General features: G+C 41.1%; 6 protein-coding genes, 3 long non-coding RNA genes and 1 pseudogene across 11 annotated transcripts; 7 read left to right on the top strand and 3 right to left on the bottom strand.

The window, feature by feature from the left end:
• Positions 1 to 45,553: 45,553 nt before the first annotated feature.
• LOC147304276 (uncharacterized) lies at positions 45,554 to 49,219 on the bottom strand. The gene is made up of 5 exons (XM_086281040.1): positions 48,813 to 49,219; positions 47,677 to 47,927; positions 47,342 to 47,509; positions 47,126 to 47,221; positions 45,554 to 46,675 (listed from the first exon to the last, which is right to left on the bottom strand). The coding sequence occupies exons 2-5, from the start codon at positions 47,818 to 47,820 to the stop codon at positions 46,358 to 46,360; spliced, it is 726 nt and encodes a 241-aa protein (XP_086137166.1). The 5' UTR covers positions 47,821 to 47,927; positions 48,813 to 49,219; the 3' UTR covers positions 45,554 to 46,357.
• A 48,250-nt stretch (positions 49,220 to 97,469) lies between these two features.
• LOC147304275 (uncharacterized) lies at positions 97,470 to 99,381 on the top strand. The gene is made up of 5 exons (XM_086280285.1): positions 97,470 to 97,604; positions 98,247 to 98,442; positions 98,530 to 98,691; positions 99,174 to 99,238; positions 99,329 to 99,381. Coding segments are annotated over exons 1-5 (528 nt in total). The 5' UTR covers positions 97,470 to 97,501; the 3' UTR covers positions 99,331 to 99,381.
• A 51-nt stretch (positions 99,382 to 99,432) lies between these two features.
• On the top strand, positions 99,433 to 101,783 carry LOC147304274 (uncharacterized). The gene is made up of 5 exons (XM_086280284.1): positions 99,433 to 99,493; positions 99,784 to 99,990; positions 100,224 to 100,392; positions 100,554 to 100,633; positions 101,112 to 101,783. The coding sequence occupies exons 2-5, from the start codon at positions 99,892 to 99,894 to the stop codon at positions 101,406 to 101,408; spliced, it is 645 nt and encodes a 214-aa protein (XP_086136410.1). The 5' UTR covers positions 99,433 to 99,493; positions 99,784 to 99,891; the 3' UTR covers positions 101,409 to 101,783.
• A 37,103-nt stretch (positions 101,784 to 138,886) lies between these two features.
• Positions 138,887 to 184,629, bottom strand: LOC147304273 (uncharacterized). 3 transcript variants are annotated; one of them, XR_015126843.1, is made up of 7 exons: positions 184,285 to 184,629; positions 181,646 to 181,850; positions 180,526 to 181,543; positions 179,184 to 179,324; positions 177,762 to 177,910; positions 166,603 to 166,786; positions 138,887 to 139,012 (listed from the first exon to the last, which is right to left on the bottom strand). XR_015126843.1 is itself a non-coding variant. In XM_086280202.1 (7 exons), exons 1-7 carry the CDS (start codon positions 184,551 to 184,553, stop codon positions 138,962 to 138,964), a joined length of 1,905 nt encoding a protein of 634 aa, XP_086136328.1. In that variant the 5' UTR covers positions 184,554 to 184,629; the 3' UTR covers positions 138,887 to 138,961. The 3 variants fall into 3 exon arrangements, 1 of the variants encoding a protein (XP_086136328.1); XR_015126844.1 differs by having other exon boundaries at positions 180,526 to 181,516; XM_086280202.1 differs by having other exon boundaries at positions 166,715 to 166,786.
• A 996-nt stretch (positions 184,630 to 185,625) lies between these two features.
• csmd2 (CUB and Sushi multiple domains 2) lies at positions 185,626 to 462,039 on the top strand. Its single transcript, XM_086281126.1, has 72 exons — positions 185,626 to 186,458; positions 205,157 to 205,373; positions 233,685 to 233,797; positions 271,785 to 271,979; positions 277,328 to 277,535; positions 319,148 to 319,260; positions 321,300 to 321,377; positions 325,203 to 325,290; positions 326,184 to 326,308; positions 330,010 to 330,131; positions 333,873 to 333,976; positions 335,800 to 335,912; positions 341,987 to 342,169; positions 343,652 to 343,842; positions 344,106 to 344,241; positions 347,201 to 347,395; positions 349,489 to 349,627; positions 351,010 to 351,197; positions 352,771 to 352,959; positions 353,555 to 353,671; positions 354,104 to 354,319; positions 355,254 to 355,442; positions 356,861 to 357,030; positions 357,166 to 357,322; positions 357,515 to 357,706; positions 363,142 to 363,268; positions 371,290 to 371,492; positions 371,686 to 371,877; positions 373,326 to 373,464; positions 373,683 to 373,870; positions 377,501 to 377,695; positions 378,441 to 378,557; positions 380,350 to 380,463; positions 385,205 to 385,300; positions 386,308 to 386,511; positions 387,201 to 387,325; positions 389,599 to 389,695; positions 390,359 to 390,463; positions 390,619 to 390,737; positions 393,278 to 393,347; positions 395,198 to 395,314; positions 396,337 to 396,546; positions 398,025 to 398,213; positions 408,475 to 408,652; positions 409,895 to 410,040; positions 410,134 to 410,214; positions 410,737 to 410,850; positions 418,208 to 418,396; positions 419,201 to 419,347; positions 421,582 to 421,770; positions 422,797 to 422,982; positions 423,103 to 423,297; positions 423,437 to 423,610; positions 423,731 to 423,904; positions 426,653 to 426,826; positions 430,541 to 430,729; positions 435,029 to 435,202; positions 436,243 to 436,425; positions 439,402 to 439,578; positions 441,057 to 441,236; positions 441,381 to 441,554; positions 441,690 to 441,863; positions 443,229 to 443,302; positions 443,842 to 443,953; positions 444,179 to 444,358; positions 447,023 to 447,088; positions 448,022 to 448,183; positions 449,743 to 449,855; positions 450,506 to 450,593; positions 455,081 to 455,213; positions 455,960 to 456,137; positions 456,673 to 462,039. Exons 1-71 carry the CDS (start codon positions 186,284 to 186,286, stop codon positions 456,117 to 456,119), a joined length of 10,806 nt encoding a protein of 3,601 aa, XP_086137252.1. The 5' UTR covers positions 185,626 to 186,283; the 3' UTR covers positions 456,120 to 456,137; positions 456,673 to 462,039.
• A 3,663-nt stretch (positions 462,040 to 465,702) lies between these two features.
• LOC147304271 (uncharacterized) lies at positions 465,703 to 492,325 on the bottom strand. Its single transcript, XM_086279503.1, has 8 exons — positions 492,135 to 492,325; positions 491,543 to 491,939; positions 490,883 to 491,443; positions 490,779 to 490,836; positions 481,121 to 481,380; positions 472,520 to 472,783; positions 465,994 to 466,110; positions 465,703 to 465,906 (listed from the first exon to the last, which is right to left on the bottom strand). Exons 1-8 carry the CDS (start codon positions 492,323 to 492,325, stop codon positions 465,703 to 465,705), a joined length of 2,052 nt encoding a protein of 683 aa, XP_086135629.1.
• Positions 492,326 to 499,817: 7,492 nt separating this feature from the next.
• On the top strand, positions 499,818 to 501,268 carry LOC147304270 (uncharacterized). The gene is made up of 3 exons (XR_015127006.1): positions 499,818 to 500,012; positions 500,089 to 500,150; positions 500,778 to 501,268. It is a non-coding gene; the product is annotated as an uncharacterized LOC147304270 (long non-coding RNA).
• Positions 501,269 to 524,141: 22,873 nt separating this feature from the next.
• LOC147304269 (uncharacterized) lies at positions 524,142 to 531,829 on the top strand. Its single transcript, XR_015126991.1, has 3 exons — positions 524,142 to 524,376; positions 524,723 to 524,865; positions 531,338 to 531,829. It is a non-coding gene; the product is annotated as an uncharacterized LOC147304269 (long non-coding RNA).
• Positions 531,830 to 541,349: 9,520 nt separating this feature from the next.
• LOC147304268 (uncharacterized) lies at positions 541,350 to 544,891 on the top strand (annotated as a pseudogene).
• A 14,562-nt stretch (positions 544,892 to 559,453) lies between these two features.
• LOC147304267 (uncharacterized) lies at positions 559,454 to 563,543 on the top strand. Its single transcript, XR_015126914.1, has 3 exons — positions 559,454 to 559,513; positions 560,368 to 560,571; positions 562,907 to 563,543. It is a non-coding gene; the product is annotated as an uncharacterized LOC147304267 (long non-coding RNA).
• Positions 563,544 to 576,716: the final 13,173 nt, after the last annotated feature.

Here is a 576,716-nt window from a genome sequence, read left to right as displayed (position 1 = left end):
AAGCAGCTATTATAATGCAAGATTTTGTCAGATGGGGAAAAGCTTACTGTATATGTACAGTACCCATTTGGTTATAACTTGTGTGCTCTTCTAATTTAGCTGTACAGAGAAATAAGGTATGTTTGTCAGAACAACATGGTCTCGGCAGTTTGTGATGTAGTCAAGACCTTTACATCTATTGATTCATGTTGCTAGACACAACTTTTATGTGTGTGTGTGTGTGTTCATCGACATTATTTCATGTCCCTGAATATGATTTTTCATCATTCTGCGCTCATATTTACTTTCAAATGAAAGAAATTGGGTTAAAATACAGTTGTTGCCACATCTTTTAAAACTTTGTTTTCTGGTTGCTATGGTGGCACCTACTGACATTTTCCTACAAAAATATCTGCTTCTGCCATGAAATACTTTCCCATTGAAATTTGAGTTCATTGACAGTTGGTGTCCATGAACATAGAAATAAAGAGATTCAATATTTGAGTATATTTTGTAAGACCGGGCTGTTGAGAAGGCAAAGTTGTGATTTGTCATTGATGAGTCATTTTGGCTACACGGTCTTGGATGCTCCTGCATGCACTGGTTAATGCAGCTTAGAATATGCAAATATGCGATGATTAAAATGTCTTTTTCTTTTCAAGATATTCTTATTATAGTTTTGATTTTTTTGTGGATGTTTAACAAAATCAATTCCTCAAACTCCCTTTGTTAAAAATCTTGGTTATCCCATCTCTCTCATATTCACATTTCTTCTTTTCCCCTTGTCCATGAACAAGCTCGAGTATGATTATCCGCATCAGTTAAATGATTTACACTCCAGCAATGAAGTCTCCCAATATTGGCAGTCCTCCATGCATGACTACATGACCTCGGCATTCAATGCCTCCCTTTCCATAGGCTGAAAAACTGCTGTACAAGCATTTTGCTTTATTTTCACAAAGCAGTTTTAGTGGCTACAAAATCATTGAAAATATATTTTCATGTTCATCATCAATCTTACTTGACCGGAGAATCAAAGCATCCGCTGCTGCTGTACCAACTGAATAGACTTCATAGGCTTTGGTTGATGTAACATTTATTAGTTACTAAAGGTAATCGCTGACCTGGTTGCCCTTCACATCGATGTCCTAAATGCATTATCTCTCATGTGATTACACTAAAGTTTTAGTGTCACTGTACACGTTACCATCGTGTTTTATGATTGTGCGGATCGCCTACAAAGTGGTTCATTCTCTACAGGTGACTGGGACTCGGTCAAACAGAGTATCTAATTCACTTTAGTCCAGAGTGACTTCAGCAATGTTTATGTGTGTGCTTAACTGTGCTTTTGTTTTTCTGAAATCAGGTTTAAAGAAGTTTGACAATACATTCCTGAATCAAAAAGAATATATTTACCTGGAAGGAAACAAAATGTCCAATTGGCAGAATCAGCTGTATTGCTTCAGTTTAATTGTCTGTTTTGTGTAATTGCTTACAATTAAGTTGTTATTTGTATTGCACGAGTTCTTTGATTATCAACATAATGGGCAGATGTGCATTTTCATGCATACAGAATGGCGTGAGAGAGGAAAACTAAAATTTACAAATTTTTGCAATGTGAATATATACCACTTCAAATTAATTGTGCCTAGGGACAATAATGTGAAGGTACAGTGTGAGTAACATCTATGAAGCGCTACAAATCTCTAAGGCACCAAGTTAGGGCAAAACTTGTAGTAAAAGAACCTCAAACCCAGAATGATGTTCAAGCTGAATGTATGTTGCGTGACCTCCATCTATCTAGCCAAAACTAGATAATAGAGGAAATATTTCCCTTTTCATCATATTATTCTTAGATGTGCTAACTGGGGGTTGGGTCTTAGCCAGTTTTATCAGGGGATGATGATAATACTTAAGTATTAAAAGAGTCTTTTGCAGGTCTTCTTTTAAGGATGGGGATTTATGCTTATAATATATTAGGGTTGGGAAAACATAAGGCTCAACATTATAGTGCAATATATTACTTTCAACAGGGAGTAAAAGAATAATAATTTTTAATAACAAGCAATGTGTAACGCATTCAGGTACTCCAGCACTGCCAGCTGGCAAACATCTGCTTTTGATTCTTGTCACCTATTTTTTTTTCCATCAGCCCCTTAATGAATGGAATCAATACGTGTACATCACTTTACGCTACACAACAGAACACACAAATAGTTCTCGCTCTTCTAATAAATAGTCTCATTGGCATTAATTGCTGTTACAAATCTTATCATTGTTCAAAGTGAAGTGAGAGTAAGTGCTAAGATATTTATGCGATTGATGTTCAGTCATAAACAGTGGCATTAAGGAGGAACTGATTTTTACATGAGACATAAACACAGGTTCTAGTATTATGAATGAGGATGTAAGTGCTTATTGTTTTGTTTTTTTATTTAGCCATTGTAGTCATATTGGACCAATCAGTTAGCCTCGCTCATGCAGATAATTGGAACATAAACGTATCAACGTGCAGAGAGAAGCAAAGCCTTAAACATTTGCCTCTCTGCATCGCCTTCTATCCTACCAACCAAAGTGTTTTCACATCTCTTCGTCTTTCCTCTCCTATCATCATCCAGTCTCTTTTTTACGAGTGGAAGATGGAGATTAAGTTTGTGTGGGATTTTGGAATGAGGAAAAGCAGGTGGAGGAAAAAATACAGTAGCAAACTGACAGACAAAGCCGTCATGCTGTTACTGATCTTCAAAGCCTTATTTATGATTCATTGACCCCCTGTGTGCTCCTACTACATTATATATCTCTCCCAATGAAGAAACTGCATTATTAACTTTAGCATCATACAGAAAAAAGTGTTGAACAACTCGATGCAATTCTTCTCTTGTCCTGAACCACATACAACCATTATTTTCTCCACTAAAACTATCACAGCATACAGCTTACATTAAATTTGGCACCCAGTATGCAACTTAGTCATACAAATACATGATAACATTTTCTTCACAGGCTCAAATGTGAAACTTTGGTTCATAATAAAAATGCAGAGTAGAGATCATGGACCCCGGCTATTTTTAATTTTTAAATGACCTAACATTATCAGCTAAGCTCCATAAATTATACAGATATGGGAACATAATTTTGGATCATGATTGAAAATTGCTTTTACTTGCATCTCATTTTTGCTTTCATGCAAAAATACTTACTCTGACAGACAGCCACATAAACAGGCACACACTGACACACACACATAGACAGGCACTCACTATATATTCTCCCTCTTCACTGCAAATCCAGGGCCAATTATGCACTTCATGATCTGTGGTCAAAAGCGCATCTCAGACAATCACCCTAATGAGTTGGGCCTACTCCAAATACAGAAAGCTCTTGGGGTGTCCACTTTGGTGTCTGTGTCTGTTTCTGAGGAGAAGGAGTTTGCATTTAAAGTTCCAGACATACAATTAAAAAGAATTCACTTGTCACTGATATCAATAGCTTAAAAACATGCTTATGATTATGTATAGACAATACATATATATGATATAATCTTACAATCACAACAGTAGACACAAACTGATTAATAATTTATCCTTCTGATCCATAGTCCATTGATGGCTCTAATGCAATTGAACATCCAGTTCTGGTGTCACTGCAGACTGGGCTAGAAAGGGAACTGAAGGATAAAATTCAGTAATTTAGAGTCATATCAATGACTGGGTACAAGCATCCTTTTTTGTGTTCCTCTTTTTTCTCTAAATCATTGCTCCAGCTCCTTAATACACTGATTGTCTCTCTTACTTGTTTCTCCATAATGATTATATGAAGAGACAATGTCGTTGTTAAAGCTTCCATTTTTCAGTTAAATTAAGCACCCATAAAGAGAACAACAAAGTGCAGCAAAATACGAGTAGGGGTGTGTACTTCAATCCAGATTAGGAGCTGGAATTCAAAGAGGCAAATATGAAAACATAATGGAGCAATATTTTCCTTTTTAAATTTGAATACTTAATTTATGTTTGTAATATGCCTCTGCATGCTTCTGACCAGCTGTGATTCCATTCAAACCTCATATGTCATGGAAGTCGAGCCCATTTTAGCTCCAGTTTTCTCATGACTCACTGCAGTCTGGCAAGGCTCTGTAAACATTACAATTGACTATCCAGTTAAACCACTCCAGTAATAGTCTGTGATACTCTAAATATAGTTTAGGAATGGTGAACACTCATGGTTAACTGGATAAACTTTGCATTTTTCTGCAAGGTGAAGCAGTGCCCACATCATTTATGAAGGCTGGAAGGTCATGTCAAGAGCAAAACACAAGGAATTAATTCAACAGTGTTGTCTTTTCTGGTCTAAAATGCAATGATTTCCATTTTTCTTCAAGACTACAACTTACAAAGGCCAAAAAGCATCACATATTATTGTTGCATGTTTGTTAAAACACTCACACACTTAAATGAGTATTGGTAAAAACCCAACTTTTCATAATAATCTTCATTGTGCAAGATTCAACAGTCCAAAGTTCCATATATGTACATCCTACCCTTTTTTAAAGTTTTAAAAATGAACACATTACATTTTATTCCAAAAGGTTCTCTTCTGGTGTTAAAAAAGAATATTTCCTAATAATACAAATAAAGGCAGCCATACACAATAACTTACAACGTGCTTTTTCAAGCATTTAAGCCACTTAAACTACTAAACAGGCTTATTTAAAAATCAGCTGAGTCGAATCTTACTCTTCGATTTTTCTGTATTAAAATTACATTGTTACATTTAATGAAGCACTAAACTGCAGATCAAGAGTGCTGTCTTGAGCATGTATTATAATAGGCTCAGTATAGCCTTGGAAGAGCAGTCACATAAACTCTAAACTTGACACAAAATTAATTTCATGCTTATTAACAGCAACCTCTATTTTGACCAGTCCCAGCAACAATGGCGTTCATCATAGACACTCAATTTATTATTGAATAAGTCCTATTTTTGGCTAATGTAATTATTCATTGTATTTTACACTGCAAATGTTTCGGTGGCTTTTTTGTACCATTTTTTCTGTCTTTTAAATTATTTATTTTAATTTGAGCATCTGATCTCCTGACTGCTGATATTGAAAAGCAATGAATTAACAAAATGTTTTTTTTAAACAGATGGAGCACACTGTTTTTAAAATGTGGAGCACTGTAGTGGGAAAACAAGGGTGTCAGGTGTTACTGTATTCCAAATGTTTACATAGGTCGGGTTGGAGGGCCTGTAAGCGGATTTTGCTTGAGAGACAAGGGAATAAAAAACCAGCTATGGAACTAGTTAACCCAATCCTTGTTGAAGTAATATTTTAAAGCAAGTGATTGCTTACTGAATATTAGATTACTGGGATTTGGGCTGTGCAACCTTATTTATATGGAGTGTGGCATATGTGGCGGACTGCCCAGGGCAAAATTTCCCTTATTTTGAAATCCTATTGTTGACAGGTATGTGGCTTCCATTTCAGTGAAACTTAATTATATGTCACTGGACTAAATTTTTCTATAAATGTCAGCTATCTTCTGTAACTTCTGCAAGGCTGCTCAGCATATCATCTCGGTCAAAAATGTTGCAATAAACTTGCCAGGAGCCATGAATCCAGAGTCCACATATTCTTCTTTTTCTTTTTTTTCAAAAGTACTGTCAAAGTCCTGACCATCTGCTATCCTGAAATATTTAGTCATGCTCTGTTGCAGGATCTCCCTCCTGGGTTCTGTTACCATGTGGAAAGACTAAGGCACGATGTGGTGGCAGTTTGAGAGGGAAAGGGCACTGTCATATCCACATCTGTGCTGAACATCGAGCTGATGTAACACACTTTTGTATGGGGGGGGTAAACAGCAGGGGTAAAGTTACAAAATGTGCATCCTTACCTAAGTGACCTTCACTATGGTGCCCTTAGGCACTGGACACACATATACTGCTTCACTGCTGTAAATGGTAAAACCACACAAGTCTGAATAGGTTTGACATACAGTCAACTCAGACAACTGAAGGAAAAGTCCCTATGTGTTTCATAATCACATAACAATATACTGTATGAAAAGGAAAAACACACATACCTAAACATACACCAGATTTCTTGCAGTCGCTTGTATATTATGCACTCAACTCAAAATTTCTCTGTGACATCTACAGTACAGTACAGACATGATACCCTTTCAGGTTGTGTACATGTATTTGTACACAACCGTGTGATCTAAAGGCCTCTTGATTAAAAGATGGCATCTGCAAAACTGATTTAATGTACATGCAGCAGTGTCTGCAGTTTTTTCATGCATGGGTGACTTTGTACACTCAGGCATTTGTGTATATGAGCATGTGCGTGTTTGTCGGTTTGAAATGAATGTGAGAATCAATCTGATGAAGTTATTTGAACTTAGCGTTGTGATGATCTTCAGGATACCTTAACGAGACAAGAGCCAATTATTCCACACTCTCCGATCTCTATAGTAACAGTAAAAGAATAAGCGAGGTTTCCTGTATGGTCTCAGACTCCACAGCTTTGAAAAACTGCTTATGACTGGTATATAGCAACAAATGTGTGCTTCTGTGTTTATGTGAGTCTGTTCATTTAGGAGGTATAATTATAGATCTTCCAAGCTATGGGTTAGAATCTGTGCTTCCACTTTATTATAATTTTCCTAATTCATTAATGGCCATGAGTACCCCTCCCTTTTTTTTAGCTGCAATTTCCTGCAGCTTTTACTGGGGGGAAACCCCAGCTGCTCCCAATCCCTTTAGTGTGCCCTGGATCTGCTCTGGGGTGTCTCCCAAGCTGGCCTGGCACATATTCTAATAATGTACCAGGCCAGGTCAATATACCCAGATGTGTGCTTCAGCAGAGTGCCTCATACATTTCATCATTTGATTTTAAAACATTACAAATGGGTTAAAGGGTTCGAAAACATGCTATTGTGTCAAAATGGAATGCGCAACACTTATATGTGCATCAGATGTGTAAGAAAACAGGATAAATGCATGACCATGGTAAATCATGTGGTGTGTTAAAATTAACCTTTAACCAGCTTGTCTTTTCTCCTCTGTTGCAATAGGTGTGTACCTGGTAATCTATTAACATGACAAAAAATGTGGCTTAAAATGTCTCTACCTGCACAACGCTGCTTCCATATTTTGCATCGGCCACAAGTTCACATCAGCTGCAAGATTCTCATATATCACAGATGCTTGTTGGCCTGCCTCTTTTAAGTGGTTGTTATTTACAGGAACCCAACATTCGCTCTGATGTGTATTGAATGGAATAAAGTGTCAATAGGAGCCAGGCAGGTCCACCAGAGAGAGAGAGCGAGAGCCTGGGAGATGAATGAGAGATGTATTGCTTCCCAGATTAGGTTTGTTTTCCAATCATCCTCTGGCCATATACCATATTGATTAAAACCTAATAACCTCATAAGATGCAGTCCTCCACCTTTCTCATCCTCCACCAACCCTCCCCCCTTTACCACTCCTCCTCCTCCTCTTACTCCTTCTCATCCTCATCATCTTTTTTTTCCTGGCTGTCCCCAAAGAGAAACGACTTGCCGGCTCCCCTTCTTGGTATTAAAGAAGCGCTGACAGCAAATCACTCTTCCTGACCTCAAAGTTAAGCCTTTAATTTTGATGATATCTATCAATCACGACAAGGATATCAAATAAAAAAAAAAGATTGGCTGGGTTATAAATCTGACCCGCGATTAGAAGGTATTATCTCGCAACACACACATCAATCTGTGAAATGTGTCAAGCAAACAAGAGGGTTAGGAAGGGGAGGCGGGGGGCACTCTGGCAACTAGACGACATTAGTTTTGATTGGTAAAACATTCAGCTGACAAAGCGTTGCATTTATTTAGGGGCAATCACTCGCTGTAGAACTCATATTTTAAACATTGATGCCTTCTTTAAAGATTCATGGAGGTGAAGGTAACCTTGTGGCACACTACAGTCTGCTTCAGCAATTTGTTTGCAATTGTTACTCTATGAGCCTTACGTGAGCCCAGCCTTGGTGCTTACCCGGCCACCACTTTCACAGGTGCAATTCTGCTGCAACTTGTGCCTTCATCAGTCACTAATGGGCCTTAGAGCATCTCTGAAAAACGTTCTCTCATCCCATCAAACACCGTTCACGCTGTTCCTCTCCAAGCCTTCCGCATCCCCACACACTACCTCCCAATATGGCATCCCATTGTACTTCAGGTGCCTGGGCTTTATTATGGGCTTTATTTTCTGCAAAGACAAGAAAACTTTAACAGCATTAGAGGGCATGTCAGAAAGTAGTCCCCAACCACACATGCTTATTTTGCACACATGTATGCAGATATACAGACGGGGAAGAAAATGAGCATAACCTTCCCCTTCTGTTTTATTGCTGATGGGCCACTGTTGGTTTTATTGCCTCTAATCATGATTGATGCTCAAATTCTCCCTTTGCTTCCTATTGGCCTCTTATTTGCTTTGTTTTCTCTCTCTGTCCGTCTCTCTCTCTGATTGAGCTCTCTCGCTTTACACCTTTATCTCACTTTAATCTTTGGCAGAACACAATTTGGGAGATTGTAGACAACGGCTGTAAAGAGAACGCACATATCCACACATACAGCTGCGTCTGCAAAAAAATAAAATAAAATACAGGCAATTTCTTGGGATCATTTAATTTCCTTCTCAGTCTATGCCTTGGTCACAGGAAAACAGGCCTTGGTGTATTAACCTTATTAGTGGTATTTGCATTCTAATTAAAGGGGAATTTACTAGCCCAGCAGGAGGGATTAAGAAGCACAAGACTATTGGGGCATGTGGCAGATGGCAACCTTTAACAAGACTCTCCCTTTCATGTTGTAATGATACAGTGCTTGGTTGCCTTTGTAGAAATGCTCTGTTTCCTTCCATCTATCTACATTTCCTAAGCTATTTCTTTCTGTTAAATTGTTTCACAGAGGGGTGTCACATAGCTTAACTCTTGGGAAAGCTAAGGACCCTGTGCCACTTATTATTTACCACCAAAACATCTAATCAAAATGTGCTTAATTTATAGCTACAGGAAGCTTGAAATCTTGAAGCAATTATCTGAAGAGCATCAAACACTCAACCCCCTGTGGATTTAAAAAGCAGCTATGAGAGTTTGTAGTTTGCTCCTTCATGGTGAACGGTACACTTAGAAACTTTTTTTTTTTTTTTTTAGCACCCAATCCACTTCTTCATCATCCACAGAGTAGATTTATATGTGATGTGCGAAAGAGTGAGTCCTTCTTTTTTTGGACTGGAATGATTGACGACTCAAGTTTTAAAACGTTTGCGTTATCCCCACAGTTGTGCACTTGTCTTTTATTGGAAAGTTTCAAGATTTGGGCACAGTTCAGACCAGCTACGCAAACAAATCCAGAAGTAGCGGGCCAAGATAAAGCAAACTCAGAATCTACGTGGGGCGGAGGTGGGGGATTTGCTAGCTATATTAGATGGATAGATTAAACTCATGTCCTTCACGAGTTTTCATTTATTTCCTCTTTCTTGTTCTTAATACTAGCATTTATTAGGAGGCACTTTCCAATCACATGCACAAACTGACTTCCAAACATGTACAAATGAAAACCCTTTGTTTCTCTTCATTACTGAGGCAGCACTGAAAAAATCACTCAGAACTCTGCAATATCTGCAAGTGTACAGAGTTTCCTCCATGTCTAACACTGAATAGGATTGGCTTTCCATCAGCACATCAGTGTTTGCAGGGCCACATAGGACAGCTGGTTTAGAGCAACTTTTATATTCAAAGTGTGGATTAGATTTGGATACGAGTTATGGAACATACACTGGTTGAGGGGAGACAATTGGACACAGGTGTGGCACACTAGGGTGTGTCAAGCAGTGGTCCTGAAGGTTCAAAGACACTGCAACTGAAGAAAGCACCAGCTAATAGAAAAATGCTGAAACAAAACACAATGGCAAGTAAATACAACACCATGGAAGTGTTTTTGGGTAGTTGCTGGATTGAACTGAGACGCACTTCAAAGAAGTGAAAGAAGCCAGGGTTCCTGTTTCTGTATTATCAGAGACAAAAAGATGCAGGGTAATGTGTGTTTTAATCGCACAATTCATTTAATACTGTAGATAAATGTTTGCTATTTACTGTTATAGTTTGCTACTTTCACAGCTGTTCATCTGTCGTCTTCCCACCAACACTTCAGTTGTGTTTTGTGAGGAAATCAGAGAAGAAAATACAATAAAATAAATAAATAAAAAAACATAACTTTGGTTGTAGTGATCTTAAGATGACTAAAATAAATGTGTCCTTTTTTGTTAAAGTTGCATTCACATTTGAAAATGGGAGTGTATATTATGCTGACTGATTCACTTGAGCCTCAAGTGGCCATTAGAGGAACTGCAGTTGTTGACCCTCTCGTTTCATTATTTTTTTCAACTCGTGAGAGAAATCAGCATTTTTAAAAACGCTTCTTTGGTACTTTTCTGACTCTCACGTGCCCCTGTGTCAGTCTTACATGCATTTGGACTGATACTCACTCTTTTCAACATTGTGTTGCTCTGTCAGGACTGCCTCACTGGTCATTTTCAAGCTGAGTGGATCACTGTGTGTGACTCCCTGATGTCTCTTGCTTGCCTCACTGCAGAAATTTTGCTTGCCTTAAACAGAAAACGAGGAGCTCTGAACTGATTTGTTCTTGCAGTCTGTCTCGTCCTGTCAGTTTTTCCTCTGCTTCTCTCTTTTGTTATTGTGTCTTTTAGCCCTTTCACTTTCTCTTGTGCAGTCAGTAGTCTTCATTTCATGTCTCCGTCTTTGTCTTGTCAGTTTTCCTTTCAAATGAAAGAATGGACTGTCTCTTATAACACTTTTGCAGTCTAAACAGTCACTCAAAGCGCAATACACTACAAGCCGTACTCACCAATCACAAACTCTGTTAAAACTGTGTGTTTATACATACATAAAAAACTTTTTTTTTTATCCCACACACTCACCTACACTTCATGGGCAGTTTTGAGGTTCATTATCTTGCCCAAGGACACTTTGACATGCTGACTGACTGAAGGAGCTGGAGATGGAACCACGAACCCTCTAAATGGAGGACCTGCTCCTGAGCAACACACATAAAAGGATCTGACGTATACAATAGTTGCACTGTCTGGTTAAAATCATAGCACTCTTGCTTGCAAAGAAACAGTTACAGAATCGGACAGGAAGAGCATGCTAAAGCTCTAAATAGGTCAGAGAACTTAACTGAGGTGGGCAACAGGTCAGTGTGATCAATAAGGACCAATCATTACTAAAATCGTCCAGCCTTACTTGTTAAATCAAAGACAAACTCGTGGCTGTGCTGCACTTGACCTGATTCCACTGTTGAATGGTATGAGTAAAGACAGTCTGAATTTGGAGTGAAATTGTCCTTTTGTTTGACCTTGTATGTTTCTTAGCCAAAGGTTTCCTACTCCTTACTAAAATGTGAACATTTTAAAATCAGGCATTTAAGGAAGCAGCAAAACCATACAAGCTGTATCCCTGTGTGGGTTTTTTTCCCCCCAATTTGCAAGGCTTTGATTGGATTAAGCAGTGGCCTGTTTGCTTTGGTTCACATATTTGATGTCTCGTTTGTCCTCTCTTGTTACTCTTATTTTCAATGTGCTTTCATGCTATATTGTCCTCCACTGTTGTCAGCAAAGACCTTGCAGATTTGTAAGCCTTTCATCTGGCTTCAGACCTTTTACTACTGACATGTACTGTAATATGTGCTTTATCCATGTGCACTCATTCATACATTGAGGCTTAAGCGTATACAATCCCTTGCATATATGGGTGAAAATGTGATTGTACAAGCCCGCCCACTCCTACGGAATCACTGGGTTTACTGTAACTGTCAGAAATGTAAACATATGTATCGTGTCTTTTAAATATGATTCATTATTTTAATACACATAATTAAGACTGGTCATGCTTTTCATAAATACAAACAGGAATTTATCTGTGGCCAATGTTAAGGGTGTTTTGGGGTATTTACATCTTCTGTAAGCGCAAATCTGGGAAACTAGCGGAAGTTAACAAGTCACTGTTACTGTGATGTGTCAGCATGCATCCTTTTACCATCAAAAAGCCCGTGAGCTGATTTTATTTCCCTGTTCACTCTTTTTTTTAAAGTAGTTTCCATGTTAGTGTTCCTGTCAGCTTTTTCTCCCATCTTTGTTTTGTCAGTTCAGACACCTCTCTGCTTTCTAGTCTGATGTTAAACCATGACTTTTCGGCAAATTGCTGATTCACTCAACCCTCAACATTCTTGTTTTGAGCATGAAATTGCATTAAAATGGCTTCCTTACAGAGTTATTTAAATGTGGCAAAACAAAAAATTAGATTCCTCTTAAATGCTGTTATAAGGGATTTAGTGCGCAGGAAACAAATTAGTACATGCAAAAACTTGTAGAGAGAAAAATGGGGTAAGAGTGCCATGGTTCTCTTTTTTCTGCATGAGATTAAGGATCAGAGTGTAACAGTGTGTTGTGGCGACAGAAGAGGAGAGAGAAAGAGTTACAGCCAAAGAAAAAGAGGATGAGAAAAAAATGTTAGAAAACCCTTTCCTCTCTAAGAACATTATGTTTTGAGGATGGGGACTCGAAATAGAAGAGGTAACCCAGGCTGCTGTGGAAGCACTGGGGCATGAAATTTTCATTTGCTCCTAATTTTTTTTTCCAAGGTTTCATCATGCAGAATGTGTCATTCTCACTGGTTTGAGGCTCAGCATCACAATAACTCCAACTCTGCTCTTCTACAGTTTCCTTTCATACAAGTACTATATGCACCATATCAAACTTCAGCTCATCTGTGCCTCTTTGTTCCTTTCCACTCATTTTTAGGACCTGGCAGTAAAAGGTTCCATCATTTAAGCTTTTCACCTTAACACCCTTACTCTCCACTCTCTCTTAGAAAAAGAAAGTGAGAGAATGATGCATTTTCTGCATCATTCTTGCCCTCTCCATTTGTTTTAATCATGCAGTTTGGAAAAGGCACTCCACTAAAACAGCCACCTGGTCACAAGGTAAAGAGAGAAGCAACATGCTCTAAGAAAGGTGTATCTCAATTTATGGGATGACCTTGGCATCGACAACGCCGAATGCTATGTGCAAAGATGGGCTGAAGTATCTTTTTCTACCAAGTGATAATTAGACTGTAATCAGTAGTAATCTGAAGCTGGATTTTCTTTTTTTTCTAATCACTCAACTGAAGGACCCCACAAACGGCAATGAGGAAATGGAGCTGTCTTGTTCAAAGTGTGCGTGCACTCAAGCAACAGTAACATGATACACGAATAAAGAATAAAGAGGGAGAAGGGAACTTCTCACGTTGCATCCTTATCAACAGGTACCTAGTGGAAACTGTGTCACTATCAGTTGAAAATACATATGTATGCGGTGCCTATTTTATTGGTGGAGTCATGCAATCTGCCTTTGTTGGGAAAACCTGTTATAGCATGTGTCAAATTACTAGAAACAGGTTGATTGATGAGTGGGTGATCAAAAGATTAAGCTTGAAGTTATATTGATGGAGCTACTTTGTTTTTTTATTTTGCTCAGTGGTGGTTTTTCTCACTTTCATTTTGTGTTTTTTTCCTATCCACAAGATTCGGTTCAGGTCGTTTGTACATTAGAGAGATGTTTGCCTTTGGACTTCCTTTGGAGATTTTCTGTTCCTCACTAATTGGTACATACGTCCAAAACTAACCTGAGGAGATGCTGCATCTTGTTGTGGACTGAGACACCTCTTGAACTTTTTGGATAATTCCCTGTGCACATGATAAATACATTTTACGTGGAAGGAGGATGGGTAGGTAGAGGTTATATTTGAATTGTACAATGATATGACACAGCAGATACAGTATGCAGCACTGTGAAGAAGTGGGGATGCTTTTGGAACTGATACAGTCCATAGCTGTTGCGTACTAGGTGTGCACACTGGACTTTCTCCAGTCTCTCCAGAGTGATGCTTCAACTTAAATAAGTGAAGTGATAAGATGGCGCCGGTGAGGTCGGCTGCTCCGACCACTTTTTCTTTGTCTTTGTTTTTTAAGTTAGTTTTCAGCGTTTCTAAATCGGCAAAATCATCACCATTGGGTACATTAGGTATGACAGTGACACTCTTGTTTCTATTGGTATACAATGTACTCACAATTCGAAGTTTTTAACTCCGGATCCGAGCTGGCCGAGTGAGATCTTCAGGGAGAACAAAGGGAAGCAGCGGCGGCCTAGAGGGAAGCGAGCCGGCGTCAGGAACAGGCTGAGAGCTCGTGCACACCGCACACCTCTGCCTAGCATCCTGCTCGCCAACGTCCAGTCACTGGAGAACAAGCTTGACGACCTCAGGGCCAGGGTAAAGTTCCAGAGAGACATTCGGGACTGCAATCTCCTCTGCTTCACCGAGACATGGCTGAACCCAGCGGTGCCGGACCACGCCATCCAGCCGGCCGAGTTCTTCTCGGTTCACCGCATGGACAGGACACGGGACTCGGGGAAGTCAAGGGGAGGCGGCGTGTGTTTAATGGTGAACAACAACTGGTGCAACAGTGCGAACGTTGTTCCTCTCACACGCTCCTGCAGTAAACGATTACTGCAGCTGGGTGTGTTTGCTCTCTGAGTTTCACCCGTGCAGCACGTTAACTATCAAGTGTCTCAGTGTTGTTTATTCACCTGACTGTTTGTTAACTGTAAATCTCTGACAACACCAAATCTGGAACTACTGTCCATCATGTGTCGTCCTTTTTATCTACCTCGGGAATTTACATCGGCCATTATAAGTGCCGTTTATATTCCACCACAAGCGGACACGGTCACCGCCTTATGCGAGCTGCATGAGGCACTCACACAGCACCAGACACAACACCGGGACGCTGCGCTTATTGTGACGGGGGACTTTAATAGCGCCAACCTCAAACGCGCAGCGCCGAACTTTTATCAACACATCACCTGCCCCACCAGAGGTGAAAGGACACTGGACCACTGCTACACTACGGTCAAGGACGGCTACAAGGCACAATCCCGCCCTCCGTTTGGCAAATCTGATCATGCCGCCATCTTCCTCATGCCATAATACAAACAAAGGCTGAAACAGGAAGTTCCGGTTCAGAGGAAGGTCGCGCGCTGGACGGATCAATCGGTGGCCGCGTTACAGGACGCACTCGATGACGCAGACTGGGGCATGTTCAGAAACAGCTCCGATGATGATGTCAACGTGTTTACGGAAGCGGTTGTGGGATTCATCGGGAAACTAGCAGATGATACAGTGGAGACAAAGACTATCACAACGTTTCCCAACCAGAAGCCGTGGGTGGATAAAACCATCCACGACGCTCTGAGATCCCGCACCGCTGCCTACAACACGGGACTCACGACGGGGGACATGGACCCGTACAAAGCCGCGTCATATAACGTGCGGAGGGCGGTGAAAGAGGCGAAGCAGCGCTACGGGAGGAAACTAGAGTCACAACTCCAACAGAGTGACTCTAGGAGCCTGTGGCGGGGACTAAGGACAATAACGGACTATAAAGCACCAACAACCGGTATGACGAACACGGCCGTGACTCTGGCAGACGAGCTGAACACTTTCTATGCTCGCTTCGAGGCTGCAGCTAAGGACTCCAACAATGCTAGTGCTAGCGGCGCTAACGGCTGCAGACAGGAAGATACTGCCAGCACCGGAAATGTGCTCGTCATCTCCGAGCATGAAGTAAGGAGAGCCTTCAAAAGAGTGAACACCAGGAAAGCAGCAGGACCAGACGGCATCCCAGGTCGTATCCTAAGAGACTGCGCATACCAGCTAGCTCCTGTGTTCACTGAGATATTCAACATCTCTTTATCTCAGTCGGTGATCCCCACATGCTTCAAAGAGTCCATAATTGTTCCTGTCCCGAAGAAACCCCACCCTGCTTCTCTCAATGACTATCGCCCTGTAGCCCTCACCTCAGTAGTGATGAAGTGTTTTGAACGCCTGGTCAGAGACTTCATCATTTCTTCACTACCAGACACACTGGACCCACTACAGTTCGCTTACCGTCCAAATCGTTCCACAGACGATGCCATCTCTCATCTCCTCCACACATCACTCACCCACTTGGACACTAGAAGGGGGAATTATGTTAAAATGCTCTTCATAGACTACAGCTCTGCATTTAACACCATAATTCCCTCCACACTCACCACCAAGCTGGAGCATCTGGGACTCAGCTCATCTATGTGTCAGTGGATCTCCAACTTCCTAACTGGCAGACCACAGGCAGTAAGGATGGGCGGACATGTCTCAGCCTCCACCACTCTCAGCACTGGAGCCCCCCAGGGGTGTGTTCTGAGCCCCCTGCTGTACTCTTTGTACACATATGACTGTGTGGCCACTACCAGCTCCACCACCATCATCAAGTTTGCTGACGACACCGCCGTGGTGGGCCTGATCTCTGATAACAACGAGACGGCCTACCTGAAGGAGATTAGGAATCTGGAGAACTGGTGCCAGAGGAACAACCTCCTTCTAAACATCAGTAAGACAAAGGAGCTGATAGTGGACTTCAGCACTAAGCAGGAGAGGAACTACCAGACCCCCGTCATCAACGAGTGCCCAGTGGAGAGAGTGGACAGCTTCAAATACCTCGGAGTTCACATCACGCAGGACCTGTCATGGTCCTGTCACATCAACACCGTGGTGAAAAAGGCCCGACAGCGTCTCTACCACCTCAGACGCTTGAGAGACTTCCAACTGCCCTCCAAGGTGCTCAGGAACTTTTACTCGTGCACCATAGAGAGCATCCTGGCGGGAAACATCTTAACCTGGTTCGGGAACAGCACCATGCAGGACAGACGAGCTCTACAGAGGGTTGTGCGATCAGCTGAGCGCACCATCCGCTCCGAGCTCCCTGACCTGCACTCAGTCTACAGCAGGCGGTGCTGGACCAAGGCCAGGAAGATCGTGAAGGACCTCAGCCATCCCAACAACAGACTGTTCTCTCTGTTGAGGTCAGGAAAGCGATTCCGCTCCCTGAAGACCAACACAGAGAGACTGAGGAGGAGCTTCTTCCCGCAGGTGATACGGTCTCTCAATCACACCACCACACAGTACTGACCCACACATATAGTTCTTACACACACACTGGACATTCTGGACATTGTTTTCACTTCATCACTTAAATCACTTTAAGCATATTTGCACTGCACAAGACATAATGTGGATTGCACAACACTGGACATTGTATTCTTCATTTCCAGTTAATACTTGTACAGCTGCTGTTATTGTGTATATATTTATTTATTTATATTTCTTCATACATTCTTATATAGTTCTATATTGTGTATTTTGTTGTACAGTTATTTTATTTTCAACTTTAATTTATATATTTTATCTTATTCTTTCCCAGTTAAATTTACCCTTCATTCTAATTTGTGTTGTACAGTTATTTCATTTTTAACCTTAATTTGTATTTTATTCTTTCCTAGTTAAATTTACCCTTTTTAATTTTTCATATTTATTTCCTATCTTATTCATAGCCTTTTCCTTTTTTGTTTTCTTTAGGTCACGAGTAGTTGTCCAAGCATTTCACTACATATCGTACTGCGTATGACTGTGTACGTGACAAATAAAATTTGAATTTGAATTTGAATTTGATTTAAATTTAGTTTTGAGGAAACGGGTGATGTGATGCAATGTTCTCTCTAAAAGGCAACAATATATTATCATAGACAGTTTGACCTTAGGGGACAAATTCAAATAACAGAACTGAGTGAATGTGGAAATGTATGACTATCATGATCCAAGTTGCACTGCTGCCCTAATACATCACCTTTGGGCTTGGGCACTGTAGCCCTGTCCACTGGATCCTCCTGTTTGATCTCAGGGTGAGAGCTGAAGACCCAGCTGGAGACCATTATCACCGATGATCCACAACATGAATATCAGATTGGTTTGACAGAAGATTGGTTTGATGTTTGTTGCTTTGCATGTTTGAAGTACAGGGTGAAACAGTAGGTACACGACTTCAAGATTTGTAAGATTTCAGGGGAGTAGTCTAAAATAGCAGATGTATTGGAAGCAGTCCAAAGGTATGCAGTGAAATGACCTTGAAGGTGAGGTTGACTACATTTAAATGTAAAATGGTTTGTATTTTTATTTTTTTAATGGGAGCAAATTAAAAAATTACAATGAATATTAACAAGACATTTTTTTTCTATTATACAATTATGCCTGGCATATGTAGTGGGAGGTAGTGTATTAGATGAGGAAAGGAAAGATTAGTGAAAACATTACATTTGTCACCAGGCAGCACCCAAAGCACCAAAGATGAAAAAACCTCTTTCATTAACCCACCTACCATCTGAGGCCCATATTACAATGGCAAGATTCACTCATTAAGTCATTGCCAACATGTTTTGATTACTTAAGATGTCTCTTTTTTCCCATTATTCACCCCTCACACACGCACGCACGCACACACACACACACACACACACACACACACACACACACACACACACACACACACACACACACTTTCAAAGAAAATGCATCTTATTATGCAAAGGCCAAGCTGTAGAATTAGCAAGGTAATAGATGTGATCCGCTTTCTAACCTCAGCCAGCAGTCATGCACAGAATATCAAAGAGGGTTTTACACACAAGTGAGCTGCATACTGCTGCGTCGGACTTGTCAACACTCTGTCCCTAGTATGCGCATGTGAATGTTCTGTGCTCTGTCACATATGTGTCCAACATCTGTTGCCATAGGGCAAAATTCCGAGGTCAGCACATGAGCAAATGCCATCTCTTACTGGAAGTAGTACATACCTGGCAATGTTGCATGCATGTGCCGGTGATTACCCACGCACACACTGTGTTTCTATCACAAGATTATTCCAAGTGTAAAACTGACAAACCCTTCATCTATACTGTAATTCTAACTCTCTTCCTGACTGACTAAACAGAACTTAAAATTCTACATGAAATAATTTGGTAACAACACTGACTGAAATGTTACACGCATGTAATATAATGTTCCATAAGTGAAACAGATGACTTTGCAGTAGGCCTACATACAGTGGGGCAAAAAGGTATTTAGTCAGCCACCGATTGTACAAGTTCCCCCACTTAAAATGATGACAGAGGTCAGTAATTTGCACCAGAGGTACACTTCAACTGTGAGAGACAGAATGTGAAAAAAAAATCCATGAATTCACAATTGTAAAGAATTTATTCATAAATCAGGGTGGAAAATAAGTATTTGGTCAATAACAAAAATACAACTCAATACTTTGTAACATAACCTTTGTTGGCAATAACAGAGGTCAAACGTTTACTATAGGTCTTTACCAGGTTTGCACACACAGTAGCTGGTATTTTGGCCCACTCCTCCATGCAGATCTTCTCGAGAGCAGTGATGTTTTGGGGCTGTCGCCGAGCAACACGGACTTTCAACTCCCGCCACAGATTTTCTATGGGGTTGAGGTCTGGAGACTGGCTAGGCCACTCCAGGACTTTCAAATGCTTCTTACGGAGCCACTCCTTTGTTGCCCGGGCGGTGTGTTTTGGATCATTGTCATGTTGGAAGACCCAGCCTCGTTTCATCTTCAAAGTTCTCACTGATGGAAGGAGGTTTTGGCTCAAAATCTCACGATACATGGCCCCATTCATTCTGTCCTTAACACGGATCAGTCGTCCTGTCCCCTTGGCAGAAAAACAGCCCCATAGCATGATGTCTCCACCCCCATGCTTCACAGTAGGTATGGTGTTCTTGGGATGCAACTCAGTATTCTTCTTCCTCCAAACACGACGAGTTGAGTTTATACCAAAAAGTTCTACTTTGGTTTCATCTGACCACATGACATTCTCCCAATCCTCTGCTGTATCATCCATGTGCTCTCTGGCAAACTTCAGACGGGCCTGGACATGCACTGGCTTCAGCAGCGGAACACGTCTGGCACTCCCTGCCGTTGTAGTGTGTTACTGATGGTGACCTTTGTTACTTTGGTCCCAGCTCTCTGCAGGTCATTCACCAGGTCCCCCCGTGTGGTTCTGGGATCTTTGCTCACCGTTCTCATGATCATTTTGACCCCACGGGATGAGATCTTGCGTGGAGCCCCAGATCGAGGGAGATTATCAGTGGTCTTGTATGTCTTCCATTTTCTGATGATTGCTCCCACAGTTGATTTTTTCACACCAAGCTGCTTGCCTATTGTAGATTCACTCTTCCCAGTCTGGTGCAGGTCTACAATACTTTTACTGGTGTCCTTCGAAAGCTCTTTGGTCTTGGCCATGGCGGAGTTTGGAGTCTGACTGTTTGAGGCTGTGGACAGGTGTCTTTTATACAGATGATGAGTTCAAACAGGTGCCATTCATACAGGTAACGAGTGGGGGACAGAAAAGCTTCTTACAGAAGACGTTACAGGTCTGTGAGAGCCAGAGATTTTCCTTGTTTGAGGTGACCAAATACTTATTTTCCACCCTAATTTATGAATAAATTCTTTACAAATCCTACCATGTGAATTCATGGATTTTTTTTTTCACATTCTGTCTCTCACAGTTGAAGTGTACCTCTGGTGCAAATTACTGACCTCTGTCATCATTTTAAGTGGGGGAACTTGCACAATCGGTGGCTGACTAAATACTTTTTTGCCCCACTGTACATCCACTATTGTGGTGATTTTATCTTGCAGTCTCACAACAACACCAACTCCCTCTGCATGACCAGCTGACATCACGATTGAGCACTTACTGAATTAATAATAGAGATGTAAAAGTTAAGTGCAGCAACTCAAAGTAAACACAGACAAGCCAGGGGAATATGCGACAGAGACACATCCCGAAGGCTATGGGTTTTTTGCTATAGCTAACTGCAGTGACATTTCTGGTATGTCAGCCAACCCCAACAATTCGACAGTGAGCAAAGCACTTGATGACAGTGGGGAAAAAGACTCCCTTGTAACAGGAAGAGATCTCTGGGAGGACCACTCATCTTCCATGAACTGGTTTCGGGATGAGGGAAAAGAAAAGACAAAGAAGAAGAATATGAAGAGACAAGGGCAACATTACTTTTCATACAATCCTATGGGGAATAAGAGCAAACAAGAAATGTGCATCATGAGAAGTTCCCCACCAGCCTCAACCTGCATAGCAGCTTAAACTATGAGCTTTATAAAAAAGGAACGCTTGAAGGCTTATCTTAACAGTAGAAAGGCTGTAAGTCTTCTGAATCCAAACTGGGAGCTGGTTCCATGTTACACAGTTAACAGAAATCTGTAAAAATGTTTTGTTTTGTTTTTTTACATTTTCCAACCACACATTGTTTTATACCATTTATGGAATTCTCTGATTAAAACAAAAATACTTGATGTACTGGCAGAACCTTACATTATCATTACCAACATTACCATTTTTTAGTATATAGTAAATTTTTTAACACTGTAGATTAAGCTCAATTCTGAAGCTGGTGGACAGAAGGGGACTGTTCTGATTTTGATGAAACCAAAATATGTGTAAATGCAGGGGAACTAACAGCATTGAGAAATAGCTCTGGTAATTTTGCATCATATGGTAATATACTGATTAACCATATTAGTTAGTAACATTAATGCCATTTGGAAGTATGGTGGTCTGGGGAAAGTTGGTTAGGTAATAGGCGAACTGTAAATATGTCAGAATAATTTAGACTATTATGTCATTTAGTTTTCCAATAATGAGCCAATCATGATTGAGTGTTGATAATCACGATTATCAACACTGAAGCCAAAAGAAAGAGGTGTTAACTGAGCCAGGAATCTGGATCATTGTTACATTCCAAATACACACAAGCAGATCAAGCAGGATTTTTTCGGCCAGAATGAAAAAGTCAAAGTCAAAGTCAAAGTCAACTTTATTTGTCGATTCTGCCACATGTACAGGACATACAGAGAATAGAAATTGCGTTACTCTCAATCCCTAGATAAATAGCAAATGAACATTTAAATATATTTAAATATAAAAGTGATTAAAAATGCAAGTAAAATAATTAAAAAGTAAAAATTTAAATAAATACAATTTTACATATAACAAGAAAGCTATACAATATACAATATAATGGGTAAGTGACATTGAGTGTAAACCAGACAGAGTAGTGCAAATAGGCAAATAGTGCAAATGGAGATTTAGTAATGTACGGTAAGAGAAAGTGTAACAACAAAGTCAACTGCTTTGCCGATTGTTGGCTGCAGTGGCAGCTGTGAGGGCTGACAGGCGCACTTGCCCAGCTGGAATGACATTGCTCCTTTTAGTCGCATATCAAATTGAAGGCTAGATTCTGATCAGCTGAGGGCTTGTACTCAATCTGCATAAAAGGCATTTCAAGCCATCACAATGTGACTTTCAGACTTGAAGTGTGTGTGTGTGTGTGTGTGTGTGTGTGTGTGTGTGTGTGTGTGTGTGTGTGTGTGTGTGTGTGAGTGAGACTGCATGACTTGTAATGCTAGTGAGTGTGTGAAGAAAGTGTTGAACTGCATAACTGTCAGGATGTGTGTGTGTGTGTGTGTGTGTGTGTGTGTGTGTGTGTGTGTGTGTGTGTGTGTGTGTGTGCGCGTGCGTGCGTGTGTGTGTGTGTTTGCATGCATCTGTGTCTGCTTGCATGTTTCCAAAAATGCTGATTTGCACGCTTGGAGGGAGCAGATTTTCATATATTTAAGGGCAGGCACGTTGCTAAGCTATAACAGGCTGAGGGCACTGATGCATTAGAAAAGCCTGTGTAAACCATAAGCTGACGGATGGTGAGAACACACACACACAGCACACAGCTGCATTACACTCATCCCCTGTGTCCTGCATTTTTTCTCTTCCTAATTCCTCTTTTGTTGATTTGTTTTGCTATCTAGCCATCCATCAAGCTATCTACTGAGATATCTGGCTGTCAATCTAGTCTAGCCAGTGCCAAGCATAATGCTTGTGGAACATGTTATGTGAGGTCATTCAAATATCAAATACAGCTATAAAAAGATCGAATGCCCCCCCCCCACCTCCATTCCAGCATCTTCTTATATCTTTTTCCTCACAGTCCAGATGGACTGCAAAACACAGTTTAAATGCCGTCTTGAAATAGTGCATTCTGCAGAATTACCTAACAGAAAGGAGAATAAAGAGTATGGAGCCCTTTCTTCTGTTTTGGGTTGACCTTGTCTTATACTGATATTGCACAGGTTAAGGATGAAAACTGGGGCAGAATGGCTGAACAAAACAAAACAAAAAAAACTAATAGAAGGAAGGAAAAATACATGGTTAAAAAGAGAAGATATATGAAGAAAAGTGTGGAGAATTGAAATCTGTGGAGCACAGAACCTCTGGATTGTTATCTTCCGACAGAAAGGACGGAAGGCGCAGACAGAAGCAGCAACTATATGCTTGATGGAGCTTTGAACACCCACTGTTGGTTTGGAGTGAGTAAAGGAGCGATATGAGGACAAGCCAGTGAGATAAAGATAGAGAGAGAAATGCAGAATGTTAGAAATGTCAGATCTCAGGAGAATACTTGGCCTTGGCAAGTCCTGAGCAGTGCACAGCTTGTGTTTTTTTTTTTGTTTCACAATTAAAGTTGCATCATGTAGCAGAAACCAAAAGACCAAAAGGCAGACCCCGGGCAAGGAGCATTTAAAGTAACAAATGAAAAACAATGACCCGAAAGTGAAAACTACCTGTGTCTGCAAACTGAAAGGAGGATTTTCACTAGGCTAATAACTGACATAAATAATTTGCTTAGTCATTAGGTTTCATTTAAAATATATATATATATATATATATTTAGATATTTGGCTCCCATTACATGACCCTTAGAAATTTGTCTCAACCCACAGAGAAGTGGACAGATATGGCCACAAAATGATCTGTCTGCATCATTCACCTCTTTTGCTCTTAACGGGTGTCAAAGGTCACCTTGAATCCAGACACAATTTGATTGTAGCAGCAGAGGTAGAGGCACACACACAAGCTCTCAACTTTGCCTGTCCTTGTCCATACCTCCTCCTTTCTTTCTCTGCCCTTTCCCTCTGAACCTTTCCTCTCTTCCTCTTCCCCCTGTGTCATTTATTTTCACTTTAACCTCTTCTTCACTCATATTTTCTATCTCTGCTTTTTTAGAATCAAACTTTCAGTGTCATAAAGATAACAATATGGAAATATAATGACGTCAGCCTTGACCGGTCATACTAGAATTACTGAAACTAATACTGCTGATGCTTCAACTGTGTTTACTGTTGGATCTGCTGCCACAAAGGGATCTATGAAAACAGAAAACCTGTGACCCTCAGTGAAAAGCACTATAAAGCTCTGTAAAATGGAAGGTAGCTGCAGGATAAAATTGTTCTCTGTAGGATGACCACTAAGACACCTGTCACATTAATAGCATGGCTGTTTCGTACATTTTAGAACTGATCACAGCGATGAGCAATCAACATGTGTCAAACACTGTAGCTGAAAGGACAACAAACATGTAGATGGGAGACAGGAGAGAAAACGCAAAGCAGTTTGTGTTAAAAAAGAGAGTCAGTGTTTGAAACAGGACTGAAATAATTAAGTTGAATGAGTAAAAGACAAACACAAACCACTACTAACAGCTAAATAAAGGATTACAGTGGGGTAAAGACTAAACATCACGGACTGTGAATCATTGGATGAAAGCAATGTTTAGTGATAGATCATCAGCTAAAGAGATGATGTTGAAACTTTTGTCTATGTCATTCATTTGAAACATTAAAAAATGACTGCCTGAGGGGATAAAAGCTCATTTTACCATTCATTTATGATAAGGAGTTGTGTGTCAGCTAAAGAATCAGTAGAGATGGCAAGAAAGGCATATCAGCTCACTGACATGGAAAGACACTCTCAATCTCAATGTGAAAATATATGGTGGAAAATTTTAAAAGAAGAAATTAAAATGATCCATTACAGTGTGTTAAGTTTCAGTGTGTAAAATGTCATCGTTAGGTGCCAGTAGATTGCAGATTGCTGTTTGAAGTGAATTCTATTTTCTTACTCATCTCAGTACAAGTGGACAACCATCTTTTTGTCAGAAAAAAGACATGAAAAACATTTGATGGCCACCTGTTTCTATAACTGCCTTTATATTTAAAAAAAAAACCAACAACTATATTTTAACATGTTTGAATAATAGCAACACTTGATAAAACAAAATGTGTGTCAATTAAATATTTTGCTGTATTTTACATTTTTATCTTCGAGTCATCAAAAGCTCTGTAGTAAGTATATACAGATAGCAAAGTGACTCTGGACAATATCCGTCCCAGACTCTTTTACTGGGTCTTTGAATATTTTATCTATCTGGGTAGACTGTCAGTCAGCTATTAATATGCTATCTATATACGCTGGAGGAGGCTGTAAAGTGTGGTGAAATGAGTCAATGAGTCCGAGAAGCTCACTTCTGACCAATGACTTCAATTCTGAGGTGTGTCATTGACGATATGCTGAAGTTGTCTGTCAGTAAGCACTGCTGTTTTAGCTGTTGTTAGCTGCTGTTAGAGAACCTTTTTTAAGTGTATCTAACATTGTTGGAGTCAGACACTTGGTGAATAAACACATGAATAGGTGATAAAGCGATAGATCTTTCAGTCCAATTCTACTTTTTCTACAATCCATCATACAAAATGTAATCAAATGGAAAAGTCCCTTTTTAAAACTGGTGTACTGCCTCTGCTATGGTTGGGCAGTCAGCTAAACTCCTTCCCCACATCAAGACTCTGATGACACGATTCCCGGTTCACAGGTTTATTGACACAGGGAAAGGTGAAACTGTAGGTTCAAGGTTCAAGGTTCAAGGTTCTTTATTTGTCACATGCATAGTTATACAAGTATAACACACAGTGAAATGTAGCCTGACACGCTCCTCGACATGTGCAAAAATTGGGGGGGGGGTGTAGAGGAAGAACATTATATATATACATACATACATATAGTATATACGCTGGGTGAATGTGCAGTAGTAGCAGCAAGCAGGTGAATTCTGTACATTAATATGAATAGACATCTGACTATTTTACAGGATAGACAATATAAACATATTTAAAATTAAAGGAATTGAAATGTACATTGTGCCTTGGTTTAGAGTGTCTGGAAGAGAGTCCTGTCTCAGTCAATTATAGATGATGTGAGAGGGCGGGTGTGTGTGTTTAGGGCACGGATGGCTTGGGGAAGCTCCTCTTGAGTCTCTCTGTCCTTGCCCGGAAGATGCGGAACCTTCTACCAGATTGCAGAAGTTGGAACAGTTTGTTGCCTGGATGGGACGGGTCCTTCAGTATCTGCGCTGCTCTAGTCCAGCATCTCCTGGTGTAGGTGTCCTGAAGCGGGGGGAGAGCAATCCTGCAGCAGCGTTCTGCTGTACGGATCACTCTCTGGAGAGCTTTTTGGTCCTTCACACAGCTGTTCCCAAACCACAATGTCATGTTCTGTGTGAGGATGCTCTCCACAGCGCCTGTATAGAAAATCCTGAGGATCTTTGGAGAGACCCTGAACTTCCTCAGTTGTCGTAGGTGATACAGGCGCTGCCTAGCCTTTTTGGTCTGGACCTGAATGTGGGCAGCCCATGTCAGGTCTGAGGAGATGTGGACACCAAGATACTTGAAGGACTGCACCCTCTCCACTGGAGCTCCATTGATGATGATGGGCTTGTAGTCTCTGTGCTGACCCCTTCTGAAGTCCACCACCAGCTCCTTGGTCTTGCTGACGTTCAGCTGGAGGTGGTTGTCCTGGCACCACGATGCCAGATTCTTCACTTCATCCATGTAGGCCGCCTCATCGTTGTTGGAGATGGCACCCAACACCACTGTGTCGTCAGCAAACTTCACAATGGTGTTGGAGCCATGGGTGGCCACACAGTCTGAAGTGTAGAGGGAGTAGAGCAGTGGCGAGAGGACACATCCCTGAGGTGCTCCTGTGTTGATGGTGATGCTGTTGGAGAAGCACCTGCCCACCCTCACCACCTGAGTTCTGCCAGTGAGGAAGTCCAACACCCATGCACACAGACGGCTGTTAAGTCCCAGATCCCTCAGCTTTGTGAACAGTCTGCAGGGCACTATTGTGTTAAACGCTGAACTGTAATCAACAACAAGCATTCGCACATAGTTACCCTGTTTCTTGTCCACGTGGCTGAGAGTGGTGTGTAGGACGTGGGCGATGGCATCCTCTGTGGATCTGTTGGATCTGTAGGCGAACTGCAGCGGATCTGTGGTGTCTGGGATGGAGGAGGAGATGATGTTCTTCCGCAGCCTCTCAAACACCTTCATTACTACCGAGGTCAGTGCAACTGGCCGGTAATCGTTCAGGGATGAGGGTTTGCTGTTCTTGGGCACAGGGATGATGGTGGATCTTTTGAAGCATGTGGGGACCACAGACTTCGCCAGGGACTCGTTGAAGATGTAAGTGTAACAAACAGTACAAGGCATAATCACTGTACTTATTCACCATGTACATATATAACGATGAAAATACATCAACCCAGTTTTTTAATATGTCAACATGCAATGTTCATATGAATTACTTCCCTTTTTAAGTCAAATACAAACATTAAATTATGATTTTAACAAGTCTTGCTATAATGAATGCCTCCAATTTGTTTGTCGTTCCCCTTTAACTAGCTCCATAAGCGATTGCTAGCGTAAACTGCACAAGATAGGTTTTATCATTAAACTTACAGAAAAATGAACTTACTTGAAAGAAAGTGGTCTATACATGCACATAAAATATAAAACAAGTCTATACATACCCACAATGCTACCAAAGGCATAGGATGTATGTGGATGCCACTGGATTTATTTGGCTAAGGCCACCATGCTGCACATGCCTTCTGCTTAATTCACAGACTTACTTCCTGTTTACCGACGACATCATGTCCTATTACAGACTACAGGTTTTAAGGTGGCACCAGAGAGTTACAATTGCATATTTAAACATTTACCAAATCCAAGAAAACAGTCTACCTTAAAAACTTTTGATATCAGAACAACTTGTTTTATTAGTTTTAATCTTTTAACTTTATGCATCAAGCAAAAATTTAATTATATGCAATATTCTCTGACTGGAAGAAATTTGTTTAACATTTAAACTCATTTTCTGCACATTCCAGCACATAAAATATTTTTTTTTGTGTGTTTACACTCAGTCTTTCAAATAGATGCAAGTAAAACACAGCAGAAAATAAATAAAATCAAAGACTAGCGGTCCTTTTGCTCTATTTTCACCTGTAAAGCAGGAGTTGGGTTGGCGGAGGTTTACCCTGCAGGTGTGCCGCTGCGGTCAGTGGAAGAATCCGCGAGTTTCTCTGTGAATTTCCCATTACGTCGTAGCGCACTCGGTGCTTGCTTGGAAGTTTAGGGGGTTTTTTTCGCTGTAAAAATTTGTTTTCTTCCCACGCACAACGGACGCTAATGTTTTTGTCACTTTTTATGGAATCAAACTTAAAGTAAGGTCAGTACTTCCACACTTTAAATGTTGCACGCTCATACTCTCTCCCACACTCGATATATTATCCATTGTTGATCTGCACACAGCTGTTGTCACGAACGTGGCACTTGCTTACCTCACTGTCATGAGACATTCTCGCAAAAAAAAAAAGTAGTAACGCAGTAACGCAGCGTTCCTACGGGAAAGTAACGGTAATCTAATTACCGTTTTTGCAATAGTAATCCCTTACTTTACTCGTTACTTGGAAAAAGTAATCGGATTACATCTCTGGTAATAACATTATAACTTTTTTATATATAACAACATACTCTCCATTGACGACTATACATTAAACTATAGGACCTTTGTTGGCTTCTGCATTTAACTCTTTTTCAGTTTGTTTTACTGCTGCTTTACTGTTTGACTCTGATCAAGAACACTCCTATTCCTGTACTAAATTGGGTAATTGACCTCTTGATTAATTGGTCGATTTTGTTGCAAAGAGGAGACCTGCAAACACAGCAAGTCTTCAAAGGTCATACGTACACGGGCACAACCACACACACAGGCTAACACACAAACACTGCACTCCAGGATCTTCCGGAGTAGGACAGATGCCCTTATTCAGCATCAGTTAACAGGCGATGTGTGAAGACATTTAGAGCAGCACATTTAACATCCCCACCTTGTCTCTCACCCTATCCAGAGTTGTTTATCTTCCGCCCTTGATAAAGTGAAGGGCCCATTGCGTGTGTGTGCGTGTGTGCGTATTGTGCGTGTGTGTCATGAACAATCAGTTGAAACATTTCCCACAGTCCCAAACCAGATCAACTGACCTTCCGCAGACATGTAAACAATGAAGAGTGATGGACAAAATGGGAAAGAGGATCAGCACTGTGATACGCTGAAACAAATGAGAAAAGGGGAAGAAAGAAAGGTAATATGCAGAAAAGGAGAAGAACAGGAGGTGTATAGAGAAGGAAAGATGAGAGGTAAGCCTGTCAGCATGCAACACATGAAGCCGAGAAGAGCCATGACAACTACTAAGCTTAACACTTAAGTCATCCTGTCATTATGCAACTCAAAGTCAGTTTACAAGTTAAACAAAACATTCACTTTAACTTAGCTAGAAATACTCTTACCTGTTAGATTACTACATTATTTTTAACTTTTCCTTTCAGTTTAATGGAGCATTGAAGTTTAATGTCTTCCAAAACTGCTCTAGAGTTGCAAGACACAAAGTTGACCTGGAACAGCATAAAGAGTAAAAAGTTCACCATGACTCAAGTTAGAATAGAATAGAATTCAACTTCATTGTCATTGCACATGCACAGGTACAGGGCAACGAAATGCAGTTTGCATCCATCCAGAAGTGCTTTAGTGATATAGATATATTACAATATATATTAGCAATAATATAGATATGTAAGTATATTACAGAAATGGGTCTATTATGGTATGTTATAATGTACACGGTATGAAGTATGTTGTGAATATTCTATAACTATAAGTATGTACAGGCTGTAGTGAGTACAAGCTATGTACAGGCTATGAACAGGATATAAATATGAAAAACTATACAGAATATGAAATAAATAACTTTACAGAAATCTGAGATATACAGCTATACAGAAATGGGAACTATGCAAGTTGTAAACAGTTGTAGGATTAAAAATTATCGAATGTACAGAATGATTATTTACACAGAGCTATACAGTAGTGCAGTTAAGATAAGTGAGATATAATTCCTACAGAGGCTATATAAAGTGCTAGTGGTTGTGAGTGGTGGTTCAGTCCATGTTATTATTGTGTGTTTGAGGGTACAGTAGTTGAGGGTACATTAGTGAATAAAAGCACTTGAGACAAATCTTTGTTATGTCACTTGGATTTCATGAAACAATAAAAAACACAGACTAGGTACTTCTAGCTCCATTAGGAGTCACCACAGCATCTTAGATTTGGTAGTTGTACACCAGATGTCCTTATTGATATGTACCCAAAGGTGATTTGTGTCTACAGTTGAAACTAAACAATTACCTTTTTAGAATTAGAACAATAGAAAATGTGTAACCATTCACCAGCTTGGTATTATTGCATGCTTGCACTGGCTAATTAATGCTCAGTGTAAGTTGCAGCTAAGGCAATGCTGGAGAAATGTATTTGTCTGACAATGGGATGACAGAAAAATGAATCACCAAAGTTACTACATTTATTCTGGTTGGATATGTGTGTGTCATTTAGGCAAACTATTCAAAAGCCACTGAGTTATGGGATCAACAGTAGGATTTGTCATCTGAAACTAATGATTCAAACAAATCTTTTTCTGTGTTATTCATCTAATATTGTTCAGTCTTAACCAGTGCGAGTTCCCAACTTCAGAAGCCAAAAAAACCCTAAAAACCCACAGTTATTATCTATCATTTCGAAAATTTAGGCAATGGCCAGGCACAGTGATCAAATAAAATTCTAACAAAAGGAGCAAATTGGTTAAGACATGGAGACAGTAAGGAAACCAACCAAACCATTGAGTAGAGCAGAAGGAGAGGGGGAAGGGGGTTTGAACCAAAACAAACTAGCGCCAGTCCAGAGAAAATAGTATAATTCCAAAAACAAAACAAAACCAAAAAAAGTCCCACAGACAGTCAGTTTACTCAGTGCCCTCTTTGGAATCTTTCTAAATCTTTCCAAAAATCCTCTCTTAAAAATAAACTCTAAGGAAGAAACAGAATGTGTGAGCTATGACCAAAATATTTTGCCAGCTCCCACTTCCTCCACACAGTACATAGGCCAAGGACCATGGAGCTGCAGCTTGCTGAATGTCCTATAAACAGCCAACAAAGCTTGGGTTTAGTGTGTCGGCATGTGTGTCAGGATCACGGTCATGTGTAGGCATGGGCTTTATTGTATCTTTATCAGAATTAAAAACTACTATGATAAAAGCAAAAGGTCATGTTACATTACATAAGAAAATCTTTTAAACGTTCTACCATAAATACTGGATGTCAGTACTTTCATAAACACATAAAACTGGTTAGTGGAAAACATTTTACTCTATATACTCTTGGCACATTAGTGAAAAGACCTGGGTAGCAATGGAAGATGAAGGGCCCTGTTGCTCTGTTGTCAAACTGAATGGCAAACACAATGGACAGCTTCTTATCTGTAACTTCACATTCTTCCTTCTGCTCATTTTTCTCTTAGACTATATATTTTTGTACTTTTTTTCTCCAGTTCACTTGGTTTACTAGATGATGGTGCTCCAGGCTCTTCTCTGCCATCTCAATCCTGGAGTTTATTTCTCTCTCATTGTCTTCTATGGAGACTTTGTTTTAATATGAATGCAAATTGAGTCCAGGGCTTAATTCTTCTGAGTTTAACTGCTATCAGTTCAACAGAAATCATGAAAAACTACTCAAGTACTCAAAACTACAAGTACAACTACTTTGACAACTGCCTGTTTTTTTATTATACTGTTATATAATAGCCAATTAAAGTATGAGCGTACCATATTTTTAACACAGGCAGCCAGAACAACTATGTGGATGTAGAGAAGCAAAAGTAAAACAGTATTCAAAATCATCATTTACTAAAGTAAATATATTATTTTTGTGTTCTACTTCCCACATTAAGACACACACACTACAATACTTACACACACCATCACACCCCCTTTTTCATGCCTCAAGATGGGAATTAGACATGCAGATGCCATCTGTTCACCATCTCTGCTCCTCACAAACACACCGGTTGGAACCAAAAATTTCACATTTGGACTCTAAACTGCAGATTTTCAAAGGCTCAGTGTTCATTCCTTCTGTTTCTTGGCCCAAGCAGTCCCCATCTTCTTACTATTCTACCACAGAAGCCATTTAGCAATCCCACCACGAGGACCTGATTCGCCCACAACAGTTTGTGCTGAAATGTGTCTGCCATTTCAAAAAGTAGGAAGCATTGATGTGGGTTCTAATGTGAGGTATAGTTAATTGTTGAGCCTAAAGGTTGGTGAAACTGATGGACTTGTTATCTGCAGAAAAGGTACATTTTGATCGAGTTTTCCAGGAGCAGCCCACTTGAGAACAGATAATCAGTGGGGGGTTTTTCTTAAGGCACTTACAGAAACATTTGAAAGTACTTCAGATTTTACGGACTAAGTGAACTTCATGTCTTAAAGTGATGAACTGTCATCTGCTTTTACTTAACTGAGCATCCACGGCAACAGTTGCATGCATAACTACCGTAGTGCAATAGGGCTTTTTCTCTGTACCAAATTTGAGCCATTCATCTGCATAATGAAAATAATGGCTCAAATGCATTAAAGGGCAAGACATCCAAACCTTTGACAAGGATCACCTGCTAATTAAAAAACACTGCAGATGATGCTTCATACAGCTGCTTAAAATACTGCCAAGTCTCACAGCAGATAGTCAGTCCTAAAAAACAAAAACAAAAACAAAAACAAAAACAAAAAAAACCCAAACAACCAGAATATACCCTATTTTCCATCATTTTTGATGAGCTGGCACAAATTGTGGCCTCAGTTTTATGTTCTAAGCTGACAGGAGCAACACCCAGTGTGGACATCCTATGACTTCTGTGTGCATCTGTGCCTTCAGAGATGACCACTTGTTACAGCCATAACTTGGTTGTAACAAGTGGTCATTTGAGTTACTGTTGCCTTCCTATCAACTCAAAGCAGCCTGAACATTCTGAGCTGACCTCTGGCATCAAAAAGGTATTTTCAGCCAGAAAACTGCTGCGCAATGGATATTTTCTTTTTCCTTCTTTTTTCTTTTTTTTATCCGGACAATTCTCTGTAAACCCTAGAGATGGCTATGTGGCAAATCCTAGTAGAGCAGCATTTTTCAGAAATGCTCAGAACAGCTTGTCTGTTACCAACAACACACCACATTCAAAATCACTTGTCTTCCACATTCTGATGCTTGGTTTGAATTTTAGCCTGTCAACTTGACTATGTCTGCATCTTGCCTAATTGCACTGAGTCGGTGCTATGTGATTGGCTGATTAGATATTAAACAAGCAGTTGAACAGGTCTATTTAACAAAGTGGTGATAGAGTGCATTTACATTTCATCAAAACCCGCAACATTTTTTCTAGCTTTTTTCTAACAGTTAATGTGAGCTTAGACTTTATTTTGATATACCCTTTAATAAAACTCCCACGAGCTAAATACTGAGCAATAAAATCTAATGAGGTCTAACCTAAAACAAAAAACATTAAAGGAAAATAGGAACTGGATGACTTTTAAATGACTGCCAGGTGAATTATGAGCCATGTGTACAGGCATCTGTGCAGCTTTATTTGTAGGATTTCTGTAACATACGAACATTACTGTTCACCGATCAGAGGCATACTTACAGTCTAATGTGGCCTTTAATTAAAAGGATTTCTTTTATGCTTTTTACATCTTTCTGTCATGTAAATGCAATGTGGGCAGCGTGGTTGGGTGGTGGTTAGCATTGTCATCTCGCAGCAAGAGGGCTGATATCCAGGGCCTTTCTTTTCATTCTGGGTACTTTGGCTTCCTCTGCACAAAAACATGCATGGATTAGGTTAACTAGTGATTCTAAACTGGCTGTGTCAGGTGTGGTAGCCCTGCAATAGACAATACCCTCAAACTCTGAACTTGATAAGTGGAAGAAAACTGATGGATGGGAAAGGGCAGATAGTGGTAGTTTCAGTGAGACTGGATATCCCTAATATAGTTGGATTCAGCCATTGGATTGTTCAAACCTTCTGTTTTTAAATTGCAGCCAATAAGAATGAAGCTGGTTTAAAGAGAGATAAGACAGTGAATGAATTGAAGGGTCACACCAAGGCTTGGAATAAGATAAACAATTGTTATTTTGAACTACAAAGAGTGCAAACACACTCTAGAAGAATATAAGAATACAAATATGCATTGGAATTAGCCTAATTTTATATATGAAATAAAAGTCTATTCCATGTTCCCTGATGATAGCAGTGATGTGGCAGAGACTTAGAACTAATCTTTGTTTTTGAGCAGCAGTGTCAGTACTCTGTTTTTCTTTCTAGTCTTCTTGACTTGTTACTGTGTACTCAGATGAGCAACAGGTGTTCATGAAAGCAGCAAGAGTGTCACAACTAAGTTGGTACTCCAGGCATCAACCTGAGTCTCCAGCTGTGCAGTAGCTGCACTCAGCAAGGACTTAGAAATTTAAAAAAAAAAAAAAAAAGGAGAGAAAGATCAGACTAACAGACCCTCTGTCATCGTGGAATTCTTCCAGTCAACAGTCTGGATCCCCAATCATCTTCAGTGTCACATTCAATAGTAAAAAGGTATTTTATAAATATGGAATCTTTTTAATTCATCAAAGCTCTCAAATGATCTACCTAATGCCCTCTTTTTACATCATTTAGTTTTATAGCAGGCTTGGGGACTGAGGTCATCGGGAAATGAACAGTCAGAATGACTTAATGACTGATATGTGAAAAGACAATGAAATACTGAACCCTTGAGTCTATAAAACAGTACTTTTATGACTATTTCTGTTTTAAAATTAAATGGATTTCATACTTGAGACTTTATATCAAGCCAATTAATCATTTTACATTCCTCCATTTTTCCTTTTGGTAAAATTCCAAAGACTCAGCAGAGAAATTTGAGCCTCTAGAAAGAGTAAAAGTGGGAGAAAAAGACTCTTTTTCTTCATTCAGAAAGTGATACACAAACTTTAAAACCAGTATTATAAAGTACCAGCTTGCTGGTCACGTTCCCCAGGCCTTCTACCGTTAAGTGGTAAATAAATTAATAGTATACGTTTTAAATTATTATATGTTCATTAGTCCAGCTTACTTGCAGTAAACAGTTCCTGCTCTGCCACACCTGTGACAGTCACATTGGGACATTTGGCTTCTGTCACATTCATATTAATAACTGCATTATAAACTGTTAGATTCGATTGTAAAGCTACTGTACACATTTTACTGGATGGTGTCCATCAGTTGATGATGTCGACCTGCACACCATCAAAAGCCCAGCTCTCTTAAAATGTTATAACATGCTGGGTGGTGGTGTTCTCCTGCAATGTACTTAATGAATTCACAGTATCCATTACTGTACTGTTCACATTTCACTGAAATACCTACAAAACATTAGCACAGCTTGTCTAGGTATTCTGGAACTTTTAAGAGGATAGAGAGCACAAGATAATATGACCTAGACTTCTGGTTATGAAGTAACATCATTTATTACACATCACACTCTGAGCATTTTCCATACATAAAATATAGGCCTGATGCCTAAAGAAGCCAACAGGTGGAACACAACTTAGTAGACAGATACTCAAATATAGATGGATGATTTCATGCCCTCCATTGTGCCCTCTGTTTGCAATCTCATCTGTCATTTCATGGTCCTACAGTGAGGAGCCAAATAAAGCATGGATTGTGTCCAGCACCTGACACCCCAAGTATTACAGTCTGTGTTGTACAACAGGAAAATATCAATGGTAATCATTTGCACACTAAGTGAAAATCCACTGCTTTTCAACCTGGGCTCTATGTTACAATCTTTATGGGTCTAAATTATTAATAGAGACAAAACATGTTTGGAACTAGCAACCTCAGAACTGCTGCTTTGTGGTCCCGTGGGACAATTGTCCACTTCAAAGTAAAAGTGCTTGTTTTGTAGCTAACAGGCTCTCTGGGTAAGATAGCTCCTGGAGTAATATTTTGGAAAAAGGGGTGGAAAAAAGGCAATTATCAGTTATGTTTGCAGGTGACTTTTTTTTTTTTGCCACTTCTGATGTGGCAGATGTGCAAAAATATAAACTTCTATCAGGCTTCACACTGTTCTGCCCACTGTATCTTTGTAGTTATACAGCCTATACACCACCGCTCGGTAGCACCAGGGATTTTAAGCATGACATTGCTGGCATGATAGTGCTTAAGGCTGCAGTTGTGTCGATGCAAGGCAGGCTGAAATCGAATCCTGCTTGACTGCTACCGTGCATGTTCATGTTTCTGCAGTATTTGCTGCAAATATATTGCAGAACCCACTGTAGTAACATCACCACACCTCAGGTGAAAGGTGTGTAGGTTCATTGTGAATTAAAGTCCTCAGTAAGAGCCAAACCTTTTGGCTTCACATTATGCCACAGTAATTCAGATTTGTGCTGATAAATATTAGCAGCAGTCTTACTCGTAAGCTGCTACAGATTGGATCAGGATAAGGTTTATTTTAAGTACAAATCCACAGATATTTTTCACCAGGTAATATAAATCTACCAAATATGCCACTTATCAAATGATGTAGAAATCTGTCATATATTCCTCTCAGAAGTACATCATTTAGAGTTTTGAAAAGTTAAAGTACACACAGTCATGCACTACCTACCATTATGGGCACTGTGGTAGAGACATTTTGCAGTCAAGGGGACACTCACGTCTGCACGTATGTCTTCACGTGGTTGGATGAGGGACCTATAAAAAAAAAAAAACAATTAGCACTGGGGCCTGTCAATGCTGTGTTACACCACTGCCTATATGTCATTTTCAGAACTGCACCATAGGACGGTGCAGAACGTGCAGTTTCATATACACAATCCCAAAACCCCCGCTAATAATAAATCATAGGCCCTTCTGGGAGCAATGATTGATTTCATCACAGTGAATAAAAGGCAGAATCAGCCTTGTCTCTATTCCTCACAACCCCTGCACCTCTTCCCACTGTGCTCACTCTGCCAATTCTATGGAGCTACATAGTAGACAGCAGCGGGGAGTGTGTGTGCGTTTGCGTTTGCGTTCATGCATTTCTGTGTGTATGTCAGTGGGAGTAATGAAGCAAGGGATGAGTCTGACATGAAGTCTATCAGAAGGTGTCAGTTTGGGTTAATCCTGATGTTATCCAGTCTCTATACACTATGCATCACACACACACACTCACACACATACACGCATGCATACACACTAAAAGTATGAATGCAACCAACTTGTGAATACAACCACACACATATACCTTTCTATCCTACACACTTCCCATACATTTGACATGGGAGTAATTGAGGAGGCCATTTGCAATTAATCCTATTTCACTATCTCTTTGAGAGCTGCCACTGCTTCTAACTACAGCTGCAGCATAGTTAGCCTGGCACCTAAATGGTGATTAATTTTATCTTGTTTTCTCAATATATGGGTCACTAGGGTCTTTAAGTGGCTCTCAGTGGTATATATTGATGTGCTTGTATTGGAATGTTTTAAATGTAATGTGCTCTGTGACTGAAAATATTTTTAAAAATAATTACAGGGTACATCGTTGACACTGCTGTTAAAGTCCTTACCTGGTTTAATTGGAGGGTTGGGGTTATTTGGACAGTTGTTCTTGCCATGTTAAGTGACCCAGCAAGCCTGAAATGACATACCAATACAGTATTTGCACTTTAAAAACTTAAAGGGGAAAGAAAACATACCTAAGTAATCTCTACTAATGAGTTTTTTTCTTGCTAAGTTCTGTTAATTTATCGTCTCTCATTAAGAAGATGGTGAAGCTAGGGAAAGAAAAAAAAAATCACCCACCCACTTCTGTTTCTGTTTTTGTTAGTTTTTCAAATTTAACCAGTCTGGCATCACCATTATTTGTTGGTGGGATATAAATGAGCATAATCATATGATTTGGTAACATTAGACTGAAGAATGCATCTCATAAAATAAAGAAGCACCTTGACCTGATAAATCTGCAGTTGGCAAATTAAAGTCTAGTTGCTGAGAAAAATGAGAAAACTAACATTGCATCCTCATTAATATTTTTTCACCCATCAGTTTTTAATCAGAGCTGTATATAAATAATAATAATATAATCATAATTTGGCACTGATTTTTGTTCTTTTTGTTTCTTTTTTTGAGAAAATGCTCAGGAGTAAGGAATACTTTTGATAGGACTATTTTAATTGCATAATAACAATTGAGATCGATCACTATTGCGCCATACAGTGACTTTCTTCAATCATAACATCACCCAATACTATACTGTGGATCATTTAAGTGTTTTGTTTGTTTTTTTTTACCAGCTCTGAAACTCCATTGGTTGCTAGATCAATCACCCTCGCTGTCAATAATAGAATATGGAATATTTTTGACCTAATCTTTTTTTAATCAGTCATGTTACCCCCCTTTCTTCTGCAGATTCCTGAGTCTAGAGAAGCTCTTTTTTGCCTCTAAAACATATCTGCTGCCAATGGCCTTTCTTGGTCTCTCTGACTTTCTGCCCTACAACCATTCCCGATGTTGGTCGACATTTCCCAGCAGTGTTTGATGTATATCTGACCTTTGATGTTGTCGCTGTGTGTCCCAAAGCCTGAGGCCCAATTAAAACTAACAACCCCCGAGCCCCTCCGCCCCTCCCTGAAACCCACCCTTTGTCTCTTCCGCCTTTTTTCTTGTTTTGTTTTACCCATTACTTTTCCTCTCTTACATACTTCCTCACTACTTTTTTCCTCTTGCCCCCCTGCCACTGTGCACTTCTGCTCTTTCCTTTTCTCCTCATTTATAATTCTCCCCTCTCTTTCTAATCCCTCATGTCTTTCTCTTTTGTATTTGCTTTCCATTCCTAACACGAGAATGCAGACACATCATCTTTTTGCTATTGTCACATAGCAATCTATCATTTATGGGTATATACATTACGCTTTTCTTTTCATTTGGGTAATAGTTGTGCTGAAATTCTCAGAACTTCAGTATCAGCATATTGCTCATTTCCTCACTTGATACATTGGTCGCTTCATGTGGAGGCAATATCCAGACTTCATTTGTTCCATTTAAAGCATGTTGGGTAATTTCAACAAGTGCAAACGCTGTAGAGTCTCACGGCACACGCAGTGTAATGACTTATGGATCTAATTAATGAGCTTATGAGACTGTCAAAGCAAACACAGGATATTACATGCTCGCATACTATACAAGCACCACAGCAAGATGGAGTGGACATGGAGAGGCTGAGAACCTGTGACTGAGCATACTAGTACTACCCTTTGGTGCAATGGTGTTTGGGGGAAACAGCAGACCTTGAGTTTGCATACATTATCTGTATGACAAAAAAATTGAGTTTGTGAGAAAACAAATTAAATATATTGCCACCGAACAATTTAATCATATGTTCAGTATCAACAATTTTGGCAAAATTGTTAATTAGTGTTTTTCCTCATTAAGTGATAACATTTCAGTCAGAACTGAATTGAAGTTTCAAATTAGTTTTATGTAAAGTTTTTTTTATTTCTAGAAAACAAGTCCTCCAGCTAAACGATCGTATTAGTCATTGGTTTCTTCTGTCTACGCGACCTATGTAGATTTGCTATAACAGACAGGTGGGAGAATGTCAACTTATCAAATCAAATCAAATCACTTTTATTGTCACATCACATGTGCAGGTACATTGCTACAGCACATGTGAGTGAAATTCTTGTGTGCGAGCTTCGCAAGCAACAGAGTTGTGCAAATACAATAATGTAAACAAGCAAAATACAAGAATGGCTACATCTGAAACATCAGACCTGATGAAAGGCCACCCTATGAGGCAGGTGGGGTGTAGGTTATAAAAAAAAACAAGAGTAAAAAAAATGAGGAAGGGAAAAAGATTGTTGTAATTGTTAAAATGCTTTTACAAAGCTAAATTTATGTATATAACAAAGCTCCATTCTGTAGATCTTGAATATTACGAATTACAGCCACGTTAAACTGAAAGCACATACACGGTCACTTAAATTTAAAGTGTAACTCCAAGCCATTATAAGAGCTTGGATAAATTATTACTTATAAGATCTTTTTTTAATGCAACACTTCATCTACTCATAATTCTTGCTTTTTACTGTTTCCTAGTATCCAAAGGTTTTCTGCTCAATAGGTCTGGAAAACAGGGTCGCTCTGCTGTGCGTCCAGAATCCTCTCTGAGCTAAACCACTATCAGGATGGCCAGTGAAAGTGGAGACTCATAGGAATTGGTTTGACAATGCCAATTGTATTTATAAAACACATTTTATTACACGTAAACCCAACAAGGTTTAACATAAAAGATAAAGCACATATAGTAAAAACCTAATGTGTCTGATTTGCCTTAAGGCATTAAACACAACACAACAAACTTTACTAAGTGCAAGTTAACATATGCACACAACACACACACACACACAGTTGTTAAGTCTAAGCCTGTGAGAATAAAAGGTTTTTAGTTTGTTTTCAAATATAAACACAGCTCTAATTGACCTCAGGTCAGCAGACAGCTTGTTATAAAGAACAGGACCACAGTTACTGAAAGCACCCTCAGTACACTTAGGTCTAGTTCTGGGAACTGTTAAAAGGTCTGCCCCATATGACCTGAGAGGACCTTACAGCATTAAAAGCATACATCTACAGTCATGGACAAATGCTTTGGCAGTGGTGTAAGTCTGATTTTCATGCACTGTGGATCGCAATACTGTAATTCAAAGGTGCTTTATTGTACAGGGAGTGCAGAATTATTAGGCAAGTTGTATTTTTGAGGAATAATTTTATTATTGAACAACAACCATGTTCTCAATGAACCCAAAAACTCATTAATATCAAAGCTGAATGTTTTTGGAAGTAGTTTTTAGTTTGTTTTTAGTTTTAGCTATTTTAGGGGGATATCTGTGTGTGCAGGTGACTATTACTGTGCATAATTATTAGGCAACTTAACAAAAAACAAATATATACCCATTTCAATTATTTATTTTTACCAGTGAAACCAATATAACATCTCCACATTCACAAATATACATTTCTGACATTCAAAAACAAAACAAAAACAAATCAGCGACCAATATAGCCACCTTTCTTTGCAAGGACACTCAAAAGCCTGCCATCCATGGATTCTGTCAGTGTTTTGATCTGTTCACCATCAACATTGCGTGCAGCAGCAACCACAGCCTCCCAGACACTGTTCAGAGAGGTGTTGTCACGGTCTGGAGGGCAGACCGTGGGGGATGTAGGAGAAAGGACCCAAAACGCAGACTTGATGGAATGAACAGTGGGTTTATTTACAGTGAGGTAAATATACACCACACATTAAATCTCCAAAAGTGCTCCCTCGACTCCCGTGACGTGTCTTCTCCCAAGTGCTGGTATCCCGTGCTCTCTGCCCCTGTGCCTTCACACACCCCGTGTGTCTTGCAGTCCTGTGTTCCACTGTCCTCCTGGGGAAAAACACAGACACAGCCGTTATGGCACCAACTCCGGCAGGCATACACTTTAACAACACTAGAAACACTGACATGGAGTCTAACTCAACGATCCTGCGCCGGAGGAAGCTCCATCGCTCTGTTAAGTAGCTCCCCCGACGATCCAGATCAGAAGCAGGTGTGTGGTAAGCTAGGCGTGACCAGCAGCTGGCAGGGCCACACCCATCAGGCCTGCAGGTGGCTGTCCTTCATCCTCCAGCCTCACACACACACACACACACCAGCATGGAACACAAGAGCACAGTGCAGCAAACATACATCCAATACACTAATAACAATAAAGGTCCACACTGTTCACGAACCCCGAGTCCCCGGAACCGGGTCCGTGACAGGTGTACTGTTTTCCCTCCTTGTAAATCTCACATTTGATGATGGACCACAGGTTCTCAATGGGGTTCAGATCAGGTGAACAAGGAGGCCATGTCATTAGTTTTTCTTCTTTTATACCCTTTCTTGCCAGCCACGCTGTGGAGTACTTGGACGCGTGTGATGGAGCATTGTCCTGCATGAAAATCATGTTTTTCTTGAAGGATGCAGACTTCTTCCTGTACCACTGCTTGAAGAAGGTGTCTTCCAGAAACTGGCAGTAGGACTGGGAGTTGAGCTTGACTCCATCCTCAACCCGAAAAGGCCCCACAAGCTCATCTTTGATGATACCAGCCCAAACCAGTACTCCACCTCCACCTTGCTGGCGTCTGAGTCGGACTGGAGCTCTCTGCCCTTTACCAATCCAGCCACGGGCCCATCCATCTGGCCCATCAAGACTCACTCTCATTTCATCAGTCCATAAAACCTTAGAAAAACCAGTCTTGAGATATTTCTTGGCCCAGTCATGACGTTTCAGCTTGTGTGTCTTGTTCAGTGGTGGTCGTCTTTCAGCCTTACTTACCTTGGCCATGTCTCTGAGTATTGCACACCTTGTGCTTTTGGGCACTCCAGTGATGTTGCAGCTCAGAAATATGGCCAAACTGGTGGCAAGTGGCATCTTGGCAGCTGCACGCTTGACTTTTCTCAGTTCATGGGCAGTTATTTGGCACCTTGGTTTTTCCACACGCTTCTTGCGACCCTGTTGACTATTTTGAATGAAACGCTTGATTGTTCGATGATCACGCTTCAGAAGCTTTGCAATTTTGAGACTGCTGCATCCCTCTGCAAGATATCTCACTATTTTTGACTTTTGGGAGCCTGTCAAGTTCTTCTTTTGACCCATTTTGCCAAAGGAAAGGACGTTGCCTAATAGTTATGCACACTTGATATAGGGTGTTGATGTCATTAGACCACACCCCTTCTCATTACAGAGATGCACATCACCTAATATGCTTAATTGGTAGTAGGCTTTCGAGCCTATTCAGCTTGGAGTAAGACTACATGCATGAAGAGGATGATGTGGACAAAATACTCATTTGCCTAATAATTCTGCACTCCCTGTAGGGTAAAGACTGTACAATACAGGAGAGAGAACCTAAGGGAAGTTTTGAAAGCATCACGTTTAAGAAGCTAACATACTATGTTGAAATTCAATACACCACTTTCTTTATTTTGCTGTGTGATTCAGCAAAAGATCTGTATCTCGTATGTAATAATATCCCAAGCCCTGGTATCCTTCCTGGTAGTTATTAGTCACTGTGGTAAATATTGTATTCCACAATGTGTTGGTATGTGTTTGCTGGTTGTTGGCAATTGCTGGTGTGAATTTGGTCACAATGATGCACTGAAAACGTTTTTGTAAAAGCTTGCGCAGTAGACAACTTATCTGGAAATACTGACAAAAAAATAGAAAAACACTGTGAAATGAAAGAGGAAATGTGAAAAGTCAGATGTAAATTGGAAATGGAGACTGTTTATCTTTAAAGTTAAAGTTGTACTTTTTCAAATGTGCAAATTGCTGCAGTAATGCACAAATGTAAAGGGAAACTTCTTGCTTTGAAGACAGGAATCACCAGCAACCACCTAGAGGCTGATAAATGTTGCGGTCTCTAGGCCTGTGTGATCGAGGCCTTAGAGATGCATGCATAGACATTTATGTACTGCCAAATACACACTGACATTCTCTTTGCATTTAACCATTAGTTATTATTGATCTCTGGTCTCTCTTCCACATAGTGTCTTCTGTCCAGGCTTCCTTACCTTGCTTAAAGCTGCTCGCAGCAGATGGCTGCCCATACCTGAGCCTTGAGGTGCTGGGGGTTTCTTCCTGTTAAAAGGAAGTTTATCCTTTCCACTGTCACTAAGTTCTTGTTTGTCTGATTCCTTGGGTTGTCTCTGCATTATTGTAGCACTTTTAACTTACAAAATTAAGTGCCTATTGTTGCAATTTGGTACTATATAGATACAATTGAATTGAAATTGAGTAAAGATTATAGTGTATTATCAGATACAGTGGGCTGCCTGTCAGTAGGATTTGGGGAAGTCACCAGTCAGAACCTCGTGGATTACCATAAGTATGTATGCATGCATCAATAAGGATGCACATTTACATATGCAGAAGACACCTATGAAAGATTGTGGGACTTCAACCCTTGTGGAAAACCTTTGTATAAGCGCTTTTGTAAAATTCAGCTATTCCCATTGAAACACTCAAATGATCCAATAGAGGCTCATTCATCTTACTGTTCTGCATTGTGGGAAGGTGCTTGGAGCTGCCTGTGTGAGGGTCAGGAGAGATGAATGCTTAAAAATATGTGAGCTGTCAGGAAAGAGAGGCGACAATCTGGATTATCTGGGACCTGTCACAGTGAACATCCAGGTATGATGCCAAGAGCTGAGGAAACCTGTGGTGAAGATACGTAAGAGCTTCCAGCTCAAGGGCAAGAGGGTGATATACAGTAAGCACAGTTGCTGGCCTCCCTCATATCTTCTCTACATCATCCTATAAAATATTTTGGAGCAGAATTCCAAAAACTGCATTGGAGTAGGTTGCTATCCTGTACACACAAACACAAGTAGATGCAGACACATATAATCAAACAAATATTTGAATACATTTTCAATACCTTGCAAAAGTATTGAGCCACCCATTAAGCCATTCTACTAGTAAACATATACAGAGAAAAGACACAAATACTACTAAGTTATGTAGACACAGTGCTGTTTCACTGCTTGAGCTAAGGTGTGGATTTTACGCTTGAATGAATAAGAGATGAGTGTTGGGTGTCTTAACAAGTTGCAGTTTTTCACAGATTCAAGATTTCAAGAAAGTTTGTCTCCTTGCAAGCAAAATATAACAAATGTAATGAGGGCTTAAGACTTTTGTACAGCACTGTACATGTAGCATAGAAACACATATTTTGTCACAAGCACATATCTGTTACTTCATACACATTCTCTTTGAGAAGGCTGAATAAAGAGTACCAAAGTAGTTGGCTACTTTTCATTTGCATTCAAGATAGCGTGTGTGTGTGTGTGTGTGTGTGTGTGTGTGTGTGTGTGTGTGTGTGTGTGTGTGTGTGTGTGTGTGTGTGTGTGTGTGTGTGTGAGTGAGTGAGAGAGCTTGAAGCCATCCAACTACACTGTAAAACCCAATAAGTTAATTTTACTCAAAACTTTTGGTGAAACTGATTACATAAAATATTTTAAGTAACTAAAACTTAAAAATAAAAGTTAAATAAACACACTTTATTTATTAGCTTTAGATAAATATTTTTAAGTACCATTGATAAATGTTTTTATGTTATATCCACATTTTTGGTTTAGTACTCTCTACTTGATATTTTGAGTTTCAAGTACAAATCTAGCTCAAGTAACTTTAAGGAATTAATTTTTAGTTTCAAAATGTTAACCATTTTAAGCTAATACAACTCAAAAATTTTAAATACAAATGCTTGTAATATCCAAATCTACTGTGTTTTGAATTTGATTTAAAAAAAAAAAAAAAGTGCCCAAAATAATTAGACTTGTAAAAACATAAGACAGAAAATATAAATTCAAGTTACAGATTTATTGAGTTACTTTGACACAAAAAGCCCAAAGACATAAATCCACCACATTTTATAGGGAATAATGTCAGAAATTTTGGCACAAGGTTACAATATTAGAAATAAAGAATTTCACAACATGTTTTAAGAGTATTCAAATTTGATTAACACATGAGTATGGCCTTTTTATTAAAAAAACAAACAAAAGGAAAAGAAAATCCTGCATTATTAGGTGGGAAAACCGAATGAAAGTAATAGTATAGTGCAGCTAATACACTGAAATATAATTGGTAACCTTTTTAATATGCCAGTACTGTGGTTATGCAAAATGCACATTTGTAGAGTGCAATCACAGTCTCAACAACAAAGCAATAAAATTTTAAATAGAAAAATACTTCTTTAGAGACATAAACAAAGTGTTATAAACCTCCTTAGCGCCTTATGTCAGTTATGAGTAGTTCAGGAGGAACGTTCCTTAAGTGACATTCAAGATCCCATCTCGAAGCCAGAAATGAGATTGTCCTTCATTTTCTCTATAGATTTACAGTTATCTGACTAAAAACACAATCAAAATCAACTAAAACACAAGTGATGATGGGGGGAAAAAAATAAATAAAAATAATAAAATCACCCCTTTTACTTTGGATGTGGCTTTTAGATAATGAAGTATGAAACAGAGTCTGCAAAGATTTCTTTATTCTATTCTCTCTTTTTATAAAAAACTTATCCAGACTTGGAAACATGATAAACTGAATTACTTGCTTTAACAGGCACTTGAGGGCTGTGTAGGAATCCTGGACATTATTCTGCTGCCAAAAGATCATTTTTAAGACTCAGCACTTTGGGCTTCAACTTCCCACCCTTCAGACCCATCAAAACTTTCTGAATAAAGTCAAAAATGTTGGCCAAACATTTTGGGTAGCTTAGGTGCAGGACGTCAGTCAGTCCAAATATTACTAGAAATGCATCAGCCAGGGTGGTGAAAACAGTGATCATGTTACCCTCGACCAAAACTGCAGTCTTCTCAGGGCAGAAGAATGTTGCATCACTGGAATTGGCTCTGATCAGGAGGAGTCCAAGTGGCACTTCACTAATATCTGGTCTATCAGAATGCATCATCTACAGAAAACAAAATTACTACATGTTAGTGCATTCCTATTTCTCTTAGTTTCATCTATACAAGTCACATTTCTGGATTATTACTAGCTCAGAAATCAATTGTTTGAACAACAAAAAAGCCACAACACACCAAGATTTGAGAAAACAAACTGACAAAAATAGTACTTTTAGTAAAGCAAAGTCATACCTCTTCGTAGCAATAACAACAGAAAGTCAATAGGAGTTATATATTTTTTTCATTTGTACAGTGATGTATGGTTGGGCTAGGAACATTATAGAAGGTCTACGCACATTAAAAACATGTAGTGTTTCCATTATGTGACATGGACACTGTTGTAGACAGATCCAAGCATGGAGATGCTTCTCAAACTCTCAAAGTGTCATAATGTTTTGAGAAATCTAAACAAGGATGCTACTAAGATATTGTTCACAACTTTGTCCAAAACTTACATCCCATGTTTTGATGAAGGTAGAGGTGTCTTCGTACAAATAGGCAGAGAGGGCATGAAGCACACCAGCACTTTGGGCATGGATATCAGCTTGTTCCTACATCACAAGAAAATTTTTATTTTAAATTATTGGCTAACCTAGTCAAGAATGGTAATTAAAATTGAAAAATTGATCAAATCAAATGAAGCTCAAAAAACAAGACAAAAACTCACTAACCTGGAGATTATAGCTTCTGAAGAGCTGAGACAGGACATCAGACACGTTCCCTGTGCAAACAGCTTTCTTTCTGAATAAGCTCTGGAGCCGGGGAGCATGTTGGTCCAGCACAGCATAAAAGTGGTTCTTCAGGTGGAGGTTTGTAATCCTGTGGAATTCTGCACAGATCTGAACACACAGGATACATTTGTGTTTACAAGTTTCAATTAGTCTATAAATCTTTGCAAAATACATCAAAATCCTTACACTCCAAAGGCATAATTTGTTCAGACAGGCCAGATAACAGGGGTTGATATAAAATACATCTTGTTAGATACATCTATATACATTCTTACCTGGGACTGGGATTTCAGAGTAGGCCAGCAATCCAGGATCTGACCTACTGGTAGGTCATCATTGATGATCTCTTTGCATTGCAAGGCCAAAGTTGTGAGCATCAGCTTTGTAATCAGGATTCTTTTCACTTTTCTCGACTTCATCTACAATCTGTAGTCTTAGCTGGTCAAGGTAAACAGCATCTTCACCCCTGAAAATTTACTTCTGCCCTGGCATGGACATAACAGTAAAACACAGAAGACAAGACAGACTACACAGAGAACAGAAAAGACACACAACCAAGGAGACACAGATGAAACATAACCAGCCCAGAACTCAACTAAACCTTAACTAATAATAACAACAATACAAGAACTTCACCTCATTTCAATATAACATAAGAAAGCAAAACTACAAAATAAACTCAAAATGCTGGTTCACAGACCCAGCCCCTGACAGATAAAAAACTAAGTCTTTCACTAATGAACACTGGGCATCAGAATAAAATAAAACGAAAAAATAACTGTTTGGTAAATATATTATTGATGGATTCACCCTTAAGCTAACCTAAAATAGACCAGGCACAACAATTTTACAGTTCAGAAGATTCTACATTTCAACTTGGTATACATAACAATTTGCAATGTAAACCAAGTTCTACCGCGTAATTATGTAATGATTATTCACTGCTTTTGTAAGTATGTCCTGTGCCTACAATTTTGCTGCCCCAGTTTTAATATGTACAACTCCAGAGAACTAAACGTAAGTTTTAAGTTCCACCAGTTAGCAAATGGGCTAGCCAATATCAATATCCACGTATGCGCTAAGTGTGAAGCAGCGCAGCAGTGCATATTGATTCAACAATTTAACCACAAGGCAGTTTATAATCTGCAAATCCAGAAATGCCTTCTAAAGACTTCTTTTAAAATAGTAAGAGATTAGAAAAGTTATTAACACATTATTAGTCCGACTAATAATGTGTTATACTAAATATGAGCGTATTAGCATAATTCATGCAAACACTTTGGGGCCAAGCCGACATGGATAAAACGACGCATGCATGTAATTCTTAAATGCCTGCTAGAGTTGTACATTTATGACGATAAAAACCCATATTACAACGGAGAACTATAGTTTCAGAAAAAATAAAACTTACCACAAAGCGCTCCTGAAGATGCCGCGAAGGCGGTAAATGCAGCTAGCCAAGTGCAGAGGGTTAGCTGTTCCAGTTCAAAAGTCCGTAACATACCATAGCATGCCCTCCTTTATCCAGCGTCAAAGGCAATGCCGCAAAAAAACCCGTTGACAAATGTTTTTATTTCTGTTCGGATATTAACGTTCCACAAGTTTCTTTCGGGGTAATGAGCGGGCATTCGCACTCGAAGCGAGGAATCCAAGATGGTTGCCAGCACTTCATAAAGAAACAGGTGGCGCACGTAGGTACGTACGTAGGCACGTAAGTGACGTCAGTGTTAAAACTCAAATTATTTGAGCGCAATGCTAGAAACTAATCAATATATTCAAGTACTGATAACTTGAAAAAACAAAATTGTTCAAACTACTCAAAAAAATAAAGGTGTATGAACTTATAACAGGTTTTTAAGTAGTTGGAACTCATTTCATTTATCAAACTATTACTATTCGGTCTTACAGTGTACAGACAACCCGTACACATTCACTGGTGTCCAGATTGACTTGGTATTTCTAATGGCATCAGTCCTGAACATTTCACTCACATTAGCAATGCTAATGCAGGGAAGCACTGGGGGATGGATTCATCATACACACCACCGCCATTCCCTGAGTTCTCCTGTCATACATTTTTCACGGATTCTAGGGGCGTGCATGATTGAATCTCAGTATATGTCTTTGTAAGACATTTTAATAAGCTACAATCCTGGATCTACAAAAGTTGGGTCACGATGTAAAATGGAAAGTAAAAAAAAAGAAATCATTTGGAAATCATTTAAACTACAGTATATTGGGCTAAAAATAATAGAAATGAAAATTTCCTTACAATCATTAAATGATGAAAGTAAGGGAAGTTAGTGTTTTGTGTTACTTGTTATTGGGGTTTTTTCTTGGGTTTTTTTATGTAAGACATGCTCTGTGTGAACTTGGTGCCACCAGCCTTATTCAAAAAAGTTCAGACAAGGCATGTTTCCCACTCTGTTATATAAACTCTTCTTACGCAGCTATGTCCGTGCGGAAGGTTCGTACCAACATTCTATGCACGAAAGGTTGGGGCGGAATGTTTGTGCAGAATGTTTGTGCAAAGCATTTGTGCCCAACATTCAGTGCACAGAATGTTCGTGCTGAATGTTCATTCTCAACATTCTGACCATGGAATTTTCGGGCGGAATGTTTGTACCCAACATGAAATGCAGAGAATGTTCAGACGGAATGTACGTAATCAAAATTCTATGCACAGAATGTTCATGCGGTATTTTCGTACCCAACATTCTGTGCACAGAATGTTCACGCGGAATGTTGGTACACAGCATTCTGTGCACGGAAGATTTGTACAAAACATTCTGTGCATGGAATGTTTGTACCCTACATTCTGTGCACAAAATGTTCGGGGGGAATATTCAGGCGGAATGTTGGTACCCAACATTCTAGTCACGGAATGTTTGTGACGAATGTTTGCACCCAACATTCTGTATACATAATGTTCGGGTGGAATGTTCAGGAGGAATGTTCATACCCAACATTTTGTTCAAAGAATGTTTGGGTGGAATGTTGGTACACAGAATTCTGTGAAACGAATGTTTGTACCCAACGTTCTGTCCATGGAATGTTTGTACCCAACATTCTGTGAACAAAATGTTGGGGGGGAATGTTGGTACCCAACATTATGCGCGCGGAATGATCATGCGAAATATTATTACCCAACATTCTTTGCACAGAATGTTCAGGTGGAATGTTTGTATCCAACATTCTGTGCACACAATCTTGATGCGGAATGTTGGAATTCAACATTCTGTGCACAGAATGTTCAGGCGAAATGTTGGTACCCAACATTCTGTGCGTGGAATGTTCATGCAGAATGTTCGTAACCAAGAAACGGTAAAAGGAATGATCAGGCGAAATGTTCATACCCAACAATCTGTGCACAAAATTTTTTTCTGTGAAAAGTTTTTACCCAAGATTCTGTGCACAGAATGTTCATGCGGAATGTTTGTACTCAACATTCTGTGCAAGGAATGCTTGTGTGGAATGTTTGTACCCAAAATTCTGTGTGCAGAATGTTCAGGTGGAATGTTGGTACCCAACATTCTGTGCAGAGAATGTTCAGACGGAATGTACGTAATCAAAATTCTGTGCACAGAATGTTCATGCGGTATTTTCGTACCCAACATTCTGTGCACGGAACGTTCATGCGGAATGCCGGTAACCAACATTATGTGCACGGAATGTCTGTGCGGCATTTTTGTACCTAACATTCTATGTACAGAATGTTCGGGCAGAATGTTTGTACGGAATTTTGGTACCCATAAATCTGTGCACAGAATGTTGTATGCACAGAATGTTCAGGTGTAATGTTAATACCAAACATTCTGCGCATAGAATATTCATGCGGAATGTTGGTACCCAACATTCTGTGCACGGAATGTTTGTGTGGAATGTTTGTACGGAACATTCTGTTCATGCGGAATGTTCATACCCAATATTCTGTGCACGGAATGTTCATGCAGAATGTTCGTAACCAACATTCTCGGTATGAAATATTAGTGTGGAATGTTTGTTCCCAACATTCTGTGCACAGAATGTGTCATGGTCCTGGGTCGGTGACCCAGCGCTTTTAGTTTGTTATCATTTTCTAGATGATGATTGTTTAAGTTCTGTGTTATATTCGGTCTGCCTCTGAGTCTGCGTCTGTATCTGTCTGTCTATGGTGTCACCCCATCTGTTTGTGAATCTGTCTGTTTAGTTCAATGTCTTGTCTGGTTCCATGTGTCTGAGTTTCCTGTTTTATTGTGAAGGACCGTGTCGTATGTGAGTGTGATCAGTTTACGTTTCCCCTGTCCCGTCAGCCCAGATTCCTCCCAGCTGTGTTGCCCTCCTGTCTCTCATCCCCTGATTACTGGTGTGTGTATTTAAGCCCTGTGTGTTCTCCTGCCTGTTGCCGGTTCGTCTGTGTTCCTCCGTGTCAGTCTGTGTTACTTGGTGTCCTGCTCGTCTCTCTGCCTCTCATCCCTTTTTGTATCTTCTCAGGTTTGTCATTTAGCTTTCCCAGTTCAGGTCTTTAGTTTTGTCTTCCCTCTTGCCTGTTTTGCCTTCTCACCACTGTGTAAGTAAATCATCACCAGCGTTATCATCTACTGCCTGCGTTTTGGGTCCTTTTTCCCTTCAATACCACACGGCTCGTCTCAGCAGCCGTGACAGAATGTTCATGCGAAATGTTGGTAGGCAACATTCTGTGCGCGGAATGTTCATGCAGAATGTTCGTAACCAACAAACTGTAAAAGGAATGATCAGGCGAAATGTTCATACCCAACAATCAGTGCACAAAATTGTTTTCTGTGGAATGTTTGTACCCAAGATTCTGTGCACATAATGTTCATGCGAAATGTTGTCACTGAACATTCTGTGCAAGGAATATTCATGTGGAATGTTCGTAACCAACATTCTGTGCACAGAATGTTTTTGTGGAATGTTTGTACCCAACATTCTGTGAAAGGAATGATTGTGTGGAATATTTGTACCCAACATTCTGCATGCAGAATGTTCAGGCGGCATGTCTGTGCGGCATGTTCGAACCCAACATTCTGTGTACAGAATGTTCGGGCAGAATGTTTGTGCGGAATGTTGGTAACCAACATTCTGTGCACAGAATGTTCATGCGGAATGTCGGTACCCAACATTCTGTGCACGGAATGTTTGTGCGGCATTTTCATACACATAATTCTGTGCACAGAATGTTGTATGCACAGAATGTTCAGGTGTAATGTTGGTACCCAACATTCTTTGCACAGAATGTTTATGCAGAATGTTCATACCCAACATTCTGTGCATGAAATGTTGAGGCGGAATATTTGCACACACTACTGAAATGCTCTCACACACACTACTGAAATGCTTTCACACACTTCACTGAAACCAGAGGCATTTCCGCTGAACAGGAAGTTGTTTCCTGACAAGGAAACTGATGGAAAAGTGGTATGTTTCAAAACACTACAAGGATGTCTACTCAGCAACCTGCTAGTACAGCAGTCCCCAACCTTTTTTGCGCCACGTAAACGATATAAAAATAAAAAAAATGATAAATACCATGAAAACCATAAATTTCAAACTCAAGCCTCAACTCTTGCGACCTGGTACCAAACGACTCACAGACCGGTACTGGTCCAGGACCTGGGGGTTGGGGACAGCTGTGCTTGTAGCCTAAGTGAAGCAGCCGCATTACTTAACAATATTTTAGCTTCCTTGAATCAAGGAATGGATTCAAGGTGCAACAGGGAATTCGGCAAGTATGTCCTGTTTCCCCTAAGCTTTTTATATTGGCAACTCAGTTGTTAACACTATTAATCAAAAATTCTAACGACATACAAGGAATATCAATTTTTAATAAAGACTTCAAAATAAGTCAATTCACAGATGATACATCTATTTTTTTGAAAGATAAATACATGGTAGAGAAAACTAAAACTTCTCGTTTATCTCTCAGTATCAAAAAATGTGAACTCCTCAATAGCTTTGGTTAGAGTTGAATCTAAAGTTAAATATATAGGGCTGATAATATCTGAAAAACCCAATTATCAGAAAAGACACCAATATTTCTAACTGTATCATGGAGATGAAGAAATCACTTAGCCACTGGTTAATCAGAGACCTCGCTATTTTTGACAGAAACATCCTATCTAAAGCTGAAGGCATCTCCAAATTGATTTATCCTTGTCACTCTCTATATATCTCCTCTAAAAGCAATAATATGGCTAACACAGTTATTTTCGAATTTTTGTGGAAGAATAAAACCCATTACATAGAAAGATCTCAGCTTGTGAAGGAATACAATAAAGGTGGTATCAAAACTCCAGAATTAGAATTTATGGTTGGCACCCTTAGAATTAAATGGTTAAAATCTTGTCTGTCACAGCCAGACTCTACTTAGCTCCACATCCCATGATTCTTGTTTAATAAAATAGTATACAGGATTAGACTTTATTTTGAAATGTGATTTTGCGGTAAATAAAATCCCCATAAAGATATCAAACTTTCCAAAACAGACTTTGCATTTTTGGGAAAATGAGATTTACCCACAACTTCTCCCCATAATTCAACCATATGGAATAATAGGGTAATAACACTTAATCAAAAATCAATTTTCGAGAGTGACTGGTTTGAACAAAAATATTATATTCATAACAGATTTGTTGGATGATAACGGTGTCATTCTAAGTTACACAGACTTTTCAGAAAAATATTGTCTAAACTGTTCTCAAAGAGAATATAACAAATTTTGTGAACTGGTCCCACTGTCTCTGCTTCATTTGATTAAAATTTTTATGATATACAATAATTTCTCATCAGTGCTCCCAAATTTATTGCTAGGGCAATGTCAGCTGTTTGATAAAAATGCAATAAGAAATTTGTTAGTAGTTTCTTCAAAGACAAAATATTTCATAGTTACAACAGAATGGTTACATGGCATGGTTCTAATGTAGTTATTTCATATACACTGGATAAAGCATACTAAAAATTTATGAAATAGCCTATTCTACCTAAAGTTAAAGAAACACACTTTAAACAAAACTAATCCTGTGGCAGAATTTCTAAAAAAAAAGAGATTTGGCTTTGAGGTGGATCAGTGCCACTATTTGAATTACATCATATTTTTTTTTATATGGATCATCTAGCATTGGGTGTCTCAGACATTATTAACATCATCATACTTCATCATCATCATGCCGTTGGCGCCAGTGTCCGGCAGCCTCGCCTCTTTCAGAGCGCCCCAGGGTGGCTGTGGCTACATTGTAGCTTGCCATCACCAGTGTGTGAATGGGTGGATGATTGCGTATAGTGTAAAGCGCTTTGGGGTCCTTAGGACCAAGTAAAGTGCTATACAAATACAGACCATTTGCCATTTACTTTTGAGTAAATATCATATCCATTGTGCTAAATGGAGGAACGCTAAGCCTTCTCTCCCTGGTTTTATTGATGATTTTAAGATATTTTTTTCTTTGCTAAAAAAGACAAAAATAACATATGCCAAAAAAATAACCAGGATAATGCCCGTCTCCTGCTATTCTAAATTTTGACTTATGCTGAGGCTAATATATTGTTAAGTAATGCAGCTGTCTCACTAAGGTCCAGAATCGATTTGTTCCACGATTTGATTCAATTCAATTTGATTTGATTATGGGGAATTTTGACAGTCAGAAATATTATAATTCAGATCAGTACATTTACATATTTTTGTATCTAAAAAAAGGAAGCTGACACACGCAAGACTTTATCAAAGGTGTGAGCATCACAGCAGATGCCTTTGTGTAAAAGTAGCTGAAGATAAAACACAGAAAAACATGAAGGTGGTTTTCCTGGCCTGGGATTTTATAAAAAATATTCTGCAGTACATCAAAAACGAAAGAAAACCAATAATCAACATATGAACGTTACCTCTGACGTTACAGTGGTTTTATTAGAGACACGGCTAACGTTTTGCATTTTGCATAATTTTAAAAATTTTTAATTTGTTCAGTATTGAACGGCAGAAATTAGGTTTTCTTTTCGTAAGTATTTAAAATGAAAAAAAAAAACAAAAAAACAGCGGCCGACTGCGCTGTAAACAACAGTAGACTTGTGCCTAACAAGCAAGCGAATAATGCAGAAAACAGATTTTTAGACGGGAAACTGTTCTTGAAGTACAGAGAGAGAGAAAGAGAGAGAGAGAGCTGTGCATGACGTGCGATTTTATCGTGGTGGAAGCAAAACAGTAAACGTCAGAGGGAATTCATGACGATGTTTATGTGAAGCGCAGTTTGGACCTTCTTTTGCTGCTGGTTCAGTCAGTATTGTTTGGAGAGAGATAAAACTAACAGCTTTAGAATCGGCGCAAAAACGGCGTGAAAACAAAGCGCGGACCTGCCGACAGATCAGAGTCAGCGAGCTGTCGGCTTTCAGCCCCGACTGTGTCCGTGCCGTCGGGTGAGAAAAGCGACATCTCACTGATTCTGATCCGCGGGTCCCAGCTGTGCGTTTACGTCTTTGTGCAGAATCCGTGTACCTGCTCTCATTTACTGTCTTAGCTGTTTGGTGGTTGTTGAAATTTTGTGAGGTTTCACCAGAGAGTCTGGAATTTCAGGCAAAATAAATTTATATTAAAAAATCGATTCAGGATTTTAATGAATCGATTTCACGTTATCCAAGCCAGAATCGATTTTAATCAATAAATCGATTATAAAAACCCACCCCTAACGAACAGGTTGCTGGGTAGACATCTGTGTAGTGGTAAATCTACCACTTTTTCCTTCAGTTTCCTTGTCAAGAATTAACTTCCTGAAATGCCTTCCTGTTCAACTGAAATGCCTTCCTGTTCAACTGAAATGCTTTCCTGTTCAACGGAAACGCCTTCCTGTTCAACGGAAACGCCTTCCTGTTCAACTGAAACGCCTTCCTGTTCAACTGAAACGCCTTCCTGTTCAACTGAAATGTCTTGGTTTTTCAGTAGTGTGTGTGTGTGTGAAAGCGTTTCAGTTGTGTGTGTGAGAGCGTTTCAGTAGTGTGTGTGAGAGCTAAAATTTCAGTAGAATAGAATAGAATAGCCTTTATTGTCATTGTACAGAGTACAACGAAATTGGAGTGCCACTCCCCTGGTGCAAGTTTCAATAATAAATATAAATGTAAAATATAAAAAGTACAAAAAAACAATCGTAAGTACTCAAACAATAGCAGCATTAATATAATGACAGTATGAATAGCAGCATAATATAATGACAGTGACGGTATGGAATAGGTTCAATTGTTTTTGTGCTTATTTACTACGGTGATAGCTCTGGGAAAGAAGCTATCCCTGAATCTGTTTGTCCTGGTTTTATGTGACCTGTGCCGTCGGCCTGATGGTAATAGTTCAAACAGTTGGTTGCTGGGGTGAGAGTGGTCCTTGATGATATTGCCAGCTCTGCTGAGGTACCGAGAGTTTGCAGTGACCTCCAGGCTGGGCAGAGAGCAGCCAGTGATCTTCTGGGCTGTGTTGATGACCCTCTGCAGTACTTTCCTGTCCGCAGCTGAGCACCCTGCATACCATGTTGTTATGCCGTACATTAGGATGCTCTCTATGGTGGCTCTGTAAAATGTCACCAGCAGCCTCTCCTCCAGGTTGTTCCTCCTGAGCACTCTCAGAAAGTGGAGACGCTGCTGGGCCTTTTTAACCACCGCCATAGTATTTGCAGTCCAGGAGAGGTCATCAGAGATCTGCACGCCAAGAAACCTCATGGAGTGTACCCTCTCCACACAGTTCCCGTGAATGTAAAGTGGCGCCGGGTCTGCTCTGCCCTTCCTGAAGTCCAAGATAAGTTCTTTAGTTTTCGTGGTGTTCAGTTGGAGGTTGTTAACTGAACACCACTCAGTCAGTCTGTTGACCTCATCTCTGTAGTCCGACTCATCCCCCCTTGAGATGAGTCCAACCACTGTGGTGTCATCCGCGAACTTTATGATGGTGTTTGAGAGATGGGTAGGGGAGCAGTCGAATGTGTAGAGCGTAAACAGGAGGGGACTCAAAACACATCCTTGTGGAGACCCGGTGCTGAGCGTGATGGTGCTGGACCGGTGGGGGCCGAGTCTGACAGACTGTGGTCTATTTGTCAGGAAGTCCTTGATCCAGAGGCAGATGGGGGTGGAGAGTCCCAGGTGAGACAGTTTCTGGACCAGGATCTCTGGGATGATATGATTGAATGCTGAGCTGAAGTCCAGAAAGAGCATTCTCACATAGCTTCCTCTGTGCTCCAGGTGACTCAGCGCAGTGTGGAGCGCTATGGTGATAGCGTCCTCGGTGGAACGATTTGTCCTGTAGGCAAATTGGTGGGGGACCAGAGTGGGAGGCAGACCGGCCCTGTGCTGACAGACCAGTCTCTCAAAGCACTTCATCATTACAGGCGTAAGTGCAACAGGCCTGTAGTCATTTGGGCTGGCCACAGCTGTCTTCTTGGCGATGGGGATGATGGTGGAGGTTTTGAGGCAGGGCGGGAGGGTGTTTGATGACAAGGAAAGGTTGAAGATTTTAGTGAAGACTCCGGTCAGTTCGTCAGCACATGCTCTGAGAATCTTTCCATGTATTCCATCAGGACCTGCCACCTTCCTGGGATTCACTGACCTTAGAACACACCTCACTTGATGCTCCCTGAGTGTTAGTGTGCCAGTGCTGGGGGCGGGTGGAAGTGGTGTGGCAACTGAGGGCCTGGTCGTCTCAAAGTTGGCGAAGAAACGGTTTAGATCCTCAGCCAGTGAGGCATCAGTCCTAGATGTTGCCTGGTTATTGCTTCTGTAGTTGGTAATGTGATTGATCCCCTGCCACATTTTTCTGGGGTCGTTGTCGGCAAAGTGATCTTCAATCCTCCTCCTATAGGCAGCCTTAGCTTTCCTGATGCCTCTACTCAGGTCTGCCCTGGCCGCCCTATACGCAGCCCTGTCCCCTGACTTGAAGGCAGTGTTGCGGCTTTTTAGGAGGGATTGCACTTTGCTATTCATCCAGGGTTTTTGATTTGGAAACACCCTGACCCTTTTGTTGACGGTGACATTGTCAGCACAGTTCCTGATGTACGAGAGTACAGTGTCCGCGTACTCCTGGAGGTTGTGGCTGGAGAATAAATCCCATACAGTTGTTGAGAAGCAGTCCTGCAGTTGAGAAAGGGCTCCTTCAGGCCAGGTTTTTATTGTCTTTGTCTGGGGCTTTGTTTTTCTCAGCAGGGGGGTGTAGGTGGGGGTGAGGGACATGCAGAGGTGGTCAGATCCAGCCAGGTGGGGGAGGGGTGTCGCTCTGAAAGCATGCCTGATGTTTGAATAGACATGTTTGAATAGACATGGTCCAAAGTGTGTTCTCCTCTCGTAGCAAAGTCCACAAACTGGACAAATTTAGGAAGCACAGTCTTTAGGCACGCTTTGTTAAAGTCGCCGGCGACAATAAAAACCCCATTCGGGTGGGCAAGCTGTTGTTTGTTTATGGTGTTGAGCAAGAGGCTGAGAGCCGTGCTAATGTTAGCATCCAGCGGTATATAAACAGCTATCACAATAACTACTGTAAACTCCCTCGGGATGTAAAAAGGTCTGCACCTCCACCAGAACCTCCAAATCAGGAGAACAGTGTGTGTGAATGATCCTGCTGTTACAACACCACTCGTTATGCACGTAAACACATAGCTCCCCTCCTCTGCTTTTACCTGAGTTGCTGTTTCTGTCATGCCGGTGTAGCGTGCGGCCTGCTAACTCGACTGCAGCGTCGGGAATCAGCGGGTGAAGCCACGTCTCCGTAATAAGAATAATGCTGCAGTTACGTGCAAAGCTTGTGTTGGCTATCTGTAGCTCCAATTCGTCCAGTTTGTGGGTGATGGATCTGGCGTTCGATAGGAAAAGGCTCGGAAGTACTGGCCGGTGTGGATGTTTGCGTAGCCTAGCGTCTGAGCCCGACCGGCATCCCCTCTTCTGCTTTCTTTCCCTCCGTCGCCTTCTACGCTTGCTGGGCGGGCAGACCATCCATGGTGACCCTGGCGGTCTCGCTATCTCCACCAGGATGTTGTGTGTTCGCTGATAGTCGCCAGAAACAGACAAACTATATTTAAAACCTAGGTCAATTAGGTTCTGGCGACTGTAAGAGATGGCGGCGTTGCAAACATTCAAAAATATCCACATTAAAAGTAAAAACGAGCACCAAACTGGAGAGCTAAGAGCCACTGCACCCGTGCGCGCCGCCAGTAGTGTGTGTGAGAGCGTTTCAGTAGTGTGTGTGAGAGCGTTTCAGTAATAATGTCCCTTACAGCACCTCATAGAATGTTGGTACTCAATATTCTGTGCACGGAATGTTCATGCATCGTGTGGAATGTTTGTACCCAACATTCTGTGCACAGAATGTTCAGGCGAAATGTTGGTACCCAACATTCTGTGCGTGGAATGTTCATGCAGAATGTTCGTATCCAACAAACTGCAAAAGGAATGATCAGGCGAAATGTTCATACCCAACAATCTGTGCACAAATTTTTTTTCTGTGGAATGTTTGTACCCAACAATCTGTGCTCATAATGTTCATGTGGAATGTTGTCACTGAACATTCTGTGCAAGGAATATTCATGTGGAATGTTCGTAACCAACATTCTGTGAACAGAAGATTTTTGCGAAATGTTCTTACCCAACATTCTGTGCACAGAATGTTTGTGCGGAATGTTTGTACTCAACATTCTGTGCATGGACTGTTGAGGCAGAATGTTGGTACCCAACATTCTGTGAAAGGAATGTTCATGCAGAATGTTTGTATCCAAAATTCTGTCCATGGAATGTTCAGTCTGAATATTCGTACCCATCATTTGTCCACAGAATATTCATGCGGAATGTTGGTACTCAATATTCTGTGCACGCAATGTTCACACAGAATGTTTGTAACCAACATTCTGTGCACAGAATGTTCAGGCAAAATGTTCGAACCCAACATTATGTGCACACAATGTTCATGGGGAATGTTCGTACCCAAGATTCTGTGCACAGAATACTCATGCAACATGTTGTTACCAGTGTTGGGTAAGTTACTTTAAAATAGTAACTTAGTTACATTACTAGTTACTTCTCTCAAAAGTAACTCAGTTACTTCAAGTAACTCGTTACTTTCAAAGTAACGAGTTACTAGGGAAAGTAACTTTGGTTTTACTCAGAATTCTCTTCTTAATGTGTTGCTTCCATAACTTTGCCAGTCTTCTAGCTTGCTTACTTGCTACAAGTGCACTGTGCCACCTACCAATAGAAAGGAAAAGATAATATGCATATTTCCACGAGAGAAACCCCACACCTGGACCGTCAATGACTGCTGAAATTATTCTAGTCTACGTCACAGCATCATGTGCGCCTTTTACATCCAACACAAAAACTGCAGTCGTGATGCTTTCGATTGTACTCAGAACTCGAATTCTGCCTTCTGAATAGGAAGATGTAGGCAACACCAGACTGCAGATGAGCTGCATACATGGCTGGACTGGGACAGAAAATTGGCCTGGGCATTTTGACTAGAGACTGGCCCACCATTATAGGAAAAATCATAAAGCCTGTTGTGACAGTGATGTACACTGTTTTGATTGTATATATGCATCAATCTATCAATCGTTTGTTGTAAGATTCAGATAATTATTTTTTAAAAGCTAGACATTTTAAATGAGAATAAGAAAGAAAAGTATTTCTTTGTGCCCACCTCTCCCTGTTAATGTCCTACCTGGCCCCCCTGGCAAAACTTTGCTAGATCCGCACCTGCACAGTTACCAGCTGTCAGCTACCTAAAAAAAAGATCCTGGGGTTATTTGTCTCTCAGAAACAGTTCATAACTTCCCTTCAACTCATTCATGTCACCTAAAAGGTAAACCTGTTTCTCCATCACCTGTTCAGCTCTGATGATTCAGCAAGGACATCTCCTGGTTTCATCTTCATGTTTCCCTATCACCAGATAACCAAACCGATATCATGACCAGCAGCTTTTTTGCAGCTGTGGCTCCAGCAAACATCAGCTGATACTAGAAATTAATATTAAATAAATTTTAACAACAGCTGATCAAGCTTAAACGTGCTGTTGTTGTTTAGCGCAACATCCGCTGGTTTCCTCTTTCGGCGCAAAGTGGGCGATAAACAAACAAGAGAGCCGATCAGCTGATCATTGATCAGTTTTCATGATTGAAGTAGAAACGGGAGAGGGAGGGGGGAGAATGAAAGAAGAAGAGGCAGCTGTGCAGCAAAGACACTGAATAACTCTAGCTTTGTGCCTTTTTCATCGTAGCTGAATTACGGGACAAACTGTTCCTTTTCACCTCAATAAGAAACGCGTAATATTTTCTCTGAATACCAGACGGGACAGTTGGCAACTCTAATAACTTATGAACAAAATAAAGTTCAACATCAGTAACATCATAGCACCCACCCAGCTGTATAGAAACTCCGTCATGCTAGCTAGTACGCAGTACGGAAAAAGTCAGAATAACGAAAATAAACTCCACCTAAACATGGTTTATATCTGACCCAGATAAACTGCAGGTCATAACTTCTTACCTGAAGTTCAGTTCACCTGACGCTCCGACCGGCGGCCGCCTCGGGTCTCTTTTCCTTCTGCGTCCCCTTTCCCTCATCCACCTGCTGGCCTCCACCACTTGCTAATGTTACTGAATCTGTGGAAGCTCCGCGATAGCCACCACACGAAGTAACGAGTAACGAGCCTATCTAAATCCCAGTAACGACTAACGCGTTCCTGATTTTGGCATAATAACTAGTTACCGTGCTCGTTACCACAATAATAACGTAGTTACTGTAACGCGTTACTTAATAACGCGTTAGTCCCAACACTGGTTGTTGCCCAACATTCTGTGCATGTAATGTTTGTATGCGATGTTTGTACCTCACATTCTGTGCACAGAGTATTCATGCAGAATGTTGGTACTAAATATTCTGAGCACGCATTGTTCATGCAAAGTGTTCGTATCCAACATTCTTTGCACAGAGTGTTTATGCGGAATGTTGGTACCCAACAACATTCTGTTGAGCATGGCATTATTGTGTGGAATGTTTGTACCAAACATTGTCATGGTTCTGGGTCGTGCGACCCAGTGTTTTGTGTTTAACCTATTTTGATGATTATCGTTTATTGTTTGTTTAGGTTCACTAGGTAGTCCAGCCAGTTGTATTTATTACCCTTGTATTAAGTCTCCCTTGCCCTTCGTGTGTTTATGTCTGTGTGTCTTGTATTGTCAAGTTCATGCTGTCAGTTATGTCATCTCCCCTGTACTACGTCATGCCGTAGTACAGTAGCACATAATTTGTGTGCCCTTTCCATTAATGGTCATCAAAGACTAACCATGGTGCAATACATAGACAAATCGTGATTTATGTGCATGACAACATCCGCGACAAACAAGACCCTGACATGCATGCTAAAGCCTTAGAGAAGAAAAAAGGAAAAAAAAAAAACCAAAACACCTGAGAAACAAACAATCTAAAACAACCACACTGTGCCAACCCTCAAGGCAAGAAGAGGTCTCAAGAAGAGGTCTCAAGAAGAGGTCTCAAGCTGAGGCGGCAGTGTTGTTGTGTCATGCCTAATCTCCATGTTTCCTGTTTTACTTTGAAAGCCTGTATTCACTATCAGTGTATTTAGTTTCACTCCTCCTGCCCTGTCGTTAGGTTCATGTGTGTCAGCTGTGTTCCCATGTGTGGCCACTTCCCCTGATCTTCCCTCATGTGTATTTAGTCTCTGTGTTTCATACAGTCTGTTTCGCGTCGTCTGTGTTCCTACCCTCCATGTCCTCCCGGTCAGTCTGTACAACATTGTCATGGTTTTCTGAGTCTCCTTAGTTTATCAGTACCTGTTTCCCAGTTTAGTTTAGGTTCAGTTTAATCACGATGTTTCTGCTTTGTGTTGAGACCTGTCATCAGCCACAATAAAGGCTCGCTTTCAGTTGAAGTTTACTCCGGTCCACTCTCTTGTGTTTGCATCTGGGTCCACCACACACACCCCCGTACGGTCTGTCCCCTCAGATCGTGACAAACATTCTGTGCACAGAATCTGGTACCCAACATTCTGTGCAAGGAATGTTTGTCTGGATTGTTTGTACCCAACATTCTGTGCACATAATGTTCATGCGGAATGTTCCTAACCAACATTCTGTGCATGGAATATTTGTGTGGAATGTTTGTGCCCAACGTTCTTTGCATAGAATGTTCATGTGGAATGTTTGTTCCCAATATTCTGTGGACAGAATATTCAAGCAAAATGTTCATAACCAACATTCTCTGCACAGAAATTTCAGGCGGAATGTTGATGCCCAACATTCTGTACACGGAATGTTCATGCAGAATGTTCATACCCAACATGCACGGAAGGTTCGTGAGCAATATTCTGTAGAAAGTATGTTCGCACAGAATTTTCAGGCAGCATGTTCGTACCCAACATTCTTTGCACAAAATGTTTCGGCAGAATGTTCGTACCCAACATTCTTTGCACATGCACACATGTACATGTTTTTGAGGGGTTTTATTGTTACAATCAGCTCACGGGCTGCAGTAAAAGAATGGAGTCATGCTGCCAACTGAGTATGGATTAACAAGGATTTATTATACTGAGCTAAAAGCATGCTGTGTATCAGTGGTGTCAAACAGTGCATGGTTGGGTTGGCAGATGTTTGGGGCTTGTTGTATGTGCTAAACTAAAATGACCATGCAAATAGGAGAAGTGTACAAGGTGATGTGGCACCATCACAAGAGGAGATCAGAACAACAGTAGCAGTGGAGGGCAAATCCATGAAAGGTGGGATTTAAACAGAACACTGGCCAAGTATACTGCATTTCTTGCAATTTCCCTCATCTCCACATTAGATACTCCTGCAAAACAATGCACAAAACCACCACAAGAAGCTCTTGGGTCGTAAGAGGCATAAATTCCATTACCAAAACAGCATTAAAGTTATTTTAGTGCATATGGAGACATTTTTTTTTTTCTGGAAAATCTGGATATTGATTCATTTTTCTACACAAATATTTACTAAGGTACCAACTATGAAGCGCCTTGAGGCGACTTATGTTGTGATTTGGCGCTATATAAATAAAATTGAATTGAATTGAACTGCAATTTGGTCATTAATATCAGCAGAAATGTTTATTGCAAAACACATGGCTACACATACGAATGCCGATTTAAGCGAGCGGCACATGGTCTGTTGAATTCAGAGGCTCTGAAGGTTTTTGACGGTTATCAGCCATTCCTGGAGTCTGTTACAGGAAAACAATTTCTTGGCAGATAAGTTTTGGACCATGCTTCTGCACTAAGCTGAACTTCGAGGTCGGTTTCCCACCGAATCCTGGCCTTATCAGTGGTTACAAAATTCAAAGACAATAATTTCCCATAACAAAGAGAGAAATTTCTTTTTTGTGATTATTTCCTCATTAAATTTAAGAAGAAAGCTTTCAATAGGATTCAAAACGGGTTGATTGTCTGGAAATTTAAGGGAATTTACAAAATGCCTTACTTGTAGGAACCCAAAGAAGTGTTTCTGTGGTAAATTATATTTCATTTGAACTTGATTAAAGGCCATAAAACTACCCCTTTCAAACAGATCGCAAATAAATCTTATATTTTTAGAACACCAATCATCAAATATACTAATGCTAATACCTGCGAGGAAAGCTTTATTCCTAATTAGAGGTTGTAGTGCACTAAAAAAACCTCTTCTTCCGACGTGAGCAGCAATATTATGCCAAACCTTAAGTGTAGGCATCAAAATGAAATTATCTGTGACACCAAGAGGAAGGTCAGCCAGATCAATAGATAAAAGACTAAGAGGCGAAAGAGGGTCACAGCACCAAGTATCTACCAGTGGCTTCCCTTGGTATAGACAGGAATGTAACCACCCTGAGATTATTTGTGCATGGCAAGCCCAGAAATAATATAAAAGGTTAGGAAGTGCCTGCCCCCCCTCATCTGTAGGTAGTTGTAAAATCTGTTTCTTTAGTCTAGATTTCTTCCCATGCCATATAAATTTAGAAAGATATCCCTCAATCTCTGAGAATGTTTTTCTGTTGATCCTGAGAGCCAACATTTGTATGGGATATAATATTCTGGGTAAAACATTCATTTTGATTAAACTTATTCTACCCATCCAAGATAGGGGGCGGTCAAACCACCTATTGAGGTCATTTTTGATTGAGGCCACAATTGGTTTAAAGTTCAACTTGTACCGGTACAACTCTGTTGTGTCTGCGGACACCCTAATACCTAAATATGTAAAACCAGTGGTCGACCACCTGAAAGGAAAATTAGGAGGAGTGTCCCACTTCCCCCCATCACCCAGTGGCAAAGTTTCATATTTATCATAATTTATTTTATACCCTGAAAAAAGGCCAAATTGATTAATGACATGTGTCACTGCAGGAATAGATGTTTCTGGCTTAGTGAAAAAGAGCAACACGTCATCTGCGTAAAGGGAAATTCTGTATTCAGTATTCAACAAGGTTACCCTATAGATCTCAGGGTGAGTTCTTACAGCCTCTGCCAGTGGCTCCAATGCAAGTGCAAACAGTAGGGAAGAAAGGGGGCATCCCTGACGCGTTCCTCTACCCAGTGGAAAAACATCTGAGACCGAGCCGTTAACCAATACCCTTGCAGCTGGGGCCCCATACAACAGTTTGACCCACTTGACAAATTCAGATCCCAAACCAAATCTTTCAAAAACATCAAATAGATACTCCAACTCCACCCAATCAAATGCTTTCTCAGCATCCAATGAAATTGCAAGAGCCCTATAATTGGTGTTCTGAGAGAACTGCACAACATTTATGAGTCAGCGTACATTGGAGCGGGAGTATCTATTCTTGACAAAACCCGTTTGGTCAGGCTTTATCAGAACAGGCAGAACCTCCTCCAATCGTCTAGATAAAATTTTGGACAGAAACTTGCAATCTACACCAAGTAAACATATACAGTAGGTCTGTAAGATGTACACAGATCTGCAGGTTTATCCTTCTTTAAGATCAGGGATATATGGGCAAGGTTTAAGGTGGGTGGAAGTGTGCCCCTCTCAAGAGATTCTACATACATTTTTAATAAAGGACCCACCATGTGTTTGGCCATTTTTTTTATAAAACTCTGGCCCAAACCCATCAGGGCCTGGAGCTTTCCCACTCTGTAAGGATTTGATTACATCTAAGATCTCCTGCGCCCTAGTAGGACTGCAAAGATCTAATCGACTTTCCTCTGATAGTATAGGGAGATTAACATTATCAAGAAACAATTTCCTACCGTCTACAGTATTTTGACACTCAGGGGGATATAAGTCCTGATAGAACTCTTTCATTATTTTGCTGATAAGTTTAGCCTCGAATTGTAAAACACCTTTCTTATGTTTTAAAGAGGGTATTGCATAAGAGCCCTTTTTCCCCTGGGCAAGTCGGGCAAGTAAGCGTCCAGGTTTGTTGCCCGATTCAAATAATCTATGCTTTGCATAGAATATTGCAGTTCTCGCTTTCTGAGTTAGTAGTTGGTCCAGGGCTGATCTGGCTGCATCCAGTTTTTTAAGCACAGAAACAGACGAGGATTTCTTAAACTCCCTCTCCAAGTTAGTAATGTCGCATTCAAGTACTAACTGTTTGGTTAAGGTGCTCTTCTTTTTCGCTGAGGTGAAAGCGATAATAGAGCCCCTGAGAAATGCCTTACCCACCTCCCATAGAGTAGAAGCACTAACCCCCGGTAATTCATTTGTAGAAAGAAAAAGTTCCCACTGATTTTCTAAATATTTTACAAATTCAGGGTCACTAAGGGGAGCTGGGTTTAGCCGCCAGTGTCTAGACAAGGGATCATAATAAGGTGGTAATAACTCCATTGAGACTGAAGAGTGGTCTGAGAAAGCGCATGTGTTGATCAGACAACCCCGAGTTCTGTCAAGGACAGATCTAGAAACAAACATGTAATCAATTCTGGAAAAAGAAAAATGGGGGCGTGAGAAAAATATAAAGTCTTTCACATGTGGATTACAAACTCTTCAGGCATCAAAAAGACCAAGATCTGAACAGAAGTCCATTGTAACCTTTGCCATTTTTGAAGGTGGTTGAGATTTTGGTGGATTATAATCAGTGTCAGGACTCAAACCACAGTTAAAATCCCCACCAATTATTACGTGATTCGGACACACAGAGGAGGTTTTTGCCAGAAGGTTTGAATAAAACAATCTATCAAAAGTATTTGGTGCATAAACACTTCTAATAGAATTTGTTCCCCATATAAAAGCCCAGTAATCAGAATAAATCGTCCGTCCGTATCCCTTACAATAGTATTTAGAGTGAATGGTAGATTTTTATGGATCAATATTACAATGCCTCTACTTTTAGAGTTAAAAGAGGAATAGTAAATTTGTCCCACCCAATCACGCTTGAGTTTTAAGTGTTCAGAATCTGTGAGGTGAGTCTCTTGCAGTAATGCAATCTGCACTCTGTCTTTTTTGAGTGAGGAAAGTATTTTGCGTCCCTTAATAATGTGATTAATTCCCTTGACATTGAGAGTTATCATTTTAATGTTACTCATTGTAAAAGTTGTCAGTTATTGGACAAAAATTGCAAAAAAAAGACCCATCATAATAAACACACTGTAAAAGATTTAACCCATGGCCTGGACTGGCTGTGCTGACATGAACAAAACCATTGTAAATGAATGGCAAAGGAACCCTTACACACACAACAAACTGCACAAGAATATAGAAATTAGGATAAACGTCAAAATATCACAAACCAGGAAAAAACAAAAGAAAAACAAAGGAAAACAAAAACGAAAAAGCCACCCACTGGGTGGTATTACAAGACCAGTGTAGCCAAAAGAAGTTTCACTCCACGGGAGAAAAGAAGAAACAGACAACAACAAAATCCCATCCCCGCTTCCCAAACCTGAATAAAATCGGGTTACTGTCAGTTGTGAAACAAAATTAAAGACCGAGTAAACAATTAGTACTGTATACTAGATATTGGCCCTAAAGCCACTTTAGGTACAAAAAAATGAACAAATCTCTATTTTCCCTTTAAACGGTCTCTTTTCCCTCAAGCTGCATTAAACAGAGTGGACTTACTGGCGTGCTGAACCAATGTCATGTTCTAGGTTAAATCCAACAGTGCCACAGTTTGTAGGGGACAAGTATCAGTTGTCTTTTAATCCAGCGCATTGATGAAACTTTGAGCATCTTTAGGCGAATGAAACTTGTGTTCAGTGCCATTGTGATTCAACACGAGCGTCGCTGAGTAGTGCATTCTGAAGCGGATGCCCTTGTCAATTAAGGCACGACAAGAAGCATTAAATCCCCGTCGTTTCTCACGGATCGCGTAGGAAAAATCCTGGTGTATAAAGATCCGCTGTCCGTCGTAGTGAAGTTCTGGGGCCGCTCTCACTACTGCCATGATTCGCTGTTTGTCTCTGGAGTTGTGGAGCTTACTAATCACCGGCCTGGGGTGAGCACCCCACGGGCCACAGCCCCAGTGTGCACGGCCAATTTTAATGCGGGCTTTACCTGTGGAGCTGTTCCCCAGCCCAAGCGTAGCAGGCAGCCAGGCTTCAAAAAACTGAATAGGACTCTCACCCTCCGCGCCTTCTTTCAGATTAATAATGCGGATGTTGTCACACCTGCTGCCGTTCTCTAAATCATCCAAGCTTTTGCCATGATCTTAATCTTCTCCTCAGCTTCAGCCAGTCTTCCCGCGAGGTCAGTCACCCCGTCTTCCACATCTGAGATTCTCTGCTCTGCCTCCGTGACGCGTTTGGAGACGTTTTCCAGCGAGGATGAAATTTTCTCCAGTGTCCCAGACAGTGTAGACCAGCGGTCCCCAACCCCCGGGCCTTGTACCGGTACCGATCCGTGAGTCGTTTGGTACCGGGCCACGAGAGTTGAGGCTCAGGTATGAAATGTATGGTTTTCAGGGTTTTTATTGGTTTTCAGCGTTATTTTGTTATCGTTTTTATCGTTAACTTGGTTTTCCTGGGTCTTTTCATGTGTGTTATGAATAAATCTTCTTTTTTTCGGTACCGGTACTAGTTTTATTTTGTTGTATTTATCCGCGACACCTTAAAGGCCAGTCCGTGAAAATATTGTCGGGCATAAACCGGTCCGTGGCGCAAAAAAGGTTGGGGACCACTGGTGTAGACAGTTTTTGGTCAATTACCTCACTGATGCTATTAGTCACTTCACGGATGAGAGCTGCGGTGTCCACCGGGGGCGAGGGCTGGTCGCCCACTGCTACTAGCATGTCAGTTTGGCTAGCACTGTTCGTCATGGCGGCCGTCATCTGTCGAGTCTGTATCTTCGTCTGTTTCGACATTACTTGTCATCCAAAAGCGTATTTAGGGCTGTTGCGTATTCCCAAAACTCTCAGTCAATAGTTTAGATGAAAATATAGACAGTAGCACGCATTACACTGTAATAAATACAGGTGGGAGTAGGAACATAGTGAAAGCAAGTCTTCTAGCCAACCATCTTCACCGGAAGTCCACAGTCTCATTTCTAATCCCTGCATTTGGATAAATACTGTATCTGTTTTTCTCTAATACTCACACACTGATGTTCAAATTCAAATTCAAATTTTATTTGTCACGTACACAGTCATACACAGTACGATATGTAGTGAAATGCTTGGACAACTGCTCGTGACCTAAAGAAAAAAAAAGGAAAAGGCTATGAATAAGATAGGAAATAAATATGAAAAATTAAAAAGGGTAAATTTAACTAGGAAGGAATAAAATATAAATTAAGGTTAAAAATGAAATAACTGTACAACACAAATTAGAATGAAGGGTAAATTTAACTGGGAAAGAATAAGATAAAATATATAAATTAAAGTTGAAAATAAAATAACTGTACAACAAAATACACAATATAGAACTATATAAGAATGTATGAAGAAATATAAATAAATATATACACAATAACAGCAGCTGTACAAGTATTAACTGGAAATGAAGAATATAATGTCCTGTGTTGTGCAATCCACATTATGTCTTGTGCAGTGCAAATATGCTTAAAGTGATTTAAGTGATGAAGTGAAAAACAATGTCCAGAATGTCCAGTGTGTGTAAGAACTGTATGTGTGGGTCAGTACTGTGTGGTGATGTGATTGAGAGACCGTATCGCCTGCGGGAAGAAGCTCCTCCTCAGTCTCTCTGTGTTGGTCTTCAGGGAGCGGAATCGCTTTCCTGACCTCAACAGAGAGAACAGTCTGTTGTTGGGATGGCTGAGGTCCTTCACGATCTTCCTGGCCTTGGTCCAGCACTGCCTGCTGTAGATTGAGTGCAGGTCAGGGAGCTCGGAGCGGATGGTGCGCTCAGCTGATCGCACAACCCTCTGTAGAGGGTTACAACACAGTAAATCGCTTGCTTTCATATTCATAAAAACACCCAATTACTGCTCTGTGTATTTGGTAGTCTGCTAGCCATTTTTTTGTTGTTGTTGTTATTGGGATGAGTAGTGCAGATCATTGTGCATCCCGTAGGAAAAGCTAAATCCCTGTCTTCATTTTTCTTGAATGTTATATTCTAGGACACCACTAGTAATTTACCTCACATTAACCAAACATCTTTCATGAAGCTCGGCAGATGAGCCACCTTTTGAAACTGTATGTGAAATATCACAAGCACGCAGATGCCAGGGACGCATAATTACTTGCAGCTCCTCGTACACAGAAGATTTGAATACTGCACATTGAAATTCAGCTTACAAGGATAGTGACCGGTGTCATGAGACATTGTTTTTTTTTTTTCTGGTACAGTGGCACAATATTTGCTTTTACAGAGTTTTCATTCTGTTTTTAATTACATGTTTCTATTATATAGTGAACTTTCACAGAGATTGCATGATTTCATAAGTTTAAAATGCTTTTATTGCAAATACATAAAAGTGGTGCCTCGGCCAAAACCTTTGGCCAACAACTTCAATTACACCCCAGAGAAGTTGATCCTGCAGCCTTTGCTGTATTAGGGACTGCAGGTACTGTCTGAGTGTGGCCACTGTAACAAATTATTTGAGAAATTATATTTCAATTTTTATAACAGACGAAATGTCCAAAGTCAAATACTTGAACAAATTCAGTTCCTTAATAGGTCTACGGTAATGATTTCTTATTCTAAATTATAGCAATTTGCACACTTCAGTAATAACGTTTCATTCAGAATGGTTACAAATTGTGAGGTTCAAAGTCAACTGCAAGACATTGTTATAAAGTGACAAACCAAGACTAAGAGCAACAGTAATTGCGAACTACAATATATTTAAGGAATAATGCTTGATGGGTTTTTGCCTGTATTTAGCTTTTGTCCAGGTTTATGCCAATTGCCTCACGTTGACTAATTCTTATGGGGATTATATCACAGACTGCTGTAGAAACTTTTTTACACAGAAATGCATACCTTATGTAGCTCATACAACAAGTCACACTGAATATCAGCTAAAAGAAATCTACTTATGTTCTTATGTTTGAAATCATCTAACGTGAATGTCTACCCTCATTTTCACGTCTTTCCTTTTTTGTTACATTACTCCATGGCATCTTGCTGCTTTGAAATCCTGGGGTGAGAAAAAAAAAACACCTTTGATGTTGCATTGCAAAACTTCAAAGCAGAGCGCTGCTGTAATTGACCTTGAAATAATTAGGCACTGAATTGTTGATCCCGACATCAGTTTTTACAGTGTAAAGTACTGTTGCTGTTCGGCTGTTTGATTGCACAGATAGATAGATAGATAGATAGATAGATAGATATATAGATATTCACAGATACACACTGATAATAACACAATATGGACATATGTATATTTTTATATAGAATCAGCAAAACTCTCTGAGAGCGCTGCTCCTATTGAAGTGGCCTCAGTGTCACTAATGAACCTTCGGGCACAGGGACAGGAATTCCGGCCAAAGACGTTATAAGTGTGTGGGTGGCTCATGCGTGGCCACAAGTAGCACACACAGATTTGTGTGTTTGTGTGAGTGAGAGCAGTATCTTGTGTGGCCAGTGGGGTTGTGGAAGCTGCAAGCCAGCGATAGCACTGGCCTCTGTTGTGCTCCAGCTAATCTACTGAACTGCAAGGCATGGGAGGGAAGTGGTGGGGGGGTCAAGGAGAGGTCTCGTCCTTTCAGGAAGCTCAGCCCAGCAGTCTGAAGCAGACTCCCTGGCTTTGTGCACTCCTTCTCCTTTCCCCCGACTAATGTGGAACAAAACACAGGTGATATGATCCTGGGAAGCCAGCCCTGTTGTGTTTCACACTACCAGTGTGCCACCTTAGATAAGGGAATAGGGAAAAGTTAGAGCTGTGTTCAGTCCTGCCATAGTAGCTGCAGCAAAGCATTTAAGCTCATACAATGATCATTAAGCCAAGGTTGAAATCAGTCAAGGACCTCTACTTCTGCCCACTCCCTGCTATGTCTGCTGTGCCCCACAGGAGTAGAGTTCAGTGATTAAAATGTCTGTAATTACTCCACCTGTGTGCACATAGTTGCATGTCTGCGTGTGAGCACGTGTGAGTGTTCGGGAAAGTGTGTTTATAAGAGTCTGTCCATGATAGCGTTGTTAGCAGAAGGACACCTTCAATGTAGCCCCTGCGGGGAGAGAGTTGTGTAAGTGCTCCCTGTGTGAAAAGTGTTAGATAATTTGACTCAAGGCACTGGCACACAGAGAGGTGTGTAAGCAGTTTGTCAGCAGCCAAGTATTTCCAACGCCTCTATGTGTGTTCATGTGTATGTGCTGGATTTGACCAATCGGCCGCAAGATTAAAATCATTGACAGGTGAAAGCTTGTAGCACTGATCATGTTGTTGCAGTGCAATGCTCTGCTGGCAAGCCTTCGGTCTTGGTATTCATGTGGAAGCTGCTTTGACAAATACCACAAGCCTAATTATTGCCGTAGATCAAGCAGCACCCCACCCCATAATGCACCCTACCACACTGCAAAAATTGCTCAGAGATAACTCACAGAACACATCTGCCAACCTCTTTATGGGGCCTCATTTAAAGTCTACATATGCACAGTAGCTGAAATGGCATGTGCCAAAAAAAGAAATCAAGACTTTTAGAATCATGCCTACAGCACAAGCACACCTACAAGAAATATTCCAATAATAAATCACAGTGCAAATATAAATGTCCTCCCATCGCCCACCTTCAACGTTAAAGTATAAATACAAAGAATTTTTCTCCGTAGAAATCAGGTACTTGAGCTTTTTTTCTATCAATTTATCCTGTGAATGAGACATGGAGCAATTACGTGGCAGATCTAAATTTTACTGGCTTCAATTCACCACCTTACCACCTGTGTCACCGGCTTCCCACGTCTCCAAAATGTTCATGCACCTGCATGAGAGTTTCTGTACAAGTGCATCTCTTAAATGGTCTCAAGTTATTGCGCTGAATGCCCTTAGGACAGTTTGGTGCTGAAGCCTCTCTGAGAGCTGACAAAGTGGCAAGAGACAGACAAAGAGGCCTTGATTGAAGTGGCAGAGCCGATGCAAACACAAACACATTGTGAACGAAAAGTATTGTTTCAAAACTGCTCGCTTATGTCAGGGTGCATTACAGTTTTTCTCAAATGTTAAAACACAAAAGCTAATCCTGTAACCCAAATGACCAGTAGTCTAAACACATTTACTAAATGTAGCCACCATATTCCAGTACCATAAACACATGTCACATGAAGACACAATTCACAAAACACAACCCTCTGTACTCATAAATCTAAACACATTTTTCCTTGCTAAAACACATGTTGCAAAACAACTCTGCTCATATCCTCAAATGAAAGCCCATGTGATGCAAAATGCTTGCCACAGTCACCAATCTTTGAACACAGGGAACACACCTGGCGTCATTCACTACACACAATGACTCAAAATTGAAGACACTTGTTGCTAATGCTGTACCCACATGTAAAAGCAAGTTCAGAGTGCACAGTATGCTGAAGGTTCCAAACAAACACAATGGATGAAGGCAGAGTCAGGGGAAGAGGAATTTGATGCAGAGGAGGGAGAAGAGCTGGCCCTGGAAGAAGAGGAGCAGGCCAATGAGGAAGAGGAGTTCAAATGAGAGGAGGAAGAGGAGCGACCAACGAGGAAGAGGAGAAGGCCAACATGGGAGAGGAGAAGGTCCAGGAGGGAGAGCAAGACAACCTCGCACCATCATTACGGACGAGATGCGAGCAACAGCTCAGCGACATGATGCCGCACAGTGATTGTGGTGTGTGTGTGGTGTGAATAACGTAAATAAAAAAACTTCACACCCTGTTCATGTTTTCAAGATTACTGTTGTGTGCAATAGATTCTGTTTTTGCATTGAGTTGTTACAGTAGTGTACGTACATGCAGGATTTTCTATAGATTTATACTACTCATATGAAACTCACAAATCTAAATGCCTAATCCTCTGCAGAGATCTACGACGATCCGTTACTGTATAGTTTCTAAAATATGCATTGGCAGTTATGAAACAAAGAACCTTCTCACAAATTGAGCATTGTGTTTTCAATTGTTTTGCTGTAGTGTGTAATGCTGTGTATAGTGTTTACAGTTTTGACAGCTTCGAGCTGCTCTCTTGGTGTGGGAGTTTGAGTTTTGCAGTGGGAAGGTGTGGTTGTGTTTATGTAGCTTTAGAGAAGGGTGTTGTGTTTGGACATTGGGGGACCTGGTGGTAACGTTTGTGAAATGTGTTTTAGCATTTGAGAAAAACTGTAAGATGGTAGTCTGCACACACAGCTTGGTTCTTTTGTCTGCTGAAATTACCCGCCAGCTTGGTGTGTGTGTGTGTGTGTGTGTGTGTGTGTGTGTGTGTGTGTGAGAGAGTCGATGGTGATGAGGTGGCCTCAGTGCAACCTAGTTATAAAAGCAGTGGCGGTACAGTGTGACTATGTACCTGCCTATTATTGTTTCATCCTCGCTGCTTTCATCTTGCAGTACATTTACATGTGCATGTGACCATGTCTTGTCAAAAAAAGAACAGCTGTCTGCAGTCTTCTAATGTAAAGCCGAAAAGCTGTAGCCGTCCAATCGCATGTATTAAACATTTTCCCCATTTGTTGAAAAGGGATTAAAATACTACCTGTGAGTGTGGAAGTGCTGAAGAGATTGGAATTTTGCTGAATGTATTTATATCTTTAAACAAATGACAGGCATCTTATTTATGTAAAATATTTGAAATGTATATGTGTAACCTGGTCATAAATTACATATTGTTATAATTATACAAAACATGTGGTACGTGTGTGCTGTGTATCTGTATAGGCACAGTTAACGCTAGTATGAACAGATAAATCTTGCTAGCTTGGAAGCTGTAGTGGTCTGAGCTAACTCTCATCCCATTTCTATTTGGTTATAGGCAGTGTTGGGAAGGTTACTTGTAAATGTATTCCACTACAGATTACAGAATGCACGCCCCAAAATGTATTTTGTAATGTATTCCGTTACAGTAACGTAATTTGAATACTTTGGATTACCTATTATATTGCCATGGTTTTTACAACTACATGAATGTACTATTGCTGTGTTAAATATTACTTTTACTGAAGGTTGCTCGCCATACCAATACCGACTAGATTTTTAATTCTTAATATAAAATGAGTAACAGTAGGGTGGACATTAGGTAAGGCTGCACTTTTTGCAACGATCTCGTATAGAAAACTGTTTCACGCGCATATAAAACAGGTCCGAACTAATACGTCGGGTTCTGTGTCGGGCTCGTAGCTGAAAACTAGCTTTACTTTGTTGTCTGGGTCAACTTTGCTAGTGAGAGACAGAGAGAGGCGTTGAAAAGCTGCTTCAACAGAACTTATTGTTTCAGAGAAAAACATGAAAAAAGTGTACAGCCGAGTCTTAATACCTTACTTACAGCTGGGCTCGTCAGCCACTCTTTTTGGCTGCAGTGGTTATTACGGGAGCTTCCTGCTCCCGTTTCTGGTCGGTGACAACTCGTACTTTTCGACTGTCCTTTTTCTCCCTCCTCGCGCTCACAAACACATAACGGGTATGGCAGTCCATTCTCCCTGCAGCACGGACTACACTGCCCATGAAGCTACATTCTTTAGGGCTATGCCTGTAACACTCTGATTATGCCCTTCATATTAAATCATTTTTGTGAATAATTTTTAAAAATATTTCTTCATGTCATTATGCGGGTCGCAAGTAGGGATAACATGGGCCGCAAGATTGAGACACAGGCATTAGAGCCTCTTAATGTGTGTTTTGTTTGGGGCATGGAAACCAAAAATAGAGAGGGCATAGCCGAACATATGAAACAGGAAAATACCGCCTTGTAATCCCTTTATTTCAGCAAAGTAACTGTATTCTGACCACCACCTTTTTAAACGGTAACTGTAAGGGAATACAGTTACTCACATTTTGTAATTTAAATACGTAACGGCGGTACGTGTATTCCGTTACTCCCCAACACTGGTTATAGGAGCTGGAGCAGGCAAATTATTTACTTGGAAGGCTTCCTTTTTACCTTTCATTGTCAGACACAATGCAGGAACACGCCGGCTATATATGTAAATGTGCATACAGATCCCAGCTGTACATGTTGTCAGAAACTACATCACGAAGAGGCAGGGACACATATGAACTCTCACACTAACAACCTCTCCAACATTATATTTCGACCTCCACCAGTCTTTGTATTAGATTGCTTGCATCCTCTTCTATACTTCTGCTCTGTATCATTATGTGAGATGGACTTAAATTAGCTGAGAGCTGCTAGAAAAGAGGTAGAGAGGGAATCTCAGGTAAGACTGGAGGGTGAGGGACATAGAAATAAAGATCATGATAATTATGGTCCTTTGGATAATCTTCTTAAATTAGAATGAAAGTTGAGTAAGTGATCTAACGATGGATATGAAAGGACTGAAAGGAAAAAACGTCTTCAGATGGCTCGAGACAAATTCCCACAGCTCTTTCAGCCATCCCTTAAATCCAAAAAAGCCCGTTGGAGATGTCTGCTGCAAAAATAATAAAACAATAAGTAATGCAAATGAAAACTAGTCATAAAAGCTGTATGGTTAGAAAATTTGACTGAGCAGGAAAAAAAGGAAACTATGCAAAAAATGCTTTTGCAATTAAAGTGGAACACTTGCCAAGTCTGCACCAAATGTGATTTATTAAACCCCAACTATAATAAAGGGCCGTATATTCAATATTAATCCAAGTTTAAGCGTGCGGGACAAAGAATCCTGTCAGAGAGAAGTGGGAATTGAGATCTTTATTAACGACATTCGGGATATTTTAATACCTTTTTAAGGTATTCAATTGTAATTCAGCTGCGATTTCAGTGGTCACATCAGAGCACAGAAAGTAGAAAAATGAAAGTCGGGGGGGATCGTAAACTATAAAAGACTGGAGATGGGCTAAGAGCTGAAAATGAGAGGATTTGGATGAAAGGAAGATGGAGTAAGAAATTGGTGTGTATGTGTGGGGGGGGGGCTGTTAAGTGGAGGGATATTTGTGTCTGTGGGCATGTGCGTGAGTTCGGGTGAAAGAATCCCATCGACGCTGAGGGCCCGCGGGTATGGTGCAACTGAAGTGATCAAACTCAAGACACCAGGAGGATTAGCATCTAACCTTCCAGGAGAGAGCCTCCAGAGTGGAATACCAGCTACAGAGAGTGAGAGAGTGAGGTAGAAACACTGTGAGAAGGGCAGAAATAGGGAGGTGGAATGTAAAAGGAAAGCTTAAAGGCTTAAAGTTTTAAAGTGTTGAATATGTAATTACATATAATAAGGAGACAATATGTAAAAACATGTTGTTGTGGGATTTGATATGGCACAGCTACACAACATTAAATCTATAATATTATCCTTATTTATAGCATTGCATTCTCATTGTGACAAGTCACTCCATGTTCAGATGTCGGCATCTCTAGCCTACTCTAAAGAAACTGACACCTAGTGACCAACGCTCGGCGGATCAACACTGGCACTGGTATTGGATTGATACATCAATCGTATCACGAGGAAGGAAAGAGGAAGGAAATCCCTGAGACAAACCTGGACCCCAGTGCAGAGATAGAGAACACTGTCAGAGCCGTTACAGAGAGGAAGAATAACCTGGTAGCTCATACAGTGGTGAAAGTGATGTTTCAGTCATGACTGGTGCTGGATCTTCAACATTAGTTAGTGTCAAACTGTTCCAGGTTATCATAGCTGTTACTCTGGCAGACCGATCATAAAATATTTCAAAATGGAAATAAAAAATACCTCAAACATGAACTATGATAAAGGTCTGTATATAATAACATTTTGCTGTTGACTGTCAGGTCGAGTTAGGGACATTTACATCCCAGGTCTCCAAAAAAACCAGTTTCAAAATACATGAAAAGCAAAAAGGTGGGTTTTAAGATAAGATAAGATAAGATAAGATAAGATAAGATAACCTTTATTAGTCCCACACGTGGGAAATTTGTTTTGTCACAGCAGGAAGTGGACAGTGCAAAAGTTATGACGCAAAAATTAGAATACAATAAGAATAAATACAGTACACAACTGTACAGAATAGAATAAAATAATATACTATATACAGTAGAATAAAATAGAATAAAAATATACAATAAGATAAAAATAGAATACGAATGCTATATACAACTGAGTAAAAATACAACGATGCCAGAAAGGATTATTGCACTTAGTGTTATTGCACATGTGTGGATGTGTGTGTTTGTTCAGTTAAAGTCTTTGTTGTGGAGTCTGACAGCAGTGGGGAGGAAAGACCTGCGAAATCTCTCCGTCCCACACCGTGGGTGCCGCAGTCTCCCACTGAAGGAGCTGCTCAGTGCTGTCACAGTCTGCTGCATGGGGTGGGAGACGTTGTCCAACAGGGATGACAGCTTAGCCGCCATTCTCCTGTCACTCACCACCTCCACTGGGTCCAGAGGGCATCCTAGAACAGAGCTGGCCCTTCGGATCACCCTGTTCAGTCTCTTCCTGTCCCCAGCAGAGATGCTGCCGCCCCAGCAGACCACACCATAAAAGATAGCAGAAGCCACCACAGAGTCATAGAAGGTCTTCAGGAGTGGGCCCTCCACCCCAAACGACCTGAGTCTCCGCAGCAGGTACAACCTGCTCTGCCCTTTCCTGTAGAGGGCGTCTGAGTTATGAGTCCAGTCCAGTCTGTTGTTCAGATGAACACCAAGGTACCTGTAGCTGTCCACAGCCTCAATGTCCATACCCTGGATGTTCAGTGGTTGCAGTGGAGAATGCTTGTGCCTGCAGAAGTCTACCACCAGCTCCTTGGTTTTACTGGCGTTGATCTGGAGGTAGTTCAGCTGGCACCAGTCCACAAAGTCTTGAGTCAGTCCTCTGTACTCCTTGTCGTCCCCATCAGTGATGAGGCCGACTATTGCAGAGTCATCAGAGAACTTCTGCAGGAAGCACTGGGTGGAATTGTGGGAGAAGTCTGCAGTGTAGATGGTGAAGAGGAACGGAGCCAGAACCGTTCCCTGTGGGGCCCCCGTACTGCAGACGACCCTGTCCGACACACAGCCCTGAGTCCTCACATACTGTGGTCGGTCGGTGAGGTAGTCCAAAATCCAGGTAGTGAGGTGATGGTCCACTCCAGAGTTCTCCAGCTTGTCTTTCAGAACCGAGGGAAGAATAGTGTTGAAGGCACTGGAGAAATCAAAGAACATGATTCTCACAGTGCTTCCAGCGGTCTCCAGATGAGCGAGGGAACGATGTAGGAGGTGAATGACGGCATCATCCGCTCCAATGCCAGGCTGGTAGGCAAACTGAAGTGGGTCCAGTGATGAGCTTGTTAGGCGCCGAAGCTGAGCCAGGACCAACCGCTCCAGGGTCTTCATCAGGTGGGATTTTATTGTGCTAACTAATAAATAAATCATAAATCACGACACACTGCTCTCCACTACACAAGCTGCCTTTGTAAGCTAAGTATCGGTATTGATATTGGCAATACTGGCCCTGTATTTATTGGGTATCAGATCAATACCAAAATCTGCAGCATCGTAAGGCACTACACCACACCAAAGATCCATGTGGGTGTCTTTTGAAATATTCATATTGTAATGAGGCTGCAGATTAGGACAGGAAAAATGTTTTAATCTGAAGGCTGCTGCAGAGTAATGCACTCAATCAGAGATTTGTGTTAACCTCAGGAAACCTCAAAGACCAGAGAGCAGAAAATCCTAAGCGCTTAAAGTCAAAGGCTCAGAGCTATATGATTATAATTACTCTCAGTATTTCAAGTCAACCTGTCACATCCTTCGTTATCGGCCTTCATCTGTTGCCATCCTAACCCTTGTACGTCCTTTCTGGTCTTAATCACGCTTGTCTACACTTGCTAATGTTTTTAGAGAGGAAGAGGATATATTGTAATATTTTATTGGTTTCTGTTTCAGGAAATCAGCCTCATCGCATCATTCTCCCCATTTTCTCTCCAATTCATTGAGCGCCCACTATATCTGTGATTAACCACCTTCCCTTCCTCGGTTGCCTTATTCTAACCTCCTCACAGCTTCATGAACGCTGCTTTTCCTTCCTGATCGTCTCATTCCACACAGCCTTTCAACTACATCATTATACTGTCCCTGCTCTGCGTGAGAGGAAAACCGAGGGAGCATTTAACCAATGACTGGTTGTAATTAGAGCCAGCGACCTGCTGAGTTGGTGTCCAACTCTGCCCTTGGCCAGCTCTGACCACTATGAGTTGCACTGCAAACAAACAGTGGGGGAAAACAGGTGCTAATGATATATAAGTACTGTGGATGAAGGTGATTGTTTAATGGTTTCTCATCATCGAACGTGGACATGCAGGGCTGATGCACAGTAACGTGTGCGGACGCTCAATGAAAGTTGCAGAGCCACAAGCGTGCATTAGCAAGCCTGACAGCGCTCATTTAAGTGCGTTGGTGATGAAAGGAGTACACAGCCTCGTCCCACTGAGCTTTGTGAAAACGTTGTGACAACGCAGAGTGATCCACGTAGGAGGTGCATAGTGTCCCTCGGGGTACAGCCTTCCCTGGTGGAGCTCTGCAAACTAAGCACTGCATTCATGTTCCCGCATTGCCCCAATGGCATACATGGAGGACGCCAGGCCACGCTGATGAATTGTTGTGGCTAGAAAGAGAGTTGGACGGTGGAAGCGTGTCTGATGTGAAACCTGCGTTGTCATCATGTAAGTCTGAATGCTAGTGCGCGTTTGATTAAATTTTCTTGTCTCTGAGCCACGTGCAGTCCCCTTGAATGATCCTGAAAAGAACTTCAGTCATTTTATTTTCCTCTTTTAATTCTCTGTCACTTGTTTTATTTCAGTCTTCCTGTTGCTTTCTCTGTGTGCCTTTCGTATTTCTTTTCATTACCAGAGTCTTATTATTATTGCATAACCTTTATATTTGCATTTCTCAGATATATCCAGGTAAATGTTTGCTGTACTTGCACAAATGGGTTAACATTGAAAAACCACGATGTTAAAAGATGTAAATTGGTATAGCTTTGTTTTCCACTGGTAATAAACAAAATCTACTTGACAACCCCTCAAAACCTCACTGATTAGAAGTTTTTATTATCATGGAAATCAAATTTTAAAATGTCAATCTGAAGTCAATCTGCTGATTTCTCAGAAACTGCCCCTGGCCATGACATTAGTAAATCCCTGTAAAAGAGAAAGCTGTAGATTTTACAGTTTACTGTAACCAAACAAGATGTGCCATGATAAATAAAAAGCGCACTTTGTAGCAGCTTTTAGGAGCACTCTAAATTACAGTAAAGGTCTGGCAGCTGGATCTTACAGCATGACATGGTTGTTTTACATCGCAATCCCCTTTATTCTAAGGTTCCTACTGAGAGAAATAATACTACACTGTCTAGAGTTACTGCCCTCACCATTATTTCCATGAGCAGTATAATAATATAAATTTTGCTAAAGTACTGTAGATTTACTTATGTACCAACTCCATTTCCTTTGCTGAATATTCTCAATGAGCATGTCCTACTCCATGTACAATAAATGTAACTTATTTTCTGTCATTAGCTGTGCCATCTCGGCTTTTGGCATGGCTTCCTTACTCCTCGCACAGTACAGCTGACTGGTGCTTTGTTACTGCTGTATTCAACATTTTAATAACCTCTTAAGGGGATCAAGATGAAAGTTGGCCAGACTTGATTAATAGCTAAAGGGATTTTGGCCATGGTGGCCCAATGCTTGCTGAACTTTGAAGTTAGCTAAAACACTGTTCTTGATTACACAAATACTGGGAACCACATCACACACACCTACAATAATCATACACTGAATGCAAGTAAACAGTCACAACACTGCAAGCTTAAAGAACTTGAAACAGAAGCATTTACTTAGTTGCCCATCGTCCATACTGCAGCTTTGGGCTGCTATAATATTTTATGCATACTTACTAAATTGAGAGCTGAGAATCTATGTGAATTTGATCAAATGGGTTACAGTCAGGGGCAGCATGGGGGCACGGTGGTTAGCATTGTTGCCTCACAGGTCAATTTCACCATCAGGCCTGGGTCTTTCTGTGTGGAGTTTGCATGTTCTCCATGTGTTTGCGTGGGTTCTCTCCGGGTACTCGGCTTCCATGTCACAAAGACATGCAGTTAATGGGGATAGGTTAATTGGCAACTCTAAATTCCCCATAGGAAATGGCTGTCTGTTTGTTAGCCCTGCGACAGACTGGCGACCTGTCCAGGCTGAACCCTGCCTCTCGCCCTAAAACAGCTGGGATAAGTTCAAGCCCCCCTGTGACCCTGAAAAGGATAAGTGGAAGAGAATGGATGGATGGTCAGACCTGAGCAGAGTGAGACTTGGACCCCAGTCGCACAGGCCTAAAGACCAGTCAGTGATTGGAAGAAACCACTAGGTGACTGTGAAAAACATGCATTCCTCAACCAGTTGGCAAGTGGTTGCTAAAGGTCACTATCAGTTGCTAGGTGAAATCCGTTGCACTGAAGCCCTCCTGTGATTGATGTGGTGGCTAGCAGATTCCAGCATCTTCAGCTGTAGTTTGTATGGAAGACGCTGTTTTGTCTGCAGCTTTTACTTTGAAGGTAAACATTCTCGTTGTTTACACGTTGTCAAGGTCTGTTATTTCTCAGTGGTTAGTTAGAGAGTCTTTGCAGACAAATCTGCCTCTTTCATGCAAACAACAAGTGACTTTAGCCATCTGCTTGCAACCAAGAGGTTCTTGGAGCAGCATTTCTTTTGTAACTATTATCCAAAGACAGTCAGCAACCCCAAGCAACCACACGCAAAGCAGTCTGGGAACAATTATTTTTCCCTAGTGACTGGAGGTTGACAGGGGATTGCTAATCGGTCTCTATGCCTGTGAGGCTTTAATTACAAAAGACAACAAAAAAATACCGTATTATACCATAAGAGTTTCACTATCTTCAGTGTGGCTATATTCCCACAATGATTCATTACTGTAAAAGAATCATTTTAAAACAATGTTTTGTGGTGACATTTTTTTCTCACCTACAGATAGAGACCAGCTAGTCTTCTCCTTGATCTCACTTGTGATTCATCTATTTAAGTCTATAAAAGTCTTTGTGTCTTCTTTCCAGAGGACAGGAGAATGAGATGTGTTCATCAAGGTTTCTGTGCGACACTTGTTGTGTGCCAGCGGTCACAGGGGGTGCAAGGGCACAGATGGCAGCACAGGTGTGGAGATGCCACCACATCAAGCACAGTCATCAGCCCCATCCTAAACACGCTCTGGTGTGCTTCCTTTTTCTAACACTCGCACACTATGACTTTCTGCATTGGCCTTTTTTTCCCCAACATCTGACAGGAAGCTTATCTGTCAGCAGCGCTGTCCTGTTAATAATTAAAACCAAAGTGGAGTCTGAGTGGCCATAGCTCCAACGCATTAAACATTGGTGCTGAGAGTAAATGCATCTTTTACTGTAACATGTACCAATCCTCTCTGTCCTGCTCTACTTTCACATCAGCACTCTGGATGACAGCTTTCTCAGAGCTGAGATTTTCTCGACTCTTCCTTTCCCAGCATATCACTTGTTTGTCATTTGAACTGGTAAGAATGGGGGAGTAAACAAAACGAGACTGAACCTGAATAATACTCTGAATAGGCATCAGATGAGAAAAGTTCAAATGGATGCTTAGAAAGTGACAGCTCTCCAGCTTGACATTTAAATATTTTGGATTCTTCTTGGAGCGCATATGTTGTTGTTTTTTTTTGCTGGTTTCTTTTTTTTTCCCCAAACAGTGAATGATGCTCCACATCTCTGTAAGCTGTATCTGCTTGAACAACAACTTTCCTCACTCTATGTATTTATTAGAGTAAATTTAGTCTGTTATTAATTACTTAAAATCTATTGAACATAATCTACACCAGGTGGTAGGAATTTCCAAAAGTTGTTCTCTTGGTACTTCCTGTAGAGGCCTCGTTAGTCTCATTTAACATATTTTTGACCGTGACCGAGGTAACAAGTCCTGTAAAGTATTGAGTGTGTACAGTAGCTGCATTTATAAGCCAGTGTACTGGATTAATTACCTAAAAAGAGTGCTCTTCATGCTGAATTCCTAAGAGAACTGGGTGATTTGGTTCATAATGAGGCTCACTCATTACAATGACAAGTCCTCACGGCTCATCAGCCTGACTTTGAGAAGAAAAACTCAAGTGCGTAGTCTGCAGTGTTAATATAAGCTTCTATCAACATCACAATAATAGTAAAGATCACTGACAAATACAGAGTCTTGGAAGTTTTACTTAGATCGATTTTAATTCACAATATATGTGTTTAAAACACATTTAAGACACAAAACGCTGTATAACTGTAGCAATAAAAGCTTTTACGCATGGCTTCAACACACTGTAAAATCCAAAGTTACCAAAATCTGGTGATAATAATGGTTTTGAATGCATGCAAGCAAACAGTAACCCAGTACCAAGTGAACTGAAATATGCATACCAGCTTCTTGAACGTGGAACCTAATGATGACTAAATGTCTCCTAACAGCATGGTAGAAATAACACGCTACAAACAAAATATTACCAGTTCATGAAAATATATTGGAAGGAAGAAGAAAAGGGGACAGTTTCATCACATACAAGTTCGAAGGCTGAAAGAGTAAAGGAGGGAAATTCACCCGATGGCCCAAGTGCATAAAACGGCCTGTTTGCAGAGACATGTTCTCAGTGTGAAGTCATTTATAACAAACGGAGACCTTTAAAAATGTCCATCCACCTTCATAAAAACTAGATTAAACACCTTGTTTTGTGGCTCTCGCAAAGTTAAAAAGATATTCTCATTTCTACTTTGTCAGTCAGCCTGACTCTCACCTCCTTTTTACCTCAGTCTTTCACCCTCATCTGTTTCTAATGCAGCTCCAATGCATGTCTGCCTGTCACGCCTCTGGCCTCTAGAGATGTTTATCACTGTGCTCTATATGTGCACATAAGCTTTACATTTACAGTCTCACACAGCAGGTGCAATAGGAGTTATCATAGAGTTCCACTTGCTATACAGAAAGAGTTGTTGTATTTCTATCAACCAGACAGAAAAACAGATTCCTAATAAAGTGTTGCTGTTGCGGGGTAGTAGGAAGATCAGTAATATTACAAGTGAAAAGGTCCTGTCTAAAGATCTTGTTTGCAATAAAATACTGAATATATTTTGTCCTTATTTATGTTTCTAAAACATAAAATGTCCTACTTTCAAAACTTTTACTTTTCTAAAAAAAAAAAAAAAAAAACTCCTTAAGAGAGATTATTTGAGAAAATTGATTGGAACATTTACTCCCCACTTAACCCAATGCACATCATCCATATTCTTTGCCTTTCACTGACTTCCGGTGAAATTCAGAATTCATTTACAAATTTTATTAATAGCATATAAGTGAAAAAAGAATTACAATCACATTGATAAGTATTACGTTTATACATATTACATTTCCTCTTTTAAATTGTTGTATACATCTTGGGGGGCATGCTACAAACTGTAAGCACAACAATAACAAATGATGTTTAAAAGATAGTGGAGAGTATTTCCTATCGCATACAGCAGATTTAGAGCAGCATTATCTGTCGCCTGACTATAACAAGTTCATAGAGAGATTAAAACATGTACACAATAGAGTACCATTAAAAACTTGGAGCGAGTACTTTATGCTCTTATAACCCCTTTAAGATAATTTTATATACTTGGATCAGCCGTCTGCTGTCCTTTACAACACTCTCTCCATTAGTTTTTTTTCTCATGAAAACCAATCTGTGGGTGTTGTGTAGCTAAATATTTCTCTGTTTCCTCAGTCTAGACGCTAACTTCATCTGTCTGCTGATGGAAGCTGAAGGTGGGATACAATAGGTTTATCAAAGCTTTTCATAATCTAAACAGAGACGAGGTTGATGAGAGCTGATTGCAAAAAAATTGCAAAAAAAAAAAGAACAGAACTGAGGGAACTGCACGTCTTTAATTCACTGGGTATTCATTTAGTATAACAGCAACCAAAAATCGTCATATTCATACAAAAGCACCTGAGCATTATAGATGGATGGCAAGAATCACAAATTCCAAATTAATTTCACTTTGAAATGGCCACAAACTTTAGTGATATCCACAGCCCCTCTTTATTAGGCTAAGGGATTGTATCAGAAGTTGACGTTTCTGAGCTCTATCACATAAAATATATATATAAACTTAAGGTAATATATTGGTTTGATTGCTTGTGCTTATGATGGTCATGAATTCCCAGCATTAATGATTTTCTGCAGCATTGCTCTCTTGTGTTAGTTGCACCAACAGTGTTGCATTTTACTGTTAAGTTCTTTTCAACAACTGTTCATAAGATAATGAAGTCAAATGATACGTGAGATGCTTCCTTTTGTGTCAGAACTCACAGAAAACCTGGATTAACAAAGTTCAACACAGGCAGGCTTTTTTTTGTCTAAATCCACAGTCAGCAATAACAGGTAACACAATAGTAGTTAGTCTTCTGCTTTATAGCTGAGTTTGTGCTTCAGGTTTTGTGCCCGCTCAAAAAAAAGCTGTTTCACATGTCACATTTCACATGTCACGTGATTCAGTATGATCCTTATGAATGTCACCTACTTCCATCGGAGACGTTATCAAATGCTGATGATAAATTGGCGATGAAAAATCTCTGAAGAACATGAAATCAACACAAGTCATTTAAAGATTAAATATTATTTATTAATATATTATGAATGTGAATTATTCTGGTCCATTGCGGTGAAGAGAGAGCTGAGAGTAAAAGCAAAGCTCTCAGTTTACCAGTCAGTCTGTCCCTACCCTCTGCACAGGGGCAGACACAAGAAATGCTGGAGAGATTTTATCTCTCGGCTGGCCTGAGAATGCCTTGGTGTTCCCTGGACAGGAGGTGTCTGCGGACAAAAATGGATGGATGGATTTTATTTTCCAAAAACAATAATATGTAATTATATACTTAAACAGTTATAACCTGTCACTGTATCCCAAGTCAACATACTCATAGTCAGTCTGAAAACGTATTGTTATTTTTCATCAAAATGTACGACTTTAAACAAATATTTACTGTATCATGATTGTTATAATACACATCTACAGTGTTACATGTCTCTAAATGTGTCTATTATTAACAAAATAGCACAATCATTGGTTTTAAATTAAAAGGTTTTCAGTCAGTTGTTGACCATTACATCCTTAAGTTGACCTTGAGGACCTTGGTGGAGCTAAGCCACAATTTAATTTATTGTTAACATGGCCCCACTCTCCCTACAAAGTTTTATCAGAATTTGATCACAACTTTTAAGCTGTTGTGTTTCCAGACAAAAATTATGACATCCACACATGCAACCACTGCCAAAAACATAACGTCATTGGCAGAGACAATTCAAGAACCAGTGAAAACGTGATGCTTCCAGCCAATTTTAAAATGAAACGTTAAAGATAACCTGCTCCTGATCAGGTTACTTGCTCAGCACAAGTAACCATGGTGATTTAGCCAGGTAAAATGAAACAATTACATTGCACAGAAAACTCTGACTTTAATATCAAGCTAGCTCGCTAACCCAGTTATCTCACTTTGTAGGCCATCCCTCTGTTACCTCTAACTGGGGCTTCCGATTTTATGAAGTAATCTAACGCAAAGAATGCCTCGCTCTGTTCAACTTGTTTTTCAGTACACTCCTCTGAACTATCTAAACACATAGGGGTGATCCGTGATTCAGCACAGGTGGAAACAATCAAACAAAGGTGAAACGGCCAAAGGGGGCCAAAAAGTCGCAAACGAGGGAAAGCAGACAGTAAAAGAAACAAGCTTCAAAGTAAAAACAGAATTAACCAAATAACAAATAACTACACAAGGATGCCAGGACTAACACTAAACATGTGAGGTGGGAGGGATGAGGAACACAAAGAAGAAAAACCAAAAAAATTTGAAGAGAACATGAGAAATGCAGCACAAAAACACAAAACCATGGTATAGTAAAGGAATAGTTTACTAAATAAAGTAAAATGAGATGTTCAAATTCAAGATAAAACTTAGCATGCAGATGCTTATAGCAGTAAACCACTATTATGACTAACAACACCTCCAGCAGGTCTGTTCCATTACCTGTTTTGTTTCCCCTTGTTTTTTTTCCTCTCTGTTTTCCTTCTGCTTAACCTCTGTCCTCCTCCCTCCCACCGACTCCCACCTCCCCCTCACTCCCTCCCACCTCCCTCCCCTTTTTCTATCTCGCCTCCAACCCCTATCGATTTCTTCGATTTTGGCAGGTGATTGTGGGAGAGCGTTATTTGCAATGAGATAATTGTCCCATCATTGGCACTGTGATGAGTGCTCCACTCCCTCCCTCTGCTTATTTATTTATTAATGCGGTGTGTCACCTGATCCACACTCAAGCGGGGGAGCTGTGCTAGGTTAAACAAGTGCAGAGCCATCCCTTATTGATTAACAGGGGAGAGACAGTGCTGTGGGAGGAAGGAGAGCTACGTGAGGCAAAATTCGGAATACATATGTGCGATCAGTGAAAAGGAGGAGCAATTTGGAGGGGAATGGGAACATGATCAACCCCCACACACCATGCTCAGTAGGTTATTCCAGCTATAAACGCATGGAATGACTTTATTAAAGTATTGATTTGGAGGACTGTGCTTTGTTGACTGACTCACGAGTAAGACACAGAACATCACATGTGTCTTCTGTTATTTGTAGTTAAGAGACTAGTTAGAATTTCATTGGTTCATTGGTGAACATAACAAATTTCTCATGCTCTTTTTGGCGTTAATCACAATTTTTGCACAGCCGCCGATTTCCCTTTCATGCAACACCCACTAAAGCCATACTGGTGTGGTGGCCATTGCAACAAGTCAGAAAACACAAGCTTTTATGGGTGATTTTTGCTCAATAATTGCCATGAGTGTTGATTAGATACTGTTAAGTTATAGTTTGGTGGTTGCCAGTGAGACTGAGAAGTTTCTTGTCCAGACACAAATAGCGATAATCAGCCTCCATACATGAGTATAATTAAGACTTGGAAAACTTTGTTAAGCTTTGTTGCACTAATTTATTAAATTGTGCTCATACAGTCTATACAAGAAGCAGGTGCTAATTTACTTCTAATGCAATATAGAGTTCTTCTTAAGAGCTGTGAACTGCACGTGAGCAGTATATGGACGCCACCCTCTCATGGTCAGGTGTGACTAAAATTCCACCTTGGTGACAGCCAAAATGCTAATATGGAGATTTCAAAACAGGGATTCACAAGCCTTCACATTATACAGTTAATGTTTAGATTTTTAGTAACTTCACAAAAAAGCCAAACTGGAGTTGACAGAGTGAGATGGAGGCGGAACATCCACTGTGGTGCCTCCTAAAGGGTTCAGCTGAAAAAGAAGAAGAAGAAGAAGAAGATAAGGCAGGTGTCTGATCAGTTTCAAATTTATTCTCCATCATAACAGTGAATCCAAACATATGGCCGATGTTACAAAGAACTATCTTCTGCAATATGGAGTTCTTCAACAGATGGTATGGCCCCCACAGAGCCCTGATCTTAATATCATTGAGTTCACTTGGAATCACATTCAGAGACAAAATCCGTAGAGACAGCCTGAATTGTGCCAGATTTCCCAAGATACATAGAACAAGCAATCTGCCAAGCATCTTAAAAAAAACAAACTGTGCTCAAGTGTCTCAAGGAGAATCAGTTGTTGGAACAAACTTTACTATACATTATATATATATAATACTTTTGAAAGCATCCTAATTGAATGCCATTAGTGCCACATCTTAAATCTGATCGCCATCCATCATGGGTTTTCAATGCTGCATGCCAATCTGTACTGAAACTTCAGAAATTGTATGTGTAACATACTATGTGCCTAACTGAAGATGCCAAAACAGCACTCTGTATGTCATTGGAGCCATGTTTGAATTGGTACTTCTCTGTAATGTGATGTGACATTAAGACCTACAGCTAATTTTAATGTATGTTTAGCTGCCATAATCTCAGTGGACATAATCTGGGAGACATACTCCGCAGACTGTTACTGCCATGGATACATTTGGGAGGATGTGAGATTTCATTTGCATCTTGATACAAAGATGTGTTTGCACCATTATAGCTGAACTGGCTGCAATGTGTCTCAAACCACTGACACTGGGTCATTTAAATCCTCCTTTAACATTAGTTAAGTAAACCTTAGCCAAGCTTAAGGAGGATTTAAAAGGCCACATTTTTTTATTTATTTTTCAAAAATATTTAGTGGAAACTTGATATCAGTCAATTTGTTCACAACACATGTGTCTCTGTCTTTGATATTTCAAGTTGAGTGTACATCTACTATTCCAGCAATCCTACCGTGTGACAAGAGATGACTTCAGAGGCTTTCTGCCTTCATTATAGTGAATGTTATATAGTGTAACCTCAGGTACTACACAGTAGTATTGGATTAGATTCTGGCTCAATTGAATTTATTGAACAGATTTTTCTAAGATAAATGCTAAACTGTAAGCGATTTGCTTTTTTTTTTCACCCCTCTAAACACACATGGAAAAGGAGTTTGCAGCAAGTTAGAAACTGTTTTTTATCTGTCTGTATTTTGAGAAACATGGCCATGAAGTGCCAAAATTATCTAAATGAAGCAACAAATTCCATCAACAGTCTGTGAAACTGTTGACATAGCAGTTCCTGCCATCAACTTTTAGTGATTAAAGCATTAAAAATCCAGATACAAGAAAAGTCTTTGACTGTCCTTAGGCCAAATGCTCCACCTGACAGCTGCAAAGTAGTGATGACAGTTTCAGTTGACACTGATTAGCGGCCTGTTTTGTTTTGTATTTCATTTTTCTCCTCTGTATGTATCTGCTTTCTTGCTATTTCAAAGGACTTGTAACAATATCAACTTTTGAAGATATATTTTATGAGTAAATTTGCCTAAAGGAAACCTTAGAGGAGGATTTTAACTCAAAGGTTATTAACTCAGTTATGTCTGGTGAAAGAAAACTAACAGAGATGGCTTGAGGTCTCTAGGTGTCCTAGATGCTCTACAGACATACCCTCTTCAGATGAAGTGCCTTTTCGTGAAAGCTGGAATGGCTCTGAGAGCAACTGATATGTAGAATCTATTCCAGATCATTCACTCTGAACGAGGGAGTAATGTATTTCAAGACGAGTGCCGGACTACCAATCCTGTATACTGAGTACAAATAATAGGCTATTTCTGCATCCACGTACGTTTAATATGTTGTGGTCTCCACTAACTTATTTTTTTGACATTGTGGTTTCACTGTATAGCCTAATTAAGCTTCATGGGTGTCTTTCAAATTACAGCTTAATTTTAAAAAATATACATGTTTCACTTTTGATTTGATCTTTTGGTAATTTAATGTATCTGTACATCAGTAGTCTTAGTCAGAATCTCATTATCATTTTGTAGTTTTTCTATCTTATAGTTGAAAATGATGTGTCTTTGGAAGATATTCTTGTTTTCTGCACTGGATGTGACAGCATACCAGCCCTGGGTTTTTCTCCAAAGCCAAGCCTTGAGTTCGTCACTAACTGCAGATTTCCAGTGCCCAATACTTGTGAAAATATCCTTCGTATACCAGTTCATGCAGTGTACACTACTTTCAAATCAGACATGGATTTTGCAATATGGAATTCATCAGGATTTGGAAGATCATGATGTGTTTTCTTAAAGATTGTTGACATGATGAGGATTTGGGGTTTTTTCTATTTTGCATATGCATTTTTTATTTTCTTGTTTTTTGTTAATGTTGTTAACCCCGCATCAGAGTACACCATGGACAGCAGTAGGACTGTATAGCCTAAATAAGCTTCATGTGTGTCTTTCAAATTACAGCTTAAATGCCAGTTCATGCAGTGTACACTACTTTCAAATCAGACATGGATTTGATAAGCCGAAGAGAATGGATGGAATAATTTTGTTTCAGTTTATACATGTGAGGCATTTTTTGTTTTTTGATTGTAGTTAATTTGTTTTCCTGCTTATATGGCATGTTTTGACTCTGAAATGACCCATAGTAACATTAGATTATTTAGCACCCCTGCAGTGAGCAATATAATATGCCACAATCTCATTGTTATATAGAATAGAATAGAATAGAATAGAATAGAATAGAATATAGAAGTTTTCTCAAATGCTTCCTGTGTTCAACTATTCCACAATGCGAATTTTCAAATGAGATGAGTTAAGCTTTATTTCAGTGTCCCATATGAACATTTATGCTTTACACAGAACTTTGTATTAATATCATTTAACTTTTAGCTTAACTCACAGGTTTAAAAAAATGTTTTTGTTAGGTTTTGGTAAAGTTTTGAAAAGTATTACTGTAACCCTACATACTAAAAGGTGGAAAGAGTATCTCCAACACTGGCAGCAAAGTTGTCTATAAATGTGACAGACATTGGTTTGGTCAAACCTGGTTATGTTACAGTTGGAATATGAACATTATATCACACTATATGATAATACAATATTATCAAATTATTAAATGTTATCAAAGTATTATAAACAATAATAATAATAATAATAATAATAATAATAATAATAATAATAATAAACATAACCTGGTTTGCAGGGAGTGTTTTAAGGATTTTGTTTGCATATTTTACTATACTACTTGATAACACAGGCTCATTGTAGATTGTTTGGGGGGGTTTTTTTTCCTCGATCATTTGTTTTTTTTTATAAGACCAGCCCTATTACTGCAGAATATTATTTCCTTCCTCTGGGTACTGGAAATACACAAATAAAGTGTTCTGTGTTCCTACTTTTTATGTAATTTGTGTCTTTTAAAAAAGAGTTTAAAGAGTTTAAAATGTATAACATATTTTATTTAATGAATGAATCATAATTCATGTTTATTAACAGTTAAATTAGTACATCATACAATCATATGTAACATATACTGTAACATTTTGTACTGTGACAAGTATGGTTTGTCATGAAAGAAAAGTGTAGTCTAAACACTTTATTTGTCTACTTTTATGATTTAAATGGCACAAGTGAATATGAAGATAAAACCAGTCTTTTTACCTTACCTTACTTAAATAATAGTCTTGGACCTTTTTCAATATCATGATATTTCACAATTTTTAGTGTCTGGCACTCAAATACATTTTTTTAATTAACACAAACAAATTTACTAATAACTTACCTGAAGCATGCTGTATAAAAAAACATCTATCCCATGATTTCCATCGTCACTCAAGAGGTCGATCTGCCTCAAGTCAGCCGTCAACTGCTGGTGATGGTAAGAACGATGTCTGAAGTGCACTTGACTGAGACTCTGTGATGCTGAGGAAGTTACAACATTCCAGCAGTCCACAGCTGCAGCGGGGAGTTATTTTCCATTGTCCTTAAGCTGCGATGGTTCCACTGATTTACAAATTCATCCACAGATCTGTTAATTCTTGGAAGATATACATGGTGAAGAGCCCTAATATGAAATGGGTCAGTGCTATCTAAAATCCCAACATTTTCCATAAAGAGGAAAGGGTCTTTAACGTATGCTGACACAACTCTGTTTAGTTCACCCTACAATCTTTCAATTCTTTGATTATGCACACTTCGTCCAACCATAAAGCGTCCTCTGTTTGGCCCTCTATGTTCAATCATAAACCGTGCAATATCAATATTCTCACTGCCAGCATCACCCCTGACACGTTGTGGGAGGCCAAAGAGATCAACGGCACTCTGGAAAAGTTGCATAGCAGTTGATGCTCTGTTATCTGTGCAGCATCTCATGTAGTGTATGAGTATATATAATATATAATATATTATTACAATGTTGTATAATGTCTGGGTTTAAAATATTGTTTATCTCCAGAAATAGGTTACATGACAGAAGTACAATGTCAAAGTCATAGACCTTTATTTTAATGTACATAATATATTTCTTCTTATTCCAGGCATATTGACACAAACCATAAGTTAAACCCTTGCCGGTTTGTTGTTTGTGTTATACATGCAGCGACTATAGCCGTCAACTCCTCCATGAAACACAAACCCCCAAGGATTTAACTTATGGTTTGTGTCAATATGCCTGGAATAAGAAGAAATATATTATTATTATGACACTAGATGTACATTAAAATAAAGGTCTATGACTTTGACATTGTACTTTTGTCATGTAACCTATTTCTGGAGATAAACAATATTTTAAACCCAGACATTATACAACATTGTTTATTAAAACAATATATTATATTACTACAATGCAGGAAGTAATAATTAACATTAATCAAATTTAAAAAGTGAAAAAAGGCATACCACACTTGATTTGGGACAGTGACATTGTAGACCCTCCCCTGAATTGCTCTCCGTCCTCTCAAAGCTCTTCCCACTGGATCAACTATTCTTAAACGTTCTCGCACTCACCACCGCTGAACTCTGATTCCTCTTCCTCTCAAACTACCACTAAAGTAGGATTCTTCTGAGCCAGGGATATGTGTAAGAATCTCAGTAATGCAATGATAAAGGTCCACATTTGAAGTATTATTAAAAGTTCCATAGTCCCCTAAACCTAGTTGTATCCTGTGGTTGTAAAGTGTTCAAACATTTACTGACAACATTTGAGATATGGCCATCCAACTAAACCCCAAGTCTCGCATGTCAGTCAGCTGAGTAGCTGGTATGTTGGACCTAAAAGAGTAACAAATATGTTAACTTCTTTCTTATTTCTTGGATTCATTATCTTGTTTGCCATCTCTTGACTCTCTCAAGTTCCATACACATTATGAATAAATTTGTTTCCATTTTTATCACTTACCTTGGCCTTCCTCTTTGAGACGTAGAATGGTATAATGAGCCCATAACGGGCTTCAGCTTCTGCTCGAAGTGTTAGCTCAGTTGACATCTCCATCAGTGATTGATAAATTCCCTCAAGAAGTGTGCATGATCTTCTCCCAGAAACATTTTGTTGAACATTATTCATGAGCACTAGAAATGTTGCAATAATGAAAACGTGTTCTTCAAGGTGACGTAGTATAAATTCCAAATTATTTCTACCATTTGCAGTTTGAACAGCTGTGGCAAAACAGTTGTCAAGCTCTAAAAAGTACTGAAATAGTTCAGCTGATGCCATTTTGTAAAGGCAGAGAATTCAGAAACACCTCATCTCTAAAAATGAGGTTCATACATTCTATATATTCAAGCTTCATTCTATATATTCAGACGATCATTCCATGTATTCAAGTTTCATTCTATATATTCAAGCTTCATTCTATATATTCAGACGATCATTCCATATATTCAAGTTTCATTCTATATATTCAAGCTTCATTCTATATATTCAAGTTTACACACACACACACATATATATATATATATATATATATATATATATATATATATATATATATATAGGGACCTATGGATTCTTCGATACCCAACATCCACAATGACGGCGAAACAACTAGTAGCTGAGTGTTCCAACATTCGAAAGAAGGGACTGCTCTCACAGCTAGAGATTGACGAGGTACAACACAAATGCTACGGCAAGGAGGAGTCAGGACGCCAGGTCAGGGGGGAGATATCATCACCCCCACCCGAGATTGAGTACATAGCCCCAAGTGCAATAGGAGAAGGATCGTTGAGTGCGAGAGGAACTGACCTGAAAAATAGGATCATGGCCAAGCTTGAAACCTGGATCCCCCGTAGCCGGTTACCAAGATTACGTGAAGAAGGTCTGCTAGATGATGTTAATGCAGCACTACGGGCATGAACAAGATCCGGGCCATCAACACGTACGCCCTGCCCGTGATCAGGTACCCTGCTGGGGTAATAGGCTGGCCAAAGGAGGAGATAGAAGCCACTGACATAAAGACAAGAAAGCTCCTTACACTCTCAGAAATAGAGGTACGAGAGAAGAACATTTTTGTACCTATAGGTACATTTTTTTTAAATGTTCCCTTAAAAGTACAATACTGGTCTTTAAAAGTCCAGAAATGCCCCTTTAAAGGTACAATTTGAAATAAAGTACAAATCTGTACCATTTTGACCTGTACTGCAGTGACAGTGGCAGAACGTGGTAATGGGTCAGCATGGGAAAATCTGGATGGGCCTGGTTAATTGTAAAATTCATATGAGATGTGAGTGTGCTCATAAAAGCTACATCTTATAATCAAATCTGTTGGTCCTCTCCTCTCTACGTAAATTATCCTATGATGCAAAGAATATCTGTAACCTACCTTTGTGTAAGTTATGTTAAATTATATTAAAAAACACACACACACAATGACATGCAGGCACAACCAAATGATGTTAAAAAAAACTGGTCCATTTCCATTTTATTAAGTTCCAGTTATAATTTTTTAATGTTTTAAATCTTTCAAAAACATGAAATCATTTTACTGTTATGTTTGGCCGTTTACTTTTTTGCTTTTACTACATCCTAGAATTGTTCATTAATTGTGAGGTTTTTATGGAATTTGCAACATCAAGTTAAACCGAGGTTCTTTGGAAGTTAAAATGTCAAGCAGATTTTTATGTTACAGTGACTACATTTTGTAAGTTACAAATATAGTTCGCCAAGACAGCATAACGGTTTCTAAACAACTGCGCATTAATACCACAATGTTGTATTTTCATGTGTCAAGTTCGCAACGCGCATTAATCCCAAAGGCCGAAAAGGCAGCAGCGATGAGTGCTCCGCCTCCGCGCTGACTAGCGTTGATGCAGAAAATGACTCTGAGGGGGTTATCCACGGAGGAGCTCCTTAAAAGGTTGATGGAAGAAGGCATTGATGTGTCAGACGACGAGGCGCAAAGATTTAGAGGTAAGTCGGGTGTGATTTTGTGTTTTTATAAAAATTACAACGTGTAATTTTACAGTAGAGTTAGCAAAAGTCCGAAGAGCTAGATTTAACATGGGCGAAAGCTAGCAGTTAACTAAGTTTTAAACAAAGAAAGGTACAAATGTGGACTATTTAGACTGTTGGTGGAATGTTCAACGTCTGTCTGCCCGCGGTATTCGAGTGTTTTATCAATAAATAGTGACGAACCGTGTACAACAATGTAAAAAAATCAATAATTTCTCAAAACATGCTAGTATGTAAATATAGCTATTAACAAAATCGTTTTCTAAGCAAAATTTATCGCATCTAACTTGTTTCCCGCTCAAAGGGATTTTAAACAATGGAAGGTACACATTTGTACCATTCCACCTACTTAGTGGGATTTTCGAATATGAGAGCTGTAAGCTCTGCGCAGGGACACTTACTTACATTTTTATATTACCAGTTAATTTATATTAACAATTAATCAAGAGAATTAATTGTAACTTCCTTTTGGGGAATATAGACAGATTCACAATGATAGCTTATTATTATTATTATTATTATGTATTGACCATAATGTCACTTTAAAACTAAATTTGAAAATGGTTTTATTTTTATTTCATACTGTACTTTATATTTCAGATAACGATGTAGATGGAGAGACGGTAGACTGTGGACTCACTGAGACCATAGTTGCATATCTTTTTGACAAGTCTTTCAAAAAGCAGCTGAAGTTCAGAGACTTCACAAACCGCTACAAGGAAGTCATCATCACTTTACAACCGGTCGACCCATTTGAAGGTACAGTTGAAGGTCCAGTGTCCCAAGCAAACCAGAGGTAGGTTGTGATAAATGTCTAAATTTGCATATGCATTTAAGTGTTTGCAAAATGGCTAGTTAATGCTGTTTTCCTACTGTATTGCAGTTCTATACCTTCTTGCCGTAGACTGCCTGCAGTTATTTCCATTCCAAAATTCCCACAAGATGTCCAGAGTCGCTTGGATCTCAAAGAACCAGTCCAGAAAAAACAGAAGTACCGAAACAAAATAATTGGGACTCTTTATGAAATGCTGTCACAGTACACAATGTAAGGGTTCCTTTCTGAATAATTACATTAATTTCTTAATATTAATATTGCTGTTGTAAGAGAGGCAGAGAACAAATGCTTAGCCCATCTGCCTCCCAATCTGGAGACCAGCGTTCGAGTCTGGCGTGACACACGGTTCCAATGAACTGGCAATAGTGGTAAAACCATACATCCTGTGTCTCCAGACCTTGTCTGGACTATGATATCCAAAGTGTTCATTTTCGAATTTGCTCAAGAGTAAATTAATAATTCAGGACTGCAGTCAATTAAATTAATGAAGTTTGGGAGAGGTGTGGCTGTTTGTCCACGCCCATTTTTAAGAAATTAAAATCAACTTTAGCTACATTGATTTGACATTGGTCTACAACATACTATTTACGGTAATAACAATATGATTAGAAGAATTGAAGAACAGAAAAGCCCCCAGGAAAGGATAAGAGTAATCAGTGTACTGTGGGTTGTTTTTCTTATGTTTGAAACAGGTACCCAACCCACTCAGACTACATTCAGGTCATCAAAGCCCTGATTGTGAAGTATCCTTTCTTATGTGAGTACCTCTCCTTTTTTGTTTCTTTTATAGATTATATTAATATAAAGTAACCATAATTAACTACTTATATACATTTGAAACAACTAGGACACCTGGCACAGCCAACTCAAGAGAAAGTTCAAAGCAGAACGGGCTCCCCTAATCAGCAACGAAGAAGTGAACCGGGTTAAAGAAAAGTTTGGATGCACGCAGAAACATCGGACCACAGAGGAATCCAGCAGCTCCTGTCTGAAGAGACTGAAGCCCTCTCTCGTAAGTCCTCACACCCTCAGCCTCTAAGAGCTAAGGTAACATATGTAGTCTTATTATGTTCACTGTAAAGCTAAAAGTAAACATTAATTGAAAGAAACATGTTAACAGATAACATTAACATAGAAAAAGGAACTTCACAGTTGATTTAACAAAAGTCATCTCAACTTGCAATTCCTATTCAACATTTTTGCATTTTTTTCAAACCATTTGGTGTACAAATTACCGCATTTCGAGTAACATTAACTTATCAGAGTTTACTTATGATAATACTGATATCTGCTTTGACAAAGGATTCGTGCTTTGTGGGGGAAGATGCAGCCTCCGTTGATGCTCATATCAAGGTGCTAAATGATCAGCACAAGAAGCTACATCCTGACACAGCACTGGTGAAAGACCGCATGACAAAAACCTTTGCATGGAGACGTCGAGAGGTAGCTGAAGGAATGTGTACTGTGGACCTATTAAAGAGATATCCATTCCTGGGGACATCTGCAGGGGTAAGAATTGTTAAGATGATTGGGGAAACGGCTAATGATTTTTTTGTCTCTAAATCTGATTATTATTTTCTGTACTAACTGATTAATCAATCTGTTCATTATCTTTAGAATTTTTGTTCAAGGGTTAAAGCACTTTACATTTATCTCCAGTCTGTGTCTTTAAACATGTCAAAAGTTTAAATCCTCAATGTAAAATGTCATTCTTTTGTCTATTCTGCTCTTTTCATTTCCAGTTGTGTGATGAGGTTGATTTAATGCATCCCTGCCAAGACAACATCTGTCGCCGCTTTAGCGAAAACTTCACTGCTGTTCTTCAAAATGTTCTTCAAATGACCAAGGATTTTCCACTGAAGAAGGTCTACATGGAGGCAAGAGAGAATGCACTGGCTGAAGACATTACAGGTGCTAATTTGACCTCATACAAATAGTAAATTTTGTGACAATTCATTTGCTCTCTCTTCCAAAGATAATTGATGTACCATAGTGCCATGTCAAGAGCATGTTAATGGGAATTTGCATGCTATCAAAATCTAATGAAGTGTATTTGCATCTGTATGACCTAGGAATTGACTTCAAGGGGGCACTTCTCCTCTTGCCATCCATCTTCAAGGAGAAGATAGAAGATTTCATCATCCTTGGAGAGGTAAATGCATGATGCAATGCATAGCCTTTGGCCACAAGTTTCATTCTCGGTATTTTGTTGGCATGGAGCTGAATTCAGCTGCGGTTCAGCATCACAGCTAAGCTAATGTAGGGGAAACACTGCTGTTAATCCACAGTGCTGCTGTGCTCTTGGGTTTTGTCTGGTGTTTATATAGATAGATAGACCTTTATTGTCCCCTTAGGGAAATTCTTCTTCACAGGTACTGTCACTGTCAGGGGTGATTGCTTTTGCCCTTGAATATTATGTCAAACTTTAACAGCTTATCAAACACTACCACAACAGTCATTGGTCAAGAAGCTTTTTGTTTGGAGTAGGGGCCATGTTTACAGGTTATCAGAATAGACAGTTTTGTTTTGCAGCAAAAAAAAGAAGGTAATTTGAGGAATCTGTTGAAAATCCACTTGGCACATATTGCTTAAACATACTGTATACTAATGTTTTTCTTCCTCTTCTGCAGAATACTCCCATGAGTCCATACCCAACCATTCGAATGAAGGATAAGAGTTGGACAACTGCCCTCTCAAGACAGTGTCGCTGTGTTGTCACAGTTGAAGGAGTGGATGTTTGCTCATGCTGCTCGCTGGATGAGGCCTACATCTCAGCATTCTCCACCTTCTTCGTGTTCAACATGACCTACCCTGCATACTTCAAGAAAACACTTGTCTTTCTTCAGAACTGCATTGTCAACATAGGAGACCAGGGAGACAAACCCCTGCCAGTAAGTGTCACCAGGGTACTTAACCAACTCTATTAAATATGCCCCCACTCCACAAATGTTCAAAATGTTCAAAAAGGGCATTTACTCTGAGGAAGTTGATTACACATGTTGGGTTAGTACACGCACATGAGCCTCATTTCGGCATCACTTGTGGAATAAACGACTGCCAGGCAGCTTTTTCCAAGTATCACTCTTTTCAACGCCATGTGTGATCCGTCAAAACATTGTGTTCAGGTGTTTAATGTCTTTATGTGATTGTTTACTTTTTTTAAATGAATGTATTTTTCTTGACATGTCCTATGGCAATATACGAATGTAATCAAGGATGTATTCCTGTGGTTGTTTAAATGCTTTGATGTGATTCTATTATCGAAAATAAATGGTTAAATAACCAAATATTTTGGACTATTGGGGTACATTTTTGTCTCTTTAGGTACGAAATAGGTTGTCGCTGGGGGGGTACCCTCATAGGTACCCTATTGTACCCTTTTCAAGGGAACATTTCTGTACTATAGTTTGAAGGTACATTTATGTCTTAGGAAAGTACATGATTGTACTTCAGATGGTACAACTTCATAAGGTACAAAAATGTACCAAGCCTAAAGGGTACAGAAATGTCCTTCAAAAAGGAACACCCCCAGCGACAAGCATTTGTACCCTTTTTGGTACACTTTGGCACCCCTATTTCTGAGAGTGTACCATGCATGGAGGGTTTCACCCCAAATCCAGCACCCTGAGGCTGTACGCTAAGCGGAAGGAAGGGGGCCGGGGACTGGTGAGTGTCAGCACCACAGTCCAGGATGAGACAACGAACAGCTGGGTGTTTATATATATAAACACCCAGCACGCCCCTGCGGGCGGTTTTATCCTTCAAGCTCGGGTCCTCTACCAGAGGCCTGGGAGCTTGAGGGTCCTGCGCAGTATCTTAGCTGTTCCCAGGACTGCGCTCTTCTGGACAGAGATCTCCGATGTTGTTCCCGGGATCTGCTGGAGCCACTCGCCTAGCTTGGGAGTCACCGCACCTAGTGCTCCGATTACCACGGGGACCACCGTTACCTTCACCCTCCACATCCTCTCGAGCTCTTCTCTGAGCCCTTGGTATTTCTCCAGCTTCTCGTGTTCCTTCTTCCTGATGTTGCTGTCATTTGGAACCGCTACATCGATCACTACGGCCGTCTTCTTCTGTTTGTCTACCACCACTATGTCCGGTTGGTTAGCCACCACCATTTTGTCCGTCTGTATCTGGAAGTCCCACAGGATCTTAGCTCGGTCATTCTCCACCACCCTTGGGGGCATCTCCCATTTTGACCTCGGGACTTCCAGGTTATACTCGGCACAGATGTTCCTGTACACTATGCCGGCCACTTGGTTATGGCGTTCCATGTATGCCTTGCCTGCTAGCATCTTGCACCCTGCTGTTATGTGCTGGATTGTTTCTGGGGCATCTTTACACAGCCTGCACCTGGTGTCTTGCCTGGTGTGATAGACCCCAGCCTCTATGGATCTTGTACTCAGAGCTTGTTCTTGTGCTGCCATGATTAGTGCCTCTGTGCTGTCTTTCAGTCCAGCTTTGTCCAGCCACTGGTAGGATTTCTGGATATCAGCCACCCCCTCTATCTGCCGGTGGTACATAGGGGCAGGGGCCTGTCCTTCCATGATGGTTCCTCGTCTCCCTCCTCTTTCTTGGGTTTCTGCTGCCTGAGGTATTCACTGAGCACTTGGTCAGTTGGGGCCATCTTCCCAATGTATTCTTGGATGTTCGTTGTCTCATCCTGGACTGTGGTGCTGACACTCACCAGTCCCCGGCCCCCTTCCTTCCGCTTAGCGTACAGCCTCAGGGTGCTGGACTTGGGGTGAAACCCTCCATGCATGGTAAGGAGCTTTCTTGTCTTTATGTCAGTGGCTTCTATCTCCTCCTTTGGCCAGCCTATTACCCCAGCAGGGTACCTGATCACGGGCAGGGCGTAGGTGTTGATGGCCCGGATCTTGTTCTTACCATTCAGCTGACTCCTCAGGACTTGCCTGACCCTCTGCAGGTACTTGGTGGTTGCAGCTTTTCTAGCGGCCTCTTCATGGTTCCCATTCGCCTGCGGGATCCCCAGGTACTTGTAACTGTCCTCTATGTCTGCAATGTTGCCTTCTGGTAGTTCAATCCCCTCAGTTCTGACTACCTTCCCTCTCTTTGTTACCATCCGACTACACTTCTCCAGTCCGAACGACATTCCAATGTCATTGCTGTATAGCCTGGTAGTGTGGATCAGTGAATCGATGTCTCGTTCACTCTTGGCATACAGCTTGATGTCATCCATGTACAGGAGGTGGCTATATATATATATATATATATATATATATATATATATATATATATATATATATATATATATATATATATATATATATATATATCATATCATATCATATCATACATGGTCTTTTGTCTCAACTTTGTTGCTTATATTTAGGGAATTTATCCATACTGAGGCAATGTTTTATTTTTTTCACTTTAGTTCAGGAGCAGGGCAGTCTTGTATTGTTGTAAGGAAGGAGAAAGTGCTTACATGTGCTTGTTTTATTTATAATGTAGATGAGTTTGTTTGCAGAGCTCTTCCTGCATTTAAATAATTTCAATGTGTTGTTAACGTGAAATCTTTCCTCTCTTGTTACAGTACAGAGGAACGTGTTGAATAAATGAATTTTAAACTGGGTGGGTCTATATTGCCTTAGGATGAAATATAACTGCATCATATTTATTTTAGTCGGCTTTTATATTAAAACAAATACAGGTACAATTAGATTATTAGACTGTAGTTCTATATTTCTTGGTCAAAGTATATAATTTAGAAATATGGGCTTCTTCACATAAACCAGACTTTCAAAGTAGCTTCCATCCAGTGTCTGATTATGGGTTTTGGGACCATGGGATGTATCCTGTGTGAAACAGCTAATCACCATGCCATAGGCAATTAGCGGTTGTTCATAAATTTTCTACAAATCTAGAAATCACACGAGATATAGTTCAGTTTCATTGAAGAGAGATTTTAGAAATGCATGATGATGACTGTGATATCATATTGATGAATGCCTGGAATTTCGTCTCTTGTTGTAAAATGTGAAGTCATTTCCATTTGGGAAGGAAGCTAGGAAGGAAGCTAGTGTATTTTTAATGCAAAGGAGATATTACAGTTTCACTCGATTGGTTTGGCTCATTTCTTGAAACCGAGATGACAATCTCAAAACCATAAGGTCATTTGGCCAAACAGTCTTACAGTTCTGCCCAACATTATAGCTCACTAGCAAAATCAAATATCTTTCCCCAAACTCTTCGTCCATGCTTCAAAAGCAGATTCCTTTCCCATATAAAAGGTCAGTACAGTCAAAATAGCACAGATCCTTCTCAAGTGCCTTGGCAGATGTGCATTCATTTAGTGCTTTTGTCAAAATAACCTGGATGGTTTAGCACAACACCATGGATCCCCTGCAAAAGCTCATATCTCTCCCAAAAGAGTTTATCCATGTGTCAAAACTAAATATCCTTCTCATATAAATAGTCAATGCCCCCAAAATGCATTATACCTTTGGCATTGTTTAAGCACTGCAAGTCAAAATGCTTAGACGTTTTGTCACTGAGGCACAGGTCTAGCAACAGAATACCACTATGAATAAAACTAAAAGATTTTACAGTAAAATCAGCCTCCAATAAACCACTCATACTCAAGGAAACTGTAAACATTTTTATTCGTACAAAGAAATGTTAACATTAGAGAACATACTGTGAAAAGAAAACATATACAGGATTCTGTAAATGTGAACAGTTATAAACACAAACAAAAAAAAAAAAACAAAAAAAAAAAACCTCTAGCCTACCATACTGTAAATAAAGTTTCAGAACTATAGTACAGTAATATTTTCAGTGGTCGCCATTGTCACCCTCTCTTTCCTGGCCACCATCATCATCCCCCTGGCCATCGACGCGCTGCTCTCTGTCAGGCCATAAATTCTCATCCACATCGCAACGGATATTTTCTCTTGCGATGCAGCGAGGGAAGAAACGGCGTGAATGTCTCAACCATCCCCTACATTGATCCCCTGGGATGTCCTCACATGCAGCATCCATTGCATGCAGCAGGGCCCTCTGGTCTTGAGCCTGATGCTCATACACCCTCCACCTCCAAGCTGAAAAAAACTCCTCAATTGGATTTAGGAAAGGAGAGTAAGGTGGAAGAAACTCCATTAGCATCCGGGGATGGGTGGTGAACCAGGTTCTGATGCGTGGGCCGCGGTGGAAGTTCACATTATCCCACACAATGACATAATGTGGTAGCTGAGGTCCTTCTTCACCTCTCTCATTTTCTGGGATCAGATCAGTATAAAGGTGGTCCAAAAAATTGAGCTTTTGTGTATTGTAGGGCCCTAAACTGGGAATGTGTGTGGCCACACCTCTTTCTGATATAGCGGCACACATTGTTATATTTGCTCCTTGCTGGCCTGGGACATCCACAGTGGCTCGGTGGCCAATGATGTTACGGCCACGCCTTTGACCTTTGGCCAGGTTGAAGCCAGCTTCATCAACGAACACTAGGATGTGAGGGGTTGCGTTGCCTTCTAATGCCATTATTCTCTACAATAGAATAGAAATAAATCTAATCAGTCAACAGATACTGCAGGGAGGATCTAAAGTACTGTAAAAACAGGGAGTGGAAAACTGAAGACAATTTCTAGGCAAAATGCTCTAGTCACACAAAGCTGGATTCTGAAGGCAAAAAGGATAACGCAAAACAAAAAAAACAGTGGTAACCATGTCTTACTGTAATAGTGTTACAATGATAGTGTTAAGGTTCACATAATTGAGGAAGGAGAGTACAAACAACCAGGTCCAGAAGATCTTGGTCAAACAATTGATTTTAATGAACACACACGTGGGAAGACCATTCTTCGACTTAATCAAAGCATACACAGATTTTTATAGCATCAGGGTTTGAATTAACGACGCCCCTTCATACGTCACAGACAGAATATCTACATACGTCAAATCAAAACCACAATGACTTTTAACACAGTTTAAAAGAACATTGTCTTCTACTTCCTGTCATGAAGACACATACTGGTACCGCAGCCCTTTCACTCTGTCAGAGTTTCTCTCAAATGGTACCCTGTAAATCTGTTTCATGGTCATCTGATGTTTCTTCAATACCCGGTCTATTGTGGAGATGCTGATAGAGTTTATATTTTGGAACATTACATTGTCTAGCAGGATTGCATTACGAATCTGTCTCAGTGTGATGGCAGTATTTGCAATGACCATGTTGGATATTTCTCGTTCTTGTTGTTCATTTAGAAGTTTTCTTCTGCCACCCACTTGAGGCTGTCGTCCAATCCTAGACATACAAGTCAAAGGTCAACACTGTAAATTTGTTACAAAATGAGTTACCAATGTAATTGTACTGCTGTTTTATGGTACTAAAAGTGTGATGCACTGCACAGTGACTGGAATACTATTCACAGTATTTTCTCCATTTTTTTTCTTTGTCATTTTTATAGTATCATATAACATCACATGAAGATATTACAGTACTCTAGGCCTACACACACACCAACACTGAATAGTTCAATAGCATAGTTCTGTACCTGTTTTCCCTGCGAAAGGTTTGGATGATGGAGGAGACTGTAGACCGAGGCACATTAGGCTGCACTCGGCAACCTGCCTCTGCCATTGTGAGGCAATGGTTTATAACGTGGTCAATAAGGGTGGCCCGGATTTCATCTGGGACATCATGGTGCCTCCGTGCTCCCCGGCCTCTTCCCCCTATTCCTCCACGCTTTCTCACTCCTCCTCTTCCTCTTCTTCTTCCTCCTCTTCCTCGAGCAGGAAGTTGCTGTTGTACTTGGCGAGGTGCTTCCATGTTCACACTGCAAATGAAACTGGCCCCGGGCCAAGCTCTGTCTATATACTTTTGGCAGCAGTCATAATCATAGACAACACCTGTCAGGTATCTAAACAACCTGTTTGATTGGTCATCTGAGATGTGGGAAACTGCTCCTTCGTTAGTTCTAATTTCACCTGATTGATTGTCAAGTACTGTCATAACTTTATCAAATATTCCAAGATATTCTTTCATGGTATTATATCTTTGACTAATTTTAACAGTTGAACAGACAATTGTGCATATGATGACTTACACAATGAAACCATGCTGATATGTTTTGGAGTGAGTAACCATTTCACTGAAAAATCAACTAATCAGTTTAGATCGCCAAGATCTATTTTTTTGGAAAATGTGCTAAATGTGGGCTCATTGTGCTAACTAGGGATGGGTATCGTTTAGGTTTTATCCGATACCGGTGCCAAATCGGTACTTTTGAAACGGTGCCGGTGCTCAAACGGTGCTCAAACCGGTGCTTAAAGAATGGAGAACACAAACTTTGTCCAAAAACCTCTCATGTTCAGCTGTTTTTTTTGTAAAAAGATAACAATGTTAGCCTTTTCTGCAGCTATGGGGCATATATGGTATCACTCATGGCTGGAAGCAGTGCTTAATCAATGGAAAAAACACAAACTTTGTCCAAAAACCTCTCATGTTTAACTGTTTTCCACTTCTTCTTTGGTCATTTTAGCCTTTTTGGCCAGGGTGAAGAGAGTATCTGCCATCAAACAAGAAGACAGCCGCATGTAGCTATGATGATGTTTGCTAGTTCACCTTACATGCATTAATGTAATAACGTGGTTAGCCTACTCAACGTAAATCACACAAGAACAACATTAAGCTACTCACGCAGAGAAGAACGGCTGCTGCTGCCATCAAATACGGCGCATTTCTCGGCTTTTAAAAAAACGCTATGCGTCGCCAGGTGTTTCATGAGATTCGAGGCGTTACCTCCTTTGACAGTATCACAGTATCAGCTTAAAGCACTTGTTGCTGCTGAGTTTGCATATTTTGCTGTGAAGTACAGCCAGACCTTTAACCGCTTCGCCTTGGACATTTTTAATCTGTAGCTCTGCACTAACGGAACGTACGTACCTGGCCCCGCCTACTATCCTCGGAAACGTAAAATGATTGGCTAAAAGTGTATCACAGCTCAGGAAAAAAAAGCACCGAAATAAAGCACCGAAATGTGCGCTGCTTTTCGGTCTGGTTACTACCGTTTATGTCAGAACCGGTGCCATGACACCGGTACCCATCCCTAGTGCTAACTGTAGCTACTTGTACATAATCATTTGAAAAGAAGCACAGAGTCACTTGAGACATGTACTAAAGCATTTGCAATTTGATAAAACCAATGAAAAATGACATTCTGTTGTGAACAATTGCAAGGTGGTTTGGAGATTTGTCCATGTTATTTTGAGAATGTCATCTCGGTTTCAAGAAATGAGCCAAACCAATCGAGAAAAACTGTAATATGCTGTTCTAATATGCATTGTTTTTCCTAAAAAAGTGCACACATTTTCAACCAAACTCATTTCAATTTAGTTAGATTCCGTCTCATTCACCTAATAATTGTCATAAAGAGGAGACAGCCAGGGCCCTATTTCAGGAAGCCGGTTTAGTGCAAAGTCTGACTAAGTATACCCTGAGTTAACGAAAACTCTGGTTTTTCGGTTTCACAAAGCGAGTTCAGCTGAAGCCTGAGTGAGTCACTATGACGACACACTCCGTGAAGCTAACCTGCCCCCTAGCAGGTTTACTACAACTAACCCTGACTGTCCCCGCCTCTTTGTCGGAAACCTGACAGTAGGAAGTGTCAGACATGGCGTGTCCCTTCCTTGAAGAGCCAGTAGATCTTGAAGCCCAAATACTCCGCAGAGCTCTCCGCCGGGAGAGAGTGATCAGAGCGCGTATGGACATTTTATCTGATGATTACCTGATGATTTCCTGTGCGAACGTTACCGTTTCTCAGCACAATCAATGAGTTATTTGGATAACATCCTCAGGCCATATATTGCGCATGTGACACATCGCGGACATGCGCTCAGTCCATTACATATTCTTTGTACCGCACTCCGTTTCTTTGCAAACGGGAGCTTTCTGTATAATATTGATGACGCTGAGCACGTTTCCAAGGCTACCGTCTGTCGGGCAGTCAGGAATGTTACAGTTGCACTGAAACGTCTCCTGTACTCGTTTGTGGTGTTCCCCGGTCATAGACCCACAAGATTTATCAAAGAGGGATTCCACAAAATTGCAGGTAGCAGGATGACCAAAACTTAATTTATGATGTGGTGATGCTTGGACTACTACATAAATTTTACATTTATTTTCACGGTTCCCAGGCGTGATTGGCTGTACAGATGGCACTCACATTCCAATCATTGCTCCTTCAGTAAATGAAGGAGACTATGTGAACAGGAAGTCTTTCCACAGCATTAATGTACAGGTACATAGTTTCCTGTAGCATTTCAAACTAACAAATTATTTCATTATAGTAATGGATGCTAATTTGTGTTCTCTGCACTGTGAAGATCATATGTGATGCTGCCAACATTATCACAAATGTGGAAGCCAAGTGGCCAGGCTCTGTCCATGACTCACAAATATTCCGTGAATGTACACTGAGCACAAAATTTGGACATGGTGAGTTGAAAATACTTTAAAATATATAAAGACCAATTGCTATAGGGACATTTGAACTGAAGTGTATCCTTCTGTCTTAGGAGAGTTCACTGGCTACTTGCTTGGTGATAGGGGGTATCCATGTTTACCCTATTTGCTTACCCCTTACCCTGACCCTGAACCGGGCCCACAGCAGCGATATAATCTGGCTAATTGCAGGACAAGAGCCAGAATTGAAATGACTATCGGAATGCTTAAGGCCCGGTTCCAGTGCCTGCAAAGACTCAGGGTCACCCCAGAAAGGGCATGTGACATTATTGTGGCATGTGTGATTCTTCACAACATTGCCACAATTAGAGGAGAACACTGTCCTTCTGAACCAAACATCAGCAGTGATCCAAACCATGAACATCCTGACCCTCCCACGGACATACAAGATGGAAGCGCAGTCAGAGACACCATATGTCACAATCATTTCTTTTGACCCATCACCTCAACATGTTGAAAGAAGAATAAACAGATTTTCTGTTCAACTGGCTTTATTGGTCGCCTGTATTTCCTGTACACAAAGTATTAAAAGATGTAAACCTCATAAAGTGTCTCTGTTGCTTCCTCCTCTGTAACAGCTGTCAATGTTTCTTCATTATTTTCCTGCAGTAAAGAAATAAACAACATTGCTGTTCTACTGTAAACTCATATAATCTGTGGAGTATTACTCACAACTGCATGTTGGTCTGGCTCAACAGGAGGCTGCACCAGATGCAGTACACCATCACCATCAACTGATAGAATATGAGGTTTATACAGGTCACTTATAACTTACAAGGGACCAAATGGCAATTAACAAACATACCAATCACCTTACACTTCATTGTCATTATGCTCTCAAAGACAACCAAGACTGAGGGAAGGCAAAATCAGTAGGAAAATAACTTCACTACAAAATAATCCATTATGGTAAAGAGTTTATCAAATGAATGAGCAGCACTGCAAAGGTGACTGTGAAGAAAGGATGTATGCACATCATGTATTATTTTGAATTTACCCCCTATGTAGGCACTTGTGTCTTGCGGGGTTATTGACTCAGAGGATGTCCCCACAGAGATGCCTTCAGCCACAGGGCGCCCACTGTTTTGGCTGAGGGCCAACTGCTCAGCCTCTGTGAGTGGTGGTGGTGGAGGACCCCCACCTGTTTTTCGGGCCTCCGCTTTTTTTCTGTTGGCTATAACGGGCCACATTTGAGCATACAGAGTAAGCAAATATGTACTTGTAATGTGCTCAGATAATTTCAATAAGTGCTTACAGAAAGAAAATTAATGTAGCCTCTAACTGCAATCGATTTACATCGGACAAAGAGACCAAGCACTATGGCTCATAATACAATTACACCTTACCTGTTTGGACTATATTTTTATATTTCATTTTTACTTGCTGCCAGGAACGTTTGGGGCCTGTTGGGTTGCACCTGCGCTCACATCACATCACAACATAAAATGTATAAAATAACAAATAAAATAACATATGATAAAATAACGTGTTAAATGGGTGGAAATCCCTAGATCAATGTTTATATTAACACTCACGCATTGACTCTGTCGGCTTTGTTTTGCCATGCATGCTCCCTTTCTTTTGCAGCTGAGGCTGTGTTACCTTTTTTTCTGCAAAATTTGCATGTTATCGGCATATGCTGCCATCAGAATTTCGGCCTCAAGCGCTGTAAAATACATTGACCGCGCCTTCTTTCCCTCCGTCTCCATGGTGACTCACTTACTCTGTGCTCCGCTTATCAGGGCTTTATGTATCCTCGTGCGCGCGCTTCACTTGGGGTTAAAGCACCTCCGCGTTGATTGAACTAATTGTTATCAGCCTTTCTGAAACCGAATATTCCGAGTTGGACAGTTCGGGGTTACTCAACCCTGAGTATCGTTTTTCACTCTAAGTTTTCTAAACCGGCTTCCTGAAATAGGGCCCAGGTCTGTGTGAGTAGTACATATGCAGATACTGGCTAGCTTTTCTAGCATTATAGGCATTGAGTTTAGCACAGAAGGAAAAACAGTAGAGTATCAGTGTAAACCACTATGCGTGCAGTTCCTTGAATAACCACTTGCGGCTGGCTCCAAGGATGTGCCAAAGACTCAATTGTTATAATGGCTGACTTCAAAGATTAACCACTCTACAGGGGGTAAATGTTTCACAACTCATCAGTTAGTACCATTCATGTCTCTAAGCCATATGGAGTTTTTTAATGCTATTATCTCACAAATAAAACAGTGTAATATGTAGTACAGACCACCCAAGACATTTGTGATCTAATGTTTGTTGTTTTAAAATTTAGTATTTTTATATATATATATATATATATATATATATATATATATATATATATATATAATATATATAAATATATATATATATATATATATATATAAATATATATGCATTTCTGCATTGTATCTGAACAGTGATGCTGTTTATAACCTAATCTTGCTAGCAACAGCTGATAACATAGTATTTCCTGTAAATGTGGTCACCCCTGCACCAGGGGAAAAAAACTAAACAAACAGCAACAACAACGTCATAAAACATGTCAGAGGGTTCAAAATGAGTGGATATGTCAATTTTTACAGTCTATTTTATGTACATAAATACATAATAAATACATGTGCATTGTGTATGTAAATGGAAAAATGATGTAGTTTCCTATCAAACATGCAGTAATCCTACTTTTTTTTTAATTAAAAGGGGACTTAAAAGAGAAGGTTTTTTTGATTTATTAAAAAGTATATATTTATGTTAGCCTTTTTGTTTACTACTTATAACAACCTCATACTGTTCTGTTTTAAAATTTACTCTGCTTATATTAGTTTGGTATAGAAAGATTTAGACATTTCAAATTTTTTTAAACCACCAAAGTCTTTTAAAATCAGCTTACCAATGTGCAAACTTTCAGCTTTAATTCATGGGGTTTAACAAAAGTATTGCATTAACTGTTTAGCCAAATAGAATCATTTTGAAACAGATTTCTCAGTTTTCAAAACTTCAGAAATAATTCAACCAACAAGCAGTTTCATGACCAGGTGTGGTGTGTTCTACGTTGTTCCATGGCAAAGCATGTAGATGGCAAATCTTTGAAGACATGAAACCAAGATTTACACATTAAGATATTCTCTGATTAGACCCCTCTTCTCTCCACTGATTGCTAGTGACAGAGTGTGTGAAAATATTGTTCTGATCATGAGAAGCACCAGTCCCTGTCCTTAACATCAGGCATGATGGTGACATGGAAAGAGTGTATGAGCAACCGATTAAAGGAGCACAAAAGGATGGTTTTAATATTTGTTATGTTTTTTTTTTCCTGTCCTCTTTTGTTTTAGTCTGTTTGTCTTGTTTGGAAAACTATAAGTAATTTTGTCAGTAAGTTACAATATAATTGCACAAAAAACACAACTTAGCACAACTCTGAGACAGAAAAACCAGCTTGCAAATTAGAATAAATAATTATTTAGTCTTCACCCTACACTCAGGTCAGAAAGATTCAGGTCGCTTGGTTCACCAACACCAATTAGGCACAAAAGAATTGTGTGGAGCATTTATAATTTACATTCATAATTTAATTTACATTTTACACATTACTTGCTTAAATGGTTTATGCTAACCTCACATTATGCTAAGGAAAGATAGGTTATAATGAATTCATACATTACTTCATATATGAAAAATCAAATAACTGAATAAAACAAATAAATAAGTAATTTAATAAGACATGAATTATTAGGAATGCACTTGCATTCCTAATAATTCATGTGTTGTTAGGAATGCACTTGCATTAGCAGCATTGCATGGATGCAACAACATTTCATTATTTAATGCAACAGCTAAGGCATTCACATTATTATCTATATCAGTGTCTTCTTCTGCAGTTTGTGGGTCTGTCCAAAACTATACTGTTAAAAGTGGCACTCTATTGTAGCTCAGTTACAATTTTGTAATAGGAGAATGACAAAGTGGATAACAGGTGGTAATAATACAGAACCTGCAAGTTATTAACACTTAACTTTAAACACATAAAATAATAAATATCCAAGTGATTATCTTGGTTATAGCGCAGTAATTGAACTTTATGTAACTGGGTAAAAAGAGGCCAGAAAATGTGGGTAATAATTTGGAAAGAAAGGTATACCTTTGAGGCAAAACCAAACATGAGCAGAGAAGCATATGAGATAGGTGCAAGACATGAGGACGGCGAGACAGCGGTAAGGTGTGGGACAAATGGATTCAAAGTGGGGGTGGGATTACATCAGGGAACCACTCTGAGCCCCTTCTTGTTTGCTTTGGTGATGGACATGCTGACAGATGAGGTCAGACAGGAGTCTCTGTGGATTTTTATGACCCCCTACAGGGAGCAGCCGAAAGACAAGAGGAAGCAGATTAACCATGACATTTAGTGTTTAGCAGTTTTATTTAATGACTTAGAATAAGGAGAACAGTTCTTTTTGACTGATTGGTATACCTCTAACTTTTTTTTTACTTCTGAGGAACTCCCCTGCCTCTCTAAGATGCTCTTTATATGCCCAATCACCCAATCACTCAGTACCACTGACTTTTCCAGCCTTTTGTTGCCCCTGTCCTAACTTTTTTGAGATGTTTAGCTGCCATCAAGTTCAAATTTTTCACGAGAACATTTGATATGGTTTTTTTGTGTGTTGTAAATAAAATAGGGCTTGTGACATCTACAAATTATTGCATTGTGTTTTTATTTGTGTGTTAAGTCAAGTCCCATTTTTTGGAATTAGGAAGGTCTCAACAGGCAGCTGTAGGCAGCTGAGAGGTGCTTTTTATTACAAAATATATCAATCAATGTTCTGAAACTATCAAGCACTTCATATTTACTAATGTTAAAGAGCATCGCATCACCTCTTCAGGTCCTCAGTCTAACTAATTTACAGCTATATGGCTCTCCTGTGTGTGTGTGTGTGTGTGTGTGTGTGTGTGTGTGTGTGTGTGTGTGTGTGTGTGTGTGTGTGTGTGTGTGTGTGTGTGTGTGTGTGTTTTTTTTTTTTTTTGCTTGTACCTGATTAGTCTCTTAATCAACACTAGCATCTCCCTGTGGATCCGAGACCTTCAGTCAGGCTGTTTTTGTCTCCCTGACCGATTCTCTTCTTCTTTCCCTCAGTATTGACTCACTTGTATTGAAAAGTCAGAAGGCCATAGTCACATTAATTTCATGAAAAAAGGCATTTAGAGCAACTATTGATTAAACAACCTTAACCTGTTATTTAATTATATTTATGCAGTTTGTGTAGAGCACACTTGGTCTACCTTTGTGCCGTATAAATAAAACAGATCCATGAATATTGTTTGCTCGTTTGTCCTTGAAAAAGCATTCCTGATGACCAGGAAAGCTCTCCTCTCCAGCATTAAGCCTTTTTATATGAAGGCCCACAACGTGATAAAATTATGCTTAGTTAATCATTTGATATCTCACTAAACGTACATTTATTACCATTACTGGTCAGTTTTTGAGCTCATTAACTGCAGACTAGGCTGTAAATGAATGTATTGATTTTGCATTAAAACAGATATTAGATAATGTTAAATCATGTATGTATCTGTCGGTTCATAAGGCTGTGCAGGAATTAATTAATGCTCCTTCATGCGTGTCATTTATAAATTTATGATAATTCCTGGATCCTTTCCATAAAGTGCTACCCACATTTTTTTTTCTCTTTCTGTTCTTCTGCAGAGCTGAAGCAAACCTTTACAGTAATTCTCAGTGACACTTAATATTGTGAAACTTTCCAAAAAGTTCTAAAAAGTTAAACCTTTGATGAATGTTTTTAATCCAAAACTTAAAAAAAATAGGACATTCAACTTTAAAGTAGTGCCGACTTTGTGGTGGGCTTGAAATCTCTGATCATGTTTATCGCAACACTCGGGTGAGTTAATGCCAAACACAGTGGAAACCAAAGGGCTTAGCAAGGTATTGGAACAACAAGTGGTGTGAGAGCTTAAGTGTGTGCTTGTGTGCGACTGTGTGTGTTTTAAAAGTACTCCTAATGTTACTTAGTGTGTTTACCCTTTGAACAGCAGATTACTGGAGATGATTTTGAAAAACAAAAAAAAATAAAGGAAAATAAAAATAAGCACAGATGTGAGACTGGGAATTGAAATCACCATCTAACCACAAACCATTTTTGGCTCATCTCAGATTTCACCACTTCCCAGTACACCGTAAAAATGTTACAGATTATCAAAAGCAGCTCGCTGTGAAGGACTGTTTAGTATCACGTCTTAGGAGAGCCAAAGCCTTCAAGGGAAGCTAACTCGCTACATGAAATCATTTTTGATCAAGCTACTGCGTGCAAACGTGAATCACAGTGTTAATATTTCACAACAACTCAGTGCATGCAACCCCATGTAAGGTATCACATGTATGCAAGGGAGTTAGTCTTACAAATGAAAACTAAGTTACTGAACTGCAAAACTGTTTGATTTTTTTTATTTCTCTTCAAGGTGTTCACTGGGATCCTAATTCAGTTGAGCCATTTAAAAGTTCAGTCCCACATATAGTTGAGCTTCACAGTCAGTATGACTTTTATTTTGCAAGTAACATATTCCCAGTGTCAAGCAGGAAGGTAATAATGCATAATAAGATGTCACCAAATATGAAAATAATGGATGAGGTCTAGACAACGAAGACCACTTATCTTGTATGCATTAATCTTTGAATGATTAAATTAATATGCTGTTCCTGCTTTGTACTAGTGAATTCAATTTAGACCGGCATGTTTTCAGTCAGACACTTTGTTGAAAGCCCATTCAGAGAACACATAACGCCATAACGCAATACATGCAGTTAGTGAAAGAGAGGCTGGATATATACAGCAACTTCTACTGTGGAGAATTATGCCTGTTTGCTTACAAGCTGATGCTCTTCAGCTGTTACTATGTGTGCAATGATATGAAATATGGACTGTGTATAAAATATTTTTTTGTGGACTTCTGTTTTTAAACTTCAAGTGACAAGCAAGGAGTGTATCTGACTGAGAAACTGAGGATACTGCAAACTTATCGAGCATATCCTGCTTTAGTAGTCTAAATTGCACCATAAATTCAAAAATTGCCAAATGTTGAGCAGGTTTAACATTAGGAAATTGCTGCGGTACTTAGTGCGAAACATATTGTCGGAAATTGTCAAAACATACATCTGAAACTGGTTGTCAAAGCCATAAACTTATTAGTCAGAGATAAGCAGCTCCTTTTATTGTATATAAACATAGAATCATTTTTAGAACCAGACGTTTGTCCTCTCATGGCTCGTGGTGTCATGGTCCTGGGTTCAGTATTAGTATTATCTTATGTTTTGGAATAGTTCTTGTTTTCTTGTTCTCAGGGTTTTGGTTCTTGTGTGCAGTGTTTTGTTATTCCTACCTGTGTTCTCGCCCAGTGCTCTGTTTGTGTCCCTGAGTTTGTGTTTGTAAAACAGTTTGTGAATTTCCTGTTTTACTTTGAAGGTCTGTGTCTCGTCATGCCCATTAGGTTCAGCTGTGTGTCATTTCCTGATTACCATGGGTGTATTTATAGTGTGTGTCTACCTCTGCTCCTCGTCGGTTCATCTGTGTTGCTTGGTATATTTCCGTGTCACTTTGCCCAGCATTCCCCGTTTTTGTGTTTACTTACTTTTTTTGACCAGGAAGTTTATCTTTTATATGCAGCCTGTAAATTGAAAATGTATAGAACTTTCTTCAAAATGTGTAAATGCAACTGGAGCTGCTTTGCAATACAAATGTCACAGCAGTACTAAATGGATGTTTGTACAATGCGTGTTTGTAAAATATGCATTAAATAACCATCTTTTGAGCAAAGCACTGACACTAATTGTTGCGCTATAGATTGTAAGGAAAGTTATTTTTATGATTAAGATTTATGCATGTTTATCATCTAGTGAAATAGGTTGTAAAATTTTGTGATTTGTGAAGTATTCACGATTAAAAAAAAAGAGAGATGCTGTTTTAAAAGGAACTGACATATTTTAAGCTAGGAACATTATGTTATTGTTGTTACAATTATCAGCTGTTAGCGTTTACGCCTACAACTTTACATTTCATTTAATCCTGATATGAAGAACAGTGACTACTGTCAAGTGATCTTCATACATATGATCTCAAAATAATAAATATATAAATGATATCAATGTATCAACATTAAAAAATAGCTATTCTTGGTAATTACAAGCTCGGGTCCTCTACCAGAGGCCTGTGCAGTATCTTAGCTGTTCCCAGGACTGCGCTCTTCTGGACAGAGATCTCCAATGTTGTTCCTGGGATTTACTGGAGCCACTCGCCTAGCCTGGGAGTCACTACACCGAGTGCTCCGATTACCACTGGGACCACTGTTACCTCCACATCTTGTCTAGCTCTTCTCTGAGCCCTTGGTATTTCTAAAGCTTCTCGTGTTCCTTCTTCCTGATGTTGCTGTCATTTGGTATTGCTACATTGATCAGTACCACCACTATGTCCGGTTGGTTAGCCACCGCCATTTTGTCCGCCTGTATCTGGACGTCCCACAGGATCTTAGCTCGGTCATTCTCCACCACCCTAGGGGGCATCTCCCATTTTGACCTCAAGACTTCCAGGCTGTATTCGGCACAGATGTTTCTGTATACTATGCCAACCACTTGATTTTGGCGTTCCATGTATGCCCTGCCTGCTAGCATCTTGCACCCTGCTGTTATGTGCTGGATTGTCTCTGGGGCATCTTTACACAGCCTGAGCTATATGGAAATTGCTGCAAGGTGGGAAAAAAATCCTTTGCTTGTAACACTCCATCATACAAAAGACATAATAATACAAAAACAAAAATACATAAACAAAATAGATCAATATTAACTTTTTGTTAATAGGACAGATTGTCTCCTTCTTTAATGAAAGCTGAAAAAGTAGTGAGTTTGTAGCATTTAAAACTGGTACTGGAAGGAATTTGTATTCATATATCAAATAGACAACAATTAATATTCAGCTGAAACCTGCATGAACTTCATTACTTGAACCAACTAAATATTATCAACACCAACTGATTTAAAATCATATTTTTTACTAGAAAATAATATTGGATTGTACAGGTAAACTAAGTTAGGCATTCAGTTGTGGCTGGCAGATCTTTTGGAGGTTTTTTTTTTATTATTATTACTGACTGATTAAAATAATGTAGTGCAGATGATGAACCACAAAACATTTAAGAACTACTGGCCTATGTTTTTCCTTACTCTAAGAAAAATAATATAAATTAAACCTTGTGAAAATTTGTGGGAGTTGTTTTATTGTTGCGTACTAGCTTGAAGTAACAGATTTTTTATGTACAAAAATGAAGTATATTAAGTTGATTGTGATTAATGCCAACAACAAGTATATTAAGGCATTCTTCTTCATGTATTAGTTGAGTGTCTATGTTGTTTCCTTCTGATAATTATTAATTAAAAAGAGAAATATGAGTAAATGCAGCTACTACAAATTTATGATATTTTTAACCATTTAACTCTTGCTTAATGTGCAATAGAAATGTATATGATCGTGTTTGTAATTGCACTGTGCGTGGAAGCTTTGATCACACCAGGTAAAACCACACAGGGATAAGAAAGGTTGAAAGCTTAATCTTGTTCTCGTGCATGCAAAGATGCCACGGTGCTAATAAGAGGGAAAGGCCATTAAAATGTAATTTGGGTTCCGCATTCTGTTTGAGCAGACCGGAGGAGTGTTCAGATTAGCCACACGTTGCCTGGGAGGGACGCATGTTCAAGTGCGTGTATGTGTTTGGGGCGGATTCTGTGTGTAAGCGTGAAATATTGATCGCTGATGGCCATTTATTTTTTTAGGGTCATCCTTTGCTCATTGACCTCTGTGTAATTACCTTTGGGATGACTGGGAGTGTTATTTAAACTCATGACACTCTGATCTTGTTTACCTCCCCTCTAACTGTTAGAATTGCAATAAATGAGCTAATAACCGACTTTAAACACTATTACAGCACGTTGAAGATTTTTCTCTTAATATGTCCTTGTCTAATGAACTGCACAACAGCCCTTTTGAGAGACTTTGCTTTGTTATGTTTCCCCTTTTCTGCCCACACTGATGTATGACTTCCCTTTGATCAACAAGATATTTGCTGAGAACGAAGGTCAAGGACTCCCAAGCTTGATCAAATGAAAGCTTCAAGCTTTGAGTTTGAGCTACTGTTTGTAATTATGACAGTTTGAATATTTAATAACTTTTCCCACAGCATTAAAATGTGGCATCAAAACTAATCTCACGTCAAAGCCTCAATGAGTAAATGTTGAGTAAATGCAAGGAAAGCCTTTATAGTTTTTAATGTTGTTTACTCTTCCATTAATAATGATGTTTTGTAAATAGATAATGTATAAGTGAAGCATTTGGACTGCTTTTCTTTTGTAAATAATTTCAGAGCCCTTTGGGTTTTGTGTTGCTGCCCTGTGCTTTCCCCTATCTGTAGTCAAATTCAGTTGAAGGTGAATGTGCATTAGAAACTACTAGGTGAGAAAAGAAAAGACAGCTCTTGTGCACTCTTCACACTCCCTCTGGGGATATTTAGTCTGTGGAAACAGACCTATTTGGGATTGTTGGTTTTTGCTTGAAGTGATATGTGACTACGATTGAGGTAGGTGGTACACAAGGTGTGCCTTCTTTGTGAAGCACTCCTCAAGTGAGAGTTTCTAGTAGAGTTTCTAATACATTTTTTGTCTTATGCATCTACATACAAAGCTATGACATTTTGAGAATTGTAATTGTTTTGCCTGAGCTTCCCAGTTGCCAAACTTAGCCATTAAATTGTAGTCTTTCATCATTAAATCTGCTAACCAATTAACCCTCTCAAGGCAGGTGTTGCAGATTTGTAGCAGTTAAAAGCTAACAACCTGATTACCCCACATACATATTTTATGAGGTTTTTTTTACTCAGAAGTACCACTGCAGGTATTCTTTTGTGCATTAGCAACAAAAACTTAATTTGAGCCTGAGAGGGTTAAAATACAAACACAGAAGGATTCAAAACACTGGGTAACCACTGATTTCCTGATTCCGCTTTTCAATTTAGAACATTTATCAATAATCCCATCTGTTCAGAGAAGAGTTCAAAACAGTAGTAACAAAAGCATTTCATTTTCATATACTTTCATTGTGTTAAAAGGACCAGAGTGGCAGAGAGAATTAATACTGTTAACAGACTCACTGTAGCTGACACATCAGAGTATATTTAAATCAATAAAAAAGTAAAAAGCAGGAATTAACCATAATGTGCTAATAAGAGCTGAGAGTCTGCTGTTTGTCATGCCAACCAAAGCCTGAATAAAGGCTTTTTTTCTGGCTAGTGGCTAATGAATCTGTGAAACCATCAATTATTATCAAGTAGTTTCTGATTAGAAACCTGCATAATCTTTTTAAAGAGCTAGTTCCGATGGATGGATGGATGGATGGATGGATAAATAGATTCATGGAGGATCCAGATCCCATAAAAAGACTTAAACCAACAATAAAGTTGTACTTTTTGTCTGTATAAACAAATCCTGCTATAGGCACTGCCTCGTTGCCACAAAAGTCGAACTATTAGTATTCATCTACATTCAAACAGGTTCAGAGTTGTTTGGCTCCAGACGTTTTACCTCTTGCCCTGCATTGCATATTAAGTAGGATTTTACTAAGCAAGAGTGCAGGATTTCTGTATTTGTTAAAAGCCACATGATCCCTGACTTAGACTGAGGGAAGTAATGGAAAATGAATGCTTCATCTAAGGCAAATTCATTTTAATTATTCTCAGAACACTCAACGGTTGATTTCTTTTGAAAACAGGTATTTTTTCTCCTACTGAGCACACAGCGGTATGGCACAAATGCACAGAAACACACTTAGGACTTGCTTGTGGATGCACTTTTAAATACAGATGCACTTTGGCACCATGCAGACATTTTAATCGGCCTGCTTTAGAGTCAGATATTTGTTGTCTTGTTGGGTTGCAGAGGTTATCTAACTAACACTAGAACACTATTCTAAGTATAAGCACCTAAATGCAGTTGCTGTCGTCTTTTGTTATAATCAAACTCTTCAGAGTGAAGGGCCTGGTCTATGGTGCCAGATTACTGAATGAACACCAAGTACATTCAAACACAGAAAGCATGTTGTTGAGAGTTTGATGGCAAGGCGACTTACAAACAGCTGTTTGATGGCTTACTATGGCTAAAAAGCCTTTAGCCCTTTTAAAGAAGCATATGACAAGTTGTACTGAATCACATTTCCTCGAGAGAACAGATTATGCATTCAGCTATTAACCCTGGTCTTCAGTGATTTGTATCTCTGCTAACCATACCTGCCTGTACCATATGTGCCCATATGTTCTGGTTTTCACCACAAGCAAGCATGCAAGTGAAAGGCATGGGTGGAATAAGTAATGGAAGACAGCTTGTCACAGTCTTTCAGATGTATGCATGTGCACCTTTAGGTGCTAAAGAAGGAAGTGTTGACATGACCTCTTAAAGCCTCACAGAAAGACATGTATCCAACTGAAACATATGATAAGTGGTTCACTTTGCTTTACTTTTTTCAGAATAAACCTGCACAAATGTCATTTTTAGTGTGACGTCTTTGGCGATGTATTTTATTTTCCATCTCACCATGTGTTTTTTGTGTCCTCTGCTCTCTAACCTGCGACAGTTAAAACCAGCAAGAGAATGTGCTCTAATAGTTTATATTCTTCTTTAAATGATCAAAACTGGGTATTTTTTCCCCCATAGCAATTGTAGATGCTGTACGTGCGCATGCCTGCATAGACTTCCCAGCGCTGCCACAGCACTCTCTCTTGATGGATGGTCATTTTCATTGGCTTGCTCATGCTTAATGAACCCTGCAGTTCATGTCTTAATTGAATGCTTTTTACGCTCTTATGTTCTGCACTTATTCCCTTCCGCACCCCCAAGCCCCTACCCCTCCTCTGCCTCTACCCCGTCACCCGCTGCACTTGTTTGCAAGTTAGGATGCTGATGACTCATGAATAAAGGTTCTCTCGTGTCTCACACTTCTTATCAGGCCTCAGAGGAACAGAGACAATGGAAAAACTCACTCACGCCACATGCTGAATAGCTGCAGAGAAGAGAAATGTGACCAGGTCACTCTTGTAACTAAAATGCTGACGTTTCTTTCATCTCATCAGTTGCGTCCTCTTTCGGGGAAAAGCCTTAAAAATTTTATAAAGTTCACTGAGATGGTAGAAGCCGGTGCTGGAAATGCCAAGCTTTATAAGGCACTGCCCTCAAAAGGTAATCTATAGATACAGTGTGCTACTTAATTTTAAGACACCCAAACAAGACTACTATAAGAACTAGCTGGCAGCACAGGCACAGAATGAGGGACTGGAGGTATATTCCTACAATGCTATCTTTCTTTCAGTCTTCTGCTACGGTTTCTCTTTTTTCTTCTGTGTTCATATTGTTCCGCTGTTGTGTGTTCTATCTTCATTTCTCAATGAGTCATCATTCTCATAGCTCGTCAGAGAGGGATGTTGATCTTCTGCGGGCACAATATGCTCACAAACTTGAAATGATGCCCTTGAGATCTCATATTGAGTCATTGTAACTCAAAATGATTGTAACTCAGAAAAAAAATAAATCTTTTCTGGAGGTTTAGCTGTCTTTTATTTTTGACCATGAGTAATAATGTCTTCATGTTGATGTTCTCTTTTGGTGTTAATCGATACAGCTAAAATTTACAGTCCTTGCGTGTGCAATCCAAAGGCCTGGTTGGTGTGTTACGCCTTTCAGAGTGATTATTGTACAAAAAGTGGCCTGTAGTAAATGGTGTACATTCAACTGTGATTTTTTTTTAAAGCTCAACTCTATAACTGTTCAAAGCCTTTCCACACAGCACTAACTTTTCAGAGAGAATTTTTCAGGTTGTTGAAGAAACAACTTGAAAAGGACAATTCTTTGGATTTAAATTTGGTTAAAAACAAAGGGATGTCCCCTCTATCACTTGGCTCATCACTTGTTCACCTAGCGTCATCAGAGCCTGGACCAAACTCATCAGCCCTTGTGCAAGTGGACTATATATATGCAGTGACACAAGAACAACTGTGACTATATAATATGCACATCTGAAGTCCTCACATTAAACTAAAAGAATTTGAACAGAGTCTCATAAGTGCACAGATATGTAAAGCTATAGTCTAATTTTAACCTGGAATAATATTAAATAGCCCAATGGCATCATTTGAAAATGTCCTGAGATTGACAGCAAATCAATCAAGGGTCAGACAGATTCTAAGTTCAATGAGCCAAAGCTAGGCATGTATGTCCTGTTGACTATGTCCTACTTTTATGCCACTCAGTTAGTATCAATATTAATCTGTTAGTTTTTTATTTGTTTTTCCTTTTTGATGAAATGATATGAGATCGTTTGTCATCATATGGCCACTCAGCATCTACTCATTTTACATAGGCCCTTTTTTAATTACCCAAATGTTCACAAATCAAACTGGAGTGGTCTTCAGCAATAGTTAAGACTTCAGATAAGACTTTCTGCAGGTGTTTCAAAGTTGTTCTTCAGACAGACACTGACTGCTTTTCCTATCACTTACAGTGCAGTCCTTATTCCAGACTCTTTTCAGGGGAACCTTTTTGTTTTTTCAACAAACCATTGTTGTGTCTACAAATAATAGACAATAGTTAGATAGCAAAGAACCAACTGAAATCATATCTTTAGACACTGTGTTACTTGGAGCCTGTCACAAAGATACATTATTTGTTACCTTTTTTTATTAAATTGATAAAAAAAAATAAAAGTCACAGATTGATAGTTTTAAAATAGTATTTTTACACCAAATTAAACTTGGCACATCTCAGCATGGTGTGCATTATGTCCTTAAAAAGTTTAAGGAAACCAGACAAGTGGAGGACAAAAGTGGCTGGCCTTAAATACTATCTACAGCACTTGAAGAGCATCTGAAAGTCATGTCTATAAGAAACAGGGGGAAAAAAACAATATAACATAGACCTGACTCAGGACCTAAAAGCTGCCCCCCACCCATCAGTCAATCTGTTAACTGTTCGCCAAAGCCTGAAGAAATGTCAAGAAGCCATTCTTATGGTGTGTTGAAGTCAAATTTTTGAGTCGAATATGAGTGGAGGAGGTCAGGACAGAGGTATAACAGTGAGTGCTCGTACTTTAAGAGTTCACACACAGGTGTAACACCTTTGCTACACACAGCAACAGTTTGTTAGATCAGATACATTTCCAGAAGCATGATGGAGGCTCAGTCATGCTGATCGATGGAATTATGAATATAAAAAAGTACCGTCAGATTTTGATCCATAATATAATACCATCTGGAAACTGTTAGACTGGCAACAGATTCATTTTTAACATGACAGTGCATTAATCAGTTGTATTCATTGTATACTTTATTTCCATGTATTTACATGCAGCGATTTCTTTCACTAAATTGCCTCACCAACTTCCCATATTCCTAACAAAGTATATATATATATATATATGGTCGGGCATTGCATTGCACAGCTACAAGCATTTCACCTCATGTCATACTGTGTATGGTTGTGTGTGCGACAAATAGAATTTGAATTTGATTAAAAAAAAAGAGTGGCTCAAAACTTTTGCACAGGACTGTTTATTTACAAAAACATGTTCCGGCTTCATATTGTATCACTACATTAAAATTCATTTATATAGGCCTATGAACTGTCACATCCATATAACACATAATACAGTGGTTTATTAAGTTAGGAGGTTTAGTATACAAACACCAAATACAAGATGCATTCCCAATGCTTGCATCTATATTTAAAGATATAACTGTTAAAACAACACTAACTGATTTTAGCATAGGTATCTTTGCATATGCCTTTAGACTTTAGACTTTACAATTAGACTGCTTAGTGGGTATAATAAATATTTTAGATGTCTATTAAATGATCTGAGAAGACGCCATTTCACTTTGCACACTTTTGACACGCTGACATATTTTGGGGCTTATGAAAGGCTGCCATGACTGGCCAACCATTTAGTCCAGAAAATGTCCATGGATGGATGTCTGGTGCTTGGTGGATTTTTAATCTCAACATATTAGATAACAAATGCTGTTAATTGCTGCCAAGGTTTCAAGGCTCTAAATAATTCTTGCCAGCATCCAGCATCTCATCAGCAACATCTCCAGCTCAGCGTCTCCATCACACAAATCAGTCAATTTGTCACTACTGAACCACACGGCTGATCAAAGGCACTTGCTGTAATCATTTTTAATGACTTTACTTTTTTCTAATCCAAGTATTCAATAAAAAACTTGTCATTCAACATATATTAACACATAACTGAAGTGATAATTATGCAATGTGTATTCAGAAACAAAAGTGAAAATGAGCTCTGTGGCAGTTACATGCTTTCCAGCTGTGAGTGCCTCTGCAAATTATACTCTCAAAAGAACAAAGTGCCACTCCACTACAAGTCAACTAGGTCCTCAAGTGACAGAAATACAAAGGTGACAGATTATTTTTGCCATTGTACGCTTTATTCATTAACAGAAAATAAGGCACAGAACTATTTATCAGACTTGTACTGCCCTGTTGGAAAATATGAGAACAACATGTTAGGAACCTTAATTGTGTACTTGTTAGCAAATTATTTACAAGTATATAAAAAAAGCACAAAAATGTTGTCCTCCAGTGCAGCGGCAATGAGAAATTGCCACAGCGGGACCTGTACAATTCAGCTGCTAGCCTTGAAAAATTACATTTCAGACCAATAAACACTATTACAAAGTCTTATAGACCTTTCAGACAGAAAAATGACCCAAACTCTTGTCAGAAAAAAAATTCAAGCTATGCCAGTTAACACTACTCTCAGTCTTTCTGTTCTGTCATGTCCCCTCTTGTTCAGAAATCACTTTTGTGCCCGTATTTTAATATTTTAGCACTCCATGTGGTGTGAATGAAATTTATTTACCTATCAACATTTTATAAAACGATATCCATTGCATACTATAGCATCTGACAGCACAAGAACTGTGAGGACAGGAAGTAAAATGCTGCACATCTTAAGAAAGCATGTAAAAGAAAAATAATGTTTTTAAGTCTCAGAAATTAAGGTAATGCCCAGGTACCTAAAACAATGTTCATTATATATAATAAGCATTGTGCTACTTCTACTCTGCTTGTCACTTTATTTATTAAACACGGTGAATATTTTCACAGTATATTTATGGCCCCAATCGCTTGCTCCAGTTTGTCCTTAACACAGTGTGATGTAAAGAAGAATGCTTTAAAGGGATGTTCAACCAGGAAGTAACTCTCAGGTAATCAGTTACATTCAGTGGCTTCAAAGAACAGCAGCCAAAATATTGCTGGGAATATGAAAAGAGTGGTTTTCGAGTTTAAGTTTTCACTGTCAATGAAACAAAGAATACAAGCGATTGACATATAAAGGGGCATTAAATACATTAGAGGCCAATTAGAGCCTGGACTGCCAGCAATTTCGGACAGACAGATGGTTTCCTGTGGGGACGACCCCTAAAGCACGGCTGCCTTGTGACTAAAAACTCCCTGTGCAGTGGGCTTGCATCGTGTCCTCAGATTCTCCTTCAGATTTATCATCCACATGTTGCATTCAAAAATCACAAGCTGACAATGGCCAAATGAAAACTCCAGGCTGTAAAACCGTAGTCCACAAACCAATGAGTGACATCAGAAAGCCGCTTCAGTGGTTGAAAAGCAGTAACTAGGGGCTAGGATCAACATGTCTTTGAATGCCCTGTCTCTCTTTTATAATATCTTTGACTTTGCTGTGTTGTGTAATGGAAGAAATGTGCTGATTACCACGAGTGAAGGCCAGCTTTTCACACAACTATGAATTTGCTCTTGCTCTGAATTGACCCAGCTTCTGACAGAAAAAATTTGTCTGTCAAGATAATCAAAGGAGCTTGCAAAGAAAAGCGTCTGGACTTCTTTAAGTTGCTTGAGGATGTTTCACCTCTCATCCGAGAAGCTTCTTCAGTTCTACGGTCAAATGGTGGGGAGTCCCAGATTTAAACCTAGTGGGAGTAACCCCCCACAGAGGGACAAAAGGACCCCCTGATGATCCTCTAATCGCCTGAGCCAAGGTGTGAAACTGGGTGTGGGTCCCAATCAGCCAGGGTTTCGGGTGAGCTCATTGTGAAACCTGGCCCCACCTTATCATGCGAATTCCTGAGGTCAGATGGCCCAGGATGTGAGTGGGCGTTAAGGCGTCTGGGGAGGGATCTCAAAACTGGATTATAGATGGCAGACAGTTGGTGTCGTAAACGGAAAGCGGAAAAGTGTCTTTTCTGTGTCTCTTTGCTGACTTTAAGAACGCCATTTAGGAAAGGAAGCATGTTTTGAGTGCCTCCTTTAAATGCGTGTGTTCCTTCTTTTTTCCTTCAGGCTTAGAGGGAACATTTTCTCCCCGGTGATGTAGGGTCCTAATTACTCCAAGTTTGTGTTCCAGAGGGTGATGGGAATCAAAGAGGAGGTACTGGTCCGTGTGTGTGTGGGCTTCCAGTAAACTTCGATGTTGAGGTTGCCATTCTCTTCAATGTGCACAGCGCAGTCCAGGAAAGGCAAACAGTTATCCTTTGTGTCTTCCCTGGTGAACTTGATGTTTTTATCCACAGCGTTAATGGGTGCAGTGAAGGATTCCACTTCTTGTGTCTTGATTTTGACCCAGGTATCGTCTACATATCTGTACCAGTGGCTGGGTACTCTTCCTTTGAAAAAGCCAAGAGCCTTCCTTTCCACTTCCTCCATGTAAAGGTTGGCTACAATAGGTGACACGGGGGATCCCATGGCGCAGCCATGTTTTAGAGCTGAAGAAGCTTCTCGGATGAGAGGTGAAACATCTTCAAGCAACTTAAAGAAGTCCAGACGCTTTTCTTTGCAAGCTCCTTTGACTACAATGACTGGGATGACTGAGAACCTTCACAGACATCTGTCAAGATAAGTCGTTTTGTAACATTATGAGAAGCTGCTTAAGTGGGTGATTAGCACAAAGATCTCTTGAAGCTTTGTTGTAATTTTTGCAGGTAAATATGATTTAAATTTCACCAAGAATTTATTGCATAGTTAAAAATGTAAAACTAAGGAAAGCATAAAAGCCAGCACTAAAGAAAAGTTGTTGTTTTTTGTTTTGTTTTTTCTACTATATTATACAGATACGAACAAAGGACCTGTTGCTTCACTTGCTAGTAATAACTATAGACTAGGTAGGGTGTCATGTATATTGACCACTAAACACTTTGCGTTAACTTGTCTGCTATTTTAAACATGTGACAGCTTGGTGACAAAGTAGGATCAAGTGGATAAAGCCCCAGTCATAACAACCTAGTGACTGGTCCATAACCATCTGGCAACAACGGATCATGAGGGAAAAACAAGTATTCCCTGACCAGTTTTGACTGGTTGCTGGAAGCTGATGGCAGTTGCTGAATAATCAATTGCTGAAGTCCCAGTCACATAGGCTTACAGATCAGTCAGTAACCCCTTGGCAATGTGTATTCCTCAACTATAGTTGGCAAAATGTTGTTATGATTGCTTTGGTCCCTAGCATATTGCTGCAGATGTTTTTTGAAAGGAAGTGACAGACTTGTCTGTAAAAGCTGTCCAGCTACTCTAAGACCTGTGGTAAAACTGTGAAAAATGCAACACAAACTGGAATGGAGAGATTTACCTTCAAAGACAAAGTTGAGCCTTTTGAAACATGTTAGCTGCACCAGTCTGGTACAACTTTGTCTTTTAAGACAAACATCTCCATTTCTGGAGTGTCACACTTCTAGTTACTGAGCATCTGCAGGCAAACATGAAAACCTCTAGGCAAAGATGGCAATCAGTTAGAAGCCACAACAATCATTAGGAGGTTTTTTAGTGCAGAAACTTTTACCCAGCATGAACCAGCAACTATCAGAAATCACTGCCAACCATTCAGGAAATACACCTTTCCCAAGCAAACAATGGTTCTATCATGTCCAATACGGAAGATAACTCTCACATACTATCATGTGAAAACATCAATATTCATGTACCCTCATGGATATATAGCTATCCGATTGTTCAGTCTGACGTCACTAGCCGTGTCTGGGTCTGAACTCCGCTGCAGGTCCATATATCAAATGATCACTATGGCATTACTGAGAGTTGAAAAACTGTCTAAAGTCTTTCATCTTTAATAAAATGATCAGCGTTCTGCTCTACCAGGTGTAACAACTGAGTTTAACATCTAGGCATCCATGAAAACGGAATTTATGACATTTAACGGAGTTAGAAGTTACCAGGGAGTTAGCTTGCTAGCTTCTATCTAAATACAATATAGCATGTCCTGACTGTGGGGTTTTGGAAACAAATTAAAACGTACAGCTCTGCTATCACTTCCAACATAAATGAAGACAGAAAACTAAACAGCAGTGACGTTTGTAGGGTTACTGAAGTTTGGCTAGCTGGTATATAATGATGTGCTACGTGACCGCTAGCAACACAGCTATGTTAGCATAATATAAACAAGCTAACTTTTTTTCCACTCGATAAAAGTTAACATGAGTGTTCTCGGTGGTCAGGAACAAATGTAATCGCATAGCAGGATGCTGTAAAAGGACCAAACTTCAGCCAGGAGAACAACTGAGATAATCCATCCACAATAAGAGGTTAGTCATTCATATACTGCTGCATGGGCTGGGCTGTAGTTACATCCTAAGGTTTTAAAAACTGAGCTTAAATAAATGATTAGTGGTAATAAAAGCAGAGGGAGGTCAACGGGGATCACTGACTGTTTTAGGAGCTTTTTGAGATTAAATAGAAGAAAATACATAACATTAAACATGTTAACAACACAAAAGCCATATTAAACGCAGACTACTTTAGACCCAGAAGTAGGATTCGTCACGTCATCACTGAACAACCGGATAAGAGGCAATTTGGGTTGTGTCTGTGCTATGAATCACCACAGAAGAAGCAAACAAGTTTGAATTGAAATCAATAGAAGAATTCCACAATAGTAAAGGTGGTATAAGTAAAACTTCAAGGAGAAAAGTTATAACTGAGCTTCTTCTAGAAGTTGTAAAGTAGAAATAAAGTTTAAATGTCTCTACTATGGCCAACAATAGAATTATAGTACATGGCTCTCTATTGATACTGTTTTTTAATTGTTATACAAAACTTTAAGATTTTTATCTTTGTAAAAAGTGCTGTTTAAATAAACTTCACTTACTTATTTTCTGTTTTTAGGTTGGGGGTGTTCTTATGAATGGTGATGAACACAGACTGCTGTTAACTGATCCATTTTTCTTCAACTAAAACTCTGGCTATTTCTTCTACCAAAACAAAAGAAAAGAAAACAGAGAAATATGCAATTAGTATTTAAAGAACAATGAAGACATTCTTATCCCTTTTAGTGCTATTTAAGAACCAGCTCAGACTCGAGAAGAGAGTGTGAAACTGCTTTATCACACTATTTCTTGTTTTTTCTTGCTGCACCTGCGCCAATATTGTCAATTTGAACACCTGCCATTCTGGCACCCCTAGTTGGAAACAATAGATGCCTTGTTGGTATTCAAATCCAAGTGACATAGTAATGAAATGGATATTGCTGAGGCGGAAGACAATTTGTCAGGTGCTTACTCAGAAAGTACAGATTTTATTATGGAGATTGGTCTGCAATCTAATTGGCACAATGAGGTCAATCAGAAAGTGTCAGAGATTTATTCTGGGCCCAGATTGCTCTTTATTTATTTTTTCTCATTAACCAAACATCAACATCTTTTGAAATTGTATTAAAAGCTGATTCTGGCCAGATGACATAACCTCCTTTTTAAGAGAGGCGGCAATGGCGCACGTGTGACAAAAGATATGCAGAAGAACAGACTGAATATCACAATAGATCATTGTCCACCACTCAGTGGCAGAGTTAATCGACCGTCAGGCATAATATCTCAGGTGACATCACAGATATCAAAGGCCTAAATTTAATGAAGCTTAGAGGGATGATACATCAGCACTGTGTTCTGGTGTTATAACATATTACAGTAATTGCCCTGAGGGTGGCACTCTAATTAAAGAACATAATTTCTAACTTGGATGTGCCAAGTTGGCTACATGTCTAATCTGATTTTGATAAAATATGGAAGGATGCTTAATTTTGAAATTCCTTTTCAGAGTTTGACAACAGCTGATGAGCTGATAAAAATACAAACTGGCTGCAAACACCACTGGACCGATTATAAATGAGGGACTGTTTGAGAGCAGTCTAATATCAGCTTGACCAATGAATGTGATTAATCCTACCAAAAAGATCATAATATGTGCAATAGGATGATGGTGAAGCAGAGAATACAGCGGAAAAGACCTTTTAACAACTCTCAACTTTAGCTAACCGACCTACTATGTGTGTAAAAAAAAAAAAAAAAAAAAAAAGCACTTTTACAACTAAGAAAACAATTACATTGTGTTCCCATGCTCAATTCAGTTTACTTAATCCAGACCTTCCCAAAGTGTGGGGCCCGCCCCCTAGGGGGGGCGCAGAGCCATTGCTGGGGGGCGCATGAAGAGGGGAAAAAAAAACCAACAATGCTTGGACACTGCATGGGGCGCCTACACAAACGCAAAGCAGGAGATGAAGCATCGCTGAATATGTTTCCAAACCAACTTCATTCTAAGCCAAAGACTAGAAAATATGGTGAGGCATATCTTCCCTTTGGCTTCACCTGCACAAGTGCCGAGGTAGGTCTCCCCTGCAAAATTGGTTTTCCCTTTGTCGGGAGCACCGCTGGGCTCTCCACATCACGGACAAACAGCATCCCACATTCTTGATTTTTAGTTCACAAACACTTGTTGTAATGACTAACTACTCCTGAAATTTTGGAGATGTTAGCTCTTTATACAGTAAAGTTACAGCGGGATACAAATAACATCAGGCTGATCCTGCCACGATTTGTTCCCCCTGTCTAAATCACGGACAAACAGTATCCCAAAGTTGTTCATGTTTTTGAACCGATTTTGCACAGAGAGGCATTTTTTTTTAAAAATGTATTGATAGCAATGTTGAACATTATTACACAGGAAAAAAACAACTACATGTAAAATAATTACATCGTGAGGCCTCTGCCTTTCTAAATAGAGGGACAGTAACTGCGTGTTTATATGTAAGCGTGTAAAACCTGAAGATAGATACAAAATACTGTTATTTTCTTACTACCTGCAGATTACTTGTATTTGCTTAATTGTTTACTAAATGTTTGAGGTGTGAAATAAACTGCAATTGAGCAAAATATGGGTGTGTGTGGTTGGAGGATGTGCTAGTGCGTACGTGTGTGTGTGCGCGCACGCGAGGGGGGGCGCGAACATTTTTCTGTAAAACAAAGGGGGGCCCAGCGAAAAAAGTTTGGGAACCACTGACTTAATCATACATAAAGACTGGGAACAAAGTGAAACATCTAGTATGCTTCTACTATCAACTTTCTCATATCACTCCTAGCGGGAAAGTAAAAGGCATGCTGGATCCCATATGAGCTATTATTTGAATAACAGATAACACAGTTTCAGTTGGTTTTGGTGAGAATTTACTGCAAGCACACAACTGTATGTCTTCTTGAATCTCTACTACCTGTTGCAGAGGTGCTAAAAGTAACACAAGCAGTCAGGTTTACACATTGACTGAATTACCAGTCTCTCTTATTCAGCAAAGAATCACTTTTGACATGGTAATGAAAAAAGTGATAGTTTTTCATTAGTTGAAAAAGACTTTATGACACCACACACGGCAAAAAGTGTAGCACTTCAGTGACAATTTAGAAAAAAAAAGGTTTCAGAAGTAGTTTAAAGCAAAACAACCTTTGATGCAATTATGCTAGCTGTTGATAAACAGCTACCGACTCTTTTTATTTTAACATAGGCTAGTGGGGAGTAAGAAGCTTAATACCATCCTATAAATCTTTCCTTTTCACATTTCACACATCAGTCTCTTTCACCTAAATAACAGCTGACATATAAAATTTGAGGGCTGAGGGAGAGTGGCTGCACAGTTTGAACTTCTCTAATTTCAATCAAATGAGTTGGAATAGGCCCAACTATGGGTAGAAATCTGTGCCATCAGAAACTGAATTTGAATAAGTTCAATTTGAATTTGAATTGCTCAGATTGAATCTGAATTGTAACTTGAATAAATGCTTTTGAAAACTGAATTTGAATTAGTCTAATTTGAAATTGAATTTATGGTTTGAAAATGATCATCACTAAATTGAAATTGAATTTATGGTTTGAAAATGAATTGATTTGCTTTGAAACTGCATTTTATCCTTTAAAAATGCAGCTCTCGAATAATTTCAGTTTCACTTCTCACCATTCAGTTTCAGTTCTACAATTCAGTTTTTTGGAACTTACATCCGGTTCAAGCGCAGATTAATAGAACTACGTTTTACTAGCGGACCGAAAGTGTTACTGACGGGAATCTACAGCGTCTTGAGCTGAATTAAGACTTCAGAAGTCATTCGTCATGTCGAATGACCAGCAGATAAACTATCAGGTTGGTAATAAATGTATTACATGTATAAGAACAAGCGTCATGTTAACAAAAGATAGCCGTACAGTAACTGTTATGCTTATTGTAGCTGTTAGCTAAAAACGCTAATTTAACGTAGTTTGCCCTGAATTCAGCTTTGACAACAAATATGATCGACTGTTTCTAGTAGAATTCCAAAGTTGTCATCTTGGACCCTGTCAGAGTACCCCCTCTGTATGCTTGCATAGGCCCCTACAGTAGGGAAACATGCAAAACGGTGTCCAAACCTTTGTGTTTTATCTTTATTTATGTCTTACACAGCATCCCAACTCTTTAGCTGACTTAATAACTTTAGCTAAAGTGAATAGTTAGTCTAATTCATTAGTGCAGCATTACTGGATCACCTCTGTTTGAAGTGATATAATATGATATACAACTATCACTGAAACAGCAAACTTTGTAAATAAGCAAACAACACTTCTCATTCTCTAAACGTTTGGCCACAGCTGTAGATTACACTACCAGTGCTTGTTCACTCTTGACAATAATTACATTTCTAAATTGACTTTGTGCATTTACAGGTAAACAATATCTAATATTTTATCTAAATGACAATTACTTCAGAAATGTGCAAAATTAAAAAATGGTTTAACAGGAACAAACTATCGCTAAATCTAAGTAAAACTAAAATTATCTTATTTGGGAATTCCCTTAGAAATGCACAAGTGCAGATTCATGTAGATGGTGTGGAAATTGAAAGAGTACTTGAACATAAGTTTCTTGGTGTGATTATAGATGATAAATTAAACTGGAAGTCTCATATAAATCATATACATAACAAAATTTCAAGAAGTGTCTCAATCTTGAGTAAAGTAAAACACATTCTGGACCACAAATCACTCCACATTCTCTATTGTTCCCTGATTGCACCGTATTTGAATTACTGTGCAGAGGTTTGGGGCAATACTTACAAATGTTCGCTATCATCAATCTTTATATTACAAAAAAGGGCCATAAGGATAATCCATAAAACTGGTTACAGAGATCATACAAATCCACTATTCTTAAAATCAAAAATTCTAAAATTCACAGATCTGGTTCATTTTCTCACAGCACAAATTATATATAAAGCAATAAATAACCTGCTTCCTGACAATATTCTAAAAATGTTTTCTAAAAGGGAACGGGGATACAATTTGAGGGGGGAATTAAATTTAAAACATCCTCGTATCCGTACAACATTAAAAAGTTTTTGCATCTCTGTGTGTGGAGTGAAGCTGTGGAACAGACTAAGTAAAGATATGAAGCAATGTCCAAGCATGGCGCAGTTTAAAAAGCGGTTTAAGGATATGGTTTTTACAGGGTACAGGGAAAAGGTAGAGATTTGATAGGGTGTTCTTGTCTAATATTTTCATGTGTGTGCGCATGCACGGGTTTGTTGGTATGGGTATATATATATATATATAATTGTAGGTTGTGTATCCTTGAGGTGTTAATGGGGTTATTGAAAATGTGTATATGTGCGTATGTGTGTATATACGTATGTATGGATAGATAGAAACATATATGTGTATATATTTAAAAAAAAAAAAAAAATTACACATAACATATAATGTAATTGCAAGGAGGTATTTCTGTAGTCTATTGATACTAGATAGTGGAAAAGGGGTGGGATTAAATAAGCTTATGCTTCTTCCTGCTCCTTTTTGAACATGGACGTTATTTGGAGTTGTGGTTGCTCGTTTTCCTTTTGTTTGCTTTGTTCATTTGTCTCTTTTAATTCTATTTTTTTTTATACTTTTTCAACATGTTCAAAATAAAGATTCAATCAATCAATCAAATGACTGCTTTGTCTTTGAAAAGGGTGAAGAGCCTGAGGCCGGTGACAGTCCAGTTCTACTCTAAGTACATCCTTACAGTGGCTCACAGGACAAGGCCACATTCCTGTCCTGCCAGAAGAGAAGAGAAACTTCAGAGTCTTCATGCAGTTCAACCACACCTGTCATATTCCGTATGACAGGGGTCTCAAACTCCAGTCCTCAAGGGCCAGTGTCATGCAACTTTTCCATGCCCTCGAGGACTGGAGTTTGAGACCCCTGCTGTATGGTGTTCATGCTGTTTTCCACTCCACAGTTACAGCATGTCTGACTGCCTGTTCAGCATATGCAAAAATATATGAGTTTAAGCATGTGATGACTAAGGCCTTCCATTATGGTGTTTGTCATCACATGTCACAGACATCTGGATGATCATTTGGAATAAACAAAACTAAAAACTTGTTACTTCATCTTTTATCTTTATTATTATTATTATTGTTCTTATTTTACACTTTTCATTGTTAGACATTAGGTTTATTTGTAGTAGTCCTTTCCAACGTCTTTCCCTCTTCCATGTTACTGTGTCAGCATCTATTTGGGTTTGGAAGTGGAACAGAAAGTAAAGAAATCCAAAGTGCCATTAAAACCAGGAGAGGTTCTTATATTTCAGAAGAAGGGATTAATTCAAAAGAAATGACCTCAATGCCATATTTTATTTAGGAACCCTAGAGAACACTTTGCAAAATAACACATTCTTATAATTTCACCCTCAGATGAGCCAAGCTACGACTGTCAGAGAAGGTGATGTAGGTACAGAGCATATGAGAGTGGTTAAGTTAATGTCTCTTGTCTAGATGAAGGCACAAGAGGGATCAATGGCAAGGCGTAGAGATTCAGTATCTTCAGTCTTCAGTGGACACTCCATTTCTGGCACAAAACTCCTGTAAAAGATGGTCGATTTAGGAGGTGACCCGACAACTTCAGCCTGTCAAACATATTAATGGAGCAGTATGCTTTAAAAAAAAAAAAATCTAATTAAGCATGCACTCAGTACCCTAAGAATTATTTATGGTAGTTAAACACAGTGATATTTGTATATCACTTCAAACAGAGGTGATCCAGTAATGCTGCACTAATGAATTAGACTAACTATTCACTTTAGCTAAAGTTATTAAGTTAGCTAAAGAGTTGGGATGCTGTGTAAAGATAAAACACAAAGGTTTGGACACCGTTTTGCATGTTTCCCTACTGTAGGGATCTCTGCAAGCATACAGAGGGGGTACTCTGAGAGGGTCCAAGATGACAGCTTTGGAATTCTACTAGAAACAGTCGATCATATTTGTTGTCAAAGCTGAATTCAGGGCAAACTACGCTAAATTAGCGTTTTTAGCTAACAGCTACAAGCATAAAAGTTACCTTACGGCTATCATTTGTTAACATGACGCTTGTTCTTATACATGTAATACATTTATTACCAACCTGAGAGTTTATCCGCTGGTCATTCGACATGACGAATGACTTCTGAAGTCTTAATTCAGCTCAAGACGCTGTAGATTCCCGTCAGTAACACTTTCGGTCCGCTAGTAAAACGTAGTTCTATTAATCTGCGCTTGAACCGGAACCGGATGTAAGTTCCAAAAAACTGAATTTTGGAACTGAAATTGAATTGTAGAACTGAAACTGAATGGTGAGAAGTGAAACTGAAATTATTCGAGAGCTGAATTTTTAAAGGATAAAATGCAGTTTCAAAGCAAATCAATTCATTTTCAAACCATAAATTCAATTTCAAATTAGACTAATTCAAATTCAGTTTTCAAAAGCATTTATTCAAGTTACAATTCAGATTCAATCTGAGCAATTCAAATTCAAATTGAACTTATTCAAATTCAGTTTCTGATGGCACAGATTTCTACCCATACCCAACCTGCTGTTCAGAGCCGACTCCTCTCATGGATCAATGGCCTCTGAGCCTTGATAATCTCTGAAATTGATTGGCTGTCTCATTGATCATTACTTCAGCATTAGCCAATCAAACATCTTCCCAAGTAAACAAACATGGCAAATAAAGACATCCCCTGAAGTTTAGTCCCGGAGGAGACGCAAGAGATGTGAAGATAATATATAAACTGAAATCCCTCTTGGAAGAGAATATCAAATCATAAGAGTGCTTAATATTTCACTGACTTGATGAAATATGCATTGTAGCTCAGAAAGAAGGAAAAATGCAAAGATTTGGATGCATTATGTATGAGAAGGTCCGCTGGCGAAAATGACACTGCACTGTTGAATAATCGTCATTTCACTATCACCCCAGTGCAATGAGATATTGTTATTACTACGCATCACTCAATTCATTTGGAAAGTGCATACAGTTTGCATTTTGTATTTAGAGCCTAACTTGTGCGTGCACAGCATCCAGATGCTCACTAATGAACTAAAGCAATGACTGTTGTGTGTCCTTTGCCTCTGCCTCATTTAATAAATTTCACTACAGTACTGTGTTTTAGAATAGAAGAGTATATTACCCATGCCCAAGTGCTACTTTGATGCAAATATTCATTGGGATTATAATAAAGGAAAAACAACTCAGGTTAGTGCATTTTTATACAGACCAGAACTGTCATGGGTGAAGACAAACAAAAGAAAAAGAAAAGAAAACTGTGTCACCACGGCTGCCATTTCACACGGCCACTTTCAGGAGGGACACCCGTGGCCTGAAAAATAGAAAGAGAGATATAAACATGCATGGATTTCCCATCCTGGTATCATGCTGTTATGGAATACAAATAACAGACAAACATCCACAAACCATTTTGCACGTTATTCAATGCATTTTTTTTCCTTATGTGTCATTTTCAGGTCACATAGTGGAGGGTATTATATCCCCGACTCTAACTACCTCATGGCATTTAATGCTCTAAAATAACACGTAGAAGATTGAAAATGGGTGGAAATCACACACAAAGTCTGTGTAAGGTTTATATGCTATTCCATAATATCAGCTAGATATCTTGGAATATATATATATATATATTTACAGATAGATAGATAGATAGATAGATAGATACATACATACATACATACATACATACATACATACATACATACATACACATATAGATATTCATGTACGTACACAGATGCCCCTGAGACAATCCAGCAAATAGAAACTGGATGCAAGATCCTAGCAGGCAGGCCATAGATGGAAACAACACAAGAAACTGGCTGACATAATATGCAGGAACAGGACCCTTGAGCTCCCAGGCCTCTGATAAAGGACCCAAGCTTGAAGTACAAAGTACTGGACCAGTCTTTTGAGTACTTGTACTTATGGCCATTGATCAAAGGTCTTTGATCAATAATCAATGGGCTTTGATCAGTGGTTGTTGATCAATGGTCATGACAATTTGCATATTAATGATCAAGGAACTGATGTCACAGCCCATTGTTCCTTCAGTGGGCTAGTTTCAGTCATTGTACAAATGTACTGTTTATAAGGCTGGGGAAACCTGCACTCAGCCAAGACTGAAGAAGTCACTTGAATGAGTTTTGAAATGTTTCTCCCACTGAAAATGCTATGTCCAGATGAACAGAATCAACCTTTTGGGACCTACAGGACTTTGTCAGCCATGGCAACCCATGCCATGAAGATCCCTGGGCTGAGTCAGCAGAGCGTTGTCAACTTTTACACATTATGCACCTCAACACTCAGTGACAGTGCTCTGTAACTTTGTGTGTTCTGCCACTTAACAGCTGAGTTGCTGTGGTTTGTAAATGCTTCCAATTTGCAATAATACCCCTCACAGTTAATCATGGAATATCAAGGAAAAAAGAAATTAAATAAATATCATTGTAGCAATGGCAGTATGCTATTAAAGTACAGCACTCAAATTCAGGGAGCTTTTCAGAAAAAGAAATGTTTATAAGGCAGATTAAAGTAGTGCAGTGCTTGTTTTCTCAGCACAGAAGAGTGCAGCTCTAGGCAAAAACACTGTATACACTCTAGAGGACACATTTACCAGAAGCATCATGGGACTAAGATGATGGTGAAATCCAACACTAGTTCTAAAAGCACTGTAGCAGATAGTTATTCCGCTGGTCTTACAGGAAACTAGACTTACGTGCCTCCTCTGAGCTCTGCTTGCAGAGAGAGGCCAGACACTTTAGCCAATCACAGGGCTTTTCAGACCAGATAAGGTGAGTAACATAGAGAGTGAAAAAAGTCAATACAGAAGTAAGACAAGGTGCCACAAAGGTACTGAAAGTGCAAAAGTGCAGTTTGAATCCTGCGAGAAACCAAAAGTGGGTCCTGACTTACATTTAGCATATGCCTGTGCTCATCTGGTAGAAGTGTGGAAGAACAAGGAGAGAACTTTTTTTAAAAAGAATTTGTATTTTTATCATGCAGCACATCTTACAGAGAAAACTCAGCACAGTCAGTATCCCCTTCTGCACAGAAAATCATCATTATGAACCGTTCAACTGTTGTCCTCTGCAAGCGCTGATTAAATAAAAAAAATTAAAAAAAATGATAAATAATAAGAAATAACTACAACTTGTACAAAACACACCCAACATATAAAAATTAATGCAGTGCAACCTTATTACACTGCCAGTAATAAGGTATTACTACCTTATTACTGGCATCCAACTTCTTTAAAGCTGTGCTTCACCTTTACTAATCCTGTTGCAGTTGGATAAAACACACAAAAGAACAGGGTTTTTTTAATACTCACCACAGAGCTAGTGCCCCTGCTCTGAAGCTTCAGTGGCAGGGAGCCACTACACAATAAAAGACAAACAACTGGAAGGAAAAGCTTTACTGCCCACTGTATTATGAGACACACAAGAACTACAGTTAGCAACTAAAGTCAAAATGTTTTTACACAACAGTAGCAGAAATTTTCGTTGAATAAAAACACCGATGCATTTAAATAATTCCTCTGAGGTACAGAGAGAAAGGGTTGCTAATAATGAAAGTAGCAATAATTGGTTTGGTATACTTTGGTATACGCATAGTGATGATTGTGAGAGTTCAGAGGTTTGAGCACTTTTTCACACTTACTAGTGCTGCTTAATTTGATCATTGCAGATAATATGTTAGTGCAGGAAGTAAAAAATATTAGATTCTTTTTACTTTCACTCTGAATTTCCCCCAGTTTTGAAACCACAAAGCAGAATTTAACTCCGGTGGATTACTGCAAATAGATGTTGACAACATCTACATGATTTTGTAGACATCCTGACACAAATACAAGTTAAGGATGCCACACATGGTATTCAGTCTTAAAGCCATGCTGCTTCCAAGGTGTTGATATTTGCACACAAATCTTTTGGACAGGAAGTTTTTAAAGAGTAATTGCATCACAGCAGGAGGCTGACTTTGATGGGCAAAGGATCCAGTGTTTGCTACGGATGTGTATACCAGGCTCGGGGCTTAACTCTGAGTAACACAAACAATGAAATGCTCTAGGCTCAAACAAACAATTTTATCAAGGCATTGCACAGGGAGGAGTGTAATTTGATGTAGCGTGTATATCCTGGGCACATCTCTTTAAAGGCACCAGTTTCCTAAAGTGCACAATCCAGTGTTTTACAGGTCGACTACCACAGGCAAAAGAGCTCACTGGCTGAAGTCCCTCAACACGCGTGAAACCCCCTAAACCTTGAGAAGCCTGGAAAGTGCTATTTTTCCATTTAACTTGATAAAATCTTAGACTTTTACAATTGCTGTTTTCTGCAAGGTTTGATTAGACGTTGTGAAACCCTCTGAATGCACACGGTTAGAGGTTCTTTCAAAACACACTTGAAATAGAGTGGGTTTGAAAATGGCTTATACAAAAGCCATTTTCAAACCCATCAGTTTTATATGAGCGGGTAAAAGGAAGTACCTTTCATACTGCTTGTTGAAAGGCATGGGTGACTTCCTTGAATGATTAGAGAGATTAAAATGTTTAACTAACAATGCATTTAATAGCCACAAGAGCAACGTAGTAAGCACAGTGTGCCTAAACACTTTGGCAAAAAGCACACTGACTTTTCCAACAGAATCTTAAACACAACACACATACTACCTGGCATTCAGCCACTTCGTGTGTGCCAGAATTTACATTTGTTGTTTCTGATTGTATTTCCTTTTGTGGTAGCTGTTTTGTTGCTTTTTTCTTTTCTTTTCTTTTTTTCAAAAAGACATGTTTAAAAAGCTCTGACTTGTAACCTTCAGTTCTGAGTTGATTGACCCTGTGAATGGAGACTCACTGTTAGGCTCAGAACAGGTGATCAGAGGTAGCTCGGTCTGTTCAGTCTGAGCATTTTGACTTTTAGTTAAGCATGTGCTTTGGTAATGAACAAAAGCCATCAGTGGAGCTCCAGCTATGATTTAACATAACACAGGGTAAGCAAAGTTTTTACATTTGAATGCAGGGGTACTGGAAATATGACCATTTGTCAATGTAGACTGTGAGATTTTTTTTAAGACAGAGAAAAAAAAAGAACCATTTAGTTAACACAATGAAATTTTGGTCTGTGTTATCTACTCAATCAACATTGCATCAACTGTGAAATTCTTGGCCAGTTCTATTAGTGGTGTGTAAAATGATAATTTGACAACATCAAAAATTGATACCAATACTTTTTGGTCATTTTATTCAGTTCTTTTTATACATAGATAATTATTGCCCCCTATAATTTGTAAATTACTTTCTATATTGGCCCTCAGTGATACTTGTTCAATATGTATTCAGTATGCTGCTTCACTAAGTGTTCCTTGCTATTACTGGTTTGGCCCTTCATTTTGCCTTCAGAATTCTTCATGCTATAGATTCAACAAGTGTTGGAAACATTCCTCAGAGATTTTAGTCCATAGTGATGTGACATTATAATAGTATAATAGATGGGGGCTGCACATCCATGACTACATCTCAAAGGTGATCTATTAGATTGAGATGTGGTGACTCTGGCATTGTGTCATTTAACTAAAGTTGAATACAGTCAATGAATAATGAATACAGTCATTGTCATGTTCAAGAACTCAGGGAGCTTTGTGGTGAGTTATCATGCTCCAAGACATGTTCAGCAATAATACTCACCCAAAGTGTGCCCTACACTATAGAGCCACTAGAACCCTTGACTGCTGGTACAAGGCAGGATGGAGCAATGCCTTCATGTTGTTTATGCCAAATTCTGATCCTACCATTGGAATGTCACGAAAGATATCAACACTCATCAGCCCATGATTTCTTTTTTCTATTTTTTTTACTGTTTCTATCTATCTAGATATCTATTCTATTTCTATAGTCCAACTTTGATGAGTCTGTCCTTTGCTGACAGACATGGCACCTGCTGTGGTCTTATCAGCTTCGTGATTGGATGTGCAGTTACTTAAATCGCCTTTCTTCCCAATCCTGATGCTCAGTTTGAACTTCTCCATGTCTGCATGCCCAACTACACTGTGTTGCTTCCATATGATTGGCTGATTAGATATTTTCGGTAACTAGCAGCTGAACAGGTGTCCTAATGAGTGGCTGGTAAGTGTCTATATTGCTGAATACTTAACGTAACTGTGCTGAAAGCTTTCCATTATTCAGTAATTTAAACCAGTGGTTTTGTCATATCTATTCAACTGTAACCCAGTGGGGTTAAAAGAAATGTGACAGCTGCTGAAGACAACGATGTGAATAAAATAGATGGGACAAATTTTAAAATGGATTAAGCTACAAAGTCACAGTCCAAGCCAGTAGTAATGAGTTTGGTGACATTCATTTTTGACATTTAAAAATCTTGCTGAAACGCTCTCTGTGCTAAAAATAAATAAATAAATAAATAAATAAATAAATAAATAAATAAATAAAAAAGAAGAAGAAAAGAAAAAAAAAAGTTCAGTGTTTATTTCAGAGGTTTTTTGCAACTGCTTTAAATTCTCATTTGTGCTTTGATATTGAGTGTATGAATGAGGATATTTAAAAGTGAATGACAGAACCTTCATGGTCAGCAATTACCATTGTAACTGACCCACAGTTGAAGCTAAGTTCAAGGTGGAAAAGAACAAGATCAGATAGCAAAAGATCTCAAGTGGACCTGAGAACAATATAAAACTTGGATTACTGGTCCTCGGGTTTATTTGTGCCCTGTATAAAAATAATTTTCTTCATCCCAGGAAAGTTTTTTATTCCTTCTTCCCTCTCTTCAAAGTTTTAATTTCTTGTCCATTTCCCAACAACTTTCTGTAATGGCAGAGAAGCAGGTAGATATCATATGCATTACTGAGACGCATGTACAACAAGAGTGAGGAATTTGCGCCTGTGGCTTCTGAGAGGTGGTACATTTTGGTGATTAGACAATGACGCAGTTATATGTTTGTAGCCTGTTGTGGGCATGGTTAGTTTCTTTTTTGCAATGGATAATGAAAAGTTCTCCTCATTCCTGGGTTTGCAAACCCAAGGCTCCTGGTAGCCTGATCTTTGAAGGAATGAGATCATAATATGCAAACTTTCTACTATTTCACTATTGTAAAAATGGCCAGCTTGTCTTGGCACAATAAAAACACCACAAAGAATAAACTTCACAAAAGTAAGAAGATAAAAATGGAAGGCACTATTTGTTTTAAAGCCCAAAAACACGGCTGTTACACAAAGAATGGCGGAAGATGTTACATTCCTGTGTGTAAAGAAACAGACTTTGTGGCTTTGTCTCAGTTGAGATCCTTGATTGACAGGCGCGCCACAGAGCTGTGTTCAGGCTGCCTTATTACTGGTTTCACTCTCAAGGACAATAAGGGGGGGAAAAAGACAAGAAAAAAATGGATGCCTCAAATAGGCTTTTCCCTCTCTGTGTGTCAAAGACTAGAGATACAATTTTCCTGAAGTAACAATCAGCAGATCACTCTCTGCCTGCATGGTGTCCACAAGCAATCTTCTAGCTATCCTGAAACACGGCATTCATAAATGGGGCCTGAGTGTGGGGAAATAAAAAAAAAAGGTTTGTTGTTGTATTTGGTTTTTGGGATGATTTTCGTGTGACTGCATCTGCTTACTTTTCATACCATATATATATATATATATGTGTGTGTGTGTGTGTGTGTGTGTGTGTGTGTGTGTGTGTGTGTGTGTGTGTGTGTGTGTGTGTGTCTGTGTGTGTGTGTGTGTCTGTGTCTGTGTGTGTGAGTGCTATTAAGGGACTGAGATTTGCCTCATTGACATTCATGTATGCATTTGATGTCAAACAGTCTAAATATTTAAGACACTAGAGGGCAAGGGGAAGAAATCGGGGCGCAGTCACAAGATGCTGGATAATTGATTGATTGTCCTCACTGCAGTGCACAACAGCTTGCATTGTACTGTATAAGTGCTGCATGCACTTGTGCAAAGTGTCTGCGGGAGTAATTAGTTCAGAAGCATCGGCTCTGCTTTTGATAGGATGACTGGTGTGTGGGTATCATAAATATGCATATTTGTGCTCACGTCACTTAGTGAATGAGTCTACAGGATTCTGTGTGTGCTGGCATCACTCTGCGTTGCTGTGTGCGTAACTGTGCCTTTGCTAATGTCCAAACAATGAAGTTCAAATAAAAAAAAAAATCAAGGCGAGGATAGCATTTCGAGGCTGTTTGGATGACAGGGAAATATTGGCCCAGCAATGATATGCTTTTTATGGAATCACTTTGATGGTCAGAAAAAAAAAAAGAGTCCCTCTCTTTCTTGTTCTTACTTCCTCCCAGACACAAAAGAATATCACAAACTTCTTTTCACAAGCCGTCTTGCCAAAATCAAAATCAAACAAACACAAGAGGGGAAAAAAGAAAAAAAAACCTCCAGTCAGCTTTCTGTTAGTTCTTGTACACCAGAGTAAATGCTTATTCAGTTGCCATGGAAGATCTGCAAAGTAGTGGTGTGCAATACTGCAATTTTGGTGCCAAACTGATACCAAGTAAACACATGACCAGTATTGCCAATACCAATTTAAAAGTAACTTATAAAGGGGAGGGTGTCATAATTTATGAGTCATCATCAATTCATCATCAAATTGGTGACAATTATGACATTTATACATTTTAATGATCACAAAGTCACTGTACTTTCTACAGTAATTAGTTAACACAACACAATGCACCTTTCAGCTTTTCAGCTTATATATTTTGAAACTGGGGTTTTTGGAAACCAGAAATGGAAACGTGTTATATGTATATGACAGACACATACATACTGAACTTAGAGCCTGAAAACAAAGTAAATATTAAGATATGATTTCCTTGTAAAATGCATCCCAGACCAAGAAGGAAAATAAATAAACCTTTCCTGCTTTTTTGCAGATATGTAGTGTGCAGTTATCTACAGTATCACCCCCTTTTACCCAAATCACAAAATATTAGTAGGAGGCACCTTGTTCAGTTACTGAGATGAGCTGGAGAGCGTTAATAAATATGTGAAATTGACCCGGGTCTCTAACGTGTTCCACAGCATTATGAACAGCAAGTTCTACCTTGTGAATAATGCAGTCGCTGACACACAGATTAAGGTTGATGTTTTAACACAGGACTGTGTCTGTTCCTCTCAATCAGCCTATCACATCAGGTGCACTATCACATAAATCCAACATTCCATGCACATAATTTCCATAGCATGTGACTGACAGCATCCTTATGCATTGTTGCAGCTGAACAAGATGAAAAAAGAAAAAGTGTGATCTGAGTGCAGATGCATACAGGTACAACTGCAAGCTAGTTGTGGGCACTGAGCTCGCCTGCTTGAGTATGTTTATGGTGTTGGTACAGCTTTTAACATTCTTGCTGTGCATTTAATTGTACTAACAGAGTATACATACTGTGGCGAGCTCAGACAAGGAGGAGACAGAGGTATCGGTTGGTCTAGCTTCCCGTGAGTTAGCCAGGGAGCACAGCCGTTTATTAGCATTCAACAGAACACCACGACAACAAAAACAAAGGCGCTCTCTCCAAACAGAAACACACAGTCGCAGAGAGAGCGCGTCACATGGTAACCATGGCAACATAACGCTACCGCCTGAAACAACAGAACACAGCTGTCAAGCAAAACCCAAACAACCGTGACCCGCTACATAGCCCCCACCTAAGAGGTCAGTCATCCCCGACAACCCCATTACCCAACAAGTCCTGCAAATGTCCAGGTGTCTTCTTTCGGCGCACCAGCCGATCTCGACCGGTGGGGGAAGAGTCACTCGGATCAGTACATGGGATGCCTCCAGCATCCCCTGCCTCGGCGGCTGCTGGAGCAAGCAGTCGGTACGGTGACAGTCTGTCCTGGTGCTACACCACCATGCGCCCCGGGCCCAGCATGCGGATCCGGTACACCACTTCTGTTAGCTGCTCCACGACCTACGCCGGCCCTTGCCAGTGACTGCAGAGCTTGGGGGACACTCCTCTATTGCGAACCAGGCAGTACACCCAGACCTTTTAACCAGGCACGAAAGCTCCCCCCTCGGGACCGGCCTGGGCCTGGCGGGTGTAGTCATGAACCACCTGCAACCGCTCCCTCAGCCTCCTGTAGTAGTCCATCTCTGGCCCACCATCAATCTCTGGCTCGGGGGGGGGGAACGCGAACACCAAATCCAAGGGCGTCCCGCTGGTGGCGGCTGGTGAGAATGGCGAGCTGAGTGGCCAGCGTGCGGTTGAAGTGCACAACCAAGCCATCGCTTTGCGGGTAGAGCGGTGTGGTTCTCATCCTCTCCACCCCCAGCCGCCGACAGATCTCCCCGAAGACCTTCGATTCGAAGTTACGCCCCTGGTCACTGTGGAGTTCAGCCAGGACCCCAAAATGGGTGAACATCTCCTCAACCAGTTTCTCTGCCGTCATGGTTGCACTCTGGTCCGGCACCGCATAGGCCTCTGGCCACTTTGTGAAATAGTCCATGGCCCTTGAGTTGGGCTCTTCTGTGCCATGCAGGTGTCACAGCAGTGCACATGAAGTTCCACATCCCATCGACAACTAGGCCAGTAGAACCGTCCCCTGAGACGGTGAAGAGTTTTGGCATTCCCATAGTGGCCGGCCCCCAACAGCTGCACAATATCTCTGCCCTGACTGGGGCCCCGCTATCTCCGGTATAGGAGGCCATCATGGGTCTCCAGATTGTTGTACTAGGAGTAGTAGGCCTTCACTTCAAGCCCCTGTCCCGACACCCCTGTCCAGGCTGGGCGTTGCGCCGCCTCCAGCCAGGCCCCCACCTGAACCAACGTCGCGTAAGCCTCCTGCTCCCGGTTCAGCTGTTGCGTGGTCTATGGGACCAATCCCCCTCCGCTGGCTGTGGCCTGAGCAGTAGTCACGCCCAGTGCCTCCTGGGTCCGCTCCTCCTGCCGCTGACAGTAGTGGCACTTGACAGCCTGCAGGGCCGTCTGGAGAGGACATGAGCGTTGCCATGCTGTCGACCTGCCCGATGCTGGGTCTCAAAGTCTTAGCCCTGAAGGACCTCCAGCCAGCGGGCCACCTGATCTTCTGGGTGTTTGAAATTCAGAAGCCAAGTTAGTCAGTGCGCAGGAGGAACCGGCAGCCATGCAAGTATGGCCGGAAGTGCCACACCGCCAGCACTACAGCGAGCAGCTCCTGCCGAGTCACGCAGTAGTTCCTCTCTGCTCACCCCAGAGCACGGCTGAAGTATGCTACCATTCGTTCTCCGGCCTCATCCTGCTGTGAATGGACTGCCCCGACTCCTACATTGCGTCAGGGGTAGGCCAGGACTGGAGCTCTGGTGAGGGCCTCCTTCAGCTGTGCAAAAGCCGCAGCACAGGCATCACCCCAGCCAAACGGCTGACCCTTATCAGTCAGGCGGTGGAGAGGGCTGGCTATCGTTGCGAACCCCTTGATGAACTGGCGGTAGTAGGAGGCTTGGCCCAGGAAGCTCCGCAGTTCTTTGACGTTCGAGGGAGTCGGGCAGTCCCGGACCGCAGCCACCTTTGCGCTGTCGGTGGCAATACCTTGAGCACTGATCACATGGCCCAAGAACGTGGTCTCTCTCGCCAACAGCCGGCACTTCGCAGGGTTGAGCCGCAGCCCAGCTTGTCGATGGCACTGAAGACCTCGCTCAGGTGGGACAGTGCACTGTCGAAGTCGCCACCGTGCACCAACAGGTCATCCAGGTACACAACACAGCGGCCACGAGGGATGTTCACGAGCACCCTCTCCATCAGCCTCTTGAACGTCACTGGCGCATTGCAAAGCCCGAATGGCATGACCCTGAATTGCCACAGCCCCTACAATACGGGGTTTTTGTTTTGTTTTTGTTTTTTGTTCTTTTTTTGGGGGGGAGGGGTGTTGTTGGTTTTTTTTACTGTGTGATATTCTAGCATTATATACATTTCCTAGCAGTGTTGGGTGTAACCAGTAGTGGTTTTTGATACGGGCGACACAGGCGGTTGCCCGGGGCGGCATCATGGTGGGGGGCGGCATCATGGGCATCGGCAAAAAATAAATAAATTGATCGTACTCATGCTGCCCCGACATTAGCCGGCGCATATTGGGAATGGCATAGGCACCGATCGGTTTTCTATCGCCCATTTGCTGGGAGTAAGGGCGCCCTCCGTTTGCGAGGTGCGCCTGCTGCTTGCGGCACAGGGAGGAGAGGGCGGGGCGGCGGGGGATTCTCTGGCTGGCTGGAGCAGCGTCTAATAACCAAATTGCAAAATAAAACAAAATAAAAACAAACCAACAAACACGAAAACACCAGACATTATGATACAGACTTATAATTTGCACCGATGTTTTTTCGAAATTCTATACATGAAAAGTGAGTGCAAGAGCCCTCGGTGCAGCTGCTCACTGCTGAAGTCAAAGTAAACTTTATTGTCATCTCTACTACATACAGTCCAGTATCTAGAGAGACGAGACGACGAAGCTCCAGTTAGAGCAGTGCAAGTAAACAAACAATGAATCTAAGAAGAGTAAGAAAATAAATATACACTTTAGGACTAGGGGTAAAGGGATCAATAACGATTTAAAATTTATAATTTACAGTTTGATGATTTAAAGTTTCACAACCTGTCGAAAGGGGAGGGGCCCGGTGGCTTCCAAATAGAGCACATTTCATTCGTAATGTTGTAAATCCAAGCCCATTATCTATTCATGATTTGAATCATGGATTGTGCGAAATCCCAGAAATAAACCTTAGACAAAGTGAATCTGTGAATTAAGGTGTAGGTCTATTAGGTTATGTTGTGTTGATCCTCGGGTTGGGGGATGGGTGTTCATACTGGAGTGCAAAATTAAAACCAATGGAAGATGGACAAGAAAAGTTCAAAGCCATCAGATGCCGAGTTTAGAAAAAATAGAAAGGAAGAGGAGGAGAAACGAGCAAATGATACAGGTAAGCAGATGTGTCATTGGATAATGGCAGATCATGTATCCTGAAACAATCAGAATCAGAAGACTCTATTAACCCCTAAGGAAATAATGTGGATTACAGTTTCTCCAAGAAGAAATGGTAAAAATACTAACAGTAACAGACTAAACTCCAAACAATACATTATGTTACAGATTTTAATATTAATTAGTCAGTGTCAATTGTTGATTTGTCCTGTTCTCATTGTATGACGAATTATGATGGCTGTTTGGTAGCCTTCATATGTGTGTGTGTGTGTTTTATGTTAATGTACAAACCTTAATATGTTTTATGTATGTGTGTGTGTGTGGGGAGGGGGGGCAGAGGGAGTGTTCGCCCAGGGTGCCAAACAGGCTAGGACCACCACTGGGTGTCACATATTATAAAGTGATCACATTACATTTTTCAATAATGCATTAGTGTACATCAAAATTCAGTAATTATATTACAGTACCAATTATGTTGTACAAAAGTGCTTCAGTTATCTGCACGCGGGTGGCTAAAAAACAAAAAAAAGTCCATTAAAAACAATCAAACAAACTTTTTTTTCTTCCATGACAATCAGCTGTTTGCTGGGAGTTCATTTGCTGGGAGAAGAAAAATGTTGAAGCAGTCTACAACTTTTCCTGGATTGAAACTAGCCACATTTTACTTGTAACAGAACTTTGGCTCTTAGGAAGCATCTACACAGATAGAATGCTAAGACAAAGCTAGCAAGAAGCCCAAGTGATGATAATGCTGAGTGAATGCTGAACCCTAGCCCAGCAGCCAGACCCTGACGTTAGACAGCTAACAAAAGCTGTGACGTGGTTGCACATGTTGAACATGTGGTTGTATTTCAAATATGGCGGATAACTCTGGCACAATATGGGTCTCATATAGAAACGCTTATAGATACAACTTGCTAATAAAGCTATGTAGCATTGGCTAGCACTCCAGCCACCCATCTGATTATGGTATCAAATAAAGTGCCTATAACTAAAAGGGCCAACTCAAGGCTTAGAAATGGTAGTCTGCGAATTGTATGTGTAAAGACAAGTTACAAAGCGAGCAATTGAAACTGAGAAAAAAAACATAAATGGGAAAATGTAGAACGTGTTAGTAAAGACTAAAGCAATGCTTTTTAAAGTGTGGGACATGCAGGTAAGGGTGTGTCAGAAAAGTCAGAGAATAAGAGATTAAAAACATTTAAAATGGCTAAAAGAAATACAAACACAGTTTTTAAAAAAGGGTAAGTTACAGGGATAGCTAAGTAGCTCAAGTTAGCTAGGAGTAAGATAAAACATAAAAAATAAAAGACAAACAGTTTAAAGGAAAGAATAAACTATTTAAATGCATAGCTAAACTGATAAACTGAAAATATAAACATAAGCTAGCTACAAGTAAAGAAAATGCAGTTAAAATATTTCTAAAATGTAAAACTAAATCATGTAGCTTTTTCTTCTCAAATACGACATGAAATGTTATAGGGGTGAAAAAAATCCTCTATAAATAAATAACGAGATAACTAAATTTTGCTTTGGTGTAAATTTTGTTCATAGTACACCTAAAATATGACAGGAGGTGTTAATATAGAGACACTACTTATTTAAATTAATTGTGTGTAAGCACTTGATGGCAAATACATTGAAATAATAATAGGCACTTTTTGATGATACCTTCTAAGAGTGAAAATACACAATGCACATATTCAGAGACACAAGCTGTTATCAAGGTAAAGGACAGGATGTTGAAAGCATGAGAAAGGTGTGGAGGGCATGAAAAAGAGAGGTCACATGGGGTGAGCAGATGGGAGGAAAGGTGGGATAAGAGAGAAAAGAGTGTAAAGACAGGGAGAAGAAAGAGTCTGATGGCTCCATAAAAATAGCCCTTCTTTTTATTCTCATTCTTCGGCTCATGTTCCCAAAATGGCACTGCTGAACCATAAAATGCTGTAGCGCTTCACCCTTCACCCTGCCTTGTGTCTTACACAGATCAGGTTGTGACAGTTTGACACCGATAGTCACCCTCACTGTTTGCTGTGGAGTTCCGCTTATAAAGGCCTACTGCTGTCAGCCTTTATCCCACATGCTCACTGGAGGTGCACAAAAAGAGGCAGAGAGAAAATGGCATTTGAAATTCGGAGAAAATAGAGGCACAAAGAGACCGTTGATGAAAAGCATTGCAGAATTTAAAAGGGATTGAAAAAGGTTGCACTATTTCATTTCAAAGACATTTTTTGTTCTCAGCCTTTGGTGCAAGTAAAAAGAGCTTCACTTGATGACAGAGAGCAGAATTGATTTTTAAGGTTTCCTTTTCATGAATAATACTACTACTGCAAATAATGCTTCTGCAAATTTAATCTATAAAAACACAGTCAACTGGATATTTGCCACCTGTCTTAGTTTTTTTTCCATCATCAAGTAAAAGGAGCTACTTTTGTTTTTGTTTTTTAATTGATCTCTGTGAGTGATTCATCTATACTCAGTTATGAAAATCCATTAAAGGCTTTTACATTTAATAATGTAAAGAATAGCATTTTGGCATGAAGGAACTAGTGCGTTTTACATGTATAGTGTTTGGAACAAGGAAAACATGGCATGGCATTAGAGTTAACAAGCAAAGTGTCCAAAATGTAAACACAGCTTTTCCTATCTATTCCAGCTTCTTTGCTGACATTTTTAAATATATATACATGAAAAAAGCTGAACAGCTTTGACTCATAGGGGAATCTAAGTATTTTCATAGCAATTACATATGTTTCTGCACACACAGTCAGGTGTTGTATAGCAGAAGTTTAAAGACAATCAATCTCTATTAACCTTATCTCTATCTGTGAGGGAATAATGTAGTATTACAGGTTACCTCTATAGTATTTATGAACAGCAATTAAACCATATCTTTGTCTGCTCTTCTGCGAAAACAGAAAACTGAAAATAATAACTCTGTTTTGTCAATGTTGGAGGACTGCTGTTCAACCAGTTTAATCTGATATTTTGCAAGATGTTGTCTGTACTAGACCCTTTTCTTTACATCCTTGCATTTCACCCATGAATAGCACCAGTGCAACACTATGAGGGAATTGCACCATCAAGGCTTACACTTAGCCTTAAGGACTGATCTGTTACACCTGCTGCACCATGTTGTTTCTGTAGAGCTTGTAAGACAGACAGACAGACAGACAGACAGACAGACAGATAGACAGATACATAGATAGATAGATAGATAGATAGATAGATAGATAGATAGATAGATAGATAGATAGATAGATAGATAGATAGATAGATATGAATGTTGCTACTAGTTTATAACATTCTTGCAAGCTCTACAGAAACAGAGCTGCAGAAAGGTATGGAAAAGAAAGGATGCTTAAGAAGTACAGCAGACAACAACATCAGGTCAGCTCCCCTCACACTCAACGTCTTCATTGCACCAGTTGTGCTTGGGACTTTGTACACAATTTTGGGCAGGCATGATGATATCGCCCCCTTGTCGTAGCATTTGTGTTGTACCTAATAAATTTCCAGTTGTCATAGCAGATGCTTCTTCCAAATGTTGGAACACTGAGCTACTACTTGTTTTACCATAAGTCACTGTAAGTTGGGCATCAAAGGTCCCACATCCTCTTCAATATGTCCCACATCCTCTTCATTTAACCCCTTCCGCTGGAGTTATTCCTTGCCCACTTGTGCCTTTTTGTTCTAGGAGCCCACTTCATCAGTGTCTCCTGGTTCCTCAACACCTACCACAGACTTACTGAAGAGATGCCACCAGACTTGCTAACGGAAATCAGAAAAAAACAAGCAAACAAATAAAGCAAATGGGTCTGAGGTAAGCTATGGTGAAAAGAAGCTACTGACTTTCAAGCACCTATAGTGACAGTTCATGTTCTGAGGCCAACAGGTCATGGGTGGTTTTGATTAGCTCAAATAACAAAAATGATGATGCTGTCACAACAGACAATGCTTTAGTATCTTTACCCAACTTTTTATTAAGCAGACTGAAGTGACATGCGTAAGATAAACCAAATCAGCACATCAGATAAGTGCAGAGAAAGCTTTGGAATAATCTATTAAGCATCCAACCCCTTTCTGTTCTTCTTCTCCTGTTCTTGTTTTTTTCTTATTTACCTCATGACTTTCTTCCTGTGTCTTCATCTCCTCCCCTCTGTCTTTTCTGTGAAGAAGTGGGTGGAGGTGTTCCATATTACTGAGCGCTACAGTATGTGTGAGTTTTGCTGTGCTCCATGCACCTCCGTGCACCACGGGGTGCTTGTTTACTCGCTTAATATGTCAAGACACGAGGAAAAAAAATGTAGACGTCTTTCCTACTGACAGATAACATCAAGGGAGTATCTGAGCCAAAGCAGCCCTGCTGTATGTCGATGTCCTCGTGAACGTAAGCTTCAATCATGGAAAATCAACAAGTATACCATCATTCAATTGCATGTGTTATAGAAGCCAAGATCTATTTCTGAGTTTCGGGACTCCAGCCAGAAATTAAAAGTTCCAAAAGGCTCTATTCTTTCCCTTTCTCCTTTTCCCGCTCATTTACGTCTCCGCTGTTCTTCTGCCTCTCGTCTGGTTCAACTTGGCAGTGGTGCCATGTAAGTTGAAAGAGTTTTGTTAAATATTAATTACAGCTTTCATCGACTCAGTCAAATCTTTACTCATTTCACCACAACAAGGCACATTTCTGCCTCAGTAAAAAGCAAGGAGGGGGAAAAGGAGACAGCGTGAGGCATATGTGTCCTTTGAGCAGCTATTAGACTGTCTGTTTGAAGCTAACTGAGAAATGGGCTCCTCTGGCAACGGCTGTTCACCCACCTATCAAATGTATGATGCATAACAAGCAGACACATACAGGCACAGCTGTGTACAAAAGCTTCACTCGGGGTGAATAAAGACACAAACCCCTGTAAATCAGCTTCTAACTGACAGCAATTACAAATTGTGAACATAAATGACCACAGCCAGAGGACTGTTTTTTTTTTTTTCAACAGAGTCATAATTTAGAGAACAATCATCACACAGTGGTTTGAAGGTGGAAGGTACATGCAGATACTCTCATGCACACGCTGCGCTCTGAGGGAAAATAAACCGATTAAAAAGATATGCACTCAATATTTGTTCTCAGACATTAAAAACAATAAAAACTGCAAGGTGTTTATGCTGTGAATAAATTGCTTTTTTTTTTTAAATCAAAGTGATGCATCAGTAAATACTTAGATGAATGTCACTAGTGTCCTTTTGCTAGCAGTAAGCTGCCAGTTTGACAGTACAAGAAAAAGTCAGTAGGTGCTGTGATCACACACTGTGTATTTTTCACCTTTTTTCACAACCTAGTGAGAAGTTGTTAAATCTATACATATAGCATGTTATAGGTGGATTTTAAGCACCATAAGCTGTGATCACAACCACTTCATATATAGCAGGAACCATTATGAATCTTTATGGAAAGACCATTCAGTGATAGGCATGCTGTGTTTCTCATTTATGTATGTGGGTTTTTTTTCTAAAGCACAGTGTAGTGCAATGCAGCACAATACCATAAGTATTTTGACTTTCAGGTCTAAGGTTTTACATATCAGGACATAATAAAAATAATCTGGTCCTTAACAGGTCTTACAATGAATTTACTATGACCTCAGATGAACTATAAAATATTACATCATATATACATGTTACACTATTATTATTAAACAAAAAACTAAACAGAAACGGTCTATGCAAAATTTACAACCCCTACAGCTTTCACAGGAATTAACAGAGTAAGTAGCAGCCAGGTTAATCTAATCAAAGGCACATGATTAATTGAGTAACTGTGAGCACCTCTACAAAAGCAGCAGAATTGGTAGTTTGCTGATCTGGAGCATTGGGATGTGTGGTACCACATAACTAAGGAGGAAAAACAACAGCAGTGACCATAGAAAAATTATTTTTGCTGCACATCAGTCTAAGAAGAGCTGGAAGTCCATCATCCCATATGGAAAAGATATATATAAATTTTATAAAGTTTGTATCTGTCTTGTGTGAAACTTGTATGAAAAGCATACAAGAGTGAAAACAGATATAAGATCCCTTGAAAAATTATATAAACGAAACTTGTATGTTTTGGATACATATTAAAACAATATATGAAAGTAATCAAAAAGTGGCCACTTTCATGAGTAAATCAAAGTTTTTACTATTTCTTTACCATATGGGATCCTACAGATAGAAACAAGTCGAAGACATCCAAGTCAGTTGCCAGCCTTCCCAGGAGTAGATTTCCAAGCAAATTCACCTCAAGCTCCGAAAGTGTCAAAGAGCCACATCTCAGACTCTGGACAAGAATGCGTTTTTTTGGAAGGATTCCCAGAAGGAAGGGTAGTTGCTCTTAAAAAACACACACACACACACACACACACACACACACACACACACACACACACACACGCACAAGGTAGCATAGCTTGGGTTTGGAAAGACCAAATGAGGTCAGATGAGACCAAAACAGAGATATTTGGTCAAACCACAGGACCACATTTGGAAAAACCAATGCAGCATATCAGCAAAAACACACCTTGTAGTCACTGAGTCAACCATAAACTCATTTGTATACTAAAATATTCTAAAGTCAGATGTGACCATCTGATAGACAGCTAAAGTTTGGGCAAAATTGGGTAATGCAACTGTTACACCACTCCAAAATTAAAATCAATAGGGAGACGTGGATGTCTACCAAAGAGTAAATAAAAGGATGAGTATCCTGTCGAGTCACTAGTTGTGCAATTATAGGCATGCACAACTTTGTTTACAGCAGCATTGACAGCAAGTTGCGATTAAACCTTTCCATTGGGTTCCCCTGTGGATGGTAGGGTGTAGTCTTTGAATTGGCTATTCCTGTGTACTTCTGCAGCTGTTTGAATAAATGGTTTTCAAATTCTCTGCCTTGATCATGATGTAATTTACCAGGAAAACCAAATTTCAAGGAAAAGTCATTAAAAATTTTATCTGCTGTTGTTTTGCCAGATTTGTTGCGTTTAGGGTAGACTTGAGCAAACTTGGTGAAGTTGACCTGTAATACTAAAATATCCTCATACCTTCCCCTGCTTTTTTCGAGATGGACATAGTCTATTGAAACCATTTCAAAGGGTGCAGTAGCCGGCACGTGACACATGGGGGCCCTACACTGAACTGTGTTTTGTTTCTGAATATTACATTTGCACACCTGTGTGATGAAAAACTCAATATCTTTGTACATATTCGGCCAATAAAACCTACTCCTTGCCAAATTCATCACACGGTCCACCCCCAAGTGACCCATTTTCCACTCATGTAGAAGCTGTTTTACTTTAGGATTTTTGGTCGCTGATGTTTTGTCAAAGCTTGCACCTGTACTTTTTAAGTTGAGAACATAAGCTATGGCAGAGTCCTGCTTTTGAGCTTGTAATAGCTCCTGTGTTGTGATTCTCACATCTGGCTGAGTTTCTGTAAGTATTTTATTTACTTCTGGATTGCATGTTATAGCTGATATCCAATCCAGTTGTTTTTCTTCCTGTGTTTCAATGGCATTCAGTACTGCGCTTAACACTTCAGGCGAACACAGCTCAGTACATTCTGACATGTATGAGTCCATACTAGAAGGTGTTCTGGACAAAAAGTCTGCATCGTTACTGTTTCCGAGTCGGTATTTCAGTGTTATGTTAAAATCAGCCAACTCGGAAACCCATCTGTGTCCTGTCACATTTAGTTTAGCTGTGCCTAAAATGTAGTTTAAAGGGTTGTTGTCACTATATACTGTCACTGAGGGAGCATAGGACAAGTAGTCTCTAAAGCACTCAGTCACCGTGCCAAAAACTCAAGTTTCCCTGAGTGCCACCTGTAGTTCTTCTCAGCCTGTGTTAATGTTCTTGATCCATATCCAGTTACTCTTAATTTACTGTCCTGCCTCTGGTACAAAACTGCACCAAGGCCTTCTTCTGATGCATCGATGTGCAGAATGAAGGGATCCTCAAACTTAGGATAAGCCATCATGGGTGAATTAGTCAAAACATCCACCAAATAGTCTAGTGCTTTTTGGTGGCTGTCACTCCATATGATTTTTTGGGCCGGTGCAGCATGCCCCGCCTTGGCTGACCGCGCTGGTGTTTGGGTGTGGTCAACTGAAAGTAAATCATATAGGCACTTCACATGTCTTGAAAAATCTTGTACATAGCTTCGGAAATATCCTAAAAATCCTAAAAGCTTTCTCAGCTCTTTAATGTTTGTTGGTGGGTTGTCCTTCAAAGCTCGTATTGCTTGTACCTCTTTTTCATCCATTTTGTAACCGTTTGCTGAAATGATTTTGCCCACATTGCGGACCTCATTTTTAAACAAGTCACATTTATCAGGTCTTAGTTTTACTCCCCAAGCCTGCTGACATTTGAGAACTGATCTCAAAACTTCAAATGTACTCAAATGTGCTCAAATGTTTGACTGTACACTAAAACATCATCTAAATATGGAGTGCATATTTTGTCCCTCAAGCCTTCCAAACTTTCCTCCATGCTCCGCTGGAAAGCTGCAGGTGCATTGGTGAGTCCAAATGGGATCCTATTCCATTCATACAGCCCCCAGGATGTTGGAAAGGCTGTATATTTTTTCGAGTCTTCGCTGATTTCACCTTGATAGTACGCTTTGCCTTGGTCAAGCACACTAAACCACATATTGCCGCCAAGTCCATCAAGGATTTCCTGTATTCGTGGAATAGGGTGTCTGTCTGGAATGGTCTTTTTATTGAGACCCCTATAATCGACACACAGTCTCAGGCCTCCATCCCGCCTCCTCACACACACTATTGGAGAGGCATATTGTGAGGTTGATTTGCAAATAAAATCCTTTTGTAACAAGTCCTGAATGTGATTTTTTACTTCATCATAGACAGCACGTGGGACCGCATTATAGGATTTGGCTACAGGAATCTGATCAGTGAGTTTGATATCCATTTTTAGATTTTTTTATGTAACCAACTTCCTCGTTGTGTTTAGCAAATGCGCCTGACTCCTCTCTTAACATTTCCATGACAGCTGCCTGTTGTTCTGTGTTAAGGTGGCCCAAATTAACAGGTGGTTCCCAAGGTTCTTCTGGTAAGCTAGGTGAGTTCTGATTGTCTTTTTCTACAACCGAACCTATCTGAGCTTCTTTGAGATTCACAGGATAACTGTGTGTTACCCTCTCTATGTTACCTAGAAGGGTTTTAGGTGGCAAAACAATGTCATGTTTGGTAACATTAGTAACATAGATATTTACTTTGCGGGCATTGCCTGATACATACAGCAACTGGCAGTTAGATTTCAGACCCTCAGCTAAAGACAGGTTTTCATCCGACTCAAAAAGCATTTCACTTTTTACCTTTAAGTCTGTTTTGATGGAACAACTAACGCTGTGCATTTCTCCACTCGGTACAACAATAGCTTTGCGTCCTGATCTGACAGGATAAGTAACTATCTTACTACTGGTGGTATGTATAAGGTTCAACAGTGCTTCTGCTTTGTTTGGTCCTACTCTTAATGAATTTCTGAGTAAAGACAAGCTTTCACTGGACTGAGTAGTGTCTTTTTCTATCAGTTCCTCAATAGCATTAAACCCTACTATTGGTTTCTGCACCACATCGTGACTTACTAGGATTGGAACCCGAACTTCATTCTGAGCTGCAGCTTTTCCTCTCGGATCACAAAGGCTAAGGCTAACTTCTACCCAACCCTGGAAAGGGACTTCAGATCCATTTACGGCTCTTAAGTCTAAAAGGTCATCCTTACTTAGTAAATCACTGATGGGGTGAACTTCTAAGTGAGGTAAATTGTCTGATTTCCAGCATGCGCTCAATATTGAAACTTGGACTCCCGTGTCCCACAGTGCCTGTGTTTTGCAGTTTTTTCTACACCATACTAGACACTTTTTGCCCACAAGCTGTGCTTCTTTTCTTTTTTTTTTTGGTACTCAGATTGAACACGTTTGGGGGTTGGTTCCTAATTTTAGGATTTCCTGAGTCAGTTGGTGATGCATGGGATAAGCTTTGGGCCTTGGGAATGTTATCACATTGGGGACATTGGTGCTGAGGCTGTGGCTTGTCCCGCAGTCACAGCCCCGCCCAGCTTCCCTGCTTCTGAGCTCCCCTTACTTTAAATCCTTTTGCCCAGTGAGAGTCACTGCCACATTTGAAACAATGGTCACAGTCCCTGTTTTCTTGTTGACATGCACAGCTTCGCCTTTTTGGTCTGTGAGCTGCCTTTCTGTACACCCTGGCTTGCCTATCACCGTCACCACTTCTATCCCGTTGGACAGTTTGTACTAGTGAAGCTACCTGTCCTTTAAGGTCCCTGATTGCTGAGTTACTTTCCTCAATTTTTGCAAATAAGGGTTTGAGGGGTTTAGCTGGTTTTGTATCAGGCTGGCTTGTGCAGGGATCACTAAGCGCCACATTCTGCTCAACTACATTTAGTCCTGTTCTAAAAGACCAGTGGACTTTTACCTTTAACGCTCTTTCGCTTTCATTGTACTGGGCTGTTTGCATTTTCATTAATAAGAGTTCATCGCTACAGTTTTCATCCTGTAAATATACTCTCATTTCTGCTCTGACATTGTTACTTAGAAGACCCGTTCTAATGGATTGAAAACATTGACTTTGAACAAGTTCTTTGTTGTACTTTAGGCTAGACTGGGCGCGCTCAGATGCAAAAATAATTTTTTGAGGCAAATCCAGCACTCTAATCAGGAACTCAAGTGGGTGTAGCCTTGGTTAATTGCTGATACATCTATTTCTGCATGATGGGCTTTTAGAACTTGTCTCAGGCTGGTTAATACGAGATCCTCTTTCCCTTCCAAATAGCTCCTTAATTTTAACTCAGGACTGATGGGACGTATGACAGCCTCCACGATCTCAGCTTCAGAGTAGCCCGTTTTTAAGTCGCTTTCTATCTGGTGCTCTAACCTACTGAAACTCAGCGTGTCTTTAGCTGTTGAGTCACCCAAATGTCCACTTATCCTGAAGTCTTTTCTGAATCCACCTGATGAAACTGTTGCCAATGCAGTATCTCCCCCTGCACTGTGTTTCGCCGTCCAGCGACGTCCTCATGGCCACCTGATGCTCCAGCGATGTCATCGGGCTTGTCCGCCGCTCCGGAGGTGCCCGCGCCGCTGCGAGTTGCCCCTCATGCACAGTCTCCGCCGTCATCCCCGCTCTGTCTGTCTGGCCGCCGCTCCCGCACCAACAGCCACTGACCGTGCCTCCACCAGCAAAGCCAGCACATCATTTAGCTCCAGAAGCACCGACATGCCTTTATGCTCTCGTTGGAAAAATTCTTCTCGTTCACAGAACTGGCTAATAAGCTTAACGAGAGCTCTGCGAGATTTGCTTTGTATTTCTTTGTTGTGCTTTTCTGTAATATTACGTAGTTCACATACCCTGAGCAGTTCTTCCACAGAAAGTCCACATAACTTCTGCTCCAACTCCAACAAAATATATTCACGGTCCTCAGACATGCTTGAAAGAAAACTAGGATGATGAGGACCATGGCGGTTGGGCTAAGTGCAGTAGATGCTAGTTTTCTACAGACACTGTGCTGGGCAGCTCTATAGCTGCCTGGAGGGAGCAAATGAGGGTTGGCAAGCTTGCTCTCTCTATCTCCACCTCCACTTCTTTACCGCTGCCCCAGGACAACACACACTCTCTACCTGCCTCAACGCTGCCACGGACTTCCTCTCCCTCCCCACGCCAGCCAGGACCTCGTTTTCCTGCCTTTTTCCTGGCCGCTATGTGGTCAGAGGATGAGGTCTCCATTTCTCCACCGGTTCCTGTTCCCTCATCCCGAAGGAAACTGTGCCCTTGCCACCGCCACTCCTCTCCTTAGTCATCTGTTCTGCCACCTGCTCCTGCTGGAGGGTCCGAAGGGCCCGTCCGGCCTTTGTCTGTTGTTCCCGCTGGGGGTTCTGGAGAAGCGCTCCAGCCGTCTTCCGTCCACGCTGAAGGGTCCGAGGAGCCCGTCCAGCCTTCTGTCTCCACTGGAGGGTCCGAGGGGCCTGTCCAGCCACCTGTTCCTGCTGGAGGGTCCGACGGGCCCGTCCAGCAGTCTGTTGTTCCCGCTGGCGGTTCTGGAGAACTGCGCCAGCCATCCTCCGTCCAGGCTGAAGGGTCCAAGGGGCCCGTCCAGCCTTCGTCGCCTGCAGCGCCACTACCTGCTCCTCCCACACCGTTGCCTGCAGAGCCACCTCCTGCAGTTTCCACACTGCCACCTGCAGTGCCACCACCAATTCTGTCGCCTGCGGTTGGCGTGCTGCCATCTGGTCCTGCCTCACCCCGTCCTGTTTCGTCTCTGCCTAAGGCCTCCGCACGGGCTGGTTCTGCTTCGTCTGCACCAGAGGTCTCAGCGCCACCTCATCCTGTCCGGCCTCCACGTCCTCGTCCTGTCCGGCCTGCACGTCCTCGTCCTGCCTGCACGTCCTCATCCTGTCCGGCCTCCACGTCCTCGTCCTGTCCGGCCACTTTCCAGGGTGTTGGCTGGACATCATCTCCTTCGTCTTTGTTGCCACCATTGATTTTGGAGTGTTGTGCCGTCAGCTTCCGGGCCAGCCCCCTGAACTTTTTTCGGAGCGGTTTTCCTGGCCGCCTGCGCCTTTTGTGAACCTTTTTTTTGTTTGTTTGGTTGTTTTGACTTGTTTGCTGGGCTCCAGTGTTTTCTGTTTTTGATCTCTGGGTCCTTGTGTTTAGTTTGTCAGAGTTGTGCCTTCTGGTTTCTGTTCTGTTCCATAGTTGCTGAATCCCTGTGTCAAGTCTGCATCTCTGTGTTATGTTTCCTGTTTTACTTTGAAGGTCCATGTCTTATGTTAATGCATCTGGTTTTGCTTCCTTAGTCTCGACAGCCCTGATTTGTCCCAGCTGTGTTTCCCTCCTGTCTCTTATTCCCTGATTGCTCCCTCTGTGTATATTAGCCCTGTGTTCTCTTTGGTCAGTGTCCCAATGATACTGAGAAATGATATTTCATTTAAACTATAGACTAGCTGCAAGCTAGTCTATACGGGGGAATAAGCGGCATTTCAGTAAAGTTTTGGTCAGTAAGATACAGCAACAAACTATTTTTCATCTCCAAAATCACATTCATGCAGATTTCTTCTTCTCTAAATTTTTCCCTTTATTTAAATAAAACCTGCATATATTTTCACAATATGAAGTCATGTGCTCAAAAGAAATTAATCGGTGCCCTATGCTTTATACAACTCGGCTCCAGTACCTGGTTATTCTCAAACAATTTCACAAGATAGAACTACACTCAACAAAAATATAAACGCAACACCTTTGTTTTTGCTCCCATTCCCCATGGGATGGACGTAGAGACCTAAAATTCATTCCAGATACACAATATAACCATCCCTCCCAAACAGTGGTCACAAATCAGTCCAAATGTGTGGTAGTGGGCACATCTGCTATATTGAGATAATCCATCCCACCTCACAGGTGTGCCACATCAGGATGCTGATCTGACATCATGAGTAGTGCACAGGTGTACCTCAGACTGCCCACAACAAAAGGCCACCCTGGAATGTGCAGTTTTTTGCGCTATTGGGGGTCTGGGGACCCAGAACCGGTCAGTATCTGGTGTGACCACCATTTGCCTCATGCAGTGCAACACATCGTCGCATGGAGTCTATCAGATTGTCAATTGTGGCCTGTGGAATGTTGGTCCACTCCACTTCAATGGCTGTGCGAGGTTGTTGGATATTCGTGGGAACTGGTACACGCTGTCGTATACGCCGGTCAAGCACATCCCGAACATGCTCAATGGGTGACATGTCCGGTGAGTATGCTGGCCATGCAAGAACTGGGACATTCTCAGCTGCCATCTGCCCTGAACAATGTGAACCATGATTCATCCGTGAAGCGCACACCTCTCCAACGTGCCAGACGCCATCGAATGTGAGCATTTGCCCACACAAGTCTGTTACGGCGACGAGCTGGAGTCAGGTCAAGACCCCGATGAGGACGACGGGCATGCAGTTGAGCGTCCCTGAGACGGTTTCTGACAGTTTGTGCAGAAATTGTTTGGTTGTGCAAACCAATTGTTCCAGCAGGTGTCTGGGTGGCTGGTCTCAGACGATCTTGGAGGTGAACCTGCTGGATGTGGAGGTCCTGGGCTAGTGTGGTTACACGAGGTCTGCGGTTGTGAGGCCGGTTGGATGTGCTGCCATATCCTCTGAAACGCCTGTGGAGACGGCTTATGGTTGAGAAATGAACATTCAATGCACGGGCGACAGATCTGGTTGACATTCCTGCTGTCAGCATGCCAATTGCACGCTCCCTCATTGCTTGTGGCATCTGTGGCATTTTGCTGTGAGACAAAACTGCACATTCCAGGGTGGCCTTTTGTTGTGGGCAGTCTGAGGTACACCTGTGCACTACTCATGATGTCAGATCAGTATCCTGATGTGGCACACCTGTGAGGTGGGATGGATTATCTCAATATAGCAGATGTGCCCACTACCACACATTTGGACTGATTTGTGACCACTGTTTGGGAGGGATGGTTATATTGTGTATCTGGAATGAATTTTAGGTCTCTACGTCCATCCCATGGGGAATGGGAGCAGTAACAAAGGTGTTGCGTTTATATTTTTGTTGAGTGTATATCGACAGGTGGTCCCAGCATTACAACTACAGAGCAAAAACACTGAAATTCCTCCTTTCATTTCATTATCATATGGGTTTTTCTGTTTTGATGAGAGCACAGGATCCGATCCAGCTTGATCAAAGTGTAGCTGATGCTGCCAGGCTCTTCAATCCAAGCTCAAGTGTCAAAACATCCTTGTTTTTTCACAATCTGTTCCTCCTGCAATAGGATTAATCCTGGGAGGCTATTGATGAAGCATATTTCATCATATGAAAGAACTGCCAGCAATTGTCTGACTAATGAGAATTTGGCTGAAAAATATATACCCCTATATATTATTTTGTTTGCAGAGACATTATAAGATGCTTCAAAATAACTGCCAAAAAACAGGGCCTCAAGGCATTTCAAGATGCCTCAAACTACCTCAGATATTCAGGAACGCATGATGGGTGTTCTAAAATTCAGAGGCATGGATATCTGTTTCTATGAAAGTCCATAACACCTTACCTTACCTGAGGCCATTCCTTAGGGGGTGATGTTGAAATTGTTGAGAAGTTACAATAACTCTCTTTAGCTAACTTTAGCACGTAGACCACTCAGCGAGCTTGTGGCAACACACAACTTACAATCATAACAGGAGACTTAGGTGGAGGAAATGAGCACCAGTCCAGTGAAAAACCATGAAACCGTATTGTGTCAGTAATAGATCTTCAATGAGAATGCAGCCATAAAAGTGTATAATTACAGTATATATATGTGTGTTGGTTCAAAGTGAAAAGCCATCTGTTCTACAGCTCCACCATTACCCGTCGCCTTGTAACGGTCATGAGACTTATTATTAAAGACGGCCAGCCTCCTTCTCAATCAGGACAGAAAAGACACAACATGTGGCAGCATGAAATTCTCTGTGACACCACTATCTACCAGAGCCAACAAAGTGAAGGAGGGGGGAAAAAGAGTAAGGTCTTGAATTTGTGAATAAAATATGATGGATAGTAATGGTAAGGAGTGGGAGGCAAGATGAGGAATGATCCCTGATTGTGCTTGTCTTATGAGGAGCATCCATCAGGAGTGACATCCGCACAAATAAAACCCAACCCCCCCATATTCAATTATATAACGCGAGGCAGGTTTTACACACACACACACCAAACCATACACGCAAAATGTGCTCATGCCCAAGACATTCATACAGACACGTGCACGTTATCAGAATCTGATGTGACCTATATTTTGCCTCATTCTTGCAAGAGATTAGTTAATCTCTGAGGAATATTTATTTCACATTGGCAGGACTTTTATATGTAATACAAGCTGACAGTTTCACGAAATAAAAAAAGACTCAACAGAGATCCAACTCACAGTTGAGGCAGGCATGCACACACTCGCGTGTTGGAGGTAAATTCAGCAATGCAGATTAGAGCTGGCTCAAAGGTTTGGGGACAGCAGAGAATTGGATTGTTTGGAGCCTCACCTGTTGGAAAGGAAAACGGGGACAGCTGAATCCTGGAGGATAGTTGGCTTGATGCGGCTGGACTCCAAAATGCTGGAAAAAGGCAGACAATTAAACAAATAATTAGAAGAATACAAACAACAGACTGAAGCATGAAGAGAGAGCAAAAATGTAGGAAGAGGAAGGATCAAATAACATGCCTTAGGATGTGAAAGAAGGAATCAGTGTTTAACAAGGTGTAAAGCCAAAAAAAAAGTCAATGAGGACTCGATCTGAGGTATTCTTTCACAGATAAACAGCCTCACCATGTTAGGCATGTTTGCCTTGGCAAAGCCAATAAATAAGTAAAGACTTGAGTTCAGAAAACTGTTGGAGTGTAATATTTCAGAGACACAATGAAACTGAGATCAAATTTCTGTAATATTTTCAGGAAAACAATTTGTACGAATTGTTTTGGGGAGGGGGTTTTTTTCAATAAAGAAAGCTAACAAAACACCTACACTGCACTATGTTAGAAATGTGAATAATGCCGAAAAGTACTATAACATTGTGAAAGCAGAACAGGGTACTGCTTTGCTGAACAGTTTCTTACTGTGATTAAAAGCCACCCTTTCTTCAGTGAGTATTTTTCTGAAATACTGTTTAAATGTGTAAATAAGGCATTACCTATTAACAATTGTGCTTATTTGAATAGCAGATTTTTGGATATTGTATAGTACACTACACTAAAAAAATTAATGTTTGTTTGCCCTGATAAACTTGCTGCAATAATTGTCAGTAAAACTGTAATTAAAAAGTTTATTTATTCAAATTATTTTTAGTTAAAGAAATTATGCTTGGTAAAAGCTTGTAAAAAGAAATTACCTGAAAAGATTACATGTAATCAGATTACTTAAAGTCAGAATTTTGAGCATAAATATTTTCTTGAATGTCAATGATAATTTTAACGACCAGAAAAGGTCAACTGCAGGTCTTTTCTGCAGTTGATTTCTAGGGAAAGCATTGTTTTGCAGATTATAACCATTAAATACGTACTAATTGGTACAAACATCCAATAGAAAGGTAGAAAAAAATGAATATGAGTAATGTGTATTTTGGATATTTTGATATTTGATATTTGCTAATCTGAAAGGAGGCCAGGAAGTAGAATATTGCAAAATCCAGTGTGTTTTAAACAATAATTCAAATCATACTTTATAAGACATGAACCAAAATAAGCAGTGTATCCAAATGTTGTGCGTTTCTTCCTTGGAATTACACCATAATAATGACAGTCCCTTTGAACTCGCAGGGTGGGGCAAACGTTTCAGAGCTGAGGCTAAAGAACAAGGTTCATCAATATTGAATACACATTAGCAGCTGCTTGACAACATAGTCAAGTCGAAGGCTTGTGTTGTGCTTGTGCACTGTGGTGTGCTGCCCTCCTTTTCACTTTATTTCACTCGTGTGTGTGTGTGTGTGTGTGTGTGTGTGTGTGTGTGTGTGTGTGTGTGTGTGTGTGTGTGTGTGTGAGAGAGAGGAAAGAGGAGACAGGAGGAGTAAGGGAGTAAGATTACTCAGCTGTACAAGACAACTCATTACATGACTGTAAAGAGCAATAAGTTTCCTGACAAGTGGTTATGTGCCTGAATGCTTTGCTTGGAACACAAACTAAACCTGGGCTGGTTAGTTTGTACTCCATTTGGTAAAATACAAGAATAAACAATATAACCCACTTCTGGGACCTGTTTAAATTTTACGCATAGTTTTGTGTCATTGATAAAAAACATTATGTGATGTTCAGGCATCAGTGATTATTGCTTTTCCATGCCCGTGTTATCGCACAATCATAATTTAAAAAAGAAAAAAAAGTGCCGAGTTCAGTCATTCTTATTAAATAATATTTTTCATTAATCAAGGTTTATTACATATTTTGCTGGACTCTAAATCACATTAATCACATAGTCACTTTTCCACCGCGTAGATGAGCAAATTAGCTAATTAGAGGAGAGATCCAGTTGACAATTGCAGTCAAGAGGTAATTTATCATGACGTAAAGCCGTGCAATAATGATAAAACTAATAATAATACTTTGTCATTTGCATTTTGGCTGGGGATTACAACGCGGGGTGCTCATGCATTGTTCTACCCTCCATTTGATAATGTCAGAATGCGGGTGGGAGGTGGAGGTGGTGATCCAAAAACAGAATGACGAGCAGAGAGTGAGCTCTAAAAACTTTATATGCAGTGCGACCCCTTGGCTTCACTTTTTTTGACTCTAGGCACTGGGACACTTCAGTGTCAGGTTTCAGCATATAAGGGTAGTTGATAGACTTTTGTACTGCTCACTCAATACCAGACAACATGAAACTGTAGCCAAAACATTATCTGCTACATTGTAAGCTGACGCATGAATCGAGCAAACATCTCCAGGATTTGGGACAATGAGATACATTTTAGCTTCAGGGCTCTCAATGATGCACTTTTTTATGGCCGATGGCTATCATCATTTCCCGTCACTTGGAAGTGCCATCTGCAGCCTTTCACTCCTCTTGATTTTCCATCATGTTGTTTGATGTCACAGATTCCTCCATGACTAATGGAGAAAACCCAGTGGCAGACGGTGCAGTCGGCCCTGTACACATTCTCACTGATGCGTCTGAGCGACTGCTAATCATATTCCCATATCCTTCTGTAGTTCTGCAATTTCTGCAACCTCAGAGTAAATCAAGGGTTAGCATGACAGGTGACACGGAGCACGGTTCACACTGTATGGACCCAGAAACATCTGTGTCTCTCGTGACCTACAGCCAATGAGTGGAGCTCTTAAAAGTTATAGGCGTCTTCTGCTCGACGTACAAGAGAAAACTGTTCCAAGCATCCCATATTCTTTGAAAGCTTTACTGGTTACCTTTTGGGTAGATCAGGAGGCCCTAAAGCCTTCTTTAGGTGTGCTGCAATAGGCCTAGGCTACTGTGGACTTCCCGTGATGCAGTGTTTCTTCTACACACACCTCTTTTCACTCCCTGTGTGTTTATGCAACACTGCATTTAATCATTAGTTATTATTAGGGCATATGCCATATGCAAGATTCGGGAAATCAGTACAGGTATTACAATACAAAAAGAGAACTTTTTGAAAGCAGATGAAAGCAGTCTTGTAAAGATTTAAGTCTCAATAATTTTGTCTGTTAAATTATGCTAATAAGGCGAGTTTTAGAAAGGATTTTACCACACTAAAAATCTAAAACTAAGGAAAGTGCCTCTATCTTTCATTTTATTTTATTTTATTTGAAACTGTTCAAAAACAGTTTCAGTTAGTTTTAGTTAACTAAACTTTTTTACATGTAGTTTTTGTTTTTTGTTAAGTTTTAGTTTACTATAATTACCTTGCAGATAACTTAGGGGCTGTTTTGAGCACATATGTATACAGACTTGCCTTAAAATTTTTGATTAAACCTCAAAATTTGCTATTACGAAAGCACACAGATTCTTAATTTTTTTTCAATCTAGTGCTTACCTTACTGCAGGGTGATTAGGACACTTAAACTTCACTAATCTAACTAATGATCAGAGGTAGTAATCATACCACTCTGATCAATTGGATATGCCGCTAAACACACAAAGCACTAATGTAATTCGTGGATCTTCAGGGTCAAACTTCTAATCATATTCCTTGTCTTTCATTTTGCACTTTGCCTTTCCGTCTTTTTCTGCATTAAGGATATCAAACATACACTCGCACACACCGATACGAACACGCAGACATGAAGACTGAAAATGCCACCAGCCGGAGGATAACAACGGACCAGTGTAGCCTAGCAACAGCTTCAAGACGGGCTTGTTAGGTGGACGAAGACAGAAGAACGCGAGAGCGAAAACTTCAGCCTACGGCTCCGCCACTATTACACCACACAGGCTGAGGGGTGCTGAAGCCATCCCTCCTTCCTCCTCACTGCTCCCCGAATGTGCCGTGTTTCTGAAAATCCTCCATTTTCAAAAGCCAATCCATCAGGCTGCTAAATGGAACAATTTGGCCACTCGTTTCTTTTTGTGTGTCTGCCAAGTGTGGAACATTTTTAACTGTCAGTTTGTGATTCTGTTTGGTTTTTCATTCTTAAATTTGAAGCCATGGCACCCAAATACTAGCTCAGGTATGCCAACTCCCTAGTGCAATGAGAGGAGCTTAACTTAATTGCTCTTTCTTTGAGGTAGTATCTAATGGATCATGAATTCAATTCTTGAGACAGAAAAGGGTTAAATCAATGCTTAACAGTGGCTCGAGTGACCTATTGAAAGGCTGAGAGTTAGAAACACTTCATATTGCAGGCATATATATATATATATATATATATATATTATATATTAGGGGTGCAACGATATTCGTATCGATATTGAACCGTTCGATACAGTGCTTTCGGTTCGGTACGCATATGTATCGAACAATACAACATTTGTAATTTATTTTATCAATTTTCCTTCTGACGATGCTGTCTGTGTTGAGCGCTCAGTGAATCTGTGTTCGACTACTCCGCCTAGGCTGCACTGTCGAGCACAGATCCACTGAGCGCTCCACACAGACAGCATAGTCAGAAGGAAGAGAGCAGGGCAAGCTAGCGAGACAGAAGTTAAGCTCTACTTGCAACAGGCAAATTGAACCTCATTCAGATCTGGCGTTTGGAATTATTTTGGTTTTCATGTGACGTATGACCCTGAAGGTAAGCGAGTCATGGACTAAAGTAAAACAGTATGTTGGATGTGCCATGCAATGCTCAATTACATTGGTGTGAACTAGTGTGTTAGCGCAGTTAGCTCGTTAACGTGTTTGCCGTCTAGCCCCATGCACGGAGCGATCGGCAGTAGCTCGTTAACGGAGATTTGCCGTGTTGTGGCGTTAAGGTCATTTCAACGAGATTAACCTGAAAGCACTAGTGGGAACACAACGAATATGACTGCACATTTACGCCGACATCATCCTAGTGCAAAGACAAAAACAACAAGCATGCTACTAACTTTAGCCGAGTCATTTAGACAGCTGTTAGCACATGATTCTCCTTATATGTTTAATATGCTGCTGAGAATATAGCCCAGAAGAAGCGGATAGTATAGCTTTTATTTTGGAAAGAGACATTTCTCTGTAATAAACTCTCTTTTCCAAAGATGAGTGATTCCTCAATCAGATACAGGGCTTGCAATATCGCTAGCCCGACGTCCCGGAGCTAGCGATTTTTTCAGTCGGGCTACCAAAATCTATCTCTTCCCTGCCCGTCGGGCTATTGTAGGAAAAATATATGTCAATGCTTTTGCATTCTTTCAGAAATGTAGCTGGGTAATTATGTCATTGGCATCGGTGAGCCACTGTCAATATGTGACATATTGAAGTTGCGTTTGAATTTGCGCTTGTTTTTTTGCTTTCACTTTGCAATCGTGCGAACTGTGTATAGAGAGCGACAGCACTGATCTGTGAGTGATGATAATTTGTGCACCAATTCCTCTGACATCGTCTTATTAATCGTTAGCTTACTATGCAAACATGACAAGTGAAATCTCCCGCAGCTTAAACATGTGAGAGGTTGATCGCGCAGAGAATCGCTGAGCTTATGTGAGTGAGTGTGTAAAAGCATTTCAGTTCTGCTGAGCCAAATAAGACAGGTCAGGGTGAAGAAGTGACAGCCAAAGAAAAGCTTACCACAAAACGGAGAAGTTATGACAAATCAGACTATGAGGCAAAAAGAAAGTGCAGCTTTATGGTTTCATGGACAAAAGAATTTCTGTGGCTGCAATATGACGAGCTAAATAACCAGGGCTGCACATAAGTGGTCCGCAGGTGCGCATTCGCTGTCAAAATAAAAAACACGCACAAGGGTTAGGGTTAAATTTAAAAACTGTACTTTTGAGTTAAAATATATATTTATAATTTTAATAAATGACAAATTAAAAATGCGTGAACATTTTTTTGTATCGAAAAAATATCGAACCGTGACACCAGAGTATCGAACCGAACCGAACCGTGAATTTTGTGTATCGTTGCACCCCTAATATATATATATATATATATATATATATATATATATATACACACAGGGTGGGCCATTTATATGGATAAACCGTAATAAAATGGGAATGGTTGGTGATATTAAAGTCCTGTTTGTGGCACATTAGTACATGTGAGGGGGCAAACTCCTCAAGATGGGTGGTGACCATGGTGGCCATTTAGAAGTCAGCCTTCTTGGATACAACTTTTGTTTTTTCAATAGGAAGAGGGCCATGCGACACATCAAACTTATTGGTAATGTCACAAGAAAAACAATGGTGTGCTTGGTTTCAACGTAACTTTATTATTTTATGAGTTATTTACAAGTTTCTCTTTGTTCACAGCCATTGACATGTCGAAGAGGTGAACACGTGAGGAGCGGATCGAAATTGTGTTGATATCTGGTGAACACAGTAACCAGGTCATTGCAACAGATTTCAATGCAAGACACCCTACGAGACCACCCATCTCCCATGCTACAGTTAGCAAACTGCTTGCTAAGTTTCGTGAAACTGGTTCAGTGTTGGATTTGCCAAAATGTGGACGCAAGAAAACTGTCACTAATGAAGAAACATCAGTGGCTGTCCTAGCTTCATTCAGCAAGAGCCCACAGCATAGCACTCACCGCATATCACTGGAGAGTGGCATTAGTCGAACATCCCTTCGGTGGATATTAGCTACTTACAAATGGCACCCTTACAAAGGGTAAGGGTGCCATTTGGGTATATATATATATATATATATATATATATATATGTATATATTAGGGGTGCAACGATACACAAAATTCACGGTTCGGTTCGGTTCGATACTTTGGTGTCACGGTTCGATATTTTTTCGATACAAAAAAAATGTTCATGCATTTTTTATTTGTCATTTATTAAAATTATAAATATATATTTTAACTCAAAAGTACGGTTTTTAAATTTAACCCTAACCCTTGTGCGTGTTTTTTATTTTGACAGCGAATGCGCACCTGCGGACCACTTATGTGCAGCCCTGGTTATTTAGCTCATCATATTGCAGCCACAGAAATTCTTTTGTCCATGAAACCATAAAGCTGCACTTTCTTTTTGCCTTATAGTCTGATTTGTCATAACTTCTCCGTTTTGTGGTAAGCTTTTCTTTGGCTGTCACTTCTTCACCCTGACCTGTCTTATTTGGCTCAGCAGAACTGAAATGCTTTTACACACTCACTCACATAAGCTCAGCGATTCTCTGCACGATCAACCTCTCACATGTTTAAGCTTGCTGCGGGAAATTTCACTTGTCATGTTTGCATAGTAAGCTAACGATTAATAAGACGATGTCAGAGGAATTGGTGCACAAATTATCATCACTCACAGATCAGTGCTGTCGCTCTCTATACACAGTTCGCACGATTGCAAAGTGAAAGCAAAAAAACAAGCGCAAATTCAAACGCGATTTCAATATGTCACATATTGACAGTGGCTCACCGATGCCAATGACATAATTACCCAGCTACATTTCTGAAAGAATGCAAAAGCATTGACATATATTTTTCCTACAATAGCCCGACGGGCAGGGAAGAGATAGATTTTGGTAGCCCGACTGAAAAAATCGCTAGCTCCGGGACGTCGGGCTAGCGATATTGCGAGCCCTGTATCTGATTGAGGAATCACTCATCTTTGGAAAAGAGAGTTTATTACAGAGAAATGTCTCTTTCCAAAATAAAAGCTATACTATCCGCTTCTTCTGGGCTATATTCTCAGCAGCATAAGGAGAATCATGTGCTAACAGCTGTCTAAATGACTCGGCTAAAGTTAGTAGCATGCTTGTTGTATTTGTCTTTGCACTAGGATGATGTCGGCGTAAATGTGCAGTCATATTCGTTGTGTTCCCACTAGTGCTTTCAGGTTAATCTCGTTGAAATGACCTTAACGCCACAACACGGCAAATCTCCGTTAACGAGCTACCGCCGATCGCCCCGTGCATGGGGCTAGACGGCCAACACGTTAACGAGCTAACTGCGCTAACACACTAGTTCACACCAATGTAATTGAGCATTGCATGGCACATCCAACATACTGTTTTACTTTAGTCCATGACTCGCTTACCTTCAGGGTCATACGTCACATGAAAACCAAAATAATTCCAAACACCAGATCTGAATGAGGTTCAATTTGCCTGTTACAAGGAGAGCTTAACTTCTGTCTCGCTAGCTTGCCCTGCGCTCTTCCTTCTGACGATGCTGTCTGTGTTGAGCGCTCAGTGAATCTGCATTCGACTACTCCGCCTAGGCTGCACTGTCGAGCCTAGGCGGAGTAGTCGAATGCAGATTCACTGAGCGCTCAACACAGACAGCATCGTCAGAAGGAAAATTGATAAAATAAATTACAAATGTTGTATTGTTCGATACATATGCGTACCGAACCGAAAGCACTGTATCGAACGGTTCAATATCGATACGAATATCGTTGCACCCCTAGTATATATATATATATATATATATATATATATATGACCTAGTTAATGACCTAGTTAAGTGACCTTGAGGTTTTCAGAAAGTAGTTAGTATATTAGTATACAGAATATTACAGAATATTACAGAATATTACAGAATATTCTCATCCATACAGTCTACCAAGGGGAAGCATCAAGGATGGAGAGATAGAACAAGGTCTTTTTAGATATTCCTTTCCAGATTCTAGCCTTTCTTTCTGTCCTGTGAAACTTTTATAGCAGAATATTTAGGTTATGGAGAGCATCAGAAGGAGAGCTGGCACATGAGTTAGACCTCTACATGTCTGAGAGCAAAACACTGACAAAGACAGACTGAAAGATTTGAAGATATGTCAGTGTCTAAGATAGCACTCATAACGTTTTCACGCCATCTATAAACATTTACTTAAATCTCAGCATCAGCTGTTTTGCTGCCAAAAATAAAACTTTCATAATGTCTCTCTCCATCAGCATCACACATTTTACAGTTTCTCCATCTCCAGTCTCTCTCCCTTGCCCAGGCTCGTCGCCTTGCAATTCATTTCTCAGTAGACATCAAGAGACCTTCACATTGCCACTTCCACCCAGGGGGAATGTGCATTGCAGATTTAGTGATTATCCTGCTGGATTGGTAGTGCTTAGGCCAAAGGGGCAAACCTTAGAGTGCAGCAAGCCTTGATGTCACTGTCACCATCGCACACGCTAAAAGAAAGTGCAGCCCAAATTTAAATAGGTCAGAGACTAAAAAGGGCAGAGTGAGAAAGAGGTGAAGATATAAAAATGTGGTGTTCTGTTTTTAATGGAGAGAAGAAACTTTTTTTTCTTCTCGCTTTACTCACACTGCTAACTCTTTTCTGAATCAAGACAAAAGGAAGATTAAGGAGTCTTGGATGTCTTAGAAAGGAGCTGCTTCATACCCAAACAGCTTCATGGATGGAGGATCTCTCCATTAAAGCATATGCATTCATTTGGTGTTTAATGATGGTGCTGGAGGGTGCTGACATACTAAAAATCACCCATAGGTGTTTAGCCAGGCTGAGATCTGGGTCCTTTTTCTTCAGTGCAATGTTTTAAAGATCCAAAATTCACCAAAATAAAAGAATGGGTAACCCAATTCAGTCACTAGCAGCATGGACCTTCATTTCAGGTAAAACAGGCTCTCCTGGACATTCCTGCTGTATGCATCATACCACCAGCTGTCTAAAAGTAATTACTCAGGATACACCACAGGATCACAACAGTCACATAATAATGTCTAGTCATTTTCTTTATATCGCCAGTGCTTCAGTCACAGTGGCTCCTCCGGGAAGAGCAGCAAGAGTGACAGTCGTGACCGAATGTGATGCTTCTGTCAGGTAACTGCACAACTTGCTGTATTTGGTTTGAACAACACTAGTCTGTCAGAACCCGCCCACTCTGCAAGTATATAGTGAAAGTAGGTGTAAAAACAGATGTAGCTGAAATGATAACAGCTTTTTTCCTTAGGTATGAGATACTTCAGCATGACAAAGGTTGGACGGTAAAGTCATTGCCTGTGCTGTTTCTATCTCTTAGGTAATGCTGTAAGCTGGCAACATTATTGGACTGACCATAGTTTAAACATAGACTGTACTTAAAAGATGGACAGGCCCACTGTGATGTCACCATTTCATTTCTTGAAGCCAACAGACATTGCATATTCATATTGCCCAAATACTTTATTCTATCTTGTTCTTCTTTACAAAGTTAACACCAGGCTGTATTTAGTAAGACTCAAAATTAGCAATCGAGATCATAATGTCAAAAGACTTTAATGAGGTTACAGGTGAACAAAGCCAAGGGCCTCTGAGCACACTTAAAAATACTGTTTTTAAAAAAATAATCATGCATGTACAACCCCTACAACTCACTCTTGAACACAAATAAAACAAAATATATGTAGAGTAGGGCTGTTCGATATAACGATATATATCAGATGATGATATAAAAACGTCTATCGTTTCATTTTATGCTATCGTTTGTTTCGTGGTGTCGCAAACTGTTTGCGGCAATATTTTTTTCATCGCTTTGATGGTGACAGTAGTGGCTGTATTAATTTCTTAAAGTTCTCTCTTTCTCTTATATTTAATATAACCACACTACGGATGGACAAGCGCCTGTTTTTATGCGTTGTTAGCAACAACGATGGTAACAGCATCGCGTGTCCGCTTGTTTATTTTCCACATAAACCTTTCACAATAAAGCTCAAGATCCTGTTGAGACTTTTCAAAATAAACTGAATCACGTGAAAGATGCAGACTATTTACGGATCAGAAGCAAAAAAAAAAAGAGCCGTCGGGTGCTAAAAAATAAACCTTAGACTCCAATGTTAGAACAAGCTTTTGCCCGCAGCACGCTGTGTAATAAATGCTCACAAAGAAAACAGCGTCCGTTACAGCTTATGTCTAAAAATATATCGTTACTCGACTCCAGGTACACGACACCCAGCTGGAAACACTTCACGCAAGTCGAGCTGCTCGAGATTCACAGAATTTACAGAATTCATATCGGGATATGAGATTTTGGTCATATCGCACAGCCCTAATGTAGAGAAGTAACTGTTTAGTACACTCACCTGATAGCCAGGAGGGTTGCAAAATCTGACAAAGTGGATTTGGTTGCAGGGGTGAAAGCAGCACTGTTTCAAGGTTATCACCTTCTGATTTGATCCTGGATGGAAAACTGTTGCTTTCTTGTTGATTTTTGGAGTAGCACCATATTCAGCTTTAAAAGCAAAAAAAATGAAGGACAACTAGGTAAGATTGAGAATGCTGGAAGCTTCTATACTGAACCTACTTTCTTAATTAAAAAAAACAAACAAACAGTTTTTACATTAGTGAATCCCAGGAAAATTATAGTATTTTTTAGTTTACATAAATTTCAAATATGATATGTCCCATGTATACATACCCTTTGGGGGTCTTACTTTGATAGCACAAAAGTAGCATCAATAATATTCATTTTTATCACTCAAACACTATTTACAGACTTTTAGCTAAAGCATGAAGACTGTTGATTTTTCAGCTCCACTGCCTTGCAAAGTTTCTGCAGTGGTTACATCACTCTGTCGTTTAAACATCTTGTTAATGCATCTTCTGCTGCAACACATCCAAACAGGCGTGCCAAAGATTTGAATTTATACAGAAAACAACTGCGTGTGCTCCTCCGCATTTAAACTGTAAGTGCAAACACACAGAATCACAGAAGCAGCTTCTCTGGAGAGGAAGCTGGCTGAAACATTCAGTTTAGTTGCTGATATACCCAGATTTTCTTTTTCTTTTCAGGGAAATTTAGAAACATAATTTCATTGACCAAATGTGCAGATACATGCCTAATCTAAATCATAATTTCATCAAGACAAGTTTGATAATTAATCACATTTAAAAGCAAAGTTTTAACATATTCCAGTCATACATACGAATTTGATCCTCTTAAAACCACATCTGACTTGCAGAATTTGATCTGAGGCAGAAAACAGATGGATTAATGAAATTTCTGTTCAATATCTGATTTGGAACCAGAAAGATACGTGCGTGTTGTTAAACCACCACTTTATTATTTATATCGATATCAGACCACCTCAGTGCCAGAGACCTGCCAGCGTTCAACGTCGAGCTTGATAAAAGGCAATTTTTAATTGATGTCACAAACAGTAACAATGGTGCAAGATGGAGCAGCAGCCATTTCAACTTCAGCCTCATTTGCATCCAGTAATTATGCCAAAATATCACAATTAATTTGACAATGATATATGGATGTATGAAAACTCTAAACGCTTGATCTTTGAGGTGCAACAGAGTAAAGGACAAAATGGCATTCTGTAGCATTTAGCATTGAGAGCACTGCAAAATAAGGGATCGGGAATGATCATGATGAATTCTTCATGTGGGCCCACAGTGAAACGTAATATCCGATGCCCTCTGAATGTGTCATCCAACACATATATACGCACACACACAAGCACACATTACCTGCAGATGCCAAGATATAAGTTTACCTTTGGCTTTGTTAATGGTAACTATCTGCTGAAAGGTAGCAGGTCTGGCTTTCTCCTGAGGGGCAGCTGCTTGCTTCATGCCTGCCTTGGCAGCATTAGCCCAGGACCTGGCACTGACACCCACGCCATCTGCACCTGCAACTGCAATATGAACAGCAAGGGAACGCGGATTACTGCTATGGGCATTTTGCATGCATTGTGTCCTGTCTGGCCTGTACCATAGGTAAGCCTAAAAAGAACTGTGTTCTTCTCAGCTGCAAAAAAACCCACAGATTTTCTGCAGTCTCCCCCTCTGGGGATCGACAAAGTGCTATTGAATCAACAGGGCCATGCTATCAGAGAGTATATTCTATCATATCAGCGCTGGCTGCGAACTGCTGGAGGAGGGCTAGCAGTGTGTATATCACATATGCACATTTACTGAGCAAAGCAGAGCCGCCTTCAGTTACAGCTCTGCACCTGTTAAAAAGGCGAGGGGAAATCAAACAAGACCAAATAGATTATACTGTTCCATACGATATATAAATATAGCTGGAATAGGAAAGGAACGACTTCTCCAGCACAAAGTTCCTTGAGGTACTGTATCCACTGTACAAGGCATACTCTCTACTTAAAATGAACATGTACTTATGCATGTGTACTTATATCTGTGCTCTGTTCTGCACCAACAGGAAGGCTCACCGTGTAATTCACTTTGCCACTGCAAAATAATCCCCTCATTAAAAGAACATTTTCCCACTGAGTCATCCAAGTGAGCAAGTACTTCTCAGCAACAGCAATGCAGAATCACAGTGTGTTAACACCTACACAGAGACATGTTTGCAATGTTTGCAAGCGCAGATGTGTCTGTGAGTTTGTGCGCACATCTGGGTGTTTGTTGAGGATTAAAGGTGGCAAAGCGCTGCCCTGTGATTGGTAAAGTTGCTTTGATGTTTCATCTGGCTATTTTTCTATCAGTAAGTAGAACTCAAGGACAGAAAACAAAGTAGTAAAGCCACCTGCTTCGTGGCAGAAACAAAAGTGCTCCGTTAAATGGGCTTCAAAAATAACCGAGGAGAAAAAAAAAATGTAGCAGTCTGAGAGCTGGACTCTTTGACAAGCTAGAGTTTCTGCCTGGGACAGGCTGCTGCTGCTCCTCCTCTCCTGTCTTTAATTACCCAAGTACGAAGGTGTCTCTAATATTAATAATGCATTGTCAGAAAGAGATAATGTGAGAGTATTTCTAGCTCCAGAAAGCTTTAAGAGTGACATAAAGTTATATTTGTCAGCACCAGATTATTTATACTGCCTGATAGAAGGAGAGGCATGTTAACGGCATAGAGACACATGGCAGATTTATTACCTCTAGGCGGCGGCTGCTTGTTGGCCTTCCGTTGCTCACAGCTGATGGTGGGAGAGTTGCGATGGCGGACTGTGCCAAATGTTTGAAGGTCCAGCACAGATTTCTGATCTCCTGCACAGATGGAGGAGACCTCGTGGGGCGAATTTTCCAATCTCCTCTCATGGGAACCCCTACAGCTTTGGCAGTGGCTTGGAGTAGAAATGAGAACTCCTTTCCCCTTTGCATCGTTGGTCTTGGGATTCCTCTGACGCAATCCACCAAGCGCTAAAGGGTTCTTTGGGGGCTGGAGGGCTGGGAAGTCAGCCAAGAGGTCATAAGCCTCTTCCTGCACTGGAAGAGGTGCTTTGGTTTTTGAGTTTGCCTCAGGTGCTTCTGGTTTGCCTTGGATGGGAGCCTGCACAGGGTCATTCACGCCACTTGCCAACGTGACAGTGGGTATGTCATGTGGGTGGAATGAAAGGGGAATCTCCCACTGGCTTTTTATCTTCCCCAAGGCTGGAGGCCCTGTGAGAGATAGCGGAATGCCAGCGTTGATGGTGGTGAGAGCAGGAAAGTCTTCATCAGCTGTAAAAAAGGAATCCTGCTCATTGTCGCAGCTTAGCTCAACAGATGAGCTTGGAATTTCCTTTTTCTTCACCACTTTTGCACTAACCACTGAGTCATTATTGCTGCTGTCGCTGGCACAACTTTGCACCCCCGGTAGACTAACAGCATCACTCTCATCACTAGAGTAGCTGTCTGAGCCCCTACTTGCATTCTGCTCTTTCTTGCTTCCACATTCATCCCCGGGTAGTTTAGAAGGGTGTAGAGAACCTTCTCTGTCTGGCAGGTGTGGGGTGTGGCCTTCAAAGCAGACAGGATTTGTCACCAGATGTTGGGGTGCAGGTACTGAGCTCTGTGTGCCTGTTCTGCTGGATTGAGAGACCTGCATCTTCTGAAGAGAGTTTTCAACACTCCTTTGTTTATCTTGCACATCCCTCTCCCGACAGGACTGCGAAATCAAAAACAATGGAAAATACTGCTTGCATTAATTAGCGAGTTTTAGCCGAATACGGATAATGCTATTTTTATTCATGCTGAGAAAAGCAGATGTTATTAGATTTGATTAAAAAACCCTCACCGACTTTATTTTTCCACCCGCCTCTTCCTTAATTTGCCTCATCTCCACTTCCAGCACAGGGCTCAGCACCCGTGCGGGGTTGGATAGGCCGTGATGTCTGCGGCCCGAGAGATAAGGACAAGGAAGGGTGAAGTCAGTGTGGTATTGCTTCTTGTCCTCCTCATAGTGCGTGTAATCATCTGTGTCTTCTTGCTGCTTCTCAGCCCTGGACAGGAAGAGAAACACAGACACGTAGGGTGTGTGTGTGTGGCAGGGTTAAACAGATCTTTTTGCATGTAACAGGCTATCACAGGATAATTACCGCCACTTCAAGGTTAGCCAGCTCATGTCGTCTTGTATGCACCTTCTTTTTTCCCCCCCGTGAAGAAAATGAGAAAGCTTGATAGCGATGTCACTTAGTTTCCCATGCATTGTGTGTTAGGCATGCTTTTTGAAGGCGTTTATAAATTAAATGACATTCATTTTCATACTAAATCACTGTGGTGATCATGCATAAAGAAAAGGTCACTTGTATCACGAACATGCCAAAATGGGCTTAATTGGAGGTACTGTCCGATTTTCTGCTTTCTGACATCGCATTTTAAGATGCTTATGCTTATTTCACCTCCAGGTGAAATAAGCAGTGTTTTTGTTTTGTTTTGTTTTTTTTTGGGGGGGGGGGGGGGGGGGGGTTACCCTGCATAAGATCCTTCTAACCTCACTGCCCTCACCAACAGGTAAACCAGTTTCCCTAGAAAATAAGGAATCACAGAGTCCACGGCTCCAACCTGTATGTATGATGCATCACCCGCTTCAAAGCATGACTTTTTAATGAGGCTACTCTTTAGTCACCAGCCTGTCGACTGTCGAGCTGCGATGCGGAGCAGACGGTCCGGTGAGACCCGGGATGCTTATGATAACGGAGACGTCATGGTAGCTCTGGGCGGTGGGTGAGCAGATGGTGTACATTAACATTATACAGTGGGTTTATGACCGCACAGCAGCCCAACTGATCTCCAATGAAGTCTTGGGATCTTGGTTATAAGTTATAAAGAGGCTACAACTCCACATCCATCCAGTTAATCCATTTATTTTCCCATAACCCTATCTGTTTTAGGCAAAACAAATGTTATGATTTCTAAAATGAGCCTGTGGGCCATTTTAATTAAATAGAATACACAAAATATAAATAGAAACTTTAGACTGGCCTGTGGGTTTAGACAGTCAATCGTAATTTTGCTTTTTGATTAGTCAAGGTTAAAATAAACTACCAAAAATAGACACTTTATCCCCATTTTAACTCTAGCCTATGACTGATGTTGCCACGGTAACAATCAATGACACTTGTTTTGAGCTGAGGTATTCAATAAAAGAGGGAGAAAACATTGCTGTGGAGAGAGAGCACTAAAATGCCAGAGTTTTTTGGAGACCACAGTAACCTACTGGAAACAAAGGAAACAATCCTGAGTCTGACTGAAGTATTAACAGAAGTGCTGAAACCTGCCACATTAGGAAGTTCCGTCACAGGCTTGCACTGTGTTCATTATAAGCAACAGGAGGTTTCCATCACTGTAATCTCTTTTTTTATCCACATTTTTTTTTTGTCATTATTATATTATTTTTGCTGAATGTTCCAAGTAAAACGTCCTTGCAACAACTGAATTCATCCAAAAGGAAAGACCAATTTTCTGCCAGCGTAAACAAAGCCAGACAGTTGCATAGTGTTACTTGGTCGGCCATGTTTTTCTTCTTTGAAAAAAAAGAAAATTGCAATTAATCTAGAAAACATTGTATGGTAGCGCTGCTTCAGTCAGAGGTCGAACTGCTCTGTGCAATGAATACATTGAGCTAAAATGAACTGGCACTTACATAGTAACTTTGTACCCAGTTGAGTAGAAAGGTACTTACATTCCTCCCTGGAGGAGTCAGGGATCAAGCCAGTGACCTTCAAACCAGCAGATGACCTGCTCTACCAGCTGAGCCACAGAAACCCCTAATAACCCTGGGGCTGCCCCAAACCAGATTTGTTCTGATTGGCTGCTCCTCCTAAACACGAGGTCTGAACAGTAGATGGGAGGAGCTTCTTCACAAACAGCAGACTTTTGAGATGCTGATATAAAGGGAATCTGTTCTCACTGATATCATAGGGAGTCAACAGTGGGAACTTTATCATTATTATACAGCATGATTATTAATGACTCATAAATTACCTGATCTACTGAACAATAAAGTATTAAACATTTGAATGCTGGGTTTCAATAGTTACTACTTATAAACTATGTTAAAGACGCTTGTAAACTCCAAATTATAACTTCACCATCTGTATTATTACAAAACAAAACAAAAACACAGAATACTGGCTGTACCTGTTGCCATCTCCTATATTAGATATTACAGTGTTAGCACTAATTACTGAGGAGCCTACCGCTTCCCATTTCATCTAAATTAGATGAAAGCACACCCCAGGAACAAAATGATGAAGCTGCTTGAGCTTCATATAGACAGACTGATTAAACCTGGATAAAGTGTGATATGAGACATAGTGGGTTCGCAGTGAGGTTAATTTCATAGCTTATGGGTTTATAAGCGATATGAAGGCATGTTTCATCGCTTATGATGGAGAGGTCAGTTATAGCCTGTATAGCCACAGATAACCCTACCTGTGACTTGACATTATGACTGAAGGAGTGTCGTCTTTACTAGCTTGGATTTCCAGTGAACTTTGACCTCTTCCCGGTTTCACCTGGGTAGCTTTGCTCCAGACAATTTTGCACACCATATCATAGCTGTCCCTCGGTGCGTTTGGATGAATCCAAGCGAAACGCGGAAATGGCGCAAATGCGCCGAGGAACTGATTTGAAGTTACTGACGTCAAGTGATCTTCTTCCAGAGGGACCATTTTCCCTCTGCTTTTCGTATACATGGCCATATCGGTCTTCTTTACAGAGTCCAAATGTGTATTTTTAAGCTGTTTCTTTTTTTCAAAAGCATGTCAGCATGTTAGGCTGTCATGGCAACCAGTATCAGTTCCAGAATTTCAACAATTATCCAGCGGTTGTAAGGATAATCTTCTGAGACATTTCATTTCTTAGTATTTCAGTGCCTGACATAAATAAGTTGCTGCAACATTTCTCTCCAGTAGATGGAGGGGCCTTCCCCTAGTACATCTGGGCTACATGCATGTAAGGGTTCCCCTGGCCAGCTGTAAGCGTAAATATTTTAAGTACAGGAGGCTTCAGAATCTCAGTTAGATCTATTTCCTGAACTCCTGGGAAAAAATGCAAGATTGAAGCCCAGAACAAGCTGGTGAGGATGAGTGAGCAATCCAGCGTTAGCAAAGTTTAATTTAATGTTGCATGAAGACTATTTATGGCCTCCATCATATATGTCGGGGTTGAAGGCCGACACGCCTTTCATTATCCCAACTGTTTCCACGCGCGCAGCATTATGAAAAAACTAATTATATCGGTCATATGCAAAAGTGGAAATGACATTCAAATTTACTGGCCAGGGTTCTGGCCTGTTAAGCATCAATTTCACGTTTAGTGAGCAGCAAGTGGACTTCTGTGCTAAACTGCCGGGAAATCCCATTGCTGGTCTGAATGGATGGAGACAATGGCCTTGTTGGTGGGCTCCCCTAAATCTTACTTTTACAAATTTGATTAAGGCGTATTAAAGGTTTCGTATTATTGTTATTATCATTGTTGTTGTTGTTGTTGTTGTTATGGTTGTGATTATTATTATCGGGAATGGCAATCAATGCATAGAAATTGGAAGAGAAGGGTTTAAAAGCTAAAACTTATAACTTACATACGCCCTTAATGAGTTTATTTTGAAATGATGTTCCAGCACAAAAAATGTGGGTATATGATATGACTAGTGATGGTAGTGAGGAGAGCCAACCGAGAGCTGAGAGAGCGAGAGAGAGAGAGAGAGAGAGAGAGCGGAGAGAGAGAGCGGAGAAGGAGCAGGTCTGCAGTCGGAATCTTGGGCGCCGCGCAGACCCGAGACGACTGTGGCCAAGCGCTGAGATACTGGGAATACATACTGCATATTTCTCTATGTACAATAAGATCGCTGACCACACTCCGGCGTTGGTTGAAAACTTCTCAAACCAGGCAATCTTTCTCTGATCCGGATATCCTCCGTGGTTCTAACCAGTTCGTTCATCCTTCCTCTGAATTTCGGTCTCATGTCGACTTAAAGCGTGGATTACTGGCACCGTAGATGCTCTTATTAACTGGAGATAAATTAGACAGAAGGACAAGTAAGTGTTGCCGGAGAAACTAGAGGAGGAATCTCCTGATTTCTTTTTTTTTTCTCTTGACGTGTATCTGGTAATCTCAGTTATATGCGTGGAGCTGGCGAGGGTTCTTTTGTGATTTTTACTCGTGCTGGGCAGATCACTGACCACTTGAATCGCGTCCCCCCTTTGGTTTGCCTTCCCCTCTTCTTTCCCCTCCTTTAGGTGTGAAATCTATCTTCTCAGACAGAGACTCTGAACCCCTCGGTCCCCGCATGACATGGTTCAGTCCAGCTGCGAGCTCCGAGCCTCCTCCATGCATTGGGATTTTTCTCAGCGCCGACACCGAGTGAATCTCCCTTTTCTGACCGTTTGAAAACTCGTCGTGCCTGCCAGACCAGAGAAAAAGCCCTGCCATGACCGCCGCTTCAAATCAGGACGGAGCAACGGGACTTTTCAGGAGACCGGAATGCGCAGGCAGGAAAGTGGACGGAATACGGATTTTTGCTCTAATGAAGGCGGGAGTGCAGGCGCACCATTGGAGCCGGATGCTGTTCTTATATATGGGGCTGCTGGTCGCCTCAGTAAAGGGTAAGTCCCCATCTTTAGAGCTGAAGACATGCAAAATGCAGCAGGCTTACCCCCACCCCCCTCCACCGCCCACCCTTTCCCAATCCCTGACTGAATGCAAATCAGTATCAGCAACACGCAGGCACACGCTCATCCTAAAGGCGCATTTAGGATCAGGCTCGCTCCGATGTTGCTCTTCCACCTCACAAAGTTATTATAGGTGGCTGGTTGGGTGGCTATTTTCGTGACAAGCGGATCGAGTTTCGAGCTTCCATCCTTCACTCTATTGATGGGTTTCGTTAAAGGACTGAGCAAAGCTGGGTATTTTGTTAAAAACAGGAGGGGAGCGTTAAATGTGCTGCATGGACGTACTGACGCCGAGTGAATGAGGGCTTCACACGAAACCCTCGCTGTTAGTGCAGCATGTGCTGCATGCATGAGGAAATCCACCGAGGTGGTCGAGCGGGCGGCTGATTGTGATGCTGTTCAGTCCAAAAGGTGTGTGCGTGTGCGTGCGTGCACGTGTGCGCGGGCGCACTGTGGGTCATGCTCTTCTTTGGGACTGCTTCTTCTCGGTTCTTCCTCATCGCATCCACAAGCATTCTTAACTTGTGAAGCAACCACCCATAAACAAATTTTGCGTGTAGTTTCTATCTGTTGTCGTGCATGCATGGGGAGGCAGGCCTAATTAACTTACTTTGGGTTTTCTGCCCTTGATTAATTTCAAATGGAAATCTTGCAACCGGAGCCCGCGCATTCAACAGATTATCATTACTAATAATTTACTTCCACGTCCAGTTCTGATGTCTTCCTGAAATGTGAGGCTCTGTTACAAATAATCTTCTTCTTCTTCTTCTTCTTCTTCTTCTTCTTCTTCTTCTATGAGACATGTTACGAAAAGCATATTTAGAGCTCAGGGTGTTTCGGGGAAGAGCCGCAATGATTTTTGCCGTCCCGAGCAGGTCCTTTGGCAAAGAAAGCCAACCGTTTTATCACTGTCTTGGCTCCCTACCAGAGAATGGACACTATTTTTAGCAAAAGCCAAGAATACTGCCATGGCCACAATATGAATTTGACAGTGAGTCATTGCTCTGTGTTAGCCCACTCATGCCTTTTTTGGACGGCTCATAATCCACAAGTGAGTGGAAATAGACACATTTTCGGCATCACCATAAGCGCACACACTCACACACACGCTCGCACACACAGTGGGCCGTGCGATTTCACGATGTGTGAAAAGTGCGAAAGTGTGCTTTGAGGTTGAGCGTCACCCTCAAATCCTCCCACCAAAATAACTCCCACTCTGTCACCCACCTTTTGCTCCAACTTGTGTCATCAACCACCCAACATTTAAAATAAAATAAAAAATAAAAAAAAGAAAAGAAAACGTGTTTCAGCGCCGGTAAGGCGTAGCTTTATCACACACTCAGTTCAGCTCCTAATGATAGTGACAAATCTCCCTCGACTCTCCCGTGGAGTAAATCTCAATGCAGCTATATTCGGAGGAGACTGCTTGTTTTATTTGCGCCCTGGGAGCTCTTTATTGCCCACTTTCTTGCCGTTTGGCTCTACTTTTGGAGCCGATAAAGCGACTTGAACTTATCGCACATATTTACGAAGAGCAGAGGGGACTAGACTATCCATCTAGCCGCCCACCCACTGTATAACAACCTTTACTTTAAACGCTGTCGATAAATATGTTTGACTCACCACGCGTTGAGGTGGTCTGCTACATCCCTCGGTGCTGCAGCCACCAGCAGTTGCCCCATCCTCCCATTGAGCGGCACCAGAGCCTCACACTATGCTGAGGGGCGGAGCGGGGGAGTGGGGAAGAGGAGACTTGGAGTTCCTGGCGTTTCTGTCTCCACATACTTTTATCAAGTGTGGCTCATATATACACACGCGTATACGAAAGTGCTAACGATTCCGTTACAGGCTGTGTGTGACAGCCATTCTTAGGCTCTTTTACGCCGTCTTAGTGGATCAAGCGGACTTTCTTTACTGTACTAATATCAGTATCGATCCCAAGGGCCGTTAGAGACAAAGATAGAGACGTGTGAAAGGTTTCTGATTATAATAAATAAGAAAAGAAAAAAGAAAAAAATGAATAGAACCGCGCGCTGTCTACAAGGGATCAAAAGCAGCTGTCCCCACTGGACCCGCCGCTCAATAAACAGTTATCAGCCTCCATTCATTTGAAAGACCAGGGCAGGGAATGCAAAGGCCGGGGATGGAGGGGAAGGGGAATCGAGGATGACGTGTCCTCTCCTATCCGGGGAGCGTTTTCGGCTTTCTTAACTCCAAGTCCAGCGGTATTATCATTCGTCAGCGGCGCATGAGACAGCCTCTCAGCATGTCCATTTACACGCAAGATCACGCTCTGTCGTGCTCTCCTTTATATAAAGCACGGCGTTGTGCTCATGATGCAACTTGCAGTAATGTTATGAGGACTGGAGGGCTTGATGCTCCTTTCCTTTTTATCTCCTTTATTTATTTTATTTATTTATTTTTTACTTGATGATATTTGCTTGGATTCGCATGAGGCTCCTGAAGAAAGAGACGGGTTGTGTGTGTGCGTCTGGTGTGGAAGAGTATGTTTATGTGGCCAGTCCAAGAAGTCCAAGAAGTCCAAGAAATAGAGCCTTGTTAACCTTGATCAAGTCTTTACTATTTTCTCTCACGTCCAAGAACATTTCACACAAACTCGAGTATATTCGTTTTAAATCCTACTAGAAACAAAGAAGCCCTTTAAAAGTTTAAAGTATGAAAAAAATAGTTAAATTCAATTGATCAAATCCGGCAGCAGTGAAATCTGTCTCCTAAGACAGTATATCTCATTTTAAATCTCATTTTAAATAAGTACAATTCTTGAATTCACCTCACTTGACACAAGGGGAGCTACAGAACTGACTGTAAGGTGACTTTTTTCAGCACCCAGGACAGCAACAGGTGCCGCCCTATCGGCTACACAGTGGAAATTCTCTCCAGCACCATGGACAGCTCCCCATAGTACACCATCGATAAAGGATTTGCTGGCTTCAAAAGTCAACACTTGAACTTGTCCAACATTTATTTTCCCCACAGCTTTAAACTCTCAGTTAACCTCAGACCCCACCCCCTCCCTCCTCCCAACTGACAGGATCACACCATAAGGGTTTTGCTCTTCTTCTGGTTTTATATTGGATTTAGATTTCGTAAGCAAGTTCAACAGCAATCATGTCACAGACTGCACATAAAAGATGGACTTAGCTTTCACGTCTCAAAAGTGAATCCAATGAGAAGAGCCCTTAAATTTCACTACTTTCTCACCTCCAACATGGGGTGTTTGCTTAAAGGCAACCAGTTATGAAGACCTCTATATCCTCTCTTGATCCATCCCCTCAGTATAACCTTTCTAAAAAAAAAATGTTGGTCTTTGTCATCAGTCGACTCGAATGTAGCATGGTATTCATTTCATAAATTATTGTCCCAATTCTAGTTTAAAAAAAGGACTGTAAAGGAGGTGTGCTTTACGGCTCTTTTGTCATGCTTGGGTTTAAAATACCAAGATGGCAACAGTGTCTTTTATATACAGTTTATGCATCATGCACATTTATTATTTGCTGAGATAGTGTATCAAGCTAAAACAATCAGAAACCATGGCCATGTGAAAATTGAGCTTTGGCTTCTGCTCAGCTGTATCGGCTTAGACAAGTGTCCCAATTTTCCTCCCAGCGAATGCGCGTGCATCCTGCTTCCCCCTTTTGTTTCTCACCTCGCTCTCACCTGTCTGCCTGCAACTCTCAATTTCAAAATCCTCTTCTATCTGCACGCTCCGCTGCTTCCCGTTCTCCCATCTGCTCTCCACATTCGCCGTTGAGCAAAATGAAAAGGAGGGAACAGATGACATGATCAAGTTACTCAAAACTGAGAAATGGTTGGAATGCAAACCAGATGTTTATTGCTTGACTTGAACAGAGGCGGGGGGAAGCTGTGTAGTTGAGGGTGAGAGAGAGTGCGCGGTGGTCGAGATGAAGAAGAAGAAGAGGTCCCACTAAGGGAAAAAAAAAACAGCAGGCAAGAACTGGCTTTGAGGGGAAATAAGAGGCAGACAGAGGATGCAACTGTTGGAGTAGATGGAGGATAAGCTTACACCAGCTGAGAGATAATCTGGGCCCTATGTTTCTGTGCCTTTTGAGTGCCTGGTGATTTCCTTTTTCTTCAGTAAATTATCTATTTAGAGGGTTCATTTTCTTATCAGGCATCAAGCAGACTCCTATTTCAACAACTAACAGCTTGTAAGAAAGCTTGTGGGCACGTGTATGTGTGAGGTTGGATGAGTTTGTGAGCTGCCACCCCCATTCACTCGAGGATGATTAGACTAAAGTGATGACAAGCAGGTCTTTAGCTAGTTCAGAAAGTGCCACAGAGAGGCTGTTTGTGCACGTGCCCCGGCGTGCACGTATCTGTCACGCGCGTGTGTGCACACAGCTCTCAGATGATGCCAGTGCCCCCCTCCTCACGAGCACTGTTACTTCCCCACTCACCTGCCGCTGTGTCAACCTGCTCCTCTGTCTGTCTTGCCATCTCTCCTTCTCCTTCTCTCCTCCCTCACCACCTCGTCTTTTCTTCCTTCGTCCTCCTCTCTAGTGATTCATACCGTCATCTTTCTCCAGATGGCCAGAGTTCTGTCACTGTGCTTCGTCACAGTGATAACAGCTACAGCGACTCACACGCGCACACAAACACCCGCACCCAGCAGTTTGTGCACACTTGCATACAACCCTTCCAAAAAAAGAGAAAAAGCCTTCTTAAATGCATTTAAGCCAACTTCTGCATGACCGTCTTCACCGGTTTTTACAAAAGCTAAACACAAAGTAGACATTCAGACTTTGTGAGCATATAGATAAAGGTATAACAACATTCAGGAAGATCATATTAATTTAAATTTACTTTAATTAAATATGATCCATGCCTAAGACTATGGTATTTATGGATCTTGTTGTTCGAGTTCTAAAGTCAGTACTTCACATCCAACCAAAGCCACCGGAAATCTTGCCAACGAAATCATCTGGATTCTTTTTGATATGACTCCCAGCTTGTCGGAGAGAACAACATTAAATTAATAAATGTATGTTTTGGCTCATTTACTTATCCAGGGAATATGAGTGGAGCAGTATTGCTCTGTTCTGGCAGTTCTAAGGCATCACGTTCACTGGTTGCAGAATAGCATGTGCCCTTAAGCTCCTTAAGCATGAGTCATTCTATTCACCCGTATTTTGTCTCCGTTGTTCCAATCGAGCTCCATTAAAGACATTTGATGGGGACTGGACAGGTAATGGTAAATTGGCTTGCCGTATGAGAATACATCAGTGATTTGTGAGGAGAAAGTGGCTGTCATTTCACTTTCATGCCTGTTCTCTTTCAGCAAACACCAGTGGAGGAGTGTGACTGAAATGGGCATCACCCATATGTGTAACGGCTGTAACAACAATAGAGCCGACGTGAGGTTTGAAATGTCAGGAACAAGCGCGTACATGCTAAGTCAATTTTCCCTGCATAAGTAAAGGTGAAATAAACACATCAATAATTCATTGCCACTAGCCGCATATCTGTGAACAGCTCTAGCACAGAATCCTCCATCTCGATTCAAATTTTCATCTTGCTGTTATCAGGTATGGGAATTTTCTCCAGCTATGGCAAATCCTCACAACGTGAGTGATAGACACAGATGCCCTGTCTGTCTTGTATAGACGCAAAACTCAGGAAAGGATTTCTTTAGCTTCCTGATTTACACTGTCTTATCAGATATCAGTGATCCCGGAGATTGAAGATTAGATAGTGGGCAGGAGGTATCTTGTCCTTGTCTTTTTCTTCTTTATACTGCTTCTCTCTCTCTATTGAGCATATAGGTAATCTGTCTGCAGACTTTTTGTGGCAGCGAGGCGGGGAAGAAGCAGTAAATGTGTGTGGGAGTGTCTTTTACTCCTACACTTGCTCAAATTTAGATTTTGGTGTAGAAGGATACTGTTTTACTCCATCTCTATATTGTAGTCGGTAATGGAAGATAATTCTGTTTGATTAGAGAAGGACTGTTGTGCACTTCAAAGGAACAGTTCAGCAGCTTGGAGAAAAACACTCTGGTTTCTATTTAATATAAGTTGAAAATAGTAAGTTAAATAAAACCTGAGAAAGCAGTTAGTACATTTTTCATGGTAAATCAGGATAGAAGTTAGCTCTCAAAGTTGGAGAGTATTGATGCTGTGTGCCACAGCATCCCAAAATCTGCCAAAAGCTGCAAGGCTTGCCAACATTCTGACAATCTAATTCACAAAAATTAAAGAAACAACTTGGTGTAAATGGACTGAAAATGGAAGTGCTTCCCATTTCTGCAGCTGAATCACCGTCACCATCACATTTTTCTGCTAAGTGCTCTTTTGGGCTGGTGTTGACCAACTTTGCCGTTGGCTTTTGGGTAATAATTCAAGACATTAAGGTACAAAAAACACATAAGCAAAAAAGCCACATTATTGCAATGTAATGGAGCAGATAGTGTGAAATATGTCTTTCTACAGGACGTCGACCACTAAAATACCACATGAAAAAAAATGACTGTGAGTTTGAATTCAAATCAGGACAAGCCCGATTAGCTACACCAATAATACATGAGATGTTTTTTTTTAAATTGATATCATATTAATATTAATAGCATAGGGCAGCACGGTGGCACGGTGGTTAGCACTGTTGCCACACAGCAAGAAGGTCCTGAGTTCAATTCCACCATCAGGCCAGGGTCTTTCTGTGTGGAGTTTGCATGTTCTCCCCGTGTCTGCGTGGGTTCCCTCCGGGTACTCCGGCTTCCTCCCACCGTCCAAAGACATGCAGTTTGTGGGGATAGGTTAATTGGATAATCCAAATTGTCACTAGGTGTGAATCTGTGAGTGAATGTGAGTATGAATGGTTGTCTGTCCTTGCGACAGACTGGCGACCTGTCCAGGGTGTACCCTGCCTCTCGCCCTATGACAGCTGGGATAGGCTCCAGCACCCCCCGTGACCCTGAAAAGGATAAGCGGTAGCGAATGGATGGATGGATGGATTAATAGCATAATATTGTTAACTGGAGCACACAAGTGGATCTGAATAATAATCACAGTGATTGAGCTGTCCTAACATAACGCGCTACAGCACGTCATCCCCTAGGTTGAGTAAATTCTAAAAGGCAGTGCAGCTGCTTGCCTAATTTCTTTGTCAGTATCTTAAATAACAATTTATTGGTTTGTTAGTAGAGGTAAGCCATACAGCTGCAAATGATACCTCTAGGAAATTTGTGAAAAATCTGTAAAAAAAAAAAAAAAAAAATTATAATAATAATAACACATAATAAAAAAACTGAACAATGATTTATAGGACAGGCAGTAGAATTTTTTTTGTTTAGCACAAATAAAATTAAGGGCATTTTCCGCCCTTTTTCAATTAGTTATTGTCATGGCAACTCATTGGCAACTCATTGATATCAATATACAAAAGCGGCCTAGTGTAGGCAGTGTTTTCTTTGGAAATTTGAAGTGAAAGTATAAAATGACTGTTTAACACTTCACACTTAGCTTAACAATAACTGAAGGGGCTTAACCGGTGTTGTCACATAATAACATTGAAATTGAAACACATTTTCTACCTTTCCAAGTTTTTAACCACCTGCTTAAACCCTTGCTTTTCTACCATGTAACTGCATCATTAATTTTTTATCCACCGTTTGTGCATCCTGGCATATGAAGTGCGGTTTATATTTGGGTCAAACATCATCATCTGCTAGTGTCTTCTCATATTTGACAATGTGTTTTTGAAGGATTTGTTGTTCCCACCTTTAGCTGATATAGTTTTCTTGGCTAATTTGCAAATTGCTCTGCTTTGTTGGAGTTTGTTAAAGCAGCTCTGTTTTTAGGTATTAAATCATCATTGAACCTCTCGCTCTCAGACATGTTTGGGCTTGTGTTGTTGGTCATTGTACAAGGGAAAATAAACACATGACCTCACTACATCATTGGCATTGTGATAAGCTGTTTTTTTATCACGTGAAAATTTATATGGGAGGTGTTATATCACAAATCACTGGTTCTTAGTGGATATTGCAGGCTCTAGTTGCATAGGTGACTCACTCCACTGTAGTAGAGCACAACTATTGCTGATATATAAGTATCAGCACTTATAATGGCTGATAAATGAAAGTGAACAAAGTAAAGAAAAGACAGGAGAAACACCCTTCAGCCATCTGATGAGTTTTGGTGTTGCGAGGTTTGTCTACTAGGGCACTCTGCAGCCTCCCTGTTAGCAACACATTTGGAATGCCATAAACATAAGAGCTAAACAATCTGAGCAGAGCTGTGCAACATATTAGCAAGTGATCCATGGCTTTATGCGACAATAAAACAAGATTATTTTTAAAGTGCATCGCCATATTATCTCAGTAAGGGCTAGTAAATAACTACATGTAACAAGTGTTAGGACAAACTATTTCTATCTGGGATAGAAAAAAAATATTGGCCAATATATCTGATTTTTAAATCATCAAGTATCCGTATTGATATCAATATTAAAACTCCTATCTACTCTGGAGATAGGATGGTGCTACTCTAGTCAAGGGCATCTTTTGCTTCCATACTAGCTTCAGTTGCTCTATGGGAGCCTAGAACTTGAGCTTACCCATCTCAAGGTACTACTGTTTATAATTTCTGCCAAACATCTTCAAATGTGAACTTTCTGGTCTTTCCTGGTATTTACACTCTTCTTCTCCCAAAATGTTGAATCGTTCCTTTAAGAGAATATTGTACTTGAGTTTGTTGTCAAAGTTCTTCAAGGCTAACACATTCCATTGATTTGTCGGCTAGACTTAGTTACCCTCAGTTTTTTTTTTGTTTTTTTGTTTTTTTTGGAGGTTAAACCCAGTTTAACCTGTTGTTATCACAGGTTTTCTTCTGCTTTGTTTTACATGTTCTGCTGAGAAAATAAATTCCTAATGAGAACAAGTGAGGGGAAAATATCCCCTTAAGTACTATTTAAGTGGACGAGAAGAAAACAGTATGGCAGAAAGCCATTGTGAAAGAGGACACAGATTCTTAAAAAAATGTTTGTTAGAATTATTTCTTTACTCATGCTTGGTCTATTTTGATATTTATTTTTTTTTAAAAACTATTAATATTAATGATATCCGGTATCAGTGCAAATTAGATGCAATCTTGTGCCTGAAGCCCATATGGAAAAGATATATATAAATCTTATAAAGTTTGTATCTGTCTTGTGTGAAACTTGTATGAAAAGCATACAAGAGTGAAAACAGATATAAGATCCCTTGAAAAATTATAAAATGAAACTTGTATGTTTTTGATACTTACTAAAACAATGTATGAAAGTAATGAGAAAGTGGCCACTTTCATGAGTAATCACATATAAGTTTTTACTATTTCTTTTCCATATGGGAGTACATGAGAATAATGATTTAATGGTTATTTAATTATTTTAACTTATAATCCAGGACTTAGATGCAAACTGCTAAAACATGTTTTTCTTTCTCACAGTCTAAACAAGTTAATGGTTGTAATTTGCACATATCTGTGGATTTAAAGGCTCTAAATCTAACACCTAAAGCAATGTGGAAATCCAGAGTCTATGTAATGTAATGAGTAGCTGTGACATTTTATTTTATTTCAATATAAATTCTAATTATGTGACTGCGATGCACGCGGCCCATTGATTATGAATGTGGTCCACAGTTCACTTGAGCCTTCCTTGGGGGGCTGTTAGGCTCTGAGTTGAAAGGTTAAACTGCACCACAGTTAGCTGAAGGGAGGCAGATTGATCGTCTGCTCATCCGTCTCTCAGTGATAGATGGTATATTTCTGCTGGGACATTCCTGACCTGACCTTTGGAACAGTGCTTCCTCTCTGGTTTTAATATACATTACTCACAAAAGATTAAACGCTCACAAATGCCCACTCACTATCTAACAGACACGCAAGCATGAGTCTTGCCCGGAAGAAGGGTGTAAAATAATGTAACATGGTCACAAAATTATTCCACCTCCTATGGATGCTGTTGGTCCTGAAAGTGTAGTTTCCCCTTATTCCTCATGCAATGTAGGTGCAAATGCACTGGAGAATGTGAGTGGGATTATCAGAATATGGGGTCTAATGTAACTCAAAGAGCTGAGCTCAAAGATGTGAGGAGAATGACAATGAGTTGATAATTGACTTTCGCTGTTTCACACATTAGACTCACACGTAATTGTGCTTTTCTCCCCCCCCCAAGAAGACTGGGAAATAAAATTGAAATGATTCGAGCAGCGCACACGTGTGTGTACATATGTTTGAACAGAGACGCGCACACCTGTGCGGGGTAGAGCGCGCTCAAGTATGAAAAAATGCTTGAAGACAGGGATTTGTCTTTATGTGTGCTTTCCTGTTACACTGTTGTCATGGGAACAGCATACAGCTTCTGTGTCAGGAGCAGTGAATGACACTGAACTGCACTTGTTTTCTTTTCTTTTTTATTCATCCTCCACTCATTGCTAAAAATGCAAGTGTACGCACAGAGCTTAAGGACACATACGCAATTCATCGTGTTTTGTAAGGGAGGCCCATTTGCACCCATGATACACTAGGAAAGACAGAGGTCTTTCTGAAAGCGTAGAATATCAACTGTACCAGCATGTCTTCGACTCTGAATGGACTATTTTCTATTGATTAACTTGGTGCATAGGTTGCTGCGGAGCTCTGTTGCTCACAGTAGCACCAACTTTCCGTAGGGCTGTTGGAATGTACTGATAAGAAAGTGAAAAAAAATGATGAAGTCTACCTAAAACACTGATCTCTATGGAAAAGGTGCTAAAATCCTAGTGAGAGATAGGGTTTTTTTTTCAGGGGGTAGGTAGGTGGCTGTTGTGCAGGTCCTTTTGGCTGGAATGGTAATACTGCTGGTTAAATATGACCCAGCTGGAAGGAACTGCCTGGCTCTCCCCCTTCTCTTCCTCTGTCTGAGAGAACACATGCTTCATTGTGCTTCTTTTGCCAGCCCTGATAACAGGCAGGAATGTTTGCATGCATTCATGCAAATGTGCATTTCTGCACGCATCCCTCTTCAGTGTCTTCTTAGTATCCAGCCGCTTTTTTCAGCTCTTTAATCTTTAGCTTAATCTTTGCATGTGGGCGCTGTTTGTTTTCTTACCCCACACGTTTCAGCCTGCAGCTACGTTGCCTTGACAGTGAGTTTTTGTGGGGTTTCTTGCGCGTGTCAGTATTAACTTTGTGTGCCATAGGCATCAACAGATCCTTTCATAAAGCTTGCAGTGAAGATGTTGCAACTAGAACAACACTGCATCATTAGCACTGGTATTCTTAGCATGTGTTCCCTGATTTACAGTTGAGAGTGTGTGCTAACAAATGTATTCACATATCAGTTTCTTTGAGTATCCACTCAGAGAAATCACTGCTGTATTTTGACCTGACACATTCATGCAGCAGGAAGCCATTCCAGCCTTTGAATGTGCACCATTATGGAAATGGAAACTTGTTTTGTTTTGTTTTGTTTTTCTTTTAAGGAAAAAATAATAATTACCATTCAGCCCAGTGGAAACAACTTGTGCAAGGGAGGGCTGAGAGGGACCAAAGCCTATCACTAGCACCTTCCACTGCATTTGGCTTGCCTGTTAACGGCAGAAGGCATAGACATTAGCCAAATGTATGGGGGTGAGCCGGATCACTTAGCTCGCACATTTTCATTTTAATGGCGGCCATCGCAAGGTTAATTCAGATGTGATGCGGTCAAGACGTGCTTACGTGCTGACACGTCAAGAGACAAATGGTGGTGCTGAGAGGATCCATGGGGCGGAAGGGTTTATCTGTCCACCAGGGAGCAGTTATCGGTACACACACATACACACACACTAAACAATTGTTTTTTTGAAGTGTACTCATGGGCTAAGTTAGATGTGGATAGGCTATAGTAATACAAACAATAAACACACTCAAAAGGAAGCATTTCTTTAGTTTGAAATTTTTATTCCAGCTTGATGCTTTTTTTTCTATAGACTGCCTCATACTTACCATATATAGTATGCTTTTAGTTTGTCTTGGGAATAATGAAAAGGCTGAACTCATATGGATAAATGTACCACCAAATAACACCAACAGGAGCTGTTCCACCATGGAAACTCAGCACACAGTTTTTGTGCTGAAGCTAATGCCAGTCAAGGTCTGGAGCACTGCAATTATTGAATCAGCAGAGTGTTCACAACTTTTATACTATGTAACTTTATGTGGTCTGCTTCTACATGGGTGAGTTTGTAACTGCTGTCTGGTGAGGAAGGAGCGGCTAGCAGGTCCAGCAGGCATGTGGTGTGGAGGTTAGCTGGACAACTTGGAGGCCAGCCAGTTAGACAGAACAACAGACCTTTATTTGGCGATAACAGACCATACAAGCCAGGTCTCCACGGCTCTACCCTATTCGTTCATTAGGGTTAGGTAGTTGCCTGCGCTAGCCCGTTACAATGGTATGGTCTCTCTAAACAGATGCATGGTGAGCAGCATGCTCGGCTGTAATGGCTGCCACTGCACTCACACTAGGAGACTCTCAAACTACCACAATAATAGAATGACACCCCCTAGTGGTGCTATACCATATAAATGGCTATTATGCTACAAGTTGCTGTGGTTCAGGCAACTGAAAATGGGACTGAAAATGCCTGAGTTCACAGATTAAGATTTGGGACCCAGAGTATGTGATGGAAAATATGGAAAAGGAAATCCAAAAATCCTGCGTGACAGGATGTAAACATTAAAGGAACGTTAATGGCATCCCACCGCAGCTTCTTCTAGACATAGGGATCGAAAGCACTGGAGGCAAAACACACACACACACACACACACACACACACACACACACACACACACACACACACACACACACACACATATATATATATATATATGTGTGTGTGTGTGTGTGTGTGTGTATATATGTGTGTGTGTGTGTGTGTGTGTGTGTATATATATATATATATATGTATATATATATATATATATAGATAGATAGATATAGATATAGATATATATATATATAAATATATAAATATATATATAGTTTGATTGTGGGTTGTTAAAGTGTCCCTTTAAACTTGGAACAAGACTCATTCTCTGAAACTGCATTCATCTTGCGCAACATAAGACATAAAACACTTCTATTATTGTCTGGAAGAACAGGATGCTCTCTGCATCTTTGTCTTTTGTCCAAAGGCAGTCTTGAATCATAGATGGGTAGATGGGGAGACAAGGGAGCGATAGAGAGAGAGAGAGCAAGGGGAATAAGGAAACAAAAAAACTGATGGGGTCCAGAAAGAAGATTTGCACTGCTGTATTGCCGGTATTATTTGCGTCTTTATGGCATTATGAGACTGTGATGTCGGGATTGTGTTCACTTTGATGAAATATCCTCCCATTCATAGTCACTGTGGAGAGTGTAATTGTATCTCAGCAGAGGAGTTACATGCAGACATCAGACACTATACTCACCCAGGGTATAGGGATTACACTCATACATGTGTAGACAAATGATACCTCCACACACAGGCACGTGTATACGCCTGTCTCTCTTTACTTGCACAAACGAACGCATACACACACGAGCACACGCACAAATTCCACTGAAGCCTCCCTCGAAATGGACCTCTAGATTTTGCCAGCAGTGCAGATTAAGCACTATCTTGCTGTGAATGTCACACTGGCTGTCTGTGACCTCAGCAAAACAGGTAAAAAATATCCCACCTTATATAGTGTTCTTCCTCTGTCCCACTCATTCAACCCCCCCTGCTGCCCCCATTGGCTGGTGTCCCTTCTCTCGTCGCCCTCACTTGTTCTTTCTGGCAAACGTTCATTCTGCTATTTTTTATTTCCCTGCAGTTTGGACCTCATTTCACCTTTGCTTCTATTATTCCTCGCATCACGTCTTCCAAATCTATTTTCTCATATGTCCATAGATTCAGTCTGCTTTGTGTCTGTCTGCCCCACCACCCGTTCGCCCTTAGCCCCGCTTCTTTCTCTCTTTCCTTTTTGGTCTCTTCTTGTCTCCTTCCTCTCGGAGGGGTTGCTGTCCTGCCCGAGTGCAGCGCGGTGACCATCGATTCATCAAAGTGTCACAGCGCGCCACCACAGTTCTGTGTGTCTGCTACTGAACAACTGCACCAGCAAAGCAAACAACAGCACCTGCACACAAACACAGGCACAGGTAGAACCTGGAGTGCTGCCCCAGCAAGGTCACACCTCTCCCTGTACACTCATTTGGCAGCCTGCGCACCGGAGATGCTAAGTGCCAAGTGGATGGTGCCAGTGGCACAGCGGGCTAAGCAGTGGACAACATATCTGTTGAACATCCACACAGTTAACATTCCACTACAAGCCTTCTGCAAACAGTTCCCAATGGCATGATGGAAGATGAAATATGCTAAGCACTTAAAAACGATGGCCATTTCCTAATTGCTGAACTAGCATCTCTGCTGCTCTTCGGCATTCACTGGTTCACCAGAATTTACACAATCTGAGAAAACATGACCTTCTTACTTTACCGGTGGCTAAAAAAGCACCGTCAGCAGTGTCTTTATGGTGTCTTTATGGTGTGTCAGTAGAGTCAACTGCAGGTTGGGCTCTTCCCTGCAGATTTACACCGAAGGCCTTCAGAGTAGGTCACCAGCTCCCAGATGCTAATTTCATAATGCATCCTGGGCGAGCCTTAAATAATTCATCCAAGCCCCAAGTGCAGGATCCACTTAATCAAAGGCTCCGGGTTTTCAAAGAACAGGGACAGCAGACTTACAGAACCTCGGTTAACCTCACTTGAATCTTATGGTAACCTTTTTTTCTGCAGTTGCGCATAATTTAGAATGAGCATGGCCGCAGGGTGCAGCAGAAACATCTGCAAGTGTCCCTGTTATCACCCCCCCGATATGAAAATCAAACTCAATAATGTTGCAAATTGGTCCTTAATGGCCACAGAAGTGCATTTTCAAGCGCCTGTTTTTTCTACAATTGAATTCTGAGTCTGAGCCTAACCGTTTTTCATCAGGAATATAACTGTTTTTGGCTACAGCCAGAATAAAACAGCTTCTCGTAAAACTCCAGTTTGGTCTTTTGTCCAAGATTGTATGCATCATTATCAATTTAGGAGTTGGTAACTTGGCAATGCTGCTTACAATTCAAAACAGCATTTAGCAGAGCTCTGGCAGCAGACATATCCTCCATCATTATTACTTTTTCTTTTCATTTTTTTGCTTCGCTTAATTGTGTCCATAAAACACAGAGCTTGAGTTCCTGCCTGGTTGATCACCTGTCATACAGCGTGCTTCATGCTGTAATGGCATGTGCACTGTGTGTGAAAACCTTTTATTTAGCTGCAGAACACACTCTCTTTGTAATGTTTTCACTTCAGCTGGTAGCACCTCAAGAGTCACGAAATCAATTATTTCTTCAATTTGATGCTGAAAGTGATTAATAACAATTCAATCGCCCTAACCTTCCTGGTATTGTTTTATAATACAGTCCACTCTACTTGTCTTTACTCAGTACAATAGGTTGGCAGACCCTTTTGATCCCCATCAAGCTCTGCAATCTGTCTGCTCTACAGTGTGAGCTCCTGATTGGCATTGTCTAACTGAGGCGCTGTAATGAGGGAGATGATGAGGAGATTATTGACTGGGTTGTGGGTAAGAAAGTCAGGTGGGAGAGTTAGATGTGGGGGTTTTACCTGGATATTAGTATTGACCTGATGGTAATTGGGAGGCTGGATGCTCACTTGCTGAGCCTATTTAAAGGCTTTAATAAAAAATCAGATGAGGATAGCTCTCAGTTTGATCATTTTTTGTTCTTCTCTCTTGATTCTTCTTAAAGAAAAGGGAAAAAAGTACATGATTTTACACATGCCATGAATTCACTTACAGATTTCTAAAGCAAGCAAATAGCTAAACTCTGGATGCACTATTAAACGTGTAGTTTAATTCTGTTCCACATACGTTAATTCTTGTCTGCGTACGAGTGCACTCACATTAGCATCTTTTGGAAGAGGTCAAGCGCACATGAAGCACTGAAAAGTGACGGTGGAGAGGCTTCTGCCTGTTTTTGGACCAGACAGGCCCTTGGGAGTCAACAGTGGCATGACAGATACACTGTGACTGGATGAACCTCGAGCTGCTGCCAATGCCATCCAGACAGCCTATATCTTAACTTTCTGAAACTATCTGCTTTTATCCTTCTCCCCCCAAAAATGCATTTCCTCTACCTGGGAAAGAAAAATATGTTTGTATCTGTGTGTGTGCATGTGCTTTTGGGTGGGTGGATGTTTTTCCAGTAGCGATTCAGGATACATAAACACCTTGACGTGGTGTGTAGCCCCTGAAATCTTTGACATTCACTTTGATTGCTACCATGAGATCAAATGCAGCATTTGCTTGTCTGGGTAACCAATAACAAACCCACTTTTTCAGGTTTCTTTGTTTTGTTCTTTCAACTTTGAGTGAAAGTAAAATGTATTTTTGTTAAGCCCCTCCCCTTTTAGTCTCTTTAGTTGCCTTCATGCTTGGTGCCTTATTACCTGTAAATCCCTACTGTTTTCTCAGACATGATGCATATTTCAGAGTGAAAATATGGACAGATTTTGGGCTTTGAGTTTTCCCTACCCATCAGAGAATGTGCACAAAGTAGAACAGAGTCTATATGCTTCACAACCATTCAATGTCCACCTCCACCCCACCCCCGCAACCCATCAAAGCAGCCTCTACTTTTACCTGTCTCAAAGCTGCGATGTGTTTACTCAATAATCCTTATTTAAACTGTCACTTTTTTATGCCCTCAGGTAGCATGCATTGATTCATCACAGACATTTGCCCTGTTTGTCTGTGCATACAAATGAACAAAACAAATATCGTATCTACTGCAAGTCTTGCATTCTGGTTGTTGAATAATGTGGGTTATCCAGATAACAGATGTCCTGCAATTATACTCTCCTAATTACATTTTAATCAGGCTACATTATGATGCAGGTTTTTTGGCTGAAGTGAACAAAAGGGAAATATACTTCATTTGTATTAACAGCATGTGCAAGGATATATTTATTTAGCTCACTTCTGTGTGACCACAAATATGTTTATAGGGTACGAGATCCCTGATGTATGAGGGATTTAAATCTGTCTGTTCAGATTTAGTGTTCTTTGGGGGGGGGGGGGGTTATGGTTTTTTGACATAAAGAAAATCATCGCCATGTCCATCTCTTCTCCTTATCCAGTTCAGGGAGCCAACCATTCGCACTCACATTCACAGCTATGGACAATTAAGAAACATCAGTTAACCTAACCCCACTCACTGCATGTCTTTGGACTGTGGGAGGAAGCCGGAGTACCCGGAGAGAACCCACACAAACTCCACACAGAAAGATCCCATCCTGATGGTGGAATTGAACTCAGGACCTTCTTGCTGTGAGGGAAAAGTGCTAGTCACAGCTTTTTTTATATCTTTTTCAATTATGCATTGCAAGTTTTGATTTAAAAAAAACAAAAGAAGAAGAAAAAAAGCAGGTATTGTAGTGGCAGAAAATTACAATCAACTCCATTCTGTTTTTTTTTTTTTTTACAATGTATGAAATCAAATTAATATCGTTTTAAGAGGCACCTTAGCCCAAAACCAAACTCCTACATTTTCCACCAGGCTGTAGTGTTATTTTTCACCTAGATTTTTTTTGTATGGTCTGCTTTTGCTCCACAACGCAAGCAGTCATTAGCTGTGGCCATTCATTCCATCATATTCAAGAGAAGGCTGGCATCTCTACAGTGGATATCTACCGAGCCCGGCAGGTGACACCAAAATCATCTAGATAGAGGAAAAGTGGCATAGACCAGGGGGAAATATGGAAATTTGATTTGGGAATAATGTGCCTCTTTAACTATTGAACGTTATGTGTATAAACACAGTAATTTGTAAATTAACTCTGAAAGCACAGACAAAATGCAGAGTTGTGCATAATATAGCAATGACACATCATTCCTCATTAGCGATTAATTACAGGCAAATCCTAACATTGATTAAAAGTCTCGGCTGTGCGCAGATCAGTCGAAGACAAGTCATTTAGCTTGGAGATTGAAAACGCTCACAGACACATAGACAACGCTTCTTACATCCACCCCGAGCCTTGCACGGATACAATTAAAATCTCAGATTGAAGGCAGTTTAAGTGGCTGCTGAAAAAAAAATGCAAGATGAGTTCAATTAATGTAGCAATCAAGTACGTCTCCTCCTCTCCCCTCTCGTCACCTCGACTCTTCTTCTCGAGCTATGTCATGTATTAACGTGGGAACCTATTATTAATGTGGTGGTAGGACCAGTGCTGTGTGTGATGAACAAGCATGTGATGATGGAGGTGGGTAGAGGTGGGGAAAGCTGAGAGAAGGGGGGGGGGAGCCATTTAGCACTGCAATATTAATGGCTTATGCTGTAGGTGATAATGGATGTTGCTGCATTTGGTGCAAAATGTTTGACTGTGGGTGTGCATTTGTATAATTTCCTTTCTTGAGTGTAGATGAGTGAGGTTTTTGTCTTTTTATTTGGAGAATCCTTAACGTTTAAGCACTCTGCTAGCTGTTCTGTACTCTGCTAACGTGTCTTTCTGCCTTTTAATAACTGACTATTTCTTTTTCTCTTTCTCTTTCTTCACAGCTCAGAACTGCAGTTACACATTACAGAATCCCAATGGGACAATAGAAAGCCCTGGATACCCTTACGGCTATCCTAACTATGCCAACTGTACATGGGTCATTGTGGCGGCAGAGCACAACCGGATACAGCTGGTGTTTCAAGGCTTTGCCCTAGAGGAGGACTTTGACATCTTGTCTGTATATGATGGGCCGCCCAGCCCTGGAAACCTGCGAACAAGGTAGTTTATTTTGTGTATGTTCTGAAAAAGCCTCACTAGAAGCACACACGCTATTTGGCTACCATATTAGTAACACTTCTGTAGCACTTCTGTAAAATAATAAGGGATGAGCCATGGTTTCAATTTCAAAGACATAAAAACTGCACATATAGATGCAACAGAGGTTTGGTGACTGTGTTTTTTGAGTGAGGATGAAAAATCTAAAAATAATAAGTCTTCATTAAAGACTCAATCCATTGTGCTGGCTTCTTTTACCAAAGCACTAAACAAATTCCATGTTAATTTATATTATGGATGTGGCTTGCCAAGAAACCTGCACTTAACATCATGTTTACTGTAATTATGAATAGATATGCCTGACCACTCATTTTACACTGCTGGGAAATCTGTGTGGCTACATCGAGGTTCAGTGTGCTTAGCGCTGAGTGATGCACTTCTACATATCTTGGTTGAAACGAGATGTTATTGAGTTACTATTAACTTGATCATACTATGACCTCTGACATCAACAAGGCATTTTCGTTCAGAGACCTGCCATTCATATTTCCTGTTTCTGAACCACTCTCTGTAAATATGCTTGGGATAGAAACTTCCAGTAGATCAGCAGCAGTTTCTGAAATGCTTAGACCAGCCCATGTGGCACCAGCAAGCTTTCCAGTATGCCGTGTTTAAAGCCACTTAAATCATAATTTTTTTCTCATTTTGATGAACACTTTGAACTTCACCAGGTTTTCTTGACCATGTCTTTAGGTCTATAGGTACCTAAAAAAGTGACTGTATAAGTGTCTGTATTTGGATTAATGCAAAATTGAAATATCAGCGTTGCTTTCATATTTTAAGGTTTAATTGTTTCATTTAAGGTAAATGAAAAGCATTTAATACAGTCTGATAAGTATCTGTTCTATACATCAGCACCATAGTGGCACAGAAGTAAGGAGGTTCTGGATTTGAACCTGCCTGTGTTTTCCCTGTGCCTGCAGGTGCAGATATGAGCTTGATAAACCTGATCAATAAGATTAGAAAAGTATTCCGTCCCAGTCCATTTTTAAGTGCGTGAATGACGGGGACCCTGCAGCCGTTTTGAACACTGCTACATTAAAGTACCAAAGTGTCACCAGAGGTTCAAAACTCACTGAAGTACAAATAAGTACCCCTCGTTACAGGTACATTAGTGCTCCACTGACAAGCTTTGGTACTTTTTGCCCAACCACTCACCCCTTTGAATGCTCAGATTTTGCGTCAAAGACGGCGCCACGTTCCCAAATCCGTGTTAATGCAGCCACTACAAAGATCTTGGAAATCTGAAAAGAAAACCCTGATTTTAATCAATTAAATTGTACTTTTTGAGTCGTTTGCCCTCAACGGTATTGATGACGGCAACGGACAGTTAACTAGAAAAGAGGAGAAATTATCAAGAATAAAATCAGTGAAGCATTCAGAAGCAGTCGGAGCAGACTCTTTGGTGACTAATACCATACGGACTCTGTGGACCCTGCGACGGCATCCGGGGTTATTCCTTGGGATTCTGGGCACATTTTATGCTTGAGAGCTTCCCACGAAAAGAAATAACTTCTCACTTGGGTGTGGAGACTCAAACAAACAATTTCTGAAACAACTTCCTCCAGTTCAGCCAATTTAATACCCTTAGAGAATCCTGCCTCGTGGTTTCCCGTGAAACTCATACAGTCCGTGTTTGGTTTTGAGATTTTAGAAGTAAACATTCTATTTATATCAGCTGCAATTATAAAAGATAGAGCCGGAGAGCTTCAATTCATTGATTCAATTAAGTTTATTTTGGGATATCGCTGCTTGCAGGCTATCTAGCTAACCTCTTGGCAGCCCTCTTGCTAACACACTCACCTAATTAGAGACAATTTCACCGTTTGATCAATTAAAGCCACACCGAAAAATGCTTTTAGTTCCTGTCACCTTCTGCTACGAGCTTGGCCTCGCATTTTAAAGCATATGAAAGCCCTCTGCAGACAAATGAGAAAAATGTTAAGCGCTCTTGTCACCGACACTGTTTCGAGTCTCCGTCGGGCCTTCTCTGTTTTTCCCCGTCAATATGTCTCTCTCTCTCTCTCTAGCTCTCACCCCCTCTCTTCCCCTTCCCCTCCCCTCCTCTGCATCTCTCATTTTGTGCCAGTGGTGCCTCTACAGCATCTCCCCACAGAAAGCAAATGAAAGAGAGAAGAAAATCCATTATGGATTGGTGTTGCCCTGTTCTCACCCAGCCTTTCTGCTGTTTGGACTTCTGGGCCTTGTTGTATATTGATGCTCCGGCGGGACAGAGGGGTGGGGGTGGGGAAGGAGGGGAGGAAGCGTTTGTCTCTCTGTCAAAGTCCTTTGAAAATAAGTGAAGGAAAAGAAAATGAATTTAAAAAGACGATCACAAAAAAAGAAAGTTGGGGGAGGGGGTCGATGAAACAGTGAGCGAGATGGAGAAGCAGTGAAGTTCTTGCTGGGGATTTTGTTTGTGTTGACTTTGATGAGAGTTCCTCTCCTTTCAAAAGAGGCATCTTGTAATAACGTCAGACTTCAGACTGTATCTTTGAGTGAGCTCGGGATTAAGCTAGCAAGCAGCTTTTACCAGTCAACAGGCGTCTGTCAGAATACGCTTGTATATTTGCACTGACACCCCCACGCGTGCACGCATTTTCGTGTGCACGCAGACGCACACGTGATAATTTCAACCTTCTCTCTTCTCTCATCTCCCACTTGTGTCAGAGGTAATTTTTCTCCCATCCTCCTTGCTCTTCGCCCTCTGTTCCATCCACACCTATTTTCAAAAATCATATCTCTTCTTGCTGCTCTCCATTTTGTGTCTTGCATGCCTTTTTTTCTTTTGCTAAGTTTGATCAGTGCTTCCTGTGCATCACTGTGTGGCCCTTCAAGCTTTAAATATTTTCTTTGATCTCAAGTCGTCATAAAAAAAATAAAATTAAAAAAATGTTTCCCTAATTTCATATTCAAATGATCACCTTTCATTTCCTATTCAAAGCAGTCACTCTGTGTTGGATTTGTTTATTTATCCATTAATTTATTCGCTGCTGTCACAGCAAAGCCAAGAAAAACGGTGTTATCAGGGGAATGCTGGGTTACAAATTAGCTATGTATACGCGCGTGTGTGTGTATTTCAAAGTATATATGCACTCTGGTGTGTGTGGGTGGGTGGGTGTTTGCGAGCGTGTATTCTCCTGCAGTAGTTGCTTTATGAGTCACTGCCACTCCTTAAGAAATGCATATGTGAGTCAGTCTGTTGCTGCAGCACTTCATTAAACTGCCGATCCCAACTGATACCTGGGAAGCAGACAGAAAACTCGAAGGAAATTTCAGGTGTTTGAAAAAGAAGTGCGCAGAACTTAGACTCACTGATTTAAATCCCACAACGCAAGCACAAGCTGCTGCTGGTATTTGACTACTGTTAATTAAACAGAGCATTGCATTCCAAAGGCAAGGTGATTAATTGGTCAAGTTCATCGTGGGTGCTCGATGGTGTGGTGGAAGTTGTTGTAAAAATCGTTCAACATTCTCTTTAAAAATGAAAAAGAATGAATGAAACCATGAAAGAGAGATGTATACAATTTTATAGAGAACTATATTTATATTGCCTATTTTAACCCATTTAAGCCATTTTCAATCGTTTTCATATACATTGAATTCAGAGCTGGAGCGATTAAAGTAGCTTAGCATGAATAGTAAGAGTAGTTCTTTTCAAAGTAAGAACAAAAAAGAAAAGAATTCAAAGTTCAAGGTTGTATCACATGCTATATGACTGGACAGCATTAGGGGTTAAAAGTGTCAGTTGCCACAGACAGCCAGTGCACAGATCTCTGTAGGCTTAGCCTATTTCAGCTCTATATCCTGTCTGTGACAACAATCCCCTTGTTAAGTGACAACGTACTGATCCTGCTTTGGATCTAGGCCTCCACCAGGCCAGTTCAGTCCATGCTGTGCTCCTTAACTGATACTATCGCCCAAAAAACATCTCACCTTTCCACTATTTCTTTCTTTTTTCTCTTTAGCACTCTTTATGGAAAGCATGGCTTTAAGTTGTGCTTTTAAAAAAGTCACGGTGTATGGTCTACTACAGCCACCTTCCTCAACTTTTGATGTGAAGATTAAATTGAGGGTTATGACTTTTTAGACATAAAATATGTCAAACCATCCGGCATTTTAATGACTAACCTCTTGTTGTGGACTGTGTCATCTGACACACTCTGTTGATGGCAGTTTCCATGTTTTCTTCTTGACATATGAAGCTGCTTGCCTCTGCCAACCATTCACCTGCAAGTGCAATATATCACTGACTGACACTTAGCACGCACTTCCCTTAAGAACAATTTAACCATAGCTAGCGAGTTCCTGTGCTTCTGTGGTGTCTATTAGTCTAATGATAGAACTAGACATGCTGTGTCAGATCATTTTATTGCACAAAGAGGCCAGTTGTTTTCATCTGCTTTCAGTCTTCATGCTTATACTATGCATCCATCCATCCATCCACCCATTTTTACTTCTGCTTATCCGAGGCCCCGGCCAGATGGTTCATTCGAACCTTCTTGCTGTGAGGCAACAACACTAATCACCGTGTCACTGTGCTGCCCGCTCGCACCATCACTGCAAATAAATGCTAATTAGATTATAATTAGATTAAGACTAACCTTTTCCTAAATTTCTATACCTTTTGTACAAAGTAGTAAGATAGCTGGTTTAAAGCATACAAAATCCATGTTCAGGAGCATATTTCTATTTTATTGCTGCTAAATGACATTTAAATTATCATTAGGGAATTTTTCACTAGAATCCACTAACCCCGGGTGACTTGGGTTAAAGAGTCTGTGCTTTTACAGCATAGCAGTCGGAGAGGCCTTCCAAAAGTTAAAGCATCACTCAGCTGACCTTATGTGAGACTGAGCCTCTATGCACAAAAGTGCACATTTCTCACTTGTGAAAAGCAATCTTTTTCTCTCTTCCGTGTCACATTACACATTGTTACTACGAGTCAGGGAGCACCGAGTACATTTCAGCACATGGAAAAGCTGCTGGGGTGTGTGAAGGCACCTCTCCCAACGTGCCTTCGTCTCATTGATGCGGTGATGGAACAGAGGGACTTAAGCCTTGGCAGTCTGGGGGGAAAAAAGGAGGGGTGTCAGAGGAGGGATGGCGAGAGTGAGGAGGAGGCGAGGAAGGCACAGATTTTCAGCCCACGGGCTCGATAGGACCTAAATAAGGAGCACTGACGCATGGTTCTGGGAGTGGCATTAACACTATTGTCAGCCCTCAGTGCTGTGAGGCTGGGGTGTCACAATATGTGGACGTGTATGTGTGCAAATGGGTGTGTGCGCTCAGTCTGTGCTTACAAAAGGGGAGCTAGATCATAGCCCATCTCAGCAAGCTGATTCAGTGTCGACAAAATCAAGGTTTATTCACACACACACACACACACACACACACACACACACACACACACACACACACACACACACATGGACTTTTATGGAATATAGCAAGCTGGAAAACAGATTGTTTTTTAGACTTTTCTGCTCTTTATGAACCTTTTCTCTTCAATTATAGTAGCTGCTCACATAAAAAGATATGGATGTGCATTTAGTAGTTTACAGCACCTATATCTAGCTTTAGATATTCTATAATTTGTCTATCCACGTCTCATATTGTATGTGTGAACGAGTACATTGTTAGTCAAGAGTGTAAAGAGCCAATGTCTGCGGGTCATGGTGAGAGCGGGTGACGTATAGTGGCGCTTCATTCCTCCCAATAACTCTTCCCCGCTTGAATGCCCGGACCATCAATCCCTCACAACACACACTCTGCGAAATGACTCGCGCACGTCAGCGCGCTGGGTCAGGCATGCTTAACATGCGCATTGCCTTTTTCTTCTGCTCAGCCCTGAGATATTAAGATAAGATAGATAAGATAAGATAACCTTTATTAGTCCCACACGTGGGAAATTTGTTTTGTCACAGCAGGAAGTGGACAGTGCAAAAGTTATGAGGCAAAAATTAGAATACAATAAGAATAAATACAGTACACAACTGTACAGAATAGAATAAAATAAAATACTATATACAGTAGAATAAAATAAAATAAATATACAATAAGATAAAAATAGAATACAAATACAAATACTATATACAACTGAGTAAAAATACAACGATGACAGAAAGGATTATTGTACTTAGTATTATTGCATATGTATGGATGTGTGTGTTTGATCAGTTAAAGTCTTTATTATGGAGTCTGACAGCAGTGGGGAGGAAAGACCTGCGAAATCTCTCCGTCCCACACCGTGGGTGCCGCAGTCTCCCACTGAAGGAGCTGCTCAGTGCTGTCACAGTCTGCTGCATGGGGTGGGAGATGTTGTCCATCAGGGATGACAGCTTAGCCGCCGTTCTCCTGTCACTCACCACCTCCACTGGGTCCAGAGGGCATCCTAGAACAGAGCTGGCCCTTCGGATCACCCTGTTCAGTCTCTTCCTGTCCCCAGCAGAGATGCTGCCGCCCCAGCAGACCACACCATAAAAGATAGCAGAAGCCACAACAGAGTCATAGAATTTCTTCAGGAGTGGGCCCTCCACTCCAAACGACCTGAGTCTCCGCAGCAGGTACAGCCTGCTCTGCCCTTTCCTGTAGAGGGCGTCTGAGTTATGAGTCCAGTCCAGTCTATTGTTCAGATGAACACCAAGGTACCTGTAGCTGTCCACAGCCTCAATGTCCATACCTTGGATGTTCAGTGGTTGCAGTTAACATGTTGCGTGGTGTCTTTTTCATCTCTTCATCTAAAGGAAGAAGTTGTGGGTTTGATTTCTGCACGTGTGAGGAATACGGTTCAAGGCTGCATGGTTTTATTAGTTTGTGCTGATCGTGATTGAGCTTCTTATTCAACACGACTCTTGCAAACAGGCATTCACTCCATGTAAACACGTTGATAGCTTCTTCTTCTTCTTCTTCTTTTCATACGCACACTCCCAGACATGTGCAAGCACATGCACAAGCAAACACACAGAGACACACACATGCACACACATTGTTGGATTTATGGTTCCCTTGAGTCTGGGCTGTTAATGGAGAGACTGCCACTTATCAACGCCAGCTTTAACGACAGACTGCTAAAAACAGGACGAAGAGTGATAGTTTGTTTTTCATCATACCGCATCGGGAAAAAGTGAAACGATGTTGAGATTTATGGCATCTGCCCACCTGTAAGGCAGAATTATTAGGCCCAGTAACCCCAGATTAGAGAAATAATCAACTAGATGCCTGTGAATTTATATCTCACATCCCGTGTATCACTCATTGTGTTTATTGCTATTGACATCCCTCCCCCCCATCCCGTGGCCTATCAATACTCTTAACAGGGTACACTGCAACAACAGCATGAAATTAAATGCCGTCCTGCTGAGATAAAAGATTAAATATGAAGCGCACCGTGCCAAAAAAGAATATGCAATTTTCGGCCCTTTTGTGCTGGTGATTTCAGTTTTATAGAGTCAAAGGAATACTCTGAAATTTTGGAAAACCAGCACATCTAAGCCTCCAAGGATGTAATTATTACCTCTACAAATAGTGCTATAATTATGCCCATGTAGCGCACCCTGTTTACATTTTAGTCACAACGAGTTCTCCAAAAGGAAATTACATACAGTAATTGCACCTTTTGCCTTGTACAGCCTCACTTGATAAAGTGTTTCATGTGCATAGTATCACATAAAAAGCAGAAAATCTGAATGAGTTTAGTTTCAGTTTAACTGAATGAAAGGGGTGAAATGAAAAAGAACAGTTACATGAATGGGCCTTACCATTTTGCAGACTAATTTTGTGACTGGCTTTGAGTAGTCCTAAAGCACAGGTTAAACCCTTTAAAGCAGGGGTGGGCAATCTCAGTCCACAAGGGCCGGTGTCCCTGCAGGTTTTAGATGTGTCCTCGAACCAACACAGCTGATTTAAATGGCCAAATTAGCTCCTCAACATGTCCTGAAGTTCTCCAGAGGCCTGGTAACGAACTAATCATGAGATTCAGGTGTGTTGACCCAAGGTGAGATCTAAACCTGCAGGGACACCGGCCCTCGTGGACTGAGATTGCCCACCTCTGCTTTAAAGCAAATCCAAAACTCACTTAAGCTAGCATTGTTTGAAATGGCCAGCAGGAGATGAGTCACTAAAGTAATGATCTCACTAACCATTTTCTTTATGAGTTTAATGCTGGGATGTACTGCTAATTTCATCAATTCACCCATCCATCGAGCCAGCTGTCCTGTCACAGGACACAATTTACAAAATACCAGAGTTTTTGTGCTGGTCATATCATTTTATTGTGTTGTATTTATCTGCTACACCTAAATATTGTCTGACATTGAACCAGTCCGTGGTGCAAAAAAGGTTGGGGACCGCTGGTCTAGGGGATTTCTTATGCAAGTTTTTAGTAATGTACTTAGTCGACTCTAGCTTGTTCTCCCTGGGTATGAACCTGCTAATGGACTATCCCTGCTACTATTAATAATATTAATACTAACACAACATGATGTTCTTTTTGAAAATTATGCACCCAGTAGGACTACAAGATAGGGCATGATTTAAGGGGGTGATTAACACTTCACTACTAGTGCAGCGTTCATAGTTTCTCGGTTGAGAAACACTTCATACTTCTGACATCTCATTTAGAGACAGTGGTTACGTCCATCTTTTAAATGCAGTCTATGTTTCCAGCAAAAGAAAATCTGAAATTTAACTTGGCTGGTTCGGATAGAATACTGAGTTAGTGAAGTCTTCCTTTGAAAATTCACAATACAGTCTCAAGCCACCCCTCATTTCTTTATATTTTGCTTCCAAGGAGGCAGACTTTCTTGTAACTTTTTTAAAGTGGTCTTCAGCAATAGTACTGACACAGGACCTGGAAATGCATCTGACCATGGTCCATCTAGCCTCATCAGAAATGGTCTCAGGGGGAGGGTGACTGTCAAGAACGGTTTCTTATGGAAAGAAAAATGGAGAGAAAATGCTGATTAATGCCAAATTTCACAAGGACTGAGCTTAAAATCAGCGACAACAGGTCTTACAGGGTGATGAATCCAAATTTGTATGTATGTATGTGTGTACAGCAATCTGTAAAACAAAGAAGAGCTTTGGGATGTGCCTCAAGAAGCCTGGAGAATTAAAGACTACTTAAAGAAATTACAAGAAAGCTCGCCTAAGAGGGTTCAGGCTGTGTTCAACAATAAAGATGATACCAACTATTGACTTTCAAGCTCATTAGATTTTTTCTTTTTTGCCTTACATACTGTATATATGCACCCATTTCCCATTTTCTAACAAAAAATAAAGAAGCAAGAAGGGGCTCATGGCTTTTGCACAGCACTGTATTCCATATAATAACAGCTATACAGCTAAAGGTTGTGTGAAGCACTTTTGCTTTGTTGGTTCGCATACTGCTTTTATCAGTCACCACATAATTATCTTTGCCAATTAGTCCAGCGTTCAAAAACCCAACGAGCATCGGGCGATAAGCATTGTTTTCATTTAAGTGTTTGCTGGCATTTTGGCAGCTTTGTAGAGAATTTAACGTGAAGAGAAACTGCAGATATGATGGGAACTGAGACAAAGCCAAAAACTTCATGATCGAAGCAGATAAACACCACGTAACAAAGGGTTGGTGGGAGGTGGATGCTATGCTTTTCTCACTGCAGGGAATTCAATTTGTTGATGTGCATGACAACGTATGCAAATCACGTCAGTCACAATTTTACAATTACAATACCCAAGGCAGAGTAAGGCTCATAAGTGCAAAGCATGCACGGCTTGTCTGGGTTTAACATTGTGAAATGAGACAGGCAGACAGGGAAGCTAACTTGTCATAGCTTTTTTTTCCCACTGTTGATATAATTTCACTTTGTTCCAGTTATTTTGGACTGATCACAAGGATATTCATAAATAAATAAAAACTAATTATAATGAATATGTCTCCACGGTGATTGTTTTTTTTAAATAAATGAAATAAAGACTGTCTCCGAAAAGTTTGTGCTTATTTGGATGGAACAGTATGTTCAATTGGATATTTTTGGAAGTCATTCAAACTTGCACAACTCTAACTTCTAACTAGATTATTTCTAATTCGATCAATTTAATCACTCAAATTAAACAATCATGACATTGTAGTTCTTGCACACTGTCTGCATTTAACATTTAAAAGATTCTTAAAAAATTCAAAATGCTGCCATGTCTTTACACCAGTGTGGCATCTGTACAGAACAGCTTTGGAGGAATGATGGGGAAGGCAGTAAACAGAGTGCACAACATTTTCATAGCTGCTACACTAAGCAAAAATATAAAGAAATGAAGGGTGACTCAACACTTTTGCACAGTACTTTACGTCAAAATACAGTACTGTGCAAAAGTGTTGAGTCACCCTTCGTTTCTTTATATTTTGCTCTAGAGGAGCTATTAAGTGAATACACATGACAGACCACTTAGCAGAGAACCAATTTTAAATTGTGTCGTTAGGCAGCTTGTTACCAGCAACCTGTCACAAAAACACATCATTTGCATCAAGATGCCAAATAGCCCAGACCTCAGCATTTTTGAGGCAGTGTGGGATCATTTTGACAGAGAACAGAACAAAACAAAGGCAACATCTAACGACGAGCTTTGAATGTCCTTCCAGAAGTCTAGAGAACTATTCCTGAAGACTACGTAAAGAAATGACAAGAAAGCTTGCCTATGAGAGTTCAGTCAGTGTTAAAGACACTGTTAAACGTGTCCAAACCAGATTCCAATATCAAGCTTGTTAGAATTACAGAACCCCTGTTATTGTCTTATAAACTATACTACCATGTATGTTTGCCAATAAACTTATTTCCCATTTTGTTAACAAAATATAAAGAACGGTGGGGTCACTGAAGACTTTGACTCTGCCACTAATGTACGTCACACAAAGGTCACTAACAAGGCCATGTTCCTTTAAGGCAAAGGCTCTGTCGATGGCGACTCCAGACCCTGTGGTTCTTTTGCTGTTACTGCTAAGAAAGAATTGTGTATGAACAGAGCTGCTGCATGAAACTCAAAAGTCAAAGTGTCAGTCAACGATCCAGGATTCAACTCAACCTTTTACAACTGCCTATTCTTTTATCTAAATGACAGCATGCACTGTATTCATGGGCAACTGATGAGAGGCTGAAACTAAAATCTGAGGCAGACTGACAGTCTGGAGTCGCCATCGACAGAGCCTTTGCCTTAAAGGAACAGAGCTGCTGCATGAAACTCAAAAGAAGCAATCCAGAAACCGAGGACATTCGCCTTCAAAGTAAAACTTGTGCTTCCTCCCTGCAACTCTTACTTTGAAGGCTAACCGTCTCCTTTTCTGATTTATGTTGCACTTTTCAGAGTTTCACTACTGCTTGGTGAGTAATTTGCAACTGTTTACAGACAAGTCTGTATTTTCCATGAAAACTATTGGCAACTATGGCAGCCTGGAAGCCACCAAAGCAAGGAGGTTTTCAGTGCAGCACCATATACCATTTTGCAGCCAATTTCCACATGAGTTGACATTTGGACTAATGCTCTAGTCTGTCCATTCTGTGATTGCTGTGTTTGCAGAAAAATGTGTCAGACTCATTTGGGGCGACCGTGGCTCAGGGGGTTGGGAATCGCATCTGTAACCGGAAGGTCGCAGGTTCGATCCCTGGGCTCTCTGTCCTGGTCGTTGTGTCCTTGGGCAAGACACTTTACCCTAGTTGCCTACTGGTGTTGGCCAGAGGGGCCGATGGCGCGATATGGCAGCCTCGCTTCTGTCAGTCTGCCCCAGAGCAGCCGTGGCTACAACTGTAGCTGCCTCCACCAGTGTGTGAGAGTGAATGCATAGTGGTATTGTAAAGCGCTTTGGGTGCCTTGAAAAGCGCTATATAAATCCAATCCATTATTATTATCTGAAACCAAATACTACTACTACTAATAATAAATAACATGGCTTTTTATGAATGCTATAGACTACACTACAGAAGAAAGAAAACAGCAGAAAAACAGCCAGCAAACGCAATATGCCCTAAAACAAAGGAACTACATTCCCTTTAGCTGTAATCTACAGGACTATGAAGCACAGATGTTGCCCTTGTGCACCCCTTGTTTGGAAGCTTAGGCAAATCTGTGGTGTATTTTTACAGCCATGTTGATTTGGCAGTTTTTTTGTTTGTTTATTTTTTCCTCGATATGGCTGTAGTCACGTATTTCTTCCTTGATTTCACCCTTTCTCTTTGTTTTTGCCTGTTCATCCCTTGGAGACACACAGCATAACAGTCTAATTAGCTATACAAACACCTTGTGAAATGTGATAATGGATAAAGCAGTCATATTGCGTGCACATCCACACACACACACACACACACACACTCACGTACACAATGACCATGCTGTGTCAAAAGGATTTTCCTGCCTTGTAATTAGACCCCTCTTGCATTTGACCAGTTACTGTCATGCTTATTTAGTTGTCAAAAGGTTAAAGGTTAACTCAGCATTTTCTGCTCTAAGAATACTGTTAGTGACTACATAGCAAGGAGCAAGGATGTCAATTTGGGTTTACATACACTACAATCTATCCATTCACTTACAGTTTTTTACAGACACTAGGACACATTTCTCAATACTTAGGTCACTTTTGCAAAACTCATCACACAATCCTCCTAACTGACCGTCAGCTTGGCAAAGCAGTTCATTTCACATTCAAAATGCACTACAACTACCAAAACACTTCATTCAGGTCTCAAATAACCTCATTCTTCCAGAACACTAGCAAAGGTTGACAGCCGACAAACACACTTTGTCACCCACAAAACAATGACCTAAAAAACACTAACAACATGTAGCATTACACAGTGTTTTCTTGTGTAAAACAAGGACACATCTCTGTTTATAATTTCAATATATGTTACTGGAATGAATCAGACATCATGCAGAATTCGTTAATATTTGTTTATGTATTTTTTATTTTTTTGCACTAAGTAATCCCAAAATACAAGAATTTGTATACACACCATCCACTGATACACATACAATAGTAATGCTAATCTACTCGGTCTTCTCCATTTGGCCACATGTTCTCATCCACATCACATCTCATGTCATCTAGGGCAACACACCTAGGAAAGAATCTTCTGGCTGCCAGAATTGAAGGAGTAACACTTGTGTAGATGTTCATCTACAATGAGAATCAGCTGTGGCTGGTTAAACTGCATTTTTAGATTTAAAATATGTTTCAATAAAATATTGTTGTTGAATTTTGCTGTCTTTTCAAGTTTTGCATTGTGTTATTGTTTTGGCCATAAGTTTAACAGTTTTGAAAACAGTATGTAAGCACATGCAAAATGTCCTGTCCGTACAAAGATTTTTGGCAGTTGTTGTGTCTGAGTGAGAAGATAATTCATGAAATTTGAGAGATGTAGTCATTGAATGCATTTTGTGCCAAAACAATGATAACTGGTCCTCAGTTTAGCCCACATAGACTTCTGTTGTGCTCACTGTGTGAGGAGTTTTGCAAACGTGACCTAAGTATTGAGACATGTGTCCTAGCGTCTGTAAAAAACTGTAATCCATCCATCCTTCTTATTCTGCTTATCCAATTCATGGTTACATACAGCCTGAAGCTTATCCTAGATGGCATAGGGCGAGAGGTACACCGTGGACAGGTTCCCAGTCTGTTGAAGGGCTAAAATATAAAGATGCTAATAGAACAGATTAATAAAGTCTTCATTCCAAAAAAGACAATTAAGATGCACATGATAAGGGCATCAATATTTAGATCTACAGGCATAAAACAACTAAAGGGAAGGTCGTTGACAATATCCAAGAAATAAGACGACTGGCATATGAACAATGTTTGTACGAGCCTGCAGCTAATTCTGGATCCAGTATTTTTCTTTTTTCTATTACGCACTCATACACACTCTCTTTTTCTCCCAGTGTCTCATTTCTCTCTGCTGCTTTTTGATCATCTTTGCCACAAAAGCAAAAGAAGATTGATGTTTAGAAATTCAATAGCGTTGGTTGGGCGCTCCATTGGTCACTGTGTCCCTGTTAGCCTTGCTGGCTAATCAGATCTTATTCCCAAGCGTGTTCTGCATTTTATTAGAGGCTTCCCTCTGCAGACTTAGTGGGGAATTGATGATCACAACTAGAGGGGAAGTTTAAATATCAAGTCAGTTCAATGTGCATTTTAAAACAGTTACATAATTGTTGTAATTTTGCCTCTGCGACATATCTTATTAAAGCCTAGACCTTCAGATTGAATTCAGCAGATTTAACAAATATACTGGTTGTAACTTTTGGGAGCTAATTTTTTCAGATAATTTCATTTTCACAAAACAAACAAACAAAGAAACAAACAAAAAAAAACAACCCTAAATGACAGGTGACAGACAAATGAAACCAAGAAGAAATTCGAGGAAAGGAAGAGGTCATGACAGAAAGCACATCATGGCATGGAATTGTATTTATGCCAGTAGAAATGGCTCACCAATGTTCATTGATGATTTAACCATGTAGCAACGCTGTAGTGACCTTAAACACTGCCTGACAGGTAAATAAATGGAAGCTACATTAACAGGTTTAGTAGACGACCTCAATCAAGCGTGCTTTTAACGTACCAAAGATAAAATTAAAAGCAGAATGAATCAGCAGCAAACATTAACTGAAGGTAGCGGCACTGAATGCCTCGCAAAGGGCCAGAAATGACTTCAGGTAGTCACAGACTGCAAAGAATTTGCATTTAATTCTTAAAAACAATCCTGGGATTTAAAATTTGGTTAGTTTGGCCAATTATTTTGAGCCTGCTCTGCTTATACTCCTTCGAATAGAGCTAAAAGTCTTATAATCACATCTTGACTGGTTCATTTCACATCCATTGCGACCCTGTACAAAAGCAAAATTATGCCAATCACTCAACTGCCCAGAGGGCGTCTTCAGCATGAGTGATTTATCAACAATCAATGCTTTTGATTTGAACGCAACACCCATATATGATTGCTGAACATCTGAACCCAAAAGACAGGGGGCTAAAAACCTGATAAATTTGTCCACACTGTCCTGGAAAGAATGAGAAACTTGGCTGCAGAGATCTGCTTTTATTCTGCTACAAACGCATTAGTGAGGTGAGGCACTGATGTTGGCTGACAAGGACTCTCTCTAACAGTAGGCATTCCAATTCTTTCCAAAGATGTTGGATGGGTTTGAGGTCAAGAATCTGTTCACCGCAGTCATGAAGCGGGAAAAAAAATAAAATAAAACATTTATTCATGAATGGGGATTTGTTCACAGGAATACTGTGATGTTGTACAGGAAAGGTCCTTACCTAAGACCTTTCCAGTTAGAGCACACTGTTGTATAAAATATCATTTCCTAGTAGGAAGATTTCTCTTAAGTGAAACTTACCAATTAAAGCTTTAGACCTTTAAACCCTGCTCCTGTTTTAGATCCATTCTGGGACTCAAATAGGTCTGATGAATGCCCATTGATGGTATGCCAACTCTATTTCTGTTATGTATATGGGGAAAGTAATTGTTCCCTCTGAGCTTTGTACTGGAGGAGGGGATCTCTTCATGAAAGAGCAACATAAGTTAAAAAAGAGGCAGCAAAAGCAGCACCACATGTGGATGAGAATGAACCATGCTTGCTGTTGCGAGCTAATTCATAAAATTTAAAAAAAAAAAAAAAAAGTTGGGGTTTTATTTTCTCTTCAGAAAATGTGAACTTCTCCTAGCAACCGTTAATGCTGCTTCAGCATCAATACATCAACACAAAAATGACATTCGTGTGGATGGGAAGTCACTTGGTTAAAAATCTCTTCCAAACGCAAATTGAACATGAACCCAATTTCAGGACTTGAAGTGAAATGTGAGTTGTGCTTCAACTTTAACTGATGGGAGAAAAAAAAACTACCACTAAATTGCAGAGAGAGGATGAGATGAGCATACAAGTGAAAAGCCTCATGTTTGCAAAACATCTGTAAAGATCCAAATGGCTGCATTTGAATGCGATTTCGAGCGGTTCTGGAAAGTGCAGCGCTGACACATTTTTGTTTTCATATACATCTCCTCATCAAGCCTCACTCCTACTGCTACTACACTTGGCCTGATCTGCGTATTACACATTAAAAATCTTGATGCTTGTGAGGCTGACTCACCAACGCATGATTTGATCTTGTTTGCACCAGGCATTATACAACCTTATTTAGGCATAATGAAACATTCACAAAGCATTAGATGAGTGTTTGGGCAACAGCGATTACTGCTGCCAATGGCAGCAACAGTAACAACATAAGGATAGTCATTTTTAGAGCAGTGCATTAAACTGTGCCTCTATTAGTATATTATTAGAGCCATAGATAATACATATACATAAACCCAATACTTATTAGTATAAACATAAAGCCCTGTGGACAGAATCCTCATGGCAAATACTCTAATCTGACCCACTGGACGGCTTTGGAAAATAAGGAGGGCATAAATTTTGGACTTAATTGTATTTTAATAAATTTTGCAGCCTCTCCTACTGATAAAGATCTCCACAATGGCCATTCATAATACAACAAATAATTAAGTAACGATTAAATTACTGAAGAGTTTCTATTTTTTTATGATCTGCTATAGATTTTTTTTCATACAATTGGTCTACATTTAAAAACAACAACAACAAAGCTGCATATTTTTTGTGAATTCACAGAAACCTTTTTAGTCCTGTAATTTCACACATTCCTTGCAATTTAAGTCATGCTGATACATTTCTTTTATTTACTACAGCAGCATTTTATAGAAAACTAAGAAATACTGTTGAAATTGCCCTTCCTTTCCTTATATTTAGGGATTCAATGTGTAGTTAAACTTCTTTATGCTCACAGAAAGGGAAGTTTCACTGGTTTGGCCCACTTAGGATCAAAATGGACTGTATGTGGCACACCATTTGAAACGAATTCAACATCCCTGCAGCTGAGTACGACTAAAATGTGCAATAACCTTTTTATAGTTTGTTTTCATTTGCAATTCTTTAATCTGTCTTTTTTTTCTCCCTCTCCTGGATCATTGACTTCGTCACGGCGTGTCGTAATTTCTATATATCCACTGACATATATGCACACAAGGAGAGGCTCACACCACTGCTGGCTGGCACAAGCCAGTAAACAACAGCATATCTCAGGGCTACCACTTAGCTTTGTCACTCTCCTAGGAGCGAGAACTGCACAACACTGCATTCGTTTTATTTGATCACTAATTGTTTTTGGCCTGAGGATTATTGCAAAGCGATTTGTGCGGACCCGGGGAAAACACGGTGGACGTGTGAACGTCACCTTGTTCCATTTGTCAGCCTTGATTTGTGTGCTGTAAGTGTAATTGACTTATGTCTCTACAAAGGGGGAATGAATGAGCAAAGAATTCATTTGTGTTTTTTTACTTCTCCTGTGTCGGAGTGCATTTGTTGTTCATTTTAGAATTCTTTATTAAGGCTTCTAGTTATTGAGACTGTTATTTGCAAAGGAGAGTGTGTCAGCTAGAAATATTACATTATTATTCACATTTGTGATTCATGTTTTAAACACTTCCCTTTTCTGACATTTATTTAAAATGGACACATTTTGCTTTTTTTCCCCAATATTCTGTCATATGCTGTTACAGTGGTGGGTGCTTAGATTAAAGATCACCAAAGTTTGTCAGCATGAGGTTTTAACTCTAGCTGTGATTAATAAAGCTCCACCCACCTGCTTTTCAGCCAATCAGAAGAAAGATGCCTTAAACAGGAGATGAGCCTAAATGGCTTGCTTCTCACAGAGGATGAACTGAAGGGCATCAAAGAATCATCAGAGTAAATCATGCAAAGTTATATTAGTAGAGTTCAAGAATCAAAATGATGTTCGGGGAAGTCCACTTTTTTGGGTATACCTTTCGTTAATGTAAATATCTGTTAAGCCAACCCCATGGCAATGACCCAGTGGATTTAGAGATGTAGTGATGGTCAAGATGACCTGCTAACATTCAAGCTGAGCATCAGAATGAAGAAGAAAGGGGATTTATGTGATTTTGAGTACGGCATGGTAGTTATTGCCAGACAGGCTGGTCTGAGTATTTCACAAACTGCTGATCTGTTGGGATTTCCTCACACAACTATCTCTGTGGTTTCCAGACAACGCTCATTTCTCTGGGTGAAAATGCCTTGTAGATTCAAGAGGTCAGAGGAGAAAGGCTAGAAGGCAGTGAGTTAGGTAACCACTGTCATAAAGAAGGTATGAAGAACATACTGTGAATGCACAGAAAGTGGAATCTTGAAGAAGATGGGCTAGAGCAGCAGAAGACCATGCTGGGAAACTGAGGCTAAAATTCACATGGGGTCACAAAAATGACCCAACAGATTGCAGAAACATTGCCTGGTCTGATGAGACTTGATTTCTGCTACGACATTCAGATCTTAGGTTCAGAATTTGGCACAAACAACATTAAAGTGTGGCTCCATCCTGCTTTAGTTGCTCAGACTGCTGTAATGGTGTAATGGTATGGGCGATATTTTGGCATGCTTTGGGCCCCTCAATACCAAGTATCTTTTAGCCGACCTTAGTATTGTTGCTGACCTTTCCGTCCCTTTATGATCACAGTGAACCCATCTTCTGGTGGTAGCTTTCAGTATTATAACTTAGATGATCTCAAACTGGTTTCTTGAACATGAAAATGAGTTCACTGTGCTCAAAGGCCTCCACAGTTGACAGATTGCAATCCACCTTTGGCATGAAGTGGAAGGAAAGATTTGTTTCAGGAATTTGCAGCAACTGCGTGATGCTGTCACGTCAGTATGGACCAGTGTGGACTCTAAATGGTTCTAGCACTTCACTGAAGCTCTGCCATGACGAATTAAAGCAATTCTGAAGGTAAAATGGGGTCTAGCCTACTAAATAGTAATCGACTGGTTCTTATGTATTGCTTTTCTATTCCATCGGAGAACTCAAAGCACTTCATACAACATGCCTCATTCACACCCATTCTAGCTAACATTCATGCTCCTAGAAACACACTGGAGAGCAACTTGGGTTTCAATATCTTGCCCAAAAATACTTTGGCATGCAGACTGGAGCAGGATTGAACCACCCACCTTCAGATTAGTAGATGCCCTGCTCTGCCTCCTAAGTAACAACCGAGTTAATACTGAGTACCAGCAAGGTGTACATAACAAAGCAGCTGGTGAATACAGGTCCCCCGTAATATCCTGTAGATGGGGGTCAACCGGCTCTGTAGCCTTAAAGTTAAGTATGGTGCTGTGAAGATGCAGATAATAACACGAGAATGTAAATACACTGTTAAAAAGTGTATATAACGTTTAGATAAACCAGTCAAAAGCACTCCATGACCTGTAGATGCTTTAGTGCTAGTAAACACATGGGTCCAAGTTTGTATAAAAGTCTTAATAACACACTGTAATAGGTAGATTGAAAAATGAAGACGATCCATCATTTCCCTCATCCTTTATTCCAGCTCTGGTCGTTACTTGAGATATTGTGTGCAGATGAAGTCGTGTGTCTACCACCTCTTTTGTTTTCAGTCCAAAAAGCATTATATGACTCTTTAAAGTCTTTAAACAGTTTACTTGTTTTCATTATTGCATTACTTCATTACTTCTTTTCCTCACACTCCCCCCCCCCCCCCCCGGGCTTGGAAAAAAAAGGTTTTCACATTTTATCTTTTTTTTCACAGCCAACACCCCCCCCCCCCTCCCCCTCCCCCTCCCCACACACATACACTTCTATTTATTTGTTCCTGTTTTCTCTGGAGCACTTCATCTGTTCAAATCTCCTCAAGTCTCTGCTAATATTTTCTCCTCCCACTCCTATCTCAGTCCTCCTCTCACCTTCTCTTCCACTGCGTTTCCTTCTTATCAGCCTCTATCTCTCTCTCTCTCTCTCTCTCTCTCTCTCTCTCTCTCTCTCTCTCTCTCTCTAACACACACTGTTGCTCTCTCTTTCTCTGGAGACACCAGCTTGTTAATGACTTCACTGCAGTTTGTCTTTTAGCTGGAACTGACTGTGGTTGATTATCTCGCCATCAGCATTTAGCATCAGGCACTTCTGAGAGGATCCCTCACCCCTTATCGTTTCGCCGCGAAACGCAAACACCTTGTGATGTCACCCACGTATGAATATTAATGATCAGCTGCGCGCCACAGCCCCATTCTTTCTTCACGATGGAGACGGGAAGAACTAGTCTGAGTCGAAAAAAAAGAAAAAAAAAAGACATCAGCCCTGTTTGAAATATTGATGTGTTTTGGGGAAGCTGTGTGTGAGATTTCCAAATCGCTGATGCTGCTGATGCACTCTTACCTTTGCGGCTAAGCTGAAATTAACAGGCTAAACGGGCAGAAAACTTAGTGGTTAATAGAAATGAAAAAAAAAGTGTCAGCTCCTGCAAATCCACTATGATTACTGTTAATACACGTTAAATGCCAAGAATTTGAACTGAAAGCGAGAGAGCTGAAGGCAGCTCTATCAAGGCCAGATCATGCCCTTGGGCAAAGTGACGGGGTACATTACAGCTCGCCCAACAAGTAGGGAAAGAAGGCTGATAGAGATGCAGTCTAATTGCATGTGAAACTTTGCCTGTTAAGCGGGGGAGTCAAATTGTGTGTGTGTGCGTGAGGGGGGGGGGGGAATGAAGTGCCATTTTAACTTCCACCAGGCATCAAGGTCAGCTTTTTATAAATTGTAAGTAGAGCTAGTGATGAGTCATACACAGGCGTGCTCAGTGGGCACAGCTTTGAATCCAGCAACTATATCAACTTTTTTTTTAAGATATATTCTTTTGCCTTAAAAATATACACAGCAGATTTAACTAGAGCCATTCATTGCTTCTGCATATATATATATATATATATATATATATATATATGCATATATATACATACACATACACATTGGGAAGATGGCCGAGTGCTCAGTGAATACCTCAGGCAGCAGAAACCCAAGAAAGAGGAGGGAGACGAGGAACCATCATGGAAGGACAGGCCCCTGCACGGTATGTACCACCGGCAGATAGAGGAGGTGGCTGATATCCAGTAATCCTACCAGTGGCTGGACAAAGCTGGCCTGAAAGACAGCACAGAGGCACTAATCATGGCAGCACAAGAACAAGCTCTGAGTACAAGATCCATAGAGGCTGGGGTCTATCACACCAGGCAAGACCCCAGGTGCAGGCTGTGTACAGATGCCCCAGAGACAATCCAGCACATAACAGCAGGGTGCAAGATGCTAGCAGGCAAGGCATACATGGAACGCCATAACCAAGTGGCCGGCATAGTGTACAGGAACATCTGTGCCGAGTATAACCTGGAAGTCCCGAGGTCAAAATGGGAGATGCCCCCAAGGGTGGTGGAGAATGACCGAGCTAAGATCCTGTGGGACTTCCAGATACAGACGGACAAAATGGTGGTGGCTAACCAACCGGACATAGTGGTGGTAGACAAACAGAAGAAGACGGCCGTAGTGATCGATGTAGCGGTTCCGAATGACAGCAATATCAGGAAGAAGGAACACGAGAAGCTGGAGAAATACCAAGGGCTCAGAGAAGAGCTCGAGAGGATGTGGAGGTTGAAGGTAACGGTGGTCCCCGTGGTAATCGGAGCACTAGGTGCGGTGACTCCCAAGCTAGGCGAGTGGCTCCAGCAGATCCCGGGAATAACATCGGAGATCTCTGTCCAGAAGAGCGCAGTCCTGGGAACAGCTAAGATACTGCGCAGGACCCTCAAGCTCCCAGGCCTCTGGTAGAGGACCCGAGCTTGAAGGATAAACCGCCCGCAGGGGCGTGCTGGGTGTTTTATATATATATATGTATGTATATATATATATATATGTGTATGTGTGTGTGTGTGTGTGTGTGTGTGTGTGAGTGTGTTTTGCAGTGGTAGGGCACTAGTTCAAAGCACTGCTTTTTAGTGTGATAGGCAGTCAGTGGAGAGTTAGAGCTTACAGAGCACAGGAGAGCATCAGCCCTTGGCCTTGACCACTGACAAGATATAGCTGCACAGGGTCTCGTATAGAAAGAATACGCACACACATACACACACACACACTTTCACAAACACGTGTAGAAATACACACCTATTTCTTTTCTCTGCACTTCAACTCCCTCCCTCCCTCCTTCCCTCCTTCCCATGTCTCTCTCTTACCACCCATCATTTATTGGCTAATGTCTCCCCTCTACTCAGCCATCAAAATCTTGCTGCTGTATCTATTTTTTCCTTCTTTTTTTATCTTCCCTCTTCCCTCCTTCTGGGAGAAAATAAGCTGCATCAGCATTGTAGTTACATTCCACCCTGCAAACACACAGACACATATATATACACACACATACACACGCATTCACAAAGTGCATAGGATTAAAGGATGAATGACCTGATTTAGTCCCTGTCGGTTTACAGCTGTGAATATGCATTAATTTTTCTTTTAGAGGACACACACACACATGCCCGCTCAAAAAAATTTGAATGATTAAAAACAGCATGCGTGTGTGCTCACACGTCTCCCTAATTGTGACTCCTGTATTAGCCGTGGAGTTTCTACCTCATCCTCAGCCCATCTCATGGCTGTTGAGGTGTCTGCATCCGCCCCTCTCGCCTTCCATGCCAGCCTGCGTTCTGCCCGTCTTCCTCAGCGGGCCTTTCTTTCATCGCAGCGTCTCCAGTCCTCCTCAATGCAGCCATCTTTCTTACACATTTACCCTGTCTACCATCCTCCATCTGTCCGTCTCTCCTGCTCTCGCTCCCGTGGGTAGTGGTGGGATAATTGGAAGCAGAGGTTCTTCATTGAGATGATGCTGAGGCCAGTCAGGTGGAAAGCCCTCTTAATAGACCTCTGCTCTTTTCCATGCCTACACACACACGCACACACACACATATGCACGCACACACGAGAGCTTATGTAAACACTTACACACACAGCATATATTCTTCTGTTTGGATGCAGCCATGCACGGACACGCCTATTATTCTCCACGGGAGGACCTAATTTCTGATATTACTCAGCATTCCATATAATAGAAGCAGCCAATGATTTCCCATAACAGCGTCGTTTTTCTTAACTTTTGTGTGTGTCTCTCTCTCCTCCCGTGTCCCTCACTCTCCTTCATCCTCCCTCCGTCACTTTACCACTCACTTGAGATACCTGTGCTGCAAATCCATTCTTTTGTATCGCTCGGTTGCAATCATATCTCGCATCTTTTCCTTGATAACAGGCAATCCCCCAGCTGTTTCCCCCCGCCCACAATAGCAGCTGCATTCCTCAGATTGCCACAGCCCATATCACACTGCAAAATTTAATCTACCTCTGCTTGTGAAGTCAGCTTCTTTGTGCTTCCCAACTGTATCCATTTTCTTTTCCCTTAGCTTGGAAATATGATTCAGGGACATTTCTGCCTTATGCAAGAGGCCAGTTTGCTCCCCTCTCTAGCTGCTCCATGATACCCTCTGTCAAACCCCCTTTTCACGGCAGTGCCCTGCCTGCTGAACCAAGATGGCTGCCTTCCAAGTCAATTTGCGGTCAGCGAAGGAGCCATTTGCATGAACATGTGTCCCATCATTTAGCTGATATCCCCCTATGTGTGTCGCACAGAGAGGAGTGAAATCACACATTTAATAAAGTCCTCTCCACCTTTTTTTGGTCCAACACATCCCTCCAGTTCTGGTGTTTTGCAATTTTCCCACCTCTGGTGTGGTACTTAAGGATTAGTTGAAACACAGAGGCCTCTCTTAATGTTAAGAGATAAAAGTGAGGGAATGTAATAGATTGTAAAGAGTGGGATACACAGGCAGTGAGTTAGGGAGAGAGAGAGAGAGAGAGAGAGAGAGAGAGAGAGAGAGAGAGAGAGGATGTTTTAAATTGAAGGGAAACTTCAAGGATGAGCTAAAAGTTAGGTGGGCAACATATTCTGTTATTAGAATCTGTAAATCAGGGATGTAAAACGTATACACACACACACGCGCGTGCATGCACACAGTCATTACTGTATGCAGATTAATCAGTCTGTGGTAACTGGCCACAAATGAACAATGGACACAATGGACACCTGGATTTTTTAATTAGCATGCATATGTGGGCATCTCTGTAAGTGCAATCATGTATCTCTGTTGTGTGGATGGTAAACACTGATTGAATAGCGCAACCTGCAAAAGTGCTGCTGGAAGCAGGCCATAATAAGACAAGGCTCACTTATCTAAACTATTTTCACTTAGGTGCACTATAGTCAAACAATGATTGATACTTTGCATCTAGATGCAAGGGGAACCTGTGTGTGCTCAGTTTGAGATGTCCGCTCAAACAGACCTCGGAGTGGGAGCTTCTAAAAGCATTTCTGTTCACTTCATTTGCGAGATTTACAAAAAGCTCAACTTTCCGTCCCTCAATGTCGAGTATATTGTCAAGCAGTAGGCGCATGGCAGACTTGTGAGTGAGAACAGAAGGTGCAAAAGCCGAGCCAGAAAGTCCAGTAGCAGATTGAAGTGCATAGTTGTGAGTTAAATAAAATAAATCAATTTTAAAAAAACAGAAGCGAGGATTGTTTCACAGATCTACAAGAATTACCATCTACATTCAGAGCAGCTTGTATGGGCACAGATGGAGAGGGAAATGGTGTAAAAGAGTCATAGAGTTGAAGAATAAGAAAGGTTAAATGTCCAAAAGAAGTAGCAACAGAAGTACATAAGTTTTGATAGATTTGGGTTTTTTTTCACATGGTTCAATCTTCACCTTACATGGATATGATGGCGAAAAAATGTCATTTACATTGACATTTTCCTATCTGGCACTATTACATTTGTATATTTTGAATGCAAACTGTGGCCTTTTAATTTGTGTTGGTAACAAACAAACAAAATACCCCTGGAAGTAGTTTTTGATAAACCAAAAAAGAAAAAAGAAAGTATAAAATACAGTTTTACCTTCTTTCCACCAGGGGGCACTGAACCATACACACGTTGTGCAAGTACATCAGGAAGCAAATATCGGCCAGTGAAACTATTTAGTTTAAATTTTGGGGTGGGAAGGGAGGGGACAACAACAACAACAACAACCACAAAAATAGATTTGGAGTTGGGGAAGTCTGGATTATAACTAAATAAATTACTGAGGTCAGTAGGTTTATATTTTATTATTTGTATATAATGGCTACCTAGCTTGTATCTTATGATACAGAAAGCAGTAAATACAATGTGTGCATGCTCCCAACAGAGTTTTGGGTTTGCTGGCTACAAGGTTATGGTTTTTTTTTTCGTTATTTCGCTAATTGGCTACAGCTAGTAACTGAAGTGAGCTTTTGCTATATTCTGTGTCAAGATGATCCCACACTGCTTCAGTAATGTTCAGGTCGGGGTTGTGTTTCTCTCCAGGTATGCTTTTACTGCACAGCGTGTTTGTCTTTGTAGATTATATTGCATTGTAAATCTAATTCTGATTATAGTTATCTGCTTTCATAATGTCATCAGTTTTAATAAGATCCCCCAAACCAGCAAAAGATGAAAAGAAAAACAGAGTTTTTTCATATTTCATATGCATATCCTGTTCATTTGCTGTAGATGTTTTTTTTTGTCTTCTGTCTTCACTTGTCCAGTTTCCTCAAATGTCTATGCCTGCCCTACCATAAGTTTTTGGCCCATGTCAAGGAGATCAAATTATGTCTTTTTTCTGATAGGCTGCCAGTAACAAAATTAAGATACAAAGTTAGTTTTTGGTTCCTACTAGTGGTGGTGGTGTAATGGTGTGGGAGATATTTTGTCTTAGCACATTCTGGATCTATTAGTCATTAGGTTTAAACAGAAGTTTAAAGTTTGTCAGCCCTTTGGGTCCCCCAAATGGCATGGGGCTCCAAGCAGTTGACTGCCTTGCCTGGTGTCATGCAATGAATGATTTAAGCGACTTTCAATGGTTATTGGTGCCAGATGGGCTAATCTGACTATTTCAGAGAGTGGTGATCTATTTTCCTGCATATGGTTTACAGAGAAACGTCTAAAAAAGAGAAAATACTCAGTAGGCAGTATTCCTCAGGGCGAAAATGTCTCATTGATACCAGATGTCAGAAGAGAATGACCAGACTAATATGAGCTGATAATAAGACAATAGTAACTCAAATAAGCACTCGTTGCAACCAAGGTATGCAGAAGAGTATCTCCAGATGCACAGCGAATCCAGCCTTGAAAGAAATGGGCTATAGCAGCAAAAAACCACACTGGGTGCCAAAAAAGAACAGGGACAGTTCATACAGGCTGGTCAAAATTGGACAAGAGAAGACTGGCAAAATGTTGCCTTGTCTGATGAGTCTCAGTTTCTGCTGAGACATTCAGATGGTAGGATCAGAAAACAACTGAAACATGGATCCATGCTGTCTTCTGTCAGCAGTTCATACTCCTGATTTTCTCTTGATTTTAACTGAGTGGCTTTTATTGTTGGATCATTCCTGTCTTATATCACCAATTCAGGCTAGTGTTGTTGTTGTCTTGTAGGGATTTAGGGATATTTTCTTCACAGACCTCTTAGTACCAACTGAGCATTGGTATTGATTTAAATGCAACAGCCTTCCTGTGTTGTTGCTGACTGTGTCCATTCCTTTATGACAACAGTGTAGCCACCTTTGATGACTGCTTCTAGCAGGATAACGTGTCATGTCAGGATCATATATCATATCACCTCAAACTGGTCTCTTGAACATGACAATGAGTTCACGTAATTCAAATGGCCTCCACAGTCACCAGATCTCAGTACATCTTTGGAATTTGGCAGAAAGGGAGATTTGAGTCATAGATCTGTGGTCACCAAATATGCAGCAATAGTGTGATGCTATCATGTCAGTATGGACCTAAATCTTTCCAGAATCTTGCTCAATCTCTGCCATGAAGAAATAAGGCAGTTCTGAAGCCAAAAGGGGGTCCAGCCCAGCACAAGCGAGATGTTCCTTAACACTCAAAAGCTCATCTTTTTTAGCACTTCACTTTATCAATGCTAGAGAAAGTTTGGTTTAGTTTTTGAGAGTTTGTTTGTAAAGGCACTGTTCTGTATCAGTTCAGAGATAGGAAAACACCTGAATTATGTTAGAATTGGCCCACTTGGAAATAGAATTTGGTTGTTATTACAGAAAACTCTCCGTTCCAGGCTAAATGTAGGCATATTGAAATAATCTTAAATATGCTTGTGCGTTGTACCACATGTTACATAAACAGATCCACCAACAGAGGTGACAATGTTATTCCAATACCCTTTTTTTCTGGTTGACTATGTAAGAACTCTTCCTAAATGTGCATTCATGTGCCTTGCCAATGTTTTGCCACTGCCTTCGGTGTGGCCTGTCATGGTCCGGGGGTGTGTGTGCGTCATGTGCACCTGGGCCACTTGGCCACAACATCAAATATCATGAATGCATAAGTAATATGTGTTGTGGTATGCATTATGCGATCTCATCTATTCTTGGAGAGAGAATATTGTTTGGTATTATGCGCATTATTCACGGCGTGTGACACGGACAAATCCGAGGCAACCACCAATCTGCAAAAGAGGTTTCAGAGTTCTAGTGTGTATAAATCTGGATCACAATAATTAACAAATCATTTATTGATTGTCGTGTTATTTGGCATTTTATCATATTCTGTGTTTTCATACTCGCAGCAGTGAGCATATGTTTATTTCTTATTTATTAAATTGGGAGTCCTGCGAAGGAGGAGGACAGTTTCCAAGGTTAAGAGGGCTAAAGATATATTTATATTTACAAGTAAAACTCATTAAATATTCACATTAAAATGAAAACATTAAAAAATAAATAGATAGTTAGAAGCAGGTTTGCTTCACCAAGCTGGTGGGGAAAGTGGAAAAAGCTTTAAAGAGTCACCAGCGCCTTTACCAGACACATGGCCATGTAATATATGTAATAATCTGCAAACTACTGGCTTGGTTATTAGAAATGATTGTTGAATCAGTTTGACAGTATGTTTGCTATCTGTTTGCTGGCTGCTGGGTTTCTAATTTACTGTGAATACATGATTGCACTTACTGTGTCTTTGCTGATGGAAAGAAATTAGTTAACTGTCTTGTTGAGGTCTTGGCATTTTAATAATTTGCTGATGATTCAGAGCCTCGTTATACAAAAGTGATCCTTGAATGCCTGAGGTAACAGCTGGCTTAATAGAAGCTGGTGTGATGGAAGTGGGCTTCATACCTGACCTTGCAACCAACTGTGCTATTGATTGGATCTTAATTTTTTTTCTTTTTTTTGTCTCACCGTTAATGTCCTTCTGTCCACTTGTTCTTAGGTTAACTGGCTTCCAGCTGCCTCCACCAATTGTGAGTACGGGCTCCAGGCTCACATTGTGGCTGCTTTCTGACTATGCGGTCAGCGGGCAGGGATTCAAAGCTGCATATGAAGGTAACTCAACTTCCATCTTCATAGAATACCCGCTATTATAGCTTACTTTAATGTCTTTCAATGCGATGTTTCATTTAAACTGAATCTAAAAAAATCTTCAGTTCTAAAAGTCACTTTTAAAATGTATTTTGTGAGCGATTTATGCAGAAAATTTAGAAAATAATGCTATTTTTCAAACACTGTTGATATTGCTGCTATTGAGACAAGTTTCTTGATTATTGTAACAAAAGGGCTGAAAATGGGTGAGTCATTGCAGTACAAAATAACCAATGGGTACTCAACTAATTCAGTCATCTGGTAGTGTAATTTAAAGCCATTCTATCCGACTAGTATGGGTTATCATTTGTCCATTCTCATGCTAGAGCTAGCACTTTTATCATGGTGACATACAGTGTTTTATGATCCATGGCGAGGTGATATTAATGATAGCACGCTTCAGTTCCATGTAGGAGTAGCGGTGAGCCTAGGGAGAAGAAAATACAAGTGAGTGACTAATTAGGCTAATTACCTGACATGGGTTTGTCAGTCTTTTTGAGATATTGTGAATGCAGGGATGTGGCTCATTGGAGCAACATCAGTAGACTCAGAAAGCCCAAGACCACACTGTGTAACTATGTAAAGCCAAATAAAAGAGTCTGTTTGTTAATTCCACTGGGAGGCAATTGGGACATTGCATCTTTCTTTCTCACTAGTGGGTACAAGACTGCCAGTCGTGTCTAGCTTCTGACCTTGGATGATTTAACTCTCTCTTGCTGCAAATAAGTTTGCAAAACTACATTGGCAACTAAAGTAATGCCAAGACTGCAGATGCTTTGTGTTTCGTAGTTTGAACAGTTTCACTGCTAGACCAACTACTTTTGCTTTGTACTGTAAGCAATCGTTTACCCCTATGCACAAACTGTACTGCTGATAGCACATGTCAATAAAGCTGCGTGAATCCACTTGTTAAGTGTTGACACTGGCATTAAACTTGTCCCAGTGCTTGGTCCCCTGTTGTTTCAGTAGTTCTGAGTGCAAAAATGATTGTAGAAATTGTTATTCTATTGATCTACAGTCTTTCATTAGCACATCTCAAAGCTAAGCGTTCAAAAACCCGCACTGTACAATACATTTCCTTTTTTTGACCGTGTTCTGGACACCAAATTTTAGATTCTGTGAAAAAGAATCACCGGGCTAATAAGAATTTGTTACTTGAAGAATAACCAAAAACGTAACAATTCCAAATGACCATTTTTTAGGGGGGAAACAGCTTAAACTTGATAAATGTTACCTGTGTAAATTACTCCCTTCAACCTTGTAAATCCTCCGTTTTTTGTTCATGACTCGATGCTACATTTGATAATAGGGGGGGAAAAGTTACAGTGATCACTCTACTAAGTTGAGGTAAATTTGCCCCCTTTAAACCTTCAATGGTGCCTCAGTGCTTGCTGTTTTGGGGATCTGAAGGGAAAAAAATGAATGCACATCTTGGGGTGGCTGTGGTACAACAGAGGCTAGCCGATAGCAAACCTGTGGAGCACCAGGGGAAATGAGTGCAACGCCGTAATTACCTGTCTCCCAGCTCACATGACATTGGCAAGACCAATTGCACTGACCCTCTATAGGGAAAAAGAGAGGGGCCCTGTTGAGCTGACATGTGGTGCTGCCCTGCAGGTTAGAGTGAATGTTAATTGGAGAGTAAAAAATACAGGAAATAAAGCATAGCAGCGCTTTATTGTAACTGAATGGACAGGAGACCACCCACAGTTGGCCTGTATTACACAGTATATGCACATCAGAATTTTAGCATCTCTTATCCCTAATTTCTTAGATGTGAAGCCACCACCCTTTTTCTTCCTCCTTTCATGGAGTTGTGTCAATCTGTTCTGCTCTTCCCTGTAAAACCATTTTACCATTTGGCACACATGGAGTGTCTCCTGGTACTGTACAAAGGCTAGAGGTAATGAATCTCCATTCTTAGATCGATTTTATTTAGTTACTTATTAAAATTAACAATGATAAGAATCAGCAAACTCCTAACAGCAGCTTGGTCACTCGTTTATTCCACGGTGACCAAATGAAACACTAAACACGAAACAGACCTGTTTTTTTTATTAGATTTTGTGTAAAACATTAAGTGAAGAGATGAAGAGATTTTGCATTTTAATTTAATTTCTCCCAGTTATATTTCACAATAGATCTTTTCCACTGCTTTTTAATGTTTGGCAACCTCATACCTGGAAGCTGTGAGAGAAATGTGAAGTTTCAAATGACTTTTCGGCAATTGAACTACCCTGGAAGCCAAGAAACAGCAGGAAGAAGTCATGGAAGCTGACACACTGCTTTGTGCCCCTTCGTTTAAAGTCGGTTTGACCAGAAGCTGCTGGCATAGAGGTATTTCCCTGCTTTGATTTGATTAGCTCACAGTTAGAAATGTGCAGAAATAGACAGCAGGGAACAAGAGCAGGCACTGACCAAAGATTGTACATAATCAGCGATCACACCGTCTCATCTCAGGAACGCACCTGTATCTGCCATTTGCCAGGTGGAAGTTTAAATTATACCTATGAATGAAGTGACATTCATTTTCTTGCCTTTTCAATTTCAGCAATTTCTCACATGAACTCAGCATATCAGATTACCCTTTCCTCAGTTTGTATTCTTTGTCTCCAAAACTGTTGTGCGTTTAAGCAGCTTGTTGCACTCCATTTGAGCCAAATACACATATCAACAAGGAACGCTGCACATGACCAGTCTTTATTCTCTGCACTAACCCTCTTTTATTGCAGTAAAATGCAATGGGCAGCCACAAGACTGTATGCATAATGGATTTCTACACAATCTCCTTCTGTTTTCTCATAGCAAGCACATTTTATAACTATATGCCAAGCTCATCTTAAGTGTAGCTACTGTATTTCATGTACCAAGTTTATATCATAATCACCCTGTTAAACGACATGTTACCTGCATCCATCTTTCTTTTTGTATCTCCATCATTTTCTCTCAGTTTTTTTGTTTACTTTCCCTCCATATAAGAGTTCTAGTCCAAGTCGTAGGTGTAATCTTTTCCTCAGGGAAAGCAGATTTGTGAATAATGAACTTACACAAGTAAAGAATGCCAGCTGTTTGTAGGTTGCATTACCCAGAATGCACCTTGGTTGCATCACGCCTCTGCTGTGATTCCAGCTTGTTAAATATGAAAAATGATTTTCACCTTAAACTTACATCTTTTTAGAATTCTATTCAGTGTGGTTTGGATTTACATATGCAAATATAAAAATAAGCAGTAACATGTATTCATTTATATAGCTTTGCTAGCTATTCTATATCCCATATAAGCTGTTTTTTTTAGTTGTTGTTGTTTTTATAACTACAGTACAGCTGTGCCATACAGGAATGATATTGCGGTAGAGGATATGCAGGGGGAAAAACAACCAGAGAACCCTTTCTTCTGGAAGAAACATCTTCAATCATGGAAATGAATGATGACAACATTTAGATTATTTTTTTTAATCAAGAAAAAAGATAATTGAAATTAACTGTGCTTCCATTTGCCAAATCTTAAAGGCAAGTACAGGGAGCTGCTGCCTTATAAGCTGCTGTGCTTGTTATTATATATGACTCCACTGCTTAGCTGAAGATGGTAGCTTGGCTTTGTTACTAGCAGAGTGTTTGTATTTGATTGCTGTAGGAGGGGATCAGTGACTCTCTCTCTCTCTCTCTCTCTCTCTCTCTCTCTCTCTATATATATATATATAGCTATGTGGACATCACTGTGTCTGTGTGTTTTGGTTTCACCCACTAGATCTCTTCCCATTTTCTCGAATGAGATAAACCTTTTTCGTTTCTTTCTTCCTTTTTTTGCTCAGCCTGATTGGCTTTCCTCAGCACCTCAGTACTCAACCCCCTTTTTTTATTAGCACTGTGCTTACCAGCCACCATTTTGGTGTGAGCCCCTCTCGTCTATATTATATATCTCTTCTTTTTCAGCCCACACTGCAATAAGCCTAAGTGCTGCACAGTCCAGCTCCCCAACACACTGCGTAATGGCCGAGACCACTCTGGAATCTCTCCCCTCTGGTCGCCATAGCAACCACCAGACTCTTTTTTTTCTCCCCTCCCCAACGTCTTATTCCTCTCTTTCTGTTCTCCATATCTTTCTAAAGTCTTTATTCCTTTTTAATCTGTAGCAATAGAGACGGAGGCAAAGAACATTAGAAACACTTCTTGAAATATGAACTTCCATCGCTCAGCGTCTTGCTGCAGTCCTTGCAAACCACCATTGCCTGTTTTCCTCCTGCTTCTGCTGCACCTTGAATCTCATCCTTGATGCTTTCCATATTCTGTAGCATGTTCCCTAATGTTATCACTCGCTCGCCCTCCCCATCTTTTTAATATGAAAGTACTGTGATGATTATCCAGTCATGTGCTGCCAAGTTTGTCTTCAGTCTGTGTCTTGTTGCATAGTCAATGTGCCTCCCAACTGGGTCACTGAAAGAAAAAAAGCAACCCACAGCCAGCCCTGCTGCACGACTCAGGCAGTCTGACTCTTTAGTCTGCTTCCTCAGCAAGTCACTGCAGGTGTCTGAAATTAGGGGGGGAAAGAGACGTATATAACATTTTATGAGTGCAAACTTTATTAACCAGCCTCACCTTTATCCATATCACCACTATTACTTAATTCCATACTGTTTTACATTCGAAAAGTGCGTCAGTTTGTTGTGTTTTAACGAGGGAGACTTAACAAAAAATTAAATGTGTTGAAATGATTTGCTATAATGTCATCACAGGCAGTCACATTTCTTTTGAAAGTGAGTAAAAGAGCAGCGGAGGGAGTCACTCCAGCTAAGCGGCTTTTCTCCCGCACTCATCAGAGCTGATCTACAATACTGTCTCTATGTGGCACTCTGCCCCGCCACCCCCCACCCCACCCTTTCTCCCTCTGTCTTCTCTATTATTTTGAGTGGGAAGAAGGTAGTGGTGACTAGATGAGCATGATGAGAGAGCAGTGAAGAACGAGTGAGTTTTAGTGCCTAATTGAAAAATGAGGCTCGTCCTCTTAAGTCTCGATATTGGCCAAATGGAAGTGTGATGACAGAGGCAAAAGAGGAGAGTGTAGACTGGGATCAAATCCTGCAAATCCTAATGTTCCATTTTCTCTCCACAGGGAGTAATACACATTGGAGCGAGGGGTATATTATCACCCTGTTTGTGTGTTTGTGAGGGCTTGAGGAGGTTTTACAACATGCTGAAAGAGATGCTTTTCTTGGATGCTGTTGCCACTTGCTTTGGTAAAATTGCTTTTGTTTAGAGAAATGTAGTAAAATTCAGTAAAGTTTAGCTGCCATCTTTTTTCTACAAATGTTTATACCTTTCTCACAGTGTTTCCTTGCTCTTTTTAAGCATTCTGTTTTGGCAAAAAATTATGTTTTAGTCCACATTGTGAGCATTAGTTGAATATTGGAACAGCTACAACTTACAGGGGTGAAGCACACAGTTAGGTTAACGTTATTATTATTTTACATGCATTACTTTTGCTAGGGAGGTTTTTTACTTAGCTTTGACAAACATGCCAAAAATAGAAAACAGTACCATGCAACTGTTACAGAGACACAGATTACCTCAATTAAGTACAGTATTCATGTAAAACACACACACACACAAACCCAAAAACTGGGTGTGCAATATTTGACTCTTGTCTGGCTCCATGTAAAACTGGAAAAGGGAGTGGTCACTTTAAATGTCAGCATGGTCTCAAACTGCCAGTAGCTGCATTAGGCACGGTTTTTAAATTCGCTGGAAATTGCATTTGGATTCAAAAGTTATTCAGATGAATGTCATTTGTAATGAAGCAAATGGGTTTTGAATACATCTCTGACAAGCTCTGATATCTTACCCCAGCCACTGCTGACTGTAGTTATTTCCAGTCTTGCTACCCACCTATCTTTCTTGAGCGCTTGCTGGACTGGACAGGTTGTGAATGCACTTTTGTCTCTGTGAGTGTGTGTGTGTTTGTGTGTGAGAGCTTGGACACACATGCACTACACATTTTCCTCTGCTGTGAAAACAAGCATGCTGCTGCCTCTGTATTTGCATGGTAAACAGTTTCTCTATCATTACTCTTTTTCTCTCTTTTTTTTTTATAGAATTACAAATTACAGTAGTAGTAGTAGCAGGAGTAGTAGCAGTGGTAGTAGCAGTGGTAGTAGTAGTAGCAGTGGTAATAGCAGTGGTGGTAGCAGTGGTAGTAGTAGTAGCAGTGGTAGTAGCAGTGGTAGTAGTAGTAGCAGTGGTAGTAGCAGTGGTAGTAGCAGTGGTAGTAGTATTAGCAGGAGTAGTAGCAGTGGTAGTAGCAGTGGTAGTAGTATTAGCAGGAGTAGTAGCAGTGGTAGTAGCAGTGGTAGTAGTATTAGCAGGAGTAGTAGCAGTGGTAGTAGTAGTAGCAGTGGTAATAGCAGTGGTAGTAGCAGTGGTAGTAGTAGTAGCAGTGGTAATAGCAGTGGTAGTAGTAGTAGCAGTGGTAATAGCAGTGGTGGTAGCAGTGGTAGTAGCAGTGGTAGTAGCAGTAGTAGTAGCAGGAGTAGTAGAAGTGGTAGTAGTAGTAGCAGTGGTAGTAGTAGAAGCAGTAGTAGTAGCAGTGGTAGTAGCAGTGGTAGTAGTAGAAGCAGTAGTAGTAGCAGTGGTAGTAGCAGTGGTAGTAGCAGTAGTAGTAGTAGAAGCAGTGGTAGTAGCAGTAGTAGTAGTAGAAGCAGTGGTAGTAGCAGTGGTAGTAGCAGTAGTAGAAGCAGTGGTAGTAGCAGGAGTAGTAGCAGTGGTAGTAGTAGTAGCAGTAGTAGAAGCAGTGGTAGTAGCAGTAGTAGTAGCAGGAGTAGTAGCAGTGGTAGTAGTAGTAGTAGTAGTAGTAGTAGTAGTAGTAGTAGTAGTAGCAGTAGTAGAAGCAGTGGTAGTAGCAGTGGTAGTAGCAGTAGTAGAAGCAGTGGTAATAGCAGTAGTAGTAGCAGGAGTAGTAGCAGTGGTAGTAGTAGTAGGGCCTTTCTATCAGCTCATTCCGAGCTGGAAGGCTCAAGTCCACTATAATAGATTCTTATTTATTTGCATAATGTGATAAACATGAAACAGTTACATCTTCTTTTTGGATTTTGAGTGTATCAACAACAAATATGTTATACAGTGTTGTCTGACTGGGATAAACAATTATTCTAGGCAAGATTGACAAAACACGACGGCCATTAAACGGAGGGATTCAAGAAGAGCAGGGTTTAGGAGGAAATGTGTCAATTTATTGATCATTTTTGCTAGCCACCATAAATCTGAGTAGATATCTTCAGGCAGTGTTTAAAATTAGGTCTAAAGTGGCTAAAAAGCATATGTGTAAAAAAACTGGCCTTTGAAACTAGGGGCACGTACTGAGAAGTACCTGATGGACCATATTGATTGCTGCATGTGCGCTATTCATCACCATCTGCCTTGTCTGACTTTGATCAGTTTCCTGTGAGCTGAAATTATCTGCAGTCATGGTACTCGGCGCCTTTACTAGAAAATATGTGGAAATACTTCATAACCTCAACAGACCTCATTCACATACACAGTGACGTTGACTGGCGTTGTCAAAACTAAAACCTTTGCAGTGTTTACTGGGGGCAGTTTGGCTTCTTACTCAAAGTGAATGCAAAAATGCTTTGAACCCATAAACTGATACTGCTGATGATATAATAATTATTGTCATTATTATTATTCCCCCTTAAGACCATTTCCTTCACCCGGTTGGGATGAGAGCAGAGGAGAAGCATGACATATCAGTTGGCTGTGCTGCCATGACAATTAAAGCTTTAATTATGCAGCGAATCTGAAAAGCATAGATGAAAGGGGTAGTAAATGATGGTTTTATATCAGCATTGTCATAAAATGAATCACAAAATAAATTAAGAGGATAATGATTTTTTGTTCCATTTGCTATTGCTGAATTATTTAAGAGCTCTCCAGTACGTTTAAACAGAGCACATTTACCTGAACTCGACCCTAAATGAACTTGTTTTAATATACATTATAATTACAGCAGTGATGTCTGTTAATAGTTGCAACTATTTATAGACCACACAAAACAAGTCAGGTTAAATAACCTCTGCCATGGTATTAGTCACATACATACATCTTAATTTGGAGTTGTTTCTTTTTATCCACAAAGGACTTTGTTATGTTCTTGTTTTTCATTGATTTTTATTCCATTTGTCCAGGTATGACCAAATATATCTTTAGTAGATCCTGTGTTTCTGATTAGACTTAATTATGATGATTAAACTGTGTTTTTCAACTTCGTTTGACTGTTTCTCCTGGTTCCTTGGGTTTTCATATTGTAAAAACTAAACAAAATTTACCTCCTTCCCTGTGTACAGGCATTTCAGAACAGGTATTTATTCTTTGATCAGATTGGTCCTCCCTATCTGATTCAAATATTCAGGTTTTAGCCTAAATCTCTCTGTAGCCTAATGAAAAGAATATCACTGTACATGTACAGAGCTTTTTTACAGCAGACCTTTTGACAGATCACAGCGGGAAAAGCATGGGTGCAATTAGTAAAATTAATCATGACATTTCTCTTTAGCTGTGTTAGTTTCAGGGCCCTGGTAATGTGCGTGCTGGCTCACTGTCATGGTTTAGCGGGACTGCTAAATGGAACAAAGATGTTAATGCTAGTAATTGCACCTGCTATGACTGGTCAAAACGTCTGCTGTAGACAAAGGTCTGTTGCTTATTCATGCTAGCCATGGATGTTAACCTCTCAGTGCATTCAGGGGCCCGTTCTTCGTACGTCGCTCACTACATCCAAGATCAAATGACACATCCAAGACCAAACCATCGCGCTAAACGTGAGCTCGCTAATCCGGTTCCCCGAACACACCTGCTGTTGACGATTAGTACAGCTGGACGCAGGAATGTGACATCACTGGGTGTCGTAAAAGGGGCTACGCATCGATAGTGGAAACATTGATCGGCAACCCTCTGATTGGTCGGCGAAAATGTCGACGGAGCGCGCTCGGCTCGGTATTTTTCGGCAGCAGAGCAAGAACTCTTGAGTGAGGGATTTCAGGAGTTTCAGAGTTTAATCAGAACGCAAGGGAACACTGCAAAGGCTGCAAAAGCAAGGAGAGAGGGCTGGCAGAAAGTTGCTGACAAATTAAACTCGTAAGTAATTTAATAATAACAATAATAATGGAGTGGATTGATATAGCGCTTTCCAAGGCACCCAAAGCGCTTTACAATGCCACTATTCAGTCACTCTCACATTCACACACTGGTGGAGGCAGCTACAGTTGTAGCCACAGCTGCCCTGGGGCAGACTGACAGAAGCCAGGCTGCCATATCGCGCCATCGGCCCCTCTGGCCAACACCAGTAGGCGGTAGGGTAGATTTATCATATCACACTATATTATCCAATATTATATTACATTATATTATATTATAATATGTTATATTATATCCCCTTTCACATTAGAGCCACAACAGGACCCACTAGAACATGGGAACAGGTAAAAGTGAAATATAAGAATATTCTACAGAATGGTAATATTTATCACTTATATTGCTTTTCGTCTCTTGGAAAGAGACCCTGAAATAATCTGTTTGTTTATAACAGCAACCAAGAAAAGGGCAGAGCAAAAAAAGACAGGTGGTGGTCCTGCACCCCCTCGTCAACAAGTTGGTTAAGTAAATAATATCCTCACGGGAAAATCGATATCTCTCTATGAGCACACTGTCGCGCTGAGCTAAAGGATCCTGTCTGTCCCGCAATATACGCTGAATTCTGAAAACTCTCCTTATCAATCTTGCACCTTCCGCAAAGGGTTGCTCGCGTATACGGACAGGACATGGCTGCGACAGACTTCCCAAATCCACCTTCGCTTTTATAGCCGTGGTCTCCCATCTTGATTACACAAAGTAATTTGCAATTGCTACTCTGAAATATGAATTACATCTGTAATAATCACATACATGTGATAGAATGTTAATAGTACATTTCCCTTTTTTAGGAAATGACCTGTATGTATCTGTGTGAAATCAATAAATGGATCAGGTGCTGCATTGTCTTTAGTTACATTGATGTTATTTATTTATGGTGAAACAGTGGTGGAATATCGCTGTTGCTTTCGTATAAATGAAGCGGACATACCTGCGTGGCCGCGATCTAATCCCGTTTACATAAAGTGAACCTGCTCCCGAGCAGGTTTACGCTTACGGCTCTGTTGCTATGACAGCAAGTCCCGGATGAGCTTCGGGGAACCGAACGATCCAAGATCAGGCGAAATCGTCAACAATCAAATCCAGCTAACCTACTTAGCGAGGTACGAAGAACGGGCCCCAGTAGGCAGTATGTTAAGCTTTTGATAATACTGACTGTTCTTATTGCAGGCATTTGGATTGACAAGCAGGGGATATTATTATTATCATTATTATTATTATTATTGCCATTAATGCTAATGTCTCATTTGTTAGGGGTACTGGAGTACTTATATTTCCCTTTAAAAGTACAATACTATGTAAAGGTCTTAAACCACCCCTATTTTTTTTTGGGGGGGGGGGGTGGATCTTGTAATGTTTTTAAATGGTTTTCAGTTCTTTAGGCTTTCTGATGGTCTATTGAAGTTTTTCTTCAATCATTGAGCCACATAGCGCTGACCTATGAATCACTCATAAATGACATCTTTAGGCACTCTGTTAGCAGCCTGCTGCAAAAACACATAATTTGTTCCCATTTCTTTAATTGAATTCATGAAATAATGCAAAAGATGACACAGTTTGACAGGCATATAATAGTAATTTGGCATCAACAAGAAGGGCCAATTAGCTGAAAACTTGGCATATCTTGCCACAAAATCAGTGACAACAAATCTAAATTTTGCTTCAAATCATTGTCAGTATTTACAGAGGAGGTCAGCAGAGAGGTACAACAGGGAGTGTGTAAAGCACGGCGGAGGCTCTGTCATGATTTGGGTCTTCAGCTAGTGATGTTGGGGCTCTTGCCAAAATTGACAAGCTTATGAATGCAGAAAAATATTATTTTTCAGTATGACAGAGATCTCCAAAACTCTGCTATTACAATAAAAGCATACCTGGACAGTAAAACACAAAATGAAAATCAGTCATGGATTGGCCTCCCCAGAACCAAGACTTTAAAATGATTGAAATAATCTTGACAGAGAACACCAAAAAAGGTAGTCAACATCCAAAGATGAGCTTTGAATGGCTTTTAACAAGCCTGGAGAAATATTCCTGAAGACTACTTAATTAAATCTCAAGAAAGGTTACCTAAAGGAGTTCAAACTGTGTTGATGAATAAAGGTGATCATTCAAATTATCAATATTGACTTTCAAGCTTGTCAGGATTGAATTTTTTTTTTTCGCCTTGTACATATTTACAACTAGGGATGGGTATCGTTGAGGTTTTATCCGATACCGGTGCCCAAACCAGTACTTTTGAAACTGTGCCGGTGCTTAAACGGTGCTCGAACCAGTGCTTAAAGAATGGAGAACACAAAATTGGTCCAAAAACCTCTCATGTTCAGCTGTTTTTTTGTAAAAAGATAACAATGTTAGCCTTTTCTGCAGCTATGGGGCATATATGGCATCACTCTTGGCTGGAAGCAGTGCTTAAACAATGGAAAAAACAAACTTTGTCCAAAAACCTCTCATGTTTAGCTGTTTTCCACTTTTTCTTTGGTCATTTTAGCCTTTTTGGCCAGGGTGAAGGTAGTACCTGCCATCAAACAAGAAGACAAGCATGTAACTACGACGGTGTTTGCTAGTTCACCTTACATGCATTAATGTAATAACGTGGTTAGCCTACTCAACGTAAATTACACACAAACAACATTAAGCTACTCCATTTTAATAACCGAATATAATGAAATGAGAGGTGGATCCAGACTTTTGTATAGTATTGTACGGCACAAGTAGCGTGAAATTTGGTGTTTTTGCCATTTTTGCCTTGGTAATGGGCAGTAGATTGATATTGCCATTCCTTCTTTTGTACTGGTTGATAATGGCTCTGTTCTGGGCCCTTTAACATGTATACATGTGGAAAACATAGGACAGCATGCCATTAGCATATATGAAAAGTTAGACTGTAAGAGTAAAAAAACATAAGTAGATAAAATAATTAATTTGGATACTACGTTAAAAGGTGAAGTAGTGTGGAGATGGGTTGCAAAACAGCTTGCAGATGCATATTAACCTTAGGCGGGTTACATGAGGCTGGATGTTTGAAAGGTAATCAACTGAGCTATAAGCTGATGTGTGATCTGAGATGAGCTGATTTGCCTCAAATGCAGCTTGACTTTGTGGACCGCCTGCTGGATTAAACATTTTAGCAACATTATTTCCTGTATCTTAATAGTTTTTCTTCAAGCATATTTTAATTTGACAGATGTATTATTTATTTTCTGAGACTCGGATAAGTGTAGTTATGGTCATGTATAAATCACCAGCTCCTGTAAAACTTGTATTAACTAAAACTTAAGTAACACTGAGTTGTTCTTGTAACTGCTCTAGCTAATTTCATGGTGTATATCTATTTTTGTTTTTCCAGAGAGGTCCAGCTAAATTTAGGTCAATTAAGGCTTCTTCCTTCTCAAAAAAAACTCCCTGGTGGTCTTGGTGTGTTTGCAAATTACACACCTGCTTTTACAACAGCAGAATGGCTTTCTAATTTTGTCATAGAGACAGTGGGTCAAATATAGTTACCACACAGATCAAGAGCTGCTCCTAAAAACAGCTGCTTCCTTTCTCTATCTTGGATATACTGCGTGTGTTCTTGTGCTCCAAGGAGAATGTCACAGTGACAAGCAGATATACTGAGAGTAGGACGGCAAGGAACAAGTGCTTAAGATTAGAATGGAGTTGGAGAGCCTGAACTTAGCTAGGCTTCCATTTAATATTAGCTATTATGGCTGTAATTTTACTATGTTTATTTACTAATTTTCTTTGAAAATATGGGCTGTCTGGCACGTCTGGGTAGGCAGAGCTTCCGCTCTGGCAGATTGTGGCTGTTATTAGTGTCTGGCATGGGAATCGGCCGCCAGCGTGTCTGACCGTTAAATGCTTCTGACACTTAATTAATGGCTGATTGTTGTGCGGCAGTTCTCCGTCAGCCTAATGAAGACTGTTTGAGCTCACACACACACACACTCATTCATACATCTTTCATGGATACTGGCATTCACAAACACACATTCTGCATTCATTCTCCACTGAATTCAGTCACACAATTCTCAAGAAATGCTGATGAACTTTGGCAACCATGGTACCCATGGTGCACTTGTTTTTCAAATCAGCTTTTTGTATGTACCACAAAAGTGAGAAGAAAAAATTAACTTAAAAAAATTCTGACAGTTATGAGAAACTATTCTTTCTGGCTCCTTTTCTCTTCATGTGAAATTCCTTGTAGGGGCAGTTAAATGTTTTCTGACTTCTGAACAATCTAAATTATTTGTACTTGTCAGATGAGAGAGTGAAGTTGGAGACAAGCTTCTTAGACTTAGCTCAAGTGTAATGATGCGTTATATTGTTCCTAACTCAAAATGACTGGTTTGGTGGGGTTCAGAGGAGAATTGTATTTGTTGAAATCATACCAGCTGCCTCTCCCTGCTTCACATTATGTTAATATTTGATACTGAATCCCACACCTGAGCCTTTCTGGAATTATTTTTCATATTTTCTTTATTCTGTTCCTCTTTTTATAGACCCGACATGAGCGAAAAGAGCTCCTGACAGTTCCCATTGCCCCGCGAGTCATTGCCAGGCATGTCTGCTCTGCACAGCATTGCAAGACACACTCATTTTTTTATTTGTTTTTTGGTCTCTACCCTCATTCTTTCTTGCCCTCTATTTGTTTTCTGGGTGAATGGGCGGCAAGACAGGGTCTAGTCTGCGGTCAGGACAAGTTGTTGTTTTGCTCTCCAGATAAAGGGTGGAAAACAACACCCCACACCATGGGTATACACAGACATGTGCACACACGAGCTTCACAGGCATACGCACTCACACACTATAGACTCGCATAAACGTAGCACTCACTGTGCACCAGAGCACGCACAGAAAGGTCGTCTTCCCTGTGAACCTATCGCTTTGAGTGAGTTTGTTTGCAGTGTTTCAGAGTGTGTCCATATGTTCACCTATGAAGTTTTTTTTGTTACTGCCTTTGCAGGCAACACAATATATGTATGTATATATATATATATATATATATATATATATATATATATATATATATATATATATATATATATATATATATATATATATATATATATATATATATATATATATATATAGCCCCGCCCCCTGACCCAGCCCTGGATGAGCAATAAAAAATAGATGGAGGGGTGGATAAATAAATAAATGTTTGCTATTAATGTCTCATGAAAAAAAAACACTGTTAAGGCTCTCAGTTTTTAGTCAATACTTGTACTACTTTCCTCCCCTCCAAGGCTGGAAACCCTTCATTCTAATTTGTGTTGTACAGTTATTTCATTTTTAACCTTAATTTATATTTTATTCCTTCCTAGTTAAATTTACCCTTTTTAATTTTTCATATTTATTTCCTATCTTATTCATAGCCTTTTCCTTTTTTGTTTTCTTTAGGTCACGAGCAGTTGTCCAAGCATTTCACTACATATCGTACTGTGTATGACTGTGTACGTGACAAATAAAATTTGAATTTGAATTTGAATTTGATTTGAAGCTGGGAGTGTGTCACTGTGTGCAATACATATTTAATCACAGTTTAAGTAAATGTGGGCATAAACATACAGGTTTTCCCTATTCCATACAATATAAATGAGTTATAAACGGGTTTCATTCCGCTTTGTTATGTATGTTCTCATTTTTATGTTAAATTGTGCAAGGCAGAAGATCTTTGGTGGTTTCCAGTGGCTTGTACTTATGTGTAAGATCTAAGGATAAAACATTGTGTGATATGATTCTTTCTCCAGTTATGCAATGCTGTGTATAATACTGAATATAATGTGCATTATCTGAATGTTTCACGGTTTTTGCAATCGCTTCTCATACTTCTTATTGGCCTTCCTAAACTAACTGCTGTGTTTTGTTTTGTTTTACCTGTGAGGAATGCATATGACTTTCTATAGAACTGAGCTGTGTGTTGGTGAAAGGAAGTCTGTCCCAGCAGGAGGGCAAGTGAGGTGTGAGCACCATAACAATGGCAGAGAGTGAAAGACAAAGTGAGGCGAACACTGGGCCAGGGGGTTGGATGTGTTGCCAGTATTGTTTATCTGCTTGTGTGCGTGATGGCATGCAGCTGTCTGCATTCCTATACTTCTCATACATACAGAGCTTGTGGTGTGCAGGGTGAACGTGGAGGTGTTTTTCACATGCTTGTATTTATTTTTTTCTTCTCTGAAAGGACTCCTCTGTGCTCCCTGCTGTTTCCACACTGACAGGGTACGCACCAATAGGCGGTACCCTGACTGAATCTTAACAACTCAGGAGGGAAGCGGTGAGAAAGACAAGGGTGAAGCATGGAGATACAAGAGACTTAGAAGATGGTCTCTTTGTAGCATATGGAGAAGGAGAAGAGGAATATAGAGCAACAAACTGGGAAGACGTAATACAGTGAAAGAAGTGCGAGCTCTAAAAAGACAAGGATGACACAGCGCGCTGAGGTAATGGATGAAGCTATGAGGGAATATTGTTGCTGCACCCTGATGGAAATGTATCATTGCAAAAAGCAGGTCAGAGGAAGAGAAAGAACGCAACCCTGCACATTTGTTGCACTGTTACTCACGCACAGCGCACAACCATCTCCACAGCCATGCATTTTTTAGTCAGTGAGCTCATCTCCCCCAAAAAAGTACCAGGGACCTGAACTGCTTTCACTTCTCCTCTGACATAGCACTTTGAGCTTGACCGCATAAAATGTCACCCAAAACACTTCATCCCTAAAACCCCCATTGTGTGCGACTTCTCCAAAAGGTTGCTATCGTTGTTATTCCAATGTTTATGTGCAGCACCAGTCTGGCACACTAATTCTACTACTTTATGAAAGTGTGTAATTAAGCGCCTCAGTTGGCCTCTTGTAAATGTCATCTGCTCGGCCCTCTGGATTGTAGACTTTGATGTAATTAATTCCAGCCTGAGATAACCCCCATCAACCAGCTTGCAGTAAGTAGGGGTCATAGTTCCCCTTTAGAAACGATGCCCCCTGTTCAGCGAGGGGTGTTAAGAAAGAACTCCAGTGCTATGTACAACGCACACTTGGAGTTCATTAATAGTGTTTGAGCTTGCAAAGCTTTGTGGTAGAGCTAATATCAAATACTTTGCATTCATTTTTTTAAAGTTTGACTACGACCAAGACAATCTAATCTTTTTGGCGTTATCGCCTTCTTCGCGATTAAATCTGTTTGATTTTTGTTTCCATCATAGAGAAATATGTTACTTTGGTAACCTACTTGTTTTTCTAGTGGCATTACATAAAAAAAATACAGGAAAAAAAACACCAAGAAACTGTGGTCTTGTACTGGCGTGTAATATAAGTGACTGACTGCGTGTTAACAACACACAGACTCATGTTTACATGGTCTCCATTGATTTTGTTAGCTGGAATGGCAGCTGTCATATTTTCTCGATTTTATCTGCTTTCATCAACATTGCACTGTGAATTACTAACTCATTAAAACTTTGTTGTCATCTTATAATGTCTGGGCTTTTACTCTTCTCTCTCCCTCTCCCCTTTTCATACCCCTCCCCATCGGTTTTGCCCTAACAGTAATGCTTATCCGTCTCTCCGAGCCTCTATCTCTTATCAGGATTAGCCTCTTTTGCTTGTTAGCATGCTAGCTCTTTTTCTCCCCCGCTCCCATGTTTGTCTCTGCATACAATCCCTGTTTTGTGTGGATTAGCGCCCGTATTGTCCTCAGATTAGGGTGTCATTGTTTCTGAGATGGGATGAGGTGGAGACGTGCTTCTGAATATGCGCGCGAGTGCGTGTGTGTACAGTGTGCTCAAGTATGTATCTGCATTTGAGACTAAGGTGATGAATTTCCTTTTGTACTTGGATGCATGCAGCACAAAGAAGAAGGCTTTGCAGTGGCTGGTGGAAAGCTCTGTGACTTATGCGCTCTTTTCTTTTATAGCTAATTGGCATATGTCTTTTTCACTGCCAACTGTTGATGTAGGAGCATGTGCTAGGTGTAAGCAATATGGCCCCAAAATCCTAGGACTTGGAATGCATTGAATGCCCATTTATGATTAGGTAGTTGAAAGGACAGACTTGCAGGAAAGAAGCACTTGAAATGTAAGGATACAAAGGTAGGATTGCCATGATTTCATGCCAGGTTCACTCACCAAAGACAAAAGGAGCAAAGGTTAAATTAAAAAAAAGAGTTGTCTGTATTGATCGGCTAGCAGGGATTATGTGTTAGCACTATGTGACAAAGACGCTCAGCAGGTGGGAGGGGAGGAAGGCTGGCGGATACGCTGCGACTATCAAGATGCTCAAGAAACTCTAGGCACTACCTCAGCAGACTTTTTATCTATTGTTTTGGATGGTGTGGTGTTTACTGGCTTGTTAACGCTCTTCTGTCACAGGTAAATTAGTGTGACAGTTTATTGATCCAGAAAGTGTTGAGGTGTCGGAGTTGAATGGAAATTCAGAAAGATTATATATAATCAACCTCTCACGTTTGTCAGGTATTTGATGCAGTCTTTCCCCTCAATTGCATTTTACCAGCTAGTTTGATTGGAATTAAACTTTTAACAGCGTAAAGCGTATTTGCCGAAGACTCCAGTAAAGGCCACTTGAATGAACCCGCATTTATCATTAAGTGGCTGTGGTATCTAATATATCATTAAGATTGCCTTGCACGCATGTTAACATCTGTGATGAAATACCCAGCGATGGCTATGAGCAGGAGCTGGTGCATTCTCTCTCATTGCTTTAATTGATATCAACCAAGCGGTTCCTTCTTGGCTGCTGTGTTTAATCATTTCTCCGTTTACTAGGCGGCCCTAATGCGCAGCCATTCATCAGGCCAGATTTATTGATCATCCATCGCCAATTCTCTCTGGTCATCCATTTCAGACTTTATCGACAGTTGAGTATTTCACCTAAATGTCAAAAGGTCATATTTAAGATCAAGCATATTCGCTCTGAGAAGTTGTTAGTGTAGTCAACGCTTTGTTGACAGAGTCTCGGTATAGATTTTTTGATTGAATTTTTTTTCTTATATATTTACCAATATGTGAATTTAATTGGAAAGCACTGACTGTTAATATACACATACTGAGTATTGGAAGGCATGGTTACTGATTAGCTATAAGATTGCTGATTGTTTTGTATTGGATTGTTAAAAATGCTGTCTATACTGTGATAAATCCCAGTGCTGAATCTTTATGAATAGCACACACAAACACGTAAACTAGGAAACAATATGGACAAACATTTAGATGCACAGAGGCATGCAGAAACAAGTGCGGCATAATATCCTCGCCCCAATACACAATCACCTGGGTCAGCTGTGTTTGTTCTAGTTCTTCTTCACTTATAGAGAATCAATGTTTGCCATACTCAGTTGCATTCCATTGTTTTGACACCGACGGCGGCGAAACAGTCCGGGCCATTTCATGATGATTTATTTGGGGGTGGGTGGTGGGGAGACAAAAGCGAGGTGTTGTGAAGAAATAAACCTTCTTCTCTAGACTACTCGGAGGCAGACAAATATCTTCACATAGTCACATAGAAACCAGGCCTTTAACTGATTCGTGTTTATCCTTGTGTTGATTTGTGTTCCTCTTTGAGTGTGCCACACTGTCTGCCTCTGTGTGCGCCTGACAAGCTCTTGCCTGAGCTCACAGTGCAAATGCGCCATCACTGAAGCATAAAGTGAAGCCACACCTGTTTGTTTTGTGATTGTCTCTTACCCATCATTTGGCATTGCAGCGTTCTCTGTTTGAGGCCTTAATTCACAGTTGCTATTCAGTGATGTAATGAGGCAAAGACTAGGAGCAAGTGGAGGTGTTTTGTTACAAAAGGCAGTCCGAGTGTTTTTAGCCTTTTTAGAGTGGGAGGGATGTAAAATTGACATATTTTGTATGAGTTAAATGTAGAGGTGCAAATGTTTATACATTTTGTTAGAGTATGATTTTAGATGACTAATGCATTTTTCACTCTTGTTACCACAGGCTGGTAAAAGGTGGAAACAACATAATGCCTGTAAAAGAAGGGAAATACCGAAGGAGTGGACATGATATATTTATCTTAAAGCTGAACAAGGTTTTGATGTCTTCAAATCTGTCTCCAAGTTGAATGACAAGTAGTATGAACCAAAGAACTAACATAATTGACAGACATCAGTCACTTGTTTGCAATATGTCAGGGACGTCTGTGTGAAAGAGAGCCTGAACGATAAAGGAATTTTAAGACTGGTCTAAGGAGCCTGGAAAGAAAATAATTTTAAGACTGATACTTGGTGATTTGTTAATTTCAAAATCCAGTATTGTATATATCAGTAGGCTGATATAAACATATTTCCCTAACATTTGTGTTATTTGTTTACTTGTATAACCTCTGTCTTATTCTGCTCAGATCAAATACTTCTTGTTTTGTGGTGTTGCAAACATGTTTGCTGCCACCTTGGAGTGCCATCTGGTGGGTGGTGGACGTATTATGCAACGTCAAGACTCATAACATGGTTGGATGGTGTTTTTTGGTCAATTTATTTCTACAGGCAAAAGGTCACTTCGTGTAGGGCAGCTGTGCACCAGCCCTGCAAGCACTGATAGCAGCCCATTGGTTTATTTTCATTGCTGTCACTGGATTGACCAATTAAATCTCTCTTAATTCAGCCAGCCCCTCCCCTACCTTCCCTGTGTGCCCATGCACCTTGTAGAACAGAATTTAGTGTGAAAGAAGTTGAGAAAAAGAAAGAGACGCTAGAAATAAATGCAGCAAAGTGTTTCGAAATACCGACATGCTAGCAACTGTCAACTGTGGAACCAGCAAGAACTAGTAAGAAGCCCTCGCAGTCGCAAAGAATTGCTGTTGCTAGCACTGGCCTTGGAGAAGTGCAAGAGGAGGGACAGCAGTCCCAACAAGAGAATTAGGAAGAGACAGAGGAAGGTGTAATTAACGTGGCAAGAAAATAGACGGAGGGTATAATTAGGAAGGGAGAGATTCATGTAAAATAAATGGCTGCTTTGACCATGAGCCACTGCTAATAGCTAAAGTGTAGCTTTTAACTGTAACATGCTGCACTACAGTACAACTAAACAACTAAGATGTCAAACTTTTTTTTTTTTACTGGCCATTCATAGTGAGCCGCCTGGACCAAAAATACTGGGGCCAATTTTTGCTCCAGTCCAGGCTTTTGTGTGATTATAGTGACCTGCCAATAAATTGGTTGGGCTTCTGTGAGAAATGTATGGGTGATAGTATGAAGGCAAGGGGCAACGAGAAAGTGATAAAGACCGCATTTACTTTAGGTACCACATGAGGTTGGTTCCAAAAGGTCAGTCAATATAGACTCTCATGTTTAAATTTCCAACTTTATAGTACTAAAAGTCATATTTACAGCATAGCACAAAATGCTGTAAACAGCATTTCTGTGGTGATTTTTGTTTTCTAACTCCTCTGCCTGGATTTTGGAGTTAGTTCTGTGGCCTTTTTGATTGATATGTATCCTAACACAGAAAGCTGTTGGGGTCTGTGTTTTTGTTGTTAGTGCCTTCTGAAGCATGCTAATGGGTTATCTGATCGAAATTAAGGCTTGAGTTTTGATTAGTGAAATTCTAGCATATTTTTCATCTGTTTCACCATTCAAATTTTCAACTGTTCTGCTCTTTCTGCTAATGCCAGCTATATCTTTTGGTGCTCATAACTTTTATACTTTTTGAGATATTAAGCTTTTTATGCCATTTTTTGGCCAATTTGGACCACATTATCAGTGTGTAACTAGTAACAAGTTTAGCTTGCCGGGATGAGCCATGTTTTAGCTCAGTGAGATGAGCAGCCATTCTCAGAGTGGGAGGCCCGAATTCAAATCCCGCTTATGGCAACAATTTTTTCAGTTAGCATTTAAACTCTTTTCTACACATTTCCGCTTCTTAACCCTTTTTCAGCAGAAACTTTAGCTTTTGCACCTGTTTTCAGTGGAATTTTAAGTTTTTTCACCTCTTTTCAGCAGAATTTTCAGCTTTTTCACTTGTTTTCAGCGGAATTTCAGTTTTTTCATCTCTTTTCAGCAGAAAATTCAGAGGTCACCTCTTTTCAGGACAATTTTCAGTTTCATCTCTTTTCAGCCACCTGAGAACCAGGTTAGCTCAGTGAGATGAGTAGCGTTCTTCAGACCAGGAGGCCCGGGTTCGAACCCAGCTCATGGCAACATTTCCTTTCAGTAGATAGTTCAACTTTTTCACCTCTTTTCGGTAAAAAATCTCAGCCTCTTCACCCCTTTTCTGCAGAATTTTCAGTTTTTTCACCTCATTTCAGCAAAAAATTATTTCCACTACGGGGCATTCACACTGCATTTTCGCAGGAAATGCAACTTTTTCTAGTTACCAGGTTATGTGTTTCTGCACAGTTTAATGCTAACCATAATAGCTAGCTGTAGCTGATACCTTAGGAGTCCATCTTTTTGTGTTATTGTCCCTTTTGGTTCCAAAACAGCTGCATGATGCCAGTTAAAACTAAAAATAAAGCTTAAAAATGTACAGTCTAAAACCATTTGTTTTCATCACAGTGTCTATGTCAGTGTTTTATAACGTCTACTTGGTGACACCCATGAAAATGACCCCAACTGTTTAAGACTATTTTTCTACTGGTTCATCTTCACAACCACTCCATATCTGTGTGTCAGAGTACAGCTACTGAATGCTCTTCAAATGAAAAGAGCATGTTACATTCAATAGATATATATTTTTTAATCTCTTTTATCTATGTAGAAAAAAATGGAACCAGTTTTAACTAGCAGTGCAAATTTTAAAATGTACACATAAGTAAAGACTTTTACAAAATACTTAAAAAACACAATTATATTGTTAATGGTGTTCATATTTATGAGCTTTGAGACCCACATCTAGTAATTATGACATCTGGATCTCATTACAGTAATGTAAAAAACCCCAAACAAATACGAAAGAAAAGTTGGGTGTTGTCAAATGCTTGTGACGTGGTCAGTGCGTACATGTTTACCCACCACGACCTAAAATTAAATTATGCCTCTGTGTATGCGGGATAATGTAGCTCTCGAAGAACGTGCTTTGAGTGAGATGATCACAGGATTTATTTCTGGGTTTTACTTGGATCTCCCCCAAGTACCACATAATTTAGAGCCATCCTTTGGCTATTTCCAGAATGGCATGTGTACGGATTTGTAGTTCTGCTGATTTCATTGGATATTATCATTATCATTATGCTTCATTTATTTAAATCTAAAAAGAAAGAAAGAAAGAAAAATAGGGACCCTTAGCTTACATAAGTTGAAAACTAAATCATGACGGTAGGATCCACTATCCCCTGGGAACCTCAAAATAAGGGACTGGCTTGGGGAATGTAGTGGGAAACCAGCATGCACAAAAGATACTTAACCTGAAATCACTCAGATACTTTTAGACCAGGAGAGGTTAAAGTAAAAACAAAAAAGAAAAGAAAAGAAAGGTAAACACTATTTAGACACGATTCTTTAATGAAATTTCTAATTATAGAAAAAACCTTGAGTCATGTTAAAAAAATAAGGCAACATAGCCCATGTTGCGGGTGGGAAAAGACAAGAGGTTAAATGGAGGATAGTAGCGCATCTTATGACAGATTATCATATTGTCATAATAGCGAGTCAGAACTAAAGGAATTTCTAATGCAGAACACTAGACATGTAACAGAACCCAGCAATTAAATTGATTTTATAATTACACAGCTCCTCCCATATAACTACAGTTCAATACTTGGTTGAATGTAGCATATTATACTATTGAAAATGATCTAACTGTGGTTTACTTGATGAAGATTACAGGCCCGGTAATAATATGAAGCGATTTTATACGTGCAACAGATGCTTCACGTGGAATCAGTGAAACCTCTCATAATAGAGGTAGAACAATTTAACTGTTCAAATTAGGCGTCTTCTCAGAAACTATTAACATTGACAAATTGTTTCTCAAGGCCCTTTCACAGCTTATTTTTTTGGTTAATTTAAACCCAGCACACCATTAAAAATGCATTGTCATGCTTTAACAACGGCCACACAGGCAGATCAGGCACTTGTGACCATGAGAAAAAAAAAGACAACAGGATGAGCTAACTGGTGAAACAGAGCATAAAGAAAGAGGGCAGCTCTCTGAGTTAGCGAGTGTACAGTACCCTGTTCTGCAACACTTTGATACTTCAGTTGACCTATTGTGCATGAAGGCCTTTATTAGAATGCTGGCATTTTGTTAACATGGTGCACAATATTATATTTTATTAGTTATAAAAGTGCCAGTCTGCATTAGAGCACCAGAAACCAGCAACTGATATTAAACAAAACTTGGGTTTAGTTATATAACTTTTTGTTTGTTTTTGCCCTTGTTAGGCTGGTAAGCAGTATAATAGCTATTTAGTTTAAAACCTCAATAAGTTTGAAACTTTTAAGCATTTTTTTTTTAAAAGTTTACTTAAAGGACATGACAACAAAAGAAAGTCTGTTTGTCTACCATGGTGGTCATGGTTTACCTGGTATTTGCAACATTGCTTGCATATATCCATTTTTTGAAGGTTGTTCTCCACAGAGCTCTAATCAATAATGCTTTGTTCATAAAGACCCAAGCTGTGAAATTGATGTTAGACACCACTGGCTGTGTTGCTCTCCTCAGACAGAGCACTCACCTGTATTTCCCTCAGGTTTAGCATTTTGAAACTACATTAAAGACAGAATCGATACAAATTTGCAGCAAATAGCACCTAATTTAGAAGAAGTAGTAATGAATGTATATAACCCTCAATACTGGGAGACTTTTCAGTCAGTTTGCACTTTCGACTCCAACAAACCTGTCAGTTCTACTGCCAATATCCCATTTTAGGCTGCCTCTCCTCTTATATAGCTACAATAACACAGCCATGTCAAACTAAAAGTGTCTTTTGCCCAATAATATTAATAACAATAATATTTAATATGGACTAAAAATGTGTATAAATAATCTTGTGCACAAATCGATAGCCATTATGAGTGTGAAAGGGAATAGGAAATTATCAGATATCAATATTGATTTGCCTTTGATGTCAAGATCAGCGGTTTTAGATCAAAAATATATTAGGAGACCGAGGCCCTGTACAGGCTCTTGGTAAATGCATTGAGGAAATTAATGACTGGTTGTGCCACAATTTTCTCCAACTAAACAAAAACAAAACTGAAGTAATAGTCTTTGGCGCCAAATAAAAACGATTACAGGTCACCAGAGAACTTCAATCTATACACCTAAAAACCACAAACCAGGCGAGAAATTTGGGTGTAGTGATGGATGCAGACCTAAACTTAGAAAAACACATTAAGACAATAACAAAATCAGCTTACTATCACCTCAAAAATATTTCTAGGATAAAAGATCTGATGTCTCAACAGGACCTGGAAAAACTAGTCCATGCATTCATCTTTAGTAGGCTTGATTACTGTAACAGCATCTTTACAGGTCTACCTAAAAAATCAGTCAGACAACTACAGCTCATTCAGGACTCTGCTGCTCGAGTCCTCACTGAGACCAAAAAAGTGGACCACATCAGTCCAGCTCTGAGGTCTTTACACTGGCTGCCTGTCCGTCAGAGGATAGACTTTAAAGTTCTGATGCTGGTCTATAAAGCTCTGAATGGTTTAAGACCAAAATACATCAGTGACCTCCTGACCCAGTATGAACCTTCCAGATCCCTCAGGTCATCTGGATCCGGTCTTTTATCAGTTCCTAGAGTCAGAACCAGACACGGAGAAGCTGCATTCAGCTTTTATGCTCCTTATATCTGGAACAAACTCCCAGAAAGCCTCAGATCAGCTGAAACACTCAAGTTTATTTAAATCCAGGTTGAAGACTCACCTGTTCTCAGCTGCATTTGAATAAAGCACCAAATCCACACTTTTAAGCTTAAATTTCAAAACTTACATTAACTACTGATTTTATCTACTGTTCTGATTTTATCTGTTTTGATTTTACATACTGTTTTGTTTGTTTGTTTGTTTGTTTGTTTGTTTGTTTGTTAAGTGGGTTAGAGCTCTGGGTAGCTCCCCAGCTGGGTCTAGACTGGGTCTAGAGAGTATTTTAAATTCAGGGAATTTAAAATAGAAAGTAGCTCGTCCACAGAAGGACTGGTAGCTCCCCTTACGATAAGGGTTCAGATCGCGCGAACAGGTGTGAAATGTGTGTGTTTAGTTAGTTAGTTAGTTTGCTTGTTTTAATCAATTTTAAATCATACTTTTTATTTGTTTTTGTTTCTAATTTCTCTGTAAAGCACTTTGAATCACCTTGTTGTTGAATTGTGCTATACAAATAAATTTGCCTTGCCTTGCCTTTTTCACACGCCTAAACACGGCACGAGATGAGTCTGGGATTCGCTCCTCTTTTACCACAGCAGACATCAGGGAAACTAAAAGACAGTGAAATTTAAGGAAAAGCTAATCTTAAATAAAGGTATTGATTAAACTTGCCAAAGTACCTCTGCTTCATCAAGCCATGCCTGGTTGATTCACTACCCAAGTAGTAAAGTGAACAAAAGAAGACATGGTTAATGAGGTGTGGATTGAAGTGACATCTGATCTCCCCTGATGAGTTGATGGATGCCTCTACACATTTCTTGTTAGGATGTTTATTGTTCTCATACTGCATACCCACAGTGTATTGAAGTCATATCTCCATGTGTACAACATGTAAATTGGAAGTGCACTGACTTATATATTAATGAGCGTACCCACCACTGCATACAAAGAAAAGAGATGCATTTGTTTTCCTGCGTCCCCCCCCCCCCCTCCCCAAAACCTACACGTTTATGCATCAACACTTCCCCTCGCAATGTCCTCTCTGGTGGGCCCTTACTGTTTCCAAGGCAACCTGCAGAGTGGGGGAAAGAGGATTGGCTCAGGGAATGGCAAAGCAAGACAAAATGCAGGAAAACAACAGGCACTGAGGATTCTAGTTTATGCCCCACCTGCAGGACCTCTGAGGGTCCACCTGTCTGTTAAACTTGGCCGTCAAACAAGAATGGTGTTGACACCCACTGCCTGGGTTGCCATGAAATTTTGAATGAATACTAATTTACCCAAGGGGATAAATATTAATGTGTTTTGACTGTTGTGATGTTTCAGTGACAGTGTTTCTAGACACATGCTGAGGTGAAATTGTTCATTTTGTAATGATGAATTAAAGTGTCCACCGTAAATACAAATGTTAAAGAATTTATTTCGCCAAATGGAGACTACTGTGTGGAATTTTCTTCTTGTGTTGTAATTTGCTGCAAGCAAAACACTATTCAGTATTCTTTAGCACCCATTCATCTGTTCTTTCAAGGCCACTTCCAACCCAAACCACGCTCAAGTGCATAACTGTTGCAGACGACACAGTTTGTGCTGGACCTCATTTTGGTCGTTTTGAATGAGTTCCACACAGGCGTTTTTAACGCTGTGAGATTCTAACTGGACTAATTGTAGCAATTCATCCTGATTTCTTCCTACACATTTTAATTAATATGTTCTACTAAATTGTGTAAATTCTTGTAATTCTACTCGCAGATAGCAGGTTGAGTTAATCAGTTATTTTAATTAATTCTTAGCCACTTTGGCGACAGTGAGGAAAAACTCCCTTTTAACAGGAAGAAACCTCCAGCAGAACCAGGCTCAGGGAGGGGCGGACATCTGCCGTGACGGGGTACTTGGTGTTAGCACTAATTCTTTAATTAACATTTTTTAGTTTTCTAAGCACCTTTATGAGGATATGGCATGGCTTATTTTTTCTTTCATTAAGTAACAAGAAATGTGAAATTAAGTAGGTTTCATTTTTAAAACACAAAATGATTAACAGTGGAACATGTACATAGGTTCTGGGTTCCAAAGGAAAGTACCTTAAACCTGCTTTCTATCTGAAGACTGCCAGATGGCATTACAAAAAGACTTCTGGTCCCATAGAAGTCAAAATACCTTTCTGACTTGACCTCTGTAAACACTTTCTTGTTGGATTTATGGGCTCAGTCACTCATTTTGGTCATACTATGTTTCAAAAAGGAGGATTATCCCAGATATGCAAGCACTTTCACAGTCAAACCTTCCCCACCATGTCACATCCAGTTCTTTGAAACCAAAATGGTGACAGTGAAAACGCTAATCTCAAGGCTTCAAAACAGGCCTTCAGAAACCAGTGAATGAGTTGATAGTGGACTTCCGGAGGTGCAGAGAAGTACACACCCCCATCACCATCAACGGCGCTGCTGTGGAGAGAGTGAGCAGCTTCCGGTTCCTTGGCGTACACCTGGCTGAGGATCTTACGTGGTCAGTACACACAAACAAAACAGTGAAGAAGGCGCAGCAGCGCCTCTTCTTTCTCAGGAGACTGAAAAGATTCGGCATGAGCCCCCGCATCCTCAGGACCTTCTATCGCTGTGCCATTGAGAGCATCCTCACTGGATGCATCACCACCTGGTATGGCAACAGCACCGCCTACAACTGCAAAGCTCTCCAGCGAGTAGTGCGGTGCTCTGAACGGATAATTGGAGGTGAGCTTCCCTCCCTCCAAGACATCTACAGGAAGCGCTGCCTGAGGAAAGCGGGGAGGATCATCAAGGACTCCAGTCACCCCAGCCATAAACTGTTCAGACTGCTTCCATCAGGAAGGAGGTTCTGCAGCATCCGGTCCCGTACCAGCAGACTGAGAGACAGCTTTTTCCATCAGGCCATCAGACTGCTGAACACGTCATAGACACCTCAGCTTCACTACTGGAACTTCAACATTATGCACTCCATACTGTATATAAATGCCACTTGTTTTGCACATATTCAACTCTGTATATTTTATATATTTTATTATTATTATTATTATTATTATTTTATTTTATTTTTTTACTATTTAATTTGTAAAAATGTGTATACACACACACACACACACACACACACACACGTAGGAAAATATTTAGTATACACATCCAGAAATGCATACACTATTATATACTGTACATATATTTATTAGTTTCAGGTTGGCCATTCTTGTATTTTGCTCGTTTGTGTTGTTGTGTTTGCACATCTCTGTTGCTTGTGGGGCTCGCACACAAGAATTTCACTCGCATGTGCTGTGCCAGTGTGCCTGCACATGTGATGTGACAATAAAAAGTGATTTGATTTGATTTGATTTGATGTCACCATGGATAAGTCCACCTTTTATACTGTCAACTGCCCCACACTGCCCCCTGTACCCTCACCCCAGAAATACATTACATTTTTGTAAAGAATGATCAGGATCAATGATCGTTTTAAAGGGAAAGATGAGTCTTATTGTTGTATTGATTTCAAGTGTTATCTCTCAGTCCTTATCACGTTTAAGGTTTGATAGACTTGTTTTAATTCAATTCTCCGATCTCAGAATTGCACAATGCTCTGTGTAATGCCAAATCAGCTGTATCGATACACCTTCATTATTACGACACACGCTGTAGTGCAATATCACCAGTGATGAACTGTGAGCCATTTAGCAAACCAGTGCACCAGATATTCACATATGATCTTCTTAATTCAGTGTAAATGTCCCTGTGTGCACCTGTGTACGTGAGCTTGCAGTGGTGACCACAGGATTTCTGCGATTTTATTGTTTGAAAGAGTAATGTCAGTAGAGAGATAAGCCTGGGAAGCCAGGGGGATATAGATACTTGAATCCAGACAGAGTCAAGGCTGTACACAGATGTACTGATCTCTCCTCCCAGCTCCCTCAGCTCTGTCTCTCATCTGTCTTCTGGCTTTCCTTGAAGTCTCTCATGCTCCCTGATCCCTCTTAGTTTAGTCTCATATATAGTGAATGGCTACTGAATGGCACATTATTCCATTTTGCAGACATTGTCAGCAGCCATCAATTCTGTATGAGCTCTCCTTCACACCTCAGCGCCTCCCACACAGGAACTGGCCCTTTTACTGCACCTGCTGTTGTGTGCGTGGGAAATGAGAATATCTTGAGTTCAATCCGGTCTGTATTTATATGCATTCTTGTGTGTGTGTGTGTGTGTGTCTTTTATTGTGTTTGCGCAATAAATCTCGTGAATCCTCAACCAAGAACCACTGAGGCAGCGACACACAGTGAAACATTAACTATTACCTGCACCCACAGTTGCACTTATAAACACTGTCAAATGTGATTACACTCAGCAGTACTGATAAAGGGTTTCCCCTGCCTATCTAAATCTGGCTAAGCGAAGTAATCAAAATGCATCACTACAATCTAGTTCTGCAGAGAACACGGCACAGGTACTGAAATACCAATTTGTGATGAAAAAAAAATATGTTAAGGTAAATTTATTAAATCAAATGAAATTCTTTAAATTGTTTTTGGTTTCTGGCCTTTGTAGTGTGCAATTTAGATGAAATCCTCTATCCAAAAATGAGTTACCTTGGTAGTTTAGGTCCAGACTCCCAGAAAACTGTAAGTTTTTATATCAAATAGATTGGATGTGGCATGTGGATATTTTTTTCAAAGTATCAACAAAGTGTGAAGAAGTAAAACTACTATTCCTTCAAAATGAAGACAGAAAGCAACAAGGCTGGGGGGAGTTAATTTTTGCATTCTCAGCCTCTCTAAGCAGAAGTGATGGGTGTTGCCAGCTTTTGTCCTGCCCATGTGTAAGGAACAGCAGGCATTGATTGAATTGCTGCTTGACAAAGCAGAAACTGCTTATTGAGCTAATGCACCTGTGTGTTGGAATCGATCTTGCAATGTCACTTGCAAATGCGTGGCAGGAAGATGTAGAGGAAAGAAAGGGACACGCAGAAGGGATTGGAAAGAGGAATTTGGTAAGACTTTAGTTTAGTAACGATAGTTTCTATTTTCCTTTCCCCATATCTCCTGTGCTTATTTCTATTCTAATAATCTGTGGATGTCCTGTTTGCCTCTCTGCTACGTTTCTTACATTTGGGACCTCCCTTGGTATTTTTATAGCCTATTTGATTGTTAAGATTTCAGATCAGCTGTTTGTATGAGTTGTGACTTTGTTACAGTCCGGTGTTTACATGAGGAAAAGCATGATTATGAATATGCCGTGCATTTGATTTAATCAGCAGTTTATTCATTTGGCAGAAGTTTGATCGCCTCCCGGAATAAGATATCTATTGTCTTTTGAGCATAATGGTCACTGTTAATCTTATTTTCTTCAGGGCACAGTTTCCAAGCCATAGATTTAGTCTAGTCCTAGACCATAAACTTTTTTAAGTGGAGGTATGCATTGACTTTTTTTTTCCAATTCCTGGTCAAGGCTTAATGAAATCTGCTGTAATCATTTGTAATAAAAGACAAACTATCCACAGAGCACAAGTTCAGCTTGGAAAGTTCAATTTTTAGTTTGCTTCCTTACTATAGCTGGTATATAAAAGCCGGATACAGCTTCTTTGTCTGAAAAGTGAAGCCAGTGTGGAAGTACTTTAAACCTACATTCCTACTAGTGACCAGGAAGGGGTAATAAGAGGCATATGGTTGCAAAACGAACAGGTATCCAACCAAAAGATCATAGCGCTATATATGAGAGCAGCCTTCAGCTGCCTTGATATGACCTCAGTGAACACTTTGTTGATGAGTTTAAAGTCTGTTAAATACAAGGGGATACTCATTTAGTATACAATGGTCTTGAATCAAAAAGGCCTATAAAGCAGGACATTGTTTGGGGCAGACCTACTTCTTGATTGTTCTGTTATTAGTGTTCAGTATAAGTTAGATTCATGTCTCTCTTGCCACACAAAACAGAAAGATGGCAACAGAAGCGCTTACAGTGGGATTTCACCAGCTGATCAGTGGCGTTACAATGTCTATGTCCAACTTTTATATACAGTCTATAACTATGAAACATATGCATTGTATGTACAGGAGGAACACAGCAGAAGAAGATTAGAAAGTTAAGTAATTTAAAACAGTAAAATTGTTTAGGTTCTAGCCCACTGGTTTAACCTACTGGTTAATTATGTTTTAGGTCATTTAAACAGGGCATTTCTAATCTGATTTGGCTTTTGGACAAATAATAATTAGAATATTAAAGTTCATGTATTTGGTGCCACTTATTAGAGTCTTGTATCTTCCCTCATTAATCATCTGTTCATCAGTGTGCCTGCGTCCTTTCCTGCTTTGTCCCCTTGTCTTTGGGTTTCCTTTTTGGAGATTTATTTTTGGCCTGACCTGAGCTGTGCTTTGCCTGCTTGGACAACTTTTTCTTATTTTTGCTTCCTTGTTCAAAGTTTGTTCCACTCTAGTAAATTTCATTAAAGTTAATTGTTGCTTTTTATGACCTTTTTAGGTTATTATACCCCACATGTAGCCTCTCTTTCAACATAATACAAGTATGTAAATTCCTGCACAGATACATAAAGGCATAAATAGGCTTAAGAGAGTTGAGTCAGGCTGAAGTCAGAGCCAGGAACTGCAATTTCTTTCAATTCATGATGGCGCAAAATCTTTGCAGCTGTTTAGTCCTTACCACCTGCCTGTTTGGATCTCTCTTGCAGTCTTGCGTGAAAATGAGTTGGATTAAATTACCGTTACACACAATCGCGTCTTTTCCCATTGTGTTGCTTTGTATTTATTTACAGTGATGTAACTTGTATGGAAGGAAATTGGAAAGAAAAAAAAGCAAATGAGACGAGTCAAGTCAGGAAATAGCAAATCTCTGCGTAGTGCATGGATTTTATTCTGCACCTCCGTAGTATCTCTCAAGCTATATTTGTGCGCATATACTTTATCTGCTCTGTTACACTGTCAATCATGCATCTTCTACTCCCATCTGATACATGGCAGAGAGAGTGATGTTGCATCAACTTTACAGAGACAGGCTCCAACCTGTGTCTCTACATCCCTTCAACACGCTTCAATGCTCTTCTTTCTTGTACTTTCTGTAATTTTTAGATATATAGTCTCTGTCCCTCCTACTACTGTCGACTTAACCAAAGTAAAACAAACAAATCTATCCTCGAACAAAGCTCTCTTTTCCCCCTATCATTTGGCTCTTGCAGTTGATGACATGAAGCTTTTTACAAAGGGATCAAAAAGTATTCATACCCTTGTTGTTTTCAGTTGTTTGTTTTATTGAATTTTGGTTTATTGAATTCACATTTCAACAATGCATTTGCAGAAACGTGACTACTGCCAAAGAGTCTTCAACGGAGGACTAAAAAGGGACTGAACTCTTCATGACCAAATTCTGTTTCTGAGTTTTGTGAATTTGCAAAAAAAAAAAAAAGAAATCTCAAAACCGGTCGTTACTTTGCTATTATCAGTTGTTAAGTTGCTCATGTGACACCTTTTACTACAGCACTACAGATTCATGATGCCTTTATTTTGCAACGTAAGCCTTTTCTAATCATTGTTTTGTGATAGATGCGTTGTGCGGTGTGCAAGGGCAGATAGCTTTTCCTTCTTCTGGAGAAAGAGAAAATGACAAATAGAGAAACAGGCTTGAACACACCCAGGAAGTGAGCACATCAATCATACTGGGGTCAAAGGCCACCCCATCTTCTGTTCTAGGAAGCAGGAATGAGTGAGGATGGGGAGTAGAGGCAAGGTGATGAAAAGAATGTGAGGGATGGATGATGCGATGGATGGCAAGGTGCCTGTGCTGATTGTTTGTGTGCACTTTGGCGTGTTCGCATGCTTCTACTTCTAGCTGCTGTGTGTTGTAGAATTAGCTACACTGATGGATGAGGACGACCACTTGCAGCGAAAGCGCTTAAAGCACATGGGCTCCAGGGACAGGCCTTGTCACAATCACCCATCCAAGTGACTTATGGACCTGCCATGAGGAACAACAAATGGCTGGTGCTGTTGGGTGGGATGCAACCAGTTGGAAAGGAATAGTCCATATAACGACATGAGCCAAACTCGGTGGAAGAAATGCATGTCTCTTCTTGAAAACAGGAACTACTAAGGCCTGCTTTATTTCCTTATGAAAGCTGTAAATTGTGTGGAAAATAATTCAGATATATAAAAACATGTAAAGTTAAAGGAGAAAAAAGTGAACAAATATTTAAAATGTTATGTTGCTTTTCCCCCCCCTCAAGCTTCTCCCATTTTCTTACTTTCTATGTTTAGGATTTAGCCTGCAGGTATGAATGGAACAGACTGTGATAAATGAGCTTTTAAATGCTGGTTGTCTTTATACACCGCTGCCTCGGTATTCTAGTTTTTTTCTGTTATGTAAAGAGAGGCGTCACTTTTGCTCAACTTGTATTTTTGTTTTCTGGAGCATTCCAAAGGGAGAATAGCAAAGCCAAGACAAAAACTTCTTTTCGCTTCCTTTGTGCGAAGCAAATACATCTTTTTCTATCCTGCTGCTCATTGGTAACTGCTTCACATTGTGGGAGTAAAGGCAATATTGATGATTCACCGGCAGGTTAAAAATGTATGTGCTATATCTGCGCTCCAGGCCTAGCCCTGTTTGGGGATTGCATGGGTAATGGCACTATTAGACTTAATTTACTGCCCAAACTAATAACCTGAAATGAAGAGTGTGATGGGATTATTACGTGCAGACACACAGAGACACACATGGATGTGTATTAGAGTCCATGCATTCCCATACTTAACACATCTCCACTCTGACAGTGCTGCACCCTCAGTCATTTTTAATTCAGTGAAATCAGCCAGCTGGTTCATCTCTCTGTCTCTGTCACTATTTTGCAGACACACAAATGTACACATCCAGTCTGTGTTCATGCCGTCTTTTTCTCACGCATCTGTCATCCCAGTCTAAAAATAGACCTCACAGACATTCTGACTGTAAGAAGGAAAAGCACAGGTGTAACTAATAACATTACCGATGGCTCCGTTCCATTTAGGCATGCCGGTAAGCCAACATGTACAATATCAGGGCTCTAGTACTGGCACATCTAAAATGGAACGCAGCCAGTGTTGATGCTGTTATTTACTCAAGTCAAACTGTCGGCTGTAAGAATGAGCTCTGTTCCTGTGCATCACTCCATGTTTCTGTCTTCCTCTATCCTTTGCCTTCAGTATCAAACACTCACAGTGACTTTGATTCAGACTCACATGGTTTAATGACAGGGTCAAAACCATTTCCTGCTTGGCAACAGAGCCCCCTGTGGCCAAACTGCAGCACTAAAAAAAGTCAGTCCCAGCAGCTAATATGCTAATCCAGCAGAGTCCTTGTGTATATGCTAATGTGGTAATGTTGGAAGGGAAGCTGTAATAAGGTAGCATCGGCTGGTCAAAATAAAGGCTGGGAATTGACAAGTCAGCCTGTCATTAGAGTAGTGGATTGTGCCAGAGGGAGAGTACAAAAGTACTAACCAGGTATTTTAAAAGGTAAATCAGCAGCAAGTCGCGTAGGGCATCTTTAGCGTGTGAGCAGGTGTTCTGCCTTCAACAGATGATGGGAAACACCTGCTGTGAAATCACTGATGGAGCCAGAAGTGCAAAGTGCAGCTGTGAGTCACTACTGGTTTTACTCTTAAAAACCCTCTTCAGAAGAATAGGGAAATGTTAGGGGTGTGGAATTGGCTCAGATGTTTTGCTGTTGGTTAACAGTGTTAAAGCCAGGGCATATCCATAGATAGCAAACATACTGACTCATTTAATCAGGGAATTCTGGTTGACATGGTGAGACCAACCCATTCAGCCCTGTGCTCCATAATCACTTTACACAGTGTGTTGGTGCTTTTATGTATATTTATGCATCTACGGATCCAATGTATAAATACTGGAATGTATTAACTTTCTCTGACATTTGCAAATGAAAGTAATTTTTATTCTGTCAGTCAAAAATACCTTCTTCCAAATATGAAAATTAAACATGAAGATACTTTATGTAAAGATTCAGTGCAGAGTTTAATTCAAACGTTGACCACAAGGGGCAGTGTTTTACCTGTTAAGGCCTTTATACACCAGACACATAAAACCCATGTGAATATTTTGCATGTTACAACTATGGATCAGACTCACCTACTTATCTTATCTTAATAGGGCAGCCGTTCGCACTGGCCACATAATTTTGCTGGACAGATTTGCCAATTTTTTACATTTTTTTAAAGTTCACACAGTTCGACACTTCTCCGGGTCAATCGGCTCTCTGAAATGATTTCTCTGCCTCCTCACGTGTGGTCCCACCTCTGCCAACAAGAGTTCAAACTGAAATTCTTCCTGCTCCTGCCTTCTCATGAGAATTGGACAAACCCAGACTCTCCTTCTGTTTTTTTTTTTGTTTTGTTTTTTTTATCTCATTATCGCTTGATGTGAACTTAATTTAGGATTATTTCTCCACCTCTTAGTGGTACAAATGGTATTGCATAAAGGCACAGCCTGACCAGTTTGACTTCAGTTAATATCCTTTCAACACAATACATACAAAGTGGCTGTGTCTTCACATTCTGTTAATAACCTTTATTAGTTTTCAAAGTTTTGAAACTATTTTTAAACACAGGAATTTACAATGAATATCTTTAAGCAGATGCCTTATTGTGTTTCTTTAAGAAATCTTGCTCATGCTATGATTTTAAGTCCTGCAAATATGAACACAGACAGTTAAAATTTGTATCTAACCATGACTTAGATATGAGTTCCACCTTCGCAATCATATTTTTTTTTCTTACCATCTGAATCAACCCATGTAAGCTGTTTACACATATAAACTCCTGAAAATGTCAGGAGGATACGGTTGGAAAGCTGTCTGAAGTTGTCTCTCAGACAATGTTCCGACAACGTCTAGCACACAGCGGGGTGCAGTTTGCATCAGCCGCTTTCTAGCTACTGGAAACACTGCGGTTTTAGAAAAAGGTGTCTGCTTAGTAAAGCATGCAGTGGGCAGGGCACCCACTCGGTAGCTGTGGTGTACAGGACAGATAACTGCAATAATCTTACATTGACGCAAATCATGGGTATCAGACGTCACAAGAACCAGGGTGCATGCATTTTAAACAGTGTAATGTCTGACTTGGAATGTCTGGAAAAGTTCAGAGCTGCAGTGCACTTGCAAAAAACAGCTGTAGGCAATCCTGACTTGAACTACTGTATAATGTATTCAGCTTAAAATGAGGAATAAAATTAGGAGGAAGGCGAGGTTGGCGGTGTCAAAAACACACATGATGTTCGAGAAGGAGCCCGGGGTTTGTGTGAGACTATTTTTAAGTTTAGTTTTACTTTTATTTTCGCTTGCTGTTACATCTGTGCAACAAAACTACTTGGTTAAGGTTAACAAGAGACTATAGTTTAGGTTAAAATATACCGGTACATAAAGTGGCTTGTGACACATTTTAAAACTTAACTAAAAGTTGTAATAAGCTACTTACATTAACAACATTTTCTTTCCGTTAGCTTCACACCTGGGAGTAGCAGAGTATGCTCGCACACACACAAAGACATTTCAAATCGCACTCGTAGAGGTCATGTTTTTTGTCTGCTGCGTGGACTGGACACAAACTGTTTGCAGTTTATTTACCAGCCAGTTAATTCCACAGCTCAAGCTCTGTAGAATGCACTATGGGGTGAAATGATTGATCCGTCCTTGTTAGACCTTGCTGTAAGCAAGTCTTTAGCTTAGACTAGAGTGAGGAAACCTGAAACATGAAAACAAACAATCACAAGAAAGAAAAAGAAAAAAAAGATAAAAAGGGGCTTTTAGGGTTTGACTTAAAGCATTTCTTGTGTGTCAAAGCAGCACAACAAAAAGATCATTGCATTATATTTTTTCCCAAGAAAAGGATCACAAGAAGCATCTTAACATGCCAGTCATGCACTCGTCTTTATGAATGTTAAGAGCTAGTTATTTAAACAAATGACAAACATTTTCTAATTAAAGAAAAGGCAAAATTTTCTTAAGACATGCTTTTTTCTTGGGCAGTCAGTAAGAGAAGACTAAAAATATTTTATTTATTTATTTTTTGGTAATACGTTATAGAGCTGGAGACATTAGATAGGATAAAAAAAAACTTGAGTGTGGTTTGAGCACGATGGCGAGGTGCCAGCGAGCTGTGTTTCTGTGTAGGAGCCATTCTGTCCTCGCTGGAGTTCAACCCAGTTCCTGTTGAGGGACTGAGCTTCATCCAAAGTCCAGCACATGTTCTGGCCAGGTCCCTCGCTGTGTGGGAGTGTGTGACCGGGACAGTAAGCTGGGTGACACAGAGTACGTGTGTGTGTGTGTGTGTGTGTGTATGATGTTTGTTTGGTCATTGCCCTTTTGCTCACACTCTAAGGATTTACTGTCTGAAATGCAGAGCAAAGCTCTAATCCACTGCACTCCTATATAGTACTGTAGCAGTGTGACTTAGCTGTTCAGGTGTAAGTCATTAAGGTACATGGAAACTGTGTCTTTCACTGGAACATAACATGAGCTCACAGACACGAGATTGGCTGAACTTCCTCTGAACTTGATTTACATAATAATACATAATTAGTCAAGGTTCTACCAATAGTGAGCGTGCTCCTTTGCATGCACCTACATGATTGCACAAGCAGTGATGGTCAACATAGCGTGCTCAAGCGACTACCCTGATAGGTAAAACAGCACTTAGTGCATTTGGAATTTCTCGACTATGTCAACTTCTGTCGGAGCTCTGCTACTACATTTAACTATGTGCACACATCTCAGAAGATACGATTTTATCTGTTTATCTGTTTGTTTTGGAAAGATGTTGCTGCTTGGGTCAGAAATGTTGCCATGAACAGATGGCTCTGTGTGTCGTTATCTGTCATCAGACTTTCCCTCGTTTTCTGGCCCTTGGCAGTGCTAACGTGATGCAGTGCCACATACTTTACCACAACCCGCCTCGTTTACTGTCAGTTTTCTCTCCCCCCCCTTCTATTTCTACAGCTTTGCCCAGCTACACTTGTGGTAATCCTGGAAAGCTACTCAACGGCCACCAGCAGGGGTCTACTTTTAATATCGGGGACAAGATCCGCTACAGCTGCAGCCCGGGCCATGTACTAGAGGGTCATACCACCCTGTCCTGCCTTGCCACTTCAGCTGGTACTGCTGCCTGGGATTTCCCCCTTCCTTACTGCAGAGGTAAGTAGGAAGCTCAGCAGAAGGCCGTCTGTTATAAGAGACCTTTTGGCTAAATTTTTACATGTTAATTGAATCTGTTTTCAGTGCTTTTGCGTGAACTCTTCAGAGATATTTGAGGTCTTTCATTTATTTTTATGGAAAAAAGTTCATTCTTTGTTTAAAAGAAAGAAGAAAAAGAAACAAGAAATCTGCTTTGGTTATATCTACTAGTTGCTATAAAAAATAACTGACCTTGTTTTTGGAATGAAGAGCAATCGGTCTCACTCATTTAGTCTTTTCTCCACCAGGTGGATAAACCAGCTTCTCCAGCCCACATGCACCGACATACAGTATATTTACACATGCCTCTACATGACCTGACACTGGTTTTCGGTGGTTATTCTGATATCTTATTTACCATGGCAGGACCTCATGTGTTAGCTCCCAGTCAGGCGCTCGTGCCAGTTGTCCTTCCCTGCAAGCATCCCTGTGGCAGCGACACCTGCCAGTGCATGTTGTCTGCCACAACATGAGGATTCTTGAAAATACTTACACTGTAGGCAAAAGTGACACTATAATACTTCAGTTTACAAGATTGGTCTTTGAATAAAAGATTAATTCCTAGAAAACTGCTTGACCATCTATATTCATTTGCTTTCTTGTGTGTGTGTGTGTGTGTGTGTGTGTGTGTGTGTGTGTCACTGTGTCCGTGTGGCCAACGGTTTGTGTCAGTGCGCCTGCTGAGCAGACCGCTGAGACTCTATGCCATCTGCAGCCATGCCGGGAGTCAGGAAGCCCACATAGGAGCACACATGGCTGGGCACCACGCGCCAGCACAGTCCCCCCACCCTCCCTATCACACGCAGGCACATGCACATGCCTTTTCTCCACATCAAAATGGGAGATTATTTTGCATGCATTTCAAAATCACGGTTCTTTGTAATTTATATTTTCTTGACGATAACTTTGTCCGCTCTTTCATTTCTGTTTGCTTCCTAGAGAATTTCTGTTTAGACCCCAATTCAGCTTTGTCAATCTCCTCACCCCATTCCCACCAAGGCTCCATCCTGGGGGGAAAAAAAAAATCACTCAAGCACTCAAGGATGTGATTATGTCACCTTTTCAGCAGAAATTACACGCCAACAAGTTTTAGAAACTGGCAATTTCCCCTGTGATTAATTGAGGTCTCCTGGTGCCACATAAAAGTCAACGTGTACACCTGAGTGCTCCTTCATAATGCATAAGTGTATTGTTAATGTCACTCCAATTATAGAGCCTGCCCATATGTGCTAGAGCAGAACTTGCACTGTACTTTGGGAGCAGAGAGAACATTTTGGCACAGTCACCATTCTGGACACAGGAGAGGACCAACGTGCCAGCACTGTCGGGCCAAAGATGATAAGCCAGCCGTTGATGACACAGATAATGTTTTACATTTCCTGTCTTGTGCCCAATTTGTTTTTTTCTTTAGCTGTGAGAAATGTCATTGCTTATCATATGAGTACACTTATAAAGGATTTAACATCAGTCTTTTATTCAGATTTTAACACCCTTTCCATCTCCACTGTCGCCCTTTTCTGAGCTTTTCTGTGCTCAGACCCACGCCTCATCTCTCTTGCTATTTTTATTTTTTTTGCTGCATATCTTTCCAGAAATAAGCTTACTTCTGACAAGTTCTAAATGTCAGTGCACATACCTGCAGCATCACACTGACACAACTTTTTATGTTTGGTGTGTACGCATCCATTATCCTGCTTATTGCAAAGACACTCTGACTTTTAGTTGTAGTCGGTCACATGTAATTAGAAAGTCCCAGATATAGCTTTCACGATTTCTGCTGGTCTTATATAAGGATTGATTTCTGGATGCATATTAAACACTAATGTGTTTTTATAGCTTGCATGCATCAGTCATGCTTATGTCTTATATCTTGCCATGACTCTCAGAGCAATCGAAGCAGCTCCTAACATTTAATAGAGAACCATGACATCCTAAGTGACAGGCTGAAAAATGCACTGTTCAACCGTGGGAAGCAGTCTGACATCTACAATTGACTGAAGAAAAAAATTAAATAAGTTTCTGCACACCTCACATACTGAACGGTTCAGAAGTTTTTTGGGGAGCGGGCTTTGGCTTCATATACTCTGTGGGTACAACCCGCTTTGGCTCCGTTGTCGTACAGTGCTTGCATCGGCCGGTGCCGGCTGCAAAAATTCAGAGAGTGACGGGGAAAAGTCAAGGTGAAGGCAAGAGTGAGGAGTCGGAGACTTCCCTTCAAGTGTGAAGAAACAGTCCTGTGTGGAATATCAATGCACTTCCTCATCCTTTTTTCTGTCTGCATTCTACTTCCTGTCACTCCAACTGCAACGATCACCTCTCGCCCCTCCCGCCATGCGCCTCTCTTCTCTCTTCATCGTCCACTCTCCTCCTGCACTTTTCCCTTACCCAGCCTCGCATGTCACCTGTCATCCTCTTCATCCCCTTCTTTTCCCCCTTCTGTCGTAGTTTCCCTTCTATTGAGGTTCACACCTCACAGGTTTCCACTCGCCCGTACACTCTCCTGCCCTCCCTCAGGGGGAGTGTGGTGGTGACAGGTAGAGTGGATGATAGACAGGGCCAGACACTTTTGATCTCCTCCTCCCTTCTTTACCGCCACACACAGCTAGTTGGCCACTCGATATAATGAATCCCACTCCACGGTGATGCAGATATGTCCTCAGAGACACTCACACATGCACGCATACACACACACCCTTCACAAGTACTGTGGAAGTGTCGTTCAAAACTTCTTTTGACGTGTCCCCTCTGTTCACAGATTTGTGAACTGATCTATAAATGAAAGAAGGCTGTATTTCAGGCAGTGTCACATGCTGCATTGTTCACAGCTGTAATGAACATATCAGAAGCTGGCATGGGGAGTTAACCTGGCAACATTTTAAATGCATGCGTTATTATTTAATGATCTCCTTAAAGCACCGTTGAGGCGGGAAAGAGTTGCTTTGATTAACACAAATCTGAATTAATCAGAATTTAATCACTTCCCCCCACGTTGCATTAAGTTGCATCATGCTGCTTTCCCCGCTTCCTGACGACTGTAAGAGCACTGTAGGGCATTTTGAAATCCTATGACTTCTTTCTCTCTGGCCTATGGCAAAAATTGCAGACAAAGGAACAATATGCTGTAACTCACTACACAATTTCATGCTTCTGAGCTTGGAAATATGCAATTGAGCCTGCGGCAGAAAGATAATGTGTAGCCAAAAAATAAATAAAATGTAAAAAAAGAGGAAAAAATATTATTATTATTGTTACTGTAAATTGCAATAAATAAGGCTAGGAAGCCATATCTGTTGCTGGTCAGTGGTTCCGTGTTAAATCCAGAGTCAAATTTAAAATCTTCACATCATCGTTCTTAAATAATCAAGCCCCATCTTATTGAAGACTTTATCCAAAGCACCATATCACCCCGACAGAACACTTTGCTCTCAGACTGCAGGCTTACTTGTGGTTCTTATGGTATATATTAGGCTGCTGGGGGCTTTCCATCACGCACTGAGCGTTTCTTGGCTTATCACTTTTCACTCTCTATGTTAAAAGTGGTGAGTAACCCCCAGTGTACCTCACCTCTGATGGGTTGTGGCAGATGGCTGCCTCTCCTTGAGTGTTGTTCAGCTGGAGGTTTCTTCCTGTTAAAAGGGAGTTTTTCCTTCCTACTGTTGCCAAGCACTCATTCACAGGGGGTCGACTGATTGTAGGAATTTTTAAAAAATGAATTGAAACAGTTTTATGATGCTGGTCAACAACATCTTTTCTCAAAACAGTTTCAAGATAGTTTGTTTGTTTGGTGTCATGGAAACTGAGACATCTACAGATGTTTTCATCTGTGTGCTGATGTTTTCTTGTCCTATTAGCCTTTCTTCAGTAATTGCATTCATATTTGTTGGCAGTCCTGTATCAATCAGTATACTGGAAAATCCTTAATTAAAAGTTCTCTTCTTACATGATATTCACCTTGTATATCTTATAAATGTATTCCTAACAGGTGGAAAGTTTACGGTACCGCCTAGGTTCTTTCCCAAAGAAATGGACTAAAAAAGTTATAGAATATAATTTTGGAAGATGTTGAAATAAATCATATAATTGTTGTCATTGGAAAAGTTTGCTTCCAAGACCCTGATAGGAGAATAAAAATATATAAATAGCGTCCATTTTCAAAAGGCATTAACCATGTTTGAGAGGGATTTTTGTCAATATGAACTCATTTTGTGTAAGCCAGAAACTACCCCATCAAATTTTATTATGATAGCTTCAACAGTCAAACGTGACCTTTGACTGCAGTTAAGCTGCAGTTTGTTTATTAGCGTTTAACTTACCTCGCTCGCCAGCTGCTTGCCAGTTGTCTGTACACTAGGGTTTCCTGACTCCTCATATCTCTTTGTGGCATCTCTGATTACCAATAGCATTGGTGTGGGCAGCATGGAAGGCTGACATGCACCCCTGGGGTAGTACTATCCACCCTCCATGACGCACAATGTGTGTTCCCAAACACAAAAAAATAAGGCATGAATGAAAGACAAACATGCAAACCAGGAGTTTATTTCACACTTTCAGTATGAAGTAACATTTTGATGCTGACTTTCACAGCTGATAGATTTAGCTTAGTTAACATAAGTGGATGGATATCAGCTGAACAGCTAAAAGAGTATGAGATCAAAGCATTTTTGTCCTTACCAGATTCTTGCCAGTTTGTTTTACCCTTTCTGTGTAAAATATCTCACCTGTCACTCCTGCACTCTTCAATTGCGGTTCCCACACACAGTGGAGAACCGTGGGGAAAAAACAAAAAAAGTTAAGGAGACGAAATAAATGAACGTGCCTGCACACGCACAGTCACATTACGCTTTGATTTAAAAAATCAAATCAGCAGTCACAAATGTCCTCCTGTTTTTAATCATTTGATGATTACGATGGATCAAAGTAACTGTTCCGAACACACACACAAACACACAATAACTCTAAAGGTCATGTAAGTCCTTGAATAAACTTGTGTTGCAAGTACTGGTTATATGTGGGTGTGAGGGTGTGGTGTGACACTATACCAAGGCAGATTTCATTTATTATCAACCTCATAATAATGCTATCATTTTACTACCAACGTAGAGAAACTATATAAAAATCACCTTGAGTGACGAGTTGTTGCCGAACACGTCGACCAACGTTAATCCCCACCACCATTATCTATCTGCGCAACCCCTCTGTACACATTCAGCGATCGGTACACCTCACACTCACGTGTCTGTGATTATTTTTGTTTTGCAAAGATTTTTCTTCTGATATTAATTCTTTCACAATTCTGTTTCTCTCTGCAGCGGATGACGGATGTGGAGGGACACTGCGGGGCCAGAGTGGGGTGATAACTACTCCCAATTACCCATCTGAATATAACAACAATGCCGACTGCACCTGGACTGTGCTGGCTGAGCCAGGAGACACCATTGCCCTGGTTTTTTCTGACTTTCAGCTGGAGGATGATTATGACCTGTTGGAGGTCAGCGGCACTGAAGGTTCTTCGCAATGGTGAGTAGTCAGCTTGCGGCATTTATCTGGGGAGAGAGCTGAGAAGGGGGGAGAGGTAATGCACCACAGGCATGCAGGCTTTTTTTTCAGGTGGTCGAATGAGTGTGGTGAAGTATGGTTGGAAGTGGATCGGTGTTACTGTATGTAGGTCTGGTGGAGCTGGATCATAGCTGGTACTAGCTTCAAAATGAAATAGGGCGATAACAGTAATTTGTTTGATAGGCAGCACCTAGCTTTTATATTACAAACTCAGCCTGGGTATATCATATGGTCTCTGGTTCTAAAGTGTAATTTGAACACTCAATCATGGTCACACGCTCGCACTCATTCTCTCGATTACTCAGTCTCGCACAAACACACATGCTCGGCTCTAATGATGAAGAGATAGGATGTCCTGGCGTCAGCGTGGGTCTCTCACCATCTGTGGCAGCTCCTCCTCTCTCTGACAACTCTCTCAGCTCAGGAAGTAATTAGAGAGCTCGATTACCACCGCCAGCCGTAAAGTGTTGTTTCACCCCCATTCTCGCGGAAACAGAGAGAAGCCCGCGTGAGCACAAACGGTCATGCACGCTAAAGCATTCACACTTTCAGCTACACTTTAATATATTTTCACTGCCGCTTAAAGATTTGTTGCAAACAGATATATTCTTTCACACATACACACCGGCGTTTTGTGCCTTCCGAGACCACACATAGCCAAGCTTAGCTTGAAAAACAAATATATATTTATATATTGGTTGAATACAGGTAGATGCATTTTTATGCATCAGGAAAATCTGCCATGCTGCCTTTGTCTCGGATATAATATAAAAATGCAGGTTTAGTTTCAGGATCGTGTCGGAGACAGACAGCTCAGATAAAAAAAAGAAAGACAGAAGACTTTGGAGTTAGAGCCACAGGCAGTTGGCAGGAAAGGACAAGCTATTTAATACTTGAGACACAGGCTCTGAGAGACAGAGAGGAGGGAAAAAAGACTGTTGATAAGGGAAACAGGTTCAGAAAGAATATATGAGAAGTCATCTCAGAGTGAGAGGCCCCAGGAAACCTCATGTCGGTTTCACTCATTCGCTTAGTAGTTAAGCAAAAATACTTCCCAAGAAGAACTTGATTGACTCTGAGCGGTCTTAGAACTGAAAAAATTCTGCCTAGTAGTCTGATATTAAAGTCTCGTTGAATCTTTGCTTGGCCAGTGGAGAGCTGATCGCTTCCTGGGCTCCCACAGACCGCCGCCTGACTGTGCTTCTTTTGCATATTTTACGATGTCATCAGCTTCTTGTCCTAGACTTTGATTTGCTCTATGTTGTCATGGGGAAGCGCCCAGTTCTCTACTGGCTGTGTCATCTTTGTGGCAGTTGTTGCCAGTGGCGTCTATGGTAGTGCACCTGCAGCATGGCTTTGCTGTCTTAAAGAACAAGGAAGAGCAGAAGGGAGTAAGTCACTAGAGAGGAGGCAGAAGGGCTTTGGCAAGTGATGGATACTGCAAGTCACAGTTGATCATGCACATTGGAAGGAAAAGGAAGTACAAGAGACAGAGGACACGATGCAGACAAGCTGGCTTGCATCTATTGTTTCACTTTTTTTCTCCTGTTTCGCTAGCTTAAGTGTTACCCACATACTGTACCACTGATTTGTAAAAGTTTTGGCTATTTTTTCTCATTTTTAAAAACTCATCAGCCCACTTTACCTCCAATGTGTCGAGGTAGTGAGCAGGGAGTACTAAGGATGTGGAGAAAGTGAAGTGAATCACAGCGAGTATTACTATGGAAGAATGTGGCCCGGTCTTATGAATTGCATTTTCTGCTACATAATGTGAGCAGCTGGGTGCTGGTTTACTTAGGGAAAAGATAGCAGCAGGATACAATATGAGAAGAAGATAAACCGTAGGAGGCGATGTGATGCTCAGGGCGTTGTTCTGCTTGTAAACCTTTGGTCTTGGAATTCATTTTAATTTAGCTTGGGCACCAACCTAAACATTGTGCATCCTCATGGCAGTGGTTTTCCTTAATGTGCCTGGCCAAAAAAAAACTCTTTCAGGGATGATTTGAGAAGAGGGTTGTAACCTCGTGTGTTTGTGTGAAGCTCAACGCTTCTTTCTCAACAACTCTCCAAGAAGAGGACAAAGATTATTATTAATGTTGTGGCTGATTGGTGAGGGCAAAAGAGGGATGCTATGGTACAGCAGTAAAGGAATGAGCAGACACTAGTGATGACGTGTGAAAGGAAGGGCAGGACCTTTGAAGAAGAGGGTGGACGTAAGGTTGAGAGATGGGTGCAAGGATTGAAAACTCAGCTGGTGGCCAATTAGAGAGGTCAGGCTTGGCTGTTTGATGACGCTGACCTAAAGCCTTTCTGCTCTCAGTGAATGAATGGATCAGTGAACCTTCAACTCAGTGGGGCTTGACGGTTGATGATCTCTCTCTCTTCCTCATCATGCAAATACGCTCTCTGATTTCATCACACTGGTGTGTACACAGCTGCTAAGCTTAAAAGCTGTTTCTGTATTTCAGATCTTATGGTTTACAGTTTAGCTCCAAAGGGTCATGTCGCTAATATGAGAATACTTGTTTTTGTTTGTTTTTTTTACATTTTTCAATCTTGTATTGCTTTCCATTGGCTTTAAGAAATATATCACTATAAATTACTGGTATTTGCAAATGACTAGAACGCTTTCTTGTTCTTGAGTGGGTGATGTCGGTCTCCCTCTATCCGATTGCAGCCGTTGTTCAATATGTGGGAATCTGTCTGAACTTTATTGATTGATACCTGACTGACAGGTTCATTGATCTGACACAAAAAAGAAGGGCCAAGAGATCGTGGTCAAAACCATGCTTCCCAGATCGATCCACAGCATTTTAAACTAAAGCAAGTCAAGCTTGCATGTTCTGAGTTTCTTTGTTGCGCTCACGTTTGTTTGTTTGTTTGTAGGGTGGCTGTAGCTCAGGTGGCAGAGCAGGTCAGCCACTAATCAGAAGGTCGGTGGTTCGATCCCAGGCTGCCTCCTGGCTGCATGCCAAATATCCTTGGGCAAGATACTAACCCCATGTTTGCCTACTGGTGGTGGTCAGAGGGCCCGGTGGCGCCAGTGTCCGGCAGCCTCGCCTCTGTCAGTGCGCCCCAGGGCAGCTGTGGCTACAATGTAGCTTGCCATCGCCAGTGTGTGAATGTGTGTGTGAATGGGTGAATGACTGAATGTAGTGTGAAGCGCTTTGGGGTCCTTAGGGACTAGAAAAGCGCTATACAAATGCAGGCCATTTACCATTTACCATATATGTGTTGGTAAAGGGAGAGAACGAATCACAATTAACACCATCATTCGCCAACAAGGACGTCACCTCTGTGAATATCTGAATGTGATCTTGATAGGATGCGATCTCTACCATCCTGCACTTTAATTGGCGGTTCCACGGAATTAGCATTCTGAAGAGGCGGCAGAAAAAGACAGCTCTGAACACCAGCTCCACAAGCTGAGATGTGCATGTGGATTGAATGTGGCAGCGGGAAAGTCCTGGTAAAGATGGCAAGTGAATTAGGTGAATTTTGCCTCTGCTCAGCGGTACCCTGACAGGACTTCTTCACTGTTGCTTGCCCAGGGGAACACATTACTCTGCTATTACACTGTTTGCATCCACATTGATTTTCTTCCCCATCACCATCCACTTTGAGGCAATGTAAATAATGCCCGATGCTAACCAATTGCCAGATCCTCATTTGCCCACTAGCTACTAAGTGGAACTCACAGCTATTTGACTTGTAATTTTCTTAGGTGCTTAATTGTTTTTCAAAGCACTATAATACATTTTCATCTACCAGCAGTGCTCTCTTGAGATGTTGAAAGGAACTCCCACAGCAGCTTGAATACTGTAAATAGAGAGTATAAAGTGCCTAAATCTGTACTTGAAAGAAGTCTGAATATTGGCTTTATTCCCTCAGTTCTACAAAAAAAGATTATGTAAAAAAAATGCCACATCACAGTTAAGCGATTGCACCATTTTAAAGAAAGTGTTTCCAAACAAAAACTTAAATCATCTTTTTCTTTTCTATCTTGGTAACTTTTGCAAACTCTTTCTGTTTCCCAGGTGATTTTTTTTCTTTCTTTATGCATCCATCTCTGACAACACATTGCTCCCTGGGAAAATGCAACTTATTTCTTCCTGTTTGGAGATCTGAGAACCCATTGAGTTTTGATCCCTCTAGGTAACCTCCTGCTTTCTCGTGTCTGTTTTAACTCCACGCCTTTATGGAATTGAGACGCTGACATTTAGCCAGCCTATGGATTATCCCCGGCGTGCTGATTTGTGTCAACCTGTCCCAACCTGGCGATGGGAGCGCGTCCGTGTGTGTACGAGAGAGGCAGAAAGAGATAAAGAGTTGCCGGAGAGGAGTGCAGAACACTGGATATATTGATTGGCTGTTAGGGTTGACTCACCTGAGAGTGAATGAGTGAGTGAATGAGTGGTCTTTGGAAAAGCTTTCTAAGTCCGGGGGCTGTTTTTCTTTTGTTTCCAGAGAAATGAGTGTGTTTCGTTTTTGTGGAGATAAATGCTTCTTTCTTCTCCTTCTATAAAAGACAGTGGAAAACTTGTTTTTTTTCCATGTCAGGGCTCGTGAGATTTCCTAAACTCAGCTTTTTTACTCAAGATGATCATTTTCCTGCTTTGTATACAGTCATGTGCATATTGTATTACAGCTGTGAGAGTTGTTACCGTATGCAGATGTGTCATGAACATGCCAACTGCTGTTCGCCATGAGGAAAACACATTCATTAGTCACACCCTCCCACTGGGACTCCTCTGCAAAGCTGCTATTTTTTTATGTTATAAAAGCGTTTGACTGACAGTGCAAGAAAAGGTGATTACGCACTCATGCTTTGCTTTAAAACACAATTATATGTACATTTGGGCACACAGACAGCGATTTCCAGCATCTGAATACAGGTCATTTGCAGCGTATGGAGGGGCATTTTGCATAAATATGTGTACTGTGTCACGGTTGAGTGGGCGCTTTTTCTCATTGTGAATGTTAAATACATTTCTTATCCTATGCTCGGCCCTGTTTTTGCACAAAACCGGCTGCTGTAGTAAAGCAAACGTTTTGCTTCGGAGCTTTATCCATAAATCACCAAATCGCTAGGCAGGTCATGTCACACTGGTACAACTTTCCTTCTCAGTGTCTCAGTGTCTTTGTTTCTCAGACATTATGTCTCGTAACTGTGTTGTTACTGTAAGGCATTTTAATGGCTGATTTTAATGGTCTAATTTGTCAACTGAAATCCAGTAACCGGGGCTGTTATCGGAAATCCCGCGTACAGATCATCTAAGATAAAAGTAAGCTCAGGAAAATGGGTAGAAAGTGATAGATATGGCAAGTTTTCAAGAGTTAAGCTTGCTACCCGTACCATATGGAAAGATTTGCCTTTGAAACACAGGTTTCAAAGTATTGGCTTTTACTGTCTGTGAAGGTTCTCAGTCATCCAGGTCATCGTAGTCAAAGGAGCTTGCAAAGAAAAGCGTCTGGACTTCTTTAAGTTGCTTGAAGACGTTTCACCTCTCATCCGAGAAGCTTCTTCAGTTCTAAGGTCAAATGGTGGAGAGTCCCAGATATAAACCTAGTGGGAGTGACCCCCCACAGAGGGACAAAAGGACCCCTGATGATCCTCTAATCGCCTGAGCCAAGGTGTGAAAGGTGTGAAACTGGGTGTGGGTCTTCAAGCAAATTAAAGAAGTCCAGACGCTTTTCTTTGCAAGCTCCTTTGACTATTGGCTTTTACTGTTTTTCTCTTTGCCTTTTTTCTGCACACTTGTGCTATAATCACTTAACTGACCATGTGGACGGAGTAGAAAGATGGTAGAGCTGTCCACAGCTTTTTGCTAGGGACAAGAATGTGATCACAAAGTGCAAATTTCACCCAGGACAGAAGCAACTGCTGCAAAACAGTTTCTGCAACATCACATGCTAACACAAAGCATCTTGATGTGTGCTTAATCATGATGGTAAGAAAATGTCACATGTAGAAAGCTCATTTCTTGAAAAATGAAAACATTTCTCCCACTAAAAACGTAAAGTCCAGATGAACACGATCTACTTCCTGGGCTAATAAAGAAGAGAGATTTAACAGCTTCGTGCATACCGAGCTCAGCCAAGTAGAAAGAGCCTGATCTTCAACAGGTAACAAAAGCAGTAGTGATGGTCAGGCTTATAGCTTTACAGCATTCACACTTCTCCAGTAGAATTGCTGCCGAGCCCCGTTAAGTGCTCTTTGGGCTGGTTTTCAGCGTTGCTGTCAGTTTTGTGTTAATATTTAAATACCAAAGGGGAGATTTTTTTTTTTTTGTCTTCATTAGGATCAGGATTTATGTCAGTGTGTGGGACTGTTGCCTGAGGTTTATACTGCTAAATGGCTATATGGCAATGTATCTCACACCAAGTTACAGAGTAATGCAAAAGTAATGTAACCAGTGGTTTAACAAATTCATTTCTCCAGGGAATAATTAACGCCATGCATTAAGTAACAAGTAATATATAATGCATCACTTTTGGATGTGGATTTATGTTCTATTGGAAAGGCTTGTCTGCATAACTAAAGTCCCACAACTGCACTCTTGTAAACTTTTTCATTTAAAAGCTTATGGGACTAAAATGAAAAATACCTCAGGGCTAATGGTTATGATGCCCTGACACCTCAAGGATCTCACATCAGAGGCAATGAAAAGATGCGCTATCTGTCTACAAATGTCACGCCCTCTTATTTAGCAGCAGCTGTATCTCAGTTTCTTTCTATCTTACACACACATGGTTTCTTTGTTAACCTCCAGACCGTAGCTGTGTCTGCCTTTAAACTTTATTTTTTGCCTACCAGTTGTCAAAATCTTAGCTCTGCTTGTTCCTGAATGTCTGAGCTCCCATTGTGTATTTTTATTTATTTTTTTAGCTTTCTACACTCAAGCACAGTTTTGCTTATTAGCCTTTGCTTGACCATTGGATCAATAGCTCTTGTTGCCAGTCGCGCCACTGTGGGCCTTCAAAGTTTGCCGGAGTTCAGATTTATGAGCAGCAGCACTTGGTTGAGGACTCAATCTGCAACGTGCCATTGATCAAAGCAGCATTTATGATGAAGTTTGTGCCACCCGCCAAGAAATTCTCCAGCTGAACATTATCTCCAACACCTGGTGCCATGCTGCAGATTGGCTCACCCCAGCACTCTACACCGTGTTACTCACTCTGTCACATTGCTCAGGCTAAGAGCTGGAGAGGAGAGGGTATGTTTGAGTGCAGAGAGTAAGGTTAACAAAAAACAAAACAAAGAAAAGCTCAGCCATGGATTCTATCAACCTCCCTGGCTTGCATGTGCATACCTGTGTTTTCTCAAGGTGACTATTTCCGTTCCACTGTCAAAATTACACCTCAGCACACATGAAGATTGGTGACTAATATGCAGCTTTAATTGTCATTGATCATCCGTGTTATGTTTAAAAACAGCAGGTGCAGCAGCTTATTAGTCAATATTCCATGTAAACCGGAGCAGCCGGTGCAGCAGTGTCTGTGTAAGCATGTCTAGCCATGTGTTACCTCACCCCCATCCCAGTGACACCAGAGAGCACACAGAGGTTGGAGGTAATGTGGCAGATCACTCTGCCCTGACTGGGTGTCTTTTTAGTTGTTTTTACCAAGCACTGCACCGTTGGGATCCAATATGTTGCTTTTAGCAATCACATAGATGCACTAATGGCTTATAATTTGTACACAGAGGCATATTTAAGTTACAAACACTGGCACCCTGGGCCTCCAAATGGACTGGATGTCTTTTTAAAGATATATCATTTCATTTATGCCAAAAATATTTCAGAAATAACTTTAATAAACACCTCTTCCATCGCGGCTTCAAGGGAGAACTTGAATACTAAAGTACTGTCCGCATCACTGCAGTAGTGCATTTATGACAATAACAAAACATATTTTTGAAATAATCCAAGTTTTTTTTTTTTTTGACAGTTTTTTAGTTGTAATCCCCGAAGCTTTTCATCGTCTTTGCTTAACAGTCACGTCTGTCTTCCTTCTTCCTTTCTAATTATTTAACTAATTATATTAACAGAGAAAGGTCATCTATCAGTATGGTCAAAACCACAATGATGCTCTTGTTTTCTGTCTTTCATCATCTGTCACCCCTGTGAAACTAATTGTTTTACGCTCATGTTTGATCTGCAGCTTCTACTGATGCTTCATCCACAGCTTGCTTTGATCCCTTAAATCACGTCCTGGGTCAAGTGCAGATAACCTTAAGAAGGATGGTTTACTTCAGAGGCTCTTTTGTTGTGGTGTGATCAAAAGACGTTGAATGGAAATTTATATTGACGGCTTTTGGTCAACACCATTGTTCTCTGCCAGGGTTTTGTACCCTTGGGCGTCTGAGCACCCTGATGTTTGAGGTCCATAAGCACATACCTGCAACATACAGATGAATCCCAATCAGGCACCTCTTCTGTGGAACAAGCTGCCAGATCTGGGAGATAGAAACCCTCCCTAAAAAGATCAGGCTTAATTTTTTCCTTTTTTTCTTAAATAAAGCATATAGTTAGTGTAGGATCAGTTAACCCTAACCCTGGTTCTGCTGAATGTTTCTCCAGTTAAAAGAGAGTTCTTTCTTTCCACTGTTTTGACATTAATTGCAGGATCTTTACCTCACAATATAAAGCACCTCGAGGTGACTGTTGTTGTGATTTGGGACTATTTAAATAAAGTTGAATTAATTTGAATTTCTGCTGGTGGCACATAGTCTGTATATTTCTGCTCTCCCTTCCTTTTTTTTTAAAGCAGTTAACAAAAGGAAAAGTGAAATAAAAATAACGGCAATTTCTCAGGACAACCTAGAAAAAGGTTGTTATTCCTTTAACTTTCTCCAAGTATGATTGGTGCAGCACTGGGTGTCACAGAGCTGTAAAGGGTGTCACTTCGGTCAATTAATCAATCACAGTAATTAGCTCCGATAAAACAAAAGGAAGAAGTAGTGGGAAGAGGAGCGGCTTAGAAGGAAAGCAATGTATGAAATCAATTGGCCAAAAGTGCTGCAGTCAGTGGTCTGTCACAGAGGAAAATGGAGTTTCATTTTAAATTGTAAAAGCAGGACTGCAAGGATGAGTACAGCAAAGTCATTCCATTAGGCCCGATTGTTTGATGCTGTGTGTAACTGCATACACATGCACTTGAAATGGTTCTGCTGCACTGCATGTTCCACAAGTGCTTGAAAGTAGTCCAGGATTTAGTCTGAAACTGTGAATTTGTGCTCAGGATAAAGCCCTTGAGCATAAAAGGTCTTGTTGTCTTATAGTGATGTTTATATGAGGTGATCGTATTACTGGCCACTCAGAGACACCTATATGATTAGTAATTTGTTAAGCTAAATTTAAACATCCAAACCAGACACAAGTGAAAAAGGACAAAGAACTTAGTAAGAACTTAGCATCTGATCAACATTAATACAATTAAATTAATTATTATAGTTATTTAACATATAATTGGTTGTTGCTATGACAAGAAAGAGGAATAAAAAAAATATCTTTGTTTGCAGTGTGACCCTGATGCAGTAACAGCAGAACATCTGGTCCCTGAGCATCCCCAGAGTGGACGGACATGTCATTGTCTGATCTGGGTCATTGCTCAACAGCAACACATCCCTTCTGTCTTTGTGACATCCCCAGTTTTTCCATAAATGGAAATATAGATAACAAGAAAGGCAAAAAACTGCATTTTATAATGTGTATCTTAATAGTTTATATATTTTTTTAACCAACTCTGCTTGCTTTCATTGAATTAAGCACCATTGTGTCGATAGTAGTGGAGTGATCTTATGTCTGTGAATAAGTGCTTGTATTTAGTATTTATTATTATAATTTCATAATTGAAAACAGTACATTTGACTAAAATCTCTAAAAATAACAGTAAGTAGCTTTAAAGCTAACCCACTCTGGACTCCTGAGTTGATGCACTAGCTTTTTAGGCTTAGTCATTCTCACCTCAGAGGACAGTATTCCTCACATAGTGAAGGTCTTGTTCTACACAATTTGAGACTCATGGCTAAATATCCCTGCATTTTAGGCTTGGAAAGCTCGCATTAGTGGCTGGTAATGAAAGAAGAAAAGAAGGATCAGGAGAGGAAAATGAGGGAACCTGCAAGGTGAAATAAAGCAAGGGCATGCTCAGTGGTTTGGAGTGTAATATATCTTAATCTTCTTTGGGACAGCAGGACAGGTTGCATGTGTGTATGCCGGAGTTTGTACAGTCGGTATGAATTCACTCGTCTGGTGCTACTGTGGGGTGTGTTTGTGTGGCAATGAAATACCCGTCCTCTTCCCATTCATCAGACAGAGCCTGTCTTTTTGTATGAGGTGACATTAGGCCAACCTGAATATATTTACAGAGGAACCTTTATGAACTCTGGTGAACGTGCCTGCATCAATAAACGTGGGGAGGCAAAAGGTGACAGGCAGTGTTGAAATTCACCGTAGGAAAGTCTAAGCTGCACTGTCGAACCCGTACATGGAAAACTGGTGACATGATTTTGAAGTTTTTCATTCTACAGCAGTGTGAATGGTTGCGCGTATGGTATGAACCATTTAAAGCAGAGGGATGTGTTTTTTTAAATAACCAAATAAACTCATTGCAAATGCAGTTGTTCCTTTTTAGAGGTGAAGTAAAAGCTCAAACAGCACAGTGGTTATATGATCCACTAGACTCCTTCTGTAAGTGGCTTTTTGCTTGGTAGAGATTTTTGGAGAGTGCCAGAGAGGTGTCTGGATCATATTGATCCCACAGCACTGCAATCTTTCTTAATCCCACTCTCCTCACAGACGAGATGAGACAGAAGCAGTGACAGAAAGACATCCAAAATAAATAAATAAACGTTATCTCAAATCAAATCAAATCAAATCACTTTTATTGTCACATCACATGTGCAGGCACACTGGCACAGCACATGCGAGTGAAATTCTTGTGTGCGAGCCCCACAAGCAACAGAGATGTGCAAACACAACAACACAAACGAGCAAAATACAAGAATGGCCAACCTGAAACTAATAAATATATGTACAATATATAATAGTATATGCATTTCTGGATGTGTATACTAAATATTTTCCTACGTGTGTGTGTGTGTGTGTGTGTGTGTGTATACACATTTTTACAAATTAAATAGTAAAAAAATAAAATAAAATAATAATAATAATAATAAAATATATAAAATATACAGAGTTGAATATGTGCAAAACAAGTGGCATTTATATACAGTGTGGAGTGCATAATGTTGAAGTTCCAGTAGTGAAGCTGAGGTGTCTATGACGTGTTCAGCAGTCTGATGGCCTGATGGAAAAAGCTGTCTCTCAGTCTGCTGGTACGGGACCGGATGCTGCAGAACCTCCTTCCTGATGGAAGCAGTCTGAACAGTTTATGGCTGGGGTGACTGGAGTCCTTGATGATCCTCCCCGCTTTCCTCGAGTAAGCTCTAATATAATGCGCCCCTGGGTGGCAGGAGTTTGTAAGCAAGTTCATTTTTAACATCAGAATTTTTTAATTTTTAGTCATCAAACATCAAAAACAGTTTCATTCTTTAGGTGATCTGCTTTTCTAGGTGTTGGCTTTTTAATCGGACGTATGCACACATACACGCCAAGGGTGGTGTTTGCTCTCTCTGGTGTCTTGTTGGACAAGCGATCAGCTTTACGCCCGTGCCAACACGTGCAGCTCATTTACCACTGACATCACACCCTTCCGTCTTTTTTGACACTGAGGGTGCCTGTTTGCCACCCTTCCTGTTTTTTAATTAGATGGTCTGATTAGAGAACATTGATGAGGGTTGGGAAGTGTACAAAGGAAGAAAAAAATAATAATTAAACCAGGGATTAGTCTGGTCTGGGGCCTCGTGCAGACAGAATTAACGCCGAGCGCTGTCTCGCTCTATCACTTGCAGATCAGTGTTGCTAATATCACAGTATTATTAGCTGCACTATCCTCCCCAACTGTGTGATAACAGAGGATTACAGAAGGTGCTGTGGCCAGTGAACCAGGAAAAAACAGTGTGATTTGTCTTAGCATGGCTAATTAGTGCGCTGTTTGCATGGATGATATGGATCAGGGATAAAGCTGATCCTTTGACAGAGGGCCAGCTGTGGAGGCTATATTGTGGCTCAACATGAAAATGCTTGTATAAACATTCAGCCATTTTTCCTGTGCATATGCTTTAATAAACAACTGGTGATCAGTTTACAGTGTTGGCATGGTAAGGCAACGGACGTGGGCACGGCTGCAGGCCTGCATCCGGATAACCTGAGACCTGTTCGCACTGCTCTTAATGCTGCTGCTGACATAATGGAGTATGACCTATTGGTTTATAGGGATACATGTAATGGATTGCATATATATATATATGTTTTAACTTTAATAATAATAACTTCATTCCCTTGTGTGTTGTGTATGTTTGCTTGGTGACCAGTGCCAGAGCTGAAGGGTTAATTAAGTTTTAAGACCTACAATCCTGACGAGTTCCTGCATCACGCGCACGAAAATGAAGGGCACGTTATCCAAAGGCAGCTATTACTGGCATTCTTCTGGAGCTAAGAAGGGCATGTTGTGAAATTACTTGGTCAGTATAAATTGGTGTTGGTTCTCTTGCATTACATCCATTGTATTCATAATTAGTCCCAGTGTTGGCGGTGCACTCAGCTGTAGGGTAATTACCTACAATATGTGAAGAAACCTTTTGATTCATTTCCATGGTTATGAAATCTCTTTTCAGCGTAAATTAAATGATGGCTGAACTGAAGTATGCCATACCTCATAATACTGGAATTTAAGTATTCTATTTGAATTCTGTTCTTTGACAAATTTGCTTGTGCTTTTTTTCCTCTCGTTTTATCCAAAGTGCATTTGCTTAAAGCCTTCATGCTGTTAATAGAGCTTTAACTCAGAGCGATAATTTAGTATTTTCTTTTCAAAAACAACAAGAAAAATTACCCCTTTTAATGTGCCATGAATGGCACCATTAGAATAGATAAACAGTGTTGCTTTGAGAGCAATCTGACTTTTCTTTGGCTATTATAAAAGCCATTAGTAAGGGAATGGGGGTATTGACTCTTTGTTTTTCACAAAGTTACTTGTTTGGGTGTTTTTTTGTAGCTACGGTTCTAAAACAGTACGTACAAATGTAAGAACATGCTGGGGTCTAAAAGGTTCTTGACCTGATACTCTAACTTCAGCTTGAAATTGTAATATTATTAAGAAGTTTACTTTTGAGATTACAAGATTGTAGCAAACCTTAAAAAAAAAATCATTTCTGAAAGACTTCTGTAAGTGTAACACGCCTGAGATTCCTGTAAGTCGTTTTACTGTCAAAGAGAAAATAAATTCTCAACGAGCAGGAGGAAAATTAGCTGCCATAGACGATGAGCTATGTTCTCAGTGTTGACAAAAAGAAAGAAAGGCATTGTTATTTGGTGCAATTTTTAAAGCTACAATGGCACCTCGGGCTTTTATGGCTAATTTAAGTTTATTATGAATGTGTTGCACTTGTTAATGGACATTTTATTTGATGGATTTTCTACTTTAGACTTGTCAGCCCAGATTCTTTTCTTATTGACAGCTTGTGGCATTTGAGGGCTTTAACAGTTACAGTAAGAATTATGACTATTATCCTTTTTTTGAAAGTAAATTAATAAGCATAATGGATTCTTGCTGCATAAAAGGACTTTGTGACTTTAACAAACTCCTCTTCCTAGAAGTCATTATCTGTGAGACTTTGCTATCTGGGCAGAATTTTGAGAATAAAATATCAACTATTAGGCTGTCACTCATTGTAACAACTGTTTTTCACGTCTATCACCTGTCTATCCGGACTGCCTCTGTGGTTCAGTAGTGCTACATGGTAATTCTCCAAGAACTCTGAAAGCCCTGAGGTCTCTGTGGCCATTTGCTCCTGTAGATGCTGGTCGTATATAAACTGGTGCCAAATTAGCAAAGGGTTTAGTTCCACTTTGGGATTCTTCCAGTCTTTTTCCTTTTGTTCTTTTCTGTCCCAGTTCATTAAAGAAGATTTTACACTACCCTATGAGAGTTGTATATCTTTTCCCCATCCGACAGTTTGTGCTTGATGGCACGCTTACTGTCCAAAATCCGTAATTAGTGTGCCCTAAGCCTTTCTGTTTTCTATGCTGTATTAGCTTTTCTGTTAGATTTGATGTCATTAATGCTTCTAAAAGCTGTATTTACTGTCACGCTTACCTATCAGGTTGCGTGGTTACTGGCGTCTTTGTTTAACAAATGTATGCTTTTGTGATTTTTTTTTTTTAATCTTGAAATATTATCAAACTGGAAGCTTTGTCATTTTAATGGGATAAGTACAGCTTTGTTAGTGATCTGTCTTGAATCTCTGCTGCATAGTTTTTAAGATATAGCTAGTTTGTGACCCATTTTTTAAAAAGAATCCTTAAAAATTAAGCCGCCGCAGCACATTAAAAGGGAATTGATGATGCATTTTGTGCTCTAATATTCTGTCAATATTCATCCTTTTTTTTCTTTGTGCCAAGTTCTCAATTCCAAACCTTGGCCTGGTTAGGGCTCAGAAAACCCCACAGGAGATTACTGTAGCTCAGGCTTTAGCTGTGGTCCTCACATCAAAGGTGCAAGGAAAGAGAGGGAGCCACTGTAGAGATGCAGAGACACAGGACAGCAAATACTGGCACTAGTACGGAAGGGGGGGGACAAGCAATAAGGATGTGCTATAGGTACGGAGGATCCAAAAGACCAAAGGAGTCTCTTGAACGAGTGATGAAACGTTTCTCCCGCTGAAAACGCTATATCCAGATGATCAGAATCTACTTCTTTGGCTAAATGGCCGCAGGGTATCCAAATCAGACCAAGGTCAAATAGAGTTTATGGAGCTCCATTCCATTTGTTGTTTCACTCCGAAAAATGAAATGAAAATGAAAATCGGTCGAGTAAAATTTCCTTTTCCTATTTGATGATTCAAACGGGAGGAGGAAATTCAAAAGACTTGTGAGAATACACGAGACCATGAAAAACCTGATAACTGTGTGTAGTGGGCTACAAAGGCCATTAATGTATGTAGCATCACATTGCAAGCCACATCTGTTTGAATAAAGCTGTGTGTAAGTGTCCATGCTGACATCAGACTGTAACACATACAATGCTTATTTGCTCTTCTTGTTGCATTAAAAAGAAACAAAGGCAAAGTAAAAACCTTTCAATATCAAAATACATTAGCTGCAAATGTGGCTAATACAGATAATAACAGTAACTGAGCTGTTGGACTGTCTAGTTACAGTAAGCATCACCAACAACATGTTGGAAAGAGCTTTAAATACAGCACTGTATGGTATATGTTAACAATTTTAGTATAATATAACTTTTTTTTAGCTGTTTATATTCCTCTCATAAATTTCATTAAAAAAAAAATCTTGATGCTTCAAATAAGACTGAAAATGTAACAATCTAAATACATGATAATATAGAAGCTATTGGCTAATTGTGTAATTTAACATTTAATTTGACCAGATTCCATTAAACTGAACATTTGACATTTATTTGTGGAACAAATTTGATTTGATTAATTACTTAAAGTTAGCATTTAATATTTTGGCCATAAATATTTTTGGGTGTGTATACAGTTTACATCTAGCATGTATTTCGTATGTATGCACCCAGTTAGGATATCACGGTTAGTGTTGATTTGTTATTTGGACTCAGGTTATGGGAATTTGTAAAGGTTTAAAAACAAAATTGAATCATTTGGTCTTTTTCTCTCCCATTTACATAACATGGTTTAACCAACCATGCTAACCAACCCCAAGTCTCATCTTCATGTTATTTCTGGCATATATATTAGCTCGTTCTGTAGGACAAGGTCCTTACTGCTCTGTCTTCTGCGTGTTCTGGTTATTACCTTGTACTTACACATTAAAAAAAAAAAAAAAATTCAGGCATTGCATTAGTCATCGCTGAATACAGGTAGAAAATGATAGTCACTCACAGCATTCATCCCTTCCCGAGGCAGCCCTCTGTGCCAGCCAGTCGTTTGTTCGCAGAAGTGATGAATTTCATGCTAATTATCAAGCACACACTACTGCTCAGGGAGCTTTGTGGGCAGATCCCAAGACAGAAGACTGTGAATATAAACAGGCGCACCTGCACATACTCACACAGCGGTAATAATATGGTGTTCATTGGGACGATATTTGGGCGCTCATGGGCAGGGCATTAAAGTTGCATATTTTATTTACCTAATTGAGTCCAGTGGGATTATTTATGTGATGCTTTGTCTTCTGTGTAAAGGGAAGACAGAGGAAGGAAGATGGACAGAGCTTTTAACATACTTGCATGTTACAGTCCCAGTCTGTTTTCAATTCTCTTGGTTGGAGTTCAAAACGAAGGAAGTGGTACGATTTTATTGTTTTCATATTTCTTTGCCCTTTCCTCTATCACACATTTATATTGCAAAAAATGTGTCTAATGGCCTTTGACAAGTGAATATCATTGTTTTCTTTTTAACCACAAAGTGAAAATCCCACTTATCATAATATGTTGTCTATCAGTGGTTGTTAACGATGTGCATCCTTAGATGTCATATAATTTAGAGATGACTCATTGTTTATACAGTGCGGTTGGCATATTTTGCTCACAGTGGTAAAAAAAAATGCCTCCTGATTACCTTGGTTAAACAATCAGCCTGAAAGACAAATCACAGTTTCCGTTTGGCATTGTCACAGCTAAGAAATAAAAAGGCAAGTAAATGTATAAAAAAATTTATCTGCTGTAATTACTTGTCTTGCAGTAAACACTTTGTTTTCGAGAAACATAAAAAAGCCTTCTTCCTAATTAAAGAAAAACATTATAAATTTAAAAAAATAATCTGAAGATATGTTATTTGCAAATATTATTTATTTATGCAAGTTCCCTAGAGGAGCAAAACTAACTTACTAAGATTTATGTCAAGAGCAGACACATTTTGCATTTTATCACAACATTTACCAAATAGTCTTTCGGCATAAATATCCCATCAATATACAGTAAAAGTAAGAAAGAAAGAAAAATAATGAAGGTCAAAACATTTTCTAGTTTTGTTGAACTTCATGAAGTAAGAAATGTAGCGGACTGATTTGCAAGCAGTTGTAATTGTTGTGGCTTCAAAGAAAGTATTCCCTGTTCGCACTAAACGGACTTCTGTGAGTTTAAAAGTGCTCATGTCTTTCAGATAGACGTCTTTGTCAGCCCGAGACCATCCTTAAAACTTTTTTTTTTTCAGTATTCCTTTTGAGATTAATAAATTCAAGAAATGCTAAAGTTCCTGTGGGAATAAAAGCTGGAAATAAAAAGAGAAGATGCAAAAAGGAAAGGTTAAAATTATCCAACAAATTCTAGCCAGGCAAGGTTCTACCTCAGGGCTTTGCTCCCCTCCTCTCCTTACAGAGCATAGCAACTTGCATTACTTTACTCTGAGTGACTGTGTTCCTGCAGGCTCGCTTTCTGTCAGGGAAAGACTGATGTTGATTGACAGCTTACACAAGGTCTCTGCCAAAGCTACTGTAATCACATTCACCAGAGTAAGGCTCAGGCATACTCAGCCTGTGATGCCCTGATGGCCTGGAGGAATCAAATGCATGAAAGCTTTTTTTTTTAACCACGATGTATTTAGATATAGGGGAACTCATGTAAACGATGTAGCGTAGATGTGTCTATGAACTGCTGTGTTGCAGTGTGTTATAAATGTTTTCCTGGTACCTCATGCACAGAGGCCTCTCTGCCTCTGTGCATGAGGCACAGAGGTTTAAACTTATATATTTTTATCTTAATCAAAAGAGTTTTGTTGTTGTTGTTTGGGTTTTTTTTGGCTGAACTTTTCCTGACTTTGATGCTATCAAAGCCCCACCCCCCCACCCCGCTCACCCCATTCACACATCCACCCCAGCAAGCTGTTTGATTCCTCTTAAGTGCCTCCTGCTCGGGGCTCCAGTATTAATGAGAGCGAAATTAACAACAGTGCCACCATTGTGCTGCCATTAGGCTGCTCCTGTCCCAATTATCTGATGTTACTGCCGTCATTCTCATTATGTCGCCTTTTTGAATTTCTAAGTAGAGATTAATATCAATTGCCGTGCACTTTTAGTGAAACCATTTTCGAGAGGCAAATCGAGTTTGTTTGCTCAGCGAATGAGCAACTTGCCTCAAAAGAAAAAAAGTGACGAGAGCGGAAATTGAGCGAGAGAATGCACAGCTGGGAAACAGCTGTCGCCAAATGCCAATGCAAACACCTACAACTGTACCTGCGCACGCATGCTAATGTCTGTGTCCTCAGATGTGTGCTACTTGCCTGAGCAAAGACCAGTAAGTGTTGGATTTAGTTGCTTTAAATAGCCAGATGAGGGTGACAGACACTCTTAATACAGAGGTAAGGCAGGAGGGTTTGATTTAGAGCTGTCATCACCTACCTCTCCACATTCACAGAGTCATTCAACTTTTCATAAACCATTAGGTTGAAAAATCTGCTACTCACTCAAGCAGGTATGCCTTTGTTTCTTTCCTCTTTTGTTCGTCTCTGTTACCATCTTTCTGTTTACTCTGTGGACATTGATGTTACATCTGAATATCATTGAACCACTTCAAACTAAATGCATTCAGCACCATGTGCTGCAGAAACCTATTGGCTGTGGATAATGTTAGTCTATTCAAGTTGATAAACCGCCTCTTTACCTTCTTAAGGACATTTCATCTGGACATTTATTGTTCAGTTACAGTTATATGACGGCAAGCATCCGCGCCTTTAAAACCTAACAATCTAAGCTCTGTATTGAGCATTGTAACAAATGGCGAGTAGACCATTGTTTATTACTCATAATACCCAGAAGCCCCAATTACCACAAATCTGAGTCTAAATAACTGCTCTTAATAGATCTGAGTGGCTTGAACCTCTTGTACCTCTCACTCATTCTTCTCTGTCCTGTGCTCTGTCTGGCATGCCCACTTCCTGCTGGCAGACATGCTGCTGATTAATGTGTTGATAATTACTACATAGACAGAGAAGCACGATTAATACTAGTCATTTAGCATCATTAAACCAGGCTTCATTGTGTTCGCACAGTTTTGTCTGTCGGGTTCTTGTGTGGCCACGTGAGTGCTGTGGTTCCTGAGATCATACGGGTTCACACCGCACATGTCAAAAGAATGATTTATGTCTGTCCGCTCTAATGACTCCTGGGTAGTAGCTGTTGTGAATTGAGGGCATGTTTGAACCTTTTTACGTCACATGGGACAGGACCAAATAGCTTTTGCATTTTGCACATTGGGCTTACTCTACGCTTTTATTTATATAATGCCCAACGGTATAGAACTGTTAAAGCATCTCCAGGTTTTTGCAGTGTAGTCAATGACCATCCAGACTAATGAGAGGGCCTATTAGCGCTTCATTAATCCTCATAGTGAGGGAATGAGGATGCAGGAAATGTGTCAGCCATCACTGCAGTGTCCTCCATGGACCCAGATTTTATTCAGATTTTACGTACAGAAACATATAGAGAGAGTAATAGACCTTTGTCATTGATGAAGAGCACTCAGTAGAAATATTTTTCATTATCAGCAGACCTAACTGGTGAAATATTTGCCTGGAGTCAGAAACAAGCCTAAAGTAAATTAAAGAAAAATATTGCCAAAAGTCAGTTTTCTTGCCACATTGTGTACATTTTGTTTTCTTCACTTTTAAAGAGGATTGATTACAGCTGGGGACATCCAGAATTGTTTTTCAGATGACTCACTGTTTAGCGCATAAGTGGAATTTGTCTTCCAGCACCATACGTTGATTAAGAAAGATCAGTGGGGTATTTATTTATTTCTCTTGTTTGTGCAGTTTGTAAGCCAACTGTTGGTGGTGGTTGGTGCATTAAAACAGCTATATATTCAAAACAACACACAACTACATATGTGCGCGTGTTCGTGTGTGCGGGGTCAGGTGTTAGGAGTTTATCTCTGAGTGGGTAATTCATCTTTGGGAGGGAAAAAAGGAGCGACTGTGAACAGCAGCATGAAATCAAGGATGAATGTAATTAAAGGCTGACTTTGCACCTTTTTTTGCAAGGGTTGAAAATTGCACAACTGACCTCGGTTGAACCGCAATTGCATTAATTTCTGCTGAGGGCAAAACAGTCTTTATCCCCGGACCGGTGAAGATGGATCTTAAGGTAAACAAGAAAATGACACATCCCAGGAAATGTTGCTAAGAGGGACAATGACCCACGGTAAGAGACTTGCCTCTGCTTTCTGTGCTGATGCAAACTGATACAAAGCTCTATTTTAACTGGTGAAGAGTAGCAAAACAACACTTTTGGCTGGATGTGAAGTTCTTTCTCCACATCTGCTGTGTGTGCTTTCAGTTGCATTCCAGTCATTTGTATTGTTGTGCACACTTGCATCATAGAGAAGAGGTGGTTTTATCATTAAACTGGGGGTTAAAGGTCAGCGCTGACTCAAGAAGAAACAGATGGAGAGGCCTCTTTTAACTGGATGGTGATTTTATTCATCCCGGTCATGTGTGATGTACAAGTGATTGCCTCTTTTTCTACCTCGCCATGTTCTCCATTCTTCCACTCTCCATTTTAGTATTTACCTGTGATCTCGCTCTCTCTGCGTTGTGCAAAGTAATACAATAATATAAGGCAGAAACACATGAAATAGATTAATATCTTTCAGAGCTGGAAAAAAGTGTATAGCCATAAAAGACAATAGGAATGCATGTTATCTCCCACAAATGGATTTAGACGAGGCGGCCAATAAAAGCTAATGGAAAATGAGATCAGGCTGTATCAGCTAGAGTGAATATCTCAGCTCTCTGCTGCATAATGGAAGAGAACTTGGCCTCCTTCCACTTTGCCACATAACTTAAAGGCTTAATTCTACCAGTCCTGTTTGAAGTTTTGTGTAACATGTGGCAGAAGGATCAAAGATGACTTTGAACAGACTGAGACCAAACATACCTGCAAGTCTCCATTTGGGCGATGTGACATGAGAGTGAGTACACATAAATTTGTGTGTTTGAACATTTGTAATTAAAATACCTGGCTAATTAACACCGTGCTACATTTAATTGAGCTTGTGTGCTCTAGTGCCTGCACATACTTCTCTTCAAGTGTCTCTTTGTTTGTGTTAGTTTGTGTTTGTGTGAATCCGGTTTGGAACACTTGCCTATGAGCCTATGAATCTACACATTATTCCTTTTTTCTATTTTTAATTTTGTAGCCTAACTTAAGCAGTTGCAAACTTCCCCTAGTTGCTATAATCAAAGTTCACATCCTGGTAAGTTGCCAGCCCACAGTCGTTGTTTAGAAGCTTTTTCTCCATTGCTCTCTCAGCAGTGCCAGCCATCTGGATTTGGAATTGGCATTTTCCGATCGTCCACCTGTCTGTTCTAACTTTGTCACATTATTCTACAGCCACTAGATGGTGGGACGTAAGAGAAACACTCTTCACTGCCATTTCATCTTTATCCTCATGTCTTCCTTGTTTTGAATTTGAAAGAGAAAGCCGAGGAGATAATGCTGATTTTGACATCACATATTGTCCCAAAACTAAACATGAAGGAGAGTAAGACAGGTACCAAACGCCAGTACAACACATTCAGAGTCAGCTCCGGATCTTCTATATGCCTGTTCCATCATGGAATGACGACAAACAGGCCATGTAACTGCTTTTGAGCCTCTGAAGTTGGGGTCTCTGTATCGAATTAGCTATAATCCCTCAACAATTGCAACACTTTTATTAAACCCTTTGAATTAAAGCCTGCTCTTCAATCACACATTGATTGGTTGATTTAAATTCCACTGTGGTGGCGCACAGAGGCCAAATTAAAAAAAATTGTGTAATTGTTCAAATACTTAGGGACCTAACTGTATATATATATTTTTGAATCAATTTGAGTTCATGCATTAAGAGTCTCTGAATGAAAAATGAATGGCTTTGTCAGCAACCCTCAATCTAATTAAAAGAAAATGAATATATGAAACTCCTGCAGGGGGGAAGAAAATACTGTGGGTGGACAGTTGGAAGATTTGTGCAGAAAGGAAGTCACTGAAAGTAGATGGTGTGGTTCGGTTTTGGCAGTTCGTGATGCCTGGATGACTCATTCTCTGTGTCCTCTGGAAGCTTCTCATCTCTTCTCTGTTTTGTTCTTCTTCTACTCCTTTCTCTGCAAAACAGCTTTTCACCCACATTTGATATTCTTCACTATTAAAAATGTCTAATCTTATCTCATTACCTGGGCAAATTGACACATACATAATCTGAAAAACCTTGTAAAACAAACTTTTTGCAGGAAAAACTTTGGCTGTATTTTATGAACTGTGTGAGAAAAACAAATGCAGTGTAACACATGACACTGAGTGAGCAGTGCCACAAGTTCCAGACGAGTCGGGATGAGTGGAAAGTGATTAAAGGCCATCAGCTGTCCATTAGATTGGAGTTCTTTTTTTCATTTCAGCTCGTCTTAGAGCCTCATATAACATCCAGGAGTCAACCATCTGACAACATGTGCCTTAAAAAAAAAAAATCTATAGAGATTTAGCTTCTTCAGCACCGATTTTCTAATAAAGAAAAAAAAAGCATGAAGAAAATCCAGGAAAACACTTTACGCTTTACAGGCTGTTCATTGTCTCGTTCATTTAAAAAACCATCGCATGGAGGTTTGACCTTCACAAGCTCAGTTAATACTCAAAATCATGCGTCAGTACCAAAGATTCAGACTGTAGTTTGAATTTCTCTCATGGATCAATAAGTGTTAACTCTTTTTTGTTAGGACAACGTTAGGACTTTTAAGGCAAAGCGTTTCTCCAGATAATAAGCCAGAGCAGGAATGGGTTGAACTGAATATGTGACAAAATATTGGTTAGAAATGTTGGAAATGTTGGGAAAAAAAGGTTGGAGGAAGATAATTGTATGAAGTGAGCTAGTGTTTCTAACCATCCATCCATCCATTCATTTTCTTCTGCCCATCCAATTCAGGGTCTTGGGGAGAGCTGCATCCTATCCCAGCTATCATAAGGAGAGAGGCAGTGTAAGCCCTGGACAGGCCACCAGTCTGTCACAGTGTTTGTCTCTATGTTATTGCAATATTTCACAAGTTACTGTGTATTTTATGTACAGCTTTCTGTTTCATTGCTGTTTCATTTGATGCAATGTGTTGCAGGATTTACCTTTCTATCCTAGTCTGGGTTTGTTTTTTATAACTCATTAGAAGGAAATAAGGTCACCAATTTTTTCAAAGGAAATTAAGCTTCTGGAATCTCAATACAATGCTAAACTTGCCTCAGCTGTAATATAAGTCCTGCTTATGTAGATAAACTAAGAAAAAAAGAAATGATTTAATCAGACTAAAAGGCAGTGATTTAAAAAGAAGAGAAAGAATACATATTATGTTCCAAGAAAGACATTGGCAGCGTCATTTGCAAGTTCATTGGCTCAATAAACTTGGTTACAGATGTATATTAGTGTTTGCAATGGCAAGGACAAGCCCATGGCAGAGAGATATATCTGTATATCCAACTGATTTTGTAAATGTGGTGACTTACGGCGCAGTCGTGATGCTGTTTGTGATTGTGGAACACACAGGAAAGAAAGGGAAGATCGGCCTCAAATCAAATCAACTCCTCTCATCCAGTTTAGAAGCAGCAGTTTCGTAATGGGGTGGAAGAAGATGACTTCTGTAAAGGGATGATCTGATATCCTCGTGTTGGTGTTGTTCCCAGACATGAAAATGTTGTTCCAGGTTCAACATTGCAAGTGACCAATCACATTGTTGTGACGTTATTCTTTTGCGCACCAAGCCATTCGTGCATTTATGAAATTCCAATGTTGCAAGGACAATATCAATTCTGCTTACTGTTTATTAAAGGGTTACGGTTAGGGTTAGGGTCAGGGTCCGTTGATCGGCGGACAGAGGCGGTTTCACGCAGCTTTAGTACAGTTTTTTGTTTTACGCTGGTTTTTCCCGAAGTCGCAAAAGTATGACGTCACAACATTCTGATTGGTCACTTGCAATGTTGATCCTGGAACAACATTTAGTATGATGATCTGGGAACAACACCAACACGAGGATATCAGATCAACCTCTGTAAAGAGAAAATAGATTTTATCCACAGAGGAAGAGATGCAAGGCACAAATGTACACCTTAAATATTTCACCAGAAGTAGATAATACTGCTTTTTATTTGATTTAAAATTCTGGAGACTTCTGCAAATCCCATCCATAGAACGCCGTGAAAAGACACCATTTCGCTTCTGCACCAAAAAGCACTATAATGGAGAACAGACCTTTCCTACGTATGCGAACAATTCAGCATTCCTATAGCTGTCTTGCTTTTGGAGCCATCACTTTGTGCCTGATTGCTTCGTGACTGTTCTGAATGTGGAGGACGTAATTGTGTGATTAAAAACTATACAGCAAAAGCTAATTTGCATAAAAGCAACCTCAGATGCTTACACCAGAGTGAAGTCATCTGAGTTAGTGCTGTCAAAAGTGGCTGAAAATAACGTTATCACAAATACAAATCAAAGGTCCTGACAACAAAGTTTAACTTCAGTTATTCAGCTGCTATCTCTCTGCTGTGTTTCCTTTAATACAGCTGGTTTTCAGCTCCCTTTTGCTGAAGTCTGAAAAACCAAGACACATGACTAGGTCTATGGGAAAACAATTGTTTTTTTTTCTTGGAAACTCACAGTATTGCAGTTTGATCAGATAGTCAGATAGCACTAAGTCTAACATATGTCATGACAGAGAGTTGCTGGTAGTTTTAAGCTTTTAATTCTTCCGGACAATCACTTATAATATTCACAATCCAATGGTAATTTTTTAAATCATTACACTATTGAACTTAACAATATTCCCAGAACATGTACAAGCACAATAATATGGACTCCTTACAAACAGAATCCATGTTCTTGCAAATAACAACTTGGAAATCTTGGAATAGGATGTTTACAGCAGTGAAATTTGAACAAAGACAACTAACAAAAAGAGGTAAGTAAACAACTGAGCCTAGGAAGCAGCTGTAAATTGTGTGGATAAGTTAGAAGTGTAACAAAAATGAAACAACAAAAAAACTGCGATTGCATAATAACATTGAATCCACGTTAATGGACAAGTACAAGTGTGGAATTGTACATGTTTTGTTTTGTTTTTCTCATCACTGTGGCATTACAAATAAGTCAGTATTAATTTATCCTTACCAATTAATCCTTACCTTTATTTTGAAAGGTCCCAGTTCATGTTTTTGCAGGTACCTGTTCACGGTTACATCACGGTCATGTCATTGTTTTTATGTTGAAAACTTTTTGGTCCATTTCACAAACACGCCGGTATACCTCGCCGTGACACTATTCTCCCAACCTCACTCCCTGCTTTTATAGCAGACAGTTGTTGGTTTGGTTTTAGTTAAGAAAATAAAAAGAAATGCGGAGGACAAGGACAAAAAAACAATTAAAAAAATAACCAATTCCTTTAAATTCCTCACAAATAGGCTTTCAAAATAAATGTAGGTAGATTTTAATGGTATTTGCTGTTTCATTTTATTTCCCCCACTTGTGATTAATTAGCTTGCATTATATTTTATGTCAGCCTTTATTTCAGTTTGTACTGTGTTGCCCTTTAATACCTTTAATCCGTGGGAGCCTTGGGGCTTATTGTTTTAAGGCAAGAATTCTGAGTCTGCACTATCCCCTGCCTTCATCATAAAAAGTGCACAGTGGCACATTGCATAGCAACATAGGTTTATATGCCATTTAGTTTTATGAATGCCAGTAAGTTGCTGTTACTAATGGGCTGCTGTTAAATCATGCATGCGTTTAATGATCACATGAACCTCTAAAGTAATAAAAAAATGTTTTAGTATGTACTGAAACCAAGAGCAGTGATTTAAGCACACCGTAGGTTGGAGTGCATCACGATACAAAAAGGAAAAATGAAATTTAGTCAAATAGAAACAAACATAGATGCATGTGCAAATTGTTATATGTTCACACACACACACACACACACACATATATATGTATATGTATATATACACATTATTTCAGGATGCTGTTGTTTCAGAGGAATATAATGTGCTGACTGTGTTTGTTGGATTTGACAGTGTTGCCCGGGTCAATATCATTAGCATGGTTTCACCTGTCTCCTCAAATACTGTCATCGAGACTCACTGTAAAAAAACAAACAAACAAACAAACAAACAAAAAAAAACCACCCCAAAAACAGCTCATGCACACAAACCATAAGGGGGAGCGAAGTGTGAAGGAAAGAGATGGTGAGGAGATATGTGAAAGCGTAAGAGTATTGGTAATTTGATTGCTAATATTATCCAAAAAAGTGGAAAAAAAAATAGAAAAGTAAAGATTATTCCACTTTTCTCTAAATCTACAACTTGTCATTTTTTCCCTCTACATTGTTGTTGTTGTACACTTCAGAGAACATTACTTATTAGGTAAGGGAGAGCAGTAACTAAAACTGAACATTGGAAGTGCTGCTGTCAGATCTATTCAGTGAGCTTGGATGGTAGTGGGAGATTGTGTTTTATTTTTAAATTTTTTAAATCATACGCATTAAATCCAGTCATAACCTTGAAAATTGACTTTTTTCCCCAAAATAATGCTCGCCTGGACTTTTTTTGTTCATTCCTATACTTTATGTGTTAAATGTTTACTTTGCTTTTATCTGTCACGCTGTGATGGTTGCTTTGGCACCTCTTTCTCTCTGTCTCAAGTGCCCTGTAGCATAGAAGGATAATGTCCCTGTAATCGGCCCTAGGAAATTATTGGCTTTTGTTTATTGTTGTGTTTGATAGATCTACAGGGAGGGCTCAATTATCATTGCCACTTTTAAGAGTGACCTTGGAAACTCATTTGTTTTTACACTGTTAAAGATCCAGTACCCAGAGGATTATACCCGCTGCACCGATATTGCTTTGCACTGTGTCATGTGAGTGATTGGTATACGGGTGTGCCTGTCTTTAACAACCTTCCTTGTAGATGATGGTGAGGCATCATGTCAATTGGATTTGGCAGAAATTAAACAAAGGGGAAGAAAACTGACAGTGTCTCTGTTTGTCTTTAGTTTATCTTAGCCAGACAAGTAATTTGGGCCTTTGTAGGTCATTTTGGTGAAGTAAAGCATTCAATAATGTTAGCCATTAAGCTCTGTATGGCTTTCTCTCAGGACTGTTTCAGAGTCCATTCCATAGCTCTTTGTGACTTCGTCTACACCTGTCTTGACTTTTTGAGAAAGAATAATAAATCTCATTGATGCTGGGATCAATTGTTGAACAAGCTGCACTAAATTTTTTACTTGCTCAAACTGACTTTGTGCTGTTGATCCATTTTTCCTTCACATTTCTTTGGCTTTTTTGCTGTGTTAAAAAAGACCCAAAGTACCTCATTTTTACCGCAGTTCACTCCATGACTTGGCCAACTGGCTTCATAAAGAAATAGAATATTACATAGAAGAAATAATCAAAAAAACATAGGGAATGAAAATATTTATAATCTCAGCAGTGTTGAGCATCAAACTTTTAACAGAGCTAAAACCAATGGAGAAATTATAATCAGATCTTTCAATAGGGATATGATAAATAACTACAAAACTACAAGAAATCAGAAATGAAAATCCAGTAATATAGGGGATATTCAAAAAATACAAACATGAAAATGAACAAAATTCGTATTGAAGTAGCAAATAACCTTCCATTGCTGTTCAAGTATGCATGTGTCCATGGTTGTGGTGCATTGAAAGGTCTGAAGATGTCATTTGGAACTTTTACAGCTACAGCTGTGGAAAACATTTTTGAATGATATTCTAATATTTTGGAATGGAACAGTAGAAGAACAGTTGATTTGTGTCAAATGTGAATTCAGGTAGTTCTTTCTGGAAATTTACAGTGGGTGTGACCTCAGCACCATTTATTTTGTTGGCCTAACGACCTCTAAACCAAGATGGAAGCATTTTTACTTCTGTCTACAGGAACCGCATGGAGTGCAATAATTCATTACAACAGCAACCACCCGAGATCACTTTGAAAAACAACATACCTCAAGGGCAAGTTTTTCATCTCAAAGTGAAAGAGATTAAGTATGCCAAACATTTCACTGAACTCTAGTGAAAACATGTAGCTCTTCAACTCATAGTCTGTCAGAGCTGCTGAGATGTTTTGGATCGCAACACTAAACACAATGACATCCACTGGACTGAATTATGATCTTAGTTTAGTTAAGATTACTTCAAAGCTTCAGCCAGAATACTCTGTAGGTAGTATCACTTCCTGGCACAACACACCTTGGTGTGTTTGTGTAGCATATCTCCGTCTAACCATTTTCCCCCACTCGGTGGCACACCTGCCAGTGAGCTCTGGTAATTGGTGATTCTGTTCTGAGACGTGAATCTTGAGACACCAGCAACCACAGTGGATTGTCTACCAGGAAGCAGAGCACACGACACTGAGGGATATTTAAAACTGCTGGCTAAGTGTAAATGTAAACTCTGTAAAATAATAATTCACATGAGCAGTAATGACACCCAGTTACATCTATAAAATTTATATTGAATGTTGTGCAACTTTGCCAAAACATTGTCAGACATTAGTTTTCCCTGGTCCCCCCCCCCCCCTTCAATCGGACCAGAATTGACATGTTTATCTGCATGCTGGGGATGCAATGTAATGTTCAATGAACATTCATTCTTGAATTTATTATTCACACATTTTTTGCACAAATTTATATATTTTTCTTTCACTTTAAATGTTTATTGTGTTGTGTCTAGTTGTGTTTGGTGCTGATGTGGGGCAGTTTTCCAATTGTACTAAGTATGACTGTGAAATGGCAACAAAGACTTAACTTATCTTAATTAATATGATCATCCTATCTCTAATAATCAGCTGTGTAACACAGGCCTTCAAGCTGGCAGTAGTTAAACCATTACTTAAAAAGCCATCTCTTGTCCCTTCTGTCTTAGCTAATTATAGGCCTGCTAGACCTCGATTAGTCCAGATTAGAACATGCTGTAGGTATTACTGGTACTCCACTGCAATGGTTTGAATCATATCAATCTAATAGACTCCAATTTGTTTATGTAAATGGAGAATCTTCTAAACACACTAAGGTTAATTATGGAGTTCAACAGGGTTCCGTGCTAGGACCAATTCTGCTTTGTTTGGGACGTTTCATGAGAAGGCATAGCATACATTTTTTTGCTATGCAGATGACACTCAACTTTATCTATCCATAAAGCCAGATAACAGGCACCAATTATTTGCACTGCAGGAAAGTCTTAAAGATATAAAGACCTGGATGACCTTTTAATTTTCTGCTTTTAAATTCAGATAAAACTGAGGTTTTTGTACTTGTAAATATCCTGTCTCAGATTGACACAGAAAAACTAGTTCATGCATTTATTAATTCTAGGTTGGACTAATTTGTTGTTATTAGGAAACTCCTTGAAAAGCGTTCAGTTGTTCCAAAATACTGCAGCAAGAGTACTGACGGCTGCTGGAAAGAGACAGCATATCTCTCCTATGGTGGCTTCTCTTCATTGGCTCCCTGTTAAATCCTTGATGACCATTAGAGCACTTTGCTCTCAGACTGCAGGCTTATTTGGTTCCTAGAGTTTTTAAAAGTAAAATGGGAGACAAAGACTTTAGCTGTCAGGCCCTTTTGTTGAACCAGCTTCCATTTGGATTTCTCAGTTTTCTTTGTATAATTGTTGGGTCTTCACCTTATATAGAGCCCCTTGAGGCAACTGTTGTTGTGATTTAGCACTGTATAAATAACTTGAATTGAGTTGAAATTATAATTCTGATATTATAAAAAAGATCTGTATAAGATTGTGTAGTGAATTAACCTGTGACTCTTTAAACCAAAGTGCTCTATAACAGCTGCATTATTTTCTTTTAGCATCACAGGTACTGGGAAAGCTCCATCCATTAATCATACGTGTTACGGTTGGAAGGAGGACTCAAGCGCAGGACTCCGGTACTGATGCTTACAAGAAGAGTTTATTTACAAGTCACCAGGTGTATATACAAGAATGTGCAGGGGGGTGTTATATACAGCTGAGTGGGGGAAGAAGGGGTCTCCAGGGAAGTCCAAGGGAAAGCATACGTTCTTCAGAATATCCACTCACACGATCACAGGTTCACACTCCAACACTGCCACACGGGAAACACACGGGGAAAAATCCAAGAGGTTCTGTAGACAGGGAGACAGGGTTAAGGACGATGCACAGAGGAAAACACTCTTCACTAAACTTGCTGTAGCTTTGACTTTACTAACGCGTGGTAGACAACGATCCAGCGACGAACAGCAGTCACCTCCTGGCTTAAATGCTGCTCCCCTTAATGAGACACCTGGGTCTCATCTCCCGAGGGCGTGGACCAAGGGCATGAACCCACAGTGAGTTCTGCCCCGGCGAGAGAGAAGAGGAAGAGAAACAGAGAGGGCTGATCAGCGTGCAGCTGATCCGCCTGGCCGTGACAGTACCCCCCCCCCTGACGGGAGCCTCCCGGTGACCCCCAGGCTTGTCAGGGTGAGCCGCATGGAACGCCCGCACCATACCCCGATCCAAGAGGGCCGCCCGCGGGATCCAAGAACGCTCCTCCATCCCGTAGCCCTCCCAATCCACGAGATACTGCAGACCGCGCCCCCGGCGCCGGACATCCATGATCCGCGAAACGGTGAAAGCCGGGTGGCCATCAATGACCCGGGCGGGTGGAGGGGGTCCGGAAGGAGGGCACAGAGGACTAGAGAGACACGGCTTCACTTGCGACACGTGGAAGGAGTTATGGATCCTCATATTCCGGGGCAGGCGAAGGCGGACAGAGACAGGGTTAATCACAGAGTCGACCTCAAAGGGACCGATGAAAGTGGGAGACAGTTTCTTGGACTCAGACCTGAGGGGGATGAATCTGGTAGACAGCCAAACCTTTTGTCCAGGTGTGTAGGTGGGAGCAGGGGTCCGGTGGCGATCCGCCAGGCGCTTATTGCGTTCCACCGTGCGGAGAAGGGAGGCCCGAGTCGCTCTCCAGGCGCGCCGACACCTCCGAAGATGCTGTCGGACAGAGGGAACAAAGTGCTCACCCTCGACGGCTGGGAAGAGTGGCGGTTGATAGCCCAAGGACGCCTCGAAAGGGGACACACCGGTGGCAGAGGTGGTAAGGCTGTTATGAGCATACTCAATCCATGACAGTTGCTCGCTCCAAGTTGACTGGTTAGTGGAGACCAGGCACCGGAGAGCTGCTTCGAGCTCCTGGTTGGCACGCTCCGTTTGGCCATTCGTCTGCGGGTGGAAACCAGAGGAGAGACTGACCTGAGCTCCGAGGGCACTGCAGAACTCCTTCCATACACGCGACGTGAACTGCGGTCCTCTGTCTGACACAATGTCCGTGGGGATGCCATGGAGGCGAAACACGTGGTCAGCTAGCAGCCGGGCGGTCTCTAGAGCAGTGGGGAGCTTAGGGAGGGCGACAAAATGAGCAGCTTTGGAGAAGCGGTCCACAATGGTGAGAATCACAGAGTTACCTGACGAGACAGGCAGACCAGTGATGAAGTCAACAGTGATGTGCGACCAAGGGCGGCTCGGAGTCGGCAGAGGGTAAAGGAGGCCAGAGGGTGGTTGATGGACACTCTTGTTTTGAGCGCAGGTCGAGCATGCGGAAATATACTCGCGGACGTCTTTGGCAAGGGAAGGCCACCAGGCGAAACGTTGGAGGAAGGTAATAGTGCGGTGGACCCCCGGGTGGCAGGTGAATCTGGCAGTATGAGCCCAATGTAACACTCGTGACCTTACTGAGGGGGGGACGAAGAGCAACCCTGGAGGGCCCGTTCCGGGGTCCGGTTCTGTCCGCTGAGCCTCTCGAATAGCCGACTCGATCTCCCAGGTCAGGGCCCCGACTACACAGGTGGGCGGTAGAATGGGAGAGTCCCGAGTTGCGTCTTCGGAGGCGGCGAATTGGCGTGAGAGGGCGTCTGGCTTGACATTACGGGAACCGGGTCTGTAAGTGATCGTAAACTGGAATCTAGTGAAAAACAGGGCCCACCTGGCTTGCCTGGCGTTGAGGCGTTTTGCCGATCGAATGTACTCCAAGTTCTTGTGATCGGTCCAGACCACAAACGGCTGGGCAGCACCCTCTAACCAATGGCGCCACTCCTCCAGGGCTAGCTTGATGGCTAGTAGCTCTCGATCTCCCACATCATAGTTGCTCTCTGCAGAGGTGAGACGGCGTGAAAAGTAGGCACAGGGATGCAGCTTACCTCCTTGCTGCTGGGAAAGCACCGCCCCCACTCCAGCGTCCGAGGCATCCACCTCCACAACGAACTGCCGGTCGAGATCGGGTTGGACGAGAATGGGCGCCGAGGCAAAGCGGTCCTTCAGATGGGCAAACGCACGTTGAGCCAGCCCATCCCAGCAGAAGGGAACCTTGGGAGAAGTAAGACGGGTCAGAGGCAGGACCAGTTTACTATAGTTGCGAACAAAGCGCCGATAAAAGTTCGCGAACCCCAGAAAGCTTTGAAGCTGTTTACGGTTAGAGGGGGTCGGCCAGTCAACAACGGCTTGAACCTTTGCGGGATCAGTCTTGAGGTTACCCCGATCGATGACGTGGCCCAGGAAGGAAACAGTTGAGACATGAAACTCACACTTCTCCCCTTTAACAAAGAGACGATTTTCGAGGAGACGCTGAAGCACTTGCCTGACATGGCGTCGGTGGTCGGCGACAGACTGGGAGAAGATGAGGATGTCATCCAAGTAAATGAAAACGAAATGGTCGATGAAATCTCGGAGCACGTCATTCACGAGAGCCTGAAACACAGCTGGAGCATTGGTGAGACCAAAAGGCATCACAAGATATTCGAAATGGCCCAGGTGAGTATTGAAAGCTGTCTTCCACTCGTCTCCCTCCCTAATCCTCACCAGATGGTAGGCGTTGCGCAGGTCCAACTTTGTGAAGATGGTGGCACCCTGAAGCAGCTCGAACGCGGAACTCAGCAGAGGGAGGGGATACTTGTTTTTAACTGTGATGGCGTTGAGGCCGCGATAGTCAATACAGGGCCGTAAACTTTTATCTTTTTTGGTGACAAAAAAGAAACCAGCAGCAACAGGTGAGGACGAGGGGCGAATGAGACCAGCGGCAAGTGACTCATTGATGTAATTTTCCATGCTTTCCCACTCCGGTCGAGACAGGCTATACAACCTACTGGTCGGAAGCGGCGCGCCTGGGAGGAGGTCAATCCCACAATCGTACGGCCGGTGAGGGGGAAGAGAGCGTGCCTTATCTTTACAAAACACTTGCGCCAGGTCGTGATAGTCAGACGGTATGGAGGACAGATCAGGCGGTTCTGAAATAGTTTTATTGGGTGGTAGGTTCATGGCAGGGGTGGCGGCTTTTAAACAGGACATGTGACACTCCTCCCCCCACCCCGAAATACTCTTTTTCCTCCAATCAATCACAGGGTTATGTTGACACAGCCAGGGATAGCCCAAGACTAGTGGAGTGAGTGGGGCCTTAAAGACGTACAACTGTATGGTTTCAACATGATTGCCGGAAAGAGACAGGGAAATCGGTTCTGTGACATGAGTAATGTCTGGAAGACGCTGGCCACTAAGGGCTGTGACTTGGAGTGAATGAGACAGAGGCTCCGTGCTAAAACCTAACTTCAGTGCCAACGAGGCATCAATAAAATTCTGTTCTGCCCCGGAATCAATCAGAGCGTCGAGAGAATGAGTCCTGAGACGAACCGTTAGCTTAGCCGCAATCATGAGACGAGGAGGAGACTGAGAACATGAGACCTCGCCCACCCGTATACTCCTCACTACCGGCGGGCGCTGTCTTTTAGCCGCGCCTGGCAATCCATGGCAATATGGCCCTTGCGGCCACAATAATAGCACTCACCGGCCCTCCAGCGACGATACCGCTCCTCGGGCGACAGACTGGAGCGGCCCAGTTGCATGGGCTGTTCACTTTCTTCCGTGCTGTCCAACGAGTGACTGCCGCTAGGCGCGCCCCCACCTGACGTCTCCATGCACCCCGGGGGCCTCTGGGAAATGTAGTTTCCGATTCCCCGACGCGCCCGTAGGTGCTCATCCAACTTCACACACAGCGTAATCACATCAGACAAGGTCTTAGGAACATCTCTCATCATCAGTTCTCTCTTTAACTCATCACAAACATTATTCAGGAGAGTACTTATCAATGCCGACTGCCCCCAGCCAGTCTCTTCGGCCAAGGTCCAGAATTCGACCGAAAAATCCGCCATACTCCGCCTCCCCTGCTTCAAATTTAACAGTCTGTGGGCAGCCGCCTCCGCTCCGGTGCCTCTTTCAAAAACACTCTTAAATTTGGTGAGGAAGTCCTCATAAGAAATGTCCGGGGCTGTTCTCAAAACAGCTTGCGCCCAGTTTAATGCGTGCCCGCGTAATAGTTGAACCATAAAGGCGATTTTGGCCCCATCTGTCTCATATGTTCTTCGTAACTGACGGAATTGTAGTGTGATCTGAGTCAAAAATCCACCACATTTATCGAACTCACCCGAGAAAGGCTCCGGCGCTGGTAACGATCGCTCCGGTGGTTCTGTGGGGGCCGGCGTGGGGGAAACAGGCGGAGCGGCTGCAGAGGGACTGGGAGCCGATAGCTGAGGAGAAACAGACGGAGGGGGTGAGGGTGGGCTTACCGACGGTAGACGTTGAGCGAGGGCTTGAGTGAGTGCGGCCAGTTGTTGATTTATGTGCCGAAGCATGTGTTCGTGGCGTTCCAGAATTGCCTCCGGGGTGAGGACGGGTTGCTGGGTGGGGTTTGAGTCCGCTGAGTCCATGATGGCTGGATCGTTATTGTTACGGTTGGAAGGAGGACTCAAGCACAGGACTCCGGTACTGATGCTTACAAGAAGAGTTTATTTACAAGTCACCAGGTGTATATACAAGAATGTGCAGGGGGGTGTTATATACAGCTGAGTGGGGGAAGAAGGGGTCTCCAGGGAAGTCCAAGGGAAAGCATACGTTCTTCAGAATATCCACTCACACGATCACAGGTTCACACTCCAACACTGCCACACGGGAAACACACGGGGAAAAATCCAAGAGATTCTGTAGACAGGGAGACAGGGTTAAGGACGATGCACAGAGGAAAACACTCTTCACTAAACTTGCTGTAGCTTTGACTTTACTAACGCGTGGTAGACAACGATCCAGCGACGAACAGCAGTCACCTCCTGGCTTAAATGCTGCTCCCCTTAATGAGACACCTGGGTCTCATCTCCCGAGGGCGTGGACCAAGGGCATGAACCCACAGTGAGTTCTGCCCCGGCGAGAGAGAAGAGGAAGAGAAACAGAGAGGGCTGATCAGCGTGCAGCTGATCCGCCTGGCCGTGACAATACGGGGTTATCACAGATATAGTCCAACTTCCTCATACATACTGCACACTGCAGGTGTGACACATTCAGCCACATGAAGTATCCTACTCGTAACTCTGAACTGAGAAGTTTTAAAGCCTTGACCTATTTAAACAGTGAATAAAAATATAAAATCAAAGTGCAAAGGAAAGTGTCATTGATAGTGTGGAATTTGGAGTTCAGTCTTTGGTGTACTTAGACCTCCTCTGACCTTGAGTTACCTAATGTTGACTAATTTTGACTCTTCAGAACAAGTTTGTGTTCATGAAAATGAAATAAAGTGAAACATTTCTGCCCGTGGACACAACTCAGGAGATTATCACATGCTGTATTACCCTAAGACCTATAGTTAGATTCAAACTTTATGCTGTTTTGGCATGCTCTCAACTGATCATATGGATCGGTCCTACCTCACAGTAGAAACAGACAGGGGTGATAAGTTCCTGTTAACATCTGCACAAACTTATTATTAGTCCAAGTTTGTGCAGTGTGAAAGAGGCTATTGTTTGATGTGAATGCCATGCCCCTGGGAGAAAAATGAGTTCATACTTTCCTAGCTTAACACTTGTGCTTGTGTGGCTGCTGAATAACCCTCTTCTTAGATGAAAGAAATAAATCATCATGCCAGAGTAGCTACTGAGTTTTTAATTTGCATGGGTACCAAAATTAGAAAAATACATCCTCAACAAAAGCACACTTGCCTTTTACTCCTGTCTTTGAAAAACAGATTTCGGGCTGGATTTGAATGTGTGTTTGACGACCGGTTATGAACTGCAGGATATTTGGTCAAATGGCAGTTTTAGCGTTATCTCCAACCTTGTAATTGTAAAATGACTTAAACACTGTAGGTGATTTGTAGAGCGCTTTCAGATAAGACTGAAAAATGAAAAATCTGCAAATATACAGTGAGGAGACGGAAACAAAGATGAAGGCTAGTGCGTTGTTCTTCCCAAAAGAAAATTTCTTACAATCAGTGTCCATATCATATGTTATGTGAGGGTAGAAAATGAGTTGTGGGAAAAGAAAGAAAAGAATCCCTCAGGAGATTTAACAAGGCTCTCTGATGGGGCCAGAGGTCTGCCCATAAATATTACATGAGGGCTGAGGGAAGAGAAAGGAACAGTGTTGGTGCAAGGAATCTTCAGATAAACTAGGCATGTTGGCGCTGATGGGTCTGCAGCTTTGCTTGGTCAGTGAATGTTTCGGTATACACTGCAACACCCTTTTTATCACTGAGCGCTCCAGTCCAGTTAAGCACACACCCATGAGACATGCTGTAATTCTCCAAAGGGCTTCTCTTTGTGCTTTGGCTTTAACTTCTAGTGTAAGGTTGATGTTCTTTACTGCCTGGGTGCTTGCCGTTTGAAGAAATGAATGGACAGCATTGAGGGTTCTGTGTTGTTTGGAGCAGGGGTGGTTCGGTTAAACCACCAGTATATCTGCTCAGAGTAACATATAAAGGTCATAGCTACAGCTCCACTGCCAGAGCTTTAATACTACCATTCTGGACTTAAGGGACATCCACACTGATTAGTTTACCTCAACAGGATGAGATATGGATGTAATTTTCTAATGTGCATTAGAGTATGTATAGTGACTGTCAATGCGGGAGAAAGAGAATTTATCAATATCTCTACTTGTATTCAGAGCTGGAAGTGCGGGTACAAGCATGTGTTTTCCACATACATCTGGATAAGCTGACCTGTGTTATAATTCACATAGCCTCATTAAAATGCTGAAAGTTTTGGCTGTAAAGTCACTGTGACCCCTCCCAGTCTGCTATAAGTGCCTGGACCAGCATACTGAGCAGAGCTCTGATTGATCTGCCTAAGTAGGTGCAATTAATAGGAACGTTCTTCACACACACACACACACACAGGCACGCATGTATGGTCATCAGATAATATCGCGGAGCGAATTCATGAACTGAAAGACCCTTTAAAGCGTTTGATCCTAATGTGCAGCTTGTGACCTTTGGCACCCAAACTCCGCCCATTTACTGATTATGCATAGAGCAATTTGACACTTTGGCCCAAGAACAGAAAACAGATGACATGAAACGATGAATATAAAGCAGGAAAAAAAAGATCAATTTCACTGGAAAAGGTTGCTGAATTGCCTGACGACGATGACCTTTGTTCGAAACCTTGAAAGGCATTAACAATTTAATAAGTCACATCACATCAATATGGAAAGCACCTCTGTGCTAGTGTTTTGTAATTGGATTTGACTGGACCTGCATATTCCTAAGACCTTCAGTCATAATATTATCGTGAAAATACAAGTCTAAGCAACAGCATTATGCATACGCACCTTTAGGTACCTTTTAATTGGATGTCGCCTATACATTTAAACTGTAACTTATCAGGCTTTGTAGAAATGTTGATAGCATTCATTTAAAAGATAGCAACAAAAAAAAACTGTTTATCAGGAGCAGCTGTGTCTCAGTGTAATGTTCGAAGGTCAGTCCCCACAGTTACCACAGTTAAGTGCAAGACATACCCCCCTCTGCCTCCCCCTGGATTCCTCTATCACCTTGCCTTGCTCCAAAATACATTTCTTGGACAATCATCAAAAGAGTGACTCAGACTCAGGAGCTTTGGGGCCTGGAAATGGAAACTTATTTAGTACTGCACTCTCAGGACAATTCCACATAAAATCTAATATGGCCGGACAGAGAGCAAGAGGTTGAAGGGAAAAGGAGCTATAGAAGTAGCCACATTACCCTTGAGGAGACCTCCATGAGGACTTTTTGCGTTGCCTTCTACTTTCAACTTAAAACATTAAGTTTTTGAACAAAGCAAAGGGCATGCAGTGAAAGGCAGGTGTGACTTTGGGTTGAAATGATTTTTATGGTCAACGCCTCATTCTGTATTTATCGATTTCTTAATCTCTCAGTCTATCCAGCTATCCTCTGCTAGAGCTTCTTTTTTTTTTACTTTAGTCTAAGGTTTAGTGTTGCATTCTAATGAAACTAAACCTGATTGCATTTAAATCTAAAGGGAGTTTTGGATAAGTGCAGTGACCTCCAACACAATAGAGGATTTACATTAAATCTGGCATTTGAAGGCCTTTGGGCATAAATGTGAGTTGGGTGTTCATTTCCTGTAATTCACTGATATGAAATTTAGTACTCACAATGTTTCAGTGCCCAGCCTGGTGCTAAGAGCTGGTGGTGATTTGGATCTTCTGTGTTCTTCTTAGTGGTGTAGCTTTAAACGCACATGTGACAGACACAACATAAGGCCCCTCAATTCGTTATCCGTCCTCTTCTCTTCAAGCCTCCCCAAAGGCATGCAGACACACTATCGGTGTCCCACTTGTTGTTGTAAATTATGGCCAGACTCAAAAAACACAGCTTTAGGGTTGAGGCTCATTTTGATTGCTCTATGCAGACTTTAGACCACAGTGTAAGGAGGGAAAAGGAATAACCCACTGAGATAATCCCAGTGTGTATAATACTGGACGGGGCATGTGATTGAATTGCTTTGTGGCATATCCATGGATTTAACTTTGTTTAGGCATTAAATATGACCCCCTCTGATATAATTTTTTTTCTTCTTATTAACGTGTTAATATGGTGTCTTTTATAAGCTAAAATACACATTATGAGTATGAGTATTATGAATATTTCTGAAACTGCAATGTAGGAAGAACAATGCATTCTGGCAGCTAGTGTTTCCATACATAATAAGCCTAACAAATCAATCCTATCAACTTGCATGGTGTGGCAAACCTGTCAGAGCTAGAACTTGGAAACATTTTGTAGCATAAGCAAAACACTTGAGCTACTTGTTAACATATTCAGGCTCAGGTTTTTGCCCTATGTGCGCTCCGTTTCTTTCAGCTAGTTGTGTGAGTCTTTACTGGAATGTTGGTGGTACTCAAAATGAGCGTTTTATTTAGTTTTGCAACACAGGTGGAATGCATTGCTGTTCTAAGAAGTGGTATTGCCAATACAACTGAGTTGCAGTCATAAGTGATGCTTTCAAAAACCTTTTGTATTTAAGTAGTTGATATTGAACTGAATGCCATGTTTCAAGAAGCTGTATGAGATCATCCAATAGCTGATCCCATTGCAGTATGGTATCTAGTAGTGGTGGGAGCAAAACATATAATACAGCATAGGATCACAATATTTTCTGTGGCAGTATTGTGTCAATACAAGGACACCAAATGTTGATATTTTATTAATTAGAATAAAATACTAGAGCGGTCATGTCATGCGCCATCATCCTGAGATAATGTTAGCCAAGCAAAGTTACATTTAATCGACTCTGCCAAAAAAACATCCAACACTGGACATGCTTAGCTTGACAAATCTAAAATACGTGTTGCACGCTCACAACCACAAGACAATTGATTGGACGCAACCTTTCTGAAAACAGTTGCAGTCTAACTTGGATACTGACTACAGTCACTGTCAGAGAGACTGTGGAAGGTCTGCAAATAACAGATTTATAAATGCAAACAGACTGCCAACAATGTCTTTCTAAATGAGTCTTTGTCGATGAGCCCGTTCAAAAAGACTTTACTCAGCTGGTCTAATGCTGATTGTATTCTGGTTATAGTCTTATAGAACAGAAACGTTGATAAGTGCAGATGTAGTAGTTAAATGTGAATTCCTATCTATGTCGACAGCAACAGATGTGTGATTTTCGATGATTTATTGCAGTTAATTTGCTGTATGTTCAGAAACACATTGCATGCAATTGCCAACTTGACTCCATTCTATTGCAAAGATATTAACAGCAGACTGACTGTGGTTTATGACAGCATTTATGTCATTTTTTGTGGCAGTTTTAATGTGCTTGACGTGAGAAAAATTAATCTTACTGGAAAAAATGAAGACTGACAAAGTTTAACTTTGAGGACATAACTGGCAGTTGAAAAAGGTAATAAATCACAACATATTGTATTGCAATGCTCATCATATCATAAAATATTTAAAAAAAAATCATGAGTGAAGTATTGTGATAATATTGTGTAGCGGTGTTTTAGTGATTCCCACCCATGGTATCTAGTTTAATTGCTCAGTTTAAATTTAGATGTAATTTTCTTTTACTTTCTTAAGTGTTGTATCCAGTTCTATTAATGGGAGAGATAGTTGGAGGTGCACCTTAGAATGTATCTACTCTAAACACTTATCTAGGTTGATCAGATGAGCTGGACATCACTGGGAAAAATATACAGTTTACAGTAGGGAAATTGGAAATTATGCAAACCCTTGTTCAAATGTATCCCTCACTGTGTCGGTGCTCATACTGTATGTGTGTAGGAGCGCTCGTGAATGCTTATGTTAGTGTGTCTCAAGATAAAACATGATGTGCCCCCAAAAGGCTTTGGCTTTAACAACCGAAGAAGTGCTTGGTAAGCAACAGCCCTCATTAGCATACAGATCAGGAGGCACTATAAGTGTTTGTGAAGTGTAATTCACTATTGCTGTTCCAAAGCAATAAAGGGAGTGCATTTTCTCCACTAATGTCAGTGCTGGTCTTTCCCGGTCCCATTTTTTTCTTACCAGGCTACAGTTTTGTTAAGAGTTGTTAACATTACAGCTCCCCTTAAGTACCAGACCCTCCCTTTGATAGATCTTAAAGGTGTAACATTTTAACATCTGCAAGTCATGGCCAAATTAATTTTGAAACATTGCTATAATTACCATAAACAAACAAGACAATCACCGGGAAGACTGACAGGTTCTGCCAGCCTCTGCGATATATTGTCTGCCATTGAGCTTGACTTTATTGGTAACATGATGGATTACATAATTGCGTTATGCCACAAAACAGAAGCACACTGTAGGCAGAGACACTTTCTTGCACTGGCAGATATAACTGGATTTAGTTTGTATGTATGTGCGCTTGGTTGGCAGGGATTTATATGACAAAATAAATAGAAGAAGCTTAAAATATCTGAAGTTGAGAAGAGATTCATTAGTTGAATTTGTATGCTGAAGAAGTATATCAGTGGCGATGCAGGTGCTGGAGTTACTGGTTCATACCTTGCCTTTAACCTAGAATAAATTCAGTGTGCAGGAGTGTTGGGATATGCAATGCATCACCTCTGTTTCCAATCTGCTACATTTGCATTTGCATGTTAAATCACTGTGGTAATACTCCAAAAGTCTATAGCTCTCCGTCTCTACCTACAGGTTTACTGGCCCGAACCTTCCTTCGCCCATCATTAGCAGCAAGAACTGGCTTCGACTGCACTTTACTTCAGATGGCAACCATAAGTTAAGAGGTTTCAGTGCCCAATACCAAGGTAAGACCATGAGAACGGTTGATATTTTAAAGAGGGAGGCTCATTAGAGATTTTACTGAATAAATTATAGACCACTTTTTGTCTTCAGTTCAGGTTTGCTAAAAAGGCCTTTTGTCAGTAGCTACATGTCTGTGATATTTGATTTTAATATTTTAATATACTTCCTTGGTCATCCCAACAAAGAATCCTTTATATTTTTGGAGACCCAGAAAAATGACTGGTTAGTGCCATAATCAGAATATAGTTGTGAACTTCTGCCATTTTGGACACTTCATGAGCTTCTTTCTTATTTTATTCTATTCTTGGAGCCCATTTGCCACAGAATAGTTGTGAATGCTTTCAGGAAAAAGGAAAAAAAAGATGATTACAGGAGCATTATTATGAGTGCCACATAATTGCACAGAAGCATACATGTGGACACGCGCACACACACACAAACACAAAATCCTTTTTGTACCAGGCATCCATTTCCTGTTCCATTACTCTTAGAGGTTCAGGGATCACCTTTGAGAAGGGATGAGCAGGGGAAAAGGATTAGCTCGTCCACCAAAAGAGGTGATCTCTAAGGGTCTCACCTCCAGCCATCTGCTGGAAATATCAGCGATGGAGGAAAATAAGATAGAAGAAGAGACAAATGAGGGAAGAATTTGGAAAAGGGAGCCAGTGGGATTACAGGTTCAGTGGTAGGTAAATATGTTTCGAAGATCGGAATGAAGCGTTAAACTAATACTTTAATTAGATTAAACACTCACGCCACTGTTCCCATCCCTCAATGCATTATTCTCATCACGACAACTCCCATGATTCCACAGCAGTGGCTTGTTGGAGTGATAAAGTCACTGAATATCTTAATTGCCTCCTTTTTACCTTATTTATTTTTCTGTGTCCTTTATTTATATGTAGGAAAATAATCAGCCACACCACATCAAACCCAGCATCTAATAGCTTAGTCTTCTTACTTGAAATATGCTTATACCTTTTTCTTTCTTCCTCTTTAATCAGTTTAACAAATCAAATAAAAGAGTTTTTTTATCCGACTTTTTTCCCCTTCTAGACACATAATAAACAGAGTTTTTAACACATGACTCAGATAAGCTTTGAAGTAAACTGCAGCTGAATCAGAGGAAGGGATGAAAACACATTTGGAAAACAAGTGAAGTTCCATTGTCAGGGACCGTCAAACTAATTAAACAGGACGACTGTGAAGGGGAGCTCAGATAATACTGATAGTGTTTTTGAAAATTGGCGAATAAATATGCATTTAAACAAGTCTCCTGTTTCTGATGACCTTTTTTTAATCTCCGTTGCAATTATAACCAAACTCAAACCATTTAAACTTCATCTTTTTATTGTATAGAAAAGAGTGTTTTCGGATGCCCTTGCATCCTGTTAACGAAACAGTGATGTTATGCTAAGAGCCCTTTTTTCCACAATCAAAAATATGGTGATTGTCAAAATCGCTTCCTGAATATAAACCACTGTAAGAGGTGTGACTCTTATAAATGAACATAAATCTGTGTTCTAGGTCTTTTCAGTTTTATTGTCATTTTTAGATTTAAAAGTTTATCATCCATCCATCCATTTTTTCTGATTATCATCTTGTGCTGTGGGAGCTTTAACGTTTCTCAGCTGACACAGTGCAAAATGTGGTGTACCTTGAACAGGCTGCCAGTCTATCACAGGGCTGACACAGCGAGACAACCAAACACGCTCTCTCACATCCACTTCCACACCATTTCCCACCAAGTCCAATTTAGACTCACCGATCAACCTAACAAGCATGTCTTAGGGGTGCGGGAGAACGGCGGAGCAGCTGGAGAAGCTCACATGGGCACGGGGAGAACATGAAACTCCAAAGGGAAAAGACAACCAGGAGCCTTAAAACCAGAACCTTCTTTCTCTAACATTACAGTGTTTCATTAGTTTCACAATTGATTTGCAAATGTTGATTTGAACATAATTGCAGTGCCTTTTTTGAACTACGTGGGCATCACTTTCTGCCATGTCCCTCCAATCTCTCTTCTATGTTTTCTCTACAGTGAAGAAGATGACTGAACTTAAGTCCCGGGGTGTGAAGATGTTGCCCAGCAAAGACAACCACCACAAGATATCAGTGTGTAAGTTACAGCCCTTAATTTTCCCTTTTTTCTACAACCATAAGATATTTTTTTGCATATTTGGTCACTGTGTTAAGTCCCCCGGACAAGTATTCAGTATATGCAAGTGTGGAATTAGGTCTATCTATCATAAAGGACATCTATAATTTGGCATCGGAAAGATTAAGATGAAGAAGGGTGAGCTTATAGCAATATTTCAAAGTCTTTATGATTGTAAAGTCAGGGCTGGCAGTGCTCCCTCGCCACCAGCACCACTGTTTTCTCACATCACTGCATTATTACGACATTATGAAAACATTCACACGCACATGGGCATGCTGAACATAACCTGCATTGTTATTGATGATCAGGTAGGCATTAACAGTAACTGACAGCTTAACTAAAGGCTGACACAGCACACAGAAAAAAAGTTTCCCTGTTAGTTTATGCAAAAGGTAGTCTACAGTAGTCAACAACTACCAGGCTGTTTGTTGTACTTGGCTATCTGACACAGGGAATACTTGATAAATATAACAATAAAACAATTAGTCAACATTAGTCTTTTGTTTTTCCCAGTACAAAGGTAAAAATATAGGCCTGCAATCTTTTAGCACATATTCCCTGATTGAAATGCTTAGGGAGTTTTGTGCCTACGCCCAGTCATTAAAATTAGGAACAAAGCACAGCCTTGCAAGCCTGTGCTTTGAATACAGGCATCAATGGATACCTAACTGCCTTCAACTTCATTACTACCCCAGGTTCCACTCATCAAACATTTTTTAAAACTGTAATTAAATGTTACAGAAAAAGTGGAATAGATGTAAGTTTTTACTGCCCCCTCCGTGTCAGAGTTTGACCTGAAACTTATTAAAAATGTCACCTAATACTGCTCAAGGTCTTGTCCATAAAGCGCGATTTTATATCCGACTGTTTTTGGCCTGGAGTGCTATAGAGAGCTGTGCTGTTCATCTTTTTAGTTGTAGCGGAGATGAAGACGGGGTTGAATAAGTTACTCCGTCATATAATTCTGAAACCGAAAACCGTAAAGAAAATCGAATGATGCACTAAAGGAGACTATTTGGGGTTTGATGTTTGCAAATTCAGGGGTACATTGTAGAGCTTTTTATTGATGTCAGCTCAGGCCACAGTTAAAGAATGACACATGCACTGTAACCAAAACCAGATGGAAAAAGTAGGTATGCTAACTGGTGTTTAAATGTGTAATCGTTTGTTCATAGTAAATTCTCTTACAAACACAAAAATAGGATTGTCATTCATTTTACGTCATGTTCGAGATAAAAGGCTCGGAAGGCTGTTATATATTAACGCTGTTTGTGGAAAGAGAAATCTATTGGCTGCCTGCTGTGAAAGCTGACAAGTTATATGTATGACCAGTTGTTGCTGCAAAAGTGTCCTCAGGAGTTACTGGACTCCATCTGTCCAGGAAAGAAGAGTACAGAGCAACATTTTATCATCTCCAAATTGGGCTAGCCACACTCTCTTCTCTCTTCTGCACTAAGATGTTTTGTTCAAGTTGGAATTTGTTTGTTAAGTTTTCAGGTTCTGCCTCGCCGCCTCTTTTCTTAGGCCTATATGCTAAATGTCTTTTGAATTAATGTAAATAACCGCTAAACATTCCTCCCAGAAGATGAATGGATATGCTGTGGATATGCTGACACAGCTGTGCAGTCCACTATGTTCAAACGCCTTACGCCCATTTGTAACCTTTAGATGAAATTCTCTCGAGTAGTTTTTTATCATTCACTAACGGGCTAGTACTACGTATTAGTTTAGTAAGTAAGTTATTGCTGTTCATAATTACTTACTTGTATAAACTGTTAGGTGTTACCAAAGAAATTTGTAAGGATGAGAAAGTCACGAGCCACCCTAATAGTTCAATTCCATATTTTGCTTCCAAGGATCCAGACTTGTAATTTGGTCTTGAAAAAAAAAAAAACTTTCCAGGCTTTCTGAAGCTCTTTTAAGTTTTTTCTTTGAACATTGGCTGCTTTTTAACTCATTTTCTGTGTTATCTTTATGAAGTCATCTCACATTGGCCTATGAATCGTTCAAGCACCTAACTCATGGGATCAAGCACCGTTGTCTACAGACGATCAAAGTTGAATCACGATAAGCTGAAATATGCCAAAGATAACCCGATTTTGTCAGGTATTAAATTATATTTTTGCACCAGCAAGGAGATGCATATAGTGCCTTCAGCTGAAACCTTTGCACATCTAAGCAGATTAGCGCGGTTAGCTCATTAACATGTTAGCGCCGTGCTGCCCCACACACGGGGCGATCCGCGTTAACTTGCTAACGGAGATTTGCAGCATTGATGCGGTTATGGCAGTAAAGTCATTTTAACAAGTTTAACGCTGACAGCACTACTTTTAATATAATAACATGTAGGAATTTCTTGACAAGTGTCCATCAGCTCAGCTACAAGCTAACACAAGTGACTCAAGGTGTAATACCAGAAAGCATATAGACACTCGGAATATGCTGCTTGAATTCCATCAGTGGCAAACCTACTTTATTGTTTCATCAGCTAATCTGTCAGGCTTTTGAGAAGACTCCTGTCTCACATCATCAAAGTCATTTTAAGGTTTCTCTCTTGCACTACACTTTGGCCAGAAAAACAAGAGTGACTGCTGACTGTCAAAAGTGCCATAGCCAAAAAAGACACACAGTCTGTGCTAGAGATGTACTTCACATTGCAAATGGAGAGCAGTAACTGCATTGGCCGTGTTTTCTTTGCCATTTCTTCCTCTCATCGTGTGTTGGATTTCACTATGCGACAACCGATTTCGCTTTCTTCAAATATCTGTAACGTTAGCAACGTGACAGCTATGAGTCACCTGTGTAGAGTGACACAGAGATGGATGTTTAAGGATCTAATAACAACCTGTTGAACAAAAGAGGAGCCTTGAGGTGGTAATTTCAATACTGCCTCAAGGCCATTTACTGTTGTTTTATCCACTTCTTTCTCCCACACTGCTTTTAACCCTTATGTTTCAATTTGTATTAATTTACCTTACTGTACTTCACTTTGCATTTCTACATTTTTTGACTGCTGGGAGTATGTATTTAAAAAACAAGCATTATGGTAAATAAAGTTCAAAATATTTCATTTTTTTCTCACAGAACTGTAACATAAATAACTGCAGCATTCTTGGTATTTGTTATACTTTAACATAGCTTCAACCTCTTTTAGATTTTTCATTTAAATTTCAAGTGTTACTTATTTATTCTTTAATCTTTGATTTTTTCTGGCTTACTGCTCAGATTTTGCATTGACTCTTTATAGTTTATAGCGTATTTGTTTAATGATTTATTTTTAATTGGATAAGATTAAAAGCATTATGTGCAATGTGCATAAGCCTGACATTTAAGCACATATTTACATACAGGCTTAATTTCCCTGACTTTTTAACATTGTTGTCCTCCTGTTTATTAAACAGTTATCACTTAAGATTAACAATAATCTATTAACATAGCCTTTTTCACCTTTGTTGGAAATTCTGTCCCGCGTTGCCACAGACCTGGAGTCTGGCCAATGAGCAGGTGTCACGCTCAGTGGACCCAGCAGAACTTTGACCCATCCTGCTCAGTCAGGGTTCTCCCAGCTCACTATGTTTACTTGACCCCTTGTTACACTTCACTTTCCAGTTTTGCACCCATTGAGACAATTTAAGAACCGTGGACAAGGATAACATTTATTTTCAAATGATAAGCATATTTGTTGCTGAGTAACTAATTTCACTGACACTTGCTACATTTTTGTACATTCCTGTGATTTTGTCAGAATCTTTTTAATGTTTTATCTCTGTCTTTGCCTGTCAGTGTCTCAGATGGGTGTAGCACAGGGCCACAACATGTGTCCGGATCCTGGGATTCCAGATCGAGGAAAAAGAAAAGGTTCTGACTTCAGGTAAAAAACAGAAACCAGCAGGTACATCAGTATATTCAGAGAAAATATAACTTTATCTGCAGATGAATAGGTTAACATTTCCTGAAGAAGAGCTGTCTGACTGAGACAATGCCATCATAGAAAATAGGTTTTGGTTAGCAAAGACTCTCATCTCTGTTATTTACTGTCCTTAAAGTCATGAGTTGACCCTAATAGGCTTTATCTCTGTCTTTATTCCCTACACTAGAAATGTATATGGCTTGTACAAAAAATGTAATCCAGTTCTCTGATTTCAGTGGTTCTTTAAATTATGAGTTTTTTCCTCTTTTCTCTCAATTTAGTTTGTCAGTAAAATTTACTGTTTTAATAATGAAACAATCTACATTAGTCAGAGAACGTTGCAATATTAGGACTGCAGTGCTAATCATGCCTTTTTCAAAATTCAGACTTATCCTTATTTCAGTCTCCTAGATCTTTATTAATGTTTTAGCTTCACGAAGTTTATTGAATTGAATTTAAATCATCTAAACCAAATCATCTATTGTTCTCCAGCATGCACCCACCATATTACCTGATGCCACACCATAGACAGCCCCAGAAACCAAACCAAATAGAGAAATGTGCACAGAGAAACAAATGTTACCAGTGGGATCATGGAGTTTTGTTCCTGTCTGAGCCATTTTCCCTATCAGTGGTCAGCGATAACACAGACAAATGGGTAACATCCATCTCTCGCTATGGGAAATCACAGGCGGAAAGGCAAAACAAATGTGTATTTTTTCCCACTAAACTTTTCTTCTTTATATTTATACCTCATCTGCAAATCCACTGCTGAATGGTGAATTGCACCAGGAGGGTTTGTGGTGCTGACGTGCTTTTTTGTGTGTTTTTTTCTGTGTGCAACCTAACTGCAGGCGAGGAGCCACAGTGCATTTCTCCTGTGACGAGGGTTATGAACTGCAGGGCTCGAAGAGCATCACTTGTCTCAGAGTGACAGACAGCTACGTAGGCTGGAGTGACGATCGGCCCATCTGCAGAGGTAAGGATTGACGTGTCTTGTTCATCTTTTCACCTGTGTAATGGAGGTAGACTCAGTGTGACCTCTATTTATATTTCATACTCAAGTGCTCAAGTCGCTTTTGTGGGCAAGTCTGCTGTCATTTTGTATAGGTGCTCGGTCTCTCCGTATCATGATTCAGTATTCACTATTATGTTGTGACTGGCCTGACTTTGACCTTTGGCCGGCGTTCTCTCGCTTCCTGTTGTTTAGCCATGCTGGCAAAGTGCTGTCCATCAATCATGTTTTCCTAACCTGTGGCCATTTTGTGACAGGCCGGGGAAGGGATCAGAGATCTTTATATATATATATATATATATATATATATATATATATATATATATATATATATATATATATATATATATTATATATATATTTCCTGCTTGTGTTACCCTCATTTTTCATCTCACATGCAGCACTCAATAAGATGACTTGATGAGAATTAATTTGGCAATCAATGTTGGATATACGTTTATTGAAACATTGTTTATGTAACTTGAATCTACCATCATATATATATATATATATATATATATATATATTTAAATCTGTTACTGTTCCTGTAAATATAAAAGCAAACTGTGAAATTGGGAATATTTCATTAATTCAAGGTGTCTCCAGCCTTTAGTTGCTTTGAGTTTGTTTTTATTCTAAGATAAATTATAATCTTATAAATTATAATCTACGATAAAAATCTCAGCTTTGCTTTGGCGTAACTTTGTGCTGAACATTGGGGGGTAAATACCCATATGAATAAACATGCAACTATTTTGCTAGTAATACCTGAAATGAGTAAAGAAAAAACAGCCTATTTATGGAAGATAATTCTTATTTTTATTGGGAGGTTATATTGGTTGGGTCTGATTATTGGGGGGGGGGGGGGGTCATAACTCCCCTAACCCGCCTGGAAATTACGCCCCTGACTTTGAGTAGGTTTATGCCAGTATGGAAAGTATCTTACGGGCAATACACAGACAGGGTCAGAACTGTTTTTGAATCAATATTGAACTGTACCATTCTTTCACAGATATTTCCGCATTTTATGTTTTAATGATAGCTGTGCATCTAAAGCGTACAAAATCTCTCTCACGTGGTCAATTGAGTGATGATCCGGTGGCTGTGAAAGGCATAGGAGATGATTCACATCTTTTTCATGAACATTCAGTGCGTCTTCATTCCCAGAAAATAAGATAAAAATGTTTCATCATAAGATAGAGAATATTGATTTGCAGTGGCTGAACAGAACAATGCCAGCAAAATGCCTCACACAGCACAACAGAGCTACCAAAGTTTTTCCTTTAATTTGTCACTAGACCTTTTACGCCACAAAGTCTAAGGATTCTCGAAACAACCTAAGACGTGGCGTCTAAATGGGAAAGCTGCATGTCATTTCATAGTTGCTTCAAAAACATTAAATTAAAAAGTTGTATTAAAAGTGGGTATATATTTCTTTCTCATCAGTCAGAAGAAAAATTGGCTTTCTTTATCTGCGTGTGTGTGTGTGTAAAGAGACATTGACGTTACATCGACAGTCAGTCAGTGTAACTGCCCTTTCGATCGTCCTCATTTAACCTTTGGGACCGTGCCATTGTTCTGGCTCCCCATGTTTAAATAAAGATTAAACATCATCTAGGAATAATTGAAGATCTGTATCCTAAATTAGCATTAGTCATCATTAAATTGAACAGCACTATCATTAGCACAGGAAAAAACTTCATCTCTGGGTGCAGATTCATTCACTTTATAAAAAATTCATGGTTCCCTTTTCATTCGTACCTCCTTTCCTGCGCACACCAAGCTGCGGTTCTTTTTCCGTTGCAGATTTGATTGCCGCTTAGCCCACTGCACTTTCATGTCTCTCGCAAAGTACACAGAGTAGGATGTATCAGACATAATGATCCCCGTGATTAAAAAAAAAAGAAATTGGAGAGAATGTGATGGCTTCAGTAGACTTCCTGCTGTATTATTTTCGTTAAGGTCACCCTCACTGTCAGCACAACTCATATTAATTACTCTACTCACCCCTTAACTTCGCCAAAGTTCTTTTAAAATTTTAATAGGGGTGATTTGGTGAGAGGGGTGGAGCATGGAGCCACGGAGTGGGGCTTGAGCACCCAAAGGACCTCGCTTAGACACAATTCATTAAAATCTGGGTAGTTGGCTAAAGCTCTTTCAAGTACTTTCAGGTTCCCCTTCACATATGTACACACGTACACACTGTTTTCTTAAAGTACTTCAGTTTGAAGGGTGTTTAATAGTTGTGTTAAGCAGTCACCCTCGGGTAGGAAAGTCACCTTGTACTCTGATGCTTGGTATGCTAACTGCTCATCTACTCTTTTCAGTCAGAATATCTAATTGTGCTATTTGATTCATAATTAGTTGTTTGCATTTATTTGACAGTGTTCCCTGTAGATATGCAGCACTCGTCGCATTTCGTTATTTTATTTAAGTATGAAATCATCAAGTTTGTTTTCCTTAATGTGTTATTTACAGAAGATGACAGTATTTATAAAAAGAGTCTTACTCCAGTATATCTTTAGACCTTTGGTAAAACTCTGATTAACGTGTTTTATTGAGTCTTTCATTAGTCTGCTTTTTTCATACTGCCACACTAAATCAAGTCGAGTATTCAGAGGGAGCCCTGGAGTTTGTCGCAACGGTGGTTTTTAATTTCATGTTAATTTTTTTATCACGTTATCGTTACCAATCACTTGCCAAACATCTTCATCTTTTCAAAGTGCTGCTCGCCTCCTGTGCTCGTGCAAGAGGCAGAGCATGCAGCACTTTGGCAGAGGAGCAACAGCGTCAATAGTGCTTCATCTGTGACTACACAGGATGTGTTGAGGCGCAATATCCAAAGTAGGTCACCTGTATTTTAGCGGTGCTCTAAGCCTAACATCCATCCAGTATAGTTATGCATGTAAAATGGAAGGAAATATGCTCGAGCTGTACAAATGCACTTGTCCTATACAATCACAACCACAGCTGTTAGCAGCAGCTGGACTGAATTAAAAAGGAGAATATCTGTAGGAGAATAGAAAAATGGGGCTCAGACACCTTATTTGTACAACATTTTTAAAAAAACAGTTAACTATTAAATACACACAATGCAAAATGAAAGTTTTATTTCATTTTTGTCTATATGTAACTGTAAATGAACCAATCTTAAATTGTATATTTAGCCTCTGTAGCAAAAAGACTGAATCTGTTCTCGTTTTTTAGTTAAAATAAATCTAAAATACAACTAAAAACAAGAAAAGTAGTGCACAAAAGACAAGTCAGACAGATAAAAAAGTATCTGAAAGTCATGTCCTTATGAAAGGGGGGGAATTGAGCAAAGACCTGACAAGAACTGAGAGATACATCTGGCCCTTCACTTCACCCATCAGCTGTTTGGTGAAGTCTCATCAGAGATGATCTCAGTGGGAGGGTGGCTGTCAAGAAGACACTTGAGAAAAAGGTGAAGGTCTGCCAAATTACACAAGAACTTGACTGAAAATTGGGGGCTTTATTTTAGCCAGTGGTGTTTGGTAATATTACAGTCATCATTTGGCAAGCATATGAATGGAAGAATGGAACAAAAGGCAAACAACATTCAGTTTATCTTCTCTGATTTATGAACAGAAAGTACGTATTTAAACTGTCATTGAACATGTGTCCCTCTCTGTCTTGATTTTTAGCACCAATGTGCGGAGGCCAGTTGAGAGGACCCAGTGGTGTCATCACATCTCCGAACTACCCAGTTCAGTATGACAACAACGCCAACTGCACTTGGGTCATCACGGCGACAGACACATCTAAGGTAAATGTCATTAAACACGGAACTGAAGCAACCATGCAGGGTGTTAATTTTGCTTTGCCGCTGTAAGCACAGATTTCCAGCGGTGCCGTAAGTGGTATCTTTAGCTGCCAGCTGCCTGATGAGTTTGCACCTTTTTAGGGAGGAGCTCCAGAGGAAGCGCTTCTCTGACACAGATGACTCATTTTATGCTTTTGATAATTGCTACAGGACACTTTAGGGGCTGTTCAACACACCATGTGACAGCAGCTTTCTTATTGAAAAATGTGAGCGATAAGGAAAATGAAAGGTGGGGAAAGAGCACTGGAAGCGAGCCAGCAAAAGACAAAGCGAGTTGTTAGAAACACCTGTGGTGAGGGAGAGAAGGAGTGAGTAAAATGGACAGGAGAGTAATGGAGAGGTTTTGAGAGCATGCTTGGAGGATATCATGAAAGTGTCACAGCCATTCTGTTCAGACCATTGACTTTGGAGTAGTGTTCAAGGCCAACCAGCTGCTATCCTGCCAAATATCCTTCTCTGAACTCAAAGAAAATGGTTTTACAAATCCGTTCTCTTATTCCACTGCGCGGGATAGAAGAGAGGCTATGTAAGGTGAGAGGCAAGGGAGGACGGGGAGTCAGATCTAATATGCCCCCACAAAAGTCCACCCTTTGCTTGCATGTATACAAACACAAACAAACATTGACACCCTTGGGTATACCCAGGAGGCAGCCTGCTGGAACAGACACCAGTACTTTAGGCTGCCTCTTGCTCTGTGACTGGTTCAGATGAAGATGGAGAGAGACTGCTCTTTCTGTTTAGAGACGTAATGGGCTTCTATTCCTGCCCAGCCAGAAATGTTAGGTCAGCCAGCAGACTGAGGCAGAACAGCCTCAGTCTGAAGGGGGGTGGGCGAGCCGTGACAAAGCTCTGCTAGACCTACCAGCCTCATGACATGATAAGTAATTTGGGTTTTTGTCAAGTGGTGCTGCTTCATAGTTTCCCAAAGATACTAAATGCAGCTGTTTGAAGCTGGCAGTCTTCATGTGTTTATCCATTTATGCCAGAAAAAGCCAAAAAGTGGCCCCAACTTCCCAGACTTACACCAAGTTACACAGAGCTATCATCTGGACCCGACAAAGCTCTGAGACAACGTAAAACAAATCAATGTGCTTTGAAAAATCGACTGAATACAGGTCATGTTTTTTTTTCTTTTAAAGCAAATGATCTCCACAGAAATGAGATTTTTCTCTTATTAATATGCTACTTATAATGGTAATGAACTCGTTTAAATATATATAATTTTTAAAAGCACTCTCATGTTGTCATTACTGCCTAAATCCTATGCATGTAACTGTGTGTGTCTGGTTTGCGGTGGAAAAATGACCCGCAAGGATGCTGCAGTATTTACCAGGAGCAGGGTGTATGTAATAGTTTAATAAATAATCAGTGTCCGGGCAGACATTCAGAGCTGGGGTTTCTTTACTTAAGTCACAGCAGCAGACTTACAAGGGATTTACAGCTGACTTGACAGAAGCAGAAATACAGGCAACGGAGCTGCTGCAAGGTTTTCTTCCAGTCCACAGATGAACTAACTGTGCCCTCTATATATAATGCTTAGTTCAACCTTGTTGGATACAGTGGCAGGTATATGTGCCTACGGATTATTCAAGTATTTACAATAGCTAATATGTTATGTAATACTGTTAAATATTCTAGACCAGCAGCTGCAGAACAGAAAACTAAATGTTGTCCCCAGTCTTGCTTACAATAGGATTTCATTTATGATAGGATTTTTTTTAACTAAATGTTTTTATTGGAACATTTGGCACAAAATGGCAGGCTAGTTTAGAACCGGGACTCTTTTACTGCAGAGCCATGCTGTTGCTTTGAAGAATGCAGTTTGGCATTGTCTTGATGAAACAAGCAAGGCTTTCATTGCAAGAGATCATCTGTGGGCAGCATATGTTGCGCCAAATCGTGTATATATCATTCAGAATAAATGGTATATGAACAGATGTTTAAATTATGTGAGGGTATGCCGTGTGCAGTAATGCACCCCGCATACCCTCGCATCACAAATCCTGGGGCTGTGTAGGATGAGCCAGACACCTCCCCCATCCCATCCCCCCGTATAGAGGACACAACGGTCATGATTTTCTAAATGTTTTATCTTTGCCTGCTGGAGTTTTACTTTGCTTTCATGGATGCAGAAACAAACTGTGTTCACTGACAATGGTGTTCAGAAGTGTATCTGAGCCCATGCAGTGATTTTCAAAGAGTCGCGCCTCCTTTCAGAGCAGTGCTGCCTGCGGGGCCTGAAGATCACGGCAATACAATATTGGTTTTTTAGCTTTCTTTCAAGCGTATAGAGATTTCTCTGAATTCTCCAAATCTTCGCATGATATGAAGTAGTGCAAATGATAAAATCCTCAAAACAATTGCATCAGAAACTCTTCTTAGTGGTAAATCCAGCCATTTTCTATAGGCTGTCATGGAACTGATTGAATATTTTTTCCATTTTGTTGTCTTTTCCCAACTACTTTTGAAGTTGTAGGAGTGTTTATTTCATTTAATATTTACATTTTACACAGTTTTGGAGACATGGTTTTACGTTGCTGAAGTTGCTTCAGCTGTTCACTATGGATGAGTTTTCTTTTTTTTTTACAACTCTTTCACAATATGGCTGCTGTGCTCTCTCTCTCTCCCTCTTTTTTATCTTCACCCCCTCTGTACCTCACCTGTTGGCTGGCAGATGGGAGATGAGTTTGTGGTATGAAACTCTATTTATCGAGCGATCTGACCTATTTTGCCTACACACCATCAATCTTTCCTCTCCACCTTGGCAATTTTCATTAAGAACTAGGTTTAACATAGGACAGAATGCAATTTGCATTTATATAAGCTTTTTCATTAGGCCCTGCTCTCTCTCAGCCCTCTGAAAACATTAAGAATTTGGCGGAAATCAGTGGCAGCCAATTTAAACTAGGAGGCAAAGACTTTTCCTTGTTTGGCTTTTTTATTTTTATTTAGCCTCCTCTGTCACTCTATTTTTTGCCCTTGTTATTAATATTCTGCACGTTTATAATTAAACCGTTTTTGTTTGTATGTTTAGAGCTGACCCCTTTCGCTTGCCTCGGCTAGGACGCAATTATTGTTTCCTTGTTTTTATCTTGATTTATCCTTCAGCTGCAGCGCAGACCTAAAATTGCACTCAAAGAAATCATGATTTATGTTTTATAGAAAAGATTTATACACTAGATTGCAACAAAGTCTTTTTGTTGCCTTAATGGATCCTATTGGATTACATATATCCATATATATATGTATGCATAGAGAGGCACGTGTAATAGCCCACGAAGGCATCTGAAAGCTGCTATCATGATCGGCAAGAGTGAAGGTCGTGCAGACCATCTGGCAGGCAATCAGATATTTGATTAGTGAGAAACAGTTCATAATCAGCAGACGCAGTAAACACTTACAGAAGCAAAATACCAATACCGAGCTGTTAGGTCACACAGTATGAGATTTAAAGGAGAAAACAATTCTAATAACAAAAAAAATAAAATAAAAAAACTACTACAGTGTATACAGCTGGAAGTTTGATGGACAGATATAAAAAAAAAAACTGATGTATGATGGATTGATGAACAGAGGAAAAGGGAGTCACAGATGGGAAGAGATCTCTCCTCTGCATTTGGTTCAGGGAGTATTTAAGCATCTGCTTCCCTCATTTGTCTCGTTGATGTCCCCTCCGTTGTCTAGGTGATCAAGCTGACATTTGAAGATTTTGACCTGGAGCGAGGCTACGACACGCTGACGGTTGGAGACGGCGAGGTAGTGGGAGACCAGAAGACCATCTTCCACGTGTGAGTGACTCATTTGACCTCGTTTTCTCCTGCCTTTAATCTACCCTCTGTTCCCTAACTTCTTTTAGCTACCCGTCAGTTTCACTTTTGCAAGTCATGTTCCCGGTAATCATATTCTGCCTTCGCGCTCTCTTTCCTCCTCACCTTTGCGGGACACTTGCCTTTTCTTCCTCCCCCCGCGCCCGACAGCACCCGTCTGTCTTCCTGTTCCCCTCCAGCCCTTTTTTTTCCTACGGTTTCTCTTTTATTTCATCACCACCTGATGCAGCAGGGCATGAAAAATAGATGTCGCACCACATTGTCAATCATCTCTCTTTTCACTGTTAAAAACAAGATCACAGCCATGTGGCGCAGCATTGCAAAACTGCATATTGATGCCCCCTAATGGAGTTTGCGCTAGCAGATGCTCCATAACAATTCACAGGATGTTGTTATTAATTGTGCCGAAATTTACCACCTTAATAAAGTTTTTATAGATCAATTTTTATGCAAGGCTGCCGAGCTGGGGTGGAAACCGGGAGGGGGAGGTTGGAGATAAATGAGGGAGAAGTATGCAAAGGAAGGGGTTACTGATGTGAGATCATCCTCACATTCATATTTTTTTGTCTACTTGCTCAAACACCAACAACACACACAGGACAAACACTGAATATGGCTTAATCTCTTCAATTAAAGATTTTCCTCCCTCTCCTCCCCCTTTATGGACTTCTTTATGCTTTAAAAGTAGAGAGAGTAATTGAGTCTTTGCGCTCCTGCACACAAACAAACTAGAACAATTTAGTACTGGAGAATATACTGCAGCTATCAGCACTGTTAAACTCAGGACTATATTTTTTGAGAATCAGTGGTGCAGCCGAGCGCGTGCAGGGTGTAGGGAATTATTTAATATTTTTTTGTAACTTTATGGTCAGAGGCATGTAACCTTAGTGCAGCACAGTCATAAATGTGCTTTATAGGCAGTTAGTCACAACCAATCAAATCCACTCTTTTCATTTCAAGACACTGTGCTCTGACAGTTTAGAATGGAAAGAAACTATTGCAGTGAATATGCGACAAGAGTTTTTCCCATAAGGGAAATAATGTCCTTGTTTTGGATCTAACAGTAACAATTAAAAGGGTGGTGACGATAACAAAAAACACACAAAAACATAAAGTAGGTCATCAACAAGGACAGTATTCTAGACAGTGATTAGCTTACAGGGAAATTATTAGCATACTGATATAACTTGTCTGGGTGGAAATTATATAATAGCCTTGTCTATTATTTTTGACAAGCTTTTTAATGCTACATTAGACACGCAGCATTTTATACTTTCTCTCACAAGTGCTTAGGAGTTCACAGACATTCAGCGCATTACCAAAAGGCTGTAAAAGAGAACAAAAATCTATCCAGACACTAGTAGCAATCCCACCATCCTACATGTTCTGTCACTAAAATTAGAACCCTTAATCACTTACTCTGCAGCTATACCCTTCCTAATTAGAGTTGGGTGGAATTACTATTCAAATGAGATTAAATTACTTCTGTGGCATTGACTGATCTTGCATTCATTTTGCACTTTGTTGTCTCCTGCTATTTTGAATGTAAGTGTTGGGATAGGATAAAAACATTTCTTAGCTTAAAATTCCTTACAAAATTTGTAAAGTTCTTAATTTGTGTAATGATTTAGCAAAAACAAGGTCTCTCTGTATTTTCTAGGTGATGACAAGTCCACAGCTAAAGCACTTCTACTGCTGATTAAAAAATTGCACAAAGATATAGAATATTCAACAGAAAGAAATGTCTTTTTATAAGGTGTATGTTGGCTTTTCTTGCTTTATAGTCTGTCTGGTTCGACTACTCCAGACCTTGTCGTGAGCACCAGTCATCAGATGTGGCTCAACTTCAAAACAGATGATACCAGTGGCTCGCTGGGCTTCAAGGTGTCCTATGAAGGTAAGGTTGCTGTATATATTTTGGTTCTGGCTCATTAACTGCATTTTAAAACGGATTGTTTAACTTCTTTAACCTCCTAAGACCTGAACTCTTTCATGGCATGCATTTAAAATTTTCTTTGCTATTTGTGTTGATTGGGACCCGATGAATGTAAAAACAAAGAATTACCCGATTTTATTTTTTTTACTTGATTTTTGTTTCTGACAAAAATGAGATCTACATATGAGGACATTTGTTTTAAATTTCGATAGAACAGTGGCAGTATAATGTCCTCGTAAGTGGATATCAGGCCCTTGTAGGGAAAAATGAAGTATTTCGGTCTAGTCATCGAAAAATGTGATGTCCACATATGTGGACGCCAGGTCCTAGGAGGTTAAATCATCTTAAGAGTAGCATCAAAGGGGAGTCATGTTAATGGTAAAGTATTTTTTAGTGGTTTTGCAGTGAGTCATCATGGTGCGGTGGTACACTGATGTTAAAAAGCAAAAGCAGTCTTTATAGTTAGACTTTAAATCTCGACTTTCTCCTTTTACAGTTTGAAATAGGAGTGGATTTCTTTTTTGATCAGTTACGCTTGTGCGTTGTGACTCACCGCTCAAGTCTAACTATCATATGTCCAAACATAACACATTTTTCTTCAGTTGGCTGCTGGTCTTCCCAGTATGTGTCATCCCAAGTTTAGCTTCAAAGACATAATCATTGGAGTTTATGTATCTGTCTCATATGAGACTTTAAACAGTAATATGACATCGATTTCATCCATTTTCTTCCACTTGTCCAATTCAGCGTTGCAGTTGGGCTGGAGACTGTCCCAGCTGTCATAGGGCGAGAGGTTGCGTACACCCTGGGCAGGTCGCCAATCTGACACAGAGAGACAGACAACCATTTACACTCACATTCACACATACGGCCAATTTAGAATCACCAATTAACCCAACATGCATGTCCTTGGACTGTGGGAGGACGCCAGAGTTTGCAGACAGACCATACAAGCTCCACATAGAAATGCCCCAGCCTGCCGTGGATTCAACCACAGGACTTTCTTTGCTGTGAGGCGATGGTGCCAACCACAATACTGTCATATCACGAACACAACTAATATATGGATGATATCTAGCAAAAGAAACCCAAACAAACAAACAAAAAAAGGAAAAGAAGAGTAATTGGAACTATAGGAGAAAATTAAGTCTCCCTTTTTGTGTGCGATCTCAGTGCCTCTGTTCTTGGCTCTTGGCAGTAGAGTCTGGAGCTCTCAGGCAGCAAAACAACTAAACAAAGAATTAAAAAGAAACATTAACCACACATAAGCAAACAAGTATTTGAGTAGTTTATGGGTGATGTTTGTGTCCTCTTTTCAATTTAATTCAGTTTGAGTCTTTACTGCTGTTTTGCTTCTCTCCTTTGCTCTCTATTTCCCCAGCTACATGTCACGTCTGCTTCCCTTCAGCTCCGTGTCGCACATAGTGGAGCATAGGAGAGATAACGATAATGCTACTAGAAGAATGCTATTAAAATGGAGCCACTTTGATATAGTTATATAATATATTATTTTTTAGAATAAAATGTATTCAAATCATAACAAGGTATGGAATTTTAGACCCTCTGATCTCTGTGTACTTCATGTTGCAATACAAAAAACAACCCTGTTTCAAGACCTCATATTTGCGTTCACTAAACTGGTCATAAACAGTCAGTGGGTCATCTAGCTACATTCATCCTACTGTCTAATACCAGTGCGTCTATCTCTGTGTAATTATGTGTCTGTATGTGTGAGCTTTAACAATAGATCAATGTGTGTTTTTGCACGCGTGTTTGAAGATCAGATACAAGTGTGGGTTTGTGAATGAGTATGTGTGCGTTCTGTTTTCCAGTGTGAAAGCATGTGAGTACTGGGTGTTTGCCAAGGTTTTTCTTCTAGATAAGTGCGCTGTTTGCCTCTCAGAAGCACAGCAAGTCTTCTCCCTTGCCCACAGATGCTTATTTTTCATCAGTAAAAATAACAGCAAAAGTGGAGCAGCATGCTGAACCAAAGTGTAATTAAAACAATGAGTTCTACTTAATGAAGGGGAAGAAACGCTTTGAACCACTTCACCTCCCAGATTGGAGCACCCAAAATCTAATTTGCATTCTCAATTACTTGTATTTTAAGCCTGATCATCAAGTGTAATTGCAAACACAGTCATACCAGAACCCACACTCCCACCTTACCCATACGTTGTGGGTTGCTCACACTCTGCAGTGGGCTCTGTCTGTTCTGAAAATGCAGCGCTTGCAAAGAAAATCAGTATTAATGCAAATGAGCCTAAAACCCAACCACTGTCGTGCTTTATACTGACAACTGAGGGTATGTGATATGAAACACTTGAACTTCTTGTTATCCAGATGCAAACGAACGCACCAATGGGCTAACACTGAGGGCAAAGCATCATGTCATTTGTATTTTGAGTACTCCAGCCCATTCATTGTGCAGGGCACTAACAGTTTATGATTAAACATCGGATATAATCATCTGTTAGCAAAGCAGCAGTTGAGAAAGCATCTGTTGACAGAATTTTGAATTTTCGCCTCATTGCAAGGTTACCATTATCTTCATGCACTTTTAAATGCGACTGCAATTTTGTAAATACTTTAAATACTGTTGATTCAGTAGTGGAACTGAGAGCCTTTAGAGCCCACTGAGACATTGTGTGCAGTACTGGGTTATACCAATAAACTTGACTAATAAAGTCCTTTTGTCATCCCAGGCCTTAGGAGATTGCAGTGTAGCTGTTGACAGTAATTTGAGTCTGAGTCCCATTAACGTGCCCGGATTATTCTGGAATGTCAGGGAAGGACGACAAATACGCCCTTACATCTCTTCCCTTATTCATGAGAATCAGCAGCTGTTTCGTTCACTTACCACCCTGTGTATGTTGTGTACAAGATGCTTTCATATGTGCAACACACACTTTTATAAATATGTTTTAAACAAGACACACACACACACACACACACACACACACACACACGCTCTCACACACACTTCAAAGGATTCTTATATATTAAGCCAATTTTTCCTAAAGTTGTAATTAGAGGGACCCATGAGGCAGAGAGGCCTACGGGTGTAGGGACGAACAAGTGATTGCATGATCTTGTTTGTGTTTGCTTCTTGTGTTTGCGTAACAGCTGGATTGCTCTTTCAGATCTGGTTTCTGTCATTCCCTCGGTTCATTTTATCCTCCATTCTCTCTCATTCTCTCTTGGATTCACCTCAAAACTTGCTTTCAGCATCCCCCCCACCACCCCTTTTAAAGGTGACTTCCACGTAAGATCAATGAGTTGTCTTGTGAATGAGGCTGCCTCAGGACAGCCATACATCCAAACAGCAGTGAGCTCTAAATATGTGTTCTAAATGATGATCATCGTTAGGGCTGAGTATGGATTTATACCCGGCATCACCCCCGGTGCGATTTAAAATCGTATTAGGCCCTGCCATCATTTCCTGGATGGATGAGCTTATTCGCTCTCTGTGTTCCCCCATCCAGATGCCTCAATAGGATGCCTCAGCATTCCCATCTGCAATCTAAGACCTGAGAAAAGTAGAAAAAAAAGAGTTAGTGAATGAAGGCGGCCGCATAAATCTTGCAATAATGAAATTGGCGTGTTTGGTTTTAAGGAAGAAGAGTGGTCGCAGAGGTGCGGGTGTGTTTTGCGCACGAGTCGTGAAGTACTCACATAAGCTCCTAACACGAACGAGGTAGTTTGTCACACAGTAAGTCGAGGAGTACATTTTCAGTGGGGGGAGGGAGAAGCACTTGGGAGATTTGCACGATTAGAAGGTAATAGTTTAGGAAAATAAAGACACAGTAAAGAGACCAAAGTGGAAAACAGTGCATAAAGAGACAGGGAGTTCATTCATGTTGGCGTCAACAAAGGTAAACGTCAAAGTCAGTGAAGGTTTATGCACAAACTGCGTTATCTGAAACAAAGCCCGGACTTATCAGCATTCTGAATTTGCAGAGATTAAATCCATATTGATCTTGTGGGTGGTAAACAAGTGCATTTCCCATAATGACACTTTTGCATAAATGCTTGATGCAGATAATGTGGAGCAGCTCTTATTCTCCATGCGATGTGCCCTTCAGTGTTTCCCGTGAGTTAAAAATGTATTTTGCTACTCCGCTGCAAGGAAAAGGGGGCAGGGAATGTGCTGTTGCAATGGTCCATCGGAGAGTTGGTGCTTAAGCAGCATTGTATTGTATTTCATTGTATTTTCCATTATTTTGACTCCAAATCACCATTTTTACAAACTTCCTCTTTCAGCAAAAGAGATGATTGATTCTAAATTATTGATTAGTGATTCTAAAATAGTCTTAGGTGTGAATGTGTGTGAATGTATGTCTGTTTCTCTGTGTCAGCCCTGTGACAGCCTTGGCGGCCTGTCCATGGTGTACCCCAACTCTCGCCCTATGGGAGATCAGTGTTGGGAAGGTTACTTTTAAAATGTATTCCATTACAGAATACAGAATACATGCCCCAAAATGTATTCTGTAACGTATTCCGTTACGTTACTCAATGACAGTAACGTATTCTGAATACTTTGGATTACTTAATATATTATCATGCTTTTTACAACAACGTGAATGTACTATTGCTGTGTGATTTATTACTATTACTGAAAGTCCGCGACTCCGAACTGTAGTAAAGGGACCTCTGACTAATACGGCGGGGTCCCTGTCGGCTGGTAGCCGAAAAATAGCTTTACTTTGTTGTGTGGGTCAACTTTTCTTGCGAGAGACAGAGAGAGGCGTTGAAAGACTGCTCCAACGGAACTTATTGTTTTCGGAGGAAAACACGAACACTGTGTACAGTCGAGTCTTAATAGCTTACTTACAACTGGGCTCGTCAGGCACTCTTCTTGGCTGCAGTGGTTATTATTATATTTACATGCTTCCAGCTCCCGTTTTTCCTCGATGACAACTCGTACCTTTCCACTCCCCTTTTTCTCCCTCCTCGCGCTCACAGACCCATAACGTGTATGGCAGTCCATTCTCCCTGCAGCACGGACTACACTGCCCATGATGCTACATTCTTTAGAGCTATGCTTGTAGCGTTCTGCCTGTTAGCTTAGCACAACAACAACAACAACGAAAAGGCGCTCTCTCACCCAGGAAACACGCAGTCGCAGAGAGAGAGAGAGAGCGTCGCCCTGTAACCATGGCAACCGTAACGCTGCCGCCTGGAACAACAGAACGTAGCTGTCAAACAAAACCCAAACAGTCCTGACCCGCGACAAAATGAAACAGGGAAGTACCGCAGTGTAATCCATTTATTTCAACAAAGTAACTGTATTCTGAATACCACCTTTTTAAACGGTAACTGTAACGGAATACAGTTACTCATATTTTGTATTTTAAATACGTAACGGCGGTACATGTATTCCGTTACTCCCCAACACTGTGGGAGATGAGGATAGACTTAAGCCCCCCCGTTTATCCAGAATTGGATAAACGGAAGAAAATTGATGGATGGAACAAACCAATGGGAGCTATAATCATATCTGTTGTAGTTTCATGAGGAAGAGGATCCAGATTCAGATTCCAGAGGGCGACAAAGTAAAATCCAAATCTTTCATCCGAGTAGTTGTCATACACAGAGCTCAGTCAGCAAACGCAAACTATGCAGACAAGTACATTAGCAGACTTCAAGTCCATACCCAGGAAGAACAAGCTAGGGTCTACTAACTACATTAATAAAAACTTAAATGAATAGTCAGACCTTTACTTTTTAAGAGTACAATGTGACAGGTGACCGACAGAAACAGGGCCATATATACTGAGGATAATGATTAGGTGAACAGATGTGGCAGAAAACTCGCAAGGATCAATAGTAAAACTATCAAACATTACAAACCCCAACAGGAGGGAACAGAACAGAAACGCAAAACCATCTCAGAGCAGGCTTTTTCTCCCTCTCTCTCTGTAGTTGTACTGTGTACACCACAAATTCATCTTTCTCTGCATGACACAGAAATTTGCATAAGTCTGTTGCTTGCTGAATTGTTCTGTCTTATGTATTTACGTCCACCTGCGCAGAGATTGAGCAAGGCAGTTGTGGAGATCCTGGAATTCCAGCTTACGGCAAGCGGGAGGGGACAGGTTTCCGTCACGGGGACAGACTGTACTTCGAGTGTCTGCCTGCCTTCGAGCTGGTGGGGAAGAAGAACATCACCTGTCAGAAGAACAACCAGTGGTCAGCTAAGAAACCCAGCTGCGTTTGTAAGTTACTGGACGACTCCCCTCCGATTCGACGTACACCTTGCGCACACGTGCATGAATCAAACACTGCTCGCAGGGACGAGTACAGGGAGGGCTGCATAATAAATTGTCAGATTATCCTTACAGTTTGCCTTGCAGAGGCTGTGGATTTTGAAACAATAGGAGGGATTATTAGCTAATTAACGCCATGAAAGACAAACACAAAGTGAGAGAATTAGAGGGTGAGGAGAAGAGGGAAGAAAGCTGACCATGCAGATAATACCCACTGTTGTATTATTGATGAGACAATAGAATGGACAAAAAGCTGCAGTGTGCAGATAAACATCACAGAGCTGAATGACAGAGAGCTTCCTGGCCCAAATGTCATTTTGGCTGCATAATACTATGAAAAAATGGGTTATTTAGTTAACGCTTAACAAAATATTACAGTCATGTTGAAACAATGCAGCCGGCTTGCTTTTGCCGTTGAAGTTGACGCTGTAAATGTGATCGCATGCTTTTCTAACGTACAACTGTTCAATTGTGTGTTTTCATAGTGAGAGAGTCGCCAGTACGTTTATTTTTACCAAGCATCTTATTTTATCCTCCTTTTCATGCTTAAATGAGATTTGTTGATTTCTGTTAGGTCCTACTGTCAGCTAAAAGTATAATGTATCCAACTAGGACACCTTAGTAAAGCAAGCATTCTTAATTTGCCTTGTCTTATGCCTTTGATTATCTGTAACCCTTTGATGAGCCTAAGAATATGTGCACGCTCATCTGGATGCTTTTCAGAAGCAATTTTTGTCCATACTGAAAACAAAGTGCGTCGCGTAATGCTCAACATATTGCTCGCCTTATCTCCTGTGCATGTAGTCACCAGAAGAGTGACAAACTGAAGAATTTAGCAATGCAACAGCTGTTTGCACTGACAAAAAATGTCAACCATGGCTTTCAATTAACTGCCGGTGGTCTAGGCAGTCTTGTTGTCTTGTGGAAAAGGGTCACAGGATCTGACTAGTAAGGCACGCATAAGCAATTACTGATAAGACCCCATGAGAAAGTGAACATGAGTGCCTGAATCATCGTTCAAGTCTCACTTTGTTCCTATCCAGACTTAAATGCTAATGTAGTCTGTAGTGTTTTTACACGGTCGACACATTAAATTGCTTGAATAGTGGGGACAGGAAGGTGAACACAGCAAAAGTGGAGTTATTCTAAAATGTAACATGTATTAGGTTGCACGTCGCCCGAGGTTGTTGTCAGCACAGTGGTGGTTATTGGAGTTGTCTCCTTCTTTTGAAATATGTCTACGGCACGTGTGTCTTGAGGTGGTACAGATTCAGTAAAATGAATCAAGTCATAGTGGCTTGTTGTCAGCAAAGGAAATGGAATTTGCCTCTTGTTTTCAGTCTCCTGAACAATTCTCATTTTTATGTTGCTTATCTGTATTTCTTCCTCTCACCCGCTGTCTTTGTCTCTATCTCTCTATCTCTCCTATAGTTTCCTGTTTCTTCAACTTTACCACTCCATCGGGGGTGCTGCTATCTCCCAACTACCCTCAGGAGTACGGAAACAATATGCACTGTGTGTGGCTCATCATCACCAACCCTGAGAGCAGAATCAATCTGGCCTTCAACGACCTCAGCATGGAGAAGCAGTTTGACTTCCTCTCCATCAAGGATGGGGGAAAGGTAGCGCATAAGCGGATGTCCTCGCTTACTTTGAAAGGCTCTTTGCTGACCTGTCTATCAGTCATGGTGCTTGTCAGCAGGAAAAGCAGCCTCTGTAATTATGCGTACAAGCTAAACAACCTTTCTTCCAGTATCACTGGACTTTATCGCTTTATCTGTCTACCTCACTGTAGGATCCGTCTGCTCTTGTTTTGGTTTTTTTAATGGTTTTAAGCTGAGTATAGCTTTGGTCTCAGCAGAAAATCGTTATCTGTCTTTGTCAGGCTGAATCTCCTATCCTGGGGACCTTCTCTGGTGATGTCCTGCCTCCTCCCATAACAACCAGTGCGCATGTAGCCCGTTTGGAGTTCCTGACTGACCACACCTACACAGACAGAGGCTTTAACATCACATTTACAAGTAAGTACCTCAAAGGAGATAAAGTGAAGTCTTTAAAGCTTATCACAAAAGCCCACATTGACTGTTGGATGTTTTGTATTCTCAATTGTTTGTGCATGTTTTCAGTATGTGTGTGTGTGTGTGTGTGTCTGTGTTTGCGCGCACATACAATAGGGCTCATGAATCATCCACAGTATCTCTGTGCGTGTCTCCCATAGACTGCATAAACTGGCTAAACATTACTTAGACACTCAAAGAAAAATGACAAACTCTCACTTTATTGTCTAAATAGAAACTTGACGTCTAAATAAAACCCAAGCGAAGATGTAGCATCTTTACCTGACAGATGCATTTGCACCTGTGCTCATTATATTCTGTTCTGGGTAGCTGCTGACTTCTGAGGAAATTCTAGAAGCACACTGGCTGCAGTTCTGGTAAACCGTTTTTATGGTTATACTTTGTTCTGAGTGTTGGAAGCAGGATTCATTGCATGCGCACTATTGTGTTATGAGTCTGGTATTGAAATTCTTCTACATTACACCAAAGAAAATAACTCGGGAGGGAGCGTCTAACCCTCACTGAGCCGCAAAGTGTCGGGTAGTTAAGGTGCCTTTTGCTAGAAAAAATCTAAATTTTTTCTCCCGTCTTTAATTGAGAGCACACTCATAGTAGTTTTAAAATGTAATTAGTTAATATTTATCATGCAAATCAAGATTATGAGATTATTAACTAAAACCTAATAAAAGATTCACTAGCTGCACCCACGTCCTCATTTATGTTTGACGGCGTTTTAGTAGGTAAAGGTGAATGGCTTGGACATGAATTGAGCTGCAGTTTGGGGAACGCCTCGAAGGGGACTGGCGGCGGCTCCCAGGCCTGGCAGATTTCCATGCATTAAATAGAAGTGAAGAAGTTAAAGAACTGAAAAGGGGAGCAAGGGTGGAGCATGTAAACGAGAATTAACAGCTTGTAGGACTGGGGGAACCTATATAGATGAGAACTGGAAAGAGCGTGTTCGTAGGCGTGGTCCCGCTCCTGAAATTCAGATACTTAATCTCCAACTAAGAAATAGGTGCCAACCCCCCCCCACAAAAAAAAAAGATGAAAAAATGAACAGAATCAATATAGTGTAATTAGAAACCAAACAATACAGTCAACATGATTAAATATTAAAATATACAGCAAATGTCTACCATGGTTAAGGCCAGATTTGCTAACTCAGTGTGCCAGCGCGACCTGGGTTTTGGCGTTAAAAAAAAGTGCTGTTGGTATTTACGAAGGGAATGCAGAGACAGGATTGCGTGTAGGAGGTGGGAGCTCAGAGGTTTTTGCTGCTGACCCTGTTGCAGTCGTATTTCTGAGAATTCCTTTCGCAAGTTGTAAAATATGGTGAGAGATTAATGAAATCAAGCCTGCAAGCTGATATAAACATAAATACACCGATACTTAACACTGCAAAAAAAAAAAAGCACATCTTGTTTTTTTGCGCATGATATTGAAATAAACCAACTGCCCTCGTTTTTAGTAAGCAGCACCACCTTTGTAAATCATTCATAAAACTAACCACACCTACAGTACGAGTACTGTAGGCACTGCACTCAGACGCTAATTTGCCACATTTAGTCATTTTGAGCCATATATGTCTTATAGTATGAATCAGCATTGGCATACAAGTTTTGTTCTCACACTTAACAAAGCCCTGAAAGGATAGCTGCAGCTGGGTTTGTGTTAGGATATTTAAATCAAATCCCCTCCATGACAGAGATCTCTTACTGTTTATTTATATGTTCATTAAATGCAGTGCACAGTGATGCCTGTTTACAGTATACTGTGAAGATTGCTCATCCTGTTTCAACTTAACCTCGGCTCTCACCAAAATATCTCTTTGATGTTAATCTATATCAGCTCAGCAAGGCCAGAATGCTTTCAACCCCCCCCCCCCCCCCCCCCCCCACCCCACCCTTTGCACGAGCTCATTTGCAGACGCGACATCAACCAAGCCCAGGTGCATCTGGAAAGCCACAATGTGGACAACACATGGCGGCTAATGCATTAATTAGCATGCTAGATGAATAAATAAATAACCGTGCCGAACGAATGCCACGAGCAGTTAATTGAAGATGACGGTTTGTTCCTGAGAACAGTGTCATCTAACTGCAGGACGGTTTTTGAGGAGGTTGTGGGGCTGAGCACACAACTTTCATCATTCATGTTAATTAAGGACATGCCAAACTGTATTTAGGCAATTTCTAGCGCGTTAATGAATAAGATATTTGTGATGGATGAGGTGTAGCTGGCACTTGGTTTGGGTCCAGTAACTACAGAACAGGGATTCATCAACACCTACACGCGTCAAATACCTGCATGTGTTTACAAGAGTGAGAGTAAGTGAGAGAGATAGCAGCCGAGGTGATGTATTTGTTTACAGGCCGTGTTTCAGGGTTATGACTCTTCTTGTATGACTGTGTTTCTTTGTGCTCTTTCTACTTGAAATTTCATCGAGAGGCCTGATTGATAAAGTTGTGAGGCTGCATGAAAGCAATTACCCTTGTTTGTTTACCTCACGATTACTTCAGCAGTGTCATCTGGCACTGATGATCTGCATACGGTGTGGTTTCCCACCCTGTAGAATGACTGCAGCAGGGTGAATCAGTGTGACTAAGTGAAACAAATTCCCGCTTGTTACATGCTGGAGTGGCTAAGTGCTGACGGTACAATGACAGAAAAAGTTTTGTCTTGAAACTCAAGCAGTTATTTTGGAGTCTTTACACAGGACAGCATGTGATGTGGATTAATATCAGCAGAATTATAGACAATCTCTTTTTCCATTTCATTATCAAGCAAAGACTTTAAGCAACAGGGAAAGCATTTTTCCTGTTTATAGCTAATGTATTAAGTAGTCTGTTTTTTTTCTAAAGTCTTCTAAAAGCTGACTCTGTACTCGTCACTAACCCCCATCTCTTCTCTGCACTTCCACAAGCGTTCCGCCACAACGAGTGCCCAGACCCGGGTGTGCCGGTTAATGGGAAACGCTTTGGAGAGAGCCTTCAGCTGGGCACTTCCATCTCATTCCTGTGCGAGGACGGCTTTGTTAAGACCCATGGCTCCCTGACCATCTCCTGCATTCTCAAGGACGGCAATGTGGTGTGGGACAACGCTGTTCCTCGCTGTGAAGGTGTGTAAGAGGGCTCATGTGTACCGTTAGAAGAAAAAAAAACTTCTGATAGCTCATTACCCGGACTGTCCTGGAGGTATAACACAGCTAAACGGGAGAATATATCCTTCTGAAGGGGATTCTGGCCCCCAGACCTTATGCTTGACACCCCTGGCTTACCATTTGTGGCTGACACCTAAGCAGTTGAAGAGATTATTGGAGGAAAATGAATCCTTTTGCTAAAAGATGCCTGAAGAAAAATATGGAGCAGAACAAATGAAAACCCCTTCCTGGACAAACATACGTACAGCTGCAGGGACTTCAAAGGTTTAGATTACACGCTCCAATCGCTCTTAAATATCCTTTTAACCATATTAGGGAAAGAACAAGTACATAAAATGTTACCAGTAATAAGGGAAGGTTGACCCAAGGGGAGCAGGGAAGTCAGAGACGATCTATGATCTACATTTCATATTGAAACAAATTGCTCCCCTGTTTCTATTTCTGCATGTAACAAAGAGCTAGAACCTTAGTGTTTATATTTTATTTATTCATTACATTTCTCTGTACAGCAGACTAGTAAATTGTATATATCAGAAAAAATCCACATTATTTATTTATTATATACTGCACCTTGTTACCTTGGTATTCACTCTACTAGTTACTTTATGTCCTTCTAAAAAGCACTTCAGTAAAATGTATGACCCTCTATACGCAAAATATCCAAGGTTCACAGGATGTCCTGAAGATAAAAGACTATTTGGTTAGAATAATAAAAAATTCTAACACACACACACACACACAAAAAGTTCAAAACTAAGTTCAGAATACGCCTTGCAAAAACAAACTAAGGAGAAAAAAAAGAGATTAAAAGAAATATCTGTACCAGTTTGGACTTTGATGTCCCAGTCCCTCTGAATGCTTCTGCAGTTCTTATCTCCCAATGGTACTACCCAGCCAGCTATTTGCCTCAAATACCGCCAAAAAAAAAAAAAGTTTTTGTCACCTCTTGTATACAAACGTTAGCAAACTTTGAATCGCGAGTAGTAGTTTTGATGGTATAGCTAGCTAAGTATGCAAAAATGTTATAAAATAATACTAATAATAGTAATAACTCCACCTGAATTAGATTTTTCTCAAATAGTTAAAGGAGATATAGTTAATTACTCCATTCTCAGTAACTTTATGTCAGTGACAGCTGAGCTCAAATTGAAGCTGGTGATGACCCGGAGGCTTTGTTCTTTCCAGTTTGTGATGCAGCGGCCATAATTTGCTTATATAGAGAGAGCTGAACAATCATCTCTGCCTGACTCAATACTCAATGAACTATCCCCAAGAAGTAGTTTAGTTTAGATAATACTCACCATTAACTAGCCGCTTTAAGTGCAGTCACCATGGCTGGAGCTCCAAGGGACTTAATCAGGTTCTCTGTCTGTGATACGCAAACGAGGCACCACTATTAAAACATGTCACAACCCCCCACCACCCCACCCCCGTGTGCCACAGCAGTTTTGTGTTCCTCCATCTATCATACCCCTGCGTTTGTAGCCTAATGCGTTTTATAGATGTCCTTCAGTATGCTGAGTTGGCTGGTTAAATCATTCCACTTCAAAGGGAGCGAGGAGCTGGCACAGTAACGAAGCCGTCCACTGTGCCCGTGTGCTCTGGTTAAGGATAGGCAGTTAAAAGGAGATGCGGCAAAGAGAGCTGTAACAGAGATTAGGGTGCAGGAGAGGGGTCGGCGCACTCAAGTGTCTTTTGTGCTAGCGATCAAAGACGTCCCATTTCGTCTTTTTGATGGGAGAAGGGCTCGATGATATGTTTAAAACCCTGACTCCTTGCATAGGTGGCACACAAATGCGTAATAAATGCTCATGTGCACACAGACACGCAAACACTGACACGCGTGTTCCGGGAGAAGCGGTTAACCTTGAAGCGCGCTGTCACCAGCTTCCATAAGATAAACCTTGGCAGCAAAAAGAAATGGGATGAGCCCCAGCTGATGCATGGGAACATCTGTGGGCAATGGCATACATCATCCAGGATAGACGTGCATTCATTTTTTATTTTTTAATCTGTTCTTTCTCTACCTCTATTTCATCTCTCTGTGTTAGCCCCGTGTGGAGGGGATCTGAAGGCTCCCAATGGAATCATCCTCTCCCCTGGCTGGCCAGAACTATACAAGGAGGCCCTTAACTGTGAATGGATCATTGAGGCTCCTCCAGGCTACCCCATCAAGATCATCTTCGACAAGTGAGTCACCCACATAGCAACTGCTCTTGTGCCAGCACTTTCTGTTTTCTCATAACAGGCTTGGATTTTTATTGCTTTTACCTTCTCACTGTATCACTGTGTTCTTACATCGTTATGTCTCACTTTAACCTCTCCCAACGCCTTTCCTTTATCGGAGTAATGCAGTAGATCTAATGCACTTCAACACATCCACCAACCAGGATAATACTGCTTTATTTACTAAAGTCCTTCAGAGGGGTTTGATGCTTTCATTTGATATCCTGAGCCCTAAGTACGCAAACACACACAATGCAAAGGGCTATGTAAGTTGAGATGGTCTGTCAAGAGTGGAAATGGGAGTGGAAATGGGAGTGGATGTAATTTGTCCTGATGTTTGAGAGAGAGACAGTTGTAGGATCAAATGCTACATCAGTGTTTCACTGAGGCTCATCTTCGCAAACCCGGCTCATCCTGAGCGCTTCCATGACAGCGGGCCATGCAAAATGAATAGCGCGTAAATGTTTGTTGCTCTTTAATTTTTATGTAACATCAATAAAATATCACAAACCGCTTCATTTAGATGACACGGTTCTGAAACTAAGCAATTTATTCACGCTTTGAAGATGAAGTGGCTCAGGCAACAAAGACAGAAACACACATACATGCTATTGAAATACTGTATACGCCCACCAAAGCCAAATGTCTCAGGATTCTCCAAAAGCAGCATCACTCGCTTTTGTACAGTTACCACTGTTATTACACTGACTGGCTAAATGTCAAAAATACATTTTTAGATGGGATTCTCTACATTGCCTGTTTTTGGTTAAGACCATATTGATTCATTTACTTTACAAATTGTTCATTTCATCAAGTTTTATCCAGCTAGTCAAGCACAGATTAAAACATGAAGTGAAAATGAGCTCTTTGTCCACTCTTGATCTCTTTTCCCTGATAATTTAGCAGAAGGCAAATATATTTATGGAATATGAGAAACCTTATTTTTGATACAATCTACTAATGCAGATCTTACCTTTAAACTCCCGTCTGTTCGTTTGATATTCTGCTTTCGTGCTGCTTAATTTCAAATAAATGCACAGAAGTCCCAGTGGATATGTCACTGTTGTGTGATGGTGTGGAGCTCCAGGGCAGGCTCCACTTTGTCTGATTTGTAACCGAGCTTTGCATTTATTGTAGATCTGACTTAATAATGAAGACGATGAGGTTTGAATTGAGATGCTCATGTAAGACAGACTAGTTCACATATACATTTTTAGCATGATTATGATTGTTTAGTTCTTTATTTTCCCATTTCATTAATTTCAACAATCATTTACTAAAGGCATACATTATTGTCTCGGATCTTGTGAGGTGCAGTCAAAAAAAGCTTTGCTTTGTGTTTTCAGGTTTCGCACCGAGGTTAACTATGATGTCCTCGAGGTGCGAGATGGACGTTTTCCCTCTTCACCACTAATTGGCAGTTACCAGGGCACACAAGTTCCCCAGTTCCTGATCAGCACCTCCAACTTCCTGTATCTCCTATTCACCACTGACAAGAGCCACTCTGACATTGGCTTCCGTATACGTTATGAAAGTAAGGGCCTACCACGTTTGAACACAGTGACACAGGAAGCAGTTTGTTCACTTATGCACCACAGACGCTAAAAGAAATACATCTGTTGCATATACAGTGGGGGAATAATTATTTGTTTGCTCACTTATTAATAAATGAGCAATCTCTAATTTACTGAAGAGAGACAGAATATCAAACAAAATCCAGGAAAACACATAAATACATACATAAACATTATAAATTGATTTGTATGTCATTGAGCGAAATATGAATTTGATCCCCTACAACCAAGACCAAGGAGCTGTCAAAGGACATCAGGGACGAAACTGTTGTCCTGCCAAAGGCCATTAGCAAGAAGCTTGGTGAGAAAGTGACTGCTGGTGCTGTACTTTCCTCATGGGGTGTGGATGATCATGAGAAAGGTGGTGGATCAGAATAAAACTACACAGGAGGAGCTTGCTAATGATTTGATTACACCTGGGACCAGAATCACCAAGAACACCATTGATCTCACGCTACACTGTGATGGACTAAAGTCTTGCAGCACTACCAAGGTCCCCCTGTTCAAGAAGCCTCATGCACATGCGCAACCTAAGTTTGCCCATGAACAATGATTCAGAAAAGGCTAGGGAGAAAGTGCCAAAACTGAGCTCCAATCACCTGCTGTGATTTGAAAGTTGAGTTGAAACTATGAGTTGAAACTATGAGTTTCTAAGCAGCAGCCACGAAACCTAAAAGATTTAGTTTCTGTAAACAGGAGTGGACCAAAATCCACCTGTTGACCAACTACAGGAACTACAGTCTTACTGACTGTTCGCCAACAAGGGTTTCTTCGCCAAGTATTAAGTCATGTTTTTTGATCGAATACGTATTTCACTCAATGACATGCAAATTGATTTAAATAACCTTTATGCAGTGTTGATATTCTGTCTCTCTCCATTAAAATGAAACTATCATAAGAATTAGAGACAGTTTGTTTCTTTGGAAGTAGGGAAACTTTCAGATTCACCATGGGATCAAATAATTGTTTCCCCGACTGTAGATTGTGTAACCTATTTTCTGTACTGCACATGTGAAAGCTATTCAGTTTTGGCTGTAGATGTAAATGTAAATTCACCACGATGCCACTGTTATTAGAATACGCATAATCAGAAAGAAAATGGGTTTTTCTTTCATGTATTTCTGCCCTGACATATTGCCAAGCTCGAGACTGTATTTACCCTCCCATGGTTTCACACTTACACATTTCTACCTAGCCTCGTTCCCACCTTTGCAGCATATACTGGCAACCTTTTCCACTTTCTCTGTGGCTAAATCTTTGCAAAGCTTCAATAATTCACTATAAGCACAACTTCACCACGCGAGGTGGAGCGGAAAAGTACTTTGAAAACTTCTTATTGGTTCATTTCTGTGGAAAAATGATATTCGTTTGAATTATTTATAAGAATCGTTTGATAAAAGTAAACTGCCCTTCAACATTTGTTGACCTCCTCGTAACCCGTTATGATAATTACACTTGCAGGTGAATTCGGAGCCTTTTGTGTCTGCCTCTGATCAAATGTCATTTATCCTTTATTTTCTCTTCACTCTGCAGCCCTGCAGCTACAATCAGATCACTGTGTGGATCCTGGCATCCCCGTCAACGGGCAGCGACACGGGAACGACTTCTACGTCGGAGCTTTGGTGACATTTAGTTGCGACGCAGGGTACACGCTTAGTGACTCTGAGCCATTAGAATGTGAACCCAATTTTCAGTGGAGTCGCCCCCTGCCTAGCTGTGATGGTACGTTCCATAATATTGACCTAGAAATGAATGGTCCCCCTGCCAGATTTCTCCCCACTCATAAATGGGATTAAAGCTAAAGTCATTGTTGTGTGTTGTTAGAGATGAAACATGAGAAATCATTTTAAGCACTTTGCTTCATATTGCATCACATTTAAATAGCTATATATTCCTGAGTTATTATAAAATCCATATGAGATGATAACATTTCTTTCAAGGACTCTTGTTTTAGACTTTAAAAGTTTCTGCTTCATTTCATCAGAAATGTTTTATATGTGCGGCAGTGAACATACCCTTTGATGTTTCCCTTTTTCCTCGTCTGTAAATGCTTTTATATTTAAGGACAGTATTGATTCTCCCGTCCTGTCTGTAATGATATTGTTAACATCCACTCGGTCTTTTTGTGTGCCATCTTGAAGGGCACATCTTGGAAAATGCATTCATCCACATTGGAATTGCACAGACGGTTTTAGCATTTATTTATTTATTTTTGGGGAACGTTATTTCTGTCTTCGTGTCCTCTCTGATTTTGCTTCTGCGCTCATCTCTCTCCTTCATCCATCTTCCACTGTTTCCATTCGTCCCGCGTCACCAGCATTGTGTGGAGGTTACATCCAGGGCAACGCCGGCACCATCTTGTCTCCCGGCTTCCCAGACTTTTACCCGCATAACCTGAACTGCACGTGGATGATCGAGACCTCCCACGGCAAAGGTTAGCAGAGAAATTCTGTGTCGACACATGCGGCAGTCAAATTCAATTTCTGTTACAATGTCATTTCCCTCTACTGAGTGGCCTTTTTATTTTGCCGAACAAGCTGTCTTTGTAAGGCCGGGCTGCTGAGAGGCTGGCCTAAGGCTACGGCGCCATGGGATGATTCTCCAGCCTTTGGTCGAGCACTCATATCAAACTGACTGAGCCTTATTTGCAGATGCTTTATCTGCACAGGTGCAGCTGTGTTTGGAAAAGGATAGGGAATTTGTACTGAATGTGTTATGATATAGAAAATATTGTGTTTTCAATGTTTTTTTTCCACCTTCATGATTATTATGTATGTGATGTTTATTATTATGCATATATAAGTTATGTAAAGATTTAAAAAACCCAAACATTTCAACAATGGCTCTTTCATCTCCTCGTATTCAGGTGTCCAGTTCACCTTCCACACCTTCCACCTTGAGAGCCCTCACGATCATTTATTGGTGACAGAGAACAGCAGCTTCTCTCAGCCACTTTGGAGGCTGACGGGCTCCACCTTGCCTCCGCCTCTCAGCGCAGGGCTGTTTGGAAACTACACAGCACAGATCCGCTTCCTGTCTGACTTTTCCGTTTCGTATGAGGGATTCAACATCACCTTCTCTGGTGAGAATAAATTTAGTTTTACGGATTTAAAGCCTTCTGAACTGTTTTTTGTCTTTTTTTGTTTGACTTCACAATTTTAAAAAGTACATTTTCTGCAAATGAATGAAAACATATGCCATATCAGATAAATATAGGACAGTCTGCTATGAATTATCATCACTTTTTCTGTAATCCTACTCATTTATCGTGTACTTTCACTGGTCTGGTTCGGCCTTGTTAAGATCAAAGTGGGCTGCATGTGCCCCAGAACGTAAAATCTCTGCTTTAGAACATTAATCATGCATTTCTTCATGTATTTTTAATAATTATGGTTTCTGAAAAAGTTATTGATACAAACAGTCCTCTGGAAATCTGTGATTACATGTACTCAAGAATGAATAGTAAAATAGGTTAACACCAAGAAAACGGACTCATTTTAAATGAATAAAGTAGAAACGAGCACTAATGACCCTTTACCTACTGAAAGCATAATTTACCTCCTTTGTTCTCACAGCATTTCTAGATTTGAACATTAGGACGCCGAAGAAAGAGATTCTTATAAAATCTAATGAGATGTTATTGATGGCTTAAAATAGCAAGTGTGAATTCTTATCAGTGGCTGAATGGACGAAAGATTTAATGTTTGGAATGGTTTCATTACTTGCAAAGTCCCTTTGAAGGCTCTGCTTGAATAATCTTAATAAATGACATATGGGCTTCTGATCCTTAGACGTGAACTTGGGTTTAGAAGAAAAGTGTCATATTTCAGAAGGTTTAGCCCTCTTTTACTTTTTGAAATATTTTCTTAACTTTCCTAGCATGACAGAAGTCTTAATTAGCCCGTTTCACACATTTACACATCGCAGATAAAAAGCCCCACACAGACAAAACTGTTATTACACTTTCTTTACTTGCCAGTGCTGAAGATTCATACTTTTTTCTCTCTATTTTCCAGATTATGATTTGGAGCCGTGCGAAGATCCTGGAATTCCACCTTACAGCACCAGAAAGGGATTGCAGTACGGAGTGGGCGATGCCCTCATTTTCTCTTGTTTCCCAGGTTACCGACTGGAGGGTCCAGCGAGGGTGGTCTGCTTAGGGGGCAGGAGGCGGGTGTGGAGCTCCCCTCTGCCAAGGTGTGTTGGTAGGTGGTCACATGCTTTATTTTGGCTTTTGTCACTTCCCCGCCTCCCCACCTCTCTAATCTCCCAATGCCATGCCAGCACATTAGCCTTCCACACACCCCCACAATTAAGAAATGTACAGAAGTGTCAGTCACGTTAGACAGCGAGGCATTCCCCTTTCAAATCTCCTCATTATCATCCCTCCATACACACAAGTTTTGTCTCTTCGTTGGATAGCTTCCCAGAAACTGAGCTTTTTTTTTTACTTTGTCCAAATTACATAGTGCCACCGTTCTAATGAGGACAGCATTAAACAGCTTAAATATGTTAATTATTGATCGTGCTTGTTGCTAATGCATGTGAAACATGTTGGGTCAGACTGCGAAGATGTAGGTCAGTGTGTTGATTCTGTGATGCAGCAAACCTTAATGGGCATTTAGGCTCTGATATGAAAATGAATTCATCTTAATGCTCGTAACGATAATGATAGGTGCATCAGTGACCATGGCAATCGTTGACCTACTTGTGTTTGTCCTCAGCGTGGCAGCTTTTAATAAACTAAAAGCACCATTAAAATGGAACTTAATGTGGAAACACTGGAAACTGCACGAATTACTTTATTTGCACATTCAATTTATTTTTTGTGTCTAAACTCGGAACGTAATTGGAACCGCAGATAATTTAACACGCTGCTGAAAACGAGCAATTAGACTCGAGTGAATAGCGTGATGGTGACGTCACAGTGCATTTCGGTTAATACATGATTTGTTTCTAAATGTTTGCTCGCAGAGTTTAGGCGTGTGTAAAGTAGGTCAGTCAATTTCCTGACAAAAACCTGCTCGCTCTGCTTTCTGTTTAGTTGTCTGAAGCTTTGGCTGCTGGTTTTCGGTTTGCCCTCCAGATGAATTCAGGTCTTTGAAGGATGGCACCAGAGACACATTTTGATATTTTCATACTGCTATCACTCTCAACCTCATTTTAGAAACTTGATTCTTCTCCACATGCCTCCAAGACAGCCCCATCACCTTACCTCATCTTACTTGGGTGCATTCTCAAAGTTAAAAAAGGAGGGTGCCTTTGTGGCCATTTAAATTCTGGCTGCCATTTTTTTAAGAGAAAACTTTGTCTTCCCCCAAGTTTCCCCCCCTGATGTGATTCAGAAAAAGTAATTTTCAGATAGAGCTGAAATTGGTGTTAATCATATTCAGATTGCAGTGTGATTATGATGATGTGCCACTCAACATTCAGGTTTAGTCAGTGACCATATTCCTCTCCCCATCACCTCTCCCATCTCCCCGCGCATGACAGCATGAATAAATACACTCGGAGTTTCAAGCATATAGCGATTGACATGTCCTCTGCTCTCTCCAACACCACCACTACCACCACCTCTTTCTCTCTCTCTCTGTCTGTCTCTGCTCTCTTACTTTTTCTCTAGCTGAATGTGGTTCATCCGTGACTGGTATGCAAGGGGTGCTGCTCTCACCCAACTACCCCGGTTACTACGGCAACAACCACGAGTGCATCTACTCCATCCAGACGCAGCCTGGCAAAGGCATTCAGCTACGGGCACGGGATTTCAGACTGGAGGAGGATGACATACTCAAAGTGAGAGGGTGGTGGGAGTTGTATCCTCCCCGTGTCTGTATGACGCCTTGTTAGCATATCTGCGTGCGCGCACCTGCTTCTCCTAATTCCAATACTTCCTCCCACTCTCTCTCTCTCTCTCTCTTTTCCGTCCAGGTCTTTGATGGAAGCAGTAATAAGGCTCGCCTGCTGGGGGTGTTTACAGGCAACGAGCTGCTAGACACAACCCTGAACTCCACCTCCAGCTCTATGTGGCTCGAGTTCATCAGCAATGCGGATAACACCAGTAAAGGCTTTGAACTACACTTCACCAGTAAGTAACTCACTCTGTTGTGCACACAAATACAATGTACTTTTTTTAAAAATTCAGAGTCTTTTGAGTGTAGTTTGTGCTTGCTTTGTCCAATTTTTTCTTTGTTGCCTTTGGCGCATTAAAAGCACAACAATTCTTTCTTTCTTCTCCGTCCGAATTTGCCTCTTTTTTACCTCTCGCTCTCTGCTAAAGGTTTCGAGCTCGTGAAATGCGAGGATCCAGGTGTTCCCCAGTTTGGCTACAAGCGGGAGGACAAGGGTCATTTTGCAGGGAGCATCGTGTCTTACAGCTGTGACCCGGGCTACACCCTGAAAGGTCCCGAGGTGCTCACCTGCCTGAGGGGCGAAAGGAGGGCTTGGGACAGCCCCCTTCCACTCTGTGTTGGTGAGTATGATCGTTTTGAATTTGGCTGGAGATTTTTGAAGTTTGAAGTTTTGAGACAGCAAAGACTTTAGCCAACTGGGTGCTCTGTTTAGATTTGCACTGCATTTTTATAAGTTTGTTTTGTTTTGTTTTATTTAACCCAGGTTTTTGACATCTTAACATGCTAAATTCAACTGTTGCATACATGAATAATTACGTACTTCAATGCAAAAATAAAATAACTAAGGCTGAAAAAACTGCTTTCTGTCAGACACTGTTGATGCACACAAGGTGTCCTTTGGTGCCGGTGCCATTATGTACCAGACATAGCAATGATGGACATAGAGAGATAAGTTAAAGCGGTACCAGTCACTTGTTTACCCTCTGGAAGACTTTCATTTGTAGGTAAAGTTTTTGAGGGGGGGTTGTTATTTTGAGTAGGGAGGTTTGCCCGTCCTTTTTATTTTCACTTTCACTTGCTGGTTAAATGGTAAATGGACTGTTTCTTAAATAGCACTTTCTTACTCGAGCACTCAAAGTGCTTTATACAACATGCCTCATTCACACTTGCATTCATACAAGCACATTTTTTCTACCTCTGAGTTCTTTCTATCTAGCATATACACTCCAATCAACACAGTAAAAGTGACTTCAAGTTTAATATTTTGGAAAAGGATACTTTGACATGCAGACTGGAGCAACCGGGGGTCAAATCAACAACCTTTCGATCAGCGGGTGACCTACTGTACCTCGTGAGCCAAAGCCACCCCTGAAGCTACGTTAGTTTAGCAACCAAGATTACTTGGTAAACTTTAGGAAAATATTGTGATTTCTATTAAAATACTTCCAACTCAGTCCTAATGTTGTTAGGGGCCATCATAGCTGTATCTCAGCATCAGTGGTCTGTGAGAATTTGGGGGAATTTCAGGGACATAAAAAAGTTATTTGAGCAATAAGGAGTAAAAAGAAAAAAAAAAAAGCTATTTAAACAATGATAGACATGATTGAGTGATCTGGAGTGAAAAAACTAAAACTGTCTCAGAAATGTGGTGAAGTGGACCTATAAAATATAATATAAATAGATATGTTTCCATATTCAAGTGCAGTGTGTAAGAGCATGACATGTTGTGTAGTATCACATACTTTTGCATCAGTCTATGATATCATGTCTTTGTGTAATTCCCTTTTCTTCCATTGCTATTTGTTACAATATATTGTATTAAAATCAGGCAAAGATTTCCAGTTAAAGTAGCATTATGTGTTGCATCCTCATATATTACAGCATTTATCTGTGTTTTCTTTATAGTTTGCACGGCTAATCCAAGCCGGCTTCAGTTTTTTTAGCTGATGTATGACCTAGTTCCTCTTCCTAATAACAATGTGAATATACCAGTTTGGAAAAAAAGCTCTGTGGTTTGTTTTAGCGCTGCTATTCTGGAGCATCCATTTGGTTGCTTTCCCAGCAATTCAGTGCATTATCTCATCCAAAATGACTGTGCTCTATTTTTTCTTTTTATATTCCTATTGCATCATGATTGCAAATTCCCCCTTTCACTCTGTTTTTTTTTTTTTTTTTCTAAAAAAAGACACTATATCAGCAGCAACCCTGAGCCCAGGAAGCAAGGTTTTAACCCCCCTGTCTGTACTCTGAAGACTTTCAAAAATGTGTTTGATGGAGATAATTTCATGAAAGTTTAGCGGAAGATCCCTCTATTTTATTTTCAGAGTTCATCTACAAGTCACCTGTCACTTATTGCCAGCCACCGCAGACACTGTATGCATATATTCTGGCACACAGACATATAGATATATATATAGTATCATGCTAACCCACCCAGAGCCATTTTTTGGACATTGTCAGGAAGAAAACCAGGGAGACAGGCGTTCTTTGACATCAGCCAAGGTGATTAGAATAGTGTTGCTCTGCTCCCTTTCCGAACCAAACTGACAGGTAATTTCATGTCTGGATATAAACAACATTCGCCAAACTGTATTTCCCCGAACACGTTTGTCCTCCCGATGCTCCTTTCACTGCAGATGATAGCTTAACATCCGGAGTGAATTTAGGAGCAGATGTGGGACTGTTTCTGCTTGTAATGGTGGGATTATTAGATGGGGAGGGTATAGCGGGAAGGGCCAGGAAGGAGAATGGAGTTTAAAAAAAGGGGGTGGGGGGGGGGGAGTCTGGTGTATACTGAAAGTCACAGAAGAAGAAATTTGCAAGGTTGAATCTCACACAGAAGCTCCGATGTGGACACCAGGATGTTATTATTGTTATGTTTGGGTATGTGTGCACATCTAATGTCATTCAAAAATGATAGCCCACTACACAGAAAACGAGAGAGAGAGAGAAATTCCATATTTGCAAAGCAGCAACATGACTTCATGGGTTTCATTTGTGATCATACTGAAAAAGCATTCTGGGAAAAAAATGAAAAAAATAAAACCACTAAGACTGAGACTGAGACAAAGGGAAGAGACGCTGAGCTGAACTTTGATGAATGTGGGGGCAGATTGAAGGGGTAGAGTGGTTCGGGGAGTTATACTGCTATGGCAGCATTGAGCGGTAGTTTCTTAGGTCATAAGGCAAGAAGAAAGCGATGGCTTTGTCTTACTGTGATAGATCACTGCCTTTTCAATCCACGAAACAGCAAGTTTTCTTCAGCACAAAAAAAGGATAAGGGGTAGGAAAAGCTTGAAAATAGACTGAAAGCCTCAGCAGGAGCGTGAAGAATGATATGTTCATATTTTTATTTTTTGGGTAAATGGCCTGTATTTGTATAGCGCTTTACTTAGTCCCTATGGACCCCAAAGCGCTTTACACTACATTCAGTCACACACACATTCACACACTGGTGATGGCAAGCTACATTGTAGCCACAGCTGCCTTGGGGCACACTGACAGAGGCGAGGCTGCCGGACACTGGCACCACCAGGCCATCTGACTACCACCAGTAGGCAATGGGTGAAGTGTCTTGCCCAAGGACACAACGACCGAGACTGTCGGAGCCGGGGCTCGAACCGGCAACCTTCCGATTACAAGACGAACTGCCAACTCTTGAGCCACAATTGCACCACATCTTAATGTTTTTAAGAAACGTTTAACTATGGTGATCGTTGTTACTTAAATGTACACCAGTCAGGGATAACATTATGACCACCTGCCTAATATTATGTTGGTCCCGGTTTTGCTGCTATAACAGCCATCACATGTTGAGACATGGACTCCACTAGACCCGTGAAGGTGTGCTGTGGTATCTGGCACCTAGATGGTATTGACAGAACCTTTAAGTCCTGTAAGTTGTGAGATGTTGCCTCCATGGATGTTTGTCAAAGAAACATCCACATTGATGGCTCGACCCAAGGTTTCCCAGCAGAACATTGCCCAAAGCATCACACTGCCTCCGCCAGCTAGTACACCCTGGTGTTTTCCAGGTAAACAACGCACATGCACCCAGTTAGCCACATGATGCAAAAGAAAACAGAATTTATCAGACTAGGCCAAGTTTTTCTATTACTCCGTGGTCCAATTCTGATGCTCACATACTCATTGTTGGGGCTTTTTCAGTGCACAGAGGTCAGCATGAGCACCCAGATTGGTCTGCAGCTATGCAGCCCCAAACAAACTGCGATGCTCTGTGTCTATTTTGGCACCTTTCTATCAGAACCAGCATGAACTTTTTCAGTAGTTCGAGCTACAGTAGCTCATTCGTTGAATCGGACCACGCAGGCCATCACTCAGCATTAGTTTACCACTGTTACTTTTGATAGATACTGCACCGCAAACCAGAAACACCTCAGAACAGCTGCAGTGTTGGAGATGCTCTGACCCAGTCATCCGGCTATCACAATTTGGTCAAACTCGCTCAAATTGTTGTGCCTGCCCATTTTCCTCGTTTCTAATACATCAACTTTCTGGAAAAACTTTTCATTTGCTCCCTGATATATTCCATGATAAATGGGATATTTGGAGATAAAGTATCTGAATTTCAGCAGCAGGACCACACCTCCAAGCACACTCTCTCCGGTTCTTATCTATGTATGATCCCCCAGTTTTACCCCACTCTCTCTCCCGTTTTCAATTCTTTCACTTCTATTTAGTACATGGGGATCTGCCAGGCTCGGCTCACTTCACCTTTATCTACTAAAATGCTGTCAAAGCTAAAGTGAGGACGTGGGCCATTATGTTATGCCTGTTTGGTGTATAATGTACTGTATAAGGAGGTTTGAAAGACAGAAATATATTTGTTTGCATTTAGAAGAAATGACATATTTGCAGCATAAAAGGTAACAAAGTATTTTTGTCTGTTTGTGGAGAAATCGCAGCTTCTCCCTCTCTGATGGTCAGTTTGTAAAGTACTACAATCTTATGTTAATTTAAGTGCTCCTGCAGTCAGTCCCCCTTTTCCCCCCCCCTTCCTATTCTCTGTTTTTCTCCCTGCGTGTCTGTGTTTAGTTGCTGTATTGAAGTACAAGGCTTACTTGTCACTGATGGATTTCACAGACCATCATCACCATCATCATCAGTATGATTTCCAGACCTCAATTTTCCTTCTGTTTGAAGGATCCATTTTTCTCTCAGGGGAAGGAAAAGAAACACGAGCCACTTTTAACATCTTCTTGTCAGTTACAGTGGCCTCACAAAACGGGAACAAAAAAACCACTTAAAATCTGATGTTAAACATTTTTTCTCTTCTTTTTTTTCATTCAGAGTAATTTGTGGTAATTGAAGGAAGGGCTGAAAATTGCTTTTCAGTCATAGTATTTCTGAAAGCACTTTATTACTTAAGTTACTGGAAAAGAACCCGATTTTGTTCCCCTTTTTCTTGACAGATTGTTTTGGCGCTCCGATTTTTGCTTTGCTGTTTCCCAGAATGTGTTTTTGTGTTGACAAATTTCTAGAGACTGAGTTTATGTTGGTTATGTTTTGTGAACTGTGATATGATACTAGAGAGATCCTACTGACTGCAGCCACTAGTACTAAACACACACTCATAACAATGGCACTCATCTGATGAGCAAGTCATTCACAGCCTATCGTGTTGCGCACCTATACTTTTGTTTGACACTCTTCACACTTCCTTAAAAGTGGCAGTGAACTGGAGTATGATGAATTGAATATTGTGTTGTTCAGTCAATAATTCCATCAGCTTTCAAAGATGAGATCACGGTTAAGATGGTGAATTGCCTTTGCTGAGCCAAAGAGACACAGAGTGTATTGAGTTGGCCGCTCTCCCTCCTATCATTCAAATTTCTAACTACATGATGGAGTCTGTCACATTGGAGGATTTGACTGCTATGTCAATAATTAATAATGATGAGAGGGAAGCGATGAGCTGTACTTTACTGGAAGTGCAGTAATGCAACTTTTGGTCTGTTAAGTATGCTAACCTTTGTTGTAGCAATCATTATTAACTTCTTTTATTCCCCCTCGCTGCTTTCACTCTACTTTTCAGCCGAGTGTGGGGGGACCATCAAAGACGAGCCTTCCGGTCGTATCCTCTCTCCGGGCTACCCGGCACCATACGAGCACAACCTGCACTGCATGTGGACCATCGAGGCGGCCCCAGGAAGCACTATAAGGTCTGAACAACAGTCCTTGGTTTCTTTTTTTTTTTTTTTTTTTTTTTGCTCTCAGTCTAGTTTTCTGATTACATTGTTTTTTACAGGCTTTCGTTCAATCCACCACCTTTCAATATACTTCCAATTTAGCCCAGCCCCCTTTTGCAGTGGTATTCATCACTTTCACAGGCTGCTGTGTAATCAATCTTCAGTGAGCTACTGTTGGCCAACAGCTGAGTTACAACTGGTTGAAAGGAAATGCGTCCTCTGAGTCTAAAGATGTCAGACTACAAAAAAAAAGCAAGTCAAGCGCTCTGAGTTTTTGAGAGATCTTGCAGGTTGTATTGGTTTTGATACATTCCTTGTTTGACACTTTTGCACTTTTGATCAATAGAAACTTAAGTTTATATTCAGTATTTTCATCGTTTCACCCCCTGGTGTTGTCAGTCTGTTAATGAAACTATTTGCTCTTCTTTACCTCGCCTCACCTCGTCTTACCTCCATAATTCAATACGTAGCCATTACTCTTGCCCTTGGAGGAAGGAAAAACACCTTCAGGCTTCTGTGTGTTTGTTTAATCACTCAATTTGTGTTCTTATAAATGTAAGATTGCGCAAGAGTTTACTGAGTTCTTTTGAGCCTGCAGTGTCACAACAAAACATTTTACACATGATGAGGTCATTAGGATGTTAAAGTCATGGTCATGGTAAAAAGAAAGTGCATTTTCTATAAATTCTAAGGTTTTATATCTCAGGGTAAAAAAATAATCTGGTCCTTGCCAAGTCTTAAAATTGTATATACACACGTATATGTGTGTGTGTGTGTGTGTGTGTGTGTGTGTGTGTGTGTGTGTGTGTGTGTATTATATACATACATACAATGGTATAGATATATTGAATGGTATAGAAATTTATCATTTATTCAGAATAGCACTGGATAACTGGATCAGTGTGCTGTGATGGAGCATCAATTAAATCTGATAAAATAATCGTGTAAGCCTCATGGCACAGTGTACTTCAGCCTCTGGGAGAATCCCCTAAATCCATAGGTACACAATAAAAAGGTTCAAGTGGGAGATCTATGATCTCTTATCACTAATTGGATAAACTTCCACTACAAGATCTCATACTAATCCTAATAATGTATATCATGCCTAATGCATCTTTATATATGCACTACACTGTTATTTGATGTGTGCCTCTGTATTCCAGTATACTTGAACTGACATAAATCATAACTGATGAGGAGTAATATCTAGTCACAAATATAGACAACAACACTCACCCAAACACAACAGCAGAGGTTTTGCCGTAGTGTTTAAAATGGTTTAAAATGGAGCACTGTAACAAAAAATAATTTCCCCCAGGGATCAATAAAGTATTCTGATTCTGATTTAATGCGTCACTTTTAATCGTGCCACTCTTCCTTGTTTCAGGACTTCTGTGTTTTTGTTTGGTTAGTGTCTGATTCATATCTATTTTCCATCCCAAACAATGCAAACATGTCTTTAAAAAGACATGTTCGGCATGTCGTCATCGTAGATTTGTGTATGCGTGAATGCCGCTGCATATCTTGAACATCTGACATTCCCAGGTCCCTCATGATTGCTAGTTTAGGTTCATTAGTGTCGTCCCTTCCTCTGGCTCCCTGGCATTCCTCTAGAAGGTATGCTCTGGCTCATGTCTTTGATCCTACGCATGAAATTCATTATTGAGAGGAATTTGCAATGCATTAGCCCAGGGATTCCTTGTGTATCATGTGGTGTAGCTGAAGGTAGCACACTAATCAAACTGTACTGAGTATGTGTGAGAGACCAGAAGTTGTGCTGAGTGACCGCTTACATATATACAGCCTAGAGACAAGGTTACCTGGGGACATTGATGGAATTAAAATATAGGTAGGAAGCAAAGAGTGGATTATAGGCATGAAGAGATAATAACAAGATCAAATGAACTGCGATGATAAGGGAGGCAATGAGCCATTTTACTGAGGTAACATTCAGTGGTTACTGCTGCAGACCACATAGTAAACTTAACAACGAAGCTGTAAATGTTCATCTTAAACACAGTGTTCAGTAAGAAAACATATACTCTAATTTGTATTTATGATATTGAACTTGGTTTTAACTGTTCGCAAGGCATCAGTGCTATAATTGGAATAAAGGATAAATCTGAGAAGAAAATAAATGTGGTCAGCCTCATCCCCCTGCATCAAATATTGCAGTTCTGTCAATTCAATTCAATTCAGTTGAATTCAGTCTTATTTACAGCATCACATCACAACAACGGTCACCTCTAGGCACTTTGTATTATAAGGTAAAGACCCTACAATAATACAGAAAAAAAAACAATCAGGCAAGCTGCTATGAGCAAGCATTTGGTGACAGTGGGGAGGAAAAACTCCCTTTTAACGGGGAGAATCTTCCGACATACTCAGACTCGGAGAAGGGCAGCCATCTGTCGATTCCAGTTGGGGTTGATGGGAGGAAGACAGGACAAAAGATATGTTGTGGAGATTAGTAATAACTCATGATTAAATGCAGAGTGGTGTATACACACAAAGAGTGAAAAGTGGTGAAAAAAGAAGAAACAGTAAATCATGGCAAACCCCCAGCAGTCGATGCCTATTGCAACATAACTAAGGGAAGGTTCAGTCTCACCTGATCCAGCCCTAACTATAAGCTTTATCAAAAAGGAACGTTTGAAGCCTAATCTTAAAAGTAGGGGTGTCCTAACCTTTACACAGAAGAGGGTCTGAAAGGTCTGTCTCCTACTTTTAAATACCCGAGGAACCACAAGCAAGCCTGCAGTCTGAGAGCAAAGTGCTCTGTTGGGGTGACATGGTACTGATTTCACAACATGTATGTGAGCAGAAGGATTTGGCGTCAGTGATAACAGAAGCTATTATTTGGTGTTGGTGCACCAACCTCTGCACTGCTGGAGACAAAAAGATAAGTCTTCTTAGTCAATAATGCTCTTTCACGGTGTAACCATGACACTTACCCACTTTACAAGCATCCATATGTGAGTTTAGAGTGACAAACCTGTCACCTCACCATTACCATAAACTCACCACATCAAGGCATCAATACCAAAGGACACTTTGCGCTTGTCTATAAGATGCCAGAATGATGACGAAATGGGAATGATAACAGGCTGGGTACCATGAGGTGGGTTTTTTTTTTTTTTTTGGGGGGGGGTCTTCAGCCTCTGCTTTTATCTCACTGATTCATTTTCCAATGTCTTTCATACCTTTTCCTGCCTAAGAATAATTGCAACCTTACTTTCTTCTGCATGATAACACTGCTTACATGCTATTACATCATGTGCCTCACAGTAAATGAACTGGACAAAGATCGCCGTGACCGCAGAGTTTTTCAGGTGTCCAGCCGGCGAAGAGATGCCGACCGCACTGTCTCGTTTGTTCCGTCTTTTTTAAAGCCTGCTGTATAAATGCGTCTCCATCCTGATGAATGATCCCACAGGGACAGTCCCACAGAGGCCACATTTACACTTATTGATGAGGTTAGCTTTCACTGTGACATTTGCTTTATACACACGCTCTCAATTAGTTTTAAAAAAAGAGTTGCAGGAGTGTGTTTGCTCTACATCTCTTTTCTTTGTCATTCCCTTCACACCACACATATCCATACACATCCGCACATACTTACTTATTTATCATCTTCATGCACGCATGCACCTACTCTGAAGACTCCCCACAGGACTTTTGATTGCAGCTAGACTGTTTTGTATTCATATGAGAGATTCTCGACACTCTCTATTTCTATCATATGAATACAAAATAGTTAAGGAAGAATCAAAAGAGACCTAAGAAATCTCTTCCATCCTTCTCTTCTCCATCTCGTCTCCTCGCGGCGATTCCTCTGACACTTGATTGAACCATTTTATCTTGCTAAGAGGGGACTGAGTGTAAAAGGAGACCCCTCACCGTAAACTTCAAAACATGGTTCTCTGTGATTCCACAAAACGTTAACTGCACGCAGAGATCCAAATTTCCTTTTCCTTAGCGAGATAAACTGTAATACCCACTTTTCTCAATATGTTGCTTCATTCATCTTTCTTGTACCTCACTCCCGCCCCAACCCCCGCAAAGTACTTGAGTTAAGTGGGGAGGCTTGCTTCCTAGTTGGAAAGTAACATTTGTCTTCCTGGTCCTGGTCCCTCTGAAAAAAAAAAAATCAGGGAATAGTCAAAGAAAAATGCCTGCCAGGAGGATTGGTTCTTTAAAAGACGAGTACATTCTCAATGGTCTTGCACGTGTTCTTCTGAGAGCTCTAATGTCAGCATGTGTTCTTACAATCGTCCTGCAGGACTCTTACTCTCTTTCTGTATTCTAGATGTCACTCTCTTCGCATCCCTCACATGTGAGTGTTCATTCCCGACTCAGAAAAAAAGATGCGGTATTCAGATGCTCTATAAAAGAAACCAGTTATCCCGACATGCACCCCAACGTCCATCCTATCAATTCAACTGCTCATCCTTATATCCAGAGCTTCCTTTGCTTGCCATCAACTTCTTATTCTCCTGCTAGTATTCTCTTCTTCCAGCAACCCAGCAATGATTAACATTGATCGTGTGTTTGCTCCTTGTTTCATTACACCTCTGTCTTTCCACACACCATTCCTTCTTTTATTTAACACACACATCTGGAAATCGAGAACAATGCTATTAAACAGCTTGGTTGACTTAAGGCATGAGATTCTTCTACACGTGAGTTGGTCCAACACGTGACTTGTGCTTGATTCTGACATTCTGGATTAGGCAAATCCCCCACTCCCAAAAAAACCATTATGCTCAAGCACAAAATCAATATTGTCTCAGTACACACACACAAGAACAAGAAGGCAGATGCCCATACATATATTTGAAGAAAAAATATTTTTTTGGTTTTATTCATTTATTCAATCTGGCAAATTCAGTGAAACATTTCAGCATCTCCTGTCTAAAGTATGGGGAGGTGGAGCGTAAGTGGATCATAGTACCTGAGGGTTTCATAACAGCATTTGCATAACAAGCATCTAACTGCCAGAGGCACGTACATGACCAGGATGGAGACCTTTTAACACAGTCTTTGTTTGCTTAAAGTGAAGGGAATAGTCAGCATGCGGAATATTAGCAGAGCAACACTCGAACTACTACAAATATAATGACGCTTAGGGTCATGTGAGAAATGCTTCAGTAGATCATCGCAATTGTGGCATGTGCAAAAGGTTTGCTTACTTACACCTGTGAGCTGTCAAGGAGAGTCGCTTTCTTGTGCTGCTGCACTTCAGAGTCAATTGTCCTGCTCAAGTGCTCTTCAGCAGGAGTTGATTTAAAAAAAAAGGTCACACTTACACCCACGTTTTGATTCAAACCACTGAAAGCTTGAGATCTGTTTCATCAGACTTTTGTTTGCAGTGGCAGCAGCCTAAAGAGGTCTTTTTTTTCTTCTTTCTTTTTTTGTTTAGCGTTAATAAAAATGTAAAGGTTTGACTCTAACAGAAACAGAAAGATTAGCAGGGAAATGAATACCATGAGAAGGAATGATATTTATTCCAGTTTCTTATCATAGGAAAGGTTGTGTTGTGAATGTGATGCCATACCAATATTTATTCATGTGTGGTGCTAAGCCCAAAAGTTCTGATGAAGGTCACAAACAAAAAGAAGCTCATAACTAGGATTTGCCAGTGAAAAATCCTTGTGCAACTTTACTTTTCACTATTCAGCATTGAGGCATATTATGATCCTTTAGCAGATTCTGAGAAAAATCTCAGAAATTCTATCGCTAAAGTTTATAACTTTAGTGATAGATTAGAGTGGTACATTTAGGAGAAGAAACTCACAATTTTCTAAGAGCCATGCCAACAATAAGTGTTTTTACCATTAGCAGACAGTGGTGTAAAAATAAGTGACATGTGCATCAGGATTTATAGCATTTTAATCCGAGAGTATTATATCACATTACTCACAAAGGCTCCAGTGCGCCTGATAAATGTAGCAGGTTTACGTCCGTGTGTTCGTATCTGTGTAAAAAGCATGAAAGCTTATGTAAGACTATGTAATGCTGCGTGTCCTTTAAAATAGCTATCGGTGTTCATTTATGTGAGTATTTACTGGTCCACCTGTCTGCACATGTTTGTTTTATGTGCACTTCTTTCACAAGCATTGCGACAGCACTTGTCAAGTAGGTTACGTACAGTATCCACACACACACACACAGACACACACGGCACATTGTGCGGGTAGCCTCTGGCTGCTGCTCACACATCAGACAGTATGGGAATCGGAGTCTGACACCAATTATGCAGAAACGGTGGGAACTTGTTGCTAAACCCGACATATCAGTGGGTTGCTGTTTCTCCTCTGCATCATCTATACCTCAAGGCTCTGTGTGGGTCTGTGTGTAAAGCCATGAGAATAGTAAAAGCACATGAAGTACCATGATCCCCAGCATTCACAGGATACTGGGAAACAGATTACCAATCAAGTCACAGATTTTTTTTTTCTTTAAAAAGTGAGCACTGGTAAAATTTATAGAAATTTAAAGCTCGCGTAAGATTCTTCACAAAACAGAAATATACACACCTCTACAAATTGTTTTCTTTAAAACAAATGAACTTAAGTGCAGCATAAGCATTATATTCCAATAACTTTAACTTCAGAATGCAGCTGTTTGCTTTGCATTAATGCTATAATTATTGAAACATGGGGGAAAGTGTCAGGAATTTGCCTCGGTCCAAAATGTTTGTTAGAGAATTAGCATAAAGTTGTTTTTTCTGGTGGATTTTCAAGTTAATTTCCCGCTAAAGTTTTGCACCACCATTTAGTATTTTCTGACATTTTTGCACCATAACTTATATCCACACACGAACAAACACAAACGGCACATGTGCGGGTAGCCTCTGGCCTGTGCACATCCGAGCTCTTATTGAAGGTGTATCGGTGAATTTGTATAAGTAGTGCGCTTGAAGCAACATTAGAGACTGTGTTTCTATTGCTGCAGCGCATTAGAAGACAAATAAACTGTGCGATAAATGCTTTTATTCTGTGTCAGCACAACAGTTTAGCACATCCTCATTACTTTATAGTCACCTATTTTGAAGGCTTGCCAGACAGCAGTGTGTTTCAGAGCGAGAGAAGAAAAAATCAAAGCAACAATTTAAATGATCATAAATACACGTTTGAGTCTCTCTTGCAGGGTAAAGCTGCAAAGTCAACAAATGCCATCTGATCTAGCTTGCACTACTTTGTGCCCTTTTACTCCTCCACAGATTGTCCAAAATCTAACGTACACGCAGTCACTGCAAACTATGCGTCATTATGAATCACGGCACAGTCGAGGCTACCGCACTTACAAACAGGCACAAACGTACCGCACGCTATAGTGCTTTTCACATCCATCGGACCACCAGCTGGCTGACAGCTGTCTAAGCCAAAGTGAAGGGTAGATATTTTGACAGCATCATCTTTCTGATGTCTAGACTGAAACTATTAAATGCTGTGGCAGATGTATCTGTTTGACTGACATTGTGGAACATCCCTTGAATGCTCTGGATCCGGCGTCAGTGATTCATTTTAAAAAGTTATTTGTTTCCCTCGTTTACACTTGACCTTAACTGTGTTTTTGTCTTTCCTCTATTGTCATTGCCTCCTTTAATCACATTAGCTGTTGTAATTTGATTCTTTAACATATACGGTTTGAGGTAATCCGTTTATTTCTCCTGGTCGTCTTCAGACGCATCATTGCATTTTAGAAAATGCGGACGTTATACCTGTTGCTTTATCATAGGGGTAATTTTTTCTTAATATGTATTGAAAAACAATTGCAGTCCTTTCTTGTCTTCCCTCCATCAGAAGGACATGTGGGTTGTAACATATAAGGGTTTTCTTCTTCTTTTTTTCAGAGGTGTTTTGTGTATTTTTTTTTGTCTGAGGTTGCTTTCCATTAATTTCATCACAAAGACTCATCCATCAACTGTCAGTGCCTCTGAAGTCTGTTTTTTTTTTGTTTGTTTGTTTTTTTGGGTTTTTGTTTTTCAGTCTTCATTTCCTGGTTTTCCACACGGAAGAGGTCCATGATGTGCTTCGGATCTGGGATGGGCCCCAGGATGGAGGTGTCCTGCTGAGGGAGCTAAGTGGCTCAGTGCTGCCCCAAGACGTCCACAGCACCTTTAACACTATCAACCTGCAGTTCACCACAGACTTCTTCACCAGCAAACAAGGCTTTGCTCTTCAGTTTTCTGGTGAGAGAGAGAGAGGGGGGGGGGGGAGGATGATAGGAAGTGATGGGAAAGTTAAATGAACATGACTGGGTGGGACCAGTTTCAGCTCTCACACATTTCACTGCAGGAGATGACAATAATACCCTCTTTTCATCTTCTAATCGTGCGCCATTAAATACTCTTTCACTCACTGAGCCTTTCTTTGATCCTTCAGTGTCTACTGCAACCTCCTGCAATGACCCAGGCATGCCTACTAATGGGACCCGCGGTGGCGACAGCAGGGAACCCGGAGACCATGTGGTGTTCCAGTGTGATCCGGGTTACATCCTGCAGGGGGCCAACAGGATCACCTGCACTGAAATCAATGGTCGCTTCTTCTGGCAGCCAGACCCTCCTACATGCACAGGTACTCTACAACATAACCCCATCCGTATTACGAAAGCCTGTATGGATGAGGATCACAGCTTTACTACTGCTGTGCAAGTGCTAAGACTGAGGCTCCTCGTATTTTATTATAGTCGTATTATTTCCTGCCGCCTGCCTAATACAGTCTACTGTATATCTCCTCTTACTGGCCTGACTTTTGTAGAACAGGTAGAGAATACAGATTCCTAACTCGATTACTTAACAGACTCCTTAAGTGAATCTTAAGTGGCAAACCTGATTGCCATGTTCCCTCGACATTTACTGAAGTCACTGCGGCAGACAGAGAGATCTGATTATCCTGTTCCTCAATAACAACACAGACCTCTCAGTCAGACCTACACTCTTTGTACAGTCTTTGTGTTAATATATTATCGCACGTGGTTCTCTGCTAAACAGTGTGAAGTCATTAACAATAGCAATTAAGAGCTTGTGATTAGCTGCCTTATTTAATTAGCACTTAGCTTAATTAGATCATTTTTGGCGAACAATCGGACACTTCTGACACAGGTGAGAATGAGGTAAGAGAACATCTGTGTGCATTAGCTAGGTTTCAGTTAGATCAATCAACTGCTGCTCCAACGTCCTGTGGGGAAGCTGCACAGCACATGGAGTACGAGCTGAGGTTCTTACAGCTATGTAGCTGTGTTGTTTTAGGGCAATTTTTGACCAGTAAGTTTTTCGTTTGTTTTTCAAATTGATTTTCATTATAAGTTGTCACTTTGCTTGTGCAAAACATTAGAAAAATAAAAATTTAAAGTTAGCAGTTTGTCAGATTCCAAAGCGTAGGGACACTTGGTGATCAGACACAATCCCAACACTCACTGATAAGTATTTAATTTGAGAACAACAAACTCTTTTTGGCTATAATCAGCCATCAGCACAATCGCAGGGAAAAAAACATTATATAGATCCAGGCTATCAAAGTCCAAAAGGCTTAAAGAAGATTTACTGTTGAGTTGTTTCCTGCAGGCTATTTTAACTACTTAATAGGACTTCTGATTCATCCTTCTTCCAGCTTAAACATTGCATATTTTCCTCACTTATATAAACTCTTTTTGTTTGGCAGCATCATGTAGTTGTAATCTATATATAGTTTATTTGAGGTTCACTTGCAGTATACACCATACAATTGTGTGTCCTCTGTTTTGATCATATTTGTTGTTTATTTGTTTTTAACTGGGATGATGGAGGCTCATACTAGAAATGTGTTGGTCTTACCCAACAATAAATGCTAAGAAGAACACTTATCAGTGAGTTCTCAAACAAAATGAAACACACATCTATGCAATGAAAAATAAAAGATTCCAGCATCTTAAGATAAACTGAGATCAGCTCTGTTGTTTGATAGCAGTTCAGTTGCTGTCCAGATGCCACTGCTGTTTGCTCCTCGACTGCAGTGAACTGTAATAGATTTCTTCCTTGTCATAGCTCCATGTGGCGGGAACCTGACAGGTCCTAGTGGGCTGATTCTGTCTCCAGACTATCCTGAACCGTATCCTCACGGACGAGAGTGTGACTGGACAGTTACTGTCACACAGGACTATGTCATCTCTCTGACCTTCAACCAGTAAGCATTCAGTAGAAAAGAAAAAGGAAAAAATGTCAACGCATATGTTTTGACTTTTCAACAGAGGGGGGGATTTATGCTTCAGTTGATCTTTTAACCTTTTCCACTTTTCACATTTTATTTTCAAAGTCATCCTAGTAAAGCTATGTTACCTTACTCGCAGCCTATCTAAGCAGCAGTTATGTGATTATATTTTTAATGTTATTCTCTTTAACCAGGTTCAGCTTGGAGCCAAGTTATGACTTTTTGCACATCTATGATGGACCGGACTCCCTCAGCCCCTTGTTGGGTAGCTTTTATGGCACAGATGTTCCCGATCGCATTGAGAGCAGCTCCAACACGCTCTTCTTGGCTTTCCGCAGCGACGCCTCTCTCAGCAGCAATGGATTTGTGCTGCAGTACACAGGTACATGTCTTTTCTTAAAGCAATGCAGTATTTGGTTAATTGGATAAAAAACAGTGACGCTGGGAGAAAGAGTTTTTTTGTCTTTTTTGCATTTCCATTAGAATTAAAGTGTTCATTTTGGCTTCTTTTTTTCCACATCCAGCATCTTATAATTGTGAACAAAACAGCAGATTTCAAGAAGGTTGCGCAGCTTTATCCCACATTTTAAAATTCTTCCTCTGGCACAGAGAGAGTGCATTTACCCTCTGCTGCTTATCGACCTTGCAGATTGTTTCTTTTTAACTTTCCCTTCAGTGTAGTCCAGAGCGGATACGATTACCAGTGTGAAAACATTCTCCAGTGAAAGAATGGGTTGTCTGCGCTGCAGCATCCTGATCGCAACCTCCCTGTTTCTGCTATGGCCTGATTGGGTGTCATTATTAACGTGCGCCTCCTAGCAGGAATTCTGAAAACAAACAACTGTCGGCTCGTGATCAGTGCAGCTGCACTAAGGGCCTCTGATAGACTGGAGCAAACAGCATTTTGTTGTGTCATGTCTAAGCACGGTTGACCGCAGCACATTGTTCAGGGGACCCAAATGTATCTGTTCACGAGTGGTCACAGAGGGCCACTTGGTTTAAGGATTGTGTTGCACATCTGTTTGTTCTGCATTTTTGTTTCAGCCTTGTAGGGGACTACCTCACTTCCTAGCAAATACACAGATGCTGAGGAAGCTCTAAATTAGACACAGCATCTATGTTAGGGGTTTTGCTTGAGAGAGCAGTGTTAAATCTTCCTAAGTCTCCCTACCTCTATTAGAGTTGTTTAAGGTATCAGACACTTAACCAATTCCACATTGACTCCAAAGCTTCCCGTTTCTTGGCTCGCGCTCAGATAGGATTTGATGTACAAGCAGTCGACTGATTTGAGAACTCTACCTGTTTATGCGCCGCAGCCCTCCAACTCATTGGCAAACTGTCCTTAAATGAAGTGAGAAACAATGTTTCGGCAAGACAGCGTTACAGAGTCTACCCCTTAACTCACTCCCAGCAACATTCACTGCAGTGTGTGATATTGTATGGCCAATCTGGTAGAGCAGATGGACCCAGTGTGTGGCTTCGAAAAACTCCCTCGCCCCACTTCCAATTCTCCACACTAATGAACCATAACCAAATAATACATAAATTACCTCCTCGGTTTCAGACAAACAACATGGCACAAAAGCGCGTTTGGCTGCGAGTTCGGGTCTGGTTGGTGAGAAGACAGCACGTCGACGAGTTGGCCCGATCCGGCATTTGGTCAACCCGGCCCTGAAAATCATATTACAAAATGCGCCCGAGGTGCTGTCAGCCTCTTCACTGAGCAGTCTTTATGTCTTTCTGTTTTCTTGTCTCAGGCATCCTTTGATTAGGTCTTTTACGCTTTTCACATTGGCTCTCCAGGGAAATATGTGGACTCAAAGACTTTCCATACCTGAGCCACATTTAAATGTGGCTCAGGTATGGAACATGCACATTATTTCTCTAATCCAACACCTTCATCAAATCTTGGGCTCTCTTCCAATTTACCACTAAATGTCTCCTTTAAAAACACAACAATAAAATGGAAAAAACAGACGATGCGTTTCTCACATCTTCACTCACATCTGTAAATCAGGGTCAAGGCTTGTTAAATCAGCTCATTTTATTTACAGACCAGCTTGTGCCAAGGGCCGGCCCTTTCCTAATGCCTACTATATCTATCACAGCTCCGCTGTCTCTTTTCATGTCCATCATTTTTACCCTTCAGCCCCAAAAGCTTGGGGTATTTTTGTCGAGGGTGAGGGCAGGGTGTCCTAGCTGACATCTTTCTTATCGTTGAAAGATGTTTTCACCACCAATATATATATTTCTTTTCATGACATATCAAAACAAGGTTCATGGCTAAATAACCCTTGTTTAGAACAGGTAGTGGCAGTCAGCAGACATACCTGGCCCTAGCACTCTGTGATATCATTAGTTCCCCAACTTTCAGCTTAGAAATTCAACATTTATTTCCTGTGTGTCTAATTTTGTCATCAATGAATTAGAAATTTGATCTAATACACCATGTACTTCAAATCAAATCAAATTCAAATTCAAATTTTATTTGTCACATACACAGTCATACACAGTACGATATGCAGTGAAATGCTTATACAACTGCTCGTGACCTAAAGATAAAAGAAAAGGCTATGAATAAGATGGGAAATAAATATGAAAATTAAAAAGGGTAAATTTAACTAGGAAGGAATAAAATAAAATAAAATATAAAAATTAAAGTTAAAAATGAAATAACTGTACAACACAAATTAGAATGAAGGGTAAATTTAACTGGGAAAGAATAAGATAAAATATATAAATTAAAGTTGAAAATACAACAAAATACACAATATAGAAATATATAAGAATGTATGAAGAAATATAAATATATATATATACACAATAACAGCAGCTGTACAAGTATTAAATGGAAATGAAGAAACTTTTTTAAAGTACTTGGTGTACAATGCGAAATATAAATCTTTAAGTGCAAGATGATATAAGGAGGCCAAAAGTTCTTAAAATATAAAGGTGTCATGCTTTGATTATTTTCAGTGAAGCAATAAAATACAAGAAGAATGTTACATTTTTGTCAGCTCTGGGACTCATTTTAATGTGGGTTAGTCTTTTTTTGTTGACCTCCCAGTGAACCTTTTTTAAGAAATGCTTCTGCTATATGAACATTGTTACAGTGTTCCCTGTTTAAAGTTTGCACTCAGCTAGCTCCTTTGACGCAGCTCAGGTTCTTGAACATATATTCTGTCAGACACTCAAGTGTCAGTTGAAATTTCCCTAATGAGAAAACAGTTGACTCACCTTCCTACGCTGGGTGTAAGTCATCAAATATTAAAGTTTGCTGGGAAAGTGGACTGGGTTTTAAGATTGAATTAAATTGCTTTGGGCATTTTTCCCCCCGTGTTTATTTTAGCAGTAAAGGTGTGAAGTGTGACAAATTGACAGGCCTCCACTCACGTGTACATTTTCCACCTGAGAACAATGCGATGGTAAATTGAGCAAGACATCTTTCTTATGATCTCAGAAGTGATGATTGATGTGTGTGGTCGGTTCCAGGTTTTGTGCAAGTGAAGTTTGGCAGGGTACGAGTGTAGGTGTGTGTGTGTCTTTGACAAAGAAAGCTTGCGTATGTGCATTGTCTTCTCTAGTTGACTGCACAGCGAAGCGTTGGTTGAGAGGCGGTTATGTGCAGTCAGCAGACCTTGGGCCAGAGCCATGCCACTCTCAATCAGCTGCCTGTCTTTCTCCACAGCCATACATACCCCAGCAGCCACAGATGAGAGGCCACCGTCAAGGGCTAGAGAGAAAAGTGGCCGTCAGTCAGTGAGATATATTTACTGACAGAGGAAAGCACAGAGTTGCAGGAAACGGTGGGGCGGGGGTGAAAGCAAACGCACCCACAAAGGAGGAAGGGAAGTTCGAAATCCAAGTGTATCAGTAACCTTAGGCAGAGAACAGCTTCTGTTCCAGTATCACGGCTACAGCTGGATGCAGGGAAAAAAAAAATCCTTTCATGAAATAACAACGCCTGCTCACTTCTGTCACTGATTTTCCACTGCGTTACCTCTCTCTGCAGAGAACCCTAGGGAGTCTTGCTTTGAGCCCGGCCTGGTGCGCAATGGGACACGGGTGGGCACCAATCTCAAGCTGGGCTCCACCGTCACCTACCACTGCGACAGTGGCTACACACTAGAGGGAGACCCAACGCTCACTTGCATCATGGGGGTGGATGGCAAGCCGAGCTGGAACAAACCCAAACCCATCTGCATTGGTAAACACTGACATCTGGAGACGGTTGTTAGGAACACAAACCACATCAGCGCTTATAGATTTGTCACGTGTAAACATGTCTATACAATTAGGCTATTTTTCCCATAGAGCAGTGTCCTACAGGTGTATGTGCAAAGCTGTGTGGGTTTTGCTAACATTAATAGTTGTGCAAGTGCAGCTTTAATTTAAAGAGTGCTGCTTATTTTGCATATATTCTCCTCACGCTCACAGCGGAACTGCTCTCTGATATTCCCATGACACGACTAGCTCACTAGTTCACCCCCCGGGAGAGCTCGTGAAAGATCCCTGACACCACAGAATCGTATGGCCCTCACAGTGTGAAGCTTTAGTTGTATGCCAGGTGGAAGACGAGCTCATACCATGCAGATTTTCACACGTGGGGAAACAAGGGTTCAGGGTACAAGCGTGTGCTGAGCATTTTTTGGGGGGGTTTAACCAGTAGAAGCAATCCGGGTCTCAGCACGCCCAGGCTAACCCAGACGGACACTTGGAAAACATTGCAATTTCACTGTGACAATCACTGGGGACATCTTCCACTGAAAGCCCAATCAGACAAGAAAAGTAATTTAGGAGTGATGGAACAGAGGGGATGGAAAGGTAGGAGGAGGGGGGAGAGAAATGGAATCTTCCACTTCTGGCTGTAGACCTTCCTGTCATGTTTGCCTTGTCCTTTCCTTTTTTTTTTGGTCGTCTCTTTTTCATTTCTCATTTATGTCTTTTTGCAGCTCTATGTGGTGGACAGTACACTGGTTCAGAGGGAGTGGTCTTGTCTCCTGGTTACCCCGGCAACTACAGCAGCGCACGAACCTGTTTGTACTCTGTAGTCGTGCCCAAAGATTACGGTAAGCCAAGAAGTGAGAGCGTTCTTTTACACTCTTCCTGGCAGATGTTTTATTGTGTGTTTTTGTGCCGGTGTATAAAGGTGGTTAATTATTGGTGCTTAATTAAGATGAATTTTTTTCTGTAATGCCAAAAAATAATAATAATAATAATTCCTTATCAGGCTCAAACAATGCTCAAGTACCTCACTGAGTTATACATATTTTTCAAGGCTGAAGGCAAGAGAATAAAAAGAAAAAAACTTGAGATTTTTTTCCCATAACTAAATATTTTTAGCGAAAGCTGCACCAGAGAGAGAAAGTTTGTGTCAAACTTGTAAAAGCTCCCATCCTCTTTCAGTCCTTACCAAATGTTTTTTATTTTTAAAATCACAGAGTGATTGATAGTCCCTATATTCATCGGTCTCATTGCTACACATACTTTTTTACATCACTGTGGAAGAGCAATTTAATCACCAGCTTATACACTAGTCATATAACACGTCAGTCAGAGGCACGCATCCACCGAAATATAATTAGATCCAGTGTTTCCGAAATTTTGCAGCTTTTTGGCATTTCCTTCTTAAAGGTCACAGTTTTCTTCCAATATGTGATGCCATACTGTAAGTGCGGGAATTTATTCAGAAAGCAAAGGGTGTCGGAAGAGGAACACAACACAGCACAAGCACGTATATTCAGATTTAAACATGTTTCACTTGCCTGCTCGGGATGCCGCTCCATTTCACTTTCTATCTCGGGCGCTCTGTCTTGCTCTCCTTTTATCTCCTGCTTCCTCTTCTCTTCCCTCTGGCTCCTTAATGAGTTATCAGCACCATGCCTCTCGAGGGGCAAGCTCACGTCCTATCATTGTTAAATTACACCAAAAAAGCAGTGGCGGGCATGTGTTTGGCTTCTGGCTACTTCACCCCAGTCTTTTGAATATTGAGGTCATGACGCTCATTCAGAGGTCCGGCTCTGCTCCAAAACGACCGGGCACCTATCCTTCTTGGAACCTGTCGGCAGCGTATTTCGCTCGGCCGAATCAAAGCGAGAAAGGAAATTGAAATAATTAAAGTCCACATTTGCATTTTCTTGGAAAATGACAGCGAGGCCCAAGGCAACTCACTTTGTCGTGATGAGCCACAAATGCTCTCGCCTCCATTCTTGCCACTTCTCATTAGGCTGATGCACTAATGCTAATGATAGGCTATTTTCTTCAATGCAGAGGACAGGGTGGGTGTTGCCGCAATGACTGGGTTCTCTTATCAGAGACGCAGATGAAGAGGATGCACAAATAATGGGAATCGCTGAAGATGAGGCTGGAGATTATAGATGCTGAATCATGTCAAATAAGTGGATCTCAGAACATAAGGAACCACACTTTGATGGAGGAGCAGTAGTCCCCTCTTTCACCTCTGCTCTTTTTTTACTCTCCACCTGCGATATGTGCTGCGAGTAAACGAGACAGATTGATTGTGGAGGGGCTGAATATGTTCAGGCAACAGCAGTGGAAAGGGTTGGTTGAAAGGATGAAAGCACTGTAGTGGAGATTTAGCTACACATTGTCATTGCAAAGCCTTTCATCTCCTGACAGGCAATCAAGGCCAGACAGGATTGCTGATCTCTATTGTAATATCAGGTTTTTTTGGCTGCGTTGTCATAACTGGCAGTATTATCTAGCTTGCTTTAAAGGAGAGTTTTTGATTACAAACGGTGTTGAAAATATTCTTTTGGATGATGAGTACTTTTATTTTGTTTTGTTTTTGAGTCATTTCTTCTCTGATGTCAATTTCATGACTGCGTCTGTTTTTCCTAGTGGTCTTCAGTCAGTTCGCCTTCTTCCAGACGGCCCTGAATGACATCGTGGAGGTTTACGATGGGGCAACGCAGCACTCCCGCGTTCTTAGCTCGCTCTCTGGAGCACACACAGGTACCCACACACGCACATTTCAGATGCCTGAATACGCGATTCCGATTTCAGCAGGTATCAAACTTGAGGGAGGCAAAAAATAGAAGCTATTTGCATGCAACTAGAGGTAGGCAAGACGTGACTCATGCACATTTGTATAGCTTTGTTTCATCTTCAGCACTAGCTCGTTCCAAATCAGTAACAGTGGTTTGACTATTTGAAGCCATTATTCTTGACATGACAGGGGACTGAATAAAATTGTTGTCTTAGACTTATCCTTCTCACAAGGATCCGTTTAAACTCAGAGACACAGTGCTGACGCAGACAGAACCGCGGTGGCTGCAGGTGGGCTCCACTGAGCTGTAACACAATTCAGCAGTGACAACAGGAGTCACAGGGATAACATATCTACAGACAGGCTCAAGCCTTGCATGAGCGTACACCTGAATTGGTATTACACAAATTATGTAGTTATGTAGGCAAACAAGTGCAGTGATCCACAAGGTGCCTGTTTATGCTATAACTTCTACTTTTTTAAACTAGTGGAACAACTGGATAGAAACTTTTTTTTATATTAATTGTTACATGGAAAGATAAATAAGATAATATATTATGATATACAAAGAAATGGAAGCAGAGATTGTAAACACAGGGTCTTGCTGGGAGCTAAAGGATCTTTAAGGGTTTATGACGTCAGCCGCTAACAGCTTGCTATGTAAAGTAACGGTGTTGCACTCGTTCCATATATATTGCAATACGATGCCCTCACATGCCTGTGAGCACGTGTGAATGCTTCCCTTTAAAACTATTGCATATTTGCAATAGGTGGCCGGTAGAGAGTGACCTCACAAAAAAAAAGTAATAATTGTATTCCTGGAGCTCAACCTACCTAATGACATTAGCAATTACAGGAAAACCTTCAAGTTTCGTAATGATGTTATGATTCAAATACATTTAAACAAGCACTTTACCTTCACTTTTTTTGAGCTGATATCTGTCTCTTCCCATTACATTCATGAGTGGTGCTAAATAATCTTAAATTCAGTCATTTATTTGGCCGTGTCTGCAAAGCTAGACTTGCACAGTGTAGTTCTGCTAGTGCTTCTAAGCCACAGATGATGAGCTACGGCACGTAGATAGTACTGCTTTAACCAGACAATCCATGTTCGGTTTGTTTGGTAACTTAATTCCAGTTTTTGTTTTCTGTCATTAGGTCAGCGTCCAAACTTAAACTTAACCTATACTGTCATATTTGAATCAAGTGCGTGTTGCAGACAAATACAACACAGTGGTTCGTGTGTCACTAGTGTATAAAGAGCCCACTTGTGTAGCAGTGCTGAGTAGATGTCTACAGAAAGTGGAGCACACATACGCACACAACTCACTAAAAGAGAGTTATGAGAGTGGAATATGGTAAAAAAGGACAACAGTTTTAAGGTTAAAAGTTAAAAGGCAAAAAATAACTAAATGTGTGCCATATTATTTTTGATGAATGGATGTCATAAATACTACAACTGCACTGATAGGCTATAAAAGCAATGGCTGTAGTCGGGGAGGTTCGACCTCTGAAGAGGGTGTGAGTGAAAAGGTGCCGAGTTTAGGGCACCCCTCCGTCTCAGCCTGCCCTCGCCCTGTGGCTTGACAAAAGCAAAATGATTACTTTGGTTTGTGTCCAGGGCAGCCTCAGAAAATCCAGTTTACAGCTCAATAAACAGGATGCTATATTAACTACGGACTCGAGGCAGCAGGTTCGCAGAGCTATCTAACCAGGCATGGCAGAGCAAAGCTGACACACTTTGGCAAGGGAAGAGAGATTTTAGCCCACACGTTGCCACTGAATTAGGCACAAACCAGAATCATGTATCTCCATTCACCATACCAAAGCAGCAAAGCTTACAAATCTACTAACATTTACATCTGCAAGCGTACATCGCACGGAATTAGCTTCATTCTTTTTATTTATTTATTTTCTGATGTATTTCACCTTATTTTCACCCACTTCCTGTCCTTGTTTTACATGGTTCTTATCAGGTCCACACTTACTTTAGCTGGTAGACTTTATTAATACCATTATTTGATCAGTTCTTGTTTCTACTCTGATTTAGATTGTGGAACTTTTGTCTCCTGTGTTTTCAGTTGAATCTGTTTTTCGTCACACATGCTGTCATGTCAAAATAATAGACATTATCAGTATGTACAGTACAGTTTGGGGTTTTTGGTTAATGGCAGGATGGCATTTGCCAAACATGTTAAATCACAGAAGTCAAAGCACGGAGCATTTTTCTGTAATTATGCAGACCTTGAAAAACAGATTCTCTACTAAATGATCTCAGTAAAGTTTTCAGCTGTATGCTTTCATTCCTTTTATGCTTATTGAGGTAAAATACTTTCTCTACAGAGAAATGCCAGTGATTCGGAGTTATCAGAGGCAGTGGGGACAAACAGAATAAAATAAGAAGAAATGAAATGTGGAATAAATTAACAGTAAAAAAAGGTGTGAATTAGAAAAGAGAAGAACAAAATGACTGATTCAAGAAATCAAGGACACCTATCTAAATGCTAATTTTTTAATAATCGATTTGAAAAAAAGAAAAAAGGGAAGAAAATGGCAGTTGTCTCTCTCCTGGCCATATAGGACTAGAGTTTGCTAAAGTCCCCTTTCAGCTCACTGCAGAATAAACACAAAATGTAACTTAAGAATTAAAATTCACCACCTGATATCTGCACTTGACTAACTCTTTTTTTAAACTCTAAACCTGTTGTTTAGTTGTGATTTTTAACAACCAGAATTTTTCTCGCTGACGCTGTTTATCAGTGCACAGAAGTAACTAGCATTGAAATTCAGGCACTGATCCCAGCCAAAGTCAGACTTGACCTCGTTAGCCTTTCACATGTCAGTGCTGAAGATCATTTTAAGGACAAAGTGGTCGGGATGCTGGACAATGGCCAGAGAGCCAGTAAGTTACATGCTGACACGTGTTTGCTCTTACTGCACGGATACTTGCCCTGTGCAGCAAATTATGAAACACTGTCACCATGACAGCACACAGCAAGGGTTCCTCTAATAAACTAGCCAGCGTGCTCTGGGATCCAGCAGTGGAACCTGAACATTCACGGTGATGACTCATTAAGAAACTGTGCCGCTGGAGCTATCTCAGGACACTGCATTTAAAGGTGCAGAAGCTCTCAGAAAGCCTAAGAGCACAGAGCAGACTCACTGAGACTCACTAACACAGACACGCACACATCCACACACAGATGTTGCCTCTGAGGTTAAGCACGTCTGACTCCCACTACAGTGTGACAGCAAGCAGACATAGAATAATGAGATTCACAGCAGAACGCCAGTCAGCACCACACTGAGAGAAAGACAGAGAGGCAGAGACAGAGATGATCACGCTTTGTATCATGTTCTGTGTCAGTCAACAAATTTTACACCACACTGGATACATCATGGGGGTTCTCCTTTTGTGTAATTACAATATGGGCTAATGGGGATTGCAGGGGATCGTATGGGTAATTTTTAGGAATTAAAAAACAAAACAAAAACGTACTCTCAGGATTTGTTTCACAGTTAGATGTTTTTGACCTCAGTATAATCACATTTTATTTGACTAATGCTATTAGAGTAAAGAGTCTCGTAATGTGGCGAACCCCTTAAATTCTTAGTAAACTGTCCTTGCGTGTAGTTTAAAAATCAAATTTTATACCCAAAGAACAAAGAGCACTATCAAAAGGCCTGCTCACACCAATTACCCAAAGCAATTTAAGCTGTACAGTAAGACTTCCAGGAGCTTGATTGTGGAGAGCCTTAGGCAGCAGGTGAAAAATGCAACCTTGAATTTGATTCCGTAATTCGGAAACAGCCCGGGACAAAAAGTCACAGGAGGTCTGGTCACTGCAGCTGCTTCTCCAGCGCTTAAAAGTCATCTGACACCCCACCTTATAAATTATTGGGGAACTGAGGAACTCTTGAGAACTAAAAATTGGAATGTGAGTTGCCTTAGCCCAGCTGGAATAACACAAACAATTATCAAACCGGGAAAAACAAGAACATGATAGAGAGTGAGGCTCAAACGCTGATCAAATGCAGGTTTTACGCTTCGGGACATCACTTGGTATAGGCAGACTGCAGTCAGAGGCTCAGCTGCACCCTCACACAATGCTATCAGTGCCAATAAGCAAGATTACCATTTAGTCACAATGTACCTGACAGATATTTCTGGCTTTCCTACAGGTATGGAAGATAAACAGAGTACTCTGTGGCTGCAAAGTATTAAGCTAATCTGAATAATCAACATGCATTTGCATGCACCACAGATGGTGCAAAGCCTTCTATAAGCATGTTATATTTTCACCCCAGTGAGTTTTTCTGTGAAAGCGTAACATCACCGAGCACAGCTCTAGACCAAACAGCAAGATTTCACTTGGATGAGATACCTACGTGTTTTTTTTCCCTCTTTGCACTTTCCTGCAATGCAGTACATGAATAGCACTTCTAAATATATCCATATCCAGAGACCTACAGAATGTCCTCTTTCCCTCAGTCATTGCAGATTCCCTAGCTCTTGCATTTCTTTAATTTTCATGCTGGATGTGCAGAACGAGTTCCTAAAAATAGTCTCCAGGATTCACATTCAGGAGGGAGGAAATTAACAGAGCTGGTGATTCAGTGACCAGAAAGCAACACAAACGTAAACTGATGCAGAACAAAGCGTTTTGCTAAAAATTTGTTTGCTAAAAAACCTTGATCTTATCGCAGGTGAGTCGTTGCCATTAGCAACCTCCAACCAAATCCTGATCCGCTTTACCTCCAAAGGCCAATCCAGCTCTAGAGGATTCCATCTGGTCTATCAGGGTGAGTGTGCAACACACACACACACACACGCACAATCACACACTCCGAAACAAATTCTGTTACCTTTTTTTTAATTCCCTCTCTTCGAACACCCCCCCTCCGTGTCCATATCAGATGACTTGCTGAGTGATTTTGCAAGGATTCACCTTCAGCCGCTGTCTCAGCCGTGATGTGCTCGAGCGCATGCATCTGCAGAAGCTGTGCGAAAAAGTTGTGCTTAAACTCTCCCGTTGTTCTTTTCCCCCCCAAGAGGGGCTTTTTTGAATTCTTATTTCCCTTAAACAGTGCACTGTACCAGAAATGACATTTGCTGTAGATATCCAAAGGCAGTGGCAGCCCCGAAGAATGTTTAATGAATAAATAATACTTTTTTTTTTCTTTTTTTCTTTTCTTTTTGGCAAGTACGCTGAAACAACGCCAAGGAAAAAGCAGAGCTGAATATCATATTTTGTATTGTCTGTTCTGGGCATTGTGATCACACTGACATAGACACTAAAAAGAAATCACAAAATCAAGTAGTGAGATTTTTCTATTGTATATTAAATGTGTAGGTAGTTTACATTTAAAGAGTAGCTGCTATGCTCTTTTTTTTTCCTGTCATGGTGAAATAATAAGTTTTAAATAATTAGCATGACGCCGTATGTGCAGGTAATCCATGTGAGTCAAAAGATAAAGTTTCATGGGTTGTAAATGCTTAGAAACAACAGACTTCTCCACCTTTGGCTCTGGATGATGTAAACAAAGGTGGAGATTCCTAATATGTTCATCTCAGGCACACAGTTGGTCATATGTTCTGTTTTTATTGAGGGAGCCAATCAGAAGACTCCTGGTTTAAAAGGCAAGGAACTAAAACTGCTTGAGCCCCTACTCAAATGTAAAGCATAGTAGGTCGGTATCTCTAACTCCAAGTTACGTAGAAGCACAGCAGCCTTTTACACATTATTTAATTTAAAGTATCCTGCATAATGACTCAAATCAAATCACATCACCATCCTACCTGTTCACAGCCGTGCCGCGGACCAGCGCCACCCAGTGCAGCTCAGTCCCCGAGCCCCGAAATGGCAGACGAATGGGTAACAACTTTGCCGTCGGCGCCGTGGTCCGCTTCGAGTGCAGCCCTGGTTACGTCCTGGAGGGATCAAGCGCTATCGAATGTTTAACCGTTCCCAATGCCCTGGCACAATGGAACAGCTCGATACCCAGCTGCATAGGTAGGACACGGATACTTAAAACACACAAAAACATACACACACTTGTTTTAAAGTCAGGCTGTAAGCTTTAACTCCACGTGTTTGATATCCTAATATAAGCATTTGTTTAACTGGACTCTAATCCTGAGCTGAGTTCTGCTTCTTTTTGTTTTCTTTCTACCTCAGTTTATTTGCCTTTTCACTCACTCTCTCCTTCTGTCTGGTTCACATACTTGATATTTTGAGCTTCAAGCTTCCATCTTGACACAGATGTGGGCTGCCAGCCATCGCCTGTAGCTATACAGTGAGATTCAGCCATGCAACGAGCAGGTGGCAGGCACTGCTCAGGGTCACAAATACACACCGATGGACATACACACACACACACAGATGCGCACACAGAAACCAACATGCTTATACGAAGACACACTCTCATACACAGCTTACAGCTGAAGCAGATGCTCCTGTGCTGTCGCCAGATGTGACTTGAACAAGACAAGCTGGGAGGACAATGTCTGAGGACTGTAAACACTCCTTAGGAGTTTGTGTGTGCAAGCACAAACCAGGCGGATCATGTACAGCATGTCGTCGTCGTGTACATTTTGATTCTGGTTCTGATATGAGCATGTTTATTACATGATCTGTTTCTCTTTGCATTTTGCACACTGTTAAAGTAACTTAGACCTTAACCTCATCCTCTTATCTCACAGTTCCATGTGGAGGTAATCTGACCCAGCGAACTGGCACCATCTTATCTCCTGGATTTCCTGAGCCCTACCTCAACAGCCTCAACTGTGTGTGGAAGATCACAGTTCCCGAAGGATCAGGAATCCAGGTTTGTACAATAAAGTTTCTGGTAGGCATCAGACCACCTCCTGGATGCTAGGATTGGTAAACCAGAGGCAGATTCACCAACGTTAGCAGTCAGTCCCCTAAATCCCTTTCCAATTCCACATGTTGCCCAAGGAAACCCCGCTCTGATTATATTTATGGAAAGTAAAATCACATTTGAAAATATTTTACAACGGCATGTTATAGTTAGAGTTTGGCATCTATGCTGGGGTTCTGGGTTGGTGAAGGTTTTCTATAGGTTTCCTATAGACATAAAGGATATAAGTGTAAGACCACATTTGTTTTTCTGCCAACACATTAGCTTTCATTGTCTGAGCTACAGCAGCCTGTTCTTGAGCATGCAGAGTAATCTTTCTAAAACTGTCTCTGACCACTTTTTTAAAGCCATTCACAGTGGTTGTCCACCTCTAGCTTCTAGCCTTTATGATCCTTGTTGTTTTGACAACAGACCTCTGTGTGACGAGATGCTTTCAGCTTACCAAAGACCAATTACTGGTGCTGCACACAGTATATAAAGGTATTGCTTTTACAGGCCTCTCAGTTGTGGGGAGCTGTGAGGTGATAGTGTCTCTGGGCCTTTTTAAAGGCTCCGAATTTAATTTGGCAGATCACTATACCAGAACCTTCAGATTGTACAACCTGAAATAAATTTTCCTATAATCACCTCTTCAATTACTTTCCTTAATTCAGTTTGCATATTCTTATTCCGCGATGCGTGCGTGATGGAATCTCATGGAACCTGGGCAAGGTCCCTGTGGATCTGCCTGGCAGAAAAGTTTTTAGGCTTATGCTTCAGCTTCTGTGCTTAATAACCTCAGTGGCGTCCCTCAGCTATTAGCTCCCCTACCTCAGCTGACTGTCCTTGCAGGTCAAATACACAACATGGCCCAAAGGCACACTTAGCATGCCACACTTCACGCCAGCATTTGTTTGGAGGGGAAGTAGACCAGAAATAACAGCAGAGAGCTGACACTGTGTAATCCTCCAAAAGGTAAACAGCACAAAACTTACATACGCATTTCTCACTTTGGAGGTACAGTCAAATGATAGTATGCCATCATTTTTCTTTGTAATATTTCTACAGAGAGAGACACATTTGCACATTTGCTACACGGTCACTGCAAACTTAAGAGAGTTTACGGCTCTGTATCTATGTCTCTGCAGCAGAATCCTGCCCCCCTGTTCCTTCTCTTTTATGCAGACATCTTTTTTCTTGTTGCCTTCCATTGCTCTCCTCCACCAGCTCCCCGAAACACATTAGATTGGAGTGTCACGATCTAGAAGAGAACTTAAAGGAGCGAGGTGCCTTGCTGGCACATTTGCTGTGGCCCCCTAATGAAAGATCAATCTGTGATCTGCCTCGTCTCTCTGGGAGCCCGGTGCACCAGCGCCCCTACAGCCCCCTTAATTGGCTCATATCCGATCTATAACCATCAGAAGCAGAGAAGACAGCAGAGGAATGGACGTGAGAGGGAACAAAAAAGGGGAGGATGGGAAGGAGAGTGGGGGGAAAAAGAAAGGACAACAAAGACTGAGGAAAACAAAATCCATTGTCAGTTTCATAGAATTTGGCATGTTTTACTGTTTTTTTTTTTCTGTTTTAACAGCAAAATAAGTTTTGGTATCTAGACTGCTACTCTTATAGCATGTGGTATTTTGGTCTTCCTACTGGTCGCAACTGTCATTTGTAGATTTAGTCTCTTTGAAGAATATTCAGCATTCGCCACATGTCGTACAGTCTTCTTAATTTAAAATCCAATTCCCACCACTTGAACGCAGTCGGAAAAGGAGGCGAGTCTAATTAAGCATTGCCTTATTAATCGTGTCTTATTCTTTGGCTTTTCAGACATTTCGTGTCCTCTTTATGTATTTTGAAGTGAATTAAAAATGTCTGTATACTCTGAGAGGCTGTCGCAGCAATCTTAACTACTGTTGTTTTCTCTGGAACCCCAGTGAGCTGTACATAGAAATATCTTTTTTTCATACTTGGACTATTAATCACTCTGCAGGGTTATGTTTTTTCAGGCCTTACCCTAAAGGAAGAGTAGATATAACCAAATACCATGTTTTTAGTCCTTGACTTACAGTAACTAGCTTCACATACTTTCTTTCGTTCTAATTTTCTTGCCCATAATCCTCCCAGATCTGCTCCCTCATCCCTCTCTCTTTCTTTCCTTACTGTTTTTTTTGGTCTACATTTCACTAATTGTGTTCCTCTACCGCCCCCTCTTTCTCCCTGTCTGTTCCCTGCCTCAGATCCAGGTAATCAGCTTTGTGACAGAGCAGAACTGGGATTCGCTGGAGGTGTTTGACGGAGGCGACAACACTGACACCATGCTTGGCAGCTTCTCGGGTATTGCCGGATATGCATTTCTATATATCCCTTTATTTTCCTCAATGTGTCTAATGTGTGCAACCTTGGACATAAAACATATTTTGAAAACAGCCTCATTACTTTTCACAGAGCAGAGCCTGCAGTCTGGAAGAGATATTGTGTTTACTAACCAAAGCATAGATTTCTTTAGAAAAAAAAAGATGGCTGCCACATGTAGCTCAGTTTCAGTTCTAATCTGGTACAAATCTTGCTGCCTTTGGACAAAGGTTATGTTATTCTTTGTGGAGTTGAGGCAAATGTTTGGTTACAGTATCTTTGCGACTCCTGTCAGAGCGAGAATGCAACAACAGGGAACTTATACTTGGAACAAGACCAAAAGTAAATGTTAGATCTGCCCTGAAGTAAAGAGATGACAGGAAAGTGGCACACTAGTTTGAGTTGCTAATATCAGGTTACAGTTTTTTCTCTCTTTTGGAACAGTTTTTGGTTTTTATCATCTGAACACTTGCTAAAATATTGGAATAAATTCTCTACTTGTGAAAAAGTCAATGGGTCGTACCATTGTGCCGCTAACAGACGCGCTTTTCAGCTGTTTGCCTGCAACTCACGCATAGTTAGTTATAGTGAGCAGCTATAGAGGAGATAGCATTCCTGAACTCCACTGTTAATCTTCTCGCAAAGGCACGACGGTCCCAGCTCTGCTCAACAGCACCTCCAACCAACTCTACCTCCACTTTTTCTCTGATATCAGCGTGTCTGCAGCTGGATTCAGGCTGGAATACAAAAGTAAGTGGTGTGGGAAAAAAACATGTTCTTCAAACAGTGGTTGTTTCTTCTTAGAGTGACATTAAGGTTTATTTGATATTTTCTCTTGTTGTAATTTGATATTTCTTTTTGTTTCTCCCTCTCCATATTTTTGTTTCCATTCATCATCCACTTAGCCGTGTCTTTGACTAACTGTCCAGAGCCTGTAGTTCCTATGAATGGTATCAAGGTTGGAGAGCGCCTTCAGATGAATAACGTGGTGTCATTCCATTGTGAACCAGGATATACGCTACAGGTAAACTCTCCAACTTTCATATAGTTCTGTCATGTATGACCATCGAAAATAAGCTGAATCTCACCTTCGATAGTGTCTGTCTTGTCAGCCCTGCTTTTGTTCACTTGCTTGCTCATGCTGCAGTTTTTTGTTTTTTTTTACGGCACAAGAAAAAGAGAAACAGAAGTTGAATAGATGGACTTGGTCTTCTGGCTATTTTAGTTCATTTCAATTTTTCTTGCAAGTGATCACTTTTATTCTCTATAGTCTGTTGCAAACTTGCAATAAGGTAGGCAGTACCCTGGCTTTGGCTTTAACAGGTGCCATGTATGGGTTCTGTATTATGTTCTGTAAAAGCCAGATGACTAACTTGGAAGTAAATCATGACCAATATAGGATTTTAAGACCTATACTGATGACTGACACTAGTGATTTAAAAAGCCAAGCTCTTCTTCTTCTTTATTTCAGAGACAAAACGGATTTCCCCAACGTGTATTATGTGTAATTGTGTATTTACTCATTTACGTTATATCTGACTCTTATTGGATCAGCTGGTTGTTGTGTTTTTGGCAAACGTGTATTGCCAAGAATAGTGGACAGTGTCAATTCAACTATTCAATATCACTTCTCATATCATGGTTCAAGTGATTTTCCTAGTTCTGCTTTCATCCACTGGCCATGATAAATGCTAGCAAATAAGTAGCCACAATAGCTAATATCAGCTGATGATGAAGAAAAATGGTACTAGATAGACTTAAAGTCAGAAACTTCACACAGACAAGAGTGAGACTTAAACACACAAATTCATAATCAGATTATTTAATAATGTGATATATTAAATGGCACTGAAATGTGTGGGACTTTGCAGTGTGCATGACATTGCGCACATTGTGATATACTGTCTGATTTGTGACGATAACATTAGCAGCGCTAGCATTATCAGTATTCCTTTGGTAAATAGAAACACGGTGGCGCAGAATATAATTACACACTGCTGTGGCCGAGTGTTATATTTCAGTTTCACTGACACAAATAGAACTGTTTTCTAGATGAAGAGCTGCCCTGATTAGCACAGCTGTCATCTGTCTTACCTTCTGCCTTCTTACCAACTTGCTGTCACAGAGACGGTGGTGCTGCCGCCAGCTAGGGCTGCAGACACATTTAGTCACAATTGGCTGCATAACACCTTACGACCAACAGTGAAGCTGTGTTGTACATTCATAAAATGTAAGTAATATCTATAAGCAAGAGTTACATTTCATTATGTAACTTACTAGTTTTGTAATTTTATACCTCTAAACTTCCCAATAAGCTTATAAGAAAGTTACCATCCAAATTCAAAGTAGGCATGTTGACAAGTGTCCTCGGTTTATTAGCTATAATATGAAGGCCGTGACGCTTGTGTGCTGAGAAATCAGAATTCTGTATTCCCTTCAAAAAAGTGCTCCTGAAGTCATCTGTCCTTCAGGAGACAGATGGTGACATCGGAGGAGAACACTGGGTACAGTAGTTCACACAAATTCTATTTGTACTCCATTGAGACTATGTGTCTCTGTCAGTTTTCACTCCTTGTTCTCACATTAAAATGCCAGGTTGGATTTACGTCACCCCTATTTTCTCACTGGTTGTGCTTAGCATTTTCCTTTCAGTAGACTTCATTCAGTAAGCTCGATTGGTCCGGTGGCAGTGACGTGTTTCCCTAAAATGACCAAATTTCCAAAAAGGTTTTGGGAACAATGTGCGAACAGTCAGCTTCACAAGGATTAACAATATTTTTTTGTGTGTGTTTATGTTTAGCATTGCTCATCAGATCACATTATTTTTATCACTGAGGTCTAATAAATAAATTGTACAGCATTTCTAATTAAATTTGTTTTGTAAATGCGTTCTCCTGTGTTAGTTCACTCTATCAGCTGGCAGACTGCTTTTCCTCTGCTTTTACACCAGACATACCGAGTCATGTCCTAACAAAGATATCCTGTATAGCTGTGACTGTGCATAAAACCTATCCCCAGCTTCAGGATTACTGTTCTTTCAATGCTGAACAAATACCTTCGTAATAAATGTTATAGCCACAGACTTCTGAGATTTTGTTCTAAAACATTGAACATTTGAAGACTTCTAATGGCCTGGCTGTCAGGGTTTGTCTGATTATAAACAGTCTATTTTGTCAGTCTGTTATGTTCCAACATGCACATGTGACATTTTTAAGCCATTTTCATGACAATTTTCTAAGAATTGCGTTAAGTGCTTTTAAATTTTCTGAAAAATGCCAGTTTTTCATATTTGGCTTTGTAGAAATGACTTTGAATTTTTCCGCACTCTTTCCCTGTCTTCTTCTCGCTCTGTATGATGCTCTTTATATGCCGCTATTGTTCTCTGTCATTTCAGATGGATTTAGTCTTTTAGGCACCACATGAAGTCATGCAGAGAAAAGCAGCAGGATCAAATAATTGGAGCAACAGATGAGTGACAGTGGAGCGAACAAGTTAATTCATTGCCTGCTCTTTTTTTCCCTGTACTTTTGTCTTTGTGCATGTGTGCATGGACGCTTCTCGCAGGGGAACTCGCACATCACTTGTATGCCTGGAACTGTCAGACGATGGAACTACCCACCTCCTCTCTGCATAGGTAAAAATGCCTTTCTTTACTTGCTCCTTGTGTCCTTGCCCCCTCCTGTTTGCTTCCTGTGTCTTTTCTAAATACCAGCTTTTTCCTTTTATTGGGGATCTTTCGCTTTAAAAGAACAGCAGCCAGGTGATTCAAAGTATTTGAAATGAATTACTTTATTATTAAACAGTATAGTGCAGATGACAAAGTTCCTCCCAAGGTTGTTCCCAATCAAAAATCATTAAAACAAGACAGCAAAAGAAAAGGTTATAGTCAGTTGTTTGTCTTTTTGCTTGAGGCTGTGCACGCTTTTGCACTTTTAAAGTGAATTTATATTGCTACCTTGAAAGCTGAGCGAACACGCTGAAAGTAACTGCAAAAGCTCCTCTCTTTAAGTGTTTCCTGTCTGTTAGAACACCTTGACAAAGTGGTTCCACTTATTGGAGCAACCTACTATACCCTAATTAGTTCCAACTCACACCATGATTGGTTGAAGTCGGTGGGAGATTCATCGTGTTTACAGGCATCAGCAGTTTCCTGATTACCTCAGGCTTTCACTGCTACAGGATTACATTTAACCCTTCACTTGTTCCTTGCAGAGACACAATGATACATCACCTTGATTTTCTCTGTTTGACACATAGCCTGTTTGTCCCATTCATTTCTTAATCTTCCCCCCTATGTTTGCCTGTTTCCCCCTCCCAACAGTGCCTCTTTCATTCTTTTTCATTGAGTCAGCTAATTCTTTTACCACTAGCTGCAGTACACTTTCATCTCGGCGACATGATCTCTTGCTCTTTTCATCCTCTTTGATCTCATCACCTTTTTCCTCTAATTATTTCCGTGCATTTTTTAATCTCTTTTGAGACTTAGTCCTTGATTTCAATCAAAGAAATGCTTTTATTGAATAAGCTGTTTAACATAAAAGGAGGAAGATGAAGAACAGCAAAGTATACCATACTTGGCACCGCTAAATCACATATCTTGTGATTAATAAAAGTATGAGGTGGCTGTAGAGTTCATTGGTGGTTGAGATACCCTGTCCAGTTGCTGTCATCTTTAGATGTTAAATGTTTAACACATTTATCAGTATTTTTTAAGTTTATTTTGATATCTTTAACATAAAATACATTGCATTTTATCGTTGCTAATAAGATCTGTAAATATTTTGACTGGAGTGAAAAAATTGTGGCTTTAAATTCATTTTCACCTCTGTTATGCTTCAGTAAAAGGATGGTCATCCTTTTTTTTTTTTTTTTTTTTTTTTTACATTTTGACAACTTTATTTATTTATGATTTTCCAATATGAAAAAAGTGCAGAAAAATATAACTCAAATTGCGATTACAAATACTGCCCTTGTAAAACTGGTTGCGCCACGCAGTAGCAAACCAGTTGGATGCAGGAGAATGTGTAATCTATGGGCACAAAAAAGAAAGAAAAAAAAAAAGTACTACCATGTGAACAAGGCAAAAAAACAAACAAACAAAAACAAAAAACAAAAGCCACCAAAAACAAAACAAACAAAAATAGAATAAAATAAACACATAAATAAAAGGGGGAGGCTGCATTGTGCACAGTTCTTTTTGGCTTGCTACAGATAGTGGGTGGCATTAAAGAAAGAAAGAGAAATAAACCCAAACACAGATAAAAGCAGTATTACATCATACTTCAGTTTTGTAGTATTTACTTTGGGACCCTCTCAAACTGTATCTCAAGTGCTCTATGTTCAAGCACCTCATCACCTCTCTCACCCACATCCTTTTTTATGAATCTGACGACTGAGCAGATCATTGTTTTGTAAAATAGTTGTAATGTGGCTGAATCACTTTTTTGCGGATGTTAATGAAATGCTTTGTCTGGACTCTGCCAGCTCAGTGTGGTGGAATTCGGGAAGAGATGGAGGGCATGATTCTCAGTCCCGGTTTCCCTGGCAACTACCCTAGCAACAGTGACTGCACCTGGAGAATCTACCTGCCAGTTGGTTACGGTGAGAGACATGAGAGGCTCTTGCAGCATGTCACGCTGGCATTTCTACACTAAAGAACCTTTAATTATGCAACTTGTAAGGCTGGACCGTGGAGTGACAGTGTTTATACATGTAGATTTATCGTGATAATGACAGTCGTGTCTGGAAGGCTCTCAAGAGGTAGTCTAAAATAAATGCAACTATCTGGAGCCTTAGACTAAAAATAGTGGATAAACATTGGGGAAGTTGGCCTTGATTAAATTGTGTTTCAAATATTGCTGAAATGTGTAGCATTATACACATACAATGCTATATTAGTTATGCTAGGTGTGGCTAACACTAATGGAGCTAGCACCATTAGCCCTTCTTTTAAGCGTGCTAGCTTCCAGAATGTTACACAGCCTAAATACGACTATTCTTTTCTACATGAAGGTATAATAGAACTGCATTGGTTCATACAGCTGTCATGACAACTTCTCAGGAATAATCCGCACTCATATTTCTGGTGGGGATAAGTGAGGGCAGCATTTAGCTACTCGCACAAAATAGGGGTGCTCTCATACTTTTTTTAAGTAAGTATAAGAGCACCACAATCTACTTTACCACATTTACCTTTTTGATTTCATGGATGACATGTGCAACAGCAGTCTGGCAGCAGCCACCTGACAGCAGTCACCTTAACAAGCTGCTTCCTATTCACTCAAGTAGGTTTCTGATGTGACTAAGCTACAATACAAATCCTTGAGTACCAGCATGCGTAAATCAGCTCCCCTGTAAAAACAAAAATAAAGGACATTCAGTGTCATTTCATTTTTGGCATTTTTTTTTTTTTTTAGGATTTTTGTTTATTTCTGGAATAATTGTAAACAATTGTTTTCGCCTCGTCCATTCACTCTTGTCAATTGAGTGCTACGGCTGAATTGCAACCATTTTCTGCACATAATAAGAAGCGGAATGACTCGCCTACTTTAACTTTGATAGTATTTTTGGGAGAACAATGCAATTTTGTTTTTTAATGGCCATTATCTATTTCTTATAAACAGGAGCCCACATACAGTTCCTGAACTTTTCCACTGAAGCCAACCACGACTTCCTCGAGATACGCAATGGGCCCTTGGAAACAAGTGCTGTCATTGGCAGATTCAGCGGCCAGGATGTTCCCTCTTCCCTTCTCACCACCTCTCACGAGACCACAATTTATTTCCATAGTGACCATTCGCAGAACAAGCCTGGCTTCAGGTTTGAGTACCAGGGTAGGTATCCAAATGGCCTTTTAAAAGATCGGGAGACTAAAGGTGGGATATAATCTGAACTTTTGGATTATGTCTGAGAAAGCAGACTTATTATATGCTTTTAATACTAAAAATAACAACCAAAAAATTTTACCCATTGCAGAGCTGGGCCAGTATCAATATTTAGAGCTACTTTGTTCTGCACGCGTTACTCCAGCACCTGTGGCACTTTTAGGCTGCTTCAGTCCATTTTTCCTGTTACTGAAATGTGATTCAGCAGAGGAGTGCCGAATGCACGTATCAGAACTAATGCAGAATATCAGAGCTATTTTGCGTGAATTGAAGCAATTCCAAAATCAGTATAAGAGTGAAAGCCACAGTGATGAATTTCATCTTGCGGAAGGAAACGAATCAATCATTATCTTCAGGAGTGTTTACTTTTATTTCAGCAAGTACACTTAAGTACTATTAGTGTCGCTTCAGTGTGAAATTTATTCATGTAAAGCCATAACATTACTGAATTAGTGCTATAACTGACTCTGAAGAACTAATCAGCGCAGAGAGGCAGCGAATTCCCCAGATAAATAGCTGTATATAAAACTGCTGATCACTTCAAAGATTGCTTTAGCATGTGCCAATAAAAGGCTTCATTGCATATCTGCACGTCTGCAAGGAATAAATTCCCCCGGTCCGCAAATGCAACAGGCACACTAAGTTTGTGTTTTGTGATTCAGCAAACGAGCCAGCAAATCGAAAGGTAGCATTGTGCATTTACATAATTATGTGTACATTAGCATATAAATCAAGCATTATATTTGCAAATACCAGCCCTCCCCTCCCCTTTTTTGCAATATTTGCATGAGTTATCGCCTACAAAGAGAAGCTGTGATCCATAGAAATCAATTCCTTTAGTCATATTTATATTCGTGCTTTTCAAGGCTCACTGCTTGCCCTGGTTTTGTATCCAAAAGGAAAAAAAATAGGAATAAGAAAAGTAAGAATTATTTACCCACGCTACCTCTGATGACTGCATCATACTCCTCTGGTACAAGTCAAACCTGCCTTAGGCATTTTTTTTTCCCTCCTCTGAAAACTCCTGTCTAAGAAGGCGGAGGGGGATGAGGAGGAGTGAGTGGGAGGTTGTGCCTAAGGAACAACAGACACATGATGAAGGGGAATTGAAAGTGGGAAATAAAAATAGAGGATCCTCCGCTATAACAGTGTTGTTGTCTGGAAGCTGAGTATTCACACATTAAGGCAAGTCGTTAGTGGTTTGAAAGCTACTGTTAGCTAACTTCAGACAGTAAGAGAAAAACTATTTGAACATCCATGCGGGTAGCGTTCACAACCACAGCAATCATCAGAACAGTGAGCCTTTAGGAAACGTACTTTCCTGATCGACTTTGTTGATGTGAAAATAATATGATTCTCTGTTTAAGTTTCATAGCTGTATGAATGTATCTAGCTTTAATCGCAAATTTCTCTTCTTTTTCCCTTAGCTTATGAGCTACAGGAGTGCCCAGATCCAGAGCCTTTTCGCTACGGGGTGGTGGTGGGTGCTGGTTACAACGTGGGCCAGTCTATTTCCTTCGAGTGTCTGCCCGGGTATCAGCTGACGGGACATTCCATCCTCACCTGTGAGCACGGCACCACCCGCAACTGGGATCACCCTTTCCCTCGCTGTGAAGGTAAGTGATGCGAGCAAACAAGAGGACAGCTGTGCGCAGAACTAAACGAATAAAAAGATAACTTGCTTTTAAAACTGTAACGTATTGAACTATTACATCATTAGAGCAAAGTGTGGCCATGGAGATAATAATTATCTATTATGAATAATGTAATTAAACTGAATTATTATCCCCTATTAATGAAGCAAAGCACTCCTCAGCGAAAAATCAATACCGCGCTAAAGAGAAGCGGAGACAAATAAAAGATGAATAAAAGAGAGGCTCTATTGAAAGGAAAAGTAATGGATGCTGTTCTTTCGCCTCGTCCTTGACCCACATTCTTGCGTCGATTATTCAATAAGGCCAGCAAAATTACAGAGAGAGGTGATGGCCGTGACACTGGAACTTTGAATGGGCGAGCAGGGAGATAAATGGGAGTGAAAGGAGGAGCAACCGAGTGAAAAGGCACCGGGAACGGGAGATAGAGTTTATTCTCGCACTCGTGCTATTTTCTTGTATGTGGGCTTTTTCATGAGTCACGTCCAGTTTGAAGCTGAAAGATTATTTCCAGGGACCTGAAAGAAAATTATACTTGCATGTGTGTGCGATATGCTTCTTGTAGTATAATAGAATTCTTATTCTAATTATGTTAATGGGAAGAATTAGTATTGTTATTATTCAAATACTATTGCATTGTCCTATGATATCAGTACTTAGTATAAATGAACTGTTTATTTTTGTAATACTGATAGATAAAGCATTTAATATGCTTCATTTCATTCTGGCTTAATGCAGTATTTTCACTAATGAATACTACCCATTAAAATGCATATATGTAGTAATCTGTATGCATCCATGCACTCAGTATTTTGTGTATTCATGTGTACTCAAAGTGGGCATATGCTTGTATGTGAAGATATGTGTTTGAATAAGTCCTGACTGTTGCCGTATTTCACTTTTGCCCTGATGCTGTGGCCTGGTTTGTGGTCTGATGAAGAGGTTAGAGATACCTCTGTTTAATGGCATAAATGCACCTGTGAACTGAACCACACTAATGCCCAAATAACATTCGGTTTAATGCTAAAACAGCAAGAGTTCAGCTATTAAAGCTGCAGACAGGTCATTCTAAAACACAGGGTTTGATAAGGAATGCTTCCCGTAGTCCCTGTTTGCTTCACATAAAGTGACAATAAAATAATAGAGCAATAAGCTTTTCCGTCTCAGGGTTGTGCGCAAACATGCAGATTGTGGTTTCCGTGTGTCTTTGACCGTGCGCGTGTTCTGCTCTTGTTGAATTTGTTGAACAAACACACGAGTGAGCGAAGAGAAGCCCATGTTTTATAACCACTTCAATAATTGCAGGCTATTTATAGCATACTTGTGTAGTGCATACTTGTCGTGCAGACTCTGGATAACTGTCAGATGAAAACCCATCAGATGCAGAATCAATCCAGGACGAATCACTCAGTCCTGAAACCCCCAGACTACCAGACTCGTCTTCAGGGAGCGCATAGAGCAAATCCAATTATGATTTATGTCCATAACTCTGTTCTTTCTCCCGTCCATGCTGAAGGTTAGCTCGGTATGCGTGGCAGTAGAGGCATAGCATATTGAAAATTAATAACACGTAAAAAATACTCTTCTCAATGGGTATAAATGTTACTATTTAAATTTGACTTCTTTTTGTTATTTTGCCTGCACTAGCCCACTTTGCATTATTATCATGTCTCAGAACTAGATATTAACTAGATATTTGTGCTCTTGTTTGGTCTCTTTGTACTTTTTATTTAGATTGTTTTTTTATTTTTATATGGTTACAATAAATAAAATAAATTCTATTAAAATGATATATGTATATCAAATACTTGAGAAAAACACCTTTTTCAGTTTAACCCTTTTGTCTATGAAAAAAATTAAGTCTGCAAAATAGAAAAAAGGACTTCTGTTATTAGCATCTCTATTAGTACCACACTAGATCGTTATTATAACCATAAAGCACTTAGTAATCCTTTATTTCAGTTTCTATAACTGTTCCTTTAATATCCTTGCCATTGCCACCTATACTAAGTTGTACATGAATTAAAAGCTTAGTATGCTTTGTCTCCATAACTACCCATTCTTCATTAATAGCAAATAGCACTGAAATAAGCTCAAACACAAGGCTGCTATTGCTACTAGGCAACAAGTTACTCTAGATTAAATATAGCTTATTCTGGTCTTATTTATAACTGACCAGTAGTTTGACACTTATTAACCCACACATGTAGATGGATATAGAATAAATATAAATATAAATAAGGCTTTATTATGAACATGTTACAATAGTGCGAAAACGACAGAAAAATATAAACAAAACAATAATCCTATTAAATTTATTCAATAGGCAAGGCAAGTTTATTTATATAGCACAATTCAACACAATTCAACAACAAGGTGATTCAAAGTGCTTTACAGAGACATTAAAAACAAAAACAAATAAAAAGCATGATTTAAAATTGATTAAAAAACAAACAAACAAAAAAACAGTAGATAAAATCAGAACAATAGATAAAATCAGTAGTTAAAATTTAAGTTTTGAAATTTAAGCTTAAAAGTGTGGATTTGGTGTTTTATTCAAATGCAGCTGAGAACAGGTGAGTCTTCAACCTGGATTTAAATAAACTGAGTGTTTCAGCTGATCTGAGGCTTTCTGGGAGTTTGTTCCAGATATATGGAGCATAAAAGTTGAATGCAGCTTCTGCGTGTCGGGTTCTGACTCTGGGAACTGATAAAAAAACGGATCCAGATGACCTGAGGGATCTGGAAGGTTCATACTGGGTCAGGAGGTCACTGATGTATTTTGGTCCTAAACCATTCAGAGCTTTATAGGCCAGCATCAGAACTTTAAAGTCTATCCTCTGACGGACAGGCAGCCAGTGTAAAGACCTCAGAGCTGGACTGATGTGGTCCACTTTTCTGGTCTTAGTGAGGACTCGAGCAGCAGAGTCCTTTACAGATTTTTTAGGTAGACCTGTAAAGATGCCGTTACAGTAATCAAGCCTGCTAAAGATGAATGCATGGACTAGTTTTTCCAGGTCCTGTTGAGACATCAGATCTTTTATCCTTGATATATTCTTAAGGTGATACTAAGCTGATTTTGTTATTGTCTTAATGTGTTTTTCTAAGTTTAGGTCTGCATCCATCACTACACCCAAATTTCTCGCCTGGTTTGTGGTTTTTAGGTGTATAGATTGAAGTTCTCTGGTGACCTGTAATCGTTTTTCTTTGGCACCAAAGACTATTACTTCAGTTTTGTTTTTGTTTAGCTGGAGAAAATTGTGGCACAGCCAGTCATTAATTTCCTCAATGCATTTACCAAGAGCCTGTACAGGGCCTTGGTCTCCTGGTGACATTGTGATATATATTTGCGTGTCATCTGCATAGCTGTGATAGTTTATTTTGTTGTTCTTTATAATCTGTGCCAGTGGGAGCATGTAGATGTTAAACAGAAGGGGTCCCAAGATGGAACCTTGGGGAACTCCACATGTGATACTTGTCTGCTCAGATGTGAAGTTACCTATTGATACAAAGTATTTCCTGTTTTCTAAGTATGTTTTGAACCAGTTTCGTACAGTTCCTGAAAGACCTGCCCAGTTCTCCAGTCATTTGAGTAATATGTTGTGGTCAACTGTATCAAATGCTGCACTGAGATCCAGTAAAACTAAGACTGACATTTTTTCCACTGTCTGTATTCAGACATATGTCATTAAACACTATAGTCAGAGCAGTTTCAGTGCTGTGGTTCTGTCTAAAACCTGACTGGAAGGCATCGTAGCAGTTATTCTGTTTTAAGAAGTAATTGAGCTGTTGAGAATCTGCTTTTTCAATGATCTTACTTAAAAATGGGAGATTTGAGATCGGCCTGTAGTTGTTCATTTGTGTCTTGTCAAGATTGTCCTTTTTCAGTATAGGTTTAATTACAGCAGTTTTTAGTGGTTCTGGAAACACACCTGACATTAAAGAAAAGTTGACGATCTGTAACAGGTCTGACTCCAAAGTCTTTGAGACCTTTTTGAAAAAACGTGTTGGCAGGACATCTAAACAGCAAGAGGAGTTCAGTTGACCTAAGATGTCCTCCAGGACTTTGCTGTTAATAGGGTGAAACTGTTTGATGGTGTTTAAACAGTTTTTCGGTGGACACAGTATATATCCTGAATCTGCTGTTGATGTACCAATTGCTTGTCTAATTTTTTGGATTTTTTCTGTGAAGAATTTGGCAAAGTCATTGCAGGCCATGGTTGAATGAAGTTCAGCTGCCACTGACACAGGAGGGTTTGTTAGCCTGTCAACTGTAGGAAATAAGACCTGAGCATTATGGCTGTTTTTGGTGATGATGTCAGAGAAGTAGGACCTCCTTGCATTCCTCAGTTGTAAATTATAATTGTGAAGTTTCTCTTTATAGATTTCATAATGAACCTGGAGGTTTGTTTTTCTCCATCTGCGCTCAGCTTTCCTACACTCTCTTTTTTCATTTTTCACCAGTGTGGAGTTTCTCCGTGGAGACTTTTTCCTTCCAGAGATAACCTTCGCCTTAATGGGAGCAATAGTGTCCATTACATTTAACATGTTAGCATTGAAGCTATTGACGAGCTCATTGATTGAACCTCTGGACAGGTCAGGTGTTAATGGGAAGACCTGGTTAAAGATCACACTACTGTGTTCAGTTATACACCGTTTTGTGATCACTGTTGTTGATATATTTGTGTGGCCTGAAATTTTACTTTCAAAGAAAACGCAGTAATGATCAGACAGGCCCACATCAGACACAGTAACCTTTGAAATGCTCAGGCCCTTGGAGATCAGTAGGTCAAGAGTGTGTCCTCTATTATGTGTGGCCTCTGTTACATACTGAGTCAGCCCAAAGTTGCCCAGAGTGTTACTCAGGTCTTTAGTCCCTTTGTCCTGAGGGTTGTCCACATGGATGTTAAAATCCCCAACAATAATTACACAGTCGAAATCAACACAGATCACAGACAGCAGTTCACTGAGGTCACTAAAAAAGTCTGTGCAGTATTTGGGAGGCCTGTAAACATTAAGAAACACAACTTTGGATGGGGCCTTCAGCTGTAGAGCCACATATTCAAAAGACTGGAAACTTCCAGGAGATAGCTGCTTACATTGAAATGATTCATTAAATAAGACAGCAACCCCCCCCCCCCCTCCTCTCCTGCTCACCCTCACTGATAAAACTGTAGTTAGGAGGGGAAATAAACAGTAGGAAAAAGCACAAACTTCTCCCCCCCTACCTTAAATTCTACATTTTGCTACATATATATTTGGTTCCATAACCCCAGTAACATGCCAAAACATATCCATATTTAAAGAAATAGATGCTCATGCACATATACACACATATACATAAACATGTATACACACACATACCCTTAAATGCATGCATAGACATGCACAAATCAAAGCCCCCCCCCCCCCCCCCCCCCATGCCTTGGAAAAACCATATCTTGTTGTTTTTTTAAACTGGCTCATGCAGGGACACGTTATTCTGAGGCTGGCTCCTTTGCACACCTTGTGAATCTATTACTGCTGCAATTAACAGACCTTTTTCTTAAATGAACATATTAAAAAAATAACTGGAGGTCTGTTGAGATACACAAGGCCAGGTCGAACCATTGCCTCAATAAGTGACTTTAGGCATTTTCAAATTTGTCTCTCAGCAGACTAAGTGCTATAATAATGCTTTAAACAAAAAACTCAAAAGAAATTGCAGGGCAGCAGAAAGGAGATGGAGGAAAAATAAAAATAATATCAACCATCAAATATTTTCCGAGCAACTTAAAATGTACAATAATACATTAAGGAAGTCAAGAAATTCATACTTCGCCAAAATAATCAGTAATAACAAAAATAATCCCAAGGTCCTCTTTTCCACCATAGATCATTTATTTAACCCTGATTTTAAAAGCTCCAAAAGAACCCCCACAGACTCGCTCTGTGAGCAGTTTGCAGACCACTTCAGGGGAAAAATCAGCGCCATCAGATCTGATATTTTATCTAATCGCGATATGATTGTAAACACATCTGAGGGCTCGATTGTACCTGAGGAGACACTGGACAGCTTTGTCCTGGTTAATGCTGAGAACTTTCAGAAGGTTTTCTCCACAGTGAGACCCACCACATGTCTTTTAGATCCAATCCCTTCTTCACTCTTTAAAACACTTTATGGATTTTTTGAGGCTGAGCTTTTATACATGATGAATTGCTCTCTTCAGTTGGGTGTCTTCCCTGCTGCCTTTAAAACGGCGGTGGTGAGGCCCCTTCTGAAGAAGAGCAATTTGGATTGTAATGATTTTAATAACTACAGACCTGTATCCAACTTACCATTTTTAAGTAAAGTCTTAGAAAAACTTGTTTTTACTCAGATTACTGATTTTCTCAATGATAGACAGATCCTGGAGATATTCCAGTCTGGATTTAGGGTGAACCACAGCACAGAGACTGCTCTCCTAAAGGTTTTAAATGATCTTAGATGTAACTGGGACGCCCAAAAGCGCTCAGTCCTGGTGCTACTGGATCTAAGCGCAGCCTTTGATACAGTAGACCATGTGTTTTAGTCTGTTTAAAAACAGACTAAAACACATGGTGGGCCTCTCTGGTGCTGTACACAACTGGTTCACTTCCTATCTCTCTGACAGATCTTTTATGGTGAGTATGGATACATGCTCCTCTAAGATCCATGAAATGACATGTGGTGTGCCTCAAGGGTCGGTTCTAGGCCCTGTACTTTTTAATTTGTATATGTTGCCTCTCGGCAGTGTCATCAGGAGGCATGGAGTGAACTTCCACAGTTACGCTGATGACACGCAGCTGTACATCTCCGTGTCTCCTGATGACACCAGACCAATGGATGCCCTTTTTAACTGTATCTTGGATATAAGATCTTAGATGGCAGAAAACTTTTTACAGCTTAACCAGGACAAAACTGAAGTTTTAATTGTCGGTCCTGAGGCTCAGAGAGAGAAACTCTTGTCTAAATTAGAGGCATTTTCACTATGTCCTTCGCTACAAGTGAAAAACCTGGGTGTTATTTTTGACTCTGAGCTTGGTTTTATCCCACATGTTAAACATGTAACCAAAATTGGATTTTATCATCTAAAAAATATAGCCAGAGTCCGCCCTATTCTCTCTCGGGCCAACACGGAGATGCTGATGCATGCTTTTATTACCAGTCGCATTGATTACTGTAATGCCCTGCTCTCTGGTCTTCCTAAGAAGAATATTTCAACTTTACAACTCTTGCAAAACTCGGCAGCTCGTGTGCTGACGAAGACCAGAGGGCGGGCCCACATTACACCGGTTTTAGAATCGCTGCACTGGCTCCCCGTGTGTTTCAGGATCGATTTTAAAGTTCTTTTATTGGTTTTTAAATGTCTTAATGGTCTTGGGCCTTCTTATCTCTCAGATCTGCTTTTACCATACGAACCCTCGCGGACCCTGAGGTCCTCTGGTACTGGCCTTTTGATTGTCCCTAAAGTCAGGACACATACTCACGGAGAGGCAGCTTTTCAGTGGTATGGTCCTCGTCTGTGGAACAGCCTGCCGGAGGAGCTCAGGGCCGCAGAGAACGTACATGTTTTTAAGAACAGGCTCAAGACCCACCTTTTTAATTTAGCTTTTACTTAGCGTTTATTTATTTTTTATGCTTATTTATTCTATCCGGTTATTCTATTATTAATTTAGGATTTACCTAATATTTCTTGATTTTATTCTTATTCATTTTTTAATCTTCTTACTCTATTTATATTTATATTTATATTGTATCCTGTTCTTATTTATTTTATCATTTTACCCTGTATACATCGTATTGCGTCATATCTCCAGTGTTTCCTCGGAGGGCGCTCTCTGCACCGGGGCTGTTATTGACCGTGGCTGCTGGTCTCTGGGGTCCTCTCAGCCTGGTTGGGGGGCTCCTTGGCCTCCCTCCTGCTGTGTGCCCAGCCCGGAGGCTGCGGTCTGTGACCGGCTCCCGGTGCAGACGGCTCTCTGTTATAATGTTTCCTCACTTGGCTCATGCGCGTGTGTGTATGTGTGTGTGTGTGGGGGTGGGGGTGGGGGGATATATGTGTATTGAGAGTGTGGGGAGTGAGTTGGAGGGTGGGGTGGGCTGCTTTTAACTATGTAAAGCACTTTGTGCTACATTTTTTCTGTATGAAAAGTGCTTTATAAATAAAGATTGATTGATTGATTGATTAAACTTCTATATTATTATGACCCAACAGCTTTCTAGCTGGTAAAGGATCCTGTCAATTCTCATCTGTGTGGGTTAACATGTGTGAATGTTGTAATAAATTAATAATGTCCAAGGCCTCGCTTTAGATGGACTAACCTTTTTGGAGTTAAAAAGATTTCATTTAGACTCATTTGGACACAATTAATTTGTTTGATTTGGTATTAAGACTGACATGAGGAGTTCCAACATGTGAAGTTTTGGCGCTAATACGCTGCTGTTTTCTGTTTTTTAAGAGATAGTCGACTGAATTTTTCTCTTCTGTTCACGCCTGTTCAACTCCACAAGCAAACATATACTCTTCTTCACACAAGTCTTAAGTAGCTTTACAGTCAATGCGTCAACCGGAGGTGCAACTCCATAGAGTGTCTTTGGTTTAATCAATAGGCCTGATCGATAGCTCATTTAACAGGTGATGCAGCAGCAGAAGGGCCTCTCCGCTACAGGAATACAATTGGCAGTTTTATAATGTGAACACGCGGCCCACAACATATAACCTGAAAGACAAACGCAAGGATAAAACATGCAAGGGTGTGTCCTCAAGCTGAAAACCTCTTCTGGGTTGATTCCTGCACTACTGCGATTACTACGCTCTCTAAATTTCTGTGCCCCACCACAGTGAATATGAGGTTTCCATTTGCCCACCAGCACGATTGTTCGGATCTCCTTGAAGGGATATTTAAAATATGTCTATGGATGGCATAATTTGAGGCCAGTTACAGGGATGTGTTTGCAGATAACAGTCATTTAAAATTACTGGCTGGTCTGTGACCATAATGAGATCCTCTGCTAGTAACGTAATAAGTGCAGCCACAAGTGGTAATGCTCCTAACTAGCATGTTGGAAAAATGGTTGTAATGTCTTGCAGCCTTAATGGAAACTGCTAAATTCATGCATTTGAACTTTGTTAAGTTTCTGGAATCATGGAAGCATATAATTTAACTGTTCTGAAAAGGATTAATACATATACAAACTAGAGGTTGCAGGAAGTGACGTATACAGAATAAGGTGGTTAATGATTAAAGTTTGTGCACATGAAAGCCTAAGAAGATATTTAAAGAAGAACTGGAAATGTTTCAATAGAAATCTAGGTTTAAACGGGAATTCATTATTACTAGATCAGAAAGTGAATGGTGTTTTAAAAGTGTTTTAGGTGTTTTAGTCTTTTAAAAAAAGAGTAAGCGAGATAGAGAGTGTTCAGATTGCGCAGTGCTGCGTGATTGTGTTTTCTTCTTTGGGCTTGGTAGATTTAATACACATCAAAACAACAAAATTACTGGCAGAAATAATATGGCTTTTTTCAGGAAGCTAGACTAGATATATTTTTATGCAATGCTGAGCTGTGGTTAGAAATTCCTGGGGACTGTGAAGGATTTGTTCATTTCCAAAGCAAATGAAGACATTTATGTGATGCAATGAATAGTGGTTGAGTGTGATTTACTGTTTGTGATTGTGCAGTTGTTTTTTTTCTTTTGTTGTTGTTGTTTTTTACTCAAGGGTATCAGGCATGTATCGACGTGTGGGGTTCTAGTGTTGCCAGATCAGATCAGTGTACACGCACTTGTAACCTTTTCCTGTCACTCAGAGTTTGCACACTCACACATATCTACCCCTTCTACACTTGCTGTACATATATACACACAAACACACACACACACACACCTCTAAAGCCTCGTCCATATAAAACCCTCGCCTCATCTCCATACTCCCTCTCTACTGCCCCAATGGGAAAGGGTTGAGGCCTTATCTTAGCAAAACACTCCATCCAACTCCCCACTTACTAACAGGCTTTACTGGCTAATCTTTAGCTCAGACAAGTGCCTGGGCACCAGTCGAAAAGTGAAGGAGAGTGGGAAAGAGACACTGAGCAGAGAAGCAGGAGGAGAGAGGGATGAAAAACTCTTTTTTCGCTGATTGTGCCTGAATTATGTATCAACCCTAATGTATCTGTCCTGCCTATATAAAATATACACTTTCCCTGTCTTCACCGCCCTCTCTCAGTGCCTTGTGGTGGGAACATCACATCAGACAATGGGACCATCTTTTCCCCGGGTTACCCTGAGGAGTATCCAAGCTCAGCTGACTGCTCCTGGCTGATTACTGTGGCTCCTGGATTTGGCATCAAACTGACCTTCTCCCTCCTTCAAGTTCATGGGCCACACGACTTCATTACTGTCTGGTAAGAAATGACAGCGTAACAGGCTCCAGATATGCAGAAATAGTTTCAATGAGACAATGCGGACAGTTTGTTATTTTGAGGAAAGCAATATTAAACTTCACCATCGTCTCAAAAAATTCTCAAGAACTTGTTATCAGGCTTTCTTTAATCTTTGATTATTTGTTGTTTTTGTCTTTTAATACGATGTGTTAAATACACTTTTGCCTTTGTGCTTGACTGAGCATCAGTGGGTAAAGCTTCCTTTCATCACCTCCATAATACATGGTTAAAATTGCCATATGTGGCACCAAAGCCAGGTTTTTGCATACACGATGTTTGCCAGTTCTAGTTGATCCTCCAAAGCTTCCAAAGGTCCCAGCTCTCAGTGAGACAGGAGGTCTGACTGCCAGCCAACCTGGCAACATGACCACATGAAAGATCCACATGGTTTTCTGGTGACATCTACGTTTAACTGTTTGCACTACTCATAGAAATTTGTTTGAGGCTTTTTTAGACCACCGATAATTTAAGTCAACATGGCTAAAGCGAGCCAAAATGTCCACTTTCTATCGTATTGTTTCTCATCTCTAAATGGTCCCCGCTGTGCTGATCTTTCCCAGCTAGTTCCTACAGAGCCAAGATGGGGGACTATCTTGTTCCCCATTTTCCAGCTACCACCGCTGTGTATCTATCCACTGAACTACTGAGCCAAGGAAATGGGCCCCTTAATGGCGGCTTGGCTAGAGTGCTGTCAGGCAGAAGTCCCTAGCCAGCCGTTTCCAGAGCTGCTTGTAATCTCCCATGCCCAGTCTGACAGCCAAAGACAGATGGTTTTTAAGCTGAATGGTTGTGGCAGGAATCTGGGAGCTGGCTTAATCGGCCATGCCCACACCAGGGGACTGCCAAGGCTGGGCCACAGCTTCCAGAGACACTCCCTTTGGATAGCTGTTAGCAGGAGCACCACAGTCGAGACCTGTCACTCCACGCTTACTGTATCTCAAATTCTACCTTATTTTAACATAATCATCCAAAACAGGTGAGGGGTAATCTCTTTGGGTTTGTTGAAGTGTGAGCAGCTTGATTATACTCTTCTGAAGCTGCTTGACAATAATCTGGCATGTGGCTTAGTAGTTTGTTTGCATCACAGACCCTTAAGGTTCTTTATGGCTCCTATACAAGTGAGCTCTGGAGCATAGACTGGTGTTTCCAGTGTATTGTTGTTTTTGCATTTATGGTTGACTTGCAACATTCCTCCATTTTTAGGGATGGTCCACAAGAAACAGCCAGGAAACTAGGTGTGTTTACTGATGGAGAGCCCAACGACCCACCCAGCAGCACATCTAATCAGGTGCTGATACGGTTCCGTAGTAATACAGAGAAGGGTGGACTCTTTCGTATCAGCTATCAAGGTTTGTACATGGTGTGGATCTAGCTTTGTTTCTAGCTCTTGATTTACATACATTCTTTGTTTAACTCCTTTCATGTCTTTGATGCACTCACAGCTTACAGACTACAGTACTGCCTCCCTCCCTCCATCATTCCTAATGCTGAGATTCTGATGGCAAGCAAGGAATTTAAAATTGGTAGGTGGAAATGCTGTCACAATAAGACCCATGCACTTAAACACAATGGCACTGACACTTCTGCCTTTTTGTATTTAATGTTGTTCCCATGCAGATTTGCAGAACCGTAGCATTTTGAAGCATTCATGAAGCTTCTAACTTTGGCTGTTTTTATTGCCTAGGTTCGCTGAATACACAGTCCATTCAGACACACCTCAAATGCATCACCTAGGGCAGGTGATCTCATTCCCTTTGAAGACAACAGAGATGAATTCCTGTTTCTGTATTTGTGTAGCTATTTGACCTTTATTATTCAGAGGCATAAACGTAGCAACACTGACATAGTGTCTGTAGGATCCCATGGGGATTTTTGTGTCCACAGATTCATCCCAGTTTTCACTGAAACACATGACTGATGATAACTTCTGTATTGTTATAGAATCCTTTATAAGGAGCACTTTTTACATGTATCATAACAGTTAATGCTACTGCTTCTGACCTTGACCTTGACTGTTGCTCTCCTTTGTCCGTCACTGTTTTCAGGTGATATAGTGCGCTACCGATGTCTCCCAGGATACCAATTAAGTGGAAACAGCATCCTGACCTGTCGGCTAGGTACACATTTGGAATTTGAGGGCCCTCCACCCTCATGTGATGGTAAGTGTTTGTTTACAACTTGAAAACATCCTGGAGTACCATTGATATATCCCTGGATATCCTAGCTTTGAGCACACTTGTACACATCAAACAAGGGTTGGGAGGTGATTTTTGTGACGTATACAACACTGAGTTGGACACAGTATGGTGATGGGTTGTGAAGGATCTTGCAGAAGGCTAAAGCACCTTAACTAGTGTGCCCTACATCAAATTTGCCAATGTTCATAAGGTTGAGTCATCAGGGGCCACCAATGAGATCAGCTGGTCTACTGGGATTTTACCTCATGGCCTAAATATAAACTCACTGGCCACTTCATTAGGTATTACTGTTTAACTGCTCATTAGGACAAATATTTGATCACATGGTAGCATTTCATTGCATTTAGGCATGTAGACATAGTGAGGACAACCTGCAAAAATTCAATCCGAGCTTCAGAATGGGGATGAACGGTCATTTTAGAGATTTTGAATGTGGCATGGATTTGTTTCAGAAATTGTTGATATACTAGAGAAAATGCCTTACCAGAGGTCAGACTGTTTCGAGCTGATAATAACAACATGGAAAAATCACTGACTGGTCTGATGAGTCATGATCTCTGCTGCAACGTTTGGATAGTGGGGTCAGAAAACAGCATAAAGAACACGAAAGCACAGATCCATCCTCTGTTGTATTAAGAGTTCAGTTTGATGGTGAAGGTGTATTCGTTTTGGCAACATTTTCTTGACAATTTGGGCTTCTGTATGGCAGTTGTTTAATGCCCCTGCCTACCGCAGTACTGTTGCTGACTATGTCCATCCTTTTATGACCTCTTCTGGCTGCTTCTAGCATCATAACATGCCATGCCACAAAAGGCAAATAATCTTACACTGATTTTTTAACATGACATCGAGTTCAGTGTACTCAAGTGGCCTCCACAGTCACTAGATCTCAGTCAGATCCAATAGAGCACCTTTGGGATGTGGTGGGAGGGGAGATTCATATCATGAATGTCCAGCTGACAAATCTGCATTAACTGTGTGACGCTATCATGTATCATGTACCAAAATCTCTGAGAAATGTTTCAAGCACCAAGAAAAATAGGGTCTAACCTCTTCTAGCAACATGTAACTGCCACTAAGTGTATATTTTGCCTAAAAAGCACCAAGAAGACAAATGGGTTCTGCTGCTGTGAAATAAACAGTATGTCAGAACTATATATGGTATAGGTAAGTCCTACTGGTTATGAGTTCTTGTGATAGTTAAGACACTTTACTGTCAAAAGAAATAACTTACAGTATTCCAAAGTAATCCTATCTGCCTGTACCATTTTTATCCTCTCCTACATTTAAGCTGATCAAATAGCATCAAGCACATGGTGTAAAAAACACACATTCTACGTGCACCAGCACAGAAACAACAGGGCCAGTCTGAATATGAACACACAAAATGTTTAAGCACCAAATGCAGTGATGTGGTTTGTTTACATAATATATATCTTAAGATGCATCGAACCATTTTCGAGTCTGATGAATCATAATGTTTTATATGTAGCACAAGTCAACACTGCCTTCATCCTCCAAGAGGGACTGTATGAGTTTATTTTCAGCAGTGTTATGTATCCCTTAGCTCTAATCATGGACTGATGACTCAAACATGGAGCTTCGCCTCTTTTCTTGCTCCTGCGGGTACCCTTTTTTGCCTGTAGTCAGGGAGCGACAGCCAGATATCAGCTTGGTACCATTTCCCATCTTGGCGGATGATGCTTGGGTCCCGTGAGGCCGAGCGCGGCTGCTGTGGCGCTCTCTACATGCTGAGATATCGTCCTCCCAGAGGAATGCAGCACCCACCGCACGCGCTATAACATCGTAATGCTGCACGTTGTGCACGTTACTTTTCCTCGGGGCGAGAGTCTGGGTGCATAAAGGGGTTTGTGCTTCACAGTATCATAAAAGCGTATCTTTCATTTTCTTTCTTTCTTTATTGGAAATGTGTGTCTCATTTAAGAATGCTTCGTGTGTCCCGTTCTGTTTGTGGGTTAGGTGGTGGGCGAGAGGGAGGTTTAGGCGAAGTTTGATAAATGCAACTAATTTAGTGTACTAAATAGGAAAAATATGCAAAGCTCTCAGCATGAGGTGAAAAAGGAGAGAGATACAAAAAAGAATTAGACGAAAGCAAGAGGGTAATGAAAGGGGAAGAGGAACTATGTGTAGGCTAATAATGGAGATGTGGAAAGTGCTTAGGACACCCAGTGAGAGGCAGAACGGAGAATACCGAAAGTGTCAAAAAGCGAGAGGAACAAGGCAGTCCCTTGTATGTATGTTCCCTGGATTTATTTGCCACCCATTTTTACCCCACAGACAGATATTTGCACCTCTATATGTGCAAGAATAAGCCTACAGTGTTTACAATCATGGAACATTGGCAGATGGTTGCCCCTCCCTAAATCTAGTTCTGCTGAAGGGTTCTTCTTGTTAACAGGATTTTTTTTCTTCCCACCATCGCTAAGTGATTGCTCAAAGGGGTCATCTAATTGTTGGAGTTTTCTCTGTGTTGTTGTAGGCTCTTTAACTTATAATATAAAGTACTTTGAGGCAACTGTTGTTGTGATTTGGCGCTAAATAAATAAAATTGAATCAAACTAATGCATAAAATCCAGTAATTTTTTTAGGCTTTTAATATAGGTTCAGTTGCAAAATTCCCTTCAACAATTTGTTTCCCTTTGTGCTGACTAATGTACTGAGAACAGACAACCCACCTCCTGCTCCCCTTTTCTCCAGCTTTTATTAGCTTTTTTTAGGGAGCTGAAAGCAGAGAAAAAGTTAAAAGACGATGCTCGAATGAGAGGGAGAGAGAAGAGGGTCAAAAGATAAACCGATAGGAAGAGAGCAGTTTGAGTATAACTCTGGATACGCTGGAAAAAGCCAAAAACTGGCCTGGAAAAGATGGAGGAGAAATTGCTAAATGAGCAGAAGGGTAGTGAGTAAGTGAGAGTGGGGCTAGAGTTTAAAAGCAAGGCGAGAAAGGGAGACAGGGAGAGACTTAGTTGGAGGGCAGTGAAGAGACGAAGAGCAACAGCTCATTGAAATGCAGGGGACATGCCGGCTGCAGCTGCACCTATCAAATCACCACTTCTAGCTCTGACAAGCAAAACCCTCCCTGCACATTTAGCAGCCCTCACTCCCCGCACACAAACACACACTGAGTCGCTGTATACGTATACTGTATGCACCTCCACGCCGGTCTAGCTGGTGTCTGGGTTACGCAGCGTTGGATGTTGTCATTCTGTGACAGTCTTCCAAGAGTGCAGCCCTGGAACCACTGCCGGGTCTGCAGTGTTCCTTGCCCCCTCGGCGCCAGCATCCTCTCTCATCCTCTGCATTCCCCTCCTCCCTCACTCGACACTCACTTCTCTCCCATGACTCACTAACATCAGACTTATGTTCTTACATAACACATGTAGCCTTTGTTCCCCAGACTTTCTTTGTCATTGTCTGAGGCTGCTTGAAAACAGAGCGCCGTGCATTCCCACACACTTTATAACACACAGGTGTCTGTCAATACCCAGATCTATCTGTCTCTACCTTCCCAAAAACCTGTCATACAGGCAGAGAAATAAAACCTACCATCATAAATATGTAAACACTGACACACAGTAACTTTAGTTTTTTAGCTGTTTAATTCAGAGAACAGTTGCCAGTCATCCAGATGGGTATTTGCTGCCATCGGAGCAACCGGTGGCTTGGTTCAGCATTTGATTTCCCTTCTATTTGATTACACTGGGTTGTATTGGACCCACGGCCCTTAACTACATTTGCTGTCTGCAGAGACCACAGGGAGTTCAGGCATCACACACACAAAGCTGCAGCATCAGTACAAAGTGTTGCTTGAATTCATTAATGAAAACACAATGAGCTCTGATGAGTCCAAATCCCTGTGTTTATCCCCCAGACAGATTTCTGGTTAAAACCTGCATAATAATCCATCACATTACTTTCCCAGCTAGTTACAGTAGCTTTCTTCATCCCTGTCCCCTTTTGTTTTTCTCGCCTCTTCATTTATCTCTCTTCCGCTCCGATTTTTTTCCCCTCTCTCTCTGCCCCTGTCTTCTTTTGTTAGAATGGATTACAGCTACCCCCTTCGTTTCCCATCTTCATTGTCATCCCTGACTTCTAAGAGTTGTTAGGCCCTGATCCACATTAATACTTATGTTGTGGCCCTTCCTATTCATTCGTCTCGTTATCAGACCTCGGCTTATGCTAATTAAAAGCCATCTCAACGGCAATGCAGCAGTTCAAGCTTGATACATATAGTAGATTTATGTATAGGGGCAGTTTGATTGGGAAGATATTTGCAAACTTTGAACAGTTTCCCCACAAACAGAAGGGACGCTTCACAGAACGCTGTCCCTGCTGCCTGTTTATTCCGCTCCTCGTCTCATTAAAGTGAGATTTCATTTTGAGCTCTATCAGGGTTGATCTCACCTTGTGTGTCGAAGCACCCCCCCCTCACACACACACACTTTCTTTTTCTTTTTCTTTTTTCCAGCTGTCAGATTTGTCCCCTAATACCCTTTTGTTTACAGCCAGAGTGATGCTTCATTTCAAAATGGATTAGTTTAATAAGTAGCAGCCTATAGATAAGCGCCCCTGCCCATCTCTTTCCATCAGCTCCGAGACAAGCTGAAGTGAGTTTTGAAGACACATCCAGGCTTTCTGAAAGGTCACTGACAACACATATCTCATCCTCGGAGAATTGATCATTTAATGAACTTCACTCTTAGATTTTATATGCCACTTCCAGGTGCAATCACTTCCACTATCGCTGACGGATTTAAACCTTTTTGACTCATATCCACTGAGGGGCTTGACGTTGTAAATGATTTTTGCAGACTTGGGGAATGTCTTCTCGGAATTTAGGATCATAGGTGATTAATGTTGCTTTACTTCCAGAAGTCGATGCCAGAAGTGGTACTTTGCCAGGCTATTTTCTTTTTTCTTTTTTTCTTTTTCTTTTTTTTTAGACAAAACTGCTGTTTTTGGTTGATGAAGAACACTGAAAAATATTAATTGTTTGTTTGGAAGCATTATACTTAGGGAAATGTAGCAAATGCAACAAATGGTTACATTTGACAGAAAATAATTCTTACATGCCAGCTTACCTGACATTATCCGAAATTTCCTGAGGGAATAAATCCCATCTAGCTGACACGCCAACCCCAGTAAAACAAACGGGAAGAATTATTTGCAGATGCTGTTTAAACCAAGGCTTTCTGCCATATTTTTATGCAAATTTCATAATCTTTTTCCCCTATGAACACAGAGAAGATGATGAACAAACCAAGGCATGCACAACTGTTCATTCACACACACAGGCTCACCTATTTACAAGTTAATAGTCGCTTCACATTGCTCAAGAAAAGAGGCACACAGCTTGAGCTCCAGTCAGAGAATTCAGGATTTCTCAGCTGTTGTGAAGGACCTCAAAGTGCCAAGTGCTTCCTTTGCCCTAAGGTAAAACAGTGCATGGGTATTAAAATTGCAGCACACGGCAGATACTTTATACCCCAAGCAAAGTTTTCTGCCACATTTGTTTGACAAACACAAATGCTTGCAAAAAAATCTATGCGCATGCAGAGAGAGCACCTGGTCGAGTAAGTGCTGTTTTAAGCGGTTTGTCAGTACATTTTTATGTATGTGTGTGTGTTTTTAATGATTTCTCCAATGAAAGAATTTAAAGCCTTTGGCGTGTAACAGCTTAAATATACTCTTTTCTTATTGCTATTAGTTGGAATGGATGTATTCATAATTTCAACAGGACTTAAACTGTTGGGTTGCACGTCTTTTGTCCTGTCTCCCTCCCTTCATCTCCGGGCTCGGCAGATGGCTGCCTCTCCCTGAGCCTGTTCTCTCCTGTTAAAAGGAGGTTTTTCCTTCTCGCAGTCACCAAATGCTTGTTTTTAGAGGCTCGTCTAACTGTTGGGATTTTCTTTCTATTGTTTTAGGGCCTTTACCTTACAATATAAAGCACCTTGAGATCACGTTGTTATATGGTGCCGTATAAATAGCAATGAATTGAGTCTAAGGAGGTTGGAAAGAAAATGATTGGACTTCTTTGAGGTTTTCTTGAAGATGTTGCACCTCTCATCCATAAGGCTTCCTCAGTTCTAAAATCAAAAGGTGGAGAGTCATCTTGCATCAGCTGACTTGATAGGGTCACATTATAGGATTGGGCAAGCCCTCACAGTGGTTTCACCCGAAACCTCTGGAGGTAATGACCTTCGCATTTTTTCCCATCTTGGCTCATGTGATGACACACATGATTAATAGTGGCTCAATGACCTTTCTAAGGGACAACCTCTGCTAAGGTTTATTCATGGGATTACCATGACTTGGATGACTTGAATTCAGTGCAATTTAAATTGAGTTGCAGCAGGGCTTCTGTGTTAAAACAGTTAAATACTGTTAGGTATGGCAAAATTTGTTCTTAGATAATTTTCTATGGAAACTATTGAAAGCTGTAATCACAGCAGTAGAAAAATCCTTTTTTAATGTTTGTGTGCAACTACAGAGATTTTTTTAGCTTTGTTGAAAGTGTTATTACACATCAGCTTCATCTTCTCTATGCATATAGACACAGTGAAGACAAGTAGTATTTAAACAAACAGTGTAGCTGTTGCATTGTGTCGCCATAACAGCATGTTGCATCCTTTCATTTTGCAGCTTGTTTATGGGGCTGCAGTGTGCATGCAGACATCTCTGTCAGATTAAAAGGTTGGCTTTACAGCACTGCAGCAAAAACACAACAGACAGGAGCGCTGCGTGCTGTCTGATAATATGGAATGAAACCACTAGAAAATGTCAAAGGATGTCATGGAGACGTCCTGCAAGAATGCAAATGACAGAGGGAGAAAATGAGATGAGCGGATGTATGAGGTCCGCCCAGACGTGCCTCTTCAAAAAGGCGCTTTGAGGCAGATGTGAGCGTTAACCACCGAGTTAGCATCACATCTGTCGCACACTCACAATGGGAAAAGAAGACGGAATACGCTAATGGCAAGTCAGTAATATTATGTAACGTATAAGCCGTTTCCTGGAGTGACTTAGCATGGACAGCTTTGTTTCCCCGTGACAGCATCAGGACCAGAATGACAATTAGCTTAGCTATGCTTTTAGTCACATTGAGTTGCCCTCCAGCAACAGTATGGCTCTAACCAATCCAATTTGTGTTTCAAGGTAAATTGATTCCACTAAAACAAATGAACAATCGCTGAATGTGATGCGCAATTATGAAACGACAATACAGGAACAGATCATCATTCCTGTAGGTCACAATAATAGATTTACGTTTTGTCTCTCTGCTGTTTCTTTCTGTCAACAGTGACGTGTCCCATGAACGAGATACTCACAGCCTCCACGGGCGTCATCATGAGTCAGTCGCCCGGCAACGGTTTTCCCCACTTTGAGTCCTGCTCCTGGGTGGTTAAGGTAGAACCCGGCTACAACATCACTTTCACTATCGAACATTTCCAGACCAGCCGTCAGTTCGATGAGCTTGAAATCTTTGATGGTGAGTGACTGCATCTGTTAAGACAGAGAACTTGTGTTCATCAGTGCTAACATAAACGACAGTGTTTATCTGTTTGTACCTGTTTGGTTTATACCATTACATTTCCTAGTGGTTTTCTTGGTCTGGATTACCAGCTGGACTCCCTGTGACATGTCTTTTCACATATCCCCTGGCAAAAAGAGTCATTTTCACAGATATCTGCAATTAAAGGCTAAAATAAGCCAGAAGGCTAAATCCACTATTCCCAACAAAGCTCTCTGCCACTGGTAACAGAAAATCAAACGTAGGCTCCCTTTTATGGTGACAGAACATCTACATCTGCCTTGTACATTTGCATGTGATTAGAGGTACAGTCAGCATCTCTGCCAGGCTGCTCTGAGAAAGTGGTGATCGTATACACTGGTGATGCTGATTAGTGCTTTTTATCTTCTGCCGAGTGTAGAGGAACAGACATTTGCTAACCTTGGGGCTGCCAAGCCAATTATGGACTGAAGTCTTATTTTTTTCCCCATCATTAGAAGATTAGGAAATTGTGATATTTTTCAAACTTCTGTGCTTCTGTTTGGATAAAGATAAATTCTGTGCAAATATATATATGTGGATATATATATATATGTATATAAATTATGTGTCCTCATTACATTTTTGTTTTTTACTTTTGACTAGAATATACTTTACAGAATTTATCTCACATTTATAGAACATAAAAGCTTAGATAAAAACCGTGCCTTTTTAGTAGTCTTGTGATTTTTACAGCTGGATGCCTCTCAAATCATCATTCCCCTCACCCATGTCTTCATCCAGGCCCATCCAGACAGAGTCCTCTCCTAATCACACTAAGTGGTAACTATTCCAGTCCGCTCAGCATCACCAGTTCCAGTAACAAAGTCTACCTGCACTGGTCCTTCGATCACACTACCAGCCACAAAGGCTTCCGCATACGCTACTCAGGTGAGTCTAAAGCAGCGATTTGCTAGCATGGGGTGCATGGCTTCTTTCGAAATCGAATTTCTCTAAAGTTTTCAAGTCTTTATGAAATTCAAGGCCAACACCGAAATGCTTAAAATGTGTGGAATGGCAGACATTGACAGCTTCATATGTACACTGGGGAATATTAACTTGATAATTCTGGACCTCGTTTGTAAATTCAGTCTCTTCAGTGGTGCGTTCGGTTTACTCTCTAAAGGAGACCAATATTTGGACTGCCAACTGCAGCTGAGATGACCAGAAATATCAGCCATCTCTATGACAACCTAGTGGGGGTGGTAGGCATCTGCAACACTTGGGAATTAGTAAACACTGTGTCTTGTATTGCCTATTATTCCTCTGTTTTGTCCTGCTCCTGTGAAGGATCTGTTGGTATACGACACCTGCATAACTCGCTGTGAATTATGACTGTGTAAATATTTAAAAGGCTCCCTCCGTTCTGTATCAACACCACTCAGCCAGATTGACTAATCGTCTCTCTCCCCTCCTCTCAGCGGAGCTTTCTGTCTCCCCAACCGGATGTTCTGCCCTATTTTTCTTTTGCCTCGTTTAATATCTTCTTCCTAAGCACTGACGGATTTTGCTGTAGCGGGTTAAGCCACAGACTGAGGTCTGTTTGAGAACCCAAGAGTTGCCTCGGTCTGTATGGAATCACCTTTTGTGGTATCTTAGTGGGAAGGAAGAAACAGATAGGACTGTGTTCAGCTATGCTCCTCATCAATCCATCTTTTCTCTGAAGGGGAAGGTATTCCATTCCATTACTTCCTGTTTTTACTCTCCATCCAAGACTTCCCTCACTGTTTCACTCCATTCATCTTCTCCGTGGATTCAATTAACTTACAGTGAGCCCGACTCTGTCGGCAGCTGCAGGGTTGATTGCAAAAAGACAAACTGTATAACAGGGCAAGTAGAAATGAACACGGGCAAATGAGCTAGACCCAGATAGAAGTAAAGAACTGAACTCAAGGGTGGCTCAGAAGCCGCCAGTCACAGTGACTGACAGGAAAAGGCCTTGCAGAGGAACATATACAGTACCTTTGCAGGGTATTTAATTTGGGTTTGCATGTCTTCTTTTTCTTATCTGTGTAGTCATCAAGAAGAACATTAATGAGAAGCCATCCTCCTGATGAGAGTGGAGATGTCTGGCTCTTCAACATTAAGCTCAGACACTACTTTTGACAGCCCAAGGCCTGCACTGAACTGCCGTGTATCATCGCCTAAGAAATCTAACATCTTTCTTAGTGAACCTCAGTGTCAAATTCTGCATAAAGTGTGTTTTATCTAACATCTCTTCTGTGCCACAAAAAGGTCTGTCAGCTCACTTGAAAAGGCTCAAATTACCTCTCGCCTTGGGAAAAAAAATGTTTCAAGGTAGCAACAGTTTAAAAATGGGCAAAAACATCCTAACCTTTGACATGGCTTTAAGATTTTATACAGCAGGGAAGAGTCATCTGATTGTCTGTTTTTAAAAAATTCACACTAACTTGAAAGAGAGGCCATTTCCATTCCCACATGTTAGCAAGTTGAATTTAAATTAGCATTTTTCTAAAAATGTAATGCAGTCAGCAGTTCCCACAGCGAGCGTCATTTCCTATGTCCCGTTATCCCGTTGCATAAATTGAAAACCGTTTTGACAATCTGTGTTTCTTTACTTAAACTCCCTCAATCTTCAGCTGATGTGCAGTGATGTGCCACGCTATTGTGAAATCTGCAAAAATACAGTTTAGGCCTGGGAGCCTTCAGTTCTTTGGAAACCTGGACTCCATCGTCGGCACCATTTGCCATGATGAATGATCATCGCCGCTACCAATTTTAACCGAAAACAACAACATACACTTTGTTCCTGCTTTTTTGTACCCGTCACTTTTACGAATCTCCTCTGGGGTAGCTGACAAACTCCAGCTTTGCTTTGCAGAACAATATTTTTCTTTAATCAATTTTTCTTGTCTCAAGTAGTTTTGGGGGGTTTTGCCAGAAAGAAATTGCAGGTTAACACTTGTATAAATTCATATCCTCCTTTATGTCACCTGGGGTAGAAGATGAAAAAGGGATCTGGGACTATTGAAAGAACATTAATCTGTCACCTTTTTTTTAACAACTGCATCTTATTGGCTCGTGATTGTTTGTTGTCCTCATTGAACTCAATTTTATCTTTTCCTGTATCTTTTCTTTCTTTCTTTCTTTTTTTTGTGTCAAAGCTGCCTACTGCAGCCCTCCAAACAGCCCAGTAAATGGCACAGTGCACAGTCTGACAGGCACAAAACTCGGCAGCACCCTGCGTTTCAGCTGTGACCAGGGCTTTCGTCTTATTGGCCAAAGCAGTGCCACCTGTACGCGGACTGCACAGGTGATCTACCAGTGGAACGCACCGGTCCCGCTTTGCCAAGGTGAGCGGTCGGCAGCAGCAACTGATGAGTAAATAACAAATATGTTTAATAAAATCAGTAAAGGGGTCAGATAGTTTTGATTGGCCTCGATATTTTGCTCATAAAACTATTTTCACCATTATCCTTCTGATTCAGCATCTACTCTCGCACTGTTTCTCAAAAGTAATGAATTGCTCAAGTTTTAGCACACTTTAGCTAATTGGGATTCAAGAAGACATTGTGATAGCATGATTTGATAAAAACGTTTCTCTGAATCTCTGAGATTAGAGTTTGATGATGTCACCTGCAGCCCTAAGACGGTTTTAGAGGATGCACACTTCATTGTTGCTTTAGAAGATCTTCAGTTCAATTGCTTTATGTGTTAATCTGCTGGGTTTTAGCCTGTTGTTTGCTTGTCACTTTTTGAAAACGTCCAGCAGTTTAATCGATCTTTGAAACTCCCCATATTTAACAAAAACTACACAGATGTTTGATTGAATTGCTTGTTGAAAGAAAATAAATAAATAAAACAAAACAAATAAAACCACAGAGTTGTAATATATGTCTATTTTAAAAATTACTAAGTAGCATTTTAGATTTCACAAGGCTATTGTGTCACATTCATCGAGTTCCAATATCAGTGAAATGTGTTTGTGTGCGTGTTCAGATTTTCGCCTTTATTCTATAACAAAAGCATGAAATCTAAAAGCTCTATTTCCACATTCTACTTTCCACCAGCCCTGCTAACAAAATCAGCTGAAGCATAAACTCAGAGCCGCCAGTGCCAGCCATTCAGTGTCTGGTCAAGTCTGCACCAGGTGTAATCTCCACATGAATTGCATGTGTTCTCTCTACACTAGACTGTTTATATTGTGCAGATGGTGGCCCAAGCTAATGTTTACTGCACATCGGTGAAGGCTTTCACAGTGTGTTTGTACAGGAAGCCAGTTGTTAGCTAAGCACCCTGCATACAAAGATGGTTTGTGCATTTTAGTTTTTGATATCTTACCTACCTGCTGCATTTCCCCCCCTTTATTTCTTTCCCAGTCATGTCCTGTGGGATGCCAGTTCCTCCTGTTAATGGCAGCATTGCTGGCCAGGACTTCTCTCTAGGAGCCAGAGTCACCTATCAATGTAACCCTGGATTTCGGCTCTCGGGGCCCATCACCACCTCAGTGATCTGTCAGGAGTCTGGGAGGTGGAGCCCCATAGAGGCCCCACCTAGATGTATTCGTGAGTATAGTAGTGGTTTGCAGTCACAAGTAGAAAAAAAACCAAATCATTACAAAAAACCCACCACCAACAAGAAAAAAAGAATCTGAATGAATTATGGTTTGATCTTTGATCTTCCAGCTGTCACCTGCCCCGACATTGGTCACTCTGCAGTGGAACATGGGAGATGGAGGCTAATCTATGGGACTCAAAACCAATATGATGCTATCATGATGCTCACTTGCGACCCAGGATATTATTACAGAGGTCAAAGGGTAATTCGCTGCCAAGCCAACAGCACATGGAACTATCCAAATCCTCGCCCAGTTTGCGAGAGTGAGTGTAAACAGTTTTCTTACTTTAAAGACTTTTAACATCTTGCTCATCTGACCCAAACAAAAAGAATGGAGCCAAACAGAACTGTTTTCTAATCAATGGGAATCTATACCCATTTGTGTTTTTCCCCCCATTTCAGTCATCTCCTGCGGGGACCTCGGGACTCCACCGAACGGACACAAGATTGGAACCCTTACTGTGTATGGAGCTACAGCTATTTTCTCATGCAACACGGGCTATACCTTGGTGGGCTCTCGGGTGCGAGAGTGTATGTCCAACGGGCTTTGGAGTGGAACACAGGTCCAGTGCCTGGGTGAGAGCTTAAACACCCTAAAATGTTTTACTACTTTCCATGTGTCCTGCACTTTGCTTCAAGCATTATTAGCAACACTTACGTGGGACTTTTTCTTTTTTTTCTCTTGATCATCCTCAGCGGGCCATTGTGGTACTCCAGAGCCAATAGTGAATGGCCAGATCATTGGGGAGAATTATAACTATCGAGGCAGCGTTGTGTACCAGTGTAACCCAGGATTTCGGCTCATTGGAGTGTCAGTGCGAGTCTGTGAACAGGATCACCACTGGTCAGGACATACTCCTGTTTGTGTTTGTAAGTGCCACAGCAAACACCTATTATTTGTAAAGCTGTGTGTGTTGTAAGCTAGTGCGTGTCTGACTTTCTCTCTCTGCTTAAAGTGCCGTAGTGATTTTTAGTAAATGGACACACATGTCGTCTTGTTCTGATCATAACTCACTAACTGACTGCCAGTTCATAGTGATTATACTTGGGCCTGCTGGCACTAATCACCAGTTATTTTATTGCTGCAAGCATTTTTACTTAGAAGCTTCTATATATGTTTTGCACTTTTACTTACAAAGACAAAATTATTATTCCAAAAGAATGCATGGTATTTGTCTTTTAATACAAATCATTTTGTAAGAAGATTACTTTACAAGATGCCAGCGGTTAAATAATAATAATAATAATAATACATTTTATTTAAATAGCGCCTTTCAAAGCACCCAAGGACACTGTACAACAGATAAAAACTGGAAATATACACAATGATAAGAATAGAAGATAAAAGTTAAAACATACAGAAATTTAAGAATAGGCAATTTTAAACAAATGAGTTTTAAGGGTGGACTTAAAAAGAGAGAATGAGCTAATATTTCTGAGGTCCGGGGGTAGGGAATTCCAAAGTCGAGGGGCAGAGCAACTAAAGGCCCTCCCTCCCATTGTGATCAGACGAGCAGAGGGAACAGAGAGAGAAAGAGAAGATGAAGATCTGAGGCAGCGGGATGGGAGCTTCATCTGTAATAAGTCAGAGAGGTACGGTGGAGAGAGAGAGTGAATAGCCTTGAATGTATACAGAATTATTTTAAAATGGATGCGAAATTTGACCGGGAGCCAGTGAAGTTGCTTCAGGATTGGGGAGATGTGGTGGGTAGAAGAAGTCCTAGTAATAATACGGGCAGCGGAGTTCTGGACACGTTGGAGCTTGTTGATAGATTTTTGTGTGAGGCCAAATAATAATGAGTTGCAGTAGTCAATTCTAGAGATAACAAGATTATGGATGAGAATGGCAGTGGCGTAAGGTGTGAGGAAGGGGCGGAGGCGATTAATGTTACGGAGTTGGAAATATGCTGCACGTGTAATATTATTGATATGCGAGTTAAAGGATAATGTGCTATCGAGAATGACACCCAAGCTTTTCACAGAAGGAGAGATAGGGACCAGCGAGTTATTGATGGTGAGAGAGAAATTGTTAATTCTGGATAGCAGTCGTTTGGTGCCAACCAGAAGAAGTTCCGATTTATTGCTGTTGAGTTTAAGAAAGTTGGAGGAGAACCAAGAATTGAGTTCAGCTAGACAGAGGATAAGGGAGGGTGGAGGAAGAGTAGAGTCAGGTTTGGTAGAGAGATAGAGCTGGGTGTCATCGGCGTAGCAGTGGAACTGAATATTATATTTACGAAAAATATATCCGAGTGGAAGAAGGTAGATGATGAAGAGAAGGGGCCCGAGGACAGATCCCTGGGGCACGCCAGTGGATAAAGGAGAAAGTTGAGAAGTGAAGGATTTTAATTGAATGAACTGAGTGCGATCAGATAGATATGATTTAAACCAGGCTAGTGGAGTGTGAGAGAGACCAATAGAAGCTAATCTGCTAAGGAGAATGGGATGAGAGATGGTGTCAAAAGCTGCACTCAGATCAAGAAGAATAAGGATGGAGAGGAGACCAGAATCAGCTGCTATAAGAAGGTCGTTTGTTATTTTTATAAGAGCAGTTTCAGTGCTATGTAAAGGACGAAAGCCGGACTGGAACTGTTCGTAGAGGTTATTATCAGTTAGGTGAAGATGGACTTGTGAAGCAACTATTTTTTCAAGGATTTTTGAGAGAAATGGTAGATTGGAGATAGGACGAAAGTTATTAAAGTTGTTGGGATCTAGACCAGTTTTTTTCAGGATTGGGGTAATAGCAGCAACTTTGAAGGAAGCAGGAACAGTTCCAGTGGTGAGTGAAGAGTGAATAATAGCAGATATGAGGGGAAGGAGAGGGAGTAAGCAGGCTTTAACGAGGACAGTGGGGATAGGATCGAGCTGGCAGGTAGAAGGCTTTGATTTATGGATGAGATCAGCAATATCAGCTAAGGATGGAAGTTGAAAAACAGAGAGGAAGTGAGAAGGGGGGGAGTTAGGACAGAGAAGCTACATTGAGCATTAGGGTCCAGGTCTAAGTGTATTTTATGAATTTTATCCTCTATAAGAAAACTGGCCTTACTATTCATAAGGATATGTTTAATAACCACGTTCTGTTTTACCAGGAATGTATTAGTCAAACCAAATCTGCTTACTACTCTGCTATTGTCTGCTCAAGTAAGAACTCTACCAAGACCCTTTTCTCACTATTCAATTCTTTTAACAGGCCACCTGATTCTCTCCCTGCTCATCTCTATTCATCTAACTTCTGTGATGCTCTAATGCTATTCTTTATGGCGTTCAAGCTGTCGGCCTTTAGCTTTCAGTAGCCGGAGTTCAGGGGTGTACCAGGGTGCAGAGCGAGAAAAAAGTACAGTTCTGGTTTTTTGTGGAGCCAGGGAATTTAAAATACTACTAAGGCTATGATTATAAAAAAGTACCAGGTCCTCTTGAATAGCTAAATTGTTTGAAGACAAGCAGCTAGAAAAAGCAGAGGAAAAAGCAGACATGTCACTGGTGTAGAGCCTGTGGCTTTAGTATCTTTTGTTTTGTTTTGTAATACAGGCCTTACTAAGGTGGTGGTGTTAAGCCCATTCATTCACTCAACTGCTCAGCAAGTGTGTAGACATGACTTTCTTTCTCCCTTGACTCTCTCAGCCATCACCTGTGGCCACCCTGGCAACCCTACCTTTGGTATGACCCAAGGAACCCAGTTTAACCTAAACGATGTCGTGCGTTTCATCTGCAATACTGGATACGTTCTACAAGGGGCTGTAAAATCGACTTGCCAGGCCAACGGGCAGTGGAGCAACATCCTACCCAGGTGTAAAAGTGAGTGCCAAATCAATGCTCAGTACCTTATTGCTGAAATTCCAAGAATACATGTGAAGATAAAAAAAATATATGTGCGGGATGTCATCTTTTACCAGATCCTGTGACCAGTGTGATGTTCATTATTTCTTTAAAAGCAAAGGAAACAAAGTTGGTTAACAGCCGTGTGTAGACAAACTAGTGTGACAGTTTATCCACGACAACTCCATCATTTCAAAATATATGTATCCATTTTTAATATAAAAAGAAATGATGACCTCACAGCCCATTGTTCGCTAGTGATCCTAGTTTCAGTCACTGTGCTAATGTACTGTTTATAAGGTTGTAGAAACCTGCAGTCAGCTGAGACTGAAGAAGTTCCAGCTGAAAAGTTTCTCCCACTGAAAACGCAATGACCAGATGCGTTGTGGAAAGTTGTGGAAAGAGACGACAGTTAAAAATACATAAATGCAAAAAAAAACCCCATAGCTTTTGATTCCAAAATAAAAATCTAATGCAAATTCCAGATTTTTAATAATATGAATACAATAATAATAATGACAGTGCATTAGGAGCAGTTGTTGACTTGAAGCTTTATCAGAAAGGAAAGTTTAAGCCTAACCTTAAAAGCAGTGTTTGTCATGAATTCAAACTGGGAGCTGGTTCCACAGAAGAGGGGCTCTAAGCTGAAGGCTCTGCTTCCCTTTCTATTTTTAAATACCCTGGGAACCACAAGTAAGCCTGCACTCTGAGAGCAAAGTGCTCTGTTGGGGTGATACAGCACTATGAGGTCTTTAAGATAAGATGGGACCTGATTATTCAAGACCTTGTATGTGAGGAGCAGGATTTTAAATTCAATACTAGATTAATAAGAAGCCAATGAAGAGAAGCTAATGTGGGAGGAATATGCGCCCTCTTTGTCATCCCTGTCAGTACTCTTGTTGCACCAGTCTGGATCAGATGGATCAAAGGCTGAGATAATAATGAGTTACAATAGTCCAGCATTAGGCACAAGTCTTGTTGAGGTATTCAAAACCACGCTAGCGTTGGTACCTGATGCAAAAAGTGAGTTTGTATCTACACCCTTGCTTATGGAGGTGCAGGTATTTTTTACTCTCCCCCAATCACAATGAGAGCGCAGGCGAAGCACAGCAGCATCTGGGGAGAGGAAGAGTTTAACTGACACGTATTAGAGGAAAATGAAATGAAACTCAAAGAGAAGACCCGATCATTTAATTACCGCAGTTTCAACCATATGGTCCGTGGAGGTTCTGGGTAATATTTACATGTCGTATTATTTCCTCTTAGCCTAGCTGCCTCTGTTACACCCTTAGGCTCACCTGTCTGTCAGAGAGACAAAGTCAGTTAATAACCATGCAGAGAGAGCCAAGAAACAATCGCAGAATCCTTGAGCTTGTATGAAAGGCAGCCGCCTTTGGAGTCCTGGCTTTAGCTCTGAATAAGAAGTACCCTGCTTTGCTTTGAATGAGCGAGGCAAGGACTTTTAATTTGACAGTGTTTTCGTGACAAGCGGCGCATCTCAGGCACTCGTGTCTGTCTCTAAGTCCGCAGAAACGGGCCGCTCGCAAGGTCGGGCCCTAAATGTGACAAGACAGTGACAGAACCGGAGACTGATGGACTCATGAGTTTGTTTTAAATGAGGAGAAAAAGAATGTGGCCTCTTTTTTTTCCCGACACTTCTGATGGGATGGGGAGGTTACAAGTCTCACAGGAATGCTTCTTTGGTTAATAAAAAAGGGGAGAAGCACATTTGGCTGCTGCATGCATAAGCAGGCGAGATTTTCTCCCAGACATACGCTTTAAATCTCTTCGCTCTAGCAGTGACATCATATTAGCATTGGCCTTGTTTCGATGCAGATGCTGACTCTGAGGGGGCTTTTTTTATGTGAATGCTGTGTTGGTGGAGGATGCGTGCGTTCGACGGCCATTATCCCCACTGTTGATGTGGAGACATAAGTAGCTTAGAGGTCTCGTTGTCAATCAGATTTATCACCGTAATTATAGCAATCGAGGCGTATTTAGTGAAGTGTGCTCTCCTGTCTGGCATGTACTTCCTCCCTGAGTGGAAAACTGTGCAGTAATAACACCTCAGTTCTAACTAAACCTTTAGCTTTTCTCTTAGATGAAAACATAGAGAGAAATAGACGCAGAAGGCAGAAAAAAGGGGTAAGGGCGGGAGTCAGTCAGACAAAGCTAATGATTTCCATGGTCTAGATTTTAACTATAAGAGTTCGTAGGTGCCATCAATAATGCAGGGAACACGAGAGCACCGTCAGTGCAGCCAGTCTTCTGCCCCTCTTTAATCACCAATTTTAGTTGCAGCTATACTTGCCTTTCTTGGAAGACTCGTGCGTGTTTGTCTTTCGGTGATAAAAGCGAAGAGACGCAGGATAGAAAAAAAGACCCTTTGACATACCACTTACAGGGCTGTTACTTGACAGAAGGCCAAGAGGAGGAGAGGGTAACCAGGGTCCCCGCTTCTGAGTTGAACAGAGATGAATTACCTCATCCCTTCTTCCCCTCTCCCATTTTAGTCGTCTTTTCCTTTCATCCTTTTACTTCCCTTCTCTCCACACACAAGAATTTACCAGGAGGTCAGTCATTTTAGATGAGTGTTGGATCGCTTTGGAGTGTCTCTGTGTGTCTGTGTGTGTCTGTGTGTGTTGCCTGAGTACATTTTTTCAAAAACTGAATTCCGAGCTTGGAAAGCCTCGCGCTGAAGCAGCTCCACTGCTTCAAATGCGCTTTGTAGTGTTATTATGCGGTAAGTTGTAAATGATGGCACCACAGGTCAGCGCTCCGATGGAAGGAATACATTATAATAGGTATTTGGGGGATGATTTAGCTGTGCTGGCCAGCTTGGGAGCAGGAGAATGAGCAAGCTTTTAGGCATATTAGCATACAATAGGTTCATTTTGGCTGTAGCTAAGGCATACTCATGGGGGCGAGACTGGCAAGGCCAACTGGGGCATAATGGCTGCGTGGGCACTCCCAGACAGCGTTGTAGAGGCCATTAGAACTTTGGCTCCGTAGTACACATTTAGTGGCGGTTAACGGTATAGACTAGAAAGCAGCTGCTCCCCAATGTGTGCTGACTTTGTCGAGGTAATATCAGATTTCAGTTTGCTTGCTTTGGTAACATTCTTCAGCTCACATTCTGTTACGACTTTTAGTATATTCGCCACTATCAGGGCCTATTTCTCACTAACTTTGTACAGCACAGCCCTCCACCCTCTCCCGTGCTGTCCCTCACTCATCCCTCATTCTCCCCTTCCCTAACTCTCTCCATCTGGTGTTAAACTGACATGGTGCCTCTTCTCCTGTGAGCTTTCCATCCATCACCATCTCTGCACCACGACGGCCGGCAGAAGACTGCCTCTAATGAAGCAAATGTTTATTTCCGGAGTCTGCCTCCTACTTCATTTGGATTGGGGTGGATAGATGGAGGGGCGGAAGGAGTCGATGGGGAAAGTAATGGACAGAGTTGGCATGAAGAAAAATAAACCAAAAAAACTATGCTTCTAAAACTGAGTCTCTATGTGGGAGACAGTCATATCAATATCAGGACATGTGGTCTATTACCAGTATGAGAGTCTTCTTTCATCTTTCTTGCTATTAACTGTAAAAAGGAAAATGTAAATGCTTATTGCTTAATGTGTTGTTTTTTGCAGTCTCGCTAACTCCCTCGCTCCCCTCTGTGTTCCTTTCTTTCAGTTGTTAACTGCACAGAGCCAGGACATGTGGAGAACAGCATTAGGCAGGTACTGTCCAGCGGGCCGCATCGCTACAGCTTCCAAACCACTGTGTCATATCGCTGTAGTCCAGGCTACTACCTGCTGGGCACCAGCTCGATCTCCTGTCAGGGAGATGGCACCTGGGACCGCTCCCTACCCAAATGCCTGTGTGAGTAATCTCTGGGTTGTTGTAGGTGATGAGGCATATTGTTTTGTTTATTTGTTTGCATTATACACTGAATAAGATCACTTAGATCACATCCAGCTGATCAGAGCAGACTCATAAATTAGTACAAATAACACATTTTAAGGAAATCAGTGTATTTATATCGGCTGATATTTCAGATACCGGTAGTGAAAATCCGATATTGGTTGAACTCTTCCTGAACAGTTATACAGGGAGTGCAGAATTATTGGGCAAATGAGTCAAAGGAGCTTGCAAAGAAAAGCGTCTGGACTTCTTTAAGTTGCTTGAAAACGATTCACCTCTCATCCGAGAAGCTTCTTCAGTTCTAAGGTCAAATGGTGGAGAGTCCCAGATATAAACCTAGTGGGAGTAACCCCCCACAGAGGGACAAAAGGACCCCCTGATGATCCTCTAATCGCCTGAGCCAAGGTGTGAAACTGGGTGTGGGTCCCAATCAGCCAGAGTTTTGGGTGAGTTCATTGTGAAACCTGGCCCCACCTTATCATGCGAATTTCTGAGGTCAGATGGCCCAGGATGTGAGTGGGCGTTAAGGCGTCTGGGAAGGGATCTCAAAACTGGATTATAGATGGCAGAGAGTTGGTGTCGTAAACCCCCGCCTCTGTTCAAAGATGGTCGCTCACAGTGGACATAGATGGCTTCTTTCACTCCTCTTTCAAACCATCTGTCCTCTCTGTCCAAAATGTGAACATTGGCATCCTCGAAAGAGTGTCCTTTATCCTTAAGATGCAGATGGACTGCTGAGTCTTGTCCTGTAGAGGTGGCTCTTCTGTGTTGTGCCATGCGCTTGTGAAGTGGCTGTTTGGTCTCTCCAATGTAGAGGTCTGAGCATTCCTCGCTGCACTGTACAGCATACACCACATTGTTAAGTTTGTGTTTTGGCGTTTTGTCTTTTGGGTGAACCAGTTTTTGTCTGAGCGTGTTGCTGGGTCTGAAATGCACTGGGATGTCATGCTTGGAGAAAACTCTCCTGAGTTTTTCTAATACACCGGCTACATAGGGGATGACAATGTTGTTGCGTCTGTCCTTCTTATCCTCCCTCGCTGGTGTCTGGTCTTCTTTTCTGTGCCTCTTTGCTGACTTTAAGAACGCCCATTTAGGATAGCCGCACGTTTACCGGAAGCCCACACACACGGACCAGTACCTCCTCTTTGACTCCCATCACCCTCTGGAACACAAACTTGGAGTAATTAGGACCCTACACCACCGGGCAGAACATGTTCCCTCTAAGCTTGAAGGGAAAAAGAAGGAACACACACATGTAAAGGAAGCACTCAAAACGTGCGGCTATCCTAAATGGGCGTTCTTAAAGTCAGCAAAGAGGCACAGAAAAGAAGACCAGACACCAGCGAGGGAGGATAAGAAGGACAGACGCAACAACATTGTCATCCCCTATGTAGCCGGTGTATCAGAGAAACTCGGGAGAGTTTTCTCCAAGCACGACATCCCGGTGCATTTCAGACCCAGCAACACGCTCAGACAAAAACTGGTTCACCCAAAAGACAAAACGCCAAAACACAAACTTAACAATGTGGTGTATGCTGTACAGTGCAGCGAGGAATGCCCAGACCTCTACATTGGAGAGACCAAACAGCCACTTCACAAGCGCATGACACAACACAGAAGAGCCACCTCCACAGGACAAGACTCAGCAGTCCATCTGCATCTTAAGGATAAAGGACACTCTTTCGAGGATGCCAATGTTCACATTTTGGGCAGAGAGGACAGATGGTTTGAAAGAGGAGTGAAAGAAGCCATCTATGTCCACTGTGAGCGACCATCTTTGAACAGAGGCGGGGGTTTACGACACCAACTCTCTGCCATCTATAATCAAGTTTTGAGATCCCTTCCCAGATGCCTCAACGCCCACTCACATCCTGGGCCATCTGACCTCAGGAATTCGCATGATAAGGTGGGGCCAGGTTTCACAATGAACACACCCGAAACTCTGGCTGATTGGGACCCACGCCCAGTTTCACACCTAGGCTCAGGCGATTAGAGGATCATCAGGGGGTCCTTTTGTCCCTCTGTGGGGGGTTACTCCCACTAGGTTTATATCTGGGACTCTCCACCATTTGACCTTAGAACTGAAGAAGCTTCTCGGATGAGAGGTGAAACGTCTTCAAGCAACTTAAAGAAGTCCAGACGCTTTTCTTTGCAAGCTCCTTTGACTACGATGACCTGGATGACTGAGAACCTTCACAAACATTAGGCAAATGAGTATTTTGTCCACATCATCCTCTTCATGCATGTAGTCTTACTCCAAGTTGTATAGGCTCGAAAGCCTACTACCAATTAAGCATATTAGGTGATGTGCATCTCTGTAATGAGAAGGGGTGTGGTCTAATGACATCAACACCCTATATCAGGTGTGCATAATTATTAGGCAACTTCCTTTCCTTTGGCAAAATGGGTCAAAAGAAGGACTTGACAGGCTCAGAAAAGTCAAAAATAGTGAGATATCTTGCAGAGGGATGCAGCAGTCTCAAAATTGCAAAGCTTCTGAAGCGTGATCATCGAACAATCAAGCGTTTCATTCAAAATAGTCAACAGGGTCGCAAGAAGCGTGTGGAAAAACCAAGGCGCAAAATAACTGCCCATGAACTGAGAAAAGTCAAGCGTGCAGCTGCCAAGATGCCACTTGCCACCAGTTTGGCCATATTTCAGAGCTGCAACATCACTGGAGTGCCCAAAAGCACAAGGTGTGCAATACTCAGAGACATGGCCAAGGTAAGAAAGGCTGAAAGACGACCACCACTGAACAAGACACACAAGCTGAAACGTCAAGACTGGGCCAAGAAATATCTCAAGACTGGTTTTTCTAAGGTTTTATGGACTGATGAAATGAGAGTGAGTCTTGATGGGCCAGATGGATGGGCCCGTGGCTGGATTGGTAAAGGGCAGAGAGCTCCAGTCTGAGTCAGACGCCAGCAAGGTGTAGGTGGAGTACTGGTTTGGGCTGGTATCATCAAAGATGAGCTTGTGGGGCCTTTTCGGGTTGAGGATGGAGTCAAGCTCAACTCCCAGTCCTACTGCCAGTTTCTGGAAGACACCTTCTTCAAGCAGTGGTACAGGAAGAAGTCTGCATCCTTCAAGAAAAACATGATTTCCATGCAGGACAATGCTCCATCACACGCGTCCAAGTACTCCACAGTGTGGCTGGCAAGAAAGGGTATAAAAGAAGAAAAACTAATGACATGGCCTCCTTGTTCACCTGATCTGAACCCCATTGAGAACCTGTGGTCCATCATCAAATGTGAGATTTACAAGGAGGGAAAACAGTACACCTCTCTGAACAGTGTCTGGGAGGCTGTGGTTGCTGCTGCACGCAATGTTGATGGTGAACAGATCAATACACTGACAGAATCCATGGATGGCAGGCTTTTGAGTGTCCTTGCAAAGAAAGGTGGCTATATTGGTTGCTGATTTGTTTTTGTTTTGTTTTTGAATGTCAGAAATGTATATTTGTGAATGTGGAGATGTTATATTGGTTTCACTGGTAAAAATAAATAATTGAAATGGGTATATATTTGTTTTTTGTTAAGTTGCCTAATAATTATGCACAGTAATAGTCACCTGCACACACAGATATCCCCCTAAATTAGCTAAAACTAAAAACAAACTAAAAACTACTTCCAAAAACATTCAGCTTTGATATGAATGAGTTTTTTGGGTTCATTGAGAACATGGTTGTTGTTCAATAATAAAATTATTCCTCAAAAATACAACTTGCCTAATAATTCTGCACTCCCTGTATAGACGTATATGAGACAAAAACCTTATTTTTAAGACTTCATTTATGATCTTTGTAAACACTTTCCTGATGAACTGATCTCCTCAATGAGTAGTTTCAAATCTTACTTATTAAAATACAATATTTTTGTTTGTCTTATTTTTTTTGTTGTTGTAATAGACATTTACAGAGGGTATACTTTAAGGCACCTGGGCTTGCTACCATCAGATTAGGCAGCGTTCTTGGTTCCTCTGTCAGACTGACTCGTTGTTCCTGGTGTCTGGTTTAAATAAACAAAAACATGGTAATAGGCAAAACACTCAATTTCAATCTTCAAAACAGGAGCCCAAAAAACTAAGGGGTGATGTTACACCAGCTCTTTTAGCTATTCTTACAGATAATTATTTTTTACAACTTTACAGCAGAGGAAAGATACCCACACTGTTAGTAAATATAAAGTATTGTATTCATTTTAAATCAACATATTCAACATGTGATGCCTAAAACGTTTCTTTGCTCTGTTCGGACAGTGGTGCTGTGTGACCGCCCCAGCGTGCCTCCTTACACCCAGCTTTCAGGTGACCGTCGAACAGTGGGCTCCGTCATTCGCTACAGTTGCATCGGTCAGCGTAGCATCATTGGCAATACAACAAGAATGTGCCAGCTGGATGGGCAGTGGAGCGGCTCGCCACCACATTGCTCTGGTATGGAAAAATACACCCAGAATGAGAGTTCGAAACGCTTAACCTGACAATATTTTCTGAAGGAGATCCATAAGAAAAGACTCTAACCATCGAAATTCCATTCATATTTTGGGGTGTTTCCTGTGCTAAGCCACACGTTTTGGGTTTCTTTGCATTCTTTGCATATTTCCCCATCTAATAATTGATTATTCAGATGCAATAGCATCGCCCAGTCACACTGAGGCCCTCACAACGGCATGCCAACAAATAAAGAGTTTAGGTGGCAGCTGCTGGAAGGTAATGAGCAAAGTAGGTGGACCAAAGATGGAGTTGCCTGTCTGTGTCACAGACCTGAAGGGCAAAGAAAGTGTCCTCCATAAAACTGTTTTAATCTGCTCACATTAGACTGAGGAACATCAATGCCCATACTTCAGCCGGGTAATGAAGCAGTATAAAGACGTCAGCCCCCCCTTACTCCCACTCCTCTAACAGCGCTTTGCTTCAGGGATTCAACTATAGTCGCGCATGGAAAAAGGCTGTGGGGAAGCCCATACATCCAAATGCATATCCACAAAGTACAGACATAGAGACACACAAGCAGTTTAAAATAAAGTACCATTCTGACAGTTTAATGTCATAATTCATGACATCCATATATGGTATATCCTGCAGATTGCCAGTGTTCTCTCAACAGGCAATAAACACAACATTTTTATAAAGATTTGGCCGACTTTCTTAGCTGTGCGCTATTAAAGCGATGTTGGATGGTGCCTTGTAAAATGAGCAGCAGTGCTAAGCGTTTTGAGCTTGTTTAAATGGAAGACCTGGAATTATTGAAGGAAGGTGTAAAAGATATGTCAAAGCAGTGAAATGAAAAAGTCACATCATTTTTTACGTGTTCACCGTGCTGAATAAAGAGCAGTAAAATGTGTTTGGAAGTAACTGACTCTGTAGTGAGGTGAGAAAATATAGAGCACATTTCTCATATGTGTTCGGGTTGTCAGAAATTATTTGTTTCGTGCTACGTTTAGTTTTTATTTCTTTGTCATTTTTTTTTTCAGGAGAGGCTGCTGGGTTGTGCGGTGATCCGGGCGTTCCCGTGCATGGGATCCGTCTAGGAGAGGAGTTTACGGTGGGCAGTGTTGTCCGCTTCAGCTGTGAGCCAGGCTATGCGCTGAAGGGCTCTCCGGAGAGAACCTGTCTGGCCAATGGAAGCTGGCTGGGCACACAACCAGAGTGCCATGGTAAGGAATATATACTCTTATTTGTTCTCATAGGCTGGTACAAATGGGCGGTCGAGTCATGTTTTTGTAAATTGAAACTCACACATCAATTCAACAACTGGATCTGACTTCTGAGCTTTTCCAGGAACGAGACCATGTCAGTCGTCAAACTTAACCATTGAATGGATATATGCAGTATGGACTTGTCTCCTTCTATCATCACCCTTACAGAGATATTAAAGCTTCATGTGAGGTTTGGTTGAGAGCTGCATGTGTGCAGGAAACTATTGTGTACTGTCAGAGTAAGAAGTGCCAAAATCATAGCTATTTGCTGGCTGTCTTTAGGTCTTTAGAAGCATATAGCTGGAGTCGTGAACGTATACCTGGTGATAATTTAGGTACTTCACAGTGAGTGCTGTACTTCAGAAAATCTGTGTGTTTTCAGAGATTTTATTATACTGAATCTTCTTCTGAGTGAAGAGCTCTAAAAATACTGGGATTCGGTGAGGTAAGAGTAAGATAGGATCAATAGGTGGATTGATGTGGAATCTTTCAAATTGTGGAAAAGAGGGTGCTGAGCACTAAGGTAAAGCCCTCAATTTAGCTGTCAATTGAAGTTTCAACCCGCCTTCGCCTTTGAGCTTTTGGTGCTCCAGTATCAAGTGAGGGCTTGGAATACAACAGCTGCTTCAGAGGTTGTTCGAGAACCCGATCACGGTGCCTTCCCCTGTGTACTGTGGAAATATTCTGGACATGTCCAACTAGAGACCCTGGAGCAAACCCAGAAGATGATAGAAGGGTTACATATCCCTGGGAACACCTCAAGATTCCTTATGAGGAATTGGAGAACCTGTTTGAGGAAACCACCACAACCCGAACCTGGAAAACTACAGGGAGATATATAAGCACATAAATAGCACATTTACATTTCCTTTTGCTCTATTTTAGTAATTTATGCACAAAGTTTGCTTTGACTTTTTGTGAAGCTAGACTTTAATTTCTAGTGCAACAGACACGTAATGAGTGAAATATATCTACCAAAACTGTGCTTGAGGTGGCAGCGCGGGTTCACTAATTGCAGGTTTGGTTCCTCAGTTTCCTCATGTCACCATAAAGTTGTTGGGCAAGACAATGAAAACCCAAGGTGCTCTTAATGACGGGTGAGCACCTTGCGTGGTAGCTTTACCATAACTCGGAAGTGTGTGAATGAGTGAATAATGATAATAGTAGCCTCATCAAGTCCACGGCACAAAGTGGCGCAACATCCCCCCCCCAAAAAAACAGAAAATCATCAGCTGGAAATGGTTATTACTAACGCGACAATCAGCGACTGTGTAATTAGGTGTTGCCTTTTCAGTTTCATTGAGAAACTCGTAAAATATGCATTTATTATGTATTTGTAAGTGATTAAACAGAAGAGAGCACATTACAGAGAATGCGTTCTCTATTGAGCACTATAAAGGTTTGCATATTTGTCCTTGTGCAACACTGCGTCTATTCCATTGCAGTCATTTGGGGGGCAAAAAACCCCAAAATAGTTTGCTGAATGTGTATTTTGTGCGCAGTCGATGGATTTAAGCTTTTCGCTGAAGCACACTTTATTAATATTGCTGAAATAGAAGACATTATGCACAATGAGAAAACAAAACAGCAGTTATTCTTCCATCAAACATCTGGAAGGCAGGAAAAGGGAAAGAAGTGTTTGTGAGTGTGCTTGGAGTTTAGATTATTAACACATCAGTGAGTATGACTAGTATGTATAGTATGGTTTATATACCTGAAGTTTTTTTTCTATTTTCCCTTTCATATCAGCTTTAGAAGTGCTATAGTAATAGGAGTATTACTCCAAAAACACCCATATATTTTTTCCTGTTTTTTTTCTATGTTGCCCTCTGTGTGTTAAACTACATTTTTCTTTCTGCACTCTAGAATTATAGAATCACTGATACGCTCGGTTTGCCATTTTGGCGAGGTCTCTTGGCAGCTATCTGGTTGTATTTCTTTGTCCCTGCCCTTTTGTTGCTCTCCATATAAACCTGGCCCTTTTCTTCCATAATCCTAGTCCAGAGTGTGTGATTTCCAGAAGCATCATCCAGTCTCATGGGCTTTTTCCACTTGTGCTCTCAGCACCCCTCCACACATTCACACAGACCCCTCTCTCACACACACCACCACCACCAACACGACCACGTCTTTCCTTCGCCTCACTCTGTGTCGATGCCTCTCTGGTATGTGTGTGGTATGCCCACTGGCTGAGGTTGCCCACCTGTTCTCACTTGGCACTGACTTCAAGGGCCAGGCCACATCTGGTCATTAAGGGAGGCCGATCATGTCCACAGGGCTCCGAGGGCCCGGGGCAAGCTGGAGACAGTAATGAACAGAACCATTGCTGGCGGCCGGACAGACACTGAGGGATTTTCTGTGCAAAGGATGTGTCCATCAAAGCAGAGTTACTTATGAAGCAGGACACAGGGGAGCATGAGTAGTGTTAGAGTGGATGGATGAAGAACAGAGAAAAAGAGGAAAAAAGCCGAGTGATGATGCACATCAAATATGTCGATTAATTAAAAGTAATTTTGTAAAATACATAGTTTGATTTTTCCAAAATGCATACAAATAAAACTCTTACATTGATGCGGAAGTCATCTTTCAAGAAAAGAAACACCGAAATAATGTGCTTTATGCATATTACAAAATAAATATATGTAATTATAGGCTTTGGGATTTTAGAGTGAAAGGTTTGAAGGTTAAATAGAAAATAAATGAGTGAAATGAAGGAATTAAAAAAAGATTTAAATAATTTCTCATGTATAATTCAGACTTTTGTCTCTGATCTTTTTAAAATAATCAATTAAGTTAAATTAAATTCCACACCAAAGACCTAATGCTCTTTCACATCTCTTCTATTTTCCTAGTGCTGGTTATCGGTAAATGAATATGACTTATTTTAATGGTTTCTCTCTCTTTTCTCTGTTTTTTTCTCTCTTTTATTTGCAGTGGTTTCTTGTGGAAATCCAGGAACTCCACGGAATGCCCAGATCCTCATTCACGATGGCCTGACTTTTTCCAGATCCATCACTTACGCTTGCAGGGAGGGCTACTACTCTACTGGACTCCTGACCCGGCACTGCACTGTTAACGGGACTTGGACCGGCAACATGCCTGAGTGCTCAGGTAATTAACAGCTCCCACAAAAGAACTTCTCAGGACTGTCAGATTATCAATAGTTAAATGATAATAGTTTCGTTTTCTGTGCTTGATTTTGTTTCCACGAAGGCTTTGCTTTTAGAGAAGGGAAATGTAAAATTTTGTTATTTAATGCTCCACAAGAATTGTAAGAGAACACGTGAGTCACAATAATTGCTTCTAGTGGCCTTTGTTTTAGTGGTGGATCGCTCATGTGGTTCACTGGCTCAGCTGGAGGAAATTGGTACGATTCATGGTCCATTTCAAGGGCCTGACTGACAGCCCTTTGTCATCATGTCTCACAAAAGACGTGTGGCTGCTGTACAGAACCAAGAGACCCCAGCAAATAGAGGTCACTAAGAGAACCAGTTTCTTCTGAATGGAGGGGATAAAGCCCTAAGCAGCACCATTATGGATTTCAGAACTACGTAATTCATAGAAGTGAATGTGGTACGTGTTGAAGCTCTTTGGAAGGGCACCTGGAGGCAGAGAGGGAGGCACATGTGAGGCGAAGCAATTCTGGCTGAATGATTTCTATTGATTTGAAGGAAAAACTCTATGTCAAGGCCATGCTTGACAAAGATGGCTACAGGAACGGGAAGATGTGGCAATGACACTGGATTTTGTAGATGAAATTTATACTTGCATCGTTATTATATTATGGAAGAGGGGAATGATCTCAGTGCGCGTCAGTTCTGTGTGTGTTGTTAAAGAGATGACAGTCCTGGAAAGGTATTGTGGTTCCAGGTAGAATCTTGCCAGCCAGGCTTTGCCGGGAAAAGAGGAGCCACTCCACTTCCAAGAGGACCAGCTCCCTCACCCTGTATTGAATATTGCTGAAACATGCATGTACACATTTTGCAGTGCCTTTTTGTCCCAAGGCATCTAAGCTCAAGTTGTCATATGGCCTGGATTTTCCTTCTTTGATATTTACAGCAGAGCTGAGCAGCAAGGCTGCTGAGTCACACTGTGGAATTCTCTCTGTTGTTACTCAATCATGCTGTTTTCCCTGCAGGATGTAAAAAGTACAATAAAGGAGAAATGTGGTTCATTTTGGAACTATAGGGAGCGACCACAGACGGATACTCAACACAAGATTTTGTGTCTGCATCCTAAAAACTCAAAATAGGAAACAAACTACAAGAAGAGAGCTGTGATAGTTGCATAGCTCTCGTGTGCCATAAACCCAGTGTTATCTAAAAGAGGTTGTTTATAAGTTAACAGAGGGTTAATGGTCCATTCAATAACATCAGAAATTTTCAGTTTGTGTTTTACACAAAGTTTGGGGGTAAACTACCTATAGCACCTCATTAATTATAAGCCTCGGTCTATTGTCACTCTAAATATACATTTATTAACTTGTTTGTGTTTGCTCTTTTCACTGCAAATAATCAAATTGTCAAATATCTCAAACACAACAGGGTAGCAAGCTGAATCTATTTTTTAGTACCTTTATGTTTTTCCAGTTATCAACTGCGGCGATCCCGGAGTGCCAGCTAACGGGGTGAGATTTGGGAGTGATTTCACCTACAACCACACGGTCACGTTCCAGTGCTCCCCTGGTTTCACCATGGATGCCGATCGGGCCTCCTCTCTCATCTGCACCAAGACCCGCACCTGGAATGGCACCAAACCTCTCTGTAAAGGTAGAGTTGTATACGTTGACCTGATTGTATTTTTGGGTTACAGAATGATTAGCCTTTTTTTTTGCCTCTATCAGTTTTTGCATTAAAACACTGAAACCGACAGAAAACATAAAAGTCCTCTAATGCACCCTTGTTTCCTTGCAGCAATTGTATGTGGTCCACCACCCACCATCCCCAATGGACAGGTTGTTGGGACAGACTTCACCTGGGGCTCCAGCATAAGCTACTCCTGCAACCAAGGTTACCAGCTGTCCCTACCCACTGTGTTAACATGCCAAGGCAACGGCAACTGGAGTGGAGAGAAACCACAGTGCTTCCGTAAGTGGCATGTCATGATTTGTCTCTGACATTGTTTTACCCACGTATAGTGTAGTGTGTGTCCTCAGAAGAATATCGATTTAAAATGAAAAACGTGCAGTCGGTCACATCATCTCTCTGCTTCCATCTTTACAGCTGTTTTTTGTGGAGACCCGGGAATGCCAACACAGGGGAGAAGGGAGGACAGCGGTTTCACCTATCTCTCCTCCGTCTCCTTCTTCTGCGACCCGCCACTCGTCCTGGTCGGCTCATCGCGGAGATACTGCCAGTATGATGGCACCTGGAGTGGCACGCAGCCGTCTTGCATAGGTAAGCATGATTGTTTATGATTTGAGCCTATTGGGTATGTCCATAATCCTAAAACAGCACAGAAATCAGTGCCTCTATATAACAATATAAAAATAAGCTTGAACCTGACAGAAGCTTCTCTTTGGCTGGTCTGATTACTGCTTTCGGCTCACTTTTTAGTTCCGATTGCTATTTTCCGCCAAGAAGTAAAACGGGAAACAGGCAAAACCATTAGACCTAGCTAAATAGCTGCTTAACTCCACGAGTCAGAATTAACTTGCGGAGTTATTTAAAGCCAGTACAAGAATTTATTGAATCATTTTCCAAGCAAGTATGGACTCAGTTAATTGCTGTAGTTCTGACAGGGTCAGGGTCCTTATTGATAGAATTTACAACATTTCTTATTGAATTTGATTTATTTCACTAATTGATGCAAACTCTATCCTTGCGATGGTGTGCAGTGCTAAAGCCATGAGGGGGTTGTTGTTAAAGGCATTCAGAAAGTCAGGAACAGATTAAAGATTAAATAAATAAAATAAATGTTTCCAGCCCTGGAGGTTGTTGTGGTGTTTGGATACTTTAAAATATGCACACATGCAAACCTTTGACCCTGCTGCTAGTAAACAGGAATTTATTAAGGCCGCAGTCAATTTCTGGACTTTGTTTAACCAGATGTGTCATGTTGGAAAGATTAAACTAAGATTTAGTGAGATTCAGTCTATAAAAAATATGAATGTCATTTTACTTACTGTGTGTTACTGTATGGCTGCTGCTTTATTCTGCCTCTCGCAAAACCTTGGTTCACAGCAGAGTCTTCCTTTTTGTGGCTTTGTTCACCGTACAGAAAACAAGATGACTTCACAAAAAACTGTTTAAAATCTCTTTGAAACCTCGTACAAAAGTTCCGTTCATTCCTTGTCTTTATCTCTTTATTCTTTAAACTATAACTATACTATAGCTTATCTTATTTCCATAAGCTAAAATAAAGTTGTTTGAGAATGTTTATGTTCTTGTGAACAGAAAAGTAAAATGACAGACACATTGAAAAACAGTTGATTAACATTAAGTAATGGGCTTCATTCCTTCAGTAATATTCTCCATTAAGTAACTATAAAGTGCTACTGTTATTATTCATTTCAGCTGACATAAACTCACAAAGCCACCTAAATACAATAAAATGTTTCCTCTGCAAGCTGTACTACTACCTCCATCAGTAATAACGGCACTATGTGATGCATGAGAATCTGAAACTTTTGCACAGTACTGTATGTTTAGAGGACCTTCTGTATTGCGGGAATAGTTAGTATAGTTATCAAAGCATTTTTGTGTGTGTGTGTGTGTGTGTATGTGTGTTTGTATGTGTGTGTGTGGGGGGGCGTATTTCAGATCCCAGTCACACTACCTGTGGAGATTCTGGCACGCCTCTCTTTGGAAATCAGAACAACAGCCAGGGCTACCAGGTGAGAATATGTGGTCACTCCAGAAATTGATTTCCATATATTAAAAATGTGATGAAACCCCCAAAATGTGTTTTTTCTTTTACCTTAATGCCGTTCATATTGTACACTTCCCTCCTTTAATACTTATTTTGCAGGAGCAAACAGGAAGCATGACTTAATGGCTACTGCAATATTGATGTTACAGCACCGCTCAGCCCACATCTGTCTTTCTTCTGATACCATATTGAGAATGTTTTCTTTGTCTGTACTCATTTGTTATTTTCTGTACAGAGTTGAGTGACAAGGGCCCAGATGGCTTAGGGAAATGATGAAATAAATAAGCAATACAATAAATGGCAGCTGAATCCCCTACAGCTGCTTTATTTTTGTTGTTCTGGTTTTGGGTGTACTCCGAGCGACACGCTGTAATGCGCTGTTAATGTGATTAGTAACCCGACAACGGCAAGTGTAATAGCAAAGTTGCAGCTCTACTTCAGTAAAAACTGAGGTGTTATTTGGATTTTTATTCTTTTTTTTTTTTAATGCATTTTCATTTACAGATCAGCAGTACGGTGTTCTTCAGCTGCAGAAAGGGCTACTTACTGCAGGGCTCGATTTCTCGCACCTGCCTACCAAACCTCACTTGGAGTGGCTTTCAACCTGAGTGCATTGGTAAGAACACAATCTAATAACAAGCTGAGGCCAATATCTCCCACATACTTCTGTCTTAACCCCTTGTCACGTTTTCTCTTCTGCTGTATAAACTTTTCCTTTATTTCTTGACTATCTCTCATCTGATTCCTGATCTCGCTCATCTTTTCATCCTTTTCTTGTCCCCTTTCTTTACTATTTTCTTTTCTTTTTTGGTCTCTTTAATCCTCCTCCCTCTCTCTGCAGCCCACCATTGCAGCCAGCCAGAGCTGCCAGCCCAGTCTGATGTGAGAGCCATTGAACTGCCATCCCTGGGCTACACACTGATCTATACATGTCAGCCCGGCTTCTACTTGGCTGGAGGATCAGAGCACAGGACGTGCAGGTCCGACGGTAGCTGGTCAGGGAAACCGCCTCTGTGTGCAGGTATAAACATTGTTACATTCGAGCCATGAGGGAACGCGAAGACGTGCTCGACACTCAAAAAGCTCATGCACCTGCTTTGCTGTTTTTTCTGATGCTAAATTTCACTCACATGGCTAAACAATGTAATCGCTGTAAGACTAAAAATGTGTGCACATGGCCATCCACTTTCAACATTTACATAGCTACGTGTATTAGACACTTAAAACACCCTGTATTTGTCATGCACAACTCCATAATGTGTATTTATAAGGATTATTGAGGCAGATAAAGAATTTGGGAAAACCGCAGATTCAGCTAATCCTGATGAATTGCTTTGTTAACGCTCGCTTATTCTCAGACACATGCCAGGGTAGGGTGGCCCATCCATCACGCAATTAGACTGCATGGAATTACCTACAGAAGCACGCACAAACGCGTAAGCTTCGTATCATTAGCAAGGGTGCAAAACTTGATTAGGCCAATGCTTCCCATTGATTAGGTTAGCAGAAGTAGCTCTTATAAATGGTGAAGTAGTGTTAAAAAGGTCTAGCAGACAAATAGACTGCCATTAAGATACCCTCATTGACTTAAATACATATGGAGGGGCCAAAAAAAGAGTAATCGACATACGATTATGTAGTGTAGAGAAATGCTAATAGCTGAAAGAGAAAGCTGCACTAGAGTTGGGGATATCCACGTGATAGATTCCATGTCGGGGCTTCTGCTGAAATATATAGGCTGATGGGTGTTTTTAAGGCCATGCCATTAAGTGTGAAGGCAAAAAAGAGAGAGCCTTAGCACATACAGGATATTAACAGCGCCTGTGGGTGAAGTGATGGAAGGGCAGCTCAAAAGACTGGCAGCTAATAAAGTACAAGGCAGTGGGAGTGTGTGTGTGATGTGCATGTTTCCTTGTGTCTGTATGCGTTTATCCGAGGTGATTTTTTTTGTCCTCATAAACTACCATCAGTATACCTGTCTTTGTTTGCGGTTGCGAGTAAAGCCCTCTCCGCTCTGTTTACCTGCGTGGGTGTATGTTTACTACTGTGATGTATTCCCGCGGCCCCCTGTGAGCAGTAAGGCATTATTAAAGCACTTCCGCTGAAGCTGTGAAACCGTGTCTCTCACGCCGCAGGGATACTTGAGCTGCTTTTTGACACATGACTCAAGTCCTATCACAGGCAGCCCTCAGCCACCACAGGGGTTATTAGGCGTAGACAGTAGTGATGGGTCGTTCGCGAACGAAATGGCTCTTAGATCCGGCTCTTTGACGTGAACGACGCGAGCCGGCTCCTTATCGCGAGCCGTCACGTGGGGTTTTTTTTTTTTTTTTTTTTTCTCTCAGCCTCTCTCTCGCACTTTTTTTCCGCTTCACTCTGCACGCGAGCCTTGTGCTTTATGCTGGGCAGAGGGGGGAGGGGCGGTAGTTACACTCAGTAGCACAGGAACAGAGCCAGAGAGAGAGAAAGAGAGGCAGGGACAACAACATTAGAAAGGTATAGTAATCATCTACAACTATTTTCGGTTGCAGATGATAAAGGATTGAGAAAGTTTATTCATGCAGGTCCATATGACAGAGAATATGCATCTTCTTTTAGTTTTCATATTATAATTTATATTTAATTGTGTTGTGGTTTGCAGTGTTTTGTGTTCTTTTCACTTTAAATTTGTGAAAGGAAAAAGCTGAAAATTTAAATAGTTAAAACTTGAAATGTGAATAGTTGATTTTTGTATTATATGATTTATTTATTACATTTTATGTGGAGTGAATAAATAAAAGTATATTTACGGTGGCCCCTAGAGACAAAGCACATACAAACTTCAAATCACGTACGAACTCTGAAGCATGTACAAACTCCAAAACACGTAAAAACACGTACAAACTCCAAAACACGTAAAAACTCCAAAAACACGTAAAAACACGTACAAACTCCGAAGCACGTAAAAACTCAGAAGCATATAAAAACTCAGAAGCACATAAAAACTCAAAACACGTACAAAAGACAACAGAAGTGCTCCAGGATGCTGGGCACAGTGTTGAGCCTTTGTTATCTTGTGGCTACACAAGCCAGCAAGTACCAACGACCGGATTTGGTGTGTGGTAATAACAGGTAAATGAACTTTTTTTTTAATTATTTGAATATATATATGAGTGCCTGTGTATAAATATACAAACAATACACACATGCTTTCAATTGTGTAATTTAAGTGATCTAGTAGCTCTGCTTTGGAAGTTCAGTTCATGCTAGAAATGTGTTTTGGAGTTTGTACGTGTTTTGTCTCTAGGGGCCACCGCATATATTTATATATAAACATATATAAATAAAACCACTTGTTTTTACGTTAGTAATTCCTTTTGTGCATAATTTTATATTATTGTTAATAATAAATTAATTAAAGCAACAAAACAACCTGAAGAGCCGGTTCGGAGCCGAAAGAGCCGGCTCTTTTTAGTGAGCCGAACCGAAAGAGCCGGATCTCTAAAAAGAGCCGGAAATCCCATCACTAGTAGACAGGAAGTGCTGATGGTGACATCCTTCTACTGCAATTACCTTCGAGCTGTTGTGGTGAAAGTAGAAATGAGATCTTCTTTTGTCACTTCTTGAGGCCCACACTGTACCTGTTTACAGGATACTCAGGTTTATTGTTTTCTTCTGTTAATATTGTGTGTTGTGCTCTCTTTAGCTGATATTCGCCCAAGTGGTAGGGGCCCGGTGGTGCCAGTGCAGGAGCCGTCCTCCAAGCACCCAGGTAAGAAAGGCACTCCTGGGATGTAAGATTACCATACTTAAACTCCTAAATGTGCTCAAATAAAGTCTATAACAAAAAAAAATGTCGTGTGAAACCTTGTTATCTACAATACGTACCTGACTTCAGTGATTAGTTCTACCTTTAAGCTGATTTCGTAGTCTGACGTTTTCTGCTGAATTGTGCAGGAACTGCGAATCGTGTCCTGAACTGTCATGGGAAATCTGTCTGTACATTCCAAACATTTGTTTATTGAACCTTCTGATGAATTCTTTAAAAGACAGAATTTAAATATCAATTTGCAATATTTTTGCTACATCCAGGATTTTTGTGCAAATTATTGTTTAGTACTCAGAGAGCGCAAATCTCCCTGAAGTTCGATGTATAGCTCTCTCAATATGATATATTACCTGATATGGTTTCTTGAATTTTTTTTTCAAGCTTTGACCTTGGGTGCTAACAGCAAAGGTCAAGTTAAAACGCCAGCCTAGGTACTCATGTTCACCAAGGCCTAGCAAATTGTTGTGTAGTCCATCCATTACAAATTGTGGGTAATATAGCTATTTAACAGATTTTCACATGTGGTGTAAACTTAACCTTGACTTGATTTTCACCAAAATTAAATCAGCTTGAGTTCTTATTGGTATCTACCGTCACACATTCAAAAATAACATGAAAACTGTGGACTCAAGGCTGCTGACAAACAGAGAGACAGTCAAACACAGAAACGGAAGCAATTACAATACTTCCTCGCTATGGGGGCACAAAAAACATACGAGGGTTTAGGGTTAAAAAAATCAAACCGAAGATCTAGAGGTCTCAAAAACTCATGTATCAAATATCAAAGACTTGTAATCACGAGGTTAATTTTGCAGAAACCCCCTCTGCAAAATAAAACACCTTATTTTTACTATTCATTCTTCCTTTGTCTTTCAGTTCCTGTTGGTGTGTTTGCTAAGAACTCCCTCTGGAGGGGATCCTACGAGTACCTCGGGAAGAAGCAACCAGCTATGTTGAGCATCACTGCCTTTGAACCCTTTAGCAACCGGGTTAATGGGACACTCATCGACCACAGTGGAGTAGAACTTAAACTGGCAGGTGAGTACAACAGTAACTCAAGATCTTCAAAAGATAAACATCACTCATAAAAACAGTCTGTGTGGGTCAATTCTTCTAAATTGCTTTTCATATCAGAGATCCGACTGAGTTTGCTTTTATCCAAATTTCAAGTGAGTTCAAGAAGCAAGAAATCAGTGTGGTCTCTGCTTGAATTGGATTATTGCTGCTGTAACAGAGCAGCAGACATTTTATATTATTCTCAGTGGTATAATCACTGCACAGCTGCAATCATCAAATTTCATCAGTAGCAGCCTGGACACTTCACTCCTGTAGCTGCTAGTATTTATATATAGTATTCACATATTTTCAATAGACAAACTGAGCAACAAACTATAAATTTCCCTTTTTTAACTAGCTTTCAAAATGTTTAAGATTGTTTTTATGAATTTTATCTTTTAATAGATCCATCATTTAAATGGGAAGTCTGATGAGATTTTTCCTCTGCCTAGGCAAAGCTTTCGCATTTCCAGAACTCGGTTTTGTCCCTAAACGATTAAAAACCCATCAGTAAGACCTGCTGTAGCACCGGCTGACAGATATCTTTATTATAGAGGTGTTATATTGAGTTGACTTCACATACACTGTAGGTTTTTATGGGGTTTATTGACAGTGACAAAAAAAGTTGGTTATTGTCGGCCATAATCTTTCATTACAAATTGCCTCGCTTGGAAGGGGAATAAAAGTGAAATGGGAACGCTGTTTAATAAAACTTAAGCAACTGTGTGTTACTATACGAGTTATTGTATGAATCACAGCAGCGAGCAGCAACGATTGGGCTCTCGCACCTTCACAGTTTCTTTTTTTTGTGTTTTGTTTAATGGCACGTCTATCGCTGCATGTCATGTGTAGAACACACAATATAAATACAGAGAAAATTAAAGATTCATTAAAGCCAGTAGACTGCGCTTCGTGCCTCCAGGCTGGGAACCGTCTCAAAATTTAATAATGTATTTTTACCTGCAGTAATTCTTGGCAAAACAGTGCCATAGCCAGTCAGTTTATCAAAAGTGCAAAAGTTTCACTAAGGTCTTAAGACAAAATATGTTAATTTTAAATGGCTCTCAAGGAAGAAAAGTACAAGGTCTGATTTTTTTTTTTTTTTAAAAAGGAGATTGGACTGTTGCTGCTCCAGGATTTTCTTTTGCACGCCTTTGATGTTTCACGCGGCCTGCTTGCGGCCTGCCACATGCTGGTGATACTTCTGACGTGCACGTGTCTATTGTGCCTCCTCAAAAATGCATTTTAGTGAGAGGGGAACATGAAAGTAGAATACTGAAACATTTTCAAGAGGGCGCCACCTTGCACCCGTTTCCTAAAAGCCTAAATTTAGATTCATTTATTAGACAGTGTTGGTGACTTGCCATTATCCATAAGAGTTCCATTTTCCCACGGGGGATTCACAAGATAACGACAGGTGGACAGAAACAGAAGAAAGAGTCGACATGAACTCAACAAGAGGCCGGCTCAGAGCAAATGTCATGTCTTTTTATCAAACGAGTGTCTGTTTTTCCGAAATAACTGCAACCCCTTTTCTACAGGTACATATAAGAGAGAGGATGCTCAGCTGGTGCTGCAGGTTCATCAGATCAGAGGCCCTGTGGAGATCTTTGTCAACAAGTTCAAAATGGACAACTGGTCCCTAGATGGACGTGTAAGTGCAAGGGTCTGGTCCAGAACAACACCTCTTGTTGTACTTGAAAAGATTTTACACAACATACACACACGCATCTACATTGTGAACTATGTCGAGCACACTAACCTTGTCACTCTAGGGAGATGGAGGGCCCACCAAGAGTTTTCTCTTTAATTAAAATGTCAGTTAAATCATTGCCTGGTAATCAGGACTCCACAGACCCACACCACCCCCTTTCACTCTTCTCTCCCATATTATCCTCCGACCTCAGGCACCACTAATACACTCTCTCCCAATTAATTAAAAAAAAGCAGGTCACAGTAAATGTGGTTATGTGGTGCTGTGTTTATTCAAACATGCGTATGTGTCATACGATGCACATCACATGAGTGTGCCCCGGTGCGAATCCTCTGTGTAATCCTCTTGGGTAACAAGCTCACATGTGTGCAGCGGGGCTGAGTGTGCGTATGTTTGTTCTCTGGATCAGAAAAAAAAAAGAAAAAAACCCGTCACATTAAATGTCAGCCACGCGAGTGCCTCTCAGCTCTTTTTGACGTGATATTTCATTTTCTGCGTGCACCAGCTGCTGACACTTTGGTGATACGCTCCTTTGTGAAGCTGGGATGTGACACATTAAGCGTCTGTCTTCCAATCCTTTCTCTCCCCAGGTGTCCTACATCTCTTCTTCCAACTCCTACGTGTACCAGGGAGTTGTCACCGGAAAAGGCTTTGGCCAATTTGGTCTCCAGAGAGTGGGTGAGTGAGTGGTCCACTTGGTCACAGAAACCTGTGACCGAGTGATCTCCTGGGAAGATTTTGTTTTTCTTTGGATTTCTATTCGAAAAAAAATGTCACTTGAGATGTATGTAATGTCTCTAAGCTCTTACAGCATACACTGTGGTGGGTTTCACTTATCTGTACAGTGTAAATACTCTTTAGGATCATGTGTCTGTGAAGCTAGCAAGAGGCAAACACAAATGACATCCGTATACACAAACCATACACTCACATTCATAAACAGCTAAACAGAATGTTTCCTTTGACAGTTATTTGTTGACACCTGTAGTCTTTGCCAAGTAGCCTCATATCTGGCAGTTTTCATGTAGCAAATATTATCTGTTCATTGCTGTGCGTCATTCTGTAGTTCCTTCAGCAACTTCAGCTTTGCTGCCAGAGATGTAGAAGTGCTTTTCAAAGAGTTACAGCTGTCCACATACAAGGTGTGATCAGAAGGTTTTGGAAACAAGCCCATAAGATTAAAACATTGAATCAATTAAAACTGATTTAAAGTTAGTATCTGTCCTGAGTGCAGTCTGGATAGCCCCAAGAAAATCATACTGAGCAGGAGATCTGACATTTCCCATCTACCTCCTTTTGCACTGTGAACAAGATTTTTCCACAGAATTAAAATTTTACTTTTAACCTGACCTGGCCTTCATGTGGATGATCATCCCTGGTGATGGGGGTCCATCTCAGCAGTTTTTTGCCAAAGGGTCCACAGTTTGTTTCTAAGCTCAAAGGCAAACCGTCAGTTGAAGAGTGACTAGGAGCATGCTGTTCGATTATTTTTCTTTTAGACATGGGGTTATGCTCTGTAAATCTGTCCCCCAGGGTGAGACTGTTATTGTAGAGTTCTACTGAAACGCCCTGAGGCGTCTAGGGGGAGAGCGCTGAGTGGAAACAGCATCAAGTGTGTGCCAACCTGCCATCTCCAGCCAGCGCAGAGCACTTTGAAAACGCAGGAGGTTTTTGGCTACACGTACACAATCTTTGATCACCATCTGCCCCACAAGCCATATTTGCCTCCTGCAACATTGTCCACTCCTTGAAAATGAAACTGAAGGGTCCCTGTTTTGACAGACTGCCGCGCCTCACATAAGCACAAGTGCAAATGGACGGAACAAAACTTCCACTGACAGATCGAAACGTAGCAGTTGCGGTAAAAACAGCCGTGAAAGATATGAACAGAGCTTTAGATCTTCTCATGCACCCAAGAGCTGTTTAATCAAGCTGTAGATGAACTGTGCATTAGTATTTTTTAAGGCACATTTTTCACCACGCCTTGTATCCTGTCTCAAATTTGTGATGTATTATGCAACTCATACATGCCTTATGTGTTAAAGGTACAGTGTGTAAAATTTCACCACTAGCTGTCAGCAGATTTCTTACTCAAGTGCAGAATCCTTGCTACAGGGGCCACTTATTAATCCCTAAGGAAATTGGGGATTAAGATCAAGGATTAGGGAAAAACAACTCTGGCCGCCCTTCATCTGTAGAGAGTATATAGTCGGTCAGTCTGCTGTTTACCTGTCAATATGTGCCCAAATCTATTTACCCTGGAGGAAGCTGTAAAACTGTGAAAGGAGTCCGATACAAGTCGATGAGTCAGTCAAGCTCACTTCTGGCGAGTCCTTACTGAACTTTATTGTCAGTAAGGACTGCTGTTAGCTGACAGTAGTGAAAACTTCTTTGAAGTAGATCTAACATTGTTTAAGTCAATGCAGATAACCTCTCATACGATGTTAAAATGTAATCAAATGGTTTATCAGAGGGAAAGACGGATTTTTAGGACACTCAAGACTGAAACATTAGCTGGAATAATGCTAGCTTATAACAAGCTGTTGTTGTTATTTAGCCGTCTCGTTATCAGCTGTGTGGAGACAGGAGGGTCCCATGTATAATTTGCTAACAAAGATTAATTGCAACAACATCGGGTATAAAAAAGCATGTTTGCACATGTTTTCATCTGTTAGCACCCTGACTTTAGTTTACCAGATGAGGCATGACGTGAGGAAGAAATGAGGGACGAGAGAGAGAGCAGTGTTGGAGGAGGAGAAAGATATAATGAAACAGAGATGATGAAAATATACATTAACAAATTGGACAATGGGCTTGCTCATAGGGGGTCATATAATTGTTGGGTTTTTCGCTGTATCTATTAATGTGCGATCTACTGTACAATATAAAGCACCTTGAGGCGACTGCTGTTGTGATTTGGCGCTATATAAATAAAATTGAATTGAATTGACAAGACCCGATTAAGCAATTTAATTCAGTTCAATTTTATTTATACAGCGCCAAATTACAACAACAGTCGCCTCAAGGCAATTTATATTGTAAGGGGTAGACCCTACAATAATACATACAGAGAAAAACCCAACAATCATTTGATCCCCTATGAGCAAGCACTTTAGCGACAGTGGGAAGCAAAAACTCCCTTTTAACAGGAAGAAACCTCCAGCAGAACCAGGCTCAGGGAGGGGCGGGGCCATCTGCCGTGACTGGTTGGGGTGAGAGAAGGAAGACGGGATGGCAATGTCCTTCTTGTCCACTGTTTTCAAGATGTTTGGGCAACATCAAAACATCAAAAGCACTTGCTCCTATGGATTTTGAAAGTATTATATCTAACTTTAGGAGAATGCATCAGTGTGTTGGAAGCCATTATGGCTCACTAATCAGTGTATATATTTATAAGTACAATATTATTTTTTCTGTTGAACAATATCCCTAAAATTACATACTGTACCTTTAAACCTGAAGTAACATTGCTTTTGTGTCAGATCCACCTGACATACAATGCTTCAATGCACCAATACATGGCTTTCTTTTATGTCAGAAATTAATGATGCATGTGTCATAAAAAAGAGAGTATATTTAAGGCCCTTTTTTAACTGTATTGCTGTACATTTATTCTTTAATTTTACATCATTCTTCATATTAGTTCTGGTTTAAGAACTAATCCACAAAAAAATGGGAAAAGTTGGGGACGTGAATTTAAAGTTCCTATAACAGAAACCGTACATTGGGCTTAGTGTGATTTCTGAGTGGGTACCTTAAATTGCTTAGTAATCTGATAATAACTTAAATGAAAGATTACTTTTGTCCTAAGCTTCCATCAGCAGTCAGGGACGCTTGATTAAGCATTGTTAATTTCTCACGTACCCGTGATAGGTTTTGCCTCGCTCCGAGTCTCTTTAGCTCACGGTATTCATTAAAGGTCGCTGCGCTATACAGAGAAACGAGTAGAGGAAGAATGAATTGTGACATTGTTATGTTTAAAATAGATCCGCTGTCCTCCAGATTTTTTTTTTTTTAATCTGCTCACATGATGTCATATCTCGTATTCACATAAACAGTTAAATCGCAAATGCTGCTGCTGCTTTGGCTGCTTTCGTATTTGCAGAGACATATTTCAGAGGAATTTAGCAGCTTTTGAAAAGCAAAGCCCACGCTGGAGACGCTTCCATATTGGCTGCTAGACAAACTAAAGAAGCCAAAGTGTAGGTACAAAGATGGATCAGATACAAGCAGGAATTTGGAATTGAGCGCGAAGTTACGCCGAGGGTAACATAGATTAAGTGTGTGTGTGTGTACACGGTGAAAGTGGATGTGAAAATCTGCTGTAGTGACAAAGGTGTTTGAACAGCGGGTGCGGTCCACAGATACACACATGCACATCCTGCTACAACAAACTGATTGAGCAAACAGCTCTTAATTAATACCGAGGGTTAGGGCTTATACCAGGGTATTCATGTGTACGCAGGTTTAAGCGTTTATTTTAAAAAAATTTAAAAAGCAGATGCGTGTGTGGGAGGTGGGCTAGACATCTTTGAAATAATCCAACTTAATTTGTCGACATTTTGCGTTTTGTTTTTAACTCGGCGGTGTAACCGCCAGTGCGGTCTGCCTGTGTTTGTGCATCTGTTTGTGTGCGGTGGGGGGTTGATTGGCAAACACCGCACAACCCGCTAATTTAATTCCTTCCTGTTTGTCTCTCGTCCTTTATTGGAGCGTTTTTGGCATTCCGTGGCAAACAGGTGGGCTGTCACTCCTCCGCTGTTGCTGTTACAGACACACACCTCCATAAATTAGAGAATGAATCTGAAATGAGTTAATAGCTGTCGGGCTTTGATGTCAGTAATTAAGAGTCATTGTTGGGATAATGAAATTTGACATTCCCAGGGGGCGAAATGAAGCTAAAGTAAAGCAATAAACCAAGAAGAAGAAAAAAAGCCAGTTTATGCTGCTCGGGCTATTATTTATAAATGGAGTCTTCCTGGTAGCCTTCTTCAGTCATCACAAATTCTTTTATGACATTGTTATCCTATTTATTTCCACTTATGGACTGAGGAGGATAATATCACTTTTGTTTATTGGAACTTTTTTTTATGGGACTTAATTGTAGTCATACGCTGAAGTAATGCTCATGTAATGTCTCAACTTCTTGTCTGTCTCTCTTCCAGAGAGTATAGATCCCAGCAGAGACCAACAAGGCTACAACTTTGCCTCCAACAGCAGTTCAGTGGCAGCAGCCATCCTAGTGCCTTTTATAGCCATGATCATTGCAGGCTTCGCTCTGTACCTCTACAAACACAGGTAAGGCTCGCTACAACTCCAAGCTGATCTTTATTATTTCCCTATTCAAGGAGGAGTGTCCTTGAATAAGACCAGAAAAATGACAAACAACATTTTCTGATAGCTTATTTTATTTGTTGACAGTGCTGAAGAAATGCTTAGTGCGATTACATTTCAGGAAATGAAGCATCCAAGTGGCCGCATCCTATTCAAGTCATTCTCCCTATGTTTATAAAAGCAATATCATTGCATCAGTGATTAGGTTACCCATATTCTGCACGGATTCCTTTTCTTTTTTACTTTGTGAGCCTGCAAGAATATTGAGGCGCACATGCTTTATTGTTCAAAATACACAATACACTGCAGACACAGGGAACAGCAGAGGCATGAAGCAGACCGATATGACACAAGACAAGTGACAAGGGAGAGAAAACAACACATGCATATAAGAGAAGCTGACAGGGAATATGTTTACTTGAAGTTCTTTCCAAGTTGGTGAAGTTTGCTCTTGCTTGAGTATATGCATCCTCCTCCAAAATACATTAACTTCAACTTCACTTTTTTTAATCCACTAAAGGCATATGTTACCCTCAATATGAGAAAATCTGTGATAACAGGAAACCTTCCCTGCAGAGAAAATTTGCTTCGTAACCATGACACAGCAGATTGTGGATGCTCACAACATTAGGAACATCTGGTGCTAGGAGTGGATAAAGATTATTGTTCATCCACCCCCACCCACACCTCCTTTTGTTTTGTTTTTTTAGAAGAAGACCCAAAGTTCCCTTCAATGGTTACGTGGGCCATGAGAACACTAACGGGCGAGCCACGTTCGAGAACCCCATGTATGACCGCAACATCCAACCCACTGACATCATGGCCAATGAGACAGAGTTCACAGTCAGCACAGTGTGCACAGCTGTATAGCAACCGCTTCCTCTGAAGGTGAGTACCACACCACCGTTGGGTCACCCTGGCTGCACGATATAAAAATAACTTGGAACTTCAGGCATCCATGATTTCATATTTTTCTCTGAACGTAGATAACGTGAGTCTGAGATAATCGCACATCTGAGGCGCCACAACTGTTGAAGCAAGACACAGTTTCTCCGAATGTAGTTTCAGACTCAACCTTTTACCTTCGTCCCATAAAGACTTTTCTATGAATAGAAAAAAAACAGGGATTGGTTTTCCTCCTGCAGTCTTCCCTTTGATCCGCACACCATCATATTAATTGTATAAAAAAAATAAAGTGTAGTTTGTTTATAAAAATAGAATGGTTATTTGGAATCATGGGAAAATGACATTAATGCATATATTTTCTCTGCTCTCTGTCATCTTTATCGTCTCCATTGTTTGTTTCTTTATCCTTTTCTTTTCAACCCACTTCTCTTGTTTCCTGGATTTGAATATATCTCTTTTCCCTCACCCTTCCCCACCATTTTCTACACACTCATCCTCTGTTACATCACCGATTCAGTCCGGGGACGAGAGGTGCACCACGTCCTCGCCTGCGTGCCAGCTGAGGACATCTATAGCTCCTTGAGCAGAGGGCAAGACAAAGATTATTTTATTTGCTGAAATACCTTCAAGAAACATCTCCAGCGGAAAAGGCGCTTACCTGCTGGCGATAAGAAAACAAACAGAAAGAAACCACGTGAAGACAACCATCTGAACACACGACAACAACAACGCGCTTTTCGTAACTTTACGTGGTTTCTTGATCATTCTCCATATTTCGAGGAAAAGCTTCCACCTTAAACTGCAGCCAGTGGGGAGTACGACTGGGAGCAAAGCTGTGATGACTTTTCTCACCGCCTAAACCCAAAGGGAATTTTACCTGTAAACTTTTAAGTCGAGAAATATACCTGTAGCTTACGGAGGCCTCTGTGCAAGCGAACTGTAAGACGGGCAGCGGCGTATTGGCTTGTGTGTGAATCTGAGGGAGACGGTCTGGACTGTTTCGATTCATCTTTCTCGTTTTTTTGTTTTTTGTTTCTCATTAGCTATTTTTATTGTGTTCGCTCTTATATGCTGCTCACCTTATTCTTTGAGTCGCTGGATGCCAGTTTTCTTCCCAGCTGTCCGCTCCTGAGGTTCTCGAAAAGTATCATCGGGGACCCCTCAGTTTCTGGCAGAGGATGAATTAAAAATTCAGTGAGTTTTTGAAGGCCTTGCTGGAGACACACACACACAGACACACTCGACTTCATCTTTTTTTTTGTAGCAGGAATAAAATTCTGCTTGGCGAGGCAGCTGTGTCCAGTGTAGGGGTTCAAAGGTAGCTTGGGCTGCTGAAATTAAAAAAAAAAAAAGCACTTAGTGAGGTTGTAGTGAGAGTTGTACATGCGAGTGTGAGTGCGTATGTTCATGTGCACATCTTGTAGCTGCCCTCATCTGTTCTCACCCTAAAAATCCAACCAAACACGCAATGCTGTCTTATTTTATTTTTTTGTTGCTTTAAGAAGTGAAAGTATTGAGTTTACGAGTTTAGGATTACGCCAACTCAGAGGCTCCGAAAACCAGTAAATTAAACGTCGACAATCTATAAATCCAGTCTCCATCATTTTTCTTTCTTTTCTTTTTGGTTGGTAGCGATCGATCAGATAGATCAAAGGGACCGAAGAGAGACAAATTCACTTCTCAAGCTAACACACTTGAATCAAAGGTTAAGCAAGGGGAAGTACTCTTGACATTTGCTCCAAAAACAGGCTTTTTTTTAACCATGCCGCCACCTCTGCTCTGAGGCCCTTGAGGAGAAGGGACCATGTCGCAACAAACCACAATGTAGCACAGCAAATCTGTATTTAGATTACACTATCTGCTTTTTTTCTTTTCTTTTTTAAAGTTTCTTTTAATCCCGGATCCAGCTTTGCTCGTTTCACTGGATTAAAAGGTGACACAAGTTGCAGCAGTAGCTCCGCTAAACTTTGGCCTTAGGAAAACAAAGATCAAAGTGCGGTCATGTTCTCGCTCTCTGGAAATGTTCAAATGAAGGCGCTGGGGTTTGAAGAATGGATGAAGCGAGAGATGCGTTCCCTCTGGATTGCATTCAGGTCTTTTTCATGCAAGCTCACTTCTGACAGCTCGCTCCCCTTTGGAAAAAAAAAAGAAAAAGAAAAAAATTGCGTCGCTTTGTTTTGTCTTCGCCCTTCATAAAAATGTTGCAGAAGGCTTCCTCAGAGCTGTGACAGCAGGGGAGTCGCTGGCCTACTGATTACTCCCCACGCATTAAATTGGAAATGATAAATATGATTTTGGGAGGGGGTTGAAAAAAGTGTTTATGTCTTTGCTGCTAACGCTTCCCCATATCTATGGCAACTGGGGAGTGATATGCAAAAAAAAAATTATATTGAAAATGCAACACAGGAGGAAACTGTCATCTAATATAACAGCGGGGCTCTACCTTGGCCTCTACCTTGGCTGGTGAATGACACGTCTGATGAAAATACGAATGCTTTGTGACCCGTATTAAGTGTGTGTGTGTGTCTGTGTGTGTGTGAGAGAGAGAGAGGGGGGGGGGAGATGTTTTCAAAAACACCCTGCTCCACTTCCTGCTCCCGTACCTGTAAATGCTAACCTGCAGCTGCTAGGTGAGGTGAATAGTGTGCGAATTTCACAGGAGCAAATTGGGCCATTACGTCTAATTTGCATTAATTTTAGCTTCATTATCAAACCCATAAGAAAATTCATTTTTACATTCCCAATATCAGGACACGCTCAGATCCTTTTCACTTCTTTAGTTCCTTTTTTGTGTGTGTGAGTGTGTTAAAATCAAAAAAGGAAATTCATCTTATGGATTTTTGTTGCTGCGTTATTCTTATTATTATACATTTCTTTTTTTTAATGAAGTCTTTAAATTTGCCCGTTGTACATAATTTCCCTCAGAATTCCAGACCTTTTGAAACCAATCACCGTATTGTTTCTTCAATCAGTTTCGCTGTGGGTCGGTAATTGCTTTTACAATTTTATTACTTTTAAAGCTCGCGTTTATCTCGGCCGTACAGATAGAATATTGCCCCGTGCTTGCTCTGGTAGTGAATTGATGGGAGAGGAAACGATTGAATTACCCTGGATATTTCACAGGGAGAGGAGAAGTTGCTCGCGCATTATCTCAAAGGAGCTGCTACTCAGTTCCTATAGTTTTCTGTGGCTGTTGCACGTTGCATTTCATTTGTTTTTTTTGTGAAATTGCTCCAAATATGTCAGCAAAGTGGACGGCTTCATTATTAAATCGCAGCTTCTGTTGAGGGCACTTTCAAGCGGTCTTTTCCCCAACTTACACAAAACGATCAAACGAACACGTGTAAATAAGGACGGCGTGTTCACGAACCCCAGAGGAAGCAATTCCGTTTGCCTAGATTTAGACTATAAATCTGGATTAACATAATACAGAAGCAAGCGCTCACACAAATATGATTGTTTTTACTAACAAGGGCTCATTCCCCACAAATTCAAGGATTAAAAAAAAGGGCCAAACACAATTTTCTTTTTTTCTTTTTTTCATGTTCGTACCTCCAGGAAGCATTTTATGTTAATTATAGTGCCTTGTTACCCCCTTATATCATAAATATGCTTTAGACGCAGTGTTCTTATGTTAAGGAATTCCAGTATCTTTCCTAGGATTTTTTTTTCTTTGGGAAGGGGGGTTTCCTCTTGTTATGTCAGATATTAGAAATGTAAGTCTTTTAGGGTTTTCGGTAAAGCCCTTATCCCTGCCTGAGTAACCCACACACACTGAAGAGTCCGCAGGCTTTGTAGATCTGTTTTTAATCTTTGATCTCACTGAAAATCTGAGCTTGTTAGGTTCATGCCAGAGTCACCATCAGTTTGTTTTTTTCCCCCCCAAACGAGCCGTGTGCTCAGTCGTACTGTATTTTGGTGTGCAAGGATTAATGGCCAGGACTTTATGTTGTTGGCTTCGTGCTCGGCTGGGTGTTTGCCCTCTGTTTGCTTTGCGAGTTTAAAAATAAACCAAAGAAAGTTATCCAAATTCAGACGATTTAGAATTAGACATATAGTGATAAAAATTAAGATTTATTATTCTGTCACGTCTTGATGTTGCTTAATTTATTTCTGCTGTTGTTTTTTTATGTCAAGCAAACCATTTTATGGATACATTTCCCTTAATGGTCAGTACATCTATAGAAGTATTTAACCTATCTAGTGTTAGCCCAGAAAGTCCAGTCATATGAAAGTAAAGATCGCAGAGCTCTCAATGAAGCCGTGCTCTAAGAGTCAGAATTAAGTCTTTCTTAATAGCAGCAGGCTACTTCCTGGTTCTCTTTGCATATTTTAAGACACAAACGGCGCTCATCTTCAGTTCATTTTCGTTATCAGCCGGTCACAGCTCTGGGTTCTGTCCTGCTCTCCCATCTCTTCTATAATGAAACACACCACAGCTATGGTCTTTGAGTTTCCTTCAAAAGTTCACAGAGTTTTCCTCGCAGTCAGGGACCCGACCAACGGCTCTCCCTTTCTTCGCGCAGCACAGGACAGCACTGCACATGTATTGAACGACCGAGCGATCCATCAGTTATGCCGTGTGACACGTTCTGCATCAGCTATCATTTATAATCTCCCGTCTCTCACTGCCACCACATATTGATGGCCAGACAACAAATCTCAACTTCCCCGCTGTGTTTTACAGGCCCATTCCATGCAATTTGCCTTCACTATTCAGCCCATTTCAGCTCTTCTAGTGGACTAAAGCGTGGGGAGAGAGGGAAGGGATGTATTTTGAAAAGCTTTGAAGCTTAAATGAGTTTTATTCTTTCAATGTGAAATGCGAGCAGCGTGGTAGTAGGATCATTCGTGATCAGATCACTGGATTTATTGCTCAAAAACTACTGAATGTATTTCATTTCACTGAGTGCACCAGAATTTATCTATCTATACTGTGTTGAATATCTGTAATCCCACAACTTTTTCTCTGTTTGTGTGCAGTAATGGATAAAAAAAATATATAAAAAAACCTGTCAGTATGTGTTATCTTTGGACTAAAAACAGAATGTCCAATTTATCTAGAGTATAATATAGCAAAGTATTTACAAAGAGCTGCTTTTTTATTACCAGATATTTTTCTGTTAGTTTTTCCATGGCAACAAACTTATAAAGTCCCATATTTTCATTTTGTTTTCTTTCAACATGTTTTTTTCAAGCCAGTTCTGTAAATCTCTCAACTAGTCTCTATGTGAGACTGAAAAACCCGCAATGCCCAAGCAGGTTCGACATGGCCATTAAAGGCCTCAACGAGAAAAAAAAAAAAAAGACAAAACGGCGAAAGGCAAAGAGCCAGTGTCGGTGTCTCGCTGTACACCAAAAGGATTTACCGGTGACGACGTGGACAAACGTGAGCTTAAGCAGACTGTGCAACGACAGAGCAACTGCAGAGGAAATATGTCTGAGATAAGAGAATATGTTAACAAATAAAAAAAAAACCTTTTTTTGTACAGAGATATATTTTTATGAAAATACATTTGTAATATAAAAAGAAAAAATGGATTGACATATATGTAAATGTTTTTCTTTTTCATTATTGTAGTACAAATGCTAGTGGGGAGTATATGAAAAATCTATATATAAATATAAATATATATATATAAATATATATATAAATATAAATATATACAAAGAAAAATAGAAACAAGGCTTTTTTTGTATATGTAAAAAAGATTGTATATAAAAGTTTACATACATACTGTACATATGTAAGACCCACCATGGCTTGTCTGCAATATATAAAATGTATTTTATCTGTCTGTATATGATGCTTTGCATTGTGTCTAAGCTTATTCTACTTTCTTGAACTTGAAACTTATTTTGAAGGTTTTGGAATAAAACATAAAACCTACCACTTGGGTGAATTCTTGTGTTTATTGCCTCAAACCCATAATCATTAGTTAATGCATAGTATGATGTATGTATCGTGTATAGCCTTTCTAAGGGGGGAAGAGGCAAGGCCATATATCCAGTGTTCCTGGTGCGTGTTGCAATTGTGGGTCAGAATATCTGATTTGCTCTTTATGGTGTTTTTTTTTTCATGTATGTTACTTTTTTTAATGGAGAGACACAGAATATCAACCAAAAACAAATCACATCACATTAAGTATGTGACACAGATTACAATCAGTTGTTCAAAACAGATACTCCTGGTCTTAACTCATTATGTGTACAAGCATGTCCAAAGATCTTTTTTTTCCCCTATTCCAACCTCTAACCACCAACGAGCTGTCAAAGGATATCAGGGACAAGATTGTAGATCTGGTGGAACAGCCTAAATCTACATGGGAGGAGCTTGTTAGTGATCTGAAACCACCATTGGCAACGCATGTCACTGTAATCTTACAGCGCCCATAAGGTCCCCCTGCTCAACAAGGCACATGTACAGTGGGGCAAAAAAGTATTTAGTCAGCCACCGATTGTGCAAGTTCCCCCACTTAAAATGATGACAGAGGTCAGTAATTTGCACCAGAGGTACACTTCAACTGTGAGAGACAGAATGTGAAAAAAAAATCCATGAATTCACATGGTAGGATTTGTAAAGAATTTATTCGTAAATCAGGGTGGAAAATAAGTATTTGGTCACCTCAAACAAGGAAAATCTCTGGCTCTCACAGACCTGTAACGTCTTCTGTAAGAAGCTTTTCTGTCCCCCACTCGTTACCTGTATGAATGGCACCTGTTTGAACTAATCATCTGTATAAAAGACACCTGTCCACAGCCTCAAACAGTTAGACTCCAAACTCCGCCATGGCCAAGACCAAAGAGCTTTCGAAGGACACCAGGAAAAGTATTGTAGACCTGCACCAGACTGGGAAGAGTGAATCTACAATAGGCAAGCAGCTTGGTGTGAAAAAATCAACTGTGGGAGCAATCATCAGAAAATGGAAGACATACAAGACCACTGATAATCTCCCTCGATCTGGGGCTCCACGCAAGATCTCATCCCATGGGGTCAAAATGATCATGAGAACGGTGAGCAAAGATCCCAGAACCACACGGGGAGACCTGGTGAATGACCTGCAGAGAGCTGGGACCAAAGTAACAAAGGTCACCATCAGTAACACACTACAACGGCAGGGAATCAAATCCCGCAGTGCCAGACGTGTTCCGCTGCTGAGGCCAGTGCATGTCCAGGCCCGTCTGAAGTTTGCCAGAGAGCACATGGATGATACAGCAGAGGATTGGGAGAATGTCATGTGGTCAGATGAAACCAAAGTAGAACTTTTTGGTATAAACTCAACTCGTCGTGTTTGGAGGAAGAAGAATACTGAGTTACATCCCAAGAACACCATACCTACTGTGAAGCATGGGGGTGGAAACATCATGCTATGGGGCTGTTTTTCCGTGTTAAGGACAGAATGAATGGGGCCATGTATCGTGAGATTTTGAGCCAAAACCTCCTTCCATCAGTGAGAACTTTGAAGATGAAACGAGGCTGGGTCTTCCAACATGACAATGATCCAAAACACACCGCCCGGGCAACAAAGGAGTGGCTCCGTAAGAAGCATTTGAAAGTCCTGGAGTGGCCTAGCCAGTCTCCAGACCTCAACCCCATAGAAAATCTGTGGCGGGAGTTGAAAGTCCGTGTTGCTCGGCGACAGCCCCAAAACATCACTGCTCTCGAGAAGATCTGCATGGAGGAATGGGCCAAAATACCAGCTACTGTGTGTGCAAACCTGGTAAAGACCTATAGTAAACGTTTGACCTCTGTTATTGCCAACAAAGGTTATGTTACAAAGTATTGAGTTGTATTTTTGTTATTGACCAAATACTTATTTTCCACCCTGATTTACGAATAAATTCTTCACAAATCCTACCATGTGGATTCATGGATTTTTTTTTCACATTCTGTCTCTCACAGTTGAAGTGTACCTCTGGTGCAAATTACTGACCTCTGTCATCATTTTAGGTGGGGGAACTTGCACAATCGGTGGCTGACTAAATACTTTTTTGCCCCACTGTACAGGCCCTTCTTAAGTTTGGCAGTGAACATCTAAATGATTCAGAGAAGGCTTGGGAGAACGTGCCATGGACAGATGAAACCAAAATCAAGCTTGTTGGAACCAACTCGACCTGTTGTGTCTGAAAGGAGTATAACCACAGAACACCATCACCAAGGTCAAGGGGTGGTTTTCCTGCTGAGGGTATAGGACGACTTCACCAGATTGAGGGGAAAATGGACAGGCTTTCAGTTGCCAAGCAGCAGCCAGGAAACTTTAGGATATAGAGAGTTTGTGTCATGGTCCTGGGCCATGTTGCCACAGTGTTCTTAGTTTCCTTGTATGTTTGTATTTTGTTCCTTGCTTAGGCCATGTTTTCTGAGTTGCCCTGTTGTGTTGTTCCCTAAGTGTTTTCCCTTCATGGCTTTTACCCCCTGTGTGCCCCTCTGTGTATCTGTGAGCCCTCGTCTCTCCTTATGTTTTATCCCATGCTTCCCCTGCCCATTATGTCTAAGTTCTCCCCGTGCTCTCTCTTCCCCCTGTGTGCCCTCTATGTATTTATGAGCCCTCGTCTCCCTTTGTGGTTGTTTCATGTTTCCCCAGCCCGTTATGTCTGTGTTTTCCCCGTGCTCTCTCTCCTCCTGTCTGAACCTCTGTGCACTTCCTGTTTACTTTGTGACTCTCACGCCCGTACATGTCATGTTCAGTTCACCCCGCCCTGTCTCGTTATGATTATCAGTGTCACCTGTGTTCCCCGTGTGTTCCCACTGTGTATTTCTGTCTGCGTCTCCCTCTGTTCAGCGTGACGTCGTCCCTCATGCTGTGTGTGATTCCCCCGTGTTTCCTGGTGAGTTTTATGTTAGTTTTTCCCAGTTTAGTTTTGTATCTCCTATTATCTTTTGTCAGCAATAAAGCTGCTTTTTGAGTTCATCCCCGTGTGTGTGAGTTTTGCATTTCGGGTCCTCCTCCTGCCTGCCACACAGCCGAGCCTTGACAGAACGACGTCACCAACGACATGGACCCAGCAGCTCACAACCCCTCCACCGAGCTCCGTGAGGACCTGATTTACACAGTGGAATACCACTGTCAGGAGTGGGTAGCGCTGCCAAGTGGAGAATACCGGGAGACCGTAGCCATCCGCCTACAGAGGATGGTGTCCGGACTCCCCTGGTTATTCGGCGCGCTACACCCCCACATCCGGGACTTCCTCGTGTCCACCGTAGGCATCTGCCCGGAACTGCCTCTCCTGTATGAAGAGTCGGAGGACGTTCAGCCCGGTCCGCTGGAGAATTCGCGGCCCGGTTCATCTCCTCCCCCTTCTCGGCGAAAACGCCGTTCACACCGCCGTCGCTCCAGTACAGCTGAGCAGACTGCACCCGTTGGTGAGAGTGACTGTCTTTTTCTCGTTCCGCTCGAGCATTCAGATCCCAGACATCATGATAGCATACCCATCGAGAGTAAAGCAGTGTTTTCCTCTGTGGATTACAATCTACCCTCAGCTCAGCCATTAGCCTCACCAACCCCTGCTCAGCCATTAGCTTCGCCAGCCCAGTCAGTTAACTCTCCTACTGTTCAGTTTGCAGTCCAGTCTCCAGTCCTCCAGTCCCCTGTAGCTCCGTCGCCCTCAGTTCAGTGTGCCACTCTGTCGCCCATATCCCACTCTCCTCCCGTCCGGTCAGCCCAGTCTCCTCTTTCACCACCACCACCACTAGCTCAGTTTCCTGTGTCTCAGCTCCCTGTAGCACAGCCGTTTGCTCCATCATCAGCAGCTACGTTTGCAACAGAACCATTAGCTCGGTGTTCTGTGCAGTCACCTCTAGTTCATTCTCCTGTGCAGTCACCTACTCCACTCTCACCACAACCATTGCTACAGCCATCAGTGCAGCCCCCTGTGCAGACTTCAGTGCAGCCCCCTGTGCAGACTTCAGTGTAGTCCCCTGTAGTAGTTCAGCACCGCAGTACAGCTGAGCTGGCTGCACCCGTAGGAGAGAGTGACTGTGAGTCACACACTCAGCCCAAGTTGTCTGGTCCCGGACCCCATGACTGTTCCACCACTGTGAGTAACTCTGTTTTGCCTGCCATTGTGTTGCCTGACTTGGATAACTCCGCCACTGTGTGTTTGGACTCTAAAGACGTTATTCCGAGTGACACCTTGGTGCCAAATTATTCACCGACCGCCCTACCTAGCGATCTTTGTGTTCCAGAGCAATCAGGTTCTTGTAACGCTCGCAGCATTTCCTCTGAGTTAGCCAGTATGAACGTTTCACCCGTAGAGTTAGCGGAACCAAAGACTGTTATTCTACATCAGACTCACCGACATACTGCTACTAGCATTGCAGCACCGCAGAACCATTTTACTCAGCCTGTACGTTCTGAGGTTTCTCAGTCTGAGCTCAGCCACACACCCCCATCATCAGCTCAGGATGTAACAGTGCATGCTGAGGAGCACAAACCCCCTGAAACTGTGTGTTCCATTGCTGATGCTCCTTCTAGTGACTGTTTCATGTTCCAGCCTGTTTTGTCTTTAGACATTTCTGACGTTCCCCAGCCAAGTCCTCAACCAGCCATTGCTCTCTCGGCTTCTCAAATAGTTACTGAGAACGAGACCTGTGTTGCTGAGCAAGCCAATGTAACATCCACTCCTAGTGTTCTGCCTGAGCCAGGCGACACAGAGACCATTATCCATTCCTCTGCTATGAACAGTTTAATCATTACACCAGCTCCTGTACCTGTGACTCCCAATGTTGCTTCGTCACTTTCTCAGGCTGTGGTTTTTTCTGTGCCACAACTCGAAAGGGCTAACTCAGACGCTGCCTGTGTAAACTCTGCTTTGCCCTTGCCTGCTAAGCATAAGACTGCTTGCCCTGTGCAGCCACAGTTAGGGTCCCCTCAGCCAGAAGTCTCCGCACCTGCTGGCTCTGCATCCGTCTCCACTGTGGGTTCAGGAGAACCTCTCCAGCCACTCCTCGTCTCCGCTGGAGGGTCCGAGGGGCCCGTTCAGCCTCCTGTCTCCGCTGGAGGGTCCGAGGGGCCCGTTCAGCCTCCTGTCTCCGCTGGGGGGTCCGAGGGGCCCGTTCAGCCTCCTGTCTCCGCTGGAGGGTCCGAGGGGCCCGTTCAGCCTCCTGTCTCCGCTGGAGGGTCCGGGGGGCCCGTTCAGCCTCCTGTCTCCGCTGGAGGGTCCGAGGGGCCCGTTCAGCCTCCTGTCTCCGCTGGAGGGTCCGAGGGGCCCGTTCAGCCTCCTGTCTCCGCTGGAGGGTCCGAGGGGCCCGTTCAGCCTCCTGTCTCCGCTGGAGGGTCCGAGGGGCCCGTTCAGCCTCCTGTCTCCGCTGGAGGGTCCGAGGGGCCCGTTCAGCCTCACGCCGCATCAGCTGGAGGGCCCGAGAAGCCTGTCCAGCCGCCATCTGCGACCGCTTCGTCATCGCCTGGTCCGGCTGCATCCGCCTGTGCTTCTGCTACGCCTGGGCCAGCCTCTGCCTGTGCTTCTGCTACGCCTGGGCCAGCCTCTGCCTGTGCTTCTGCTACGCCTGGGCCAGCCTCTGCCTCTGCTTCTGCTACGCCTGGTCCAGTCTCAGCCTCTGCTTCTGGTCCAGCTTTGGCTTCTGCTTCTGCTCCGCCTGGCCCAGCCTCAGCCTCTGCAGCTCCGCCTGGTCCGGCCTCAGCCTCTGCAGCTCCGCCTGGTCCGGCCTCAGCCTCTGCAGCTCCGTCTGGTCCTGCCTCCGAGTCTTCGTCCTCGTCTGGTCCTGCCTCCGAGTCTTCGTCCTCGTCTGGTCCTGCCTCGTCTGGTCCTGCCTCGTCTGGTCCTGTGCCCACCAGGCCATGGCCAGCACGCCCGGGACTGGAGGGCCGCCGCCGCCTTCCGCGCGGTCGGCCCCCTGAACTGCTCCGTCGTCTCCTTCGGCGCCGCCGCCGCCTTCCGCGCGGTCGGCCCCCTGGACTGCTCCGTCGTCTCCTTCGGCGCCGCCGCCGCCTTCCGCGCGGTCGGCCCCCTGGACTGCTCCGTCGTCTCCTTCGCCGCCGCCGCCGCCTTCCGCGCGGTCGGCCTCCTGAACTGCTCCGTTGTCTCCTTCGCCGCCGCCGTTGCCTTGCGCACGGCCGGCCTCCTGAACTGTTTCCACGTCGCCGCCGTTGCCTTGCGCACGGCCGGCCTCCTGAATTGTTTCCACGTCTCCGCCGTTGCCTTCCGCATGGTCGGCCCCCTGAACTGCTCTGTGTTTGGGTTATTTTCTTGGGCTCCGGTGTTTGCTGTGCTCTTCTTTTGTTTTCTGTTCCGAGCCCTCCGTCCTGGGCCCCCGCCGCCCGCCCTGGGTTGTTTTCTGTTTGGTTTTGTTTTTCTGTCTTTGGGCTGTCTGGAGCCAGCCCTTGAGGGGGGGGTACTGTCATGGTCCTGGGCCATGTTGGCACAGTGTTCTTAGTTTCCTTGTATGTTTGTATTTTGTTCCTTGCTTAGGCCATGTTTTCTGAGTTGCCCTGTTGTGTTGTTCCCTAAGTGTTTTCCCTTCATGGCTTTTACCCCCTGTGTGCCCCTCTGTGTATCTGTGAGCCCTCGTCTCTCCTTATGTTTTATCCCATGCTTCCCCTGCCCATTATGTCTAAGTTCTCCCCGTGCTCTCTCTTCCCCCTGTGTGCCCTCTATGTATTTATGAGCCCTCGTCTCCCTTTGTGGTTGTTTCATGTTTCCCCAGCCCGTTATGTCTGTGTTTTCCCCGTGCTCTCTCTCCTCCTGTCTGAACCTCTGTGCACTTCCTGTTTACTTTGTGACTCTCACGCCCGTACATGTCATGTTCAGTTCACCCCGCCCTGTCTCGTTATGATTATCAGTGTCACCTGTGTTCCCCGTGTGTTCCCACTTTCCTCGTTAACCCTCTGTGTATTTCTGTCTGCGTCTCCCTCTGTTCAGCGTGACGTCGTCCCTCATGCTGTGTGTGATTCCCCCGTGTTTCCTGGTGAGTTTTATGTTAGTTTTTCCCAGTTTAGTTTTGTATCTCCTATTATCTTTTGTCAGCAATAAAGCTGCTTTTTGGGTTCATCCCCGTGTGTGTGAGTTTTGCATTTCGGGTCCTCCTCCTGCCTGCCACACAGCCGAGCCTTGACAGTTTGTGTATAAAGGAGTGAACAAAAATCCCTCCTGACATGTGTTCAAACTTGGTGACCAACTTCAAACTGTTATCGTTGAGTTTCATGTTTTGATTTGGGATCAAATATTTATTCCACTCATGCCTAACCTCAATACTTTTATGTAATGTGTTGATATTCTGTCTCTCTCCATTAAAATGACACTAGCATAAAAATGATCAATTCAGCCATGGATGAAATAATGACTCCCCCCAATATACCAGTAAACATCTTAATGGGCCTTTGCTGGTATACTTGTATGCCTGATGCAACCTGATGTCAAAATAAGCTTGGAATTTATGGCTCCAAGCTTATTTTCTTTCTTTTTTCTTTTTAAAAGAACATTGCAAGCATGCGCACACTTCATGATCTGAGAAAACAAGAAATACACTACATGAAATTGAGTCAGAAGGAGTATTACAATGCATCTTGTGATTTTGGGTGCAGATGTAGACAAAATTGAAAATGCGATGGCTCGTGTTCGCAATATTTTTGCAGCGAGTAAAAATGTTTAAACAAGTCTGGATGAGAAAGTCAGGGAGAGAAGTCAGCTCGAGTTGTATATTATTAATCAGTAATATCTCAACAAGGATGAATTAATATAAACTATCAGGAAACATCTTCACCAATAGGGAGATAATTGATCAATAGATCTAGTGAGGGCATGCACTCTAACTCCCTGGTACCTCAGTTGTGAAGGGGAGTGGTCCTTCCACTAATGAGGACAGTGGCTTTCTCTTTTAGATCCAAACAGAGTTTCAGCTCATACATTCACTGCTCTTACAGCTATCCTCCAGATTAGCTTGCTCATTGAATAATCAATCCAAAAATCCCAATCTTTTATCCAGGTAGATATATTCATACACAGGTGTTTGTTTGTGAAGCAAGTGATGAGGAAAAAGGAAAGGTCCAAAAGTCAGGCAACAGGTCATGCACAATCACAAGGAAGTACAAAAACACACAAGGAGTCTGGGGTCTTGAGTCTCAGTCTGACGAGACAACCTGCCAGCTCATACACTGAAGAGACTGACTGACTACCTCAACACAGGTGTGGCACAAAAATGATGGAAAACTGAACAAAAAAGCTGGAAGGAAAAGGAAAAAGCTAAACGATTTCACATGGAGTGACTAAACTGAAACTCAATCTTAAGGCAAAGGAGAAAAGATGAAGCTTACGAGACAAATCTAACGGGTTGTTGTGAAGGAGTGTGTTTAAACCCAAAATAAAGTAGTCTTTGGTGTCCTAGTCTAATTAAATATGACGTAAGTGACTAAAGCTAGACGAGAAGTAAAAAGTGGATGAAAAGGAAAAGAATCCTGTAATCATCTGGCTGATAAACTTGTGAAACCACCTCTCAAACCTCTTGATGTGGACTCTGTATGTGGGTCCCCTTTGATAATGTTATATTGCCTGAGTTGGGGCATTAAGGCATTGACATCTTGTTTGTCGCTCTATGAGCCAGAGACGTCTGACATTCAGCATTTAATGGAATGCTTTATTAACCCTCTCGAGGCAGGCGTTGTCGATTTGCAACAGTTAAACACTAACAACCTGATTACCCCACATACATATTTTATGAGTTTTTTTTACTCAGAAGTACCACTGCAGGGCTTGGTTGTGCATTAGCAACAAAAAGTTTAATTTGAGCCTGAGAGGGTTAAGCTTCTAAAGTGTGGGTGCCTGTTGCTGAATCACCGCACCGATTAAGAGCAGAAGTGTTTGACGCGACAGGATGTGTCACGTACTCATGAGCGTTTGCTTTTTAGAACACCACATGACTGGGAAGTTTTTCCTCTGAGAAACATTTAATTTATCTGTGCAGCACTTATCGGTAAAAAGATGTTACTGTCAAAAATGTCATGTCACTTTCCTTTTGGCTCTCGGAGGAGGCGGACGCACTTTTTCTCCTCTCCTCTCCCTTATCTTCCCTGCTTAGTTCTTATGCCCTTGTCTAGTCTTGTGTTTTTTGTATTACTGTCCCTGGAACACTCTCTCACAGTCTGTTTCTAAAACCTAAAGAGAATTATGGATTTGATCAACTGGTCTCTGAATGCTATTGACACCCTTTTCTCAATGAGAAGTCTGGGCTCGGGAGAGCTCGAGTGCCCTGGAGGGACTTTCCCTGCCGGATACACGATGGAGTGGTGGCAGACATGGAGGATCGTGTGCCTGGCGGGACTGTCGATCGAGGATGCTGAAGATATCAACCTATTCGGAACCATGATAACAGGGTTCTTGCTGATCGGAGCTGGCTTGGCCCTGGCTCATCGGAGAATTAAGAAAGCGGAACTGGCTGTTCAAACCCCCCCAAGGCTGCCCGCTGGGATTGAAACGATGTTTTCAGTTTCAGTTTTCAGTTTTATTTGTCATATGCAAGTTAGCACAGGGTCAACATTGCAATGAAATGTGTTTGACGAGCAGCAGTCACTCAGCAGCATGGTACAGTAGAAGAAAATATAATAAAATATAATAAAATAAATAAAATAAAGTAATAAAAAAAATAGAAAAATACTAAGGAGCAAAATATTAGAGAGACGTGGTAAAAGAGAAAAGATGACTAAATATATATGTATCTATAAATATAAATATATGTACACTAGTGATTAAATAAGAAAATCTTGAAAAGAAATGTGATGGGAGGGCAGATGGGATATTGCACAGGAATGAGCAGCAGAAAATTACAGTATTGCACTTTTTAAATATAAATATCAATGACAATAAACTGGAGTGACCAGTGCAGATTAAACAGAGTACTTGTGAAGCTGCAGGTAGCTTCTGAGTGCTGTGTTGTGTGTGTTTAAGTGTTGTGGTTGAGGTGTCATATGGCTTGGTGGTAAAAACTGTTTTTGAGTCCGAGCAGACAGACTCCTGTAACGTCTGCCAGATGGTAACAAGGAGAAGAGCTGATGTGCTGGGTGGCTGTGGTCCTTGATGATGCTGTGTGCTTTACGGATTCATCGCTGGAGATAAATGTCCTGAATGGCAGGAAGCCTCGTGCCAGTGATGTGCTCTGCTGCCTTCACAACCCTCTGTAGTGATTTACGGCAGCTTGCCGAGCAGCTTCCGTACCAAACTGTGATGCAGCTCGTCAGCAAGCTCTCAATTGCACACCTGTAAAAATTTGAGGTGATGTTGGCGTTCATGCCAAACTTCCTCAGCCTCCTCAGGAAATAAAGCCGCTGGCGAGCTTTCCTGATAGCAGTGTCTGTGTGAAGGGTCCAGGAGAAGTCCTCTGTGATGTTGACTCCAAGGAATTTGAAGCTGCTCACCCTTTTGACCTTGACACCGTTGATATGGATGGGCTGGTGTTCTCTGACTGGTCGTTTCCGGTAGTCCACTATCATCTCTCTAGTTTTGCTGATGTTGAGAGTCAGGTTATTTTCCAGACACCACTCGTACAGTGCCATCACCTCCTCTCTATAGGCTGTCTCATCATTGCCTGTGATGAGGCCTATGATGGTTGTGTCATCCGCAAACTTGATGATGATGTTGGACTCGTGTTTAGCAACACAGTTGGGACGAGCGAGGCGCGACTTCTCAGAAAAGGCTCACTGAGTGCAGCATGGTTAAGAGCTTGGAGGCGCCTACGGCAGCAGTGAATACTCGGAATAAGACCTCTGAGCGTACATTGGATTACATCAAGGAAAAGTCCACTCAGAACAACACCTCTGAGCGGAAGTTGGATTACATCTTGGAACAGCTGACTGCGGTCGTGAGGTCTCAGAATCTGCTCTTTGAGCAAAAGAATGACAAGACCACGGAACTGAAGGTTAATAACATCATGGAGAAACTCGCGGCTATCCAACGGGAGATTGAGAGGCCAGTGTCGGAGTGTTAAAGAACAGCTTGAAATTCTCATGAGTTGCTGCAAAAGAAAAATTACCATCATAATCCGGCTACCCCTTCAGCGCCAGCTGTGGGCTCAAGGCTGGAGTCGAACAAAAACACCCTGATAACGACTGTGTTGAGTCTGTTCCTTCCCATTCCAAGCATAGGCCACCTGGGTTGGCTGGTGACTGTTTACTTAGCCTGGCAGGGCGAAGGACACTGTCTCAGCTGAACTATGGACACACATACATATACTGATACTGATAAGCACTCACTGACGCATCACCCTCCCTACCTCGGATCCAACGCCACCTCCAACGCTTACCTCCCCTCTGATGTGGACATCGGGTCAGTTGGAGGCGCAGTCGAAGATTGCAGCGGTCCCAGATCAGATGTACACACTGGAACTCTTTCCCATGTTGCTTGTCTGTGTTTATTGTGCTATGGTGCGTTGATATCTGTGCATTCCTGTATTATCCTTTTGTGTTACACATTTCGATGTTTTTTTCCTCGCTACCTAGCCTGACCTGTCTCCCCAATGTGATGTTTGTGTATTGTATGTACGGTCGGCAAGGTCTGTCATCTCGGTTGTGGGCAAAAGACCTGCAACTGACAAATAAAGGCTATCTCATCTCATCATATTTGCATCACTTACAGCAGTGACACTTTGTGTGACTCTTCTTTTAATAGCATTATAGTTACACATATTATGTGTATCTATAATACACATAGTACAGTATGACTATATTATGTGTATAGACATACTGTATTATGGCCCATGAAGACTCCATAGGGCTTATATTGCATGCCGAAGGCAATATTTTATCTTTTATTTCCAAACAGAAAGGTATACAAACCCAATTTAAAAAAAATGGCCCTGTGTAAAAATTAAATTTAAAAATGTAGTGAGCTGCACTGCATTTGCTTCTTAACTTATTCACAGAACAGAAAATATATCGAATGTTTCAACTGAAATTTTTTTTATAGTTTTAAGAAAACATAAGGTGGTTCTACATGTTCTCCACACTAAACACAGACCATGAGCACTCACTTCAAAAGCCTGCATCTCTGAGAGTATGGGGTGGACCCGTGATTATGGCAGTGACTGCCTCCACATCTGAAAAGCCCCATTAACAGTGAAAAGTATATACAAGCTTTTGAGCAGTGTCCTCCCATGGAGATGATACTTTTTCAGGGAAGTTCTTGCATGCACAATCTGGAGCTGAACACTCTTAAAACTGTAGAGATGACAGTGGACTTCAGGAGACATCCCTCAACTCTGCTGATGAGCTGGAATCCTAACATAAGAATAGCACAACATTCCTCTCCCAGAAGTCCAGCAGCCGCTCTCCTCAGTTCCCAGACATTTAAAAAAAAAAGAAAAAGAAAAAAAGATTCGATGCAGTTGTACATGGCTCTGTCCTATATAGCAAATTCAAAATAAGATAATATTTTTTCTTAAAATTCTACATTTTCTCAGCTTAGACATTTTGATTTGTTTACTGTGTTCTGCTGTGGATAAAATATGCATTTATGAGATTTGCATATTCTTGTATTCCTTTGTTATTTACATTCTATGGACAGTTCTTTTGGATCTGGGGTTGTATTTCAGTCTCCATAAAAAGGAAGATTTGGGGGTGTGTGGATGATCAGAAATGCACATATTCAATTCAGTTCAGTTTTATTTATACAGCGCCAAATCACAGCAACAGCTGCCTCAAGGTGCTTTATACTGTAAGGTAAAGACTTTACAATAATACAAAGAAAACAAAGGAAGACTTGAGGGTGGAGTGCATCTAAGGTTGCAATAATACGTGATGTGCAAGTGAAACTTCACAACTTGCTCTCCTACTTTCACAGATAATTTGAGACATCATATAAGCTCTTGTAAAGTCAGCGACCAGGTTATCATCCCCTTGGATAATAACTTTCAACCAGCCGGCTGATTGTAAATGTGCTTTAGTTTTTATAGACAGATGCTGACACAGCCAAAAACTCCATCCCTCAGGCCTGCGTGTCACTCTTAGCATGTTATGATGCAGTGGCTGGCCACTAGCTTTAATTACAATATATTTATATCACAGAAAGGTGTCGACGCCTCGCGATCATGATCACGATGATCACAAGAGAAATCTGGGAAAGCAAAATATCATCAGATTTCTCAAGGCACTGTGAAGCAAAGTCCAAAAGTGCTTGCAATAATTTCACGAGGACAGTAACACACTGTATGCATTATTGCATTAATGGTACGGAAGTTAAACTGACTTTTATTAGTAGCAAGGTCATTCCTCTCGATTTAATGGATCTGCTACCTCATTTCTCATTCTCCAAATGCATCTCTTTATGAATATAAAGGATCCAAAAGGACAAGTGGCCACTAGAACCTGAACTGTAACACATTTGCTTTGACTCCGAGTGCATCAGTTAGCCCTATACAGACAGGAAGAATGATCTAGGTCTTACCTGCCTGTCTTCAAAAATCCCAAGGGGCTGGCTTCCACTCTCAGCCAATCCCCTCTTCTGAAGGAAAACCACATATCCTGCAGTACTAACACAGCCAAGTGATTGTGGTGAAAAGATTTACAGAGAGCAGGGAAGAAGCGCTGATCCGTGTGCAGATAAACAAAAGAAATAAGGGAAACGCTAAGTTTGCGCTGTGGGAAAATTTCTGTTAGTGCTCAAGTAGTGTGGAAAGGTCTTCACTCATACTTGTGTGGGATTTGAGTAGGTGTGCTGCTGCCTCATTCACTTCGGGGCTGACCGGTGGCAGACGGTGATTGAAGTGGAATGACTGATCGTTTGATTTTTAGAAATACCTGAGGAGCTGAACAAAGCAGCCTTTCCAGCAGCCTTTGGGTTTGGTGTTGTTGTGTTTATTCAACCGGCTTCCCACAAAGGCAGATGGCTCGGAGCTTTTCCAGCACAGAGTGTGTAGTTGATTGCATTTTCTCCACCACTCTCTGACGTGTCTTTCGACATACAATACCTACTCTTCTTACTCACAACCGTCACTAGAACGCCGCGGCACGTCTCCATAAAGCCTCTCAGTTTAAGATGGGGGGGGGGGGAGACAGAAAATAACACAAAACTACAGAATTTCAGGTTTACTTTTTTTTAACTTTTAAATATCTCTTTGCTCGAATGTCATGTAACCACAAAAGATCAGAGTCTCTCTGTAGTTTTTCATACTGGACTCAATCTGTCATCTACATTTAGACACCAGCGCCAGAAGAGCAAAGAGAGAGACGTGTAATCACAGTTTAAAGGCAGCGGGGAAATCAAGTGCTTAGCTCTGTTGATGTGGCTTCAGTCACGCGAGAATACTGTAAACACATTAAATCAGAGGTTTCAAACATAAGACCCGGGGGCCAGAATTGGCCATGCAAAGACTCCAATCTGGCCCAGTAGACTGCTTTGGAATATAAGAAGGAAGGCTTAAATTTTGGTCTTTTAATTGTATTTGAATAAGGTTTGCAGATCCTTCTGATTGATAAAGAACTCCGCCATGGCCAATCAAACTTCACTATCATTCTCAGGGAGTAAATGTGTAGGTTAAACTTTTTTAAAGAGGACTTTTACTGGTCCGGCCCACTTAGGGTCAAAGTATGCGTCCCATTATGTAAAATGAGTTTAACATCCCTGCATTAAACTGTCTCTTAGTAAGTTACTATATAAAAATTGTAAAATCAGATGCAGCATGAATCAAAGCACCAACAGAGAAAGAGAATAGGAAAGCAATTTTGGTTCATTTTGAACATTTGTTGGGGAAATCAAGCTGAAAGCTAAATATACCGGCACGTCTAAAACAGAATAGAAATACAAAGTTCCCTTTTTTTCTTTTCTTTTTACTCAAGCAGAATAAGAAAACAAGGACATGTATAAACTTACTCATGGAACCAAAAGAAAAAGATTTCCCCTCTGCTCAGCTTCACCATTGAAGTATTGGACAGAGAGGAAACCCCACCGTGTGTCTTCACTTTGCTTTACAGATTTATGTATGAGCGTGCTGTGTACACGCTTAAAAAAACATGTAGTGTGTCATAAAAAATGCATAGACGAACATGAGTACTTGGAGGAGGGAAAACAATATTTTACAACGTGGTTATTAAAATAAAGTCAAGAACTCAAAAGTCACAGTCTCAAGAGCATAGAGGACATTACCAGAGACAACCAGTGCCTTTAGGAGAACTGGACACCGCCGTAGAAGGCCCTTAACCCATCAGCAGGATCAGCATCTGTGCCTTTATCAAGGAGGAACAGGATTAGCACTGCCCACTAGGTGTTGGGATGAAATGCTGCACTGTCAGAGCCTAAGATGGTGCAGTGGGTCCTGGGTTCCTCCTGGTGCACAATAATGCCTGACCACATATGAGTACACAGGCAGTTCCCGGAGGATGAAATAATCGATACCACTGTCTGTCCCCCACGTTTGCCTGACCTAAATCCAATAGAACACCTCTGGGACATTATGCTTCGCTTCATCTGACACTGCCAGGTTGCACCTCAGACTGTCCAAGAGCTCAGTGATCCCCAAGGATCCCCCATCTCATTAGGAACATGCCCTGATATTGACAGGTAAGCATGTGTACAGGCATGTGGGAGCCATACAGACTAAGTTCATTTTGAGTTGCTACAATGAAATTTCTGAAAAATGGACTAGCTGCCCCATCATTTTTTCACTTTGATTTTTAGGGTGTCTTTGAGTTGATCTGTCTTTAGGTTGATAATTTGCATTTCCATCAAAAGAAACGCAGTAGTTTGAGATCTGATGTGCTGTCAAGTGTTATTTTTATCAGTCTATAGCAGTGTATATGATGACAAAATGATTTTCTTTAGCAATGGAGTGGAGAATCATAGTGATGACACGCGATCCGAGGACAAAAATTAAATTAATACTCTCCACAAGTTATTGTAGAGAAACCACTAAGGCCAACAAGATACTGCAAAGGGTCATAAAGGGTCTGATACACCACTAGAGGCAACCATGCAAAGCAATTTATTTTGCTACTTTATAATCACTCTCTTCTGCTTTTCTTCCATTACAATCACTGAAATGGGCCCAGGCTACGGGGATTTCTCGCAAAACACCTCGGATCTGCTGAATTTAATTAGAAATGTCTTAAATATCCCCTAGTCTCCATGAATAAGTACATATTTTATGGATGCCTCATTCATATTTTTTCCATATACATTCTCTCAACTGCAAAAGCGGATCGGAGTACACAAGATGTGCAATCCGCATCAAGAATTAACAATGGACTCATCTAATTATGTTACTGAGTCAACACAAAGGTGAGTCCTGTGTTTTTTGCAAAGTTGTGTATTAGTTAAAAAAAAACACAAGTACAATGGCGCACAAAGAGGAAAGAGAAGAGACAACAGCAACAAAACACTGGTGAAGTTGTGATGTTGTGGCCATGAATGCCACAGCTGAACAGCATCTGCTAGTTAGTGGGGCTGTACAGCCATGCGCTCCTTCCAATTTGGCTATCAGGCGCTGTGCTGTGTGGACACTTTGATTAGGCTTGTTTGTCATGGTTTTAAACAGGTGTCTTGAGACTTGTAAAGCTGACTTTTCTTTTGTACAGTTTTAAACCTTCCTGTGAGGTTAAAGGGAGCTTGGCAGGGGCTCGCTTCAAATCACCTTTCAGCCATGGAGTCTTTGTCATTGTTGTTATTTTATGTTTTGCAGCTTAGCTTTTTTTCTTAGTGGTTTCTTTTCTGTTTGGCCTTGACGACTTGACAAATTCTTTTCATTATTTTCATCATTCCTTTGCCATCCATTCATCTGCATTGGTTAATTTGAATGATTGAGGAAAATCTACAACTGAGCATGTGGGCACATACTCACAGGCAGTTTTTCAAACCTGTCCACCACCACACTAATTACCAACAGCACGACTAAATGCATGCCCTTTCAGGAACAGCGGCATTCTTTCACATTCAGCTAAATTTTATGTTCATAATACTAGTTGAATTGTTGTTTTTCTTAAAACCACAAGGTCTTGATAATCATCTTAGACTCTTATGTTCAACGTGACCATGCCATTACACACTGGTCCACAACACCAATCAAGAATTCAAGTTCACACACTGCTTTGCATTTAATCATTTATTGTTAATCTCTGGCTCTCTCCACAGTCGGTCTCTTGTCCCATCTCATTCTATGATCAACTCCAACTGTTTGCAGCAGATGGCTGCCCTCCCTGAGCCTGGTTTGGAAATTTCTTCCTGTTAAAAGGGAGTTTTTTCTTTCCTGAGTCGCCAAGTGCTCTTTGGGGCGGAGTGGTGGGGGATTTCACACTATTATTGTCTTTAACTTTACAATATAAAGCATCCTGATGCTACTGTTGTGATTTGATGGTGTACAAATAAAATTCATTTAAACTGACAGAGATGAGATAAAGTCAGGTCCTGGTTGTAATTAGTTGAAGCCAGAGGAATGTTTGTTAATCTGCATGTTTGAATCTGTATGTAAGAGACAACTTAGCAATTGCATTAGGAGTTTGATGCAAAAGCAAATCATTTGTTCATGAATCTGTGAAAAATGCCAGATAACAAAGTTTGACAGAGATAAAATACAACATTTTGTACTAACAAGGTCGGTGTGCAGCGTCCTTAAAAAAATCTGAGCAAGCTGGACAAGTGGAGGACAAAAGAAGTGGCAGTCCTATAAAACAATTTACAGCAGATGAACAATATCTGAGAGTCCTTAGGGAATGGGGGGGATCCATCAAAGATCTGACACAGGACCTTAGAGATCCATCTACTGTCCACTGAAGCCTCATCAGAGGGGTTTCTGTCAGGGTGGCTGTCAAGCAGTCATTCTTAAGGAGGGGAAATTGGGAGAAAAAGCTGAGGTATGCCAAAATACACAACACTGTGTGGACTGTAAATCAGTAATAATTTTTAAATTTTTTGTTGAAATCGTGTATGGAGGGGTCAGGAAAGCAACAGTGAGTCTCAATAGCCATCTGTAAAACACGGTGGAGGCTCTGTCATGGTTTGGGCTCCATTTCAGTCAATGTTGCTGAGGATCTTGTCAAAACTGATGAAATTATGAATGCAGAGAACTACCATCAGATTATAAACCACCATGCAATACCATCTGGAAAGCATCTGATTGAAAACAGCTTTGTCACGGAGGAGCAGGGAGGACTCGGCGCAGACTGAAATCTCAGAAAAACAGGTTTATTTACACACTCCAGGTGCACTATATACAGGTGAAGGAGAAGGGGGCCAGGGTTCCCAGGGATGCAGAGAGGAGTCGGGAAAAGCGTCCAGAGTCCCCAAACCAAGCACGAGAAATCTGCATACAGAGAACAAGAGTTAGCACGGAACTTTCACGGACAGAGCTCAAAACTGGCTGAGGCTAAAGTAGCACTGACGAGCGTTACTCAATAGTCCAGCGGCGAGGTGCTCTCAGTCACTGCCTTAAGTAGCGGGAGCAAACAAGGTGAGGAGCCACAGGTGATTGCCTACAGGTGGTGGAGGCCGGGAGCTCACAATGAGCTCCGCCCAGGCAGCGAGCAGAGAGAGAGGAGAGAGAGAAAAGACAAAACATAACATGTAGCCACACAGGGCCAGCCGAGCAGGCACGGGGACCATGACAAGCTTATTTTTTAAGCATTACAACGATCAGAAACATATTGCCAATACAGCACAAGCATCACTGGTGACCTCAACATTACTGAACCAGCGTGGGACTGTCTTGACAGAGAACAGAACAAAAGGCAGCTGACATCCAGAAGAAGAAAGCTTCTCTAAGAGAGTTCAGGCTGTGCTGAAGAATAAAGGTGTTCCTACAAAAAATTACTTTTTAAGCTTGATAGAACTGTTTTTACCTTATTTACTGTATTCACTTGTACATTTCAATGAATTGCAACATCTATTTTCCATTTTCCTAGCAAAATATAAAGAAATGACTCAAGCCTTTTACACAGTACTGTACCAATACTGCCTTTCTCACTCTACTTTATGTCAACCCTGAGAAAACATCTCAGTGTTTTCTTCTTTGAAAGCATTTTTATTGGAATTGTCACTGGATAAAAGTGCCTCTTGTTTTGTCCTCCAATGATCTTGAAGCGCTCTTTTTCTTTACTGATTGCCACGGGCTTCTTGTCGTTCATTCTCAAACATTTAGTGACATTGCTCAAGGTCGCCTGCCTTGGGACTGCACCGGGATACTTGCAGGATCTGGAGAAGAGCCAGCCTCCAGGGACTAACTGTTCAGCCTGTGCAGGTTGCGTAAAGGACATCTCTGAAGCCACCGCAAGATTTAACGCCTGCTGGCAGGTCAACGCTGAGAGGAAAGAAACAGACTTTAGAATTTAGTCACAGTTTAACACCAACAACAACAACATCCATCACACTGGGGCTGCTTTTGCTATGAAAGTGATATGAAAATTGTGAAATTGTGTCATTTCACTTGTCACAACACAGGAAGTGGCAGTCCATGATTTCAGCAGATGACATTACTTCAAGTGTATTGTGATTTTGAAGAGGAGTATAAGCCCTGTTTTATGTTTGGGAAAAACGGCTTGAGGTTTTGAAGGGCCATGTCAGGTAATTGGACAAAGTAAGTCTCATGAAGTCTATGATCAAATTCTTTGTTTTATTGGCATTAAGGACCAGGCTGCTTTTCTCATACCAGTCATTTTTTGAACCGTTTTGCCACGTTACAAATGACAGTTTGTGAGGTTCAACCTGATTATGACTTATTTACTTCACATTTTTTATCTGCTGCCTTGAGAGCAAAAGAAGTCTGAGATGAAAAGTTAGAAAATAGTTTAACTGTGGGTGAAATTCATAACAACGTAATTATTTACAATATAGTTTACCACTGTAGATACTTCCACCCATCCATTTTTTTTCACTTATGATATTCAGCGTTGCAGATGGGCTTGAGCCTATCCCAGCTGTCATGGTGAAAGAGGCTTTTAGCAAGAAGAAACCTCCTTCAGAACCAGGTTCAGAGACTGTGAGGGGTGGGAGACAGGGCAGAAAAATAGGCCAATGTTACCGTACATTAAGGAATCATTTTGGAGAAGTAAAAGGAAAAAAATTACTTGTGACTCCATGGCGTCGTGATGAATCTGTCCCCTATATGTGTCTCTTTAAAACCGCAAAGACACAAACACAGCCTGAGAAACTCAAAAGCTACTCCCAGTGCTGGTCCCAAGCCTGGATAAATGTTTGATGAAGGGCATTCAATTGTGCCAAGTCAAATATGCGGATCCATCCACTCTGGTGACCCCTTGGGAAATAAGGGAGCAGCTAAAAAAATGTTCGTTGAGGAGAAGAGTTACAACGACAAATCAATCGTTATCATGGGATGTGAAACAAAGATGTAGTCCTAAACAAAATAGGATTCATGCATGACCTAATAGCATAATGCAGAATCGTAAAAACGCGTTGCTTCATTAACTTATATTAACTTTATTAATATTTGCACCAGAAAAAAAGATTATTACAGTGCTACAACAGCAACAATGTGACAATTTAGCTCTGCTGATCATCAGCAAGCTCCAGAGGGAACCATCTGTCTCTCCACTAGTTATTCGCCAACCAACTCACTAATATTTGCTGCATTCTATAGGTGTAAAATGTGTGCTTGTGTCAGTGTGTATGTGCATTTCTGCTAAAGCTAACAGGTTACTGTTAGTGCAGTGAAACAGAAATATAACAGTGAGAGTGTAGATCTGCTAATGAGGTGAACTTTACATGTAGAACAATGTTGGACTAAATAATGACATCTGTTTCCATTAATAGCATTTGCTTTAGATATGCAATATAGAACTAAACTGAAGTTGCTTGCACTATATTCCAAGTACTGTTCATATTCAGGCTTTAGACACTTTTTTACGTTATCACTCCATGTTTCTTCTGTTATTCACACAGAGCTGTTTCTGTCCAGTTTTTAGCTCTGCATTTGGGCTCCACATAAGGAGACCAGCTAATTTTTAGTTTTTTTTTATAGATAATTTCATTTCATTTGAATGCTGCACTAGAAACTACAAGCATTTCCTCATGTCCAGTGTGAAGTAATCAAAACAGCATCTCATTAAGCTTCCCTATCAATAGCTCTCTTAGCCATTGATTCAACATTAATTACCTCAGTAATTACACAAATGTGCTAATGAATTGATTTGACAGTCACACATGGCAAGCCTGTTTGTTTCCAGTTGACTGATAAGGCAAAAGAGAGAAAAGCAAGCGAGAAAGAGAGAACGGAAGACAATACTGGAAGTGTGCTTCCAGATTTGTGCATATCCTCCCGATGAGCCTTGGGTATTATTATTCCATCACGCCAAAGCACTGACAGTTCCCTTTTAGTTATCGTCCTATTGTTATGATCCAAAGATGCTGGTAATTGGAGATTCATTGTTGACTGTTATCACAGAGCTGGGATTTTCTTTGTATGCATTCATTATTTAAGATGAAAAGTTTTCTCTCATTCTGAGATCCACAAGCACATTATCAGTCTGTTTGGTCTCTACTTCCTTTATTCATTAAACCACCAATTATTTGGAATAAAGAGGGGATGAGGGAGTTATTGTAATTGGCTTTTTTTTTTTAAATCCAGAGAAGTTTGCAACTTTAGCATGGTAATGATTGAAAACAGTGATATGCAGAATACATTTAGAAGAGATCAAGAAAACTTGAAAGTAAGTGAATTTAAAGAGGTTATAGTATTTATTTTATTGCTATAAGCTCATAAATGTCAGATTAGAGTCGGGTCTAAAGAAGGCATCGTCAAAGATGATGAGCTCTCTGATGTTTACTGGTAATTACAGCGAGTTGTCCCAGGGTGCGCTATATGGAGTAAGTATGCCAGCAACCCCCTAACCCGTCAGACCACCTGCTGACAAATTCATCTGACAGAGCAAATATATACTTCCTCTTATCAGTCAACCCCTTCATCCTTGGTCCAATGTCTTCTGGGACACCAGAGCATGGATTTTGCATGATATTAGCCAAGACCCAGGCCAGCCTGCTTGAGGGATTTGTGAGAGTAAACCTCTCGCTTTGATGTCTCCTCGAATATCCCAGCTTGACACAGTAAAACAAGGGATAGCAGGAAACTGAGTGGACTGATCCAAAAGGGATGCCCCTTCAGACCTTGCAATAAACAAACAAAGTAAAGGTAAAGAAGAGTGAAAGAGAGAGAGAAAACAAACAGATTGCATGCTTAGTCTGTTCCTGTTGTTGGAGCATCAAAAATATTGCCTTTTTTAAATCAAAGTCAGCTGTGTCTGATACATATGGTGCTATTTGGTGTCAGTACCTAATGTATCAGGTTAGGGTCATGGTGAGACGACCCGTCGACCCCTTAGCGTTACATTTAAACTCACTTCTCAAATTAGTGGAGGAGAAATTATTAGCATTCATAGTATATGCACAGTTATCACTGTAACAGCGGTGTTGATATGTCTGTTTAAACACAGCCTACAGCTGTAATAACAGGAATTTTGGAAAAACCACAGTGTCTTAAATTTAAAAAAGAGTGAAAAAGAAAAAAAAATCAGGCAAACAGTTCACATCCTCTCTGGTAAACTGACAGGTACATAATAAGAACCTTTTATTAGAGAAGCAACAAAGGTGAACGTGGCTGCCGGACACCTAGGTAACTGGAGGAAGCTGACGTCTCAGGAAAGATGGTGGAGTGTACGGTTGTGTCAGATTTGGAGCGGTGATAAAAGTGGCAAAGCTAATTGTCGTCTCGCATCTTCGCGCTCAAAGAGAATCTCGAGGCCTCTGGGAACCGCCTCCATTCTTTTTCTCTGAAAAAATTCTCCCTGATATTAAAAGGCCCGAGGGACACGCTGGGGTGGCGCAGGAAGAGAACAGCAGTAAAACTGATGTTGACGTTAAGTAGGCTTTTGAATGCTGATGTTAAATGTGTGAGCCAGAATTTAGTTTGGCAGAGCTAGCATGCTATCAGAGGACTCAGAGGAGCAATGATACAGTAAGTGAAAACCGAGAACTTGAAATTCAAAGAAGCGGCGATGCAAATGCAAAAAAATGAAAAGAAAAAAGAATTATCAGTAAGTCAGAGCAACAAGCAGCTTATGAACCACGACCAAAAAAGCCACCAGTAAATCCCCATCACAGCGCTCTGCTTGACCTCAGGTGAGAACAAACTATTACACAGTGCATTTGAGCAGAATCACTTTGTAATCTGATGAGAGAGCTCATAAGACGGCAGCACGTATGATTTATCTGCCTGGAAGTGAAATCGATATATTTTTTTGATCTGCATTGTCAGCTGGTGATAAAGTAGAGCAGCCTTAAGTTAATACTTCACACTGACTTGGAACACAAACACAGAGGCAGTGATTTTAATCTTTTTTTAAGTAGGCTTGAGTATGGAGGGCTAACTGGCCGGTGTGAAAGAACACTTGCAGGTCAGGGCAACTTGACAAAGTTTGATTAATCACTGTGGGAAACCTGATGAAGAACAAGAGTGACTAATGACCCATGTTAGCTGTTGATTTCATCAATCAAGAAAGGCTCTAACCTTGCCAATTCTTGGGTGAAACACAGCCACACACTTGCACACACATACAGTATACGCTCACTTATTTGAATTAGCTCCAGTAGTCACTGAAATACATTGTTATGTGTGCTCTGCTGGCAGGAACTGCTTGTAGCAGTATTTCCAGTGAAAGAGGAGAAAAAGAGAAATGTGAGGGAAGAAAAGTTTTATATTGATAAAAAAGAAAAGAATAAAAGCAAGTAATTTGTTTTTCACCAATTAAAGCTCTTATTACAGAGACGATCAACCCCCTCACTATAGTCTGCATTCTTCCATATATGTATAAAAGATAAGAGTGGAGCATTTTCTCAGCAGTCTATTAGTACTTACAAGCCAAGACATAAATGCTGCAAGGCTCCCCCGCCATTACCAACTTTGCTGCAGTGAAAATGAGATCTGGAGGCGTACTTTTATGTGTATACTGTCAAAATATACATTAAATGATAAAATACAGAGACGCCGAAACAGTTTTATGACTACAGCGTCGACATCAACAATGCATTATCTGTTAAGTTAACTTCTAAGAGTTTGGGTTTTTAAAATCTCATTTTCGGCTTCCTGCTGCGTTTGGAAAACTTTACATATTCAGCAGCTCAAACATTGACAGAAGAAATAACAATTTTTTTGTCTATATTTTCTATTTTATTGTGTTTTCTACAGTATTTTGAAGAGTTTTGCTTACTGTGGTAAATGTGCAATGATCATTTGACCAGACCAAGATGAAAGCAATAACTGATTACTATACCCACTGCAGCTTCTTTACATTAAAACACAAAATTGAGCAGTAACACTCTTCCTGCGTCTGACTACATGTTGCACCTATAGACCGGATGTAACCGCTGTGTCCTGTTGTAAAGTCAACCTGGGCATTTTTTTTACCAGGGGAGCTGGTGACAAGGCTTATTAAGTGTAATTTTACTAATAGGTGTAAATAATTACAGTCTTTTACCACATTATTAGTCTGCAGTGGGTGATTTATGAATTTTGGTACTAAAACTTTGCATTTTCATTCGAATAATACCACGTTTTTGGTGCATTAAGAAATTACAGAAAATAACAATGTGCTTATTTTTGTATATTTTTATAAAATGGAATAAGTATGAAGTGAAGGGAAAATCTATCAGCATGTACAGGTCTATTCTGAAACAGAGAAGTTTTAGTCCCGATTCTTGCTTCTGTTTAAAAGAAGTCTACTTGGAAAAAACTATAAATATATAGAGAGTCTAAGATAAGATAGATAAGATAAGATAAGATAACCTTTATTAGTCCCACACGTGGGAAATTTGTTTTGTCACAGCAGGAAGTGGACAGTGCAAGAGTTATGAGGCAAAAATTAGAATACAATAAGAATAAATACAGTACACAACTGTACAGAATAGAATAAAATAAAATACTATATACAGTAGAATAAAATAAAATAAATATACAATAAGATAAAAATAGAATACAAAAACAAATACTATATACAACTGAGTAAAAATACAACGATGACAGAAAGGATTATTGCACTTAGTATTATTGCATATGTATGGATGTGTGTGCTTGATCAGTTAAAGTCTTTATTATGGAGTCTGACAGCAGTGGGGAGGAAAGACCTGCGAAATCTCTCCGTCCCACACCGTGGGTGCCGCAGTCTCCCACTGAAGGAGCTGCTCAGTGCTGTCACAGTCTGCTGCATGGGGTGGGAGATGTTGTCCATCAGGGATGACAGCTTAGCCGCCGTTCTCCTGTCACTCATCACCTCCACTGGGTCCAGAGGGCATCCTAGAACAGAGCTGGCCCTTCGGATCACCCTGTTCAGTCTCTTCCTGTCCCCAGCAGAGATGCTGCCGCCCCAGCAGACCACGCCATAAAAGATAGCAGAAGCCACAACAGAGTCATAGAATTTCTTCTGCCAACTTTCCTTTCTTGGATTTGGAATCCACAGCTAAGGAGACTCAATACAATTAGATCCTTTTGTTTTTGAACAATGGAACAACTTTTGTAATTTTACCTCTCTGCACGACAATGGCTAACAAGGTATGATTGAAGTGGAGACCTTCAGCTTTGATTCAGTGGGTCTTACTTAAAATCTGCATTGACTGTTTGGGAATTACAGGCATTTTGTAAAGACAGCACCCTGTTTTCAGAGGCTAAAAGGAATGGACAATCTAACAGAAATGTAAATACAAGGATTGCATTTAAAACTTGGATGGAATTCCTTTGTAGTCAATGACTGCCTGAAATCTAGAACCCACAGACATCACTGAATGTGCTCATTTGTGGGTCTTCCTACTTTCAGTTCTGTCTTAAGTAACTGAAAAGCTGCTCTGAGGTGACTCACTTGACAATTGAAGTTTTAAGAAAGTCTTGGACTGCTTTTGCAGTATGTTTTGGGTCATTATCCATTTGCACTGCGAAGCGCTGTCCAATCAGTTTTGCAGTATTTGACTGAATCTGAGCAGAGAGTATAGCTCTGACACTTCACAATCCATCCTGATACATGCCATGACATTTCTTCCACCATATTCAACAGATAATGTGGTATGCACACCGCAGACCACGGCCTCTCTGTGTGAGGATCTAAACGTATTCTACGCTAGAGTCGACACAGCGAACACCATGAGACCGGACAGTGTGCGCACCGCGGATGACGTCAGTGCGCACACTGTGTCTGAGGAGGATGTGCGGAAGTGCTTCAGGAAGGTGAACGCATGCAAAGCTACTGGTCTGGACGGGATTCCCGGCCGCGTCCTCAAGTCATGCCCTGTCACACCTGGAGAAGAGAGACACGTATGTGAGAATGCTGTTTGTAGATCACAGCTCAGCATTCAATACCATCGTTCCCTCGAAGCTGGACAGGAAACTGCAGGATCTAGGACTGAGCAGCTCCCTCTGCAGCTGGATACTTAGCTTCCTGTCTGACAGACGCCAAGTGGTCAGACTGGGCAGCATCACCTGATCCCCCATCACACTGAACACTGGTGCTCCACAGGGGTGTGTACTGAGCCCTCTCCTGTACTCACTCTACACCTACGACTGCACAGCCACTGACAACTCCAACATCATTGTGAAGTTTGCGGACGACACTACAGTGGTGGGTCTTATCACCAACAGTGATGAGACAGCTTACAGGGAGGAGGTCAGCGCCCTGACCCACTGGTGTCAAGACAACCATCTCACCCTCAGCGTCGCAAAGACAAAGGAGTTGATAGTGGACTTCCGGAGGTGCAGAGAAGTACACACCCCCATCACCATCAACGGCGCTGCTGTGGAGAGAGTGAGCAGCTTCCGGTTCCTTGGGGTACATCTGGCTGAGGATCTTACGTGGTCAGTACACACAAACAAAACAGTGAAGAAGGCGCAGCAGCGCCTCTTCTTTCTCAAGAGACTGAAAGAGACTTTTTTTTTTGCATATACTATTATATATTGTACATATATTTATTAGTTTCTGTCACGGATTGCCGGGGCAAGCCGTGTGGAATGTAGGAAGGACCCAAAAGGCAGCAGCTCTGGTGCAGGTGAGTGTTTATTAACAGGGGTGGGTAAGTACAAACAGCGGTGGCGACAAAACATGAAACTGGAAACCTAAACTGGGTAAACTAATAAGACAAACCAGAACGAGGATGCAGGGAGGTCCGTAGAAATACATATGGGAAGACGCAGGGAGACCAAGGGGAAACAACACAGACGAACCAGCAATTACTAAGACAGAAAATACAACTTAAATACACTCAGAGAACACAGGGAGATTACACACAGGTGGGAAACACAGCTGGGAGTGATTAACATAACGAGACTAGGGAGGCAAACTGAAAACACTCACATAAGACGCAGACCTTCACAATAAAACAGGAACACACGGGCAGAACAGAGTAAACACTAAACAAAGGAAGAACAGAACCAAAATCGAAGAGAAAACACAAAATGCTGGGTCAAAAGGACCCAGGATCATGACAGAACCCCCCCCCCTCAAGGGCTGGCTCCCGACAGCCCAAAAACAAAACAAAAAAAACAGAAAACAACCCGACCAGGGCGGGCGGAGGGGGTCCAGGACGGAGGGCTCGAGGCAAAACAAAACAGGAGCACCAGAAGGCCAGAAGACAAAAAGAAAAACAAAACACAAGTCCAAAACCAAAAGAAAAGCACACCAAAGCACAGGAAAACCGAGTCCAAAACAGAAAAGACCAGGGGGCCGGCCAGGGGGCCGACAGCACAGGAGTCCAAAACAGAAGAGTTCAGGGGGCCGACAGCACAGGAACCCAAACAGTCCAGGGGGCCGGCCGTGCGGAAGGCAACGGCGGCCACTCAGGCGATGGCGGTCCGGGGGCCGGCCGCGCGGAAGGCAACGGCGGCCACTCAGGCGAAGAGGGTCCGGGGGCCGGCCGTGCGGAAGGCAACGGCGGCCACTCAGGCGATGGCGGTCCGGGGGCCGGCCGCGCGGAAGGCAACGGCGGCCACTCAGGCGATGGTGGCCGGCCAGTAGCCTAGCCAGCGGTCTAGAAAACGGCCCCTTAGCTCCAGACCCAAACGAGGCCGGGCCAGGCGAGGCTGAGGCCACAGCAGGCGGAGATGATGAAGCCGGGCCAGGCGAGGACGAAGCTGAAGCCGGGCCAGGCGAGGACGAAGCTGAAGCCGAACCAGGCGAGGACGAAGCTGAAGCTGAACCAGGCGAGGATGAAATTGGACCAGGCGAAGCTGGAGCTGAAGCTGAAGCTAGACCAGGCGAGGATGAAACTGGACCAGGCGAGGCTGGAGCTGAAGCTGAAGCTAGACCAGGCGAGGATGAAACTGGACCAGGCGAGGCTGGAGCTGAAGCTGAAGCTAGACCAGGCGAGAACGAAGCTGGACCAAGCGAAGCACAGGCAGAAGCTGGGCCAGGCGAAGCACAGGCAGAAGCTGGGCCAGGCGAAGCACAGGCAGAAGCTGGACCAGGCGAGGATGAAGACTCTGATGAAGCTGGACCAGGCGAGGATGAAGACTCGGATGAGGCTGGACCAGACGAGGCTGAAGGCTCTGAGGCTGGACCAGACGAGGCTGAAGGCTCTGAGGCTGGACCAGACGAGGCTGATGATGAAGCTGCAGCCGGCGAGGAGGATGATGAAGCTGCAGCAGGCGGCTGGACGGGCTCCTCGGGCCCTCCAGCGGAGACATGAGACGAAAACCGGAGCGGTCCTTCGGACCTTCCAGCGGAGACAGGAGACGAAGGCCGGAGCGGTCCCTCGGACCCTCCAGCGGAGACTAGAGACAAAGGCCGGAGCGGTCCCTCGGACCCTCCAGCGGAGACTAGAGACAAAGGCCGGAGCGGTCCCTCGGACCCTCCAGCAGAAGTCAACACTAAGCCAGCAGTCATGGAGTCTTCTGGCAAACACGAAGGCAACTGGCAATACACTGAGCACTGGCTCTGCCCAGGCAACGCTGACATGGTGCAGTTCTCAGGTGGCTGCATAGACTTCAGGGGTCCAGAATCAGCTGGGGACTGAGACCTAGCCTCTGGGGAAGCCCTGGAGCGGCAAACTGTGCCAATGGCGGCTGAACCGCGAAAAGCCCCTTGAGGTGATATTAGACTTTCTCCCTGCATGGAGTGAATGAGTGAAACCGGGGATACTGGAGCCGGAGCTACTGGGGCCTGCGCTACAGGCGGCACTGGAGCTACTGGGGCCTGCGCTACAGGCGGCACTGGAGCTACTGGGGCCTGCGGCACTGGAGCTACTGGGGCCTGCGGCACTGGAGCTACTGGGGCCTGCGGCACTGGAGCTACTGGGGCCTGCGGCACTGGAGCTACTGGGGCCTGCGGCACTGGAGCTACTGGGGCCTGCGCTACAGGCGGCACTGGAGCTACTGGGGCCTGCGCTACAGGCAGCACTGGAGCTACTGGGGCCTGAACTGAAAGGGACACGGGAGACTGAACTGAAAGGGACACGGGAGACTGAGCTGAGGGGGACACGGGAAACTGAGCTGAGGGGGACACGGGAAACTGAGCTGAGGGGGACACGGGAAACTGAGCTGAGGGGGACACGGGAAACTGAGCTGAGGGGGACACGGGAAACTGAGCTGAGGGGGACACTGGAAACTGAGCTGAGGGTGGCTGCGAGGGAGCTAACTGAGCTGAGGGTGGCTGCGAGGGAGCTAACTGAGCTGAGGGTGGCTGCGAGGGAGCTAACTGAGCTGAGGGTGGCTGCGAGGGAGCTAACTGAGCTGAGGGTGGCTGCGAGGGAGCTAACTGAACTGAGGGTAGCTGCGGGGGAGCTAACTGAGCTGGGAGTAGCTGCACAGGCGATACGCAGCTCGCGTTGACATCCGCCACACAAAACACAGCCCCTGAATGAACAGTCACGTTGTCTGGAAAAGACACAGAGTCCTCACTCACCACAGCCGGTAAATTAGAAGTCCGAACGTCCGGCTGTGGGGTGGCGCGTCGGCGGCGCGATCGGCGTTTCCTCCCCGCAGACGGCTCCGACGGGCCGGGCAAGATCACATCCGGCGAGTCGGGCAGCGAGGCAGGAGTGGCTGAGAGAAGGTGAGGTGTGTGCTGGAGAAAAGCCTGCATGGTCGGAGGAAGCGATTTTAGAAGCCATGGCAGGCCGGAAAAGAGCCGTTGTAGCCGGCTTTCAACGGTGCGGCGAAGCTCCTCTGGAGGGTTTTCAAGCCACAGCCCGAGGAGAATCTCCACGTTATATGTAACGCCGTCCTGGAGCTCCTCGGACGGATTTACTGCTGCTGGGTCCATGGTGGCTGGTTCGTACTGTCACGGATTGCCGGGGCAAGCCGTGTGGAATGTAGGAAGGACCCAAAAGGCAGCAGCTCTGGTGCAGGTGAGTGTTTATTAACAGGGGTGGGTAAGTACAAACAGCGGTGGCGACAAAACATGAAACTGGAAACCTAAACTGGGTAAACTAATAAGACAAACCAGAACGAGGATGCAGGGAGGTCCGAAGAAATACATATGGGAAGACGCAGAGAGACCAAGGGGAAACAACACAGACGAACCAGCAATTACTAAGACAGAAAATACAACTTAAATACACTCAGAGAACACAGGGAGATTACACACAGGTGGGAAACACAGCTGGGAGTGATTAACATAACGAGACTAGGGAGGCAAACTGAAAACACTCACATAAGATGCAGACCTTCACAATAAAACAGGAACACACGGGCAGAACAGAGTAAACACTAAACAAAGGAAGAACAGAACCAAAATCGAAGAGAAAACACAAAATGCTGGGTCAAAAGGACCCAGGATCATGACAGAACCCCCCCTTCAAGGGCTGGCTCCCGACAGCCCAAAAACAAAACAAAAAAAACAGAAAACAACCCGACCAGGGCGGGCGGAGGGGGTCCAGGACGGAGGGCTCGAGGCAAAACAAAACAGGAGCACCAGAAGGCCAGAAGACAAAAAGAAAAACAAAACACAAGTCCAAAACCAAAAGAAAAGCACACCAAAGCACAGGAAAACCGAGTCCAAAACAGAAAAGACCAGGGGGCCGGCCAGGGGGCCGACAGCACAGGAGTCCAAAACAGAAGAGTTCAGGGGGCCGGCCAGGGGGCCGACAGCACAGGAACCCAAACAGTCCAGGGGGCCGGCCGTGCGGAAGGCAACGGCGGCCACTCAGGCGATGGCGGTCCGGGGGCCGGCCGCGCGGAAGGCAACGGCGGCCACTCAGGCGAAGAGGGTCCGGGGGCCGGCCGTGCGGAAGGCAACGGCGGCCACTCAGGCGATGGCGGTCCGGGGGCCGGCCGCGCGGAAGGCAACGGCGGCCACTCAGGCGATGGTGGCCGGCCAGTAGCCTAGCCAGCGGTCTAGAAAACGGCCCCTTAGCTCCAGACCCAAACGAGGCCGGGCCAGGCGAGGCTGAGGCCACAGCAGGCGGAGATGATGAAGCCGGGCCAGGCGAGGACGAAGCTGAAGCCGGGCCAGGCGAGGACGAAGCTGAAGCCGAACCAGGCGAGGATGAAACTGGACCAGGCGAGGCTGGAGCTGAAGCTGAAGCTAGACCAGGCGAGGATGAAACTGGACCAGGCGAGGCTGGAGCTGAAGCTGAAGCTAGACCAGGCGAGAACGAAGCTGGACCAAGCGAAGCACAGGCAGAAGCTGGGCCAGGCGAAGCACAGGCAGAAGCTGGGCCAGGCGAAGCACAGGCAGAAGCTGGACCAGGCGAGGATGAAGACTCTGATGAAGCTGGACCAGGCGAGGATGAAGACTCGGATGAGGCTGGACCAGACGAGGCTGAAGGCTCTGAGGCTGGACCAGACGAGGCTGATGATGAAGCTGCAGCCGGCGAGGAGGATGATGAAGCTGCAGCAGGCGGCTGGACGGGCTCCTCGGGCCCTCCAGCGGAGACATGAGACGAAAACCGGAGCGGTCCTTCGGACCTTCCAGCGGAGACAGGAGACGAAGGCCGGAGCGGTCCCTCGGACCCTCCAGCGGAGACTAGAGACAAAGGCCGGAGCGGTCCCTCGGACCCTCCAGCAGAAGTCAACACTAAGCCAGCAGTCATGGAGTCTTCTGGCAAACACGAAGGCAACTGGCAATACACTGAGCACTGGCTCTGCCCAGGCAACGCTGACATGGTGCAGTTCTCAGGTGGCTGCATAGACTTCAGGGGTCCAGAATCAGCTGGGGACTGAGACCTAGCCTCTGGGGAAGCCCTGGAGCGGCAAACTGTGCCAATGGCGGCTGAACCGCGAAAAGCCCCTTGAGGTGATATTAGACTTTCTCCCTGCATGGAGTGAATGAGTGAAACCGGGGATACTGGAGCCGGAGCTACTGGGGCCTGCGCTACAGGCGGCACTGGAGCTACTGGGGCCTGCGCTACAGGCGGCACTGGAGCTACTGGGGCCTGCGCTACAGGCGGCACTGGAGCTACTGGGGCCTGCGGCACTGGAGCTACTGGGGCCTGCGGCACTGGAGCTACTGGGGCCTGCGGCACTGGAGCTACTGGGGCCTGCGCTACAGGCGGCACTGGAGCTACTGGGGCCTGCGCTACAGGCAGCACTGGAGCTACTGGGGCCTGAACTGAAAGGGACACGGGAGACTGAACTGAAAGGGACACGGGAGACTGAACTGAAAGGGACACGGGAGACTGAACTGAAAGGGACACGGGAGACTGAGCTGAGGGGGACACGGGAAACTGAGCTGAGGGGGACACGGGAAACTGAGCTGAGGGGGACACTGGAAACTGAGCTGAGGGTGGCTGCGAGGGAGCTAACTGAGCTGAGGGTGGCTGCGAGGGAGCTAACTGAGCTGAGGGTGGCTGCGAGGGAGCTAACTGAGCTGAGGGTGGCTGCGAGGGAGCTAACTGAACTGAGGGTGGCTGCGAGGGAGCTAACTGAACTGAGGGTAGCTGCGGGGGAGCTAACTGAGCTGGGAGTAGCTGCACAGGCGATACGCAGCTCGCGTTGACATCCGCCACACAAAACACAGCCCCTGAATGAACAGTCACGTTGTCTGGAAAAGACACAGAGTCCTCACTCACCACAGCCGGTAAATTAGAAGTCCGAACGTCCGGCTGTGGGGTGGCGCGTCGGCGGCGCGATCGGCGTTTCCTCCCCGCAGACGGCTCCGACGGGCCGGGCAAGATCACATCCGGCGAGTCGGGCAGCGAGGCAGGAGTGGCTGAGAGAAGGTGAGGTGTGTGCTGGAGAAAAGCCTGCATGGTCGGAGGAAGCGATTTTAGAAGCCATGGCAGGCCGGAAAAGAGCCGTTGTAGCCGGCTTTCAACGGTGCGGCGAAGCTCCTCTGGAGGGTTTTCAAGCCACAGCCCGAGGAGAATCTCCACGTTATATGTAACGCCGTCCTGGAGCTCCTCGGACGGATTTACTGCTGCTGGGTCCATGGTGGCTGGTTCGTACTGTCACGGATTGCCGGGGCAAGCCGTGTGGAATGTAGGAAGGACCCAAAAGGCAGCAGCTCTGGTGCAGGTGAGTGTTTATTAACAGGGGTGGGTAAGTACAAACAGCGGTGGCGACAAAACATGAAACTGGAAACCTAAACTGGGTAAACTAATAAGACAAACCAGAACGAGGATGCAGGGAGGTCCGAAGAAATACATATGGGAAGACGCAGAGAGACCAAGGGGAAACAACACAGACGAACCAGCAATTACTAAGACAGAAAATACAACTTAAATACACTCAGAGAACACAGGGAGATTACACACAGGTGGGAAACACAGCTGGGAGTGATTAACATAACGAGACTAGGGAGGCAAACTGAAAACACTCACATAAGATGCAGACCTTCACAATAAAACAGGAACACACGGGCAGAACAGAGTAAACACTAAACAAAGGAAGAACAGAACCAAAATCGAAGAGAAAACACAAAATGCTGGGTCAAAAGGACCCAGGATCATGACAGTTTCAGATTTAGCCATTCGTATATTTTGCCTGTTTATGTTATTGTATTTTGCACAACTCTGTTGCTTGTGAAGCTCGCACACAAGAATTTCACTCGCATGTGCTGTACCAATGTACCTGCACATGTGATGTGACAATAAAAGTGATTTGATTTGATTTGATATGCTTTGACTCCTTCCCCATACTCTTCCCATCATTCTGTGCAAATTCATCTTTCTCTCAATTCTGTCATCTTTCATTTCAGTTGTGTTCTGTGGTCCTTCAGTACTGTTGGTGCTCCTGAGCTGGTCAGTGCATTCGTTTTAAGAATGTACTTCTAATGTTTCCGCTATCTTTCTCTCTAGATTTATTTCTTTGGACCTACCAAGTTTAGTGGTTGCAATCTACTCCAGATGTTTTATCTGCTTAATTAGTCATGGAATAATTAGGAACAGACCTCATCTGGCCATGAAAACTGGTTTTCACTCAACTGTCCCCAATTATTTATGAGCCTCTGAGAATGGGGGGCTATATATGAAAGAGGCTATTAATTTTTACAATTTGAGATATAATAAATAAAAACTAAATAAGAAATCAATAATGATACTGATTTCTTGTCCATGGTTAGCTGTGTCCTTCACTGTGTCTTCTCTTCATCATGTGTCAAGAACCACATTAGAACCCAAATGCAAACAGGCTGATAAAAAGGCAATTTAAGGTTACTTAAGCCCCTTTTCCATTAGTACCTACTCCGATCGACTCACCATGGCTCGCCACGACTCGACTCGGATCGACTGGTTTTCCATTGCAGTCGAGTACCAGTCCTGTCTGCCATGTGTTTTTTAAAACAATCTTTTATTGAGAAAATAATTTCTAACAGTTACTCAAGGTCAAAGTGTTTGCAACAAAGCCACGGCTTGACCACAAACATAATCTGGAAAAGTGTTTATGGAGGAACGCTCATGTATACTGTATTTAAGTGTTACTTTATGGTATACTTGGGATAATGACAGGCCTACACTTGGCTCTTTGAATAGCTTTTTATTTCAATTAAATACTGTGCTCATAAATTTAAGACAGGGGTGCTCATCAACCCCCGTCTTAAATTTAGGTCAAGGCCCGTTTATGTTTCTAAGATGACCTGCTGGTTCTTTTGGTACCCAAACTGTTAATCTGGCTTCTCCTAATGTTACTTCCATCTCTCTGATGGATTTTCTTTTACAGCCCGAGGATGGCCTGTTCTACTTGCACTGACAGGTCCTTTGACTGCATGTTATGAATTCACAAGCATAGATTCAAGATGCAATCTCTTGGTATCAACTCCAGAACTTTTAACCACCTAAACTATGAAGGAAAAACTGAACAGCTTTTGAGTGAACTGTCCAATTTCATTTGATCTCCTGAAAACAGGGGGCTGTGTATGTTTGTAATTCCCCAGTGGTTAATGCGGTCTTTTAGTTCAGTGCCTCAGATCAAAGCAGCAAGACTGCACTGCATCTGTTTTTTTGTTTTTTTTCATTTCAAATCTATTATAGAGCTGAAACTATGAAAAGTTTGACACTGTCCAAACATTTCCAGGCCTAACTGTAACAACTGAACAAGACGTCTGCTGGTGGATGTTGTGAGGCAGTTTCCTCGTATTGTTGCATCTAGAGATATTGGTTTGTTATAATTCAGAATTTCAATAAATATTTTTTCCTTCCTGAATTTGAACCCATTGAACCACAAACAACAGTTGCTTGTTGTATTGTCTGTTTGCAGGCTTTTGAGCTGTCACCTGTTGGCCGAGACATTCACATGAAATATATTCAAGCTGAAGGTGAAGACTTGGAATCCATGAAATGCCTGTGGCCACCGTGGTTCACCCGTCATACTGACAGATGCTTGCTTTTCCACATCTCCTCTCTTCTGTTTTCCTTTTCATATCTTCTCCTTAAATGCAGTAGCCATTGTGAAGCCCCTCCAGTCTCGGGTGTCTATATTTATTTATATATTTATCCTGTCCCCTGAAGTCACAAAATGTCTGTCGCATTTCTTTTCCACTCCCCACTTTTTTCCCCTTTTTCCTCCTCTTAGCTCACCGTCTCTTCGAAATTTTCATCTCATCTTACCTCTGTGTCCCACTATCTTATCATCTTTGGCCCTTAGATTGGATTTCCTACCTATTGGGATAGCATGCCAGAGGGAAACATTTTGATGAATTTTGCATCACTAGTGCACGCACGCACACACACACACACACACACACACACACACACACACACACACACACACACACACACACACACACACACACACACACACACACACAGATATTAAAGACAGGTATGTTACTCATTTATACACACCTGTCAATTCTTTTTTTTCATACTGACATCCCTTGTGGGGGAAAAATATGTCATTCATGTATCATTATACTGCCTGGGGCTAAACTGTTAAGGTGCTTTGACACTGCTCATCTAGGAAAAGGCACTTTCTTGCTTAGACACCTTCCCTCCTCCAATCCTCTTTCAAATCATTAACCAGAACATAGGAGCATCTCAGACAGATTTGAATCCATCATAATGATGAAACCTGGTTGCAACGCCTCCATCATTGTAGGTGTTGTCGCCCAACAAAGCAGACATGAATGAGATTTTTGTAAATCCTTTTATCATGTCTTGTAGCCTAACTAGTGTTACTTTTATCTGGAGTCGAGGCCTATTGGACAAAACCAGATTGACAAAATTACACATCTCCAGCAAAGTTTGAAGCCAAATCTGCAACAGATGGAAGCAGAATCCTCTCCAGATCCCAAAATAAACCCATTTACTCGGCCGAAAGTTTGGCCTGCTGTTTAAAAGGATCCTCTGGAGTTGCAGCTTAACAATAGGTTGGTTGAAGAGGAGGCTAGCGCAACTCCGTGTAAACCAAATGTTTCATTTCACAGTAAAGATTAATTTGGCATGTGGAGTTGCTGTGTATGAGTCTATCCCAGCTGGGCTACAGTGAATCGGAGGAAAGGAGCCACGTCAGTCTCTCAGGTGATAGATTGGAAATCAAAGTTCTAATCATACACTCTGTGCAGTTGCCTAGCAACAGGCTTCCCCTTGCTGAACTTGTCTGTTGGCTGAGAAGAAGCAAAGATGAGAAGATGATGAGCCAAACAGGGAGAGCATGTGGAGACTGAGCCAAACTCCATGACATGCCTAACCGAATGGGTTTTTATTATTTACGGACAGAAACAATGATTTGTTTCAAAGCAGGAACGGGGAATTAAAAAAAATATGCCGTTCAAATATTTTCTGAGTGGTTTCCACAGTGTCCCGTTAGTTTCTTTTCTGCTTACAAAAATAATGCATTCATAGTCATCATTTTTCCCTTTTGATATAGACTTTTTTTTTTTTTAAATCCTCTGTTAGCAGTAGAGCTGATTGCTTTAAATTGCTTCTCAGAAACTGCATAGCAGCAGCACAGCCCACATGATATGCATAGTGATGTATAGATATCTTCTTGGGGATGAATTTGAAGCATTAACTTCATTTCTTGCTTGGTTAGTGAATGAGGACACAGGCTCTTTTTCTACTGCAATTTTATTCTGCAGTGGGAATAATCAGTTCTTTTGTTGCCTGTTGCTCTGGAGAAATTTGAAACCGATTTTGTCCAGTGTGGCTGTCCATCCCTTCTATTGTGCTGTGGATTTGTGAAATTTGGATTTGTTAAACGAACTTGAATTAGGAGGGGGAAGAAAACAGAATTCAGTTGAATGCAATCTGCAGTCTACTAACATCTAGTGGTGAGATTTTACGCACTGTAGCTTAAAGTCATCATTCAACTGGCAAGTATTTGCTGCTTAATGCATGCTTATGAACCTTTACTAAAAATGGATGTAACCCATGTGAAATACAGGGCTGCAAAATCCCTTTTTGTAATCTAAGGCTATAGCCTGTTATTGTCACAAGGGGGCGCTGTGATGCAGTCTTGTGTTCTGACGACCTTGCGTCTAGTGCGCAGGAAGTATTACCTCTCTCTTCCTGTGAGATCTTCCCTCTGATGGCGGTCAAGTACGTGTCGGAGCGCATGGAAAAAGTATCTTGGTATGCAATACTGCAACCCGGTTAATGAGACCAGATTGTTTTACGTATAAATGCTAATAAGGTACTCTTTTATTAGGCCCCGAACTCTGACCACAAAGGGAATAACGTCTGTCAAGTTATTTGTGTCTGAAAATCCCGGTGAGTCACGTGCTTTCGTTAGCTACCTGTTAAGTTAGATAATGTATTTCACTAGCCGATTCAGCTCAGAAACCTTTGAACAAAAACCAATCGGGAGCTATGAGAATCTGGCGTGTTGTTTCACTTCTCCTGTTGTTCTTTACAGTGTGTTATAAGTGTTGAATGCTTTGAGCTAAACGATGCCGATGCTAGATGCGATGCTAGCTGCTAATAGCTGTTAGCCACCCCACCCCGCTGAAGCCATATTCCGATCGGGGAGGTATTCAAGTAGAAGCAATAGCTCTGTTTATATTAGAATGGTTATGTCTTAATAGATATGAGCATATTTCAAGTTTAATAGTATTTGCACTGAATTAAGTTACATTTTCTTGTAAGCCTTAAGGATGAATGTCACTTTCATTGCTATGACTGTTTACATTACAGTTTAAGCTGCTGATGTTCCTTGTTGTGATATAATTTTGATAAAATTGTTGATACTGGTACAAACAAGTTACTGTAACTCTTGTAACTTGGTAAAGCTAAAGGGAATGCCATTTGTGATTAATACATTTGGAAAAGAAGTTAATGAGCTCATGTTAAGAACACAAAATGGGAAAAGAAATTGATTGTTCTGCACTGTTTGTGTAGATTGGTTTTTTTGAACTACTAGAAGAATTCTGGAGAACCACTGACGGCGAGAACAGCCCAAATGAGATCCTGGATGATCGTGAAATGGTGTGGCCAGCCATGCGATCGGATTGTGGGATTTGCCTGAGAAACTGATTCAAGCAACCCTGGATTACAGATAAGCCCTATGCACTACTTTTCCTACCCGGATAATAGGGTTTGCACACTGACAATTCCCCTACAGTACACCTGTTTGGGTTTTCAACGACTTTAAAGGACAATTCAGACTGGACAATTCAAACTTCACAACAGGAACACTTTAATCTGTTTCATTCATTCCCAAGAGCTCTGATACTGTTCAGTATAAATCTTCCATTTAAATGTCTTTATTTTGTTTTGTTTTACATGTATTCACCTTTAAAATGCACTATTAGTGTGCAATTTGGGTTATTGTGTTGTATATGTATATAAATGGTACTGAGGCAATAAAGGTCCCAGTTATTCACTTCCAAGCCAACTCCTTTTGTGAGTCCCCAAAACAAAACCTCCTCCTGAACCTAGTAAGATGTCTAGGGTCTCTATTTGAAGTGAGAGTGTACTGGTCCTGAGTAGAGGCGCTACATGGACTTTTGAATATGACCCATGTCATATATGTTGTCCTGCTGGCACAGCTTTGGGAAGGAAATAAAGCACAATACACTGCTTTGTTTCCATTTTGGTGTTCATGAATAATGCTTTAGGAACAGCTCCCTTGACCAACAATGCAATCAATATAATTGGCCAGATTTACATGAGATTTGTTGTTTTGGATGAATGTCTTGAACTTCCCGGCAGTATCAAGCATCGGGCCAAAATTAGAATCTGTCCAAGAGAAATATCTAAATTCCATTTCATAAGGACCTTCTTGAATAGCATGATAATAACACTGTGTGATGGCTTAATGGTTTTTCTCACTTTTGTGATATTGTGATGTGTCATGAACAATACAGCCTCTGCTTGAGGCAAGTAATTTTATTTATAGCATATGCACAAAGGTATTTTACCTCACCTGCGGTACATACTGTCACGGTTCTGGAGCTTCCCTCTTCTCCACAAGAGCGGCCCACATATTGGCTTCTTCTGATACTGCCCCCTGGTGACAGTATATAGTTATGGTATGTCAATGGCAGTCTGAAAAGCTGTAGGCTCTGATAGGACTCAGTGCACGGCCATGTTTAAGCTATAATGCAATACTAGGAGGTGTCTTTAAATACTCTCCTGACCTCGCCATCTCACTATGGGCTAAAGCCTCGATCATTGGATTTTATATATATATTTATATATATATATATATATATATATATATATATATTAGCAGCAGTGATGAATCATCTTTGTTGTCCCCTTTTTTCTAGTAAGACATGTTTAAGTAATATGTTCTCATTGCTTTATTAATGACAAGTACAATAAAACATTCATGAAGAATATGAACCATGGTGTAATCCTGCTTCAAAGTTCAAAAAGCTGTTTTGAAAAAATGCTTTGGAAACATTTTAGCTGTTGTGCTTTGACAGTATATTGTAGTGTATTTGCCAAAACGAGAAAATAACTATCTGACATTGTCTGGGTATCTGACTGAGTAGCAGTGTTTTCGTCTGCCTTTTTTCATTAAATACATTTTCTACTACTGGAAAACAAATGCACATCAATGTTTTCTTAGTCATATATTGTTTTATAGAGGATGAACAACAAATTTTACTTTGATACGTTAATACTCTCTAAATTATTACATTCCAAATGCACTCTCTTTTAATCTTTGCAGCTAATTTAACACAATTTCCTGCCTGTGATATTTTACTCTTCTCTTATATTAAATGTCAAACTTGTAGCCATTCGGGGGTGAGCCGAGGTCTGCGCAGCTCTCTGCTTTCGCCTGTGATCTGCTCTGTGAATGCGGTTTGTACGGGCACAGATGGATGTCAGGATGGCCAAATGGAGAGTCGACCCCTGCAGTGAAGGCCGGTGCACTTTTGACTAACAGTGGATCACAGCATCTGTGACATTCCGAAAGCCCCCAACATCACAGTCACAGTTTCACCCATGTGAAAATGGCTTTCAAAAGGAGTTATTACTGCACTTCCTGCTTTCCTGCCACCTTATGCTCCCAAATTTTATTTTGACCTTGTGTGTATTTAATAATAATCAACAGATGAAATCAAAGTGAGCTTTGGCCATCACTAAGTCCTATAAGACTTGGTTGTTGAACTTTTTTTGTTCTGAAGATGAGGCATTTACTGTAGCCTCTGTACCATCTGGCTAAGATGGATCAGCGTTTCTTTGAACTCAGTGAACAGTAGCGACACCACTTGCTCATAAACTTGCTATTTCTGGAAAACTGTGCCACAAAGTTTGTTAAATACTATTACAACCAGAAACCATGAGATGTTGTTGCCACTGCTGTGTACAGTACATACTTAATGGAAATCAAATAAGATTCATTAAAGAAAACCTGGCTGTCTTATATATTACTAAAAAAAAAAAAATCAATACAGAATACTTTGAAAACACATCAGAAAAAAATCATGCTGGACATCTACACTGATCTGGACTAGATAATGTGTTAAGGATAAAAGGATATCACGCTGTTTGATGGAAATGAAAGTTATCAATCTACAAAGGTCTAAATTCAAAGACACCCTGAAAATCAAAGTTTAAAAACTGGCGTGGCAGGCTAGTCCATTTTTCCAAAATATCACTGCAGCAACTCAAAATGGTACTCAGTAGTTTGTATGGCCCCCATGTGCTTGTATGCATACCTGACAATATTGGGGCAATGTTGCTCTTAATGAGACAATGGATGGTGTCTGGGGGATCTCCTCCCAGATCTGGACCAGGGCATCATTGAGCTTCGGGACAGTATGAGGTTCAACCTGGCAGCCTTGAAAGGATTGAAACATAATGTCCCAGAGTTCTTCTGCTGGATTTATCTCAGGCAAACAGTGGGGGGCAGTCAATGGTACCAATTGTTTCATCCTCCAGTTACTGCCTGCATACTCTCCCTACATGAGGCCAGGCATTGTCGTGCAGCAGGAGGAATCAAGGACCTATTTGGCCAGTGGCTGATAATGTGTTCAAGGAATTCATCCTGATACCTAATAGCAGTCAGGGTGCCGTTGCCTAGCCTGTAGAGGTCTGTGTGTCCTTCCATGGATATGCCTCCACAGATGCACCACCAAACTGGTCATGCACCCCGATGTTATTGGCAGCATCATTTTCTGTGCTCAGAGTGAACCTGCTCTCATCTGTGTAAACCACAGGGCACCAGTGCTGGTCCTGCTAATTCTGGTATTCTATGACAAATGCTTGACTCTACGGTGCTGGGCAGTGAACACAGGGCTCACTAAAGGATGTTGGGCCTCCGAGTCTGTTTACATCCGTTTGGTCAGACACACTCACACCAGTGTCCTGCTGGAGGTCATTTTGTGGCTCTGGGAGTGCTCATCCGGTTCCTCCATGCACAAAGGAGCAAATACTAGTCCTGCTGATGGGTTAAAGACCTTCTACGGCCTTATTCAGTTCTCCTAGATAGCACGTAGAGTTGGACTCTGTGCAACTCTATGTAGGGTTCAGGTATTGCCTCGTCCTGCCAGTAGTCACAACAACACTAGCCAAATGCAAGACTAATGAAAAAAACAGTCAGAAGAGATGAGGAGGGAAAAATGTCAGTGGGCTCCACCTGTAAAACCATTTCTGTTTTGGGGGTCGTCTAATTGTTGCCCCTCGAGTGCACCTATTGTTAAATTCATCAGCACCGAAACAGCTGAAACTGATTAAAAAACCCCTCTGCTACTTAACTGACCAGATCAATATCCAAAATGTTTAACTGACTTAAGCTTAACGAATATACTCTGATTAAAACAGGGTTCCTGTACGTTTTTTTTGTATGTCTATAACGAGTCACAAACACTGCAGAATTTCAGACTTTAAACCTTGTTTCTTCTCTAGTTACTGCATGGAACAGGTGCTACCTGTAGATGACGGATGCCTGATAAGTTCGAGCTGTCATCCAGTCTCTTTTGTACACAAATCCTTCATATCGGCAGAAAACTGCCAAGATGGAAAAAAGGGCAATAAAAGGAAGTGAACATGCAGCACCCAGCGGTGATGTCCTCATTTCCTCCCCACTGGCCTGTTTGATTACAGTTCTGTCAAAGCTGAGCCTGCTCAGTTGCATTCAAGATAACTATGACTTTGTTTGATAATGCACACATGTGTAAAACAGAGGCCAAAAAGCTGAAAAAATTCACTCACGTTTTCTCTCCGCTTTATACAAATGTCAAGCATGAAAGTGAAATACGCACAGATACACACACTTGTGAACATGAGTATTACTTTTCTTATCTTATGTACTCTCTTCATCCTATTTTCCCTCTTCGTCTTTTGCTTTACTCTCACACGTTATCGCACGACCCCAAATTCTCAGCTTCCCCCCGTCTTTCATGACATGAGCAAAAAGCTTCAATTTATCCCCCTATGTGAGAGCTCCTATCCCTTCTCATTTTTCCAGCACACTCAAACACATGACGAGAACACATGTATTATGTGGCTTTTGTTAGTGTGAGCCACAGTGGGAATGAAGCTCCCGAAATGTGTCCGTGTTGTGTGATGAGTGTCTGTGTGTTTCAATGAGTCACATGTCAAATGTGAAGTGTTCTGTTACAAAAAAAAAAAAAAAAAACGTAATGAAGGTGGCCCTGCCAGCAGTAAAGAGGATTCAGTGCAGCGTGGAGGCACAGATTCAATTAGCTTTGTGGGCGCCATGAAATGGTGATAATACAGGCTGGTTATGTCAACAAGCATCAAATCTTTCTTAGCTTCTTCTTCTTCTTTTGGAGATTGCTTCTATCTCCCTCTGTCCTCTTTCTTTCGCTGTATACTGCATCCTTTGTCCTTCATGTGTGATAGTGATAGTGGTGGGGGTCACTGAGGCTGTAAATCCTTGGTAGCGGGACACGTAGCCAACGCCATTCATCAATGTAATTAGCGTTCGGCATACGACCCTGCTGCTACGGACATGGGTGCCTGCTTTCTGACAGGCTATCTAGCTCTCTCAACCCCCCTTCATTTCTTTCTTGGTGTGTCTTTGTTTGTCTCCCCAAAGATGTATGTGTACACCTGTCGCAGCCATTTCGCCCGATCTGTGCGATTGACTTCCTGCAGTAAAACTTTGTGTGAATTTGTGTGTTCACCTAAGAGAGAGAGAGACAAAGGGGTTTTGGGAGGTTTTAAAGGGTATGCGTGCATGTGTGTGTGTGGGGGGGGGTAAGGCTATTGGTGCAAAGAAGGAGCGAGCAGGCCGTGGTATTGTGACATTTGTTCATTTGTCATTTTGGTTGAGTGGTGCAGTAATTACTGCCACTGAGGGCTCGCTCTTGTGTTTGGGGCTCAGCCAGAGAGCAAAGAGCGCTGTCAATGGGAAAACAGTGGGAGAGTTTGGAAAAACGCAGTTTCTCCGGAGGGACCACTTTGCTTTGTCCCCTCATCGATAATACCCCTATTGTGTTAACAGTTTGAGTCGTTGCTAAAATTACAGTATGTTGGTTTATTTATTTATTACATTTTTTGGGGGGTATACATTTAGACAAAATAGGATTTCTGCTCTCTAATTTGAAAATGCAAATGCAAAAAAGCAACAGTGGACTGGAGCACCTGTCAAAGACAAAATGCATGAAATCTTGTACTCTCCTACCAAGCCTCTTATACAAGGTTGCATGAAGACACGGTGCTTGTTCTTTTATTCGTCTCTTTTCTCCCACGTCCTCATCCGTTGCACCTACTTTCTTTCATAGGCTTTTGTTAATTGCCAGGTCTTGGTTGAAGAGGTTACGAATGCTCCAGCTCTCCACAGTGAATGAATGTGGCTTGTTGACTCCAAGTCGCACTGGAGTGTGCATTCAGAATACCAGAATGCCAAGTCTATTAAAGTGGGAAGGGTTCATTTGTCACAGTTTCCACTGGTGTTGCTGTAATGACCAGGTATGTGGGTGATGAATGGCCTGACCTTTTCCTCCCCCTTATAATCAAGTGTTCCTGCTAGATTCCTATGCCTAATTTGTGGATGTCCTGGATGCAGGGACAGTTCAGAATGTGTTACTGAGTGTTGTGAATCTTATGTAGTTACAGAGATCTTTATTTATCATGTGACTTCTTATTAATTTGATGTCTCTACATGTTATTGTGATGTCTTGCAGCACTTTGTGTGAGTTCATGTTAAGGTATGACAGTTCCTCAAAAGCTTGATCTGAAATAAGAATAAACTATAAGAGAAAGACATCCATCTATAGGAAGAAGACTATTTAGTAGTGCATATATACGTAGCCAATGTAACATCACCCATTAGGCAGGTCACATCTTAAAGCTTGTGTTTTAAACCTTGAAATCAATGAACATAATGGCTGAGGGTATATGTGACGGAGAAATCAAGCATGCAGCTGTTGTTAGTTACAAGCAGAGATGGGCAGAAAGGCGTTACTGTAATCCGATTACTTTTTTCAAGTAACAAGTAAAGTAAGGGATTACTATTGCAAAAACGGTAATTAGATTACCGTTACTTCCCCGTTGGAACGCTGCGTTACTGCGTTACTAAAACCGTGATTTTTTTTTGCGAGAATGTCTCATGACAGTGACGTAAGCAAGTGCAACATTCATGACAACAGCTGTGTGCAGATCAACAATGGATAATATATCGATTGTGGGAGAGAGTATGAGCGTGCAGCGTTTAAAGCGTGGAAGTACTGACCTTACTTTGAGTTTGATTCCATAAAAAGTGACAAAAACATTAGTGTCCGTTGTGCGTGGGAAGAAAACTTCTTTTTACAGCGAAAAAAACCCCTAAACTTCCAAGCAAGCACCGAGTGCGCAACGACATAATGGGAAATTCAGAGAGAAACTCGCGGATTCTTCAACTGACCGCTGCGGCACACCTGCACCAGGGTAAACCTCCGCCTACCCCAGTCCTGCTTTACAGGTGAAAATAGAGCAACAGGACCGCTGAGTCTTTGACTTTATTTATTTTCTGCTGTGTTTTACTTGCATCTATTTGAAAGAGTGAGTGTAAACACAAAAAATATTGTATTTTATGTGCTGGAATGTGCAGAAAATAGGTTTAAATATTAAACAAATTTCTTCCAGTCAGAGAATGTTGCATATAGTTAAATTTTTGCTTGATGCATAAAGTTAAAAGATTAAAACTAATAAAACAAGTTTTAAAAAGAGACTTTTCCATTTGATTACATTTTGTATGATGGATTATGTAGAAAAAGTGGAATTGGGCTGAAAGATCTATCGCTTTATCACCTATTCAGGTTGTAAATCGTGTTTTAAAAAAGTAACTAAGTAATTAATTACTTTTGAAAATAAGTAATCAGTAAAGTAACGGGATTACTTTTTGGGGAAGTAATCAGTAATTAGTTACTGTTTACTTTTTTCAAGTAACTTGACCAACGCTGGTCACAAGTTAGCTCATCTTAATTTTATTAACTCAAAATGATGAGCATGTATTAAAAAACGAATACCATATTGTGTTCAATAAGCAGGGAAACGCATTTTAGATTGATAAAAAAAAACTCTGCAGCAGTTATCGCTGAACTGGCCTTCATCATCTTAGTGGGCTTAGTCAGGGAGATCACCAAACTTCTTCTGCTTATAGAAGTAACATGTGAATGTCATCTGTAACATGTGAAACAAAAGTGAGGTGCCATGAGTATTTTCCAGGTGCGCTTATGCTAGTGACCAAAGCAGTCACAGGGAGGATTTTGCCAATCAGTTGGGGAAAACATGTTTTTCCTTAGTGACAGGTGGTCACCAGGCCTCTGTGACTGGAGCCTTGGCAATCATTGTCACAATGACCCCAGCATTTTGACAGCTGAGGTAAACAGTGAACTGACAGGCTGCATTTACAAGATCATCAGCTGAAGCATTTGAGGTGAACTGAAGGTAAAAAAATGTTATTCCTGATTTTTTGTTTTAATATGATTTGGATATGTTAAAATATAGTATGTGCAAAATTGTATTTTATACAGCCAGGAGTAGAAACTTGACATCCAGTCATGGCCACTGGGAAACCATGCCGTGCTGCTTCTGTTATGGAGTATAGATGTTTAAGGTATTTTCACACTAGCTTCACTTTTCGGATCTGGAAGATTGTATTTAGTCTTTGCATGCACAATTTAATAGCATCTTCAGTCCAGTTTCAGGGAATACTAACTGTATCCATGATTTGGTCACAAATTATGTTGCTTGCAGTTTTCTTATATAGTTCTATACTGTGTATTGTGTATTTTGTTGTACAGTTATTTTATTTTCCACTTTAATTTATATATTTTATCTTATTCTTTCCCAGTTAAATTTACCCTTCATTCTAATTTGTGTTGTACAGTTATTTCATTTTTAACCTTAATTTTTTATATTTTATTCCTTCCTAGTTAAATTTACCCTTTCACTGCATATCGTACTGTGTATGACTGTGTACGTGACAAATAAAATTTGAATTTGATTTGAGTTTTAGAAAAGTTAGAAAAAGTTGAAGAAAATCACGGCTTTGGTTAAATTAGAAAAATCAGTTTGGTAGTTCCTTTTTTTTTAGGTTGCATCTGTAGCAACTCTAATCAAAGGACAGTCTTTCAAAAATGCTGCACGAAACCTGAAACATACCAGTTTCTAAATTGTGCTGTTATGAAAAAGAAAAAGAAAAGTGGATCAAATTTTGTCACAATTTTACAAATTGCTGCAAATTTAGGAGGGCCTTGTAATCTAGAATTAATCTCAAAGCAGCAGCAAATTACTGCAGCTTATTTCTACAGGCAGAATGGATGTGCCAGTTTCAGATGATCTTAATCTGGACATCTACAATACAAAAAGGAAAGAAAAAAATCAGTTGAACCAGAATTAGACAGGAAATTATTTGGAATAGTTACCGCTGATATTTCTTGAAATGCTATAAAGTTCTTGAATGAACTTTCAGTCATCTCTCTATATAGAAGCAATTCTCCATACTGAATTTAAAAACCTCTGTGTGCTTGCGTTGCCAGTCGTCACACTGACAAATGCTTTTTTGGATGCCTGATGAGGGAAGTGACAGTTTGTGGAGAGTCCTCCATGTCTGTGGTCCCACAATTCAAGCGGCAGTAACCTGAAGTTGTACTCCATTGTAAGGTTAGCTGTGAGAAGCCCAGGTTACGTCATCAGTTTCCTTTAGTAAGGTAACGTAGACAAAGTCAATATGAAGAATTTGTGGATTATTTGATAGAGACTGCTTCAGTACTAGTTTATACTTTACTTGATTACTTCCATTTTGAGCTGTTACACCTCTACATTGGCGAGACAAATGCACTTATATTTAGTTGCTTGTAACAGGTATCTGCTTATTGCTCCTCAGATGAAGCTTTTACATGTAACATATGGGATCAGTAGTTTGATATAACTGATCTTTGGTATATTGTAAGAGTCTGCTTTCATTTTCAGTTTGGCACTGTATCCACTTTAAGTGATTTCCATGTGGGGTGGGGATTTGATTCTCCTTAACCAATCACTATAGAAAAAAACAATCTCTACCTAAATCAATGTCATTGTGGAGCGAAGCCAAGGAAAATGGTTCAGCAGCCTCCTCCATTTATCACACAATAGCTATGCCTCAGGGCTGCTAAAGTTATGAAGCACTGTCCATTTAAATGTCCCTCTCATAGTGCACAGCCTGTAGATGGCATTAGTCCTACCGGCAGCACTGAGTGGCTAACTGTTAGACCTACAGCAGTGCTAAAAATCAAGTAACCAGTCCTGAATCTGTTAGCAAATGAAACTGAAATGAAATTGTAAGCGAATCAGTTTCATTATCGTATTTATTTTTCTTTGGGACAAAGAGCTGAATAATAAATCTACAGAATTCTGTCAATCAGGAAAATACATTTTTATACTGGGAGTTATATTAGCAATTAAAATAGAAATTCCCCCAGATGTGAGATGAAATAGCATATAGAAAAGCACACACCAGTGCAAGGCTCATATACAGGTAAAGTTCCACTGTTTTTCCCCCAGGCGCTTTGCTCTACAATGTTCCCTTCTAATTCTGCCATTCCAGATGATTGAGCTGAGAGCAAAACACACAGAGGATTATGCCCCTGTTCGATCGTGGACAGGCAAAAAACCAAGGAATCAGCATGTGTACAGGCTGCCTGGCAAGTTCACTATAATCCGGGGAATAGAAGTACCGAGCAGAGTGTCTGTTCTGGGCCAGAGACAGTGGAAATCAAGACGGTGTAACATAGTTTGTCCATTTTCTTTGCATTTAAATCTACAGATCAGTGACAAATACAAAGAAAAGAAAAAAAAACTAACAAATGATGTCTTCATGAGGAACTGAGTCATCTGTTCACACAACTAAACAGCAGTAGTACACCTTAGCATTCAATCGTCAGGTTTTGGGAATTCTGTTAGAGGGATTGAACACAATTCTTTCAAAACATATGACTTTATTTATTTCATAGATTTTAGAGTGTTAGAGTTTAGAGTGTCCAAAATCTTCCTATCTGTTCAGTTTGGTTGAGCTTTTTATGCCGTTGATAACAATTAGAGACATTTAAAGAGAAGCTCAAAACCAAAGCCAAATTTTAACTGACATATTTTTGGAAATGAAATTAGTTGGTAGCATCTGATCCAGGATGAAGCACAAAGATGCCATATAAGCAACTGATTGGGTAAAACAACCACATGTGGTGCACTGCTTATTTAAAGAATACTGAATTTTTAAGTTCTTTAAGTAGTGTTTCCCTTTCTATGTGCAACTACGTTTATACTTTGTTCTCAATAAATGCAGTATGCAACTTATATATATGTTGTATGTACAATGATGTTTCAGATTGTTTTGTTTGAATTCATTACCGCTGCATGACCACCATTTCATCAGTACTGACAATAATGGTTCCTGTACCAATTTATTCAGTCATACCTTATGCTCTAAGGTTAGGATAACTGTCTCACCTCTAAGGTTAGGATAATTGTCTCACGGGAAGAGAGCACTCTCACTAGGGAAAAAAATTTACATCGTGCAATGAATGTGATGACTCAGAGCAACTTTGTAATGATCTCCAGTTGACCATGAGAACAAGTGTCAACATGCAGCTCAGCATAATAATTTTAAATTGTATATTTAGACACTTGCACTGCAAATCAGGCTTCATGTCTTTAATTGAAAATAAAAAACATAAAATAGTATGGCAACTAAAATGTTATTAACATAGAGCTATTAAGATAAAATGTGGCATATCTCACCATGGTGTGCAGTGTACCCTTAAAAAAGGACGAAGGAAGAAGTGGCAAGCCTAAAAAATGATCTAAAGCACATGAACAATATCTGAAAATCATGTCCTTAAGAAATATAAACAAATCTAACAAAGACCTGATACAGAAGATACATCTGGCCCACCAGCTGATCCATCCACTGTTCAATGAAGCCTCATTAAAAATTGTGTCAATGGAACCATGGGTGGGTGTCGAGAAGCCATTCTTAACGAAGCAAAACGGGGGAGAAAAGGCTAAGGTATGCTGGAGTGAAAACAAGTCCTCAAGGGTTGAACTTTGTGGTTGAAATCATTGTCAATATGTATAGAGGAGATCAGAAAAGCGGTCTAACAGTGAGTGTCTCGAACCATCAGTAAAACATGGCGGAGGCTCTTCATGATTTAGGGCTGCATTTCAGCCAGTGGTGTGGAGGATCTTTCCAAAACTGACAGAATAATGAACACAGGAAATTACAATCAGATTTTGATCGACCACACAAAACCACCTTGAAAGCAGATTGAACACAATGACCTCAAACACAATCTTACATTGGCCTCAGAGCTCAGACCTCAACATTATTGAAGCAGTCTAAAATCATCGTGACAGAGAATGAAACAAAAGGCAGCCAACATCCAGAGAAGAGATTAATGTCAAGCCTGGAGAACCATTCCTTTAGTTTACTTACAGATATTAAAATAGGCTTGCTTAATAGAGTTCAGGCTGTGTTGAAGAATAAAGGCGTTTATCCCAAAAATCGACTTTTAAGCTTGTCAAATTGGTAAAAACTGTGTTTTTGCCTTATATACTGACCTGTCAATGGTGGTATTGCATTTATGTTTGCATGTTTTTTTCCCATTTTTCTAGCAAAATACACGGGAGTGATTGGGGGCCTTCAGTTCTACAAGGCTCGGTATAATAGAAGAGAGAGGAGAACTACAAATTGAAGACGTGAAAATGGAACAATGGAAGATATACACAAAGCTTAGAGTTTCTCCCCTGCTTCGAAGCAAAAATAGCTGACTGAAAACATATATTTTCCAGATGTTTCATGCACAGAGAGGAATAGCCATTAGCATTTGATTTCAATAATATCTTGAAAGCTTTTCCCATACTAGGTTATGCCCACGCTCTCATAAATAATTAAATCATTACACTAATGACTTCAAATACTTCAAGTATAATTCTTTTTATTTTTTCCTGGTATTCACTTTATGAATAATTGGAATAGAGTACAAATGTTTTTTAAATGTTTTTTTCAACTCTGCATTCAGGGCACCTGAGTGTTGCTAAATCACCACCAACATCAACAGACCTGTTAAATCTACAAAAGACGCTCATTACCGCAGACACTCAGCAATATGACTTTGCAACATGTTTTTCAAATGTCATTTCTTCCAGCTCTGCAAAGTGTTGTGATGGGAATAGCTAACTAGCTCTCGCCATCTTTCAAAGATAGCGCCGCCACTTCCCAGATCGACCCTCTCGCGAACCTTGTCGATCACACATACACACACACCGTATTGCAGATATTATACAACGGACCAGTTGACCTACTGATTTGCTGCCCTGTGCTGGCAGAGAGCACGAGGAAATGGGGTGTACAGAAACATGCATACTAATATTCAGGTAAATGTTTCTGCAAAGCGAAGGCCAGCACTTTGGCCTCAAGGGGCGTTCACATTATTTAACAGTAATGAGTCATGGAGGAACTGCCAGGTCAGTAAGTGATAATGGGAAAGAGAGTGCGAAAGACACACACACACACACACACACACACACACACACACACACACACACACACACACACACACACACACACACACACACACACAGTGTTAAACGTTTCCTCCGGCAAACTTATTGAGTTTGCCTTATTGCTCACTAAAAATGTTGATGGCTTGTATAAAGGAAATTTCCTTATATCTGTCCTAACAAAGCACACCTACAGATGGACAACTCTGATTCTCTGATTTTGGAGGCTGATCTATGTGCTTACTAAAGCTCTTGAAATCAGACTTGTTACTATGCAGTAGTTATGGGAAAAATGTTTTTCCTGTATTATTCTCTATAATTTTATGGTTTTGCAGTTTGTCTCTGTCTTGACAAACATTTACAAGTGTTAAAGTACAAGTGGGGAGAGGGTCTATAACTATAACTGTAGAAAACATGCCAAAAAGCCTACACTTATTCATAATATGCATTGTTAACATGAATATCACAATTATTTTCTTCAGGCAGTCCACTTCATCAGTCATCTTGAATATTATTATTAGAGAAGCAGGTAAATGCTCCACTTGCGATCTACCCCCCTCCTTCTTAAAAAATGGTTTTTCAGCACGAGCAGAGGTTTGGTTGCATAAAACTGGCTTGCCACAGGACATTAACTGCACATGCTGACCTCTGCTTCTGATGCTCCACAGAATGCCTTGCCATGCCCTTGCCACCCCGCAGAGACACCCTCAAGGGGGAGAAAGGGGTTAACTCTCTGGCACGTCTAAGTCTGGCAAGGCAAAGCTGGCAGAGAGAGGGATGGGAGGATCGGAGGCCTGGACAGACCTCGGTCAGCCATTTTGCCCATCTGCCATTTCAAAGCCCTTAATGGCAGGCTAGCATATAAATGTCTGTCCTCTGTGGTTAGCATTCACCTCCTCACAGTTTAAAAAGCCAGAATACAGAGAATAAAACTGGGAAATAAGAAAACAGACAGTTTTATTACTTAGTTTTTTTGGCACAAACACTGATCTTTTATTAACACAGCTGAATGATCAGTGTTATTAATCAATCAGCAACAGTTCCTTTTTTCTTTTTAAAAAAGAAACTAAGACACCTTATCCGTGTGATCTATGTGACTTCTTTATTTTTAACCTTTGGGTCCAATTTAATAAAGGGGCGGCATGTTTAGAAAGTTGAAAGGACAAAAATATGTGATTATTAAGAGAGTCAGATATTTTTCCTATCACAGCTGTTCCCTGACTCCTCCTAGAGGCCTTAATCAGTCTGGTTAAAACTTAATATATAAACTGCCCAGGGTACCAGGATTATCCACCTCTATACAGGGCTCTAGACTAACTTTTTGCCATGGGTGTACCAGTACGCCTAACTTTAAAAAGTTAGGCGTACCGACACAAAAGTTAGGCGCACACAAATTTTATAATAATTTATATAATATAATGTGTTTTTCTGGATACACTGTGCTTTTTCAGCATTCAAAGATTGATGACACCGTGTCAGAGCACTGGCTATGAATTTCAGAAGGATCAGGCCTTAACTTAACAGAAAAGTTAGCAATAGTTCTTTTCCTATTACAGCTACATCCACTTCTGTCGTGCCTAGGCTGCTCACTAGGGCTGGGTATCATCACTGATTTCTATAATCCATTCGATTCCGGTTTTCAAAGTCCCGATTCGATTCAACTTAGCCTCAGACAGTCAGAAATATTATAATTCTGATCATTTATCAGTACTGACTTCTTCAGAATTGTGAACATCACAGCAGATGCCTTTGTGTGAAAGTAACTGAGAATAAAACACAGAAAAACATGAAGGAGATTTTCCTGGTCTGGCTTTTTATAGCACATAACCTTAAAAATATTCTACAATGTTCTGCATATAAAGTTTAAATTTCTTCAGTATTGAACAACAGAAAAAATAGGCTTTCTTATCCGAGGTCATTTAAGTGAAAAAAAGAAAAGAAAAAGACAGCAGCCGACAGCGCTGTAAACAACGGACTGGTGGGCAATAAGCGAATGAATAATACAGAAAACAGAGATTGGAGACGGGAAACTGTTCTTGAAGTACAGAGAGAGATAGAGAGAGAGAGCTAGCTGTGCATGGAGTGTGATTTTAATAGTCGTGGAAGCAAAACAGCAAAATTCATGATGACATTGATCAAATGTGAAGTGCAGTTTGCTGCTTCTTTTGCTGCTGGCTCGGTGGATTTTGGTTGGAGAGAGACAAAACCTGCAGCTCAGAATCAGCGCAAAAAGACGTAAACACAGCGCGGACCGGACGCATCAGGATCGCTAAGCTCCGACAGCGTGTCCGTCTACGGGCCGTCGGGTGAGAAAGCCGAGAAAGACAAAGTTGATTCTGATGCGTCGGTCCGCTCTGTGTTTACGTCTTTGTGTGGAATCCGTGTACCTGCTCTCATTTGCTGTTTGGTTGTTGTTGAAATGGCTTTGTGAGCTTTAATCTGAGAATCTGGCGTTTCTGGCAAAACACAGTTATATTTAAAAGTCGATTCAGGATTTAATGAATTGATATCGCTTTATTCAAGCTACTCACCTCCCACTTCCACCTGCACTTTCAACTGGACCACGGCCAATCAGAGAGGTCCTGCCCCTTACTATCTCTGATTGCTTTAGTCCACGATAGGGGCAAAATGTGTGTCTGTTGTTGACCACAGGGAAGGTTGCAGATTTTTTTTATTTTTTTTGCTACCCGAACAGTTGGTCACACAGGTGCAACCAAATATTTTTTTTAGTCGCACCACTGAAAAATTTGGTCGCATTTGCGACCAAATTGGTCGCACTCTAGAGCCCTGCTATACAGCTTTTTCTAATCACTCAAATCCTTAAAAAGATAGATATATTAGATAGATCATATGTAGTAGCTGATTTTAAAATGAACTGCGACATTACGTGTCCGTTACATTTACTTTGTTGTTTATCAATGCATATTGCTACTGTAAGCAATTTTTAGGGCAGTGGCACTTTGGAGTCACTGAAACAAGTTGCCATGCATATCTGTGAAAAGTGTTTATCAGTGACACTAATAGTGCCTGCAATTGATTACTTTGTTTCATACAAATGATGTGTAGCTTGCTAAGAAAAAAAGCCATAAATATATGTATTAATTATTCACATATTTGGCGTTCATGAAGTTTTTACATCTCACTATATACAGTGATGTAATGAAGATAAAAAAACAATGCCATGATAAATTCACATACGTCTGTGTTTTCATACATGAAGCCAACAAATGGCTTGACACAAACTGCTTGTGTATATATATATATATATATATGGAAATAGAAATAGAAAACTTTTATTTGTCAGTTTCTTCAAATGTACTTGCCATACAAAGGAATTGAAATTACGTTTCACACTGTCCCATGCGTAGACATTGACAACATTAAAGTGCAGATGCACAACAAAAACAGCCCTAACAATAAGGTAATAAGACCTAAAAATAAATAAAATAAAGTGTTCCAACAGTGTTCCCTGCACAGCAAAATCTCCAGTGTTAAATTAACACTGGAGAGTGTCTATATGGGTCCACACCTCTGAGTGTTAAATACAACACTGTTGAGTGTTAAATTAACACTTTTGACAGTGTTATATGTTTAAAAGTAACCTAGTCAGTTTTAAAGATTAACAATGGCTAACACTGAGCAGTGCTGATTTCCTAACACTGGAATATTTCTAACATTTTGAGTTATTTTCCAGTGTTAGGAAATCAGCACTGCTCAGTGTTAGCCATTGTTAATCTTCAAAACTGACTAGGTTACTTTTAAACATATAACACTGTCAAAAGTGTTAATTTAACACTCAACAGTGTTGTATTTAACACTCAGAGGTGTGGACCCATATAGACACTCTCCAGTGTTAATTTAACACTGGAGATTTTGCTGTGTGGAAAATAGTGTACTAGTCTACTTGAGGTAGTCCCAGGTTGTGGTTGGTAGGGGTTTTTGTTTTAATGCAGCATATTATATATATATATATATATATATATATATATATATATATATATATATGTATATATATATATATATATATATATATATATATATATATATATAAAAACACCCAGCACGCCCCTGCGGGCGGTTTATCCTTCAAGCTCGGGTCCTCTACCAGAGGCCTGGGAGCTTGAGGGTCCTGCGCAGTATCTTAGCTGTTCCCAGGACTGCGCTCTTCTGGACAGAGATCTCCGATGTTATTCCCGGGATCTGCTGGAGCCACTCGCCTAGCTTGGGAGTCACCGCACCTAGTGCTCCGATTACCACGGGGACCACCGTTACCTTCACCCTCCACATCCTCTCGAGCTCTTCTCTGAGCCCTTGGTATTTCTCCAGCTTCTCGTGTTCCTTCTTCCTGATATTGCTGTCATTCAGAACCGCTACATCGATCACTATGGCCGTCTTCTTCTGTTTGTCTACCACCACTATGTCCGGTTGGTTAGACACCACCATTTTGTCCGTCTGTATCTGGAAGTCCCACAGGATCTTAGCTCGGTCATTCTCCACCACCCTTGGGGGCATCTCCCATTTTGACCTCGGGACTTCCAGGTTATACTCGGCACAGATGTTGCTGTACACTATGCCGACCACTTGGTTATGGCGTTCCATGTATGCCTTGCCTGCTAACATCTTGCACCCTGCTGTTATGTGCTGGATTGTCTCTGGGGCATCTTTACACAGCCTGCACCTGGGGTCTTGCCTGGTGTGATAGACCCCAGCCTCTATGGATCTTGTGCTCAGAGCTTGTTCTTGTGCTGCCATGATTAGTGCCTCTGTGCTGTCTTTCAGTCCAGCTTTGTCCAGCCACTGGTAGGATTTCTGGATATCAGCCACCTCCTCTATCTGCCGGTGGTACATACCGTGCAGGGGCCTGTCCTTCCATGATGGTTCCTCGTCTCCCTCCTCTTTCTTGGGTTTCTGCTGCCTGAGGTATTCACTGAGCACTCGGTCAGTTGGGGCCATCTTCCCAATGTATTCTTGGATGTTCGTTGTCTCATCCTGGACTGTGGTGCTGACACTCACCAGTCCCCGGCCCCCTTCCTTCCGCTTAGCGTACAGCCTCAGGGTGCTGGACTTGGGGTGAAACCCTCCATGCATGGTAAGGAGCTTTCTTGTCTTTATGTCAGTGGCTTCTATCTCCTCCTTTGGCCAGCCTATTATCCCAGCAGGGTACCTGATCACGGGCAGGGCGTACGTGTTGATGGCCCGGATCTTGTTCTTACCATTCAGCTGACTCCTCAGGACTTGCCTGACCCTCTGCAGGTACTTGGTGGTTGCAGCTTTTCTAGCGGCCTCTTCATGGTTCCCATTCGCCTGCGGGATCCCCAGGTACTTGTAACTGTCCTCTATGTCTGCAATGTTGCCTTCTGGTAGTTCAATCCCCTCAGTTCTGACTACCTTCCCTCTCTTTGTTACCATCCGACTACACTTCTCCAGTCCGAATGACATTCCAATGTCATTGCTGTATAGCCTGGTAGTGTGGATCAGTGAATCGATGTCTCGTTCACTCTTGGCATACAGCTTGATGTCATCCATGTACAGGAGGTGGCTGACAACTGCTTCGTTCCGTAGTCGGTATCCGTAGCCAGTCTTGTTAATGATCTCACTGAGGGGGTTCAGGCCTATGCAGAACAGCAGTGGGGACAGAGCATCTCCTTGGTAGATCCCGCACTTGATGGTGACTTGTGCTATGGGCTTGGAGTTGGCCTCTAGTGTTGTACGCCACATCCCCATTGAGTTCCTGATGAAGGCTCTTAGGGTCCCATTGATCTTGTACAATTCTAGGCATTCCAGTATCCAGCTGTGGGGCATTGAGTCATAGGCCTTCTTGTAATCAATCCAGGCAGTGCACAGGTTGGTCAGTCTGGTCTTGCAGTCTCGGCTGACTGTTCTGTCTACCAGTAGCTGGTGTTTTGCGCCTCTGGTATTCTTGCCAATCCCTTTCTGTGTCCCGCTCATGTATCCCGCTCTGGATAGCGTAGTGGTTAGACTACACACCTTTGGAACAGAGGATCGCAAGTTCGATTCCTGCCTGGGGCGTCTGTATCCAGTAACGGTCCTAAGGCTAGACCCCCTATGCAAAGCAAGCCTACCGCAGACATGAGCGAGACAGATAAATATGAAGGCATGCTGGCTCGGACGTCGCCCGGATCAACAAGGTCAGGTGTTGAGGAACCAGGGCACCCAGACGAAAAGTGGGCTACTGGAACAAGAAGGCATTGGTGGGCAAGATATATATATATATATATATATATGCACATGTGTACATAACATGTGTGTTCAGCCTTTAATGACAGTTGGAATAGGCTTCAGCCTCCTTGTGACCCTAAGTTGCAGAAGAGACCATATTCATCAGACATTAGGGAACATGGAAAATCGTGAAAATCGTAAGTTTTCTCATATTAACTAGAATAAGATAATAAAATCTGAAGAATATTACTATTGGGAATCATGTCACATGCAGGGATGTAAAAAAATTGAAAAACACTAAAAATGCCATAACAGCAGAGGGGATATAACTAATGTGTCTGTTTTCAGTTATTGGTTTATTCATTTCTCCAAGGAGAAAGCCCTTCTGTAAACAAATATGTATTCTCTGTGACACATGGTGTTGCTATCCACGTCTTTATACCTGTCAGCAAATCACTTTGCAAGAGAGATGCATGGGGCATTTCACATAAAACTGCATACTCCTCTTCCAAGAGGAGTAAGCATGTAAGCAGTTATATTAAGAAAATTAACCAGTCCACTAATATGCATTTAAGGATGCAATTTTGATACCACCTCTATTCAGTTGCTCATATTTACACCCTCAAGCAGTGTTTTGACTGTTCGTAAAAGATGCATATTTGCTTTTTTGTCAAGAGTTAGTAATGAAAAGATTCATTCCCACATTTAAACTTCAACCAAGACATGCTAATTAACTTCCTAGAAAAGTGTTGGTTCCTCTAAAGCTTATTGATGGACATTTCATTTTCATGTCTCAGTTTGTTCCAGCTGTACAAAAGCTGGAGTGATGCTGATACAGTGATTGCTAGGCAACCAGCAAATCGTCCATCACACTGACCTTGGTAAAACGACAACTTGTCATTTTTCCAAATGGTTTTTTGTGTGTGGACTAAACAAATGAGATAATGTGTTAATTTGTGAGCTTTACAGGTGCCAGTTCTTCTAATGGATTCTGTGACCTTGTAAGCCAAGTTAACTGTCTCCTGGCTAGGTTTTTAAATTTAACAAGCACACTGAAATTGATCTCATCGTCAAACTCCAATTTGTGTCAATTTTTTTGAAATCGTTTTAATTGATTTGGCATTAACAAATTACACGTCACGTTAAGGATTTCATCCAAATTCTAGTGTGAATAAAACCGTCTGAACACTGAGTGCCTTGTGGAAGTGTGACAAAAAAAAAAGCCATCTCCATTAAAACATCTGCCTCCAGTTTCTACCTCTCAGTCACCTTTGACCTGAACATCCACTAAAGCAGGAATCATTATTTAATTTCCCACATCCCAAAAGACATGTACATAATAATTAATACATGTAGTTTGCATTAGCATCCAACCAAACAATGCTAAACCATGCATAAAACCTGTATTTCCTCCATTGTATTTTCAGCATCTGGACACTTAAGTCATGTAATGTGTGTGCAGTGCATTTGGACTCTAACCAGCGAGCTAGAAATCTGTCGCAGCACTTGGCAAAATAATGGACCGGGCAGAGGGAAAATAAAACAAAGTAGAATTTGCATTACATTAAATATTCATATGGAGAAGTTTTATGGACCCAATGCGTAGCTGCTAGAAAGGGATTTGTTGAAAGCTGAGACAAAAGGAAGGGAAGAGGGTTTACTTGCTCTAGCTTCCCTCCCATGTAATGCATTTGGATTAAATTCTATTATGGTGTCTCAGTATATTCCGGAGCTACATTTGATGCATAAATGAGCATTTAAACATAAAATGCCAGGATTCAATTGCCCCTGTCTCATTGGTGATAGTGGCAAATTACTCTGCAATACCATATAAACTTACCTGCACACACACACACACACACACACACACACACACACACACACACACACACACACTTACTTGTTGGTCACTGAAGTAAAGTCTGACTGTGAATAAAGTGCTTCATGTGTGAGAATGTTTAAGTGTAAGAATGACTCAATGGGCTTTCAAATAGCTGTTAACCTGCTGGCATATCATAAAATGCTTTTGCAAAGACCCTCTCTGGTGCCTTTTAAATGCAGCCAGTGGGAACATCACAGCACACCATAAAACTGTGAGCCACACACTGAATCATTAGACCATCTATTAGTTTAATTAATGTATCGCAATACCACCATTGTCAGGTCTTGTCTCTATATTGCCAGTTATATTCAGTTTGATCACCTAGCCCTGCTCAGTTTTAGAAATATGCATATCTCTCAATGCACAGTTAAGGAGCTTTCAAATAAAGACTATGTGAATGTAATAAATGTCCAAAACCCTTTGAAGCTGTAAAAGGAAAATTATGGGCTAATGTTAGTTACAAATAAGCTTTACAGAGCATTTGTAGAACCACAACCTATTTGTACTGGAGCATGCTGCTTTGCCCTGAACAGCAACACTGTTTCTATGTTAACTTTTATTATGTTAACATAGAAACAGTGTTTCTTTTATTATTATTTTATTATTTATGTTAACCTACTTGTATTGTTGAGTAGAAATCCTGCCATGAATTGTTAAAAAAAACCTTTCTACTATCAGTGTAACTTATTTTGCATTTCGGTAGAGCTCTACTAAAACTAGGACAGTCCATATTTAGGGAGTAAACTCCTCTTGCAATAGAAGATAAAGGTAATACAGTGAGGGGCACATTACTAGCTAACTTGGATAAAATGAGTCTTAATAATTTGACTATAATGCACAAAAAAATGACTATGAACTACAATCACTCCTACATTACCTATTTTTTTCATATAATTCTCCCGATAGGTACTAAACTTTTTTTTTACTGTAAAAACCCTTTAATGTTGCTAATATTTCTACCTACAATAATTATCTTTGCTGTACAGGCCCACGTTTTATGTTCCTGTGAAAATGTGTATTTTGCATACTGGTGCGTGTGTGTCTGGATGTGCATTTAACGCCTCAGCCTTTAGGAGCAGGTGTGTTTTAACAAGCTAATCAAACTGTGTCCACCTGTTTTTAATTCAAGTGAGATGCTTTTGAAAGACCTGCGGGCAGCTGGTAAAGGCCGAGGATTATACCCAGCAACTGTAGAACACATGGTTGCGCCACGGAGGACTCACACATCCCCTCTTGCACACGGCTGTGCACGCGTACAGACAAGCAGGATTTTTTTTTATTGGTTCCGCCTTACCCTGCAGTCCTGCAGGTTCAGGGGAACTGTAATGAGCTGAGCTGCTGCTTCGGGAATGCTTAATACGTTTCTGTCAATAAATGGCTTTCCGTCCAAGTATTTTGATCCGAAATATGAAATGAATTATCTGAGGGCTGAATGGCAGAGGCAAATCTGATCAGATTTCTTCATTATCACAAAAGAGAAAAAAGGTTTTCAGTTTGCAGCTTGTGGTAGAAACGCTTACAGCAGACACATTAAAATACATTTGGTGAATTGTTATTCATATAGCAGTGTTCGTTGTGACCTTGTCATTCGGTATGTGCTGTCAGATTTACCAGGGTTCCTGCTATAACTGTGTTTGACTGTGCAGTTTCAAAACTAAACAGTTGCAAATAGAGGCAGTTATTAAAAATTGTCTCTTTCATTTAACCCTTTAAGACCTACCATAGAACCAAGTTCGCCAGAGCTTATATTATATTTTTACATGCTGTGGAGCCATTTTTGGGAGCATTTCAAGTTGCTATACATCAATACAACCATTATAGCCCAAACTTTAATAATATGTCTGCATTAGGTGCATAGTAATTACATAAATTGCAAAAAAGTGCAATAAACTACAAAAAAATTGAAAATCGTTTTTGTTTTTTTAACATATATTTCTAGTTAGAGAAATTTAAGAGGCTCATCCCTCAAACCTGTAAATACAAAAAAGTTACACAAACTAGTTTCCCACCACAGGAAATTTATTTTGAGTGTCTTCATAGTTTTATTTTTGAAATACACCAATTTTTATATACTGCAGGAAAAACGAAAATAAATATTATAGTGCAAATTTGCAAAATAACAGCATATGCATCAAAATAAACTATTTCCAGCAGTGCAATATGAGTCCTAAGCATCCCAGAAACGACACAGAAAGTCATAAACTCAAACATAACTTTTTAAAACACATAACAAGTAAAACACAAGCTCAAAAGGCCCCGATCGTAAAAAACTACATTTCCGCAAAATGACGTCACTTCCGGTTTCGGGCAGGTCATGCGGTCATGTGATAGTTCGCGCTGATGGACGTAGGAAGTGTTACAAACAGCTGATGGATCGGCGAAGCGTGTTTCTGGAATATCATGTTTTTGTTGCTGCAAGTGATTTTTATGCAGTTTTTGCAAAGCTATATGTGGAAGGAAACTGTGACCTAGGACAAGCTGATGGCATAAGATGTAAGTACAACTCCTCCAGTTTCATATGCAAAAAAAATTATTGCGCTAGCTTACGTGGTTGCAGAGCTACCAGGATTTAAAAATAGTTACGCAAAACAGAGCGTGCCCGCTCCGATCGGCTGTAAAGGGTTAAACTATTTCTTTAATTGTGCCTTTTGTACGTAACTTTTCCTTTTTAAAGAAAAATCAAATGTTCAAAAGGCTTGCAAATGATGTGTATATTAAAGGATTAATTAACTAGTGCTCTAACCCCCAACAGAGAAATGATTTAACAGGTGGAGGCCACTGATATTTCTTTCCTCCTCATTGTTTCTGACTGACTTTTTTCACTTTTGCATTTGGATAGGGTCAGTGTCACCATTGGCAGCATGAGGCGATACCTGGACCCTACAGAGGTTGAATAGGTAATCCAAGTTTTACAGGATGGCAGAAGATTTGCTGCGTCTCCCAGCACAGTCTCAAGAGCATGGAAGACATTCCAGGAGAGAGGTAGGTTAGTCTAGGAGAGCAGGACAGGGCTGCAGAATGCCCTTAACCCATCAACAGGAGCAGGATGGGAACAGATCCCTACAAAATGACCTCCAGCAGCCCACTGGTGTGAATGTCTCTGTCCAAACAATCAAAAGCAAACTTAATGAAGGTGGCCTGAGCGTTTGGAGAAGCCATGGAGACTGGTTTGGTTGTGGGTCAGTGATTGTTCAGGGAGGCATATCCATGGAAGGACACAGGGACCTCTATAGGCTGGGCAACAGCACCCTGACTCACATTAGGTGTTGGAATGAAATCAAATTCAAATTTTATTTGTCACGTACACAGTCATACACAGTACGATATGTAGTGAAATGCTTGGACAACTGCTCGTGACCTAAAGAAAACAAAAAAGGAAAAGGCTATGAATAAGATAGGAAATAAATCTGAAAAATTAAAAAGGGTAAATTTAACTAGGAAGGAATAAAATATAAATTAAGGTTAAAAATGAAATAACTGTACAACACAAATTAGAATGAAGGGTAAATTTAACTGGGAAAGAATAAGATAAAATATATAAATTAAAGTTGAAAATAAAATAACTGTACAACAAAATACACAATATAGAACTATATAAGAATGTATGAAGAAATATAAATAAATATATACACAATAACAGCAGCTGTACAAGTATTAACTGGAAATGTAGAATGTAGTGACAAGTGTTGTGCAATCCACATTATGTCTTGTCCAAATCCTTGGGTCCAATGGGTCCAAATCCTTGGACCCATTGTCAGACCCTACGCTGGTGCAGCGGATCCTGGGTTTCTCATTATTCACAACTGACCTAAAGCCAACAGAACACCTCTGGGACATTATGTTTCAGTCCAGTCAAGGTGACTAGGTTGTAGTGATGGGTCGTTCGCGAACGAAATGGCTCTTAGAGCCGGATCTTTGACGTGAAGGACGCGAGCCGGCTCCTTATCGTGAGCCGTCACGTGGTTTTTTGTTTTTTTTTCCTTTCTCTCACCCTCTCTCTCTCGCACTTTTTTTCCACTTCACTGTGCACGTGAGCCTTGTGCTTTACGCTGGGCAGAGGGGGGAGGGGCGGTAGTTACACTCAAGTAGCACAGGAACAGAGCCAGAGGGAGAGAGAGAGGGCCAGGGATGTCACTACCCGATCCGTACCGGAAACCCGATCGGTACCCCGCATGCGCGAAAGGTTTCTACTTCCGGTCGTAGCGTTTTACGATAGTTATGGGTCAGAGTATCTGTTAAAATGTTAAGAATAACAAGTATATCTTAAAATGTTTGCAATAACGAAGCATTTCAGTACAATGTAGACAAAAACGAAAAATAAAAAGAAAGTTACGGATCAGGACTCTCTGATCCTTACTGCGCATGTGTAAAGTCTGACCGTACAAATCGGGTCTACCCGATCCGTACCGCGCATGTGCAGATGTTTTCTTCTTCTTCTGTTCGTTTAATGGCAGTTTACTCCCCAGTGTACGAGGATACCGCCACCTGCTGACCGAGCGAATAAACCCTATTATAAACTGAATTATCGTCATTACAAACGTGTGTTAAATCTGATTTAGCGATAGTCGAGTGTGTTTATGCTTGTCTGTGAGGAGAGGATTGTTGGAATAGTGATGATGATGTGCGCTATCACTGTCAATTGTCAGTAAACACTTAATCTGGCTGATGAATCTACACGTGAGATATTACAAAGTCTGCATTATTAACTCTGTAATTAGGCGCCATTCTTCTTATTTTACGGTGCTGTTGCTCAATCGGGGGACGCTCTCTGTTGAGGAGAAAAGCATGAATTTCTTTGTATACGGATTATCCATTGTTTAAATGTCCCGGGCAGTCGAAAAGGAGGCAGAGCTGTTGAGAAATGCTAGGAGCTAACTGGGCGCTAACGGTACCATTCAAATATATTGAATGTCACAATGTTGGCAAAGAGAGGAAGTGACGTAAGATTTGCGCATGCGGGGTACCGATCGGGTTTCCGGTACGGATCGGGTAGTGACAAGGGACAACAACGTCACATTAGAAAGGTATCCGGTTGTTCAGTGATGACGCGACGAATCCTACTTCCGGGTCTAAAGTAGTCTGCGTTTAATATGGCTTTTGTGTTGTTAACATGTTTAATGTTATGTATTTTCTTCTATTTGATCTCAAAAAGCTCCTAAAACAGTCAGTGATCACTGTTGACCTCCCTCGGCTTTTATTACCGCTAATCATTTATTTAAGCTCAGTTTTTAAAACCTTAGGATGTAACTACAGCCCAGCCCATGCAGCAGTATATGAATGACTAACCTCGTATTGTGGATGGATTATCTCAGTTGTTCTCCTGGCTGAAGTTTGGTCCTTTTACAGCATCCTGCCATGCGATTACATTTGTTCCTGACCACCGAGAACATTCACGGTAACTTTTATCGAGTGGAAAAAAGGTTAGCTTGTTTATATTATGCTAACATAGCTGTGTCGCTAGCGGTCACGTAGCACATCATTATATACCAGGTAGCTCAACTTCAGTAACCCTACAAACGTCACTGCTGTTTAGTTTTCTGTTTTCATTTATGCTGGAAGTGATAACAGAGCTGTACGTTTTAATTTGTTTCCAAAACCCCGCAGTCAGGACATGCTATATTGTATTTAGATAGAAGCTAGCGAGCTAACTCCCTGCTAACTTCTAACTCCGTTAAATGTCATAAATTCCATTTTCATGGATGCCTGAATGTTAAACTCAATTGTTACACCTGGTAGAGCAGATCGCTGATCATTTTATTAAAGATGAAAGACTTTAGACAGTTTTTCAACTCTCAGTAATGCCATAGTGATCGTTTGATATATGGACCTGCAGTGGAGTTTAGGCCCAGACACGGCTAGTGACGTCAGACTGAACAACCGGATGGTAATCATCCACAACTATTTCCAGTTGCGGATGATAAAGGATTCAGAAAGTTTTTTCATGCAGGTCCATATGACAGAGAATATGCATCTTCTTTTTGTTTTCATATTATAATTTATATTTAATTGTGTTGTGGTTTGCAGTGTTTTGTGTTGTTTTCACTTTAAATTTGTAAAAGAAAAAAGCTGAAAATTTAAATAGTTAAAAGTTGAAATGTGAATAGTTGATTTTTGTATTATATGATTTATTTATTACATTTTATGTGGAGTGAATAAATAAAAGTATATTTACGGTGGCCCCTACAGACAAAGCACATACAAACTTCAAATCACGTACGAACTCTGAAGCATGTACAAACTCCAAAACACGTAAAAACTCAGAAGCACATAAAAACTCAAAACATGTACAAAAGACAACAGAAGTGCTCCAGGATGTTGAGCTTTTGTTATCTTGTGGCTACACAAGCCAGCAAGTACCAACGACTGGATTTGGTGTGTGGTAATAACAGGTAAATGAACTTTTTTTTAAAAAATTATTTGAATATATATGAGTGCCTGTGTATAAATACACAAACAATACACACATGCTTTCAGTTGTGTAATTTAAGTGATCTAGTAGCTCTGCTTTGGAAGTTCAGTTCATGCTAGAAATGTGTTTTGGAGTTTGTACGTGTTTTGTCTCTAGGGGCCACCGCATATATTTATATATAAACATATATGAATAAAACCACTTTTTTTACGTTAGTAATTCCTTTTGTGCATAATTTTATATTATTGTCAATAATAAATCAACAAAACAACCTGAAGAGCCGGTTCGGAGCCAAAAGAGCCGGCTCTTTTTAGTGAGCTGAACCGAAAGAGCCGGATCTCTAAAAAGAGCCGGAAATCCCATCACTACTAGGTTGAACCTAAGACTGCCCAAGAGCTTAGAGATGCTCTGGCCCAGTTCTGTCCAGGGCGTCATATGTCCATATCAGTATAGTAGGGGTGCAACGATACACAAGATTCACGTTTCGATATTTTTTCGATACAAATAAATGTTCATGCTTTTTTAATTTGTCATTTATTAAAATTATAAATATATATTTTAACTCAAAAGTATAGTTTTTAAATTTAATGTTGCTGAAACAACAAAGTAATAAAAAATTAAATCTATGATCGAGAAATCACTCATCTTTGGAAAAGAGAGTTTATTAGAGAGAAATGGCTCTTTCCAAAATAAAAGCTATACTATACGCTTCTTCTGGGCTATATTCTCAGCAGCATATTAAACATATCAGGTCCCCATAAGGAGAATCATGTTCTAACAGCTGTCTAAATGACTCGTGTAAAGTTTGTAGCATGCGTGCTTGTTGTTTTTGTCTGCTTCCACTTGTCTTTGCACTAGGATGCTGTCGGAATAAATGTGCAGTTATATTCATTGTGTTCCAACTAGTGCTGTCAGCGTTAATCTGAAATGATGTTAACGCCACAACACGGCAAATCTCCGTTAACGAGCTACCGCGGATCGCCCCGTGCTTGGGGCTGGACGGCAACACGTTAACGAGCAAACTGCGCTAACACAGTAGTTCCCACCCATGTAATTGAGCATTGCATGGCACATCCGACATACTGTTTAACTTTTGTCCATGAAGCGCTTACCATCAGGGTCATACTTCACATGAAGACCAAAATAGTTCCAAAGGCCAGATCTGACTGAGGGTGGGGGAGGTTCAATTTGCCATGTTGCAACGAGCTTAGCTTCTGTCTTGCTAGCTTGTGCTGCGCTCAGTGGATCTGCGCTCGACAGTGCAGCCAAGGCGGAGTAGTCGAACGCAGATCCACTGAGCGCTCAACACAGGCAGCATCGTCAGAAGAAACGTTGATAAAATAAATTAAAAATTTTGTATTGTTCGATACATATGCGTACCGAACCGAAATCACTGTATCGAACGGTTCAATATCGATCCGAGTATCGTTGCACCCCTACAGTATAGATATACAGCATGATTTTTTCGCCACTGAGATCTGATGTGTTTTCAAGTTTCCCTTTAATTTTGTATAATTAAAGTATAATTATAAATGTGCGTTTGACTGCTTGCACGTGTCTAAAAAACCCAGATACCAGCCCAGCACTTGCCTCTAACGTGCCGAGTCTCCACCTCTTCTCCACTGCAGTATTGATTTATTCATTTCTTATGCATTTGTCCCTCCATTCTTTCTGCCTTGCTCATTGCCCAACCCATTCTTATTATTTTAATGATGACAGACTTATGCATTGACCAGGCGCATGTAGAGTAATTATGGGGAAATGAACCTGCGGCATGCACGGGCCATTGACCAGCACATTGACTTTGACTGCCACCACAAGCAATTAAACTTAAGCTGCAGCACATCTACTGTATAGAAGGACCCGCCTTTATTTAGTATTATCCTCACACACATGAAAACAGCCAAGCTGGATACAAGGTCACCAGAGAACAGTTACTCAGCATATATATATATATATACATATATATATACACATATATATATATATATATATATATATATATATATATATATATATATATGTATATGTGTGTGTGTATATATATGTATATATATATATATATATATATATATATATATATATATAAGTAAACACCTTTACCATCCGTGAATCACTGCAGAGGCAGCAGACATGAGCTTGGCCCTCCCAAAATGTGGACTTCTAAGTCCAAGAACCCTACAAACTGTTTTGACATGCTTTTATCAAACACTTCTGCCCTGTAGCCGACAGCGAGGCACCGACAACAGGAATATAATCCATCTGTCGAGCCATCTCTGAGTCACAGAGTCCTCATCCAGTGGGATGGGCGTGGACAGTTGTGAGTCTGCAGCTATGGTTGTTCACTTGAATCAGTTTGAGGAGGAGTGTTAGTGAGAAGTTAGTCTGCCCAAAGCTGGAGGGATTGAAGTTTGGAAAAAAAACATCAGGGGTTAGCAAAAGGGCATAGTACACTTGTAAAAATAGAAATGCTAAAAAGAACCACAAGGGTGCTGTAAACTGAACTCATTGGACTATTGCACTAAATTAATTGTTAAATGGGTCAACCTGGTCTTACTCTCAATATACCCATTAAAAAGTGAGCACAAAAGTGGAATCCTAACCATCTGTCAGGGGTGTTTATGGAGCACTGATCTGCACCTTGGACATCATGAATGAATCATTCAGCTGTTTGTTTTTTTTCCCTTTTCTTTTAGAAATGTTCTTATAGTCAAAGTACAATTTTCATGAGGGTCCACTAGGTTCCTCTTTCAAATAGAATTCTTACATGTCCTCTTTCCAGTGATTTTCTACTGAGTACTGAGCACTCTTAGAAATAAGGCTAACAAAGGGGTTCTTCCTAAAAGGGCTGATTCTGCCCCAAACAGCCAAAGGGCTCTTGAAGAGTTCTTTGTATTATTTAAAGGTTACATTAAAAACTATTTTTTTTTTTTACAACAACCATGGTTTCAAGTATAAGTTAGATATCAGTCTTATAAACTGCATTCATTCACTAAATTTGTCAGTTTCACCATATAATACTTAATTGCATACCTGTGTTTGCAGGAGATGCAGGGAAACTGAACCCCTGTCCCCCTGGGGAATGACTGGTGAGAGCTGTCAAACGGCTACCTTGGAGGAGTCGATATATGGGAACTGAGATCTAGCTGCTCTACAGCTTGAACCACATGGTTCGTCCACCAGGCTCAGAGACATATGCCTTGACTGCTACACTTTTTAAGGGTAACAGTTACATCATCACACATACTCTTGCACTTCGAATAATAGCCTTGGTAATGGGTCTGTTCACTCCACTTCACTCTGCCCACTCACCTGTCTAGAAGGGTAGAAGCTGGATTTCAGTTGAATTCCAGTGTTTGTTTGTTTTTCTTACTTTGTTATGTTTCCTGACCTTTACCTGTCTCTGCTCCAGTGGAGGCTCTTGAACAGCCATATACCATATTTCCATTGTCGCCTTTATTTTCTGCCCCCACTGCAGTTATTGGATCATGTATACTTTGTTGGTTGTAGGAGGCTTGTGATTTCATTTGTTTAATAAGTGGGGAAGTGGGCAAGAGGTAACCTAAAGGTGTTTCTTTTCTTCTTTTTGTTGTCTATACTATATTGGAAAGTATGTAAATTTGACCAGTTGAATATTGTCTTGTACAGCTGGCTTGTTTCCTGTCAGTCATGTTGCTAATTCCACTGGTTTAATCTTTGGTAACCTCAGAAAAAGAATGTATATATAAAAAAATATAAATTCGTAATTGCAATATACCTTGTTATAGTAATGGATGACCATGATGGTTGTACCAGGAATCAAACAGGGTTATCTAAACATATTGTAGACAGCACCTTTATTTCTAAGAGTGTTTGTGCCACTAAGCTTCACGTCTTACACTGAACAGCAGTGATTAAGTGGCCACTCGTGTCATCCATTCATGCTCGCTGTGACAGAATGAAACAAAGGCTGTACTGGGCTTGGATGAAAGATGTAAAATACAGGAAGATGTGACCCACAGTGTAATGTCTGCTTGCATACATCAGATATGACAGATGATGGTGAGCATTTCAAAGCTAATGTCTCAAAATCAAACCTCCTGTTCTGCTGTCCTTTTTCATCCATCCAGCCAGGATCCAGAATTGTACGGACCGTGTTTCCATATGTGGTTTTCTCTACTTGTCGTTATGCATTTTGATATCCCAATCTCACTGAGAGTTTTATGTGAGTGCAGAGTTGCATATTTTCTGGAGTGTGCCCTCCAGGCACTTTGATCCCTCTTCCCTTCTGAGAGGGTTTCAGAGGAGTGGATTAGTGTTAGGTTGACTTTCAAACAAACTAGCCTACTGCTTGACTGGCACTGCGGCTCTTACAGACCTTCTTAGTATCCGGGGAACTGTGAGTACATATTGACTGAACATCTGTAGTCTAGGGTTTTAACTGCCTGATGACGCAGTGTCTGAGGGAAAAGTGATTTTAGATTGTCACAGCACTGATGGGTCAGCATTTATGTCAGGACTGACACTCAAAAAGTAATTGTTGAGATATTTCATTCTGAACAGAAATGATGGCTTAAAATAGGACAATAAAATATGGTAAAGGTATAGTCAGTCACTTTTTAGATTATTTCATAGAAAAAAAGAATATTGTGCTCATAAATGTACATTGATTAGTGGGTAATTACGTCATTGCATTCTCATAAACCTAGAATTAATCCATTAAAAACACATAGAGGAGGGTGACAGTTTCTGGAAGCCGCCATGTTGCCCCACCATCTGAATACAGTGGCAGAGATGGACATCCACTTACTCTTGTTTTATATATGTGGCTGCAGACTGGCCACATATGTATGCCGAAGGCAAAGGAGAAGAGAAGTTATAGGGTTTTGTGGAGACAAATTGTAATCAATGTCTGCACCTTCAGACAAAAGATATGAAGGACCATACCAATTTTTTTGTCATGTGACAAGGGGTCACCTTCACCAAAGAAGCAAAAACATGAGGGAAAGAGACAACGTCATTGGTATCTTAATAAAATGTTATCCTCTTCTTCCTCACCTCAAGCCTCATCTCCTAAACTGAAGTCAGGGGTCTAACACACAAAAACATGCATACCTATGCTTATTTTATTCCAATATTATCAGAATTACTCATTTTCAGCAGATTAGACATGCTGTCCTCCTGTTTCTAGCCAGCTGACTATGAGCCGGCTAATCAACCACAGCTAGTTATAAGCTAAAATAATGCAGGCTAATATTAGAGATGGTCAAAGGAGCTTGCAAAGAAAAGCGTCTGGACTTCTTTAAGTTGCTTGAAAACGTTTCACCTCTCATCCGAGAAGCTTCTTCAGTTCTAAGGTCAAATGGTGGAGAGTCCCAGATATAAACCTAGTGGGAGTGACCCCCCACAGAGGGACAAAAGGACCCCCTGATGATCCTCTAATCACCTGAGCCAAGGTGTGAAACTGGGTGTGGGTCCCAATCAGCCAGAGTTTCGGGTGTGTTCATTGTGAAACCTGGCCCCACCTTATCATGCGAATTCCTGAGGTCAGATGGCCCAGGATGTGAGTGGGCGTTAAGGCGTCTGGGAAGGGATCTCAAAACTGGATTATAGATGGCAGAGAGTTGATGTCGTAAACCCCCGCCTCTGTTCAAAGATGGTCGCTCACAGTGGACATAGATGGCTTCTTTCACTCCTCTTTCAAACCATCTGTCCAAAATGTGAACATTGGCATCCTCGAAAGAGTGTCCTTTATCCTTAAGATGCAGATGGACTGCTGAGTCTTGTCCTGTGGAGGTGGCTCTTCTGTGTTGTGCCATGCACTTGTGAAGTGGCTGTTTGGTCTCTCCAATGTAGAGGTCTGAGCATTCCTCGCTGCACTGTACAGCATACACCACATACACCTCTGTCTGAGCGTGTTGCTGGGTCTGAAATGCACCGGGATGTCATGCTTGGAGAAAACTCTCCTGAGTTTCTCTGATACACCGGCTAGTTATAAGCTAAAATAATGCAGGCTAATATTAGAGATGGAGGAGGTACTGGTCCGTGTGTGTGGGCTTCCGGTAAACTTCGATGTTGAGTTTGCCGTTCTCTTCAATGTGCACAGCGCAGTCCAGGAAAGGCAAACAGTTGTCCTTTGTGTCTTCCCTGGTGAACTTGATGTTTTTATCCACAGCGTTAATGTGCGCAGTGAAGGATTCCACTTCTTGTGTCTTGATTTTGACCCAGGTGTCGTCCACATATCTGTACCAGTGGCTGGGTACTCTTCCTTTGAAAGAGCCAAGAGCCTTCCTTTCCGTCTGGCCCATGTACCTGAAACATAAGAACTTTCAGGTACATGGGAACGGCAAACTCAATATCGAAGTTTACCGGAAGCCCACACACACGGACCAGTACCTCCTCTTTGACTCCCATCACCCTTTGGAACACAAACTTGGAGTAATTAGGACCCTACACCACCGGGCAGAACATGTTCCCTCTAAGCCTGAAGGAAAAAAGAAGGAACGCACACATGTAAAGGAAGCACTCAAAACGTGCGGCTATCCTAAATGGGCATTCTTAAAGTCAGCAAAGAGGCACAGAAAAGAAGACCAGACACCAGCGAGGGAGGATGAGAAGGACAGACGCAACAACATTGTCATCCCCTATGTAGCCGGTGTATCAGAGAAACTCAGGGGAGTTTTCTCCAAGCATGACGTCCCAGTGTATTTCAGACCCAGCAACACGCTCAGACAAAAACTGGTTCACCCAAAAGACAAAACGCCAAAACACAAACTTAACAATGTGGTGTATGCTGTACAGTACAGCGAGGAATGCTCAGACCTCTACATTGGAGAGACCAAACAGCCACTTCACAAGCGCATGGCACAACACAGAAGAGCCACCTCCACAGGACAAGACTCAGCAGTCCATCTGCATCTTAAGGATAAAGGACACTCTTTCGAGGATGCCAATGTTCACATTTTGGACAGAGAGGACAGATGGTTTGAAAGAGGAGTGAAAGAAGCCATCTACAGTGGGGCAAAAAAGTATTTAGTCAGCCACCGATTGTGCAAGTTCCCCCACTTAAAATGATGACAGAGGTCAGTAATTTGCACCAGAGGTACACTTCAACTGTGAGAGACAGAATGTGAAAAAAAATCCATGAATTCACATGGTAGGATTTGTAAAGAATTTATTTGTAAATTAGGGTGAAAAATAAGTATTTGGTCACCTCAAACATGGAAAATCTCTGGCTCTCACAGACCTGTAACGTCTTCTGTAAGAAGCTTTTCTGTCCCCCACTCGTTACCTGTATGAATGGCACCTGTTTGAACTCATCATCTGTATAAAAGACACCTGTCCACAGCCTCAAACAGTCAGACTCCAAACTCCGCCATGGCCAAGACCAAAGAGCTTTCGAAGGACACCAGGAAAAGTATTGTAGACCTGCACCAGACTGGGAAGAGTGAATCTACAATAGGCAAGCAGCTTGGTGTGAAAAAATCAACTGTGGGAGCAATCATCAGAAAATGGAAGACATACAAGACCACTGATAATCTCCCTCGATCTGGGGCTCCACGCAAGATCTCATCCCGTGGGGTCAAAATGATCATGAGAACGGTGAGCAAAGATCCCAGAACCACACGGGGGGACCTGGTGAATGACCTGCAGAGAGCTGGGACCAAAGTAACAAAGGTCACCATCAGTAACACACTACAACGGCAGGGAATCAAATCCCGCAGTGCCAGACGTGTTCCACTGCTGAAGCCAGTGCATGTCCAGGCCCGTCTGAAGTTTGCCAGAGAGCACATGGATGATACAGCAGAGGATTGGGAGAATGTCATGTGGTCAGATGAAACCAAAGTAGAACTTTTTGGTATAAACTCAACTCGTCGTGTTTGGAGGAAGAAGAATACTGAGTTGCGTCCCAAGAACACCATACCTACTGTGACGCATGGGGGTGGAAACATCATGCTATGGGGCTGTTTTTCTGCCAAGGGGACAGGACGACTGATCCGTGTTAAGGACAGAATGAATGGGGCCATGTATCGTGAGATTTTGAGCCAAAACCTCCTTCCATCAGTGAGAACTTTGAAGATGAAACGAGGCTGGGTCTTCCAACATGACAATGATCCAAAACACACCGCCCGGGCAACAAAGGAGTGGCTCCGTAAGAAGCATTTGAAAGTCCTGGAGTGGCCTAGCCAGTCTCCAGACCTCAACCCCATAGAAAATCTGTGGCGGGAGTTGAAAGTCCGTGTTGCTCGGCGACAGCCCCAAAACATCACTGCTCTCGAGAAGATCTGCATGGAGGAATGGGCCAAAATACCAGCTACTGTGTGTGCAAACCTGGTAAAGACCTATAGTAAACGTTTGACCTCTGTTATTGCCAACAAAGGTTATGTTACAAAGTATTGAGTTGTATTTTTGTTATTGACCAAATACTTATTTTCCACCCTGATTTACGAATAAATTCTTTACAAATCCTACCATGTGGATTCATGGATTTTTTTTTCACATTCTGTCTCTCACAGTTGAAGTGTACCTCTGGTGTAAATTACTGACCTCTGTCATCATTTTAGGTGGGGGAACTTGCACAATCGGTGGCTGACTAAATACTTTTTTGCCCCACTGTATGTCCACTGTGAGCGACCATCTTTGAACAGAGGCGGGGGTTTACGACACCAACTCTCTGCCATCTATAATCCAGTTTTGAGATCCCTTCCCAGACGCCTTAACGCCCACTCACATCCTGGGCCATCTGACCTCAGGAATTCGCATGATAAGGTGGGGCCAGGTTTCACAATGAACACACCCGAAACTCTGGCTGATTGGGACCCACACCCAGTTTCACACCTTGGCTCAGGCGATTAGAGGATCATCGGGGGGTCCTTTTGTCCCTCTGTGGGGGGTTACTCCCACTAGGTTTATATCTGGGACTCTCCACCATTTGACCTTAGAACTGAAGAAGCTTCTCGGATGAGAGGTGAAACGTCTTCAAGCAAATGAAAGAAGTCCAGACGCTTTTCTTTGCAAGCTCCTTTGACTACGATGACCTGGATGACTGAGAACCTTCACAGAAATATTAGAGATGAGTATCCTAAAAATCACACTTTAAATAGTTTAAACACGTTATTACATTACGTCAGAGTTTATTCAATAAGTGTCATTCACTAAGCGTCCAACAGTGTTAGTCAAAATGCCTTCAAAGTGGATCAAACACTGGCTAACAAAAGCTAACAATAACAAAAACAGCAGTGCTTACTGAGAGAAAACTTCAGGATATCCTCGGCTCACCTCAGTATTACTGTCACAGGACAGAAATGAGGATTGCTGACTCATCAACTTGTAACTGACAGCTTTCACAATTTTTACAACCTCCTCCACAGTAAATAGACAGTGGACTGACAGCCTGACCAGATAGCAAGACCACAGGGTAGATCTGATGATGAGTCACTTTGCTATTATTCAAGTACTATCACCACAAATGAAGAGCTTTTAGTGAGTTTTTTTTTTTTTTAAATGTATCCATCTGGATACCGCAATTAGGCCATGCTGACACAGCTAGCTGTAGCCAGTTAGCATCTGTCTAGGTTCCGTTTATTGTTGCCACTCTCCTTCTGTGGATATGCTTCTTTACATAAAGCAAGCCGAAGAAATAATCCCGAATACATGTATATATTTTCTGGATCTACGCTCCATGGTTACAGACACGTACAAGAGCCAACATTTTAATGTAGCTAATATATCTATTTCAAGGAAGGTAGCATGTCAGAGAATAATCACATTTGAAGAGTAATTAAAGTTGAGGCCCTGGCTCTAGGCATTTTTAATTGATTACACTGGATTCTCTCTGAAATAGGTTAAATACTCTCCTAAAATGAATTCCATTAGTCTTTCGCTCACTATTTATATTCCCTCGCTCTCCTCTTATTAGCCAGTTGAGATCGTGGAGATTAAATTGCCCCATACTATACCTTCTTCGCCTCTGCATCTCTCCTCTCCCTTTAGCTCCACTTGCTCTATTTTTCTCCTCTGCCCATAACCCATTTATTAGACACCAATTTTAGTTTGCAGAGTCACCCCACTGTATTTATATAATGATATTATAGTTACTGTAAAATATTGGTTGGCTGCATCCACATCTGAAGCACAAGCCTAGCAACCTGTACTACTGGGTAAATTGTCAGGGACCCTCCCTAATCTGCAGTAACAGCTGATTTGTTTATTGCATCACTTTTGCAACTTAGTCTTAGTGGTATTTAAAAAATCACTTTGTAACTTTTTTTTCTTTTTCGGGGGGAAATGGATCACCCTGACCTAACCTCAGGCAAGTCCAGGAATCCAATAAAAGCCAATACTGTGAATGTCAACTTACCCTAAAGGCATCAGTTTCCAATTTGCCATTGGCAGCACTTTTGGGAGGAATTTCTTTCAGGGTTTTCTTCCCCTCCCATACCTGGCACTGTTACCAGTGTGAAATTCCCATTCATCATAATAACCAGTGTTGAGTGTCCATTTATCAAGCTCCGAATGCCAGTGCTTTACTGTGGAAAGTTGAGCCAAGGGGATTTACCTTCTAATGACTGTTATAAAACCTAGTTATGAGACAAATTAGACAACAAGGGAGAGGAAAGTGAGACCCCATGTCCCTGTACACAGTCGGAATGTTATAATCCTTAAATGCTATTCATAACAATCAGAGTGCTGTTTTTTTGGTCTTTTTCTCCTGCGGCTGATTGCGATTCCTTTTTAGCAGGCAATCACTTCAAAGAGGACATGCTCGAAGAAAAGCGCACAAATCGGAATGTTTTATATCTCTGACTCCGCTTCATGTATCATTTTTTGTTTGTTTTATTTTGTTTGCTTTTTGTCTTCTGAAAAAGCACTCATAGATCCTTGCTTGATATTTTAAGTTAATCATTTGTATTCACTGTAAAGCTTGCTGTCAACACCAAAAGACACCCAGTCTCTGTCTTACTGTCTTTCATTCTTCCTAACTTCAGACCTTGTGACTGGGGTAATATATTAATGCGATGAATCTCCGGTGAGGCACCTTCACCAGAAGACTAATCTGTAATGCATGCCTGTTTGAGCTTTATGCAAGCCAACATGAATTTGCCCAAAATGTGATTAATACAACCTCTATATCCCACAAGGTACCCCGCTTTGATGAATTAACAAATCGGGTGCGAATGTCTCCCATTTAATCATGCTGAGAGATGAAATGCTGGACCGGTGGGGCAGGCTGGGTGAGTGTATCCGCAGTAATCTTTTCCAATCCATATCCCGGCTAAGATGAAGAGCAAGTGATGACTTGACATCTACTTTCCATCAAATTGTGGACGTCTGTAAAAGAGATGAAGGAAATGGGTGGCTTCTGAGGCAGACTTGACCTTCTTTGAGTCAAACTCATGTCGGTCTTGTTTGTGCCAACTGCAACTGGAGTGCAGCGGGCACTTTTATAGGCAGAATAGGAAAGGCGATGAGTGAAAGGAAGGCATCACAGGATGTCATTATCTCAAATCTAGTTGTAAGTGTTTGCTCTTCAGTTAGAGAATTGTGCATGTGCATTGATGTTTTCAAGGTCTTACCTTGCAGGGGGAAAAAGCTGCAATATAAGTACAATAGAATAGAATAGAATAATTTTGGCCAGAGTCCTTCTGTCTCCCACCATCTGCACTTGGTCTTCCAAAAGACAAAAACACCTGCACTTCCTGATGAGTTTATCCAACCTCTTCCTCTCAGCTGCCAATAAACCGCTGCTCCAACATACAACACTGTAAAAAATGACAGATGCCACCACAGAGTCATAGAAGGTCTTTAAAAGCGCTCCCTGTACTCCAAACGACCTCAGCCGCCTCAGCAGGTAGAGTCTGCTCTGACCCTTCCTGTAAAGAGCATCAGTGTTGTGGCTCCAGTCCAGTTTATTATTCAGGTGAACACCCAGGTACCTATAAGAGTCCACTATCTTAATGTCCACTCCCTGGATGTTCACCGGTGTCAGTGTGGTGGGTCTGCGTCTCCGGAAGTCCACCACCAACTCCTTGGTTTTCCCGGCGTTGATCAGCAGGTGGTTCTGCTGACACCAGTCAACAAAGTCCAGAGTCCACTGTCTGTACTCTGAGTCGTCCTCACCTGTGATGAGGCCGACTATGGCAGAGTCGTCAGAGAACTTCTGTAGGTGGCAGCGTTGGGAGTTGATGGAGAAGTCTGGAGTGTAGAGGGTGAAGAGGAACGGTGCCAGCACAGTTCCCTGTGGGGCCCCCGTATTGCAGACCCCACTCCCGATAGCTCCAGCTTGTCTCTCAGAAGTCGTAGCTGGATGGTGTTAAAAGCACTGGGTCAAAGGAGCTTGCAAAGAAAAGCGTCTGGACTTCTTTAAGTTACTTGAAGACGTTTCACCTCTCATCCGAGAAGCTTCTTCAGTTCTAAGGTCAAATGGTGGGGAGTCCCAGATTTAAACCTAGTGGGAGTATCCCCCCACAGAGGGACGAAAGGACCCCCTGATGATCCTCTAACTGCCTGAGCCAAGGTGTGAAACTGGGTGTGGGTCCCAATCAGCCAGAGTTTCGGGCACTGGAGAAATCAAAAGAACATGATCCTCACAGTGCTTCCAGGCTTCTCCAGGTGAGTCAGAGCTCGGTGCAGGAGGTAGATGATGGCGTCCTCCACCCCAATGCCAGGCTGGTAAGCAAACTGCAGTGGATCCAATGAAGACCTCACCAGGGGGCGCAGATGGTTTAGAACCAACCTTTCGAGGGTCTTCATCAGATACGATGTCAGGGCTACCAGCCTGTAGCTGCTGAGGTCCTTGGGATGGGAGGTCTTTGGAGGTCTTCCACAGCTGTGGTACTTTCCCCAGTGACAGGCTCAGGTTGAACAAATAACCTAGTATGCCACACAGTTCATCTGCGCAGCATCTCAGGAGCCTTCCTCACCTTGATCTTGCCAAGCTTGTTCCTCACTTGAAGTGCTGAGATAGAAAGAGTGGATTTTGGGGGAGTAGTGTGTATGTTGGAGTCCACAGAAGCCGGGGGTGGGTGTAATGACCGGGAGCTGGGAGGTGTGAAGCTGAGAGGTGTGAAGTCCTGAGATGAAGGACAGGCAGTCCCTGAAGATGAAGGAGATTGCAGCAGGGGGGACGATGCTGTGGGAGGGGTGGGTGTTTGATCAAACCTATTAAAATATTTATTTAGGTCATTCACCCACCCCAAGTCTCCTGCAGCCTGGGGGGTTGGTTTTTGTCCTTAGATTGTCTTCAGGCTGTTCCAAACCCCTCTGATGTTGTCCTGTTGCAGCTGCTCCTCCATCAGAGCCAACATGAAGAAGGTTCTCCCCAAATACTATCAGCAGTGTTGGGAAGGTTACTTTTAAAATGTATTCCATTACAGAATACAGAATGCACGCCCCAAAATGTATTCTGTAACGTATTCCGTTACTCAATGACAGTAATGTATTCTGAATACTTTGGATTACTTAATATATTATCATGCTTTTTACAACAGCGTGAATGTGCTATTGCTGTGTGATTTATTACTATTACTGAAAGTCCGCGACTCCGAACTGTAGTAAAGGGACCTCTGACTAATACGGCGGGGTCCCTGTCGGCTCGTAGCCGACAAATAGCTTTACTTTGTTGTGTGGGTCAACTTTTCTTGCGAGAGACAGAGAGAGGCGTTGAAAGGCTGCTCCAACGGAACTTATTGTTTTCAGAGGAAAACACGAACACAGCGTACAGTCGAGTCTTACTTACAACTGGGCTCGTCACGCTCTCTTCTTGGCTGCAGTGGTTATTATTATATTTACATGCTTCCAGCTCCCGTTTTTGCTCGATGACAACTCGTACCTTTCCACTCCCCTTTTTCTCCCTCCTCGCGCTCACAGACATATAACGTGTATGGCAATCCATTCTCCCTGCAACACGGACTACACTGCCTATGATGCTACATTCTTTAGAGCTATGCTTGTAGCATTCTGCCTGTTAGCTTAGCACAACAACAACAACAACGAAATGCGCTCTCTCACCCAGGAAACACACAGTCGCAGAGAGAGAGAGAGCGTCGCCCTGTAACCATGGCAACCGTAACGCTGCCGCCTGGAACAAAAGAACGTAGCTGTCAAACAAAACCCAAACAGTCCTGACCCGCGACAATATGAAACAGGAAAGTACCGCAGTGTAATCCATTTATTTCAACAAAGTAACTGTATTCTGAATACCACCTTTTTAAACGGTAACTGTAACGGAATACAGTTACTCATATTTTGTATTTTAAATACGTAACGGCGGTACATGTATTCCGTTACTCCCCAACACTGACTATCAGCACATCTCCTTCCCCACAAGAGGTGATCAAACATTGGACCACTGTTACACTCCATTCAAAGAGTGCTACAAACCCCTCCCCCCACCCAGCTTTTGGTAAGGCAGACCATTGTTCCATACTGCTGCTGCTGCATACAGACAAAGACTGAAACATGAAAAACCAGCTTCCAGGGTTATTTACAAATGAGACAGTGAGGCTGAGGAGGTCCTGCAGGACTGCTTTGACACAACTGGCTGGCAGATATTTGTGGATGCAGCTGATGGCAAAATCAATGAACTCACAGACTCTGTCATTGGATATATTGGAAAGTGCATGGATGACACCATCACAAAAACCACTGTCCGCATATATCCAAATCAGAAACCCTGGGTAAATAAAGACGTTCGCGCCAAGCTAAAAGTGCGGACCTCTGCCTTTAACTCCAGGGATGCTGATGCATATAAAGCAGCCAGGTACGACCTCCGAAAGTCCATAAAAAAGGCCAGAAAGGACTACAGGGACAAAATGGAGTCCAGCTACCACGGCTTTGACACCAGGCGATGTGGAATGGACTGCGCTGCATCACTGACTACAAGAAGGTCAACACAGTCAGTGTTCAGCCCACTGCATCTCTTGCAGACGAGCTTAACAACTTCTATGCTCGTTTTGACGCAGACAACAGAGAACAGATCCTCTACCCTCAGGAGGACAGTGAGGCTGCAACTCTAACTCTGAAAACAGAAGCTGTGAGATGGACTTTTAAAAAGGTAAATCCTCACAAAGCCCCAGGACCAGACGGCATCCCAGGCCGGCTACTCAGAGTGTGTGCAGACGAGCTGGCAGAGGTGTTCACCAACATCTTCAACCTCTCCCTGAGGCAGTCAGTGGTCCCCACGTCCCTCAAAGCATCCACCATCATTCCCGTTCCCAAAAAAATCAGTGGTCTCCTGTCTGAATGACTACCGTCCTGTTGCACTGACATCCGTCAGCATGAAGTGCCTGGAGCGGCTGGTCAAAGGTCATATCTGCTCCTCCCTCCCTGACACACTGGACCCTCTTCAGTTTGCCTATCGGACAAACAGAGCCACAGAGGATGCCATCGCCGTGGCAACGCACACCACCCTCACTCACCTGGAGAAAGGGAATGCATATGCAAGGATGCTCTTCATCGACTATACAGCTCTTATTTAATCACTAGTGTACATATATTTATATTTATAGATACATATATATTTAGTCATCTTTTCTCTTTTACCATGTCTCTCTAATATTTTGCTCCTTACTATTTTTCTATTTTCTTTATTATTTTATTTTATTTTATTATATTTTCTCCTACTGTATCATGATGCTGAGTGACTGCTGCTCGTCAAACACATTTCATTGCAATGTTGACCCTGTGCTAACTTGCATGTGACAAATAAAACTGAAAACTGAAACTGAATCTTCCTCCTGTAGTTTTCCTTTCATGCCTTATCTTCCATTTCAGCTTCTTCTGAACAGCTCTCAGCTCCTGTTTGTCTCCAGATCTAAACACTCTCTTCTTCTCCTTAAGGAGAGCCTTAATTTCAGGATTTCAGTATAACAGACCATAATACAATAAATACCTTTATACACATGAGAATTATAATAATTGAGGGTCAAAGAAAGAAAATGAAAGAGGAAATGGGCAAACAGGAAAGTAAATACAGAAGAAAAATGTGTGAAACTGGAAGATGATGGAGAGGAAGAGGCAGAAAAAGTTAATAAAAAAAGAAGAAGGAAAGTTTAACTGTGAAAATGACAGTTGAAAGTGGTAGTCAAGCTGGGAAAAAGTAGAGGAAGTCTTGGAATTAGAAGTGCATAAGGGAGAGGAAATAAGAAAGCAGCAGAAGTGGAGGATGAATGAGAACTAAAAGTTGTCCTGAAAGAAGAAGATGTGAAAAATAAAACTGAAAGATAAAATTCTGCAAAAGAAAAAAGTAATGGAAGCAGAGGAAGAAGAAGAAGAAAAAACTGGTGGAAATTAAAAATTAAAAAGCACAAAAAGTGGGAATGGAAATGGAGGAGTGGATGGTGGATGAAATTGAAGTGAAAATAAGGATGTGGAAGGTGAAATGGAAATGGAAGAAGTTGTGAGCGTGTTGGAAAAAGAGGAGGTGTAAAGTGGAATATGAGGACATTAGAAAAAAAGCTCTGAATTTGAAGAGAAGGTGGAGAAGAAGGAGTGGGGGGAAATTTGAAAAATATTTAGAACAAAAGGAGAAGCAGAAAGGGCAGAGGAGGGGTTGTACATGGAAGAAAATAGGTCGAAGGGGAAAAAGCAGTAGGAGTAAAGGAGGAAGATGAAGAAAATGTGGACGTTGAAGATAAAAACTGAAGTAAAAGAGGAGCTGGAGGTAGGAGGGGATAAGGAAGAATACAAAAAGTTTATCGAATATTGACTAAGCACCTCCAACTTAGTCAACTTTTGTCTTTACTAGTTCTTGACATCACGAAAACTAGAACTTTGACAGTTTTTTGCTGAGAGGAGGAAATGTTTTGCCAAGTCAAAATCCCTCTCCTAAATCAGCACTCAAAGTTTGACACTGAATAATTGATTGCCGCTGATATTTCAAAGGGTCAAGCCCATCTCAGGAGTTTTTAATGTAGGATTGAATTTGCACACATAAGAGGGCGAAAAACTTGTTAGGAAGTTTCTTGATTCACCTAGAGCAAATCAGTATGTCTTGCAGGGCTTAGAAAAAGGAGACATTTCTCTCCCTAATGTGTTCAGGTGTAGGAGAAAGAATCGAGTCTTTTAATAACTGAAAATGTAAATGTTTATTCGAAGAAATATGTGTATTTATTTTTATTTTAGTCTAACATATAAAGCAGGATTGGAATTAAATTACTTAATATTAAATTCCACATGCTGCTGATGTGGAATCACTGCAGGACTGACTGCAGATATCGCAACGGGCTACTTCTGTCAAATTCTGTCAAATTGTTACCCAAATAACAAGCCGTGGGTGACTAAGGACATCAAAGCCCTCCTCAACAACAAGAAGAGGGCTTTCAGAGGGGGCAACAAAGAGGAGGTGAGGAAGATCCAGGTGTTACTAAAGGACAAGATCAGAGAGGCTAAGGACAATTACAGGAGGAAGCTGGAGTGGAAACTCCAGCAGAACAGCATGAGAGGTGTGGAGGGGCATGAAGACCATCACTGGATTCAGGCCAACCAACAGCAGGGGAACTGAGGGAGGTGAGAATAGAGCCAATGAGTTGAATCTGTTTTTCAATAGATTCGACACCACAGTGTCTGCTCCTACCCCCACAACCTCACCTGTAGTCAGCCTGGAATCCAGAGCCACACCACTGTGCCAGCCTCTCTCTTCACATGGCGCTGTTGCCTCCTGTGAGATTCCTGACACCCCTCCCCCACCCATCACCTTCACTCAATACCAGGTTGAGATGCAAATGAGGAGACTTCACTCAGGCAAGTCTGCTGGACCAGACGGAGTGAGTCCCCTTGTCCTCAAGACCTGTGCCCCCCAGCTGTGTGGAGTCTTTCATAAACTGTTTATGCTGAGTCTGAGTCTGCAGAGGGTCCCGGTGATGTGGAAGACATCATGCCTCGTCCCTGTACCAAAGACGCCACGTCCCAGTGGCCCCCAGGATTACAGGCCCGTGGCATTGACCTCCCACATCATGAAGACCCTGGAAAGGCTCATCCTGGACCAGCTGCGACCCATAGTAAGACCACACCTGGATCCCCTTCAGTTCGCTTATCAGCAATCACACTCCCCAAGCGTACTCTACAAACCGGGTCTAGGTACCCTTGCCCCTGGAGGGGGGAATTGCACCCAGACCCAGGTGGTGTTACCCTTTTCCCTGCGGTGGGGAGAGGCAGACCACCCCGACTCCGCAGCAGCAGGGAGGCCCCACACCCCAGACCGCAGTCGGACGGCCAACTCCTCCCACTAGCCCTCCCGCTCCAGCAGGCCGCAGAGAATGGGGGTGGGAGAAGACTCCAAACCTCCCTCCACCCGCTCATTGTAGTGTTGATGCATATGTGTTCTAAGGTGCAATTAAAACCCAGGAGGGCATGGAGCTACCTGCCAAGGAGCAGCAGGTAAGCGCATAGTCCCTCCTGCTAACCCTCAATGACTAAGTGTATTTAAAATTGAGAGGTGGGCAACGACGTCAGGGGTGAGGTATACACCCTGATGGTGATTTGGACTCCGTGATTGTGCCCACCCCCAAGATCCTATATGTATGTGTAATGAGAGTGTGAATAATGTGAATGTCTAAGTTGTGGGATAAAATTGAGGCAGAGGCAGCCAGAAGGGGACGGGGGGGGGGGTAGCCTCCTCTGCACCCTGGTGACATACCCCCACTCCAAGGCCCTGCATGTGTGGGTGGTTGTGGAGGAGCGGGAAGAGGGAGGCAGCTGGAGATGGGGAGGGAAGGAAGGGAGGGGCAGGTAACCCCTCCCTGGGGCCAGCTCCCCCGCTGACCCCAGTAGGCACTCCCACCCTCCGCGACCCGCCAGGGAAGGGGGGCCCAGGCCCATCAGACCGGGGCCCAGTGCAGTAGCGCCCCCCGGCTCCACAGAGCCCTGGACAGTCCACCCAACCCCACCACAGAGAAAACTGCACCCACCCCACCAACCACACATCTTCCAGACTACGTAAGACGGTAAACGCCCAGGCTGAGATCTTCCTCCACCTCTCCTGTATCTCCCCCTCCTGCAGAGAGTTCCTGAGAGAAGAAAGCTCCTGCAAGATGTGACCATCCCCCCCACCAGTTGAAGAGCCCCCCAGGCGGCTCGATGCACCGGCGGCACCCTGCTCCAGGGCCGGGCCCCCATGCACCCACCCGCCCACAACCCCGGCAACACACCAACCAGGACCCGAGCCCCCGAGGCCCGGCCCGGGCCCCAGCCCAGAGACGGAGCGCCCCCAGAACCTCACGCCCATCCCGGACCCAGCCAGGTTGCCAGGTCAGTAACCCACGTCCGTCAGCACAGACCCTCCCCTAGCCCCGCTGCACGCAGCCACGAGGAAACAGTCACCCGAGAGCCAACAGAGCCCTCAACCGGACGTGACCGCTACCCCGGTTGAGCCCCCCAAGGAAGATGCCTCCGGGGAACCCCCCGACGCCCTAAGCCTGTCCCTACCCCCTCACCAATCACAACAGTGAAGGCGGGACCAAACTATGACCCCCCACCCCCACTAGGTGATGGAGCTGATAAAAGGGGCCCAGAGCAATTGATCTAATGTGGTGGCAGAGGCTGTGTCAAGACTAATGTAATCTAATAGATAATTTCTATATTGGTTAGAATTAAGATTATTTTTATTTTTCCAGTTCATGAGGACTGTTTTCTTGGCTATGCATAGGGCAGTGAAGATCATATGGGCTATATTCTTTTCTGAAGTGACATTATCTAAGCTGCCCAACAAACACACTAAGGGGGAGGTTGGAATGTTACATTTCAGACATTTTGATAAGTCTTCACATATCTCGCGCCAAAACTTTTGCACTGGTGGACAGAACCAAAGAGCGTGGATGTAATTGTCTGGTGTATTGCCTTGACAGTGTGAGCAGTTGTTGGAAGATGTAAAGCCCATCTTGAACATCCGATGACCTGTATAGTGCACTCTATGAAGTATTTTGTATTGTATTAATTGCAGACTGGGATTTTTAATTAATTTAAAAGTTTTTAAGCAAATCTGAGACCAGAAGTTTTGGTCTAGGTTGACTGATAAATCTGCTTCCCACTTTGCAGTAGGAAGGGATATTGATTCATCTAATTTAGAAAATGTTCTGTATATTTTAGATAATAATTTGGGGGATTTAAGAGTAAGAAAATGTGCCGCACTTAGTGGTGTTTGTAATTCAACTTGACTGAGGTTAAATTTCTTTTTTACTATGGATTTAATTTGTTGATATTCTAAAAACCTTGTCTTGTTGATCCCATATTGTTCAACTAGTCTGTCAAATGGAATAAATTCTGTTCCCTCTAATATATGTTCTAAGTATTTAATTCCTTTACAACTCCATTCTGGGAAATTAATCATATTATTGTTTTGTAATATGTCAGGGTTATTCCAGATAGGTGTACGTTTGCATGGGATTAATGAAGACTCCGTTATTTTTAGAAACTCCCACCATGCTGTTAGAGAAAAGCTGATGTTGATACTTTTAAAGCATTCATGTCTTTTGATGTTTGAGCTAATAAATGGTAGGTCTGAAATCTCTAGATCCTTGCATAGTGCCTGTTCAACATCTAGCCAGGGCTCAACTAAGAAGGTATGTTTTAACCATTCTGAGATGAACTGAAGCCTGTTGGCTAAGAAGTATTGGTGAAAATTAGGCAGATCTAATCCTCCTCTATCCTTCGTTCTTTGTAGCGTTTTTAAGCTAATACGCGGGGGTTTATCTTTCCAAAGGAATTTGGAAATATATGAATCCAGAGATCTGAACCAATCTTGTGATGGTTTGTTAGGGATCATCAAAAATAAGTAATTTATTTTTGGCAAGATCATCATTTTTATAGTGGCGACCCTTCCCATGAGTGATATGGGTAAAGATTTCCATCTAGTCAGATCGCCTTCTACTTTCTTTAGAAGTGGGATGTGGTTTAGTTTAGTTAAGTCTGAAAGCTTAGGAGAGATATTAATACCTAAATATTTAATATTTCCGGATTGCAGTGGGGCAGAGGAAGAATTATGGAAGGAGCAGTTAATGGGGAGAACTGTAGATTTTGGCCAGTTAATTGAATAATCTGAAACTCTTGAAAACCAGTTTATTAAAGTAATTACCTCAGAGAGGTTGGTTTGTGTGTTTTGCAGAAAAAGCAACACATCATCCGCATAGAGACTGATTTTATGTTCTATGTTCTTACATTTTATGCCCTTAATTGTTGTAGCCTGTCTAAATGCTGCTGCTAGAGGTTCGATAAAAATTGCAAAAAGTGAGGGGGAGAGTGGGCATCCCTGTCTGGTGCCCCTCAGGAGACAGAAGCTGGAGGATGTCTGGTCATTTGTTCTGATACAAGCCGTTGGGGAATTGTATAATATTCTTATCCAGTTTATGAAAGAGTTTCCAAAACCAAATTTGTGTAAAGTTGCGAATAAAAATTTCCAATTAACTCTGTCAAATGCTTTTTCTGCATCTAGAGATAATATTATGGTTTCGATGTTTTTATCGTATGAGTAGTCTATTAAATTAAGTAATCTACGAGTGTTTGTTGAGGAGTGCCGACCTTTTATGAAACCAGTTTGGTCAGGATGAATTAAGAGGGGGGTCATTTTCTCTAATCTCTTTGAGAGAGCTTTGCAGATTATTTTAAGGTCTACATTTAAAAGAGAAATTGGACGATAGCTTGAGGGAAATAAAGGGTCTTTGCCTGGTTTTAGCAGGAGACTAATGTTGGCAGAATTCATATTTGGTGGTAGTCTGCCCTTTTCCTCGATTTCCTGCAACATGCTGTGGAATACTGGTGCCAAAATTGTCCAGAATTCTTTGTAGAATTCTGCAGGGAAGCCGTCTGGACCTGGAGCCTTATTATTGGGCATACTTATCAGGGCTTCCTGGAGTTCACTTGGCGTCAGTGGCGAATCCAGTTCCATTGCTTGATTGTCTAGTAATTTTGGAAGAGTTACGTTGTCAAGAAACAGATCAATTTCATTTTTAGATAGGTAGGAGGGGATAAGGAAGAATACAAAAAGTTTATCGAATATTCCAAAGTGGTGCTACAACCTCCAACTTAGTCAACTTTTGTCTTTACTAGTTCTTGACATCACGAAAACTAGAACTTTGACAGTTTTTTGCTGAGAGGAGGAAATGTTTTGCCAAGTCAAAATCCCTCTCCTAAATCAGCACTCAAAGTTTGACACTGAATAATTGATTGCCGCTGATATTTCAAAGGGTCAAGCCCATCTCAGGAGTTTTTAATGTAGGATTGAATTTGCACACATAAGAGGGCGAAAAACTTGTTAGGAAGTTTCTTGATTCACCTAGAGCAAATCAGTATGTCTTGCAGGGCTTAGAAAAAGGAGACATTTCTCTCCCTAATGTGTTCAGGTGTAGGAGAAAGAATCGAGTCTTTTAATAACTGAAAATGTAAATGTTTATTCGAAGAAACAAGTGTATTTATTTTTATTTTAGTCTAACATATAAAGCAGGATTGGAATTAAATTACTTAATATTAAATTCCACATGCTGCTGATGTGGAATCACTGCAGGACTGACTGCAGATATCGCAACGGGCTACTTCTGTCAAATTCTGTCAAATTGTTACCCAAATAACAAGCCGTGGGTGACTAAGGACATCAAAGCCCTCCTCAACAACAAGAAGAGGGCTTTCAGAGGGGGCAACAAAGAGGAGGTGAGGAAGATCCAGGTGTTACTAAAGGACAAGATCAGAGAGGCTAAGGACAATTACAGGAGGAAGCTGGAGTGGAAACTCCAGCAGAACAGCATGAGAGGTGTGGAGGGGCATGAAGACCATCACTGGATTCAGGCCAACCAACAGCAGGGGAACTGAGGGAGGTGAGAATAGAGCCAATGAGTTGAATCTGTTTTTCAATAGATTCGACACCACAGTGTCTGCTCCTACCCCCACAACCTCACCTGTAGTCAGCCTGGAATCCAGAGCCACACCACTGTGCCAGCCTCTCTCTTCACATGGCGCTGTTGCCTCCTGTGAGATTCCTGACACCCCTCCCCCACCCATCACCTTCACTCAATACCAGGTTGAGATGCAAATGAGGAGACTTCACTCAGGCAAGTCTGCTGGACCAGACGGAGTGAGTCCCCTTGTCCTCAAGACCTGTGCCCCCCAGCTGTGTGGAGTCTTTCATAAACTGTTTATGCTGAGTCTGAGTCTGCAGAGGGTCCCGGTGATGTGGAAGACATCATGCCTCGTCCCTGTACCAAAGACGCCACGTCCCAGTGGCCCCCAGGATTACAGGCCCGTGGCATTGACCTCCCACATCATGAAGACCCTGGAAAGGCTCATCCTGGACCAGCTGCGACCCATAGTAAGACCACACCTGGATCCCCTTCAGTTCGCTTATCAGCCTCGTCTCGGAACTGAGGACGCCATCATCTACCTGCTCAATCGTGTCTACACCCATCTGGACCAGCCGGCGAGCACTGTGAGGGTCATGTTTTTTGACTTTTCCAGTGCTTTCAACACCATCAGGCCGACCCTCCTGGGTGATAAGTTAGCAGCGATGCAGGTGGATGCTTCTCTGGTGTCCTGGATTGTTGATTACCTGACAGGAAGACCACAATATGTACGTCTCCCACAGTGTGTGTCTGACAAGGTGATCAGCAACACAGGGGCACCACAGGGGACTGTCCTCTCCCCCTTCCTCTTCACCCTCTACACCACAGACTTCAGCCACTGCACAGAGACATGCCATCTTCAGAAGTTTTCTGATGACTCTGCGGTGGTTGGATGCATCAGCAGGGATGATGAGACAGAGTACCGGGCTGTGGTCGACTCCTTTGTCACGTGGTGTGAGCAGAATCATCTGCAGCTCAACGTGGCAAAGACCAAGGAACTGATCGTGGACTTCAGGAAGACCAGGAAACACTTGACCCCTGTTTCAATTCAGGGGGTCAGTGTTGACATTGTGGAGGACTATAAATACCTTGGAGTACACATTGACAATAAACTGGACTGGGCTAAAAACACCACAGCACTTTACAGGAAGGGCCAGAGTTGTCTCTATTTTTTGAGGCGACTGAGGTCCTTCAACATCTGCCAGAAAATGCTGAGGATTTTCTATGAGTCTGTTGTGGCCAGTGCGATCCTCTATGCTGTTGCATGCTGGGGGAGCAGGCTGAGGGTCGCAGATGCCAACAGACTTAATAAACTAATCCGTAAGGCCAGCAATGTTGTGGGGATGGAGCTGGACTCCCTCAAGGTGGTGTCGGAGAGGCGGATGCTGTCCAAGATAAAGACAATGTTGGATAACACCTCCCACCCACTCCATGACATGTTGGTCAGTCACAGGAGCTCGTTCAGTGAGAGACTGAGATTACCGAAAAGCACCACTGAACGACACAGGAAATCATTCCTGCCTGTGGCCATCTCCCTGTACAACGCATCCACTTAACACACTGTTTGCTGCTACAACTACACATGTTTCTTTTCCAACTATTTATTTATGAGTGACTTATGTATGTATGTATGTATATATATGTATATATTGTACTATATTGTTCCTTGAGGTCCATTAAAATCTCCCAAGCTGGCTCCTGTTCTGGTATCTTACATCCAATTATAAAAGGAAGTAAGCGCAGCAGTGTCCAATTTTCATGTCCATTACCAAAAACTGTTCCTTTCTCAAAGCTTGTTTTTGGAATTTTTTGAGGCTTGTTTACTTTGTCCGAATATTTGTAGGGAAATGACTTTATGAAGTTGTTTAATGTATCAAATGTAATGAACCCTTTTGAGATCAGCTTTTTTAAACATAAGGACAACTCCAAAGGAATGACGCCTTCAAAAAGATCATGCAAAATATCTGGAGGAAATCCGGTTATTGGGTGAAAGAATAGTAAATGTTTGCTCAGTACACATTCCCTTTTTACCCCATTAACACTTTGGAGGTTGTCAGTTTGCCTAAGCTCTTCCAGAAATGAATTGTGTTGATCAACACCCCTCAATTGGAAGTCATTAACTTCAGTCGTTGCAATTTTGTCCCGACTTATCAAACAAAAGCGACAGAACTTGTCAACAGTAAAACTTTCATAAAAGCCTGCCAGACCATGTGCACCAAGGTTATCTGCGCTCACACAATATACAGTGCCCTTAATAAACTGGCTTACAACTTCCACAAAATTTCCCTCTTCTTCTAGACACCTTATATCTTTAATCAGTGGCTCAAAAAACTTTTCATAACCATATTGTTTGACATCCACACTTTTACCTAAGAGAGCAAGCTGAATTGAACAAAGATTAGATCGAAATCTGGGTGGTAAATTAAGAACTACCCAATATACTGCAGTAATCTTGTGACGTTTTCTAGAGGTGCCCAGTGGGTTACAAACTTCAAAATCATCAATATACAACCCCAAACTGATACATAAGTTTTGTTGTCCCAGTAACTTATTGCCCTTGTAGTACTTGCCGTCTTGAAATGACTTAAAGTGTCCAGATAAAGCTTCTTGATTAAATACAATTTGGTCCAAAAAATCTGCCCGTCCCAGTAAAGTCTCAAGTATCTTAGTGACAGATATATAAACAAAAGAGTTTTTATGAGCTGTGTTGTACAGATACTCTGTGGGTTCTACAACAGAAAACTGCTCTTTGAAATATATATTCCTTCTGTGATCTGTAGATAGGGAACCTTTCTCCGATGTTGTTAAAAGCAGTGGATTAGTTTGAACTAGGGCATTAGAAATGTCTTGCAAAACACAATCATTTACTTCTATTTCATGCTTTGAATGGATCTCTTTTACACTGGTGAGAGTATGAATGTTAGAGAAAGAGAGCAGGTTATGGAAATCCTCTACAATCTTTTGTGTTGCAGCTCGAGAAACATGCAACACTGTTTGCATACACAGAAAGAGAGATGCCAGTTTGTGTTCAAGTGTCTCACTATCCACATCCTTTACAATCTTGTCAAGCTCATCTGGTCTCACAAAATTATAAGCTGATGTTCCTGCTTCACAATCAGATTGCTCACTTTCAATTATCTCATCTTCAGAAACAGTTCTTGCAATTGTTCGAAAATCCTCAAGTGTACAATTTTTATGGTTTCGACTTCTGTGAGAACTGAAGGTTGGGCAAATGTTTGTTTTAAAATTACACCTTAAAAAGGGACATTGTACGGTTTCTCGGTTCTTTAAATGATGTCCAAGATGGTTCCAAAAGGTTTTCTCACTGCAAATCTCCTTAAAGTCACACAATTCACACTGAAATGTGGAATTTTTGTGGATTTTTACTATTGAGTGTGACCTTGAGAGGTGTGATCGTAATGCTCCAGGTGTTTTAAATACACATACACAGTCTGTGTGAATGCATGGCCAATGTGCACCTTGTCCGTGATGAAGGCGGAAATGTTTCAAAAGAGTCTCTTGACTGGAGCTTGTGAATTTGCAAAATCGGCACTGCATGAAATCCACCCCTGAAACACAAGAGACATAGTCAATTTTGCCAAAAGCACTTTTGCAATGGGATAAAACATCCATATCTAACACACAGAAGGAATCCATAGATGCAGGAGCTGAATACATCAACAAGCCAAAACCAGAGACATCATGAAAAAAATATGTAAGGAATCATATTAACTTACATATGACCACTTGTCTACTATATCAAGTATATGATTGATAACATACATGACATGTAACATAAATGCAAGCTTGAATTCAAACATTTTTTTGTTACTATGATAAAAAAAATGCAATAACTATAGAAAAAAATAATACTATCTGTAACACAATATACATCAGCAACACACAATCATTCCTTAAATATTGTCTCCTTCCCCATTATGTAAAAAGCTCTGAAAATGTAGCAATCTTATAATACAGAGCATGAAGTACAACTTTAATTTGCGTGTGACATTAACTTACAGTACATTAGGCAATCTTACACCAGCTGACAAACTGTCAAGTCAGCTTTAAACATTACTTTAAAGTAACAGTGCTGCACCGGATAAACGGTGACTATTGAAAAAGTGAAAAAACAATATTAGACAATATGCAAGTTACTTATATCACTGTCATATAATTGGCGCACATATCCTACACCGACCCATGAAAGCGTCTCCATGACAACGCGTGCTTGGCCCAGTTTGTTGTCAATGTTAACATAACGTTTTCATGCAAAGATAACATTGAAACTGGTTACAAAACGGGTAATAAGCTAATAAGTTTTACCATGGCAGAAGTGCTGTAAAAAGCCAGTGTGAGATACCGTCATTTAGTGATGTCTGTCTAAATATCAGAGTGTTTAACATTAAACATTACTTTTTGCGCTGGCCACTACTCTGAGCTAAAGCCTTCAGAGGCTGCTTGTAGCCCGATTACGACACAGCGGCGCGACGAAGGTTGCCCAAATTCATAGTGGACTCCTCTAAATTTGTCCGAGAAATACGTCCTCCTTATAATAAGCATCTCTTAAAATGTTTGCAATATTGAAACATTTCAATATAATGTAGAAAAAAAACGAGAGAAAAAAAGTTACGGATCGGACTCCCCGATCCTTATTGCGCATGTGCAAATTCTATCTGTGGAATTAGTTTTAATATTACTCTTTCTGGGTCACAAAATAAACTTTTAAGATATTTTCAGGCGTTAATGTAGCTATGTAAATTGCTAATATCTGTTCAGTTTATTAAGACAACATATACTTGCAAGAGTGCGCCGACGCTTTCGGAGACGTCTGTTACCCACCAGCTCGATAGCTAGCCAAGGGGGGGTGTCAATTAAGTCACTTAGATAACTTAAAAATGCTATTGTTGGCCTTTTTCAGTGTTTTACTAGTTCCATTCTCCCGGGTCCTCAGGAGGATGCAGCCTAGGCGCTTGTAGAAAATCTTAATAACACATGTAGTTAGCTTACCTGCTAGGGTAAATGGTCGGCAGCTCCAGCACCTGTCCAAAAGAATTATACACTCCAACTGCAGAAGTGAAAATCCTCAATGGTCGAAAAATTGCAATTTGCATCCAAATCCAGCCACGATGGTTCAAATTTTCTTAGGAGGTTTTTAGTCTAGAACACATGGTAAACCACTATCACACAGCTCAGGTCTGCTCAGGCTCAGTTGAAAGTCCGTTTGGTTTAGTTCAAACTTGTTCAGACCACATGTGCCAGTCATCTACGGGGTTTCCCACTGGTTCCCAACTTGACTCAGAAACTCTGCTCAAAAGTTGATAATCTTTGTTATGCTGTCTAGAAAATCTTAGTTAGGACAACAATGAAAGAAATTTGTTGGGTAGACAAGCTTTTTTAGGTTGTAAATAGAAAGTTTTATTTCTAAGTCAGTTTAATTTAAAAACTTTAGTGAAATCAACAATTGCTAGTTATCGTTTTTACAGTGCAGACTTGTGTGTGCAGAGGGTAACAGATCTCCCTCAGAGGATCAGCTTCTGTTTAGCTACAGGATCTAACATGCGTCAGAACAGCGGGAAACTTGTTGACACAGTTCTCTGCTCTAATATCAAGATCTGGTCTTACACAGAGCCATGCTTTGTAAGATATTTTACACCACTACCTGGATAGACTTCCCTGAGAGCTGACTTTAGGTGAAGGAAGATGTAATAATAACGACTTAATCAAAGTGTGATCGTTGTTTCAAGTCAATCCGTAATAATCTCATTTTAAGTTTAACATAATGCATGAATCAACCCCAATCAGAAACAATACACCTGTTTTATCAAGCTGTCTAAATGAACCTGCTTAAATAACGGAGATACATCCGACAACATATTGTGTTAATAATAATAATAAGACACCCATAAAAAGCCTGTTTCAAATATTTCTTTTTCTAGCTCTGTTTCTTTGCAAAACACTGTCTGTGTCTGTGGATTGAATTAAAGGAGACACCGCTTTGCTGGCTGCTCGCTGTAGATACCTCTCCTAAAGCTTGGCTATCTCTCCGTACACAATGGGTATTTTTAGTGGCCCTTATCTCTTCATGAAACATGAGGCGCAGTGCAGAGGCTTACGCTACACACCTCGAATGGTTTGGCTTAGGATAATGCGTACATGTGAATGGAGGGTGTGTGTGTGTTCTGGGTACAGTGAGGTAGGGCTTGTTTCGGTGTCAAATCCATGCCCCCCCCCCCCTCCTTTCCACAAACTGTTTAATGGGCTCTAACAGATAGGTAAAAAGGGGGAAATGGCAGAGGTAATGATAGCAGTAGGAGAACAGTTGCGAGAGAGGGAAGGATGGGGAGATAGATGGTTGGGTTGGATCTATTGCCTGTATGCCACAGTACAGTAAAAGTTTTACAATACTCCTCCTATGGTTGAATGATAACACATACATTAAGCGCAAAAAATCTTTCCATAAATGCGATCCTGTTAAATGTCCCACGATATTAGGCTGATATATCACAAAGCAGCTAGCATGCAGAGCAGATTATTTTTCTCATCTTCATATACCATCAGTCCTGTGGAGCATTTCAGAAAAAAAATCTTTTGAATAACTCATCCCTTAATCAGCGTGTTATGGCCTGACCTCTTGTATCCTGCACAAGCGGGGGTGATATAAACTGACTTTTTTTTCTTTCCTTACTCTGGACTTTAGAAGTTGTCTCGACTTAATTACAGTCTGTTATGAGTCAAAGATTAATCTGTGAGGAATTCTAATCTGGTCTCTGACTCGGAGAGCACAAAGTCTGCCCTCCAGAGAGTGACCACTATACCCCTTTTAACAGCAGACGTGTACTGCATATTGATTCTAATGTCAGTGCAAGCTTTGATACACACACCATTTTGTTGGGTTGGCGTCAAGAATGAAACAAAGAGGCAGTTCTTAGTCATGTGGAGTGACTAAATATATCGTGTTACAGATTTAAATGACAAAATAGGGTTTGATAATAGTGAACACACACACACACACACACACACTGTGCACCAATGAGGGAGCACTATGATTGTTACAGTGAACCCAGCAGGAATGAAAGAACTTAGAATGAAAGAAAAGGTTTATTCCAGTTGGGTTGAGTTGACAACAGCAGCATCTGCTATCCTAATCACAATCAAAACCTTTTCAGGTAAAAAGTCCTTTATCAAGCCACATCTTTAATAAGCTTAAACTTAAAAAAAGAAAAAAAAAGCACAATTTTAACCAGATCCTCTTCACTTTATTTTACACAGCAACAAGGTCATTGAACTAAGAGCCCGCTAAAGCTGTCACAGACCCAGCTCCAGGGATTCAGGGTCTGTCAGCAGTGTGGACTACTCTTATAATTATTGCTGTTATTTTGTGATGTGTGTTTTGTCTGCACTGCTGCTGTTCTTGTTATTCCTCATCCTTGTTTGTATAGGCAAGTGGGTGTGTCTGTGAGTGTGGCTGAGTACTGGTTTCAGGTAGACCTGGTGGGCGTGTCCTGTCTAGAGGATGGCCACACCTGAAGCAGAAGATGACTCACACACCTGCAGCTAATGAAGCGTCGTTGGGGAGCTTCTTAAGACTGTGGCTGAGCGCTCCTCGGTGTGGGATTGTTGTGTGAGACTCCACGTTAGTGGTGTTAGTACCAAGGAAGACAGGGAAGACAAAAGCAGCTGCACGGGGTGCGGGGACACAGGAGCGGAAGAGCACAGAGTAGTGATGGTGAGATGAAGCCTCATGATGAACTGAAGCTTTCCATCCAATTGGTCGACTCATGGTTCGAAGCATTGTGATGATTCATTTGCTCTACTGCGCCATCAAGTGGACAATTCAAGTGAAGCGGGCTCTTTGATTATAATGATGTGTAAACCTTATGTACATCTGGATAATGACACAAACTAGTGTTTGGTGCTTCACTTTTTAATAAACTAAAAGACAGAAATCAGATTATAGGATGTGTAGTGTTGTTTATTTATATTTTGGTGTTTATCATTTGTGATATTTATTACTGTGTGCATACTTTATTAGGAGAGACAAAATAAAAATAAAAAACATCTCTTCCTTGCTGGTTCCATCGAAGAAGAAATGCACAAGTAACTATGTAGCACGTACGTAATCCAATTCCACAACACGGTGTGATGGGGAATCAGCTGTTTTCCTGCCCATGTTATTTCGAATCTGGCGCGAACCGATGAACCAGTCCCTGAATCAGTCACGTGGTACGGACTGCCCGCGAGGCCTCGAACGTCACTGCATACGTAATCAAAGCAAGCCTCGATACGCGCTTCAGAAAAACGCCCCCGCGATTACCCGACGCACGATTCGAAGCTTCGACACACAGGACACATCACTAGCACAGAGCACAAACTTGTGGGTGAAGACACGACACGGAAGTCAAGGGGAAAACACGGGGTTAGTCTTTGAACTATTTACAACACTGTAAATAAACGCACTGCCTTCATCACAAAGTCCTGCATCTTGGCTCCTCATTCCCCTCATCCCCACGGTCTGCCACATAGACCGTGACAAAAAGCATGTAGACAAACTGTTTAAATTTGGCAGATATTCTGCACATTTTGCTGCAGGATGGCAGCAGCCATTCCCCAATATGTGCAGCATGCAGGGGTGTGTCTAAAAGGGAAGAGTGCATTAATTAAAAATCTTTAGTTACTAATTAGCTTGCTAATTTGTCAAAGTGCTAACTGACATAGAGAAAGACAACAAGTCATGCTCTTATTTACCCCTACAGGCAATTTAGGCTGACCACTTAATCTAACATGTATGTCTTTGGACTGTGGGAGGAAGCTAGAATACAGAGAGAACCCACTTAGACATGGGGAGAGCAAATTCCACACAAAAAGAACCCAGGACCTTGTTGGCATGAGGGAACGTGCTAACCGCTGCTCCACTGTGCTGCCCAATTTCCTAATTTTTCAGGCTACTAAACATATCCATGGGGCCAGAAAAAGTGTGATATACTTGCCAGGCAGGGCCATGTGAAGAAAAGAAACTGGTATGGAACGCAATTAACTGAACCTGTTAAACTGAGCTTGTAATGATGCTACTGTGAGCAGGTTAATAGAACATGGGCGTTAGCTGTTACCTAGTAAGCTAGCTAGAAACAATACTTCTGGTAAATATATTCACTGGTGCTGATTTTATGCTTCTGGCTCCAGCTATAATGCAGCCTTTGGCATTGCTGCAGCTCTACACAGAAAGGTCAAATGAGGTAATGAGAATGACCCGTGCTGTCTCTCCTTTGTCAGTGCTGAAGATACTTCTGTGTGCGAGGACACCACAGGACACACTGGAGAGGGGACCTCTTGTAACTGACCTGGAAGTGCTTGGCTGTCTTGCTTGGCTTTGAAGCTGAAAGAAGCTGCTGTGCAGAGTTGATGTCTGCACCACTGCCACTCCATTGATGTACTACTTAAACTTGTGTGAAAGAGATGGGGAACAAACATTGTGAGGTGGGGAAAGGAATATTATTGTGTGCACACAACAATAACAATAGAAAATAGTCATATCCAGATGACCAGAGTAAGAACAAAACAAACGAAAAAAACCCCAAATGACTTATTTACCGAGCCAATTCATTCTCATAGTCACATAACTTTTTGGATATAATAGTTATTTGGTTATGCTGTTAAGAATGCCAGTTAATATTTTTTGTATTTTTCTTGTTATTTTTGTTATCCTCTGGTAGTTTACTGTAACAAGCCATTTTATAATTTCTCACTAGGTTTGTCAGCTGTTTTTCTTATACGGTTTTTATAAGTTTCTTATAACTTCGCTCAGCTTCTGTTCTTCTTTTTAAAAATTCCTAGCTGATAACTTTTTTTTTTTTTTGCGAAAGTACAGCTGTGGCATTGATTTATGGCCAGTGCTTGAACTGCAAAGAAAAAAAAAGCAGAATAAATTTGAATAGATTTAGCACATTTATTACACCTAAACACCCCCCCCCCCCCCCCCCCACACACACACACACACACACACACACACACACACACAGTGTAAACTGGATATATTTTAATACATAAAAATCCCAAGGAGGCTCTTTAAATAGTAACTTAGCAAAGGCAGTGCTACACAGCCTACTTTGGCTGATCAGCACCTTTTAAGCCCACTGACTACACCCTGCACTAGTGATATGCATGCAAACATTGCTAAGGTTTAGGTTGGCAAAAACAAAAAAACCTAGTTGCACTGGATTTTTAGAGAATGACCAAGTGAGATAAGGGGATGAAGAGTCAAAGTTATCAGCTGTCTGCTATCTGGTCTTTAAGTCTGATGTCATTAGCCGTGTCTGGGCCCAAAATCTGCTGCAGGTCCATAACTCAAATGATCACTGCAGCATCACTCAGAGTTAAAAACTGTCTAAATCCTTTCATCTGTAATAAAATGATCTGTGTGGCTTCTCTACCAGGTGTAACAATTAAGTGTAACATCCAGGCATCCATGAAAACAGAATTTATGACATTTAACTAAGTTATAAATTAGCAGGGAGTTAGCTCGCTAGCTTCCATCTAAATATAATATACCATGTTCTGACTGAGAGATTTATTAAACAAATTAAAACATACAGCTCTGCTATCACTTCCAACATAAATGACGATAGGAAAGTAAACAGCGACGTTTGTAGGGTTACTGAAGTTGGGCTAGCTGGTATATAATGATGTGCTACGTGATCGCTAGCGACACAGTTATGTTAGCAAAATATAAACAGTGAAACTGGAGGATGAACACTAATTGTCCACTCGATAAAAGTTAACGTCAGGGTTCTCGATGACAAATGCAATCGCATGGCATGGTGCTGTAAACGGACCAAACGTCTGTCCAGAGAACCACCAAGATAATCCATCCACAATACGAGGTTAGTCATTAATATACTGCTGCTGCATGGGCTGGGCTGTAGTTACATCGTAAGGGTTTAAAAACTGAGCTTTAAAATGAGTCGTGGTAATAAAAACCGAGAGAGGCCAACAGTGAACACTGACAGTTTTTAGGGTTTTTTTTTTTTAGATTAAATAGAACAAGATACAAAGCATTAAAACATGTTAAAACACAAAAGCCTTATAAAATGCAGGGTAGTTTGGGCCCGGAAGCAGGATTCATCACGTCATAACTTAAAGACCGGATAGCAGATAGAAGCCAAGATAGTATTGGGTATCACACTGCTTTTTAAAGGAGTCAGTACAAAAAGAAACTGCAGCTTTTGACTCTTAATTTTTAGCCCCAGGAGGTCAGCAGCTTTGCTCTGATGGCAGTCTTATTGTAGATGCCATATGGCTTTTAACAGTTGACTGTCAGGAAGAAACATATAGTAGTATGATGCTAATAGCACTGACTGTACAAGCACTTACTTAGTTTTCTGTTGAACATCAGCATTTTCTTTGAGCCACAGCAGATTAGCATTTCTTTACTTTGCATATTGGCTTTAAGAAACAAAGTCAGTCAATGAAATTATTCATTTTCATTTTCATGGTTTTTGCCTGAACCTGAATTACGCATCACTATAGGACTAGACTTCAAAGAAAAAGACCTTCATTTAAGCACTTTTTAAAGACAATACCAGGAGCAGAAATTATTTATTTTATCAGGTCCCACGCTGAACACTGAACACATCCTGTCATGCAAATATATTTCACATGTGAACAAACCTGAGAACACATTGGAAAAACAATCAGTGTCCCCAAGAACTACACAATAAAAATAAATGGCTCTAGTGTTCTTTAAGGTTGTTCCATTCATCGAACTAAGTACCTCACCTTTTCTTCTTTTTTATTTATTTATTTTTCTACCCAGCTGGCAGTTCAGGAACTTTGGATCGATACTGTGCTTGCAACACGAAGGCAGAAAGTCCAGTTGCGGAGCAGCTTAACAGCTCCACAAAGACCTGGCTGTTTGGGCTGGGAGGCAGGAGATCAATGGTGTAAAATAGGGAAGAATTAACAATGGTTGAAGAGCAAGGGGAGGACAGTCTGCTTTGACCTGGAGTGTTTCGAGACGACGGGCTTCACGATGTCACCCTGATAATCGCTCCACTAGAGGAGGATAAGACCAAACAAGAATGGCTGTGATAACGTAATAGCTCCTCTGTGTCTGAGCAAAACAATCATTGGCAAGAAAAAACCTAGACATTATTAGTATTGTGAAAACTAAGCTCCTTTTAAGGGTACGAATTAAGGTTTTCTTGGTTTTTCTTTCACGTTATAGTGTTATTTGTTCTTAAACAAAACAAAAGTTTCAGCTAATGAGGTAACCATATATAAAAGTAAGCCCCGTGTGTCTAAATCTCAGGCTTTAGACTGTTTGGCGCACTAGGGATGCAGTGTTTTGACTGCTTTAGCGCTGAGCTGTGGTAAGCTTGTCATGGATTTCTTTTCATGGTCATCTATTTGAGGCACAGCAGACCTAGAAAATCAAACTTGTCTGTACAACATAGTGACAAAAGAATTACATTTTACTAAATACAATTTAGTTCAAAACAACATGTGTCAAGGGAGATTCTTCCATATTAGAGAGAGGACCCCAATGATCAGTGATCCCCTGTGAGCAACAACTTGTAACTCTCTTTCAATAAGAAGACAACTCCAGCAGAATCATGCTCTGGAAGAAGGCCAGGAGATTCCAGAAGAATCTCCTGGGAGAGAAGAGAGTAAACAGGCACAAACTACAAAAGATAAAACACAAACTACTGGATGCAGTAACACAAGGCAATGGCATTAAAATAGTGTTACAGTATATTACCTCACATAAGGTGTGAAGAGAGGGCAGTGAACTAAGGGATGGTTCAGAGTCATCTGTTCCAGCAGAAACTGTAAACTATATCAAAAATGAAAGTTTAAAGATTGATCTTAAAAGTAGACAGGGCATCTTTCTCGTGAACCCTGTGGGAGCTGGTTCTGCAGCAGAGGGCCCCGATAGCTGGCTCTCATTGTACTTTTGGGAACCACAAGTGGTCTGGCACTTGGAGTGAGGCACTTTGTTAGTATAATATAGTGCTCTGCTTTTGATATGGCCTGATCATTCAGACTTTTGTATGTAAGAAGAAGGATTTTTAATTCAGTTCTGCATTTAAGAGGGAGCGAGTGACGGGAACCTAATGTTATGAATTCTTTGAAAAGGTTTTTTTTTTCTGCACAAGTAAACCTTTAACACACGTATCAAAAGCAGGTGCCGAAAACACTAATGGATAACTGAGGTCAAATGAATATACAAGTGTAATATACACTCGTATATTCATTATATAAGTGATATATAAATATATATATATCCTTCTTTGCAAATATACACTGACCAACTACCAAACTGGTCATACTGGACAATGTTACAGGCAGCATTACGTTCGCCACGGCTTCTCCAGACCATTTTACATCTATTACTTGTGCTCAGGGTGAACCTGCTATTATCTGTGAAAAGCACAGGGCACCAGTGGTGGTGGACCTGCCAATTCTGGTATTCTATGGTAAAAGCCAGTGCTAAACGGTGCTCGAACCGGTGCTTAAAGAATGGAGAACACAAACTTTGTCCAAAAACCTCTTATGTTTTTTTCTGCAAAATGATAACCAAGTTAGCCTATTCTGTTGATACAACATGAAGTTAGTATCTGCCATCAAACAAGAAGACAGCCGCATGAAACTACGACGGTGTTTGGTAGTTCACCTTACATGCATTAATGTAATAAAGTGGTTAGCCTACTCAACGTAAATTACACACGAACAACATGAAGCAACTCACGCAGAGAAGAACGGCTGCTGCTGCCATCATCATCCGTCATCATTTCTGCTACACTGGCAGGGCTAGGGGCCAGGACTCTCCTCTTCGGGTTCTTGGGGGATGTTGCTAACTCCGGGTCTGATAACAGGCACCACACCTGCAGTAGATGTGCTCGGTGTGAGGTCTTGCAGCAAGCTATCAAATACGGTGCATTTCTCGGCTTTCAAAAAAACACTATGCGTTGCCAGGTGTTTCATCAGATTCAAGGTGTTACCTCCTTTGCACAGTATCACCTTAAAGCACTTGTTGCAGGCTACTGAGTTTGCATCTTTTGCTGTGAAGTACAGCCAGACTTTTGACCGCTTCGCCTTGGGCATTTTTAATCTGTAGCTCTTCTCTAAAAGAACGTACGTCCTTGGGCCCGCCTACTATCCTTGCAAAGGTAAAATGATTGGCTAGAATCCAAAGTTTATGACATTTCAGAGAAAAAGAAGCACTGAAATGTGCGCTGCTTTTTGGTCTGGTTACTACCGTTTATATCAGAACCCTAGTGAAGAGGATGAGGTGCTCAAAGAAAATTCTTACGCAAAGCCTGGGAGGGGGATAAGATCTAAAGATCTTTTTTAGACAGTGGATGAACACAAAGATTATTGAGGATTTATCTATCTATGTATCTGAAAGGAAAAATATGTCCCCCCCGTTCAGTTCTCTTTTTTTTAACATTGATATTCATTAACACCTGATCTACAGGTGTGCACTGTGCCTCGGCATCAGGCCTGGTATGCTTCCTCCAAAGGAAATCAATGGGATTTTTATTCATCCAGTTGGGAGGGCCCACTTCACTTTGCTTCCACGAGCAGTTGTGGCAGTGATGATGAATAGGGTTCTAAAAGTATGCGCACCGTAACGCTTATGTAAATACTGCGACAGTGAGCGTAGGCATCAGCGTCATAAAGCAAAATTGAAGAGATTCATTTTGGGAAGCAAACCAAACATCAGAGGAGGGGAAAAGAAAAAGGGATGAAAAGATGGAGAGAAAGTATAGGTTACTGTAAATCACGTCTATCACCTCTCCTCTGCTCCATTACTGATCGGGGAATGAAGGATTATATCAAGTTGGCCGGTTTCAGCAAACTCCCTGGAGATGTCCTTGGAAGTGACAAATTGCTAGGTTAATTCTGCTGGGGTCATGGCTCTTTTGACCGAATTAGCCACTTTATTTGGAGTGAAAATCCATAAATGGAGTTCATTCCCAATTTTCAGTAACTCCATTTGGATCCAGTGAGGTATGGCCTCAAGCTGCTGAGAGGAATCCTAAACCATCCCAGGAGAGTGCAGCAAATACAGTATATGACAAGTGGACCAGCCTGAAAATCACATTAATTTCCCTCAATCTGGGCTTTATGGTAACAGGAGGAAAAGTGTTTAAGCATTTTCTCTTAAACTACCTCCCCCTGGGATCAATTGTACCTTATCTTCTGTCTGATATAGATGAGGCATGGGACATCTCCAGTGGAAAATATTGAATTCCAAGGAACAGCACTCATCCCTAAATCCACCCACCTGCTTACTCCCTATATTATCTTCAAGTACCTCATTCCACTTTCAAATGTCCATTTCATAAATACTAAAGAGAGGATAGACAAACAATTTGAATTTACATCTTAATAAGTACATATGTACAACTGAATAGGGTTGGAGCTGAGCCTTTAACAGAGGCGAGCACTGGGGCTTGTTGGGCTGGTGTGGAAAATGTGTTGGCATATTTGTCAGTGGTAACTATGAGCAGAGATTTTTCTGGGCAGAGGTGGGCAAGTGGGGGTCTGTGTATCTGAAGCAAAGCCAGCTCCAGCCTCTCTGCCGTGGTGAGATTAGAAGAGAAGAGGAGGCTTTAATATAACTGACTCTCTCTGTGGCGTGACCACAGAGAGAGGCAGCGGGCAAACTTGGGACAGCCGGATGGACGGATGAGGGAGGCAAGGGGCTTACAGAAATAACATGGTACAGAGGAAGAAAGTGACGTCTAGGGGAGTATGTATAGGGAAATGCATCCTCCAGGACTCCAGGATAATAGGTTGCGGAGGGCTGATAGACCTCATTCCCCCACTGCCTCTTCCCTATTTGTCTACTTCTTCCTTCTTTCCATTCTGTTTATATCTTGCTCATTCGCCCTTTCTCTTTTATAGTTATCTAGTTCAGTTTCTATGGGAGCAGCCAGCCTGCAGAGCCTTGAAGTCAGAGAGGAGAAGAAAGAAATAAAGCCAGGTGTGCAGGGGGGAACGTGATGGGCCCTGAGGTTGGGCTGAGAGGTGAGGGACAGACACTGGAGTGTGTGACAAAAGGATGAGCTTCACTGCTAATGACTCCCACAGGGGAGACCAGCTGCTCAGTTTGCAACGGCTTACGCATGCACCGACTCCACGCAGGATGGAGTCAGTGGTGTGATAGAGCGTGTGCATGATAACGCAAACTTTACATGACGTGGACGTCAGGAAACAGGGATGCGCGTATTGAGATACAGTCAGGTAGTTTTGCTCTCTTCTTTCTTTGACGCACACATAAGTCCTAGTTTCTTGACACCTTCCATCGCCGCTCCTTCTGAATTAATTTGAAACTTTTGAAAAATTCTGAGTTCCCACTGTCCTCAATTTGCACTCGGGTGTCATGACACAAGACAGAGTGCTGGGTATGAATTCTGATGATACATTCCATCCCCTCTTGAGTTTTGTCCACGGCTATAAAAGGGATGTTTCAGCACAATAAAGCATAATCAATAATACATAGTCATCTGTGCCCCCCACCCACTTCCCATCCCCCAGTACTCAAATGAAGAGCTCTTTTGTATGATAATGCATGTGAGCCCTCTAGTGTTAAGCCATTTAGTTTCATGTGCTGAAAGAGTGAAAAAAGCAACAGATAAGGCCTTAACGTTATGTTTGCACTGTACACTGTTATTATTTACATGTTGTAGCATATCCCACACAGCCAGTGCCTGGAGGATTTTTTTTCTCTTTAATATTACACGCATAATCTAGCAACAGATTTTTTTCATCTGAGATTAAATGGAATTTTCCTGGTTAAGAACCCCAAGACAAAAACACATTTTACTTCCATTCATATTGCATTTGAAAAGCGCATTTGAAAAGGCCATGGATTCCTTGATGCAAAGCTTAATATACAAATTATCATTCAGGTGGCATTTGCCGGCACATTTCCATGACATAGAGAATTTCTGCAGCTTTGGAAAGGAATGGAAAACCTTAAAGGCCTGAACTCTATCTGGTGAATAATGTGATATTAAGTAGATGTGAGATTTTAAAAGAGGCTTTAAAATCCAAGCATTGATCAAATGTGGGGTGACAAGCATCATGGCCGAGGTAATGGCTTTTTCACCAAGATATCCCAAAGCTTTGCTTGTGCCCGGGGTATGTAATGGCAACCTGCCATGGGTTTCTGTTTATCTGTATTTGCAAGTGTAATAATGGTCTTAATTTAGCTGTTCATTGTCATGTTTGTATTACAGCATGTAAGCAATTGCTTACTGCACACAAATCCCTCTCATCACCAAAGGTCAGAGCAATGCATCAACATGGAAATGGATTCAGAGGCTAAACTTTCCAGACAGATATTAGTAATAGACCTAATGAAGGACCTCAATGTTGCATTCTTTATAGAGGCAAGCACTTCTATAAGGGCAGGTGTGGTATATGCTTTCCAGCCAGCGATGCTTAGTGTCCCAATGACCCTGCCACACTACAGAAGCTATAACCTGTACTCTGTTGGAGAAGCAGTATGAAGCAGTGACATCCATGTTACTGTGTTATCATGCAGGGCTGAAAAAAGAGCCTTTTGTTAGAAGTGGTTCTTGTATTACAATCATCCGTAATTGGCAAGCGGAGATAGAGAGAGAATTAAAGTAGAAATTGAAGACATGAAGCCAATGCAAAGAGGGCTAAATATCCTGTTCACTGTTTGAATTTCATTTGCAGACACGTGAGGAATTTGATACCTCTTGAAAGAGTCTTAATTGAAAGACTCATTTGAGTCTTTAAGGGAGATACCTCACTCTTACCACAATACTGCTAAACACTAGCAATAAGGGTGAAAAGGTTAGACAAAGCTTGTATTGAAGTAAAAAAAATTATCAGCACTTTAAAGGCTCACAAATGTATTAAATAACATCAGAACTGTTACAGAAGGTCAACAATTTCCATTTAAAAAGTGTTAAATTAAAAAAAATAATTTGTTGATATATTTTGATTTTCATGTACATAAGCTTTTTAGTTGTAAATGATATGTAAAGGTTAGGTGGGTTGTGGCCCACAAAAAATTCTAAATTCCTCTATAAAACATTTAATCATAAAAATGAAAGTTGTATAAATGACTATTACTTTCTACAGTAATAGTTCGTTACTTAGCTAACTTAGCTATTACTTAGCCATGCAGTTTACAATTATCTGACACTAATAGCTTTGTCATATAATTTAAGTCAAATAGTCACTATACACACTAATCCCTTCATTATGTACAAGTTATATGAAACACAACGGGTGCAATAGTGCAAAGTGGCAGATAGTCTCATTACTATGACCAACAAAAAAGTCATCCACTGTGAGGACTGATTTTAGATTTTTAAATATTCATGGTTTATATTATTATTTTAATTCTTCACATTTGTTATTACTCTTCTTTTCTTCCCCATTGGTTTTAGCCCTTTCCAAAAATGCATCAGTGATGGGCCCGTGTTCCCTATCACTTTTCAATAAAAAAAGGTTATTTACCACAGTATTACCCAAATGGAGCTGAAGCTATCCTTCTTATCATCTTTGCCCTTGCCATACATTTTCAACATTAATGTATGTTTTCACCATGCACTCTATATAAAAAAGTGCACATAGCCACCACAACATTGCACACTAAGTCTCTTTTTAATGCATTTAGTATAGTATTTTCTATATGACACAGAAGTGATCATATTTCTAGTTTTATATTATTGCTTAACATTATCAACCTTGGTTTACAACGTGTATCCATAGGTTGTGTGGATGCACTGCATAGACACAGATACTTGCTAAGCAGTGCATACAAAAATGTGCTTTCATTCGCAAAACTGGAAAACAAACTTCTTGGAGGGTCTGGTAGTACAATTAACCACACAGCATGGCATATTGGCATATGATAATTGCTTTAAAAAGGCACAAACCCCACAAATGGGGTCAAGAGGTCTATTTCAGTGGCTCTAATTAAAGCCTAGCAGACAGCCTCCAGCTACAGAAGCCTGTGTTGGCACACCTGACTGTCAAAGGATCCAAGCATCTATTAATGCATGACTTTATCTCTTAATATAAGAGCGCCCCCACCCCCACCCCCATTCAGCTGTTTTGAAAAGGGAGAATTGGCTATATTGAGGTGTATGGGGATTTTTAGTACCAGACTGAAAGGATATTTGTTTTCGCTCCAAACTTGAGCAGAATTGGACTTTAACATAAGACTCTGTAAGGATTTACTTTCTTTTAAAAACTAAAAACCAGTCTCAAGTGGTCATTTGAGGAACTGCACTTCATCTTTAGCACTTCTGCTTTGGGTCGATTTCTTTTCTATTTTGGTTCTCGAGGTTTCCTCCTGGTTTTCGCACGTGTCTACAAGTCCTCTGGACACATGGGCCAACGGCAGCTCATGGAAGAGGTAACCTACTCCATCCTGATCATCAATCATTTTATGTAAGAATGCGTATGCCGTGAGTGTGTACGCAGTAACCGCAGGCAACGTGTTTGTATGTGCGCTGTTATTTCAATTTTTTCGGCTGCAGTCAGTCTAAATGAGTTTAAAAACAGCGAGGTAATTGATGGATTGGACAAAAGGTCACAATCCAAGGGCATGGTGGGACTACACTGGAAAAAGAGCGTTTCACCTCGGAATGTCTCTGCTGCTGACAGACAAATCAATCACTGTGACTGAATGCTAGAAAAGCACGAGTGATGAATTGTGGTCTCTTATAAAGCTCTGCTGAAGTTAATGTGGACAGTTGCTAAAATTTTAAGTTCATTTGATTTTAAAGATTTTAGGCTTGGGAAAATAAATTGAACTCTGAATTCATGTGTGGATAAAAGATTGCATTTTTACATCAATGGGGAACATAAAAATATGGTTCATGCCTTTGAAGAAAGTTGCAATGCAGCAGTGTCTTCCTTGTTTTTACAGGCATGTTGAGAACAACAAAGGTAGGGGTCAAAGTCAGTCTATTAATAAACGATTTCACTGAAACTGTTGACATCTTTGAAGTCATGAATCAAGCACAAGAATCAGCAGCTGAACTGTGATATCATGATGTAACACGTGATACAGAGGGGGAAATCACCTTGAGGTGACTGTTGACGGTGAAGGTGAAGTTGAATTGAAATAATAATTTCCTCCTCTGCTGAGTTTGTCAGTTTGCCAACTTACAAAAGAAATGAACAGTCTCTAATTTTTAATGCTAGTTTCATTTCAACAGAAGGTGACAGAAAAGCAACCAGAAATTCCAAAAAACACATACATCTGTAAAACAATCATATTACATATTACTAGGTGGACAAATCCTTGTTGGCAAGCACAGGAGTAAAACATTCCTTGTAGTTGGTCACCAGGTTTGCACACATTTCAGGCGGGATTTTGGCCAACTCCTCTTTACAGAAACTCTCTAAATCCTTTAGGTTTCTTGGCAACTTGACGTTTTAGCATCCTCCACAGATTTTGCATAGCACTAAGGTCTGGAGACTGACTCCATGACCTTAATGTGCTTCTTCTTTAGCTACTCCTTTGTTACCTTATGGTATGTTTTACGTTATTGTCATGCTAGAAGACCCATCCAGAATCCATTTTCTCTGTTCTGACTGAGAGGAGGAGGTTTTCGTCCAGCATTTTATACCAGAACATTTGCCCCTATGTTTCCACCTCCATGCTTGACTGTGGGGATGGTACCCTGTGGACAGGTGAGCTTTAGATACGTGTATAATGAATAAGTAGTATCTGTAAATGATTGATTGTATTTGCACACAGACAATCTGTGGGAGCCTGGTTGGGTTACTTATTTCACTCATGGGTATGAGAAATGGATATTAATTTATACCTTTTATGTAATTAGTTTTTCTGGATTTTGGGTTGATATTCTGTCTCTTTCCATTGAAATGAAAATACCTCAAGCACAGGGCTAAAGGTCCCAGCACACCAGCACACAGCAGGAGGAGAACAAGTCAAAAACAGAAGCAAAGATATTGCTGATTTTTTCCCCCCACAAAGTCTCATGTTTTCAAGCTGTTGCACCATCTCCCCCAGTATGATCTGCAAATCTCTCCACTTCTTTAGCGATACATAATGAAAACACCAATAAACACCAACACGATTGTACACTCGTCTTCAACCCAATGCGACAACATAACTTTTTGTTGAGTATTTTTAAGATGCTGATTGTAATAAAGACCATTGTTTGATTTTGACATCCTCTTTCCGTTTGAAGGTCAGACCTAGAGCTGTTGCATGCAGTGTTGAAAATTCTCCCTTCTAACTCAATTTGTGTTGGCAACCAAAGAGCCAAATGGCCACAAATAGAGTCCAGACCTCCCGCCCCGATTGGCTGGCTTGGACATGAAACGTTTTGTGTGTGTCGTTTATGAAAGCCTAATAAGAGACAAAGATGAAAACAGATGATACAGATTTCATGAGGGAAGCTGAGATTAAACGAGAAGAAATAATCTCCATCAGTGAAATCAACCACCTTTTGATGTCCTGAGTTTTGAAAAGAAAAGCCTCCCCCCCCCTCTGTTCACACCATCTCCCTGCCGAATGCGGGGTCTCTCACTCAGGCTTTGAAAATCACTGAACTCCACAAGTAAGCTCAACGAAATTGACTCTTAGCACAGTTTGTCTGGCCAACTGCCGTGCTGCGTGAGTGTTGTCCTAGAGCTGCTGTGGGCATATGCGGCCCACATCCCTCCCTATTGAGAATGGCCTCAGCTCCGCTTATTCGGACCACTGCTGGCAGCTGGACTGAGCACTCAGTAGATGTGGAGAGAGACATAACTGGCTACAATCCCCCAACTCCCACCAGGAAAGTCACTCCAAGATTAATGAGTGTTGTAGTGTTTGCTGGCTACATGCTTGGCCATCAAAAAACATGGACCGGTGAGCGTGAGATAAAGAATGCAGAGTGTTTGCTGAAAATTTTCAGCTGTTTTTTGGTTCTTCTATATGAAAATCTCACTTGTATTCAGCTGAGTTACATAAACTTAAAAAAAAAACTGCTCTGAATGCTGCCCTGACATGGTATTTCAACACAGGGTGAACGAAGGTAGAAAGTTAATAAGCAGATGGAGAATGCTGCTGGAATATAAGACCACCACAGATCAGGGTTTATGATTTTTTTTTCCCTAGACAGTCTTGTACCTTTGAGTTTTATTTGTTTTGTTTATTCCTAGACTTTGTAAGAAAGCTGCCTCATTAGGTATCTAGACAAACGAAACATGTCATATTGTTTTTGTCAGTCACCTGGAGAGAGTCTACGCCAGGAAAAACAAGAAGGGCGTGAGCGTCTGGGCTGACAGTTCCCGTGATTAGCTTTAGTTGTGATCGCAATGCTGTCATCCCCTTATGTTCTCTTCTCTATGACCCCCCCAACACACACACACGCACACAGAATCTTCAACATTCAACATGTATGAAATATAATGACTAGAGATAAAAGAAGGAGGAAAATTCAATTGAAGGTGTGTGACAGAACTGTACCTGTGTGCACAGCTGGCTTTCTAAAAAGTAAAACGTTTTTACAATTTTGGTGGATTTGAACTGGATTTGTGATCCAAATAGGTTATAAATGCACATTTGTAAACCGTATTATTCATTATTCATTATTCATGTATAAGTGTGTGAATGTAGATTTCAGTGCATTCCCACTAACACACCTGCTTACCATATGGCTGCGGGAAAGCAGCGCACTGCGGCTATTTCAGACCTCCTCCAGACGTGTTCCGAGTTCCCCTCCATCAAGGGCATAATGGTGCGATCCATTGAATGATAATGGCGGTGTGATCCACAGGTCGGCCGGCCCGGCGCCAGAGCAGAACAGTCTCTCTCATGGCCCATTACAGTCTGCTTAATGACCACACTGATGACCCAACCACTGTGGCAGGCTGTCCTCACTCTGCCTGTTTAAAACAACATTTCACTCCCCTTGCCAAAGTTTACTCATTCTGGAAGCTGAATACAAAATGTTTTTTGTTCTTAAGTTTGTTTGTATTTTTTATATGTATAGTAACAACACCGGTTTTCATTATAATGTAAAATGAAGACAAAAAGTTGGGTAACGTGTCCATGAGAATTTGTGTGGTCACTAGAAAAAGTTTCTTTTTTTAAATTTAGAAAAGAGTTGTAGGCATCCATCAAAATGTGAAATGTTATGTTATTTGCAGTCTTGGGTAAGTTACTTTAAATTAGTAACTTAGTTACATTACTAGTTACTTCTATCAAAAGTAACTCAGTTACTTCAAGTTACTCGTTACTTTCAAAGTAACTAGTTAGTAGGGAAAGTAACTTTGGTTTTATTCAGAATTCTCTTGCTAATGTGTTGCTTCCATAACTGGATACCCAGCAAGAGTGCCAGTCTTCTAGCTTGCTTACTTGCCACAAGTGCACTGTACCACATACCAATAGAAAGGAAAAAATAATGTGCATATTTCCACGCCTGGACCGTTGTTGACCGCCGCCATGATTCTAGCCTACGTCACAGCGTCATGTGCGCTTTTTACATCCAACACGAAAACTGCAGTCGTGGTGCTTTCGATTGTACTCAGAACTCAGAAATTCTGCCTTCCGAATAGGAAGATGTAGGTAACACCAGACTGCAGATGAGCTGCATACAGGGCTGGACTGGGACAAAAAATCGGCCCGGGCGTTTTGACCATTATAGGAAAAACCATAAAGCCTGTTGTAACAGTGATGTACACTGTTCTGATGGTATATATGTATCAATCTATCAATCGTTTGTTGTAAGATTCAAATAATTATTTTTTAAAAGCTAGATATTTTAAATGAGAATAAGAATAATTCTTTGTGCCCCCCTTTCCCTGTCAATGCCCTACCTGGCCCCCCTGACAAAACTTTGCTAGACCCGCACCTGCACAGTTACCAGCTGTCAGCTACCTAAAAAAGGATCCTGGTGTTATTTGTCTCTCAGAAACAGTTCATAACTTCCCTTCAACTCATTCATGTCACCTAAAAGGTAAACCTGTTTCTCCATCACAGCTCTGATGATTCAGTAAGAACATCTCCTGGTTTCATCTTCATGTTTCCCTCTCACCAGATAACCAAACGATATCCTGACCAGCAGCTTTTCCAGCTGTGGCTCCAGCAAACATCAGCTGATTCTAGAAATTAATATTAAATAAATTCTAACAACAGCTGATCAAGCTTAAACTTGCTGCTGTTGTTTAACGTGGCCTCCGCTGGTTTCTTCTTTCTGAAGCAAAGTGGGCGATAAACAAACAAGAGAGAAAAGCCGATCAGCTGATCATTGATCAGTTTCATGATTGAAGTAGAAACAGGAGAGGGGGGGGGAGAGAATGAGAGCGGACCGCTTTGAGTGTTCACACTAGAGCCCGTTTGCTGTCGCATTTTATTTGTAGTGTGAACAAGCAGACAAAAAAATCAGATTTGATCAAAAAATCGGAATTGAGCATTAAGACCTGCAGTGTCAACATAGCCTAAGTAGCCTGAAACAATAAGCTGACAGGTAGTTGAGTTATGAAAGACTTTTGCCATCTGAATGTAAACACACCATTTGGGGTGCTCCTTGTGAGGACGCTCTGCCTATTTCACATTCAGTATATTGTCACACACTGATACGCTTTCACAGCTTCTACACTGTTATGATGCCCCAGCATTGCTATTCAGCTTGCTGTCTTTGTGTGAGTGCAGGATTAAAATCAATACTCTGATCTCTTGACAGAAATTTCTGCAAAAAATTTCTGTCAAACAGCAAAAGCAGACACATAGTTGTCTAATAGATGCATATATGCATTGAATCGTGTAGCAAAGAAATGTAAACACGCACATACTGCAATTGATAAGAGAGTCAAGTACATAATCAGTGAAGAACACATGATGTCAACATGGTTTTTTTTCGTCGTTGTTGTTGTTGTTGTTCATTTTTTTCTACACAGAATTCCACTGTGGAATTCTGCCTTAATTTGTAATACTGTATTAGAGTATTAGATTTATTTTGTTGTGTCACACATTGAATGTATATTATATATTTACACACACAAATTGCTTAATACTTAAAGAAAACTTGAATAATAGATGTGCGCTTCACATGTTTGCCATCAGCCACTAGCTTTTAGCAGTTTTTCTAAAGAAACAATAATAATTAAGAGAATCTTAGAGAACTAGAGGACGAGGCAGCAGAGGAATCCTTAAATATTTTGGTACTTTTTTTTCCTTTTTCCAATTTTCTTCACTCAGTATCTCACTGTCACTTTGTCCTTCATTCCTGGGCTGTTATACGTGGCCACGTTGTATGATAGCTGGAAATGACTGATGATCTCTCTGAATGAGTAATACAATCAGAGTCATGGGGCACTGGAGTCAGGGAGGGAGAGAGAGAGAGAGGGAGGAATAGATCAGCTGGAGATATGGGACTGAATCTGGGTGTCTTAATTTAGTGAGCCATAATTAAAAATCTGTTTGCCAGTTTTTCCTCTCCATGCTCTGCAGTCCCGCCTCCCCTTGACAATTAAAGATTTAATCACCATCTGCAAAAAAAAGAAGAAAAAAAAAAAGAGAGGGGGGCAGATGGAAAATATGTCTGACCCAAAACTCAAAATGCAAGATGATGCTGTTGAGGGACAGCATTCCCAGAACTTGG

The sequence above is a fragment of the Aulonocara sp. 'chitande type north' Nkhata Bay genome, linkage group LG22, assembly GCF_057382095.1.
Source record: "Aulonocara sp. 'chitande type north' Nkhata Bay isolate Kocher_YH1m ecotype deep benthic linkage group LG22, A_spYH_male_GT1.1, whole genome shotgun sequence".
Taxonomy (NCBI): Eukaryota; Metazoa; Chordata; class Actinopteri; order Cichliformes; family Cichlidae; genus Aulonocara; species Aulonocara sp. 'chitande type north' Nkhata Bay.
The sequence above is the reverse complement of the archived record's forward strand: the minus strand, read 5'-3'. Positions and strand labels throughout refer to the sequence as shown.

Bases quoted from the DNA above. Each gene is read 5' to 3' on its own strand.
- LOC147304276 (XM_086281040.1), bottom strand. From the start codon at position 47,820: ATGAAGTCGAGAAAAGTGAAAAGAATCCTGATTACAAAGCTGATGCTC. The intron at 47,510-47,676 runs GTAAGAATGTAT...CTGTGTGTTCAG, and splicing joins CTCTGAAATCCCAGTCCCAG to ATCTGTGCAGAATTCCACAG. The intron at 46,676-47,125 runs GTAAGTTTTGGA...TGTTTTCTGTAG, and splicing joins CCTTCATCAAAACATGGGAT to ATGATGCATTCTGATAGACC.
- LOC147304275 (XM_086280285.1), top strand. From the start codon at position 97,502: ATGCAGAAAATGACTCTGAGGGGGTTATCCACGGAGGAGCTCCTTAAA. The intron at 97,605-98,246 runs GTAAGTCGGGTG...TTTATATTTCAG, and splicing joins CGAGGCGCAAAGATTTAGAG to ATAACGATGTAGATGGAGAG. The intron at 98,443-98,529 runs GTAGGTTGTGAT...ACTGTATTGCAG, and splicing joins GTGTCCCAAGCAAACCAGAG to TTCTATACCTTCTTGCCGTA.
- LOC147304274 (XM_086280284.1), top strand. From the start codon at position 99,892: ATGACAAAAACCTTTGCATGGAGACGTCGAGAGGTAGCTGAAGGAATG. The intron at 100,393-100,553 runs GTGCTAATTTGA...TGTATGACCTAG, and splicing joins ACTGGCTGAAGACATTACAG to GAATTGACTTCAAGGGGGCA. The intron at 100,634-101,111 runs GTAAATGCATGA...CCTCTTCTGCAG, and splicing joins ATTTCATCATCCTTGGAGAG to AATACTCCCATGAGTCCATA.
- LOC147304273 (XM_086280202.1), bottom strand. From the start codon at position 184,553: ATGGCCATGTATACGAAAAGCAGAGGGAAAATGGTCCCTCTGGAAGAA. The intron at 181,851-184,284 runs GTAGGGTTATCT...CTTCCTGTCCAG, and splicing joins GTCATAATGTCAAGTCACAG to GGCTGAGAAGCAGCAAGAAG. The intron at 166,787-177,761 runs GTGAGTGTACTA...GCCTTTTTCCAG, and splicing joins GCAACCCTCCTGGCTATCAG to CATTTTGGAGTCCAGCCGCA.
- csmd2 (XM_086281126.1), top strand. From the start codon at position 186,284: ATGACCGCCGCTTCAAATCAGGACGGAGCAACGGGACTTTTCAGGAGA. The intron at 352,960-353,554 runs GTACGTTCCATA...CCGCGTCACCAG, and splicing joins CCCCCTGCCTAGCTGTGATG to CATTGTGTGGAGGTTACATC. The intron at 357,031-357,165 runs GTGAGAGGGTGG...TTTTCCGTCCAG, and splicing joins AGGAGGATGACATACTCAAA to GTCTTTGATGGAAGCAGTAA.
- LOC147304271 (XM_086279503.1), bottom strand. From the start codon at position 492,325: ATGGACCCAGCAGCAGTAAATCCGTCCGAGGAGCTCCAGGACGGCGTT. The intron at 472,784-481,120 runs GTGACAATTCCA...TTTTCTGAGAAG, and splicing joins ACAAGAGGCACTTTTATCCA to TCGCGCCTCGCTCGTCCCAA. The intron at 466,111-472,519 runs GTGAGCAGCTTC...CTACGGGTGCAG, and splicing joins ACGGTGTCAAGGTCAAAAGG to CCAGCTCAGCTGTACTGCGG.